Consider the following 466,025-nt stretch of genomic DNA (forward strand, 5'->3'; position numbering starts at 1 on the left):
CCCCAACCGTCGGGAAGGATCCCCTTCAGGCTCCAGCAGCTGAGACCCCCGAGTGGAGCGGGAGCCAGACCTGCTCTGTATGCACGTGTGAGTCAGCACGTTCCTTGGAAAACGATTTGCAGTCACTGGTAATAGAAACACATCCAGAATGAGGCAGTGAGAAATAAAGCGGAAAGGAGAGCCGTACGGGGAAAGCGCACAAAACTAGAATAAAAGAGAAACAGCAGACTGGGAGAAATAATAGCATCGAACATGACAAAGAGTCGATATCCTGGTGCGATAAAGACCTCGGACAGCACCAGTGTCTGCGCGGAGAAGCTCGTAAACCGTGGGGAGAGCAAACGAAGCACACGCCGGGCAAGTGTGCATGTACGAGTGTGATGTGTGTATGTATAAAGTGCAGACCCACATGAGTGTGTGAAGGTGTGAGTATGTATGTGGGGCCATGTCAGGATGTGTGTATGTGAACATGTGTGTTCACCTGCATGTGATCAGAAGTGAGTGACAGTACACAGGAGGACCCCGAAGCCAACGAGTCCCCAAAGGCCACTGTCACACAGGGGAGCAGGGCAGGCAGCGGGAGGCAACAGAGCTCAGACCCCAGCTCCGCAGCTTGCTCGCTGACAGACCTTACCGGCAATTACTTAGCATCTCCAGCTTTGCTTGCTCTTCTGTAAAATGGGAGTCATCTTACACTGTTGTGCAGCTAAGGACCCTTTGGGGTGCACACACTGACCCGCTTTCCCCCCTGGAGCCCTGCAGGCTGCTGGTATTGAGGATGGCAGGGAAGTGCAGGCTCCAGCCTGGGGTGTGGCCAGAGAATGTCAGCAGGTCAGGGCTGGGCTGTGTAGGCAGAACATCCCTGAGGGGGGACCCTCGGGACAGGAGGTGCCCCACCAGGTTCTGCATAGACCCCGCCTTGCTGCACACAGGAAGGCAGAAACAGAGGCAGGGATGAGGGGTGGGGGGACTCTGAGTCTGACCACTGAGGTTCAAACCCCAGCTCCGCCAACTCCAAGTGTGTGGTATGTTGCAAGTTACTCAAGGTCCCCTCTCCCCCGGCAGCAAGGACCAAATGCAACAAACCACGTGGCCTGGTGCCCGGGAGCCTGCGCTCTTCCCAAGCCTCACCTGCAGCGGGACACCTGGGCAGAATGTTGTTGGATCCCCACCAATGCGAGGTCGAGGTCGCGGCCAGGGTACTCCCGGCACAGGTTCTAATGGGCATCCACTCTCTTTTTGGAAGCGTTCCCTCCTGCTTCACAGTGAACTCATGTAGAGCCACGAGAACATCACCCAAGACCCTGCAAACAAAGGGAGAAGGACAAAGGCCATTCACACAGGGTGACTGCAGAAAAGCAGGAGAGATGTCAGCCCTCGCACAAAGAAATGCAAAGTATAACCCAGATAAAGTGCTCCTTTCAATTAGCAGCAAACATTTTTATGATAATGAGGTTGGGGAAAGCTGACATTTTAATATAGAGAGGAAGGTTTTTTTTTTCAATAATTCAAACATCCAACCCTGGGAGAACAGTTAGATAAATAACCATTCGGAGGAATTCCACGTTGTGTTTATGTGACTACAACTGGTCTTTGTCTTATTATTTCTACATTTATACTTTTCAGCACTTTCTGAATCATCTGGGTCCTACAAAGAGAATGCATGACTTTATTAAGAGCAAATAAATGAATTTTTTAAGGTATGCCTAGGGGTAAGGGAGTTCAGCTTTTGAAAACAGCACACAAGGTGATTGAGGCCCAATTAAAGAAGCTGGCTCGGGGTCACATTTCTGCTAATACAGAGAGGCCACCTTGTGAGCAGCAGAGAGAAGGGAGGGGACTCCTCCCGAGGTGGAAGCCCAGGACTGTAAGGCCAACCCCATGGGGCCGGATTAACCCAGACCATTGACTCAAACTCTGACTGATCCCCAGGCTACCTGCCCTCCCCCCTCCCAGCCATCCTGCCCTCATCCCTGATTCATTGCAGCGCACCAGTCTCCCTGCCTCTCACATGGCCCCTGCCAACCCTGTGGTGGACTGAATCACATCCCCCAAAAAGACATGTTGGAGTCTTCACCCTGGGACCTCAGAATGTGACTATATTTTGAGATAGGACCTTTACCCGAAGCCATCAAGGCCATTAACCCAGTACAACAGTGTCCTTATAAAAAAGGGGTCATGTGGACACAGAGGACACACACAAAGGGAAGGACACGTGACGACACAGGTCGAACACAAGTGCCCCCGCACCAGGGAGGAAGGCTTCGGGAGGGCCCAGCCCTGCCCACTCCTGGGCCTCAGACTTTGCTCTCCAGAGCTGAGAGAGTGGGTTCCTGTTGGCCAAGCCCACATCTGTGGTGCTCTTAGGGCGGCCACAGGAAACTGATAGGAGCCCTTCATCTGCAAGGCAGTCAAGTGGATTTTCTTTTAACCGGAGCATGCCACGAGTGCTTACAGTCTCCCAGTAGCTTCCCAAGGCACTTAGCAGAGGCCGGAAGCCTCCACGGCTCGCAGGCCCTCCTGCCACTCCAGCTCCAGGACGATCCTCCCACTTCCCCACATGACGACTGTCCTTCCCACCTCCCAGCTCTGTCACCTGCTCACACTCTGCACGGGACACTCGTCCCACTCTCCTGTCTCCCCCCAACACGAGATCGCACACAAACACAATGCTGACACACCTCCACCCGCGGACTTCTCTGCTAGCATGTGCCAGCGTGGCTCACACGCTTCAGCAGGCCATGCCTGAACCCCGTTCTGTCTTCCAGCAGCTCTGTTGGCGTGTAGGGCCAGGCCAGCCTCTGTCTGGGGGGCAGTCTTGGAAATTGCACGGGGCTTAGCAGCATCCCCGGCCTCCACTCAGTAGATTGAGCTCCCCCTGCCACGTTAGGACAACTAAAAACAATTCCAGACATTGCCAAACATCCCCAGGACAGAATCACCTGTAGCTCAGGGCCACTGCTCTCAACTGTCAACCCCACGGAGGCGTGGACAGCACCTGCCTCCCTCAGCACTGCACGCTCGGCACCAAGATGGGGTCCCAGTCCCTGAAGCTGCCCATGTGCAGGGGACAACAGGACCAATGCACAAGAAAACTGGCAAACACAGTCCAGGCTCTGGTGGCTCCACTGTAGCCTGACCTCCCTCTTGCTCCTGGACTTGGAATAGGCCCCTGTATGATGTCCAAACCCCCGGGCCTGCTCACATGAAACCCCATGCAGCTGTACCCCGGTTTATCACTCCTGGTTCCTGGTTCCTGGTTCCTCGTTCCAATCACCAGGGCTTTGTAGCAACTTGTTAGCCTCAAGGTGAAAGCCAGATAAATTAAAATAAACCGATAGAAGTGCAAACAGCATCTGATCCCTCTCAGGCAGAGAGATAATATGCTGACACTCTAATGTTGTATTAACAATTTAATAGAGCCCCGAGCACCCAGGGTCAGGTGGCTCTCACCAGGAGCCAGCAGAACAGCTCCTGCATGTGGAAGGCAGGTCAGCTGTGGACTCCTGGGCACCTGTGGGTGGTTCAACCCTGCAGTCTGGGTGTCTGACGGCGGCTTGGCATCCTCTATCCCCCTGGACACAGGGAACCTCTGCTGCCCACCCACACCCTGAGTTCTGCCCCTTGGAAGCAGTGCTTCCCCCCACCACCACCACCACCAGGTTTCTCCACCTTGGCATTGCTGAAACTGACTTTGACCAATAGCAAAGGGACCAAAGGTCCCTGAGTGCTGGAGCCACACACAATGCAGCACAGAACTGGCAATACAGTCGGTGCTCATGTTTGTTGAGTGAAAGAAATAAAGGTGGGGCAGGAGAGGAAAGAGGCGTTATGCCTGTGGCCAGAAAAGGCAGGCAAAGGCTGCAGGTGGGATGCTCAGAGCTGGGTCCCACATACCACTTGCTGCTCCCCTCGAGAAGCAGCAGAGAAAGTTTTCCAGAGCTGGGAGACCAAAGACGGGGCTCAGGAGATTCTCAGTAGGAAACTGCATCGGACTTGGGAATAACTGGCTCCCTTGAGGGGTTAGAGGAAGCAGGCCGGCCAGGATGCTCTGCTGCATCAGATGAGTCCCCTGCCTTCACTCTATCCCCATGGGCACCCAGCCATTCTCTGCCTGAGCCAACCCTAGGCCAAGGAGTCTGCACTCAGACAACAGCCTCTGGGTGGGTGGGGTGACCCTGCCAGACAGGTGCCAGGAGATTCTGGCCACTGCATCACAGCCCCCCCCACCCCCTTCCCCACTCTATTTCCTCACCAGACTAACTAATGCACATTATCTGTGTGTGTGCTCACCGCCTGCCCCTCCAGGAGGGCTGGAGCTTTGCCTGCTGGTTGTTGGCACTAAGCAAGACCGGGCCCATGGTGGACAATCAGTAAATATGGTTTGCATGGCTGGCTGAACACTGTGATGGGTGAGCCTCCAAAGTCCTCCCTTTAGGGATGTTTGCTGCAGCAAGTTTCTCCCTGGTACTGGAAACTCCTCACAACGCATGGATCACTTTAGCCAAGGAGTGAAAGCTATTCATCACAACCTTCTTAAATCAAACAGACCAAGTTTGAGAACCCAGCCACCACTTCCTAGCTGTGTGACCTCGGGAAGTCATGACATTGCTGTGCCTTGATCCTGCTCAGGATTTCCGGGTACCTCCTCATGATGTCACGGGGACCAGACAAGAAAACAGGTCTGAAAGCACCTTATAAACTACAAGTTTTTGGTTTGTTATTATTGCTACTGTAACTCAGCCGTGTACCGGGGTGAACTTGACCTCCCCAAAAGGCAAGTTGCCATAAGCCCAGCATCACATGTGAGCAATAAGGGGCTGAGCCACAGCTGGGGTCTGCAGGGAGCTCTGAAAGCTCCTTGCCCTTACTCTGCATTCAGCCCAGCTATCTCGCCTGACCCATACCAAGCAGCTCACTTCCCAAGCACAACGGGTTCCCTTGAATGACGTGCTGTTTTTGTCATCTAGCTCATTCCACCAGGGACATGTCTTTGAATGGAGCCCTGGTTACTTTTCTGTAAGTACCCAGGTCTGCACCTGACACCACTCTGCAAAATCTTTTTTAAAGTCATCAAAAATGTGTGTGCATTCACACACACACACGCAGCCAGCAGGATCAGATCATGTTCATAGGATCCAGCCTTTCTGCTCTGCTGAGAAATGCTACCAGAAATGTTGAAAGCTTCCTATCTCAAAAATCAAATCAACAAGCCCTTTTGAAAAACTGACACATACAAAAAGAAAAAGGAAAAGAAAAAAATGAAAAAGGCGGCTTCATTCATAAGCCTCGCCCAAAGTCCACTGTGTTTCCGCTTAACTTGCTTCAAGTCAGAGCTACTTCACATTCTGCTGCCTTCCCCTGCTGGTTAGAAATCACAATCCATATTTTTAAAATAAAGGAAGTCCTCGTGTAATTTAGTGGTGGTTATTTGTCACCCGTTCCTGCAAACAAATGCCCATGGCAGTGAAGGCCAGCAGATTTATCGGGAGGGAAAGATCTATATTTCCTGCGTGAAAGTGACGTTACCAGGTTCGGTAATTGCTGCATAAACACTAAGCTACCCATTGATTCACTGTGCTTCCGGGTCTTTACAGAGTGCTTTCATATGGACAGTTGTGTACACTCTTGACAGTGAACCTGAAGCCACAAAGGCCCAGGGACCACCTCCCACCCAAACAAAAAAGAACAAAGACCATTAACAGGATTTCAGAACTCTCCAATGTCTCACAAAAGTGTCCCTCAACAATAAAGGATTGCCAAGCACGCTGACTACATTCAAATATTCTCCATCTGTAAAGATGAACTAAAATTATGCTTCTAGGAGATACCACTGCACACCTATTGAAACAGCCCAGATCCAGAACGCTGTCAATGGCAAATGCTCGGAGGATGTGGAGCAAAAGGAGTGCTCCCTTGTTGCTCCCTTTTTGGGAATGCAACATGGTGCAGCCAATTTGGAAGACGGTTGGGCGGTTTCTCACAATGACAAACGTACCCTCACTATACAATCAGCAATCATTATTCTCTGGTATCTACCCAAATGGCAGAAAACTTGACCACACAAAAGTCTGCAACAGGATATTTATAGAAGCTTTATTCATCCCTGCCAAAAACTGAAAGCAACCAAGATGTCCTTTAATAGGTGAGTGGATAAATAAGCTGTGGTTAATCCAGACGATGGAGAATTATTTAGCACTAAAGGGAAATGAGCTACTAAGCCACAAAAAGACATTAAGGATCCTTAAGTGAGTATTGCTAAGTGAAAGAAATCAGTCTTAAAATGCTCTCTACCTTACAATTGATATGATATTCTTGAAAGGGCAATACTATAGAGATGGAAAACAGATTAGTGATTGCTGGAAGTTTAGGGAGGGGAGAGGTTGAACTGTTGAAACACGGGGAATATTTTAGGGCAATGAAGGAATTCTATGTGATCCTAGTAGGTACAGGACACTGCCCTTTGTCTAGACCCATAGACATTTAGAGCAAAAGGAGTGAAACTTAAAGTGTGTAAATTAGAAAAAAAAAAAATTAGGAGGTCAGGGATCCCAGGATATAATGGAGACTGTGAGAGAGGACTCAACATAATACAAATGCAGGACATGACCTCACTGAAGGCGGTGGGGAGGCACTGATCTAAGTAAATGAGTGGAGTCTGTTGAATGAAAGACAAAGGGAGCTGTCCATAGCGCTGTACTCTAGCTGATGAAGCTGCTTCCTTCAGGGGTAGGGGGTAACCATCCTGGAACCATTGCATATATACCTTAAGATTGAAGAAGTAAATAGATGGAGGAGCATAGGATCCAGTTCCCCACTGTTGGAGTGAAGGTTACAGGTAAGCAAGAGGAGGAGGCTAGAAGATTCTGTGAGGTCATGGATTAGAGCTGGAGATAGAAACATAGAGGGAGAGAGAGATTGATAAATTAGGTAGGTGGGAAGATAGATAGATAGATAGATAGATAGATAGATAGATAGATAGATAGATAATGTGTGTATATACATGGGTTAGTATGATTTTGTGATTTATAATAAGAAATATTTACTTGTTCTTCATCCCCAATTCTGCCACAGAGCTCCCCAAACCCTCAGAATTTCCTTTGTGATGAGAGCAATGAAGGTGTCTTTTGTTCTGTTAATGAGGTGACTTTTGGACCACATCTAAGGCTGGGGGCTGGTTGCCAGGAAAACCACTCATGTTATTAGAGGGTTGGAACTCTTAGACCTGCCCCCCACCCCAACCCCTTGGAGAGGGAAGAGGGGACAGAGGTTGAATCGATTGCCAATGGCCAATGATTTAATCAAGTATGCCTTCGTGGTGCAGCTGCTATACAATCCCAAAAGGAGAGGGCTCAAAGAGCATCATGTTGGTGAACACAGGGAGATGTGGGGAGAAATGTGTGCCTGGAGAGGATATGGAAGCTCCACACCTCGTACTTACCCCCATGTAGCTCTCCCATCTGACTATTCTTAGTTTTATCCTTTCATAATAAACCAGTCATCTAAGAGGTAAAATGTTTCTCTGAGTTCTGTGAGCCACTCTAGCAAATTCATCAAACCCAAGGAGGGGATCACTGGGAACTCTTATCCATAGCTGATTGATCAGTAGCACAGGTAACAACCTGGACTTGTGATTGGCACCTGCAAGAGAGGGCAGCCTTATGGGACTGAGCCTTTCTGTGGGACCTGATGCTGTCTCCAGGTAGACAGTGTCAGAATTGGCTGGTGCTGCAGAGAATTCCTTGGATGGTGTGGGGAACACTCCCATACACACTCTCACACACATTGGAAGTTGGCCTCAGAACACTTTTCAGTTGGTAAACATAAAATTATGTCCTTGCTCTGTCCGCTGAGAGGGCCTGGAAGCAGTGATGCCCCAGCAGCAACAAGCACACCCAACACCTAGATCTTGGCTTCTATATGCCATTCTCCAATAAAAGGAACCATGGCTCCTTAGAAAAACTGCTAACTCTAGGGCTGGGATAGAACATATACAAGATGAGCCCACAGCATCTTGTAGCGCCAGAACATAAGAAAGCAATCAAAAAAATAAAATGATGGAGATATATCAAAGGGACATAGGAGCTGGCTGAAAGTGCCAAAGCTGGGATAATTTGAGCAGCAAAATAAATATAACCCAAAGCATAAAAAGAAAATTCACAATTCCATACTGATAAAAATAAATGATTGGATAAATGAATAAATGGGTAAGAATAGACAAATCTCCCATTCAGAAAGATTCTAAACAATTTATATAGATACGTTCCCCCCAAAGAGGTGGAGCACAGCCCTCCCCTTCCATGGGTGCTGTGCAGTGACTTCTCTCCAGAGAGGATCATGCGGAAAGGGGAGAGAAAAAGACTCATCCAGATGACGAAGGCCATATCAGCCTTGGTCAGTCATGGCAGCAGGCACTCCTGACATGATAGGAAGGGCACTGCACCTTTGTGGCTCCTCCCAAAACCTGTCACCCAGTCTAACCACAAGAAAACCACCAGACAAATCCTAATCAAAGGACATTCCACAAAATCCCTGACCAGTTCTCGAAACTGTCAAGGTCATCAAAAACAAGGAAAGTCTGAAAAACTTTCACCACCAAGAGGGGCCTAAGGAGACGTGATGCCTACATGTCATGTGGTGCCCTGAGTGTGATCCTGGAAGAGAAAGGGAGCATTAGGAGAAAACCAGTGAGATCTGAATAACGTGTGTCTGGCCGATAATAATACATCAACATTGGTCCACTACTTGTAACAAGAGGGCCATACAAATGTAATGTGTTATGATGGGAGGACTGTGTGGAAGGTCTGTGGGGACTTTCTGAACTATCTTTTTGCGACTTTTCTGTAAGTCTCACACTGTGCTTTAAAAATTACCTTATGGGAGCACCTGGGTGGCTCAGTGGCTGAGCATCTGGCTTTGGCTCAGGTCATGATCTTGGGGTCCTGGGATCGAGTCCCACGTTGGGCTTCCTGCTCATCAGGGAGCCTGCTTCTCCCTCTCCCTCTACCTGCCACTCCCCCTGCTCATGCTCTCTCTCTCTCTCTCTATCTCTCTCTATCTCTCTCTTTCACCCTCTCTCTCTGTCAAGTGAATAAATAAAATCTTTGGCAGAGAAAAAGAGAGGCAGCTTTATTTTCTAGATGTAATTAGATTTAAAATGTTTTCTTTCCCCAGCAAAGGACCCTACCTGTGGCTGTGCCCCACACATACTGTCTCACTTGGTCTCACAGGAAGATGCAAGTGTTCTCACGAGCCCACCTTATGGGTGAACAATCAGAGCTGAGCAATGGGAAATCCAGGCTCATGGGTCTGGTTCATGCTCCCCTCCTTCCCCACGCAGGCAATGGTGGGTGAGTTCCAAGCACCCACACAGGGCCTCAAGCACAGGGCACGGGGGTCTGCCCTCAGCAGGAAGGGCGAGAACCCCCCACAGGGGCTGGAGGGCCCAATGCTATGTGGCTGAGAGGGGAGCCACCACCCAACACTTCTGGGCCCTGCAGCCACCCCAAGAGGACAGAGCTGCCCCCCACCCCATGGCCTAAGCAGGTGCAGCACAACAGCAGATCCACAGCAATGAAACAGTGCTATGCTCCAAGGGGTGAGGATGCGAGTGATGGGGTGGTGGGGGTGGGGAGATGATGGAGATCCAGTTTGTTAAAAGAAGAAAGAACAGGGCCCAAGTGGAATCACTTGTGCCAAGCCCCATGTCAAAAACCAAAGCCTCGAAGTATCCGCAGCTGTGGCACCTCCCAGGAATGCAACCTTGCCCTGGTCAGCGGGCATGGGCTGCACAGGGCCAGTGAGCTTAGCTACCTGATAGGCCCCTCTCATCCCCTAAGGATGGTGACTCTGCCTGGAACAACTCACTCTCGCCCCCGCTCCCCTCCTGCCTCTAAGAGCCTTCCATCATGTGTGGCTTCTCAGAGCTCCTTCCCACCTGCTAGAAGGGATGCTGCCTAATTCGTGAATCATCAAATAAGGTCAATTAGGTCTTTACTCAGGTTTTGTGTCATAACGAGTCCCACCCTCAGGAGGCAGGAATACGTCACTCTGCAGTGACGGTGATTTGCCTGGTCTCACTTTAGGGTTCATTTTATTTATTTATTCTTTAAAGATTTTATTCATTTATATGAGAGAAAATGAGCATGAGCGGTGGGAGCAGCAGAGGGAAAGGGAGAAGCAGGCTTCCCGCTGAACAGGAAGCCCAATGTGCGGCTTAATCCCCGAATGCTAAGATCATGACCTGAGCCAAGAGCAGATGCTCAACCAACTGAGCCACCCAGCTGAGCATTCCATTTTATTTTTTTTAATATGTGAAAAGTCATGAGGTGTGCAGCAGAACTTGCCAGGCCAATCCCTCCATCTGCAAAATGCGTGCCCCATAGCTGCTCTGGTGGCCATGGTAACGGTCCCCAGCCTCCCACCCCTCTCTCCTGGACCCGCCACTGCCTCCAGACAGGGGGAGCCATGAGAGGCTGATCCTTACCTCTCTTGACTCCTTTCCCACCATGACCCTCCACAGTGGGCAGCTTTATAAAACAAAATCAGATACAGCTACTCCTCTGCTCAAAAATGTCAATGGGTTCTCCACCCCCATTCAGGGAACATGGTATGTGACCTCTGTGACCTCATCCTGTCCCTTCCTGCCCCTCATTCAGCTCCACCCACGCTGGACCTCCTTTCTTTCTTCAATGCTTCCAAGCTCGTTCATGCCTCAGGTCCTTTGCTCTAGCTGTTCCCTAAGCCTGGAATGTTATCATCCAGAATCTCTGTACAATGAGCTCCTCCTTCCCTCCAGCATAAATGTCACCCCTCAGGGAAGCCCACCCTGATCACCGACCTCTATTCTCCTACCTGCAGTCCCTCCTGATCCCAAAGCCAGCACTGCCCGCTCCACTCTTGCAAATCTGCCCATCTTTTTCCTGCCTCTGCTAGGCAGCAGGCCCCCAGCAGGCATGGGGAGGCACTGCCGCGTTCCCCACTCTGTTCCCAGGGTCTGCAATAGTGCCTGGGACATAGTAGCTATTCAACTGTTCTGTCCAGGCCTCCAACTGACCAGATGAGACCAAGCTGCTTGGTGCAGGCAATCTGCTTCATTCAGAGCCCACTGATTTCAATGTTAATCTGATCCATCAACCCCATCACAGAAACATCCAGAATGATGTGTGACCACATATCTGGGCCCCATGACCCAGAGTAGCAGATGCATAAAATTAACCTCACAAACCCCAAACAAAGAAATCCATGCCAAGACACATGGTGCTTAAATTTCTGAAAATCGAAGACACAGAAAGTCTTCTTTTCTTCAAATGCTTCAAAAGACTGAAGGAAGCCCAAGGAAAATAAGCTTTACCTATAAGAGAATAACTATCAGAATGAGAGCAAATGTTTTGTTTGTTAATGGCTGGAAGGAGGTGGCATATATTCCCCACCTGGTAAAAGAAAAAAAATGTCAACCCGAAGACCTTGTAACCAGTGAAGATATGCCTGAGGAATAAAAAGGAAGTCAAGGCATTCCCAGACGAAGAAAAACTGAGACTTTGCCACTCACAGAACTGCCTCAGATGATGGCAAAAGGAAGTCTCTAAACAGAAGGAAAAGAGGGACGCCTGGGTGGCTCAGCAGTTGAGCATCTGCCTTCAGCTCAGGGTGTGATCCTGGAGTCCCAGGATCGAGTCCCACATCAGGGTCCCCACAGGGAGCCTGCTTCTCCCTCTGCCTATGTCTCTGCCTCTCTCTCTCTCTCTCTTTCTCTCTCTCTCTCTCTCTCGTTTCTCTCATGAATAAATAAATAAAATCTTAAAAAAAAATAGTTGAGCACAAATTCCAACACAGCATGATGTGGTTCTACATGTATATAGCATAAATATTTACAATTATATTATACGCGGGGGTTCTTAAAAGGCCATAAAACATGGAAAGGCTTCTCTACTTCATTCAAGCTACAAAATGGCAAAGCCAGGAGGCTGTGGTGAGTGATGCAGGCATCATATGATGCCCAGAGTAATCACCAAAAAGTCTAGACAGAGAGAGACACTCAAAAACACTCTCAATAAACAAAATGGAATTCTGAAGATGTGCAAGGGACAAAGGCAGAAGGGTGGAAAAAATTACACAGAGAAAACAAACACATATAGTAAAAATAGACATATATATATGGTACTTAAGATCGAACATATAAATAATTATGTTAAACGTACCAATTAAAACGCAGATTGGCAGAGTGGATTTAAAAACATGTCTCAACAAGACGCCGTCTATAAGAAACTCACTTTAATTATGACAATATTGGCAGAAAGCAAAAGGATGAGAAACGCATAGCTTGCAAAGCCCCGTCCCATGAAAGCAGAAGTGGCCTCATTCATAAGAGATAAGGTGGACATCAGAGCAAAGGAAGTCACCAGACAAAGGTGAAATAAGGACAAAAGGGCCAGTCCTCCCAGAAGACCTAGCCATCGTAACCGTGAATGCACCCAGCAACCTGACAACCGTGCTCAGTGCACACGACGTGAGGCAGACTCTGGTAGAAGGAGAAATAGTCAAGCCCACAAGCGTAGCTGGAAAAGTCAGCATCCCCATCTCAGCAACGCTAGATGGACGCAGCGCTAGGCAAGGACGCAGGAGCACCCGGCAATACCCCCTCCAACAACACTGACCGGCATTTACGGAGCCTTGCATCTCACCACCACACAGTGCACGTCGTTTCCAGACGCCCTGGGAACCTATACCAAGGTAGGGCCGCACCCTGGGCCATAAGACCAACTTCAGAAATGAGAAATAATTGAACCCAGGCACCATGTATTCTCCAAGCACGATGGAGTCACTCCGGACGTCCACGGCTGGAGGAGGAGGCGCAAGCCACAAATCTAGGGGACCAAGCACACTTCTGCGGGGCAAAGAGGAAACCCCACGGGGAACCAAAGACATACACATTCAAATGACTATGAAGATATAACATCGACAGTATGAGAGCAGAGCTGAGGGTGAGAGTTGTAGTAATAAATGCATGCATTTAGGAAGAAACTGTCTCAAATAAATCATCGAGGTCCCTAGCTCAAGAATCTAGTCAAGAAGAAAATAAACCAGAGGCACCTGGGTGGCTCAGCCGGCTAAGTGTCTGACTCGTGATCTCAGCTCAGGTGGCAATTTCAGGGCCATGAGTTCGAGCCCCACATCGGGTGGGCTCTGCACTGGGCAGGGAGCCTCCTTGGGATTCTCTCTGTCCCTCGGCCCGTCCTCCCACATATTCTCTCTCTCTCTGTGTCTCTCTAAAAGACACACACACACACACACACACACACACACAAATTAAAAAATAAAATAAACCCAAGCCAGGCAGAAGGGAAAGAAATAATAAATAGAAGAACAGGAATCGATGAAATTGACAACAGAGAAACAACACAGGAGATCAGCCCAACAAAGGGCTCGTCTTCAGAAACGTACCTACAAGTGACAACAGGGAATACCGTGGACGGCTGCCCACGCATAAATGTGGCAAACTTGAATAAGCACAGCACCTCCGTACTAAACACAGACTACCACCGACTCCCGAGCCCCGTGTCTGGCACCTGCAGGCACCTGCCCATCCTGCCCGCCGCCAGGCAAACGACATAACTAACCTTCGATCTAGGATGGTACATGCAGAGCCCAGAGAAGTTACCCCCGGATCAAGGAGGAAGAGAAAAACTAATTTTGTTTTTAGAAATGTGAACAGTTAGCCCAAGCCGAGCAGAGGCCCGAGACCCTCCAGAGACCTGGAGAGAATGCACGGGGCTAGATCCCCGGGGTGGGGGGTGGGGGGCAGATGGAGGAGGTGGCAGGAGCCAGGGTGGGGACAGAGGCGGGAGGGAGGCTCTGGGGTGCTGATGGGAATTTGCAGGACGCTCCCTCTGCTGTATTTTCTTTAAAGAAAAATCTCACTGTGGTTTTAGTGTCATGCTCACCAACCATGTAAGCAAGGCTGAGATCATCCAAGTACTAAGGGAGAGTTAAATGATGTGCAGGAAACTGCTTTTCCTCTAAGTTATGCTGTGCTTTGAAGGTGAAGAGGCCTCAGCCTCGGGGATGGCTTAGAACAGCAGAGGACGGGGAAGGCTCGCTGTCCTGGTGCATATCAATCCCAGACTCTTCGGCTTCATAAAGGAGCTGGGCCTCTCAAAGAAAACCAGCCTTTCATGAAATTTCTTGGAAATTCAGTCAAGAAAGTGTGTGCGTCTCCCTCAGATAACACGGCAGTATTATAGGCGTTAAACTCCATCAGGGCTAGGGAAAAATAAAACGTCCATTTAAATACGTGCCTGGAGGGATCCCTGGGTGGCGCAGCGGTTTGGCGCCTGCCTTTGGCCCAGGGCGCGATCCTGGAGACCCGGGATCGAATCCCACATCAGGCTCCCGGTGCATGGAGCCTGCTTCTCCCTCCGCCTGTGTCTCTGCCTCTCTCTCTCTCTCTGTGACTATCATAAATAAATAAAAATTAAAAAAAAAAAAAAATACGTGCCTGGAAATGCAGCTGAGCCACGGAAAGCCTCAGGCCTGTCCAGGCTCTGGGGTGGCTGGGCAGGGCTGGCAGGGAAGCACATGCCGCCATCCCTGATGACACCCCAAAAACCCTCTCAGGCCCCAGCATCAGTGTCATCCAGGGTGCTGGCCCCATATGCAGGCTCCCTGGCTCCATGCCACACCTGGTGGACCCTGACCTCTGGACGTGGCCCTCAGGAGCTGCAACAGGTTTCCCAAGCAGCTCCCGTGCACATCATGGGGTGACAGGGTGCCACAGTTGGGTTCCAGACCCAGTTTCCATGGAGGCCAAAGTCCAGGCCTGTGGACCTCCACAGTCCACAGCAAAGAGCCCAAGTACCTGTACGTGATTCCCAACTATTTTCTAGTCCTCGGCCTGAGCCACTTTGAGGGTGTTGAGAGTTGGGGCTGAGTTGTCAAAGGGAGGAGGCCAGAAATTAGCACGTTGGTTCTTTGGGAAAATATGGCTCTGCTGTGAATCCCACCATGCCACAGCCTTCCCCTCACTCAGAGTAAAAGAGAGAGGCTCCTAGGAGGCCCCTGGAGGGTTTGAGGTATGTCCCCAAGAGCGTGCAGGACACAGATGCAAGTCAGCTCAGTTCCGAAGAGAGTCAGGGCCACACTGCCTCCAGGAGGATCAAGGACGGGACGGTTGTGACTCGGGTAATGCGCCACCAAGGACGGGGACCAGCTGTGGGCCTCCTGGAGACAGATGGCACCATGCGTATGTCTGGGGCCACATTACAGAGATTGTCCCCAGGAGGATGCCTGGAGGGCTGACAGGTTGGGAACATCTGTGCAGAGTGGGGGGCCAGGTGCCCTGGGACCATCCAAGGAGCCCCAACAGAACCAGGAGAGGGCCAGCCTCCATCCCGGGGCTGCATAGACAGACACTCCAAAGGGGGCCTGGGGCTCTGAGTGCCCCGTCTCCCTTCTGCTCTCTGCCCCCGCCTCACCCTCCAGCCTCACAAGGACCACGTGCCCAGGGCCTGCGAGGGCTTTGGGGTCTGGGTCTGCCACACGGCCCCCCTGCGCTTCCAGCCTTGACCAGACCTGTTCCAGAAGAGCAGAGACACTGAAGTACAGTGAAGATGGGGTTTTGAGTCATTTTCCTGGACTAACCATACCACTCTAGAGAGAACTCCGACTTCCGCCGGGACTAAGAAAGACAAGGTGACTTTCCGGTTCTGAGAAGGACTAGAGACATCACATGACCCATCAGGCGCCCCGTTCACTCCACATAGGCCTTCAGGAGCCCAAAGGGGCGTCACTGACAACAGGGATGCTGAGAAGAGAGGCAGCTCTCCCAGGCTCTGGGGACCCCGGGACGCTGAGCTGACCACTCGAGAACTGGGGCCTCCTGAGCGGCTGGGAATGAACCCTCTGACACAGACACAGCTGCCTCTGCCCACCCTCCCCGCACTGCACGCCCCAGAGCACTCGGCCCCCTGCCCGGGTCGTGGCAGACAAGACCTCCCGCAGATGTGGCAGAGGCGCCTCGCTGCCCACCCAGTGTCCATCCCCACTCTCTCCCTTAGGAATAGAGCCTGATTTTTAGCTGAGCCGTGATGATCCTCCCTTGCACTAGGTGTAGCCATGTGATTCAGTTCCGGCCAATGAGGTACGAGCAAAGCCTTGCATGGTACTTTCAAAAAGTGTCCCTAAGGAATGTGGATGGGGTGGTTGGAGTTCCAGCACCACGTGGGACCACAAGGATGAGGGCATACTGGAGCGTCGATCTCTAACAGCTTCCTACGGCCACCCACCTCCAAACGGCTGTTACATGAAAAGGGGCATAAAATAACTGTCTTGTTTCAGACACTGATGCTGGGAAGATTTTTATTAAATGCTATAGAACCTAATCTTGGCTGATGAATATATATATACAGTGACTCCTTCCCACACCTCACCAAGGACACTGCCAGCCTGGCATGCAGTGGGCTCTCCACCAGGCTTAGCTCCACCTCCCTTGCATGTTTCAGGATAAGTGTAGCTTGGGGGTTTCTTCCTGGGCTCTGTACACATGCCATGGGGATTCATCGAGCTCAGTGAAAACTCCTCCCAATGGTCTCAGAGGCAGGTGACAATGTGGCATATGCTGGTGGAGATGATCGTGACTCCACCCCAGGAGTGAAGGCCTGAGCTGTGATTGGACCTGGGTCTCTAGGTCGTAGATGGCACTCCAACCCTGGCCTGGGATGGCTCTCTGTGGAGATGAAACACAGGAGGTGTCGTGGGCTCAACTGTGCCCCTCCCATTCAAATGACATTTTAACCCTAGAAAAGGGATTGCTGCAGGTGTAATGAATTAAGAAGAGGTCAGTAAGATAGGTCCCTAACCCAATATGACTGGTGTACTCATAAGAAGAGGAAATTGGACACACATACCCACACACACACATAGAGAACACAAGCCCTGGGAGGACTGAAGTGATGATGCCACAAGCCAAGGAACTGCCAGAAGCCAGGACAGATTCTTCCCCAGGACCTGCCTTCAGAGGGAGAATGACCCTACTGACACCTTGATCTCAATTTCTGACTTCCAGAACAATGAAACAACAAATTCCAGCTTGTGCTTTGTCATGGTAGCCCCAGCAAACTCATGCAGCAGGTTATACCCACATCACCTTGTCCTTCAGGAGTTACCATGCCAGGCATCACAGCACACTGACTGGCTGGTGCTCAGTGTTCCTGGATAGAAGTGGGTGGATGGATGGATGGATGGATGGATGGATAGACGGATGAATATGAAGATGTGAATGCATGGGTGGGTGGGTGAGTAAGAAAATGAACAAATAAATGAACACATGGACGCAAAACACACAGGGCAGCCACCAGATGCTACAAGGATTCTGCAAAATGCCTCACAGGCCTACAAGTGCTCACAGATCATCCCAGCATGTGCAGCTGGCAGAGTGGCTCCATCATGCCCGTGGATTCTACAGAAATCAATGCAACCTCACCTCCAGGGAAAAATAGGCCATCATTTCTGTAAAACTGCCAAGAACTGCCCTGATCAATGACTGCATCCATCTGTTTTACTCTTCACACCACCTATTTTTATTCCTCATGAATAACAAAGGGGTCTTAGAGGAAGATGTAAGGGTTGCTGCAGGGGGACTGGGTGCATATCCCCCAGGGAGGTGATGGGGCAGGTCCTTTCACAGAGGATGACATCTTTGCCTGACAGGTGAGATGAGCGAGGAGCAGCAAGAGGGAGGTGCCAGCCCCCAGGTGTGCCATCCTCCATGGGAGCCACCTCAGCAGCAGGTGCTGCTGGTTTCCAGCATGAGAGCATCTGGCCACTAAGGAGAATGAGATGGAGGCACCAGGGGCACAGCCCTCTGTCGTGAGCACATCCAGGCATTTGAGACTGAGCAATGATAAACTCTCCCACCATGAGCACCTGGAGGGGCGAACGTTCATCAAAGGCTCAGCTTGGAGAAGTACCCTTCCTGTGGACCTTGACACAGGTCCCAGGGGACGGATGTCCAGTAGCCTCAGAAGAAGCAAGCAGGAGTGAGGCTTAGATGGATGATCCTGCCCAGAACAAGGGCCCTGCATCTCACCAGCCCTCCCAGGCCATGGGAGCAGCCTGGCTGAGCAATTGAGTGAAATAACCCAACACAGTGGTTGCCATGCTGCCCCTACGGCTCCAAACACTTACTTGTGCCTCTTCCCCCATGCACAGGCCACAGGGTTTCTCCCCTCCAAACATAATAACTGTTGGGGAAAAAACCTGATGGACAGTGAGAAGTCTCTGGAAAGCGATGCCAGGAAAAGCCATTGGTTAATCTACTCCTTTCTGGAGCTCCGGACTCATTTGGCTGGGCTTCTGGGGCACTCGTTGCCAATGTGGCCTCGGCTAATAAGTAATTAGAAGATAATTAACATTTGTAACATACAATGGGAAACATCTGGACCTACTGACTTATTAAAACCTAAGAACCTGATTAATCAATTGTGTAGAGAGATGGAACACAGGCTCAGGTTGGGGGATTGGCTTTGTTGGGCTCAGCCCTTCCCATTCAGCCCTGAAAAGGTGTCCTCGGGTCCCAAAGCTGGTGACACTGGAGTGTGGACTCTGTCCACCCAGGCTGCCTTGGGCCCGGCCTCCCACTGCTTTGTTCTTCCCCACGTGTCTCCAAGGATCAGAGAAAACAGACACCTAGGTCTCTTTCCTGAAACAAAGTTCCCTGAGGTGAAGAGAAAGCCCAAGGCATGAGTGGGATGGCACCTGTGTCCCCACGCATCCCCTTCTCCTGCTTCCCCTCCTTCCCTAGAGAGAGAGAGCCCTGTGTGTGCTCCCTTGGAATACACTATGGCTTAGCCTCAAAACACTTCCTCCAGCCAGAACCATGGCTGATAAGATGTGCCGGATTCCAGACGGCACACCCCTGCTCTGGTGGCACACACAGCCTCCCTCTGACCCCTCTGCTTCTCCCCTCCATCCTCTGAGGGGCAGGGCAAGGGGAGATGTGCAGGAACACATGTACTCGATGAGCCCGAATGCACTCCCCAAATGCTTTGGTTTCCAGCCAAAACATTAGGATGTTGCTCTATCAACTAATCATCCTCCCGCAGACAGGAGGGAGCTGAAATAAAAAACCTGGCGTTTCTGTGAATGTGGGGAAAAGCCAATTAGGGCTGCGGTAATTCTCTCCAGTGGAGCCAGGCAGAGTGGAAATCCTCGGGCTGCTCCTTGAATGTCGCTCGAAGACGCTTCCTGGGGATTGTTCTTTGAGAAATGTAGGTCCAAACCACGTCTACTATCTGTCTCCAGTGAGAAGCCTGAAAAGAGATACTCAGGGATGCAAATGAGAGAGGCCCCCCTCTGGGGTCCTCTCCTCAGCCCAGGCCCAGGCCGGGCCACCTCTATGCTCTGCTTCTCTGGCAGCATGAGGGGCCAGTCTCCAGGTTCGGGTAGGGACTGATCCTCTGGGCATTGGAATCCCAAAGCCAAAGTGATTGGTCCAGGGGCAGGCATGTGACGTGAGCAGACCCTGTGAGAGGCCTACCCAGGACTTTCCTCCCTCAGGCTCAGGGAAGAGGCCTCTCCTGTCCCTGGAAGAGGCTGAAGGAACAGATCCACCCAGCAGGGAGGCAGAGGTGGGGCTCCGGGCTGGTGAACACTCCCCCCACACACACCCCCCAGTTCCTTGGACCAGCTCAATTTCATGAGCTGGGTTCCTTGTTTTTGCATAAGGCTGTGTGGGCTGCATTCCTGCTGTTCTCAAGCACATGCAACAAGTGTTGATACCCCTATTCCACCCTCATGGTTCATGGGAAAGGTGCAGGCACTCAGCTGGAGGGTTGTGTTCAGAAAAAAAATAATAATAATGGGGCGCCTGGGTGGCTCAGCTGGTTAAATGTCTATCTTCGGCTCAGGTCATGCTCCCAGGGTCCTGGGATCCCACCCCGCATTGAGCTCCCTGCTCAGCGGGCAGTCTGCTTCTCCCTCTCCCTCTGCTGCTCCCCACTGGCTCATGCTCTCTCTCTGATTCTCTCTCTCTCTCTATCAAATAAATAAATCTTGGAACACCTGGGTGTCTCAGTGGTTGAGCATCTGCCTTGGGCTCAGGATATGATCCTAGGGTCCTGGGATCGAGTCCCATATCGGGCTCCCCACAAGGAGCTGCTTCTCCCTCTGCCTTTGTTTCTGCCTCTCTCTGTGTGTCTCTCATGAATAAATAAATAAAATCTTTAAAATAAATAAATAAAATCTTTTTTAAAAAGAAAAAAATAAAAGAAAACAGGTCTGAGAAATGATATTTAGCAAGTTAACATGATCACATTAGCAGGAGGGTAGATTGGGTCCACTTAGGAAAACAAACCACTTCAAGTGTTTTTGAAACCACGGCTGCCCTCACTGGCATGCATCCCGTGAATGTTTTAAGCAGAGATCCATTTGCAGGCAACCTGTCTCGACCTAACGTCCCCATTGTAGTGGGTTTCCTGCAGATTCCTGTTTTCAGTGGACTGCGTCCTGGCTTCCCAATAAAGCAGGTGGAATAAGTGCTTTTCTGGGGGAAGTAGGGATCCCCATGGTGGGGAGAGAAGGTGTTGGGTGCAGAATCTCAACCAGCCAGCATAGCCAGTCACAGGACTCAGGGAGCAAGGGAAGACTCCTTCGCTTTGGGGGGCCGGGACCACTGCACCCCAGACCTAGAATCCTGCCTGACATGAAGAGAAATGAGCCGACACCTGCTGGGCAAGACAGCCATCCGGGCAGGAGAGCCCACCATGTCCTGAGCCCTGTGCTCTGCCCATTCCCCTTGCAGTTCTCATAAACACCAGGGAAATATGCAGCCCACCCCCCATCACCCATACAAACAGGGATCCTACGGCTCACTGCTGGCAGGGGGCAGGTCTGGATCCGAACTCAGGTCTACCTGGCTTTCAAAACTCCATTCCCTCTACCACCTGCTCTGAGTCATTGCTAGGTCATGACCCCCACTCCCAAGTTCCCTCATGGGGGTCCACCCCTCACGGTCAATCAAAATGCAGCAGCAGGGCACCCCCACCCCTGCCCAGGGCCACCTCACCATGGCAAGGTAGACTGGCAACGATGATCTTGGGAGGTGGGGAGGGAAACTGGCCAGGAGAGATAACTCAGTCACTTAGGACTGCGAACTTACTAGGCAACCAATTTGCAGAGTCTGTTCTTAACTTGCGCCACTGGCAAGGTCTACGCAGGCAATTTGGGTCTATCAGCCTTTAAATTATAGAGGGCCATATCCCTCCGTCAGGCCTGCCGCAGAGCCGAGACGGAGCAGCTCCGGAGTGAGTGACAGCTCCAATAAATGCATTCCTGCCAGGAAAATGGCATTACCACGCGGAGGTGCTTGGGAAAGTATTGAACTTCAGGAAGAAATAAAATAAAAATAAAATGGCTCAGGTGCTCCCAAGTGCTTCGTCATTATTGCCAGATGCAGTGGGGAGAAAAGGAGGCCCATTATCAAATAAATATCTCACTGTCCTTGGCAGAGAACGGTACTGCATCACGGCTCGTGAGCAGCTGGCCATAGAGCGGCGTCTGGCTCAAGTGGAGAGTCTTTGCCTGGTGAGGAAAGCCCGCAGGGGCATCCAGGCAGCTTTCTGTTCACAGTTGGGGAAACTGAGGCTAAAGCCATGCAGCAGGTCAGGTCCGTGGACCACAGGTGTCCAAATGTGAAAGCATGGGACAGCACCCCAAGCAAGGCAGGTGAAAGACAGGTTCCCCAGTGTCCTCTGATTTGGGACATATCAAGAGCCTGCTCCCGGGCCCGGGTTAGGGACCGGAACGGCTGCTGTGTAGCCTGTGTAGGCCATGCCCACGCCCCCAAGGAGTGAGGAAGGGCAGCTGAAAACCAGAGCAGCCCCCGGACACCCCCAGCCCGCTTCTTGCTTCCTCTCATTGCTAATGTTCAGAAGCCTCCAGTGATGGTTTCTGACCCTGAGGTGCAGCGGTCTGTCCTTCTGGTCTAACTGCTCCTCTGCTTCCCCCACACCCCCCTGCTATGCCCAGCCCTGTGCCTTTGCCTCTCCTAGCGAATGAGAACCATCTGAGGCCCTCATCCTGCACTTTCTCTCTGTCCCAGGGCTCTGGGAGGACCACAGGCCAGCTCGGCAGGAGCAGGCTTGCTCTCCACACTCACTGCCGCATCCCCACACCCAACACGGTACCTGTCATGTAGCAGGTGCTTAGTGAACCTGTCAAGTGCATGCACGGGGGCAGAGATCTAACAACGGACCAGACTCTGAATCAAACAAGAGAGTGGTTCCTATATCCTCATCTTTGGGATGTTCTTACCTTCCCTGTGGAATGACGATCAGGTGACTGGACCTCCATGTGGCCACCAGGTCAGCACCTGGGCTCTGAGACACTACCGTCCCCCGCAGCTGGCTTGTCCTACCACACTCCCAGAGGAGGTTCCCTCCAAGTGTGTACCTCTCGCACCTCAAAATTTAGAGTAGAACCGAGGAAGGACCAGGTGCAGGAGGGTTGAGCTGGACCCAAGCAGGTCCCCAAAGTCATACTTTGGGGTCACTTTACTTCCTGAATCCTGTGTCTTCAGACACAACACTATAGGAATCAATTGGGGGGGGGGCTGGAGAACACAGCTACAGGCACTTGGACGCTATGCGCAGGGGGCTGATCGGTGCATTATCATCAATCCCTGATGCTCCAACAGCTCATCCAGTCCCCTGAGTGGTCCCCATCTGCCCTTTCTGAGCATCTGTGCAAAGGGTTTTGATTCCAAAAGCACACTTCTTGCACACGGCCTCTTTGACTCCCTCCGTGGATTTACCTCCTCGCCCTCATCATGCGCTGTTTTTCTCCGTGATGTTTTACAAGTGCCTTTCAGAGTTAAACAACTGGAAATGATACCCGCCGCCTCGGCAGTGAGTACCCACATTGATGCAACAGCAAATGTCTAAGATGAACCATAGCCTTCTCGGGTCAGGAAGGCTTCTGAAAAAGCGTTTTTAACTCATTTCCCTAATGCTGGGTTGGCTATCATTCACGTGCACACTACCCGTGGCAGCAAGATCACAGCTCAAAGTCACGAGAAGAGCACGTAACATGAGGAACAGTCCTGTTGATCTGTCTCCAGTGAGAGGGCCTCTGACCTGCAAGAGGCAGGCGGGAGACAGGGCAGGGGAGAGGTGGGCACTGGGTTCTGGTGGCCATTACCAGGTGCACGTGAGCCCAGCTGGTGACCACACAGCTGCCCCTAGATGCCTGGTTCCCTGCAGTCGCCTGCACAGTGAGCACTTCGGGAAAGTGGGTGCGTCTGGAGACCGTCACTCTAGGACCTAGAACACTGAAGGTCAGACTGACCTTGACCTGCTGGGCTACCCTGGAAGCCAGGATGACAGTCTGGGTCTGTGAGACTCCTCTCACTAGCCCCTGCCCACTTCTCTCCAGGAACCCACGGTCCACAACCCCCAGTCCCTGTGGGAAACATGTTCACCCAGATTGACCCTCATCCTCAGGACTGCTGGCAGCACCTGGCTTCAGACTGACCACGGAATGGTGAGGCCCAGGGGCAGGGGTCACCGGGGCTGGTCCCTGCAGGTTCTTCGCCAGACAGTCTCTCTGGCAATGTGTTCCAAGGATCTGTTTTCATCGGGTATGGTCAGACACACAGACATGAAAGTGACTGCCGTGAAGGAAGAAACTTGGTATGCTCACAGATTCCAGAACACGGGGCACGCCACACGGGGAAGTACCAGGGTCAGCCAGGAGGCAGGAGGCAGAGGGTGTGTGAGCCAAAGACTTTACTGGGGTTTCTACGGGAAGGAGCAGAGAAAGCAGGCTTCACGCTGGCTAGTTGGAATAATTTCAGGGTGTTATGGGACATAGATGCTGCCTCTGATTATCCGTACCTGCCCCTCGGGTGATTGGGGCAGATCTGATCAAGAGAGTGCTTGGGGGTTGGGGCTCTGGATTGGATGCTCTGCATTTGAAAGGCACCCTCCCTTGAGCCAGCTGTTTACTATCTCTGGGAATTGGATTACCCTGGCAGGGCAGTTGCCCAGTGCCAACAAGGCCCCAGCTCCCAAAGCATCACAATACAGAAAATAAAAGATGTGGTCAAAATCAGACCCAGAAGGTCCTAGGGCCACCAATGACCTCTACAAAGGCTTTTGTGCAAGAAATGTCCCTGTTTCTCAGGCAGACACCAGGCTTGGCCAGCAGATTCCTGCTGAGTCTCGGTATGTGTTCACCACCTAGGCCCAGGCACCCTTGAGCAGTGCACAACCAGCACAACAGTTCAGAGGCCCTGGGAGGCCCTGCTTTGCCTCCCAAGCCAAGGCCAGTCCAGCCATCCCTGGGGGACAAATGGCCCCACTGCTCTGAAAGTGTACACACCAGCCTGTATCCTATTGGCTCATGCTCTGGATACAAGTCTAAAACTTCCAAGCAAGGCAAAGCTATGCTTCAGAACTCTTGGGGGTAAACATCCTGCTCCTAAAATATCAGCAGGGGTGAAACCATCAGAGAGGAACAAGTGGTCTCTGGAGAGAAGTCTGCTCAGGGGGCACCTGGGTGGCTCAGTGATTGAGCATCTGCCTTCAGCTCAGGTCATAATCCTGGGGTCCTGGGATCGAGTCCCAAATCAAGTTCCCTGCAGGGAGCCTGCTTCTCCCTCTGCCTCTGTCTCAGACACTCTCTGTGTCTCTCATGAATAAGTAAATAAGCTCTTAACAAAAACAGAAGTATCTGCTCAGAGTCCCACCCATCCTCCGCAGCGGTGCCCGACTGGGGGCTCCTGCAGGTGAATCCCGTCTTTGAGCCTCTTTCCGTAGACAAGGGGGACACTTCCCTGGAAAAAGCAACAGCTCCCCTTCAGAAAGTAAAGAATAAAGCTTCTCCCTCCCATTTCCTCAGAAAAGACCAAAAGGAAGGGCTCCCCTGAGCACAGCTGTGTGCAGTGTGGCTCAATGGTCAAGGTTGTAGGTTCTGCTTTTGCAGAGACTTTTTTTTTTCCCAGCAAAAGAATGTAATGAGGTGATGTCCTAACCTCGGGATGGAGCATGTTTGTGAAAGGCAATTTCAAGGCAGAAAGGTCAGCCCAAGGGAGAACGCTGTTTCTAAAACCGGATCCCGCAGAGGAGCAGCCACCAGGCGGGGAGCTTGGGTGTCAGTCCCTGGATTCCAGCGGGGCTGGGAGCCGGTTGGGGTTCAGTCAGGACGTGTAAATGGGACCTCTGGATTTCGTTTAGTTCTGCTCTTTTTCAGACCGATGTTGCTAAAAGTCATATCCAACTGTGGTCACCCAGAGAAGGCCAGCTCAAAGGAGCCCCTACCCACCCACCTGACCCCCAGCCTCGGGGGAGACTTCAGAGTGGTCTCTGTAACAAACCACGTGTTCAGACACAAATTTTAGAAACATAAAAAGGGGGACTCCTGGGTAGCTCAGTGGTTAAGCATCTGCCTTTGGCTCAGGGTGTGATCCTGGGGTCCTGGGATCGAGTCCCACATTGAGCTTCCCACGGGGAGCCTGCTTATCCCTCTGCCTATGTCTCTGCCTCTCTCTCTGTATCTCTCATGAATAAATAAGTAAATCTTAAAAAAAAAAAAAAGAAAGAAAGAAAAGAAAGAAAGAAAGAAAGAAAGAAAGAAGAAAGAAAGAAAGAAAAAGAAAGAAAGAAAGAAAGAAAGAAAGAAAAAAGAAAGAAGAAAGAAAGAAAGAAAGAAAGAAGAAAGAAAGAAAGAAAGAAAGAAAGAAAGAAAGAAAGAAAGAAAGAAAGAAAAAGAAAGAGAAAGGAAAGAAACATAAGAAGACTAAGTGGCCAGAGACACTTAGAAGTGAACAGGTCCCTGGACGTCTTCCATCCTACGGCAGTTTCTGGGAAGGGGCAGACCCAGAGCGAGGCAAGGGTCCTCCACGGTCACCGCAGTGATGGAGACGCAGGGCTGCATCCTCCGTCACGACAGGGACCACCAGAAGGAGCCGTCATCACCAAAGGAGCCCGCATACTTCTGAAGCACCTGGATCCCACCTTTGAAATCCTGTGTTTCAAGTCACCCAAATGAATCCACTGAGACTACCCTGGTGGCTCCCACTGTCCCAAGCCGCCCCGGCCAAGAACTAATTCCATGATAGTTCCCATTAACTGCACAGCTGACCAGCTCCTCGAGTGGAAGGAAAGTGGCTGAGTCAAGCCCCCCCCCCCCCCGCCCACGCGTCTGTGCCGTGGTGACTTGGAAGGAACCAGGAGCTCCAAGGAGCCTTGTGTGTTGTGGGGGTTGAGCGTGCCGAGCAGCCCGGCCACTAGGAAGATAAAGTCTCTGCCAGAGGCCTCACTGATGCTGTGGCTGCCGCCCTGTCCCCAGAACCTTCCATTGGGCACTGTGGGAGAAATTCAATCTGGGTTCAAACGAGAACAAAAAAGCACACTGGCCCTGGAGCCCTGGGCTGGCACCGCCAGACGCCCCTGTGGGCTTCGCAGTGGCTTGGGCGACAGGTGGAAGGGACGCTGCTGGGTGGCCTCGAGTTAACGCTGTGTTGGGGCCCAAACCCCACTGATGGCTCCACGTAGCCATAAGCCAGGAGAAGCTGAAGTGTGCCTGGAAGCCCAGCTCTTCTGTTTGAGAGATTAAGAAACCGGGCGGGGGAGCAGGAAGCCAGCCTTTTTGTCCCCCAGGAAATCAAGTCACAGCTTGAGGGCACTCCTTGGCCCTGAGTCAGCTGAGCCCGGGGTAATTCAGACAACCCCAAGCTCCGGCAGGCTCAGTCCACTGCCCAGAGAGCTACAGCTGCCCTCCCCAAGGAGGACGAGGGAGAGGCCGTTTCTCACGGCAGGACATTCAGCAGCACCTCCTCCTTTAGGAAGTCCGCCCTGATTTACCTCCTCCATGACATAGGGGCCCCACTAGAGCCCTCAGAGCGCTTGGACACACCGCCCAACATCGACACTCATACCCGGTGTCTGTCTTAATCCCATTTGGAGCAAGATGGGTACAAAAGCTAATGTCCCAGTGAACTGTAATTGTCTGGGCGCAGACCGTGTTTGTCACTGCATGCCCAGAGCTTGGCGAGGTGCCTGCCCATTGTTACAGCTGAAATAATAAATGTCACAGATCTAATAATAACGATAATAGCCAACACGGACTGCGGGCTCCAGGCCAGCACGTGCAGACTCTTTCCCCACCTGAGCCCCAAGAGGCCACTCCTCTACCGGCAGGTGGCAGGCGATGGACCACTTAAATGGGTTAAATCACTCATCCAAAGTCACGTGGCCACTCAGAGACCCAGACTGTCAGCTCCCAGCACGGCAGTAAGCTCAGCCCTAGGCGGGGTGGGGGGGGGGAGGGGGTAGGGCAGTGAGGGACGGGGCATCTCGTCCATACACCCCCGCAGGAGGTGAACACGAGTTCTGGGGTCAGGAGATCCCAGCCTGGCACCGGAGAGGTCACACTCACCCGGGGCTTCTGGGTTTGCTGTTCTCAGAAGGGTCTAAGGCTGAACAGACATGAGGGGAATCCCAGCACTCTCCTGGGGAGCCCTAGAAACTCCCCTGCGCCTGGGGGTGGAGGGAGGGGCCAGAGTCCAGCCCCAGGGGTCAGAGGAGCTGGTGGTGGGCGGAGCTGGGGGGCCTGAGAAATCACCCAGGCTGTGCTCTGGAGGGAAGACAAACCTGGAGGCCCCCCATGCCAGCCGCCCCCATCTGTGCCTGTACTTTGCACCAGCAGGCTTCCAGAAGCATCTGACCGTGGTGCGGACAAATTGTTCCTGGCCCAGGATGTTTGGATGGACTGATGGAGTTTCATTAAGGGTCTTTAAACAATTAATGCCAGCGAAACCACTGAAATCACGATGATTAAATCTAAATTAAATGCCACTTTGAAATTTCACTTTCGGGTGTAGATCAGCTACAGGCGATTCTCCTGGATCGGACTGAAGAGGTGTTTAACACGAGCAGAGATCGGAACGGAGGGCGGCTGGACGGGGACAGGAACAATGATGGACGCAGGGTTGGAGGGGACGTGCCTGTCCAGCGGGTTTGGGTCTCTCCAGGTTTGTGGCACTGTTCTGCGTATACGCCGCGGTCCATATGGTTCCCTCTCCCTCTCTTTTGATAACAGCTCTCTGGCCACCCTGCCCCCATCCTGGACTGTGAGGGTGGCTTGTTGACGTGTGGCTCAGACCTGGCCTGGCAGAGAACTGCATTTCTCTGGCCATGGTGATTGGTCCCATGATGCACACACGATCCCAGCTGAGCCCACAGACCCCACAGGACGTTTGCAGGGCCTGCTGGGAGGAAGGCTGGGATGAAGGCAAGACTGGAGCAGTGGCAGCCACCGTGCCACCACGAGGCACACCAAGGAGAAGATGGAGAAGGAGCAGGAAAAGCAGGAAAGGGAGAAGGTGGCCCCATAGGGTCTCTGTGTGAGCCCCTGGATGAAGACCTCTTTTCCACAAGGTGGTGGGGTTTTTGTCACTAGCAACTGACAAAGATGTCCCAACCAGGACTGTGCTGATAGAAACCATCCCCTTGCCCTAGCAGCAAGAGCTAACGACTAGTCTCAAGTACTTTTAAAGGAGTTTTAGGGCAGCTTGCTCTGACATGTATTTTGCTGTATTTCACTGCCCTCCTTGAGACACAAACAGACTGTAGGCAGGGCCAGCCCAGCGCTGAGACCCCCCCCAAGTCCAGCTTTGCCAGAGAGGAATGTCAAGTGCAAGAGCTGACTGGGCTCTCGGACTTGCTTGTCTTCAGTTGCATGGACCAGGGTCGGGACCAGGGCAAGGCAAGGGAGGCATTTACACAGCCTGCTAGTGAGCTCCCCTCTTTAAAGCTCGTGCTCTGAGCCCCTCGCTGAACTAACCCAGGCTCAACCCTGGTATGGATGATACCATGGTCCTCACCACCCCCAAGACCAACCACAGGCCACAAGTGAGTCCTAGAGACCATTACCCCGAACTTCAGCCCATGCACTGCCAGCCCCAGGCAGCACCCCCTCTTCCTGAGGCTTTGCTTTTCTGGCCTATGCAATGACCAACATAATGAGGGGAACCCCTGGAGCCGGGCCAGCCCTGAGTTCTATGATTCTCTGAGTACTTCCAACTGGTTCCAGGGACCTCCACACGCCTGCTGCTGGTCAGCCCACTGGAGCCCCAGCCCTCCTCACTGGTCAGGGAAGCTGGACCACAGCCACCCCAGAGGCCCAGGGCTGGCCAGCTGTTTTCACACCCCTGTGACCTCAGCAAGGTGGAACCAGCTTTCCACCCAGTGGCTCCTGAGGATGCCCATACCCAGGAAGAAACTCTGAAACAGGGGCAGATCATTCCTGGCCCCGAACAAAATGAACATCCTTCAATCTGAGGCACAGGGGGACACACAGCTCGAAGTCTCTCCAGGCTGACGAGGGGGGTTGTGGCTTCCCATCTGAGCTCAGGGTCACACAGCTGTCCCCCTCTGTCCCCGGAGTTGAGCCCCTGGGCCCTGCCTGGTACCACAGCAAGCCACCTCCCACCACAGGGGCTCCGTGAGCAGAGCAGATGCCCCAGGTTCCCGAGGAAACAGACACCTGACTCAGAGTGGGGGGTGGCATCCGTCTGCAGGCTCAGCTCCCACTGGTGAGGGAGGCACCCAGCCTCCAGGGACAGGGGGACCCCCAGCCTCCACGGGCAGGCTGACCCCCTGGGAGGGGCCAGCCACCTCCAGCTCTGCGCCTAGAGCAGGGCCTGGCGTGGAAAAGGGAGAAGGAACAGGAGACTCCAAGGGAGACACCCAAGCAGTTTTCCCAGGTCTCTCCAACCGCTGCTGCCTGCCCAGGTCATCAGCGCCCCCCACCCAGTTCCATCCACATCAACATTGCCCGATGCTGCAAAGCCTTCACTGGGAGTCTGCTCCATACCCACAGCTGTCCCGGAGCGCAGGGTCCAGGTCCTGAGGTCCCACAGCCACCCCATCCGGGGCCCAGCTCTGCCTCGGCCGGGAAGGGCAGGGGGAGCAGTTACTTCTCTGGCCCCAGCCTCTGCCTCCCCCCACGGAAGTTGGCAATAGGGTCCTCAGCTTATCCGAGCATTGCGATCACACATGCACGGCACTTAGCAGGAGGCCTGGGACAGAGAAGTCATCGGGGACTTCAGGGGTGTGAAGGTCTTTGCGAGGGGTCGTGACTTCGGCCTCACGCAGCTCATGGGCATCATGGGCGGTAAGGAGGCGGCACCGCCCGGGAGGATCATCTGGAGGCCGAGTGATGCGCCCCGTCGGTATCACGGAGCAGGGAGGGGAGACTGAGCCGGGGCTAGGGAGGGTGCTCCGAGGTGGCTTGGTGCACAGATGGGAACTGGATGGACACGGCCCTGGAGGGAGACAGAGAAGTCCCAAGGTGGGGTGAGTGAGGATGGCACATGGGGGGGGGGCAGTGGCTAGAGTAGCCAGAGGCAGGATGGGGAGATATTCTGACCCCTCCCCGCTGGTTCCTGCTCTAGAAGGACATGGGCTCCCAGAGCTGGGACTTGCTGAGAGTCCAGGAGACTCCGGAGGGTGGGGGGTCCCAGGGGGCTGCAGGGAGATGGGGCAGCAGAAGCAGCAGAAGGCAAGGTGCTGAAGGGGTCCTGAGCTCATCCATCACCAAATACCAGCCTCAGGTGAACAGGACGGTGAGCGCGGGCTGCAGGTGGCCAGCCACCTCCCCCGCGGTGGTTCCAGCCTCAGACCTATCACCCCCAATACTCGTGCTGTCACCTGTTTCCCCTGAGCACTCTGGACATTTCAGGGAGGGGAGGAATGCACAGGACATCGTGGGATGTTTAGCAGCATCTCCTGCCTCTGCCCCCCACACACCACCCACCTCACAACCACAATGTCTCCGGACATTGACAGGGCTCCCTGGCGGGGAGCAAAATCACTCTGGGTGGGGAACTGCTGGATTCGTGAGAGGAAATGCTGAAGGCCTCTTTCCAAAAGAGACTAAAGAAAAATAAAGAATGCTCTGTCATTCCTCCAACAAATATTTTTTAAACAACTTTATTGCACTGGGTGCTGGGGACAGCCGGGATTCACAGGCAATCAACACCCCATTTGTCTGCAGTAGAGGGGCACTCAGGTGTGCCTAGACACTTACTTCTTTGACTCTTGCTCTGAACCCTCTATCCTCTTGAATACGAAGTGTGAGCTGCAGGAACGGGCACGCCACCAGCATCTTGAACTCACCCTGCAGAGGACACTTGCCAGAGCCCACAGGGCTCATCGGGTGGGGGCCTTGGGGCCTGTCCCCAGAGCGTCCCTTGAGAGGGGCAGAGGGAGGGACGGCAAGGGAAGACATGTGCCGAGTAAGGACCCTGTGCTATTAGGTAAAACCTGAAAATGGAGCCTTAGGATTTCATTTACAATCAGAGTAGTTTTTTCTCGCCCATCTCTAATTCTTCATTAACAGCTAGAAATGTAGACTGTGTTACATAAATGCTGAACTGAAGCAGAAAGAACACATCTCTCGGACTGGCAGTCATCGATGCCACCCTGACGATGGGGAAGCGTATGGGCTGGGCCCCCACCCCCCGACGACCATGGGACAGCACCTGGAGCAGGGGGTCCTGGTGGACAGGGGCTGGAGAGACGTGCCGACCACAGGTCAGCGGCAGGATGCACGACGGGGCCACAGCCTGATGGGCTGTCCCGGGTCTGCAGGCCTGCTCTCCCTCCAGCTCACCTGCGGTCACACAGGAGAGAAGCAAGCAGCAGGCCAGGACTCAGTCCACGCCAGGTCTACACCACACCAGGCTGTGGTCAGGGGGCCACTGGAGTCAGACTGAACTGCTGGGGTGGAAGGGGGTGGGGATGCTCATTAGACACCAGCCTCCTGGGCTGTACCGCTGAGCTAGAGAGTCATGACTCTAGAGGGGGCCCTGGGGGCTGCCCTCCGAGGAGTGCCCCCAGCTGAGCTCAGAAGCATTCTCCGTCCTGCTGTGTGCACAAGCCATGGACACCTGGGTTTGGGGGCGGAGGTCCTGCTGCCAGGGCTCTGCCCCCATCCCAGCCCTGCAGCGGGCAATGGAGCCACACCTCTGCTGTGAGAGCCAGAACCCCAGCCTGGGACTCCGAGGTGCTGGCTGCACAGGGCCCCGCCGCCCGGCTCCAGCCCTCCTGGTAGCAAGGACAGAGGGGGCTTTGTTTTACTCTATTATCTGCTGGATCCCCCTGCCCAGAAGAGCACCCAGCACATTAGGAGGTGCTCAAAAATTATTGGAGAAAGGGAGGGGAGAGTGAGAGAGACAGAGAAAGAGGGAGGAAGGAGAGACAGGGAGTCACAGTGGGGTGCTCCTGAGGATGGAGACTAGGGTTCTTCAGCCAAATCCCAGAGCCCTAGAAAGTGCCACCCTGAAGCCACTCAGTCTTGCCAGGCCCACTAGTCAGACTCCCCAGAGCCCTCGGAGCCTGGCGCCAGGCTGCCTGTGGTGGACAGTCAGGAAATCAGTGAGGAGGTGACTGGAGGAACCGGTGGACGTGGCACTCTGCAGCATGAGTGACAGCTTGCAGGTACAGGGCTCCAGATGATGCGCCGGCTGGAGACAGCCACCGGCCCCGGGACTGCCCATGTCACTGCCCAAAAGGATGCACGCACAGAGTGCCCAGCACACGTGGGCTGTTAGTAAACCCTTGGTGAGGAACGAAACAGGCTCTGAGGACCAAGGTATCTTGTCCGGGAGCCAGCCTGGAGGAGGTGGGGGAGGCAGGACAATGCTACAAGCTCTCCTGGCTCCCCATGGGGCTGAGGATGCCCGCGCACCCCTCCAGCGCCCAGCCACTCTGGCCACCCCGACCCGGGGAGGGCCTCGTGCTGCAGAATGAAAGCACCCTCCAGGAGCCGTGTCTAGGCGGGCTGCCGGCTGCAGAGGCCACATTCTGCCCCAGCATCGCGGCCGTCACACAACCTTAGGAAGCTTTGCTGCTGGCGTCAAAGGCCGGTCACGTCCACTCCCTGCACACGAGGCCGCACCCCACACGGTGCACATGCTGAATAATTAAAGGGAGAACAAAGTTCCCAGGCAGAGAGCTGTGGGACCTTCTGCGGGAAGATACAGCCCCTGCCCCCCGCCACCTCCTCAGCCCCAAGCCAGAGTAGCCCGGCACTGCCAGTGAGCACAGACAGCACCCCAGTGTGTCTCCCAGGACACCACCCGGTTTGCCGAAAACATGTTTATCTAGGAGTTGAGCTTCCACTGAAAGGCTTTCCGATGGGTTTGGTTCAGGGTTTTAGGAGATATTTTTTGAAAAAGCAAACTGCCAGACTCCTTCCTGCCTCTGTCCTTGCAGAGCGGTGCGGACCGTGCTGGCCCTGTCTGCCGTGCTGTCCTCCAGCTGGGGAGGGGGTTTCCAGGACCCTTGTGTGCTTTGGCCACCAGCCTGCATAACTGGGTCCCAGAGCCATTCTCATGCCCAGGGTGGCATCCGGCGCCCTCCCCCAGAAACCTACAGGCTCCTGCAACTCCCTGTGGTTCGCATCTTCGGTCTCTGTCAGCTCCAAGTGTGGCTTCCCCTGACCTCTCCATTCTGCTGCCCCCACTTCTCCTCTGGTCTCTGGGATGGAGCTCGTGATCCTCAACCCCCCACACCAGGCATTTCACTCGTCTCTGTCTCTGCCCGGGGCTCTCACACCTGGAGAAGATGCGTGTAGTCAGCTGAAGGGGAGTGTTGAAGGTCCTTTGGCGGCTCGGACACTTCCCAAAGGCTGGGCTTTCTGGAGGATTCTCCTGGGTAACAGCAATTAGAAGCCCCCACCAGTGAAATGGGATGGAGAGAGTCTCCAGAACTCCAGTACAGAGTCTCTGTAGCTTTGGAGATATAAGTAGCACCTGCCAGCAGGCCGCTCCCCTGCAGAGCCTGAACCTGCGTCTCTGCTTAAGGAGAACCCCAGACGGTACTTATCACCCTCCAGAGAGCTAGTGAGGCCCTGGGTCAGCTCTGGCCATGGAGGCCCCCGGAGGCCCCCAGAGATGTCGCTCTGCCTCTGGGTGTGCACTGCCCAGGCTTCAGCTCCCTGCAGGCTGGAGTGTCCCAGGCAGATGCTGGGGGTCAGTAGCCGGCCCCCACACTCCCCAGGGCACTGTGAGGACTCCTAGCTCTCAGGTCCCTCCCAGGCCTCTAGGAAGGACCCCAGTCGTGTCAGGTCAGAGAAGTAATACCTGTGGGCTCGAGGGCACATGAGTGGGCAGGTGTGACTCAGTACTGAGGAGGTGGCCAGGCATCCTCCCACTAGCCATGCAGCCCTGCCGGTGCTCCCTCCCTCCCTCCCACTCGGTGTCCTGCTGGGGAGAGACCCTCCTGAAGGGAGACTGTCTCTGACACCCAGCTGACCTCCAGGAGAGCAGCCACCGCCCTGACAGCCAGGTCTCTGTCGCACATGACCACCCCCCTGCTGGCACCCACCCTCCTCCTTTAAGGAGTAACTGGCTTCCCGTCTCCTGCTCCTTCACAGCCCAGCAGCATCTCCTCTGTTTCTATCAACCTCGTGGCTGAAGGCCTTTTCGTGATCTGGCTCTTTCCACAGGCTGAAGCAATTTACCTGAATAATTTATCATGGCACAAAGGCGGAGGGAAATTTGGAATCCTCTTCCAAACCTCTGCCACTTAGCAGCATTCCCGGAGTCCCCAGCATTAGCCAGGCTGGGGGCAGGGGCTGGGGGCAGAGGCGGGGTGGGAGGGGGAATGATCTCCCTGGAGCCCACCCCCCGCTTCCCACTGGTCTCCGGTGGCTTCATTCTAAAGCAAAGGTAATGTTGGAAATTAATTCAAATGTGCTGTCGAAACAGTTATGTAAGCAGCTTTCTTTTAAAGACCTGGACCAGAGACGCAACCTGGCGACGGCTTACATAAGCTGGGGGATAATGAGCTGCTGGGATGGACGGCCCTGTGCTGGCATCCAGGCCCTTGGTGGAGCTGTCAGGAGGCAGAGCCAGAGCAGGGCCGCGTGGGGCCCCCCTAGGTCTCGCCGCCCACCCACAGACTCAGAGACCAGGAAGAGGCAGGCGTGAGCTGCAGGCTGCAGAGGAGACAGCCAGGGGTCTCCAAGGCTCCACGAGCCACTCTGCCCTCCACCTGCCCCCCAACTCCAGCCCCTGCACTACTCATAAACCTGCTCTTCCCCCGGAGAGAACTTCCCGCAGGAGTTTCACCCTCTATAGGAACGTCCTTCCCAGCACTTTGCATCCTCGCCCCCGATTTCTTCCAGGTAGGGCTAAACTGAACTCCTCACCGTCTTATCCATCACTTTCAGGGCAGAGAAAAGCAAATGACCACTACCCATAGGATCCACCTGCCTGCCAATCGAAGAAATGGAAATTAAAATAAGATTTCTCCTCACCTTTCAAATTGATCAGATTTTTAAAAATATATTCCAATGATGCTACTCCAGGCAGTGAGGACAGAGTAAGACAGGCACTCTCCATCACTGAGGACGGGCATGTAAATTGGCATAACCATCTGGAAAACAATCTGTCACTTTGTATCTATCAGCCAGCCTGGGCCAGGGTATGCTACAGAAAAAACAACAACAGAAGTAATGGTTTATAACAAAGTCTTGATTCTTTCTCCTGCCACATGTCCAGAGCAGTTTGGTTGTCAAGCTGGAGGAAAGAGTGGTCTGCACGTTGTCCTGTTTCTCGCTCCAGGACCCATGCTGATCAGGCAGGAAACACCTAGAATGTTGTTGGCATCTGTGATGGAGGGAAAGGAATGTGGCAAAATAGGAACCACCTCTCAACCTCTGCCCAGCGGTGACACACATCACTTCTGCTCATATTTCATTGGCCAAAGCAAGCACATGCTTTGACTTCTAGCAAAACTATTTGACAATGGATGGATGGATATATAGATGCATAGTTTAGGGATGGATGGATGGATGGATGGATGGATGGATGGATGGATACACAGATAGATGCGTGGATAGATGAATACATAGATGCACAGTAGGGGGAGGGAGGAGGGATGCAGGGATGAGAGGTGAATGAAAGAGTGATAACAAAAACAAGAGTGAGAACAGAACTAAAGGCAAATCCATAAATGGAAAGATGGACCAGAGAGAAGGGATCCAATCTTTTAATGGATAGATGATGTGACGGAGAAGATTAGCTTTTAAAAGAAACCCAGGTGTGCCCCCAAGGTATACATTTGAGGCATTTGGGGCACTTGGATCTTCATTTTGTAATGTTAATTTCAGAGAAGGACTAAAAGACATCCGGGGAGGGCATCATGGGTCAGGACGGGAAGGGCTGCTCTTGCCTCTTCCATCCACCCCACCCCACCCCACCCCGCTCACTGCCGCCCTGGCCTCATGAGAGGCAGGGAAATGTCTTGGAGCTGAATGCCCAGGAGGAAAAGAAAGAGTTTAGTAGCATCTAGCCAGTTTGGAGATAACCGTACCGATGCCCCAGCCACCCCCATTGAGCCCTAAGCACTCTGGGGCGGCCCCCATGCCCCCCTACACACGTGTTTAGCCCCCAGGTATCTGGAGAGCCAAAGGGCAGACTTAGAAAGGGACCTTACTCCCCTCAGCTGGCTTCTAGACAATAAGAACACAAATGAACAACCTGGGTATTTCACATCAACTAACCAGCTTGTGTCACAGGAGAAAAAGACATGAGGCCACCAGGTGGGGGGAAGGTGGGCAGTTCTGAAGTTCTATCAAGGCCTTTCCTGAAGTTCATCTGTTTACTTGTTCGGCAAACAGACACTGTATGGGTCTCCCTGCCCAACTCTGTGAGGACCTGGGGATATTTAGTGAAGATGGGAAGATTCAAACTCGTTGGAACGACAGGGAAATTGGTGGCGACAATCCAGTGTGACACAATGGTGGGAGGGACGCTGCAGGGGAGCTTCGAGAGGCTCTGCTGCCTTGGGTGAGTAGGACAGAGATAGTGATCCAGTCTGTCCCGGACAGACCTGAGACGGGAAACTAGGATGACCATAGGCGGCCGGGGGACGTGGTTGAGTCTCCCATTTACAAAGACAGAGGGGGCGTGTTCATTTCCCAATAGGAAATGAATTAGACACAGAGCAGACACCTGTCAGGGACACGCCCGCCTGTCACCAGCCCTGCTGGAGGCTCAGGGGTGATAGTTCTAAAACAAAGCAAGGAAGGCCTGGGATTCCATCCACAGTGAGGGTGGTGGTGCCAGCAGGGACCCAAAAAGACTCCAGGGATGCTAAGACATTTCTATGGGGTGCTCCACCAGACAGAGATTCAGAAGATCCCTAACGGTGGGAAAGCACTTGAGAGCTGCTTAAGGAGAACCCCAGACGGTACTTATCGGTTCCCAACCAGTTTTCTGAACCAGTTCCCAACCAGGTTTCTCACTCGGACCATCCACCCCAAAAATGATGTGAGCGACTATTTTCTCAATCATCCCAAAAAGCTGGAATGATTCTCTATGCAGAGGAGAGAAGCTATCGGGAATTTGGTCCACATCCCTGTCCCGCCTGTCAAACCCCTGACTCAGTGAATCCCTGGTTCATTCAGAAAACCAGCCTCATTGTTTTCAAAGTCAACAGGCACCATGAAGAAGCTTACGGCAAATTTCCCAGAGTTTAAGAGAAAATATCCCACGAGCACTGGTCTTTGAAACAGCCATGGGATGGGTCGGAAGCCTCACACGGGCGTTAGCACATGGGTCTGCAGGTGAGGCACGGAGCACACATAAGGTGCCCAAAGAGGGAGCCCAGAAGCCACCACTGTGCTTTTCTGCCCCCGGGGGGACCCTCCTCCTCCTCCTCGGGACCCAAGCAGCACCCAGCACATCAGGAAGTAGGCTGCAGCCTGGGAGGAGCACAGCCCGCCCAGTGGGGCAACTACCCTGTCTGGACTGAGGAGCCGAGGCGGGAATAAAGGTCTTCCGAGAGAGACTCCAGCTGCTTCCCGACCCCACTTCCTCCCACGTGGCCGCAGCCTGAGGCCCAGCCTCCAGCTCAGCACATTCTTCCCTCAGCGTCCAGAGTAGGCAGGTGGGGACGGGCATATCGGATCCCTCCATGAGATCTGCTTTCTCGACAGTCAGGGAGAAGCTCTCTCACCCACCCCCCTCCATGCACTGAGCATCTGGGTGGAAAGTGTTTCCACCCCACGGAGGGAGGCTCCCACAAGACAGGCAGAGCTGAGGCCTGGGACGCTCAGAGCCCCACGCTCATTGGAGCCTCAGATCCAGGTGTGCAGGGAGCTAGACAAGCCGGGGCTCCCATTCCCTGGGCCATGTGTGTGTGTGTGTGTGTGTGTGTGTGTGTGTGTCTATGTCTTGTCTCTGTGTGCATACACGTTCTTTCTTTTTCTCCTTTCATTTATTTTATTTTGCACAAACCGCTTAGATGCTCTCCACTGAAAGAGTCCCAGCCGATCCACAAATGAAGCGGACATCCTCTTTTCCAGGAACCTCCAGTGCCGAAGGGTAAGACCGACACTGAATGCATCTGGAATTCAGAGAACCCAGAGGTCAGCTCAGGCCTCTCAGCTCTGCTTCCAGCTCGGTGCCTCCCTGGACCTCCATCAGCCCGGGCCTGAGCGGAGTTCAGAATTCTGTCTCTGTCTGAGATCCAGCTCCACTGACCAGCTCGAGACACAGAGAGAGAGACAGAGACACACGAGCAGACTCGCACTCACACGTGTGATGCTCCAGCCTCAGGCAGGATGGCTTCATCCCAGCAGCCAGGCTGGACAGGGGCGTTGAGGCCACGTTTGCAGGGAACACGTAGAAACCCACGATTTTCTCCCACGCTGGCCTCGGGAGCTCTGGGGCCAAGCTTTTCCTGGGCTGCCAGGAAGCTCGTGGGAAGAAGGGTCTTCGGCCTCCTTCTATCCTCCACCTGCCAGCCCCGGGCCCCACAGGGGGTGAGCTCTGATAACAGCCAGACACATGAGCGGAGACCCACACAAAGACTCATGCACATGTGTACATTCCAGGGAAGAAGTAAAATCCCCACTCCCGTTGCCATGGCAACTCAACTTGGAGCGGTGGCAGGAGCTTTAATTGGAAGTGCTTATTTGGCTGAAACCCCAGGAATAATCAACAGGAGATTAGGGACATTAAGAACCAGCAGGAGCCACAGAGCGTCTTGGAGGAGTCAACAACGGGAAGGATGGTCCCCCTGAAAACACCCCCGACAGGAACGGTAAGTGTCGTTGCCATCTGCTGAGTGACACTCCCACACCAGGCCTGTGCCAAGCCCTCGCACACATTATTTCCTTGACCCCTCCAGTAACCCTTCAATCACTTTCCCATTTTACAGATGGAGACACTGAGGCTCAACGAGGTTAAGGAGGCGGCCATCTGCACCCAGGTTTAGAACCAGCCAGAATGACTCCAAAGGCCACCAGCTCTCAAGTGCAGCGTGGGCCTCATGGCTCCCCAAAGCCACCAGTGTAGGGCCCCAGAGCCTCCAGCCCTTGCAGGGCAGCTGGTACGCCAGGGCACCCCAGGTGCTAAAGCCCACAGCTCAGCTGGCCTGAGGGGCTGGCCGGGTTGGCCTCCCCATACCTACCAATGCTTGCATCCAGGCTGCCGCGACTGCCTGCCCTGGCTGTCCTGTCCTGCTCGGCTCCGGGCCACCCGCGTCCACCCTCCAGCCCTTGGGCCTGGTGACCCCTGGTGGCAGCCGTGGGGCACTGCATGGAGCCGCGGGCTGCCTCCCACACCCTGAAGAGGGAAGGTCCCGGAGCCGTCGAGAGGAGCAGCCTAGCCAGCACCCAGCACCTCTGGCCGCGGGCAGGAGAAGCAGGCGGGAGAGGCCGGCGAGCGCCCAGGCGTTCTCTGCCACCACCCCCCGTGGGGAGGCTGAGGCCCACGGGCAGGAGCACACAGGCCCCGCCATGACGACCAGCACCAGAACAGTACTTTCACCTAAACGTTTATCCACCTGGCAATTTAAATTACTTTTTTAAAGCGAGTGGCATTTACTCAGTTGGCATCTTATTGAATTTCCCCTTCCTGAACTACTCAAATATGCAAGTCACTGTTATTGCAAATAGGAGGACTCACGGTTCAAACAGTGAGGGAGCAGCGTGCAGAGCAGCCAGCGTCCCTCTGGAAGCCACAACAGGGAAGGCCGTGAGTCCATCAGGGAGCTAGGGGTGGGGGAGCTGGTGCGGGGCCAGAGGCCCACACCCTGTCTCCCAGGACCCAGGCCCCTGCTGCAGAGAGCTGGGAGCTCTGGTCTCCTGTAAGGCTCGGGGAGCACAGCAGGGTCACCCCAGCACAAGCCCTGGGGAGACCAGAGATACTGTGGGTTCCCGCCCCTGAGCCAGAAGGACGGAACCAGAGCCACTCCCACCCCTGCAGGCCTGCCTTCGGTGGAGGTGGTGGGTGGCGGGGGCGGGCAGCACTCAGTCACCCAGACAGGTGGGTGGGACCATGGGCTTCCTTGGCCCCTTGTCACGTCCCTAACAGAGAAGTCAGGAAGGGCTGACTGGTCTCCTCCCACGGGCTGTGTGCAACTCAGAGGGCAGCAGAGCCCGTGGGGATAGGGCAAATAGCTCTAAGGCTCAGACCTCCCAGCAGCCCAAGAAGTCCCAAGGCAGAGCCTCCTCTCCAGGGAGGACCCGTGCTCCAGGAGACCAATGGAGGGAGGCAGTGAGGGGGGAGGCGGAGGGAAGGAAACAGACCTAGGAATCAGAGCAGCCGGGTAGGCACCTGGCCCTGCAGTCTGCTAATTGTGACTTTGGCCATGTCACCTCCCTCCGACCTTCCATTTCCCCATCCACTAACCGGGATCGACAGCAGCTCCTCCTCACGGACCCCGAAGCGCTGCTCACGTGCAGCATGTGGCACAGGGCCCACATGGGGCCTCTGAGCAGTCCCTCCTGCTGCTCAGGGTCCGTGGGCAGCCCCTCCTCCAGGTTCCTCCGGGACTCCTTCCTCCCCTCAAGGGTAAATCTCCTTCCCCACCCAGGGGCTGGCCTGGCCTCGGCCCCACCCAGCACACCTGCTTGGCTTCTGCGCTGGCAGTGTGATCCCCGGCACTCCTGCTGGCCCCCCAGGCTTTGGACTCCTTCCTCTGGACCCAGGGACATACTCTTCATCCTGAGGGATCCTGGGGCTCTGGAGTGGGTCTGGATAAAAGAGGACAGTCTCCCAAGGTCAGAGGGAGCCAGCTAGAGAGCACAGGTGGGTGGGAGGTCCTTGAAAAGATCCGCTGTGGGCTCCGGGGCTGCATGATGGGACAGTACGCAGGCAGGATGGAGGCCCCGACGGCAGGCACCACCACGCTAGCTGCTGAATCCTTTGGAAGCCTGTTACAAACCTTCAAAGGAGTGCAGACCTAGGAAGGTGGGAGGGGGCCTGGCCACAGCTCGCTTGAGTCCCTGATGGGCGGCCCTGGAGCACTGTGCAGGCGGCAGGGGCTGTCAGCAGGTGCCCCACAGCTGGCCCCCAGGGGCTGGGTCACCCCAGAAAAGGCAGTGGCTAGTCCTCCCCAGCCGAAACACCAAAGCTCGGACACAAAGTCTCCAAAGTAGGCCGCTGTGTCCCCCAGAACACCAGAAAGTCCCCACCACCATGGAGACCACAAGCTCAGAGTCCAGATCCAAAGGGTTGGCCCCCACGGGGGGAGCCTGGCCAGCTCCAGGACAGCAGTCAGATGCGCAGCATCCGAGGCATCTGCCTGCTGCGAGCCAGGCTGATCCACCAGTTCCCAGGGTTCATGGTCATCAGCCACCGACACTCAGGCTCCTGCTGTGCCCCCCAAACCTAACAAGAGCCATAATCGTAGCAATAATAACTGCCATTTACTGAGTGTCGGTAACATCCCTGGGACTTAGCACCATGGCACCTCATCCTCCACTAAATCTAGATGAGCTGAGGAGTCTGAGTATGATGATTACTATTATTATGCTTGGCCCCACCTAACAGAGGAGACGCTGGGAGCCACAGCAATTTGAGTTTGAAGCAGCTGCACCCCGATGTAAACTCAGCCCCACCCCCGGGCCTCTGACTTCTGCCAGGGAGCGGGGCCCTGGTGCATCCACCCCTCCATCTGGGTCCCTCCAGGAGGGAAGGGGGCACCAGCAGAAACGGGAAGCTGCCACAGAGCCCCCCCTTGGGACAGGACCCGAGGAGGACCCCGCAGGACCTCCTGCCATCTGAGCCCCTCCTGCAGCCTCAGATTCCCGCCAGGCCTGGAGCAGACTCCAGGGACAGCAGGAGACACAAATGGGACCGAGGCCTCACCCACACCTGGATAAGGAGACCAGCCAGAGCTACGAGGTCCCCTCAGGCATAGCGTGCAGCAGCCAGGCACGTACAGCGCTCCCTGAGGTTGCGTGGAGCACCCGCTGGATGTCAAGTGTGTGCGTCGGAAGGAGCAGTGAACAGCCGAGGGCAGATCCCTGCCTTCCTAGGGCCTGGGGCCCGGCACACAGGTAAGGAGGGGAGGCAGTGAACAGTTCCACAGGGGATTGGGGCTGCTTTTCAGCACACGACAGAGAAAGTGAAAGGGAGGCAGAGAGACAGAGACAGAGACAGAGAGGGGGAGAGAAGGGGAGACACTCAGGGTAACGGGTGCCCTGGAGGTGACCACAGAGTGCATCTCACCTGAGCACCCGCCACCACTGTGCCTCCACCCCCGCCGGCTGCTGAGCTTTGCTTGGGCCTGATGCTGGGCGCAGCCCTTCACTTTCTGGGGTGTGGCTGCACCCCCAGGTCCAGGTTAAATTCCCCTTCAGACACAGAGCCCAGATCATACAACTCTGCACATTCCAGATTCTTCCTCCAGCCCGGACGCTGCACCTAGAGGGGCCCACTCGGCAACGCCTTCCCCCACAGCACTGCAGCCAGCCCAGCAGACGTCCACTTGGGCCATAAGTGGGCCTGATGTGCCTTGGACGCCACCCTCTGCTTGTCTGTCCACCTGCCTGAGTGGACAGACAGGCCTCCCCCGACCCCAGACACCCAAGAGCACCTCTTCCCAAACAGCCCTGCCAGTCGGCTGGGCCCAGACAAGAACTAGACTGTTCCAAACGGCTCTGAAGCCCCCCTGTGTGGTGACTAAGACTGAGCTTCCCTTTTTCTCAAAGAGAAAGGAGGCTTCAGAGTGACAGGGTTCAGGACGTGCCCCCTTAAAACATCGGGCCTTAGCATATTGAGTATTTGAACTGAAGGAACTAGAGAATGGTAGAGGCAGGAAGGACTCTCTGGCCTGTTCTGGAAGCAAGACTGTCACCGACCCTCCTGGGACAGGTGCCCTCCTCACTTGGGGAGAAAAGGAGCATCCTTACCTGTGAGAGGAGGGGTAGAGGGAGGAGCTGACCCTGCCAGACCCCCCAGGTCACCACCCTGAGCTCACACACTTCTTCCCAAAGGCTTTCCACCACTCGCCACTCTTCATCAAACCTACCACAGACACTCAGGTTTGATCGTTTCCTTGGCTCTTCATTTCCTTACGAAGGCTCCCGTGTCCCATAAAACATATTAAATAAATTTGCATGTTTCTCTCTTCTTTTGTTGCAGAGCCCCAGCAGAGAGCTAGCAGAGAAGCAGGAAAGGGGTTTCTTCCCAGATGCAATCCCATGTGTGGCTGCAGGAAGGGAGCAGGTGGGCAGCCCTCTAACGTCCCCGACTCTAGCTCCTGTTGAGAAGGATGGCTGCTCCAGCCCCCCGGGGACCGCTCCCCCCTGGGATCTAGGCCAGGGCACCATGGTTACCCTGCTGGAGGTGGAAGGTGGCAGTGACACCCTCAGACTTCCTGACCACCAGCCCACCCACTCAGCTAGGCAGGGAGGGCCGGGCTCTTCCCAGCTGGAGGCCCACCCAGGGGACCCCAGGGCTCGCACGGCCCTGCAGAGGCTGGGTACCAACCACCTGCGAGCAGCCATGGTTGGGGCTGAGGGCTGGACAGGCAACTTGTTTTCAACTCTGAGCCCCTAACTCTGAAAACTCTCAGCTTCTCCAGTTCTCCATATCAGGGGCCCTGGGCAGCCACGTCTTTGGCAGCAGGTGAGGAGCTCAACGCCTCCCCTGCATGAGAGCACAGGGGCCTCTGCCCCTGAGGCCCACAACCAGGGCAAGGAGACTGGGAAGAGGAGCCTGGCTTGGGCCCTTTCTTCTGGGAAGGCGATTCTTCCCCAACGGTATTCCTTCCATCCACCCATCCACCCACCCACCATCCATCCATCCAACATCTCCTGAGCTGTTGGGTGGGCTTGCTTCATAGTTGCTAAAACTCCAGTTCCAGAAAAGCACAACTAATCCTCCTGCTGTTCTCCAGGTCGGAGACTGGGGGAATCAGGGACTAAGGGGTGCTCCCAGAGTAGTTTTGCCTAAGGGAAGAGTAACCCCACGTTTCTTCTGCCACAACCCCAGCCCCTGAGCTGGGAGGGGGACATGGGCATCCCCTGGGGTGGCAGCAGGCCACCCAAGTCAACCGTGAGCCCTGACTCCTGAGGTTGACTCTGCGCAGGGCTGAGCTCCCCCACCCCACCCCATAGGAGCCCACGGAAGCTCCACCTGCCCCTGGAGGCTGGGAAGCAAACAAGAGAGTTCCCCCTCCCCATGTGACCCACAAGGTGGCTGTGGGCTCCCGGGCCTCATCACAGACTCCCCTCGAGGTGCCTACCCTGTGTCAGTCCAGTCCAGCTGCTATAACAATAAGCTAGGAGGCTTATAAATAGCAGAAGTTTCTCCCCCATGGTTCTGGAGATTGGAAGCCCAAGCTCAAGGCGCCAGCTGATCCAGCCTCTGGTGAGGTCCTGCCTCCTGGTTCAGAGCCAGCCCTTCTCGCCGTGTCCTCAGTGGTGGAAAGGGTGAGGGCGCCCCGTGGGGTCCCCTTTATAAGGGCACAGAACCCAATCTGAGGACTCCACCCTCATGATGGATCAGCTCCCGAAGGCCCCTCCTCCTAACACCATCACACTGGGGGTTAGGATTCAACATATACATTTTGGGAGGAGGAGGCATTCACATCTTGGCCCATCCCCCACCCCCGTCTGGGTCTCCTGATACCAGAGCCCCAAGAAAGCGGAGGCTCCCCCCTCAGAATGGGTCAGCCCAGAACCAAGATCCTAGGCTCCTTGACAAGTGGCTGTGCTGTTCCCAAGGGGGCCCAGGGTGGTTAGGAGTGAGGCTTGCCTGGGTCACTGTGTGCTGCAAGGACACAGAAGACAATGATGCTGAAAATGCAGTCCCCCCAAGACCCAACAGCCAGATCTGGTGAGGTGAGACCCCCCCCCCCCCCCCCCAAGATTCAGCATCTGGATCTGGTCGGCATCAGGTACGGTGCTGGGCACTTTGCTAACATCTTCTCATCTGGCCTCAAAACAACTCCATGAAGCAAGTACTTCCATTAGCCTTACTTCATAGATTGGGGAAAGGGCTCAGAGAGGTTCCATAAGTTTTCCAGAGTCACACAGCAGGTAAGCAGCAAAGCTGGGATTTGAACCCAGGCCCTGTGATGCCACATCTCGTGTTCATTTCTCTGCTTCTGAGGACCTGCTTTTTGCCTGTGGCTTCTGGCTCCCAATCCTCTTTACTCTGAGAAGAGCCCCTTCTTCTGTCTTTAGAACAGAAGTAGCAGTTAGCACAAAGGCCTCCTTTGACAGAACTTGACAGAATCTCCTGTACAAGCATCATTTAGAAAGCAGGTTTGCCCCAAAAATGCTTGCCATATTTTCCCTGCCAGAGACAAGAGCTCCGTCCAAAAAGACAATGTTATGGAGTGAATTGCATGTCCCCCACCCCACCCCAAAGGTGTTGAGATCCTAACCTGAATGCCTGGGAAGATGATCTTTTTTGGAGAAAGAGTCTCTGCAGAGGGTTAAGGTGAATTCATGAGCATGAGCCCCAATCGAACATGACTGGTGTCCTTATAAAGAGGGAAAATTCTGGCATAGAGACACATGGGGGAGAGCCTCGGAGCAGATTCTTCACAGCCCCCAGAAGGAACCCACCCTGCTGCCATCTTAATCTCAGACTTCTCCAGAACTGGGGGACAAAATATCTGCTGTTTAAGCCATGCGGTCTGTGGTGCTTTGTTACAACAATCCTAGCAAACTAACACCAATGACCAGATCAGGGTTTCTGGAACTGGCCAAATGCAGTAGAAACTCTGACAAATAGAATAACCAGCCACCCACCCAGATGTCCTCTGAAGATGCCACTGCCCCCAGCCTTCATTCTGGGAGGGGAGCCCGAGGTGAATGAAAAGAATCCCGAAAACTTGTCTCAGCCCTGGACCCATAACACTTAAAACTTTAGGCAGGAATGCCATCTCACCTCCTGCCTCAAGGTGATCCCCAGGTCAGCAGAGGCTGAGGACCGGCACAGCGGGAGGCAGACGTTCCCATGGGCATCTACATCAACCCAGGCTGGGAAGAAATTTTTCAAAATCAGAGCAAGTTGAGAAGCTTCAAGCACAGGCACTTACCAGGGTCACAGAACTGTTTATCTGGAATTATTCTAAATAAAGCCTCAGATTCAGTGTGTGTCACTCCTACAGTGGCAACAAGTTTCTGTTATTAAGAAAGAAAGCTCTCAGAGCTGAAGGAGCATGAATATTTGCAAATTCTGTGCAAATTCCACTTTTCTTTCCCCACAAATCAGCTCCTTAAAGAGCCTTTTGGGTAGAACAAGCATTCGAATTAGAAATACTTGTTCGCCGCCTCCATTCCAGGGACAAGAGCTCCCCCCTTTGTCACCTGCTGGCCACATGCACAGAAACACCTGCTGGCCTGAGCCCAGACCCCACCACTGTTGGCATGAGGCCACGAGGCTAGGGGCCCCGTCTCCTCCCCAGGCCCTGAGTATCCTCCCTGAGGCAGGGGAGGTACAAAAACAAAAAGGCTCTGGACCCTATGGGCCACACGGCTGGTAGACCGGATGGCTCACTGATAGCAAAGTGCTGGAGAAAAGACCCAAGTGGGGGCACCACAGTGTAGTGCCGGAGGAAGCAGGCAGCAGTGTCAGAAACTAAGGGTAGAAATCAAGGCACCGGCTTAGCACAAGAGGTTGACTTAGAGTACAGCTTGCTTCCTGGAGGTGAATTAACTCAGAGCCCCATGCTGACATCCCCAGCCCAGCACCAGGGCACCGGGCACTCAGGAAATGTCGGCTCTATCTACAGTCTGATCCCTCCGTGCCTCGGGTCCTCTGGGTCTGAATCAGAAAGTGACATCCACCCCTCTGGCACTAACACAGCAGCTGTCTGAATACAGATGGCCATGTCCCTTGTCCCCAGGGATGACATCTTTGATCTGCTGCCAGGACAGCCGGCACTCAGGGCCCTGAAAGATACCCAGACACAGTGAAGAGAAATTAAGGGTTTGGATAAAAGCTCAAATCAGACTAATGGAAAAGAATAGCTAAAGTGGTTGCAAAGTTCCTGTTAAGATTAAATATGGCATTTAACCACACACCAACCCCTGAGGTAGGAACTACCAGTACTCTCATTTTGCAATCCAAGAAAGCAAAGCAAAAGGAATGGACTCACTTTCCCCAGTTTGTGGTAAAGCAGCCAGGAGGCAAACCCAGGCCTCTGGCTCAGAGTCCTGCCCACCCCTATCCTGACACGCTGTTCTGGTCCTGAGCCCTGACCTGCCCCTGGAGACCCTGTCCCGGCAACCTCCCCCGGCGGGGCAGTTGTTTGGTGAAGCTACACCGTGGGGCACTTGAAACGACCCCGAGGGACCTCTGGCCTCATCCCCTCCCCAGTTCACAGGGGAATTGACTGGGGCCCAGAGAGAGAAAGGATTGAGCAAATGCTGACTCCTGGAACGTTTACCATCCCTGCTTTGCCGAGCAGGACTACACAGATGAGCTTATGAGAAACCCCCCTTCTGACCTGAGGCCTTGGAGATACACAAGTCCCTGAGAAGCAGCCCAGCTTGCTCGGGGTCTCAGGGGTGACAAGCCAGTGGGGCACATCCTCAGGGAGGATGAGGGGCAGACGAGCCCTGTTTGGGAACAGGACCACAGCCCAAAGCCCCTGCTTGCCTGTCCAGAGGCCACACCGGCCGCTCCGCCGAGAAAGGTGTGGGTCTGCTGGAGAAGTGACTTAGCGGAACAGTAAACATCGCCCTGGTGGGAATTGTGGTGCATGAGCCGCAGGCTCTCACAGAACATTTCTCTTCTCATTCATAAAGCTCCCCTGTTCCCGGACACTTCAGTCTGACATACCGACTGACCCCGGAAAGCATGCTGGGCCCAGGAGATGTCAAGGAGCAGGTGAGAAGGGCCAAACATCCAAACACCCCACCTCACCCCCAAGAACCTTGCACTCACAGGGCTCCGGTACCCAGTTCCACCTGTGGAGAAACCTGACTGTGCAGCGCAGAGCATTTGCTGGGGGGCCCCTGCCCAAGGTGGCCACCCCAAACCCAACGCATATGCAGAGTTTCCTGCTGGAGCTTTGAAGTTCAGGCCCATTCTGCCTTCCACCCCTCATATAGCTACACTTTTCAACACAAAAGTAATGCTGTGCCCTAAACCTTGCAGAAAATTGATGCTGGAGCTGCCTCTTATTCCAGTGGATGGGGCTGCAGAGCAAGACTCTGGACCCCTCCTGCCCGGCACGTGTCACATCAGTGGTGCAGGGGGGCTCGGTGTGCTGGTGCCTCAACTCATGTCTTCGCTCTGCTACTTTCTTGGCTGTGTGACTTTGAGGAAATTAGGTCACCTCTCCCTGCCTCAGTTTTCCTGTCTGTAAAATAGTGAGCAATAATGGTGCCTACTTCACTGAGAATTGGGGAAGCTAAACCCTCTAACACAGGACGTGCTCAGAACAGGGCTGGGCCCTGGAAGCACCCAGTGGTGGTTATTACTAGAATGGTCAACGTCCCCTGCAGGAGGATGTGGGGATGGCTGGGAATGGGGACTCAGGCGGCCTCTTTGCAGCACTCATGAGGCCATCTGGGTCCCAGCAGACAAACCAGAAGAGGGGGACACAGGCGAGCCCTTGGTCCTGCTGCCCTGCTCCTGGAGGCCCAAGCAGGTGCAGGTGGGGTGATGGGGGCAACCCCAGTGCCCACGCTGGGTCACCAGGGTTTCCCTCTCCTCCCACTTCCTAGGCAGGACTTTCTGAAGCTGGGATTTCACACAGAAAGAGGAGCTTTTAATGAGAGTGGCTGCAAACCTCTCCCCGTTCACGGCAAGAGAGTACACACTCATCAGAGCCGCGTGCCTGAGCTGTCTCCCCCTCAAGCACGCTTCAAGGACCAGACTTAAGGAGATTTCGAGGCATCGTGTTGTGTGCAGCCACTTGTCAAGGGTACAGCACACTGTGCACTCTGAGCCAGCGGAAACGGGCTTCCCCCGAAGTTCTAAACTCAAAGAAACACCTGCAAAGGTGACATCCAGGGAGAGGCAGGGGTGACAGAGAGGAGCTCTGCAAATCAGGCCTGCTGCTCAGAGGCCTCGGCAGGCCCCCACAGACTTCAGGAACTTGAGGGTGCCAGCCCCTCCCAAGTGCCAAACCTCCCTCTCCTGACCCCAAAACCAGGCACACAGAGGTGGTGGGCAAGGGGCCCGCATGCAGGTGGCTGTGACAGGCTCCAAACGCAGGCTGCAGGAGAGCAGGCATGTCGGGTACCTGAGGCTTCGTCCCTCCTCCCACCCCTCCTTCACTGAGAGAGCTGAGACACCCCTGTGGTGGCTTTCCGTGGCTGCCATACACAGTGCAGAGTTCATGGTTTCACAGGAACTCGTTTTCTCGCAGCTCTGTCGTTCAGAAGCCTGGTGTCACCGGGCTCAAGCCACGGCATGGGCAGGGCTGCCTCCTTCTGGAGGTTCTGGGGGAGCTGCCCTTCCAGCCTCCGGAGGCCGCCCACGGCCCTCGCTCGTGGCCCCTGTCTCCAACTCCAAGGCCAGCACCTATGCCCCCTCGGACCCCACTTCTGTTGTCATCACCTATCTCCCTGCCTCCCTGCCTCCCTCGTCCATTTACAAGGACGCTGTGATCACTTTGGGTCCACCAGCGTGACGCAGGCTCCTCTCCCCATAGTGAGGTCAGCTCACGAGCAGCCTTGATTCCGTCTGCAACAACAGTTGCGTGGCCATGAAGCCCACCCCAGTCCCAGGTTCTGGGGGTTCGGGGCTGAATGTCTCTGAAGTCAGGATTCTGCGGGCCCATGTGGCCATGGCACAGATGACAAGGACAACGACAATAGCAAGCACTTATGCAGTGCTTACTGTGTGCAGGGAACTGTGCTCCGTGCTCCCGTCGCAGTGCCATTCCTCTAGACGTCCCGCGCAGCAGGTGCACCGGTGTCCCCTTCCTATAGATGATGGAGCCAAGGCGCTGGGAGGCTCAGGGATGACAGTCCCCAGCACCACGTCGGAGCCCAGGCACCCGACCCAGGACACCGAGTCCCAGGAGACAAGGAACACGGCGAAGGGGCTGGAGGCTGTGGAGCTGGAGGCAGAACTCTGAGCACAAGCTCACCCCGTGGCAGAAACCAGCACCCGGCCGCACTCTGGGGCCCGGGAGCAGGGGTGGGCGCCCTGCCGAGCACCTGCCCGGCAGGAGGGGCCCGCGGAACCTGCGCAGCCCAGAAAGACAGACTCTCCTCCGGCACTTGGGCAGCGCGAAGGTGGGAGCTGAGAAGTCTTCGAGGAAGCCGGTTATCATCTCCGCCGCCTCCCCCGCGGCCCCCGGGCCCCCGCAGAGGCGAGAACACAGCGCGTCGCGGTGGCACCTCAGAGGCGGCTCATCCCAACACTTGTCACAGCTCCGGGCCAACTGTTAAAATAACTTTTTGGTTGTTATTACAAAGTAATAGATGTTTATTGTAGAAATTTTAGAAAATGCAGACAAGCCAAAAGAAGGGAATAAAAATTACCCCAAATCCCCAAACTGCAAATGCACCACTTGACATGTTTTTCTACATCCTTCCAGTAACGCTCCCCAGCATTCACTTCTATGTTTTTCTAAAATGAGCTCTCTAAAAATGGGCTCACACTTTCCTTCCTGTTTGGCAAAGTGCCTTTTCTCCTGACTGTACCATGACTATGTGGGGGAGAAAGCGCTCTCCTCTTCTCCTGCCCTCCCCCTCAGTTCCTCCCCGAGAAAGGGGGGCTGGCAGGGCACAACCCACATGAGTGGCCGTGAGGTAGAGATCCCGCACAAGGATGCATGCACACAGGCACACACATGGTGCATATATGCATGCATGTACCTGCACATGCACATGTGCTTGTGTGCCCATATAGGTTCATGTATGGGCACATGCACACGCACCTGTACCTGCATGCACACATACACATATATGTGCATATATCCACATGCACACACACACACACACCCTCCTCTCCCCGCACCAGGAAATCTCTTGCTCCGAGCTGCTCTTGGGCTCACTGACAATGGGGCTCTGCCCTCGTGTCCTCCCATGGCCACATCCATGCTCTCTGCAGTCTCAAGGTGGGCAGATCCAATCCTGAGAGAGGAAATGAGGTTTACTGCAGCCTTGAACCCAAGCCCTGCCTTCCGGGGCACTCTCTGGAAAACCCAGCACAGTGGTCACGGGCCTGCACACAACCAAGACCCCCTGCCTGCCCATCTGTTCCTGCTCCCACCCACCACTGGCCAAATGCCAGCTAAGGGCCCCACTACCTTCCTCCAATGGCATCTTTGCCACCATGCTTTCCCATGACATCATTGTGAGAAACGGCAGGGCATCCAGGGTCTGAGTCCTGTAGCCATTCCCTGCTAGAGGACAGAGAGAGGGTCCCCAGTTAGCACACACGATACTGTGATCAACACCACACCCACCCCTGGGTGTTTCCTGAGTGGAACTGCAGTAGAGGCAGGGCCCATGTGCAGCACCTGAGTGGGTGTGACTCAGGTGGGGCCACTGCAGCCAGAGGTTGGGAAGTTGGGGGCACCCCAGTGGTCAGGGCAGATGATGTTGGCCCCTGGGGCCTGGGAAGGAAAGCACTCTTGGAATCTTCTTTTAGGTGCAAGGGAGTCACTGAAAAACTCTAAAAGCATGGCTCTGGCCACTGAAGGGAGAATTTGGAGGGACTTCCTTGCCACCCCTCACTCATCCCTCTGGTCACTCCACCTTTCCATTCTCCCGTCCTTCCCTGAGTGCTCCCCCTCTGAGGATAATGCAAGCTCCCCTTACAGAGGGCCCAGCACAGGGACAGACCTGCCCAGGGAGCCCATGGGGTCCCAGACCCAGGCCTTGGCCCTGGGGGCTGCCTCCAGTGCCCCTTCTCAAGACACATTGTCACTCCCTCCCACCCCACAGAGGGCCTCCCAAGCTCTGAAGGGGTGACCGGGGCAGCAGAGCAGTTGGGAAGGAGCTGTGGGAACAGAGGAAGTAGGCGTGGGTACCTGTGTCCTGGCAGGTGCAAAGCCTCAGCGGGGTGAGCTCAGGAACAGAGCCACTGGCTGCCCAGACTACTGGACAGTCACAATGCCGGTGGCCCCAGTGGCTCCTCTCCTGCTGGTGGCAAGAGGGGAAGCCAGATGTTTTCTTACTCCTGGCAGTACCACATCAGGAGGGGTCTGACCCCTTTCTCCACTTGAGAGCCCTGCCCTGGGCTCCCAGGAACCTGTCAGCGTGAGTCATACGCCTCTCACACCCTGTTAGCACGTGGGTGTGTGTGTCTGTGTTAGTCTGTAATCATCAGTCTCCACATTAGAACCAAACTTTGGATTGGAGTGGAGCAGGCAGTGGGGTGGGGGTGGGGTTCCCTCCTGCTTTTGCAGGTGACTGTGCAACTGCCCAGCAACCAGACAAGAGGGCCCCTGACCTGGTCCCCAGTGGCAGGGAGCCCTATGTTTCCAAGTCATCCTCCTTCAAATTTTCTAAGCCCTCCCCCAGTGGCCAGAAACAGGCAGGGTGCCCCAAGAATATTCCTAGGCCCGCATGAACCTCCGTTTGTCTCCTCTGGGGTGCTCTGTCCTCTGCCCAGAGCCTAGGATCACACAGATGCCCCAAGAGGCTCTGAGACTCATGGCTGTGTGGTCATCCTGGAGCCTTACACTTGGGCCGCAGCTCCAGGTTGGGGACGGTGGGGGGTTCCTGAACTGATGGCTCCCGCTGGCCAGTGTGGTGCCTTTGTTATGAGACCCAGTCACCATGCCCATCCTAGGTGACTCACACTCATGTTGAGCTTGAGATGACTGAAGGCTGCAGGCTGCAGATGGTGCCCCCCCTACCCTGGGGCTCGCATCCCTGTGTGGGCCTCCGTGTCAGCTCCTGCCTGGCTCCATTCTGACCCCAGGCTGGCATTCTTCATGCTGTGACCCCACCACTGGCTGCACAGTGGTCATCCCCTCTCCATGGTCTCCATGCCATGCATGGGTCGGGCAGCCAGCAGGGTTGGCTGGTCTCCTCCAAGGCCTTTTTTCCACCTTTTGAAGCGCTTATTAAAAACTCAGTGGTGTGGAATTAGGCTCACTCTCACAGTCGTCCCGAGCCCCTGCCACTCTCTCTCAGATACAGATAGTATGAAGGCACCATGCTCATCCATCCCTGACACTGATGGGGAACGAAGTGCCTACTAAGAGCTTTCTGATGAGTCAATATATCCTTCCTTGGTGCTCACTAAATACACAGACTAATGCTGAACTTGTAAAGCTATTGCATAACCTGTCTTCAAAATATCTTTTGAATTTTTTATTTTAGGATAACTGCAGATTCACATGCAGTTGTAAGAAATAATACAGAGATCCCATGTATCCTTCACCCAGCTCTCCTTGGTGGGTAGCATCCTGCAAACTTGAAGGACAATATCAAAACCACGATATTGACATCGATATGGTCAAGATCGAGAATGTTCCCTGTGCGGCCAAATCCACCTGCCATCCTTCCTAGCCACATCCTCTCCCATGCCCACCTCTCTTCAACATTTTGCAACCACCACTCTGTTCCCCATTCCTGTAATATTGTCATTATGAGAATGTTACAGAAATTGAATCATATATGTAAGCTTTGGGGATGGACTCTCTTCACCCAGCGATATTCTGGGGACTCACCCGGGTGTTGTGTACAGCTGTACTGCTGCATACTATTCCCCTGCGGGTGTGGAGGTACCACAGTCTGTGACCCATAAGCTGTGAAAGGACGTCTGGGTTGTTTCCAGGGTTGACTTGACTTGTTGATTACAAATCAAGCTGCTGTAAGTATTCCTGTGCAGATATTTGTGCGAACATAAGTCTTCATTTCTCTGGGAGGAATGCCCAGGAGCTCAGTCACTGGGATGTATGGTAGTTGCCTGGTTCACTTTTTTGAGAAACTGCCAAACTGTTGGCCAGAGTGGCTATTCTATTTTACATTCCCACCAGCAGCATATGAGGAATGCAGTTTCTCCACAAGCTTGCCAGCATTTGGTACTGTCACCTTTTTTCTTTTTTTAGCCATTCTGGAAAATGTATAGGGGATAGCTCATGATAATTTTAACTTACATTTCCCTAAAGAATAATCAAGCTAAACAACTTTCCATGTGCTTATTTGCCATGAACAAAATATATTTCTTCTTTTATTTAGTTCTTTATTTCATCAGAATTGTGTAGCATATAACAAACAAGTCTTGCAATTGTTTTTTGATTCATACCTAAATTTTTTGGGCACTTGTAAATAGTACTGTATTTTTTATTTTGGTGTCCATGTAATCATTGCTAATATACTGAAATGCAATTGATTCTTACGTGTTGAGCTTGTATCCTGCAACCTTGCTGAACTTGCTTACTAGTTCTAGGTGTTTTAGGTGTTTTTTATAGATTCCTTGGAAAAGTTTACATAAACAATATCATATACAGAGACAGCTTTAGTTCTTTTTCATTCTATATGCCTTTTAATTCTTTTTCTTACCTTATAACCCTGGCTAGCACTTCCAGCATTGAGTACAAGTGGTGAAAGGAGACATCTTAGACTGTTCCTGATCTTATGGGGAAAGCATTCAGTCTTCCACCATTATGCACAAACTTAGCAGTAGGTTTTTGTAGATGCTCATTATCAGGTTGAGGAAATTCCCCTCTATTCTTACTTTTCTTTTTTTTTTTTTTTAATTTATTTATGATAGTCACAGAGAGAGAAAGAGAGGCAGAGACACAGGTGGAGGGAGAAGCAGGCTCCATGCACCGGGAGCCTGACGTGGGATTCGATCCCGGGTCTCCAGGATCGCGTCCTGGGCCAAAGGCAGGCGCCAAACCGCTGCGCCACCCAGGGATCCCTATTCTTACTTTTCTAAGAGTTTTTAGTAATGACTAGGCATAGAATTTTGTCAAATGCTTTTTCTGTATCAATTTATATAAACACGTGACTTTTTCTTCTTTAGCACCGTGTTAACTTGGTGGATTATGTTGATTGATTTTCAAGTATTGAATTGCATTCCTGGAAATCCTTGAATATGATACAAAATTCTTTTTACATGTTGCCAAAAATTATGTGCAAATATTTTGTGAAGATTTTTTTAATCTATGTTCATGACAGAAATTTATCTATAATTTTCTCTTCTTTTAGTGTATTTGGTTTAAGCAACAGGGTAATACTAATTTCATAAAATAAATCGAGACTTTTTCTCTCCATTTCTTTTTTTTTCTCTCTCTCTCTCTCTCCATTTCTATCTTCTGAAAAAGATTGTGTGGAATTGGTATTAATTCTTCCTTAAACATTTGACAGAATTCTCCAGTGAAAACTTCAGGGTATAGAAATATCTCTTTTAGTTATTTTAAATTGTAATTCAATTTCCTTAATAGCTACAGTGCTATTCAAATTATCTATTTCACCTTGAGTGAGTTGTAGTAGTTTGTATGTTTGAAAGAAGTGGTCCATTTTGTCTAAGTTATCTAATATATGCATGCACAGTTGCTTGTAGTTATTCCCTTACTGCGCTGTTGATGTCTGTGGGGTCTGCAGTGATTTCTTCATTCCTCATTCTGCTTTTGAGCCCATCCACTAAGCTTTAAATTCCAGTTATTACATTTATCAGTTCTAAAATGTCCATTTGGTTCTCCTTTATATTTTCTATTCCTTTCTTGAGACTTTCTATTCCTTTGATAAGACTTCCTATTTTTACATTTGTTTAAAGAGTGCTCATAATTGCTCATGAAGCATTTTTTTATCACAGCTGCCTTAAAATCTTTGTTAGAAAATTCTAACATCTTTGCTATCTCAGTGTTGATATTTATTATAATTTTTTATTTAGTTGGAGATGCTCCTGATTCTTGGTATGATGAGTGTTTTTTTAATTCCCTGAAACCTGGATATTGTTGTTTTATGCTGAGACTCTGGATCTTATGTAAACCTTCTGTTTTAGATGGCTTTCTCTGGCTCCACTCCAGCAGTGGAAGTAGGAGAGGAGCTCTGCTTCATTCCTGTGAGATGGAAGTTCCCCAGTCTGCCTGTACTGACACCTGACTGAGGGTGGGGGGATCTCCAGGGGTGGTCTCCCCCTTGGTCTCCACTGACATCACATTTGGAGTGACATTTGGAGACTGCCTAGTGATGGTAAAAGTCCAGACTCTTCATTGGGCCACCTGTAATACCCTTCCAGAGAGGAGACACTTCCAGGTGGGAGTAGAAGTCCAGGCTCCCCTTGTCATCCCCACTGATTCCATAGGAAACGGGTCCTTAATACTTGCTAGCAGATGAAAGTCTTGGTTCTCTACTTGGCCTTCTCTAGCACCACTCCAGGGGGTGCTTAGGGCTGTTAAGGCATTGATCCTCAAAGCAGATGGCCTTTCCTATTGATGTTTCCACTTGTTTCCCATCAAGTGGTCACATTGTATTTTCAGTCTTGAGTTTTGAACAATGACAGAGGGACATTCTTTATGCAAATGGGGCCCTTGCCTATCCTCCCTGCCTGTTTCAGTGTTTGAAAATAAGGGAGGTTTTGACACAAAGATCTCTTTCTAAGGAAGATTACAGCCTAAAGAGTCAGGAGAAAATATGGCAGGAAAAAGAGTTGTTCTGTGACTGCACTGAGAAACTACACACAGTGAGTGTTATGTGAGAGCCAGACAGCACATTCTTATTCCCATTTTCCTACATACTCTGAGTAAGACTGGCATTTGTGATTATCACTGATGAAGCACATGGTCCTTTAAGAGAGTCACCGGAAGCCAGGACTCACAGACTATGCAACAGATGATGCAGGGCTGTGAGTAACGATGTAACCAGAATTAAACACATGGTATAATGGAACTGCAGAATTGAGAAGATCTATATTGCTTCAATGCAAACAGGCTCCAAAGTGCCATGGCACTCTGAGTCATAACAGCACTGCTGTCTTCTTCTCATGGCAGGAGAGATGAGATAAGCCAAGAATGGTTCATTTAACAATAGGAAACAGGACAAGAAGTTTTCTGGACCTGCACAGGTAGAGATGGTGCCTGAATAGCGGACATATACATAAATACTTCCTCTCTACCTATTAATCTAAATCTATACCAATAAATCACTACAGCTCACATGGGCCCATGATTTTTTCTATATATTTTTAAAAACATTCTAAAATGAGCAAACATCCCACGGTGGGTTAAGTACCCTGGGATGACTTTGGATACTGGCCAGAGCAGGGGCAGGTGTAGGAAGAGCTTTGCTGCTGGGGGTTTCCAGCCCAATCCTGACTGCCAAGAAGGGTGAGGTTGGTTCCCAGCCTCCTTTCCAAAGCCAGTAATGGGCCCTAAGAAAGCCAGTCAGGTCTTAGCAGAAACACCTCCTTTGCAGGGTCCTCCCTGACCCCCTACCTTATGGCAGTCCTTTTGCTAGGAAAGCATTGATCTCAATATGTTCCTAGAAGGCCAGGGACCCATTTTGCGTCTCCTGCCAGGGGCCAATAGTCCCCAAAAGGCCTATTTCCCTTTCCCTAACCCCCAGTCTTACTGGGAAAGAGCTATAGGTCCCTTTGGGGGAGACTGGCAGAAAAATTAACAATATGAATTTCCAGCAGTGGGGTGGGGTCTTTCTTCAAGGGGACATGGCCCTCAGTTCACTCAAGGGGCTCTGGGCCTGTGAACCAACTCAAGTCTGGGGTTGATGGGAGCTGAGACTCTGTGTCTTCCTGCCCCCAGAGGACTGACCCCCAGCACCCCTCCAAGGAACAAAGGCAGTCCAAGATTCTCGCTTGCCTGGCTTCCTTGCACTGTGCCAGGAACAGATGTAGCCACACATGTAGCTGTGCCCAGAGAGACCTCGCCCAGCTGAGGTGAGAACCCAGCAGGTCACTCCTCCTGGACCAGACAAGGATAAAAACCCAACACAGCAGAAAAGCTGGTTCAGAGGAGGCAGCTCAGGTGGAGACTTCCTTCCTTCCCCACCCTCAATCTCAGCTTTAGGGTCCCTTGTAGGAGGATCAGGCCAGTGAGAGGCCACTTGCCAGCCCCAAAATGAGAGACTTGAGGCTGGCCATGCCCACTGGGAAGGAGGAGGAGAAGGTGGTCACACCCTCAGTTCTCATGGTGTCCTGGCCTGTCCTTCTAATGTGGCCCTTCCAGAGAACAGGCTCCAGGGCAAAGCGAAGAGATGCTCCCTTCCCAAGAGGGCAAGAGGGCTGTGGGTGCTGTGCTGTGCCCACCCAAACCCACATTCACACTGACACCCAAGCCCACTGCCCTGTGCCTGTACCTGTGCCTAGCACAAGAGCCATCTGCTTAACCCAGACTTTGTTCGCTATGACCCAAGGACTCCACTGCTTTGATTTTGCTTAGTGTATCTGTTCACAGGGGAGGGGAATGTGTGATTTTCTTTTTATCAGCTCCCTCTCTTTGCACTATAAATGTACTTTTTACAAACATCAGGTAACATAGAAAAAGGAAAAAAAGACACCATTTTACCACCCTAATAAAAAACATAAAGTAATATAAGCTGCATAATAGAAAGCCTAGAACACAAAAGAAAGAAGCAAAATCCAAGGGTGAATGCAGCTTAAGGTATTCCCTACTCCAGCATCCTTGCTCTCTGGCTTCTGGGCACCAAAAGGGGCTCACTTACTGCCCAGTGCCTTCACTGTGGCCCCTTACCCCTTCACACCTACCCCCAGCCCCTGGCAAACAGTAATCTGCTTTCTGCCTCCATGGATTTGCCTATCCTAGACATTTCATATAAATGGAATCAGACAGTCTGGTCTTTGTGGCTGAATTGCATCATATCTATATCTCAACACAGGTAGATGGCGTGTTCGGTTTATAATAAGAACCCCCATCCCTTGTTCTCTTTCTTAGAAAGCCTTCCATCCTTCCATGAGTGAACCCAATACTTGGCCACATCCAGACTGCTTGGCCAACTGGAGATGTCGAGTGGGACTGGCCATCCAAAGCCAAGGCAGGTCTCTCCAAAACAGGGTTTTCACCTCAGCACTCTCAACACTCGGTGTGACAATGCTTTATGGGGGGCCATCCACGGCGAGGTGTTTCACAGCATCCCAGACCTGCTACAGTAGCAGAGTGCCCTGCAGGGAGCAGATATGGTAGCAAGAGTGCCCTGTAGGGAGCAGCGGGGTGCAGCCTTGAGGAGCCTGGGGTTTGGGCTCAGACCCAAAGGTCAGTTCAACCTCATCATCAACTTTACCTGAAGGCCCGCCTTTCCAACCACATACCTGCCCAGACCCAAAAGAAAGCAGGCCAACTACAGACTTACATGTTGGGTGAGGCCCCTGCCAGCCCTGCCCGCCCGGAGTCCCTGACCTGGCCTTCACCCAGCCCAGCTCCAGAAGTCAGCCCCATCTCCTGCCAGGAGAGCCAGGCCTTTCAGCACAAGTAAGTTCAATCAGTGGAAGAAACTTTCGCGGCAGTGGGACAGCTGTGACATCTGCAAGCCAAGCCCCTCCTGGCAGTCAGCCTCTAGGTCTAGTTCCAGCCAAATGTGTTGGTTTTGTTTTTGTTTTTTGTTGTTGTTGTTGTTTTGTTTTGTTTTGTTTTTCAAAAAGCAAATAAAGGGGTCAGAAGACAACAAGGGGAACTGGAAGTTTCCTCTGGAGGGTAAGTTCCAAAGGATGAAGTTAGAGGCTCAATTAAAGAATATTTAATGAGTTAGAAAGAGATCAGAAACAGGACAAATCCAGGGTGTAAATCAAATATTAATCATCGTAAAGGCAAGGCTTACTAAGGCACAAATCAATAGCACTGGGCGGACTTGCAAACACCCGCCTCTCTAGAGAATTTCCAGAACTCTGGAGCTAAAATGCAGGGGAGCAGGAATCCGGAGGAAGAAGGCAGTCTCTTTTAGTCAGGAGCAATGAGGCATCCCAGGAAAATAAGGGAACGCTGCTGGCCATCTACTGCCCCTTGGAGCGTGTCTTCTCCGAAGGTGCTGGGCCAGGGACTCTGGGCAGGAGAGGCCCCACTGCATCCTGCATTCTGCTGTGGAGCCTCCTCCTCTGTGCAGGGCCTTGCCCTAGACAACGACGTGCATCATCTCAGGCTGTTATTAAATTCTCGTGCCACCAAGGAGATGGAGGCTAGGACACATAAGTCAGCAGTGGAGGCAGGATTCCAAGTGGCGGCCTTGGGTTCAAATCCTTCCAGGCCCCACACTGCCTCCACCTTGCCCAGGGAAACCTGCCCACCAGGTACAGAGAATGGGCAACACATCGTTGTGCGTGGTAGAAGGCAGGGAGCCTCTCCTGGCCCACATGGACCCCAGCCCAGCCCTATTCTTCAGAACTCTCCATCCACCTGTCCTTGCCCAGGGCACCCAGGCCTCACCCTCCAGGAAAACACCTGGTCATCTTCCAAGCAGCACAGCAGCAGAGGCCTGCAGGGCGCATCCACCTTCCCTCGACACTGACCACTTCTGAGCAGCCAACCCCGCACCTGCTAGCTCTGTCAGTTCTCTGGTCAGGCTGCAAGTGCTGGGAGCACAGATGCCCCTGGGACCAGCTCCCTCATCCCTTGGCTGCTGCGTTAGATTCCTAGGTCAGCCATAACAAAGCCCCACAAACTGGAGGTGCTTAAAATAACAGAAATCTATTCTCTCACTATCTGGAAGCCAGGAGTTTAAAATCAAGGTGCAGGCAGGACCACACTCCCTCTGAATGCTCCAGGGGTGGACCCTTCCTGCCTCTTCCGGCTTCTCATAGCTCAAGGTGGTCCTCGGGGAGTGTCCATATCACTCCAATCTCTGCTCTGTCTCCACATGGCCTTCTTCCCTCCTTCATCTCTTTTCTTATTTCAGGGACCCCAGTCATTAGATTAAGGTTCACTCAAACCCCGTATGTCCTTGTCTCAACTTGATGACATCTCCAAAGACTCTATTTCCAAATAAGGTCACACTGACAGGTACCAGGTTAGAACTGCAGCATATCTTTTGGGGGGACACAAGTCAACCCCTTCACCTGGGGAAGCTCAGCAATGTGTTCTCCCATGCAGACCACAGAGCAGCAGCATTTGCTTTATCTGGGAGTTGGTTAGAGGTGAGGAATTCAAGCTACTCCAGACCTGCTGGGCCAGGATCTGCACCTCACAAGCCCCCAGAGGCCCCAAGGTGCTCAACCTTAACCCCATCACCTTTCCCAGCCCTCTTGCATCCCCTTCTCTGTGACTTTCTAGGGTCTGCTTCCCCATCGATCACTTGCACTCATATCCTTGGCTCAGTGTCTGCTGTTGGACCCTACCTAAGACAGGGTCGAGGCCCAGGACTGTCTGACCCAGAAATCTTGATCCTCTGGAGAAACCATAGCCCTCGGCTGCCTGTGCTTGTCAGAACAAAACACTTGACTATGAGCTCATCACACCCAGGCAGGCAATGGAAGGAAGAGAGGGGCCAAGAGATGGGGCTCCTTCAGGGGAAGCTCCCTGTGACCCCTGGCACTAGGGAAGCTGACTGCCTTTAGAGACAGACATGGGCCTTGGGGAAAGGAGAGGACAGATGAGGGACAAGCCTTGCATGGTTCCCCAGAGAGCAGCCCACTCCCCTCCCCGACCCAGCACCTGGCTTTCCACAATCTCCCGTGATCAGCTCCACCTCCCTGGCCCTCCCCAGACCTTGCCAGGCTTAGAGGGAAGGGGCGGCATGGCTGGATGGAAGCTGAGGAATGTGGGCTCCCCAGCCCCCACCTGGCCCTGCTGACTGACCAAGCCCACCCGGACTTTTGGAGGGCATTTTTGGAGATGAGATCACCTTCGCTAGCTGTGGCTTTGATCCCTCCTGGGCCAAGGAACAAATGTAGCAGTTTCTGATCTTCTCCAAACTGCTCAGAGTTTACCACATGGGGACAAGAATCCGGACTTTTTGCTTGCTTTCAGAACACACCTCCGGCCTCTTTTAAAGTTTCCCAAAGAACTGGCTGACCTAGGTGTTACAGGACCGTCTCTGTTCCCATCAAACAAGAAAATCGCTTCTAAAGGGGGACAAGAAACCCAAAGGCTCCGTACAGAAGGGTTTCTCTCTGAGCTAACTTTGCGGTGGCCCAGCCCACTTCAGACTCTCCGACGTGCACGGAAATCGTTCCTGGAGATGCACTGCTGCCCGAGCGCCCGAGGCTGGGCCGTGGCACGTGCACCGCGCAGAGGGGCTCTGCTCTGCAAATGCCCGGGAGCAGGGGGCAGAGGCCTCGGGCACAGCCAGCGCCGCCTCCCGACGGCCAGGACGAGCTCGATGCAGCAGACACGCGAAGGTCCCTGCAGGGCGGCAGGTGGCCGCGCCCGAGCAGGGGTCACGCCCGTCCCCCGCGGGCCTCGGGGCGCCGGGCTGGGATCGCGCTCGGGGCCTCCCGCCCCGGGGAACCTCCCGACCCTCGGTCGCGGTCCCTGCTCGCGTGCAAGCGGGAAGAACGGAGCGTCTGCCCTTCAGGTCGTCGTGGGCATCGAGGCCACCACGTGCCGATGTGCTTGGCACGGCGCCCGGCACAGCGGTGCCTGCGTCTCCCGGCAGGGTCCCGAGGGCGGGGCTGCCCAGGAGGGCCCCGGGGCGCCCCCTGCCGACCGCCCCCTGCCGACCGCCCCCGGCCCTCCGCTCCTCCGCGCTGCCCTGGCTCGGCCGCACCCTCCCGCAGGCTCTCCCCGCGGGGAGCACGCGCGGGCTTCCGCCTGGTGACGAATCGCAGCCTGATTGGCCCTGCGGGGCCACGTGCCCACCTCTGAGCCAATCGCCACGGCCCAGGGGCGGAGCCCTGCGATGGGCGGGGCGAGGGCTCGGGGCGCGCGCTGGACCCTAAGAGGTTATCAGTTGGGCCGCGTCCTGGGGCGGGAGCCCTGGAGCCGGGGCTGCGGCCGTGATGTGCACATACGAGGGCGCGTGCAGCCCTCTGCCTGGTGCGGGCCTGCAGCCAGGTGCTTGGTCGCCGCCGCCGAGCTGCCCACAGGTCGGCTGGTGCCCAGGCCTGCCTCGCCCCGACGCCCGGCCCGCTCCCTGGCCCCGCGCGTCTTACCCCGCTCCCTCCGGTGAATGTCCGCACACGCCCTACCCTGGCTGCGCCTGGGGACAGCAGTCTCTGTTGTTTGCCCTGAACGGCGGGATGGGCTGCTGGGCAGTCGGGGGCTGCCTGGTGTGGCCGAGGGTCTTGGGTCTGTGCCAAGGGGCTGCAGGTCTGGGGGGACGGGATGGAACCTGGGCCCTCACCGCCTGCCAGGACAGGCTGCTGGAGCACTTCCCAAGGACAGCACAGCCCTGTATGCCACCCTGCCTGGAAACAGCATCAGAGCCCAGGCACAGAAGAGCCATAAAACCTCTGGGAGAAATCGGTCTAAGTCCAAGGGTCCCCGCCTGAGAAATAAGCAGGGGACAGGAAGGAGGACCAGCCCCTGCACCAAGCCCAGCAGGGATGTCCCAGAAGAAGCACATCTCTCAGCCAGCATCACCTGCCATTCTACCAAAACAGACTCCACTGGCTCTTGGCATCCACAGCCACACAGTTCCTTGGCACCAGCAGTCCTGGGTGCTCATGCACACACACAGATTTCAGCTGTCTGACCCTGGATCTTAGCCCCTATCAGAGGTGAGGATGAGATCACCAACATTCAGGCTGTGGGAAGTGCTTTGGACTCACAAGCTCATTTAACTCTCATCCAACGGCTGTGATCCCTGTCTCCTTCCACCAGGAGGTGAAGCAGGATACCCACAGCCCCACAGTCAGCAGACAGGCTGGAATTCAGTACAGGCGTCTGATTTTTTCAAAGCCCCTACCCTGGCCATGGCCCACTGCCCACTGCCCAAGGCAGCCTAAGAAGGCAGCCAATGGGGCTGGGGCACAAGCAGCTCTGTCGATGCAGAGGAAAGAACTGATGAAGGAAGCCTGCAGGGTGGATGGGGTGTGGATTGCTCAGGAATGCATGCTCTGGAGGACAGAAAAAGCCACTCGGGGAAGCCCTGAGGAGCCAGGTAGAGGAACTAGAGGGCTAAGAGCATCAGGGTGTCTCCACAGACATTCAGAAGATCACTAGCATATCCTGGGGGCTCTTACCCTGCACAGGACTCATAAGCCCTCTGGAATATTTAGCCAGAATTCCATGTCCCTAACTAGTGCACCTTTCTGAGAGAGTCCCCAAAGGGTCCGTGAACACTACTGCTTAAGAGCCAGCCCCATCTGAGATGATGGACACAGCACCTTCTACTCCATCCCATTTCCTTGTGGGTCACAGGAGCCCCTGGACCCTGCTCACTCCTCACCTTGATGCCTTGGGCTGGGGGACACCTGACATTCCAAACTTGCTCCCTTCTCCATGAGATCATCATAACTATGGTCCCCACTTGGCAGATGGAGAAAGTGAGACTGAATGAGGTAAGGATCTGGCCCAACCCATCAGTTTTGAAGTTGCAAGAAGGACCTGGTGCAGCTCAGTTCCACCCCTTGCCACTGGGCTGTGCTACCCTGGGCGCTCAGTGACTCAGCCTGGACTACTTCTCTCACACTGGCCCTGACAGAGACTGGGAGGCAAGGGGCAACCTCTCCCTTTCATGTGCCTTCTCTTCTCTGCACATCAGTCACAGAAAGAAGAGCTCACAGTGAGCATGAAACCAGCCAGTGAAGTTGCATGAGCACCGCCTCATCGGCCTGGCTCCCCTTGGCCCTTCAGCCCTGCCGGGCCACGAGCCACTGAACAAGATGTGAGACTCACACTCAGGTTGCGGAATGTACCCTCCAGTTTCAAAAAGGGTGTCTGGCATCAGATCTGTGGATTGTTTAACAGGATTAATCCCACTTGCAAGCACTCTGCTGCTACTTTGCTCCTGGCAAGGCTGGCTCTGGTATGAAGGAGCCAAAGGGACTTGAAGCCAAAGGATCTGGCTGCTGTGTTTGGGGTGCACACACCCAAGAAGCACCCACAACAAGCTCATTAGCCCACTGTGCTTATTACTGAGCTGCCATCAGGGGCTGGAGGGCCACTGGAACAGAAGCTGGATGGCCCTGGTGGGTGCCGGCAGGGACCGAGTGCCCTGGTTTCCTCCACAAGACTGTAGCCATTCAGGGTTTAATCAGGCTGCCCCCTCGTCCGCACTCCACCTCTGCCTATTTGGGCTTGTCCAGAAAGCCCAAGACCTGGGATCCAGTGGAACTGCAAGAAAACCCCTGGGACAGCTTCAAGCTTCAGATGCACAATAGATGTTGGAACCAGGCCGTCTGAGCTGATCAACTTGAGTCCCAGCAGGAGAGGCCACATGGTGGTATATACACTCAGGGCACAGAGGCAGGAACCAAATAACCTGGATTCCAATCCCAGCTCTGCCACTTTTCTACTGGACATTAATTGAGCACATTAACTTCTCTGGGAAATGGAAGCTGGTGCTGTTAATGAGGCTTGCATCTCAGGCGCCTTTGGGAGGGCTGGACAGTAGTACAGGTCCAGCACTCAGGCTGGTGCCTGCCCCAGAAAGCACACTGCATGTGCTGGCTAGCATTATCATAATTCTTATGTATTATAATTAGAGTGTTATACTATTATAATATAAATGTTATTATAATTATTATATCGTATATAATCATTATTATATGTTCTATTATTATAGCACAAATCATGTTATTATAATTATAATATATAATAATATTACTATGTGACAGTAGACTGTGCTTTTGTTTTTTCAGATTTATTTGTTTTAGAAAAAGCACACAGCAGGGAGGGGCAGAAGAGGAAGAGAGAGTCTGAAGCCACCTCCACGCTGTGTGCGGAGCCCAACACAGGGCTCAATTCCATGAAACTGAGATCATGACCAGAGCCAAAACCAAGAGTTGGAGGCTTACATGACTGTGCCACCCAGGCGCCCCTAGACTGTGCTCTTTACGTGAATGATTGTCTCATTTACTCCTACGTACAACATTCTGAGGCATTTAGCGCATTGTACGGATGCCGACCTGAGATTCTGAGAGGTCAGGATTTGTCCGTGGCCCCATGACCAATTCTGGGAGGGGTGCCCAGGGGCTCCAGGGAAAGGACAGCCCTCCCCAGGGACCTCAGGCCCTCTCATCTATCTGCACAGCCCACCCTCTGGCTCAAAGCACAGTGATCTGTCTTCCAAACCCATCACAGACTTATAGACCCATAATCTGAGTCATGACCATTTGGCATGTTCTTCCCAAGAACCACTGAGCTCAACCCTGAGAGAGAATTTCCTTGAGGCAGGGAAGGAAACCACAGGAGAGAAACTGGGCATTATATACCAGCCCTGTGTTCCGGAACAGAAGCTGTTGGGGGCCGGACCTGCAAGCTCTCTCCCCATGGAACTGAGTGAGAGGAGTAGACCACATCCCCCTCGGAGAAGGCCAGAGCCAGAGGAGCCTGGTGCTCATGAAGCCCAGCCCTCACATTTCAGAGATGGGATGAGGCCCAGGGAGGGATGCATGTTGCCCAAGGTCATACGGAGACAGGCAGAGCAGTTCCAGGGGCCTGGCCACTCAGAGTCCTGGGCCACAGAGCAGGCTGATCTGGTCTCTGCCTTTGGGGCCACACGGGAAGTGGCTGCCTCCTCCCCAAGGGGACTCCACGGGGGCGCCTCTGCACACAGGCCTCCAGTCCCTACCTCAAGGCCACCCATCAGATGCCATAGATGTCCTCCCTCATATCAAAGACCGTGAAAACAGTTTGAACATTTTACACTTTGAAGCTCCCTTTGACTCTAAACCCAGGCCTGCAAAATACTTTTGCAGAAAAATAACCTCCATTTGTCATGGCACATTTTGACACATTTGTGTGGTCCTTTGATCCATCCCTGGGCTGACAATAGCTCCCCGGTTTCACTTTAAATAAGGACGTTCACAACAGACAAGAAGAATGGAGGATAAATGGGCAATTACTTAAAAAATAAATAAATAAATAACTTTCACAAATGGGAAGACAAATTCAGTCCTCAGAGAATGGGGGGTGGGGGGGGCTCCAGCCCTGTGACAGATTTCATGACCCGGCAGCTCTCCCAGCACTTGGCAGCCCCAGAATGAGCCTGGGGTGGCCATGCAGTGGGCAGTGGAGCTCCAGCCTTAATCTGTAGGTCACCGGTTTTCATTGAGCCCTGACAACTGTCACTGAGAGCTGCTCTGCTGGCCGCCAAGGAGCGGGCAGAACAAGGGTGAGACGGGAGGCTGGGGTCCACAGGCCAATCTAGGAAGGAGAAGGCAGGTCCTCACTTTGTTCTCCCTTAGCTCTGTGGCCTCGGCTAAACCCCAGTGAACCCAGCTCCAAAGCCAGTGTGGTCACCTGCTCAGGTTATCTCTGCCTGCACGGTGCATTCACTCAATTTGATGAATGCATTTCAGTGCACGGTGGAATGTTAGTCTTTTTTTTTTTTTTAAGATTTTATTTATTTATTCATGAGAGACACACAGAGAGAGGCAGAGACATAGGCAGAGGGAGAAACAGACTCCCTATGGGGAGACCGATGCAGAACTCAATCCCAGGGCCCCGGGATCATGCCCTGAGCCAAAGGCAGACGCTCAACCACCGAGCCACCCACATGCCCCTGGAATGTTAGTCTTAATGAAGGAGAGCATGACACCTGCTATGTCATGATGCAGCACGAGGACATCACGCTGAGTCACAAAAGGACAGATATGGTAGGACTCCACTCATCTGAGGTCCTGTGGGGAGTCAAACTCCCAGAGAGAGGACACATAATGAGGGAGGGCCTGGGGGAGGGGAAACGGGGCATGGGTGTTTCACAGGGACAGAGTTTCCATTTGGGGAAGATGACAGAGTTCTGGAGCTGAGTGGTGGTGACGGTGGCACAGCAATGTGAACATACTGGTCCTGCCACTGGACCATACATTTAAAACTGGTTAAAACGGGGTAAATTCCACATTGTGTATATTTTGCTAGTGTCTCCATCCATTCTGCTGCTATAACACGACAGCACAGACGGAGCAGCTTGTAAACCACAGGCATTTATTCCTCAGCTCTGGAGGCTGGTGCCCAGTCCAGAATCAGAGCAGCAGCCCTGCCGGGCTCTGCTGAGGTCTCTCCCACGACGCCAGCTCCTCCCCATGTCCTTTCATGGCAGGAGGAGCCAGGGAGCTACTGGGGTCCCCCCCAGTAAGGACCCTGCACAGGAGGGCTTAGGTCCTGACCTAATCCCTTCCTAATGCCATCACCATGGGGGGGTTAGGATCCCATCCTATGAATTCGGGGGGGGGGGGGGGGGAGACATTCAGACCAGAATAACCACAAAAACCAAAAAGATGCATTGCAGAGCCTAGAAGTGGCACCTCCAATGCACACAGGCCCTCCCTGTGGCCTCAGCACTGGCCCTTCACTGAATGACCATTTCTCAAGCACAGGTACTCTGCTGGGCACTGGGCTGGAGATGCTACATGGTTTCTGCCCTAGGGAGACCTGAAACCTAGGGAGGGGAAGGGGCCAGAAAACACATAGCCCTGCCCTGTGCTCACGAGCCTGTGCCCGTTGTAGGGATGCCTGGCAGAGACAGCAGCCGGTGCCCGGGGAAGAACAGTGAGGCCATGGGCTACCTTTCACCAGCAGAGAGGGTCTGCAGTGCGCAAAGAAGCCTCAAACATTCCACTGCTAACGACAAATGCATCGCCTCAAGCTATGAAAGTCTTCCTGCCATTTATCCAAGAAACCTCTGGCAGCGCACAGGAGTTACAGGTGTGGTGACACTCACCTGCTTCCGCCTGCCAGGTAATCTGTCTTCACTCGGTGTCTCCATCAGAGTGAAGGGAGGCCTGCGCTCTTGGGAAGTGAAGGATGTGATGTTTACTCATTGCCTCCCCGGCCATTCTTCATGCTGCATCTACAGGAACCAGGAAGAGAGATGGATGGGCCCAGTGCCTCTTGATCCCGCTACAGACGGGAGCAGGGGCTCGCACCCAAGTTCCACTCCAGCATCATCCATCTCCACTTTATTATGTCCTGACAGCTTCTGCTTGAGATCTGTGTCATTTCCTATATCGAGGCTTATTCTTTACTTTTGGCAACTTGTCGAAAGCACTTTTTGTTGAACTGTTATTTCATCTAGAAGTTCCTCGGTCTGGCTGTGATTGAGAACACTTGATAGAGTTGCTCATACCCTGTAAAGATCTCATATCTGATTGCTGATGCTTTAATCTTAAAAGAAACCATTAAGGGAGGCCAGCCGCACCTCACCATGGCTCAGCCATGTAAACACAGGATCACGCACCATGCTTTTCCAGATGGGCAGGATCTACCCTCTGGGGGGAGGAGAGCCCATTCTCACCACCCCCAGCGAAAAGCAACCAGGTCAGAGGGAAGGCTGGTTCCTGCACCAATAGCTAGGTTCTCCCAACTTTAAAAGCTGTCCTCAGGAGGGATGCATTTTCACAGGAACACGAGTTTCAATGAACTTGTTTGAAGAAGATCCCTGCATGGCTACGGCCTGGGCCATGGTGGAGGGCTGAACATCACATGCAGCTTCAATGGCTCAGTTAGCCAGTGAGCCACGCGGGCTCTGCAGAGTCTGGAGGGCTGCAAGCAGGGCAGAGTAGAGGACAGTCTAGACCCGTGGACGGTGGGCACACCGACCACGATGGGCCCTCAGACCCTCAGCATCCAGGGTAGGTGGTCAGCCATGGCTGGGGTATAGCACACACTGCCCTGTCAATACAGCTGTGCACAAGGCAGAGATCACCACCTGTCTGCAGGCAGTGACCCCAAGCCACAAGGGTCAGCCCTGGCAGTGCACTTGTCCTGGGTGCTCCCAGCTGCCATGCACAGCCCTTGAGGTTTCTGGGAGCACTGAGTTGCAGCCAAGAGAAGTTTCCTGTCTGGGTGGCTTGCCTGTCCCTGCAATCTTAGTTGCTGTGGGTGGCCATGTAGACAGGAGAGAAACCAGGGCCCCAAAGATGGGCAAAAATGAAGAGGGGAAAGACAGAGAAGCAGAAACAGAAGGCAGATGGGGCTGCAGCCCTGGCCCTGGCTGAGGCTGCTCTGGGCCCTGACCTGCTTCCCACTCGAGTCAGCTGGAGCAGCATGGTCCTTCCATCCCTGCTCCATGGAGCCCCCACTGTTGCTGTGTGGAGTAGGAGGCAGCAGGGGGAACACCAAGGTGGAGCTGGTCCCACCATGGGAGATGTCAGCAAGTCCAGTCTTCTGTTTCAACACGCAATGTTCATGCATTTCAAACACACTTTGTGTAAATTCAAACAAATTTTCACTTACTCATGAATGTTAACAGCCTTAAAAGAAGAACATCTTATTTAAAACAAGTGGCCAACTTCATCAGCCAACTGAAAGTCAAATGGAACTTAACTCATGGATTTGCTAATGAGTCTTTGGTTCCATCCAAATGTGTCCAAGGCTTCAAAGCTACAAGATTCAGGGGCACTTAGGTGGCTCAGTGGTTGAGTGCGTCTGCCTTTGGCTCAAGTCATGATCCTGGGGTCCTGGGACTGAGTCCCAAATCAGGCTCCCTGCAGGGAGCCTGCTTCTCCCTCTGCCTATGTCTCTGGCTCTCTTTCTCTTTGTCCTTTTCATGAATAAATAAATAAAATATTTAAAAAAAACAAAGCTACAAGATTTACATGCATGGGAGAGGATGAGGCACTGGCAGCCCGGGAGAGCCCAGAGCTAGGGCTCCAGAGATGGGCTGCTGTCCTTTAAGAATAAGACAAGAAAAAAGAAAAGAAATGAAAAGAAAAAAGAAAAGAGAAGAGAAAGAAAGAGAAGAGAAGAGAAGAGAAGAGAAGAGAAGAGAAGAGAAGAGAAGAGAAGAGAAGAGAAGAGAAAGAAGAGAAGAGAAGAGAATTATTCAAAACCTAAAGTAAGAATCATACCAGAAAGAAGTGAATAAAGCCTTAGCTGACTGTAGCTGGCTCCACCTTCTAAGTGAGACAATGCAACCGACATCACACTAGAGTTCTCTGTTAACCACCTAACAAATTACTACACAGTAAAACAAGACACGTCATGTCACAGCATCCATCGGCCAGCAGTCTGAGGGCAGGGAAGCTGGTTCCTCTGCTCAGGGTCCCAGAGGCTGAAATCAAGGGGTCAGCTTGCCCACATTCTCACCTGGAGGCTGGGGTCCTCTTCCAACCTCCTTCAGGTTGTTGGCAGAACCCAGTTCCCAGCACTCGTGGGACTGAGGTCCCCATCACTCTTTCCTTGTCCAGGCCACCCTCCAGTCCTAGCCACCCAGCCTTCTCACCCATGGCGCTTTGCTTGTCAGAGGCCAGGAGAACCTCTGACTTCAGGAAGGACTGGTCCCTTTTAAGGACTTGCCTGATTAGGTCAGACCCACCCAGGAAAAAAACTCAAAGTCTACTGAATTGGGACCTTAATTGCATCTTTATAATTCCTTCACTTTTGTCACGTAAGTGACTTAATCATCCAGCCTTGAGGAGACCCTGAAGTCTTCATGACATTGGGTAAGATCATCTCTTCTGTTTACTCCTTCCAGGGAGAATGCAAATAGAAATTCCTGCTCATGGGCAATCAGAGATCTCACAGGACTCAAGGTCAAGAGGCAGATGCAGCCCCATCCCTGTGCAAACTGCACCCACAGCCCCCACTGCGTGTGATCCTCATGGCAGCAGAAGAGGCAGAGGAAGGGGCTGCCCCTTGGCTGAGGATGGAGATGAGCGGCAGGACGGTGGGGGAGGGGGCCCAGTGCAGTCCCCACTGTAAGCAGTCTCTGCCGGCTCTGTCTTCTCCAGGCACCGAGCTTTGCTGGCCACCAGCCCAGACCTCCATGTGTGACAACATGCGGCTGTCACCGGGGCTTTCTGCAGACATCAAACACGTGAGCAGCAGCGACCCAAGGTGGAACATGGTTTGTAACGTGCCCACATATCATCTTGCTCAGCCTCCTGGCCTGCAGGTCTCCGTTCAGCCTGGATTCGGCCCTTGCTACCGAAGGAAGGATTGAGGCTGGCTTCCTGAAGGAGGAGGCTATGAGCAGGACCTGGGAAGGGGAGGGGACAGCAGGGCTCCCAAGCAGTTGGGACCACATGCCTGCCAGGCTGTCTGGGCTCCTCCTGGAAGACCCAGGCTCCCCCCATTCCTCTGTCTGCCGTGTCTCTCCTGCTCTCATGTCCTTGAATCTGAAAAGGGTGATCTTGGCTGAGATTGCTCATCAGTCACAACAACAGCAGGAAGGATTCTCTGCTCCTTGCAGGGCCATGGGGATGGCTGGGGGTGGGGTGCTGCAGCCTGGGAGGTGGATCTGGCTGTGTGGTCCCCTCAGCCAGGACGAGGTAGCAGAGTGATGGCTCACTGCAGGATGGATGCCCCCCGGAGAGCCCCGGCCCTGCCCCGCCGCGCCCTGCCCCAACCCTGCCAGGCTCACCTCTGGTTTTTAATACATCTTCTGTTTTAATGATGGTGAGGTTGAAACCAAGCTAAAAAGGCTCCAAATGCTAATCAACACCTCTGGCTGGCTACTTGGAAAGCCTCCCCTCCCTTTTTCACACAGAGGCACAAGAATGCTAGAAATCAGGGACTAAAGCTCCTGCGCCCGGCATCTAAACCCTAGCCCTGACCTGCAGCTGTGGCCTCAGGCAGGCCAAGGCAGGAGAGAAAGTCAGAGGGAAAGCACACTTCAAAGCCCACCTCCAGGATGCCTGGGTGGCTCAGTGGTTGAACATCTGCCTTTGGTTCAGGGCATGATCCTGGAGTCCCGGGATCGAGTCCCGCATTGGGCTCCTGGCATGGAGCCTGCTTCTCCCTCTGCCGGTGTCTCTGCCTCTCTCTCTCTCTCTGTATCTCTCATGAATAAATAAATAAAATCTTAAAAAAAAAAAAAAGGCCCATCCCTGTACCAGTGCCAGACCTTTGCACACTAGAAATCCATGCCTTAAAACAACAGTGTCTGTGGATGTATGAATGTGTGAACAACATGTGTCACAGCCACTCAATGGAATATTATGCAGCCATGAAAGGGAGTGACATTCTGGTCACGCTGCAGCTCAGATGAACGTTGAAGACATTCTGCTAAATGAAAGAAGCCAGACGTGACTGATCACATATGGTCTGATTCTGTTTATATGAAATGTGCTAAACAGGCAAATCCATAGAGACAGAGTGAAGATTGGTGGCTGCCAGAGGGTGGGTGAGGGGGGGTGGGAAGTGACTGCCAATGGGTACTGGTCTCCTTTTGGGGGGATGAAAGTGTTTGGGAACCAGATAAAGGTACTGATGCACAGCATTGTCAATGTACCAAACACCACTGGACTGCTTACTTGCTGTGTGTGTGTGTGTGTGCGTGTGTGTGTGTGCATGAAGGTGCTAAGGTTTCTCGAAGTCTCCTATTAAATTAATAACACTACTAGACAAGACAATACATTTCACATTCCAGACAGGCCTGTATGTCGGATAAGTTTGCTTACTTAGTCCTCAAAAAAATCTCAGAAAAGAGGAAGTCACAACTACTCTACAGTCTCAACACAATCCCAATCAACATCCCAGGAGGGTTTATGCAGAAATTGACAAGCTGATTCCAGAATTCATATGGAAATGCAACGCACCTAGAATAGCCCAAATAACTTTGATAGAGAACAAAGTGGGAGGGCTACTGCCACCTGCTATCACCAACTATTCTTCAATAATGCTGTTACAAAAAGAAAAGAGAGAGGAGTCACTTTATCTTCTGGTCTTTACAAAGGTTCTCAAATGCAGAGAGTTCTGTCACTTTATTTTTAATTACAGGATATTATCCAGGGGCAACGTGTTATGTGAGGCATGTGCAGATGCCACAGGCAGAGAAAGCAGCAGTGGTCATGACTAGGAGAGCTAACCTGGAAATCACTCCTCATACCCGAGTAGCTGGGCATTGACTGATGGGTCCCAGAGCTGCTGCTCACATGAACAACTTTATCTAACATGCTCCAGAAGAATTTATAACAGGCATTTATTTGTGCCAGGCATCATGCTAAGGAGTTTACTTACATGATCCTATTAAATTTTCACGTCAACCTATGACAGTAGGTTCCGCCTTTAACACCATCTACAGAGAAGGATAAAGCAGCTCAGAGAGGTCAGGTAACAGCTAATAAGTAGCCAAGTTAGAGTTTGAATTCTGGTCAGTTGACCCCATTAGCCATCATCTCATGCTGTTCCTGACAGGTGTCAGGCCAGGGCTGGGGACGTGTCCAGATCCATCAGCAACAATGTAGCAAGAACCCTCAATGATGAAGTCAAGACACCAGCCACAGCTACTGTGGAAAACAGTATAAAAGTTCCTTTAAAAATTATAAATAGAACTACCATATGACCCGTCAATGCCACTTCTGGGTGTATATGGTCATAGGAATGGACATCGGGATCTCCTAGAGGTATCTGTGCTCCCGTGTTCATCGCAGCGTTGTTGACGATAGCCAAGACATGGACCCAAGAACAGTGTCTGTCAACGAATGAATGGATAAAGGTGTGGTATATACACAGTGGGAAACTATCCAGGCACGACAAAGATGAGTGAGAAGCTTGCCATTTTTGACAATCTGGATTGAATTTAAGGGCATCATGCTAAGTGAAGTAAGTCAGACAAAGAAAGATAAATACTGCACGGTCTCACTCAGATGTGGAATCTAAAAAAAGCCAAATGCAGAGAAACAGAGAATAGAGGGTTGGTTACTGAGGGCTGGGGGTGGGGGAAATGGGGAGATATTTGTCAAGGGATAGAAACTTCCAGTTATATGATTAACAAGTTGTGGGGATCTATTGCACAGCACGCTGATTATAGCTAATGATATTGTATCATATACTTGAAAGCCGATAAGGGAGCAGATCTTAAACGTCCTCACCACACACACAAAATATTTAATAGGTGCATCAGACCAAAACGTCTTACACGCTAACCTTACACAATGTTATATGTCTATTATATCTCAATAAAGCTGGAAAAGAAAGCCACCACCAGCCACTCTGCCATGGGGATGAATCTAAAGAGAGAACTTTTGGCTTTAATGATACAAACCCTGGACCAGCTCAAATCCAGTCTCTGCCAGAAACGAGGGAGCAACCTGACATTCTCATCCTTCCAATTACCAGTAGAGGGGGGTTTCTCTGTCGCTTTATCATGAACCACAAGGGATTGTTTGGGGGAAATGAGCTTCCCCAAACGACTGTCTGTCAGTGCAGTTTGGGAGGCTTACTGAGGCACCCTGATGATGTCGTTCTAGAGGGAGGCAAAGAAGTTTCTGGAGGAAAGAACTGACTTGCCAGCACAGGAGCTGGAGATGCCTGTAACAGCCTCCTTAGAGAGCAACACAGTAAGTGCTCTCTCTCCAGAGACCACATAGCTTCACTTACTTACAGGACATTGAAAAACAAATTCTTCAAGTGTTCGGCAAATAGGTATGTGCAGCCCAGGATAAAACTTTCAGCATCCATCACAGGTCCACAGCATTCTGAAATCTTCCTGTTGTCCTCGGGAACGGCACAGCCCAGAGCAGTCAGCCAGGCCGGAGCCAGGCAAGCATCTGCAGCGGCTGGAGGGAAGGGGACCGTGGCACCCAGCACGAGTAGTCTCTTGGTAGCAACCAGACGGGGGGTACGGGAGCCCCAGCGAAGTGGGGTGGGAGCCAGCACGGGCGAGGGAGGAGGGACAGCGGTGATGAGAGGTTGGTTATAACCAGCTCTAGCCTGCAGGATTGGTCAAATAAATCATAGTGCATCCTCACTACAGGATATTATGTAGCCGTTAAAATCAATGTTGTAGAAAAACAGTTAATGACACAAAAAGATGCTCATGACATACTGAGGGGGAAAAAGCAAGTTACACAAGGCTAAATTCCTAATGACCCTCATGACCCCTGGTTCTGGTTTCCTGCTGCTGCACAATAATCCAGCCCCAAATTTGGTGCCATTTGACCCACTCCTGGATTCCATGGGCCAGGCACTTTGGGAGGGCACAGCAGGAAGCCCCCCCCCCCCCCCCGCTTCAGGGGACCAGGGGCCTCGGCTGGGTTGGCCCGGGTCAGGTAGAAGGGGTGGTGAGCTGGAGGATCCATCCAAGGAGGCCTGTTGACTCTCACACCTGGCGTCTGGGCAGAGGTGACCTAAGGCAAGCACGGCCGGGACGGTCAGCCAGAGTGTTTGTGGTGGATGCCAGCATGGCAGGATCCGGGTGCTCGTGCTTCTCGCACAGTAGCTCAGGACTCAAAGCTCCAGTGCCCTCTGAAGTGGCCTTTCAGGACTTAATCCCGGGACTCTCAGGGTCACTCTCACCACCTTCCCTTGGTGGAGGGGCTGTGGTCACAAGGACCTGCCCAGACTCAAGGGCAGGAGGAGAGCCAAAGCCTTTGCGGCCATGGCTTGGAAACCGCCACATCCTCCCTGAAAAAAGATGGGAAGGGCCAGAATGTCATGGCCACTTTCTAAGAGTGGTGACATTCCAGATGGCATTCTTCCTTCCGCTGCTCCCTGCTTCAGTCTACAATAAGCATGGATGACTTCCTTACACCGGGAATGGATACACGAATTTAAGTCAGGGCCTCCCCACCCCGCTTTCCAGCACCACCCTTGCACCCTCCTCCCATGAGGCCTCTGTTGTGAGCCTGGAATGGGGGGGGCAGCACCTGGAAGAGCCACTGCGCTGTGACCCGCACTGCCAGGAACGGCCCCAGGAGCCCAGTGCAGACAGCTTCCTGACGCCCAGGGACCCTGCAGCTCCCTTCTTGTTGCAACAGTGAAGCAGAGCTGGGTGTGGGCTGCCTGAGTGCCAGGCACCGGGGGCTTGCAAACAAACACCTATGGCCTGGACCCAGCCCAGAGACAAAGTTGTTTGTCCTGTGGTTAGTTTGTTTTCCATTTGAGGTCACACTTAAAATTTAGAAGGTTATATATATAAAAACCTAACCTCTGGGTTCTCTTGAGAAAGCTGGAGATTTGCTGACACCAGCCCCCTCTTATGCAGGGCTACCAGCAGGTAGCAGTGAGCCAGTTCACCCCAGGCCCCTGGCCCCACCCACTGGGCACTCCCATCTGGCGAGCAGCACTTGCACGATTTACCTGCCAGTCCCCAGGGACACTGGCTTTGTGACCCCTGCAGGCTTTGCAGTCCCAGAGTCTCAGCAGTGGGAGTATCCTCAGAAGGATCCCCACCCCTTTAGGAACACAGTGTGCCCGACAGATGCTCACCATGTCTCACTGAAATGCCTCCAGGACCGGGGCACTCTCCATGACACACAAGGCCTGGACCAGTCTGGCCCTGTCTAATGTTCCAGCCTCACCTTGTCCTACCCATGCGCTTAGCGCCTTCCCCGGCTCCTTGTATGCACCCCTCTGCCTCTTCTTCCAGCACACCCTCCCTAATCTCCCTCCTTCTTATGCTTCCAGTTTCAGCATGAACATCAGCTCCTTGAATAGATTTCCCAGTCACTCAACTCAAAGTCAATCCCTCCCACCTATCATTCTCCTTCTCTCTCAGAGCACTTAGCATAATATGGGAACGTTGTATTTGATTACTTGCTTATCTTCCTCCCCTACTAGGATGTCAGCTCCATGAAGGCAAAGAGTGCTGTTTTTTCCTTACTGTTGTATCCTCACCAGCTAGAATAGTGTCTATTCTAATAATCAGCATAATGAGTGCCTAACAAATATGTGATAGATGAACAGATGGATGGATGGATAGATGGATGGATGGATGGATGGATGGATGGATGGATGGATTGAGATGGACAGATAAACCATTACCATGAATTGATACTCTCATTCACTGAATATTTGAATACCTGCTGTAGACAAAATTCTAATCCTATCAATGGGAGCTACATAGAATTCGTTGGCCCCACCCAGGACAGCCTTTCACATATTGGAAGACCAACAGTCATATCTTCCCCTAATCTAATCCCCGGGTCTGAGGGACCAGCAGCTCTAGTAGTCGTTGGTGACCCCCCCTCCTGCCTGACTCCTCTGCCTTTTGCCCTTGTTCCCTTTGGCACTCCATCCAGGCCATTTTCTAAAGCCACAGACTTTTCCTAAATGTGGTCCTCCATAATTAAGTTGCTCTCTAAGGCAGACTTATGAACTATCTGTGGAGGACGCATTTTTTTTTTTATTTCCTATTCATCGTGAACCAGTACTTTTATAAAATGTGGTAAAAATGGATGAATAGAAAAGTGAAATGAGGAAACATACAAAATACAAGCCACAATTTTTTTATTACATTCAACAGACATAAAATTACCCTGAAAATTACAAGGATTTCTAAATGCTTGCTCTCAATTTCTGTATTTTCTTGACCAAACCAGTAACAGTTTGGGGACCACCCTTTGAGCAGCTGAATGAATAAGCTCCATAAGCCCCTGGAAATTTCTGAGAAGTGCGGAGGTTAACACCTATGAGCAGGTATGATCCAGAGGCCTCGTGCTGCAGGGCTGGAGGTGCAATGGCCCTGGGTTCTCCAGGGAGACCAGCAGGCCACACCCCATGCGATCCCGGGGACCCCAGAGAGCCAAGCAGACACAGCTCCGCCTCGTGTTGGCCCACTTCCTTTAGAATCCAGTCTGGCCAGGCTTTGACCATCTGCCTTCGGCTCAGGGTGTAATCCCAGGGTCCTGGGATTGACTCCCACATCGGGCTCCCCACAGGGAGCCTGCTTCTCCCACTACCTGTGTCTCTGCCTGTCTCTTTGTGTCTCTCGTGAGTAAATAAATAAAATCTTTAAAAAATAATCCAGTCAGGCCATGAAGAGAGCAGTCAAAACACCAGACTTCAAACAGTTTATGCTCCAGTTGGGGAGCAGAAAATAGTTGACAATTAAGTATCTGGATGTCAGGTGGTAATTTTGTGAGGAGGGCAGGACTAGAGAACATAACTATCAGGAAGGGCTGACAGAGATCACACACACCTGAAGGAAGGGACAGAGGGAACTCTGCTGACACCAGGCAGAGCATCCCAGACAATGGGAATAGGAGATGCAAAGGCCCTGGGGTGGGAGCATGGGAGGAGTGTTCCAGGAACACCTCTTCTAGGAAGCAGTGGGAGATAGGGAGGGAGGATGGGAGGACCAAGGACTGTTGGTTCACCACAGTGAAGGTCTTTGGCCTATTAACTGAGGCAAGAAGCAACCACACCTTGCCCTGTAGTTCCAGGTGGGACTGGCGTGGAATTTATACCAGCAGTCTCTGTCTAGCAGGGAAAATTCTTAAGAAATCCCTGACCTCTCCAAGCCTCAATGGACTTCCCCATAAAAAAGGGATAAGATTCACATACACACATCCCCAAGGATGTTGTAAAAATTTAATGAGAAGTCACAAAGGTATCTGGCATTGAGCGTAGCACATGAAATGACTCAGCGAACATTCAAAAAAAGAAAAGAAAAAAGCTGGGGCACCTGGGTGGCTCAATCAGTTCAGCATCTGCCTTCAGCTCAGGTCATGATCTCAGGGTCCTGGGATTGAGCCCCATGTTGGGCTCAGCAGGAAGTCTGTTTCTCCCTCTCCCTCTGCCCCCCACATGCTTGTGCTTACTCTTTCTCTCTCTTCTCTCTCTCTCTGAAATAAATAAAATCTTTAAAAACAAAAAAGAAAAGAAAAGAGGAATCTTGGAAGGAGAAACAACACTTTGAGCCTAATCAGTCATTTCTGCTTTAGTGAGAAGTAGCATCAGAGTCTTTCCTTGGGACCTCCAGGAGGGGAATAGAGTGCCAGCCCCACCTCCTCTCAGGGTTGCACCCTTGTCTGAGCAAGCTGTTCTCCCTCCAAGTCATAAGGAATCCCAGGGGTCAGCCGGTCCAACCTACTTGAGAGGGCTCCTCTAGGCTCAAACACCCCGAAGGATGAGGAGCTCACTCTCAGATGCAGGAAATGGCAGGTGGGCAATGGCCAGATTCTCCAAACCTGGTGTGAAAGTTGGTGTCACTTACAACATAGTATTTTCTTCCAGCATCATTCCTTCTCTTAAATATATGTGTGCCTATTCTTGGCCCCCTCCCTAAGCAGAAAGGATTCACATCCTTTCTAATCCTAATAAATAATGTTCCTGCCAAGGGCAGGGTCAGGGCAATGTTGGGGTTAGAGCTGAGGCACAGAAATTCTTCGGAGCAGCCTGGATGATCCCTCTTGCCAACTGTTCAGTGATTCCTTCATGCAGTATCCTACACAGACACGCATGTAAACATACATCCTCTCTCTCTCACACACACACAGGCACACATACATATGCACAAACATGCATACATGCTTACCTCTATATACACACGCACATACCCACAGACACAGATGCATATGTGCTCACATATGCATCACATGTACACACACACATTCACACACGTTTCTGTAGGTGCACACTTGCTGTGCGTGTGTGCATGCATAAAAGAGGCACTCACACATGCATTCACATACGCACACAAACGCAGATTGAAAAGGATTAGCAGATGTCTGCTGAGCTTCTGCTTGCTGGGAGACTCTGCAGGGGTATCTGGAGCCTGCAGGGAACAAGAGCCCCTGCCCTCAGAGCAAAGGAGAAGACAAGGAGGGAATGAACACGTGGTAGGTGCCTGCGTGTTGGAGACACATCACAGGCATATATTTGAAAAGGCTCAACGACATCCAGCCCCTCATCCTGTGAGAACGGGTTCAGTCAGGTACCGATGTATGTGGCCAACGGTGTTTGCCTGACTTGCCCATTTCACTGGGCATCTTCATCAGAGATGAATTAGTCCAAATCATGCTCTGAGACTGAAAGTAGGAGACACATCCATTTCCAAGAGATGAAACCATCAATCAGCACTCCACAAATGTGAGCTGTTTGGGGGCATCCACCAGAGCCCATGAGGATCCTGCCCCGAGGCCCCCCAGGGCCCTGGAGTGGGATTGGCATCTGACAAAAGAGAAAGTCCCACTGGGACTCCAGGAGGCAAGGTGATGCACAGTGAGCCCCAGGAGAGAGCGGATGCTCCAAGAATGATGGAGAGCTTTCAAAGGACCCGGAAGCCAATGTCTGGAAGGGCTCCCCTGAACCATATCCTAGGCAATCTGTGCAGAACACTAATGAGAGTAATGGATTATAGCCCACTGCAAAAATGGATTATAGCCCACTGCATGAGTCCATACACATATAAATCAATGAATAAATAAATATATTTAATAAAAATGGAACAGACAATAAATAAATTCAACAAGTATCAATATGATAACTCCAATAAATTATTGGGGAAATAAAGGAGAGTTCTTCCTTACAGAATGCCTTTTAGTAAATACATAAGGAATGCTGAAATTAGGGAATCATCCAGCCATGCCCAAACCAGTCGGTGTAAAGGTTTATTTAGAGGCGCGATATTCACCTACTCTCAGAGCATCTCCCCACAGATGACCTAGTAACTGCAGAAGGAAACAAGTAACTCAGTAACTCACAGCAAGCAAAGAATCCTGGGGGGCACAACCACAACCGAGTGATCAGTACTCCGTTACTGAGGCCCCGCCACCCCTGTGCCTCCTGACGCATTTGGCTGGCGAGGACACAGCGCCGCTTCGGGAGTCCACCTGCCCAGAACACATAACCCGGATCTGATCGTTATGACACAAAACTCAAAATAAATGATAATACAAAATGACTAGCCTAGTCTCTCTTAAGATGCCAACATCAAAGTTCCCAGAGGAAGGCCGCAGAACACCCGCAGATGGCAGCAGGCTGGAGAGACGCAATCACGACCTGGACCCGGATCCTGGATAATGACAAACAGGCAGAAAGCCCGTGATGGGACAGTTGAATACATTTGAATACATATACCAAGGAGGAGAATGATGAGGCACGTTGGGGGAAATGTGAAGAGTTTGCATCTGGGTGGAGAACACAACACTTGCTCACACTATTCCTACAACTTTGACATTAATTTAGAATTACATCAAAACTTAATGTTTCAAGAACTCTAGCTTGGTTCCATTCCCCCCTCCAGAGTCGTGGTGTGTTTGAGGGTCTCCCAAACCACCCCTAGTTTCAGTCATTTGCTAGAAAGACTCAAGGAACTCAGGAAAGTCTTGACAGTCATGGTGATGGTCTACCACAGCAAAGGATACAGACTAAATTGAGCAAAGAGAAAAATTCTATAATAATGTCAGGCAGGGGGCTGGAGGGTGCAGGACCCCCCCGCCCCCACTGCCCCCCCAACCTTGCCTTCCACTGGGGTTCACTCCCTCGTTCCATCTCTGGGTGCCCTGGGAGGCCCCAAAGCCAGCAGCAGAATCGCCCTCCTGCTGGAAGGAGTCAGCAGCTTTGATAAACGGGTGTCCTTACAGGACCTTTCTTCCTATCCTTCCCTCCCCAGAAGCAGATGGGGACACCCTAGCCAGGCCTCCGCAAGTGTTTGCATCCACACCTGGTCCCAACACACTCACAATAGGAGAAAGACAAAAAAGTTCTCAGAGCACACTGATCACATGGATAAAGTGAAGTGCTGTGAGTTAACTTCCCCACTGTTAGGGTCCTCATTTTACAGACGAGGTGGTGACTGGGGTGTTTCCCAGCAGCCCCTCACCTGCCCCATGTGGCACTCTTCAGTGCAGAGGATGAGTCTTTTATCTATTGTTTGCTGCTTCTCCTCCTCCCCAGACTGACAACTCCCTGGAGACAGGTGCTACAGATTTGGGGGTGGGGGGTGGGGTGGCAAGACAGATGCTGTCCTCGTCCCATGGAGCACAGGGCCTGGTGGAGAGACAGCCATTAAACAAAAACACCCCAATACGTCAACCATTCCAATCACAACCATTGCCCAAGAAATAACCAGGGGAGCTAGAATTGAGACTGTGGCCAAGGAGGATGGTGGTTAGAGCAGGAGGGAACTAGGCAGGGAGACAGCACACACCGGGGACTTGGGCCCCAGAAGGGCTGAGAAATAACCCATCCCCTCTCCCTGGCTGGGATCTGGACCAACTGGAAACAGGATAAAGTGGCAGGCAGGGGAGATCAGAACTGTCACCCTCATTACCCCAAAAAGCAGAGCTGAAGGAAATGGCGGACAGGGTGACAGACTCAGCTCCCCACCAAACCCAAAAGTCAGCCACAGACTGGAGATGCAGAGCGGTGGGGTGCTGCCCTGACTAGCTCCCCCCACCAGAGAGGCAGCTCCACCCCCAGCGCCCAAAGGGGCAGGGCTGAGAACAGAGCCAGAGGAAGTGCTGGACTCTCCTCCCAAGAACAAAGGGAGATTTACTTTATTTTTTAATATATTTATTGTTATCAAGATATATAATTGATATATAACATTGTGTGAGTTTATGCACAGCACATCAGTTCAATACATTTATATATTGCAATACAATCAGCGACCTCTGTCATGTTGCGTAATCATCCTTTGCTGTTTAAGGACACAAACTTGCATCTAGCAGAATAAATAAATTCTGGAGATCGAACACACAGCAGAGCGAATACAGTCCACCACACCAGATCATGAACTTCAAAGTTGCTAAGAGATTAGATCTTCATTGTTCAAACTTATATTGTCAGAAGGTGGACCTTGCCAACTAGAGGAGAGCAGGTGGGGGCACCCAGGGGCACCAGGCCACAGGGAGTGCTCCGAGGGCCCAGGACAGTGGTGGTGGCAGCTCAGAGGAGGCTGGTGGCCTCAGAGATCCTGGGAGCTGCTGGGCGTGAACAAACCAGGCCCATTTTGCCCGAAGGAGGACAGCTTCGAGTCTCCCCACCCTGAGAATACCGTTGTGAGCACCTCCAACACAATTATTTGGAGCAAGTATTAGAGGAAAGAAAGGAAATAATCTTAATGAGAGGCAGCACTACGGGGGCTCTCTCCCCAGGCTGGCTGCAGCAGAGTGGAAGTTCTGCAGCTCATCTCCCTGGGGTTCCCGCTGCTGGCTTTGGGAGCAGACCACGGAGATTTTTGTCTCCTGCACAGGAGGCCAGGGGCCCGTGCAGCATCTGAAAAGACGTTGGGGAGAGAATTAAGAGGAAAACTAGGCTCTCCCAGAAATAAAAACAATACCTCTCAGAGTTACTTTGGAGAGGACTGCAGAATCTGGAGGGCATTTAGCCCTCAAAGCGTGAAATGTTCTGTTAAATTACTAAAAGGAAAGATTCAGGTTTCTTTGAACCTGAAAGATATAGTAATTACTGAACCAGAACTCACAGCAGGAGATGTTTTATGGAACCTAATTAAAGCTAAACGGGAGGAGCGAGTCATCAGAACTGTGTGAAGGAATCCATCACGGGGAGCTAAGTGAGCAAGCAGAGGCGAGAGCAAGCAAGGAGGTGGCCATCCGGGGACAGGAGGCATATGGGGCTGGCCAGGCTGGCTGGCGCTGTTCCTGGTCCCCATAGGAGGCCAGGATCCTAAGTGATGCAGGGCGCAGAAGTGTCCCCTCCAGGGACGCCTCTGAGGGCAGGCCATTTCGTGTGTCCACACACATCCACGCGCACATCCATGTGCACACACATACGGACACGTGCACAAGACACACATGTGTATATGCATGCATATGTATACATTCATACACACATGAAGCCACATACACACACCCATGTGTGCAGGCATGCTGCTGTGCATGCACAGTGCATACATGTACACCTGCACGTATGTGCATACATGGACATGTATGCATGCCCGTGTACACATGCACACATGTGCATTTCAGACACTTAAGTGTGCATGGGTATGCCATACACGTGTGCACACACATGCACATACACACATGCACACACAAAACAGTTCCTCTCTACTTCAATTGCTCCCGAGGAGTACAGCCCTCTATCCTACTGATGATGCATCAACCTAGACTCTTGGGGGTCTTGACCATCAGCAGCAGAGAGGAGATGGGCAGGTGGCTGCCCATTCTCCAAGGGGCCTTGAGCACTGCTGTGAGCTGTGATGCTTTATATTAGCAGATTCCAGGAGAATCTAGAACAAAGCAAGACCCCCTCCTCCCCAAGCTGGGCAAAAGCACTAGGTCTTAGATAGGTTTTCCAGAGCGTCAAGCCTGAGGCAAGGATTAAAGTGCTATGGCTCTATCCAGGAGGTAAAAACCCAGGTCAGCCACAGTGAGGGAGAAGAGGGGCAGGGGAAGCGTGAGGCAAGGCTGAGTGGCCCACCATGGGCTGCCTGCTGTTCTGCGATGAGCCACAGAGCTCCACATGTCCCTTGGCCAGCGTGTCAATCTGGCACATGTGCTCCTCCAGCCAGGCCTCCAGAAGAAACTGTGCTCCCAGCTGTCCCACAGTAAGGGGCAGGGGCGGGGAAGGAAGTATCCGCCCAGTTTCCCATTGGTCAACAGTCACCGCCCAGGGCTCTGGTTCCCCAGCAGTGTACTCGGAATGCCAAATCCCACACCTTGAGGCCAGGACTTTCATCCAAGGCTTGTGTCTGGTCAGCCTGGCTAGTGGCAGCAGCTAAAGGGAGGCGACCCACACCCCCAGATCCAGGGCCAGGCTGGTCCTTGAAGATGGCACGCCATCCAGGGCCGGTGAACACCACCGAGGGTCTCCAAGGGAGACCACTTGCGTTCAACACAGTGAACCAGAGCTCCATGTGAGCCCAGCACCGTGCTGCACGCCACCTGGGTTCCAAGCCTCTCCGCCCAGTAAGTGAGCCCAGCTTTGTTGGGAAGTCAGGACTGCACGCGTGCAAAGGTAACTAGGACGCGCTGAAGAATCCAGAATCTCATTTCTTCCTTCAAAAGAAAAGGTTAGTTTCCTAGAGTCAAGAAAATAAGATCCATGAAGACTGAGATTTTTTTTTTTTTTTTAATGTAGAAATGAAAGCAAACAAAGGGAAGGCATCAGCCTGAAGATCAGACAGCGGCACGGGGGAAACAGGGACTTGCTCGGTGGATCGTGGATGTGCCTTATTGGATCACCTTTCCCAATCCCACCGGAGTATAGACAGCGTGAGCCGGGAGAGGGCAAGGGGACGCACAGTACTTGGAGAGCTCTGCGTGCAGCAAAAGTAACTGACTCTGGCTTTGCGGTCCCCTGGGGGACGGGCACCCTGCCTGCTGGGCAGGAGAGGGGACTCACCCTCCCCACCGGGACAAGAAGCACTGTGAGGCAGCCCCTGGCCAGAGAGGCTCCAACGCCCACCGGTCTCCAGCAGAGTCTAGAGTTTTGATGTCATTTCCCTACCCCCAGGAAAGTTCAAGGCTTCTCCAGGCAATCAGCAGGCTCTGTCCAAAGCAATCAAACCCACTGACAGCTCTCTTAGAAAAATGGGAGAAATGTAAGCTAAGCAAGGACACCGTTTAGTTATTTTTCCCCAAGACCCCAAAGCGTTTTCATTCGCACCATTTCAGGGGCTGATATTTTGCCCAGCTCTTTTACCCCCATCCATTCAGCTTCATTGGCAGCTGCCAGCAGCGTGATGGAGTGGAGAGGGCCCCCATCTGGGCACTGGGCCAGACCTCCGCCCCGCTGGAGCTGCGCAGCCCAGACAGGCCCTCAATCTCCCCAGCTTGCAAGCGGGGGTCTCCACAGTAGCGCAGTCACCGCAGGATGGTTCTGCATTTCTTGGTAGCTTGGTAGCTGCCCAGCATCCTAACGATTCTCCCAAGGCTGATGCCAAGGCCCATGGTGCCGAAGAAGGGGGTGACCGGGCCAAGAATCACACCTCAAGCCCTCTTCCTCCGCCTCATTCTGAGGACCAGAGGGGACCCAGCTGAACCCATCACTTCTCTTGTCCGGGCCCCAGGAACATGTCCAGGCTTGAGAAGGAAGTAGAGAGAGTGGAGCAGATCTATAACAGCCCCTTTACCTAGGGCGAGCCAGGGGGCTCCCAAAGCTCTGCCTGGGGCCTCCACATGCATATGGGACCCAGTCAGCACAGGCAAAAATGTCCGGACAGTAACATATCAGTGAAAAAATCTGCAGCTGTTTAATGAATTAGGGCAGAACCCTCAGGAGACCCAGGGAGCAGCTGCTGGGGACTTCTGCAGACCAGACACCCGACGTGGCAGTGGGGTTCTCAACAAGGACCAGGGGAGCTCAGCAGAGCAGGGCTGGAAACTAGGCATCTGGCTCACTGAAGCAGCTTTTCAGGCCCAGAACGGTACAATCAGAGCAGCTTTGAGCATCAGCGAACGCGCTCCATTTCCTACCAGCTGCCTCCAATGGGGACCCAACTTGGGAGGACGGTCTCCTTAGGCTCGCCCACCAGACAGAGCTGCTCGTCCTGCCTGAGATGCCTGCATAGGGCCTGTGTTCAGCTTTCCCCCCAAGAAGCTCGGCCTCCAGTGGCAGATGAATATCCAGGCTTTGATGAGCAAGAGAGTGTAGTGGAAGCAGGGAGGTTCCCCTTTCCCTGTCAACAAGCAACTAAAACTCCAAGCAGAGGCTTGCAAATCCCCACCGGGAACAGAGGACCAGGAGGAGGAGCCTTTGGACAGGTCTTCCCCAGGGTGACACACAGTGGCCCCAGGGAGAAACTCCAGGAGCCGTGCCTGGGGAGCCGGGAATTCATGGAGAAAAGCCAGGCCCCCTGACAGGTGGCCACAGTCTTATTCCTGTGTTTTCCACCTCTGACGACAAAGACACCTGATGCCTGCTATCACGCGGGGGAGCCAAGAAAACATCACACTCGGTGAGAGAAGCCAGTCGCCAAAGGCTCTGTGGTCATTTATAACAAGTGTCCAGAATCAGTGACTCCACAGAGTCAGAAACAGATGAGCAATTACCAGGAGATGGGAGGCGCCAGGGGTACGGGGGCGAGATGGCTTAACGGGTCCAGGGCTTCCGCTGGGGTGAAGAGTTGCTTTGGAACCACTAAGAGGCGATATTGGCACAACATTACGAACATATCAAACAACACTGAATTGTTCGTTTAAAATGGTTAATTTAACATTATGTGAGTTTTCCTGCAATAGGGAGGGAGGGAGGAAGAAAGAATAGAAGTGGGTGTGTTAAGTGCTCAACAGAAGAGGATACCAGGACAGCAGGTGTAAACCCGGACTGTCCCAGCAAACAGAGGTGCACACTCACCCGCCCAAGGACATCACCTGAGGACAGGAGCTCAGGCAACCACTTACCAAAGCCCCAGCTCCAGCCCCAGCCAGCAGCCAGGGTCGAAGAGGGCATCTGGGGCCAGCACACTGGGGCTGCTTGCCTGGGCATCCCTCCCAACATGGGGCAAGAACACCCTGTCATCCATCTCATCTGCCCTCCGACAGGCAAAGGCTCCTCTGCAAACAATCCAGTCACCCCTGACTTGACCTCGGTTAGAAATGAGGCTTTCTGAGCAATGTACCTGCAAGAGAGCTCACAGTCCCCTCTACTGTCTCCAGGGTGGGGTGGAAAGGCATGTTGCCAGTGAGAGCAAAGCCCCGCCCTCTTTCCCAGCCCATCTCCTACCAGGGATCCTGACTTTCCCAAAGACCATGCTCCCACCCCCACAAGAAGTGACAAGGGATCTGAGGGTACCTGCCACCCCCCTCACTGCCCTTCCCAGAGCTGCAACCCAAAAGCATTTCCAAGAGGCCAGGGCACGAGGAATGAGCTCACCCTCCTACACATCTGAAGATGTGCTAATTGATACTGAAATCGAGTTTCTAGAAATAATTACAGCCTGTGCTAGACAGAACACTTAACAAGACAGGAACGCTTTAAAAGGGAAGATGTCCGATGCATCAGGGGAATTACCAGCAGCAGAGTCTGGTTACTGAGGGCCCTGAGAGGGAAGTCATTACCCTGAGAGGCCGGCAGGTACCCCCAGATCCAGCCTCAATTAGTGAGGTCTGTGTGCTAACAACACCCATTATTTAAAAAGAAAAAAATCCCTTATACCCAAGGGAAGAGAAACACTCCAACACTTCTCTCCCCTGCCCTTGGCTGTCCTCCCTGAACACTGATGCAAGCAAGCCCTGGGACAAAACTCATATTCCTGGTATTTGGGCCAGGGGAGCCAATGGGAGAGCATAGTGGGTTGAATGATGGTCCCCCCAAAAGATACACCCACATCCTAACCCCTAGAACCTGTCAATGTTACTTTTTTGCAAATAGGGTCTTTGCAATTATGACTCGACGTTGAGTGTCTCCAGATGAGATCGTGCTGATTACCTGGGTGGGCCGTGAACTCGCTGACAAGGGTCCTCACAAGAGAAGCACAGGAGGCAAAGTAGAACGTCGTGGGACCACAGAGGTAGAGGAAGCACCAAAAGCCACAAGAGGCAGGGAGGATCCTCCCCTGGAGCCTCTGGAGGCAGTGCCGTCCTGTGACACCTTCACATGATAGGACTTCTGTCCTCCAGACTGTCCCCACTGTTTCAGGGGTCCCATCTGTGGAAATTGGTTACAACAGCCACAGGAACCTCATGCCTGGCCCTGGCCAGCCTGGCTCTTCTGGGTCTGACCATCCCCCTACCTGCTCAAGCACTTCTCTGACTCCCTGTCACCCTCACAATCAAAATCAGATTCTTTAGGCCATGTGCCATGGCTCCGACTTCACGCAGCCTCAATGCACCCTGACGAGCCAAATGCTAGAAGTGGGGGCACACACTGGTCCCTTCTGGGGTGCTCCTGGATTTGAAGACCACAGCAGGACAAGAGGACCCCAAGTCCACAGGTAACTTCTCACTTTAACCAGCCGTGGCCCCTGGTCCTCCACTGGCACCACCTCTGAACCAGTGGGGTTCAGTGTCCAGGGGGACAGGTGCCAGTGGATGGCAGCCCCAGAACGCAGTCTCAGCAGATCTCAGAGACCTTCACTGGGACAAAGCACCCAGGGCTACACGGACCCGCACTGTTCCCGACTGCCCCAGAGGCTGCACAGTTTGGCTTCAAGAGAGCTGGGACCCCGCTGACGGCATCCTGCCCTGGTGGGCAATCAATGAGCTTTCCTTTCCGCAAAGCTCAGCCCCCCGCTGCTCCTCTGTCCAACAGCTGGGACCCTCACCTCACTTCTGATATGTGTGAGGCATAGCCACTCCCCAGACCATTTCTATCCACAGCCGGGCTCCAAGTCCCAGGGGCCAGAAGACTCCCCACAGTGCTCTCAGGTGCACTAGCCATGGTAGTCTGCCCCTTGTGGGATGCCTGGGGGCGCTCTCCTTGTCTTGCCCAGGGAAATGGGTGGAGAGGGAAGATGTGGCAAGACAGTCACCAATCACTGCTAGTATTCACATGACTAGGAGATGGGTCCCCACACATGCAGCTCACATCCTCCACCTACTCACGATAGGGGAGCACCATCTGGCCCTGAACGGCTCAGACCCTAGGTTTGAATCCAACCACGGCCACTTAATAGCTGTGTGGCCTAAGGTGAGTTACCTACCTTCTCTGTGCCCCAACTTTCTCATCTGTGAGTTGAGAATGACACCAATGATGATACCTATCTCACAGGGTTGATGTGAGGATGGATGCACTAGTATTTGTAAAGTTAGAAAGTAAGAAATAAACTCTGTCTGAGCCTCAGCTTTCCAGCTATAAAATCAAAGAATTACCCTGAAGAACAAATGCAATGAGGTATGGTGGTTTAACAGAGTCCCTGGAACATGGCCCCATCATCACCGTCTTCATGATCCTTGTAATCATCTCATTATGCATAGGCAAAGGGGCCAGCAGTGTCTTTCCCCTGACTTTACAGGGCTGGAGGGAAGGCAACTGAAACTCAAAAATACCTCATAAATGCATTGTTTCTATTGTTTCTGGTCCCCAAAAAAGCTGAGCTGTGCTTCCCTGAACCCCTGAATACATCTTCTCAAAAACAGATTCCAAGTTCCTGCATTATGGTTACTGAGGTATTTGCCCTTCGGTTCTCAGCTGCGTGAACCAGAAGTATCGCACCATCCTCAACCCAGGGCTCCCACCCATTTCTCAGGGTACAGACAGGTTACCCCACACACCCCCGGCCAGAACCAAGCCTCACCAGAAGGAAACACCCACTGTATCGATTGAGCCTCTGACCTCTGAACACTTAGCCTTCCTCTGCCCCCAACCACTGTGAATGCTCACACACACACATACACACACACACACACACACACACACACACACCACCTCCTTGGCCAAGGAACCACACATTAATTAGGGCAACAAGCTAAAACCTCCCCTCCCTAAAAATATCTTAACATTTTATAATGTCTCTCATCTGCCACAACAAAATGCCACCAAGTCTCTGGCCTCTCCCCAGTGAACCACTCTCATCAGTGCCATGCATTTAGACATCAGCTAGCATCACATGATACGCCTGAAAATGTCAAGCCCATTGGGTCAGACATAAACAATTTAAGAGAGGCTGAATGAGTCTCATTCAGAAGCCTACATTCTCTGCTGGAGCCCCCAGTGAGCAGAGAGAGAAAGAGAGACAGAAAAAAACATGATTTTCCTCCTCAGACAGAAGTCAATGCCTATCAAGATGCTTAACACCTGAACTTCCCCCACCCTGGCAAGTACTTCCTCAGAGCAAAAGAGAAATGATGGGAGGGGCAAGAGTTGGGGGCTTCCAGGTTCTTTGCCAGACCCTGGGGGTATCCTATGGTTACTATAGTCCACCAAAGAAGTAGTTTCTTCTTGCCACCCATCCACCCACACAGCTTTCCCCTCCTTTCCATCTATCCACCCATTTACCTATCCATCCTTTCACTCTTTCATCCATCTGTCCATTTTTTTGTTGTTCACTCAGAAGTGATTCTTTCCCAAAGGGTTTTGCATGCAGACTGGAACCTCACACAGCACCTGGTCATTGTAGGAAAATCCCCCAAATGCAGACTTGTCAACCCGCTCTGTGTTCTTTGAAACTCAAGATACAGAAGGCTCCGGGGGCATTTTTAAATAGTGGCAAAAATGTAAGACTTTTATGTTTTCAGAAAAACATGAAGACTTTTTTTTTACATATCTTAGCAATAAAATAGTTGTTTGGGATATTCCTACTTTGTTCCTCCTGTTTGATTCAGTTCTTACAAGGTTATCACAGTATTTGGAAAAGCCAGCTCTCCCTGGAGGCAAATTATTAGGCAAATGTTAAGATGTGCTCAGAAACCTCATCCTGTCACCAGCTGGAGACCCTGCAGACTTTGCCCTCACTGGGATCCCTTCTTGTCCCTCCACACACAACCTCCACTGTAGCATTTTGGTCCTTCAGATGGGACCCTCTTACCAGTGTCAGCATGGATTCCCACTTGACCTTGGCACAGCAGTTGACTGAATGATTCTAGGTGATGACGAAGTTGAATAATGCCAAATCACAATTTTCCCCTAGGAATACAGCAATAAATTAAGGAAATAAGGAAAAGAAGCATCTAATATTGCTCTGCATAGATTTTTTTTTTAACTCTGAGGCTAGGCAATCAAACTTTTGTATATACTTTAACAAAAAATCAATATGGGGGTGGCCCAGGTGGCTCAGTGGTTTCGCGCTGCCTTCAGCCCAGGGCGTGATCCTGGAGACCCGGGATCGAGGATCGAGTCCCACGTCGGGCTCCCTGCATGGAGCCTGCTTCTCCCTCTGCCTGTGTCTCTGCCCCCCACCTTCTCGTTTTTTTTTTTTTTCTCAATATAGGTTGGAGCACCTAGGTGGATCAGTTGGTTAGGCATGTGCCTTCAGCTCAGGTCATGATCCCAGAGTCCTAGGATGGAGCTCTGTGTTGGGCTCTGTGCTCAGGGAGGATCTGCTTCTCCCTCTACCTCTGCCCCTTCTCCCTGCTTGTGCGTGCATGCACACACACACACACACACACACACACACTCTCTCTCTCTCTTTCTCTCTCAAGCAAATAAATTAAACCTTTTTAAAAATCAACATAGGTATCCTTCAGTTTGCCTCTTTAGCTTTCGTTGGGTTCGAACTTTGCAGGACTGTAAAAATAAGCAGACTTAGTGATATCCCATTCAAGAAACCATCCTGGCAAAAAAAAAAAGTAGTTGATTTTAAGGGACCAGAATTATCGATACAAGCTTAAAATTACCCTTATTTTTCACGAGCTTCATCCTCTTGCAAACTTTGCAAAATTAGTTGGCCTAAATATTTTGACTACCTTCATCTCTCTTTCTGCAATTTGGATTGGCTTCAAGAGCCTTTCAGAATTGATTTGATGTAATGCTGCTCTGTTTCATTATCGATTTTAGTTCCAGAGTAAAACAAGAAGTTTATGTCCACATTTAGAACATAAATGCTACCATGCTGTCTAAATATTATACCTCACTGTCACAGTGCAACAATGAAAGCATAAACATACTTTGATTGACCTTCAGGCACTTAGAGAAAACATAATTTATATATATGCCAGGACTGGAACCTCCTTTCATCACTAATATAATATCTTCTAGCTGTGCAAACACTCATAAAGCCATTTCTCTTCATTAAAAAGCAAAGGCATATGGAATCCTCCCTCGACAAGAGGCACCTCCGCCTATTCACTTCAAGAAGGCTGGAGGGACAAGGAGCGTAAGTGGTGTGTCCTCCTATGTATTCACCCACCTAGAAATCGTTTTGGGTTTTTTTTGTTTGTTTGTTTGTTTGGTTGGTTGGTTGGTTGGTTGGTTTTTTGTAACATACAATGGTTTTGACAAGTGAAGGTCAAGTATGTCCAGCACCGTGGACAGAGCACAGGATCTGAATCCACGGTGTTCCCTCTGGGGAGAAAATTGTAGTCTTCCCATCCATTTTCTTACAGGAAAATAAAAAAAAAAAGAGTAAATCAAATCTGGACTAGATATTTTTTCATATTTAATTCTTTAAACAGAAGTCAGCAAAAGTTTTCTTAAAGAACCAGTTGTAAGTATTTTGTCCTGGCAAATTGTACCCCCTCTGTTGAAACTACTCAAATCCAAAGAGCCAAGGACAATGTGTAATAAATAAATGGGTGCAGCTATGTTACAACAAAACTTTACACAAGCAGGCAGATTTTGTCTGTGGGCTGTAGTTTGCTAACACCTGCTTTAAGGTAAGAGTCAAAATAGGAAATGGGTGGGGTGTCAAACAGATGGGAATTCTCGGGCATCTCTAATTTTAGGACTGTAATCGTGTAGCCGGGTCATGACTCATCAGGAACTACCTTCTGGTAAAAAATCAGCATTGTATCTCCTGATACTCAACAAAGACCTATCAATACACTTTTTTGTTTGTTTGTTTATCCAGCGATTTCTTCCTTAAGCTTCACCTCACAACCGTGACAGTTAGTGATAAGAACTGGAACAGTGAAGAAGACGAGATCCCACTGAGCCTCTCTCTAAAAATCATTCCTCTACCCTCTACCTAGGTGGTCATCCCAAGGCTGGAGAGAGCTCCATGGAGCAAAAAGGCTACTGATCCCTCACTAGTATACTGGTAACAGAGCATCACTCACACCCCTATGCACCTCAGCAATGGTGCAGGTCTGAACACCAGGTTTGTAAGAGAAGCTGGCTCTTTGGAAAACACAAATGGGGAAGAAAATAAGGAAAGAGTCAGTAGAACTGTGTTGAAAGCTTCAGGAAGGCTCCACTCAGTTGTCGGTCTGAGTGCTTCTCTCATAATTAAACACTTCAGCAGCTAATTGGCTTCAACAATTTTTTTACAAGACTAGATTCAACTTCCACCCCCTTAAAATGCAATCTAGACAATTTATGAAAAGCAACCAAAAATACTGCAGAGATGAATAGACTTATTCTTGCCACAACCTTCTTAAAAGCATTTGGAGAGGTAAAAATATTCTTAAATCAGAAGGAATGCCATACTTAATAAAATGAAAGTTGGCATAATTAATTTAGCGGCTCCTTTATTATCATAAAGGACAAAGAGATTTGTTTCTACCTGTTAAGTTTTCTCTTGGATGAATCCATTTAGATGGACAATTTTTAAATGAGGAAGGTTCAAGCTGCTAAAGAGAGGTGCAGCCCCCAGAGAACCTCCTGCTACTCAGAAAATGCACATGGCCTTAGCAGGAAACACAATCCTTGGGGGAAAAAGGAAGCTGAAAATGGCCTCCAGGTGTAGAGAAAAGAGGTATGGCAACAGTGACTGGGGTCTAAGCGGAGGTGGGAATGTCTGGAAAAGGGATAAAAAGTGTGATGGGAAGAGACAGAAGGCGCTAAAGGAAGGTGAGGAGGGGCAAGGACCTACCCCCCCCCCCCCAGGAATCCGCATAGGATAAGGCCTCTCAGATCAGAGAACATGAGTATGCATGCACATAGCCCACGCACAGCACACGGAGAGACACAGACACTAGTGGAGACACACACCTCACACATGCATACAGTCACATACACATGTACACACATAGACACAAGCACAGAACAGTGTGCACACCCACATACAAACACACACACAGAGACAGAGGCACACACACATTCTCCCACACACTGAGATGCACACAGGCACAGAATAGGCCCAAACACACACATTCAAATGCACACACATACACGTGCTCACACACCAACACAAAGCACATATTACACTCAGCTAAAGAATACGAGTTCATTTCCAGACCCATGTCTAGGATGCCAATCGAGGGGACTGGGAAAACCTAACCTACAAAAGCAGCAAGCAACCTTATCCACATCTTGCTGAGCACTCTGCTCCAAAGACGAGGAATTATTCGTGTATCACCAATAGTCAGCATGTGACCAGACACCCAGTAGGTGCTCAGTATTTGTTGCACAAAGTACAAATTATGTAATTTAAGTCCAGAATCTAAAATCAGTAACCTGAGGCTCCTGGCTCCTGACTCCCTCTGTGCCCTTCCCATAGAAGGAGTGTGTAGTGGTGCCCTTCGGGGCTGACCACTCCTCCCCATACAGACTCTCTGGGCAGGGTCAGCACACCGCCACCAAGCAGGCATCAGGTTTCATGCCTTCATTCTACAGAATCAGGCAAAAGAAGTGGCCACCCGTGGCTCCGCCTACCTTTGAACCTCAGCTACACCCCAGTTATACAACCTCAGGACCCTTGCTTGGTCTCTCTGGACTGGTCTCCTTCTCTATGCACAAGAATATGAGCTTTAGATGAGATGAAACATGTAAAGCTCATAGGGGAAGACTTCTGCCCAAACGTGCTCTACCTTAGATCTCTCTGTCTCTGCTGATGGCAAGTTAGTTCATCCTCCCACTGGATTCCTCTCTTTTTTCTGTGCCTAATACCAGATCTATCTGCCAATCCTGCTGGCCCTGCCCTCAAGACAGATCCAGAATCCAAGCTCTTCCCCCACCTCTACCCCATCATCTCATACCTGTAGTGGCCTCCAACCTGATCTCCCCAGCTTCTGCCCTAAGACCCCTGCAGTGAGTCCTTAATTCATCCACTGGAGTGATGTTTACCACATTCAGGAAGTCATTCCTATTTCACCCAGAGTAAAATAAAATCCCTATCCTGTCCATCCCCAGGTCCACATGATCTGCTCTCCATAGCTCTGACTCACTCCAACCACCTCCTTTCTATTCCCTGGACAGAGCAGTCGGTGTCCACCCGGGTTCACTGCAATCACTGCTGTCTCTGCCTGGAATACTCTTCCCCAGACCTGCAACCGATTCCCTCACCTCTTTCAAGTATTTGCTCAAATGCCATCTTCTTCTGGGGCCCTAGCATAGCTACCCTGTTTTTTTACAGCTCTCTGCCCCTCTTTAATCCTGGCATCAATATTCCTAAGTTTTACATTTCTGCATGGCACTATCATCTTCTAATCTAGTATATCATTCATTGGTGTCTTGTGTAAATTTTTGTCTCTTTTGTTCACCAATGTGTCCCAAGCACTTAGAACCATTCCTGACACACAGGAACCCCTCAGTGAAGATAGGTCGAAGAGATGAACAAGGGACTATGGGTCAAATGCCTACTCTGTGCTCAGTGCTAGGTGGGGGATGAATGGGTCAGAAACAAAAGGTGAAATCTAACACCTCCCCCACCAGACCTTCCTTCTCTATTTTCACAATAGTTCTGTGAGGTAAGACACCCAGATTTTCCCTCCACTTTCAGGGCCTGCTCAAGACACTCACTAAGTGGCAGAACAAGAAGTGAAAACCAAAATGTTCACTCCAGATTGTGTGTTCCATCATTTAAGCCCCTCGGGAAGGATCAGGGGGTGGTGAGTATCTCTGTAAACTTGCCAATGCTGGATGAAAATTACTGTGGTTATTAAGAACACATCTTTGTCTGAATCTGAATATGGTTAACCTGGTGAGCAGTTTTGGAGGGGAGATCTGAAAACAGCCAAGAGTATATGTAGGAACAAAGTATTCACTTATTCATTTCCTTCCATTTTTCATCAGGTCAGAGACAAGATGTCTTATTTAAAAATTCATTATGAGGTCAAAGATAAAAACTCCAAAACCAGGAAACATAATATCCCTCAGTTTTTCTCTAAGCATTTTTTTAATGAAAATATGCTGGAATCCAGGAGCAAGAGAGTCTTAGACTCTGAAAGGTGACTGGAGGGCCCTGGAAAAACCTTTATGTCAAGGAATGCTTCCTTCTGGGGTTTCTCCCACCTTCACTTAAGCTGATGTCGGTTTCATTGTCCATGACTCCCAGAGAGCTTGTCGGTTCTCCATAAAGCCTCTTTCAGTTGGCACCCTCCACTTAAAAGCCCTGTGGCCTTGGGCAAGTCACCTGACCTCCCTGAGCTTCCATTTACTTTCCTGGTGCACTCTGCTTGGAGAATCCAGTGGGGACAGGGTCTTTCCCCACAGGCTGACCCATGACTTTCTTTTACCTCCTTATTCTACAATGCAGTTCCAGTTCTCTGTGATGGCTACTGTATGGTTTCCCATTGGATTCTCACAAACACCCATGTACACCTTGTCCACACCCACATACACACACATACACACTCACTCTGAGGTGCAGATGCTTGTGTGGACCCCAGATTCTCCCCTGCAGAACCTGATGCACCCACCAGGTATGAAGGCTCCCCTTGCAAAACACCTGCTTTATGTTTCTGTCTGAAGACTTGAAAAGATGACACCTCCTTTCTGACTGTGCCACATTTGCCAAGAAGTTCCTCCCTGTGCAGATTGACCTTAAGGTAAACAAGGTGGGCTCCTGCCTGATGGGGACAGGGGCTGGTTAGGAATCTAGAGCATCACACCCACAGCAGGTCTTGCCTGGTAAGGAAAGAAGAGCTCATCTTCCTCCCAGCCACTGGCTCCATAAATATTCATTACAGGTGTCTGGGACCAGGTGGTCAGCACTGCTAATGGCCTCCAACAGGATCAATGGGCAACAGCACAGCTAGCCTGGGAGCTCAGAAACAGTGCCGTTGGCCATTTCAGAGCTATTACCACTTTCCAAAAAGCAAGACTCCCTTCTGGGGTCTGCAGGTGCACTCTCGAATCCTCAGAAGTTGAAAATTTCTCATATGTAGAGCAGAAGTCAGGCATCTGTCAGAGCTCTGATACTCCCAGGCAATTTCCAAATGTGTCTGTTTTCCAGCTTTTTAAGGTTGCTCAAGCCCCTTTCAATAAGGAAGGAGCCTCCGGAGAGCTGGTGGGATCACCATGACTAGAACCATTCCACACGAGGAAATACCAGCTGCATTTGGTGCTTCTGGATCAGAGGGGATAAAGATACCGTTCACAGATTTGAGCTTGGGAGGTTAAATTTTTAAGTCAAGACAACCTGAAAAGGGAAATCAATTGTGCGCAACTAGAAGAGACCTTACCCAATGGTAGGGCTAGCCTATCACTGAAAATGAGGTCATTCAACTGGAAATGCCCTTAGAAGCCATTTTTAGATCAAGGTGATATGGTGTATCGATCAGGCCAACTCAAGACCTGAAATTCTGCTTCACTGGGTCCAGATGTGAAATAAGATGAAAGGACGTCAGGAAAAGAGAGAGGCTTTGCACACGAGCTGGATCTTCACTGGGAAAAATCAAGTGTAAGATGGCTGAGAGGAGACATAGATTTCAGAGTGATCTGGCCCAGGAGTGAGGTCTGAGACAATACAGTCACACTCGGATCCCCAAAGCAGATGCCACAACAAGAGATTATAGGACCAGGGGCACCTGGGTGGCTCAGTGGTTGAGCATCTGCCTTTGGTTCAGGTCCTGATCCCGAGGTCCTGGGATCCCATACCCTGCATGGAGCCTGCTTCTCCCTCTGCCTATGTCTCTGCCTATCTCTGTGTCTCTCGTGGATAAATACAATCATGAAAGAAAAAAAAAAGAAATTCTATATCCTGCGCTCTCCAGATCCCTTCCATCAGACATCGCGTCCTTTCTCACCTTTGCACAGGGAGGTGCACAGGCCTGGGTGGCCCACGGGTCGGAAGATGCCCTGTGCTGCAGCGCCCGCACTCCCTGCCAGTGTAGACCCACCTCGTCTGAAGCCAGAGCCACGAAGGCCCGCGCCTCCGCCAGCTGTCCCGGGACCACATAACACGAGGTAAGAAAGCCTAGATCACAGCGCTCGCCTAGTAAGTGCTACATAAACATCGACGATTCAAAACAAAAAGGCAGCCCCGCGCATAACGATGGTTGGCAAGGCGTGTGTCCCGGTGGGCCGGACCCTCGGGCTGCGTGGGCCCGTCAGGGCGGCCAGCCTAACCGCAACAGCATCAGCGTCTCTCATAATGACGTTACTATCCCTCTCAGGCCGCAGTCTGCAGCAGCAGGTGGCCCGTGCGGGTCTCCTCCAGGCGGTGACTCAGAACTCTAGGCTCCTCTCTGATGTCATCTTGATACCACTGAGGTCACCAAGAAGGGGAAGTGGGAGCCACCGAGGTCGCATTCAGGCCTCATCCCATTGGCCAGAATCACATCATGTGACCCTCTTCCAACAGCAAAGGAAGCTGGGAAGTCCGTGCCGTAGGAAGTGCAAACCACAGCCCTGACTGAAGGTGGCACACACCACTCCTCCTGGCTTCATCCCATTGGCTAGAGCTGCATCATGTGACCGTGGTCTAACAGCAAGGGAAGCTGGGAAGTGCATGCCGTAGGAAATGCAAAGTATGGCCATTCCTGGCCTCATCCCATTGGCTAGAACTGCATCATGTGACCATGGTCTAACAGCAAGGGAAGCTGGGAAGTGCATGCCGTAGGAAATGCAAAGTATGGCCATTCCTGGCCTCATCCCATTGGCTGGAGCCGCATCATGTGATCCTGGTCCAACCGTAAGGATGCTGGGAAGTTCAGACCTCCTGTGTGCACTGGAAGAGGAAATGCAACTGATGATCATCTAAGCAAGTTGCATGTCTTTGTTGTTCAGTTATTGTCTTTTTATGTTTTTTCTCTCTTTTTAAAAATTTTATTTATATGAGACACAGAGAGAGCATGAGCAGGGAGGGGCTGAGAGAGAGGGAGAAGCAGACTCCCCACTGAGCTGGGAGCCCTCCAGGGGCTCCAATCCAGAACCCTGGGTTCACGACCTACCCAGAATCAAGAGTCGGATGTTGAACCAGCTGAGCCATCTTGACGCCCCTTCTTTTTTCTCTTTCTTATTTTTCTTTCTTCTCTCTTTTTTTTTAATTTTTATTTTTTATTTTATTTATTTATGATAGGCACACAGTGAGAGAGAGAGAGAGGCAGAGACACAGGCAGAGGGAGAAGCAGGCTCCATGCACCAGCGGGGAGCCCGACGTGGGATTCGATCCCGGGTCTCCAGGATCGCGCCCTGGGCCAAAGGCAGGCGCTAAACTGCTGCGCCACCCAGGGATCCCTCTCTTTTTTTTTTTTTTTTTAATGCACATAGTCTAACATTGTGATGAATAATAGTCCAGACTTTCTCTAATGATTTCAGGGTCATCATTCAGGACATTAATGGAGATGTGTGAAATTTTTTTGCTTGGCTCTATGAATACTGACAGCAGTATATTCTATGGGGAAACTTTTATTAAAAAATTGATACAGACATTTGCCAGACATTTTCAAGAGGAGAAGAATTGGTTCGTTCAAATGTTATTTCTGCTCCAATCTAAATTTCACTTCAAAATTTCATTTAGAAATCAGCGATATGAAGAACTCATTTTACTTTTCAAAAAAGCTAACCCGGAGATCAAGTGGCCACATATATGTTCCTGGAAGGAGGGAGCAAGGTATGGTTTACTGGCCAGCACCCCTGAACAGGCATCAGGGTATCTGTGCAGTATCTATGCAGAATATCTCTGTTAGAGTCAAATATCTGGGGGGCCTTGGTTGCTCAATTGGTTAAGCCTCTGCCTTCGGCTCAGGCTATGATCCCAGGGTCCTGGGATCCAGCCCCCCATCAAGCTCCTTGCTCAGGAGCTCTCAAATAAACTCTTTAAAAAAAAAAAAGTCAAATATCTGAACTCCCCACCCACCCCACCAATGACTGGAAATGGGGCCAAGGTAGCTAAATAGTAGCACACTCTACCACTCTTCGTGGAGCTCAACAGTTTTAGAACCCACCAGGTTTATAGAGAGAAAACAGCTTTTGGGAATTAAAGGGTCCGGGGTATCAATCTAAACTGATTCCTACAAGATGTGCTCCCTTGGAGAAGGCTTAAACTTCCCAAATCTCAGCTTTCCCATCCATTAAAAGGAGTTGATACTTTCCCCCATCAATTATTGAGATGAGTTAGCAAAACAACAAATGTAAAGCGCTAAGTTCAAAGTCTAACACGTGGGTGACAGGAGTGCCATCGCTGGTGGCTTCTGTTTTGAAGGAGAATGGTCCCTATACATTGCAAATGTCCACAGAAAACCAAGTTTCCAACTTGAAAAATAAAGACTATACACTTGATTTGCTTTTACCAGGACAAATTGAGACAAGCAGCTCCCACTCAAGTTAAAATCAGGCTGTCCCAAAGTGGTATGAGGAGGTGGCGAGGAGGAGAGGGAGACACAAGGGACTTAGGAAGTGTTCTCCTCTTGCTACATGTGGGTCTGGGTTCCTCAGAGTGAGACAAGAAAGGCTCAGAAAAGAGTGAAGTGGGGAAGCCATGCCCAGATGCTGCTCTAAATAACATCCGCCCTAGACTCCCATGCAGAGAGAGCTTGAGTGACCGGGAGAAAACCTCAACAGCTCTCTCTAACCATGCTGACCTCTCCCCTTAACAAGAGAAGGGGAAAGGAGAGAGAGAAAGAGCAGGGGTGGTACGGAGGGAAGAAAAAAGAAAGAAAAACAGCAACAAAAACTGCTCTCAGGTAAAAGCTAGTATTTGCTGCAAATAAAAACAGCATTTTATATTCACGAAGTTTATTTTTACAGTTACCCTACTATTTTTGAAAAGCGAATTCTGGTGTTTCATGATGTATGTACATTTCCCTTATGAAATAAGTGTCTTTAGCTAAAAAGCCCAGGGCATTTAAAGAATAATAATGATAACTCGGCAGAAGTGTTAACAGGTGTTAACGTGATAACAGCAAAAATTGGGAGGCAGGCAAGATGGCAGAGGAGTAGGGTCCTCAACTCACCTGGCCCCCCCAACTTACCTAGATAACTTTCTTTTTTTTTTTCCTAGATAACTTTCAAATCACCCTGAACACCTACGAATCTGACCTGAGATTTAAAGAGAGAACAGCCGGAACGCTACAGAGAGAAGGGTTTTTGCTTCTAACAAGGTAGGAAAGAGGAAAAAAATAAAAAAGAATCAAGTGGGGGAGGGGCCCCAGGAGGAGCCAGGCTAAGGCCCGCGGTGAAAGGAAAAGCCCAGCCCTAGGGAAGCAGGAATTTTAAAAAATCTGCACTGCATTCTTCGCGGATGGAAAGGTGCTCAGCAGGGAAATCGGCCAGAATCGCAGGAGGGGCAGTGGAGCCTCCAGTCTCCCCGGGTCACTAACAGTTGGTGCACCCCGGGGAGAGCGCCCCACACCCCGCGGGCCGAGCTCGGTAAAGCGCTGGAGTGTGGACGGAGGGGGCTCTGGGCGGAGGGGGCTGCGCCCTGCTGCCTTCAGGAGCCCCGGCCCGGGAGCGCGATTCCAGCAGTGCAGGCCCCGGATCCCGGGGCCCCAGGGGACACAGCCCAGGATCTTGCGCTCCCCCGGGGACAGGTGGAGGCCGGGAGGGCCCAGGACAGCAAGGACGCTCCTGCTGCCCGGCGCCCCCAAGCTGTGCAGATCAGCGTCCCCACCACCCCGGAGCATCCAGGCCCCTGCGGACTGGGAGCTGCGGTAGTTACTGCGGAGCTTTTACACCGTGTGTTTGGCACTGTGTTGTATGTGTATGTATAATAAACATATTCAAATTCTCCAAAGCACATTCAAGTGGCCCTAGGGTGCCATGAACAGGCTCAGCTGGGTTGGAAAATTGACCAGAGAAGAAGAAACTTGAACCTACCTCCATCATCTGCCAGACTTTCCTTCACAGCAGAGTGGCCAGAACCAGCAACTCTGACATCCTTGCTTCCCTGATCCATCAAAACTAGGGCTTCAAGAGACATAAGAAAAAATGCTCAACATCACACAGCATCAGCCAAATACACATCAAAACCACAATGAGATACCACTTCACACCAGTCAGAATTGCTAAAATTAAGAAGTCAGGAAACAACAACTGTTGATGAGGATGAATATTATTCACGGAGAATAATATTCTCCACATTGAATATTATCTACGTGGAGAAAGGGGAACCCTCTTAAACTGTTGGTGGGAATGTAAGCTGGTACAGCCACTCTAGAAAACAGTATGGAGGTTCCTCAAAAAGTTAAAAATAGGGCTACCCTAAGACCCAGCAATTACATTACTAGGCAAAGGATATAAATGTAGTGATCTGAAGGGGCATCTGCACCCCAACATTTATAGCATCAATGTCCACAATAGCCTAACTATGGATAGAGCCCAGATTTCCATCAACAGATGAATGGATAAAAAAGACATGGTGCATATATAGAATGGAATATTACTCAGCCATCAGAAAATGAAATCTTACCATTTGCAATGACATGGATGGAACTAGAGGGCATTATGCTAAGTGAAACAAGTCAATCAGAGAAAGACAATTATTTGTTTTTCACTTATATGTGGAAGTTAAGAAACAAAAGAGAGGATCATAGGAGAAGGGAGGGAAAAATAAAACATGATAAAATCAAAGAGGGAGACAAACCATAAGACACTCTTAACTATAGGAAACAAACTGAGGGTTGCTAGAGGGGAGGAGGATGGGGAAATGGGTAACTGAGTGATGGGCATTAAGGAGGGCACTTATGTAACTGATGAATAACTAAATTCTACCTCTGAAACTAATAATTCACTATATGTTAATTATTTAAATTTATTTTTTTTTCTCTGTCACATTTATTTTTTATTTTTAAAAAACTAGGATTTCATCAGAACCAAACGGTATCACTCTGCCAAGGGGTGACCTCCCCCGGGATCCCAGGATGCCCACCCACACAGACACATCTCTTCCAGGTGAGTGCAAACCCAGAAGTGTCAAGGCAAGGGCTCCTCTTGAAGACAACAAAATCACCCAGTCATCTTATAGGGTTTTTTTTTTTTCCTCTGTATCCTTATGAAGGATAGGAACTTCATATACTCACATTAATAATTAAGATGTATCCTAAACTTGGGGAAAGGAAATACAATGACCACTTGATTTGTTCATATCCTGCAAGAGGATTTCCTAAGTCACCCAGAGCATCAGATTCTCTGGGGAGCATTGTTTTGTTCCCTAACAATGCACAGTGGCTAGGAGCCCAGACATTCTGCAGCCCTGTTAGGGGTTTTAACCTGTAGAAACTGGCAAGGAGTAATGGTTATATTCCAGTGGAGAAGATGGCCCCAAAAGTTATACTTTTATTGCTCTGTAGGCCATTAAGTGGTTTTGAATCTAACTTAGCAAGCTTATTTCAGCTCATTTCAGCTTGCCTTTTCCTACTGACTTGCTCCTGACTCATTCTTCAAATCAGCTACTTTTAACTTCCTGCTAGTTCATTAATTCATTCATTAATAAATTTGATTAGAGTTTAACATGTTCTCATGTATTTGTATGAGAATTTTAAGTAATGTATTGATATAGACCAGTATTTTTTAGGACAGATACGTTAACAATATCAATAATTATAATAAACAAAAACCAAAATTTGCTAAATGCAAACTCTCTACCAACCAAAGTGCTGGGGGCTTAATAAATATTATCTACTTTAATCCCCAGAAAAGTCCTGGATAGGGTGTAGTAGAATTGTGCTCTTTCTACAGATGAAAAACTAGACACAGAAAAGAAGTAACTTTCCCAAGGTCACACCTCCAGGGAAGATAGATGAGCTTTGGAAACCAAGCTATGGGCACCTCTTGCATAAAAAGAGTCAAAGACACACTTGACATGATACAAGTCACAAAATCGCTATCCCATGAGTTTACAGCAATCTTGACAGATCACAGAAGCTCCAGTGATAAAGAATGAGCAGCAGCTAAGATGCTAACACCAGTCTGGCCCTAACCCCGTGTCTCACATCTGTCCTGAGTTTCCAGGGCCAACTTCCCTTGCTCTGACAGGGTGGGAGATTAGAGCAACATGGCATGTAGTCCATGCTGCCCTTTTCTAAGTGCAATGTCCAAGGATTACCCGGCATGCGCATCTCCATCTCTTCAGTCTTGGAGAACACCTACCAGGACTGTGGAAGCTGGAAAGCTAAGAACTACATTTCCCAGAATCCTTTGCATCTTGAGGGCAGGGTGAGATATAGATTGCACCAGGCAAATGCATTTGTTGCGCAGGACTTAGGGTTGAATTGAGCTGGGTGGGTGGGCAGCCTCTTCCAGCTCCTGGACAGCTTCCTGATCTCCTGGCACCAGCTCCCTGGCCGGTGCATTCCGTGGTGAGGTTTTAAAAGTCTTTCCTGGAAATTCAGCCTTCAATCTCTTATTTCAGTTCTCCCAGTGATTCCTTAAGCCTTTTAATCCCCGACAGTGAATCCCCTTACAGTTAAAGTGAGTAGAAGAGATCTTTTCTCTTCCCCTGAAACCTGAGCCTCACAGGAACCAGCACCTGGAATGAGATCTGGATTGGTTATCTAATCTGACTATGGCTACCGGGAGCAATAGATGTGTGGATATCCGAGGATGGAGCCCGATGGGGAGAGAGGGCCGTGGTATACATAGTGACCCAATTGTCCTGGGATCTCGGACCAGTAGCACTGACACCGCAGAATCCAGAGGGCATGGTGACCCCCAAATGGCCGCACAACCAAAATGTTTATCAAAATAGCTTAACTCCTAGGGCTTCTGAGAACAATCAATTGCTCCTGGAACCCTTGAGGCCAAAGTAGGTGGCAGCCTGCTATAGTCCTGCCTAATCAGCCCTCCAGGCCTGGGAACAGGAGCCTGAGGCACTGCAGCACTTACTGACCCTCCCACAGCCCCAAGCCCTTTGAATGTAGATAGAGGAGGCCAGGTTCCCCTGGGGGTCAGCACCTATATCTGCTAGGCATTGCTGTATAACAAACGCTCCAAAACTGAGTGGCTTAAAACATGATTATCACTCATGAGTCTTGAAGTCAGCTGGGAAATTCTGCTTTCTAAGCCAGGCTCAGCTCATCCTGGCCAGCGCATCACGTGGCCCGGAGGCTCAGCCGGCTGGCCTGTCTCTGCTCCCTATGACCTCTGATCCCCCAGCAGGCTGGCACGGCTGGTTCCTAAGGAGGAGGTGGAGTTGCCAGGGAAAGAATAGAAGCAACTAAGGCTTCTGAAGGCCTTGGCTCAGAACTGGCACATTGTCATTTACACTACATCCAGTTGATCAAAGAAAGGTCACAAGGCCACCCAGATTTAAAGGGAAATAGTCTTCACCTTTTGATGGAAGTTGCCACAAATCACACTGCAAAGGAGTGTGCATACAGGGAATAATAGCAGCCATGTTTACCTCCTGCAACCCCACAGGTGTCTTCTGTCCAGCGTCTTAGCCTTCCCCAAAGGGACCTGTGGCCACTGGCCAATGTGTTGCCCACATGGGAGAGAATACCTAGACCTTTGGGGGAATCTTAGACACTAGCTTTGACCTAAGGACAATCCCTGAGACCGAGATCCACGGTGGCCACATTCTGAGTGCAGGCTCGTCAGCACGTTGACACTGGAACCTCAGTTGCCTCATGGTGAACCCAATGGGCTCATGAACCACACCAGTTATTTCTGCACTTCCTAAGAGTGACTGGGCAGCACAAGCGCTGAGACTGGCACAATTCTACACTGGCCCCGACCTATGCAGTGAGGGTTGCTATGGAAGGAAGGAGCAAGTACAGGTCTCTGAAACCACCATTTCCTTCCAAAATAGCAAATGAGAGCAACTCTGCCTCCCTGGAGAGATTCAGGTCCCATGTCACCCTCAGAGACTTAGAAGAGTCTTCTCACCTCCCACTGAAGCCCACCTGATGGACTCACATAGAAGACTGATGGGTCTTAGACAGTGACCAGGGATCATCATGAACTTGTTCATGTGATAACTCCAATCGCTGCCCAGATAATGTCCCCTTGATGGAACACCTGATACTTGGCACTGGATCTGGCAGGTGCTTTTTTTTCTCTGTCACATTTATTTTTTTTTAAGATTTTTTATTTATTTTGAGAGAAAGAGGGTAGAAGGTGAGAGGAGGAGCAGAGGTTTTCTCTGTCTCATTTAGATACACTTTGCTTAATCCTGACAAAAGCAGCCATACAATTCCATTGTCATACCTGGAGCTACATTAGCTCTCTTCTCAGAGTCCTAATTCCATCTACAAGGGCCTTCATCACCCCAACACCCCGGAGGACAACATGCTGGTCCACTGCATTGATGACTCCCTCCGTAGTGACAAGGTCTTAGAGTGAGAAGTCTCAGGCAAACGTCTGAAACCTTGCTAAGACCCAAGTGTGCCACAGAGTAGGAGACAAACCTCTTGAAAATTCAGGAAACTGACCTGCAGTAGGTTCAGATATCTCTTCCAATTATGAGGGGGAAAGGGAGATTTCTATACCCTACAACTCCTTACTAAAACAAGGTACAGGCCCCCAGCACCTTGAGCAAGGCACCCATCATTCTGCCTCCGCCAAGTGGGGCCCACAGCAGGGGGAGGCTCGCTGGCCGGTCTAGGCTGTAGCACAAGCAGCATTGCCTCCTGACACTTAAGAACCTTGAGATCCAGCAGGGCTTAAAGTGTCTGCAGTGGTTGGGGAGACTATATCAAGAATCAGTGTCTGTCCCTTGGGTTTTGGAGCAAAATCACCACCTCTTCAGCAAACAACGATTTCCTTTAGAGACACAGTTCAGCAGTTGCTATTAGACTTAACAGAGACTGTATTTCTAGTCATGCCTGGATCCCTACAGAGCGCCAAGGGACCCAGTATCACTGGATGGAATCTCATCTACCAGGCCACCACCTGGGCCATGCCAAGCAGCAGCCCCACCTAAGGTATATACAAGAGACCAGGGCAAGCAGGTCCTGAGAACCCAAGAAATTGCATGAGGAGGCAACTCCAGCATATCTACTCCAATGGCACAGTACCTCTTCCCCCATCCACCCTACCATCCAAGGGTCTCCCTGTGACCAGCCAACTAAGGAAAAAGAAACTCAAGCCTAGTTTGCAGGCTCTGCACAAAATGCTTGCACCAGCTGAAAACAGACTTTACCACAGTTCCTCCCTGGAAAGGCCCTGAAGAGGGGTAAAAGGAGTAATCTTCTAGTGGGCAGAACCCCAGTGGCACAGTTGATTTTCTACTGGGTCCTAGAAGGAGAAATGAGAGCACAAATGCCCAGTGAATGGGGGAATGTCTAAAGGCTTGGTCTGGTGGTCATAGCTTGTAAAGAACAGTGTTGGGGGAGTTTGGGGACTGGGCCTCCCAGAATGAACCCTAGGTAGTAGGACATCTGGTCCCCACTGCAGAGGAGGCTCTCAGGAATCAGGTAGACAAGTTGACCCATTCTGAGGATGCCAGTGAACCTCTGTCCCCAGCTGCCCCCATGCATGTTTGGTGGGCTCATGCACACAGAACCATGGAGGCAAGGGTGGAGATTCTGGCCTGCTGTCCCTCCCAGAGCAGCTCTACCACCACCCTCCCAAATGCGGCAGCAATATCAACTGAGCCCCCACAGGAGCACATACCCTCGGGAACCAGGCTCTTTCCATCCGAGATGGGAAAGCCAGTTAGCCTCCCTGGAACAGACCTCTATCTGGAATATCGATTTGTTCCCCCCACCCAGCCACCCATCATGCTTCTGCCAATCTTTGGAACTGCCAACTGCCTTGCGTGCCACCTCACATTGTGCTGCTCCTGGCCAAGGAACTCACTTCACAGACAAAAAAGAGGCAATGATATGGCACATGGAATTCACTGATCTTACCCTACATCCAACACCCAGAAGTAGTTGGCATTCCAGAATAATGGAGTGAGTAGAAGACCTCACAAAGACTCAGTTATGGTGCCAGATGGAAGCCAATGACATTTCAGGGTAAGTGCCATCTTGTGGGATGCAGTGTGTACTCTGGACCTGCAAATACCCTGCAACACTCTTTCCCAGTAGAACACTCAAGTCAGGGAAGCAATGGGTATATACACCAATGACTCTTTGCTTCCCACCTGCCAAACCCCAGGCTCAGCCAGTTCAGAAGGCTTGGTGCTTGAGGGAAGACATAAAGGGAGGACGCAGCAATGCATCCAATGAAGAGAAAGGACCACTTGGCTGATTGGGGATAATCATGCCACTGAATCAACAGAGAGAATGTTGTCCAAGGTAACTGATGCCGAAACTCAAGAGGAAGTAGGGCTGTTCACATCGATAGGGATGGAAGGAGTGTTCTAAATCCAACACAATCTAGGGGGATGCATCCTGTTACTCCAGGGTCTTGTGATAGAGATGATCAAGTCTACAGTAACCCCATAGTGGTGGGACCACCAAGAGCTCAGAGCCAGCAGGGGTAGAGAGATAAGTCCACCTCCAGGTGAGGAGCCTACCCTCAGTGAGGTGTTCACTGATGATAAAAGAACAAAGAGTAAGAGGAGAAGAAAAAGTTACAAACACCAACTAGATGGCTGCTGGGCCAGTTGCATAAATGAGGAGAGTGTCTTGGGTTTACTTTTTGCCTCTCTTTGCCCTACTGCTTTAAACTGCGAATGTGGTAGGTAGCTATTTTTAGAATTTGGTGGGATTTGGGTCTTCCTTTCAGGGCAGGATGGGGACAGTTGAATTTTTATGATGCCATTTGCATGGCACTACACAGGAGCAGCTGGTTGTTCATGTTATTTGTTTCGGAGTTGTTTTGGGGGAAGGAGTAGGGTCAGGGGATCTTAACTGGAAAGGGTAGATTTGAGAGGCCTGGGTCCTGCCTGCAGGTGTCTGCTTCAGCTTCCTAGGGACTGTCTAGTTCCACAGAGGCTGGGGGACAAAACTACGTCTCCCAGAATCCCCTGTAGCCCACGCCCCAGGTGTGGGTTCTATCATCAGTGGGATGCTCTCCTACAAGGTAGGAACATGGACCTGAACTCTGGGGAAGGGTGGGGGACATGCTGCATGCACTGCGCTAGTACAGCTCAGAGCAGGGACCTCTTGGTACTGGCAAGGGGCCCCATTTAACAGAAGCAAATTCCTGATCTTGCCTCAGAGCTCACACCAGAGTTTGTTTCTTCAGCCCCCCACACCCCTGCCCCCAGCAGTTTAAGAAGCCATTTAATACTCTATAATAAACCCTTTTCTGAAACACTCCTGGTGTAAAATTCATTCTCTGTGAGTAGACCTTACACATCTCTGGGATATTCCCACACTAGTGTGCTGCTTAGAAATTGAGGGGTTGAGTTCATCAGGGGATGATAATGGATTTAGGGTTATGAGAAAGAAAAGGCAGATGTGGATCTAGATCACTTAATTCCTGTTTCTCTACTTAGGGTTCCTTCCTTTGGGTTCCCTACAAACATTTCAATAGCAAATTATGAATAGCAAATTTGTAGCTCTAACAAAGAAATCTTTGAGTCCTTGAGGTACATGTTCTTTGGGTGTCAGATTCACAAACCAGATCAGAAGTTAAATTCAGAAGCAAATAAGTGGTCTTCCCTGCTTCCCTAGCCTCAACTGCGGGTGCCATAGGATCTGCATCCCTGAACCAGGCCTCGCTGTCTACACTTGGTCCCTGCCACTCTCCTCTGTAGCCCTGCCTAGAGAATGGCCAGGGCTAGGCAGGAGCCCAAGTCCCAGAGAACGGATGGAAGGAAAATACCAGGGCTATGGTCCATGACAGAAGCTATTCTGACATCCTTTGGAACACAAAGGATAGTTCCCTCAATGCCTAGAGGCTCTTTCCTCCAAATGACAGTGATTTTCTTCAGACGAGGGATCCTGGCTGAATTAAAGACCTTCTCAGTTGGATAGAAACACAACTCAAACTTGCTCAACTGTCTCAGGGGACATTTTTGGCTCGTGTAACTGACAATTCCAGAATGTGTCTGAGACAGCTGATGCTTGGCACTGGGACGATGTCATTGGAACTCAGTTTCCCTCTGTATTGTTCACTTCTGCCCTTCCCACTGGCATCACTCCCAGGCAGGCTCACTCCTGGAAACAGCCCCTGACAATGTAAGCATACATTTGACCAGTTCAAGATCGAATAAAGAGATTCTCTCTTTGCAAACTATTCTAGCAGGATTGAAGCTCCTTGAGTCAACATGCATCCAGTTATTCTGGAGATCCCAAAACCAAGAGTAAAACTCCAACTGGTTGGATTTGGGTGCCATCCTTACACCTAGAACAAGGTCGTGAAGCAGAGAGGGGGTGTTCAGTCCATACGACCCACATAGACAGAGTGGAGAAAGGCATTCTCTCCACTAAAAGAAAAAATAAATGGAGGAAGTGGTGTAGGTGCCAGACAAGCTAAACAACAGATGTGACGCTGCCTGGCCATGGTAGACCAGCGCTCCTTCAGAGGGGACAGTAGAAAGCCAGAACTCTACCAAGCTTGGGGCAGAGCAATAAGCATGGGTCAAGAATCCCAAAGAACAAGTTAGCCGGATAGCTGCCAGGAGCAGGGCTGGAACTCTACAGTGCAGGGCACACCCAACACCTCTCCAGCGAGCAGTGCCTGCTCTTTTAGCAGCTTTAGAGAAAACACTCCTGTGTTAACAAGAACAGAAAACTCTACAATGTTCAGCTGCTTGAAATGAACACTGCAAAGCCCATTCAACTGTTAAAATGGTATTAAATAAAAGCTGCAGATAGGCACCATGTTCCCCGGCAGGAAAATAAAGAAATCACCTCATCCTTCCAGGCAAAGATGTCCTTCTTGACCTGTTCATAGGTGGGTCTCCATTTTCTACCCAGGAGTGGGGCTTCCCAGCACTCAGCCACCTCCCTCTCTCTAATCCATCCTCTTCAGGGAGCTGAAGTGCAAAGGTCCAGCAGGCATAAAGCTCAACACGGCATGGCACAGCCATGGAAGGTGGAGGAGGAGGGGGTCTGCTCAGCACTTGTCAGAGGCTGGAGGTGTGGCTCACTTCTCCAGAGTTCTGGAAAGTAAACCCTTAGGGTAAGAGAAATGCAGTGGGAATGCACAGGTCAGGCTGTTTGCTGAAAGAAATCCATTTGAAAATTATTTTGCACTGTGAGAAGTCACCTCTATTTGTCTCTGTGGAAAGGGTTCATTTCCCAGGTGGGGTTCCCTTTATCATAAAAAATCATTACCAAATAATATCATCTTCTGCTGGTCACAAAGGGCTTTTATGCCATTTGAAGCTCAGAGAATCCTATCTGCTAGAGGGTGGTGATGGTGGTGGTAGTAGTAGTGATGTGGCATGGTCAGGGTGGCAGGGCTGTGTTGGGTGGCAATGGCTGGGGAGGTGGTGATGGTGGGTGATGATTTTGGTGATGCCTGGGGTAATGGTGATGTGGTGACAGTGGTGGGTGGTGGTGGTAGTGGTGACAGTGATGTCAAGAGTACAGTGATGGTGATGATGATGATGATGATGATGGTGCTGGTAATGGCTGAGAGACAGTTGGCAATGATGACCATGAGACTGCTTCCACTTTGCTGATAAGGAATGTGACTTGAGATTCTTCAAGTTCGTAATGTTTTGTTCAAGAGATGAAAAGGTTTATAAACTCTGCTTCAGCCCAAACAGCAACTACCAGCTGGAGCTATTCCAGTAATATTTAAACCATTAGGCACCTCATTTCATTTCAGCCATGCATTTCATGAGCTTCCCGAATAACTGAGATGTTCAGGTACCATGCCTGGTCCTTCGGGGAACCCACTCTCTGAACCCTGCTGCCACACTGTGAGGAAGCCCCAGGACTCCATGTCTGCTTCCATGCCTGGAGAGGTTGCAAACAGAGCAGACCAATTTAATCTAATTTTTCTGGATATCAGAGGCTCCTTGAATGTCCTGGAAATGTTTTTTATTTTTATTTTTAAGATTTTATTTATTTATTCATGAGAGACACAGAGAGAGAGAGAGGCAGAGACACAGGCAGAGGGAGAAGCAGGCTCCATGCAGGGAGCCCGACGTGGGACTCGATCCCGGGACCCCAGGATCACACCCTGGGCCAAAGATGCTAAACCACTGAGCTACCCAGGGATCCCCTGGAAATGTTTTTTAAAATGAACATTAAGTGTATTTCTGAGGGGGGAGTCCACATTTCTTAGTTATCTAAAACTGCATAACAAATCATCCTAAATTTAATGGCTATTAACATTTATCATCTCACAGTTTCTGTGGGTCAGGTTTCTAGGAGTGGCTTAGGTTGATTGTCCTGGCTCGGAATCTTTCTCAAGACTACAACCAGGCTGTCAGCCTGGGCTGCATCATCTGAAGGCTTGCCTGGGGTGGGGCTGAGGACCTTTTCCCCAGACAGCTCACTCACATGGCTGTTAGCAGGAGGTCTCCATTCTACTGGCCTCTCGCAGGAGACCTAGTTTTATATCATCTGGATCCACTTGAGTATAGGATTGCATATGTGTCCTCACAGCATGGCAACTGGCTTTTCCCAGAGTGAGTGATCCCTGAAACAGCGAGACAGAAGCCAGATAACTTCCTGACCCAACCTCAAAAGTCACACTCCATCACATCTGCAGTATGCTACAGTCTACAGGGGCTGATTCTATGCAGTGTGAGAGGGGACCACACATGGGCATAAATGTCAGGAGTTCACCTTGAGGGCTGGCTACCATTGCTCTTGTTATTCTCAAAAAGGCCCTGACCACCACCCTCAAAAAAAAAGATCCTCATCAAATCTTGAGTTCCAGGCATCTGTTGTTACTGATGGCCCCCTCTGCTTCCTTCAGAAATGGAACCAACAGGAAAATTGATAGTGGCCAGAAATAGGAGAATACATTCTGCTCCCCCCACCCCACCCCAACCTGTCCCATCTCCAGTAGGCAAGTGAGAACAGGGTGGAAGAGGGTCTGACAAGGAAATTTCAGTCCCCTGTTTATCCATCTCTCCCACCAGCCCCCACATTGCCCCAGAACAAGTCATCCACACACTTCCACTGAGCCAGCTCATCCCAGAGAAACTCAACCACCCTCTTTCCCAGCAGAGCATCTCTGATGTTTCAAGACATGAGACTTCAAGGCAAAGATGCACTCAGAGCAGCAGTCCCTGAGAAGAGGGTGATAAGCCCCAGAGTGACAAGACCTTTGGAAGCTACTCGGTCTGACTTCTGGGCCCGATGTGTGATCGCTATATGTAAGGGCAAGTGTCCAACCTCCATGAGTCACTGTGTTTTTACAAGGTTGTTGAGGATTATTTTAATAAGAAAAATGAATTATTACCTACACAGTCCTTTACTAAGCCCTTAACCTGTTCCACTTCCTCTGATCCCTGGCATTAGCCCCATTTTACAAGAGGGTAGAATGAGGGGAGGCAGGTTTTGCCCCAGGCCACCAAGTTTGTAAATGGCAGAGCCAAAAATGACACCTAGAAGTCTGATTCCAGAACCTGAGTGATTAATCACCAAATGAGCCCAGAGGCTGCAATAAAGATGGTAATGTGCACTGCGGCTGCTGCTGATGGTAATGGTGATGCAAACTTGATGGTGATGATGGTGGTGATGATGGTGATGATGGGGGTGATAGTGATGACAGTGTTGGTGATGATGGTGGTGATGGTGGTGATGATAATAGTAATGGTGGTGGTGGGGATGATGATAGAGATGATGGTGATGATGGTGGTGATGATGGTGATGATGGGGGTGATAGTGATGACAGTGTTGGTGGTGATGATGGTGGTGATGGTGGTGATGATAATAGTAATGGTGGTGGTGGGGATGATGATAGAGATGATGGTGATGATGGTGGTGATGATGGTGATGATGGGGGTGATAGTGATGACAGTGTTGGTGGTGATGATGGTGGTGATGGTGGTGATGATAATAGTAATGGTGGTGGTGGGGATGATGATAGAGATGATGGTGATGATGGTGGTGATGATGGTGATGATTATGGTGATGAGAATGATGACCATGATGATGGTGAAGCTGATGATGATGGTGGTGATGATAGTGATGATGATAATGAAGCAGGGGGAAGATGAGGTCCCAAGGATAGGGATGGGCTGTTAGGCCAGATGACCAGGAAACGTTACAGAAAATGTTAGGCAGGAGGCCCAGGTAACTAGTAAAATTAGGGAACTTAACAAGGGGAACAGAAACCCCGGGCAGAAAGGAACCGAAACTTGTTCAAGTCTCCCATTGCCCAGATGACCAGACCAAAGCCTAGAGAGAAAAAGCCATTGGTCCAAGGTTACTAGCCTGTATCAGTGCTCAGGCCCAAGCCCCATCTCTCAGCTCCTAGTGAGCAGTTAATCACCCCGCCTCTCCACAGAGAGCTAAGTGCCAACATGGTACTGGGCCACGGGAGGGCTTCCATTCCTATTTGTTGAATTCCTATCAACTTACAAAACAGTCCCAGCATGGGTCAGAAGTCTGGAAGGATGTCAGGCATGCAGCCAGCAGAGCATCAAGTCTTGTTTCTAGGGAAGACTGAGGGGCCCCCTAGGGCTCCAGGAAGGTTCTGGCAGGAGACGGTATAGCCCAACAACAGCCTTTCTGACAACTGCGGTTACTGTCTCAGGAATGGGGCGTGGAGGTCAGACCATCCAGGGCTGGGCTGGGCCAATTGTTAAATGACAGCTGCTGGCTGACCTGACCAGCTGCCCTCCCCACCCATCAGCTGCTGGCTGCACACCCCCTTCCCAGCTACAGAGAGGGTGTCCCCAGGGTGCCAGGAAGCCAGCAGAAGGAGGACTGCAAGTCTCCAGAGAAGCCAGGTGATTGGGGGATGGACAAGGCCAGAGATGCTGGCTCCCTCGCCAGGGCTGCCCAACTGTTCCATCCCTGCACCCCCCTGGTCCCCAGGCCCACCCCTGTCCACTGTCCAGCCACTGTCCTCTCCACCACCGAGGAAAGCCAGAGACCTCAACAAAACTCAGTGGTGGACTCGGTCCAGGAAACCTGCACGGCTGTCTGGAAGAAAGAGGACTGGCTGCCCAACCTGCGGCCCTATCCTCCACCCCTCCCTCGCTGGCCCCGGCCCAGGAGGCTGCAGAGCTGCTGGCCCAGTGCCTGGTGTGAGCCAACAGCGCCACCATCAGCTGCTAGCTGGGAAATCCTCCCTCCCACTCCACCAAGTCCCACGCTTTGAACAGGGCCTCAGCACCGACAGCTTGCCCCTGCCTGGGAACCAGAGCCCCGACCCAGTGAGGGCCTTTCCAAGTGTGTCCACAGAGAAGCCTGAAAGATACATCCGCCCTCACTCAGCAGTTCTCGGGTTGGAGCGCACTGCTGGGGCTGCTGGTAACAAGCCAGGCCATCTCCAAGCACCGCAGGCCCAGCAGGGAGCAAGGCAGACAGACCCCGGCCTGCGGTCGGTGACAGTACAAAGAATAAGAAACGTTACCTGGGCTGAGGGACCCATGTTAGGGATTTCCCCACTCCTTTGCACCAGAATCCGAGGCTGTCTGTCTCTTTTTCCATGGGTCACACAAGAGGGAGTAAGGCTCGGAGGTGTCAAGGGCACTCCTGGCATCCCAGAGCTGGCAAAGCTACACGTGGGCAGAGGGGAAGCTTCTGCAGGGTTACTTTGCCACCTGGGCTCCAGTCCCTGGACATGTGTGGATCGGGAGCTGCTGCTCAGAGAGAAGGAAGATTTTAACACCTTCCCCCACAGTGACCTTCAGATTGTCCCTGAGGTCATTCCTGGTGACTCCAGGGTCCCCAAAGAGGATCAGGGGTGCATGCACCTGTCAAGACTAAGCTAACCTCATACAAGCCCTTCCAGGGAATAATCCTGGATGAATCAATATTGAGATGGCTTGTGGCTAAGCCACACCCACAATGACAAAATTCTAGGTTTTCCCAGAAGCAATGGTAGCAGGGTCTGGCACGTGGAAACATCCAACATGATCACATTACAGATGGGCTTCCATCCCCAAAGAGGACTGCCTCAGGTTACCCTGGGGCTCCGAGGATGTGAACAGAAATCCCACAGGCCCACACAGACACAAATGCCACAACACAGCACGACAAGAGTTCATGGCTCAGGTGATGCTAGGGATCCTGGGCCACTGGACAGCAGAAGGACATTTTAACTGGTTGTGGCATCACTTGAAATTTCCTGCATGAGACAGGCATCTTTTGTGATTCATGATGAACCCCCTTTTCACCCTACAGGTGTTTATGCTAAAGAGGTGACTCTTGATGGACCTCTAGTAGCTCCTGCCTGAGGGCTGCTTGTCAGGGGAACCGAGCCAGGGATTGGAGGGTTGGAACTTTCAACCTCACCCCCTGACCTCGGGAAGGGGGTGGGAATGGAGTTCAATCACCAGTGACCAGTGATCTAATCAACCATGCCTCCATAATGGAATCTCCATAAAAACCTTAAATGATGAGGTTTTGAGATCTTCCAAGCTGGGGAACACATGCAGGTGCTAGGAGGGTGGTGTCTACGTTCCTACCCCACCTTGCCCTATGCATCTCTTCTGAGCTGTGTCCTTTATGACAAACGAGTCAACTCTATGGAAAGTGCTTTCCTCGTTTGGGGAGCTCTTGAAGTAAATTATCAAACCTGAGGAGGAGGTTGTGGGAACCCCCAATTTATAGTCAGTCGATCAGAAGTACAGGTGGTTCGGGCCACATGACTAGCATCTGAAAGAGAGGGCAGTCTCTGGGACTGTGGGACTGGCCTCCTAGACTGTGGGGTCTGATCCCAGGAAGTCAGTGTTGGAAGTGAACTGAACCCTTGGACACCCAGTCGGTGTCGGAGAACAAGATGGGTCAGCCCAAGCGCTTCAGAATGTTGATATGGCCCATCCTGGGCCCCCTGCCCTGCTGACACCGCCCTCCAGGCAGCACCCTTGTCACTGAGAACTCAGAAGGGCAGTACTGGACATTGTGTCAGCACGTTTGCCAGAATCACTGGGAGTGTCCCAGTGGGGGCAACGAGGAGGAGGCACCTGAGCTTTGAGGGCTTTTCTGCTGGGCCTCCCCCACTACCCCATCACCCACCCCCTGTCCAGGCTTTGGCTCGCCACCCCAAGAGAGGAAACACCAGGCCTCACAAGGACCATTGCCTAGCCCATAGGAGGTGGGGCATCACCCAGTGTGTCCCGCTTGTTCCAACTCTCCCCCGTCCTGAACCACCTCACCCCCTGCCCCCTCCTGACCTACCTCCACCCCCACAAACATGCCTAGCAAGTGAAAACAGCACCCCAGCCTTGTCCCTCTGCCTCCCGGCTCCCACCTGGCCTGTGATGAATCGTGTATGATGTCTGATTGAGCCAATTAGATTAGATTGCTTTCTTCCCCAAATCACAGACTCAACCCATAACTGAGCCAGAACCCTCAGAAACCAACCACTGGTGGAGAGAAAGGTCCCCACACCGTACCCCAAGTCCACAACCAATGATGAGGGGATGGCCTCAGTTACCCCAAGGTACAAAGGACAGGAAGAAGGTCTTAACGCCTCCTGGACAATGATTATTTTGTTAACCTGACAAAGATTCTCTCTTTGACCAAACTCTGCAGGCTCCCCTGAGTCCTTTTCAACCAGGCCTTGGACCGGACCTTCTGTGTTCGTCTCCCCCACTGTCCAAATTTAGCCAGAATGCCCCACACCTAACGGGTCCCTCAGCGCCCACCATTCCCAGGGCCTGTGTGACCGCCTGGCCCAGCCTCAGCCAAAAAGCCGGTCAGGTGGATTCACTTCTGCTGTTTGCTGCGGTGATTTCCCGTCCTCCGCCTCCCCCCACCCTGCTCCATGGCCACAAATCCCCACTTGGCTGTTTTGTGCTTGGATTTGAGCCCAACCTCCCCGCCACCACCAAGCCCCACGCTGTGGTCCCCACACCTGTCATGGTGTCCACCCTTTACCCTTCCACCCCCGCCACCACCCCAGAATAAAGTCTGCCTCACTTTGCTCTTTAACAAGTGTCACTAACTTTTTTTTTAACCAAACCTTTGGGAAGGAAGAATGCCTGAAGGCACGCCAAGCCAAAGCTTGGCTTGCAGAGCCCCAAGTTTAGAAGCAACTGCCTGCTTCTTCCTGCCAACACTTAGCAGTTCACTTTCTTCCGTGCAGCCCAGCCCTGAGTCCCACTCGGCGTGGGCATCGCCAAGCTGCGTCTCGGGCTGTGAGCTCACGATGATGAGGCCGGGGTTGAGGAGGAGGGACGTGGAGGCAGGGCACCCATGATAGTCACTGGGATGGATGTAAGCTCCGTGGGGATAGGACCTTCCGTCTGCGGTGTCCCCTACGTCCAGGCCCTAGAGTGGCACCTGACACGGGAGACCCATCCAGACGTCACTCGGTGACTGAAGGGAGCAGCCGTGTCACCCTGGGAGCAGGGCTTCCCGTAGGTGGTGCTCCAGGAAAGGTCAGCTCTCCGAGGACAGGACGCGTGCACACCGGCTCGATGCAGTGGTGGGGACACCTGGCCTCTGCTGCAGGGAAGGGCCTCCAGGGCCAGTGGTCACGGTTCCCCACCGGGGCAGGGAGCGCCTCTGCTCTTCTCTTCTCAGAAAGCCTGTGGCCGCCCGGGCTGGGCTGTGGAGGTCAGCTGGCCACCGAGATGGAGGGACCCCTAGAAGTATGGACCACAGCTTTCCAGGTGACAGAGGAGCCTTTGCAAAAAGAACAGAGACTGAATTGTCCAGGGGAGGAGGCGGGATCCACCACACAGAAAGGCAGCCTGCCTCTGCCCTGGGACCCCCAACACAGTGTCCTGGGCTCTCAGCTCCATCTCCAACCCCAGGGGCTGCTGGGCTCTGGGCAGCAGCTGAGGAGTCACGGTCCCTGGAGGCCCCTGGCAAGCCCCGTCCCATCGGCAGCCTGAACCCACTTGCTCAGACTTCCCGACTGGCCACAGGCAGCTGCCAGAGCCTCGGGGAGCTCTGAGACCCAGGTCTCTGCCCAGCAGGGGCAGGATGTCACTGACACGCAGCCTGGTTCCTCCTGGCAGACCTGTCCCCTTCTGTGGGGACCCACTGTCCTGTCTGCTCACAGGGGGCTGGATCGGTCCCTGGCCGTGAGTTGGGGGCCAGGGGAATGGGCAGCAGAGCCCAGGGGAGAAGGAGCCAAGCAGCGTTCACCACCCTGGCCCCTGGGTCCCCAAGTCTCACACGGGCAGGGCGCCCCCACCACAGCCCATGCACAATCCAGTTCTCACACACAGGCCTCCCACAGCTCCGGCCTCCACTTACTGGAGCTTTCTTCGCCATGCCCTCTGCTTCCTGGCCTTCAAAGCCTCCCAAACATTTTTAAGCTTTAAGGAAAGCCTCAGCTTCCCCCTGGGACCAGTATCCCTTCCTCTGGTCAGTACAAACCCTCCGAGGCTCCAGTGACTTCTCCTGTTGAGCCCCTTTCTGGAAAGATCTGCCCTTCACTCTCCCTCCACTTGCTTAGGAGAGGATCCCTAAGCACCCGCTCTCCCTCCTCCCTTTCCTCCTCCCGCAGCTGAGCAGAGCGACCTGAGATGCAGTATTGATCAGGCCCCTAGCGGCTGTGAGTTCAGCCAGGCTGTTTGTCAGCGCGAGCAGGCTTCAAGCCCCCTCCCCTCCACACACACACCCCAGCTAAGAGCTTGGCCCAGGGAAGCCAGATTCCTCATTGACCATGTTTGACGTCTCATTTTCCCCTGGGGGCTGCAGCCGGCCTGGGGCCCAGAAAGCCAGGTCTGGCCCCACACCTTCCAGCACCAGGGCAGAAAACAGGCTGAGGTCACACACAACATTGATTGGCTTCCTGAACCAGAGAGGACAGCTCTGTTCTCCGCAGCCTGCAGAAGCCCTGGAGAGCCCTGCAGCACCCTCCTCCCTCCTCGACCCCCCATTGGCCCTCAGGCTCCCTGGGGGTCCCTCTGCACCATGGCCAGCAGGAAAGGGGCAAGGGCCATGGTAGCCCAGATGTGGCTCTGCTCCAGCCTCGCCCACCTGCCAGGCTGGGAGCAGAAATGCCTTAGATCCCTGGCCCTCCTTTGCCTCCACCTCCATTGCTCTTCCTCCCTTCCAGCACCTTCCAGGAACTGGAGGAGCCTTAGGGCAGAGGATTTGCCTACCCTAGGTGGAGCACCAAGGCCCATCGGTGGTGAGGTATCCGCCCCCGGTCCTCCAAGAAATGGGGGTGCTGTAACGTGAACACTGTGCACCCCGCAAATTAGAGTGTTGAAACCAAACCCCCAAGGTGAGGGTGTCAGGAGGCAGGGCCTCTGGGAGGTGACAAGGTCACAAGGAAGGGCTCTATGGCAGGACTATCACCCTTATGAAGGGACCCTAGAGAGCTCCCCTCCAGACACCCAATCAGTCCAGGCCTTGACCTCGGATTTCCAGTCTCCAGAGCATGAGAGATGCAGGTCTGCTGTCAGCAAGGCCCCCACCTGTAGCATTGTGACAGCCGCCGCCGAGGACAGTTCTCCATTCCCATTAGCGTATCCCATTTACAGGACAGCCCTTTCTCGAGTGGATCCTTCCTTCCTCGTTCTGAGCATTTACATGTTCTTCCTTTGATGAAATGGGGGCGACTGGAGTCGTTCAGGTTTAGAAGGAATCCTTTCAACGCCCTTACTTAGCAAATAGCAAGTCGGAAATTCTAAACTGCTTCTCTGATACTTTTTAAAATTATTTTTATTGACCCATGAAATCCAAAAGTTAGCAGTTTAGGGGGTGAAGCTTCTCACCCAGAGAATGACACACACACACCCAAGGAGCCCCTCAGGGCCGACCGGTGGTGCTTGTCTACCTTGCTTCATCGTTGGCTTCCAAGAGCAGGACAGTGCCGCTAGTGCCATCCTAACTGGTCATACGAGGAGGTATCTGGGAAGCCAAGAGGAAGCTACACTTTACAACTTCCCTGCTCGTGCTGGAGCAATAAAAATAAAATTAGAAAAATTCTCTTCAGAAGCAGGCCAGAGTCAAACCCACCCCATTCTGTTTTATTAAGTCTGAACCACTGATGTGCCTCTGCAGGGATACGACATGGGTGGCTGGGCTGGACACAGCCAGGAGGAGGTTTACCAGAGGCTCTGAGCACCAGGCCAAGGCACTGGGGATGCAGAACCCACCAATGGAACTCCAGGGTGGATGAGCCCAGGGACCCCCATCCCACCCACCCAGGGGAGGCAGGGGGTGACTGTCCTACCCATGCTTCATTTCACACTCGCAGGAAGCTAATTTTCCTCCTGCTGGGGAGGAGATAGTAGGACAATGACAAGACACGCAAGCCATAGCTGGGAGTGATGTGAGCATTGAGTCATCACCGTCACCTGGGACAATGTCCTGAGCCAGCCTGAGCAGAGCAAAGGTCACACTAGCTCCTTCTAGGCTGGTGCCCGTGGGAAGCTTCAGCTTCCCCCAGTCAAAGTGCCTGGTCCCTGCACTCTGCAGGTGGCACACGTCCACAGGTCCAACCTGGGCGTGAGGAGGTAGGGATGCGCCAGGCCTCTGGGGCTGCTGCCCTGCAGTCTGTCCACTGAATTGCATCCTGGGGGCTATGGCCACAGGGATCTCACCCAGGACCCCTCTTGGCCAAGGTCAACACCGGTGCTGCCAGGCTCAGGCCCAGTGTCCTCACCTTCCTACCAGAACATCTCCGTGGGCCAGGTGAGGTCTCCACCCTTGCTCCCCCCCGCCCCCCGACCCTTGCTCCATTTCTCTTAACAGAATTCACAGACGTGAAACTCACCCTTTTAAAGGGTTTGGTGGGTTTTGGTACATTCACAGTGTTGCACAACATCACTTGTACCCAGTTCCAGAACATTAGATCCCCTAAAAGGAGGCATTGGCAGCAATCCCACCTCCCTCACATTCTAGGCAACCACACAAATCCTCTTTCTCTCTCTGGGGATTTGCCTCCTCTGGATATTGAAGTAAGAGGGATCAGACGATACACGGCCCTTTGGGTCTGGCTGCTTTTCACCCAGCGCTGTGTCACAGGGTGCGTGAGCTCTTCATCCCTCTTCGTGGCTAATCAGCATCCTGCTGTATGGATGAGCCATCCCAATTATCTGTTGATGGATCCAGGTGCTCCGGGATGTGGGCCTCACTGGGCTGCACCTGGGCACTGTAGAAAGTTCGCTGCTCAGCTGGAGCCAGTGTGGTGAGGACAGACTAACAGGCTTGCCCGGGGTCCTGGCAGGTGTGTGTGGGCCTCCTGCACAGGACGTGGGGTGGGGGACTGTGGTCCCTGGGCCTCCCCGCAGCTCCAGGTGGGACTGTGCTGGGCCTGGCAGGAAGGGGTCCGGGCTGAGATGCCCACCACCAGAGGGGCCTCAGGCCCAGACTGTGGCCTCACTACCCCTGGCTCAGGTGACGTCAACAGCCCCACGCTCAGTGCCCAGCACCCTGAGGCAGGGTTGAGCCGGGCCCTGCTCCCCAGGCACCCAGGCCCAGGCAGGGCAGGACCCAATGGGGCTAAGCTGGCTCCCACCAACCCACTCGCTCCCTTCCTGCAGGTTGAGAGCCCGCTCGGTCTCAGGAGGGGCCCCTGCCTGGGAGCCCCGGGACTCTGAGGCCCGGATTCTGCAGTGAGTCCTTGGCCCCGGGACTCCAGGTGGAAGTGGGTTGCGGGAGGGCACAGGCCTCAAGGGAGAGTCGCCTTGCTTCTTCCTGCGCACACGACTCATGGCTGGCAACGGCTGCAAACCCAGCCTCCTTCCCACTGCTCATTAACTGGCACATATATTTATGAAGAAAAGGCCTCTCTAATTAAAGCTGTCACATTATCACTTTATATATCTGGCCCAGGCTGAATCAGCGAGGGCCTTAATGAGGCCACTAAGGTGGCCTTAAGTTGTGCAGGAAGCCGACTGTGGGGGACGCCGCCCCCAGTCCCCCAGGAGCAGCGGAGCCCCCAGAGCCAGTCCCTCCTCTGCTCCAGACCTGCGGTGCCCCTGTAGGTGGCAGAGTGGGGATCCTCACGCCTGCCCCCTGCCCCGCAGACCCCAGGCCTCTCCGACCTGGGACACAGCCAGCTTCCCGGGGCCTTCCTGCGGTGCTGGACGGTGAGCCCCGGAGGGTCAGGCCTCACCGTGATCTCCCCACCGGATCCCGAGAGCCCCACATGGCAACTTGGCGTCTCACCCATCCCCCATCCCTGGGATTGAATTCACTCACCCGGCCCTCCACCTGGAACACTCTTTCCCACGCACACACCAATCTCAGCCTCAGTCTCACCAATTTTCAGTCTCAGTGCAGGCTTTTCTCCTCTGGGAAGACCCCTGCCAGGCAAGCAGCCCCTGTGTGGGTTCCCATAGCCACATGCTCCCCTGCAGCACCACAGGCACACGTCCAGGGCACATCTGTCTCACCCACCGCTCACAAGCAGCACTGAGCAGGGCCATGCCTTACTCTGTCCCCTTAGTCCCAAGCACAGAGCATCCCTTCTAGGGGCACCACAAGTTTCCCTTTCGGGGCCCTGACCAAAACCAGCACTGCGAGCCACACTGTCCAACCAAAGTCTCCATGGCAAGCGTCCTGCTCCACCAGCAGCCCCACACAGCTCATCTTCCAGGACTCGACTCACTAGTCAGCTGACCCCAGGGTTCAAGGATCTTCTGAGAACCCAATCTTGAGTCTCCTGCTGGCACTTGAGGGGGTCACCACACATGACCCCAGGGGCACACTGAATTACTGCCCAAACTCCCGCCTCCATCCTCACAGCGGGACCCCACCATCATGTCCTTTGCCGTGGGGCTTGCCCTGGTCCACAGAGTGTGAGCAGGTGTGGTGTGAGCCCAGTGATCACATGCCTGGTGCTCTGACTTGCCCTCTGTGCTTCTGCCACCGTGGAGAACAGGCCCTGGGAGGCCACTGGTCCCAGCACGAGATTCCCACAGGGCCAGGCTGACCCTGTCCTGCAGCCTAAAGCAGAGGCACCACAGCCACTGCAACCAGAAATTCAGGAGCAAAAAAGCAGCACTGCTGTCGTCAGCTACTGAGCTCGGGAGATGTTTGTTTTGCAGCATTAGTATAGCTTGAAGCTGCCTCTCACACCCTTACACACACCACGCTCTGAAGCAAGTGGGATAAAGGGAGCATGGGGCTGACAGAAACAGCAGGTTTCTGCCCAGGAAGGGAGTCCACAGACAGTAGCTTAGGTGTGAGACAACACCGGCTTCCTGACACCCCCCACCGTGACTGGGGTAGAACTGCCCACCTGTCACAGGTTAGGGGCATGCACACCAGCATGCAGGCTCGCCGCACACCAGCAAGCCCCGAGGAGAGAGGGCAGTGGGGACAGGCTGAGCTGCACAGGCCCAGGGCTCCTCCCAAACTCTCCCCTCAGAGGTTCACAGCCCTTCCCTGGGGAAGCTCCACCGCCACCCAGAGGAGTGACACGACCCGCTACATACTTTGCAGGGCCCCTTGCTGAAAAGTTGTTCCTAATTTCCAACAACAGAGCATTAAACCAAGTACGCACGAGGTCCCATGTTGCTGCGTGGCCACATGAGATGGGGCAGGAGTGTCCCTACCACAAGCAAGCATCCAGCCTGGGCCTGACAATGACTGGTGGACTTTCCTCCTGCACGGAGGGGTGGCTCAGAGCCACAGGCTCCCCGAGGTAGCCTCTCACTGACCGGGGTCTGAGGTCCCCGAGGGCCAGGTACACATCCTCAAAGGATAGGATCCTTTAAACCTCCCATCCTGGCCGGCTAATGTCTCCTATAGGTGCTAGGCACTTGACTCAGCCCCTCCCTCCACCTGGGGTTCAGGCAGCAGGGCCCCTCCAGGTCCCCCCAGCTCCTGTCTCTGCACTGTGGGGGAAGCTAATATGAACCCCAGAAGTCCCCAGGCCCCTAGCTAAAGCCAGCCTCCCTGTTCAGACCCCCCATATCGCAGCCCCAGGCATCGCCCACTTCTGCAGCTGTTGTGCATGGGGTATCTGAAAGGCATCTGTGACGCAGCACCTGGAAATTGCCTTTAGTCTCCACGTGACCCTGTCAGTGTGCCTCCAGTACCTGCATCAGTTTTCGTTTCCCACGGGATCCTCACAGGCCCTGCAGACTCACACAGCGACAGGGAGCCACCCTTGGACATTTCTGGCTCATGGCGCCAAGCAAAGACCAAGACTCATTCATAATCCTTAGGAAACATTATCATTCTAGGAAAATTATTCAGGTAACCTGCTTTAATAACCCTGTGTAGGACCATTGATATACTACTGTGGTCTTTACAGTATTCATTTCAGAAATACTGGCTGTCGTTCCCATCCATGAAGCAACAGAGGCACCCAGCCTGGGCCCTGACGTGGATGGATGCCTGCTTGTCAGCTTAATGCACCATAAAACCCAGCGACAGTGATCCCCTTGGGGCATAAATCTCCCCAAGCTCAGAGAGGGTTGGGTGCAGATGGGAAGAGCAGTGAGTGGCTCCAACCAGCAGTCCAGGCAGACCAGGGCTGCCCTCTGCCTAAGCCCCAGGAACCCAGGGCTCCCGTCCATCAGTGCACTGACCTCAGGGACTGCAAGCGAGCAGCAGTGACCGGCTGTGTTCCCGGGATGTGGAGATAGGATAGAGTGCCTGGACAGACGGATGCTGCCTGGGGATCCCGAGATGCAGCTGTGGATTGAGTGAGTGAGTGAATGAATGAATGAGTGAATGAACCAACCAACCTACATGGCCTCCCAGTAGGGTCATGCCTGGTCACTTCCTGGCCTGCAGGGCCACGTGCCCAGGGACATTTGCAGGCACCGAGGGCATCCCATCCTCAGAGCTTACCGTCCATCTCCCCTGGAGCACCCCCTCCCCGCCTGTGACACCTGCAGCAGCGCCCTCCCAGTCTGAGCACTGCCCCTCACTGTCTACTGTGGGGGTGGATCCAGAGGGGTCAGGGAGAGACTGGGGAGGGGGCGGGGCTGCTTCCCGGGACCAGGCCTCTCTCTCCCATTTGTCCCAGGCCTCCCTTGGGACTAAGACTTCAGATCTCTTCCAGGCCATGCTGCTTTGGGAAATAAACTATTTCCAGCAGTGCCTGTTTCCAAATCCTCATCGATTTTGTCTCTGTTTTCCCAGCTTCCTTTCACAATGGGTTATTGCAGGTGACGGACGGAACTCACCCTGCATGAACCCGCCTCCTCAAAGCCCAGCAGCAGCGCCCTGGCCTGCGGGGAGGTGCCAGGCCCTCCTTGCTCCCCGCCGGGGCGAAGGCACTGTATGAGGAGCCCCCTGAGATGGGCCATAGGGTTCACCTAGCTCAGGTCCAAACACCTCCTCTCAATGAGACCTGACACAGGCTGCCCAACCTCGGGGGGCCCCAGGGTCCTAGAGGACCAAACCCGGAGCAGCGCCCCCTCCCCAGGGCTGGGGTGCCTGAGAAGTGCAGCTAGTATTCTGGAAGGCCTAGCCAACCCCTCCCTCCCATCCCCCCTCCCCCCACAACCTGTGACAGGGACTGGTGTCCTCTCCTCCTACATGGCCCCTGCCACATGCTGACCCCACCCACCCAGCCAGTCCCCATCTCGTGCTGGGCACAGCACTGTGCACACATCATAGGAGCTCCTTCATCCCCAAAGCGCCTGTGCAGACTGTGTCCAAAGCAGCAGTCAAGCTGTCCCTCCTCCACCCTGCTCCAGGCTGCTCCTCTGACTCCAGGAACCTGCCTATATGCACCGGCCTTAGGGGCAGCCAGGAGCAGGGCCACTGTGGCACTGGTGGGCAGGCACGAACATCTTTCCTGAGGCTGGATTCACAGGCCTGGGCTAACTCTAAAGAGACAAGGACTCTCTGAATTCCCAGTGGCCCCGGGGCCACAAGTCACAGCCATGTCAGCTTAGAGCTATGGGAACGGAACCAGGGGGCTTCAAGCTAGAACCAGTGAGTGTCAAGAAGGCTGCAGAGGCCCAGTAAATGACCAAGCATGGCAGCCAGCACATGATGGAGACTGGTCCCAGCAGGGCCTCCCCAGGACACAGGATGCAGGACACAACACAGAGAGACTGGCCAGTCAGTTTCCTCCTGGACCCTGGGGTCTGGCTCCATAGAAAGGTCAGCCTGGGGGTGGGAGCAGAAGGTAGGCCCTGGTCACAGCCCCAAGGCTGAGTGGATGGAGCCTCAGAGCCTCAGTTTGCCATATCTGGTCCATACAGCAAGTTCCTACAACATTCTCAGCCAGCTCCCTGCCATACCCAGTACTGCAGCAGCCTGACTCCCAGGCCAGGAAAGGGGCTCTAACCACAGTGGTGGTGGGGAGAGTGGGGGCTGTGGCTGGGAGGGGCCAGGACAGAGATAGGCCAGGTCAGAGAGGCAGAGACAACAAATGTTGGGGCGAGAGACAGAGCCCCAGAACCAGAGGTCTTCACGGAGAGAGAGAAGAATTGGGGCGGGGGCCTGTGTGGGAGGAGAGAGCAGACTACCAATGGGGGAGGGGGGAACAGGGACCAGTGAGGGTGCCCCCACATCCAGGTCCTTCGGTGCACAGCCAAGCAGCGAAGCATGCCTGGCACTAGGAGCAGGGGACAGAGCGGCTGGAGGGAGAGAGGCTCCTGCCTACCCTGAGGCCAGCCTGATACTACTTGTATCAAGACCCCCAGTGAGGGTCAGACACCAGGAAGGAAGCCCAGAGACAGGAACAGGTAGGGGCTGGGCCTACTGAGGGGGGGTCCCCAACCTACCAGCAGGACCTGAAGCGGGGTCATGGGTGGCAGTCTGAAAAGTCCAGAGCACCAAACGGAGCTGGAAGGTGCTGTGCTCATCACTGGGTGACATCAAGGAGGCCCTCCTTCCCCTCCCACGTCTTCCAGCCACCAGCACCATGCATTCCACTGTTACCCAGCACTAGGGGGAAGGAGCCAGGACGTGGGCCTGGGCGGCTGACCTGGGCCTCAGCCTCATGGGCCCAGCCTGTGAAACAGGATGTCCGCGGGGCTCCCCAGGCCCAGGCTGGTGTGAGTCCCAAAGAGGCACAGATGGAGGCTGGGTCTGCACATTTGTCAGTTGTTGAGTGAATGAGGCCAGGAGTTTGGGGATTTGGTTTTGCCAGGAGTTCCGAAAGCAGAGCAGCTGGACCAGGACAGAGAGGAAGCTGTCACAGAGGCCTGGGGCAAAGTGGCAGCTGGCTGCATTTTGTTCTTGGGGACCCACTGGTCACAGTCGTACAAGGACTTGGGGGACTCAGGAAAGGCAGCATCCGGGCTGGGAGCTGTGGGCAGGCCTTCCCTACATGCTCAGCTCTCACTCCCTGGGTGGGAGGCGGGGTGGCTGCCCCAAAGGGGCATTGGGTCAGGACTTTCAGCTGGGATTCAACTCATACTTCACAGCCCAAGGAGGCCTGCGAGGAAGAGCTGCTCAGCCTAGAGACATCAGACCCACATGGGACCTGAGGCCAGAGACCTTGACTTTCCTCCTAAGAGCTAAACACCTGAGCGTGTAAGCACTGGTAAGTGGACCCACCTCACTCACAGAGGGGAGACCGAGGACCCCCACCTGGCAGAGAGGAGCCATGTGCAAGCATAGAGAGCAGCCAGGAGGTGGTGGTTGGCAGCAGCAGGGTGGAGGGGTGGAAGGCACAGACCCAAGCCTGGTCTCCCTACGTGTCTGAACTTGAACAAGAAAGGAGTCTCCTTGGATTCTTTTCCCTTAAATGTCATAGCGACGCTGCCTCCCATGGAGGAGATCACTTTGGCGTGCGGTTATTTCAAGGTTGAATTCTTGTAATGAAATTTGTCTTTGGAACCTTGAGGCCCAGATTGGTTCAGGACAGCTGACAAACCAGGATGACAGACAAGTGGAGGCTGCTGCCTCTCCCCAGGCATCAAGGATCCCTGCACTGGTGGTCATTCCTTAGCTCTACAGCATGCTGTCCCCCACACCCCCAAAGAACTAGAAGTGTGGTTGCCAGTTCTGTGAACCCTGAAGACCCCCAGTTCCGCATGTAACCAGAATTCTTCTGTGCTCATCTCCCAGGGCCACCACAACATATTATCACAGACTCAGTGGCCTGGAACACCATGAACATATTCTCCTTCAGCTCTGGGGGCCGGACATGTGAACTGCAGGTGCAGACAGGGCTGGTTCCAGACGCTCCGGGGGAGATTCAGCCGCATGCCTCTGTCCTGGATTCTGGAGCCTTCCAGCGATCCTGGGGACCCCGGCCAGTAGACGGATCCCTCCCCTCCCTGCCTCTGTCATCACATTTCCAGTTTCTCTGTGTGTTCCTTTCTATCTCTGTAAGGACGCTCTCCCTGGATGTAGGGACGGCCCTAATCCAATATAATTCCATCCCCATCGTGACATCCATGGCAGCTGCAAAGACCCTATTCCCAAGTAAATCCACATGCTGAGTCCTGGGTGGATGGGAATTTTGGAACACACAATTCACCCCTCCCCGGGTGGAGCGACTGTTCCTCAGTCCAGCCTTTCACATCCTCCCTGACGGCCCCAGAGCAGCGTGCTGCCTCCCCCAACATGGAGAGAAGGCCCCTCTGGCCTCCCGTGGACTAGTTCACACCTGGCTGGGCCTTAGGGTCAAAGTCACAGGGCCCATGCAGCATTGCCAGCAGGTGCATCCCACCTAACAAGGTTTCCAGGATATGCGGTGTTCCTCCGCCCTCTTCATCAGCAGGAAGGGCCTCAAAATTCATTGCCAGACCACTGGGGCAAGGGCAGTGTGACCCCCCGCCTCCATGTCCAGACCCAGGACGCACCCGGACCCCCTCGAGGCGGGCTGCAGGCTGCTTCCCTCACTCTGCCCTCTCTCCGTGAAGCTCTCGGCGAATAAACTGCTACGCTGAGATTATTGGGGGTCAGGCCAACAAATGGACCTCGACTCTCTGCAGGAGGAGGAAGAAAAGGTTGTTAAGGAAACATAATGGTTGTTTTCTCCAACCTCTTAAACCTGAAGCAACAATTTTTAAAGGTGCTTTAATTTATTTCTAAATAGAGACAAACATAGCATTAAATCATTATCAGACATGAGAAAAGCAAAGCAGCTAATCTGGCTTTCATTTGACTCCATTTAGTTAAAAGTGGCTTTCAACAGGGGTAAGAGGAGGAGGAGCAGAGGGAAGAAATATAATAACACCCGAAAATGCCCTTGATGGAAATGATAACGTTCCCGTTGAAAGATGGTGTGGTTTTGTGTGCAGGAAGAAAGCAACCGCTCCTTATCGGGAGATCCCCGAGGCGGGCGGCTTTCTCATGTAAATCCCGGGCTGCCGCAGCACCAGCTGCACCCCACGACTGGCAACGGAAGCCCAAACACTAGTCTTCATCCTGGGCACCTGCTCAGAACTCGTTTGGGGTTCACAGAGGAGAAAAGGCCCACCTTTCCATGCTCACAGCACTTGCTCCAGCGGCCCTGGGCCAGCCCCGGGGGTAAAGCAGCTCACTAATTCGGTCCCAGGTGCTGGTCACAGGCAGGGCACCTGTCCACTCCAGCCCCATCACCAAGAACCACATCCAGACTCCTCCCCACAGCCCATGGGCCCCTGTGAGCTGGCCCAGACCCTCCACTCCTGCCTACGCAATTTCATTCCTCGCTCTGCTCAACATCACCTCCTCAGAGAGGCCTCCGCCTCCTTCTAAAAACAGAAAATCCCTTCTTCATGCCCTTTGCATCTCTTCCCCCTCAGACTGTCACTACCTGACTGACGCTATAGGATGCACCATGTTTATTGTCTGAGCCCCACAAGATGACAGGTCCTGACCTGGGGCAGGGATCGTGTCCGTCTCTGGCACCACCTGCCCCAACCCCTGCACAGTGCCCAACACAGAGGGGCACCCACCAGTCCATGTTGGGTGAAAGAATGAATGAATGAACAATGGAGTCAGTGACGAATAAGTGAATGAGCATAGTTGCTCTGGCCAATTGCATCCGTCTCACTGCTTCCTGCTGCTATGGCCAACTCCCAGGGCTCCAGTGAACCAGTCACCCATGGGCCAGCCTGGGTGTGTCCAGGAGGGGCACCCGCCACCAGCACCCTCCTGTCGTGCCACCCTTCCTGCTTCCACACGGCAGGGTCCCGAGGGACACCGGTGTGGCATGACAGTACGTTTCACAGGCATAGTCAGGATGACTTGGCCAGGTTTCCGTGGCACCCCACCAGGGCATCCAGCACAGAAGGGCCCCCGTGACCCAGCACAGTCTGTCTCACAGCCCAGACATGGGATAAGGAAGGTCCTGCAGCCCCACCGGGGTGCAAGGACAAAACAGGCTCCCGGTGGATCTGCCTCCCTCAGAAAAGGGGCCACCCGGTGACTTCCCAGTTCTCGGAAGCATCCAGAATGGGAGGAGATGGGAGGGGAAGGTCCCAGGCACCCTTCCCAACAAGTGTCCTTGCCCCCTCCTTTCCCTCCCACTGTGTCTCAGCCAGGATGGGGACCAGCACAGCAACTCCTTGGGGAGGACATTCTAGCCAGGGCTCAACAATGCAGCAGGTGTGAGAGCACAGTCGGGGGGGGTCTTAGCTCAGCCCGGCCCAGCCTATGAAGCCAGTCATAGAAAGCAGGGAGCCTGCATCCTAAAACCCTAGCCCCCAGGCAGACAGACCCAAATCCTGCCCTTCCACCAGGAGCCACACAGCATAGGCACCGAGGGGCACAGGAAGGGCATGGGCCACATACAACAGGGAGCGAGGGGTCCTCAGGCACAGCTGGTCTCCCTAAGGAGCACCGAATGCACCCACAATCCACAGGGTATGCAGACCTTCCAGGAGCACCACAGAGGACTATCTCCTTCTCTGCTCTCTTGAGAAGCTAGCCCACATCTATCACCACAGCATCAGCTGCCCCCAGGGAGGTTACCCTTGCCACCCGCCCCCCACAGCTGCTCCCTTCATGTCTGCCCTCCCTGGCCCCATGATTGCAGCACTGGGCTGCTTCTGTAGTGGGGGGCTCTAGACTTCCCACCAGCCACCGCCCCGAAGCCCAGCAGGCCCTCCGACTCCTCCTGCCTCTCTCACCTGATTCTCCTGTGGCCGAGGCCCTCCACCCCACCCTTGGCACAGACCCTGCATCGGGCCAGCCATCGACCCCCCCAGCATGTGTGCCTGACTGAGGTTTTCTACAAGAGGAGGAGAAAGTGGTCCCAATCACCCTCCCCAGTGAGGGAGCAGGAGAGAAATGGAATGTAACAGCTTCATAATCATATCCATAAACATTAAAGTCATCTAGTAGGATAAAACCCCAGCACTCTGCCAGCACATCTCCCTACCTGTCACAGGTGGCAGCAAGTCTGAAGATACTTAATTAGAGCCGTGTGGCCTCGCAGAAACAGTAGAAGACCGATGAAACAAGGCCAACAGAGCATGCCATCTCCCCCCGTGCACCTTGATGGGCAAGAGGAACACAAGGGACGGGATGGATGAGCCACTAGATGGTGGTGGTTGAGTGACAAGACCTTGTGACCCCCACATGGAGCTCAGAGGGTGACACTACAGAGGCCTGGAGGGGTCCCCACAGGCTTGCAGCTGGTGCCCTTGTTCTGGCTACCAGTGCTTGGACCGGCATAGGGTGTGGGTCCAACTCTTGCCCTGTGTATGCAGACTCAGAGGCCGCCCTTTAAGAAAATACAAGGTGGGGCCTCCAAACAACAGCAAAGATGAACTTTGGTACATTGTCACATGGCACAAAGACCCATAAATACACGTGAAGAACTTTCCCCAGAATCTCTCCTCCATGCCATTCTGTGGTGCACAACCCTGGTGCAGGGCTAGGGACCTGCACACAGGCAGAAGCCATGGGGAACAGGTTGGCTCCAGCACAGATGTACTCTTCAACCCCACCGACAGGACCAAGGTCTAAGTCAAGGGCACCTCTCACCTACATGGCAGCTGGCCACTGGGCTGCCTCAATGCCTCGCTGACCATCTCTCCAGGGCCTGCTCAGTCGTGTCTGAGCATATCTGAGCCCTGGGTCTTGCTCCTAACTGCAGGAAGCCTCCTCAGTTCATGGTGCCAGGGGACACCCCTCCAACCCACCCCAGGCTTGCTTCCACAGCAGTTTCGGCTACTCATCTGCACACTGGGATGGCTGGCCACCACTCTGCTACCTTCTCATCACCCCAGAATTAGGAACAGCCTGGCTCACCGCCCACCAGTGTTCAGGCACCGCGCTCCCTTCTTATCCGAGTCTGCAATGAACTAACAGTGAAGTTTTTGGTGTAAAACCTCACAATACTCTGCCTCTGGGCCACGCTCCATCCTCCATCCCGGTCCTCTGTCTCCAAGAGTGCTACCAGGCCTCTTCTCAGCTTCTCCACCAACAGCTGTGGCCAAGGTTAAACATCCCCCCAAACCTGTTCCCATTTGCTCAGTCGTAATAACACCCTGATACGGCAGTTCCCAGACCTCTTGGAGCTAGGCGCAGCCATGTGACTGGGTTCTGGCCAATGGGATTCTGGTGGACAAAGGGCCTCTGCCCAGGGTGTCCCCATCCTAATCTCTGGAAGCTGTGAATGAGTGACAAGGAGACTCTGCAGGTGGGATTAAGGTAAGGACCTTGAGACGGAGCAGTGACCCTGGATTTTCCAGGTGGGACCAATGTGATTACAAGGGTCCTTTCGGGGGAGGGCAGAACCAACGGGAGCCATGACAGTAGAGGGCAGGCACCTCACCCGCCTCGGACGGCCCATGCCGAGTCTCCAGGAGGCCACCCCACTGTCCCTCAGCCATGCTGTCCTCCAAGGAAACCCAGGCTTATGCCTGGTTATGTCAGAGCATCTGACAAGGGTGAAAACAACAGAGAACGCTCAAGAAAACCATCAATAGAGAAAACAGGCAAAAGTTTAGTATTTCATACGTAACTTAAAAAAAGATATGAAAGGACGCCAATATAAAATATTGCATAGCAAATAATGTTTGTACAAAATCCAGTAAGAATACATAATTTTATCACTTAAGATGATTCATAAAATATATATTCCTAAAAAATAAATCAACATGTCATAGACAGTGACAACAGCCAGAGTGCAGCAGAAGAAACGAGCCTCATACCCTGAGGACGCCCGCGGGGCTCATGGCACAGCTGGTGACGGCAGCGCTTACTTGGGCAGGAGGACTGGGCAGGGGCACGGCGCGCACACCACCCTCGGCCATGCTCACCAGCAGCCCTAGCAGGTCATCGAGGGGACAAAAGGCTACAGAGCCCCCAGGACAGGAAGCCCCACCAGCACCTCCGGCTGCTCCTTTACTGGTACACGACCTTGACGCAGAACGCTTCTTCATTTTTGTCTTCGTGGTCATTGATGTAAATCAGAATCTCCTCCTCCCCGGGGCTCTGCCGAGGTGCGAACCACAGGCCGATGGTGTAGGTCTCTCCTCCCCCAACCTGCAAGCAAGCATCAGATCCTAGCCCTACTGCAGCCCTGCTCTCCATGCCAGCACGGTCTACACATGCAAACCCAGGCTGACAGAGCAGGGTAAACCGAGGCTCTGGCCCCCACTGCCTCCAGGCACCTGAGGTTCTGAACACAACCTCCCCGTGTTACAGGACACCGCTGCTCTGCCCACGCCCCAGGGGAGATTCACAGCTTAAGAAACACCTTCCAATGACAGACAGACTGCCATCTGCTGTACTGTCGTTAAAATACTTGCAACAGAGAAAAGGCTAACTTGCAGGACACTTGCGAATAAAATCGCTGATAAACTGCAGGGTAAATTGGCCACCAGAAGCCCTGTGACAGTGCCCAGATGTGGGGGCCCTAGCCGCATGGGCAGAACTGCTGAGAGACGGGTGGCTGCCCCTACTCCCAGTACCCCCAGTGCAGATCAGCACTGCCCCCTCCCGGGGCTCTGAAGACCCCTGTGCCTCGGGGCCCCTGGGACATGCCGAGGCTGGGTGCCCCGCATGCAGTGCGCACACCCTGTACACAGCGCTTCCCGCACCTGGAAGGAGTCCTCTCTGAACTGCAGCAGGTCAGGGTGGTCGCTGTACAGGTGATAGGTCCTCTGGGAGGGGTAAGGGTTGGTGTAGGTGATCCGCTTGTTGGCGCCTCTGCCTTTCCCTGCAGCCAGTGTGATCTCGAAAGCCTGTGTGGGCAGGGGTGTCAGCCTTCCTCAGCCTGCTCTGCACGTAGAGCCCGACCTATGTCTCCATAGACATGACAAGACACCTGCCGAGGGGGCTCACTGTACAGGAGCAACCCCCGCCCCCACCCCTAGGCCATAGACTGCGGAGGAGACTCGGTCACGGGACCAGGAGACAGCGAGGTGACACAGCACCCATACCACACATGACCCAGCAGGTTCCCCTCCAGACCTTGGAGATAAGAGGCGGGCGGCAGGAGAGGCACACGAGCCATGAGGCCACCAGCTGGTGGTAGTCCACGTCGACCAGGTTGAGGTGGATGAACCGGCTCCCTGCCCTGTGGGGCCTCACACCGACATGCAGGTCCTGCACCCCATGTGGTGGCAGCACGAACACACCTTTGGGGTCAGTCTTTCAGAACAACAGCAGAGAGGCGGGTCAGGATGCAGTCCCTCATGCTGTGCAGAGGGGTTCCCTGAACACCTGCAGCCAGTGCACAAGAATCCCAAGGGACCCCAGCTATTCAGAGGCAGGGGGCACGTGGCCTGCAGGAAGTCAGAAGGGGACCGAGTGACGACGCCAGGTCTGAAGCCAGACGCAGCCACGCAGTCAGGGTTGCAGTGCATCTCAGTCTGCATCACCACCCGCACGGGCAAGTGCCCCTCCATGTGGCAACAGTCCCCTTAGCACCAGAGCTGCCTCAGCAGAGGGAGATCTTAACAGGCTCCAGCTGTAAGCTTCAGCAAGGAGTCTGCATTGCCCTCATTACCCAGACGCATGGTTGTGGCTAAATTAATTCCAAAATTCTATTAATATTTACCTTCCAATAATTCTAAAAGTTGGCCTATAGGGTTTATATGTCACTCATTCCATGATGGCAGATCCAATAAAAGGCAGTTTGAATGAAGACTCTGCCAAGAGTCCTAAAGGAGCTGTGAGCTGATTCTCAGCCCCACACTGGCTGCAGCCAATCTCCACACCGTCCGTGCCCCAGGTGGGATGATGATGGGGAGAGGCCAGAGAACACCCAGTGACCTACCTTCAGCTCCTGAGGGTGTGAGGTGAAAGCCTGCACTCTCCTAACCATCTGTGTCCCTCGAAGCACAAGGGATAGGCGTGTCCGCTGGCCTGTGACACAGGAGACGTCCACACGCTGCAAGGAGTGGAGGTAGACCTGCCATATTTGGATGGGTGTCGCCAGCCAACGATCCCTGTGTAGGACAGAAACCGTGATCAATGAGGACAGCAGCACTGACCAGGAAGAGGCCAAGAAGGTGGCCAGGACAACTGGGGCAGGCTGGAGCCCAGCTGCCATCATCCCTGCAGCCACCTTCCCCACTCTGAAGGCCCACTGTGACTGCACCACAACACCCTGTGTGAGTGGTAATGTGGGCTTCTACCAGCAACAAAACAGTCTCAAACCAGGTGGTCTGGGACAAAGCCTGTGGAAAGCGTGCCGTGGAAGAGTATGTGGGTTCAGAGGCCACCCAGACCTGAGCTCACAGGCCCCGTCCTAGCTGCCTGGTGCTGGAGGCCACTGGCCCTTCCCTGGAAATGGGGCTCGATAACCCTGCCCCTCGGGCTTCTCCACACGGCCAGAGACCAGAACCGAGCATGGCTACACTTGCCCCAATCCGAGATGTCCTATTCAGAAGCCCCCAGCCTACCCCAGTTTTAAAAGATCCTCAAGGGGGACACCTGGGTGGCTCAGCAGTTGAGCGTGTGCCTTTGGCTCAGGGAGTAATCCCAGGGTCCTGGGATCAAGTTCCGCATCAGTCTCCCTGCAGGGAGCCTGCTTCTCCCTCTGCCTATGTCTCTGTCCCTCTGTGTATCTCTCATGAATAAATAAATAAAATCTTTAAAAAAAAAAAAAAAGAAGAAGGAGATCCTCAAGGGACTGGAAGAGGAGACTTCCCAGAACAAGGTAAAGGAACAGGGTTATTTCAACTGAGTGGGAGAGGCAAGAAGGCAATGTGATCACCATCTCAGGCACGGAGGATGAAGACTGCCACCCTCCCTGTCCCCTGGACGGAGCCAGGCACTGCTCTGGGGCAGATGCCACCCCAAGTTCCTTTCCTTGGTGGGTTCTCCATGCCTCTGCAAGCCGCCGGGCCACTCTGATCCGATGGTGTCCTTTGTGAGGCCCCTGCCAGCCGTCTCACCTCCCGTGGCTGAAGGCCCCACCACGATGTGCCCCATCAGGAACTCAGCATGAGCCGGGGCAGCCCCTGGGATGCTGTGGCTGCCTCCCTGTCCCGCCCACCCTCCAGACCTCCCGGGTTTGGGCTCACGGACTCACGCGTAAACGGCGACAAAGAAGTCTCTGCTCTCTGGGCTTGGACCGCTGGCCACCTTCAGGAACACGTCCCGAGGCTCCCTGGGGCCCTGGCGGACATGGGCGCCCTGAGAACACCACCTGCCTCCCCCCCAAACCCCTGGCAGGTGAAAGCGGGCAGGAACCAGCTCCCTCCCTCCCACAGGTGTTGCATTTTCAGTATTAGGCAGAATTCGTTTTTTTCTTCACTGCAAAAAAGAAAATTAACTTCTTGATTTCATATTGAGTTTAATAATTATATTCTGCAGGAGATTTTATCCAGTTTCCTAACCAGTCATAACATAATTATTGCCTTTATTCTTTACACAATGGCAATTAATAAGTGGCTTAATTACCACTCACTTTATTCACTTTGCTTCATGCCTTTTTTTTTTTTTTTCATTTGAATTCAGGTAATCCAAGAACTGATCTGCCAGCAGAAAAGATGAAAACTCATGCATAAAGTTCCCACAAGGATGTCAAAATAGCCCCTTAGCACCTTAGAAAGACACCACTTAACTCAAAAGCTGCAGTGAAGAGGCCTCAGGAGGCCAGGGGCTCAGATGACCAGGCACTGGCTGGGAGACGCTCGGCAGAACTTACCACATTCTGGGTCTCGCAGATGACGTTGGGGTCGCTACATCGGACATGGACTGGGGGCTCCTCACCAGGTCTTCCCACGGGAGCACCTGCTGCAGGGAATATCATAGCAAACGTCTTCTGGACAGGCCCGGGCCACGTGATGTTGCTGTCGGGGGCAGGCCTGGCCCATCACAGGTACCCCACAGACACCAGAAGACAGCAATGCCACCCTTCCTACTGTCCCGCCCACGTGGGCACTGGCACTCCCGCCCTAAGCCACACATGCAGGCACTTATCCGAAGAGAGTGACCAAAAGGGGGGGGGGGGCGGCTGTGGTGCAGGGCACCAGACACGGGGACGCTGCTGCACTCTAAAGCACCAGACCAGAAGCAGACAAGTGACGCGGCAGCAGAAGGCGCGAGTGCACTCCAGGCACAGCCCTAGGGGCCGTGGGCTTTAGGAAGTGGGATTAGCCAGCCAAGGGCATACCCTCACATCTCAGAGGACGTGAAAAAGGTCACCATTTCAAACCATAAGGGCGGGTGGCAGACTTTACAGATGGGTCACAGGTTGGAATAAGAGCATCACAGGAGAATGTGATGATGCCACTTGTCACCCTGAGGGAAAAACCTTTAGCCATCTGTGGAACCTGCAAAATGCCAGCCGCAGGGACAGATGGGACCTGCCTGGAAGCGTGTGCCAGGGAGGCAGGCGGATGGCCTTCTTCAGGAAGGTGAGCTCTGGGTGGTAGAAGCGGAAAACCTGGTCCACCACATGGGGCTGGGTCTCCACGGTTAGGCAAAGTACGGCGATGGGCTTACCGCCACTCCCCCGGAACAAGACCTGCCAGGAGAGCAGAGGTTGCCAGCATCAGGGCTGGCACGTGGACTCATGAAGAGCTGCCTGCACCAGGCCAGCATCCATAGGGCCCAGTCCCCATCCCCCCCAATGTGTACATATGTAAAAAGCTCTGTGTAAGAGCATATTTAAGTCATAAATCATAACAGGACAGCCAGCAGGAGCCCAAATCCCCACTTGGGATGAACCCATCATCCACACTGTTGAGCTCTGGGTGCCCCACCAGCCCCCCACCAAGGAAGCCACCCTTCCAGATTCTGTGGGCCTGGTCCCATCTTTTCTTGGCTGTCTTCCCACCTTTGGATTTCACGCAAGGTCACACTTCACCTGAAAGGTCTTCCCCCCATCACATGTGCTCCCTTGGCTGGGAGAGAAGCTCCCACAAACACACCCACCACCCCATCATCTGTGCCTTGACACTGGCCACATTTGCACCACTACTCTGAGACTTCGGGTCTAACAGGAGCACGTGTGTGTTCAGCTGCTGTGCCAACTGCAGACCAGGCTTCTGCCCCACCCCACCCACCTGCTCTCACGGCTGGGCACCCCCTCAGTCCACATGTCTGCTCCCCCTGGCCACTCCTGGAAGTGCAGGGAAGAGCCAGGCTTGGGAGTACAGGGACTCTCTGGTCAGCCTCATCCAGTGACCCGCCCCAGTCCAGCAGTCCCTCCCACAGTGGGGCTTGGGTCCAGGAGCCTATTTCCACACTGCAGACCCAGCACCGACAGGTGACACCCTCCTTCAGATGGAGTCTTGGGCTCAACCGAGTCCTCTAGCACAAGAAGGGGCAGACAGCCACTTCCTGACATTTCCACCATCTTAAAAGCTTGGGAGTGCTGGTTTTACCCTTCCAGTGACCTGGTTAGCACGTTAGCAGTTAACCTAGGTATCAGTGTCAGAGAGCGGGCAGGTCTAGTGTCCAATGCCTGTCACAGGAGAAGCAGCAAACATGAAACCACATGTTCATAATGAGACTCCAAAAACATGACCTCCTCTGGAGGTTGCTAGGGTATTGTTTATTATCTTGAAAACTGATAAATAAAATCAAAGAATCCAACATTGTGATGCCTGGGTGGCTCCGCGGTTGAGCATCTGCCTTTCGTTCATGATCCCAGTCCCCGGATCGAGTTCCACATCGGGCTCCCTGCAAGGAGCCTGCTTCTCCCTCTGCCTATGTCTCTGCCTCTCTCTGTGTCTCTCATGAATAAATAAAATCTTAAAAAAAGAAAAAGAATCCAACATCTATCCTGACTTTCTGATATAACGTATATTTCAGGGCAACCAAACTGCTGGTGGGGAAATTCTCATTCATTGCCAAATCACGGCTAACAAGTACAGAAAGAATGAAAATAGTTGAATGTCCCCATTTCCCAGGGTGAAAATGAGCACAGGCAATGAACCCGAGGTGGAGCACAGACACGGGGCGCCAGGGTCAGTGGACCCCAACTCACACACACCAAACATGAGAAGTGAGCAGTGGGGACACCAGGAGACTCAGAAGGCCTGCTGCTGACCAGGGCAGGGACAGTGGCATGTACTAGGCTGAAAGTCCTCATCGGCCAGGGACACATCCCGGGGTCATTATGGGTGAACTCATGAGCTCTCTGGGGTTTGCCTTCAGACTCCAGATCCATATATGGCAAATGTACCAGGCTCGCAGATTCCACTGATAGCCCTACATAGAGAGTGGACCTATTCCTTGACCAAGGCAAAGCTGTGCCTCTACAGTAAGTGAAATACAGCAGGTTCCACTAGAGATGGGGCCGTGGGCACAAGCTGACACCACGGTGATGTGGGAACACAGGCCTGCAATTGGGAGCCGTTTCTTATCTGGGACCCACTAATAAAACCCATTCTCGGGGGGCAGGGACAAGGCAAAGTCTTGTTGCTTTTGTTTTTACTTTCAAACTACTTCACAAAGGCATTTGTCTACCCAAAAAAGAGCTTCAGAAATTCCTAAAAACAAGTGTCCTAAGCTCTCCCTCAGGATATCCTGAAGGCAGGCTGCAGGTGTGTGTGCAAACACGCCCTCCCTCCCAGGTGGTAATGAAGGTTTCCAGAAGTAACTGCATGCCACTCCCACTGGTGCTAATGGGATGTGGGATGTGGTGGACGAGGGTCAGAGGGCTAGTCTAGCCCCGTGTGTGGTGGCCACGTGCTGGGACAGCTGTCTTCCCAGGGCGATGGGGCAGGCACACAGACCACCAAAGGCTACAAGGCGGCCAGTGGCTGGGGAGAGGCTTCCATGCCAGACACCCACCCAGAGGCCATACCAGCATCGCCTGAAGCAGTCACTGCCCTATCAGGACATGAATAGTCCACCCTACCCTGGTAGGAGGTGCAATAAAGGACAGAGGGTCAGGTCCTAGGGGCCTGAGGAACAACAGAAGGCAGGAATGCTTCACCCGGTCTGCTCAGAGGACACCTGGCTCTCAGGCAAAACCCCAGGAATGTCTGGGATCAGAGATCTCCTACCCCTTACCTTGGCATGCTTAGTGGGCATTGCACTGGATTTCTGGGGCAATCTGGTATCCGTGTCCTTCTCAGATCCGATCTCAGCAGTGGGCTGTGAGAAACCAATCGGTCATGAGATGGGAGTCCGAGGGTGATGGCCACTACCTGCAGGACTTCTCTTTGTAGGAACAGCTGCCACCAGGGCAGAGGGCTCCTGTGCGCTGTCTCAGGGTTCTCACTGGGTGGCTGTCTGGGTGACCACTGTCATGAACCAGACTCACTGCCCCAAAGAGGGAACAGGGGTGGCCATGAACTATGAAGGCTCACCGGACATGTAACTGGCTCTGCCTGAAGTCAAAGCCCTGATGTCTTCACTGTCTTTACGATCTCTTATCCCAAAAGTGCACCTAAAGAGCCTGTTCAGGATTCTGTGTGTCTCTGAGAGCTCCTCAAGCCCATTTAAGTGACGACCATCCTACAGAACTGACCCCAAAAGCTCAGGATGAAATGCATGCCCTGCACCCTTACCCACCCATCCCACCAGTCACACAGGCATGTACCACTCACACCCATCACTGGAAACCTCCACGCCTGCATTTCCAGCAGAGGAGCAAATGCTACAGAAGACATGGGCACACAGCATTAACTAGTGAACACAAAATGCAGCAAAGTTTCAACCCATCATCTCTTCTAAGGTAAGGGAGATGTCCTATACCCAGAGTACTCAGAGGGGACAGTCCAGCCTTTCCTGAAGCCCAATGCATAGGGGCTGGGAGAGCAGGTGACCTCCTGAAGGCTAACGGGTCTGAGCAGCACAGGAGGACACATGGAAATGCCCCACTATTATTTAGCCAAGTGGGATTTGCCCACGTGCCTGACAAGCCCATCTGGCATTGGAAGAATGGCCTCCCCACCTGCGCCAGGGCCAGTTGCCCTACAGAGAAGGTCTGGTATTTGAAGGGGATGTGGGCGGTCTCTCGTGGGCGCAGGAAGATCTGTGGGGCAAGGCTGCCCCGCAGATGGAACATGTCCTCCTCCACCGGCGTGTGCAGCTTGGCCGCGTCTTTGAAGTATCTCCACTCCTGACTGTCCTGGATGATGCTAGATGGCAGGGGAGACACAGCACTCCCAGTGAGTCCTCTGCCCGCCCACTCAGAGCTGGCACCTAGGACCAGGGGTGAAAGCCAGGACCAGTGGGACCCCTTGAGGGATGAGAGCAGCCCAGCTTTCAGGGAGAACCTGTAGACACCCCCAGGGACCCTGTCGGGGCTGCCACTCAAGCCTACCTGAGCTCAGGATTGTCCACCTCAATGGTCACTGTGTGCTGTGTGTTGTGGGGGTTCCTAAGGGCAAACTCGAAGAACTCGGCAGTGCCCAGTGTGACATGGATTGTGTGCATCGTGGTGATGGCCAGGCTCAGCGCACTGGTGATGCTCTCTGCCTTCGTACGCTCCCGATAGGCAGCAATGACCTGCAGGTCGCGTGCGTGCTGTGCACGGATATTCTGCTGAATCTGTGGGACACAAATGCCAAACCAGGCCACCATCCTGGGGCTGGCTCTCCTTCTCGAGGGCTGTTTGGCCACCTCCCCCACTCCCACGCTGAATACCAAATTTCTTCTGGAATCACCACCTCCTCCTTCCCCAGACACCCGGGTTGGATGGGACTGGCCCATCCTCAGGTCCAGAGGACAGTAAACGGGTCTACACGGCACTCCTGGCTCCAATCAGCCCTGCAGTGGTCTCCCCTGTAGAAGGCGGCATCTGCCCTGCAGGCTCCCAAAAGACTACAACCACCCATGAGGCCACCTCTTCCCATGGCCTCAAGGCTGGCATCGGCATGATGGGGAATTAGAAGCAAAGGTTTCTAACAAAAGGGGGGGAATGACCTCAAAGCTACTAAGACTAGTTATGTGCTCATTGGCCAGGTCCCCAGTGTGGCGCCGGGAGCCCCGTCTGTGAGCAGGCGCCTGTGTAACCTGAGCCAGGCCACGGTCCAGACAGCTGGCACGCTGCCTTAGGGGGCTCAGCCACAGCTCAGCCTGCGGTCCTTCATCCACCTCCCTCCTCCATGCCCTGATTCACTGGGCTTGGCCAACACAAAGTGTTCTAGAGGCTGGGGACTGGCTTAGGTTTCCTGTGTGACTTACACTGAAAGGTGAGGTCCTTGGAGGCTGCCCTGATCTAGGACCTAGGAGGGGATGCCCCATGCAGGGGAATGAGCCAGGCCCTGTGCTAAGACCCTCTGAACCCTGAGGAGGCCCAGACATCAGCAGGCAAGAGGACGTCTGAATGTCTCTGGACTTCAACTCAAGAAGTAAGGATCCAATATGGTTTCTGACTTAAATCACTTTGGATATTGACTTCCAACATCCAAAACTTTGGTCTTCCCCTAGCAAGAGAGTTGAGGCCAAGTCTTTAATTTCTCCCTGGGGATTTGAAAACGGGATGGTATTTGCGCTTATATTTGAGGCCTCCCCACACAGACAGAGATGATTAGAGCTTCTTGATGGAGTGCGGGTCACTCCCAGTTTACCATGGACCAGGTGGTGAAAAGCCTCAGGGAGAGTCAACATGATCCTGGGGGTTGTGAGGGGGATACTCCTTGCCTGTCCTGTGTCCTTCCCCACAGAGGAGGCTGTCGGGAAGCCTGGCACCCCACAGGACATGGGGTGACTTCTCCGATATGAACCAGCCAGACATAGCCCTCCCCTCTCTCAACCCTTCCTTTTGGGATCCACCTGCCTGGAACACCGGGTGTTTGCACTGCTCCTCACCAGTGGTGGGGTTAGTGGGAAGGATCCTGCCTGTGGAGGCAGCCCACAGCCATATGGTGTCACCCAGGCAGCTTGGTTCTGGCATTTGCTCTAGACTCAGTGTGACAACCACCTCAACAGATAGGAGCCAAGTCTCCAAGATATGCTTTACCCATCACTAGAATCATCAGTGACAGAGGTGACACTTGGGTCTCTCTGCCATGCTCCTAATTTCTCAATCAATTCAAAAGGCAGGCAGGCAAAGGGTGAGACACTTATTGGAATCCTCAGGTCCCAACAGGCAGGAGAGCCCAGTGACCAGAGCAGTGAGACTGGTGAGCCTTTTGCTGGGATTTCTGGAAATAAAGCTCTGTCTTCTGTGGCACCTGGCATGGAATGATGTGAACCAGGGTTAGTGCTACTATAAGAGACAACCTGGGGGCTGCAGGGAGTGGGCAAGTGGCAGAGGTAGGGGGATGACCCCAGGGGCCTGAAGCAGGGCCCCAGCCCTGCCTGCTCAGTATCAGGCTCGGAGTGCTAGGGCACCTGCTCCAACATGGAATGGCTGGTCCAGAGCCCAGGCCCAGGCCCTGGGGACCCCGTGGCTGCACAGACCTGAGTGCATGGGGCTTTGTCACTGCAACCTCAGAGGACGCCCCTCCCCGCCGGACAGGGAGATGTCCTACCAGCCCTCTCCCAAAGCTGGGCGGGGGGGCAGGGTTCACAGAGAAGGTGCCCAGCACACAGTCTCCCTATGGCTGGGGCTCTGCTGGCATAGGGGCTGACGCTGACCACAGCAGAAGGTGGGACCTGCCACCATCCCGAGCGCCAGACACAGAAAGCCTAGCCACCCTCATGAGGACTCTGGGACTGCCGCAAGCATATGTCAAGCCCGACTCTGCTCCACAACTTCCCCGAGAAGCCCCCAGATCATCACCACCCCTCGAGCTGTTCCTGACTGCTGGGTGAGTGAGCCATGCACAGCGCTCTTCTCTGTCTTCTGATGAGCAGCCCCCAGGGCCTGAGACCACCAGACTGCACCAGCATGTCAGGGGCCAAGGACCAGCCAGAGGCTGAGCACCACTTCCAGCTCCCGGAGGGCCAACTGACCGTGTAAATTCCCAAACTCTCCTGAAGGCTGAGAGAGCTCTAGGTGCGGAGAAACCACCATCTCCTCCATAAAAACAAGTCACTTTCACCTTAAATTCTCCAGGCCGCTGACCCAGAATATCATGAGAATTTAGTGGAACATTTCCTTGTATTTAGAAATCCAATTACTTCCCAATTCACTGCTGTCAGCAGAATGAGGGCTGCGAGCTGCAGAATCTCTACCAGGACACATCAACAGGAGGAAGACCACCAGGGTAAGAATCGTCAGGACACCAGCACCAAACTCATCAAGGACTGGCAGGGTGCTGGGCCCACCACCCTCCAAGGCGGGGCTGCTGGGGAGCCCAGGGGTGGGGGTTGGGGGCCAGCATTGCCTAGGGGTCTCTGGGGCCACTAGCCCCAGGGGCCTCACCCTCAGTAGCTGCCTGGCTCTCTTTGAGGAGCACCTAACAGCAGGGAGCCTCTCCAGCTGCTGTGAGCACGAAGGGCTGAGCAGGTTTTGCTCTATTCAAATATCTGCCTGCCCTAATGTAAAGTGTGATCCTTACCCATGTGGCTTCTTGATTCCATAAACCCATCAGGTACAACCACCCTCTCCTCCCACATCTAAGCTGTAAATATGGTAGGGTCTTCTTTAGTTTTTTAGCCAAAAATGGGAAGTTTTCCAGGCAGAATGGTTACTTGATTTACACTGATAATTCATGATAGGGAAGGCATTCACAGCACTGACCCCAAACCTGGGGGACCCTCAGAATCCCCTGCTGAGCTTTCTTAATAGCCCAGGTAAAGACCCAGGTGCAGCAAATGGACACAGAATTCCCTGGGGTAGAGCCAAGAATTGGCTTTTGTAAAAACTCTCCAGACTTGAAAACGTTGCTTGGGGGATGCCTGGGTGGCTCAGTGGTTGAGCACCTGCCTTCAGCTCAGGGTGTAATCCTGGAGTCCCAGGATCAAGTCCCACATTAGGCTCCCTGCATGGAGCCTGCTTCTCTCTCTGCCTATGTCTCTGCCTCTCTTTCTCTCTCTCTCTCTGTCTCATGAATACATAGTCTTTAAAAAAAAAAAAAAAAAAAAAAGGAAAACCTCCCTTGGTGGCTGAGAGGGTCCATTTCCCATACATTCCACAAGTAGGATTTGGGAGAGAGAGAGCGAGCCACAGGGGAAGAGAAGAGAGAGGACAGGCTGCTTTCATTCACAATGACTGTGGCTCTGCACGGGGACACCCAGGGGCAGGGGGGAGGCGGATGGAGCCCTCACCAACATGCTGGCCCCCCAGCAGCTGAGCTCTCCTCTGGACTCTTGAAGGCGCACGGACCTCATCCGCTCCAGCTTGCGCCTGCGGATGGCATCCCCCTCACGGCAAGCACCTTGGGGCCCCTTGCTCCCATGTTGCATGTGGGTGAACAGCATGGCGGCCAGCTCACGGTCCACGTCAGCCAGCTTCTGTGCTTGGACAACATTTTTTACTGCTAGAAGGTTCAAAGAGAGAACAAGAGGTTAAGGCAGAGTCTACATTCTTTAAACAGACCTGGCAACAAGCTTCCAGCCACCTCACCCAGGGAGGGAGCTCAGCAGGCAGCCTGCCCTTTCCTGCACCTTCTAAGATGCTGATAAAGATGGTAATCCTATAACCTGGTCTATACAGTGTCCCCCCCTTTACCAGCCTTTCAAATAAAAGGATTCTGATCCTTAGAGATAAATTCATACACCATTGGATAACTTTCCAGAGGAAAAAAAAAAAGTCAGTATTCTAGAAGCTGATGCTTTCTGGATTCCCAAGGGCCTTGCCACCCTGACCCAGGACCACTACCTGTCACCCTCACCCAGGACCACCGACCGTGCTCACAAAAGCCCCCACCAGCGAGAGCCTCCTGACACAGGCACCACTGAGCAATCAGGCCCACGGCCCCACCAGGTCCTCAGACGCACTCGTGTGCTCAGGTCAAGAGTCAGGGGCTCTGATGAGCTGCTCACTTGGCCTGAAGCCCCCTGAGCGGCTCAGGGGGGTGGGGTCCAGACTAGGCCTGGCTCCCAAGCTCATGCCCCTGACTCTGCCACCAGCTGCCTCTAGACAGCCTGGCCCCCGGGCACTGACTCCTCTGGGAGACTATGCTCAAATCCTGGACACACACAAAAGCCATGTGGGCAAACAGAAGCTGAAGCAGGCCAGACACCAGCAGGCAGAGGAGCTGCATTTTCTTCAGGTGATGAAGCCACACACGGCACATGGCCATGTCACAAGCTGACTCACGAGATTCACAGACCACCACTCAAGCCAGCGCAGGCAGGCAGAAGGTGCACCCCAACTTAGCACTGGCCCTTCCTGACCCTGAGGTACCAGCAGTGCCTACAGGAAATGGGTTGCCGTCCTGAATCTGCCAAGGGATTGCACATGGTCACCGCATCTCCAGCCTCCTACTGAAGGCTCCATGTGGTGGTAAAGCAGTCCTTCCCCCGGGCTCGCCCACCTCGTCCTCTGTCACATGGAACAACAAGTGCTATTTCCATGTTCCTCACCACCATTTTAAAGCTGTTCAACTGCTTTTCAGATGCCATGAGTCAGTTTAGACAAGTAAAATGCCACCCCAAAAAGACTGTTTTCACGTCTCAGGTGCAAGCATGCTGGGTGGACAACCCCGCCTAGGTTGGGTTTGAGAGGCCCGGGGGAAGGGGCCAGGGCAGGAGACAAGCAAGGCTAGGGGTAAGCCAATGAGCTCACACGTCAGACTGTATCACTCTGCTCCAACAAAATCAGAAATGAAATCTCCACACTGCTCAGAGCCTGGAAGCACTTTCTAAAACTCTGTACAACTTCCTACTTGCCAAGCCTGCCCTGTGGGGGAAGACAGGCTCTCTGATGGAGCACCCCAGCCTCTGTCTTTGACCAAACAGGGAGAGAGGAACCAATGACTCCAGAGACTCAATTCTCTCAACAAACCCTCACAGGTTACAGCACCCTGCATTTCGGGCAGAGCCCCTGACCTGCTGGGCCCTGAGGCCGTGGCTTTCACAAATACTCCCTGCCTATTCTTGGGACAGCCAGGGATGGATGGGCCCTGGCCCCAAAGTGGGAAATCCAGATTCTCACCCAAGTTCACCTCCCTCTGCCACACAATTAGACAAGTCACCTGACCGTCTCTTCCTTGGTTTCCTTAACACTAAACAGAACAGACTCTCAGCCTGCCGGGATCATGGACCTTTAGGCCCCTCTGAGCATCTGAGCCTCCAGGGCCATCTCCCAGAAGAACATTTGAGCACCCACAAAGTCTGGGCTGGAGTTTCAGAGAACTCTCGTGGGGTCCTGGAGGCCTCGCGGCTCTCACCAGCCACATCCAGGGGCCTCCCTCCCTGGGCACAGGTTCAAGGACAACAGTATCCGAGGACCATCAACACAGGAAGCTCGAGGTAGCTGCAGATCCACATGAGATGGCCTGCAACATGGTGACACTACCCAAAAGACCCAAAGGGCACACCCCACTTTGCATCCTACCTACAACTACTTTGGGTCATTTAATGGGATGTAAATCTTTAGATGCCCCCTGCTGTGAACATTCTCCCAAGCCCAGGCCTTTATCTCTCAGGCTCCCTGACTGGTTTACTCCTCCTCACCCCAACATAGGGACTTCAAATAGGTTTTTAAAAACCAGTGTTTGTTCATCCTAACCTTTTCTTCATTTTTTGCTCCCCTGCAGATGGGCAGCTAACCAAAAACCAATCCCCTCGTAGGATTATTGTCAGCCTATGAAACAGGCCAGACAGCTTCCACAGAGCCCGCTCTAGAGTGTCCCGGGTGTGACATACATGCTTAACCCACCCAGCCCAAGGGGCCACTAAGGCAGGGCGCTGAGCTGGACACAATAGCCCCCACTCCCGCCCCCAGATCACACGTGTACCTGCATGCACACAGACACACACGCAGCCTTCCACCTCTTACTCCACCCCACCCCCATGTCAATCACAGCTACACATGACCCATCTACCCCAACCCACTCCCCACTCACATCTCGGACCCCCGCGCGAGATGAGACTGCCTCCCTCGAAGTGTCTGGCTCCATCATTCGAAATGACCCGTGACCTGGAAGGTGGCAATGAGCTGGAATCTCTCACTCTCTGCTCACACACATGACCTAAATTAAAAACATCCCAGTATAAGGTATTAACACCAAAAAGAAGTGTGATGGGACACATCCATGTCCCTTGGAGGGAGTTCTGGGTTTCAAAGGGCCTGTCCATACCCCCTGGCCTGCTAATACCCCAAAACTGCACTCTGGTTCTGAGTCTGCTTGGCAGTTGAGAGGTGACGGGCAGGCGGGTCCTCTCGTACATGGGCAGTGGTGTCTGCTTTCCCACGGGGGTTAAGGCTGCAGGTACTCAGGACACTTTCTCACACACACTCACTTCCTGGTCTCTGGAGCGGCCTAGCAGCCCTGCGACGTGGGGCAGCTCACACATTCCCACGCCAGCCTTTCCAATGTCACCCTGCTTGTGGAAGGCCCTTGGGCATGTCCGCAAATGTCTGACTTTAAACACACTTGAAGGTAAAAGAGCCTCCACAAGCTAGAATCTTCAGGAGCTGTTTTCACACAGAAGCCTTGGAGAGAAGCATGCAGCCTAGAGGGCCGAGTGCAAGTCCAGAGGCAGAGCACACAGCACACCTGCCCCGGCTGAACGGGAAGCAGTGTCCCACTAACCAGCCAACATGTGCAAGGCTCAGGGGATAAGAACTGTTTGCCTGAAGAAATCCTTCTCCTGGGAGGACAGAATCATACCCTCGGGACCCATGACCTCTCTGTGTGGACATGACTCCCAAGAGCACAGCTGAAGTCAGATTCCAAAATGAACCCAAGTTCCAAACACAAATGCTCATGCTGTGGGCTTCCATGATTCCAGCAGGATGGTGGTGATCTTTCTGGGAGCTATTAGAACAGGTACCCCTTCCCCTGGGTGCTCGTCTCCCACCTCTCTGCGTCTCCTCCCACCCCGCCTCCACTCTGCTCTGCTCAGCTTCATCCGCCTCTGCCTCTGTCCTGTGGGACAGTCTGGGTGCAGAAGCAAGCCCCCCATCACAGCTGTGGGCTGGTCCTCAGCAGCGGTGACCAAGGTGACATTTTCATGTCCAGCTGCCTAGCAGAAATGTCTTCCTCCTGACTAGTTCTGAGCTGAGCTGGGGAAGGGAATGCCTATCCTGCCAGGGAGGTCTCTGCCCTGATGCCAATGGGGGCCGCCCCTGCAGACCCCAGGGAATGGCAGCTGGAGACCCCCTAGACATGGGTGTGATAGCTGACCGTCCCTCGGCATTGGGGAAAATGCTGGATTCAAAAATGAGAGACTGACACCACCTCTGGCCAAACCAAGAAGTGATTTACTTTGCATGGTTTAAAGCCTGGCCACAAACAGGTGAGCAGAGTCCTCCCCTAGGGACTTCCATTCTCATCATTTTCAAACTCCCTTGGTCATCTTGAGCATTTTCTGAGCTTCTCAAATCAGGCTGGCCTTCCCCCAGCCTTCCTGCAACAAGAGCCGCTCCTGGTTATCTACCCTTCTGCCTGCCAAATGGTGTTCACAGCTCAGCCAGTAGCCCTGGCAAGCGCCGGTGCATCAGCTGTCATCCATGCTCCCCGTCAGGAAGACCACTGTTGAGGGCCTTCCCTGACACAGCACCACACTCCGGGCATGGGGAAGCATGGAGCCCAAACACCCACCCACCACAGGCAGAGAAGTCGGCTCCAAAGCCCAGGTTCGCCATGAGACTCCAGATGGCAGGCCTGTCTCCTCTGCAGCGGGTTCCTCACCTGCCTGGCCACTGTGGCCAGTGACCATCCTACCTGGGGTCTCTGCTAGGGTAACCTCGGTGCCAGCCTGGTCTCCTGCTCTTCTGCCCCTACCTGGACATCAGTTCTATATGTGCAGCATACACTTGGACCTGCAGGCCCAGACTTCCGGGCAGACACCCTGTCGGCCAGTCCCACTCCTCCCTCTAGCCCTGTGTCTTGAGAACAAGCTTCTTGAGCCCAGATGTTCTCAGCCTCTGCTCTGTTGAGAAGCACGGAACACTTCTCCACAGGGGTCTGCCCACCACCCACCCACAGCTGCTTCTCTGCTCTTCCCCTGCAGATGCAGGGGCTGCGATGTCTTCTGCCAAACACGGTCATCTCATCTCCCAAGGGGATATTTACCCTCAACACAGCTCAGCATCACAAGGTAATAAAGCTCGTCCCCAAGAGTCGAGCCTGGTGTTAACACCCCTTCACTGGGATCAGCTGCTCATGCCTCGGGGCCTGCTTTGTCACCTGAAGTCCAAGAGGAGCAAAATTCGAGGCAAGACAGGCTCTCATACTTGCTCATCCACCCATTCATGAACCTCTCATCACCAGGCCAGTCACTGTGGCTGCTGCTGGGTGAGCATCACAACAGGAACCAGGATGTCCCTGAGAAAGCCCCCAGGTCCCTAGGGGGACAGACAAGCCAGTAGGTGGACGGGCAGGGACAGAGAGCCTGGCTAAGTGGGCAGGAGACAGCCAGCTAGTGCCAGGGCCCAAGTCCCAGCACTGACACTACTTGCCCTGGTCCCACCCTGATTTCCAGGTGAGAGGGGAACAAAGCACCATCTGGCCCCAGCTGTGCTCAGTTCCTGCCGGGAGCTCAGAGACAGTCCCTGCTCCTGGCTCTCAGCTGCTTCTTCCCAGTGAGCGCAAACAGGGCCTGCAAGCTCTCCATCCCACCCTGAGGACCGGCTCCATCTGTCACCTGGCAGGGGGCACATACCACCTCCACTCACTGTTGGGGACAGCGGATTCACACCACACCTTCGGGAACCTGGGGACCCTCCGTAGCCTTCCCTGAAGCACAGGCAGGGAGGCCTTCACCATGTCAAGCTGAAATGCATGCGGCCTACCCTTAGCAGGCAACAGCTCCAGGGGGAGGGACAGGAACCAGGGAAATGGCTGCAGGTCCGGATCTGGTGCAGACAGGTGCACTGCCAGGGCACACAATGCATGGCCGGCATTGTCAGAGCCCAGGCTCTCAGGACTCACGGCTGTCATCGCAGCACGTGGGACCAGCAGGACCATGTAGTCCCCTCCAGACAGACAAGGGCCATCCCTGAGTGTCACAGTTTCCTCTAACAGTATTTGCACTCAGAGCGTGGGTTCGTGTGGAAGGCTGCACAATAAGCTAGATCAGGGCAACATACGCATGCTTACTCTGGGCCTGGATGTGGTGAAGGCGCTCACTTCTTCAGGGCACCATCTGCAATCTGAAGTTGCTGTGGGCTTTCTTACCCTTCCATGACACCAGGGTTAAGCTGGGGACCCACACATTTGCTGTGGGAGCGGAGACTCCCTCCAGATGAGCAGGGTTCCTGACTCAGCTGTGCAGCTACCTTCATTCCACAGTGGCAGCAGAGAACATCACCCCGTCTGACCAAACCCAGGCTCCCTGTCCACACCACCCAGCTCTCCTTCAACCCTGAGAATATGGAGCCAGGGGTCAGGGCAGCTCCTTGCTCCCCTGAGGAGCCCTGGAAGGGCTGCAGATACAAGTGACAATAGCTCCCCGATGAACCACAGCCACACCGGGATCCCGGGGACAGAAAAGCACCAGAGACACTGCAGACAAGGCTGCAGGGACCATTGCGGAACCTAGAAGCCACCAGGCACAAGCACCCCGCCCCCCCTTCCCATGGCAGATTCATGGGAGATCTGGGCTCAGAGAGGGCACCTCGTTCTGCAGCCTCACACTTGACAGCATACACTGGGAGTGCAGAGCCATGGAGCGCCGTCCAAGGCAAGGCCACACCAGGCCCATGATGCTGGCCTGACCCTGCTTCTGTCCCCTGAAGCTCACACAGCCTCATCCAATATGCAGGCCTGCACCTGCTGCTTGGTGCTAAACACCCAGTTTTTAAAAAGAAATACAAGACACAATGCCCCTTTTTTTTTCCAAAAAATGCAAAATTTACAGAGGAAACCAGACCACGGCTGTATGGACAGTGAGCTGCTCGCGCTCTTCCTTTGTCAATCCCCCTCCGCATTGGCGCCTCTGGGCGGGTGTCTCCTACTCTCCCCCGTGCGCTATCGCTCCCTTGCAGGCAAAGTATGGAAATGACAATTTAAGATAACGTATAATAGAGCTAATCTTTCTTCTGAAGATAAGATTTAAAGCACGGAGTCACTGCACATTTGTGGGCTGTGAATAAATATAAAAATAACCAATGCAATCTCAGAAGCAGAACGCTTCTTGCAGCTCCCTCACTTATAGGAGCTTCTGAATGATGTCTGCTTCTCACATACGGCTCCTTTTTTTCTCCAGAACCTAATTGAGTTTTGCTGTTTCCATATTGTCTGTTTTCAAGGCGGCCTCCTCGGATCTTACAATTGTCAACAAGCAGACAGAAACCTCCAGCCTAACTTAACGAGTATGCACGCCTCCTGCTGCTGCGGCCGCCCCAGCCTGCCCGCCTCCAAGCTGCCCGCACGAGTGCATGTGGCCCATGGGGCTCCAGGCTTTAAAGCCAGCCTGGGCTTTGAGGAATGGAAAATTCCCCCATAAACCATGAGAGGTTTGAGTCTCATCTAGACAGACATGGCTCCAGAAACCTCAAATGGCTTGGTTTCATCCTGCTTTCCATTTCACCCAAAAAAAACCTCAATCCTTCCATAGTCTCCTCAAGAGAGACTGAGTGGGCTTGTCCCCTGGCCCCACAGGGGCTCACTCCAGGCCCCTACCCAGTGGGGAGCACAGGCAGACATCTCAGGCCCCATATCCCCTGTCGATCAGGACCTCCGTGGAGCCCCCAGAAAGGCCAGCCAACTCCACTGTAGCCACAGCCAGCCCCATACCCTGCCCCAGGCATGTGAACAACAGCGCACAGGGCTGCACTCAGTGTCTGAAGAGTGACCCTCAGACATCATTATATGTATGGTCAGAGTATAGGCTCTAAAGAAGTGTGTTTCTCTGTTCCCTTATGCCCAAGCTGCATCGAAGTTGAGAAACATTTTGCTTTCTTGTCCTATGATGAAGTAGGCTCATAATCTAGATGAAAATCTCTCCTGGAACCAGTCGTTTTATCTGAGGATTTTCATAGAGATGTCACATAGACAGCACCAAGAAACAAAATGTGGACAAGACTGAGATGACTAATGATCCCAAGTCCTGATCAGAAACCAAGAACACCAAACAACTGGTGCCAAGACAGGCTCAGGGGTCAAGGACAGACCTAGTGGTCAAAGACAGGTCCAGTAGTCAAGGACAGATGCTCAGTGGTCAAGGACAGGTGCTCATGGTCAAGGACAGATGCTCAGTGGTCAAGGGCAAGCCGAGTAGTCAAGGACAGATGCCATATGGTCAAGGACAGATACTCAGTAGTCAAACAGTAAGAGTTTCCCTGAATTCCTGTTGATCATATGATGCCCACAATAGGACCACTGCCCTGAGGGAGCTCATGCACCAACTGGGAAAATGAGGGGCCACCCAGGAGGCAGCATAAGACCAGGTAAAGCTGCCAGGGACTCTTACCCACGTTGGCCAACGTCAGGTGCAGCCAGCCCTTTACCACTGTGTAGACACCGATGGGCTTGACACAGCCAAATCTGGTCACATCTCCACTCACCACCACATCCTGTTCATATTCAGTCGCCACGACCTCAAGCTCATGCAGGACCTGCACAGCCGGCCGTCCTTGGCGGAGGAGATGCTGCAGAGGAAAAGGCATCAGAGGGTAGCCGAGGTAGAGCCCATCTTCTACTGAAAACCTACACTCTTGATATTGGGTCTTTCCCACAAATTCTTCAATTAAGTGCACCCCAATTCACCCACTGAGAAAATATCATGGATGCACAAACAGGCCTGGCAGCCACCCTCCTGGAACCCCTTCTATGGGGAGAACAATGGGAAACGAGCAATAGAAGAAGGCTGAGCAGACCCCATCTCCCGGTCAGTGAGAGCTTCAAGAAGGAGGTATGAACCAGGCCGGGGATGCTAAGGGCACACTAGGCCCAGGGTACAGAGCAGACCCCCCACACCCGGGGCCAGGAGCATCAGGCTTCAGCATGGCTGAAAGACAGGTGAGGCCTGGTTGTGGAGGTCCACACGAGGCCCAGGTTGGTCAGAGCTGGCAAGAGCAGATCCAGGACAGGCCTCCCAAACCCAGTGCTTTCTGCTAATCCAGTTCACCCCTCAGTGCCCTGCCTGAGCCTGTCATAGTGAGGCCTGCAATGGCCTCTTCCTGGGAGGCCTTGGGAAAGTCACCTGACCTTTCAACTAGTGCTTCCCACTCACAAATGGGCATGTGGAGGTCACACAAGCATCCCAGCTTCTGGAATTCTTGCACTTCTACTACAGCAAACATGCCCAGCTCTGGGAGTGGAAGTGCCCCAAATGACCTCTCTGTAGTGGCTCTGGCAGCTTCTGGTTGCTTCAGGAGGATGAGGACCTGGCCGGACTCCCCAGCCATGCACCCGCCTACTCTGCATGCCAAACCTCCCACACAGGCACACCTCTGACTCAGAACCACACTTCTGACGAGTTCTCATCTGGGGAGGGCAGAGAGTGACGGTAATAAGCACAAGCTTCCAAGTCAGAACTGGGCTAAAAGGCTGGGTCTGCTGTGGTCCGCATGACCGTGGGCCTGTTTCTCAGCAGCACATGAAGACAGTGCAGTACGACTGGGCTGAGGACACCATCCACGAAGTTCAAGAACAATCAGATGCTGTGGCAACTGTCACTATTGTCCTAACACACCCTTGTAGCCTTGGGAATGAGCTGAAGATTGGGCAAAATGTACGTCCAGATGTTCACTGCAACATTGCTCATGGGGAAAAAAAAATCACTCAGTGCCCAGCAACGAGAGCAAATGAGACGAGTCCTGGTGTATCCATACCTTCCAGAAAATGTGCCTAATGTGCCTACCCAAGGCACACAGCTAGCTCAGCACCTGGAGTTAACAGGTGGTTCTCTCTTCTTACCTCATCTCCCATCTCTTCTATATAAATTACTAAGGTAAAGGCCTTAGTTTTAAAAAGTAAAATTTAATTTTAGTTTATCCAAGTTAAGTGTCAATAATCACAACAGCATTTGTTTCAGGGGCTCTTTGTGGAGGACAATCTAGAGTAACGTCATCTCCAGGGACACAGGGACACCAGGCTCTGCAAGGGATGAGGCAGGAGCCACAGTGGGTCCCAAGGTCACATGGGCTCCTCTCTGCCCCTGCAGTGCCCTTCCTCCCCTCACTCCTACCTCCCTCTTCCCTCTACTCCCACTTCCCCCTACTCCCTCCTCCCTCTATCCCTCCCCATCCCTCCTCCCCCATTCCTTCCTCCCTCCACTCCCTCCATCCACCTTCCCTCCTCCCTCCATCCCTCCTCCCTCTATCCCTCCACTCCCTCCCCTAATTCCATCCTCCCTCCATTCACCCTCCCTCTTCCCTCCATCTCTCCTCCATCCATCCCTCCTCCTCCCTCTATATCTCATCCCTCCTCCCCCACTCTCTCCTCCTTCCATCCCTCCTCTTTATCCTTCTACTCCCTCCTCCCGTTTTTTCCTCCCTCCATCCCTCCTTCCTCTATCCTTCCTCTCCCTCCTCCCTCTTTTCTCTCCTCCCTCACTCCCTCCCCCCTCCATTCCTCACCCTTCCCCCCCCATCATCCCCTCAATGCTCCTTCCATTTGCTCATTCCCAGCTACACAGCACCATGCCCACGGTGGGGGTCATGACTGCACTGAAGATGAAGAGCAGTCCCATTCCTACCCTCTAGAACTTTCACCAGCCAGCATCAGAGACAGACAAGCAATGGCCACGATGACCCCCTGGGGTTGTACGGTGACCCAGAAAGGCCCAAGGGACCAGGGTAAGGAATGAGAACATCAGCCAATATCTGCTGGGTGCTCACCACGGGGGACCCCTGCCCTCACTCCTCCTGCTCCCCTGGGGGCATCACTCCTGAGGGGTAGACACTGAATCGGGTGGAGGAGGGATGGTACAATCCAGGTTAGCCCTCAGAGGGAAGAGGGGAAGCTGTGTCCTCAACCACCTCCGTCCCACAGCCGGGACATCTCGTCCCCAGTCCCTAGCCCAGGAGCTGCCATGTAATTACACTGACCCTCTGGGTAGAAGCCCCAGGAAGAATCTTAAATTAACATATGGATTTAGGTTTTAGTGTAGGAGGAAGATGGAAAGCACAATTAGAGAAAGAATTAGATTCTAATTACAATTAGAAAAGCAGAGTTGAAGTAACAGATAGCAAGCACCAGGTGATCTCTGCACACCCAATCGATGACTCATCCTACCCTCTGTGGGCCAGGCCCCTGCTCTCACTGGTGGGGGGCAGAGGCAGAAGGGGACTGCACCTGTGGTCAGTCTGTAGGAGGAGCTGATGACTGAGGAATAATCTCTAATTACACAGCTGAGACTCTGGGAAAATCTTTTCCTTTGGGGAAGGACGGACTTTATGAACAAAGACGTCAGATGACAGCCCACACTGGACGAGAACCAGCAACTGAGCAGACCTCCCCCCCGCCAGGAGGGACACCCCACCCTAACCGGCCCGCTGCAGAGCACTGCCACCTTCATCTGGACGGCCGCAGATCCCACGAGCAGCAAGGAGTCTCCATCCCAGACGTCGATCTGGAGGGTCTGAGCAGCCAGGTAGTGGGTGAACCAGCGCTGTTCTCCGGGTTTCAGGAACCCAGGTTCCACCAGGTACTTGAGTTGAAAGCCAGGTGCCCCTGTTCAGAGAGGCCCCGAATGAGCCCAAAAGTGATTTGAGTCATTATCATCTTTACATTTTGAAGAGACTCCTGCTGTGGTCACAATCACTAATTTCTGCTTCCATCATAACTACAGTTTAATAAACACATTAATCAAAAATATCATAAAACATCCACACTTACAAAATACAGAGTCGTATCCAGGAAGTCTACATTTCTTTCCAATACATACAATGAACTCCTCCCAGAATACCCCAGGGAAGAATCTTGTGAAACAGTCTATCCTGAACGGGGACAGATATCCTGACGGGGCTGCCCAGGGAGGTCATTATTCTGTGTGCAGGGTTTAAGGGGAAACATGGTCTGCCGTCAAAAGTGGGACAGCACACATGAGCGCGCGCGCGCACACACATGGAGCTCAGGCTGAGCTGCCCTCACACAGCACCTCCCAGTGGCCACTCCCGGCTACCAGGTCATCTCTGAGACAGCTTCTCCAGGTGGCATCACCCTCGATTCTAAATTGACAAAAACACCACTAAAATCATTAGTTACAGTGCAGAGAACAACACAAACATTTCCCCTTCCCATCAATAACCTATTTTCAGGGGCACCTGGGTGCCTCAGCGGTTGAGCATCTGTCTTTGGCTCAGGTCATGATACCGGGGTCCCAGGATCAAGTCCCACATTGGGCTCCCTGCATGGAGCCTGCTTTTTCTTCTGCCTGTGTCTCTGCCTCTCTCTGTGTGTCTCTCATGAATAAATAAATAAAATCTTAAAAAAAAACATATTTTCAGAGCCTCTGACGAGTAGAATACTAGCGTTACTCAGCATTGGGAAGTGCGACCCAAGTCAGTCTCTGCCTCCAGCCACCTCAGCCCCCCCGGGGCGGGGGGCACACAGTCATGAACGTCCCCTCTCCTCTCAAGACTAGAACAGTGCTTCTAGTTGAAGGAGGGAAGCGGGTTGGGATGGGACACAGCACTGGGCACTGAGGGCCTCTCATGGGCCTGCGGGATACTAAGCCAGGACCAGTTGCCATAGGCCTGGCTCTGACCACAGTGAGAATTCACAGGGACACCTCATTAAGGGAGCCCAGCAATAAGGAATCAGGAAAAAGGCTCAGAGAGGGGGTGGCAACGACATCATGCAGCGGCAGGCCAGTCCTTAGTATCACATCTCCAGTGACCAGACAAAAGTCACAGGGCCAATGGAGGCCAAGGACACCTACCACCCTTGCCCCAGTGCCACCTACCAGCTGAGACCTAAGTGGCCTGTGAAAACTGGTCACTCTCAGGACACCCCCTAAATAATGGGAGCCAAGGCTGGCTCCTTAGATGCATGGTGAGGACCAGACAAAGACCTATAAACACCCAAGACCCTGCTCATGGCCTGAATGGTATGGCACCCCATTCCAGGCCCACCTGGGCTACAGGAGAAGGAAGAGCTCAGCCACTGGCTTCTACACTGGTCACACTTCTGATTCGAGGAGACAGAACAGGTTTGACCTCTGTGGGCCAACTTCCCAAACGATGCCTACACACACCAGCCCTGGGAGCTCCATACTCTACCTCCAACATCCCCCAGATCCACAGACTCTCCATCCAGAGTTCTACTTGCTCCCCGGTGACGCATGTCCCAGATGGACCCTCCATCCTTCCCACACCAGCTCCTTGTCACATCGTCCCAAAGTACTTCCTTGGCACCAGGCCCTTGCAACGCCCTTGCTAGGCTGGCTCCAGCTCCACCACCACTGCATCCACTCAGCTGCCTGGTCCTTTTGACACACCATTAACTCACACTCAACAAATAACTGCAGTGCCCCCAGCATGTGCACCAAGCACCACGCAGGGATAACATGAGAGAAGAGGACAGACAGGGAGGGTCCCCACCTGATGGAGCTCATGGTCACAGGATAACACACTCAGCCCAGAGCTAATGGCATGCTGAGTACCTGGGGGAGGCATGTGGGGCTGTGGGGGCCATCCTGGTCTGGGCCCAGCCTCAGGGCTCTCATGCTGGAGGCTCCCAGTTCCTCCTGCCACAGGCTTGGGCCCCTTTACTTCTATCCAGCTCAGACAACCGGCTCCTCAGTGGTCTTCCCTGAGGTCCACACTCCCTGCAGTCCATCCCACTACACAGCCAAAGCATCTGCAAAGGGAACCCTGTGTCATCTCCATCCTGCTCAGAAGTGAGCAATGTTACTGACCATCTACTCACACAAGACAGACCTCAGGGGCAGTGGCACCTCCCCAGGGTCCACTCAGATTCCCAAGCTTACCTCCCTCACCCCCTCTCAAATACCAAGCCCCAGCCCAGCTGGCTCCATTCTGAGCCTCAGTCCAGCCACACCCCCACATCCAAGTGTGGTAGGTGCTCTTCCTCCGGATGGATGGTCCTCAGTCTCCATCTCTCCTTCATGACCCACAAACACCCCTACTCTGCGAAGGCATCCACAACTTCCACAGATGACAGGCACTTTATAACACTATGGTCTACAATCCACAATGAATATACAGCAGCTGGGAATATCTACACACCATATGACAAAGCAAAAATCTAGAGACGCAAGGAGAAACAGATAAAAACATAATAATAGGAGAGATCAACTAATCACTTTGTTTTCAGGGCAGGCCTAGTGGGCAATAAACAACAGCATGGAAGGCCAGCTGAGATAATCCATCACATAGAGCGTATACATGTACATATGACACCATTCCCTGCTAACATTGAATATATCTTTCGAGTCTATCTGGAACATTAATAAAAATTAACTATATACCTGGCCACGAAGAAAACCTGAATATGCTCCAGAAGGTGAAAATAACACAAACAATATTCTCTGAATACAATGCAACAAATTAGAAACTGGAAACAATTTTTTAAAAACTGATTTACAGTTTACTTTTAAATAACTTGATGTCAAATGGAAAACAAACTCCAGGGCAGCCCAGGTGGCTCAGCGGTTTAGCACCACCTTCAGCCCAGGGTGTGATTCTGGAGACCTGGAATCGAGTCCCACGTCAGACTCCCTGCATGGAGCCTGCTTCCCCCTCTGCCTCTGCCTCTCTCTCTGTCTCTCATGAATAAATAAATAAAATCTTAAAAAAAAATCCAAACAGATTTTCTACAAAATAATGAAAATACTACTTATCTGAATCACCAAAGCATAAAGCTGTAATCAAAGGAAAATTCATAGCCTTGAATACTTTGCATCCACAAAAACAAAAGAATAAAATAAGTGAATTAAGCAACTCAAATTAGAAAAATAACACTGAAGAATACAAAAAAAAAAAAGGCAAGAAAGATAAAGATGAATTTTAATTGGTTAGAAAATAATAAAAGAGCAAAACCTGCATGAGTGTGTCTTTGGAGAGTCAGGGAAGCAGGAGTGAGGACATGAGAGGATGTCCATATCCCTGTCCCATGTCCCATGAGGGCACTTCTCCCGAGGTTAACCTGGATTCAGCAGAACCCCCATAAAGGGCTAACAGGTTCACATGGAAAACCAACCCAGCCAGAATGTGGGGTGGTAGTGGGGCTGCAGGGAAGAAGAAGCATGGAGGGAAAGCTGTAAGTCAGAGCAAAGTTGCACCTCTAGCTCCACAGCACACCTACTGTGTGGACAAGTGGTCTAATGCAGAGCTTGGCAAACCACAGCCCACAGGCTGATTCAGCTGTAAGCTAAGAAGAGCTTTCACATTTTTAAAGGGTTGTTAAAAAAGAAGAAGATTCCAGAGAGAACATATATAACCCAGAAAGTCTGAAATATTTACTATCTGGCCCTTAACAGAAATCAGTCTGCCAACCTCTGGTCTAATGGAACAAAACATAAAATCCAGAAATAAATCTGAGCCATAAAAAAAGGGTATAAGGTAAGGGTGGCTCTCAAGTCACTTTAGAAAAAGATGGACTTTCTCATAAATGGCATTGGGTCAAAAGGACAGACGTTTGAAAAAAAGATAAACCTGGACTCCTATGTTCCATAGCACAACAGGACAAACTACAAATGGACCAGAAGTCTCATGTAAAAAATGAAACCTATAAGGCCCCTGGAGAAAATGTGTGTGAATCTCTTTATGAACCAAGGAGAACACGTTCGCATCCATGACTCAGGAATTTAGAAGCAATAAAACTAAAGACTACCACATTAGATGGCATAACAGCAAAATTTTATGGGGTATCTGCAAGTCTCAGTCTCAGGGTTGTGGTTTTGAGCCCTACCCTGGATGGAGAGATTACTTAAAAATAAAAATCTTGGGATCCCTGGGTGGCTCAATGGTTTAGCGCTTGCGTTCGGCCCAGGGTGTGATCCTGGAGACCTGGGATCGAGTCCCACGTGGGGCTCCCTGCATGGAGCCTGCTTCTCCCTCTGCCTGTGTCTCTGCCCCTCTCTCTCTCTCTCTGTCTCTCATGAATAAATAAATAAAATCTTTAAAAAAAAAACTTTAAAAATAAAACTTTACATAGCAAAACATACCAAGAGCAAAGTAAAAATGACCAAAACAGGAGAACCTATTTCCAATTTATATCACAGGTAATAGCTTATCTCCCCAAGAAACTTCCCAAAATAAAGGACAGAACAAAAATTGGATTTAAAAAATGGGAAAAAATATGAATAGAGGTTTGCAGAAAGACAAATATCCAAGATGCTCAATTTCACTCATTATAAGAGAAATGCAAACTAAAACTTCATTAAGATCTATCTCACATCGATCAGATTATACAAATCCCAAAGTTTATGCCACATTTTGTGGGCAAGGCCCTGAGGAAATAGGCAGCCCCATGCGTTGCAAGCGGAGCTCGGAAGGCCACTGAATGACAGGGGAGTGGCTGACGGCTACAATCTGATTGTTAGTAACGCCCCCCAAACACATGTCCACACACAGAGAACATGTAAACACAAGGTTACGAGCTACTACATTATCTGAAACTCAAAGCCTGAAAGCAGCCTGAACGTCCATCAGAAGGAGGTTGACCTGAATCAATCACAGAGCACATGCCCAGTGCCAGACAATGTAGCTGTGAAAACAGTGCAGGGGGTCCCCACATGGAGTCAAGCTCAGGACAGAATGTTAATGGAAAAAAGCAAAGTGACAAAAGAGCATATTTGGTATGCTACCTATTGAATAAGGAAATAAGGAGAAATAAAAATATATTTGCTTACTTGCTGAAACAAACAGAAACATCAGAAGGAAAAGCCAGAAACTGGAAGCCTGGTTACCTCCAGGAGGCCACGCAGGGGGCGCATGGTCTAGAGGGTACAACGGTTTTAGACTGTGAGCCATGTAAATATTCCAAGAAATTATATCAGAAGGGAAAGAAAGCCAATAAAAAATTGATGACAAATTGAAATAAATGAATCTGACTGAATATCAAATTGGTAACAGCTCCACAGAGGAAAGCATGAGCTGCAGGGATTCTGACATGCTGAACTAACTAAGTCCCCAGCGGGATGTGGCTCCGCCCCAGAGAATGCCAGAAACCTCAACCCTCTTCACTCAGCACGCGTGCCCTTGGCAGTAACACTGGCAGTGAAATTCTAAAAGTACATTATAGAAATCATAAAGAAAGCAAGTCATATGATCAGGAAGCATGATTTTCAGTATAAGATGGAAAAGATAAAAATAAATTAAGGAAAAAACCCTAAATCTGAATTAGAAATATCAATGTGAACTCATGTTTGAATATATATTCTCCAGCCCTGCCCAGGTAAAGGCCTGGAAGCAAGGCCATGCAGGACCAAAAGTAGCCCAGCCCTCGGTCTCCAAAAGCAAATCCCATGCAGGAGAAGCAGCTGGTCCAGGTCAAAGGCAGAGGAAGTCCACAGGAGCCGAGGATGCTGGGCCACCCAGAAGGCAAGGCCATGCCCAGGCTCCTAGGTTAACCAGGCCACCAGCAGCCAAACAGAGGGGAAGCAGTAGTAATGAATATATCACAGTGAATAGATATCAGAGTGATTCAAAAGCCAACACAAGAAACAAAGAAAAAAGACATATAAAACCTCAACTGTTACCACCAGAGTAACTGTCACAGCTTCTGACTCTGAAAACTGGAAATTAAAGGGAAAGTATCAAACATTTGCTCTGTTTTGGAGGATGTATATATAGTTCACTCTTGGTTGATAAGGGAAAACTGGTTTTTTAATAAAAGAATGTCAGTGAATAAAGGGAAACCAAATGACAAATTAAGAAAAATTACCATTACAAATTCCAATTAAAAACCTGGCCCAGGGGATCCCTGGGTGGCTCAGCAGTTTAGTGTCTGCCTTTGTCCCAGGGCCTGATCCTGAAGTCCCACATCGGGCTCCCTGCGTGGAGCCTGCTTCTCCCTCTGCCTATGTCTTTGCCTCTCTCTCTGTGTGTCTCTCATGAATAAATAAATAAAATCTTTAAAAAAAAAAAAAAAAGACCTGGCCCAGGATGTAAAGAAGTGGGTAAAAGGTTGTTGGGTGGATATTCACATGAAGCCAATGACTGGCCGGAGTAGTCCGTGCTGAGAGCCACGGGGAATGGCCCCCTGCCCCCCAGAGGGATGAGGGGCAGATAGAGCCAGCGCCCTGAGGATAAGAGGCCTGACCTCCACACTGCTGATGAAATCCAGGCCCCGGGGGAGCGTCAGCCCTACCTGCCCGTGCACAAGCCCTTCGGGGAGAAACCAGCAGATGCACACAGAATGAGCGACGTTCTATGTGACAATTGGTCTGGTACCTTCCAATGGCCACTGTCCCTGGGGAGAGAATGCAGGGGACTATTCCAGATGAAAGGAGCTTGGGGAGGTAACTCCCAGCACAACCCAGGACCCAGACTGAATGTTGGAGTGAAAAAGTCACTGTCACAAGCGTACAAGGAAAAACCAAGAAAGGAAACAGTGAGATCCCTCTCATCATCAGTATGATGGAGGCTGGTTTTCAATAGAGCCTATTGCTATGTTCAGAGGCAAACCATCACCTCGCCTGCTACTGACTTTCAAATGATTGAGGGAAAAAGATGAACAGTTAACTCAAGCATGTCCAATGGCCCAGACACGATCTCCATGGCAAAGGACATGGGACTGGATGCGGAGATCCACCGAAGAAAACGCAGGCAAGGCAGCACCAGATGGACCCAGAGGAGGGCTGGCAAGCCCCAGATGAGACTTTAGCCCAGGGGGGAGGGAGGTCTCTCCGATGACAGCTCAATGACTCCAGCGCCCTTGCTAAGGAAGGTCGCTGAAACACCAGGAGGAACAAGTTAGAAAAATCCAACTCCAGGCCTGAAAGCAAAAGACACGAAAGGAAGGAAGGTACCATGTGTGTGGAGAACGGCCCACTACACACCTGGACCCCTGGAAGGAGCAGGGGCACCAGCGAGCATGGAAGCCCTAGGGGCACACCCCCGTCCTAAGGAGAGGAGGTAACAAGAAACAATTCTGCTCACAACCAGGAACACCGAGAACCAGGAGCCTCGGGCAGAGGCCACCAGACCCAGGGCGGCAGGTTCCAGAAGCTTCTGTTCAGGAGGCCCCCACGTCTCCTGCTAGACCAGATCTACTCCAGCAGATGTGCCCTGGGAGAAACTGCTTGGCAAATTGAGTAAAGATGAACATGTGCGACCCTATAGCAATTTCACTCCTGGGCACACCCCCAACACCAGTGCAGGCACATATGCACCAGAAGAATGCTCACCACAGCATTATTCAAAAGAAATAAGCTGGGAACAGGGGGTGGCGCAGCGGTTTGGCGCCTGCCTTCGGCCCAGGGCATGATCCTGGAGACCCGGGATCGAGTCCCACATCGGGCTCCTGGTGCATGGAGCCTGCTTCTCCCTCTGCCTGTGTCTCTGCCTCTCTCTCTCTCTGTGTGTGTGTGTGTGTGTGACTATCATAAATAAATAAAAATTAAAAAAAAAGAAATAAGCTGGGAACAATACAAATGTCTATGGACAACTAATCAGATAAATGGTGTGCAATACTCAGACAGAGACTTCTATACAGCCAAGATAAAGGACAAACTACTGCCCCACACAACAACCTGTGTGGACCTCATAGACACAATATCCAGTGGAAGTAAGACTCGGAAAGGCACACGCAAGATGATCCTATTTCAGTTCAAAACTGCAGGTGCACTGGTCTACAGGGCCAGAATTCAAAGAGTGGTCACCCCTGGGGAAGCCACCGATGGTGGGAAAGGAGAAGGCTGGGAGAGGCCTGGGGATGGGTCTGCGGCCCTATCTGAGTGGGCTGGTGATCACACAGATGTGTTCACTGTGTACAAGTTACAGCTGCTATAAAAACTAACTCAAAATGGGTCACAGACCCAAATTGAAACACAAAACTTAGACGCTCTTGAAAGAAAGTAGAGGACAAAAATTCCAGGTGTGGTGACGAGTGTTTACCTCTAACACCAAAGACACGAACAATCCATGACAGAAATAATTGATAAATTGGACTCCATTAAAATTACAAACCTCTGCCCTCCGAAAGACACTGGTAAGACCGTGAAAAAGATGAGCCACAAGCTGGGAGAAGATATTCGCAAAGCACACATCTGATAATAGTGCAGGCAGGCAAAATATAAGAAGGATCTCTTAAAAAATACAACAATAAGAAAATCCATTCTACAAACAGGCAAAATATCTGAACAGACACCTCCCCAAAGAAAGACTCATGGCAAGCAAGCCCATGAGAAGATGCTCCACATCACACGTCATCAGGGAAATGGAAATAAAAACAACAGTGAGATGTCACCATGTACATATGAGAATGGGCACAATCCAGAACGCCATCAACACCAAATGCTGGGAGGATGTGGGGTAGCAGGGACGCTCACTCACTGCTGGCAGAAACGCAACATGGCACAGCCACTCGGGAAGACAGTTGGGCAGTCTCCTACAAAACCAAACATACTCTTACCATACAACCGTGCAGCCATCCTTCTAGATGTTACCCAAAGGAGTTGGAAATTTATGTCTACACAAGATCCTGAGCAAAAATGTCCATGATTGCTCTAGTCATAATTGCCAAAAACTGGAAGCAACGAAGATGCCCTTCAGTAAGTAAGCAAATGGATGTCCATCTAGACAGTGGAGTATTATTCAGCACTAAAAAGAAATGAGCTACCAAGCCACAAAAAGACATGGAAGAGTCTCAAATGTGTACTACTAAGTGAAAGAAGCCAGTCGGGACAAGCTATATACTATATAATTTCAAGTGTATAACGCTCCAAAACAATGAGGACAGAGGAGGGGGTGACGGGGCAAAGAGGTGGAGCTCAGGGCATATTTGGGTGGTGAAATTATTCTCTACGATATTGCACAGGGATACAGATGCTCGGCATTTGTCAAAATCCATAGAAGGTACACCACCGAGAATAAGCCTTGTGAACTCTGAGCTTTAGCTAACAACAAAGCATCAACACTGGTTCAGCAACTAGGGGAGCTTCTGGGGCAAGGGGTGGATGGGAACTCTGTACCCCCAGCTCAATTTCTCCATAAACCTGAAACTGCTCTAAAAAGTAAAATCTATAAATTTTTTTAAAATTCGGAGAACTGAACACTGTGTTGCATGCATGTTACATTTCATTAACAAAAGAAAATATATCCTAAGTGAGACTCTAGTGGGGCTAGGCACTGAGCTATGGGGACCTGAGCTGGGGCTGCTGGAGGAAGCCTAGCCCCAGCCAGGTGCCCAGGCAGTGGGGTGGTGGACCTTTGGCTGAGCCTCATCAGGTAAGACACTGAAAAGAACTTGTTTTGGACTTCAACTTAAGATTTTTGGACTTCGAGTCTTAATCCAATAATGACAAAATGTGATTTTGGAGTTTAATTTCTTTGGACTTCAACTTACAAGGAAATTTAATTTTTGGACTAATTTCTCTCTGGGAAATTCCTAATGGAAAGGATTTATATTTGAACCAGGAGTACCTCTCCATGGTTGGCCTTTGAATTAAATTACCTGAACACTATTCATTTAACCTCATCACAGAACCTCTGGTGAACCACTCCAGATAGAGCAGATAGATGGGGCTGGGAACAGGAAATGGAAGAGGAGACAGTTTCTCAGCAAAGGTGCCCAGGAGCCTTGAAATCGATGCACTATTGTGATCCATTTCAGAGCCTTCTGGGAGCATGAGCTAAACTGTCCACCAATGGTCCCCCAGGAGCATCAGCAAAGGGAAGGCAGTTGGTTTGGGACAAGTGGTCCCAGGATGGTTAGGAAACCCAGGGAGTTGAGAAAAGAAAACCTAGAGTATTGCAAGAGAGCATCCTTAGCTGGCCACACACTTCATGTAGTGGGGACCCCCTACAGTCACCCTCTGCCCAGCACGTGCCTCTCCCAGACCAAAAGCAGCTCATGCATGGGCTTGAGGGTTTGGGAAAAGGAACAGGGCCTGAGCTGTGCCCCCATCTCCTCTCTCTTTCCAGATTTGTCTGCAGGAATCCAGGATGCTGGATCCTCAGACATGCAGGAGGCGAGGGCTCTACCCCAGGGTCTGTGGCCAGGTGGTCCTACCTCTGTCGGCAGCAAAGCCCATCTGATGAGGTGAGCACCAGCAAGCACACCCAACTCTTGGGCTGACCAGTGCCTGCAATAGCTCTGACCCTCTTGACTGATTCTGACCTTGGACAAAGGAGAACAGCATAACCTGCTGTACTTATGACTCCCCCACCCCAAGCCCAGACAAACTCTGTCTACTACCTGTTTTCTAAGCATTTATGCTTATTTTAAAATTTCTCTCCTTCTACTTATATTGAATTTGTTCTGGTTGTTTTCTTCAAACTTCTTGAGTTGAACAATTAGATCAGAATTTTTAAAAATACTTTCTTCTTTCCCAATACAAGCACTTAAAGCTGTAAATTTCCCTATAAATAACATTTTACCTGGATCTCATTTGTTTTGCAATATTTGCAATATGATTTTGTGATTCCGTTTTCAATAACCATTCTTATTTTGATTTCTTCATTGACCCACAGAATAAATAAAAGTATGCTTTAAAATTAAAAAAAAAAACTAGCAGTTCAGAGCCTTTTTAGGGGAGGGAGTGGTTGATTTCTGACATGTGGTATTACAGTCAGAGAATGTCATGCCATTCAGATCAGATACTGGTCTCCTGGAACATGGTGATGCCTGCACCATGGCCTAAAACATGCACACGTATACACGACTGATTAGTTCTTGTAAATAAGTCTCAAGCGTGCTTGGAAAGAATGCACATCCTCTTAATTGGTTCTATAGGTTTTATAAGATTATTTTTTTAAATTGTATCTTATTACATCCTTGATTATTTTCTGCTTGATGCGTCAATTCACTGGGAGGTTCATCACCTTCCACAACCATAGGTTTGTCAATTTCCCCTTCTAAAGTCTGTCAATGTGTCAACATTTCTTTTGTGTTTTGAAGCTGCTTGTTGGCAGTTCACAGGTTCAGAATTATTTATTTTCCCAGTGATTATTGTCTTGATTATATTTAATAGGGTTCTTTATCCTCATTACCGCATTTGCCTTTTGTCTCTTTTGTCTGATGCTAATGTCACCAAACTACTTTCACTTGATTATCATTTTAATATGGCATTTCCCACCTATTCTTTCTACTAAAGGGGCAGCAAGGGTTCCCAGCTCTGCCCCTCAAACACCCCGCCACTGGCCAAAGAGGGGTAACTCATCATTGATAAAAACAACATATTTGGTATGTTTTGACCCATTGCAGTGTGGTTTATAATGATGCCAGAAACAAAAGCCCTTGGCCCCACTCTGAAACAATGCTAGGGAACTGGCTCATTATTTTGAAAATTCGTAAATAAATGGGAAGAACTGAACACCATTCTGCCTTTCCTGCATGGACTACACCTCAAATAACCCCATAGTTGAGGAGGGCAAGTTTCTCTTTATGGAAGGATTCCAGTTGAGAAACAAAAAGGTGTTCCAGATGGGGATCCCTGGGTGGCTCAGCAGTTTAGCGCCTGCCTTTGGCCCAGGGCGCGATCCTGGAGTCCCGGGATCGAGTCCCGGGATGGAGTCCCACGTCGGGCTCCCAGCATGGAGCCTGCTTCTCCCTCTGCCTGTGTCTCTGCCCCTCTCTCTCTCTCTCTCTCTCTACGTCTATCATAAATAAAAAAACAAAACAAAACAAAAAAACAAAAAGGTGTTCCAGAAGTACAACATCACCACTGTTCAACCTTGAGCAAAATTAACCAGCCTATGGGCAACCATCCTAACAGCCACTGACTAGCCACAGAAAGAAGGGACCAGCCCCTGCACAGCCCCAGCCCCAGAGAGTTCCTACCCAAAACAAAGTCATTCCTCTGACCATGCATAGAGATCTCCAATGTCCAGGAAAAACAGGTGACAGAGAAGGGCACTGTAAATGTCACCACTGGGAGGCAAAACCCAAGTGCAGACGGTGGGAAGCTCTGAAGGATGAAGCAATGTGGCTACTTCAACAAATAACACAACAACCAAGGCCAGGGGCGGCAGGGGAGCTGCAGACACACACACTGGAGAGTCATGTCACCACAACACACATCTTCCCAAGATCTTGATCTGAACAAACTATTAAAAACTGTATCCTCTTACAAACAAAAATCCTTCTTCCATCAACTTCAAAAAAGTTTTTTATAAAGTTCCTGGGAAAATTTTAACAGTAGCTAAATATTTGATAACATTTAAGGAATTAATATTAATTTTAAGCAGGATAATACTGAGTTTATGTCCTCTCAAACAAGACTATTTTTTTTTTAGATATCTTTTTTTTTTTTTTTTTTTTTTTGCTTTTCTAATTTGTTCAAGATGTTTCCTCTCTCTGGCATCCACTACCCTCTATTTCTTTTTTTTTTTTATAAATTTATTTTTTATTGGTGTTCAATTTGCCAACATATGGAATAACACCCAGTGCTCATCCCGTCAAGCACCCACCTCAGTGCCCGTCACCCAGGCATCCCCACCTCCCTCCCACCTCCCCTTCCACCACCCCTAGTTCATTTCCCAGAGTTGACTCTTTATTTTTTAAATATACATAAGGAAATAGTCATAGATTTTGCTTCGAGGGATCTAGGGTCTGCGGGGGGGGGCACAGTTGACAGCTGCTGGCACCCACTGGCAGAAGCACTGGTTCATTACACTATTCCTTCAAATTCTGCACGTGTTTGAATATTTTCACCATACAATATTTTGTAAGTAATACAATTTACAAACAAGACTCAATGCTGGATTTCTCACATCTTTGCCAGACACATAAGCACTTACCAGCATCAGAGGAGCCATCTTTGTCAGTGAGAACCAGGAGATACAACAGGGAACCAGAGCCTGTCCTGCCCGTCTCGTCCAGCCCGATCAGCTGCAAGCGTGGCGTTGTCACGGGTGGGAAGCGATAGAACTGGAAGGTGAAATACACGGTCTTTGGCCATGGTGCTCCCTGGCAGTCCTGGGACACTCTGAATCCAAAAAAAAATCCCCAAATTAATCAAGTATCCATAGCAGAGAACCTGGGTTTTCAAGAGCCCAGCACCACAGGCAAGACACTGCCTCATCCACCCACATGAGCAGCTCTACTGGGATCTTGGGGAGCCCGTCAGACAGCAACCCATTTCAGCCCCAGCTGGAGAACCCTGCTCTCAGAGCTACATGAATACCGAGAATTGGCCAACAACACTGTCCATGTCAATGACAGAAGTTCAGGCAAAGCCAGTTTCACAGCATCTAGAGATGGCTGTGTGAGCACCCTAACCAAATGAAAACAAAAACACATAGCATTCCTTAATCCAGGAAGACCTCAGCATAGAGAGTCCTGCCAACTCAGAGCCATACAAAGGGGTTTCTTCAATGCAAGGAAAGTGAAAGCCAGGTAAAGAGTAACATAAATAGAATATTTAAGATCGCACCTGCTAAAGGCAAGAAAATGCAGTACTATCTCGTTGCTTTGTAGACAATCTGATTCTTCCTTTTGGGGGTTGAATTTCACGGGATCTGTAGGATTTACAGCCTCGGCTGGTTGCTTATTGGCATCCAGAATCTCAGGAAAGCCGCAGGCTTGCAGAAGCACCATTGAGGCTCGTGAGAGCTTACTTCCAGAGCTAAAACAGAAAGATCATGGTGGCCGGCCTCCAGGAAAGGGCCGGCAAAGAGGTAGGACCTGCTGACAACCCCTCTCTGGGGAAAGCCTGTTGTTCAGAGTCAGTCTTCCCAGCACAGCATGCCAGGGGCCTCAGGGCTACCTCTCACCTCCTGGTCTGGGCTCCCACAACAATCGGGGCGTGCACCGGCGTAAAAGGCAGCTCCTGCAGCTGTTCAGCAACAGAGGCTCCCAGGACCAAGGACGCCTGGCTCAGCTGGGCCTCCAGGTGAGAGATCCTGCCCTCCGAGGGGGGTTCCTGCTGAGCAAAATGCGGCCCCAAGTGAGGCCAACAAGGATCCCAGCCTGTAACAACTGAGGAGGCTGAGATGGGGGGGTGTTCATTGATGAGCCACCTGTCGGACTGCTAGCTTCAGCAAAGGAAAATACAGGACGCCCAAGTGCCTCTTACACTTTAGGCAAACAATGAATAATTATGGTATAATGTAAGTATATCCCATGAAATATCTGGAACTTATACTAAAAAGTCACCACTTATCTGAAATTCTAATTTATCTGGGCCATTTTGTATTTTAGGTGAGTCAAAAAGCAATGAGGGAGGTATCATCAATTTTATGAACTGGCACCATTAAGAGATCTGCTGTCTGAGAAGGTCAATTAACATAAAAACCACATTGATAGACCAGAAAAATGAACCCTCCTTCAACACTGCAAGACAGACCACTACTCAGCTCCCAGCTGTATAGACGTTTCTCTGATCCCATCACCTGAATATTCTAGTCATTCCTTTGTATTCCACCTTCCAGGTCCCTCCAGAGCAGAAGACGTGTCTAAATGAAGAGACTGTTTGGCAATCAGAATGCTCTCTTTCACACCAGCTCACCTAGCTTTCTGTTTCAGTTCAAAAGGCATACCACAAAACCAGCGATAACTCCGACATGTCTCAGCTGCCTATAATAAGAAATGCAGGCTTTTCATAAATACATGAGCCCTAGACATGTTCTAGAATAAGGCATCTCACAGTACTGTTTTCAAGTAAATAATTTAATGGTGCTATTTTTCCTCAATAGACTTCCAGTACAGGACTGAAGATACAGTTTGCAGGTGAGCCAGCCAACTTTTGAAACCAAACTCTATGTGAATTCCCCAAGGTCAGTGGAAACACAGGCCTTTTTTCCCCACTAGATGCATCCAAATCCAGGACGGTTCACTACTTCTCCTTCAGCTGCTGCCAACGAGGAGAGTGTCCTGGAGCGCTGGAGGCTTGGATCAGCCTCTATCTGGAACTCTAACAAAACTTTCCTTCCCCCTTCATGTACAGAGATCTGAGGGGGTGTCTAACTTTGTCTTGTCAGGCAGAGCAAAAGCCTAAGTAAGCCTCATAGCAGGGAGAGCTCCCACACCAAATTCCCAGGTCTGGAGGACAGAAAGGTGGCAAGTACCTGGGGCATGGAAGTAAGCCATGCCCACCCACTCCCCCTGCCACCCTGTCCCTACACCCATGTCACAGAGAACCCAGAAGGTCTCAGCCACCTCCCCAAGGACCAGCACAGCTCACAAAGTCAAAGACTCCAGCAGATGTCAGGAGTTCAGAGCCATTCCCTGGAAGGAGGAAGTGTGGCCATGCTTACCTCCTGGGCCGGCGGGGGCTTAGAGCGGTCGGGTTGCCGTGGAAGGGGTGTGGCTGAGCGGGAGCGGGTGACAGGCTGTGGGGAAGCTGCCAGCTGGGAAAGGGACAACTAGGGGGGAGGAAGAGTGGGTGAGAGGTGGAACACAGCCCCCCTACATCCCAGCGCCCCCCCCACACACACACATACACTCACACTGGCATAAACCCAGGAGACATAGCACAGAAGGCAGTGAGGTCTGCAACCGCTTGCTGGGTGGCCGCTTCTCGTTCCTTTACTAGTTACTAAGAGGCAAGAATGTGGTCCCTACCACATGGTAACACTGGCATAAAAACAATAGTAACAAGGAACAGCAGGTGGAAAAGAGGAAGGGCCGAGGAAGACAGGTTCTCTGCCACTTATGGGCTGTGGGGGCAGCTGGTCTTTGAACTTCTCTGGATTTCACATCCAGCCAGGGACTGAACAGGTGCAAGGTCCCTTCCAGGCCTCACCACCGCTGTGCCTGGGACACAATCCCGTCACTGAGGCAGTGACTGGAATGGGAGCCGACACGAGCTCTAGAGATAGGTGCTGAGACTGAATCCCCACACCACTATTACTGTGTGACTGAGGGCAGGCCATCGAGTCCTTTCTTTACCTCTGTCTCCTCATCTGCAAAATGGGGGTGAAAATAGTACCTAAATCACAGGACTATCACGGGAATTAAATGAGAAGTCGTGGAAAGGACTTGGCCAGAACCTGGTGCATGTAAGCCTCCTGTCACGTCGCAGATGTCTGGAAAGTGAATGCAGCTTAAGGAGGGCCTACGCTCCATGGAAGACCTGCCTCTCAAATCTTGGACTCACTTTATGACATACACAGTTAGCTGGCCCAGCACGGTACTGGGACAGAGGAACCCAACACGAGACAGATCAAAGGAGTGGCTGGGGTAGGCATGTGGCAATGGGGGACCCCACCCAGCAGCAGCCCCAAGGGCAGAGAAGAGCTGTGGGGTCTGTTCAGCTCCCTTCAGACCCACAAGCTGTCTTGAGACTTTCCTGCCTCAGGAAGTGGGCAGCACTGTTCTGTGGCCCTGAACACTTAGGGTGACATGGAAACTGCTGTAATGGGCCAGTAGGGAAGCCTGGGAGGCTGTCTCCAGACATGTGTCTTCAGGCAAATAAAACGTTCACTTCTGAGCGAGTTTTCAAGCTGCTTGGTACACGTTAAACCCACTTCCTTGAGACAGACTTTGATAGTGAATTATTCGACTTTTCTAGATAAGTCATTTTCCAGGGTGATGCTGGCAAAGTCATCAGGAAGACAAGCCAACTCTGACCCTGAACAAGGTGATGCCAGAACCACTGGCAAGCACCATGACAAGCTTGGGGTTACAAAGGGGTGGACTCAATGGCCAGCCAACAACCAGCACCTCTCTTCCTATGCAGGAGACCCTTGCACACAGAACTATCCGCTGATAGGCGGTGGCCCATCTTTACCAGCACCAGCTGCTCAGCCTATGGGCCTGGCTTTGGCCCCACTGCCCGGGGCACTGGTCAGTGCCAGGCACCCTCTTCTGGTAGAGACAAGACAGGAGGAAATGAAGGCCACAGGGCAGCCCGGCTGGCTCAGCGGTTTAGCGCTGCCTTCAGTCCAGGGCGTGATCCTGGAGACCTGGGATCGAGTCCCACGTCGGGCTCCCTGCATGGAGCCTGCTTCTCCCTCTGCCTATCTCTCTTTCTCTCTCTCCCTCTGTTTCTCATGAATAAATAAAATCTTTTAAAAAACTTTAAAAACACAACTTAAAAAAAAAAAAAAGAAAAGGAAATGAAGACCACACTGTGGCACCTCAGAAAAAAACAAAGGCTACTCGGCCCTGAAAGATTCTCAGCTATCAGACATAACTGCCAGAGAGAGCACATCATTTTTTAAAAGTACTGAATGTGTCCCAGCAAAGCAAAAGAGACACCACTGTTCTTAATAATGCAGAGAACGTTCTGCCCCTGGGGCCTTTAATTAATGGATTTTGGAATTCTGAAACAGGCCTCTCAGCCCAGACTTACCCCTGGTCCCACCGGTGAGTCCTGGAGGGCAGCGAGCCCCTGGGGCGGCAGTGCTGGCAGGTCTGGAGGGAAAGCAGACAGAGGTGGGGAGGGGCACTCAGGAGCCTTGGGAGGCCTGACTCAGGGCCTGACCCGTCTGCCCCTGGCTGTGACTGGTGTTCCCGCTGGCGTTGGGCAGACCAATCACTCTGCAGTAAGGTCCAGAGCCGCTCCCCCAGGTCACAGCCTCAGAGGACGGACCTGAGCTCGGGCTGCTATCACTCCAGCTCCCCTACCCCTGGCCACCCCACCTGGCCTCATACTTTCTGACTGTGTGGTGTCACCAAGAATGGGCTTCATGACCCATGAAGTCCTCACACACCCATCTTGTGCCTTTCCATCTTCACATCTGCTCATACTCCCAACTCTGGAGAGCTAGGGCCCTGGGTCAGCTGGCCTGGCACCCCCACTCCTCTGACTAGGGTGGACTTGCTGTTGTGCTAAGTAAGCAACTTTGAAGCAGATGCACATGCCGCACCCTGCTGTTCCTGCCTCCACCCCCGCAGATGCCCAGCGCACACAACCTGTCCTGAGTCCAGCGCACTCTAGATGTGGGCATGCTGGGCCCGGGAGGGGCCGGCGGCCATGCATGTCCTTGACCTTGGTGATGCCAAGGCTGGCTCCTGCAGGCTCCAAGGTGCCATCCTCCTGCCAAGTCCAAGGGCCAGCCCCATCCTCACAAGCCAAGTCAGAGCGCTTCCCAGAAACTTAGAAACACTCTGGCCTGCAAGCCTTCACCCCCGAAACCAGCTCACAGCAGATCGTGGATCCAGCTGTGCTCCCAAGAAAGGTGTCATCTCACCAGAAGCAAAGTGTGGAGGAGGATTCCAGCAGCCAAGAACCTCTCCCTCCACTTGAGAGTGCTGGCGGCAGCTCACTGCCCATCCCAAGGTGGGAAGCATTACAGAGCCACTGAGTCCTCCGTATCCCACCTGATACCGGGACTCTGGAAAACCCCACAGGCTGACTCTGGTCACAAGGATGAAACTGCAGGAAATGGGAAGGGACCAGACCAGTGGCTCCCCCACCACCAGGGCTAATGCTGTGTGGACAGGTCCCCACTGACTGCCTGAGACAAAGGAGCAGCTCACATTTCTTGCTCCAGCAAGATTCACCACCTGTCTGAAGACACTCTGTTACTCCCCCATCAGCCTCAACTCGCTGAAAATCACAGTCAACAGAAGCTCAATCGTCCAAGCCTCCTTCCTGTCAATTCAGCTTCTAGAAGCCCAAACTGCCTCCACTGACACCTGGGCTATCTGTGTCCCACAGGGTCACATAAAGACCTGTGACCAGGTGATTTCTCTGCCGGGAGGGCACACCTGCAGCATCACACAGATGGGAAACATCAAATTGGCCCAGAAAGCACTTTGGTGAGGGGACCAGACAGGATCACAGAGGATATAAAGACAAGTGCACAGGTGAACAGAAGGCCAGGCAGCGGTCTTCCTGGAGAAAGCCCCCAGGCTGGAGGGCACAGAAGTCCCCCCAGAAGCACTGGGGAGCCCACAGTGCAACTTCCTCCCTGTCCATCATCACCAACCATGGGCCAGACCTGAGTAGCATGGAGCACTGAAGCCCTTTGTCCCAAATGCCAGCTATCTCCCTAGGAGTGCTTCTCTGAAACATGGCTGTGCATTCTGGGGAGAAACTGAGGCAGGCCTGAGGAAGGGTGCTCACAAGTCCGCCTAGGTCTAGCTGCAGGTCAGGCCTTCACTGGCAGAAGCCTCATCCCGGGAGCAAGGGGTCTGGCGATCTTAGAGGATGGGGGAACAGCTGCCCCAAAAGGGAAGAAGGGCTCATCGTTGCTCAAGACAGAGTCACTGTGATTTAAAGAAAGATGGGGAAAAATAAGTGTCCCACTGGGCCCTGTAAATAAGGCTTTAATCACTATTTAAAGGTTCTTTAGACACTAAGAATTCATACGGCAAATCCACCTGAAGACCCTCATTTCTAACTATCTGGGGGTAAAAAACCATGCTCCCTAAGACACTGATCACAGGAAATGAGGGACATAAACAAAATCTGTGTAGAGATAAAGGAACAGGCAGCTCAGTGACGGGGTGGCCTTGGGCCTCACCGCAGAAGTTGCTCAGAGTGAAGGTGGCTGAGGCCCTCCAGCACACAGGATGCCGGGTGGCCCAGGGCACTAGGGGGCTATAGCTGGAGAGGGGCTGGACTTGCACACAGAAGAGCCCAGGCCTGCCCGCAGCATCCACACCTGCAGCTGCACCAGCCCCACCACACCGGCCACCTGTTGCTCGGGCAGGCAGGGCAGGCAGGGACAGTGAGGAACATGTGTCCCAAGCACACCTGCATGTCCCAAGGTCCCATCACTGCCCACACCAGCTGCTTCCAGAATACTGTGAAGTTAGGCCCAGACCAATATGCACTCTGGCACCTGGGAAGTGGCATTGCCCTCTGGACCTGGGGGGTGCATGGGGCTCTTTGGGGCAAGGGATGCATGCACCTAAAAAAGCTGGTGCTGTACCCAGATGTTTACTAAGCAGAGGACACAGGAGAAGATGCACGTCCCAGGTGCTGATAAGGGAGCGTCACTACAAAGGTGTCATGGTTCTGTCCATGCTGCTACTGGCAGTTCTATAAAACCCAGACATAGGGCAGCCCCTGTGGCACAGCAGTTTAGTGCCACCTGCAGCCTGGGGTGTGATCCTGGAGACCCGGGATCGAGTCCCACAGTGGGCTCCCTGCATGGAGCCTGCTTCTCCCTCTGCCTGTGTCTCTGCCTCTCTCTCTCTCTCTCTCTCTCTCTGAATGAATGAATGAATAAATAAATAAATAAATAAATAAATCTTTAAAAATAAAAAAAATAAAATAAAACCCAGACATGCAAGGTGCCCTGCCTCGGCGAACTAGGCCCCAGAGGAGTGGGGAGTCCCATGGGGCATCCAAAGCCTAAGGCTGGCTGAAGCAGTGACTCGTCCCCATCAAGGCCTCTGCTCTGAGCCACTCACTAACATCCTACAGCAGAGCACACACACCCTGGGATCCCTTTAAATCTGCCCATTCACATGGCTCCAGCTGGGCGGTTCAAACTCCCTGTCCTGCATGACTGCCTGGGTGACACGACTGCCCCGGGGGCAGGGAGCCTTCCATTGGAGAGAACGTCCCCGCAGCATCGACACACAGAAGGTCACAACCATGCCAAGAACCTGACTCAGGATATTCCGGGAAAGGCCATGGTGACATATTTCCCTCGACCCAGCTATTTGTCAAATCTACTGAAGCAAACATACCAACATTCTGACACCACCAGAACACTGAAGAGCAAAATATGGGTCAGGGAAATTCTGAGTTTCCAAAAACCAAGACCGAGTGCCCTCTAGTGGCTCTGTGCATTGCTTCCTGGAGGTGAGGAGTGGGCCTCTGCTCCCTCGTAATTCTAGAGAGGACATAAAGATCATTCATGACAGAGAGCCGAAGTCCCTCACTTAACATGACAGCCTCATGTCATCAAGATTTCCAACAGAACCGACTAAGTTGGTAAATATCAAAGGAGAAAAAGTTTCCATCACCAATTAAACACAAATGAACCTGGGATGAAGGCAATCACATCAATGTAACACAAATGCAGCAATAAAATCCAAATTAAATAAAGCAAATGCAATCAGGATGGGTCGGTGCAGACCTGCTGGCCCCAAATGGCAGTGGAGAATGGAGGACATCGGTACTAGATCCCGATCCCTCCAGCAACCTGCCAATGGGTGGAATGGCAAGTCTCTTTGCAAAGAACTCAAGCTCTGCACAGGGGAGACACACCCTCCCCCCAACCATCCAGGGAGACACCTGTCCCGCTGGCCAATGGATGGATCTGGAGCCCAAAGCGAGCTGTCTTTGTGGGGAGGGGTCCCCTTCCCCCTGAACCTCCACAACATGCCCTGGAGCCTAAGAATGTCTGGCCTCCCATGGGTGCTGCTCTGTGCCCAGCTGCGCATGTGGAGCTGGAGGTGGCCAGCGTCCAGGGGACAGGCCAGCTCTCCCTGGTCTGCATCCGATCGTACAGCACAGGAGGGGCATGAAGTGTTGGTATCTGCCTGTTTGAGCATCTCAAGATGCACGAGCAGCTGCCAAGCTGGGGTGCCACCACACACAGAAGCAGCAGAGTGCAAGGGATGACCTTGGACTTGGAGTCACGAGGTCAGGCCCTCAATCCACGGCTGACACATCTGCTAGCTCCATGCCCTGACTCCATACTCTCTCCAGAGAGCAGCAGCAATGGCTTCCAGTTGGAGAAGCACCCTCCCAGCTCTTAACCACACGGGGAATGGTGGGGGACACAGCAGAGTGAAGGCTCCATCTCAAGACGTTCATGGAACACCTGAACTGGACTTCTCTCTGCTGGGCTCCCTAAGCCCCAGGGTGACCTCAGAGCTCCTGGGGTCGCTATGGGGAGAAACCCTTCCTGGAAGGAAGCTAACAATGGGAGAGCTGGACGGTAAGGGGACCGGGTGTGGAAGGCAGACAGAGAGACAGAACCCGAGTGCCAGGACACAGCCAGCCTCACATCAGCTCTGCAAACATGTGCCCAGTGCTTTCCTGGCCCAGGACCCCGGTGGGAAATAGAAAGAGGAGTACACACAGCCCCATTCGTGAGATGCTCCTAGGACAGTGCTCGGGGTTAGACAAGTGCCCACACCAAAGATCTGCACCTCTTCACCATCAGGGCACAAATTAGGGCACTTGCCACTAGATGGAGCCACCCGGCTCACTCTCAGCCAGGAGCCGGAGGAGTCCTGTGTGTCACTTCCATGCCACAGCAACTGACTGCGGGGCAGGCACCTCCGACATGTCCCTTTCCTCGTGGTGCTATGGCCAGCAGAACTCAGACTATGCCTGCCATCTGTGACCACGAAAGACAGAGTTGTTACCAACCTGCAGGGGATGTGGAGCAAAAACAGGAAATAAAAGCCTTTTGTTTTAAAGCGGTGAGATCTGGGGATTATGTGTCACCATGGCAAAGTGGACTGATTCATTCTGAGGGCAACAGAGGAAAGAGGAGACACACAACAGTATGGAATAAACAACAGGTGTCCCAAGATCAGAGAGTTGTGGAAGAGCACACTATGCCCGGGAGATGCCTGCGCCGGGCTCCAAACATAAGCAGTTTACTCTGGGTATTTCAATGCAAGACTATTTTTTCTAAACTTCTAAATTCAAGGTCAAAGGAAAATAGAAATTGAAACCAATCATTTAGAAAATAAGAACACTGTAGATCAATATGTCAGAAATAGAGTCAAAGAAGTACTTGGAAAGAAACCACAGGACCTGAAATGTTTTATTAAACAGACAAATGGAGGGACAGTGGCTCCATGGTTGAGCTGCCTTTGGCTCAGATTGGGATCCCAGGGTCCTGGGATCGAGTCCCGCATTGAGCTCTCCACAGGGAGCCTGCTTCTCCCTCTGCCTATCTCTGTCTCTCTCTCTCTGTGTGTCTCTCATGAATAAATAAATAAAATTTTTTTAAAAAGGCAAATGTAAATAAGCTAAGCATTCAACTTCTTTAAAACTTTAAAAAAAGAAGGGATTAATAAAAGCAAAAGCATATAAAATTAAAATTAAATTATAAAATTAAATTATTTAGATTAAAATGAAAGACACAATTAGAAACTTCAAAACAGCACAGGAATTAATGAAGGTATGCAAGAGCCGACTCCCTACAGAAGATAAAAGGTAAACACCTCTGATGAGTCTGCCCAAGAGAAGGAGACACTCACCAGGAGACCAGGAATGGCAAAGGAATCCACGCAGAGATAGAAATTAGGATATTTACATTACATACAAGTTTATCCCAGGATCCATTCATCTATAGACTATATATATCCCCAAAGTTAACCTGAGCTGAGATGGAAAACCTAAATAGAGCCATAACCATAATAGAAACTTGAAGGTAGGGGATCCCTGGGTGGCTCAGCTATTTGGCACCTGCCTTCAGCCCAGGGTGTGATCCTGGAGCCCTGGGATCAAGTCCCACGTCGGGCTCCCTAGATGGAGCCTGCTTCTCCCTCTGCCTGTGTCTCTGCCTCTCTCTCTCTCTCTCTCTCTCATGAATAAATAAAAAAACCTTAAAAAAAAAAAAAAAGAAACTTGAAGGTGGTGAAAACGAGCTAAGGAAACCCCACTGAGCTGGGAGAAGGAGTGGAGGGTCAGCAGGTGCCATCCCCCACTGGGTCCCATCTGGGTACCTGCAGGGACCCAGAACCAATGAGAAGCCACCACATGGAGTTCTCTTTTCCTCACAAACTCCTGTTCAAAACCATCCCTTCCAGCCTCCTCCTTCCCTCTATCCCCTCTATTAGTGGACCCTTGCTCTCTGGTCTCTCAACTGGCCTATGATTCACCATGGTCTGCACATCTCCTTTTGTAATTCCTCTGCCGTTCTGGAATAAACCGAGTTGCTACTCAATAACTTCGTTGTTTTCAAGGTTGGCATGGTCAGAAAATCCTTCCCAAAGGCACTGAGTTCCTGATGGTTTATAGACAAGTTTTACCAAACCTTCAAGAAACAGGTCTTGCCTTTTGTTGAAATTATTTTAAAGCCCAGAAAAAGAGAGAAAGCATCCTAACTCACTGTGATGATTAATTTTTTTAAAGATTTTATTTATTTATTCATGAGAGACACAGAGAGAGAGGCAGAGACACAGGCAGAGGGAGAAGCAGGCTCCATGCAGGCAGCCCGACGTGGGACTCGATCCCAGGTCTCCAGGATCAGGCCCTGGGCCGAAGGCGGCACTAAACCACTGATCATTAATTTTATGTGTCAGGTAGACTAGATGAATCACAGGGGCCCAGACAGGTGGCCAACCATCATTCTGAGCGTGTCTGTGGAGATGATTCCAGATGAAATTCCTATTTGAATACTCCCCCTGAGTGACGTGCTCTGCCCCCCCCCACCCTGCCCCCGTGTGGGTGGGCATCATCTCATGTGTTGAGGGCTTGAGGAACACCAGAGGGGAGGAAGGAAGAACTGGGCGTTCCTGCCTATCAATGGGGGACACACATCTCCTTCCCTCCATGCTCCTGCTCCGCAGGCCTTCAGACCCAGACTGGAATCTGAATGGTGGCTTTCCCCCACTCTCAGGCCTCTGGATTTGGACTAATTACCCCAGCAGCTTTCCTGGGCCTCTTCTCAGCCTCCACTGATGGTGTGAGCCAATTTCTTATAATAAATCTCTTCCTACATGTATGGCCCACTGGTTCTGTTTCTCTAGAGAGCCCTAGCTACGCACTCATTTTGCAAAACGAGCACTCCAAATACCAAAGCCTGATAAAGACATGACAAAAAAGAAAGCTATAGATGAGCGATCTGCAGGTGATGGCCCACTCGTCAAATTCCACCCACAACCTGTGTTTGTGAGTAAGCTTTTATTGTAACACAGCCAAGCTCATTCATATGGTTTCCACTACACAGCACTGGAGATGAGGAGCTACAACAGGGCATCCAGCCCACAAAGCCTAAAATATTTACTATCTGGCCTTAAAGTCGGCTGACCTCTGCCACAGATGCAGCTCAATTATGGAGATGAGACAGAAATCCTGAACACAGGTTAATCAAATCAAGACAGACATGATTATAAAGCTTCCTAAAAGTCATTCCCTCTCTGTTTCTTTTCTTAAATAGACTTTATTTTTAGGGCAGTTTTATATTCATAGCAATAGTGAACAGAAAGTACAGAGAATTTCCATGTACTCCCTGCCCCAGATATGCATGGCTTCCCTAGTATCTACATCCCGTACCAGGGTGCTACACTATTCTTTTTGCTACCTAAAATATTTGGTAGTTTTTTATTATCTCTTTTTAAAATCGATCTTTTAGGTGCCTGGGTGGCTCAGTCAGTTAAGCATCTATCTGCCTTCCACTCGGGTGATGGTCCCAGGGTCCTGGGATCAAATCCCACATCAGGCTCCCTGCTCAGGGGAGAGTGTGCTTCTCCCTCTGCCCGCTGCTCCCCATGCTTGTGGGTGTACATGCTCTCTCTCTCTAATAAATAAAATCAAAATTAACTAATAAATTAAATTAAAGCATAAGCTCTGTGAGAACAGGAGCCTAAAAAGTACCTGGCACATCACAGAATCCCAGTAAGGATTTGCAGAATGGATGAGGGAGGGAGGAAAGAAAGAGAGCCACTAAGCAAACCCTACCTTAGTAAGTGTTGCCTTAATTTCTGGCTAATGTAAAATGATAGAAACAAACAAAAATAATGGTAGAAACAGAGTTAACACTGAATGTGCGGGGCCCAATGAGGACCCACTTCCCTGGATGGTGTCACAGGCACTGGTTTGTGTCCACTGAAGACTCTGGGGTCAAACTCTCCATGGAGATGTGCCGCATTTGCACCTGCCCTGGGGACCGCCTTGTTTCACTGGGCCAGCGGCTAAAAGGGGAATGAGCAGGTGGCACTGCCCAGCGATGGTGCCAGCCAGAGATGACAGCGGCAGCCGTGAAGCCTGCCCAGTGCCAGGCCATCCTGAGCGCATCCACAGATGTTTGCCCACTCAATCCTCCCTACAACCTCTGGTGGACCATGTCTGTGTTTCTTTCCAGTTGTTTCCTTCTTACTGATCTGCAGGAGCTCTTCCTATAATATTGCTTCTTTCTGATATTCTAATTCCTTCAATTAACTTCTCATGGTTGTAGGCACTGTAACTGTCTTTCAATTTAAGGTTTGTCTATCTACTTGTTTGTGGAGTTTTCTCTCTTACAAAAGTTTTATATTTTAACATAATCCTATTTCTTAGTCTTCTTTGTTTATGCATTGTCTAGCTTGTTTAAGAAAGCTTTCCTAGGTGTCTGGGTGACTCAGTCAGCTGAGTGTCTGACTTTTGGTTTCAACTCAGGTCATGATCTCGGGGTTGAGATCCAGTCCCAAGCAGGACTCAGTGCTCAGTGGGGAGTCTGCTTGTCTCTCTCCCTCTGCCCTCCCTGGATCATGCAAATGTGCTCTCTCATTCTCTCTCTAAAATAAATAAAATCTTTAAAAAGAAGGAAGGAAGGAAGGAAGGAAGGAAGGAAGGAAGGAAGGAAGGAAGGAAGGAAGGAAGGAAGGAAGGAGAAAGAAAAGAAAGCTTTCCTAACCCCAAAGTCACAAAAATATCCTCTAATTTTTTTTCTAAGGCTTTTCAAGTTTTATTCTTTCCTATTCAGTTCTTTGTTGCATCCCATTTTACAGCTGAAAAAATTGAGGAAGAGAGACAGTCAGCAAGGGGTCCAGGGTCATCCAATTAGCACACATGCACCAGTCAATGATACATGCAACTGTTCTCAAAGTTACTGAAAGCTGCCACGTTGTACACTTCCTTCCAGAACTTGTCCTCACTCCTCACGTGGTCTTGAAGATTCACCCCTGAGGACATGTAAAGACCTTCTTGGTTCATTCTGAGTGCTATACGGCATCTGATTGTACAAATACACCAGCTCGTTTATCCACCCCCAGGGGGAGGAGTGAGCAGGCCACCATGTACCCAGGAACCAGCTGCTCTCAACAACAGGTGTCTAGAAACAGCACTTCTGAGTTAGCAGGGTATGAACTAAATATTATGAAATTGCTCTTCAAAGCAGCTGTCCATATAGCGTTCCTGCTTGCGTGGTAAGACCCTTCTTCCCCATGAGCATCCTCATGAACCTTGTATATGAGGCAGCTACATTTCTCCAGTTGTGAAGTATGAGATGATTCTTCATTTTATTGTGCATTTCTCTGATCACGACTGATAACTGAGCCCTGTCTCATGCTTACGGGCCCCTCTGGCTTCTTCCATAGAAATCCCCTATTCATGTGCTTTGCCCATTTTTCTTTCCTGTTACCGTTATTTCTTATTGATTTGGAACAGCTATTTCTATAGCCTTTCTTCTTTCTAATCTTCTAATTCTAGAGTTTTCTAAAATTTCTAAAGTTTTATTTCATAATCCACCTAAAATTTATTTTTGCACAAGGTATGAAATTAGGATCTAATTTTATATGTTCCTTATGGATAAGCATTCCTGCACTGTTAAGTGACTGGTCCATCCCTATTCCTGGTGGTAAGCAGAACGATGTTTCCTACCCCAGAAATACCCACATCCTAACCCCCAGAGCCTGGCAATGTGATGTTGCACTGCCGGTAATCATGGCTGCTGATCGGAGAGACCATCCTAGATGTTCGGGTGGGCCCAATGCTATCATAGCAGTCAGAGCGGTCCTGGTAAGTGCCAGGGAGCCAGGAGGATCAGAGTCAGAGGGAGATTTGGAAACTGCACTGCTGCCTTCAAAGAGGGGAGAAGGAGCCAAAGGCTACTAGAGGCTGGAAAGGCAAGGAGGTGGAGCCTGCCCTGGAGTCTCTGGAAGGAACCAGCCCCACCAAGACCTCTACCTTAGCCTGTGAGACCCCTTTTGGACTTCTGACCTCCAGGACTGTGGGACAGCAAGCTCATGCTATTTTAAGCCATTTTACATTTATGGTAATTTGTTACAACAATAAGAGTAAAGTAATACACTCATCTATAAAGTGTCCAGTCATCACACTCTGTCTTCTTATCTGTCCATTTCTGCCCCGATGCCACACCGTTCTAGTTACTATAACTATAAATCTGCCAATTAGGAAAACTGAAGCCTCTTTTCTACTTCAAAATTGCCTTGGCTATTCTTGATCATGTAATTTTTTAATTAAAAAAAAAAAGAATCTATTTCAAAGTAAAATAAATGCAGTGCACGAGGGACTACACTGCAGCATAGAGCATGAGCCCAACTCAGAAGTCATGAAAACACACAACATAGCTGGTGAATCACAGTAGCACAGAGCAGCCAGGAAAACTTTCAAAACCACTAGACCATCAGGCCCGGGGTGGAGGATCTCAGCAGCCCAGAAATCACCAATATCAGGCAAAGACATCTGCCTCCCACCAACGTGGAATAAGCAAATGGGGACCAGACTGACTGCCCCATGAAACAAATTTTTTTAAAAGGACAAAATATATGAAACAACTGGCCTCAAGACATTAGAATTCAGGCAACAAAGGACAGTGATCCTCAGAGACAGGAAACAAAAGAAGTGGGCCTTGAAACCACCCCAACTCTCAGGAGCTAATGAGTCTGTGGGCCACAGTACAGGGAGACGGGGCACCAGGGGCCCCCAGTGGAGAAAACAGAGCTGAATGTCCAAGAAGACCGAGGAAGCTCCCATTTGCAGGGCCAAGTGCCAGACAAGACAAGGTGCACAGAAAGAGAGCTCTGGTCATTTACAGAGGCTCCCCTTTAGAATTCAGTAGGTGACTGGTCAGGAAAGTACCCAATGCTGGGGCCAGAGCCATTGGAACAGTCCCCAGTGCTTACATGGGGCAGAAATAGACTTACTGCACAGGCCAAACTGGCAAACCTCGTAATTCAGGAGATGTCAGGCAGAGCACACAACGGGGTCTTGTCGTGGGGAATAATTAGCCCCGGACTAAAAGCTGGTCTGGTCCCACCTAACAACCCTTAAGGGCAAGAGCCCAAAGGATCAAACTGTTCCCAAAGCTCAAGAGTATTCATCAAATACAAACCTATTTAGCACTCTCAATCAAAGAAAATTCACAATATCTGTAATCCAATAAAAAATACTGACGGCAGATAAACAGGAAAATACAATCCAAATTAGGATAAAATGACTCAATCAAAACTGAGCCATTGGGGCACCTGGTTGGCTCAGTTAAGTGTCTGACTCTTGATTTTGGTTCAGGTCATGATCTCAGGGTCCTGGGATTGAGTCCCAGGTCGGGCTCCCTGCTCAGCGGAGGGTCTGCTTCTCTCCCTCTGCCCACCCCCTACTTATGGGTGCACTGCACCCTCCTATTCTCTCCCTCTCAAATAAATAAATAAAATCTTTTTAAAATAACTTAAAAATAAAATAAAAATAAAAATAAATTAACATAATTCTGGGAAGCAGAGCAAGCAGCAGACTGGGTTTAAAGCCCAGATCTGCTCACAACAGTCAAGGCAATTGGGAAAATGAGACCCAAGCCTGCAGACCGCAGAGCCACAGCGGGTACAGCCGGTGTTCGCCCCAAGCAGCCAAGTGATAAGGCAATTCCATCATTGTTTAGAATTAATTTGATTAGAAGGTCTTCAAACAAACCAGCTGCTTGCTTCCAGCACCACAGTGGCAATATAAACTAACCCTTGAAAACTCCTTTCCAGGAAAAGTCAGTATATCTTCCCCATAAAAGCTACCTGTACAGGCATGTCCTCCAAGGACATGATCTATTCTGGCATTTCCACAGACACAGGTGAACTACACATACTACATTTCACTAGTGTCCTTTTTGAGTAGCTTAATCCAAAAATATTTAATCATAACATTTACCTATTTTTATAATCTGGAATACTATCTTTCATATTTACCTTTCTCAGAGCTTACTATTTGTTGTATTTTTATTTTTATTTTTATTTTTTAAAGGTTTTATTTATTTATTTCAGAAAGAGAGAGAGCAAAAGCAGGGTGAGGTGAGGGGCAGGGGGAGAAGCAGATGCCCCACTGAGCAGGGAGCCCAATGAGGGGCTCAATCCCAGGACCTGGGATTATGCTCTGAGTCAAAGGCAGGTGCTTAACCGACTGAGCTGCCCAGGTACCCCTTGTTTTATTTTTTAAATGTAACTATGAATATATGTTAAGGAAGAAGAGATGCTAGATTTACAGAAGAGAATGAGTGGGAAATAAATTGTACCCTTTGTTTAGTATTTTTAAGCGATATGTTCTATGCCTTCAATGCATTCGACTTTATTAAGTAAAACTGGAAACACTCTAAACAAACCCTGAGAGAAAATCCATGTCTTCCGCCCACCACTGCAGGGACTCCAGCAGATATCCTGGCAACAGCCTCGGGGCTGTGGTGCTGGACGTTTTCAGGGCTACACTGGTAAGAGTGGTTATTAGCGGACACACTGGTGGTAAACAGCAATCCCAAGAGCAATGTGACGAGCACAATATTCAAAAATTGAAAGATCAAAACAACTAAAACCATCAAATGCACTGCCTTTTTGAGAAGGAAAATACTCAATGATGTGGTTTGTCCCAAAGCTACGGACTGTTTGGCACCTGAATATGTTCAGATACCTCAGAAAACCTTGGAAGATCATGAAGACAGTGGCCAGCATGTCCAGGTCCAGACCAAAGAAATAAGGGACTGCTTCCACCAACAGTAAAATTGAATTCAACAATACCACCTTCCATTAACTAGATTCTCAACTCAGAAAAAATCAGTCCCAAATGAGTCCCGGACCCACTAGTGCCTCTGCTCCAGCAGCCAGGACCTGCAGCCGAGACCCCAGTAAGTCCTCCCTGGGGACAGAGAAGCACCCATGGGGAAGATGGATAGGATTAAGCTCCCCGCTGTGGGAGCTTACATTAGTTCAGTGCCTACCTTTCTAACTTTCTAAGAGACTAACTTCCTATATCTAGAACATTCTTCCAGCTGGAGCAGTCTCTAGAAGCCTCAGGTGCCTGAGGCTCAGTGCCCTGCCAAGTGAACTTCACCAACACCCCTCTGACATCATCCCTGCAGGGGCCTGACCCATGGGCTTCTCAGTCAGATGCTGGCACAGGGGTCTTTAGGGGTCGTTATGGTCCTTAGGGGTTGTGAGGCAGAAGCCAAGAGGCCCTGACCAGCAGGTGCTAGGCCAGTCAGACACAAGGCTGACAGCCACCCTCGCTCCTCCGCCACCTGCACACATGCAGACACATCACTGCCCCCAGGAAGATGTTGCTCTGAGGGTAGCCCTCACTCTCCTCAAAGTCGCCAGCTGAGATCAGACATCCCATTCTTGGAATGCTTCAAGGGAGTAAAAAGCACCTTTTCTAAACAACAAATGTACAGCACGTTAACAACACCACCCAGAGATGGCAGCCCGTGGCTCTCGGTCAAACTCTTACTCTCAACGCTATGTCTCTAGGACTCCCATGCCAAGTGCCCATTAGGTGTCACTGGCAGAGCCTTCCACAAGCCTCTAGTCAGGGGGCTGCAAGACACAGGTGACAATGCACTTGGCCACCCTCTGTCACTGTCCAATTCTACATCCCCGTATTAAGCAAAAGCTCAACCAACTGACTCCAATTAAAGCAATCTGTAGCAATTATCTGATAATTGTTATTGTACTGGACTAAGTATTTTTCCTTAAGAACAGATGGAAGTCATGCTATGTGCTCAAAAAGTCAGTTCTCTGCAAACACTTACTTGCAGGAGATGTGGGTGGCTTCCTGGAGGGCTGCCGCTCCACCTCAGGGCTGTGGACCAGCCCCGTGGGTGTGTCCAGGTGTCCCTCAGGGCTCAGCGAGAAGTGGAACTGGACAGTCCCTGACTCCACCTGCTGCACCTACAATCAAAACAAGAACAATGGCAGCTGCCTCCTTTCATCGGTGCCCTTCTATTACAATGCAACTAGCCCCAAAGTCTACATAAAACCAGGGATTCCTGAAGCCCCGGGTTCTCAGATCATAATCAAGTCACTTTCTGAGCAGAAACAATCAGCCGTGGCATTGAAATCCCAGAAGACCACATTAGCACAGAATGGCTCTTACTCAAGGAGAAATTACATTTCCCCAGTTTTGCACGTTTTTAAACAAACCTATGCAAAACTGACCTTTTAAATGTTGGTATATAGTTCTGTTCAACACATGTACCCACTACCAGAGTCGGGGTGCAGCGTGGCTCCATCACCCAAACAATCCCTCGTGTTGCCCCAGTCTGACTCCCCCAACCCCCCGTCTCTGAGCTGCTCCCTGTCATGGCAGCCTCGGCTCTCCAGAATGCCACAGACACGGAACCCAAGGATATATAATTAAGCCTAGCTTCTTACACTCCACATAATGCTGATGAGACTCACCCCAGTAAGTAGTACGTATCAATAGTTGGTTCCTTTTCCTGCTGAGCAGTATTCTATGGTGCCATGTGCATGGTTTATTCATCCATTTAAGCACATTTAGGCTCCTTTCAGTTTGGGTGGTTACAAACACCAGGGTACATGTGTCCATGTGAACCTAAGTCTTCATATCTCTAGGAACAGGATTGCTGGGTCACGTGGTACATGTATATTTAATCCTATAGGACACCGTGGTTTACTTCTGGAGTACTCCGCTCCCAATTTATATGCCAATCCTGCAGCAACAGCACCTTACAGTGGTTGTCGCAGCTCTACTCCAAGTGTCAAACTGTGGGGAAGGATTCCTCCAACATCACTGCTATCGTCACAGTTCTTTGGACTCTTCTAATTCCTGAGACTGGGATCCCTGGGTGGCGCAGCGGTTTGGCGCCTGCCTTTGGCCCGGGGCGCGATCCTGGAGACCCGGGATCGAATCCCACGTCAGGCTCCCGGTGCATGGAGCCTGCTTCTCCCTCTGCCTGTGTCTCTGCTTCTCTCTCTCTCACTGTGTGCCTATCATAAATAAATAAAATTAAAAAAAAAAAAATAATAATTCCTGAGACTTTCTGTATAAATTTTAGGATCAGTTTCTCTACATGTAGACCAAAAAAAAAAAAAATCCCACTGGAATTTTGAATAAAATTACATTATCTGTACATGAATTAGGGGAGAATTTCTATCTTCAACAAACTGAATATTCCCATGCATAAAGATGCTGTGTCTCTCCATTTACTTAGGGTCCTCTGTGATCTCACCCAAGAGTAACCACACGAGAACTGTGACATGCAGCAAAGGGAATATGCTACAGTTCACAACAGACAGATCCTGTACACACTGTGTTAGATTTATCTTACTGTGGGAAGTATAAGTAATACTGTTTTTTTTATTTTATTCATCAACTGCCCATTCTTAATATACAGAAAAGATTGATTTTTCTTTTTTTTTTAATTTATATTTATGATAGTCACAGACAGAGAGAGAGAGGCAGAGACACAGGCAGAGGGAGAAGCAGGCTCCATGCACCGGGAGCCCGATGTGGGATTCGATCCCGGGTCTCCAGGATCACGCCCTGGGCCAAAGGCAGGCGCCAAACCGTTGCGCCACCCAGGGATCCCAAGATTGATTTTTCTATCTTGATCTCCTGTTGTGTCCTGCAACCTCAATAAAGTCACTAATTCATTCTAGCAGGTTTTTGTAGATCCCTTGGGATTTTCCACACAATCATGCTGCCTGCAAGCAAGTACAGTTCTGTTTCTCCCTTTCCAATCTATGTGTCTTTTATTTTGTCTTCTTGCCTTAACGCCCTGGCTAGGACTTTGAGTATGATGCTGAACACTGAGTGCACATCCCTCACTTATCCCTGATCTTAGGGTGGGTGGCACCCAAACTCTTACCACTCCATAGGCTGCTCACTGATGGGTTTGTGTGGATGCCCCCCGAGCAGGAAGAGGGACTGCTCTTCTACTCTTAGTATGCTCACAGTTTTTATCATAAGTCAGTGTTAAATAAATCTTATCAAATGCCTTTCATGTGTCATACAGTTCATCTCCCTTAGGCTATTAGTATGGTGAATTATATTTATTGATTTCTTGCATTTCTGGGATAAACCCCCACTTGGTCATGGCCTAGTCTTCCTTCCACATTGTTGGGTTCTATTTGCTAGCATTTTGTTGGTTATTTTGCATCTGTGTCCATGAAGGATACATGTCCATGGTCTTCTTATGCTGTCTCTGGTTTTATTATCAGGGCAGCACAAGCCTCATTACATGAATTAGGAGATGTTCCCATCCTTCTATTTCCTGGGGGAGACCATATTAAACTACTCTTCTTTCTCTTCCTTAAGTCATTCTGTAGAATTCACAGTGAATAGGCCTGGATGTTCTCAACAGTGTTTTAGTCACGAATTCAGTTTCTATAATGGTCATAGGACTACTCAGGTTGTCTACATCATCCTGGGTGAGTTTTGATCATTTCTGATTTAAGATAAACTGATCCATTTCATCAAAATTGCCAAGTTTACAGGCACAGAATTGCTCACAGTGTTCCTTTGCTGTCTGTTTGATGTCTGTGGGGCCAGTAGTACTGGTCCTTCTTCCACTCCTAACATCAGCAGTTTGAGTCCTCCTCTCCTGTTGTCGCTCTTGCTAGACATTTATCAATTTTATTGATCTTTTCAAAGCCTCAGTTTTTGGTTTCATTGATTTCCTCTGTTTTCGTTCTCTATTTGTTCTGTTTCTTCTGCTGGATTTAGGATTATTTTGTTCTTCTTCTCTTTTTTAATTTTATTTATTTATTCATGAGAGACACAAAGAGAGAGAGGCAGAGACACAGGCAGAGGGAGAAGCTGGCTCCATGCGGGCAGCCCGATGTGGGACTTGATCCCAGGACTCCAGGATCATGCCCTGAGCCGAAGGCAGACCCTTAACTGCTGAGCCACCCAGGTGTCCCTGTTCCTCTTTCTCAAGCTCCTAAAAGTAGAAGATAAGATTACTGAATGAAGACCATTCTTCTGTTCCAACACAAGCCCTTAATGCTATCAATTTCCCTGGAAGCACATGTCAAGTGCATCCTCCACCTTTTGATGTATTTTCATTTTTGTTCAGTCCAAAACATCCTCTATTTCCTCCTGAGTCTTCCTCTTTGATCTATGGGTTATTTAGTAATGTATTATTTACTTTTCAAATGCCTATACTTTTTAATCTTATCTTTGTTACCGACTTCTGGTTAAATTCTGTTATGACCGAAAAATGTACCCTATATAATTCCAATTCTTTAGAAATCATGAAGATTTGTTTTATGGCCCAGGATGTGGTCTGGCTGAGTGTTCCCTGTGCCCTAGAAAAGACTGTGTGTTCTGCTGCTGTTGGGTGCAGAGTTCTGTAGACGTCATGTTGATCCAGACGGTTCATGATGTCCTTTAGCTGTTTTATGTCCTCGGTGATTTTCTCTATGTTCCCTGGTTTACTTAGAGCAATGTTAAAGTCTCCAACTATAACTATGAGTTTGTCTATTTGTCGTTTCACTTCTAGTAATTAGTTTTTGCTTTATGTATTTTGAAGCTCTGCCTATACTGGATGCACACACCTTTAGGACTGCTATGTCTTCTTGGTTAATTGACTTTTTTATCATATGTCATATCCTTCCTAATTCCTGAAAATTTGCTTTGCTCCAAAGTCCACTCTGTCTGGTGTTGATACAGCCACTCCTGTTTTCTTTTTGTTTTTGTTTTTGTTTTTTAAAGATTTATTTATTCATGAGAGACACAGAGAGAGAGAGAGAGAGAGAGGCAGAGACACAGGCAGAGGGAGAAGCAGACTCCATGCAGGAAGCCCGATGTGGGACTCAATCCCGGGGCTCCAGGATCACACCCTGGGTCAAAGGCGGCACTAAACCGCTGAGCCACCCGGGTTGCCCTCCTATTTTCTTTTGATTGGTGTTTACATTGAATGTTTTGGTGTCTGTTGAGTGTCTTTTCTCTGAAAGTTGAGATTTTCCTGGCTCTTTGCATCTCAATTACGTTTAGATTATATCACAGACATTTTGAATACTATGTTAGGAGACTCTGAGTCTCATTTAAATTCTGTGGAGAATGGTGATATTTTTGTTTCTTCACGAATCAGCTCAATGGGTTCAGGCCACAGTTTCCAACCAGCCTTCTATGCATTGTCAGCCCCTGTGCAATGCTTTTCAGATCCCTCCTGCATGTGATCCACCCAGGGAAACTCTGGAACGGGGTTGGAGGCCTAGCCACAGTCAGTTCTCAGCGTCTTTGGAACTGTAGTTCAGGGTCAGACTCAGGCAGCCTGAGGGTTAACCCAGCATTTCTTAAACAATGTTATGGGATTGCTTTCCGAGCCTCTCCCTCTCCATAGCCTCCCCAAACCTGTCTGGGACTTTATAATCCTCCAGCCAGACCCCACTGTGCTGCACACTTCTGGGAACAAACAGTCCCTGAAGCCAAGACCCCTCAGGGGGAGGACAGAGTAGTTTCTTAAAAGAGCTCAGGAGTGTATCAAACAAGTTCTCATTTATCATTATTGGAAGTCAATATATAATGTCTAAAGTTGATAAACCTAAGAAATAGCAGAAGCATAATATTTGGAAACAAAGTAAATATCATAAGTCAGAGCGAAGAGTTGAAAATGGCTGCCTCTGGAGATAGAAATTTTTTTTAAAAGACAATTATTTGCTCAAAGGAAAAATACAGAAGTTAAGAAAGAAAATATAATCATAATGGACTACTTAGCTTCACAGTAACATCAAAATAATAACAGAAACCCCCAGATTTATGTAGCCAAAAATTATGGGATGTTTCTAATATTTATACTTTTCTCTGATTAGTATCTGCCAATTCCCCTTAACTGTAAGTTCACAGAATTGGGGATCTTTTTCCAAGGGTATAAGTGCTCAGTAAAAGTTCACTGAAGGGGTAAGACACAGAATGACCTGGCGTAGGGGCAGAGACAAGGTGCACCTCACTCAGGGGCATCTCTGACCCTAAGCCTCCACACTACCTGCCCAGACATGCTGGCGCTACTGTAGAAGACACAATGGGAAGAAGCAGAGGAGGAAGCAGAATTAAGTTTATGGCCAGTTTTATTCATTATTTTAATTAGTTATGTATTTTAGAATAGTGATCCTCGACTAGAGGCGATTTTGCCCTTGGGAGACATTTGGCAACGTCTGCAGACAACTCAGTCTATCATAGTTGGGGGCACACTACTGGCATCCAGCAGACAGAGGCCAGGGCTGGTAACGAACATCCTCCAATGCACAGGACAACCCCCACAGCAAAGAATTATCTGGCCCAAAATGTCAGCAGTGCTGAGGGTGAGATAACCCAATTAGAAGTGATATTCCTTGTGAAAAATGGCAGAATTTGATATATTTGTGTCCTCAAGATAGTCAAGCCTTCCATACTCATCCCCAATGCAGTTTACACACTCAGGGAGTGAAGGAGATGTAGTGGCATGACAAGGCTAAAGTTAAATAGAATAGATATATATTTAAATACATACACATATACATCCAGAGAGGGAGAGACAGAGGCAATGGCTCCAGGATCTCTCACGGCAGTTTTATAATAAGGGCTCAGACTAGTCCATGGGGGAAGGCAGCAAAATGTGCTCCCATAATGAGACATCCTTATAAGAAGGGAAGCTGCACAATCAGCTGTTCCTGATCCAGGTCCCCAAAGCATCACCCACATCATAAATAACATTGAAAATAACATTTGTGGCGAGAGTCAGCACACGGATGATGCATGGAATACCAGGGATGGTCCTTTCACCTGAGAAAAATGAGACAACTGAGCTGTAGATGGCTCACAGCCACACTGCTGAAACAGCAGAGTGTGGTACAGGAGTTCAACTGGGAGAACCAAGCACCCTTGCATGACACTGGTGTCAGGATGGGCCAGCCAGAGCAGTGCTTTCCTGCGTGGGGTACCTGCAGCTCCCTGGCAGGAGACCCCTCACTCACACTTCAACTGGCCCTGCCACCCTTTACCTGTCTTCTCCACCGGGGTTTTGGAGATAGCTTCATTCCAAACATGGATTTTAAAAACTCCTGCTGTGGCCCGCCCTCCATGCAAAGCTGGAAGGAGCCAAGGGCCAGTGGGCAAGAGTAACAAGTCACAGAGATGCACCAGGCTCAACACCAATTGCCAGGCACTGACCACAACCCTGGTACCACCAAAGCTCATTCTCCATAGCAAAAGGTTCCAAGAGTCCTTTTTGAAAAGACACATATAGCACAGAAGCAGATGCTGTTTGCACAGTGCATACAAATAAAAGCCACAGGCCCCACAGGCCACCTTGTTGAGACTTCTGTGTGAATGGGGATGTCCTAAGCCCCGAGATAAAACCTGCCTCAGTGAGTTCACAGCCAACTATGACTCAGCAATCATGCTTGTCCTTTAAGGGCATGTCCATGACATGAAAAAAATTCTGTTCATCACATATCCACAAACATATCTGTCAACTTCTGGTTTTGAAAATGTGTGGACTTGCTGGAAGCTCACAGGAAAAGATTCATACTTATAAAGTATCTGAACAACTTACCTCTTCAGAGCTCATGCTGGCAGGGGTTACTTTATAGACCAAACAGTGTGAGGGGTTGGGCCGGATCCCACCCTGCAGAGGTAAGATCACCTTCCCGGAGCCGGATTCCAGCAAGGGGTTCCAAACAGCCCAGCGAACTATGTGCATACACGCCACACTGGACAAAGAGGTGACTGAGGCTGCCTAAGAAGGGAAATGAGGCACATTGGTACATGACTTACCACCAAACCCACCATGACTTACCACCAAACCAACCCTGCAAACGTCACTAGGGAGCAGTGCAGCCAAGCAGGGATCACACAGAAGGAACCAGACCAGGAGGAGGGCAACATGGAAGCTTGGGGCAGGGGGCAGGGAAGCAGCCTCCAACCTAACCTATACTTTCCTATACTGATCTTTCTTCTGGCTCAAGGCAGTAGCAGCTTTTCTTTTAAAGACCAACACCATCCTTCTGATCCCTCCTGTTCCCCCAAGGCTGTTGTGCAGATCTATAAGCATGCTTGTATAAGCAAGATGTATCTTGACTACATCTGCCCACATCCATTAGGAAAATACTAGGAATGACACTTGGTGTTAGTGACAGGAAACTGGAAAATAATGAAGAATGCCCATGGAAGTTCAATTTGGTATTATTTGCACACATTTTCTCCAACCACCTTTTGCTCATAATGAATGGTACATTTCATATACGTGACCCTCCATGGATCTGGGAAGTTGGCCAGGTCCAATTTTCTGCACCGTCCCTTCTTCTGCCTTCTCTATCACTGACCAAGTGAAAGCAATGAGGACACTAAGGAAACCGGTTTCAGGGCTCAACTCAGCAGTTTTAATGGCACCACCATCATCTATTCACCCAGAAAGAATTAAGAATAAAGTCACACTCCAGGCCTAGAACCCCTGCTCAGCTGGGCAGTGAGACTTGCGATTGCTGCCTTGGGGGAGGCAACATCAGAGACCCCAGCTCTGACTGACAGATGCCGCAGGTTCCTTGGGAGGCAGCACGTCAGGAACCCAGGAAGAGGCCACGGGGCACTTGGCAAGAGCCCAGGCAGGTGTTTTCCAGCCTCAGAGCACAGCTGTCCTGACCAGAGTCACATTGAAGTCCTATCCAGCCCAAGGAGGCAGCAACCACACCTGTTGCCCTGACTCCCACCTCAGTGGTGATGTGGGAGGAGGAAAACCTGAAGGTGTAGGCAGTACCTGGAGCATGCACACAGCATTCCACCTCTTAATGCCCTCTTCACATGTGGCAGACAGCTGTCTGTGCCCCTCTGGGATGAGGACAGCAAAGGAACTGGGTTACTCCGTGTCGTATCCAGGTGGCTGAGATAAAGCCCTCTGATGCTCTAAACCACCAGCCACATCTGTGAACCCAGACAGCCCTCTTAATGGGGGCCACGGGCTAGGGAGGCTGGGCAGCCTACAAGGAGGGGGCCTCGAGCTCTTAGAAGGGTTGGAAGCCCATACCTCATCTGATGGTAAAGGACATCGTCCCCAAGGAGAAGAGAGCTGTATCGGAAGCCACAGAGTAAGGCAAGACTCCGGCAGAGCTGCTAAGGCTCCCAACAGACCCCGCTCACTTGCTGGGCGTGGGTGAGCTGCCGTACCATTGTGGCATGGACTTGTGGCATGGGCAGGACTGACTGAGCTTGAGTCCAAGGCAGACTGTGGCACACATACACAAAAGGACTCTGGCCAGAACCCAATGCAGATGGCTCAATGGTCAGCCAGGCCACACCCCAGCCGAGCATATCCATGAGAAGCATCCAATATGGAAAAGGAAGCACATTCATCTCACCCAAGTCAGACTATCCAGACTGTTCCTTAGTCAGGTAGTCTCCCAGCCTGCTGTATCGCTAGTCACATGGGGATAAATGTCCAGAGTCAGTGTGTGGTCTTGAATTAATCTCTTTTCCTGAAGTCCCATTGTAAGTGGACCAACCTCACTTCAGCAGGGCCTGTTCTCATTCTTTACTGGAGCCCAACTTCAGATCACAGGCTAGGCTCCCACCACATATGCCTGGGTCACAGGGGTAACCGGGTCCCTGCCAGTTCAATGAGAAAAAAACACCAATCCTGAAAGTACAAAGAACCAGCAAAGTAAGAAGCCTAAGCATATGACTCTGCCACACTTCAAACGTGTCAAATACGTAGCCAATGCCTGCCGCTCTTCATCCCGTTAGCTGATGACAGTGACATAAAATGGTACTGAGCAACTGTGCAAAGTTGACTATAAACTCACTGCTCTTTAAAAACAAAATTACTATAAATGTATTGGCAAAACTGGACACTAAAAAGCCATGTGATTCAACCATTTCTGGACTACCTTTATAAACAGCCATCTCCTATAAAATCCAGTTTATTACAGGATCAAAAATAAAATAAAATGGCACACCTGGGTGGCTGAGTGGTTAGGCATTTGCCTTCCAGCTGGGGGCATGATCCTGGAGTCCCAGGATCAAGTCCCACATCGGGCTCCCTGCATGGAGCCTGCTTCTCTCTCTGCCTTTCTCTCTCTGTGTCTCTAATAAATAAATAAAATCTTTTTAAAATTTTTTAAATTTAAAAAAAAATAAGATAAAGTATGTATCCAAGCATGACACATGCTATTCGTGCAAGTCTTCTGGTTTAGTCTTTCAAATTAGGCGATTCTGATATGCAGTTTTCCAATATCACAGTCCCTCTGGTTTCCTAGTTCTCAATCGATAATGGCTCTCCCCTACGCGGAGTACCTGTCAGTTATACACATATCCATTTCCCCTCACTTTCATCTCTAACAGCTACAACAAGAAGAGATGGCTAGCGAGTCACTGATCACTCCTTTGCAAAGATTTCTGTGACAATTAGGTCTTGGTGGCAATTTATCAGCCTGTGCCCGCTTCTGCCAGGCTGGGGTGACACCTGCAGGTGAGAACCTCCTCAATCTCACACACCTCGAATCCCCCCAGCTAGGTCCCTGGCTCTGAGCAGATCAGGTGCATCCAAGCAGGTGGGCAGAAGATAAGCAACTACTTAACTGGTCAACAAAACAAGGCTCTTCCTGTCAGTGAATCTAGTGGTTGAGATAAAATCAGTTGCTTTATAACATCTTATCCGCCCAATTGGGTTTGGCTTCAAGAAAAGAAATACAAACCGAAAAGAGAAAAAAAATATTGACTTGTTCCCCATTTAGACTTTTATTTATAACACCACATAATATACAAGAGGCCAAAAGAGTACACCTGGGTTATATATAAAAAGCCAGGTTCTTCAGGAACAGAAGAACTGCACCAACAGTCACCAGGCAAAGCCCAAACAGACAAGGGACCCTGACCTCTGGGAATGCTGTAAACCAGGTTCCCTAGGGTGGGTGCCATGGTGGCTTCAAGAAGGCAAGGCCTCAGCCTAATCCCTGGACCCTGTGTGACCTGATTTGGACAAAGGGTCCACGCAAACGTAATTAAGTATTATGAGATTAGGAGACCTAGATTATCCAGGTAGGCCCCAAATCCAACGACAAGTGTCCTTAGAAAGCAGGACAGAGATTTGAGACAGAGGGAAGGCCCTGTGCATGCGAAGGCAGAAGCTGAAGCAACACGGCCATGAACAGAGGGAGGATAGCAGGCGCCAGAACCTGTTAGAGGCAGGAGGGACCCTCACTGGAGCTTCTAGAGGGAACCCCACCCTGTAGGCCCACTGCTTTCGGCCCCCATTTGCAGCTGATTGTCAATCTGTCGCCTCCAGAGCTGAGAGAATAAATGTGGATTGCTTTAAGACACATCCAGTTCATATCAATGAACAGCAGACACTCATGCACCACAACGAGGCACCGAAACCACAGTGGCATGCAGGGTCTCCCCAGTAAGTGACCCTGGGCGGCAGGATGGCACCAATGCACTGAGCATAAAGGTGAAAGTGGACACAATGAACCCCTGCAGGAATAGGATGGGCTCTCCTAGGACACCTCAAATCAAGACATAACAGACATCAAGGCAGGCAGATCTGCCTACAGGAAAAACGGTGCTGAGGTGGCCAAGACACCCATGGTCTTGGCCTCTGTGTCCCCCAAGGCCCATGGGTGAAAACCCTGAGTTCCAGTGGGACACCACTTGCGGTGGGGTTGGGGGTGCCTCTGGGAGGTGACACAAATCCGAAGAAAGTGTTGGGGGTGTTTTTAGTGTCCTTGCAAGAAGGGGAGGAGGGGAGAGAGACCTCCCGCCCTCCCCACACACACACACCAACACACTCCTACACACCCCTACATACACACACCAGGGCAGCAGCTGCAAGGTGGGTCCCCACTGGGAACCCATCTGTGGCTCCAGCACCTGGAGGGATAGGAGTCTGACATTCACTTGGCATTTCCTTCGGCTGCCACAGCAGATAAAGACAAGGCCAAACACAGGGGTGTGGGTCAAAGGCAGACCGCAGGGCAGGAAGAGGTGTCACACACTGTCCCGAGGGAGAACAGGTACCCTCACTCACAAAAATCACCATAGAAAAACGGGTTAAAGAAGTGACCAGACAGACAACCCACAACCCGACTGCACATTCCACTTCACGAACTGTCCCTCACCATGAGGCCATTTCTCCCCTCCAAGTAGCAGAACCCAAAGTATGAGAGGCCACTCCTGCAAAGGATCACGCTCTTGCCCCTGGACCCAGCATCTCCTTGGGGTGCATGCTCACAGCCCTCAATCCAGCACACCCTTGGGGCACACACCCCTTGATCTCGCACGCCCTCAGGCGCATGCTCACACTCCTCAATCCAGCATGCCCTCGAGGTGCATGCCTACACCCCTTGATCCAGCACACCCTCGGGGCACACACTCATACCCCTCGATCTCACATGCCCTCGGGGCACACGCTCACACTCCTCAATCCCGCACACCCTCAGGGTGCAGGCTCACACTCCTCGATGTGGCATGCCCTCTGCGTGCGTGCCTACACCCCTCAATCCAGGACCCCCTCAGGGCGCACAGCCATACCCCTGGACCCAGCACCCCTCAGAGTGCATGCTCACACCTCTCAATCCAGCACACCCTTGGGGTGCATGCTCACACCCCTTGATCCCGCATGCCCTCGGGGCACATGCTCACTCCCCTCAATCTGGCACCCCCTCAGGGCACATGCTCACACCCCCTCAATCTGGCACCTCCTGGCGGCGCACCCTGGAGACACCCCAGAGCACAAGGTGAGCCAACACACAGACAGTTCCACCCACACCTGGTCCACCTATAGGCCCTGCAAATTGCCGAGCTATCCAACCACAGGAAATGCATGCACAAGCTGGGGGGCACAAGCAGAGTACATGCCGTTGGAAAAGGAGGAGACACGCTCTGTGGCCAGCCCTGCCTGATGGCCAGGGAACCCCCAGAGTCACCCACGTGCATGGCCACTTCCCTCCCTCACCCCAAGAAGCAGCCCAGGAGGGATGCACTGGGAGCAACAGCAGCAGCTGGCTCCAGAATGAACAGTGGAAGGGACACAGAGGAGCAATGCCCTTCTGAAACCAGCTCTGGGTAGAATTTTTACTGAAAAGCCTATCAGGGGATCCCTGGGTGGCACAGCAGTTTGGCGCCTGCCTTTGGCTCAGGGCGCGATCCTGGAGACCCGGGATCGAGTCCCACATCGGGTTCCCGGTACATGGAGCCTGCTTCTCCCTCTGCCTATGTCTCTGCCTCTTCTCTCTCTCTCTGTGTGTGACTATTGTAAATAAATTAAAAAAAAAAAAAAAAGAAAAGAAAAGAAAAGCCTATCAGTGTCCTACATGTTCCGGAAGTGAAATGAAATCACTAGGATGGGAGGGAAATAACTCTGAACTAGAGCACAGATAAAAACAGGATGGTGAAAGACTCCTAACTCTGGGAAATGAACTAGGGGTGGTGGAAGGGGAGGTGGGCGAGGGGTGGGGGTGACTGGGTGACGGGCACTGAGGTGGGCACTTGACGGGATGAACACTGGGTGTTATTCTATATGTTGGCAAATTGAACACCAATAAAAAATGAATTTATAATAAAAACAGGATGGCCCACTGTGACCGAGTGAGCAGTGAGGCTACACCGTTCGGGCCAGGCCTAGGGGCTCTGGACACTCTTCCCCTCCATCTGGGTTGCCAGAGCCCTGAACGGCTGGGAGGGCCATCTGGCAGCAGCAGTGTGGGTGAGGCAACCCTGCGCTGAGGCTGATGGTGCCCTCGGCTTCTCCCTGGGGAAGGAGGCTCGAAGAGCCTTGCCAGTCGGCTGGGATCGGCAAGAACTGGGTTCTTAAGGTCAATCTGTGTACATGGCAAGTGCACATGTGTGTGCTCACATGTGTGCATATGCACATATGTGTTTCTAGAGGTAAGTCTCCCAGCTCTGTCCACTGACATCGGATCTGGGAAACCAAAACACACCAGCACCCAGATCTGGATTCAAATACATCCCCTTTAAAAAGAACCAGGGTGGGAGCAGCCCAGGTGACGCAGCGGTTTGGCGCTGCCTTCAGCCCAGGGCCTGATCCTGGAGACCCTGAATCGAGTCCTGCGTCGGGCTCCCGGCATGGAGCCTGCTTCTCCCTCTGCCTGTGTCTCTGCCTCTCTCTCTCTCTGTCTCTCATGAATAAATAAAATCTTTAAAAAAAAAAAAAAAAAAAGAACCAGGGTTTATTAAAAACAAGGAAAGTCAGAAACTGTCACAGTCCAGAGGTGTGTGAGAAGACATGATGACTACATGATGCATGACATCCCAGGTGGGGTCCTAGAACAGAAGAGGACTTCAGGAAAGGAAATTCAAATAAAGCATGGACTTAGGTTGGTAATAATATATCAATACTGGTTCATTAGTTGTGACAAATGTACCATAGTAAGGAGGCTAATAAGAATGGAACTGGGGACAGGTATGTGGGATCTCTGTATTATCCACACCGTTTTTCTGTAAATCTAAAACTTTTCTGAAATAAAAAGTTTATTGAGAAAAGGCAGGAGTGGGGAGACCACAGCTCCCCACAGAAATGGCTGATGTCGGGGCTGGAATGGGGAAGCTGTGAGATGAGCCTGGGGCATCTTGTTCTACCAGAATGTAAGAAACTGCTCAGAAAACAGAACACCATGGAGGATGTCACAAGGACACAGCCTGAAGGGACTACGGACAACTCCAGGACAATCTGAGCACTAAAATAATCAGGAACAATAGTTTGGTTTTTTTTAAAGGTGTCCTTGAGTCCATCCCAATGTAGAGCTGGAAAGCCTCACTCAGAGGCAGCAAGGATGCCAACCCTGGCAGATGTCTGTGTGGCCTGAAGGGTCTCCCCACAAATTTCTTATAAGGACAAAATCAGTTACTGTCCAGTGGGGATATCACACGACACCCGACTGGTGATCAAAACAGGCCAACAAGGTGGGAGGGCTGCCACGCACATCTGATGTGGGACTCTGCGGGACACAGCCCACCCCACTGCAGTGTTCTAGCAGAGATGCAGAGGCTGACTCCATTGGGAGGAAGCATCACTAAATCCAACAGGGGAACATGTACTTTAAAACGTTTTTACCAAAATCTATAAAGAACTTATTAAATTCAACACCCAAAAAAACCAAAGAATCCAGTCAAGAAATGGGCAGAAGACAAGAACAGACATTTCTCCAAAGAAGACATACAAATGGCCAAAAGACACATGAAATCAGGGAAATACAGATCAAAACCACGAGATACCACCTCACACTGGTGAGAATGGCTAAAATTAACAAATCAGGAAACAACAGATGTTGGTAAGGATGTGGAGAAAGAGGAACCCTCTTACACTGTTGGTGGGAATTCAGACTGGTGCAGCCATTCTGGAAAACAGCATGGGGGTTGCTCAAAAAGTTAAAAACAGGGTTACCCTATAACCCAGCAATTGTACTACCCTAGGTATTTACCCTAAGGATACAAACATAGTGTGACCTGAAGGGGCACCTGGACCCGAATCTTTATAGCAGCCATGTCCATAATAGCCAACCAACAGAAAGAGCCCAGATGCCCATCGACGATGAATGGATAAAGATGTGGTGTATATATAGAATGGAATACTAATCAGCCATCAAACAATGAAATCTTACCATTTGCAATGACATGGATGGAACTAGAGGGTATTATGTTAGGTGAAATAAGTCAGTCAGAGAAAGACAATTATATGATTCCACTCATACGTGGAATTTAGGAAACAAAAACAGGGGATCATAAGGGAAGGGAGGGACAATAAGATGAAATCAGAGGGGTAGAAAAACCATAAGAGACTCTTAACTCTAAGAAACAAACTGAAGAACACTGGAGGGAAGGGGGATAAGCATTAAGAAGGGCACGTGATGAAAAAAAGAAAAAAAAAAAAAGAAGGGCACGTGATGGAATGAGCACTGGGTATTATATATGCAACTGATGAATCCCTGAACTCTATCTGTAACACTAAAAAAAAATAAATTAAAAATAAAATGTTTCTAAAAGGAGGGAAAATGTCCTATAAAAATAAAATCAGTAAATCCAAAAAAGGCTGAGGAGCAGCTCCAGATCAGAGGAGACCCTGAAGGCAGGAACTGTACCACCATGAGCCCTGCACTGGAGAGAAATGCCACCAAGGACACACCGGGTCGCTGGCAGGTCTGGATTACAGTGGAGATTATGGTCAGACTCAGTGCTGAGCCAGGCAGGCTGCTGTGTGTGCCCATGGAAGGGCATCTCAGCTCTGCAGAAATGCACACTGAAGCATGTGAAGTCAGGGGCTGTGACGTCTGCAAGTTACCTCCAAAGAGCTCACAAAAGATAATTGTATGGATCTGCACACATACGTACACATGCACAGAGGACAGGTGGGAGGAAGAAATACTGGCCAGAAGGTATGGATAAAGCAAGTGTGGCAGGTGCGAACAGGTGAATCTGGGTTAAGAATAGACCAGTAGTCCTAGTAATTTTGTAACGGGTCTGTAAGTTTAAAATCATGTCTAAATAAAGTTTTTAAAGAAATTATGCAATATCTACTATGCCTTTTCTTTTTCCAAGAACTGTGTTAATATGAAAAGGCAAGTGACAGACCATGGAAAATATTCACAATCTATATATCTGATGCAAGATTTATAGCAAAAATATATAAAGGAAATTCCCATCTATCCAATAATAAAAAGACACACAATCCAAAACATGGACTGGCCACTTCATGAAGGAAGAATAGGAATGGCCAACAAACATGGGAACATATATTCTTGCCTGGTCATTAAGGAAAGGCAAATTAAGACCACATTCACACCCACTAGAAAGGCTAAAGTCAAAAAACAGAAACCAAAAGCTGGTGAGGATATGCAGAAACTGTAAGCTTCAAACAGTGCTGGTGCAATCACCTTGGGAAAATATTTAACATGTATTTACCTAGGACCCAGAACACGGTTCCATAGCACTCAATAACAAGAAATGAAAATGTATGTCCACAAAGATTTGCCCAAGAATGCTGAAAGCAGCTTTATTTATTAGCTGGAAAAGCCTACCAACGGTAAAATGAAAAAACAAATTTGCAAACCACATTATCTGATAAGAGATTAACATCCAGGGACACCTGGGTGGCTCAGTGGTTGAACATCTGCCTTTGGCTCAGGTCATGATCCTGGGGTCCTGGGATTGAATCCCATATCACACTTACTGCGGAGAGCCTGCTTCTCTGTCTGCCCATGTCTCTGTGTCTCTCATATATAAATAAAATCTTAAAAAAAAAAAATTAACATCCAGAACACAGAGAGAACTTCCTAAGCCTGCAACAAAACAACAAACCACCTGATTCAAAACCAGGCAAAGGACTTGAACAGACATATCTCCTATGAAGATACAGGCCAACAAGCATGCAAAAAGATGCTCAGCATCATTGACCATCAGGGAAATGCAAATCAAAACCACAGGGAAACCCCACCTCACACCCATTCACTGACTATTATTAAAAAAAAAAAAAAAAAAAAAAACAATGAGTGATGGCAAGAACGTGGAGACACCAGAACCCTGATGTACTATCAGTAGGAACACAAAATGGCACAGCTGTGGTGGAAAACAGTGTGGGGGTTCCTCAAAAAAATTAAAAATAGAATCACCACATGATTCAATGATTCTTCTGGTATATACCCCAAAGAACTGAAAGTAGGATCTCAAAGGGATATGTGTATACACATGTTCATGTTAACATTATTCACAATGTTTGAAATGTGGAAGCCACCCAAATCCATCAATCAATGACTAAATGAGCAAAACGCGGCATATCCATTCCTCATTCGTAAGAAGGAAGGAAATTCCTAAAATGCAACAACGTGGATGGGCCATGAGCACACAATTCTGAGTGAAAGAAACCAGCCACAAAAGGACAAATACTATATGATTCCACATACATGAGGTCCTTAGAGTTGTCACAACCATAAAGATGTCAAACATACGGTGGGAGCCAGGGGCTGGGGGTGAGGAATGAGAAGTCACTGCTTCATGAGGCCAGAGTTCCAGATTCACATGATGTGAATTCTGGGGACAGACGGTGGTGACAGCTGCGTAACAAATGTAAATGTCCTTGATGCCACCAAATTGCACACCTAAAAATAGTTAAGATGGTAAACTTTGTGTTATGTGTATTACAAGGAAAAAGAGACATTAAAAAAAAACAAAGGTAAGTCAGAATGCCACTAAACTATACACTTTAAAATTATTCTAGGCCTTGTGGATTTCTTAGTAAAATAAACTATTGTTGAAAAAGATAAACAAACAAACAAAAACAAAAAACAATTTTCAAAAAGTGAGTTGAGGGCAGCACCAGTGGCCCAGCGGTTTGGCGCCGCCTGCAGCCCAGGGTGTGATCCTGGAGACCTGGGATCGAGTCCCACGTCAGGCTCCCTGCATGGAGCCTGCTTCTCCCTCTGCCTCTCTCTCTCTCTCTGTCTCTCATGAATAAATAAATAAAATATTTTTTTTAAAAAAAGTGAGTTGATATCTTTCTTAAAGCTATAAGGGGAGCCTAAGTCTGAAAGACTTCCAGAAAACCCTATAGATATCTTATATTTCTAAGTTTTGTCTTTTTTAAAACTTTTTTTTCAGATTTTATTTATTTATTCATGAGAGACACAGAGAGAGAGAGGCAGAGACATAGGCAGAGGGACAAACAGGCTTCAATGCAGGGAGTCTGATATGGGACTCAATCCCAGGTCTCCAGGATCCGGCCCTGGGCTGAAGGCGGTGCTAAACCGCTGAGCCACCCAGGCTCCCCTATTTCCAAGTTTTACAAGTTTAACTTTACATCATTTTCAGAATAAATCGAGACATAACTCTTATGTGCCAAACATGCAACATCAAAATATTCAGTTCTGAGGATTCCCAGGCACCTGGCAAGCACTCAGATCTTTGTTATATGGACTTACATTGTCCAAAGAATGCTAGAAAATACATAAATAATAAATTAGTTAATCTTCACCTTCTAGAGATCTGAGAGTTATTTTGCTATGTGACTCCGAAAAAAAGGACTGTTTTGACCGCTGGCAGCCCCGTGGGGATTTGAACTTATTCTGACATAAAAATGCAGCAGAAGACACCGGGCCTGGTTATTTTCACAGCTACCGTCATTCTGTGTCACTCTCTTCTGCTCCAGGGAATCTGCTTTATCAACTTTCACAATCAGTCAATGCTGATGGAGCCCACACCTCTGTGGTTTCCAGCATTTTCAGGCCTCCTAATGCAGGTGCACTGTCCCCACGTATTCAAATTCCTGGGAAGGAAGCTATCTGGATGGGAAGAAATACTTTCTCTGTCTCTGTACAGTTCACCCAGAGACAAATTACAAATGGCTTTAGTTGTCTAAGTAAAAGATGCAAACATTACACAACAGATTACCAACAAGGAGCGTGTCTTCTCAAAATGGTCTTTCTAGTTTGTTTTCCATGACTACCAAAATACTCAGGACCAAAAAAGTTCCCTCAGACTCAGGTAAGCAGGTCTAAATGGGATACACTCAGCCTGGGTGGTTTCTCCCCTTTACCACTCATCGGTGACCAATCTCACACGGGGCCCCAGGACACTGAGGCTTTTGGCTCCTAGTAGGCCCCGTGGACAAGGCCTGGCCCATTCTGTGTCTCCAAGCATTAGGCACAAAAGAACACAAGACATAAGGACCATGGCAAGGTCATCCTGAGAACAGGTCATGGCACAAGAGGAGGCATCCGTGAGGGAGCACACAGCTGCCCCACTTAGGAAGATTGGTTCAGAAATCATTTTTCAAAGAAAAGTACATTTACTTTTTTTGGCTCTTCTGATTCTGTACTTGAGTACTTGAGAAACATCCAGGCAGGCTGACTAGATACTGGGTGACACTGGACAAATCTGTGTCAGTATTTTAGGTGTGACTATGGTACAGCAGCAGCATGCTTAAGCCCCATTGTTAGAGACACAGAGGGACCCGTTCACAGAGGTGGCAGCGGGCTGTCTGGGACTGACCCAGCTGGACTGGGGAGGAGTGGGGGTGGGCACCTCCCTCTCTCTATCTTCATTTGAAATTTTAAGTAACAAAAAGGTTAAAAGAAGAAAAGAACCTATGTGCCACAATGTTCACAGTAATCAAAGCAGACAATGACTGGAATTTGCTTCAAAATAAATCAAAATGGGTCGTGGGAGATGGTACAGACAACATAGGCCTGCGCATGCAGTTGGTAACTGCTGAGCCAGCTGGTTCATTTTACTACACGGTCTGCCTTGGTTTACCTCTGAAATGTCCATCATATGAAGCTCTGACACAGGGAACAAAGGGGAGAAAGACTGGCAGGCGGGATGCAAGCAAAGAGTGTGCTCCACGGCTCTCCTATCTGCCAAGGGATTGGGGTGTGCTGGCTCAGCCTGTCCCCCCACCCTGGGCTATGCCCCCACAACACACATTCCTGGGGAAGGATGGGGGCCCAGCCAGCAGCACCTCTGTGCCCTCCCCTCTAACGTGGAGACCTGTCTGTGATGGGAGTGCCCTAGTCAGGCCAGCCCCATGCCCACAGCAGGCAGCCTGGGCGGATCACCACCTCACAGCCAGGACCCTTCTTCCCAGACTGCACCCAAGAAAGTGCACCCGATGGCAGTCCAGTAGAATCCAGTATTCTGTGTGAAGAGAAACCTCCCCACCACTAAGAATCGATGAGCTAGATAAGCCGTGTTTCGTAAGGCAGCAACACACAGTAAAACCACCTGCAGGTTAAGCACTGCAGGGAAGAGTTAACAAAATAATAATAAAGCATCATCAGTGAAATGCCGGGACACCTACACCCCGATGTTTCTAGCAGCAATGTCCACAATAGCCAAACTGTGGAAGGAGCCTCGGTTCCACCGAAAGATGAATGGATAAAGAAGATGTGGTTTATGTACACAATGGAATATTACTCAGCCATTAGAAATGACAAATACCCACCATTTGCTTCAACGTGGATGGAACTGGAGGGTATTATGTTGAGTGAAATAAGTCAATCGGAGAAGGACAAACATTATATGGTCTCATTCATTTGGGGAATATAAATAATAGTGAAAGGGAATAGAAGGGAAGGGAGAAGAAATGGGTAGGAAATATCAGAAAGGGAGACAGAACATGAAGACTCCTAACTCTGGGAAACTAGGAGTGGTGGAAGGGGAGGAGGTTGGGGGGTAGGGGTGAATGGGTGACAGGCACTGAGGGGGGCACTTGACGGGATGAGCACTGGGTGTTATTCTGTATGTTGGCAAATTGAACACCAATAAAAAATAAATTTATTATTAAATAATTAAATAATAATAATAATAATAATAATAATAATAATAGCGTCATGTGAGACACACCAGTTTCTGTATACATACTCTGTGATCACCAGCAGACCGTAATTCAACATTCTGGAGTGGATGCTAATGACACGTCCGCAGATGCAGAGAGCGCCAAACGCACACAGCAACTTGGCTGGCTCCCTCCCTGTCTCCTTCCAAGGGCAGCACAGGGGGCAACCCCAGGAGCCCCCTCCCTCCTGGATGAGTCCCCCACCCAAGCCCAGGGTGCCCTCCCCACGCAGCCAGGTGCCTTCACATACAGTTGCATTTCAGTGGCAATTTCTGGTAATAAATAAAGCAGAGCTGGAAACGACGGCTTGATTAAAACAACTGTGACCATGTGTTCAGCCATAATCAGAACACCTGCCTCTAGATTTGTTCAGCTGATCAGGACTCTGAATTATACTGACCTGAGGTGTGGACGGCAGAGAGCAGATGAGAAAATAAAACAGCACCTCCACTCAGCACCCCCTTCACCTTCCTAAGGCTCCCCTCAAGACCATACTTGGTCCTGGTCCTCCAGCAGCAAGGCTGCAATGCTGGCAGACCGACTGCCATGGAAGGTGCCTTGTCATCCTTTTATTTCTAATTTACATGTTAAATTCATATTTACTTGTTCAAACAGAAAACTGAATCTTAAGGGTAGTATGATTTGAGTCTTCTAAAGACTCTCCATCAGTGATATAAACAATGTCTAAAAAATAAATAAATAAACAAATAAATAAATAAAATTAAAAAAAAAAAAAAACAATGTCTATATGCTATACAGGGACCCATGAATAACCCAGGGCTGACGGACAGCAACCCCCACGCAGTCAAAAGCCTGCATGTAACTTCTGACTTCTCCAAAAACTTAACTACTAATAACATTCAGTTGACCAGAGGCCTTACCACTAACAGCAACAGTCAGTGAACACATATTTCATATGTCGTATGTATTATATGCTGTGTTCTCACCACAAAGTCAGCCAGAGGTTAGAAAATGTCATTAAGAAAACCATGAGAAGAAAAATACACTTACAGTACTGTATCTAACAAAAAAAAAAAAATCTGTTGTAAGTGGCCCCACGCAGTTCAAACCTATGTTGCTCAAGGGTCAACCACATTTCTTCTAAGTGAATCTTACAGAGTTTTGGCTATGATACAGGCACACACAAAGTTCACTGTAAGAAAACATTTACCACTTAGTAATGGTAAAAATGGTAAAGTGCATAGTAAAGCTTTACTATCCTTAACATCATATGAAGAATACATTAAAATAGACTCATTTTCCACAATAATTATCAATTTGATATTTGTGAATTAATGCTATTATGCATGCCTATTGAACTATTGATTACCATCGGCTAGCAGAACATTCCATCACCAGAAAGAGGGGCAATGATTGCAACAAAGCCACAACCAGGAAGAAGCATTTTCTATAATCTCGTTCTACACCCATTATGTATACTGCTGATAATCACGCTGCTCTGAACAGAAACAATGTTAGTGGTGACTTTGTTTCTCCTTGGGGCACAGAGCCCAGGGCCTTCTCACCTTGCTGTCCACTCCAGAAGGGCTGGTGAACACGTACTCCAGTTGAAAGACTATGGCAAACGCAGGGTGATGGACCATCTCAGGGAGTCGGAGGCGGCTTCTCAAAACTAGAGCCTGGTTTCCAGAGCTGGGTCAAGAACACAGAGCAGCAGCACATCAGGCAGTGCTCCTGCCACCCTGCACCCCCCAGGGTGCCAGGCCCTGCTGCTGTGGCAGGTTCCCCCAGCAATGCTGCAGAGCTCTGCACTGTGTCTGGCCCCCAAGGTAGCTCCTAAACCAGAGCCTCTCATGCTTCAATCGACACTCATTCCAAATCGCCAGAGCTTACGTCAGGAGGACAGAACCACATGGCCAGGTCTGCGAGGAGGCTCGTCCTCCAGGGCACCCCTTGGAGAGGTCTCTGATCCCGACCTGGGAATAGAGGACTGAACAGAATGGCAGAACTTCCTGCCTGCTGCTTCTCCACCACATGAGAGACTGATCGCAGACACAGTGGGGGTACAAAGTGTGCTAGGGTCCCCTCAGATCCTAAGCAGCCACACCTGGAGACACCTATAATGTTAGCTCCAGAACTGTCACAGCACAGTTCAGGATTTTTCCAACCTGATAACACTGAGGTCTGTTCCTAACAGGTATAAATTAGCAAGAGGAAACAAAGGTACCAGGGAAGAAGTACAGGTGGACAAGTGCATACTTCACATGCAAAAACAGCTCCATTTCCCTTTGATCCCCAGTAATGTGCACCCTAGTACCTCCTAATTCCATGCGGCTGGACATCACAACCCTAGGGAGAATACCTGGTCTTCGAAGAGGAGCCAACTTTCCTGCTGAAACTGGCAGAGCGCGTCAAGGCCACATCCATCTCGGGCACCAGCACCACCACGTGTGGCCTCTGCACGAAGCCCAGACCATTGTGCACGCCCACACACAGGCGGCGCTCCAAGATCTCCAGCGTGCTGCCATCTAATGGACTGTCCCCCTAGAAAAGCACATGTCACACACAGTAAATCCCTGTGCAGAAGGGCAGAAGCTCCCAGTGGAGAGGCAAGCAAAGAGAAGAAACTGTAACTGAAGTCTCAGGCATTTCCAGATCAGATGGTGCTCAGTGAAAATGAATTCAGGCAAATAATCCTATGAGAACCGCCAGCCTCAGGGCATTTTCTAGGTAGTTTTGGGTCTTTACACATAGCACAGTCTTCTCAGAGCAATATCACCCTCCCCCTAGAAGATACCTGAATCACCAAACTCTTACTCAGGTTTCCATGGCTGAGCTCAATTCTTAGGATGCAGCAAATGAGCAACCAGGGCCCCAGGGCCCCAAGGCAGAGAAGCCCACTGCCCCCAAGGCGCCTCTATCCTCCCCCAGACTCAGACACCAGAGGCTTGGGATGGAAGGGGCAGCAGGAAGAGGGAGCACATTTATGCAGTAAGTCATAAACCAATAAACACAGAATCTGCCCCAGAGTGATCGCTGGATATTAAAGTGTTTCATCTTAACAAAATATGTATAGGCACTTTAACAAATGAGTCAGGAGAGTCCTCCAGGCTATTACTGTTTATTAAATTACGTGATCGTGGTAAAATGATTCCTGAATTTTCAAGTTTTCTTCACTGCCCATTAATCAAGCTGAACAGACCTAAATTCAGCCTATTAGTCTCTGAGTAATGAAAACAGAGTGATGGAGGAAACAGAGTAGCTACCGGTTGGCTAAGGACAAAAATACAACGTAGTAAAAATATGTAATAAAGTGATTTTGGGGGGATACACAAAATTCAACAGTGATACTCCTAAAGCATCTCTACCCTCACGTGATCCACTCTGAGCAATAAGAACACAGCAGGAAACACAGCAAGAAAATGTGCTCTGTCAATCCTCTTTTCTGTGTTTCTACTTCACATGAGACATCGTATAGAACTACCTTGTCAAGAATGGGCAGCAAGCAAAAAAAGTCCATCTCATCTATGTGTGCTGTGCACATGCATCTATGCATACATGTGCATGTGTGCATGTATGTGTGTGCTTGTGTGCATGTGTGTACAGCTAAGACCTTGCTGACTTCCCAGACTGCTAGGATGGGCACCTACCAATGGAATCGCTCGTTGTCACGATGGAGAGGTAGCAAAGGCCTGTGATAGGCTGACACTGAAGCACCTTGGGCACAGCAGTGAACCCAACCACATCCCTGTCTTCCTGGTGCAAATACTCCACAGACGGACAGGCAACAGAGCAAGGAATAGGTAAGGAACCCAGGTGCTCGTGGGCAGGGCCAAGCACCCGGAGAAAGGAAGCAGGTGACATACTTACAGAGACTTGCGGGGGGGGGGGGGGGGGGGGGGGCTCATCAGCACACTCCAGTGGCCTGCAGGACTGTTGAGCTTGCACAGAGACCTGAAGCCTAAGGGGAGCCATGCAAGGGTCTAGACGCAGAGCATCCAGGATAATGAGCTACCAGCCCAAAGGCCACAGTGGGGACACACTGTGACCTGTGACCACCAAGACTTCATGGCAGCACATCAGATGGGTAGGCAGACCTGGACCCTGTGAGGGGAGTCCCTTTCACAGAAAGTGGGTCTGCCGGGATAAAATGACTAAGACTTCTAGTCGTCTCCTTGGAATGAGCCAAATATCTTGAAAATGTCCTTTATAAATGCTGATCATTTTATTGGTCTCCCTAAGCTCATTTGGTGATTTAATTTACTTTTACATGAAGACTGCTTTAAGATATAACAAAACTAACATTAGGGTCTCACGGTAATCGCACCTAAGTTAAAACAACGGGTTAGACATCCCCTTCCGCCACTAAAAGAGGAACCACACAAGACTGTGGCTGGACCGTCCACCCTGGCGGTGTCAGAGACCGGCAGCGTCCCCACCTCTGCCCTGCCCACATCTCCACTGTTCAGATTAAGCTCCACCATGTAGGACAGTACCTCCCGGAAGTTATCACTGATGAGGAGTTCCAGAAGCTCTTCCTCAAACTTCTCAAGGGAAGGATACAGCGTGAAGAATAAATCATCCAAGTACCATGTGACAGACTTCTGAAGGCGAGGCTTTCGGAGGGTGTCCCCTGAAAAAATGAGGGGGTGCATGTAGAGTATCCGTGGGGACAGGACCACCAGAAGCACTCAGGGCCTCTCACCCACCTAGGTCCAGGCCATGGTGCCAGGCCCTCCAGGCGGAGAAGAAACCACAGGCACAGCACTCAGAGCCCTAAATCAGAAGCCACCCCCATTCACACCAAGACGCCAAGCCCAGATTTCAATTACAACCCAATTTCTGCCCCCACCCTCCTCCAGGAACACATTTTATAATTCAGCAATCCAAAGAACACAGATCACTGAATGCAGGGTAACATCTGTTCCTATCAGCTTGGTTTCCCTTTATCGCTAACTTCCTCTCTAGCAAGAACACAGCCAGTGATGCCGTTTCTTATTTTTGTACGTTTACCTTGAACCATTTGGAAACATGAAGAAATACTCATGAGCACATTAAGCCAACAAGCAAAAACACCGTCTGGGCTGGCACCACAAGAAAAGTCCCCATCTGGGTGGGGGAGCTGCCCCGGACTGTGAGCTCCATGAGGACAGAAGGGGCGGTAGGTTCCTGGCACACAGCTGGGTGCCCGGCACAGAGCAGGTGCATCAACCGTGGGCTGTGAAAGGCATGGTCCAGTCTGAGCAGAGACCTCCCCTCCAACTCAGGCACGAAGGCCAAGCCAATCACCTCCACACCCCGCACTCTGCCCTCCCATCCCGTCACTGCCCTATTGCCCTGTCTCTTCCCCAGCTTTTACCCGTAAGAATTAAGGAGCAAAGCCTTAGATTTTAAGAACTATTTCCAAAGTTAGAGAAAGGAAACATCAGCAGAAGACTCAGCGCAGAGGGAACTGTCGTGGTGAGAGCCCTTGGTCGTCCTGCCAGGAGGTCAATCAGCACAGCCAGAGGTGATCCCATCTTCGCCTCTGCGTGCACTGAGACCCTTCAGAATCTCCACAGCCGCCCTCTGCCCCACTAATTCCATATTTTGAACCTATTCGGCAAAATTAATCGAATGTGGGAGCAAAGCTTTATGCACAAGAATACTCATTAAACATTATTTATAACAGAAAAAAAATAAGAAACAACCAAATGCTCCCTAGGATGGGGAATGTTAAACAAGTTACCATGCCTCCGTATAAAACAGGAATGAAACTCCTATTGTCAAAGATCACTTAATGATTGAAAAATAATCATAATATTGCAGGTAAAAACGATGTAACACTGTGTATGAGATCATTTAAAGCCAATTTTATTTGAAAATCTACATTTACATGCATACATGGATACGTATGAGAAGTAATCACAGATTATTTCCTTCTTTATGGTTTTCTACCCCTTCCTCATCACAAATATGTATTAGATTCTCATATTTCACAATTTCTTATGCTTCTAAGAAACGTTGCACATTCCTTTCTGAATTTAAAAAGAAGTGTTGAAGCTGCTCTGTGGAGGAATCAGAACCCACGCAAAGTATAGGTATAGTTATTCACCATGGCCAAGGGTTAAAGACAACCCAAGTGACCAGCAACAGATGAAAATAAGGAAAATGTGGTCCATCCACACAGAATGTTATTCAGCATTAACAAGGAAGGAAATTGACACCTGGATGGACCTGGAAGACATGGAGCTCGGTGAAATGAGATAGTCACCGAAAGGGCAAATCCTAGACAATCTACTCACAAGAAGCCCTAAGGTGGTAAAATCAGAGTCAGAAGGTGGAAGGGCGGGTGCCAGGGGCTGGGGAGGGGTTGGGCACTAGTGTCTCATGGGGCTGAGCTGCAGTTTTTGTGAGATGAGACATTCTGGAGGCAAACGGTAGTGGTGGCCGCAGACTGCACGGTTTACATGGTTCGAGTGGCAAGTGTGACGCTACATCTATGTTACCACAATTTTTCTTTAAAGAGCAAAACATAGAGTCCAACCTTTCATGAAATGGCCAACAAGTGTCTGAGGCATGTCCTGAATTGAGACCCTCCACCAGAGAAAGAGAAGGGACGCCTGGGTGGCCCAGGGGTTGAGCATCTGCCTTCCGCTCAGGGTGTGATCCTGGAGTCCCAGGATCGAGTCCCACATCGGGCTCCCTGCATGCAGCCTGCTTCTCCCACTGCCTATGTCTCTGCCTCTGTGTGTGTGTGTGTGTGTGTGTCTGTCTTGAACAAATAAATAAAATCTTAAAAAAAAAAAAAAAAAGGAGAAAGAGGACCGACAAGGAAAGAGAGGAAGGAGCTAAAGCAGCACACTTCCACCACCAGTTCCAAGGGCAGCAAGCCACGTCCTCCATCATGGGCCTCCCTAGCAACAGGCCACAGGGCACACAGCAGCACGGGGGTGCTCATGGAGGATTTTGGGGATGACGAGACAGGGCAGCTGTGGCCCTCTGGGCACAGAGAAGGAGCGAGGGACCATCATCAAACCAGGGCCCATCAGCAGGAAGAGGCCAGGCCCGAGCAGACACCACTGCCTGCTGGGCGTGCTGAGTACATCCTACCCGCAGGTAGAAGGCGTGTGTCCTGAAACAAGGGAAGGCAACGGGTGGTCAGGCACTCTGGGGCCAGGGCCTAGGGGCCAACCCCAGTTTCTAAACCTGTGTCCTCAGCTGTGGAAGCCAGGCGACAGCCCCCCACTCAGGACAGTGCTGTGGGGACAGAGCTAATACCATTCACAGCCACGAACACAGGGTCATAGCTCCCGAGGAAAGGCACACACATGTACACACATAGCTCATCAGACTCATCTTAAAGCCTCGGCATGGCTCATCCCTGTACATTCTATTCTCTATTTTACAAGAGAAACAGGGCTCAGACACTCTAAGTGACTTGTCCGAGGCTACCATACCCACAGAATGTGAGTGAGGGAGACTCAAATGTTGAAGCTAATACACATCCCCAAATGACCAGGAAAGTACTGTGAGAACTTCAGGGAGTGAATAGATTCACAGATACAGAACCCAAGAGAAACAAAGACGGGCTGCTCTGGGAGCAGGGGACTCAGGTGGGACCCCAGGGGCGCCAACCAATGCCAGCCCTTCCAGAGATGGGGCAGCAGCAGAGACAGACTTGCCGGTGTGCTGGGGCCACTGCCTGTCCGACAGGGAAGCCACCCGCCCCTCACCAATCTCCACTACTGTGCTGTTGCCTGCCCCTCTAGACAACAGTACAGTAGGATGAGCAAATCTGGGCATCCAGAAGGTGGCGGAGTCCAGGGCTTCTGGAAGAGGCTCAGTCCTGGCAGGAAGCAGGCTCTGCCCAGCTCCCCATTGACAGGTGGCCCCCAGGCCCACAGCCATTAGCAAAAAGGAGCCTTGACTCTAGTCTCACAGAGATGTGAGGAAGGGAGCCCCACACACAGAAGTCAGACAGGGAGAGGAAAGATGGTTCCTCCACCAGGAGATCAGACCAAGGAGCCACATATGCACAGGGCAGAACCTTCCAGATCCTGAGGGGCCCAGGAGGCAGGGCAGGGCCAGGTTGCATCTGGCCGGCTTTCTCCAGGCCATGTCCTGTGAAAATCACAGGCACTGGAGAATGGCTCTCACTCAGAGGACAGAGCAGGCCTCCCAGGATGCTCCACTGCAGAGGAGCGGCCAGGGTGAGGACAGTATCCTATGAATAAAGAAAAACAGGTCCTGGGGCCTGGTGCTTCCTAAGTTCTCAGCGCTGAGCTCCATCGGCTTACTTCTTTGCTCCCCACATGCATCTCCAAGGGCAGGTCCCAAGAAAGTCCCCATTTTATGCAGGAAAGGGCAGCGGCAGAGGCTGGGAGAGGTTAGGAGCCTGGAGGCCCACCCCGCACTCAGGTGGTTCCCTGCTCCCTCCTGCATCCCCCTCACAACAGCTTCACCGTCTGAAGTGTCACCCTGAAACGTCACCTCATTCACTCTGAAGTGTCACCCCGTTCACTCTACCACCCAACCTCAGCAACTGGGGTTAGGGAACTGGGGTGAGGCGGGGGACGGGGAGACTCATGGCCCGCACACTCTGTGACTGGGGCTATTTTTCATATGGTTGTTGCCAAGGCTCTGGGCAGGAATGCAATCCCCAAAAACAGCAATGTTCCTTCAGGAATCCAGAGCCCCTGCCCTCAGGGATCCCTACACATGCACTGCCGAGAAACCAGGGATTACAGGCGCAGACAGGCAAGAACTCCCTGTAGTGACATCCTTAAGAGAAGCGTTCAGAAATGCCCCCAGGTGCCCAACAAGCTCTCCACGAGGTCCTAACAGGGTCCCACGGCCTCCCCAGGACGCAGCTTTCCTGGAAGGGCAGTGGATTCCCCAGAATGCACCCCACCAAACAGTGTTGCAAGAGGAACAACAGAATGAGACCAGTTAGAGGGTGACCCAGGCAGGAGCGGAAAGAGTCTGAGCCATCCACATTGCTAAAACACCTGTTGCCTTTGATGGCTGTGGCGAGACGTGACGTTGCCCTTGCTTCCATCTGTCCAAGACAGGAGCACTAAGAGCCCCATGCTGTGCCCTCCCCCTGGCTCAGTATCTGTGCACACGGATCCATCCAATGAGCCTTCCGCGGATGAATCATGGACAAACCCAAGCATTGGTGAACCAGGGAGAGGATAAAAGGATACACCGAAGTTGGAGCACTGCTTTCTCCAGGGTGGTTCCCCAGGGAGCAAGCCTGGAAGGGAGGACTTTCAGCAAAGATGACCTCTGTCGTATTAAAACTGGAGCTCACACCAGGGCAGGAGCCAGCTCTCCTCTTGTCACCCCACCACCACCCCTGCCTACCCCCACCTACCCACAACCCACAGTAACATGGCACAATCCAGAAGGTGAATCCCAGCAAGGACCGAGTGGCCCAGAGAAGCCTAGGAGAAGGCCCACAGCCACTGAGATACTTGGATGGAGGGTGGGTGGGGTGGGGGAAGCAGCATTTTTAAGGAGCACCTCAGGAGATTCCTGAGCAGGGACTTGGGAGGACCACGTGGGATACCACCAGAATGGGCCACCTCGTGGCAGACTGGCGGGCACGAGCTTCTGACACCCCACTTCTCAGCTCTACCAAGCTCTGATGTAACAGATGAGGAGGCAGACCTGGAAAGGAGAGCCCACGGCAAAGGCTGCTTTGTCTGCTTCAGATACCTGCGTGGTGTCAGCCAGCTCAGGGGAGTGTGAGGCCCTCTGCTTCCTCCAGCCCTACAGCGCTGTGAGAAGTGGGCCAGGAGCCCTGCACTCCCTGAGCACCCAGCCAGGAAGCCTCGCTCAGGACTCTAGGCAGTCCTGGCATTCACCTAGCCTTCAGGGCCACTGTTAGAAAACAGGCTTCCAAATTATATTTACAACGAAGCCTCCAGTGCACTCAGCTACTTTATGCAAACCTTGCACCCACTCCAGGGCAGGATGAGCAATCTGAGCCTTCCCCCAAACAACAGACATCTTTCTGGTCCTGATCTCCTGAGACCATCCCCGCAAAGACAGAGGCAGCATGCAGATCTGCAACCAAGGAGCCTCCATGCGGAGACTCACTCTGAGCCAGGCCACGGGAGCTCTCCTTGAAAGAAGCAGCTTTCAGGAGCCACAGCATGTGTGCAACGACCCTGGTGCTGACACAGCTGTCCAGGTCTGTCAAACCAAAGCAAGTGAAACGGTCAGAACCAGGCCGAGGAGACCACGAGAGGGAGGGTGCGTGGATTTCCAAGTTGCAGGAAGAGATGATGCATTGGCAGCACCTGCTAATCTGGCCAGATGCTGAGAGCCTCCCTCTGAGAGCCACCCGAGGGGAAAGGCCTGCCTCCCTTCTGGGGAGTGACAAAGAGCCACCAGCACAACACAGCTAAGACCTTCATTTCCAGCCATTCCCAGGCTGAAAATCACTCTTCCAAAGTCAGTCTTCACAGAACTGAGTGAGTCAAAGTGAAAGACCGGAGGAAGGTTGGAGACTGTGTCAACATCGGTATCCTGGTCGTGACTTTGTGCTACAATTTGGGGGAAACCAGGCAAAGGACACATGGAGTCTCTCTGCATTATTAAAACCACATGTGAATCTAGACTGACCTCAATAAAGAATTTAGTTAACAACTCAGTCTTCCTGTATTGTGTGATATTTTACAAATGAACAAATATCCACATCCCCATATGGCACCAAAATAAAATCAGACCTTCTCCAAATTGCACGTGAATTCCACCACTGAAGCTGGTAGCAGTCACTGCCTTTGGCCCTCTCAGGGCTATAAAATATTATTCAGCAAAGAAACACTTTTCCAAGAGTGAGTCACAAAAGCCCAGAAGACCCTGGGCAGGATTTATAACACAGACAAGAACGGCATCAGAAAGCCGGCACAGTGCCTGCATGGCTGAGAGCACAGATCAGCCTGGCGTCCTGCACATCCAGGGAAGGCAGAGCAAAACCAGTTCCTTTTCTCAGATGGTCACCGGAGGACTTGGTGAGAAGCTGTGTTCCGGTCCTTTCTCCCCAAGAAGAGGGAGTATGCTCCTGCCCACGTGAAGTGAGTGCTCCTGCCCATCCGGGCACTTTCCGGCTCCACTTCTAGGGTCCCTGGTCATTAGCTTTTACGCAAAAGATTAGGGACACCTAGGTGGCTCAGCAGTTTGGCGCCTGCCTTCAGCCCAGGGCATGATCCTGGAGACCCGGGATCAAGTCCCATGTCAGGCTCCCTGCATGGAGCCTGCTTCTCTCTCTCTGCCTCTCTCTCTGTCTGTGTCTCTGCCTCTCTCTGTATCTCTCATGAATAAATAAAATCTTTTAAAAATAAATAAATAAATAAATATAAACAACAGATTAAAACAACAGCAATTTCCCAGACGCTGCCTGCACCCAGTAAGTGTCCCAGTGATCAACTGGCCGCTCTACAGGAGGGGGCTCAGATGGCTTCTGAAGACATGACCCTTCAGGGTGAGGAGCTGGAGCATGCCCCACTCTGCAGCTAGCGCCTCTGATGCCCCAGGCCGACATAAGACACTGAGAATAAACTCGGGGCCACCAGAGCTGCCCATTGCCACCACAGGAATGACATAGGACCAGGCTCCAGATGAGCTTCAGCAGGTCCAGGTTTTATCTGCAGCTCTACTGACACCCACTGGCAAGTCATAGAGTGAGGGACACACCTGAGCCCCCACCAACACTCTGCTCACCCAGAAGCCCAGGTCAGAAGGACATGTAAGCTGAGTTTTAGGCAGGCGTGCACCTAGGTTCTTGACATCAGGACATAGCACAGTGGCACAATGGGCCCTCCCTGACCGAGAGGGCCGAGGCCTCAGAGTCACACGTGGATTGTCATGTTTTCAATCTCAATGGCAGTGACCATGCAACATTCTATCTCCCTGCTTGACCCCGTCTTCTCTTTCGAGAGGACATAAGCAAATTCTGGAGTGTGAAAAGACTTCCTATATGGGGCTGGTGGCAGGGGGCAGGGGGTTGGGGGAGCTGGGGGAGGGTGGTTGCTTGGTAAGCCATGGCAAATCCAGAGGTGGGACCCTCCTCAGACTTGTTCCTGTTCATAGCTATCATTTCTGGTGTGTCATCATCTCTTCTTAGCAACATTGGAAAAATAGTGACCTGGTAATGGGCTGACCACCATGGGCCCATCCCAGAAATTTACCAACTCAGATAACAATGTCTGGGCCCCAGTATTGACTAGGACACTGAGCCATGTGCAGGGACGTTGTTACTGAAAACATTCCCATACTGGAGCTGAGCTACTTCTTTTTTTGGGGGTCTTGAGTATTCCTATTCTAGGTCAAAACTCGGCACTTCCAGCTCACACTCATGCCCAATCCTGCTCTCCCCAGAACGGAACAGGGAGCCAGCCCACCCCACACAAGAGGTTCCAGTAGCACCAGGTGGGGAAGGATGAGTGTGGCACCTTCTCCTGGATACCTCAGACAGCCAGACGGAGAGCCTCCGGAAGTGCCTGGAAGGAGCATGAAGTTCAGATCAAGGCCCATCAGCAGAACCGAGGAGCAGAGCATATCTCTGCAGAGACCTCCTGGCTAATCCACCACTGGAGAACCTAGTTCTAAACACACCAAGACAGAGCCCGGAGGCTTTCACGTGGAGTTCGGTTTTCAAAAATACTCAAGCCATGGCTCACCCGCATTCACAGCAGCATTATGCACGACAGCCAAAAAGCATCCTGTCCATTGAAAGGTAAACAGAGAAACAAAATGTGGTCCATCCCTGCAATGGAATATTATTCAGCCTTACAAAGGAAGGAAATTCCAACACATGACCCAACAAGGATGGACCTTGAGGACACGATGCCAAGTGGAATAACCCAGCCACAGAAGGGCAAATATGGACTATTTCCCTCAGAGGAGGAGCCTGGAGGAGTCAAATTCACAGAGGCAGGAAGCAGGGCAGTGGGGCGGCCAGGGCTGGGGAGGGGACACGGGGAGTCATTATTGAGGGATTGACAGAGTTTCAGTCCAGGGACATGAGAAAGTTCTGGAGTGGATGGTGGTGGTGGTGGTGGGTGTACAACAAGATGAACATCCTTAATGCCCCTGAACTGCATACTTACAAACGGTTAGAACAGTAGATTTATGTTATGTCTATTTTGCCACAATTTAAAGATAACGATAATCAAGCCTCTGATATGGCGGCCCAGCAAGGGTGGGAACTAACAACAGTGGTTTTCCCGTTTTCCCAACCTTGGTCATGAAAATGCGAACGATGGATCTTATGACAGCATTTCCCAAGTAAGGACACAGAAGCAACTTTAGGGATGAGAGACACCGCTCTGAAGGGACCTGTGCCCTGCCCTCCTCCCTCTCCTCCCCTCCCACCTCCACCTTCCCCTCCCTCCCTTCCCCTCTCCTCCCTCCTCCCCTCCTCCCTTCCTCCTCTCCTCTCTCTCCTCCCATTTGCTAAGGGTGCCTAGCCACACCCAGCCCACCTCATAGCACAGAGCCTGCTCCCTGCAAGGTCTGACCACCAAACTAATACAGACTCACCAAATAGAGGGAGACAGAGCACCCCTTACCCTTTTCTCCATGAGCTGGAAGGAGGCCAGGGATGTGCTGCAGACCAGACACCAGAAGGTTCTGGGGAAGAAGATGGAACACGGGCTCCAGGAGTGGGTGTGGCCTCAGGGCGTATTGCAGGCTGCAGCTTTCAATGGGGGTCATGTGTTTATTTTCTGTAGGAGAAAACACCTATATGAGAGTTGGCACTAAAGGCCCTTTCAGTCAAACCAGCCAATAAACTGAGCATCTAAGAAACACCACAAACAGGAAACATATTTTTCCATGGAGATGGGGGAATCGCTCTGTTAGTTCAGCCTAAAAAGCAAACTAATCCTTACTAAATCCTTAGTAACTCTCTACTAAAACTGCAATAACAGAGATACTTGCTTTTAATGCAACATAGTGAAATCTCTCCTGCTTGCCTCTCCGCCCAAGGTGTGAAGTCCAAGCATTGCCTGGTCCCCAGCTCAGCGGGGGACTGCAAGGGACCCTTTCCCCTCAGCACCTGCACCCTGGAGTCCCACAGAGCATTGGGACTAGGCCCTGGGAGAGGCAGGAGACCAAGACAGAGCCCCGCCTCGAGGACATGTGCTCATCTGGGCAACCGATACACAAACACAGATACCCACAGCACAAAGGACAATACGATCGGACCCTGAGAAAGGTATACATAACGCACAGCAAGCTAGGGGAAGAGGGAGAGCACCCTGAGAAAGCAGCAGCTGAGAAAGGCCCAGACACAGTGCTCAGGGAGCTGGAGGGAACAAAACCAACAGAACAGAACCTGGGGTGCAAGAGGCAGAGTCCAGAATCACAGGGCCCAGAAGCTGAGAGGAACCAGGACATGCCCTCTACTCATCCCCACCAAAACCTTGCTTGGCCTTGATTTTTTCCACTGACAGGAGCCTCACCACCTCCTGAGGCAAGCTACATGATTTCATAAGAAAAGAGCTAAAGTCTGAAGCTTAATTTTATTGATAAAGATTGGCTTTTAGGCTATTTCCCAATATGACCAACTGCATTCATTAGGAAAAGCAATTAATGAAAACTATATTTTTATTACCTAATGACTACACACATAGGGTCTGCTAACTTTAAATTTTTAAGTGCCCTGAGAGGTACCCTCTCGTGTGGCCGGCTGGAGAGACACTGGTTGGGCCTCCATGGAAGGCAAACAGAAGAAATGTTACAGACTAGCCCCCAGACCGAGCACTGCAGCTTCCAGGAGCTCAACCCACAGTTATTGGGCACATATACAAAAGAGAGGTGTCCACACCAGCAACGTACCCAGCCCCAGGGCCCTGGGTCTGCCCGGTATCCACTGGCAGGGCCACTCAGTCAACACAGAACACACACTCAACAACTCAACAACATACCATGAGGTCATAGGGAGAACGAGGGGCTCTCTCAACACCAAGACCAAACAAACCTTCTCTAGAATAAACTGTTAATGAGAAAAATGAGATGGACATGCGCCTCTGCTCCTGTCCTGGTACAAAGACCCCCCAGGGTCCAGGAGACTCAGAGGGGCTGCCTGGGGTATGGGGGAAGGAGAGCAGAACACTGCAGGGGCAGGGGAGCTCACTGAACCTTGTTATACTTTTTTATGCTATTTTTTTAAGATTTTATTTATTTGCTCATGGGAGACACAGAGAAAGGCAGAGACATAGGCAGAAGAAGAAGCAGGCTCCCTGCAGGGAGTCTGATGTGGGACTTAATCCCAGGACCCCAGGGATCACAACCTGAGCCAAAGGCAGACGCTCAACCACTGAGCCACCCAGGCATCCTTTTATGTTAATTCTGAATCATGTGAATGTATTGACCATTCAGGCAAGAAACGTGTACATTTCTGGAAATGCCCACGAGAAGGTGAGCTACCAGCCACATAGCTCCTCAGGCACTGCCACAGCCACACAATCTTCCAATGCTTCCCAGGACAAGGTCCTGATGGTGTGTGTCCTTCCAAAGGTCCTGACCCTGGGGCACTGCGCTAACTCAGTCAATGGAGCACGCGACTCTTGATCTCAGGGTTGTGAGTTCAAGCCCCACATTGGGCATAGAGCCTACTTAACATAAAATTAAAAATTAAATGAAAAAAAAAAAAAGCCCTGATTCTAAGGATGCTGTAGGACACAAATACTGGCAAAGTAACGATCAGACTCAATTGAGAAATAATGTAAAAGCCAATCTTTATCAATAACATTAAGCTTCAAACTAATTGCTCCTCTATTGTGACATTTCTGTCAAACTCAGCAGGCAGTGGAAGGGATGGGGCTTGCTCAAAATTCCCATCACAGAATCCAGGCAACAACTCAAAGACACAGAAAGTCACCCTCCCCAACAGATCTACCTCCAACCACTGGACCCCTCCACATCCTGGCCCTGGGCCAGGTCAGGTCTCCACCAGGGGCCTCCAAGATGGCTTCCACCAGGTGCCCCCTCCCCATCGTTCAAGTGGCCAGGAGCCAGAGTAGGTCACATGCCCTTCAGGTCACAGAGGCATGGCAGGAAGCCCCCTGCTCTGCCTAAGACACCCCCCACCCCCACCCCTGCAGCTGCTGGGCCTCATGGAAGATGGCAGGCATCCCTGAAGGACGTTCCTGTGCATTTAGGCTTTGCCGTGCTGGACATAACCAGTGGGCCTCACGGTGAAAGGCTTCTGGTACTAGCATGGCCATGGCCAGTGATAGACAACAACTACTTGTAGTGGTTGTCAGGTGGACAGGCCACCGCCCCAGAGGCCAGGAGGCCCACATCCCTCCCACCAGGAGGTTCTGGGGCTGCCTCTCCCAGGGCCGTCTGCACAAAGCAACACCTTCCCCTCAGGCTAGTGCTTACAGTTCCTTCAGTTACGTCAACCATCTAAGCTCAAGACACTTTTTGCCCTAATCCCTTAAATAAATCAGCTAAGCTGATAATGGTTTACACAGAGAAAGAGAACAAGATGGAGTCAAAGCAGGTAACACCAGGAAAGTCATAGGGAGAATGAGAGGACTTCACAGCAACACCTCAGGCCAGGCCAGGCCTTGTCTCTTACGTTCGAAAGGGTCCTGGAGCAGCGGGTGCAGGAGAGCTCGGGGAGTGCCGTGATACAGCCTCAACCTGCAAAGCAAGACCACAGAGCACATGTCAACCCTCCGCATCCTGCATTTAGCCAGGAAACATCAGTGATGCTTCTCACTCCACACCTACTAGAGCTGTGTCAACACCATACAATCACATCCTCTGCAGGAGAGACAGGTGAGCAAAGCAGCAGCCCCCCCATGCCCCCGGGCCACATGCTTCCAACACACAGACAGTACTCCTCCCGACACACGCAAGACCCAGGCACCTAGAAAAAGTACACCAGGGAAATTTCTAATATCTGAAATGTCCCAAGAAAGACAGCATTTGAGGAATCTTCATGGTTGTGTATCTAGAGCACTGGTTCTCAACCAGGGATGATACCATCTCCAAGAGGATATCTGGTAATGTCCAGAGATATTTTTGATTGTCATGGCTAGGGGTGGGTGCAGGGGGGAGAGGGCTTTGGCATCTGGTGGGTAAGGCCTGGGATGCTCTCAGACACCCCACAGGGCACGAGGACGCCCCCACAGCAAAGACTTGTCCTGGCCCCCATGTCAGCATGCCAAGGCTGAGGAACCCTGTCCAAAGTGACAGTGTAAACTTCAGCACTGGCTGACATGGGGACACACTGTCTTCTCTGTCCTGCTATATAGCCAGCTCCTGAACAGAGCCCGGCACAATGTGTCTGCTGAACAGATGCCCACTGCTTACTGGGTGTCTGTTGGTGAAGAACATATTATTTAGCACCCACACAACCTTATGACATGTGTAGCGTTCTCTCTCATGCCCCGATGAGTGAAATCAGTCAAGAGTTTGGGTCACTGGCCTAAAACCCTACAGGAATAAGTGAGAGCTCACTTCATCCTACATCAGTTCCTACATCAGCCTGAAGGACACTTCCTTGGCTCACTGAGAAATGGCAAACAGTTACCACACAGCAGAAAAGCTCCCAGGCAACACACGGTTAGGAAGAAACCACAACACAAGCTGACAATTGCAAAGCTTTCTGTTACAGCCAATGACAGAGCAGGAAATCTCCACAAAACAATGCTGGAAAACTCCAAGGATGAAGAAGACGAGGCAGGTACCGCTTGTCCTGGGAGGCAGAGGTAGGAGATTCCAGTTTGTTGCCAAAGATCCGAAGAATTCCAAAGCCACATGACAGAGCCTGGAGAGAGCCATCCTGCTTCCGGCCTTCGGTGACCACCTCAACCACAGCCACCACGTTAGGGTGGTTCAAGGACGTGTGAAAGTACAAGGGCTGCAAAACAGAAACCACAACTTTGGTGACAGACTGACCATCCACCAGCTGCAGAGAGCATACAGAAAAGGTACAGGCGCCCTCGCTCTGCCCTCCTATGAATGTGTGTGCCCGTGTGGAACACCGCGTCCCTCCCAGGGCACCGCAGGAGAGAACAGGCACGGTAAACTTGCTCCCTCGGAGTCAAGAAACATTCCAGAGCACCCAACACCCAAGAGAGCAGACTATTTGCTTCGCTCCTGGAGCTTCTGACCCACAGGAAATGACAGATGGCAGGCCTTCCACACACCACCTGTCGCGCACACCACCCCATTGCCCGACAAGGACCCAGTCACTGCAAACACACACACCTGCTGAGCTACTTCACAGAGCTCTCACCACGTAAAACTTCAAAACAACTCGCCAATATTGGATCTAACCCGTTTTGTGGGTAACCATTATGAAGTTCCACCTAAACTAATTTTGTTTAAACTAAGCAGGATCCCTAGATTTTAGGAGATGCTTTGTAATTATACCCAGTTCGGAGCCCGACTAACATCTTTTTATGACAAAAAGCACCTAACATCATTTTCTTACAAGATTTTTTTCTTTTTGAATCTAAGCTAAGTAGATAGTATTCAAGTCTCTCTTCCACCTGTTACGTTCCCTCGGATGCAAATGGAGCCCCAGCTGGGGCGGTGGAAGGGGTCAGATCCACCTGCGTCCAACCTCCCTGCGATGTGCACTCCTGCTCAGGAGAGACAGTGCCTCTGCTCGACGGTTGCTTCCTTCAACTTCATCATGCCCGGTCTGGCTGCTTTTATTTAAAACTAATAAACATTGTAGGCACAGAAGATGGGGACAGAGGCGCTGCCGGGGTTTGCAGAACAAATCTAGATGGAGGCACTGAGCTGTGGCTCTGGACACGGAAGGTCCCCGGAATCGCATCTGCACTGGGGCAGCATGGGTGTGGCACCCGCCCCCAACACAAAGACCACCCCCCTCCAAGCAGGTAGCGGTAAGGCAGGGCTGCTGCGATGTGATTTAAACGTGGACTAATCCCCCATTAATGAGTCATTACCGTGGTGTCACCAGGAAAACGTTTACTGTAATCACAGACTGTCAGCCCAGGATAACAGAGAGACACATTAAAACATCAGCCATGAGATATAAATCGTTATTCTATTATCTTTTATTGCAAAATGATGAAATAATGACCACTTACAGCTGACAGGTGGTTGGACCAAAAGAGAATTATGTTTCTGTTTCTAAGACTCAAGAACTGTTTTGGAGAGCCCCACTGCAGAGTTGGGTTTGTCACTGTCTCACCTCTTATATTTATACCTGTGCACATCCGTGTTAGGAACACTACCCACTTTTCCTTTGGCAGTGAAACAAATACCTTAAACCATGATGCAAAGCCACAGTCATCTCCTACCCAGAGGTCACCTTGAAATTGCTCTGCCTGGAGGCCCTGGGACCAGCTGCTTCCACATGTCCCAGGTTCAAATTTATGGCTGCTCCCTCTCCTTTCCGTTTACCCCAAAAACAACTGCTCTGAGACCAAAACAACAGGAGCAGAGCCCTGCTGTTGTCCGTCTGCAAAGACCCCATCTTCAAGTGGGAGGGTCAGTGGTGGAAGTGCCACTTCCTGAACATGACCCGAGGTCTGAGGGGTGTTGCCCTAGCACTACTGGCCGTGAAGGGCACATGGTCTCTTCCAAATATAATTTATGGACCCTTTGGTGTGGGAACAGCATCGTGCTAAAGAATTTCTAAGGAGCCTGAAAACACGATCCCGCCCTCAAGTTCAGAGTTCAAAGGTAAAGGCTAGATTAGGCAGGTAGAAATGGCAAATTCTGCTCAGGACCGACCAGAATCACGTGGAAGTAAAAGCCTCCCACGGGTGAGAGCACAGGGCAGCTCCACAGCTTGTTAGGAAAACCCAAAAGGCCCTATAGTCACCTATGCTAAGCCCCAGTCAGCAAACCAAGGGACGCTGACCCAACTGCAGTTCCCACTCTCCCGGGCTTGGAGCTCTGAGTGGGTGGATCTGGAATTCCCTGGTCAGCACCAGTGAGGTGATCTCCTGGTAGACCCTCTGCACCCCCACACACACAGGAAGGTACCTTGCCTGAAAAAGTTTCTCTTTGCTAGAAACTTCTTCCTTCCCCATTGTATCTATAAAAGCCTTTCACTTTTTACAGCTCCCTATAGCTCCTTTCTGTTGGCTAAATAGGACGCTGCCCAATTGATGAGTCGTGCATAAAGCCAATTAGATCTTCAAATTTACTCAGTTGATTTTTGGTGTTGTGGGTTCTTTTAGATTTTATTTATTTGAGATAAGATCGAGGGAGCAGGAGCAGGGGTGGGGGTGAGGAGGGAAAAGGAAAAGCAGGCTCCCCGCTGAGCAGGGAGCCCAACTCAGGGCTGACATGGAGCTTGATCCCATGACCCTTAAATCACAACCTGATCCGAAAGCAAATGCTTAACCCACTGAGCCATGCAGATGCCCCTGATTTTTGGTTTTTGTCTTTTTTTTTTTAAGATTTTATTTATTCATGAGAGACACAGAGAGAGGGAGAGGCAGAGACACAGGCAGAGGGAGAAGCAGGCTCTATGCAAGGAGCCTGACATGGGACTTGATCCTGGGACTCCACGATCACACCCTGGACCAAAGGCAGGCACTAAACCACTTAGCCACTCGGGGATCTCCATGATTTTTGGTTTTTAACAAGCTTTAATCCCCTGGTCACCTTGAGGGGACTGTCCCCAGGAGGGTAAAGTTGGGCCAGTCCAGCTCACCTGGTACCTAGGCATATTCCCACCTTACAGCCCAGGAACAAGCTACACTACAAATCCTGCCAGCATTCAGCTGAGCAAAAACTGCAAATAAGCCCTTCAGTCTAAGGACATTTAATTAACAACATGCAGCAAGCTTTGAGAGGAAAACCCTATGCATCAACTGAAATTGCATGATTAAAAGTTTGAGTCAAGCCCATCAAATTACCTGCAAGAGAGGGCCTCTCCAGACAGAAGAGGGGACCCTCATTCACCCCAGTCACATCCCACTCATCTACATCTGACAGGTTTCCTCCCTGACAGGATAAACAGATTAATAAATCATGGAAATGCTCCTGTCTTAATGCCTTCCATCTTCAAAAACACGGACACCATTTTGCCTCGGGGCCAGGTCCCCATTTCTCACCCACATGACAGAATTGAAATTGGGCCTCTGATGATGTGCCTCTGTGGAGAGACTGCAGCCAATGTGTCCCCAACGGCATTGCCACTCGACCTGCCCCCTTCAGTCCCCGAGCAGAAAGCTGATGGCACGGCCAGGGAAGAGCAGAGCAGAGATTCTAACAGTGCCTTCCAAACAATTTTTTTTAAATAAACCTTTAATAGAATATCTTCAGGAAGGCAGAAAGGTAACACTTCCTGCAGCTCCTACCTGCTAGCTCAGCCTCCCACCTGAGGGCTTGGGTGGTTTCCTGTACACTTCCCACCTCAAGACTGAATGCTCCAGGCCTGGGGAACTCTGCTACATGAAACTCTGCTGAGAGATGCAAAGTCTCTATTTCCAGAGTCAGAAGCTTCAGTCCACTGTTACCCACTAGGAAACAACACGATAGATCCAGCCCCACTAGGAGACCCATCCAGCCCCCCATGTCAGCGTGCCAAGGCTAAGGAGCCTGTCCAGAGTGACAGTGTAAACTTCAGCCCTGGCTGACATGGGGACACACTGTCTTCTCCAACCGGCTACAGCCAGCTCCTGAACAGAGCCTGGCATGATGCGTCTGCTGAACAGATGCCCACTGCTTACTAGGTGTCTGTTGGTGAAGAACATATTATTTAGCACCCACGTAAACCTTATGACATGCGTAGTGTTCTCTCTCATGCCCAGATGAGTGAAATCAGAGTCAAGAGTTTGGGTCACTGGCCTAAAACCCCACAGGAATAAGTGAGAGCTCACTTCCATCCTACATCAACCCCTATATCCAAGGCCAGAGCCAATCCCACTCTAGCCTAAAGGACACTTCCTTGGCTTACTCAGAAGAGTAAGCAAACGCAAATAACCCACAGTATATATTATTATGAATAGACAATACAAGCTGACAAATTTAAAGCTTTCTATCATCCCCCACGGCAGGTACTTAAATCTCCGTACGACTAAGGCCCAGTGCTAGAAACATCCAGGAAAGTGATCATTCCTCCATATCTGGCTTGGGGTCCTGGGGGTACTTTCCATAGAGCTGGAGAGTAAGGGGCCACGGTGAAGGACACTGCCCTAGGGCTCCTGCCATGGTCACGTATGCTTGGGAGCTGCATAGAGAACACATGAGAGGCTGGCTATTGAGGGAGGACCAGCACGTGTTCAAGAAGTAAGGGATTAATCAAGTCACTTGGAAGAGCTTCCAGGACTTTCCTTGGGATTACATGGATATTCCTTAACAGCATCCGCTTTTAAAGAGGGAATTACATGGTTCTCGTTACTCTAACAAATAATAACATTTGAGAATTGTTTCTCATGGTGTCACTTAAGGGAAGCAGAAGCCACCCAATTAGCTGTACCTTGAGCTCAAACACCTGGGTTACCTACTCCTCTAACAACACCCGGGGCCAAGGCAAGCTCTGGGTAGGTGCAAGCCTGGTCTGTGTGGCGGTGGTCAGTGGAGACCCCTAGGACTCCTGCCCAGTCACTCCCATAACATAAGAGAAGGAGGAAAAATGAGACTGTCACAGGAAGCCCGTGTGCAGTTAGTTAAGGGGAAAATTTAAAGGAGAATTATGTCCATCTCAGAAACTGCACGGTACTTTGGCTTTCCAGATTATTTTTTAAAAGATACTTTCTGAGAGGCTGAACAAATTATTAACCATCTCAGCAGAAGTGAAAGGCAATTCCTCTGCACGAGGATGGTCTGGAAGGACGGCCCAGAACTGTGGGCTGGGAGCTGAGAGGCTCCAGCAGGCAGCACCTGGGAGGCCGAGCCTGAGAGGGGGAGGAATTCATCATTCACGGAAACATCAGCTCAAGTTCAAGGCAAGGTCTTTCTGCAGGACAGTGTTTGCCAAGTAATAAAATCAGGCCCACATATGACACCTAACGACTCAGTAAAAACCCTGAGCACAGGAACTGGGTTCATTAATCTACATTTGACTGGACAGCCGTGGTGATTCCAAAGATGCAGCCTGCCCACCACCAGTCAGATCTCCCCACACCACTGCTGGCCAGTAAGACCAGAAAACACAACCAATAAAATCAGAGAGAGACCTTCATCAAATTTCAGAATCCCCCTGAAAAGGGGTACCTGGTATTCACTTCCACGGGTATGCGGGCAGAGCACGCAGACCCTCGTGTGCATCAATGCCCCGTGTGCATGGAAATACGGATGTGCGCATAAGCTTGCATGCATGCGCCACACAGGGGTTTTGCTTTCCTTAACTCAACTCAAGAGGAACCTATTTCCCTGTGTGCTGAGCACCAAGGAAAGGAGAGTAGTGCTGGGCTCCGTGAGGACGCAGCTGAAGGGCGCGGCCGACTGGAGCTCATTCCTGGGCCGCCACTGGCCTCTGCTGCTCGCCTTGGGCATAGCAGCTGGACGGCAGGGCTCCCTGAGCAGGTCCGGGCTCTGGCCTCACCTCCCAGCCAAAGACACTCAGGGCCAGCCTCTGGCCCTAATGCTGCACACTCCACTTCAGCAACTCCAAGACTGAAGGGTGCAGAATTTTCCAGAAACATTAAACCCTGAAGTCCTCACTAACCCAGAATCCCCTATCACTCTGCCCAGCTCAGCAGGAGACAAAATGTGAGGGCAGCCAAGGCAAAGCAGGGTGGCGCTTGGCACCCCGGACCTGGGACTTGGCCCTGAGGGCTCAGGACTGGGAGACACCTGAAGTGTTGCAGTCCCACAAGTGGCACGGCAGCCGAGGTCTCTGGGGGTAGCAGTGCTAACCCTAGACAAGTCCAGGAGGAGCAGGTCTGCTCTGAGGGCTGTTTCCTACCATGACTACAGTTCTGGAGGGTCACCATAGCCAAGCCACCCTGGGCAGAGGACATGACCCTATGACAGGGACGCCCCACCACTCACCATGGGCCAGGGAAGGGTGGGCAGAGGGGAGGATGTAGAAGAGGAACTCATTCCAAAATTACAACCGCAAAGCACTCAGTACTGATTTCAGTGCCCGCCTCCCTCCCTCTACCCACAAGACTCTTCCAAACGGAAAGTCCAGGAGCAGACACTGGTCAGGGGAGGCCGCAGAGCAGTTGCGCTGCCCTAGGCACTCCCAGCCCCCTAACGTGCTGGGTTACTCTTCAAGGAAGGACATGGAACCAGCCTCTGGAGGAGGGGGGTGGGAATGGAATCACATAAATGTGCTGCGAGCCAACATGGAACCAGCCTCTGGAGGAGGGGGGTGGGAATGGAATCACATAAATGTGCTGCGAGCCAACACTCAGCCCACAGTTAACTCCCTGGTAGGGGACAGCCATGTCACCATGGCCTTCATCATTCACTTGGTAACTGTCACAACACCAGGCTTCCCAGGGCCAGACTGTACCCACGACAAAGAGAAATTTGAACAGCCATGCCCTTGAAGGCCACCCTCAAAGGTAGCAGAGGCTGAGCTGGGGCCAGGTGATCAGCCACACCGGGGCCATGCTGCTCCTGGTGAACCCTGACCTGCCGGGTCAGAGGCGTGAAGGCCACTCATCACCTGTGCTGATGAAACCCTGTAGGGAGTCACCGACAGGCCCACAGGTGACTCACACTCGGCATGGCAGGCCAGAGGGCTTTCAGCAGCACAACTTCTGTCCCCAGGACAACATTCCTGATGTCTAAGGGGTAGGAGCACCCTCCACTACCCTGTGATGGGAGGGCTCCCATCAGAATCAATCCACGCCCAACCACAATCCAACCATAATCTGGACTCTGGGTGGCAGCCAAATGCTGAGAGCAGCACATGCTCAGCTTACTTTGTTTCACGTCTGGGCCGGGACAGTCCCCAGCAGCAAAGGGCTACCTTCGGCTCTGGTTACAGGCAGTGACACCTCCAAGAACGGCTATGGTCACAGCCAGCTCCATTACTCACAGCACTACCTGCCCCTTGAGCCCACTCTGCCCATGAGAAAGATCACATCAACGGGGCCTCAGCCCTTTCCATACCTGTGACCATCACCCACATCAATCAAGCAGACCAACTGTGTTGGGAAGTGTGCCCCAGCGCTGGGCTCTGCCCCCGGTGTTTGCAGCCTGTGAGCGTGCAAGCCCTGCTCCACTCACAGTGCCTGTGCTCACAGACATCCAAAGGACTAGTCCCTCTTGATGCAGGTCCGGCTTCAATGCTCGCTGCCAGGGGGGACCCTCCTTCTTCGCCCTCCCACGTCAGGTCTCCCCGTTCACCCCCAGGGACAGTTCTGGTCTCCTTCAGAAGCTTACCACAATTTGCAATGACCCTGTCACCTGCCTTTGTGTGTCACCCCTGCTATATACACCATGAGTGCCACGGCCATGCCACCCACCATCACCACTAGGCACTCAGTCCAAGGGCTGAGTAGAGGCTCGTACTGGGTGCCGCCAAACAAAGACAAACCATCTAGCTGCAGCCAGACACAACCAAGCGGGCAAGACCATGTCACCAAGCAATGTCAATGCAGCCACTCAGGATGGAAACAGAAGGCATGGGTTCAAGTCCAGGCTCTGCCACCTGCTACCTGGGCAAGCCACCCTCCTTCTAAGCTGCAAGTGCTCATCTTTAAAAACAAAGAAAAAAGTCACAATGAAAGAAGGCAGACAAGGAGGGTGAGGGAAAACAGGAAAATCAGATGAGATCAATAATTTCCTAACTTTGTTCCAAGAACCCCAAGGGTCCTTGAAGGCAAGAAGACCTCCAGGAGCCCCCTGCCCTACCGCTTCGACCAGAGCCATGTGCTCTCATCTGTTCAGGATGTTTGGCCTCCACATAGATTTTGTTTAGAAATGAAGTGCCCCAGTGCTAAAACAAGCTTTGCAATGACCCATCTGCTGCTTAGTGGCATTTCTCGGGTCTGAGATGCACTGGTCGTGTCCCCAGGTCATAAGCCCCGCACACCTGCTCTTGGCCACACAGCTGCCCCGCCTGCCACCGTGGCCCACCTCATCAAAGATGATCCTGGACGGCTGCCTGGAAAGCTGCTCAGCCGGCCTCACCGCGGTCTTCCATGTCCTCCCAAAAAAGTGTCGGTAGGTGACATCAAAGAGAGACACACGCAGATGGCATCCCACCTCTGAAAGCACCTCCAGCACTCCCTAGGAGACAGAAGGGTACAGGTCCTGAAGGGTTCTTGACATCCTGAGTCATCCCATGTGTGCTGACCGACCAGCTTGGTAGAATCGGATCACTTAGCATCTTTTAGGTGTCAATATCCTTGGGGGGAACTTTTCTCTCCCATGGCCAGTGGTCTTAGGGTTATGCATGAAAGTGCTTGGCCCTCCCAGCCACTTAGACCACCGAAGCCCCGAGGCACAGACACGGGCATATATGCCCCTCCTGGGGCCAGCTAATTCCTATACAGAGTAAATGACTTGCCCTCCAGAACATCTAGGATGAGCAAACCAACCAATCCAGAGTTCACACTCCCACCTGGCCCTCCATCTGGCTCTTAGACTCGGGGAGACCACTGAGATTACTCACACCAGCCATCCTAAGCCTGGTCATCTGCTCAGCCTGCCTTGCACATTCCTCCCCACAGAAACAACAATGAAGGCTTTCAGCCACAGTCTCTCCGGCTGCTCTGCCTCCCGATCGACCACATGCCACCCCGCGTGGCCCTATGTGGCCTGGTATACCCCCACCTCTTGGGAATGGCAACAAACGGTCTTCTCTAGGTTGCTCTCACCGGGCCTGAACAAACAAAATCCCACACCTGCCTGTGTCCCTACAGCAGCTGTGAGAGGTAGAGGGAGAAGCCAATGTGCCATGGAACTCAGCAGGGGTGCCTCACAAAGCACATGGGTGTCAAATCCCCGCACTGCATGCTTACACAGCTCTCAACTGTTTTATCCATTACACCTCCCTCCAGCTACCACATGGAGGTGACTGGGTGATACCAGTGATGGGCCAAATGTGGGGAGGTGAGGAACAGCAGCTGGAAGGACGGGGTGGCCAGCTGCCTCCGGGTGCCCAGGCCTCACCTGGGCCTAGTGCTGCAAGTCCTACATCCCTAGCGAAGGATGATGGCATGTTTTCTGCCCCGGGCTGCTGGGAATGAGGCAGTGTTGGGTACGGAGGTGTCAGACAGCTGACAGGTCTGGAAGACGCATCTGAGCCCCGTTTCAATCACAGAGGTATGGGGGCCCCTCGGGACTTTGCAGACCTCTCTCGGCACATGGGCTGCCTCTCTCCATGTTTTCTCAGGAACCTCCCCAGCTCACTCCCATGCCTTCCCTGAGCACTGCCATCTAGACACCTGCCCATCCTCTGACCCTGGTTTTTTTTTAAAGATTTTATTTATTTATTCATAAGAGACACAGAGAGGCAGAGACACAGGCAGAGGGAGAAGCAGGCTCCCCTACAAGAGCCTGATGCAGGACTTGATCCCAGAATGACAACCTGAGTCGAAGGCAGATCCTCAACCACTGAGCCACCTGGTTAAACTGTGGTTTCTGGGGCCAATTTCTTTCAGGGATGTTTGCTATCATCTAAAGTTGTCAATTCTCAAAGTGACTAAACTCGTACAAACATTGTAGGACTAAACTTTTTCATGTGTTTCCTACTTGGTCTTTTTTTTTTTTTTTTTTTTGACTTGGCCTTCCTTTAAATGCTATCTTTTCACTGATTTTGTACGTACAGCTGACCCTTGAAGAACATAGGTTTGAATTGCACAGGCCCACTTCTATGTGGTTTCATTCTGTTTTGATGATGTTTTGATGATGATGGTACAGAACCATAGATGTGTTTTCTCTTCCTTACACCTTAACAGGATTTTCTTTTCTATAGCTGACTTTATTATAAGAACATAGAATATGATACATACAGCATAAAAAAATACATATTAGTCAACTGTTTACATTCCCAGGAAGGATTCTGGAATAATAGTAGGCTATTATTTGTTAAGTTCTGGGGGAGTCAAAAGTTATGTGTGGATTTTTGACTGCGTTGCGGGGTCAGTGCCCCTAACCCCACATTGTTCAAGAGTCAACAATAATCAGCAATGGCCACAATAGCCAAACTGTGGAAGGAGCCTCGGTGTCCATCGAAAGATGAATGGATAAAGAAGATGTGGTTTATGTATACAATGGAATATTACTCAGCCATTAGAAACGACAAATACCCACCATTTGCTTCAACGTGGATGGAACTGGAGGGTATTATGCTGAGTGAAATAAGTCAATCGGAGAAGGACAAACAGTGTATGTTCTCATTCATTTGGGGAATATGAATAATAGTGAAAGGGAATATAAAGGAAGGGAAAAGAAATGTTGGGAAATATCAGGAAGGGAGACAGAACATAAAGACTCCTAACTCGAGGAAACGAACTAGGGGTGGTGGAAGGGGAGGAGGGCGGGTGTTGGAGGGGAATGGGTGACGGGCACTGAGGTGGACACTTGACGGGATGAGCACTGGGTGTTTTTCTGTATGTTGGTAAATTGAACACCAATAAAAATTAATTAAAAAAAAATGTAGCTCCCTGTAGAGCTAAATATGCTTTCTATTGGAACTTAAGCAATATCAATATTATTTACACAGGAATAATGTGGATGAGTTCTTAATGAATTAAGAAAATATGCAACCATTGTGAGTTAAGGGACTCCTTGCACAGTATTAGTTTAATGTAATAGAAACATTCCCTTAATGGAAACTATTTTGAGTGTATTACAAAGCATAGAGTGTGTTTCAAATTCTTCTATAAATGGTTTCAGTTGGCAAAATTATAACATATGTTAAGTTGAATCCATTTGTAAATTTTATAAAATTACTTGATAGTAGTTATTTTTCACAGGCAAAGATATGAACTATTTTTCAGATTCTTATATGATTCTGGGAATTATAGCTAGGTATTTTGTCATGATGTTGCTTATAAGACTTCATTTCACTTCTGGCTGTAAGAAACTTAAAATTATCTGCAAAATATATTTAACTGTTATAATTCTTCAATTGTATCTTATATTCCCCCAGAAGAAATACATTTTATTATCAAATACTTTGCAATCTTGTAAAGGCCTGCAGGAAAACAGTATCCTAAAATCATCACCTTATCAAATAAAGCATTAGGAGCATTTAAAAAAAAAAAAAAAAGAGTCAACAATAAAACTTGTAAAATTTGGGGTTCCTGTGTTAAATCCCATCTGATTGTGAGGTACTATCCTTTACTATATCACTAGATCTGATGTCCTCATAGTTTAAGAACTTTTGTGTTCATATTCATGAGGGATGTCAGTCTGTACTTTCTTATGATATCCTTGCCCAAACTGGTTATCAGTTATGGCAGCCTCAAAATAACAGCTGGGAAGCATTCTCTCCTCTGTTTTCTGAATGAGTTTATCAAAAATTCAAATTAATTAATCTTCCTCTGATACTTTATAAAAATCCAACAATGAAGTCATCGAAGTCTGGAGTTTCTTTGTAGGAAGCTGTTTAATTATGAATTCATTTATTTAACAAATATAGGACTTTTTATATTTTCTATTTCTTTTAGTGTCACTTTTGGTAAGTCGAGCTTTTCAAGAAATGTGTCTATCTCAACTAAGTTATCAAATTTGTTGGCACACAAGTTATTCATATCCCTCGACTTTTTAACATCTGTAGGATATATAGCAATGCTCCTTCTTTCCTTCCTAATATTGGCAATCTGTGTTTTCTTGCTCTTTTTTCATGATCAGTCTTGTAGGAGTTTATCAATCTTATTCATCTTTTCAAAGAACCAACTTCTGGCTTTGCTGATTTTCTCTATTATTTGCTCTTTCTTTACTGATTTCTGCTAAATGAGCAGAAATCTACCATTTCCTTCTTCTATTCTTCTTTGGGTTTAACTTGTTCTTCTCATGTAGATTCTTAAAGAGGACATAGAGGTCATCGAATTTATACCTTTCTTCTCCTCTTACACAGTCATATAAAGATGTAAATTTCCCTACAAGGACTAAACTACTCACACCCCATAAATTTTGGTCTGTTCTTCCATTACTCAGTTCAAATTATTTTCTAATTTCCCTATGAATCCTTCTTTGACCCAAGGATTAGTTGTTTAGTGTGCTGTTTAATTTCCTGCTGTTTGAGGATTTTCTAGGTATCTTCTTGTTCATTTCTAATTTAACATCATACAAGTCAGTGAACATATATATACTCTTTATAAATTCCAATCCTTTTAAATCCATTGAGACTTATTTTCATGGCCCAGCATATGGTCTATCTTGGTGAATGTCCCACATGCACTTGAGAAAAACGCGTATTCTATTTGTTGGTTATAGTGTTTTAGAAATGACAGTCAGGTCAGAGTGGTGGATGGTGTTTCAATCTTCCAAATCCTTATGAGTGTTCTGGTTCATTTGTTCTATCAATTATTGAGAGAGGAGGGTTAAAAGTCTCCAATTGTGATGGTGAATATGAATGGAGCTCCCTTTAGTCCTACACAATTTTGCTTCACGTGTTTGGAAGCTGTGTCACTGGGTGCTGTGCACAAAGGCGCAATCACAGCTTGCCCAACCATTATGCCAAACTATTGCCAAACTATTGTGCTTTGAAAGGCCAGTATAGGGGCACCTGGGTGGCTCAATTGGTTAAGTGTCTGCCATCAGCTTAGGTCACGATCTCAGGGTCCTGGGATCAAGCGCCGCATTGGACTCCCTGCTCAGTGGGGACTCTGCTTCTCCTTCTTCCTCTACCCCTCCCCCCTCCACTCATACTTGCTCTCTCTCAGATAAATAAATAAATAAAATCTCTTAAAAAAAAAAAAAAAGGCCAGTATAGGTGGCTGGCCCTTGAATGGAGGCTGGGCACTTAGCATTCAGGAGGGTTCCCATCACCATACTGACAACGGCACCCTGTGCCTAAACTGTATAGAGTGGTTTATGCTAAACACCTCCTTTCTTGTTGGAAGTATGGAATCTGGAAACATGCTAGGCAGAGGATACCCGCCTGACCAGTCCTCAAACACTGTGGCCACTGAGTGTCTAACGAGCTTCCTTGCTGGGAACATTTCATACGTGTTGTCATGACTCGTTACTGAGGGAACTGAATGTGTCCTGTGAGGACCCTTGAAGCACATGCCTAGCCCCCCTACACTTTCCCCCATATGCCTTTCCTATTGCTGATCTTACTCCATATCCTTTCACTGCAGTAAACCTTTTCTATGAAGCTGATTATATGCTGACACATGTGAAGTCTTCCCAAGGAATCACTGAGCCTGGGGGGTGGTCTCGCAGGTCTCAACAGAGGTACATGCACATTTAGAACTGTCCTATCTTCCTGACTGCATCATTATGAAATGCCCCTTCATCTCTGGTAGTACTCTTCACCTTGAAACTGACTGTCTGACATCACAGCACAAAGGCTTCTTACAGGGTCTACATGGCCTGTATTTTCTCCATCCTTTAACTTTCATAGGTACAGTTCATTTCTTTCTGCTTAAAGTGTGTTTTTTTTTTTATAAGCAACCTATAAATGGTCTTAACAATAATTTGAAACACGTAACTCTGAGTCAGGAACTCCATTTGGAGGAAGTATTCCACAGACATATATGTACATATGTGTAAATGAAGTTAATCACTGTAGCTGTGTCTGTATTGCAAATGACTGAGAAAAAATCTACATGTTCATCAATAAAGGTCTGGATAAATACAGGCACGTTCATCCAGAGAAATACTATGTTGTCTTAAGAGACATGTCATGTAATGACATGAACAATCTCTAAGACATATTACTAAGAATATTTTTTAAGCAAAATAATACAGGTATATTTACCTGCTGTATTTGCTTAGAGTTTCCAGAAAGTTACACAAAAAAGCAGGTCACACTAGCTGAGTCTAGGATGGGACACTGCTGCCTTAGGGATTCTGTGTAATTACACACTCTCCTCACGTACCCTAGTGAATTCTGAACACTGATAATTACCTTTTCAAAAGTAAATAAATACAAATAAACAAAATAAAATAGGAAAATAAATAAAATTTCCTTCCTAAAATTCCTAAGAGAGAGGACAGCACTGTCCACTACTCTGTGAGCTCCTATTAGGTGGAAGTCACTGGCGCTGGGTGACCAGGCAGGAGCCCAGCTGGCCACCTGGATTGGGGCACCCCAAGCAGCCAGCTGCAGTCCCCTCAGGCTGTTTCCCACTCTGTGAAATCCAGTAGCAACGGACCCCACTTCAGAGGGCTGCTGCAAGGAGCAGGCCAACTGGAACAGGAAAGTATTGGGCTACTAGTAAGGCTGGAAGAGCAGCAGCCACCATGGGGCAAGCACAGTGGCCACACACAGCAGTCGCTGGATCAGAGGGCTTACAAGCGAATGCTGTAGGGTGTGAGTGATATCAAAGAAGTGAGCTCTTACAGATCCAGGCCCCCAACAACTAAATACATGGAGAATCACTTGGCTATCTGCAGAGGAGAACATAGCCTTGCCAAGCCAAACCCTACAAAAAGTCACATGTTCACACTGGCAGGTCTGGATCCTTCTCATGCGTCCCACTGGGTGTCCCACTGGGTCTCACTAGAACCATCCAATTACATGGGTGCTCTGTGGGCAGCGCAGAAGTACCAGCTTCTCTAGCAGTTTTCCTGCCCCTGAAGGACACAGATGAAGCCAGAGCCACAGAGCAAGGGCCTGAGTGTGCAGGACGCTATGGCACATCCAGGCACACAGCTTCGGCCAAAGCTCTGCCCCTGTGGTTCTAACTGCCAGGCTGCAAGCAGGCTGTTTGAGTCGTGCATGAGCCCACCTCCTGCAAACCACCCAGCTCAGAAATAATGCAGGAAATCATATTACCTGGATTTTAAAATGGCCTCACTGTGGGCAGAAAGAAACCTTCACCCAGTGTCAAAAGTGCTGACCGAGTTGCTGAATCACGCATGTGTTCTCTTTGCTGATGAGCCACTTTGCCTCCAAATACTGCCAAGGCCCAAGGTAATGGGTATGGTGGTAAGACTCAAATAAATAAGTGAAAATCAATACCCTCTCAGCTGAGAGCAGGAGCAACATATATAGGAAAATAAATAGCAAATTTCTATACCTGCTTAATTAGTGGCCCGTCAAGCCACTTCAGGACACACTGAAATGCTGTTGATTCCTTTAAAGGCTGGCGTGCTCTCTGTGGGTGGGGAGGGACCAGCACGTTTTGGTCAAAAATCCTGAGCCAGTCATTCATTCTGCCAGTCCTGAGGGTCACTTGGGCCTCTAGGATTACCTGCACAATTTGTGTTCAAATAAATAAAGGAGTTACGAAGGCCATACTGCACAGAGCGATTCTGATGAAAGTTTCCTACCTCCCCTTGCATCCCAGAGGAACCGCCATCCCCAAAACCCACACTTTGCAATTCCTCCCCTGCATCCCCAGTGCAGCACACTAGTATCTGTGCCACCTTCCCCTGGTAAACACACCCATCTTGCTCCAGATCATCTCTCTGTCCCTGCTCTCAGGAGCCAACTACAGCATGACCATGCTGGCCTCAGTGACTAGTGCAGAAATAGGTATATGCAGGGCTGCTTTGTACAGTTGCAGAGGTTGAGCACTACATGACAGTGCCAGGCCTTGGGGACTGGGGCTATCTTGGAAGGAACTAGGAAGCATGACCCAATCAGAGCCAAGGAGATGCAAATCTCAGTTTCTGCTGGCTCTGCTGAGGGAAGGGAATACTCTTCTGCAGCCCTCGAAAGAGAGGTCATCAGTATGAGGCTGTCCGGAACCACTGTGGGAGCAGCTTCCTTGAGACACACATGAAAAAAGCAAGCAGAGCAAAAGCACAAGCAAGGGTCAGTGGATCTAGGTGTCACAGTTAGAGCCCTGGCCTGAGGAGACCCTAAAGCACCCCAGGACTGCTCAGCTACATCAACAGTCTCTTGTTGCCAAAGCTGGTTTGGAACAGATTTTGAGTGTTATGGGCTTTTTGGTGACCTGGCTCACTGAGGACATCATCCACCTTCCCACCAGATAGGGATCTGTACCTTCTCTAGCCTCTTTTCAGCTGACACACAATCTTAAAATCGTGGCTTTGATAGGAGGCTGAATTCTGCACACTAAAATGACAAGCAAGATAGGGCAGCGGATTTGGTCTCCTAAAACAGAGGTACTTTAAATGGGTTCCCCAGATTCTGGGGTTCCCCGGAGTTGTCAAAAGCTCAATGTCAAAGCTATTTTCATAATATTCAGATGTTATTTGCCTTTTTCACTGTGTCGATGTTTGGGCTGATGAAGCAAAGGGAAGAGTGGGCACACTGGCCTCAGTGCACCGAGGCAAACCTCTGGCCATCGTGCATTCTTCACCACTCACAGCAAGGGCAGAGTCCCCAGTGAAGCTGCGAAAACTATGAATTTTATTACATCTTGATCCTTGAGACTGGCATTTTTAATACTCTGTGATGAGAAGGGAAAGACAGGGCAGCCCCGGTGGTGCAGTGGTTTAGCGCCGCCTGCAGCCCAGGGCGTGATCCTGGAGACCCAGGATCAAGTCCCACGTCGGGCTCCCTGCATGGAGCCTGCTTCTCCCTCTGCCTGTGTCTCTGCCTCTCTCTCTAGCTGTGTCTCTAGAATAAATAAATTAAAAAAAAAAAAAAGAGAGAGAAGGGAAAGACACACAGCAAGCACTGCTGCTGCAAAATGAAGGGTACTGGTCACCTCAGGGTGAGGCTGCTGTGAGCCTCTGTGGCACACTCAGGACCCACTGCTCCTGTTGTCTGGTGATGCTATCTTTTTTTTTTTTTTTTTTTTAAGATCTTATTTGAGAAAGAGAGAGAGAGAGAGAGCATGAGCAAGGGAAGGGGCAGAGGAAGAAGCAGACGCCCCACAGAGCAGGGAGCCTGATTCAGGACTCAATCCCAGGACCTTGGAATCATGACCTGAGCCAAAGGCAGACACTTGACTGAGCCACCCAGGCGCCCCTGGCAATACCATCTTTACTAAAAGAGTAGCTGAGAGACAGACTGAGCTTACTCAAACTCGGGCACTTTGCAGTCTCTCAAACGTGAACTAAATGAGTCTGTCACTTTCAAGGAAAACTGGTAATAAGAATTGGGCTTTCAGGCAAAAATCAGAATTGGGAAAATCTGTATCCTCCACTGTGATTCTGACAGCTTCCTCCTCCTTAAAGACGTGCTTGACGAGATGGATGGTGACTGTGACAAAAGTGATCTTCTGAAACTACGATTAAATGCACACTATTTGGAAGATCAGTATACCTTAGAAGCAGTGTTCTCCAAGTGAGCAGTGCATTGTGATATAAAAAAGCCTGCATGAGTAAAAGACCTATCCAAAGTGCAGGACAGGGCAGCCCCGGTGGCACAGCGGTTTGGCGCCGCCTGCAGCCTGGGGTGTGATCCTGGAGACCCGGGATCGAGTCCCACATCAGGTTCCCTGCGTGGAGCCTGCTTCTCCCTCTGCCTGTGTCTCTGCCTCTCTCTCTCTGTATCTATGAATAAATAAATAAAATCTAAAAAAAAAAAAAAAAAAAAAAAGTGCAGGACAGACCAAAGGACTTTAAGGTACCGGAGCATGCAAACTTCACTGGCAGGGTGCCAAACCCCACACTGCAACAAACTTTTAAGAAACTACCACTCGCAGTGGTGCTGGTGGTGCGTTTGGGTGGAGAATCAAAGGAGAATGCCACAATTACCTGAGACTCTGCTCCCTTCTCTGCATGAGGCTGTTTCTTTCAAATACTTCAACCAAAACAACTTTGCTCAACAGGTTAAAAACAGAAGCCTAAGGGCGCCTGGATGGCTTAGCTAAGTGTCAGACTCTTGATTTCAGCTTAGGCCACAATCTCAGGGTCGCACTCAGTGGGGAATCTGCTTGAGAGTATCTCCCACTCCCTCTCCCTCTGCCCCTCCCATTGTGAGTGCTCTCAAATAAATAAATCTTAAAAACAAGAAGAAAGAAGCCTATATGAGACCCAGCTGTCCATTAAGCCAGACATTACAGAAATATGCAAAAATGCAAAACCACCCCTTTTCCTGCTAATTTTTTTATTCTGGAAAACAGCTGGTTTTCATAAAAAATACATTTTATGCTAACATGTAACAGGTCTATTATTATCTCTACATGAGCAATAACATTGTTAACATCTCTCAGTTTTCATTTCCAATACAGTTAAAGCTGGTAGACATAATAATTAAAGTAAACAAAAGGTCTCTGGAGTCCTCAGCAATTTTTTAAAGGGTAAAAGGTACGAGACCACAAAGTGTGAGAAAGGCTATTCTAACAGGACCCAAAAGACAAGGGCTTTGTACAGCCAGGCCACCCTCCACCTTTGCAGGCTGTGTGGGGAGCGGAGAGGATCCCCCAGAGCGCGGACATGGCTGGCGTGAAAAGCTCTCCCACACCCAGCATGCCCAGGCACAAAGCCCCAGCACCCACACCCCACAGCCCCTGCAGGCAGGCATGCAGTGCAGCATCCGGATCTAGACTGTCACCACGTGAGCAGTGAGGCACACATGCATTGCGTTTTCTGTTCTGAGCAGTTTCATCTGCTCAATATCCCCTTGTTTTAAGGAATGACCCTACAATCCAGTGTGGGAAGGCTGTCCACAAATCTAGGCAGAGCACTGTAGTGATGGACCCACACTGTGCCAATCATCATCTCCCCCAGGACTCCAGCCGCGGTTCCCTCTGAAGAGGCTGTCTCTGCTGAGAGGGAAGGAGCTGCTGGGCCAGCCTGAATCCCAGGGGCTACCCTGCCACTCCAGGGAGAGCCTGAGGTCAAAGGGTGTCCTGCCCACAGAGCCCAGACCCCTAGGTGGAGAGAGCCTGATGGAAGGCAGCCCCCACTCCCCTAGCAGCCGAGGTGTAGCAGCCAAGAAAAGCCCATGGAGGCCTTCCCTGGTGGCTAAATGGCTCCCAAAGAAGTCCCGGTCCTCATCCCCAGGATCTGTGAATATGGGACTTCGCATGGCAAAAGGGACTCTGGGAGTGTGATTAAGTGAAGGGCCTTAAGGAGGGGAATGGATGACAGGATCCACCTAGATCCACCTGGATGACACAGGTGGGCCTGATGTAGTCACAAGGATCCTCAGAAGAGGGAGGCAGGAGGGTCACAGAACAGGTCGAGTGACCACGAAGCAGACAGAGAAGGGAGGGAGAGAGGGGTCACAGGCCAACGACCAGCTAGAAAAGGCAAGGAAGACTTCTCCCCTGGAGCTTTCATAAGGAACACAGCCCTGCCCACACCTTGATCTGAGCCCAGTGATATTGAATTTGGACCTCTGACCTCCAGACCTGGAAGAGGGTAACTGTTGTCTCGAGCTGCCCAGATTGTGGTATCATTACAAAAGCCACAGGCACTCACACAGGTGTCTACCACTAGTAAGCAGCAGAGGCCTGATACCCAGCAGGAGGGCCACATGGAGAGCTTCTTGGAGGCCCTGGGGGCCAGTGACTGGGCCCACCTGGCCCCTGTGCTTCCCATGGTTGCAGCACTCGCCACCTGTCCTGTGAGGGTCTGCCCACTGGCCAATCACTTGCACGAGGGGATCTATTTTGTTGTGTCCTTGGTTACCTGGCTCACCATCTGAACTCAACAAATTTTCATAAAATCAGAGTCTCAATAAAATTGACTCCCAAGCATTTTTTAAAGAGAAATTTTTAAAAGAAATGTTTTCTCATTGACTTTCATTTAAAAAAAAGGGGGGAGTGTTAATTCATACAAAGTGAGTGCCACTACGGATTGAAAGTCCCTGTCAGGAAGTCCCCCTGCCTAGGGAGCACCGTAGCCAAGCATCACCTCTGAAAGGGGCCTCTGTGCAAGGCCCGCACTGTTTCCCCGGCTCCAGGACTGGGTTTCTTTTGCAGGCCCTTCCAGACTTTGCTCATTGGGCCCAGATTCCTGAGCCAGCACCTACCTCCCCACCCCCTGGCTACCACACTTGGCCGGCAGATGCTGAAGGACACTCCTGTTCTAGTCCTCTGTTCCTAGCAGAGGAAGCATGTCCACAGGACTGCCCCAGGCTGTACCCAGTCCCCATAGGATGCACACTGGGAAGATAGGCCTCCACTCTGAATGGGACAGTCACCCAACCAAAACAGTGAGCCAGGCAGATGGAGGCGGGTAGCAACAGTCTGAGTGGGCGATAGAGAAGAGGGCAGCTGCGACATAGGCTCCTGGGAGTGGGAGACCCAGTGGGCACAGACCAATTCCCTCCCAACCTCCCAACCCCCACCTAACACTCTGTCCTCTCTGTGGCCACTGTGCCCCCGCTCGGCCCCTGCTCCAATTCCTCCTGGACACCATGCCCCCTAGGATCCTGTCACAGAAAGTCACCACAATTGCTCAGGCTCCCCATTTCTGTTGTCCTGCGAGAATGAGCTCAGCCAGGTCAGGGCTAGATCCTCAGTGAAAATCTTTTGATGACTACGTAAATAATTAAATTATGCTGTGAAGGAGCTGAGACTGCTACAGAGAGACAGCAGAAGGCCTGTAGAGCTAGATGAACAGGGAGAAAACAGTGAGGCCCCATGCCCAACACAAAGGGCTCTCCAGGGGAGAAACAACATGAGAAAACACACCAGCTACCACAGAGAGCCTGCTGCGAGCTGGGTGGGCACTCACAGACCCATTCATGTGTATTAGTCCAACAAATGTGCAGATAAGTATCACAGACGAGGACAAGGAGACTAGGGCTAAACAGCCAGGCCAAAGCCACATGGCTGCTCATGACCTGGCTCAAAGCCAGGAGAGGCTCCGGAGCCTACAGCATGACACTGGCTGGAGCACCCAGGCTAAGCCCCACTCTCCTCAGACTTCAGGGAAGTCTCCTGCCCTCCCTGCATCTGCTCCCACCTACAGGATGAGAGGGGACTGTGAGGTCTCCCAGAGGGCTCTGCTCTGCACACCTCTTCTGTTCCACTGTGTGCAATGGTGAACAATACCAAAGGCCAGATCTTTAAGAATCTAAAAATCCAGTGGGGAAAAGACAAGGGTTCGAGTGTGAGCAGCACACAGAAGACAAGCATAATTCAGTCTCCTTTTTGGGAGGATGCAGGGCAGAGAGAAGAGGGAATCCCGGCGCCGAAGAAGCAAGCTGGGATAAAATCTCAACAACAGTGGGACACCAGAGAAAGAGGGGGGCAGGAGCAGCTGTGCAGGCAGGGGGATGTTTCCTTCCAAGAAGTGAACAAGATCTGGGATGCCTGAGACAGAAAAGCTTTGGGAACTTACCTGGGAGTAAGTGGCAGTCTAATCAAGCACTGCCTAGAGTTCCCCCCCCCCGCCCCCCCCCCCCCCATTCAAGCAATCTTCTTTGCATACCTACCAGGTGCCAGGGCCTGGAGAAACCATCCTGAACAAAGCAGACAAGCTCCCTGCCCTCAGGGAATGGATCTGGTGTGAGGCGGAAAGACAGGAAATAAGTTAGCACACAAGGAAGACACTGTGTGATCTATGAAAACAGAGCTGTGGAGCATGCAGTGGACAGCGACGGAGACTGGGTTGGAAGTGGAGCCCATTATCCATCATCACGGGACACAGCAGCCCAAGACAGGACTGTCTGAGAATGCAGCAGTCTGCTATGGAGGCAGGCCCTGGACATACGTGCACAGGTAGGGCCTCTGAGTGGGATGGAGTACCCAGGAGAGCAAGCACTGGGGCTGCGGGAAGGGCCCAGGTGGCCAGCTCTGAGTGGGTCAGGAAGTCAGGGAGATGGGCAGTGGAGGGAAAGGCAGGAGCGGCTGCAGGGCCAGAAGGGCAGACAGTCCTCCTGCGAGATCCAGGCAGTCTCGCACTCTCCACTGGGCGGTGGCTCTGGGCTGAGCCAGCAGGGGACACACACCAGGCCAGGAAGGGGCGCAACCCAGGCCCAGACTCCAAGCAGGGGACCCCAACTGTGGTCCCGCCGGGGAAAGGGCGCAGGCCGCGCACAGGCTCCATGCAGGGATCCCCCACTGGGCTCCCGGCCGACGATGGGCACTGGGCACAGACCCCCTGCAGGGGTCCCCCACTGAGGTCCGGCCGGGAAGGGCAGCGGGACCTCGAGCGCAGAGGGCCGACGTCAGGGTCTCAGCACAAGTCCGGGTCACGCGCCTCCTGCGCCTCTGAAGCCGAGCGGCTGCAGAGGGGCGCAGGGTCAAGGGCAGAGGGCGCAGGCTGAGCCCCAGGGTGCCCCCGACGCCCACGGGAACCCCGGGCCGCACCAGGTGTCAACGCCGGGTGGGATGCAACCAAAGCGAGCACCTGGTCCCCGCGGAGAACGCCCGGAGCACTCCAACCCCGGGCCCCGGGGGACCCCGCCCGACCGCCCCCTGCGCTCCAAGTCACGACCAACCCCCCGCCCCCCCCGTGCCCGCCGGCGTGGTTCCGCCCGCCGCGCACCGCGTTACCTAGGAGACGGGCCAGACGCGGCCGCGCCCCCGCCCCGAGGCCCTCGCTCTAGCAGACGAGCCCCCACGGCGACCCCAGAGCCTGAGGCTGGCAGGCCCGCCGGAGCCCGCCGGAGCCCGCAGGAGCCCGCCGGAGCCGCAGGCCTAGCGCGCAGGGAGCGCCGGGGATCGCCGGGCCGCCGCCGCCGCCACCGCCAGAGGAGCGTCGGCAGGCGGCGCGCCGCGCGCCCAGGCCGGGAGCCCGCCCCGCGTCGGCGTCGTTGGCAGGGCCGCGGGACCAATCGGAGCGCCAGTCCCGGGGCTACGCTCCGGCAGCGCCAGCCAATCGGCGCGCCGGCGGGCCCGTCCTGATTTGCATGGCCGGCGACCCCCTCAGCCAATTGGAACATGACTGGCGTGAAGGCCAACCAATGAGAAGCCAGTGGAGGCGTGGCCCCGGGCGTCCCACGAGGTGAAGATGCTGCAGGAGGAACCTGGCCGAGCGAGCGGGATTCGGGGGCGCTAAAGTCGCCGGGGCAGGGCGGGAAGGAAGATCCGGAGCGGGGCTACAGGATTCGGAGCTGGAGCCCCCAGGTGAGTGCGGGGGGACCCCGGCGGGCCGCGCCGTCCACTGCCGTGCGCCGGGAGAGCGGCGGCGGGCGCCCGCCAGGCCCGCGCCGATTCTCCATCTCCTCTCCCACGGCGCGTCCCCGCGCCCGCCTCCGTCCTCACCTCCTCTCCGGCGGGCTCACCTCCTTCTCCATCATCTCCCTTCCCCCATCCAGCCCGACCTTTCGGCTCCCATGCCCGACCCCTGCCCCAAACTTCGCGCCTCCCCTCGTCCCGGAGCATCCCTCCCCACCTCTGCCACCTCCCCTTCCCGCAGCCTCGCCTCCCCCTGCCCCCATCCCTCCTTCCCGTCCCCTCTCCCGGCCTCTGCGCAGCCCCATCCGAGCGCTCCCGGTCACGGACCTCCCCGTCTCGCCTCCTTGTTGCTCCTGAAGCCTCATCCTGCCTCTTGCTCCTTATCCCTGTGCCCATTCTCCCATGCATTCTGCTCCCCAGCCCCTACCTCTCTTCCCGTGCACGCTCTCCCTCCACCTTGCAGGTCCCCAGGACCTTGGCATTGCCTTCCTGCACCAGTTCCTCAGGCTCCCTACACACCAAACCCCACCCAGCCTGGTCCCTGTGCCCCTTACCCAGCTTCAGCTTTTCTCCTCTCCACACCTCCCTACCTGCTGCTGCTCCCACAGGATGCAGAGACCTAGCAGCAGCACTGCTTCCTGCTGCAGTGGCAGCAGCCCCGTACCTGCCCACCTTGCCTCTCTCCTACCCAGGCACACCCTGGCTCCGCTCCTCCTGGCATTTGTCCTGCAGGATCCCGTGGGGGACTGTGCTTGGCCTAGAGCATCCTAGGGGGTTTCAGGTGGGAAGCCCCTCAGCACCCTTTCCTGCCATCCTCCCTGGCCACCACCTCCCTCCCCACCCCACCCCCACTTTCCTGCTCAGCCTCACTTTGTGATTCAGCATTTTTGGGGTTGGAAACTTTCTTTGCTTCCTGGCATGACAGGACTTGGCTGTGGGGCTGAAGGCTGGGGGTCCTGACCCTGCAGTTTGTTTCCGTGGCCACCTTAGAAAACAGACCTGAGTTGCCTGGTGGGGACAGGGGTGGGGAACAAGGGACCCTCCAGTGAGGGTTGCCTTCTCCCTTTCATTTGTCTGTCCTGTGTTGAACCGCATCCAAGGGGAGATGACATAAGTAATAGCTCCTGGAGAAATGGGCTATTAGCATTTATGGAAATTAATACATCCACATCGGAGGAGTTAGAACACCAAGTTCAGGCCACAGCTGTCCCACTGTCTGTCATTTCAGGATTTCTTCTTTCTCTGCAACTTCTCCTCCCCCTCAAAAAACGCCATCCCCCTTTCCAATGCCAAGAGCAAGCTCCCACTCTGCTAACACATTGCAGGGTTTGGGGACCTGCGTGTGGGGAGTCCCATCTGCCCTCCTGATTATTGCTTGGAAAAGCATCCACCTGCAGAGCCAGGCTCATTTGCAGTCCCTGGGCTCCTGCCCGTGTGCCCTCTCAGTGGGGGCCCAGAGGGCATTGGCTCCCCAGATTACATCCATCCCTTGGAACACTCCAGGTGCACATCCAACCTCAATGGCACTGATGATGTTTGGGCTACAGTGCATTCCTGCCTGGAAAGCAAGCTGAGGGAGGCATCCCGTGCAAAGCTGGGTCCAGCTGCTTCTGTTTCTCTCTGCCCTGCCAGGTGCCAGATACGGTAGGCACTGCTCAGCACCCCAGGACTGAGCCAGGGCATGGGGGATAGGGGTCAAAAAAATATGAAACCCCGGTGTTGTGCTCAAAACCCTTTTGGGTCTGGATATGGAGCCTGGATGGGAAGAAATGGGCAAAAAAGCAATTGCGCACCACAAGTGTGGAAAGACGGGATACCACTTAATGCCTTGGAAGGGTCACAGCTGGCCGTGGGCACTGGGGGTGTGAGGGGCAAGTGAGCTCTGTGCATGGGACAGCTGGAGAGGCCTCACCCCATGGGGCTGGCTTTCTTTCTTTCCTTTACTTTTTCAATGATCTTCTAAACCTCAAATGATTCAGGAGGAAGTAAGTGGTACAAGTTTTGATTTGGCAGTTTCCGGTAGGGGCTCAGAAGGAGGGGGCCTCCTCCAGACTTTCCTGTTTGTTGGTACTGGGCCCATGGCAACTGGACAGCCCAGCGTGTGGCAAAGGAAGGCCTCCTCCTTTTTAGAACCAGTGTAACATGTTTCGTTTCTGGGGAGTCTGGCTGAAAGCAGCACGTGTTTTGTCCTTGACAGAAGTCCCAGTGACCTTCACGTCACCAAAGGTCCCAGAGCAAGAGTGGTTTCTCTGGATAACAGGGCAGGACAGTGGCAGCTACGCAGCATTTGAGGAAGATCGTCTCTGATGGTGTCAGAGGGCCGGAGACACAGTGCCTCCCTCCATCTCCTCTCCCAGCAGCCAGGGGGACTCACCTCATAGAGGTGAAAGGTCTTGGCCATCTTCCCCCCTAAAGGAGTCCACAGGAGGCCAAAGGCAAAGACTTCTCCAAGGTCATTCAGGGCAGGGGCAGATCCCAAATGGACCCTCTGCATCCCACTAATTGAAACACAGGTCACTTCTTGGGCTCTCCCAGGTGGAGGAAGCCAGCATCCTGTGGATGTGCCCAACCATCAGGTTTGGCTGCCTTTGGGGAAGGTTCTGGAGATGTTGCTGACATGCATAGAGGAAGCCAGTGCCCTGGGGTGTGTCTGAGTCACTGGGGAGCTGTTGAGAGTGGGGGATGCCATCAACCACAGAGAGTTCTGGTGATACCATCCTGCCCAGCCTGGCAGGTCCCCAGAGCAAGGGTGCCATGTTTCCAAAGATGTCATCAAAGAGATGGCAGGGGGCCAAGACACTGAGCAAGATGAAAGGGGAAAAGAGACTCAGGTCTCTCCTGCTGGGTTTGCACTTTAAACCTTGCTCTACATGGTGGGTCCTTGTGAATAACCCTGCAAGGTGGGCTGGTTAGCCTGGTGGAGAAACTGAAGCACAGGTACCACCTCCCCTTCCCACCAAGTTCCAGAAATGCCAGAAATCCACACACACACACATCAGATGGGTCTCAGATGCATAGGGGAGTCAGCGGTCAATCCCAGCTCCCAAGAAACATGGAAACCCACCTTTTTCAGGAAGGGAAACCCAGCACACTTAGCTCTCTACTTACTCCGTGCCCTCCCTTTCTTGGGGGCAACCCTGTGAGAAGAGGCGGTCCTTGGCAGCAGTGTCTTGGCTCAGCCTCTCTAGGCGAGGGAAAGAGAACAGGGCCTCCCCGGGAGAGAACACGCACTGGACCCGGTGGGAATGTGACCTGCCTGGTCGTACTGTCCGCCATGGGGATAGCTCGAGGCTTTCCATTCAGCCTGCCCTTGGCAGATAGGAGAGCTGCCCTGCTCGGTGGATATGAACAGCTGCCATGTCTTCTTACTCTTTGCCGCTTTCTGTGGGGCTCAGCTGAGAGCTGGCCTTTCTGTCTCTGTATACCCAGGATGAGCTCTGGCCCAGCGTCCCCCCCCCCAGCCTGAGGGTCTCCACGGCCACACATCTGGCTTTCTAACTCATAGCCCTGCAGGATAGGGTCTCAGGAGGCTTTCCTGCTCTGCCAAGTGGCCACATAAGTGGTACATAACCCTGGAAACCTCAGGCATGGGGGGGGCTAGTGTGTGTCCCTCGTAGCAAAACCGAGCCCCCCAACGCTTGTCTCACCTACATCCCTGGCACCTGCCTTCCTCGATTCCCTCCTTGCAGGCAGCACACTTCTCTCTCACTCCGGCACAGACACCTGCAGTGTTGGCTCTCGGTGCCATGTAGGATATAGATAAAATAGGGTTGGGGCAAGGGAAGAAGCAGAGAGGGGGACTGTCTCCCTCAGCTTCACACCCTCACCTCAGATTCAGTTAGGCATCTCCTCTGAGGACATCTTAGGCCCTGGCTGCTGGGCAGTTGAGGTCTGTGTTCCAACTAGAGGCCGAAAGCCAGGCACGTCTTTTTTCTCAGATCCCTGTGCTGAGTTCAAGACAAACCATCCATCCCAGGGCCAATTTCCACAGTAAATGAGCAGCTTCCTGGGTCCCCTAAACACTAGGTCTTATCCACAAGGTCTCTGTCACCACTCTGGCCTGTGGACCTTGGTGGGGAGTTAGCTCTGCATCTCCCCCGTTTCTCAATTGGCAGAATGAGACTGTGAATCAAATCATCAGGCCAATCCCTGTCTCATAGCAGGTGCCAATCAGTGTCGTCTACCCCCTCACCCGCCGCTTCCAATCATGGACTGAACCCAAACAATCGCCCTACCTGGAACCCAGGTGGCTCCCCAGAAAGCTCAAGCCATGACTCAGGTCCCCTTTTGAGTGACTTTATGGGCTTCCACAGCACTCCTCAGAATAGGATGCCTGTTCTTAGGGGACAGCCTGGGAGAGCCCAGCCAACTGCTTTTGGGGGGGTGGCTGTTGCCATTGGTCTGTAGAGAAGAGCCTCCCGGTGAATGGAGGGACATCACCCTGTCCCCCCAGACCTCAGGACTCCTGGAGGGCAGATCACCCTGTCTGGCCCCTGTCTGCACACCTGCATACCCGTGCGGTGGCCCATGGGCACCAAGGGCTACGGAGCCACCTCCAAGCGCGTCCACTCCCCTTCACACAGTATGCTTTCCCATGCCCTCCCTTGGCAGCTGTGTGATCTTGCAGAGCAAACGCCAACCCTGATGTCCACAAGCTGTCCAGTGCAGCCAGGGGCAGAAGGATCTGCAGTTCTGGCTGGGAGCCTTGGTATCTTGAATGCTCCATAGTGGTGGGGGCTTCTCTGGATATAGTGCCCCCCCTTCTAGATGGAGGAGAGTCAGACATAGCTAAAAGGCACGGACAAGGAGATTCTGATCCTCCAGCTCCACTGGCAGCTCTGCCTATAGTGAGACCACAGAGCGGGGAATCTTGGGGGCTCTGGGGGTTCTGTGGCCCCCTACATGCCAAGCCAGAACCACTGAGAGCTGTGCCCAGACACAGTCTCCCAAGGACCGGGAGCAGCTCAACAAGCTCTGTCTTCGGCCAGCACTGGTCCAGGGGTTCCGAGACCCCACTGTGAGAAAGTCGTGCCAGCTTGAAAGTCTTTCCCTTTCTGATTATCCAGGAGCTTCCTGCTTGTTCTGATTATCAGGGAGCTTCCCACCTTTGCTTTTCCTGGGGGTAGCTTTGATCAGTGGAGGCTCTGATGAGAAGGGCTTTGCTGGAGTTTCCTCAATTCTCAGGAACGTTCTACCTGAGAACGTTTTGTAATCTTCAAACCTCAAATCGTGCTTTTTTTTTAAGATATTATTTATTTATTCATGAGAGACAGAGAGAGAGGCAGAAACACAGGCAGAGGGGGGAGAAGCAGTCTCCCTGTGGGGATCCCCGATGCGGGACTTGATCCCAGGACCCCAGGATCACAACCTGAGCCAAAGGCAGACGCTCAACCACTGTGCCACCCAGGCGCCCCTCATGCTCTTGTCTTGACAAGCATGGCAGGATGCTGTTGTTACTAGTGTTGGAACGAGGTTTGGTTTGGTTTGGTGAGGCTGATGGCCCGAGCACTTGCCTGATGGGATACGGAGGAAGCTGGAGCCCTGCAAAGGAGCAGGATCTGTCACTCTGTCTCATCCTATGGCATCTCCCTCCCCTGTCTCCATGGTCTCCCTCCCCACCTCTGCTCATGGCTTCCTCTCCCTACCCCAGGGGTATTGCCTTTCCCTCTCTATCAGAAGGTATTTCTAGTCACCCTGGCCAGGAGGTATTCAGGCGTCAGGGACAGGAGGCCTGGAGCCATCTCTGCCCCTCCTGCAAAGAACACCCGATGCCCAGAAAAGGAATTGCAAATCCCAACCAAAAATCACTACCTTTCTATATGTCCACAGGCATGCTTTGACTTCCCTGAAGTAGCAGACACCTCCCCATTTATACCTGCCTGTTGAAAAAAGGAAGTGAGGGGTGTCTGGAGACCAGCCAGGGCACTTTGGAGGCGCCCGGGATGCTGCCTCACTGGGCTTTTCCTTTATCCTGAAAGATGGGTTTGGGAGAGAGTGCCAGGGCATAGGGCATGCAGAGCATCTCCCACAGGATGTGGACCCACTGTCCTAACAAAAGGGTTTGTTCAGATGAGATGCGTCAACCATCCCAGGCCCAAGGTTGCAGCCCAAGAGTCTCTGGCTGCACATAGGAGACCCTGTGCTCCCAGCCCTGACCTGGCTTTGTGCAGGTGAGGCCTGTGCTGGGGACTCACCCATTCCTCCACTGCCCCTGGGGAGGTGCAGATGGTGTCATAGTCGGTGCAGGGAAGACGCGGGGTTCAGAACATGTAGCTGCCACTTGGGCAACCACAGAAGTGTCTGCAGGCCAGGCAGGCCACGCAGGCACCGCAGTGGCATGCATCCTATGTGGTCAGGAAGAGGTGAGGCTGAAGCCAGGCCTGAGGCCAGTGGGGCTGCAAGGAGTGTCAGAGGGAGATAGGACGGGCAGGGCAGGGAGAGCTGCATGTAAAAAGTGCAGAGATGGCAAGGGGTCCTGGGGTGACCTCAGGGGAAGGAAGCTGGGCTAAGCGAGGAAACTTCTTGAGGGGCTGCTCATCTTTAGAAGGTGTTTCCTGTCTCCTGTGGGGCTGAGCTGGGTCAGTCATGCGTCTTGGGGAGAGTGAAGCTGACCAGGTTCCACCAGCCGCCCCCAGCCCTGCCCTGCGGGTCCCTCAGGGGACCCTGAGCTTCTCCACCTGCCATAGTTACACCACCTTCCCAAACACACACATGATGGGCTGGGCTCTCACCCCCTGCCTCACCCATGGTAGGAAGATTCTGGCAAAGCCTGCAGGGTGCCACAGAGAAGGTTGCGGAAAAAAGGGTTTCTCCCCACCCTCCTGCAGCCTGGTAACCATGGAAACCAGTAGGGAACTACCAGAGGTGCCCAGCCACCTGCTGGGCTGTATGGGTGCCCAGGGCCTGGCTGGGCCCCACAGCAAGCCTGTGTGGGTTCCTGGGTAGCAGCCCATGTGAGCAGTAGGAGGGGTGGCAGCAGGTGCAGCCCCAAGCTCTCACCCAGTGCTCTGCAAGCACAGACATCAGAGGCCAAAGGGCCCTTCCGCCAGCCCTTCAAGGGGACAAGAGGGTTCCTGTCCCCCACCTCAGGCAGACTGCCTGGTCTCTATAACAGCCTCAATGTGAGCAGACACTTGAACGGATACCAGGCTTCATTTCATCTGGCATTGCTTCTCCAACCAGTGGGAAAGTCCCTTCAGGCCCCTCACTCTGGTGCCCTGTAGTCCCGCAACCTCATTTCAGAGAGGAGGAACCAAGGTCAGGGAAGAATCAAGTTGTTGGCAGAGCTGGGTGGGGTCACAGTGCTGCTCTGGACCCCCATGCTGGCATCCTGTAGGTATCTGCACTCCACAGTGGTCATGGTCACTCCTTGACCACATGCCTGTGAGGATGGGGCATATCTGTGTGTCACCGCCCGACCCCCAGCTGAGCCCTCAGGCAGACACATGCCAGAAGCAGGCTCTCAGCCACGATCCGGTATAGAGGACTCTCCCAGAAAGCAGAGCAGCATCGGAAATGGCACATGAAGCTCCTGTTTACCCAGTTGGAGGCATCCTTTGCCACACGGGTAAGGGGTGTGGAAACACAGCCCAAGGATGCGTGACTGCCACCTGACTTAGAATGGTCAGAGAAGGGAATCCTTGGGCAGAAACCAAACCTCATGCCACGGTCCCAGAACCCTGCTCCATGCATGAGACTGTCCATTGTGGGGGTCCCCAAAATGGGGATGTCCATTTTGCATCCCCAACCCACTCCCTGAGCCAGACAGCCTGCGCCAGGGGAACGTTCCTGTCGCTGTATTGGTGAACTTGTGAGTACAAAGGACAGGGCCAGGGGCATCCACTCACCTGGCCCAGCCTGACTCCAAACTCCTGAATGCATACAGTCCTTTGAAGCCAGCACCCTCCACACGTCAGAGACCAGCCTCAGTGTCCCAGTCCCTCACAGTGTCTTTGTCGGGGCTCAGCTGCAGAGAGCAGTGAACACCACTGTCCAGATGAGTCCGAAAGTGCTTTGTGAGGCAGGGCTTAGGTATGAAGTCATGCCCTCGCCCAGCACTGCTCTGTGGGCTCCCCTTCTGCCCATTCCTCCCTGCTGGAAATGTCCAGAGGCCCTACTTGGGGAAGTTGACCTGCAATGTCCTTACCACCTCATGAGCTTTGGGTCCTTAAGCTGAATCATGGGACCAAGCCTGGGCTCCTTGGGCCAGACAAAGGCCACCCTCACTGCAGTCTCCCTGACTTCATCTCCCCCATGCTGGCTACTGACCAGTGGATTCTCCCCAAAGTGTCTCACCCACCATTGGATCCGGGGAGCAATCCTGGCATACCCTGAACAACAGGCAGGGCCCCAGGGAGGTCAGGGCAGTCACAACCTCTGGGTCCTGACACCTAGCCAGAAATGGCAGCAGTGGGGACTTGGCCTAGTGTGCCAAGACAACATGGTCCTCGGGCTAGTGTCACTAGCCAGTGACCACAGCCTCCAGCTGCCTGGCATCTAAATGGACGGCCTCTGTCCTGCAGCCCCTCAGCCTCCCTGGATAGACCACAGGTTCAGTGCCCAGCAGCCAGGATGCCGCTCATGTTTATACAGCCAAGCCACTTAATTACGCAGAGATAATTCCTCCTAACTGAAGCAACTGTCCCAGGGCATTAAGATTGAGTGGTCCCAGGTGGCAGGCCATGGTCCCATGAGCATATTTGCTGGGTAGCTGGGAGCTGCCAGGGGGAAGCCTGAACAGCTGAAAGCCTTTTGTCCCACTGTGAGAAGGAGCAGACACTTCGTGTGATGCTGGAAGATGATGATGATGACACTGGTGATGATGGGGGTGGGGATGACAAGGATGGTGGTGATGATGATGATGGGGTGGGGATGGTCGTGGTAATGGGGATGATGGTGGTGGTGGTGATGAGGATGGTGGTGATGATAGGGATGGAGTGATGGGGATGGTGGTGGTAATGATGGTGATGATGATGATGGGATGGAGATGGTGGTAAGTGATGGAGATAATGGTGGTGGTGATGATTGTAATGATGATGATGATGGGGTTAATGGTGAGGATGACAGCAGCAATGCTTGTTCTCACTGTCTCTATTTGTACCAGAACTGCCATTTGTTCCATCACAGATCTTTGTCAAGCCCCTACTTAAACCTGACCTGCATTTACTCTTAATCCTCCAGCCAACCCAGGATTAGGTAATATGATCTTCATGGAGGTGAATGGGCACTCTGCCTTCCCTCGGGTTGTGCAACCAAAGGACAGAGCTAGAGCATGACCTCAGAGGACTCACCATCCTATGGCCCGGACCAACCTCATTAGCAGGGCAGATGCATAGTCCTAGCCTCACTCCTGGGCTGGGGTCATCAGGATCCCTCCTAATGGGATTCCTTCCCCAAGAAGGAGCAGCCTGGCCCCCAGCTGGCCATCCTTGCTGCAGCTCCGTGGATAAGGAGCAGTGCTAGCAAAACCCCCTATGGGATTCCCATGTTGCCACTGGAGCCTTCCCTGCCTTGTTCACACAGGCGCTATACCCCAGAAAGGGGGACTGAATCTGAATCTGCAGCAGGAAGAGTGTGGTCAGGAAGAGGGACCCCCTCCCCCCTCACCTGCCTGCTTTCCCTTTTGCCCGCAGAGATGTGGGCATCCCTCATTCATGAGCAATTTCCCACACGAAGCAATGGTCACTATGAGCAACCATGATATATTCCATCATTCACTTAAGCGTCATTTCCTTAGGGACTTCGCAGTTATAGTGATGTGTGTGTACATCTAAGTTTACTTGTTCTCTTAAGCCTTTAGAATATGTTTATAAGTAGGATTTCTGGGTCCCGGGCTGTGGACCTGTATTACCCTAGTTGTTTGCCCAGAAGTAGCAACAGCTCAGTGGAGTAGCTCCATTGTAACCTCACCGCCAATGAGTATTTCCATTTAAAAAAATTTTTCCTGTTAATTATGATTGCAAAGGTGCAGTGCCTGGTGGCTTGCTTTTTCATGGCTTTTAATTCAGCAGAGCCTCTAATGGATGTGATGGGGTAAAGCTGGCTTTCACATTGCTGGTGTAGTGCTGCATGGGCAGGATATTAATCTTTCATGCCTCCATCATGTGGTGCTGGGACGTAATCCTCTTTGAAACCATTTGTTATTTATTCTTACAGTCCCCTGGAGAGCAGAGAGAACCCCAAGAGCCTGATCACAGATGCTAATGCAGGGAGAGCTGCAGAAATATCCCTACAGACTCCTCCTCCCCACCAAGGTGTGGAGCTAAGCCAGAGCTGGGGACACAAGGCTCCAGCCCCCCACCCCCACAAAGGGGCTCTTCCCCCAAGAGAAGGCTATTCTCTGCCTCCCCTACAGCCTGCTGACATTACAGGGTTTAAAAGGTTAGGTGGGTTTGTTAGTTCCCTAGCACTACCAGAACAGGTCACCGCAAACCGGATGGCTCAAAACAGCCATATCGATTCTCTCCCAGCCCTGGAGGCTAAAAGTCTGAAATCAAGGTGTGGGCAGGACTGGTTCTCTTTGCAGGTTCTGAACTGCGCAGGCCTCTCTCACAGCTCTGGTCCTGCCAGTCATCCTCAGCATTCCCTGGTTTGTCGACATCTGCCTGCACCTTCACATCCCCTTCTTTCCCTGTCTGCATCATCTTCTCTTCTTATAAAGACACCTGTCATCAGATTTAGGGCTCTCCCCTCCAATCCAGCATGACCTCATCACTGGGTCCTTACTTTAACTACCCCTGCAAGGAGCCTTTTACCATATAAGGTCATATTCATAGGTGCCAGGGATTAATATTCTGAGATATAGACAGGTGGTGCACCACGAAACCCACTCCAGTGGGTTTCTGCCACTGACACCCACCCCCTTCCCCCTCCAGAGAGTTCTATGACTCTCTTTCTAGTCTGCTGTTTATTTTCCCCTTGGCAAAGATTACACATCAGGTGTCGTAGGCTCAAGTGAGAGTTCACAAGGACACTGGAGTGGGGGCGGGCAGTGTTGTCAAAGTTACACCTGGAACTGGGGCTTTGTGCTCTCAAGCATGGGGTCTCCCCAGCCACATCCGCTGACCTACTTGGAAGGTAGACCCCCCACTCCCCACCCCCACCCACCCCCCAGTCTTGGCTCAGCAGTGGCTCAGCAGCCTGGAGAGCATGTAGGAAGCCCAAGCCCTCCTACTGGAGCTCGCCTGAGGGTGACAGGGTGAGCAGGTAAGACAGGGCGATGTATCTATGCAGGATGGATGGTAGGCCCTCAGGTAAACCCTCTTTTTAGGATGCCAGCTTGTGCCTCCCCCTGGCAGGGATAGGCTTGTGCTACAGACTTCAGGGGGCCCCAGATCTGTCAGACATGCTGCTTGGCCAGCATCCTTCTCAGCCTTTCTGCTTCCCCTTTGCAACTGGAACCAGGATCTGTCCCCCCAACTTCCAAGGTTGCTATTAAAATACATCTAAAGTGCAAAGATAAGAGCTACAGTCCAGGGACCCGGCCCCCACTGTGTGTGCATCAGCACAAGATCATTGTAGACAGCCAGCAACCATGCTAAGCATAGGGAGGAGGCCTGGCTGGACATGAGGGCTGGAGTGTTCCAGGATGGCCTGGCCAGGGGTAAGGGGCTCCCATCCCCACAGCCCAGGACCAGCCTTCCCTGCCCCACTCCCCATGTTGCTTCAGAAACTCACATCAGCCATCAAGATGGCAACACCCACCGCCCCGCAAGCAGGCTGCACTGCCTGGTCACTACATGGGGAATCCCCCCACCCAGCGAATGGGTTCATGCAGGGCTCCAGAGAGGAAGAGACCCCAGCTACATCTGGGGGAGGGCCAGGTGTCCAGCTGCTTGGTAGCATAGGATGATGGCAGTGTGGCCACTTCAAATGAACAGACTGTCTCTGAAATTGGGCATGTGAGAACCAGGATGCTGGCCTCTCTCCTTCTCCCATCCTGGGGTATAAGCAGTTAAAAACCACCCCTCTGCCCAGGAAGCTTGGAGCAGCTCCATCCATCCGTGGAGCTGGGCTACCTCTGCTACCTCCTGTGTCAGCTGCTCTGACTGCTGAGTCAGGCTCTGAGATGTGGTAATGAGTGATCATGGCTGTAACCACCAGCAAGGTTGCTTGTTTTCTTCCCATCTCTGGAACTCTATGTTTTTCTGCCTCAGCTCAGTTAAGATAACGATCGTTTGTGAGAAGAGACAGTGTTTATATTCTCTTATTGTGCATGTTCCAAAACGAGGGGGGGAAGCCAGGCCCTCCTTCAAGGACACTCTCACCATCACAGGGGGCTGGGGGTGGGGTGGCCAGCCCCTTGGTTCATTGATTACCCCACTTAGAAGTGGATTCGGAGGTTCCATCTGTGATGTGCCAGCCAGGTACTCAGTATCACTGCAGCTGCAGCTGCGGGGCGGGAGGGGCCGGAGAGGCTAAAGCCGCGGTGGCCACAGGGTGCCCTCAGCTCCATGCAGCCTGCGGGTGCTGCCTAGAGTCCCCCAGGATTGCATGGCTGCCCCCATGGGAGCTGGTGAGTGTGGAGGGCCAGGAACTGCTGCCTCATCCAGGATCCCCCACTAGCACCAGGGAGGAGGGAATCCTAGAGGTGAGCCATTACAACCTGCAGATTTTCTACTCCGTGTAAAAGGCAGAGCTTGGGTTTCAGGAGGGAAATGGTCTCCTCTAGTCCTGCTGCAGGAAGCTGCGCTCCCACCCAGTGCAGGACAGCCAGCACCAGGGACAGATCTCCTTTGCTTCCCATTCATAATCTATAAGAACCTCTTCCCCCTATAGGACCAGACCAGCTGGCCCTGACACCAGGATGGGGGAGAAACACTGCCTGCCCAACGCTATGATCTCATGCTGTGTGTAACCCTTGTCTCCCCTTGAGCCATGGGGGAGGGGCTGCCCCTTGGGGACTCAGGCCTTGGCCTTCCTAGTGGGGAGATGCCTGTGGCCTTGATCGTGGCAGGCTCCCCAGAGGGAGGCACTGGGGCAGCCCTGCCGTTCCACTGGGAGTGGCTGCAGCAAGAGCTGTAGAGACAGGTAATTTGGCCATGGCCAGGGCCCAGAGGGAAGAAAGCAAAAGTGCCCTTGGGCACACTTCATCCCCAGGGAGGTAGGAACCGACCCCCCTGCCTCCCTCCAGAAGTGTGGGACATGCTCTCTAAGTCTGTCTGAAATGTGCTGCAGCTGGATGTTCACTTCCCCTGAACACAAGCCTGAGGGTCTAGGTGGCATTGTGTTGTTCTCAAGTCCTTCTGGCCACCCAACACCCCTGTGGCAATCCAGGACTCCTGGTCTTCACCTACTCTGTTGGCATCTGCTTTTTAGAGCACCAAGAGGTGGCCCTAGGGGTGGTCTGGGATGCCAGGGCCTTCCACACGTGGGATGCTTAGCACTGCCCACCTGGCCCAAACAGGATGGAGCATCTGGCCTGTGCAAGGGCAGACCTTTCCCCGGTATCTCTGGGTACATGAGTGACAGCAGACTGTGGGTCACTTGGCTGATAGGTGGAGTGGGCCCATGTGTGTGCACACATGTGTGAGTGTGTATGTGTGTGTGTGTGCACACGTCCCTTTGGATGTGCTTCCATACCTAGACACCCCGCCCCCAGAGCTTCTCGCCAGGGCTGGCCTGGAACACACAATCCGCCAGAGTTCTGCTCTCTCCCTGGATCCTCTTGATAAGCTTCCTGTAAGGTGAGAAACCCTGACACGGTTTCACAAAAGGGAATGTAAAATTAGTTTCAAAGGAAAGCAAGAACTGCATGATGTCCTGGGATTCACATTTGCCCTGGGGCTCTGCTCTGGAGGCTACATTCCTTTTCCTGGGATTGTTGGGATGAGATTTTGCCAGAATGTCAGGGACACTGTCTCGCACTCAGCTCTCTGTCTGTCTCTCAGTCTTTGGCAAGATTTCCCACACTGCAGTCACTGGCCTTCCATCTGAGGATTTGGGTCATGCGTGTGCACTACCAGCCCAATTTCTGACATTATAGTATTTTTTTCTTTTAGTCAGTTTTTTTCTTAAATAAGCTTATTTGGAAATTCAGCTTGCTTGCAGCCCCTCTAGTAAAGAGAAATCCAGCATCACTTGTCATAATTTTGAGGTAACTAGAAGAGAAGTAGGTAGATACTGGATTCAAGAACCATCTCAAGTGTGACCAGGGCATGTCCCTGCCTTAGGGAATGTGAGACAAGCCCTTGCTTGTCTGCTGGCGATTCAGTGGTGTGCCACCTGTCCCTCCCGCTCCAGTCATCCCCACCCCCCTAGGTCACAGGAAGGCTATTTGCATTCTCAAGGGCAAGGTGAGGCATCCCTCCTGCCCCTGCTCAGGTGAATACAAGAGACAAGGAAGCCTTGGGGGCATTAGCCCCATCTATCCCAGATTTCCTTGGATTTGGGCTGGTTAGGCAGTTACTGGGGAAAGGGTGCCCAGAAGCTGCGCTGGCATTCAAGTGTCAAAGACTTAAGCCAGAAAGCTACAGAATTCTGAGTGTTGGCCTGTCCCAGCTCTTTGCCTCCTAGAGTTGTGTGACTCTAGGTAGGTCCCTCAGAAGACACAGATAGGAGGTGCCTGGATGGCTTATTTGGTTGAGCGTCCAACTCTTGATTGCGGCTCAAGGCCATGAGATCGAGCCCCGTGCCAGGCTCCATAATCAGTGCTGAGCCTGCTGGAGATTCTTCTTCTCCCTCTGCCCCTCCTCATGCTCATGCACACCCTCTCTTTCTCTCCCTCTCTCTCTAAAATAAATAAACAAAGCTTAAAAAAAAAAAAAAGATGCAGATGGTAACAGTTAGGGATGGAAAGTGCAAACTCGCTCCTCGCTGCCTCCCACCCCCAGGGTCACCCTGAAAATACTGTGGGGGGATCCGTCTAGGCTTGGGAACCAGCTCTGCACTGATGCCCGAGGCTGATGAAGTCTGACAGATGAGGAGTTGTAGCAGTCCCCCAAGACAACAGCAAGAACAAAGACAGGGCTGCCATGGGCCTGAGGGAAGAGGTAAGCAGGGTGCCCAAAGTCAGGTGTGCAGGAAAAAGATGTAGGCAGGCCTGAAAGTAAGTGTGCAGGAGACCCAGAGAAGAGATAGCTGGAAAAGTAGACAGGGCGAGTCATGAGTGGTTCGGCACGCCAAGCTGAGGTGCTTGGGCCTGATGCTCATGGCCCCGGGCAGCTATTGAGGGCTTTAGAGAAAGGCGTGATGGGGTAGATCCATGGGTGAGCACTAGGAATGGGACTCTGGTGACAGGTGGACGACTGTAGTCCAGGCAGGAGCTCCCAAGGCCAGCTGTGGAAATGGGCAAGAGAGGAAATGTTCCAGGGATAGCTAGGTGGACGGAGCCAACAGGCAGCTGAGAGTATGAACCTAGAGCTCAGGGCAGAGAGGAGAGGGAGGCACAGCTAGCTGTGGGGCTCATGGGGCTGAAGCTCAGAGGGGGCCAAGGAAATGCCCTGGAGGGTCATCCAGGGGGCAGTTTCCACAAGCAGATCACTGAAAGCAAGAATGCTTGGAGGAGGAGGAGCCAGCCCAGGGTGGAGGTGGTGCTGGTGACGGAGTGGTGCAGGTAGATGTGCTAAAGGTGTTTGGGGCACATGTGATGGAGGCACAGGTGACAGAGGCAGAGGTGGAGGCCCTAAGGGTGGTGGAGGTGCAGGTGATGGAGTCCCAGGTGGAGGCAGCAGAATGTATGCATGCGCGCACAAGCACACATGTGTCTTTGTGCCATGCGTGCATGCCCATGAAGTGCTTGCCTGTCCACATGCTTCAGGAACCTGGCATCATCCTGCTGGGGGCTCCAGGCCTGGTGGAGACTCGACAGGCTCTACCTGAGATCCTGGTCAGGATTGTGCAGCCCCCTGAAGGAGGCCACCAAGGCTGTAGGATGGCCTGCCTGTCCCTTGGAGGAGCCGCCAGGAGACGTGCTCGTGCTGCCCCTCACCGCTCTGCATGGCACAGACTCATGGGGAGTCTGTGTTAACAAAAAGGAAATTTCCGCCTTTCCTGAGCAGCACAACACACTCGTGCATTCAGCAGAGGCCTGTCCTGGCACGAGGGGTTCCACAGGGAACGAGGCAGACCCAATCCTGCCACTGGGTCTCAGCGTTTAGCTGGGGGACAGTTACAAGTGCTGAAGGAAACCCATGTGCTGACATGATGGACAGGACACTTTGGAGTGAGCTGTCCAGGATGATGTCTCTAAAGATGTGATGTTGGAGCAAAGATGCAAAGGAAGAGCATCCCCAGCAGAGGGACAGTATGTACAAAGGCCCTGTGGTTAAGGAGAGGAAGCTGCTCTGGCCACAGCCTGAGGAGGAGCCACAACAGTGGAAGACCATCATCCTCTCAGCTGGACATCCAGTGAGCACTTCGGAGCAGACGCAGCCAGCACCCAGCTCTGGGACTCCCCCAACCCGCTGCACCCACCCAATCCCCTGCTTCGGGAACTGGCACTTCTTCTCCAAGGTCCCTGCACACACATCCACCCTCCAGTCACCCCCTTGGTCTCAACCTGCTGACTCTGCCAGCCTCCTCCACCTTGGCCCACGGCTCTCCAGCTTGCACCTGGACCGATCCCTGGCCTCCTGACAAGAGCCCTGCCCCTGCCCTAGACCACTCCTCAGTCCTCACCCCGCTGCCCAGAGACAGTGGGAAGCATAGATAAGTTTGGGAAGCATAGATAAGCTCATCCCTAAAAAGAAGACCTTTGGTCACCCACCCTCCGGTGGCTGCACAGCGCTCTGATTTAGAGGAACGACTCCCAGTACTGCCATCTGCTGAGCGACTGTGGGCAGGCCAGCTGAGATGCCCTGGCCTCAGTTTCCTTAGTTGGCACCACTGGCTAGTCATGTACAGTACCACCCTCTCAGGGTTGGGGGCTAGGACTGAGTGAATGAATGTATGAAAGCCCATCTCCCCACCTGGTTCACTGGCAGCTCTCACTGGTCACCACAAAATGAGGCAGCCCAGGGCTGCTGCTCAGGTGGCATCTGGCACATCTTCCCCCCACACTACTAAGAGGACACACAGATGTCCCTGGGCCCCATCCACACAAAGTCCAGTTTCAGGGCAGGACCCTAAAGGCCCCACCTTTTCCCCAGGACTGGACAGGTCACCGTGTCCAGGAGAGCAAGGAGTGGTGTCTCTGTCCTACTGTTTTCATAGAGACCAAGGGCCAGAGTGAGAGGGCAGGCGGCCTTGCCACAGAGGCCACTCTCCAGGTGTACTGGCTCATCTGCACTAATCATGAGCAACACAAGCAGGGTTTAAATATACTATGCTTATTTCATTTCAGCACAGGAGTGAGAAAGAGAACGTACAGCCTGTATGAGCAACTCAAATCAAAAATAAATGAGGCAAAAAGAGTAGCCAAAAATAGTACGGCATTGGAGGCAGCAGCCTGCGTCCCTCGGCCAGCTGTCCCCGGCGAGCGGCATCGCAGAGAGCGGCCAGGAGGACGGCTTTACATGTTTATTCCGGAACAGATTAATCAGGCCTGCAATCCGATGATAGATCAGAATTACTAGCAAAGTAAAAGCAAGATAACAACCCCAGGCACATGAGCCTCTAGACTCTACCCTCCACCCTGGCACCCTTGCCAAGCCATGGGCCGGGGCTTGGCCTGCAGGCAACGTGAGCTTATCTCTGACCTTCCTGACCCAGAACGCGCCCACTTAAGGCTACCCCACCTCCCTGCAAAGCAGAGCTGCAAATGCCATGGACCTCATGAGGGTCCATACTTTTGTCTCTCAGTTTCTTTACAGCAGATGTCACCTTTTTTTAGTGTCATAGATGAGAGTTTTGCAAATCACTCCAGCCCACCACCTGTTTTTTGTAAACAAAGGTTTATTGGAACAGCCACCCCCATTCATTCACATGCTGTCTCTAGTTGCCTTCCCACAGCTTTGCCAGAGACCAACTGGCCCACAATGCCTAAAATATTGACTCTCTGGCCCTGACCTGCCCAAGCTTGTGGTCTCCTGCCCCTAGATGCTTTTCATCATCTGCACCCTAGGGAAATATCCCGTCCACCTAAAGACAGCCATCAGTGATAGGGTTTTGTTTGGTGGTGTGTCTGTGCCGATGTTGGTTTAGGGCTTTAGAGGTGTTGTTTGGGGGAGAAAAAAAGATTCTGCAGTAATTTATGTTAGGTTCTTTTATGTGAGGAACATGTTTTGGGCAGGGATATTTGAGTTATACTACTAGACTCTGACCCCGCCGTGAAAGGAGAACACATGTGCTACGCGCAGCTGCCCCCTTGGACAGCTACAGCCAGCCAAGCAAAGGGGGCCTCCCAGTGACCCGCAGGGGTCAGGTGGAGCCCCCCAGGCCCATCTGAGGTGGAGAAACAGGCAGAACCCCACTGGGCAGGGCCTGGAGGGACCTTGATCTTGAGAGGCCCCTTTCCCTAGGACATAGTCTGGGCTATTCCTCCGGGTTTTGTGAATCACTGTGGAGCCCTTTTGAAGCCTCCAGCAATGTCCATAGCAGTGCATCCACCCACTCTGGGGCCTTCTGGGGAGGGAACCCTTCAAAAGACCCTAGAACCAAGTCCTGGACTCAATTAGGTGCTTTTACATGGCCTATCTTGTGCTTTTACATGGCCTGTCTTGAACGCTTGGGAAATCTTCATGGCATGTCACTGGGGAGGTGCCTCCAAAAAAAACTACAAGGAGCTTTTCAACCGTGAAGGCTTGCATTCCTGCAGACTCTGGAAGGCCTCTCCTACATGACACGACACATGAGGACTGTTGGCTGGGTGGCAGCATTGCTGAGCACGTGCCAACAAAAACCCACCACACTGTGACATGTGGCACCCACATCAACAAAGGGCCCCTCCTGCCGCTGCTTCCTCCTCATGGTGAGGTTCAGACAGGGATGGATAGAATCCTACAAGTCATACTAGCACCAAAGTGGGGCTGCCTTCTGGGTACGGGTTGTTAAAGTAGATTAGCATGCCCAATCCCCAGGTGGGAGGTTGTGATGTCACGAGATGAAATCTCAGCAGAACCCCAGGACTGGCTGGAAAGTCACCAAACCACCCACGACGCACCCAAATGCAAGAGACAAAACAACGGAGACCAAGGGCATGCTTGCTGGTCAGCGCTGAGCAGCATACAGAAGGAGATAAAGACCCAAACCTGAGCCCAGAGGCAAATTGGGCACAGGCCAGGGAGGGGAGAAGCTGGGTCTGGATGTGCTGTGTTGAATTCATGTCTTGAAGTGCTGCCCCTCCCCCAATGTGCTGGTATATGGAGGCTGGGCTTTGGGAGGTGATTAGGACTCCAGAAGGTCGTGAGGGTGATGCAATTGGTGCCCTTATAAGATGACGATGAGACCCCAGCAAGCTCGCAGCCTGCCACCTGAGGACACAGCAAGAGCTGCATGGCTGTGAACCACGACTCCGGACACTGAATCCACTGGCACTTAAATCTTTGACCTCCACCTTCCAGAACTAGGAGAAATACACGTCTGTTACCTATGCCAACTCCCCACCCCGCCAGGCTACAGCATTTTGTTACGGCAGCCAGAGCAGACCAACAAAAAATGACCGTGGCTCTATGGACACTGAAATCTGAATTTTATGATTTTCATTCCCATGAAATACTCATTTTTTGTTTTTCTTCCAACCACCTAAAACCATGAAAATGACTGTTGGCTCACAGGCCATGCAAACACAGGTGATGGGCTGGAATGGACCCGCAGACCTTGCAAAACCCTCTCCCAGAGCAAGGCCCCCCTCTCCTCCCTCACTGCCGACCAAGGCCGTCATGAGGTGCTGCTCTTGGGTCCGTGTGACTTGTCATTTCCCGAAGGATCTCAGCAAACAGCAAACTGAAGGATGTGACCTCGGTATTGATGTTCCAGAAAGAGGCCATACCCAGCAGTGGCTAATTAAGTGCCCAGGCTCTGAAGTCAGACCCTCCAGGGTCAGATCCCTGACCCTCCACTTACCAGCCAGCTGACGCGGGCCCAGCGTGCTCAGCAGCATGATTGGAGTCATCCAGCCGCCTTTACAGTCTTGTAAGGGTTTTGTGTGATAGCCAAGTGAAGCATATTGCGTGACGCTGACCCAAATTATATTTATTAAGTCAGAAAACTCATGTGGAAATATTGAAAGACATGGCAGGTGGGCAATGCCAGATGTCCTCTGTGTGCCTTGAGACACAGAGACCGGATTTGTCTCCAGGGAACAAAAGTGGGCCTAGTGGGTATAGTTACAAGGACACCAATTTTAAATAACATAAAAAGAATTGTTTTCATCATTTAAATGGTCCCAGGGAGACTCACCAGCTCAGAGTTCCCTGTGGGTGGAGATTTTCAAGAAACACCAACGTGGAGATTTTGCAGACAGAACCAGTGTCTCCATCGCCCTGGACCTTGACTCTCTGTCCCTCACACTAGGAGGGTCTAGGATGCACAAGACCAGTTCTCCTGCTACAAGTTCCTGAGGAACTTGCCCCCCACACACACAAAGGAACGTGAGTTACGTCAAGGCTTGCTCCTTACATTGTGGAAGTATCCAGAACCACTGTGAGGCTCCCACTTAATGGGAGAATGTTTTTGGTGGTCCCGGGACCACCAGGTTGAGTCGTTGGGGACAGTGCTTGCTTGCAGGTCACCCCAGTAGGACCTTTGCAGTGCCATCTCCTACCTCTGCTCCTGCCTGAGACTCCCTCGAACCCCCAGCATTACTCCTGCTGAAAATGGCAGAACTTGGTCAGCAGCCTCTTCCACAGGGAAGAAGGTACCAGAAGACTCTACCCCTTTCCATGAGAAAAGCAAACCTTTCCTGGAAGCCAGGAAAGGCCATGCCAGCTGGGAGGCCATGTGTCCAGGCCACACCAGCTGGGAGGTCAGTTTGGAAGTAGGGCTCACGAGAGGCACTTGAGCCAGTCATGTTTGGTGACCCAGCGTGAATGTGGGGCTCAGACTCCTCAGGATCCAGAGAGGAGCGGCTCCTGGACTCAGCAGACTTTTCTAAGGAAAGCCGGTATGTCACAGTCACATGCCCTCCTGTTTAAGGTACAATGAACACTTAGGGCCGGGACAACGCTGAGGTGTGAGTGCTGCTTCCCTGCATCTGGAAGTGCAGAGCAGCCAGTCAGTGGGTTGAAATGTTGAACTTTTGCCTGCTGCCCAGATATCTGTGATGGTGCCTCCTCAGCCCCACAGGGTCACAGCTCCATCCCCATGCACAGCAGAGGCTCCAGGGCCACGGGAGGAAAGCAACCAGTCTAGACACACCTGGTTCCCATCCCAGTTCTCCCCTGAGAGCCATGTGGTGTTCGTGGGCCTTGGCTTTTGCCTGTGGGGGTGACAGGGTTGGGGGGAGACTGGAGTGAAGCCCAGAGGGGCTCACCCCCTCACGACCTCTCTCTCCATCATCTCATTTGCTCTCTGCTCCTTCCTCTTCACCTCTTGTCACTTAGGAGATACTGAGTGCCCCAAACTGTTTACGACTCCCTCTCTCCTCTTTTTCCCATCACCCTGCCTGGGTCTTACACCTGCTGGGGACCTGTAGTGGCACCCCCGGTCTGATGCACATGGGCCAAGCTGGTTGATTCCCTGCCAAGGCTTCAGAGCCCTGTGCCCACCCTGGGAAGGAGGGAGCCCACTCCAGTCTCCAGAACCGTGGGTAAGGGGGTGGCTGGGGCAGCAGCTCAGCACAAGCAGGTGGCTGCCACGGGGGACGTTGGAATGTTCCATTCAGGTCCAGCCTTGGCCTCAAGCTCCCTCAGGCGAGGGGCCTCCCCAGGAGGGAAGGGCAGGGCACCCATCCTCCTGAGCCACCCCACCCACACATCATTGACTAGAAGCTGCTGGGTCCTGGCACAGTGTTGGGAGCCAGGATGGAAGACAGGTGAGGCAAAGCCCTGCAGAGCTCAGGCTGGGTTTGAATCCTAGCCATGGGCCTGAGCGTTGCCCCTCAGAGTCATCATCTGGAGGGTGAGGGAGCAGCAGTATACCCCTGGAGGTCTGTGGGGGCGCCCAGAGGAGGGGACACAGGTGGAAGACATGCAGCACAGCCCGGGTACAAAGCTGGTGCCAAGAGGCAGGAACTCTGAGATCACCAGGACTAGGTGGTGGCTGCATATCTGTCCCTCCCCCTGCTGAGAGACAGGCTCACTGCTGCCCTGGGAGGGAGGGGAGCTGCTGAGGGGTGTCAGGGTGTTGGGGCCCTCCCTCTGTTCTGGGAGTGGAGGCCACACCCCAGCGCCTCCGGGCGGCCCGCCAGGCATCCTCCCACAAGGGCTGCCACCAACTTCCTTCTCGGCCCGTGGTCCCGCGCCTCGCCTTCCACCTCACACAGGCCCAAATGGCCTTGTCTTAGGAGCAGGTACCTGGGGTCTTTTGGGGGTCCTGTTCCCTGAATGGGTTTTGTGCTGGAGGAGGTGGGCACCCCGGCAATCTGAGCAGGGCTTAGTGCTCCCCTGAGAACCGGGGAGGCCCCCCTGCCCGCACGGAACTGGCTGCTTTTGGCAGGGGGCCCTCCCTGCAGACACCTGGCTGCACCCAGGCAGAGCCCACGTGGCCGTCTGTCGCAGCAGCTCAGCCGAGCAGCCGCAGGCATCCTCCTCGCTCAGGGACACGGCAGGCCCCCGACAAAACCCAGCAGCTGCTGGGGCGGGCGGGTGGGGCATAGCGGGCGGCACCCAGCAGAGCTGTCACGGTTCTGCAGGAGCTGCTGGCGTCCACTTTCATCCCTGGGCAACAAGACAGGAGCTGCCTGGAGATCAGAAGGACTGTGGGGCCACCTCTATCCTGCCAGTGGGGGGTGGGAGGATGTGCCAACTGTCGAGCAACCCCTGCCAGCTCCTGGAGGGATCCCTGCCCATCTGCTGTCCCCTGAACCCCTGGCCAGGGATTTCCCGTCTCTGAGTGGAAAGTAGGTTCACAGGCAGACGTGAGGGTCCCTGCCTTAAACGAATGGGTCCCTACCCCTCCTCCCTCCTGCAGAGCTGAGTGCAGGGCAAAGCAGAGGGTAGCTGGAGGACCCATTGAAGCCCCTCCCCACCTGGCCGCCTGTGGTCATCGGGCAGGAGAGGAGCGCAGGGGTAGTCAGGGGGCTCCCTGCTGCCCAAGGGGCTTCCTCCCCACCCAGATAGCTGAGTGCCTCCTAGAGAGCTGTCCCCCATCCCTCCACCTGGCTCTCTCCTCCAGTTCTGTGCCAGGACAGGATATGGGTGCAGGGTGTGGTCAGGGCGGCCAGAGGGAGGCAGCAGGAAGAGCCGTGAGCTTCCCAAGGTGGAGCAGGAGGGCTGTAAAGCTTTGCTGAATGAATGACCCCAGAGGAGGCCTGTGGTTACAAAGATTCTGGAGCACGAGCACATGGGGGATTGTTTCTTGCTTCTTGCCCTGACCAGCCGCAGCCCTGAGGCCCCCTCCGCCCAGGTGCCAGGTGAGGGTCTCTTCCAGTTGTGGGTGACAGGATCAGGAGGGAGCCCGGGGAGCCACAGCTCCCACGGTGGAAGCTTCCATTTCCTCTCAGGGAGGGAGGGCGGCTATTCCAAAGACTGGGGGCCCTTGGCCACTGACCCTGGCAGACCCCTGTCCATCACTGTGCATACCCTGAATGTAGCTGGGAGCTACAGCAGGGCTTCTGCTTCCGGGAGGAGTTGGGAGGCGTTCAACCTGCAGGTGCATGAGAAGCAGGTGTGGATCTGGGTGGGCTGCGTGAGGCGAGAGGCGTTTCAGTGTTGCTTTGGGAAAGTTGGAATTTGTTGGCCATGATGTTTTGGTTTGTTATCAATTGTGGGCCTCTGCCTGCAAGAGTGTAGGCCTGAGCCAAGCTCCATGCTGGGTTGTAATAAGGGGACAGGCATTTGAATGTTGCTTTGAAGACGGAAAAATTCTAGTCTGCCATCTTTTTAAGAAATTCTTATGGGGACTCCATGGCTTGGTCCCAGTGCCTCTGCTGCCATCTGACCATGTGAGGTTGGCAGGTCACCATACCTCCCCGTTCCCACAGCTCAGCAGCTTGGAGGAATGATGGAGGTTTCTCTGTGGCAAAGAGCAGGGGGTCCTGGCCGTGGCACGCAGCCTGTACTAATTTTTCAGTGTTTTCTCTGACCGCCCCCCAACCCCAGTCTGAGCAAGACCTGATGATGCTACTTAGGAGTTGGGTTGTGGATCTCCAGACTGCCCCCCGGGCCCCTGGGCCACCCCTCCAGTGACTGGGCCTCTCTGCTTGCTCCCCAAGACGACCCCACAGGCAGAGCCAATCCCCAAGCATGCTCAGACTCGCAGGCCTTCATCAGCAGCCCTCACTCTTCCCCGCCACTGTAGCTCACAGGGGAGAAGTGGGGTTTCATCTGGCGGCACTCTGCTTGTGGGACAGAGAGGAAGGGTGTGTTACGCAAGCACCCTTCCGGATCTGGGTGGTTGTGAGCGGTTACACCTCTTCCTGTGTCTTCGCGAGGCTCATACTGGCTGCCATGGCTCCTGCAGCTTCGCCCTCATCCAAGGCAGTGGTTTCGTGCCATATAATAGTCATAGTGGTACATTGGGGCTTTGGCAGGAAGGATCTCCAGAGTTCAAGAAGCAACATGCAAAGTGACATGAGCTCAAGAAGCAGGAGCTGGAGTCCAAGCACTGAGACTGAGGTTTCCGGGGGAGGGACCACCCAGTGTCCACCACACCCGACAGTGTGAACCTCTCCTGCCTTCTTCTCAGGCAGTGTTCACCGAGCACCCACTGTGTGCCTGGTGCTTCTGGAGACAACGCTCCCCGCCCTGGCAGAGCTGACGTCCCAGGGATCTCCAAGGACATAGGGAAGGAGTGAACGTGGGGAACAGTGCATGCCGATGTCTCGGTAATGACCGGTGCCATACCTCCTGGGCCTCACACCCACCCCCTTATCTGGGTTGGTCTTTGCATCCGAGAGAATGGCCTCAGGCATAAAAGACATCACAGCTCTGTCTCTCAACCCCTCCCTCTGGGGAAGTCAGCTGCACTGGTGTGAGAGACCCAGGTGGTGAGGAGCGGGAGCGGGGCCCCTCCTCACCTGTGTGTGCATGAAACCTCTAACACCTCAGCCCAGCCAACACCCTGACTGCAGCCTTAGAAGAGACTCCAAGCCAGACCTGCCCAGCCAGGACAGTCCCCGGTTCCTGACTTTGCAAAACTGTATGAGAAATCCTCATTGTTTTCAACTGCTGACCCATGTCACATAGCAATACATAACTCATACAGTGTCGTCATTCTTAAGGCCTCAGCTATGTAGCAACAAGCCTTCTGGAGGCTCCGAGCTGCCAGGATGATCAGGAATTGGGATGCAGCCACAGAGGACCCAGGAAACATGGGTCCCGTCACGACACCGAGTCACACCTATGTGTGACAAGTCGCATCCACGAGAGATTGGTCTTTTTCTGGAGAAGTGGAAAAGATGAGCAGCCCCTGAGAGCAAAGCAGAGAGGCAGCAGGGGAAAGCAGATGTGGTAACAAGTCTGAGGACCCTAGAAAGTGCTTTTCTGGAAGACCACCACCTGGGAGGAGGCTGGGGCACATCTGTGCAAGAGCCACTCCATTTGCCTTATGCCTGTGGTGTAGACGCTGAGGAAGGAGACTACCAGGCCCTGGCCAGCACCTGCCCTCCGCCAGGGCCAGCCACAGGTAGACCGAGCCCATGGCCCACACAGTGCACCCCCACCTGGGAGCCTGTCGGATTCCCCCTGACTCCCCTTCTCCTGTTTCACTTGGGAAGGTTGAAAGGGTTGCCCAAGGTCATATAGCAGATTTGAGCCCACTGGGCCTCGCCTCCCTCCCTGACACGTGAAATGGTCTCCTTGGGTCACCCAACAAGGTGGGATTGTGTCATCCAGCAGGCCCTGGAGGACAGGAGTGTGCACGGCAGCCCTGGTGAGGTTTTGGGTCAGAAACAGTTTCTTCAGTGCTCGAAGTGCTAAGTTCGCCTCAGGAGATCTGGCTAAGTGAAGGTTCTCACCACCCAAGTTTTCTCATGCTCCAACAGTGGGCAGATGAGTGGAGGCCTTTTGCAGGAACTGGAAGTCTGTCTCGCGACTCACCAAAGTTGTATCTTCGTGTAATAAGGATGCCCCTGAAGGGTAAAGCCAGCAGAACGTGCTCCCAGAAGGGCTGAAGGCACTTCCACATCACGGTGCTGGGGTCCAGCCACAATGAGCACTCCTCTGTCTCACATTTGTGGGGTGGCTGGCCCCCATCCCAAGGCAGCTGGCAGTGCTCAGGCTAGGCCGGGTGGCTCTCGCATGTGCAGCTGTCCCCTTGGACCCGCAGGGTGATCTGGGGCATGTTCATCTGTGGCAACAGTGGAGGCAAGTCTCCATGGCTGAGGCTGGAGCTGACACATTATCATTGCTCATTCCATTGGCCAAAGCACGTGTGACTGTATGAATGTGTGTGTGTGACAGCATGAGTGAGTGTGGCAGAGAGTACATGAGTGTGAGAGCACTGCATGAGAGCATGAGTGTGTGAGTGTGTGAACATGAGAGTATGAGTGTGAGTGGAGAGACAGGAGAGGGCAGAGGGGAGGCGTGCCAATGAGACCAGTTACAGATAATGGGTGAACGGGATGAAGAACATCCGAGTGTTGGTGGCCGTGCTGATTCTCTACGACAGTGATGATTAAAAGTTTTCGGCATAGTGAGCTGAGGAAAAGAAAGGCAGCACCCACAGGGGGAGCCCCTGATTCCAAGGGGCCTGTAGTCATTGCCAGACTCGCTTCCCACAACGACTCAAAGCTAGGATTTACCCAACATCTTCCCTCCTGGGTTCAAGGCATTCTGGTGTCTTCCTTATCCACTCCTATGAGAGTATGGATGGGCTCCATGCTTCAGGTTCTCCGAGAATGCCTCAGATGGCTTGCTCAGGGTCATGCACAGACCCAGTGGGAGTGCAGGTGACGGGGGCACCCAGACTGCGGACCCCTCAGCCTGCACCCTGAGCCAGCTGCCCCTCCTGGGCCTAGTCAGTTCCCAAGTGGTCTCTGAAGCCTTCCTCCAGTGCCATCACTTTTGGATGGCAGGGCAGCCCTGCCCACCTGCCTGCCTCCCTCCCTCCGCAGGGCCTGGGATTGGCAACATCCTCCTGGGACATCGGCTTCTTGGGGCTCGGCCACTGGGTTGGGCTGTGGCAGTGGTGGAGGTGGGCTCTGGGCAGGTCAGTGGAACGTGAGGTGGGGGGCATGGGGCACCAGCCCCCTCCCTGCTCTGGCAGGTGGCAAAGGTAGCAGCTCCCCAGGAGGGATGAAGCCTATTGTCCCTCATGAAGTGGGCACCAGAGCATGGCCAGTGCCTGGCTGTGGGCCAGGGAGCTGGCCACTGACTAGGAGGGAGTCTGACCATCAAGAGTCCAGCCAAGGCAGAGGCAAGGGGTGGAACCGGTGGCCAGCTGTCCCTGTCCCTGCAGCCGCCCCAAGCACCACACCTGAGACAAACAGAGCATTGCAGCATCCAGAGAAGACTGCCCTTGTGCCCCATGTGAGCAGAGTCCCCTGGCCCTCCCATCACCCTGGGCCCCCAGGCAGTCTGTGAGCCGTTAGCACACCATGCCTGGCCCCTTCACTTGTGCCTTCCCTGGATGAACCTCCAGCGGGCCAGCTCAGAGTCCTCATGCATTCGTTCATTTATTCATTCAGCAAACATTTGAGAGTCTACTGTGTGCTGTGCACAGCTGAGAGCACAGCAGATAAATGCAAGGTGCTGGCATCGTAAGGCAAGGAAGCCACAGACCATAACTGGGACACTAGCTAAGTATGAGGCACGTTGCAAGTTGACAGCACTAGGGAGAAAAATTAGTAGGGAAGGACCAGCAGAACATGGGGAGATGGGGTTTGCAATTTAAGATAAGGTGTCTAGAGAAGATTCATTGAGAAAGTGACCTTTGTTCAAAGACGCGGAGGTCAGAGAGGGGGGCCCTCGGGTGGTTCACGGGAGCTCAGAGAGCTTCAGGAAGAAGGAAGCCCTAAGGCTGGAGCATCTGCTGAGGTCATGGGACATGGAGGAGTCCGTGTGGCCAGGGCAGAGTGAGCGAGGGGGTGGTGGGAGATGAGGTCCAGGAGGTCAAAGGGAAGGGGGAGCTGGGCCATTGCTGAGCTTCGGGCTTTCCCTGCATAAAATGAGTAGCCACTAGAAGGTTTCGAGAATTATAATGACATCTGATTGGTGTTCTAGTAGGATTGCTCTGGCTCCTATAAGGTGGACAATGAGGGGTAAAGGTGGAAGCTGTTGTGGGGACCTGTAAGAGGGAAAGGGTGGCCTGGGCCAGGGAGGAGGTAGCAGGGACCACTCGGACAGGCGTGGGATTCTGGATGTTTCTGAAGATGACTATGATGGGGCAACCATGGTGACAGGGGAGCCAGGGTAGAGGCGACCAGGAGCTCTGCGTGGGACAGGTGAACCCAGGTGGTAGTTCCATGCCCTAGAGAGATGCCCGTAGGGCAATAAAATAGATACGTCTGGGATCCAGGGGAAAGATGAGGCCTGGATATATAACCGCAGGAGTTCTGGCCACACAGTTCAGAGCTGGGAGACAGGTGGGAATCTGAGGAACCTCGTGTGATGGATGAGAGAAAAGATTCCAAGTCTGAGAAGTGAGCAGGAACAGCCAAGGGGACTGAGAAGCAGCAGCGGGGTGGCAGGAGGGCGAGCCAGGAACTTGCAGGTCCCCAGAGCCCAGAGCGTGGGGGAAACCCCGCTGTCACCCCCAAACTGCCCCGCCAGACATGGCAGTGGGAAGGTCACAGTGACCTTGGCAAGTGCAGCCTCCTCAGAGCAAGGAAGGCAGAAGGGAGAATCATAGGCAAGAAAGGACAACTCTTGAGGGATTTTCCTGTGAATGGAAGGAGAGAAGATGGACAGTTGGTGGAGAAGGAAGGGGATCCAATAAACTGTGCTTTTTGGTTTCTAAGGCAAGAGAATTAGTAAGGGGTATATGAAGAGGACAGCGCCCCATAAAGAAGGAAGAATCAGCATAAGACTTGGGACACCCTTGAGCAGGGCGGGAGTGGGCTGTGTGTTCAGGTGGGCGCTGTGGTTGTGGCCGTGGCTGGGTCGTTCAGGTGGCAGCAGGAGGGAAAACAGAATGTTCTGAGAGCTGATGGTGGCTGGGAAGCTGGCCTCTGGTTGCTCCTAGTTTGTCAGTGAAATGGAAGCAGCAAAGCCAAGGGCTGAGAGGAGTGTGGCAGGGGAGGCGTTGGGGCCTTGGAGAGGAGAGGAGAGAGGCCTACAACTGGGCTCAGCACACTTCTGCTGTAAAGGGCCAGGTAGTAAATGTTTGAGTCTTGGCAGGCCAGATAGTGTCTCTTATGGCTGCTCAGTGCCACAGTGTGGCACCAGCACAGGCATGGTTCACACACAAATGGGCATTGAGGTGTCCCAGTAACACTTTATTTACAGAATAGGCTGGATTTGGCCCGTTGTTCGTCATCTATAAATTCCTGCTCCAGGTCAGCAGTCCTCAGGTGTGGTCCCTGGGCCAGGAACACGAGCATCATCTGGGAACTAGTTAGAAATGCAGATTTCTTGGGGATCCCTGGGTGGCTCAGTGGTTTGGCGCCTGCCTTTGGCCCAGGGTGCGATCCTGGAGTCCCGGGATCGAGTCCCATGTTGGGCTCCCGGCATGGAGCCTGCTTCTCCCTCCTCCTGTGTCTCTCCCTGACTCCCTCTCTCTCTCTCTCTCTCTGTCATAAATAAATAAATAAATAAATAAATAAATAAATAAATAAATAAATCTTTTGAAAAATGCAGATTCCTGGGCACACCCCACATCTATGGAGTCAGAGACTCTTGGTCCCCACAGCATCTCAAATTCAGATTGAGTTTGCCATTCTGGATTTCTGGACATTGAGCTGGGGATTGAGACTCCACCGCTCAGTAGACCCAGGGAGAGCCAGAGAGGAGAGAGTGGGGTATGGGGTGGGTCACATCCCCCAGTTAAGCCCAGTTAAGGGCACAGACATCCTGGCCTGCTCTGGGCTGCTTGGCCACCACCTCCTTCCACGAGACCCTGTGAAGACATCTTGCCCCCCCTGCCCCAGCCGCCTGTGGCCACCCTTCCTCACCGGTGACCTCTGGACCACTGTGTTTGGATGCAATGCCTGGGGCTCTGCATACTGACAGCTCTGTGGCTGTGGTTTCCTGTCCAGGGCAGCCACCAGCACCTGTACACAGTAAGGCCTCAGCAAGTGCTCTGTTCACCAGGGAACCCACCGCCCTCTGACTTAAGGTTAACAACTCTGGTGAGATTGTTGGGTTTCATGCCCGGAGTCACCTGGTACAGCCCACTCCAGGGGCACCTGATGAGCGTAAAGGAGAGGCTGCCTCTGAAGCCCCCCCACCCCCAAGGCTGCAGGGACTCTGTTCCCCCGCAGCCATGTAACCATCCTCGTTCTGCAAGAGAGGCACTGTGCCTCTTGTATAGATCTGAGCAGTGGGGAAGTCAGGCTGGTCCATCTGGTGACAGTGGCCCTGATAGAACCCCAGAGTTTGAAAGAAAAGGTGACCAGGAGGCCTTCAGGTCGGCCTGGAGCCATCCCACCAGGTGCAGGTGGACAGGACCATGTGGACAAGGAGCCCCGGGAGAGGTCAGCCTGGGTTGCAGCATTGCAGCTCGTGAGGAATCACCTGATCAGCCCAAAGCCTGGATTCAATATCAGCCACTTCTCTGTGGGTGATTAGACTGAGGGCCTCCATTCTGGCTACATGGGCCTCTCCAGCATGGCAGCTTACCTCTCAGAGCCAGCAAGGGAGAGAGTCTGCTAGCAAGACAGAAAGCACAGTATATCACCTGATCACAGACGTGATAGCTTGTCACCTGTGCCAGGACCAGTTGGGCAGGAGCCGATCTGACCAGCTGCATTCCAGAAAGCTCCACAGTGACACCAGCAAGCTCCCCTGGGCTGGGAGAGGGTGAGAAGCTGAAGTCAAGCATGAGCCTGAGGGATGGTGGTGCCACTTCCTGGGACAGGAGAAACACTTCAAAGTTCTAAGTCCCTGGGACCACCAGAAAAAGGCTCCCAGACCCTCAGGAAAGCAGCTGTGGAGATGGAAGGACATCGTCACACATCAGGGTGGGAGAGTAGGAAACTTTTACAGAACCAGTGACCCCAACCATCAGCTTTGTCTGAGCCCCCATGTATTGGTCTGTCTGTCTGTCTGATGAGGGATGTAAGATGCCCCACAAACTGGACCTTCAGCATTACAGAGCCTCGTGGGCAAACCAAACTGGTTTTTTGAACTACCTCCCCTCTACTCTGCTTTTCCTACAGAATCTTCCTTCTGTGAAGAAGAGAGCAGGTCGGGACAAGTGAGGCCGGCCCCATGTATCCAGAATCGACGACAGGATCCCCGGCTCGGCTCTCTCTGCGGCAGACAGGCTCCCCCGGCATGATCTACAGGTGATTCCCTGCCCCCCACCTACCCAGGCCACCCTCAGGTCCAGTCCTGCCTCTGAGAAGGGGTCCCCGAGGCCAGTCACCAGCCCTTGATCCAGAGGGAAGGATGGAGGGAGCTCCCCAGGGCTCTGAGGTGCGTGTAGGCAAGCACTTTCTCCGAGGAAAGAATGGAAGCCTTTAAAATCCAGGATTTTCCCTGTGGAATAGAGCCAGGATTAGACTTGTCCCCTACTCTTCTGCAGCATTCCCTGGGTAGCAGCAGGCCTGGAAGTGAGCACGGGACCCTCCCCAGCTTGTTTCTTTCTCATGCACCTCCCTTTGAGGGAGTCGCAGAGCTTGCCCCGGGGAGATGAGTGGGGACAGCCAGCTGCTCACCAGGCCCCCTTTGCCTTCCTTCTGTGGAAGCCAAATCCAGCTCTGGGTCTTTCCATTTGGAAAGTAATCCAGGCTGACCCACGGGGAGAGCACGCAAGGCATTGGATAACAGCACGGAACACAGCACCCAGACAGCAATAGCTGTCACCAAAGATGGACCCAGGTGGGACCCCAGGGGTCCATCAGCCCTCAATTGATTGGGGCTTTCTCAGTGGCTGTTAGGGCCTGATCCAGAGCAAGTATCCGTAGAACCCACAGGGAAAAGGAGTGTCCCTCTCTTATCAAATTCCTAAAAAGAGCCCCGTGGTCACAGAAAGACTCGCCAGCATGTGGGGGGACGGGCCACTTCTTGGTTTGAGGGTTTTGTACGGTCGTTCTAAAGCATTATTTCATTAAAACTCGACCAGACTTGCACTCCCAGGTTTACCTCTTGTCTTTGCTTCCCTGCCCCGTGTGGGAATGATACCAGGCACCAGAGGACCCCCGCGTCCCAACCGACCGGGCTTCTGCCTCCGTGTGCCACTGGGTGGCGCTGCCGCCGAGCACTTGGTACCTGGGCACGCATCTTCCCAGCAGTCCGGAGCAGAGCGGGGTGGGGCCTGGCTGCGGGGTGTCGCTGGTGCTTCCTTGGGCCTGCATCTCTCTGTGGCTAATGCCAATTGTGGACTCTCTCTCTCCTTTTTCTCTGTCTTCCATCGCTGTCCGCAGTACTCGGTATGGGAGCCCCAAAAGACAGCTCCAGTTTTACAGGTAACAAGCTCTCTGTTTTCCCCAAACCCCAGAAGCTAAAGGCAGGGGAGCCGGCGGGAGGGCCACACCCATCCAGGTCAGGCGTGCTGGGGATCTCTGGGAAGTAAAGGTCCCCAGTAAGACTGGGCTCTGGTTCCCTCCCAGGGCCCACGCATACAGCATGATGTAATGTCCCAATGAACAGCGTGAAGTCGGGTTCCATATGTGTGCTGAGCTCTAGAACTTGATATGATTGGAGCAAATGGACTTCTGATGCCTGCTTAACTCTCACCAGATCTACATTAACATCTCCCTTGTCAGGCTATGGGTGCTGTGCTTCCTGTCATTGGGTTTGTGCTTTTTGGGTGATCTGAGTAAACGACGCAGGCCAAACCCAACCATCTCTCCTTCTTTTTGGGTTTGAGCTGATTTGCAATCAAAGGCCAATTCCTTTCTTGGGGCGTGTGGATCCACTGTGACCTGGGCCAGGGGTGGACCTGCTGGTGTTTCTCTGGTGCATCTCCCTACTGGGGAACTGGACCACCGTGTTCTTCGGTGCGAGGCTGTGCCCCAGAGAGACGTGGCATCAAGGGGCCCTGCTTTGCAGCCCAGGCCAAGGCAGGTCAGCCAGCAAAGTCCTCCCAAACGAGTCCGTTCCTCCATTGGACAGTTCACCTGTGGAGTGGGGAGGCGTGCCACAAAGACGTGTGTTTCTCAGGTAGTCTGTAACTCTGGGAATTTACACCAATGGCCATCTTCCTCTTGTTGGGAAAGTGTCAGGGTTGAGGAAGCCACTGGTCAGCTCCGACAGCGTCAGGACTGTGGGGACTCTGTGTGGCTCTTGGGAGTGGGGCCCCAGTGTGTGGTGTGTGCCTTGGCATTCAGACCTGGGAGGTCTCTGTCTGGGACAGCCCCCAGGGCCTTGCCCACCTACCAATGCAGAGCCAGGGGGGCGGTTACCACTGATGCACAGGGAATTGGGGGCAGTGGGTGCTGGGGTTGGCCCTGGGTTTCCACCCAGCTTTTCCTTCCCACAGCCTCAGCACCTCTGAATGTGGCCATGGGCCTGGGTCCTCGGGTGAACTTCAGCACTGCTTCATTGCCTCCCACAGGGTCTCACCCCTTACAGAGAGCCCCAAAGAGATGGCTGAGATTTTTGCTAGATAAGATTTTGCCTGAAAACAGTTAGATATGAACTTGGCCTTACAGATACTTTTCTGGGATGACTCATTTGCCATCACGGATGACAGCACGGTGTGTAAGAATGCAGATGAGACTTTTGTCCCAGAGATGTAACCCGCCCATAAGACCAAATGTGACCTTGAACTATATCCTCAGAGACCTCAGGGGAGAGGAGTGAGACAGCCAGCAGCAGAACTGCGGCCTAGACCACCAACCAGAAGGGCCATGCCAAGGGGGGTGCCCAGGAGATTGTGGGGTATCACAGAGCTTAAGCAAAAGAGAGTCCCTCGCCCCTTGCTGGCCCTCGAGGTCTCACAGATCCAACCTATTGTCCGCTCCCGGGGAACCCTCTGTCCTGCCCTGAGGCAAGTTCTATTGGAGAACCGCCCCCCCAGATGCGCAGACTTCCATCTGGGCCTCCCAGCACCGCGTCCCTGATGCCCACGGGCTCCAGCCATCCCACCCTCTGCATCTCCAGTGTGGTTTCTTCTCATCGACACTCAGGTGTCTCTTGTGGGTTCTCCGATGATTATCTCTAACGAAGTGGCATCTTTGTTGAACCTCCTGGGTGCCACTCCAAGTGGGGCACCTCTTGTCAGCCACAAGAGATTAAGACAGTTGGCGACATGGCCCCTCCCCTGACGAGGCAGAGGTGTTGTTAGAGGCATGTGCCCCACCCTCAGAACAGTTCACAGACCAATAAGGGACGCGAGACCCTATGTCTGTCAGCTGTTCCAGAGGATCCCTTGTAACAAACAGCCTCCAAACTCAGTGCCCTATGACAAGAAGCGTGCATTTCTTGTTTTATGTGTCTGTGTCAGTTCACGGAGGCTGGGCTCAGTTGGACATGGTCTGAACTGCAGGTGGGGCCAGATGTTCATCCGCCTGTCCTTTTAAACCAGAGGCTATTCCAGGCAAAAGTGCCGGAGGAAGAGCAGGAGGGTGTCACATCTCTAAAGGCCCATAGTCAGAGGCGGTGCACTGGTGCTTCTGCTCATTCTGCTGGCCAAAGCAGGGCTCATGACCTTGCCAGATGTGAAAGGGCAGGAAAATATACTCCCACCCCCATAGGAGAACCACTGTCACGTGATGCAGAGCAGGGGGGGGGGGGGGTAGAGGACCTGGAACCATAGTGCAATCTATCCCAGAACCCAAATAACCAATAATATGTAGATGGCAGTACTTGTCTTGGGAGAAGTCCAAACAGCTTTTGACATTCCGAGGAAGGAGCGGGCCTGGCCAGCTGAGAGTCAAGGAAGGCTTCATGGAGGAGACAGCATGAGGGCTTTGAGCAAGGGCCTCGGAGGCCAGGCAGTCCTCAGCATAGAGCCCAGGTGGAACATTCCAGTAGAAGCCTGAGCTACCGCTTGAAGAGGTGCCAAGAACAGGAAGTGATGGAAACACAGACCCCGCCATGAGGAGCGGGACAGACAGTGGCAGAGTCCAGACTGTAGAGGAAGATGGATGTCAGGTGGAGAAGGGCGTTGAGCACCTGCAGAGGAGCCTGGACTACATCCAGTGGGCACTGGGGAGCCATCAATGGTGTTTGAGCAGGGCAGAGACCAGAGCCCTGTGAGGGGAAGGAATAAGATGGCAGGTGGAGAGGCTGAATGTAGGGAGCCCAGGAATGATGGAGAAGGACTGAGCCTCAGAAGCCACAGGAAGAAGAGTAAAGAGCAGGAGAAGAGGATGTGAGGAGCCATGTTTCCCAAGTGACTGACAGCTGGTGCTGAGAGGGAGGTGGAAATGACAGAGGGATACGGAGCCCGAGGGGAAGGGGACGGGGCAGGTCAGAGCATATCAGGGACCTGACATGGCAGGCTCGTGCCTTTGAAAGCAGCCATCCCAGTCTCAGCACTGGGGCCTTTCCAGGGAACTATCCACTGCCCATTCTCAGTTCCGCGTCCCACTTCCCATTTTGTTTGCTTTCTACTCTGGGTCTTGGTAGCAATTCCCTGTCTGGGGAGCAGCTACCATGTGCACTTTTGTCACTGCAGAAGCCAGTCAGCCTCCATCCAGAATCCCTCATGCTGGAAGATATAGTCATACTGAGATTTCTTTGGGATCCTAGGATGATGAGAAGTGCCTCTGGGGTCATGACCCTGGAGCAGGGCCTCAGCATGGCCTCAGCCCAGAGCTCAGCCTCAAAGCATCTTCCAAAGCCCGGGTCTGAATGTGTGATGTGAGGAAAGGTGCACCCCTGTCTGGAGCGAGTGGTAGCGTGTGTTCTAATAGCAGACGTCCAGAACCTCCTGGCCATTTATAGGTACAGACAGTATAGGATATACCAATCTGGGGCACGTCCCAGTAGGAGGGAGGGGGGATGTCCATCTGCATGGCTGAGGGCAGATTTCTCCAGGCCCCAACCCCTTCACCCCGGGTGGTGGTCACATCCTAGGGGAACCCTCAGCGCATTCCCACAGACATGGGAACGTGGTGGGCAGAGCTCTAAGCCCTGGGTCCTGGCCTCAGACAACCAGAAGCACGGCCTGCCCCTCCCCACCTGTGGGGACCTGTGACCCATGTCTCTGGCACCTGTTGGCGAGCGGGCAGTGAAGGCCTGATGGGAGAGTGCGCCCAAGGGAAATGGCAGGACCCCAGTCAGTGCCCCTTCCCAGCCCCCCATGCCAAGAGCGGGCCTTGCCAGGCTGCACCACGGAGCTGCACTTCCCGGGCTTTTAGGGGAAGAGACACTCGTGAATAATTCAGCCTCTCTCACTGAGCTGAAAACGCCCTAATAGACTAATGGACTCCCTGCCTCCAAACTCGACCCTCGTGGGGCGCTTCTCATTCACCAATTGCTTCTGACGTTCTACAGTGACACTCCCTAATGAAACAGCTGCTGCGCCAGATCCTTAGAGCGTCTGGTGAACCCTAGTAAACTAGACTGTGTCCTTTTTAACGAGCAGACGCCCGGAAGGCAGGTGAGTGGCCCCCGCAGCTCCAGGAGTCCAGGGGCAGCCACCTCCTTAGGGGTTGCTGCCTGGGGACACGTGTCCCAGGAATGGAAGTCACAGAGGGGCCATATTGGGGGATGCATTTGGCTGATCTGAAATTAGACCCCCTATATATTTTTTCAAGGCAGAAAACCTCAAAAAAAAACCCAAAGAAGCTGGCCCTAGGTAACTGCAGGGTGACAGTGGGAGGAAGGAGGGTGGGCATTCTGCTGCTTGAGCACGCTTGCCTCCCTGCCTCCCTGACCTGCCGGGTGCCCATGTCCATCTTCTCGTCTCGGGGAGACCTAGACATCCAGCCTCACCGTCTTGGGTTTACCATTAAGATTCAGCGTTTTGGGGGCTTCCCGAGAATGACAGCAGGTGGGGGTTGGTGGCTGTCAGAAAGATCTTTCTGGAAACACATGCCTCGGGGTGCTGGGGGGCTGCCTGTTTGGGCCTTGGTTTGCTGACTGTTTTCGAGCAAAGGTGGCTTTGCTTTTGCCCTGCTGCGATGCTGTGCGTTGTACATCCGCACTCCGGAATGACGCAGCTTCCCCGTGCATCCCCGCTTTCAGAAACTTGGGCTGGTTTCTCTAATATCGAGACAAATGTCACCGCTTAAAAGAGCCGTTCGGGATTCCTTCCAAGCCTCACGTTTCAGACTTTGGGGGCTTTCGGTAAACAGACCGAAGTTCAGAAATTCCAGGTAGAGGGCCCTTCGGGGAGCCTGTGGTCCTGGTTGATTTAATGAGGCCGATGCCTCCCCTTCACTTTTCCTTGTCATGGTGTTCGTGTTCGTTTTACGGGAATCCCCGCGAGCCCTCCCTCCACAAGAATAGATTTGCAGAAGGCGGCCCGGCTGTGGCTCCGGGAGGAATCTGCAGGTACCTGTAATTAGCTATTGAGGAGGGGGCTGATTTTCCCTGAGATGGGGCGGGGTACGGATGGTAAGGAGGAGGAATGCAAGGTCAGAGTCACTGTGCCTCTGAACCCCGAAAGCAGGGGACCTGAGGCAGGAGCCCCGGAAGTGGGCCCTCCCTTCTCCCAGCAGGCTCTTCCTGGGGTCCTTTCTTCCAACTACCCCAGCCTGCTCCAGTCACCCTGGGAGCAAGCTGGGAATAAGCCCCAGCATGAGGGAGTCCCAGGGACCCCGACTCTGTCCTCTCCGAAAGGCAGCACTGCCAACCACCAGAGCACCTGCGTGCCTTCTGTGTCCTTCCTCCTTGGTGGGGTCTTGTCTCCCTGGAGGAGCCGAGGAACACTGCCCAGCTCCTCTCGTACTGTGTGCCATCGTGGCACCAGGTCCTCCCCGCTCCAACCCGGCCAGGGCCACCATGCTCTCCCACACGCCAACTCTTGCAGAGTCCCCTGGCCCAACCCTGTCCTGGCATCGTGGGGGTGCTCTCCTCAGGAGGCTCTGGGCGCCCTCCATGCTGCAGGTGACACCCAGAGGCCCGCTCCCAAGGTCGCTATGAGGCACGCTACAAGGAAATGTCACAAGCAGAGGAGACCCCAGCGCCCACAGAGAGGGTACCCCCTAAATCCTGGCGGCACCCTGCACTGCATCCATCTCATTAAGAATGAGTGATGTGAATTTAGAAATTTTAGGAAAGCATGTGCTGCACAAGACCGGGCCGGATCGTTAATGTCCGCGTTCATCCTGTGCAACATTTCCTAGCAATGTCTGGTAGATAGCACATCCTTACATCATTCGAGCTCATGCTCATGTGTGCCCACTCCAGCGGCCTGCCCTGCCTTCTAGCCTCTATCCCCTGCCCCCAGCCTGTGTGTTTTCATCTCCCACTTATCCTAACGTGTCCTATGCCATGCCGCGGCATTGTTGGCAGCCGCTTCCCCACACCCGGCCCTCTCCCAGTCCCACCACCAGGCCCTGCCCAGCTGTCCAGGCTTGTCTGCACAGCTGATGCTATCAGCCTCTGCTAATCCCACTTCACAGACACAGAGACTGAGCCTTGGAGCCATCAAGGTGCCCTCGCAGGTTGCACAGAGTAGATGACAGAGAGGGCTGCCCCTGTCCAGAACACTAGCTGCTTAGCCACGCCGCCAACCCAGCCCAGGACCCTTAACCGGACTTCCAGAGCCAAACCAGACTAGGTTGCTTTTTGTGGGTAATATATTGAAAGCTAATGGTTATTGATCCCGGCCTCGGTGGGCCTGGCTGGGAACACGTGCGTCTGAGGTGGGTCCTGCTTTTCGGGAAGAACTGCTGAGGCCCCAGCCTGCCAGGCTGCTCTTCTCTCTGAAGGTGGACCCCCAGGGAAGCCAGAATTGGCCTGCCTTTGCCCCACTCAGGACAAGCAGCTGGCCATACTGCCACATCTAAAGCAGCTGCCAGCCACTGTCCTGCCCCTGGGTGTGCTAGCAGGGGGTGAGCAGCCAGCAGGCAGGGAGGGAGGGAGCCATGCTGCTGCCTGTGGGTTTCCATGGTGCCCTTTCCTAAGACACCCCCCATCCTGGAGCCCTGGGCCCCTCCACTGCCTCCATAGCGAGTCTCCTGGAACGTGGGAATTTCAGGCCAGGGACATCTCCACCCTCTTTAGCATCCATCAGAGACCTTAATCCAAACCCTTGGGGGATGCCAGAGGTCGTAGGGCCCTGCTGACTCCCTCCCTGTGGGTCAGAGCTATGGTGATTAGGAGGCCTGGCCTCTGAGCACCCCCCCCACCCTGCTCCCTCAGGAGAAGGCACCCTGCTAGGGCTCAGGCCTGAGGCAGGGAGCCAGTCTACCCCTGCCAGGTGCTGTCCACACAGCCAGCAGGGCACAGTCTCTGCTGTGGGCACTGAGCCTCACTGGTAAAAGCAGAGGGAAAGGTCCTCGCCCTCCCAGACCTGACCTTCAGGGTATCCGAGGCGAGAAACAAGGTGATTAGAGGTGATTCTAGCAGGCCAGGTAAGCATATGGCCATGGAGAAAAATCACAGCAGGAAAGGGAGCTACGAAGTGTCAGGTGGTGGGGCAGAGCTTACTCAAGGAGGGGGCCAGCCTGGGGCACCGCCGCTCCCCTCAGGGACGCAGCCGCAGCCTCTGCCGCTGCCTCAGCTCCCACAACAGTTTCTCCAGCCCCTCCCAGGGATCATCGAACTTGATGTCCCTTGTGACAGAGGTGGGGACCCTGCCGGTTCCTCCAGCTGCCGGGGCTGGGCTCCCGGATCCTGCTTTGTCACTGACCCTGCAAAATAGCAACTCCCACCCCACCTCTGTCTTGGTGATGATGCTGGAGCCACCCCACTGGTATCCACACCAGGGCGGAGGGCTGTGGTCAGGCATGGGGTGGGGCGGCGGGGGGAGTACCCAGATTGCAGAGCACCCTTGACCCTGGGACCGTGTCTTTGCTGCCCAAAGTCACTGCAGAATATGGATCCGCGGCCTCGGGACCGTCCTTCCTTGATTCACCCACTTACATACATACATACGGGCATTAACACAGATGCTAACATTCTGTGCACATGCCTCTTCTCCTTGCCTTGTGGTATTTTTCACTACTATCTCTTAGGATTCATTGCATATCAATCCATGTAGAAGCCTCACTGAAGGCTGCACAAATTTCCATTATAGGGATAGACCATCATTTATGTAATCAGTTCCCCATTGACAGACACTGTGGTGTGTTTAGTTTCTGAGAGACGGTCATCCTCCCTTAGGAGGACTATTTTAGCAACAGTTCCGCACATTTCCGAGGCAGTTTGCCTGTCTGTACTAAACCTCTGTCCCTCTCTTGTCACTCCCCCTAAACGCATCCCACTCAGTCTTTCTGTTGCAAAATTTGTGGATTGTGACATACTTAATGATCACGGAGGATGGAGCCCGAAGAATGTGCCGGTGCCGTGGCACTTTCTGCAGGCAGGGAGTGTGTATATGGGTAGTGTTCTATTGTGAACAAATGAACAAGGCTTTGCTCGGGCGGCTTCTCTCGGGTATTCACCCTCAAGTTTGCCTCCCTGACAGGCGTGGCTCAAACTCCTTCCAGGAGACAGCCCCATACCTGCTTTGATCTTGGGAACACCTCCAGGAAGCGCTGTGACATGGTGCCTTCGGCTGGGGGGGCCTGGGCTTCTCTGCATGCTCTCCTGCCCCTCTTTTCATTTGGAGCCCCTTTGGGTTCTCACTCCTGGAATGCAGCTTGGCCTGTGCTTGTCTAGGGGCTGTGAGGGCCGAGGACGTGGCTTAGCCAGTGTCCACCCTAGCCTGTACCCCAGCTGGGTGCAACATCGAGGACTGAGATTCCAATGCCAGGAAGCGTTCTCATCCAGGGCCCTGGCCTGAGGCACTGAGCCCCTTTGTGCCTGCTCTGGGTGGAGGATGTGTCTCTGTGGCACCCTCTGCCCCAGGCACAGCACCCCGCTAAGCACTGGGGACGGTGGCCCTTTATCTAATGCATCGCCACTCCGCGTTTCCCGTCTGGACAGCAGCGGCTCCCAGGCCAGCCGGTACCATGTTGTCCATGACATACAGCGAGAGCCTGAGGAGCGTAAGCAGCAGGTGTCACTCGGACTGGGCCCTGCACCCCGTCCGCCAGACCGACACGCTGGAGCTGCAGCGGCTGCGGGAGGTGCGGGCGGCCGCCCAGGCCAGGAACATGGAGAGCTTCCTCCGCATGCACGGCCTCTCCCTGGATGGCTGCACCGCCCGGAGAACGGGCATGAAGTACCGGTAAGGGCTGGGCCGGGGCTGGGCGGGACGAAGCAGGTGCTGCGACACAGCTGCCACTCAGCAAACGCGGAGAGTGACATTATCAGACATTGGGGTAAATAGTTTAGGCTTAAAAAGTCCAACCGTATAGAAATGTATGAAAGAAAATGAAAGTCCATTCTCTAAGGGACAGTCCTGCCCTGTCACCAGTGTGACTCTGTGCAGGAAAAGAACGTGGTTTCTTGAAAACACTTTATAGCAGGGGTTAACCGCATGGTTTCATTGGTCTTCCTGGGACGTCACTGGGACAGATTAAGGATCGGGGTGGACTAGACAATGAATTAACACAAGTGCTCTGTTCGTCATCTCTCACAATAAATTCGACCTGGCACCAGAAACCCAGGTTGGGTCCTGGGGGCAAAGATGTGCCCCCCTCTTGTCTGATCTCAAGCTGGGCCGTCCCCAGGGGAAGTGGTTTTCCACAGGCAGCCTCTGAAGCTGCGGCTGCACCTGCACATGGGTCTGCAGCAAAGGCCGTGGATTCAGTGTCCCCTGTGTTCTCCGGGTGATAGGCGTGCAAGGCTCATTCTCCTTGGAACTTCAGAAGGACATTCTGTTGAGCTGGCTCATCTTTGAATTCAGCATCTGGGGCAGCACTCAGGTCGGCCCACTTTCTCCTGTGAGAGCCTCAGAGAGTGGCCAAAGAGCCCCAGAGCTGGCATGTCCATTTATAAACTGCACATACGCAGCTTTGTTCCTCTGTTAACTTTGAATTTCAAATAAACTTTTTTTTTAATTTTTTTAACTTTTTTTTTTTTTTTTTTATGATAGTCACAGAGAGAGAGAGAGAGGCAGAGACATAGGCGGAGGGAGAAGCAGGCTCCATGCACCGGGAGCCTGATGTGGGATTCAATCCTGGGTCTCCAGGATCACGCCCTGGGCCAAAGGCAGGCGCCAAACCGCTGTGCCACCCAGGGATCCCTTAACTTTTTTTTAGTACAAGTATATCCCACGCAGTATTTGGGTCATACTTATACTGAAACATTGTTTATCTGGAGTTCAGATTTAACTGGGTGTCCCGTATTTGACCTGGCAACCCTAGATCTTTGGCTTTTATCTAATGCAGGCCCCAGGGTTTGTCTGCTGGCTCCCGGGAGAGTCGCACAGAGACCAGCCCTATGGCTTTAACATTTGCTCGTAGTGACCGTGTCTGGACCTGTGGCTCATTGTTTGAATGTGTGGTTGCCATTTAAAGAAATAAACACTTCTGCTGTGAGTCCATTAGATGGCAGAATTTTTAAGGTTTTGTACTCTAAATCCAGCTGTAAGGGAGGGACAAAGTGTCAGCTAGTTTGGCCCCAACAGCTCTAATTCCAATTCTAATGGAAATTTCTCAAGAGGGAGATGAGACTGGTGTGGGAGGCAGGGGGAGGCACTCATCATTGATACTCAGTCATTAATTCAGCAGATGTTTATTAAGGGTCTGTTGACAACAGGACAGATGCCACACAAACAGGATGGACCGGGTCCTCACCCTCGTGGATGGTCCATCCTCATGCAGGGAAGCCGAAAAAAGCAAGTGACCACCTAAGGCAGCAAGACAGGCCAGGTACAGCTGAGACACCCCCGAACCATCTGAGGATGCAAGGTAGAACCATCCAGGCCAAGGAGACAGGAGGACATCTGGCCAGAGGGGCTGGACCTGAGCGAGGAAGGTGGAGGGCAGTAGGATGAGGTGAGGCGGCTGGAGCTTGTCCTCCTCCCCTGGGAAGGACACAGTTCATGATGGCAGGTGCACCAGGGTGAAGTCCTCAGAATTTCATGTCCATCCCAAACCTCAGAAGATGGCCTTGTTTGGAAGTAGGGTCATTGCGGATGTCATACGTCAGGATGAGTTCCCCCAGAGCAGGGTGGACCCCAACTCCAATGACTGGCGCCCTCAGAAGGTCAGATGAAGACACACAGGGAAGAGGCCACGTGAGCCTGGAGGCAGAGTAGGGACGTGGCCAGGAGCCTGGGAACACCTGCAGCCCCAGAAGCTGAAAGAGGAGGAGGGGGCAGCAGGGTTGTCCCCTGGAGCCTTAGGAGGGAAATGGCCCTACCCACACCCACATCTGCATCTCAGACTTCTGGCCTCCAGAATATGGAGAGAATCCATTTCTGTTCTTTGACGCCTCCCAGTTTGTGGTGCTCTGGGGAGCATCAGGAAGCCAATATTGGGCGGGGGGAGATGGCGACGCATCTCTTATTTGTCTGACACCCCAAGGAAAGTTTGGGCCGCATCTGAAACGTGGGGGACTAACCAGGGGGGCGGGGTACCTGGGGAAAACTGGATTCCCAGGGAGCAGAAGGGAACAGAAAATCACGGTGCCTCGCCTCGATGGGCCAAAGGTTGTCACACCCGCGAGGCCCCTTCTTTATCTGGTGGATTTCATCTTGCTGCCTCTAGGGGGTTTTCGGTTATCGGGAAACAGGGGCCTCTGCAACTAATGCCTGCAGTTATTAAAGATCCCAGATAAATGCCGCTCCACAGTTAACGTCCCTGCCAGCAGCAGGGCTGTGACTCCGTTAAACTCGGTCTTAAATATTAATGTAAAAAAGATAATGCCTCCAGATAAGCGTTGCTCGGTGGAGCAAGGGGACAGCTGTGCCCCAGGCCTGAGCATTTTATCAGCTGAACTGAGCTCACAGCTGGGGGAAAAGCTTTCGTGTTAACTTCCTTCGCTTCTTTTTAACTTTCCTCAACTCTTGTGGTTTAAAAAAAAAAAAAAAATGTGTTGAATTTTTAAATCCACACATGCCCGTGTGAGCGCCCCCTCCTGCACCCACCTGGTAGTAGGGATTGGGGAGCAGGGGTGGGGGGGTCCTGAGATGTGGCCCCAGAGCGGGCAGCAGCTTCAGCCCAAGGCCTGGCCCCAGACCTTGGTTCAGTTCTGTTCCTCCCTCCTCCCGTGGCACCAGGAAAGGACCCCATGTCCTCTCAAGGCCCAAGGGGCCCTTGATTTCAGCTTAGACCCCTCTGCCTCCTACTCAGGAAGCTCCTTCCTTGTGGATCTCGAAGGTGCCAAGCTCATTCTTTCCTCGGGGCTCTGCACATTCTCATCCCCCAGATTTTCTCACGCTAGCTCCCTGCCCCCAATCACATCTTGGTCCTTGGGGAGGCTTTCCCGAGCACCTGGTCTAACAAAGGCCTCCCAGGCCATCCTCAAACCCACCATCCTGTCCCATTGTCATCCTCACACTCCCTGCTGGCCCTCTGTCTTGCACCCCTCCTTTGTTCTCAGCACCTAGAGCATCCCAGTCCTCTATAGGTATCTGCTGGATGGTATTGAATGGTCTTGGCCCGAGCCCCCTTTCCAGAACATTCCCCTGTAAAATGTGTCTCCTCCCTGCTGCTTCCTTGGCAACAGGACTGGAGGCAGCGTCTGCGCCTCTGATGCAGCCCAGACAGGGAGGGCAGGAGGGCCCTGGGTGAGGAGGCTTGGCCGTCAGCTTCTGGTGGGGTGAGCTGGCCTGTGTACCTGCAAGTTCTGGCCCTAGACCATGGGCTCCTGCCACGACCCAGCAAGATCACCATGCAGTTTTTGATTTGTGGTCAGGTTCACTGAGCAGACTCTACCTAGCTCCTTGGTTATTTACGGGAAATCCCTTGCAGCTGGGCTGTCAGAGAGAGCTTCCTGGAAGAACAGGGAATCCAAGTGTGTCTCAGAGGGCAGATGGGCAAGAGGATAGGTGGGCAGGGCAGGTGTGTTTCCATGGACAGGTGGGCAAGACAGGTGTGTCTCCGTTGACAGGTGGGTAGGACAGGTGTATCCCTGAGGACAGGTGGGCACGACAGGTGTGCCTCCATGGACAGGCAGGAGAGAAAGAGCAGAGACCAGAGAGGGACAGAGTGTGGACCCATCTGAGGGGGAATCAGGGGATGAAGTCCACCTTGTGAAAGGTCCTGTACCACTTTCCTGCGGCTGCCACAACAAAGTACCACACATGGTGGCTTACAACAACAGGCACTGATTCTCTCACAGCTCTGGAGGCCAGAAGTCTGAAATCCAGGTGTGGGCAGGCCCGGTTCCCTCCAAGTGCTCTAGGGGAAGATTGCTCACTCCCTGCCTTGTCCAGCTTCTGGAGGCTGCCTGCCAGCCTGACATCCCTTGGCTCACAGATGTGCCACTGCAGTCTGCCCCCATCTTCACACAGCTGTTTTCCCTGTGTACCTGGACATAAGGATGCCCACCACTGAGCCCACTGTCCTCCAGGACGACCTCATCTTAATCTGACTACATCTACAAAGACCCTCCTTCCGAATAAGTTTGCAGTCACAGATACAGGGAGTCGGGACCTCAACATAGCTTTTGGGGAGGGGTGCCTTTCTACCCACAACAGGTCCCAAGGGCTAACTTGACTCCTTGAGCTGCCAGAGTGTGGGTGAGTGCCTGGGGAGGAATCCCAGCTCCCTGCCGGTACCTCTATGACCTTGGAGGAGTCACCTGGCTTCTCCATGGCTCAGTTTCCCATTTGGAAAGTGACTGTAGGCACTTCCTCAGGGGATTGTCCCGAGGACCATGTAAGAAAGTGATATAACTCAGAGTTCGAGGCGTGGCCGCTGGTGGGAGAGAAACATGGTCTCAGGACCAGTGGCACTTGGAGGTGTAGACAAGGAGCTGTGTGGACAAGGAGCAGGTGTGGAAGACAAGGAGGGGAAAGGCAGGGAGGGAGGTGGCGAGACCAGCCAGTGGTTCAGGAAGAGCTACCTTGACAGGAGCAGGGGCTGGGATGACAGCAGGCATGGGTGTCTCAGGGGTCTCTGTGGACGGCTGACCAGGACCACGGTGTCAGCATGGCCACCTCCACCTCTCAGAATAGGAGGGGCCATAGTGATCCTAACACCTCCACTGGTGGATTGCTCTGTAACCGGTTCACAGCACAGCCCGGTGTTTCCCCGGTTGGCCTGCCTCGGGAATCAGGGGGTTTATCTATCAGCAGGACGGATCCTCAGGCCTCCACCCTGGGATTTGGGGGGATCCACCCCCAAGAGGTCCTTCTCGTTGGGCAAGGATGGGGGCCAGCATAGCTGGTTCTGCGCGGTCCACCTGGAAAGGCAGGGGTCAGCATAGCCCAATCAAATCCATAGACAGCACCAGGCAGCCCCCCGGGATTGCCCCCAGCCCTCACCCTTTAATCAAGGGTCCAAGAGCAGGGGTCCTGTGTGGGAGGGGGCACCGACACACTGCTCACCTCCCAGCCTGCCGCTTCTGTGAATGGGGGCTGACTCAGCATCAGCCTTCCTGACTCAACCCCTGTGCCTGAGTTCCCTCGAGTGTACACGGACCACCACAGCGTCCACCTGGCAGGGTGGGTGGGAACTCAACTGCACAAAAAGTACTGGGCACAGTGGCTGGCCCAGCAAGCACTGCTTCAGTGGCAGTGTGGGTGCTGCTGGTGGTGCCTCAGATGTTCTCAGGAAAGTGCCAGAAGCACTTACTCGGGTACAGCACAGCTGCTTTATACCAGGCATTAACTTTTTCCCCATCTAGGGCCGGTAGCACTGGACATGACTGGGATATGAGGTCCTAAAGGAGGCCCCTGAGGGGTCTTTAGCTCTTACTTATCAGATGACCCCTCCTCCAGGAAGGCCACCAGTCTGCCACCCTTTGCTCTTAGAAGCTTCAGGGGCAGGACCTCCCATCCACTGGAGAAGCCCCTAACCCATCAGCATTCACCCCCCTGTCCTTGGGCAGGAAGTCACCTTTGGGTGCAAAACATGCTCTATTTGGCACAGTCAGGGCAGCTTTGCTGGTACAGAGGAGACACCCCGGCTTCTGCAGGATGCAGACGTTCCTCCGCACTCTTGAGTGAATATTGCTGTCTGTGCTTTTTAAAGCCATCTTTAAAACTTCTACTCCAGGAATACCTGGGTGGCTCAGCGGTTATGCATCTGCCTTCAGCTCAGGGCATGATCTGGGGGGTCCCAGGACCGAGTCCCACATCAAGCTCCCTGTGTAGAGCCTGCTTCTCCCTGCCTCTCTCTCCCTGTATCTCTCATGAATAAATAAACAAAATCTTTAAAAAAAAAAAAAAAAAAAAAAACAACTTCTACTCCAGGCCTCAAGTTTCTCTGGGCTTTGCTGTATGGAGAGAGCACCCACCACCTCCCATTGTGAGCTTGTCCCATCTTAAAGGAATGGCCAGACTGGACTGCAGCTTTCCTGTCTCTCCAAGCCCTCCTGGGGCAGGTGAGGCACAGGGTGGATTCCAGGTGGCTGAGCCAGAATCTTGTTTCCCAAGAAGCTCTCCGTAGTGGCATTCTGTGGACAAAGAGGAGAGCCTAATTGGGGTGGCCATTCCTCTGATTAGTCGCAGCAGGAACTAGCTGCTTTGTTTTAACAACAGCAGGTACTAGAGAAGCAGAAGAAGAACCAAACAAGCTGTTATGTGTCAAAATCCACCAGCCACACTCAATGCCTCTGCTTAAAGCCCATTTTAAGTGGACCAGCGCAGGTCTGTAATCCATTCTCTTCACCTAAACATGTTGCAAAGGAGCAGCCCTTTCAGGATGATCTTGAATCATGACAAGTGCTTTTTTTCTTTTTCTTTTTCTTTTTTAAGATTTCATATATTCATGAGAGACACAGAGAGACAGAGACATAGGCAGAGGGAGAAGCAGGTTCCCTGTGGGGAACCCCATGTGGGACTCAATCCCAGGACCCCGGGATCACGGCCTGAGCCAAAGGCAGATGCTCAACCACCACTGAGCCACCCAGGTGTCCAGGTGTGGCAAGTTCTGATCAGGGTTTAGACTTCTGTCTTTTCCACCCTTGTCTAATTCTTGAGACCTCCTAAGAGTATCACAAGTCACAATGACCCCTGTTTTAGGCAAGTGTAAACTTACTCTGACCAGCCTTTAAACACCTATCTGCCCACCTGCTCCATGTGGCAGTTCTCTCCTGAGAACAGCACCCCTTTGTCCTAGATTTCCCTGGGGAGTTCTGAGGTAGAATATTCACTTCTGTCATTTCCATATGTTACAATGGGGTGGAACCAGCCCTGGGGTTCTAGTGCAGGACCCTTCTCTGGCCTGCCAATGTCTGGGAGGGGTGCTTCTTGCCGAGAGGAACCAGCAAGTGGTTCCCAGAACCCTGATGCATCACTGGGTAGAGCGTAGTTGGTGGCACTTGGAGAAGGGAAACATGGTGCCTGGGGGGCCTGGGTTCACATGGTGTATATTATCTGAGGTGATATCAGAGGGCTAGGAGGACTTCCAAGACAGAGAAATAGGAAGGTTGCTCCCACAGGGAACAGCAAGAGTGAGGCCCAGTGGCTTTTGAGGCATATTTTGAGTTGAGGCACTTTTTTTGGCAACAGCTTTACTGACTTATAGTGTGTATACCATACATATCTTTAAAGTATACAGGTCAATGATTTTAGTATATTCATAGAATTATAAGTCACCACAATCAATTTGAGAACATTTTAAGCACCCCAAAAAGAAACCCTATACCCACGTAGTTATCACTCCCCAATTCCCCACTCCCCCCAACCCCTGGCAAACATGAAGCTCTTTTCTGTCTAAATGGATTTGCTTATTTTGAAGACTTCATATAAATGGAATCATATAACATGTGGCCTTTTGTCACATGTCAGGCTTGTCTCACTTAGCATAACATTTTCTAGGTTCATCCACGTTTGAGTGAGTGTCAGTGCTTTTTTCCTTTGTGTGGCAAAATAACATTCTGTTGTAGAGATGGACCATATTTTGTTTATCTATTCATCAGTGGATGGACATTTTAGTTGTCTCCACTTTGGGGCTATGATGAATAATGCTACTGTGGACATTTGTGTTCAAGTGTTTTGTGTGGGCATATGTTTTCAGTTCTCTGGGCACATAGCTAGGAGTGGAATTGCTGGGTTGTATGGTGAGGCAGATGATATTTTACACACTGTGGTGACTAAGTCTTTGTGAAATCTCACTTTAACCTGGAGCTGCTTAAAGCACACCAACGAGGAACCCCTGAGGAACAGTAAGATGCCAGATCTGATAGTTTGCCAGAACACAGACACATGAAATATATACAGAAGAATGAAGTAGGAGATTTTGGCATTCCCTAGAGCAGGTGCACAGCACGGCTAGAAGCTCTTGATAAAAACACAGCTTCCTGGGCCCAGCCCCAGAGCTGCTGATTTAGTAGGTCAGTGTGAATCTGCATTTGTAACAAGCTCCCTTGGCATCCTGGCCAGGTAGTCGAGCAACCTTGCCCTAGACTATTAGCTCCATGAGCCCTTGGAGGAATGGAGGTAGACACTTTGCCCTCTGCCACTGGGAACACTGAGGCTCAGAGAGAAAATCACTTGCCCTAGGCTGCCCCTCTGCGGCCCCTTTGGCAGGCCTGTGGGCTTCCTAAAACCAGGGTCCACTCCTAGAAGGGTTCATGCAAGCTGCCCTTTCACCTTCCTGGCCCCTGCCACTTGAGAGGACCAGAAAGGGACAGGCAGGCCCGTGGCTTATACAGACAGGTAAATGAAGAAGGCAGAGCTGGACCTCTGGGTCCTGAGGAGCCCCTCCTGGCATCTGAAGATGATGTCTATGACCTGCTAGGGCTGCCTTGGCAAAGGCCCAGCTCTGTCCCTGGGTCCAGGCATCACCCTCGGTGGCAGAGGGTGTCTCCTGCTGCTGCGTCAGACCTGGGGAGGAAGATAGTCACCAGTGAAGAGGTGGGAGTCTTACACATGGGCCTAGACCGACTCCCACCTCCAGAAAGCTGTTCCTTCATGCTGAGGGGTCACAGGAGTATATATCATTTGTGATCTGACCATGCTCTGTGATCTGTGTCGGACACTGAAAACACTGAGGCTCAGAGAGAAAATCACTTGCCCTAGGCTGCCCAGCTTGGAGCAGGGAGACCAGGACAGGAACAAGGTTTCACTCTTAACATCTGTGTCAAAAAGACAGGGCCAAGCAGCACCTGGGTGACTCAGTGGTTGGGCGTCCGTCTTCAGCTTGGGGCGTGATCCTGGGGTGCTGGGATCGAGTCCCACATCAGGCTCCCTGTGAAGAGTCTGCTTCTCCCTCTGCCTGCGTCTCTGCCTCTTTCTGTGTGCCTCTCATGAATAAATAAATTAAATCTTAAAACAAAAAAAAAAAAAAAAAAAAAAAGCAGGGCCAGGGCTGAAAACAAGTTCAGGTACCATCCATCACGAACATCTTTGGGTGGTTTCTTCTCTGGGTCCTGTCAGAGCAGAGAGTGGACAGCCAGCTGGTGTGGAAGGGCCCTGTGGGTCCAAGCTGGGAGAGAGAGCATCTTCTCAGACCACGCCCCTCATTTTGTTAGTGGAGACCCAGAGAGGGCAGGCCTCCTGCCTGTGATCACACAGCAAATTAGCCTCGGATCCTGAATGAGACCCCATCCACCTACCTCCCATCTAGCTCTTTTTCTCTGCCCCTCCTACATGGCAAGAAAGAACCCAAAAAGCAGCTTTGGCCAGGGCTCACCTTGCAGGGAAAGAATGGCATGCTCAGGGTCAGAAGGCAAAGCTAACCCCTCCTGCCATTGGGGGCATCTCCTCAGGTTTCAAGACACCCCATCAGCTTTGTTCCAGAAGGAGAGCCTTGCTTCCAGCTTCATACTGAACCCAGGAGTGTGGGAAAGGAGGATGGGGTAATGGGGAGAGGTGTATTCATTCATTCATTCATTCATTCATTCATTCCAGAAGTATTTACAGAGCGTCTGCAGTGAGCTAGGAACTGTGGCATGCCAGAACTTCCCAGGTCTCTAGTCCACGACCCCCAGCTCTCTCTCCTCGGGTCGTCTGCGTTACATCGTCTAGACAGAGAGGTCTTTTCCCCACATTTTGAGTGATTCCACTTCTCCTTGCGCCAAGCCCTGTTGGAAGCCCTGCTTTCCTGGGTGCGAACCACAGCAGCTGGAGTTGGCCACGGCCAGCTGCCCTCAAGCTCGGCGGCCCTCCTGGCGGCCGCGCCTGCCCGTCTGCGTGCGGGCTGTCAGCCTGGAGCAGCCAGTGCCGGTCTCCCGGGGATCGGCCAGGGCAGGCGGCTCTGCATCCCGTGTCATTAATAATGAATCGCTAGATGCCTCCTGTGCTTCTCACCGCTCACCTAATTTACTTGGTGGGAGCCCCAACAGCCCATGGTGTGTAGAGCCAGGAGTTGGGCTCCGGGAGGCCTGGAAAAGCAGCTGCTCCCTGAAACCCCCCAGCAGCAGCCTGCTCAGCCCCCAGGCTGCCACCCTGACGGGAGTCGCCCTCCCTCTGCCTTCTCCCTGGGAGTACAGCGATGTCATGCAGAGGTCGGGAGTGACTGGCAGCCCAGCCCGGCTGGACACTGGCGGGCTGGGGGCTCAGGCAGCCTGAGCCAGACCAGGGTGAGGGCAGGGGAAGGACCCACGGAGCCGAGACAGATGTGAGGGGAGAGGAGGTGGCAACTCCCACCCCCACACCTGGATTTCCGACTTCCCTCTGATGAGATCTCTAGACGATTCTGGACATTTGATTCACTCCCCTCGGACACTGCACAGGATTTTTTCTGTCATTGCATTGGGAAGTCCTCGCTCCTGAAGGAACGCCTTGCAGCTTCGTGGCTTTCTGGGATAAAATCTTATCCCAGGGAAAGGAGGGCTTCTAGGAGCAGTTGACTTCAGAGCCTGGAAGGAGAGGGACGCCGACAGGAGCGGGGCACCGGCCTCGGCATGCAGGTGTCCTTCGTGTGCTCAGAGCACAGCCTCAAGGGCCGGGGCCCCGAGGAGCGGCTGGGCCGCCCAGCGGCCAGCAGCCCCAGCCTGGGCTCCCGGGGCCGCTTCCGTGCGGTGGCCATGGTAGCCCGGAGCCTGGGACACCTGTCAATGCAGAGCCTCCCGTGCGCCGGTGACAACAGCGTGAAGCAGTCCGGGATGAAATATAGGTACAGGGCCCCAGGGTGGCTTCGCGGGGTCAAGGCTGCCTCCCAGCACCCCCACCAGGGATCTTCCAGGGAGAGCCAGGAAGATCTGCAGATCTGTGTCAGATGTGGGCACTTGGCATACTGAGAGGCCAGGGAGGGCTCCTAGCACTGGGTGGACTGGGTGACAAATACCATCACGTCTTGGGGTCAGCCCCAGGTTTCTTCTTCATCACTCCTGCGGCAGGGAGGTGCATGATGGCTTCTCTTCCTTCCTTCTGCTCAATTGTTTCCTTTGACGGGGGTGGGACAGGGGGCAATAATAATAACCAAGCCACCCTCAGAGGACGGAGGACGCTGTGATACTTTCTCTTCCCGGGAACCCCCAGCACTGGCCACAGGCCTCCTGTCCTCCTTGCCCTCCGCTGGGCACATAGGGCCCCAGAAGATGGCCCGTGGGTGGTCTTTGCAGTTAGGCCATCATGAGAGGCATTGGTTTGATATCCAGGGACCATTGGGTGAATCATGTGATGAAATTAATTTTCCCTGCTGGACCTGAGCTAGACTCCCCCAGGCCCAGGGAAGGAGGGGATACAGGCATTGGGTCTTGCTCAGATGCTCGTAGGATGTGCCCCGGTGGAAGAGGAGAGTCCCAACTTTGTATAAAGGATGCCAGGGTGGGGGGCAGGTCCTAGGGCATCTTGCTTGGGTGTCTGGCCTTTCTTAGTTCTTTGTCCTTTCTAGAATGACGTTCTTGGGAAATGATGTTCTTATAGCAAACAATCTGCATCATCTGGACCCAAAGAGTCACATAGGCTCAGAAAGAGCCACAGAAGATTCTAGTTGTAATTGAGAAGAGTGTCTGGGTTTCTAGCTGGCGGTGCTGCCAACTTGTTGCTCTCTCAACAACAAAGGTGTTGAGAGACCCCTAACAACATCTAAAATCTCCCCCAAACCAATGCCTGAAGTCGGACCACACGTGAAAGAACCGTGTTGAGCCCCATGCCTCCTGGAGATGGATTTTGGAATTGCTCTGAGTCCTTTAGCATCTCCGTCCATATCCCCTCCTTCCCTGGGCCCTTGGGGGCATTTGACATTCTTTTATGAACCTCTGGAGGAAAAGCTTATGTTCCCACCCTCTGAGCTTAGTGAGGACAATCCAGAATGGACTTCTTTCCAGTCTAGAAGCCCTGCTGGCTTATATCTTTTGTTAAGGGGGGATCAAAAGCTAAGAATAAACATACTATATATTTCGAGTTAGATACCTGTTACCTGCTGCTATTTTTAAGTCAATCCTGGGACCATTAAAGGAATTAATATAAGTGAGACCATTTCTAAAAATGTGAAGTGCTATGTAAATGGAAAATGTGGCTATTAACATGATTTCCTGCCGAAGATCCTATGATCCATTAAGGGGTACATCTCGAAGAGCCCAAGTGCTCAAGATTACCATGTGTGCATATGTATGTGTGTGTATCTCTGTGTGTGTGCCCATGGGTGCATGTATGCATGAGTTTGGATGTGCATGTGTGCGTGCATATGCACTTGTGTGTGCAGGAGGCAGGAAGGAGGTGGTAAGGGGAGGCACTCACTAGGCTAGGGGGTTTGTAGTCCAAATAGCTGGGTTCAGATCCAGCCCCAACACTTCCTAACTAAGGGACCCCCAACTGTCCTTACATGTAGGGCTTATATGTCAAGCCCTTCTTGACAGTGGGGGCGGGGAGGGTAGGTTCGTAGACCTGCAGGCAGTGTAGTTTCACAGAGGCTGAAGTGGGAGCCAGAATCCAAACTGCTGGGTGCCCTTGAGCACAGAATACCTGTCTTACAAGTAGGTATCTGCCCCATAGGGTACGAGCCTCATGGGGTCACTCTATAGTGACTGTCCCAGGGCCACAGCTAGGATGCAGATAGGGGCTGCAGGGAGTCTGATTGGTATTTACCCCCCACTCTGACCACCTCCATCGGAAGCTGGCCAGGAAGGGACCTCCAGTCACAGCCTTTGGTGTTAAGGGAAGTGAAGGTGGGTGGTCAGAGTCCCCCTTCCAGCCCCAAGAGGGACTCAATGTGGGGGAATCACCATGCCAAGCCCTGTGAATAAGGGGGGGCAGCATTCAGTCCCAAGGGCCTGGCCTCCGTGCCTGGGCTTCTCGCCCCACCCCCACTTACTCAACAAGCACCCCTGAGACCCTGCTGATGTCAGCAATAATTTGAGGATGAAGACACAGAAGCCCAGGCCTATCCATAGGGAGGCTGGAGTCTGGGAGAGCGACAGACCCATAAACAGGTTGTCACCTGCCAGTGCAATGGCTGGTCAAAAAACACCCTGGCTCCCACATTCATCATACCAGCTCATGAAGGCCACGTGGCTATCCGTCAATCCCAAAATGCTGTCCTCCACCCAGACGGCTGAATTTAAAGGCCTCGGACTCTTTTTAAAGGACCTGTAATTCCCCGGGGTTTGAGGTGCAGTGTCAAGGGGCGCGGGTCATCCGGCAGCTAACACGATGGGCATGAGTGCTTCTTCCCCTCCCCCAGCAGAGGTTAAATCCAGGAGTCCTCATTAGCATTTTTCCAGACCACAGGAGAGACATAAGGCAAATTCATGAGGACTAACATTATTTGGGTTTAGGGATTTAGCCAACTATTTTATCAGTATATCAAGTTTTAATTAGGGGAGAAAAATCTGTAGGAAGCAATGTTGGGGTTTTGGGAGTTTCAAGGAGCAGTGGGTCCCCAGCCCTGGTCCAGACAAGGCAGAGATGTGTTGAGCTCCCCACCCCCACCGAGCAGCCGTACTTATAAAGCTTTTAGCCCCGAGATACCCTGTCCCTTCTCATTCCTTCTCCCGAGGCCTGGCAGCGGATGGCAGAACTAATACCGTCATTTTATCGGGGAGACAACTTGAGCGAGGTAATTACAGCATCACGCGGTGTCCTAGTTTTGTTAAATTATTCCTGTGGGCAGTGGGTGGAGAAGCAGCTGGAGAGCCGGATGCTGTGGGTCCCAGCACTGGCATCAGTGGAAACGAAGATCCCGGCCTGGTGGGCAAGGGGTGATGCCCCTTCCAGCCACAGACCCAGGCGGACCCAGCCAGGTGTTCTGAGCTCCTGCCCGTTGCTAAAGCCGCTCGTCCCTCTGAACACGCAGCGTGTTCTGGTATCTGGTTCCACGCTGGCAACAGGGAACTTCAGGGGGACATACCTAACAGCCTTCCGCAGAGCCTGGCCGGGAAATTGCTCCCCATTGTCACAAGCAGGAGTTAGTTTTGAGGATTTAGGAGCTCAGGCTCCCTTCCAGCGCCTGTATTTATTGAGACCAGGTACCCGGGGCCCTGTGCACGCCGGGGCATTGCAAACAGGGTTCTTAGGGTTTTCATGTCCGTGTGCATTTCCACAAAAGGGATCCACAGCCTTCGTCGGTTTCTCAAAGGGGCCTGTGACCCCCAAACAGTTAAGAGCCACTGACCGTAATCTTCAATCCCTGGGACACCTGGGTGGCTCAATGGCTGAGCGTCTGCCTTTGCCGCAGGTCGTGATCCCAAGGTCCGGGGAGTTCTGCATCAGGCTCCCCACAGGGAACCTGCTTCTCCCTCTGCCTGTGTCTCTGCCTCTCTCTCTGTCTCTCATGAATAAATGAAATCTTAAAAAATAAAAATAAAATAAAAGAATTTTCAATCCCTTTTGCTTCCTTACCAGACTGCTTTTAAACAATGCTCTGATTTCCCACCATAGGTACTTTCTAGCTAGCATGGCGAAAATTATCCACACTGTTAAATGGCCCGATGCACCATCTATAGGTGATGTGGTTGTGCCTCTTTCGTTCTTTCTTTCTTTAAAATTTTATTTATTTATTTATTCATGAGAGATACACAGAGAGAGGCAGAGAGAGAAGCAGGCTCCCTGTGGGGAGCCTGATGCAGGACTCGATCCCAGGATCACAACCTGAGCCAAAGGCATATGCTCAACCACTGAGCCACTCAGGTGCCCCTCTCTTTCTTTAAAAAAAAAAAAAAAAAAAAAAAAAAAAAAAAAAAAGACTTCTTAATTCCAGTTTATTTATAGACAACAAAACAAAAATTCACTTTCTGCTTAGAAGCAACATCGATTCCAGCATGTTTCAAAGGGCACAAGAAAACTTTTAGGTTATGTCTTTGACTACTCAGCCCTTACATTTCCTATGTATTATATTTTTAATCTCTCGTAGCAAATCTGAAGCTAAATTGGGAATATTCTAAGTATTTTCCCACAGGCTTATGGAGATGCAATAGCATTGTGTGCATTTACGACGAGATAATATCGCGCCTTCCTTTTCCGCAGCCACCAATGCGAGCTGCTCTGGGTCAGAACACATGGGCCGTGTTGAGGACACCATCAGATTATTTCTCTGATGTGTAGGGGAGAACGGGGGAGATTTCAGTTTTTAAACACAGTAACTTTCAAAGCTGTTTGATTTGTCTATTGCTTCTCACATGAGGAAAAAGGGAGGTAACAGTGGGCTGGCAGCTGGGCCAGTTTTCATGGGAAATTTGAAAAGAAACCTGGGCATTCTAGAACTACTTTAAATTCGGTGGCTCAAACCATTGACAAGTTTGTTATATTCCCTCCCCACACGCCGTGACTCCCTTTGATATGGCAGGGTCTAGGGGTCTTGCAACCAAGAAACCCAGGCTGCTGAGGGTCTAAGGGGGCTGGTTTTGGGTGCAGAAACTGAGGACACAGCATCCCCTGAATTTGGAAGCGAGGTGCCCTAAAGAAAAGCTGGAGCCCTCAGGGAAGGAGGCTGGGGTTCACCCCTGAGTCTGTTGCTACTCTCTGACTTCCCATGGCCTGCCTGGGTGTTGCACCCAGGCTGGTCCCAAGACCGGGATGCCAGCATCAGGGTTCCCCCGAGAGTAGTAGACTCTCACCCTGTCCTGGCCAACTTTACCGTGTGAGCGGCTCATATCTTGTGTTCCCTGTGAATGAGGAAGGGGGAATGCTGTCGTGGTGGGGGGCATGCTTGCGGGGCTGACTGTCCAGGTGGAATCCTGACTCCTCGGCTCCTGGGCAGGTCCGGGGTACTCGTATTTAAGATGGGAATATGGGGAAAAGGAAGACACCAACCCACAGAGCTGTTGGAGATGGGTGACATGATGCTTAAGGACCATCAGGCCTGTGGCTGCCCCTGCAGGCCCCCAGCCAGCCTGTGCCAGGTCACACAGGCCAGGACAGATGGGCATCCCAGTCCTCAGCAGGGCACTGCCACCCTCCACAGCCTCCTAAGGACATTAGTGATGGCCTGTGGCCCCTTTGTGTGGACCTGGGGATCTTCATCGGGCAGGTACCTTGGCAGGCCCGTGATGGCCGGGACCACAGGGCCCCAGTCAGCCTTGTTTCAACCCATTAAATGAGACAGTGTCCATTCCACTCCTCCGTCTCTCTGAGGTGGCCCTCCAGGCTCTGCCATGGTCACCAGCATGGCCCAGCCATGTGTTCTGCCCTGGTGTGGGGACAACACACAGGGGGAATAGACAGTTGGCTCTTTACCCCCAAGGGCAGGTGAGCCCCAGGCCTTTCCCCAAAGGAACCCTTGTCTTCAGAGTCTCAAAAGACACATTGACTGGAGTGGGGGGGCAAGCTCGGGGTTGGATATTGGGAACAGTGGGGTGCCCATGCCTGGCTGGCATGTCTTGTCCTGGTCATGAGAACTCACACCAAGTTTGTTTTCCAGGAACTTGGGCAAGTCCGGCCTGCGGGTCTCCTGCCTGGGGCTCGGTGAGTGTGGGGGCCCCCTTGGTCCACTGTCACCCAAGGAGGCTTAGGGAGGCATGAGAGGAGGGGGGATTGGGGAGGGCTGGGGGAGGGGAGGGGAGTACCGGGGGCCCTGTGCACACACAGCTCCCTGCCTCACACCAGAAAATCAGAGAAGCACCCTGGCTCCAGGTGTGTCTGGAGAGCATCTTCTCTCCTTACATGACCGAGTCCTCATAAAGGGCAATTTGATTTTCGCCTTTTACCTGTTTCCCTGAATGTGAGCTCTGTTCCCAAAATACACTGTCCCTCCACCTCCATGGTACACTCAATATGCTCCCCACACACCCCTCAACACACACACCACCCAGCAAGAACGAGGGCACGGCTGTCACATCTTGCCCGCTCTCAGGGAGGTGTCCCTCATCCTGCTCCTTGTGGCAGGTCAGCAGACTGCGAGCTGCATCAGCTGGAGCCACAACAAGCATTTCAGAGACCTGCAGCCAGCTGCCTGCTCCAAGCGCCCACTGACCCCAAGGGAGGGAGACTTGCCCCGAAAGCCAGGTGTCCACACATGCTCACCACAGAGCAGGGGGGCATGATGGCCTACGGCTGCTCCACAAGCCCTGCAGCCTGGGGACGGAGCACCCTGGGGGAAGCCCAAGCTCCTTGGAGAGGTTCTCTGACTTGAGCCAATGTGTCTCCTTCCAGGAACATGGGTGACTTTCGGAGGCCAGATCACTGATGAGGTAAGACAGGGCTCCCACAGGCCCCGGGTCCCAGTAAAGGCTGGCCACATCAGGCGCGTGGTAAAGTCCACCGCATGAACCAGCGGGCCTGTGCTCACACAGCCACCGCAGCCTCCCTCTTTCTGTTCTTCAAGGGTGCCGTGGCCCTTTGGGGCAGCGAGAAGGGTGAGGTGAGCCATGGTGTTGTCAAGAGAAGCCAAATCTGGTGCCTGCACTCCACAGCTGGGTGCCTTGTGTCCATGAGGTCACCTCCTCTGCACACCATCTAGTCCACCGCTAGCCAGGAAAATCCAGGGAGCACATGTTTTCTTTTTCTTTTTTTTTTTTTTTAAGATTTTCTTTATTTATTCATGAGAGACACACAGAGAGAAGCAGAGACATAGGCAGAGGGAGAAGCAGGCTCCTTGCGGGGAGCCCGATGTGGGACTCCATCCCAGGACCCCGGGATCGTGACCTGAGCCAACAGACGCTCAATCACTGAGCCACCCAGGTGCCCCTGGAGCCCATGTTTTCCAAATTACACAGCCCAGTGTCTTTCTAAGCTGCTCCAACAGCGTACACCCCCATGGATTTGAAACTTAAGTACGTATCTGCTGAGGTCATTCAGAATGCAGATTCTGCAAATTATGCTGCAAGCTGAAGACTCTGAGTAGCTTTACATCTTACCAAGCCCCGAACCGCACATTTCCCATGGCTGTTGTTCGTCTTGTGCACTGCAATCGAATGCACTCGCCAGGGCTCCTCTCTTCACACCATGAGGCGGTGCTGCTGGCAACTGTGGTGGCGGGGCTGGCACAACCCCGGGCTAGTGTGCACTCCTGGGCAGTGAGTGAATATCTCAGGAGGGGGAGCAGTGGCATTCGCTCAGAGAGCTCTGGACATCTGCATGCCAAGCTGTCCTCACGTCTGCCCTACTTACTCTTGGAAAGGTTGCGTTTAAAAATTAATAAGTGAGTTCATCTGAGACCTTGTTAGCTGTGATTGCTCAGTTAGTTTTCAAAGGAAAAGCTTCGCTTCTGTCAAAATCGAAATGTATTTAATTTGTGTTTTTGTTCCTTTTTCCTTTTATGACAGTAGCTGGTTGTAGAACTACTTGCCCTTGTTCTGAGGTTCTGACTCTGGACTGTCTCAGGGTAAAGCTAGGAGTCCTTAAATTCAGGGAATTGTTTTGCCTTTAGCTACCAGGTTGGTTGCAAGCACCTAGAATGAAGGTCAGCGCCCCCGAGTCCAGGTGGTTCACCCGAAATAAATAGTGTCTGACTCCCCTGCCTCATTTTTGCTGGGGAGAAGAATGACTTCATTTCCAAACGGCAGTAGCTCCTTTGTGTGTGATGCCCTTGTGAGAGAGATACAGAAAAGTGCCTGGGTGATAACTGTCCAATTTAGGTGATTTTTTTTCACCAATAGATCCATTGCACCCAAAGAGTATTGATTAACGATCCAGTGGTGGCCCTGCTGGCTCTGACCTCTGCTGTGTCTCCATCATGTACATGGTGACATATATGAAGATATTAGGAGTCATTTCCAGATGACACAAGGCAGGGAGGATGGCAGATACAATACATGACAGATTCGAGGTTCCCAAAAGGTCCTGGCAGGTGAAAATGATTGAACGAAGAAACCAGCAGAATTTTCGTATTAAATCCTACAGTTAGTGTCCAAAAAAATCAATACGTCAAGTATGAGAGGCCCACCTCGCCACGGTTCAGATGAAGAATAGCCACGTTTTATTCTCTAGCTGGCCGCCTGCCCTGTCTGAGCCAGCAGGATTGGCACTACAAGGAATCAAGGACCATTCCAGACTACAGAGGGACAGGTGTGCTCCCCAAAACTAGGGAGGCCACGGGCCCACTGGGCATTCCAGATGGGTGCGCCATGCAGAAAACTGTGTTCCTTGCTAAGCCCGTGTCCAAAGGAAGATGGTTGGCCTGCCAAGGAGTCCAGAAACAGAGTCCCATTTATAGAGTTGCCTTTTGTGCACAAGACACCGAGGTGCCACAGGAATATAGAAGTGAGGAATTGGTAGATTTAATGTGGCCAACAGGCGTTCCGCGGCAGGACTCCGCGAATATCAGTGAGCAGTGGCCCCCAGGAGAAATCCAGCCCCCAGCCTCTTTCTCTTCTCTTTTGTTTTTGTTGTTGTTGTTGTTTAAAGATTTTTCTTATTTATTCATGAGAGACACACAGAGAGAGGCAGAGACATAGGCAGGGGGAGAAGCAGGCTTCCCGTGGGGAGCCCGATGCGGGACTCAATCCCAAGACCCTGGGATCACAACCTGAGCCGAAGGCAGACACTCAACCACTGAGCCACCCAGGTGCCCCTGGGGTTTTTTTTACTTTTAATTAAATATATGAAATATAAAACTTGCTACTTTCACCATTTTCATTGTGGTTAAAATATGCATAATATAAAATTTGCCACATTAACCATTTTTAAGTGTACAGTCCCATGGCATTAAGTACATTCTCTTTGCTGTGTGACCATCACCACTGTCTATCTCCAAACATTTTCATCACCCCAAACAAGATTCTGTGACCATGAGGGAATAACTCCCCAGCCCCCTGGTAACATCTGTTCTACTGTTTGTCTATGAATTCCACAAACCATTTTTTTTTATAAATAAACTTTTATTGGCAGGCAGCCACGCCCATTCATTTACATACTGTCTGTAGCTGCTTTCACATTACAAGTTGCCAAGGGACCATCTGGCCCGCAAAAACTAACGTGTGTGCTCCCTGTTGGGGCCACAGCAGGTGTCCGCAAACGCCTGTGGGGCTGTGGCCCTGGGGAGGGTGTCCTTGGGGGCCGGGCAGAGCAGAGCCAGCCCACAGAGGAAGCAGACAGTGCTAGCAAACCTCTGATCACATGGCCAACCATTGGAACTGCCCTGGTCAGAGTCAGGTCTCCAGCCTCTAGTAAAGAACTTGGCTGCTCAAGTAAAGAACTCTCCCCCCCGCCCCCCGAGCAGCCTGGTGTTAAATATCTAATAAGGGTAGAGGCTACAGACATTACATTTATTATGGCACTCAGCCCCCTATCAACCCAAGGAGGTAAATGTTATTACCCCACTTGGAGGAAGCAGAGCCCCAGAGGTGGAGCAGGTGCCCAGGGTCTACCTGGAGAATCATCCCAGAGAATGGCAGCAGGGCTTCTGCCTCAGAGCCCACCATGGCCAGCTCCCAACTCCAGGGGGGTGGGATGGATTCCCTTGCCCCCCAAGAAGGAAGGGCAGGGAGGAGGCCCACATGTCTCCCGAAATTAATCCTGCCTTTGGTTTTGGGAACACTGATGTTGGAAATATCCAAACAGTCACAAAATAGAGGCTCCCCCACAAAGTAGGGCGCACCCACAGAGCACAAGTCTTTAGGGGTCATGTTTTAAAGAACACGGGGACAGGTCCAGGAGCGAGCGTGTGGGAAACAGCGCCGACAGCGGTCTGTGTGTTAGAACTGCAGTCTGGCAGGGAAGAAGCATATATTCATATAGAAAAACCTGGAAGAAGAGGCGCCTGGGGGCTCAGTCAGTTAAGTGTCCAACTCCTGATATTGGCTCAGGTCATGAGATCAGAACTTGCATCAGGCTCCATGCTCAGTGAGGAGTCTGCCTAAGATTCTGTCTCCGCCTCCTTCTGCCTCTCCTCCCCTCCCCACTCATGCACACACACACACCCACTCCCCCCACCTCTAAAATAAATAAATCTTTAAGGAAAAACCTGGAAAAAGTTTTTTTTTTAAATAGGGAAAAACCTGGGAGACCAATTATGCCAAAATCCTAGCAAAGAAAAAAGTATAAAGCACAACCCTGAGAATTCCCAACCCTCACTCTCTTTCTCAGACCCTGTGTACGTCTTTCTGCTAGGCAACAGGGGAAATGGGGGTGGGTGCCTCTGTGTCAGCGCCTGTGATCTTCCCCACTTGCAGGCCTTGCAGGGTTGGCCATGGCTGCCAAGGGAGCCACGAGGGAGGCCTCCCTGGGGCAGGAAGGGAGGAGGTAGGGAGGCTAGTCTGGAGGCCACCGGAGCCAGCCAAGGACAGTGTCCACTCACCTCACACCTGCTGAGTATCAGATCCCTGCCATAGGCTGCTGTCTTTCTGGAGAGGGGGACAGACAGTAAGCACATCTTATCTCCAAGGGCTAGACATGTCCTGTGGCTGCATTAGAAAACCACCACCATCTATGTGGTTTTAGAACTAGATAAATTTCTTTTCTCATGGCTCTGGAGGCCAGAAGTCTAAAATCATGATCACAGAGCCGAAATCAGGGCATCAGTAGGGTCACACTCACCGTGGCGCCTCTGGGGAGTAGAGTGGGACTGCCCCGCACCTCCTCTAGCTTCTGGTGGCCACTTCACTCATGTCTGCCTCTGTGGTCACATTCTTGCTCCTGTTAGACCTCCCTCTGCTCCCTCCTGTGAGGATACCTATGGCACCATGCAGGGCCCACCTGATAATCCAGGATCAGCTCCTATCTCAAGACCTTTTTTTTTTTTCTAAGATTTTTATTTATTCATGAGAGACACAGAGAGAGACAGAGACAGAGACAGAGACACAGGCAGAGGGAGAAGCAAACTCCATGCAGGGAGCCCAATGCGGGACTCGATCCCAGATCCTGGGATCACACCCTCAGTTGAAAGGCAGACGCTCAACCGCTGAGCCACTCAGGCGTCCCCTATCTCAAGACCTTTGATGTCATCATGTTATGAAGACCCTTCTTCTCCCCAAGGGACCATTATTTAATCAAACACAGAACAAGAGCACAGGGAAAGGTGGACTGGGATGTGGGCTCACATTTTATGCTTTTAATCAGGGAAAGTGGAAGCAAGAGTGAGCCATGTGATGATTCAGAGGGAAAGCATTCCAGGCCAAGGGAACGGGGCTGGACCTAGCCTCCAGGAGGCCACAGGAGGTGCCCCAGGTTGTGATATGTCAGAAGTGAGGGAGCAGATCTCTGTGGGGACTCTGGCTCTGACCGTCTATGACAGAAGCCACAGAGGAAATTTGACCTGACTTCACTCAGAAGGCTCACTCTGGCTGTTCCACTGAGAGAGCCAGTCTCCCAAGGACAGGGGATGCTTCTCAAACTGTAAAGTATGCATGAGTCCCCTGGAAATCCAGTTAAAATGTAGGTTCTGATGCACAAGGCTGGGAGCAGAACCCGGGATTCCACATGTCTGATGCTGATGGTCTATGGACCACACTTTGCCCCACTTTGTAGGGCACTGGGGGCAAGGACAGAAGCAGAGAGAGTTAGGGGCTACCACAAAAACCCAGCTGAGGGCATTCTGTCTGGAACCAGGTGGAGGCGGGCAGGAGGGTCCGATTCTGAATCAGCTTCAAGGAGGAGCTAGCAGTACTGATGCCACAGTGAGAGAAAGATGAGTAAAGGAGGATGCCCCGGTGTTGGACCTGAGCATGGGACGGGTGAGACCCGGCACACGGCCCACCCCCATGCACACCAGCCTCTCCCTGCAACAACCCGCACCCCCCCCCCCATGCTTCCCCTTCCTGCCTGGCAAACTCCTAACCACCCTTCAGACCCAGCCCTGGAAATGCTCACACACATCACAACATGGATAAACCCTAACGGCATTGTGTTAAATTCATCAAGTCAGCCAGTCACAGAAAGACAAATACTGTAGGACTCCATTCGTATGTAGTAACTAGGGGAATCAGAATTCTGGAAATGGAGAACAGATGGGTGGGCGCCAGGAGCTGGGGGAAGGAGGAATGGAAAGTTGGTGTTTGATGGGGACTGAATTTCCGTTTGGAAAGATGTAGAAGCTCTGGAAACAGGTGCTGGTGATGGCCACACAACAATGTGAATGTACTTAATGCCACAGCATCCTATGCCTAAAGTGGGCAATTTTATATTACCCGTATTTTACCACAATTTTAAAATTATTTTAAATAATTTTTTAAAAGAATAAAGATGATCTTTCCATAAACCAATACGGGCTGATTTCTAAGCTCAGAGGAATACCTGTAGCGTACTGTTCTCCAGGTAAGCAAGATAGGAGTATATATAAGAAGATATACAGGGACTGAAACATGAAAATAAAAGCCCTGATTCTGAGTCACCCAATCAGAACCCTCTCCAGAGGCAGCAGGCCCCCCTACATTGTCTGTATAACCTGGCTGGGGCCCAGCACGAGGTGCTCTTCTGGGTAGAGCTCGGGCAGCTTGGCAGGACTCATCCCTGAAAAATCAGGTTGAAGACAGAGGTGAGCCAGTGAAGGAGCTTAGTGTATACCTGGAGCATTGGAGAGGAAGAAAGGAGCCCCAGGAGGAAGAGAGATGCATAGGAGGAGGAAGAGGCCCTTCCAGGCCCTTCCAGCACCTGTGCATGGATGCATCTGACACATGATTACACTTGAGCTGCAGTGGAGCCAATCAGCCCTGCAGGTGGATCCAGAAAATCCTCCACCAATGGCCTTTCCACCCACCCTGGGCTTTCTGACTCAAGTGACAGCCATTAACAAATGGGGGTTCACTTTGGCCTGCTCAGTATCAGAAATATTTGGGGTTCATTGCCAACATTTGAAAATTAGGAGATTTTTACCGCCCCCAAATACCCTGGATCTCTGGCTTCTCTCGAAAAATCAAAAGAGGGATGCTGGGGTGGCTCAGCTGGTTAAGGGTTTGCCTTTAGCTCAGGTCATGATCTCAGGGTTCTGGGATCAAGCCCCATGTCGGGACTCCCTGCTCAGTGGAGGGGTGGGGTCTGTTTCTCCCCCTCCCTCAGGCTCCCCACCCCATGCTCTCTCACTCACTCTCTCTCTCAAATATATAAATCTTTAAAAAAGAAAATTCAAAAGATGTAGCCTTCCCACAGGCAATGATTGAGTGTTGGTTCCCCACCCCAGTGGACCCCACTGGCCACCAGCCTCACTCTCCATATCTGCCTGGCCCATGGGGCCTCTGAGTTTGGTATTGAGAGAATCTGCAGGAAGCCGAACATGGCTGGCTTTTCGTCCCACAGTGTTTGAGGGTTGTTAACTATTACTCACCCCACCCTGGGTAGCTGGGGAGGGAGGCTTGGCACTCTGAGCTGAGCTTTGAGAAGTGAGGGGCGGAGGAGTTTGCATCTGTGACTCTTAAAGGGACACCTGCACGGTCCGGAGGACCAGCATTCTCTGCTGCATTTTGGAGAGGTCATTAATTACAGGGGGGCTAACCCCAGCTCCTTGATCCTCACCCCCGCTACCAGAGGGTCATTGCTGGTGGAGCGCAAGCTCACCCTTAGAGCAGCCTGAGGAGGAAAATCTGGTCAAAGGCGTGTGCAGATTGGGCACCATTCATCAACTCCTGCCTGCCAGGCAGTGGAGGAGCGCCAGCCGGGGCCGGAGTGCTAGCTGAGGATGGCAGTTTCTCCATCTGCAAACAATAATCGTATACTCCTCGGGTGGTTGCTGGGAAGGATCTGGGGGGGCCTACAGCCACAGCACACATTCCAGCCATAGCTTTAAAAAAGTATTCATTCTGCCAAGATCTGTCACACTCCTCCTGGGGGCTTGTTCCAACCCAGTATAGGTGCTAAGCTTTGTGATGACCCAACAGATGGGGTCCCTGCTCGCATGAAATGCACAGCCCACTTTGTTTTCTTTCCTCCCTGTGGGTATGCTCCTGCTCCTGAGAGCAGCTCCATGCCTGTCCTGTGGCAGAGAGGATGACGGGAGCCTCGGGGTGCATGGGATTATGCCCTGGAGCCTCCAGGCGCCCCCCCTGGCCTGGCAGGACCGTGCTGCCGGCAAGCAGCTCTGGTTTTCTCATTTCAGATGGCAGAGCAACTAATGACCTTGGCCTATGACAATGGCATCAACCTCTTCGATACTGCAGAAGTCTACGCGGCGGGCAAGTACGTGTCTTTTCTCACTGGGAGGATGCAGTGCAGGCCACGGCTTCCCTGGGAAGAGCCAGAGCTACTAGTCCTCCCATCCTGGGTCCCAGGTGTCCACAAATGTGCCTCCCACTCTGCCTGCTTTTTCAGATTCTAAATGGCTTTAGAAGGTGCTGTTTTTATGAGGCCAAAATTGCAGAACACTTGGACACCAGCCACTTGCTAAACTCCCCGTGTGTCCACGATGACCACAGTCCCCCTGGTGCCGAAGATGCTGTGCTGGGCCAAAGCCTGATCAAGCTGTGGTCCCAGGCTCTCCTGGACCAGCCCCACAGGTCTGACAGTCTCATGTCCTCACGGTGCAGTGAGGGCTGCAGGGAACGCAGGGCCTCTCGAGCTGCGGAGAGCAGAGTCTGGCCAGCCGAGCGCTGTAGGAAGCACTTCCCATCTTGGCAGTGAACTTCCCTACTCAATTATGTAAAAGCCCTCTTCAGCCAAGGCTGCTGGCTTCAATTTTAAAGACTAGCTGTAATCAAATCATCCACTCTCCTGCATCGGGTTTCCAAAAGTCAGCTTTTGTTTGTGAAGTCATCTGCTGGCTCTCTGTTCGTCCTCCCTCCGGCCCCCCTGCCTGGGGCGAGCCAAGTTCCCATCAGCTGGGTTGGCTGCAGCCTGGCTGGCAGGGGCGCGTGGCCACAGCGCCAGCATCTGCCTGGAAGCCTCTGGGTCATTACCTGAGGCCCAGAGCACTGAGGATCGGGAGCCCAGCTGGGTCTTTTCTCAAGTCTCAACTCAGGATTTGAGGACCTGACAGCCCTGGGGGCCTCCTTGGGATACCCAAATCTTCTCCAGCCCCTTTTGGCAGCCCTTTGCCCCTCCTGATGTACAGCCCCCTCCCTACCCCTCCATATTGGCAGCTTCTTCCCATCAAAGTGAAATGCTTTCCAGACAGATGAACTAAAGCCAGAGGGTCAGAGGTAGAAAAGCCCAATGCAAATGCCAGGCTCAGGCCAGCCCCTCACTGGCCTCAGCAGCCCAGCCCATTCCCTGGCCCTGCTTGTGCCTCAGTTTTGCTGCCCATTTGAGAGCGTGCAGGAGGCAGCTCCGGACCATCCCCTCTGGCTCCAGACATACGGGCCCCGCACACTCTGCTCCATAGCAGCCATAGCCTCGCCATCCCTGTCTTCACTTCCCCCTGGTTAGCTAGATACCAGCGCTGGCATATCAAGGCAAGCACACCAGGTACTAGGCAGCCTTGGAGCCTCATGGAGGCCCCTTACCAGCAGCCAAGGACTCAGGGAGTGGCTTCCTGTGGGTCATTGCCCCTGGAGCCCCCTGCCTTCATCCTGCCCTCCTCGCTCCTCCACCAGCCTCTGTGGCTCCGTCTCAGTCCAGCCCAGAGCTGGACATGCCTGCTCACCCCCCATCCATGGCTCGGTGCCAGCAGTAACCCCCAGGGGAAGCCAGGCACCATGTACCAAGGGACAGGCAGGGAGCAGCTCTGGTCCGGGGGCTGCCGGGCAGCTCCAGTGGCCAGTGGGCCAGGCTCTGTGCCTCTTGCTATCCAGAGCACCAAGTGCATATTTTGCTGAGTCCTCTGCTGCTTATGCTGATGCTAATCTGGGCACTTAGCAGAGAGCTGCAGGATTTCTGTGCACCCCACCACCACCCCCCTCGGCAGATGTCAGGCTTACCAAATTCAGGGCCACAGGAATTCATAGCCTCAAGCAACAGGCTTTGGGTAGCTGATTGTCTGTAGCTCCTATCACCCCAGGACCCCTGCTTGCTTTTCTCCCTTCCTCCTTATCCCAATCTTTTGTCCCATAAATGAGGGACCAAGGCAATAAAAGGAGGAGGCCTAGGGCTGAGTGAATTTCTGTACATCTTGACCATAAATGAAGAGCATTCAGAATGTATGCTGAACAGCTTGCAAATTAGAGCCCATTATTTCTGAGTGGATGACTCAGGCGCTTTTATAATTGGAATGTAGCACTGGGTATGGATCATTCGCCGTCTGTTGTTTTTGCTCAGAAACATTTTGCTACAAGCAGAAAGTTCTTAAAAGTTAATCCAGGGCTGCGGTGCCAAGCAAGGCGGGAGCAGCCCACCCATGACCCCAGCTAGGCCGAGTTTGGTGCAGGGCCAGAGTGACGCCGAAAAGAACAGAGAGCAGTCAGCATGGCATCTGTCTCTCTATTGTTCAAGAGCAAGAAACAAGAGACACGCATGTAGTCACACACATACACGCACACACACACCCGTGCACTCTGCTGGAAATCCAGCCCCTGGCCCTGCATACATGTTGATCGTCTCTGAAAAGAGAGGATGCACTTGATGAATAACTTAGCTTTCAAAAAATACACCTCTATGGAAACGTCGCCCACATAACATGGGAAATGGGGTGGTGCTGGCCTCGCCAAACAGGACATCGGCTCCTTCCATCTCTGTGAGAGCCGGAGCCACTTCTGCTAAGACAAGCGCCCACAAGGTCACCTCCTTCGGCCACCTGCATGGGGAATGACGGCTGCTTGGTGGGCTCTCTCCTCTTTCTGGAATGAGCTGCCCGAGCCAAGATGAGCATTGTTAACAGCCCAGTGCTCTGGCCCCAGTGGCATTTTCACAGAGGGAACCAAGTGGCAGATTGTCATGGCAGGGCAAGGTTTAATGTCTCTGTCACGCTGTAATGAAATCCCTGTGTGTCGGTCTTTCTTGCAGGGCCGAAGTGGTGTTAGGGAACATCATCAAGAAGAAGGGATGGAGGTAATTACCGTGTTCTCTCTGGGTCGGCGTCCAGGGTGCACACAGGGAAAAGCCTGCAGAAGGCCAGTCGGAGGGTCAGAGGCACCGCCAGGGGCAGGTGTCCGCTGGGTTCTGGGCACATGCTGGTGTGGGTCCTGTTGCTGTTCCTGCCTGCTTAGAAGTGGAGCTTGCTCAGATCTGGCCTCTTTGGCCCTCAGGCAGCTGGCCAGCCCTTCTAAAGCCTGGAAGCCTCAGACTTTTTCTCACTGGCAAGGGGAAGAATATTCTAGAATGGAGGCATCCCCATGCTCCCTCCAGGGAGATGAAGTATTCACACTGTGGGGGGCTGTGCAGAGGTGGGAAGCTTAGGCTGAGTCACCAAGTGGGGTGCCAAACTCAGCTCTCCAAGACAAGAGGCATCTCTGCTGGAGAGGGAAGTCAAGTGGAGGTCCTTGTCGGGGCTCCCCCTACATCGCGCGCTCTGCCTGCTTCGCCCTGACATCCACCTCTGGTCCTGCAGGGATTCGGAGGGCCAGGGTCCTGGGTTGCAGCCTGACTTGCGTTAGGCCAAAACAATCTGGACGTGAAGACTTCCCAGGTGGCCTGGTTGTAAAGCTGAGTGTAGAGCCACTGAGGAGAGGGACAGTCCTTCTCTGGGCTTGGAATCCACCCATCCTCACGGTCCCTGCCTGTCAAGGGACCACTGTCTGACTCCCTGGTAGGTTGAGGGCCTGAGTCTATAGAATACCTGCCGGGCTCAGGGCTGGGCATCACGCTCACCAGGGAGTGGCAGCCAATGGTCAAGACAATGGTCTTCACCATAGCCACCCACCAAGTCTCCCCCTGCCCCCAAGCAGCTCAGAAGCCTGAGGCCCATTGTCACACAGGGTCCCCACCCTCCTTGGGACAGACCAGGCCAGGCGCTTGACTACACTTTGGGACCCCTTGGGGCTCACATGTCTTTATTTTCAGAGGAAGCATTGTTAAAGCTGGGCCCACCCCTGCCCAGAAAGTGCCACTCAGAGGCCCCCGAGGCCACTGGGCACAGAGGACTGACACCTCTCTTCTGATCCCAACAAAGTTGTTTGTTTCTCCTCGGCTCTAGTTCATCACAAAACAAACTCCCCCTCACTCTGTAATTCAAGGAAATTGCACATATTACTGAGGGCCCTGATTATGTCGTAGAAGAGTACAGGGGGAGGTACATATTAAGTCACCCCCCGGGACATGAAGCTCCTGGGGTACACAGCTTCTGGCTCTGAGGAGCCGTTTCCTGAGCGCCGCCACCCCTCCATGGGAGGAAGGCACTCCCACAGAGGACATTCTCCATCAGATGTGGAGGGGCCACCATCACCCCACCATCCCGCCAGCACCAAGCGGCAGTGCTTGCCTCTCCTGGGTTTGCAGCAGGAGACCTGAATCCATTCCTCTCCCTGTGGGGTCTCCATCACACAAACCCCAACTCCCTCACACCCAGGATCCTGCCTCACCCAACTGTCCCTCCCTCAGGGCCACCCGGCTCTCCCAGGGCTAAAAGCCTGTAGGACTGCTGGGCCCCCTCGCCTCTTTCCGTCCTCACTGAAGCTCCTCCATGTGCTGCAGCCCTGACTTTCGACCTCCCAGGAGCGTCCTCCTGCACCTGCTTCTTCCCTGACAAAACCCACGGGAGCAGGGACAGCGCCTTCCATTCCCCAGGCCAAGTCTACCTAATATCTCCTGCCCTGGGCTCCAGTACACTAGACCTCATCCTCTCCCAGCCCCCACTGCCGACTTGGGGTGACACAGTGAGTTGGTCACATGTGTGGCTTGTCTCCTGACTCTATGGGGAACCCCAGGACCCTGGACTTGCACACCACCAACATGGAACAATCGAGAAGTACCTATTTCACATCCCCATGCTCCCAAATGGGAAGGGATTCAGGACCCTCTGTGAAAGCTGAAGACCAGCCCGCCTCCAAGCCACGTCCAGTCACACCCCTTCTCTTCTGTTCTGCAGACGGTCCAGCCTGGTCATCACCACCAAGATCTTCTGGGGAGGAAAGTAAGTGCCCTGGCAGGCGATGTTCCCCGGCGGGGCCAGGTCCAGAAGCCGAAACCCCTGATTTGGGAGGCTCCTGGAGGGGGGCTGGGGGAGTTGTGTGCAGCCATCTGCCCTGGCTGGTGCCCATCCGTGTTGACATCACGTTCCAGAAAAGCAGCTTTGGCTGAGTGTCCTTTTACTCAAACTTTGGTTGATTTTTATTTTTACTTCTGTGGGTCTGTGATTTTTTTCTGATTACAAAGGTAACATTCTAGAAATTCTAGAAAACACAGGAAATTCATGAACTGTCTACAGCACTCCACCCTCCCTGGCCATCCCTGCCAGTTTCTAGGGGTCCAGCCCCACATTCTCTCCAAGGCTGGAAAAACCAGCTTCATAGGAATTGTAAATACAATTTGTTCTTAATTTAAAAAAAAAAAAATCCAAGGGAAACAGAAGAACAAACTGAAATGCAGACCCCACCACCACCACCACCACCCTCCTCCCCCAGGACAGCCAGGCAGCAGCGACCCTCCTCCCAGCCTGCATGAGCATATCCCCATAGCCTTGTGGTTTATCCCAAGTGGAATCAGACCGCACGTGACATGCACTGACCTATTTTTTTTTTTTTTTTTTTTTTTTGCCTAACATCGAATCATAAACATTTTCCCCCAAAACCGCTTACAACATCACACACACTGTCATCCTGTTTTTCAGAGCGGAGACCGAGAGGGGCCTTTCCAGGAAGCACATAATAGAAGGTGAGGGGGGCGCTTTGGCCCCACATGGCCCCCCAAACCCACAGCATCCTCCTGCAGATGCACAAGTGAAGAAGGCCAAGGTCTCCCACCCCACCGCCGATGCACGTGGGGCCTAAGCCTACAGACACCCAATGCTCTGGTCCCACCCTCTCCCTCACCCAGGCTCCGAGGCATGAGAGCAGGGCCCCTGACACCCTCAGATGGGCAGCGTTGTCTCGGGGAAGACAGGACAGGCCTGGGCTGTAACCCTGTGCCGACTGGTGATCCTGAGAGGGGACATATCACCTCCCCAAGCCCCTGTGGCCACATCTGTAAAATGGGTGTGGGAAGAGTGTCCACCTCGGGGGGCTTTGGGGAACCGGGAAGAACCCCGGGGTGGAGGATGCATGTCAGACACAGCGGGGGGCTCCTCTCACAGGAATGGAGAGAGAGGAGGGAGGTCGAGTAGGTGGTCTGGTTTATCCCACGTTTGCATTGTCTTCCTGCTTTTTCCATCTTTGCTCATTGTCATCAAGGTAATACAATCGCTCCTCTATTTTTTTTTTTAAGATTTTATTTATTCATGAGAGACACACAGAGAGAGGCAAAGACAGAGGGAGAAGCAGGCTCCCTGTGGGGAGCCCGATGTGGGACTCGATCCCGGAACCCGGGATCACCCCCTGAGCCAAAGGGAGACGCCCAACTGCTGAGCCACCCAGGTGCCCCTACACTCGCTCCTTTAAAAATCCAATGAGAAAGGGGTTCTGGTCCCCAGATGCCCACACCAGGCCCCAGCACTTGGCTCAGCAATTCTGCTCTGACCCATTGCTGCGTGACTTGTGCCTTTGGCGTAGGGACGTGAATGCAGCCCCCCATCACCTCAGGGCCACCAGGGGGCCTAGGAAGTCACCTCTCCATTCAGTCACAGAGCATTGGGCCTAGAGAACCGACCACCACCCACTTGGGGGTGTGCCCACGTCAGTCCTCCCTTCACCTCGGGTGGCCTGTGCCCGCATGTGTCCCACACCGCCCCACAGCTCCCGGCACCATGGGCCTCGTGTCTCTCTCTCCTCTTGCTCCCTGAGCCCCCTGTGCCCGGGAAGGTCTGTGAAGATGCTGACGGCCCCTTCTGACTCCTCCCTGCAGGTCTCAAGGCCTCCCTGGAGCGGCTGCAGCTGGAGTACGTGGACGTGGTGTTTGCCAACCGCCCGGACCCCAACACGCCCATGGAAGGTAGGTTGTCTCTGGCTGCTGCCACCACCGGGACCCCGCGGGGACACCCCAGGCCACAGGGCACCGGCAGGTGGTAGGGGCAGGGGTGGGGGCGGGCTCTGACGGCCCGCAGCACCCACAGGTGCGCCCCAACACCTCCAGGCTGACCGCCCCCCACCCCTGCCCGGTTCCACGCCTGCCCTCCTGGGTTTAGAACTGTGTGGAATGTTCTCTCCTCTCAGCTGTTAATATTTTGTAGCTACATGAAGTCACTATACGATGGCTGTTTGCAACTGCTGTGTTCCTTTCAATCACATTCCCGCCCTGTGTTCTGAGGGGAGGTTTCAGGGGCCTTTTGCTCTGGGGGATAAACGGTTACTCAGAGGAGAAAAAACAACGCGAGGGGCTTTGGAAAGCAGTTTTTGGTTTCTTTGGCGCTTATTTATTCTCCCCTTCCCTGCGATCTCTGCCCCCACCCCCAACCCCTCTGCAACTTCCCGCTCCAGACTTCTCATTTGTGCTTTGCTGCTTCAGGGATTTGGAAAATTAAGTTGTTTTCAAGTTATTTTTTTCTTCATTTGTCTATATATATGTGTATATATATATATATGCATATACATATATATATACACCGTGCACACATGTGTGTATATATATGTGTATGCGGTGTGTGTGGTTGGATTGGTGTTTTTTGTTGTTTTTGGTTTTTTGGGGTTTTTTTAACCGAACAAATATTCTGTGAAGGAGATTTGTGCCTCAACCCCCATGCCCTGTGTCATACCGTGCCTCTCCGTGTTCCCACAGCTATAAACTCTGGTCTCTTTAAATCTTTCTTTATCACCAGGGGACCCATTTAGTTCCTCCAAGTCAAGGACATTCATCATAGAAGGTACACAGTACCCTTAGCCCGACAATTGACTTCTGTGTCCAAGCTGCATTTTATGAGACGGTGGTTTTATTTACACCACTCTCTTTCCCCCAAGACAAACTTCTCCATAAAATGCATAAAGGAAAAATAAGTGCCCTATGAGAACATATTGCAAGTGAAGGAAAAAGCCAAGCGGTGTGGAGCCCCCACCCGCGCCCCCCTGCCTGGCCCGTGCTGTCATTTCATCCTCCCCACCCCCGACCCCCACCCCCTGTGCATGACCCACGCGCCCCTCCCCTGCCTGGCACTGCGGTGGTTATCCTCGGGGCCGGCTGTCTGTCTGCCAGGGCTCCTCTTGATCTGCGGATGCTGCCATCAGCGCCTGAAACCTTGACCCTGGATGGTCTGGGAGAGGGTTGGGGAGATCAGGGACCCCAGAACACGTGGCTTCCAACAAGTCTTAGCTTGATAGGTCACATTTGCTAAGCTCCTGCCTCAGGCAGAAGCAACACACACGGGTGGGCAAGCTGCCCACTCACAGCATGCTGGCTCTACCGTGGACCTCGGGGCTGTGTGTGGGGTGCTCATGTTCCCTGGACAGAACCGGCCACCTGCCACTCTCATCCCGTGCTGTGCAGCCTCGGCTCTGCCCACCCCTAAGCTAAGGGCCTCCCCAGGACCCCACACCCAGGCCAGGCCATGGCCTCCCTGGGAGCTAGGCTGTGACCCACAATGGAAGGGCTCCTGTCTGCCAACTGGCACTGCCACCTGACCCCTCCCATGTATTATTTGTGACCAGGGGATAGGTACTGTGGGTTCTGGCAGCAGCTATAAGGATTTGGTCCTGCTTCTGTTCCACAGCATTAAATATTGAGGTGGAGGACAGTTTCCCTAATTATCCCTGTGTCTAGGGCCACTGACATGGGCTGGGGCAGAAGCACAGAGCGCTGTGTGTGGGCTGCACACCCAGCCAGCCACTGCCTGGAACCCCTTCTCTCTCAGGCCAGCTGCAGGCTCTTGTGAGCTCGTGCCCCGGTGGCCTCTCCTCCCTGCATGGAAGGGGCAGTGTAGTGCATCATGTCCTGGCCCTCATTTCCCCCATGAGGAGAGGAAGCCAGGCTGGCGAACGGGGGTGTCCTCCACTTCCCTCTCTGGCATGTGGGCCTAAGCCTTGGCTGAAAAGAATCAGTGGTTATGCTGCATGGTCACGGGGGGTGGGGGTGGGGGGCTGAGAGTGTTTCTAAAGAACGTGATGAGGACAGCTGGCCGGAAGCCTGAGCTTGGGCTTGGGTGTGGGCAGATCTTTTCCTGGGACCCTCGACCCTTCCCACAGGGGTGGTTCTCCTTCGCACTGAATGGTGTTGGCAGTCCAACCTGGCCAGAGGTCGGGGCCGGGGTTCCAGCTTCCCCGCCACCCCCCTCCCGAGGACGGGCACAAAGGAGCCTAGTCTTGGAAGGAAGGAGAGGGCAGGATTGGCCTGCAGGCCTGGAAGCCCAGGCGTGGTTTTGCAGGGGTCCTAGGCAAACCCACTGAAAGAGGGGACCTTGGCCAAAGGAGCGCTCAGGGAACCTAGGAGGGGTGACCCCCCCAAAAAACAGAGGTGCTGCCCTCTGTGGGAGAAAGTGCCGGAGGGCCTGTGCCTTCCTAGGGGAAGCTTTGGGAACAGGGCCTGCCTTCTCCTTTCTTCCTCTCCTACCCCCTGCCGGTCTTCCAGGACCCCAGCCCCCCACCCCATCTCAGCAGCAGATGAGGAGCAAGCCACCTGGGAATAGATGGGACTTCCAGGGGTCAAGGTTGCTGCTTCGTTTTTAGAGACACCTGTTCTTCGGCCCTACTTCCTGCCCTGGCTTTGGCAGTGGGACTTGCAAGCACTGTATGGGATCAGGGAGGCATCTGAGGGGGCAGCCCTTCTCCCCACAAAGCTAAGAGACGTTTGAGATTTTTAAATTTGAGGCCAAGTCTGTTTTCAAAAACCACTACATCCCCGTGGACTGAAGCAGCCTGGCATGGGAGCAGTAGGAAGACTGTCACTGGCGGATTTTTATTTCTCCAAAAATTTTTTGAGTCCTGGGAAGAATTTGTGATGCAGCCGGGGTGAGGGGTCCCTTGCCTGCCACTGGGTTGGTTTGAGAATCCAGGGCAGATACAACAAACAGGGCTTTCGGTGTCTACTTCTGGCTCTTGGAGGATGCGAGGTGAGCGCTATGCTATAGCCCCTGCCTCTGGGAGCATCCAGGGTACCCCCACCAGCCCTTTATCCTGGAAGATGCCCTATGACCGCTCTGTTCAATGCTCTAGATCGATGCAGGAAACTAAAACAGGCAACAACTTGTGTTTACACAGTTGCCTTTTCCCAATCGGATTCTTCCCCAAACTAGAGAGTCCACCCATTTAAGAGTCTAAAACCACGTTCTCTGATCTCACCTTTTTCCCCCCTCCTTTCTCCAATCTGCCATAGAAAGGCCACAGTCCATCTAGTACCCATTTTTCAAAGATCCCAAAGGACTTGTTACTCTTTGGGGAAGTTATTTTCAAGACCAGCTTCTTGGCTCATGGTTCACTTTTTCCTGTGGTCCCTGAAAGCCCTTGCCACACCCGACTTTGGAGAGGAAGTACACTGCTTGCAAGACATCTTCGCAGCTCCCCCCTCCTCCTGGTGCCCCACCTGTATTTGCAGAATATCCCCAGGTTGTGCCCCAGGCCCCCCGGTCACCACACCCCCGACCTGCAGTTTCTGCTTCTCTCCTGACAGAGACCGTGCGCGCCATGACCCACGTCATTAACCAGGGGATGGCCATGTACTGGGGCACGTCGCGCTGGAGCTCCATGGAGATCATGGTAGGGTGACCTCACCGAGTATGTGTGTCCTGGGGCGTAGTCTCCCTAAACCCTTCTAGGAATGAACACCTGGACTCTGGCAGATTCGGTGTCCCTGACCCCAGTGGCACAGATAACTAGGTACTAAGCGAGGGACAATATGGTGATATGTGGCAGCTACATCTGTAGGCGAGGCTTTTAACTTTGAATCCCAGCACTGTGTGGCCCTGGGAAGATGGCTTAACCTCTCTGAGCCTTGGTTTCCCCACCTGTGAAACAAAACTGCTAGGATGACCTAGCCCCCCGACCAGGAAGTTGTTCTGAGGACTATCTGGGAGAACAGGTGTGAAGCTCTTAGCAGAGGAGCTCAGCTTGCACTCAGCAACAGTAACAGTGCAAGTCACTTGCACCGAGCTTTTGCGACCCTCCAGTTGCCCTTAGATTTGAGGGCTCCTGTGGACCAACTCCCATTTAATTCTCACAGCACCCTACAAGGTGAGTGTTGCTGTCGTCCTGTTTTTCAGATATGGATGTTGAGGCACAGAGAGGTTAAGTAACACACCTAAGGTCACACAGCTCATACTGAGGTCCATCCTCAAGCTGTACAGAACGTGAGCCGCTGCCAGGAGCCTGGCTTCCATCTCATAGTCTGTGATGTTTCCCCTCACCCTCACTTTCAGGGAAGCAGCCCCTCCTTTGTCACTTCCCTCCAGGAAGCCATAGAGACAGAGGGCTGCAGATGTTTCTCCATATTTCTGGGTGTCCCACAAGAGTCAGCAGGGTGGCGCTGTGCTCAGAGGCAGGCAACTGGGAGCCCAGGGGGTTGGAGAGCAGAGGCCTGGGGACCAGGTCTTCCCAGGACTATCTCCAAGGCTGACCTGCCACCCCTGCTTCCAAGCCTCCCCCCAGAATTCCCCACACCCTGGTGTCCTTGGGAGGGGGTTTCTCCTCTAACGAGTCCTGGATTTCTGCTTCATCAAAAAAAATCAAGCAGAATTTTCAAGTTCAACACAATTCTGGAAGCCTGTGATTTTAATCAGCCTTTGGCATTTGCAGCATTAATGAGCATTTGGCATTTTTCTTAGACTGCCTGGAGCCAGCACAGGGCTCACTGAGGTGTCAGTGTCTTATCCCCATTTTACAGATGCAGTAGCTGAGTCTCACACCAAAGGAGAAAGGGCCTCTTGGGCTGGCAGGCAGGGCTTCCCCAGGAGTCCGTCTGGAGACACCGGCCCTGGCTCACACCCATGTGGTGGGAGTGGAGGGAGAGTCTGCAGAGTCCAGGCCTTGAGTTCCAATTCCCAGAAATGGGCTGATGCTGGCCACTCTCCCCTCCTGACCTTGCATTTCCTGCCACTGCCACCATCCTCCCAGGGCTGGAGCCCTGGAATAATGATCATGATAAAAACAGGGCCTGCACTGTCCTGAAGGCTGTGAACAGCGCTGGCTCACTGATCCTCACGACAGATGGAGATACTGAGGCAGAGAGGGGCAAGCTCCTTGCCCAAGGCACCCCAGCCAACAAGTGCCCAAACCCAAGGCTCGCTACTGGGTTGTGCATTCCCCCATGCCTTCAGCTGTAGAGCATCCCCCCTTTGCCGGCAGAGGTGGGCCGGGGGGAGAGAAGGTGCGCCAGCTGTTTCCTGTCTCCTGCCCCCTCCTGCGCGGGCAGCCCCGAGACCCCTGACCGACAGGGACCATCCACGGCCCTGTGTGCATCCGTAGGAGGCCTACTCCGTGGCCCGGCAGTTCAACCTCATCCCGCCCATCTGCGAGCAGGCCGAGTACCACATGTTCCAGCGGGAGAAGGTGGAGGTACAGCTGCCCGAGCTCTTCCACAAGATAGGTGGGCTGCCCCGCCCCGCCTTGGCCCCGCCCCGGCCCCGCCCCGCCGCGCTTGCCCCGCCCTCTCCGTGGCCCCGCCCCTCGGCCCGGCCCGCCGTGGCCCCGCCCCTCCGCGCTTGCCCCGCCCTCTCCGTGGCCCGGCCCCGGCCCGCCCGTGGCCCCGCCCCTCCGCGCTTGCCCCGCCCTCTCCGTGGCCCGGCCCCGCCCCTCCGCGCTTGCCCCGCCCTCTCCGTGGCCCCGCCCCTCGGCCCGGCCCCTCCCTTGCCCCGCCCCCTCGGCCCTCCCACCCTCGGGCCCCTGGGCCTGACCTCGCCTGGCTTTCCTCCCCCAGGAGTGGGCGCCATGACCTGGTCCCCCCTGGCCTGTGGCATCGTTTCCGGGAAGTACGACAGTGGCATCCCGCCCTACTCCAGAGCCTCCTTGAAGGTGACTGAGCGGCCAGGCCGGGGAGGGTATGGCCGGCCACAGGCATTTCGCACTGAGGGTGCTGCGGGGGCGGATCCAGGGCGTGGGAACCTGGAGCCCTGCTGACCAGATCCCACCTCTGGAAGGGCTGCCGCGGAGAGAAGGCCCTTCCCCTCCCTCGCCACCCCCTGCCCCCCATTCAACCTTCACAACCCGGGGGGCCCACCGACTCTTCGGGTCGGCGCCTGCCCCGAGGTAGCCCCTCCACCTTCCGCGGCCCATCACTGAGACCTCCGGGCTGGAGGCCGCAGGGCTGCTTCGTTTGTCCATCGGGGGAGGTCTCCTGGGACAAGACAAGACCCCCCGCACAGACACACCTCTGGAGGATCCCAAAATGCAGGGCTTGAGGGATGAGGAGCAGGCAGAGAAAGGCCTGCCCAGGTCCGGGCAAATCCCGCACCGGAGCCCCGGGCCTGGTTCAAGGGCAGGATGGCCTGTCCACCCACTCCTGCCCCGTCCACAGCAAAGTCAGGGAGTCCCTTGGAAAGCGTTGCAATCCCGTGGGTGGGGGCAGGTGAAACCACAGCTCCCCCAGACCTTTGGGCCAAAGGCCAAAGCATTCCTCGCCAGGCTGCCAGGCTCCTTGCCTGGCTCAGGGGCCCCACAGGCTTGCGCTTTCAGACTAGACGCCCCATGCTTCTGACTGCCCGGGCCTGTTCTGCAGCAGGACACGGTTAGGCAGGGGGGTGGATGCTGCTTTGGCACAAGCCATCAGCCATCTGCATCCAGAGGTCCAGGTGCCCTGCCCTCACCTGTAGGCTGTGCTCTTCACCCTCCACAACTAGGGTTACCAGTGGCTGAAGGACAAAATCCTAAGTGAGGAGGGCCGGCGCCAGCAGGCCAAGCTGAAGGAGCTGCAGGCCATCGCCGAGCGTCTGGGCTGCACACTCCCCCAGCTAGCCATAGGTAACAGGACCTGGGGTGAGGGTGGGGGTGGAGGGGGAAGGATTGAGTACTGGCCCTGGGGCCATGTCAGGAGTCCTTGAGAGCCTGGGCCACTGCCTCCCTTAGCCAGTAGGTAATTTTTATTTATTTTTTTTTTATTTTTTTTTATTTTTTATTTATTTTTTTTTTTTTTTATTTTACGATAGTCACAGAGAGAGAGAGAGAGAGAGAGGCAGAGACATAGGCAGAGGGAGAAGCAGGCTCCATGCACCGGGAGCCCGATGTGGGATTCGATCCTGGGTCTCCAGGATCGCGCCCTGGGCCAAAGGCAGGCGCCAAACTGCTGCGCCACCCAGGGATCCCCCTTAGCCAGTAGGTAATAGGGCCCCTACATTCATGGGGAGACAAGGGTGGGGGGCCGTCCCTGAGCACTTGGGCCACCTCTCCCCCTGGACACTGTTGGTACCAGGCCTTTGCCAGGGACATTCTGGGCACCCTCAGCCCCATGGCCCACAGGCTGGATCTCTGTGGCCCAGTTAGGGACAGGGAAGAACCAGGAAGGGCCCCTGCCCTGGGTGTGTCTCCCTCACCTCTGGTTCTACTGCCCCAGCCTGGTGCCTGAGGAATGAGGGAGTGAGCTCTGTGCTCCTGGGTGCTTCCAGCGCAGACCAGCTAATGGAGAACATTGGAGCAATACAGGTGAGTTGGGGGGGGGGGGGGGGGCTGTGCATGTGTCACCCCCAAGCCCTTGAACCTAACTCAAGGTCCTAGTCAGTCATTCATCCAGCCCATGTTGTTGGGCACCTACAATGTGCCGGGCACTGTTGTAAGTGTCCGGGCTACATCAGCGAGCCACCATAAGCTCTGCTCTGGAAGAGCAGACAGTGAGCTCTGAATGCAAGAAATGAGGAAATTGGAATATGAAGGTGATAAGCACCAGAGCAAGGGCAGGGGAGTTGGTGGGCGCAGAAGGGAGGTGGTGCCGTGGTCCAGGCTGAAGGGGGTCAGGGGGTAGGCTTGCTGAAAGAATGACATGTAAGCAAAGGCTCCAAGGGTGAGGAGTGGCACCTACAAACCCCTGGAGGAACCGCCAGGAGCAAAGGAGGCGCTGGTGGGCGTGGCCTGGAGCAGAGGGGCGGGGCAGGGGAAGGGGGGACCGTGCCCAGGGTTCTAGGGACTTTGGTGGTTGTTGGGTGAGCAGGAGCCCCCCCTCCAGAGCAGAGGAGGGCCTGATCCCTCTCCCCCTGGCTGCTGAGTGGAGGAAAGCCTTTAGGGAACAGGAGGAGGGCAAGGAGAAATCTGCAGGGAAGTGACAGCAGGCCCCCTTGGAGAGGGTTGGATCCTGGATGTTCAGGACTGTGAGGCCAACGGGATGGGGACCAGGATGAGCACAGGAAGAGGCCGCCCACAGGCTTGCGTTACCTGCAAGGGTGGCCTTGCTGTTGGTTGAAGTATGGAAGGCTAGGAAAAGTAGTTTGGGGGTGAAGGTATCAGGGGTCTGGCCCTGGAACCTGTATTTTATGCCTTCTAGACTGTTCTAGAGCATTCTGGAGCTTGAGGCGCAGCGATAAACCCAGGCAGGCTTCCTCTCTGCCCCAGAACTTGTGGAACACAGAAGCAGCCTAGTGCCCACCTGCTTGGGCGAGAGTCTGATGCGATGAGGCAGGCCAGGCCAGCAGTGGCCCGAAGACTGTCACCCAGCCTCCACAGGCCGGGCCAGTCTCGCGGGTGGGATTCTGATTAGCTCCTGTCCTCGCACGCAGGTCCTTCCGAAACTGTCGTCTTCCATTATCCACGAGATTGATAGTATTTTGGGCAATAAACCCTACAGCAAAAAGGACTACAGATCCTAAGAAGCCCCCGGCCGCTTGCCCGGACAGTTTCTCTTTCCCTCCTAGTCTCTCTGTTCGCTCGCTTAAGCCGTTTTGAAGCCAAGTCAGGGGTGTGGTTTGCATCAAACAGAAAACATCACGGCAAGATGTCCTCCTCGTGGGGAAAAGATCTCAAAAGTTGCTGCAAGACACCATTCACTGCTTCGCGGGACCGAATTCAGATCCGTGCCGGGGAGGCCGCGTTGATGGGGCAGGATGTTGGAGCGGTCCCGCCCGAGCCCACCTACAGCCTCTACTCCCCCTCCAAGAAGAAAGCACCCCAGCTGCTCCCAGCCTCCGCCTTTCCCAGAGATGCCTCCAGGCCGGGCCTGTGTCCTGGGGGCAGCAGGGCTGGCCTCTCATCTGCTGAGAACCCCCACTTGGTGTTGGGGGTGGGAAAGAGGAAACCAGGGCTGGCCCTTCCTGTGGCCCCCTCTGCTGGGGCACTGGATGTTGGGCAGGGCCTCCCCAGTGGGGTCCCCCTCCACTTCCCTCTTGTCAAGGGCTCCCAGGATTTTACGATGGGCCTGACCTCAGATTCATTCTGCACCTTCTTCAGCACCACCACCTGCCCCAGCGGGTCTCTCTGGGGCCTTCCGTGCTGTCCCTTGACCCCCACCCCCACCCTTACTGGCAGGGGCAGAGATCCAGGGGGATTCACTATCAGTTTGGGGCCCACGGGAATTTTGGGGGTCTGAGTTCATCACCCTGCCAGCTGCCTCCCTGCACACAGTTGATGAGCCCCGTGCCCAGAGCAGCCCCAAGCCCACAGGAGGGGTCTGAGGAGCTGGCTCCAGCCCAGGTCCCTCCAGGGCCCCACTGTCCTCCTTGCCAGGGGCTCTGTCCTTACCCCAGAAGGCCTTGAGGTCGCGCATCCGTAGCTAGACACTGGGTTTGACCACATGCAGGGCAGCCCACTCTGCCTGGGTTGTGGCCCTCAGGGATGCAGAGAGGCCACCCTTAGGCCCTTTCAGTGAGGGTGGGTCCCTAGGGCTTTGTGTGCTGCATGCCCAGGGACTAGGGGGCCTGAACATCTAGCAGTGGCCCCCACAATCAAGGAAAAGACCCCAGGAGCCTCTCCCTGGAGCAGTGCCTTCTTCAAGGCCTCAGATCAGGTTGGGGCAAGGCACCCCATGGTAGGGTGCCAAGTCAGGGTGCCCGGAGCTTGTCCCCCAGGCAGACAGGCAACAGTACCACCCCCGGCTCTCTGCACACCCTGTGAAGAGGCCAGGATGGCTGGACTTAGGCATTCCCTCCTGGCCTAGAACAGATTGAGGAAGGACATACAGAACTGTCAGCCCCCGCCCCAGAAATATGGGGAAGGGGCCTATAGCCAGGAGTCCCGGCCCCCGGCCCCCGGGGTCCTGAGGTATGGGCCTCTGCTGGCGGTGGGGGCAGGAGCCAGGAGCCCACTCTGAAGGACGCCTACGTGCCTCCAGTCCAGGTGGTCTGGGCGGACAGCGCTGGCCACCCACACCTGATGCACCCCCACCCCCATCCCCACCCTCACTGCAGCAGGCAAGCCGGTCCTGCTTCGCCCTTCAAAGAAGCTACTGTTGGAGGGGCTCCTCCCTGCCATTCCCAGAGGGCCTGCTGGCCAGTGCTAGCTGGGCCGAGGCCTGAGGTAGGGAGGCAGACTATTTCCATTCCTGACATTTGTGCTGACCCTGGAGTTTAGAACCTTCCCCCTTCCTCCCACACCAGGCCCCTGGGCATCACCTCCACCAAATCCACAAGCTGCAGGTTGCAGGGGTGGGGAGGAAGTGAGCCTACCCCAGCAGGGCCCCTCCACTCCAGCTGTGGCCACCCCCCCACCACCACTCGGGCCAGGCAGCCCCAGCTGAACAGAGGGACCAGATGGCCCACCCTCCACCGGGGAGAGTGATAGCTGGCGGGGGTGGGGGTGCTCACACTGCTGCCCCTAGCTTGCCCACTGCCGAGAGATAGAGCAGGGCTGGCAGTGGGGCCCTCTCACCAGGAGCCGCAGCTGGGAAGGCCAGGCCCCTGTTGCCCACATGTTGGCCAAACAGGAGACAAGGGCCCTCAAAGCTGAGCTGGGCCGAGGCTGAAATGCCTGTTGCCGGGACCCAAGCAGCTTCCCAGCCTGGGGCGCCGTCCACAGCCTGGGCCCAAGGTGTCCTAGTTTTTCCACAGCCGCTAGCAGGGAGGACAGGGCTCAGCCTCCTGGGGGAGCACCCCAGGACTTAGAAGGGGGCTGGTGTGGGGGGAGGGGGTCAGGCGGGCCCAAGGGCAGCCGGAGTCTGGAAATAGGAGGCAAGCCCTGGAGGAGCGGCCATGCCCCAGCGCGGGTCAAGGGCCAGCTGGCCTGACGCCCCCCGGTCGAGAGCAGGCCCTCGGAGCCCCAGCGGCCGCCCGCCCGCCAGCCTCTGGCCCTCCCGTCGAGGCAGAGTGTGCTCCTGGGGAGCCCTCTGGGTGTGCCCAACACAGGACAGAGGCCTGGGCTGGGGGCTGCGGGCCTGGGGGGCTCGGTCTCCCTTGCAGACGCTCGGAGCCCCCACCATCTCTCATCCCAAATCCAGTGCGAATCCGAGGTCCCGAGGAATGACAGAGGGGCTCACTCCGTCTTCTGTCCCCTTCCTGTCGTGTAAATAATGCGCTTTTCTTCTCTCCCCTTTTTTTTAACGACCAACCGTGGCTCCTCAGCTAACTGCACTCCCTACCATAGGCAGAGACTGCCTTCCGCCCCGCGCTCCCAGGACACCCAGCCGAGATTCAGCCACCGTATTTATGGAATGATAAATAAAACCCCAGCCTGTCGGGGGTCTGCGGCTCTCTGCTCCTCTCATTTCCAGGGGTCCAGCTGCTGGCAGTAGGGAGGCAAGGAAAAAGCTGGGCTCCCCGCCCACCCCCGGAATCCTGACCCTGGGGCAAAGGGTAGGGTTGAGAAGAAGGGTCCTGGGGAGAGAGACTGGGATCAGAGACTGAGGCGCCCTCAGCCCAAGTAATCTGGGGACAGGGGTACCCCCCACGCTCAACACACACAAGCTGTGTTGCTGGGAGGCTGCTGTGCTCTCTGGGTACAGAGACCAGGGCCCGGGGAGGCGGGGGCTCCCCTCCACTGGGAGCTCAGTGTTTCCCTGACACCATGTTGTGTTGGCGTTTAGAGGTGCAGGGGGGAGAGTCAGGCATCGCCCCTTTCCCAGCCAGCCCCCTCTGCCTCACAAGGCCCTGCTTCTCCGGTGGGAGGTGGCTTTGGGGGACACTCCATCCCCACACCCCAACCCCACCCCCCCATCCTAGATGAGTGAGAATCAAGGAAAACACTTTGATTGAATCCTTTCCCAAAGGATTTATTAAAACACAGAAAACCAAGACACACACACAGAGTACAAAGTTAAGGGGATTGTGTCGGCTGCAGTCCCTGTCCAGCCTCCCATGTGTCCTGCCAGGGACCGGACAGGTCGCCACTCACAGAGGCTCAGCTTCCAGCTCCAGCCCCCTGGCCGGGACCCTCCCAACTCATCCCAAAGACCCTGGCCCCTTTGTTGGCCTGGAGCTGTACCCAGGGCCAGGGGCCCGGCCCCCTTGGCTGGGCCAGATGCCAACCTGGGTGGGGGTCTGCTCCCCCACACCCCCATGCTCTAACACACAGAGGGCAGGACCCTTGCCTCATCTCCGGCACACAGGAGCTCCCATCTCCACGTCAGGGGTTCAGGACATACACACATACCTAACGGGCCCTTTCTGGGTTATCGCACCTAAAAAAATACTTTGTTTAAAAAAAATCTGAAAACTAAGAAAAAAACCCAAAACACAAAGCCAATGACTTTGGGCTGATGCACCACAACCTGTAAACTTCCAGAAATAGAAAATGGGGCAGGAGCTGGCTTCCTCAACAGAGACAGGGGTGGGCACAGGACAAGCCGCAGGCTCAGGGCAGGGTGGGGAGGGACCTGAGGCCACGGCCAGGCCAAGACCTCATCCCCGCCTCGCAACCAAGCCCTGGAGGCACTCCTGCCCTCAAGCCCACCCTCTACATGACCCTCGCAGGCCCTCAAGAGCTCTGGGACCCGACATTTGGGAGCAAGAGCTACAGTGTCACTGCGGCAAGACTCGACCAGCCACAGTCTGGGCCGGGGAGGCCCCAGAGGACCCTGGAAAGGGACCCCCGAAGAGCCGGAGGGCAGGCACCTGGACCAGTCATGGGGACCAGCAGGACCATGGTCATAACTTCCAGAAAGCAAAGGAGCTCCTGAAGCTGGCTTGCAGGGAGGGTCTCCTCACATGGAATGCACTTTCGGGGGCAGGTGTGTGCAAGGGTGGGGGTGCCCTCCAGACCCGGTCAGGCAGCCCAAGCTCCCCCTGTCACCTGGGAGCCTGGAGGGAAATGCTTTCCAAAACTGTGGCCCAAAGATGGTTGGATAGAAAGCCTACTCAGTACTGGTATAAATAATAGGGTGGCTGGAAACAAAAACGCGGGCGGGTGCTCTAGGATTCTGCTTGTACGCAAAGCCCCTCCTTCTGCCAGCAGCAAAAACCAAACCCAGCCGGGAGATGCCAAAGACAGAGGACGCCCTGCTCCCCGCCACCACTTGTGGCAGGAGATAAGTGATAAACTAAGAAAACAGTCCGAGATCCATTTCCTCTCCCAAACCAGCCAGTCGGAAACCCACTCTCCAACTTCCTGAAGTACCCCCCTCCCGGGCTTCCAGGTGCAGATCGTGGAGAGCTGAGCTTTTCTTAGACCTGGCCATTGTGGGTACCCAGCTCTGGCCCAGTAGAGGAGGGCGAGGGGAGGCCTGGCATGGAAGCAAGGATCGGGGGACAGAGGGAGGCTTCCTGGGAGGAAGGGCTGACAACAGGGGGACTGTTGGCCCTCGGGGCAAGAGTGGAGATGTAGACCCCTGCCCTACGATGTGCCTCCTGGCTGGACACTTAAGACCCATCCTCTGTGGCCAGGAGAGGCAAGATTGCCCAGTGAGGTCTGGGAGAGAGTGTCACAGGGCTCTGGGTTAGGGCAGGTGGAGGGGGGGGTGCTCATGTGGTCACCTCGCCTGTCGCCTGAGCCAGGAGCCTTTGCAGGGAGGCACTGACCAGAGGACACAGGCACGTGCAGGAACTGCAGGAACCGAGTGGATTGGAGGTGACCCTGCCCTTCCCAGGGGGCAATGTCCCAGAAACCAGCATGCCACCTTCAGGATACTCGCCCCTGTGCCCACCACGGTGCCAGAGCAGAGTCAGCCTTGGAGGTGCTGATTGAGACCAAAGCGAGGGGACACCAAGATGGAGCAGCTTTGGGATCTAGCCCTCAAGGGGTTCACAGAGAGCCATTTACAGAGGACACCTGGGACCCCATGAGGGCTGGCTGGTTGCCCAAGAGCTCCCAAGACAGGCCCCCACACCTTGGCCCGTCCTGGATTCTACTTCCCCAGGAAGCCCCATGCCCAAAGCTGGGAAAACCCTTCCAGGCTGAGCCAAAGCCGAGGAGGCATCAAACACAGCCCCTGGGCCTGGCCCACTCCTCCCCACCAGCTAGGGCCACACAGGAGCCCACTGGCTGAGTGCAGGAGGGATGCCAGTGGCTGTTCCCCACAGGAGACAAGGCAGGAAGCCCGGGATGCTCCAGCTAGGAGGGCTGGGGAGTCATCAGGTCCAGGCCCCTGTCTCTACGCCATCCGACAACACAGCAAGGCAGCCGTGGCCCCAACCTGGGTGGCAAGTGACCAGGTCAGGACCCCACCAGGGGCAGGAAGACAGGGATAAGTCCAGGCTCCAAGGTGTGGCCAGGAGACTGAACAGGGAGTGTGGATCTAGAGGTGGGTGTGACAGGCCTCCTAGGGCACGGGGCAGGGCCAGGGTCTCCAGGGCCATCCCCAGAGCCAATGTGGCCTTCTCTGCTAGGATGCTAACCACACCCCAACAGAGGGCAAGCCCCTGCCCTCAGAGGCCGAGACTAAGGCTCTAGCAGCCTCTATGCCCCTCGCACAGGTTCTTCCCCTCCCTCCCAGGAGCACATGCCGTGGCCTGCCATGCAGCAGGGCAGGGACCACAGGCCCTCCGCTGGTGATAAGAGTCCAGGTCCTGCAAGACCTGCTGGGCCAGGGCCACGTACCTGCTGACAGCTCCCCTCCCCCACAGAGATAGCACATACCTGGTGGTCTCCAGCCCTGGCAGGAAGGGGGTAGAATAAACTCCCTGCCCTGGGCATCAGCCAAGGTCTCTACCCTTGGGCTGGACAGCCATCCCCAGTCCTGACCCATTCAGCACTGGGGCGCCCCAAGGGGCAGGGGGCCAGAACACGGGCAGTCAGGCAGCACAGACGGGGTGGGGGGTGGGGTTGGGGGGCACGCTGAGGGCTCCCCAGGCGGGCTGAGTCCACGGGGCAGCAGCAGGGCTTCTAGGATCTTCCCGTACAGTCTGGAGCCCGTTGACAGAGAGAGACGTGAATGCTGCAGGTTACATCCCTCCATACGTCACTCAACTTTTATCAAGACAGACTCGTTCAAGTCTTCAATAAGAAAGTGCAAAAGATGTACAAATAAATGAAATCTCCTCTAAGAAGTTGTCTGGCAAAGGTGGCCAAGGGGCACGTCCCAGTGTGGTGTGGGTGTGACGCCGGGTGGAACAATTGCGATATGATGAGGTGGCACTTCCGGGCTCCAGCCCAGCCAGGCTGGGCCTCGTCCCCCATGTGATGGCATGACTCAGTTTCCCTTTGTGTCCCAAGGTGGCATGGCTCCTAAAAAGGTGGGAGCTTTTCTCTCCTGTGGGGGTCGGGCAGGTGGCCCGGAAGGCGTGGCTGCAAGAGGCAGATTACAGGTCATCCCATTGAGGCGCCAGGTCTTCATCAGAGGGGAGCACCCAACACCATGCAGCCACCCACTCTCCACCTGCCCCAGCCAACTCCCATTGGAAGGAGCTCCAGGATCTCCCCGTCACACTGAGGGTGCCAGAGAGGCCCTAGGAAGAGTGTGCTGAGGGGGCAGTCAGCCTGGAAACCCCCAAGCCTCCACCCGAAGCCACAGTTCTTATAAGGACAGACAGGACTCAGGGGCGGGGAGGGGGGCGCCGGTCCAGGTGGAGGAGGCCTGAGCAAACTGGCAGTTTTTGAGGAATGAGCTCCCTACTCCCAGTCATCAGCCCTTACCCCCTCAGAACCTGAGTTACCCCTTGCCCCTCGGAACCTGAGCTACCCCCTTTGCCCCCCAGACAGGAGTAGATGTCCTGGGGTGCCTGCCACCCAGCTGGGCAGTGGAGGCAGAACCGTGAGGCCTGGGTTTGGGGCTCACTTCCATGAACACACGCATGCCCAGACATGCAGGATCCCACCCAGGGGCGAATCCAAGCTGATCCTGGCAGGGCCAGACTTGCCACCCTGAGGAGGGGACCAGGGCCCGGGAACATGCCCATGCCGGCTTACCTCAGCTGGAAATGAGCACTGCAACAGAGGGAAATCACGCGGACAGCTAGATATCTGCGGGAGAGACAGAAGCTGGGCTGCTGGGGTGCTGCGGGCAGGCCAGGCCCCAGGGGCGCCCCTGCACATGCTGCCCAGAAGTGACGGGCACCTACCGGTCACATAGGGCCCCAGGGGCATCTGGTTGTAGTTGACAATCCCTCCCGGTCCAGGGCCCCGGAAGTTGGGCCCAAAGTTGTTGTTGTACATCTGGGAGTTGCCGAAAGCGCCCTGGAGGCAAGGACCCAGGTTGAGAGGTCACGCTCCTGCGACCCCGCCCAAGCCCCAGCACAGGGCACCCTGGACTGACAGTGCGTGGTGGGGACTGGGCCCAGGGCGCATGGGCCAAACCTGACCTGCTGGATGGTGGGGTCGCCAGCTCGGTTGGTCAGGCGGCTCAGGATGCTGCGCTCCGACATCTGGAGGCGGGCGGCCACGGGGGGGATTCGGGACAGCATGGACGGGAGGCGTGTCACGTCCGCCTTCATGTCGCTTAGCAGCTCCTCCAGCTGGTTCAGGACTTCAGGAGGGAAGGGGGGAGAGAGGAGTTGCTGCTCATCTACACTCCCCACCCTGCAAGCAGCCTTTCCCCAGGGGCCGGAAGGCTGCCGGGAGAGAGCCAGCCACTCTGCCCCAACACCAGGCTTCCACCAGGCCCTCCACCAGCCCCCAGCTCCCAGGGAGGCGTCACCCAGACACAGCAGTGCTCAGAAGGTCCAGAGGCTCTCGTGTGAGCCTGACCTTGCTCCCCCGTCCCTCTGACCAGCCTGGGAGCTTCCAGAAGTTCTGGAGCATAGGAGTCAAAGTCTGAATCCTGGGAGATCTTGGGCAATTAATTTCACCACCCTGAGCCTGAACGTCCCTGTCTTTAAATTTTTTTTTAATTTTATTTATTTATGATAGGCACACAGTGAGAGAGAGAGAAGCAGAGACATAGGCAGAGGGAGAAGCAGGCTCCATGCACCGGGAGCCCGATGTGGGATTCGATCCCGGGTCTCCAGGATCGCGCCCCGGGCCAAAGGCAGGCGCCAAACCGCTGCGCCACCCAGGGATCCCCGTCCCTGTCTTTAAAATGTGGCAGTAAGAGGCACCTGCGTGGCTCAGTGGTTAAGTGTCTGCCTTTGGCTCAGGTCATGATCCCAGGGTCCTGGGATTGAGCCCCACATGGGGCTTCCAGCTCAGCAGGGAGTCTGCTTCTCCCTCTGCCTCTGCCCCCCACTCGTGCTTGCTGTCTCTAGTGCTCTAATAAATAAAATCTTTAAAAATAAAATAAAATGGGGCAATAAACCTTACCACTTTAGGATATCACAAGCATTAAAGAGATAACGTGTTTAAAGCATATTGTCAGGGCCTCATAAGCAAGAGTGTAAGTCAAATAGACTTCTGTGTTACCTACCCCCAGCCCAGGGCCTTGAGACAGAGTCCAGAGACTGGAGGGGCTGAACTCTCCCTGACTGGCTCATGGGGCTGGCCCCTGCCCCATAGTGCCCTCATCAAGGCCAAGGATCCACATGGCAGGAGGAAGGCAGGTAGGCCCACCGTCGGGAAGTAGGCTCGCTCACCCTTGTGCAGGACGGCGTTAGCTGGCTTGTTCCCAGCAAGGGACTCCTTGGACAGATGCTGGTGGCTCTCGGCAAGGCACTCCACCTCGGCCAGGCGGGCGTTGAGGGCCATGGCTGGGTGGTTGGGGTCCTGGGTCATATTAAGGTAGGCAGCCCTCCGGAGCTGCTCCTCGATGACCAGCGCCTGCTCCAGTAGCTGGGGATGTGGCAGGAGGGACTGAGTGCCAGCCCGACCCCCCGTCCACCAGCACCCACCCCTTTGGGCCTGGGAATGGGTGAAAGGGAAGGAGGGAAGCTGTGCTTCTGCTCATCAGTCCACCCTTGCTGTTCTTAGAGCTCCCAGCCCCGGAACTCTCCGCAATCTGGGTTCTCTGCACCATCCTCCCCGGGGCAGGGACACGCACTCAGCGGGGCCTGGCCCAGATCAAGGACCCAGCACAATGTTGGTGGACTACAGGACAACCCTGGTGGACAGCCTGGCCCAGGACCACGGAAATGAGGAGGGGGCTGCCGGGCTGCTGCTCAGTCAGTCCTGCCTTGCCCCAGGCCCCCCTCATGCAGCCCCCCACCCCTGCCCCGCAGGCTCTGGCCCTGCTGGGACTGACCTTGAACCTACGGGCCAGAAACTTGTTCTTCATCTCCAAGTAATTGCCCTTGTGGATCTCGGACTTGAAGGGCTCGTTGAGGATCATGTATCTTGGGTCATTCTGGATGTCCTGCCAGCGGGCATAGCCATGCCTGGGTGTGGCTCCGTTAAGGGCAAACCCGACCATGGATGGCAGGGAATGGGGAAGGGAAGAGCGAGTGGGGACCAGCCCAGTGCCAGCCGGTGCCAGCATCCCAGCTGCAGCAGCCCAGGCTGTGTGCTTTTGGACAGTCGGTCATCAACCTTGGCCAAGAGGTGAGCAGGTTGACAGTGACAACCTGACAATCAACAAACACCAGCAGGGGCCCTCAGGAGCCTCAAGAGCAACAGAGCTTTGGGGACTGAACCCTTTCATCCTAACAAGTCCCAACACCCACACCTGGGGCTGGGACTTTGTTCAGAAACAGTCTTGGTAGCTACAATCCAGTTAAGAAGGGGTCACGCTGGATGAGGATGGGCACAAATCCAGTGACTGGTCTCCTTATAAGAGGAAATCTAGGGCACCTGGCTGGCTCCGTCAGTGAAGCATCTGCCTTCCACTCAGGTCATGATCTCAGGGTCCTGGGACGGAGCCCCACGTCAGGCTCCCTGCTCAGCGGGGAGTCTGCTTCTCCCTCTTCCTCTGCCCCTACCCCCCACTCATGCTAATTCAAATAAATAAAATCTTTAAAAAAAAAAACAAAAACAGAAATCTGGACCCAGACACACAGACACCCAGGGAAGATGGCCACGTGACCTCGCGGCCAAGAGACCCGAGGATTGACAGCTGTCCCAGAAGCTGGCGAGGAACAAGGAACAATCCTCCCCTGGAGCCGTCAACTGAACAAGGAAACTCAATAAAATGATCTCGCCCAAGGTCTCACGGTGAGCAAGGGGCAGAGTCAGGATTGGAACCCAGGCAGACTGGCTCCAAACACCTTCACCTCCACAACAGGAATCATAACTACGATCCATAGGCCAAACCGGCCCCCGGCCAATTTTTTTTTAAATAAACCTTTATTGGAACGTGGTCACACTCACTGGATCACTATCGTCCATCACTGCCTTTGCTACAATGACAGAGCAATCACGCTGCAAAGCCTGAAATATTTGTGCTCTGGACCCTTACAGGAAAGGTTGCTGACCACTGTTCTAGAACACTCCCAGCCAGTTCCAAGGCTGTCATGAAGGTCACCTTTGCTGAGGGGCTTTCTGCAGGCAGTTGTGTGGCTCTCCCCTTGTCTCTGGGAGGTCTCTGCTCAAATGTGACCCCTGACCACTTATGAGAAAAGGCAACGGTCACCCCCAGCACTCCCCCTGCTCCTTGCCTGCCCTATCATGTTCTGTTGAACGCCACACTTGGCTAACTTACAGCGTTCGCCAACTGTCCCCAGCAGGATGTGAGCCCCAGGGAGACAGAGACTGGGTAATGCTGTTCACGGTTGCATCCTCCATGCCTGGCACATAGGACACGAGCAATCAAGACTGAATGAATGAATGCTAGCCAAACACAAATGGTGATGCACCCTCCAGGCGTCATCACAGGAAGGAGGTGAAGTATGTCCCAGGTGGGAGTTAGGGGTATTTGTTGTGGTCAGACAGGTAGGCTGTGGCTTATTAGCTGTGTGTCCCTGGGTAAGTCCCGTGGCCTCTCTGAGCATGGTTTCCTCCCCTGTATTATGGGCAACAATGATGCCCCCTGGAAGGCTGCTGTGCAGATGGAGTGAGCACTGAGCATAAAGGGATGAGCCGCAGCTATGGTTGTCACCATCATCACCATCACCAGCGGGAAAGGGTCCTCGGCACCTGATCAGAAGCGCTGGCTACTGATTCCTTATCCCACACACCCCATGTCCCTCCCTGAGGTCCACAGAGGAACAGGTCGGAGTCCTGCCCAGCCTGGCTTGGCCAAGGATACGTCACGATGCCCGCCAGCAGCCAGTAGTCATGACGTCGGTGCCAGATGTCGTAGATTTTCCCCGAGGACACAGCAGCACGTTCCTCATTCTGCCACAGTGTGTGTAGCTCTGGGAAGCCAGCCAAGGGGAGCAGAATGAGGTGCCCCCCAGTCCCTCACAGAAGCAGGCATAGGAAGGTCTCTTTCTCACCACCCACCGTCTCCCCACCCCTGGAAGCTCAGTGTTCCAGTTACCAGGAAAGGTTATATAATGCACTTTTATCAAGCATTCACACTTTAGTATAAAATAACCATATGCCCAGACTCCTGGGACTCCCATAGTTAAGAAGACTGTGACAACACCCACACTAGGTCTCTGCCCACCGCCTCACCGCAATACCTGTGAAGCCCCCATCTGCAATGTTGAACATGAATTTGAACTTCCCATTCTTGTCCTCCTTCTTCCCCTCCTCATCATCCTCTTTGTCACCATTTTGCTGTGTTTCAATGGGCTCCTTCTCCTCCACTCTGGTGTCATCTACGGGAGAACACACCCATATTCATTTACCCATCTGAAAGGTGCTACCCAGGGACCTCTCTGTGCCAAGCATTGGGGCCTGGGGACCCAAAGGCAAGTGGGACCCTATCTCCTCATCCTCCATGGGCTCACTGTCCAGAGGGATTTTAAACAGACAAACAAGCAGCCCCTCCTTCTGTCCCAAGCAGAGATGGGGTTTCCAGGCCCAGGTGCCACTCCCTCACTCAAGACCACCTGGGAACACGGGACACAGCACTGTGAAAGTGTATATTAAATTAAAGGACAGCAGTTCTGTCCTGGGGGGGGTCTAATGTGACAAGTGTTCCAGAACATTCTAGCACCTACAGGTACACAAAGTCTCTGATGGGAGTCCCAAATGCTCCAGGCCAAACTGTGACAAGTTCTCCTTTCTGGTGATAGCTGGGGCCATGGGAGGGATTAGGAAAGGGGAAGGCATCTCCTCCCACCCCGACTCCCACTCCCGGTGCTGGTGGGCTCAGGCTCCCATCCACCAGCTTCAGTTGGGCCAGGTGAGTAACGGGTAGATGGTGGTACCCATGGAAGCTGCAGGAGGCCCAGCAAGGTCCAGAGAGGGTGCCTTCAAGAGACCAAGGGACATAGGACAGAGTACACACAAGAGCCCCAAACCTGGCCTGAAATCATTGCCATCCCCTCTGCTGTGAATCAAGCTTAGCTCCAGCTTGTCCAGAATTTTCTCCTTCTCAGGAAGCATTTCTTCTGCAAGACAAAGGGTGTTTGTAGAGTAGGGAAAGGTCTGAGACAGACAAAACGGACTCTGGGCTGCTGACTTTCCAACTCCATTTCAGCCACACACAGAATCCCACCTGTCACTTCACTGAGGAGTCCAACCAGTGCCATCAGGGAGGGATCCTCCAGGAAGGCAGGGATACAGGGCATGGACCCCCTAGACACCTGTCGGCTTGCCCCTTCCCCTCACTCCTACCCTAGCAGTACCCCACCCCCAAACTCCTCAAGGCACAGTCTCAATATCCTCCCTACCACAATGATAACTACTAGAGGTCTCAAAGTTCTGGTAACACAGCAGGACTTCATTAAATCAAAACCCTCTTACAAACACCCAGAAATGTCAGGCAAAACCTATCACCTTGGAAAAATACACAGTGAGCTCACAAGGAGAAAAGGAAATTGTCGATGCCATAAAGAGAAGGTGGGGAGCAGATGCCAGGAAGAAGCCTGGGCGGGGGGGGGGGGGGGGGGCTGTGTCTTGACACCCAGACAGGGAGGATGAGACTGCAAGCCCCGAAGACCAGAGAACCAGAATCCAACACCCTCCAACAACACCCTCCAGATGCCAGGTGCTCAGTGAAAGAGAGAAACTTCCATCCAATGCCTCATGGCTGAGCTGAGGAAGCCTGGCTCCTGCACAGAATCCAGGGGCAGAAAGTCTCCAATAAGGAGCCCAAACCCCATGCAGAGTCCATGCGGACCATGGAATCTGAATTGTGCTGCCCCAACAGAGAGAGTCCCATAAAGACTGGTCCCAGACCAGCCAGACCACTAGCGAGACCACAGGGGCCGGGGCTTCTGGAAACGGAGCAGGACATTCCTGCTACTCAGGTGACATGGGTTCCCGTGTATAAAACAATCCCATGAAGATGTACCCAACCAAACTTCAGAAACCATTTATCCATCCACCAGAGAGAGAGAGAGAGAGAGAAGAAAGATGAGAGAATCCATAAGTTCACGAAAAAAGAAAAATTAGAAAAAGCCACCTAAAACTTCTAGAAATAAAATACACAATCATTAACATTTTAAACATTTTCACTGCAGAAATCTGAGATGTCCTCCAAGACTTCCGGGCCCTGGAGTGGGGTGTGGGATAGGACACAGGGGACTTCAAAGAGGGAGATCATGTGAGTGGGCCTGACCTCATCACACCAGCCCTTGAAAAACAGACTTTTTCCAACCAGTCACAGAAAAGGACATCAGAGTTTCGAAACATCAAGGGTATTTGGCACACAACTGCTGGCTTGAAGCCTGAAGACCAAGTGGGCAAGGAATGTGGGCAGCTTCTAGGTGCTAAGAACAAGCCCCATCCGACAGCAGCAAGGAAATGGGCCCTCGGTTACCCCACCCCAAGGAGTGGAAGTCAGCCAGCAAGAACTGGCTGGGAAACAGATTTTTCCCTGAGCTGCCAGGGGAGAACTCCGCCACCGGAGCCAATGCCTTAACATTAGTCTTTTGAGACCCTCAGCAGAGAACCCACCCAAGCCGAGCCAGACTTCTGACCCACCAAACCGTGAGCTCGTAAATGGGTGTTGTTTTAAGAGCTGAGGTTACAGGGCAGCCCCGGCGGCGCAGCGGTTTAGCGCCGCCTGCAGCTTGGGGTGTGATCCTGGAGCCCTGGGATCGAGTCCCATGTTGGGCTTCCTGCGTGGAGCCTGCTTCTCCCTCTGCCTATGTCTCTGCCTCTCTTTCTCTCTCTGAATAAATAAATCTTTAAAAAAAACAAAAGACTGAGGTTACAGGGACACCTGAGTGGCTCAGTGGTTGAGCTTCTGCCAGTGGCTCAGGGCATCATCCTGGGGTCCTGGGATCGAGTCCCACATTGGGCTCCTTGTGAGGAGCCTGCTTATGTCTCTCATGAATAAATAAATAAAAATTTTTTTAAAAAAAGAACAGATTATAATGATTTGTTTTGCTGCCATAGAATATATATAACACAAATGGGTAGTAGGAAAAAACAAAACAGTATAAAGAAAGAAGCAGAAGCTAGATCTAAAGATGACTCAAAAAGCCTTGCAGAGGGGTCCCTGGGTGGCTCAGTCAGTGAAGCGTCTGACTTTGGCTCAGGTCATGATCTCAGGGTCCTGGGATTGAGCCCCATGTCAGGCTCTGTGCTCAGCGGAGAGTCTGCTTCTCCTTCTCCCTCTGCCCCTCCCCACCTTACTCATGCTTGTGCTTGCTCACTCTCTCCCTCTCTCTCGAATAAATAAATAAAATCTTAAAAAAAAAAGAAAGAAAGAAAGAAAGAAAGAAAGCCTTGCAGGGAGATAGGCTAAAAAGAAAGAAAAGATGTGAAAGAGGGTAGCCCAGGTGGCTCAGCGGTTTAGCACTGCCTTCAGCTCAGGGTGTGATCCTGGAGACCTGGGATCAAGTCCCACGTCCCCACATCGCGCTCCATGCATGGTTCTCCCTCTGCCTGTGTCTCTGCCTCTCTCTCTGTGTCTCTCATGAGCAAATAAATAAAATCTTAAAAAAAAAAAAAAAAAAAAGATGTGAAAGATACACCAGTCCCCTCTTTGGTTAACCTGGTACTTGCTTTTTTTTTTTTTTTTTTAATTGCATTTGGAGTTTGTTGAACAAAGACATGTTTCTGTTTATCACTGATCGCCTGCTTCCCCCACTGGAATACAAATTCCATGCAAAGGCTGTGGCTATTTTGGTCTATTGCTTATGGCCCCAGTACTCGGGGTCGTACCCCACACACAGCAGGTCTTCAATACATATGTGCCGGATGAATGAAGGAATCGGTGAATGATTGGAAGGCCGGGAGAAAATAAACAGGATGGGGACGAAGAGGGAATGACTGAGAATTTTCTCACAATCAGTGAAAGACATCACACTTAGCTTTAAGAATTACAGTTAGTCACAGCAAGAGAAATAAAAATTCCATTGTAGTGATACCGTGCTTGACCAGACATAAACAGAATATCTTTAAAACAGTCTTTTCATTTCAGGGAAGATAGAAAAGGCAGGTTTCCCACAAAGGAACAAAACAACTACCCTGAGAGCAGCCTTCTCAGCACAACAGAAACCATAATACATGGGAAATAAACATCTTCAAAGAGCTGAGAGAAGGGGTGCCTGGGGGGGCTCAGTCAGTTAAGCGTCAGACTCCTGATCTAGGCCTAGGTCTTGATCTCAGCATCATGAGTTCAAGCCTCATGTTGGGTCCCATGCTGGGCCTGGAGCCTACTTTAAAAAAAAAATGCTGAGGGAAACCCCTCTATCCTATCTTGTGCTTTGATAATTATTCTTCAAGAGTAAAGGGAAAAATAATGCACAATGAATTTTCCACACACAAAATTTGTTGAAAGCACCATTAAAAGGGTATACTTTAAGAAGAAAGCATTGAACGAAGCAATGAAGAGCAAGGACGCAAACATAAAAGTGCTAAGAATGGTAAGAATGGTAAGATCTAAATAAGGATTAAAAATTTAAAAATAAGTGCCACAACAAATCTGGAAAATGAAAACAAGTTGAAGCTAAAACACTGAGCAGCAGCACATGGAAAATGAGAAGTGAGTAGAGCCACCCACAGTCTTTCTCTTATCCAAGAGGGTTACATGTTAAAAACTTAAGAGTAGGAGCGCCTGGGGGCTCAGTCTGCCTTCAGCTCAGGTCATGATCTCAGGGTCCTGGGATCAAACCCCACATTGGGCTCCCTTCTCAGTGGGAAGCCTGCTTCTCTCTCTCCCCCTACCCCTGCTCAGTCTCTCTCTCTCTCTCTCTCTCTCTCTCTGTCTCTCTCTCGTGCATGCTCTCACATGCATGCACACATACACTCTCTAATAAATAAATAAATAAAATCTTTTTTAAAAAAAATCTTAAGAGTATAAAATAGGATTGACTATAAACTTCAAATTGAGAGAAAGGGAAATATAAACAAAGTCTGATCAATCCAAGAGACAGCAGGAAAGATTTAAAAAAAGGCAAGTGTACTATAAAGCACAAAATAAGACAGTAAAAATTAATCCAAATACCTAGCTATTACAATAAATATAAAGAAATCAAACTTGCCAGCTAAAAGACAAAAATTCTACATTGAGACTCAAAATAACAAATCCTAGGATGCCTGGGTGGCTCAGTGGTTGAACGTCTGCCTTTGGTTCAGGGCATGATCCCAAGGTCTCAGGATCAAGTTCCACATCAGACTTCCTGCAGGGAGCCTGCTTCTCCCTCTGCCTATGTCTCTGCCTCTCTGTGTGTCTCTCATGAATAAATAAAATCTTTTAAGAGACACACAGAGAGAGAATAGGCATTCTTTACAACCACACATGACCATTTATAAAATCACCATATTATGCTGGGAAGCAGATTTCATCGATATCATGTAGGAACAGTATCATTAGACTCGTGTGCTCCAACCACAGTTTAACAGAAATCACTAATAAAAAGACAGCTCAGGGACGCCTGGGTAGCTCAGGGGTTGGGCATCTGCCTTTGGCTCAGGGCATGATCCTAGAGTTACAGGATCAAGTCCCACATCAGGCTCTCTGCGTGGAGCCTGCTTCTCCCTCTGTCTTTGTCTCTGAATCTCTTTCTATGTCTCTCATGAATAAATAAATAAAACCTATATATATAAAAAAAAAGCCCAATAACCCCCAAACTCTGCATGGTAGGAAATGCTAAAGTCCACTGTAGAGACCCACGCCCCAGGCTTTCTCCTCATCCTGGGGATCCTATCACACTAGGATGGAGCCCACCACCCGGTCAGGGAGAGGCAGAGTGGAGTGTAGTCTGGCAGCCCTCTTCTGAGCCCGGGCTGCTGAGGCCAGAGGCTACACTGGTTTGGGGGTAGGGGTGGCAGTGACTGTGGGGAGCCACACCTTTTGGCAGCTGCTCTGGGGATGGCGGGGCCTTCTCCGTCTCCTCCAGTCGCTCCTTGCCATCTGAGCTCTCATGCTTGTCCTCGCCCTCCACTCTGTCCAGGGCAGTTGGCAGGGCCTGGGGAGGACAGGCTAGGGATGCTGCAGGGCCTGGGGCCTCCGCAGTGTGCAGGGGCAGAGGACAGGCACTGGGTTGGGAACCCACTCTCCTGGTTCCCATCTGTGCTCCCAACCTGCTCCCCCAGACCTGGAGGCCCACACTTGGAGCCAGAAGGCCTGGTTCCAGCTGACCAAGCAAGGGCTGAGACAGTCCCCAGACCCAACCCCCAACCCACACCCACCAGGGGCCCAGACAACAGCATCTTTCATACCTGGATTTCTGGGGGCTTCTTTGGTTTCTGCACCCCCAGCTCCTTCTCATCCATGTAGCTTAGCTGGGCTTCCATTTTGTCTAAAAGATCAAAGGAAAGAAGTGAGACAGGTGGGCGAGAGCAGGCAGGGGGTAAAGGGCAGGAAATGGGGGTGCCAGAGAGGAGAGCTAGGGCCTGGCCTTCAGGAGGCTCCATTTGGGCCAGGTGCCTCCAGGAAAAGGACAGGCAAACCAAGTGAGCCAGAGATCCCAGTCTAAGCCTGCACACATGGGGATCTTTGCAGGACCTTGGGCCCAGTGGGGCCAAAGCCACAGGCTGATTGGACAGGGCTACCCTCAGCAGGGCCCCCATCTAAAAGCAGGGAGGAGAGGAGGGTGGAGGCTGGCCTTGGAGCCAGAACAGCTAGATGTGGTTCCCACTTTCAGGCTGGCTGACAAGCTATGTGACTTCTCTTACTGAGCTGATTCTCAACACACTGCCAAGTGCCGGTGATTCTCATACTCAGAGAAGCCTGGGAGGTGGGCGCTATCCTGTCCCACATCATAAATGAGCAAACGGGGCTCGCATAGGGCCTGTCCACTCCAAAGGTACTGTCCACTCCAAAGGGACACTTGTGCCCAGAAGCAGGATGCATGTCCTTGGAGGCAAAGTGTCTCAGACTTCATATGTCACCTGGGCATCGGTAGGGCAGTGCCAGGCCTCCAAGGTTCATCCAAGGGAAGAAGATGCTTTGCCCAAATAAATACATGCATCACCAAAAAGATGCTCAGATAAATAACCCATTAAAAAAAGGAAAGGATCTGAAAAGGCATTTCGCCAAAGAAGATATACAAATGCCCCAGACGCACATGAAAAAAGATTCTCAATGTCTCCAGCTGTCAGAGAGACACAAATCAAAACCACAGAGAGACACTTTGTACCTCCTAGGATGGCTAGAAGCAAAAGGTCAGAGAACAAATGTTTGGTGAGGATGTGGGGAAACCGGGATCACCCTACGTGGTGGGAGAGAATGTAAAATGATGTGGCCACTGAAAAAGTCTGGTAATTCCTCAACACGTTACGTCCTGTGATCCAGCAACGCCATTCCTAGCTACAGGCCCAAGAGAAATGCGACGAAGAGATGTGTCCTCACTTGAGCACAGATGTTCACAGCCACACAGCTCGCAGTGACACTCACATTATTGCCACTGGCCAAGAACTAGAAACAACCCCAAATCTGTCAGCTGACAAATGAATAAACAAAAATATGGTTCATGGGCAGCCTGGGTGGCTCAGCGGTTTAGCGCTGCGTTCAGCCCAGGGTGTGATCCTGAAGACCCGGGATAGAGTCCCACGTCGGGCTCCCTGCATGGAGCCTGCTTCTCCCTCTGCCTGTGTCTCTGCCTCTCTGTGTCTCTCATGAATAAATAAAATCTTAAAAATGTATATATATATGGTTCATCCACACAATGGAATATTATTCAGCCATTAAAAGGAAGGAAACTCTGACGTACCCTACAACATGGATAAACCTCTTAAACATGCTAGAGGATGAGGGCAGATGCAGTTGCATCTACGCAAAAGGTCCAGAACAAGCAAACCCACAGACACAAAGGTTTGCCTGTTGCCGGGGGCTAGGGTGGAAAGGAATGAGGAATGACTGCTAACAGGTATGGGTTTTTCTCTGGGGGACGAAAACGTTCTAGAATCAGATGCAATTCAATCCTGTGAATATACTAATAACTACTGAATAGTAAGATTTTTAAAGACTGAGTGTCATGGTATGTGATTAGCCATTAAAAAGAAAAACCGGGGAACCTGGGTGGCTCAGTGCTTAAGCGTCTGCCTTTGGCTCAGGGCGTGATCCTGGGGTCCCAGAATTAAGTCCTGCATTGGTCTCCCTGCAGGGAGCCTGCTTCTCCTTCTACTTCTCTCTGTGTCTCTCATGAATAAATAAATAAAATCTTAAAAAAAAAAAAAAAAAGAAAATGAAAAACTCTGAGAAGAGAGATGGATCTGCAGGCAGAAGCTGGTGGGGGGAAGGGAGGATCTCCCAGGGCCTTGCCACCTCCCGAGACCCAGGTGCTCTCCCCCCTGGTCATTGGAGCCCAGACCTGACAGGCCCAGTGGGGCCGGCAGGAGGTGGGCAGGGCTGGCAGGCACTGGCGTGTTGGGGTCCGAGGAGATGACCTCGCTTGGCTTCTTGCCCTCGGGCCCCTCGGGGATCAAGTCCGGGGTGCTGTACTTCCCGTTAACGTGCTCAAACTCCTGAACCTGGGGCAGGAGGCAGAGAAGGAGAGAGGGGGATGGTCTCAGCTCAGACCAAAGGGCCTCAGGGTGCTGCTGGAACAGGGGGTGTCCCAGGCTTGGGGTGAATGCCACCTCCCTCCAAGGCTGGTCAAGCCAGATGCACTTCTGACCGCAAACCTCTATGGCAGGCCCACCCCCAGCCCCGGCTCCCTGTGTGTCCTCTGCCCTGTGACCTGCCATCTCCACCAGCACCCCATCCCCACCCAGACAGGCGCTCAGAGTCGTCCCTCCAGCTTGACTCCGAGTCCTGAACTGGGCACTTGCCCTCTGCCCGCTGACCCCCAGGGGGCACACGAGGGTCAGGGGGGGCCACCAGGAAAGGCCTGGGCAAGACTTACTCACCCACCTTCTTCCTAACTAGTGACATGACCCCGATGCGGGTGAGCACATGCTGCCTCGAGAGGCCCTCCCGGGGCACACCGTCCGCGAAGGTCTCTGCACCATCAGCCCCCGGCTCACACAGGTGCCGCATGAAGAGGGACACATAGGCTCTGGGATGGGAAGCCAGCAAGGACCCTCTGAGAGGCTGGCAGGACCCCCAGCAAAGCCCCTGGCTGGAACCATCATCCATCACTGGCCTCCCAGCTAGGCCTACGGGACAGGCCTCCATAGAAGGTCAGAGGGCACCTCTCCTGGGAAGGGCACCTCCTAGGACAGCCCTTGCCCTGGATCTGGTCCAGCTCAGGGGGAGCTAGTCAGTGTTTTCTACAATGAGCCCTGCCAGGTCTGGAGCTCAGACAACAGTGGATTCTCCAGAAGGCCGGCCCGAGGTGGGAGCACAAATGCTGGTCATGCAGCATGACCCATGGATCCTGACCCGTGGCTTGCCCTGTGGCTCGCCCCGTGGATCCTGCCCACTCTAGGGCAGACAACCACACCCTGGGCCACCACCTTTACCTAAACTCCTTCTCGCTCTTCCCTCGGAGGTCCCGCACCAGCCAGTGGGAGTTGAAGGCGTCCTGGGGGGGCATGCCCCAGCGCATGATGGCGTTCAGAAAGGCCTTCCGCTGCCGGGCATTGAAGCCCAGCACCTGGGTGGGCAGGGAGCGGGGTGCAGGAGCAGACAATCCAGGGATAGAAAGAAAGACATCTGGAGGGGAGGAGGCAGGGAGGAGCCCAGAAGAGAGGCCCCTGGCTGGGGCAGGACCCAGAGGGCAGAGGTGTGTCCCAGCCCCACCTCTACACAGCTCCGACCTTGGGCAAGCCCCTCGCCCTCCTGCCTCCACCCCTACTCCATACCCCAGAGCTGTAGCAGGGATGAGCTCTCTGTTCTGAGGAGGGGGAAGGGGAGTGGGTAAGTGGTGTGCAGGCGGGCCCCACCTCGATGTTGCCACCCACACGGGCAAGAAGAGGTGGCAGGGGCTTGTCCCGGTCACTTTTCAGCTGCCTCCTGGACTGTCGCCGTCCACCTGGGAAGGAGCCCCATCACAACACCTCACTGGAGCCCGGGGTGTCCTGACCCCCTCATCCCAACCCACCCACCAACTCACCCCAAGACAGCAGGACCCCTCAGGACATCTTCCAAAGGATGGATGACCATCCTGACACTCCCAGGGGACCCCAAGGGACTCCAGACTGACCACCAGCTCCCGGACATAGGTCTGGGTCCCAGACTCACTCTGCCCTTCTGGCCTTTCCTCAAAGTCCTCGTCCTCATCCTCAGAGCCAATGGAATATTCAGACTGGTTATCTGAGAGCTCGTCCTGCCACTCTGTGAGGGACCATGAGGGAAAGTGCAGAGTGAGCCCCTCACACCCAGGGCTGTGCCAAGCCCCTAAACTCCAGCCCAGCAGGGAGTGACCATGAAAATAGCCCCCCGGGGACCTCCTGAGAGCTTACTGAATCCCACCGGCCCTGCACCAGATCCCAAGGCATCATCCCATGATCAACCCTCTCTTACAGATGGGGGAAACCAAGGCTTGCCCAAGGTCACACCGTGAGAGTGCTAAAGTCACTGGACCACTATCCATCTACTTCATCCGGACTACCAAAAGCCCACACCTGCTCCAAACTCCCTTTCTCAAGAAGCCCCACACACTGCACCCTGGCTGGCGTCCCCCAATGCAGCCCCTACTCTGAGCATCCACAGGCTTCCTGCCTGCAGGGGCCACGTACCCTGGTCCTCCTGGGAGGCATCGTTGTAGTTGACCTGCTTGCGAATGCGCTTGCCCTTGCCCAGATTGCGGGCCAGGTCTTCCTGCTGCTGCTCATAGTGGTGGCGCAGCAGCTTCTCCCAGTAATCAGGGTCCACGTTCTCTTCCTGCTTGATGATCTCCCGCTCCACCTCCTCCTAGACACACAGACACAGGGGCCCCGGTGAGGGCAGGACCTGCAGGCCCCATGGCTCAGGGGTGGGGCCAACAGTGGGCACCCCTGCCTCCTAAGAGCCTGGTCCTGCCTCCACTGCACCTCACCCTCTGGGAACTCGAGGACGACACTGTGATCACCCCAGACGCAAATGGCCTTCATCCTGCCCCTGTCACAGCTGTCTACTCACTCATTCATCCATTGGTTCATTCACTCATTCACCAATTAAGTATTTCCTAGCCTCACCAGGCACAGGGGTACAAAATTGAATAAGCCACACCCCTGCCCTCAGGAGGCTCCTTGTTTCCTAAATGATAATTAGTACCCAGAGTCCGCACCGAGGGCGGTGGGACTTGAGGAGGAAGTGGAGAGGCCACTCAGGAGAGACCCAGGGGCTGGCCCTCCATGGGGGATAAGCTTGCTGGGTGGAGATGGGCGGGGAGGCGTGGGCAAGGCGGGGCGGTGGGGGCGGGGTCAGAGGCAGGCGGGGGCGGGGCCGGAGGCGGGGGCGGGGCTGTGTTGGTGGGGGCAGGGCAGGGGGGCAGGGCAGGGGCAGGGCAGGGGCAGGGCGGGGATAAGGCCGCAGCCTCAGGCTTACCACGCCGTCCTCCTCGCGCACAACGTACTGGGCCACCTTGAAGGAGCTCAGGTACTCATTCATATTCTGCAGCTCCGTGTCGTCCGTGGCGTCCTGGTTTCGATCCAGCAGCTTGGAGATGGCCGCATCGTCATAGTGGATCACACTGCTGTCCTCCACGTCCTTGTTGTCACCTGGGGCAGATGGGGTGCATAGTGAAGGGACTCACGGGGGGGGGGCAGGGGGGGGGGCAGGGGGGGGGTTCCGGATCCCTCGCAAGGACCTCATAGGGATAGGCTCCGGACCATGGCCCTTCTCAGCCCCCAGCAGGGGCCGCAGGGGGAAGCCAGGGTGGAACCTGCCCCCTGACAGCCCCACTGCCTGCCCACGGACAGTCGGTGACTACACAAAGCAGGGGCCGGTGGGGACGGCCAGGGGAGTGTGACAAAACACAGAAAGAGAGCAGCAGGCTGGGGAGAAACCTTTTCTCTCCAGGACCAGACACACTGAGTGCAGGAGGAGCTGGGAGCTAGGCTGAGTTAGCCCCTACCTGGCGGGGTGCTGCCATGTTTCTTCTTGGCACTGGCAGCCAGGGCTCCCCCTTTGGAGGACTGGACATCAGGAATGGGCGTGACAGGCCTCTGGCCCTGAGACATCATGCCTGTAGGACAGTCAGAGGGGCTGCAGGGCCAGGCGGGGGCAGTGCCCAGAGATGCCACACTGGCCCTGCCCACCCTGGCCAGGAGACAGGGAGCAGAGGAGAGAGGCTGTGGGGTGGGGTGGGCCAGGCCACACCCCCAACCACCCTGGACACCCACCCTCCACATCGTCCTTGAAGAGCTCCTCTGTGCCGAACTTGAGGATGTCATCCAGCTCCTGCTTGGTCATGGAGCCAGACTTGGAGCCGAGGCCGGGCCGCACCACTAGGTGCGTGAGCATCATCTTGCGCTTGGCCACCTGCGTGATGCGCTCCTCCACTGAGGCCCGAGTCACAAAGCGGTAGATCATCACCTTCTTGTTCTGTCCGATGCGGTGGGCACGGCTGAAGGCCTGGGGGCAAGCAGCAGCTCAGGGCTTGGGGCTCAGCCAAAGGTTAGGCTAGGAGTGCAGGGCCGGGCATCTCATGGGGAGAGGGGGTATGGACATGTGCTCATGGGCATGTTCTGCATGGAACAGCTGTGTGACCACATGGAAATGTGCATGCATCAGGGTAGTCTCCTGGGGGCCTGCACAGGTAGAACCAGGCATGGCAGCAGGTGGGCAGGGCTGTACACCAGAGGCAGTAGAGCCCAGGTGCTGGATATATTGAAGCCATGTGGGGCTCTGATGGCCATCATAGGGAGATGGGGCTGCAACTCCCTTGGAGGGAGCCACTGATGGGACTGCAGAGCCGCCTTGGGAGGGCAGCAAGGCCGCAAAGCTGTCCCAGGTGCTATGAGGACTAGCTGAGGCTCCGTGCATTACATGTTGTAATGATGCGACCCTAGTGTACTTCCATCTGTGCAGGTGACTGTGAATAGGTACACATAGGTACTCATGCACATGAGACATGAGTGTGTGTGCATGTGTGTGCCCCATGTACTCAGCATGTGTGTGAATCCATCCCTGCCCCAGGTGGGGTAGCCAAGGGACAACAGCGTATGTCTCTACTCCCACAACTCCTACCTACCCCCAACCCTCCCAGCCTTCCTCAGCAGCCCCTTTTGCTCCCTCCTTCATCTTTTCTCCCACAGGCTGTCCTCCTAACTCTATTTCCCTTTCTTCCTCCTAAACTGGCTCTCCCTGGGCCCCAGGACTCCCTCCTATCTCCTTCCATGGCCTTGCTCCTAAGAGTGATGGGACGGACCAGGGGTTATCAGGCACACAAATTAAATTGTTGTGTCCTTGGACACGATGCCTGCCCTCTCTAGATGTTTCCTCTTTTGTACAGTGAGGGAGCCAGAACTGTGGGGGCAAGCCTCCACTCACCTCCTGGGGCCCCTGTTGGGGCTGGGACTCCATGAGGCTGACCCTGGGGGACATGAAACCCCAAAATAGTCTGAGGGTGAGGGATGGAAAGTTCACAGAACCAGGGGATAGTAAGGGGCTCTCGGAGAGGGTTCTGGTGTCAGGGCCACAGACCTGGATGTCATTGTGCGGATTCCAGTCCGAGTCGTAGATGATGACTGTGTCCGCTGTGGCCAGGTTGATGCCCAGGCCACCCGCCCGGGTGGAGAGGAGGAAGCAGAACTGCTGCGCCCCAGGGGCTGAAGAAAAGAGGCGGTGCTGGTGCCCATGGGGTCAGAGAGGGGAGGGAGGGACCAGGCTGCCCCAGAGAGCAGGGCAGGCGAGGATACGAGAGGGGAGGGGGATGCCAGGAACTGTGACCCCACCATGGACAACAACCACCACAGCTGCCAGGGACGCTGGAAGAGGCTGGGGGCCCAGGGTGGGCACAGAGCACCACTCGAGCCCCACTTAGCCCCCAGGTGTGCCAAGTCCTGACCCAACAGGAGGGAGCCAGAGTGAGAAGGAAGTTGATTCTCAAAGCCCAGATGGGCAAAGAACAAACTACAAACAGCCAGCAAACACGGGGAACATCTCTGGTGAAGGTCAGCCCTGCAGAGCTCAGTCCTTCATCCTTTGGGCATCCAGGCAGTGAGGCCCCAGCTCTGTTCTGACAGTGGAAAGCAGGGGACAGCCACAGGCCCCAGGGAAACAGCTCATTACTTGCTGCAAATCTTGCCCCTAAAGAGGCACTGGGTCACCTGACCACTCCCCCCTCCAATGTGTCCTTCACTGAAGAGCAAGCGAGGGTACCTCGCCTCTCCTTCCCAGGTAAGGAAGAGAGCAGATTGGGAGTATGTTGGTGTACTCTTCCTCCCTGACTCCAGGAAGCAGCCCGCAGGGAGCAGGTGCTCAGCATCATCCCTCCCGCTGTGTTTTACGATGGCAGCTTCTGCCCTGCTCTGCTCATGACTGGTGTTTATCTGGTGTCAGGACCAGAAGCCCACAGGTACCAGCCGGACCCTCAGTGGTCAGCTCCATCTAGTAACAGGTGGTACTTTCCTCCCTGTCTGGTTCTCAGTCCTGAACAGGTATTACCTCCTGGCCCCCTTAGCACCCCAGCTAGCCCCCAGAGGTTCCATGGAATTCCTTTCAGCATTGAAAAATAAGGGGCAGCTGTTAGGATCTAGGGATGGGTTTGCTTTCTTCAGCCACTAGAGGGGAAGCTAATCTGAACATCAGTTGGGTGGCCTGGCTAAGAGCCTAGCCTGGGAGAAAAGGCAGACATGGGATCCCAATCAAGAACCCCTGGGATGGGACACCTGGGTGGCTCAGTGGTTGAGCGTCTGCCTTTGGCTCAGGGCATGATCCTGGAGACCCAGGATCAAGTCTCACATCCAGCTCCCTGCATGGGGCCTGCTTCTCCCTCTGCCTCTCTCTCTCTCTCTCTGTCTCTCATGAATAAATAAAATCTTAAAAAAAAACAAAAACAAAAACCCTGGATGAGGCAGGACTACCGTTGAATCTGTCGATCGCCTCTTGCCGGAGGCCCCCCGTGATGCCACCATCAATCCGCTCATACTTGTAGCCCTCATACTCCAGGAAGTCCTCCAGAAGGTCCAGCATCTTGGTCATCTGCAGGGGACATGGTATGCCTGAGGGGCTGCCACAGAGCAGGGAACCCCATGGGGCCGTGGGCAAGGACCCCATGACAGTTGGGGGAAGATAGAACAGCGTGCTGAGTGAGGAGGCAGGCAGGACCCAGGCAGACCAGACATGGGGCTCTCTGAAGAACCACCTCGACCCCTGGAGCCACAGTCAACCCCATGCCAGCCCCACAGCCATCTGCCTGAAACACAGGTCTGAGCATGAGGCAGTCTCCCTGCCCTCAACTCATAGAAGAAAGTCCTAGTTCCTTGCTCTGGCATTCCAGGCTTACAGGATTTAGTGCCCAGTCCACCTGCGCTTCATTTCTCAATGCTTCCATCATACCCCCAGCCATCTCAAATTACATGGACTCTCCTCCTGGAATGCCCACTCCCTTACTGCCTAGGGAATTCAAACAGCACCTCTTCTGTGAAGTCTTCCCTGGTTTTGCTCCCCCTTATAAGAGGAAGGCAGTCCCTCTGGGCTCCCATACCCCTGTGTATCTCCCTTCATTCTTGAGAGATAGTTCAGCTGGATATAAAACAATCTACTCCCACAGGGTACTGCAAATTTGCACTTGTCTCCTGTCACCTATTGCTGCTGAGAAGTCTGAGGACAGTCTGATCATCATTCCTTTGTAGGTAGTAAGTCTGAAGTGATGTGATTTCCCCATGATGGGCCTGGGGCCTTATGCAAACTGAGTCCAGCTTAGTCATTGTTTTCTCTACTTCTTCTGCGGCTGTCAGAGGATTACAGAAGCCTCTCCAGGGATCCTCCATGCAACTTCTCATTCCTAAGCTCGCTCGCTCTCTCTCTCTCAGCTATATTCTGGGGAGATCCCACAGGGCTGGGTCCCATGCATCAGCATTGCCTTCACCAGGTTGAGAGCTTATCCAATCTGGAAGTGTTTTATTTCAGTTCCACGCAGATCCTTTTCCTGTGCAAGTTTTCTTGTTTCATTTTTTCCTGCTTGTGCTCAACTGATTTCTTTTGATTGATGGGAGGCTATTAACTCCATCAATTTTGAGGATCCTAAACATGTTTGTCTTAAGTCTTTTTCAGGCTATTCTAGGATTCCTTTCATTTGGATTCTACTTACTGTTCTGTGGGACATCTCAACGTCCAGTTTTGTCATGAGTTTCAGAGGTGAAGTTTGTAGGCTCATTTCAGATGGGAAGGCTCTGTCTCTGGTACTTTCCCTCTGCAGCTCCTTCTATCTTGGTCCCTTGAGGCCTCAGCCCAGAATCCTGTCTTATGTTGGCAGGGGGCTGGAGGAATTTGGATGGTCTCCAGCCCAGTGCACAGACCCAGGCTTAGTCAGCTTTCCCCAAATCCCTTGACCTCCTGTGGGCTCATGATGGGACTGGGGACTGCAGGCAGGAGCAGCTGTTATGAGTTGAATTTAATACACAGAGGAGACACATCCTACCCTGTGGCCATGAGCAAGGGGCCTGGCTCAGCCTCACCAGACAGGAGCATTTTCACCAGGACCCCACAGAAACATTCTTATGACTTCCACTACAGACCCCAGAACTAAGTAACTATCTCTTTACCTCCATCTCTCACACTGGACCGTGGGTATTTCAAGGACAGGGACAGGCCCCATGCTGAGCACAAAGTCTGATGGAGCACAAATGCAACCAGAGGAATGAAAGAACGGGGCCCACAAACCAGCAGAACCCCGAGGCTGCACAGTGTGCCTCTGACCACCCAAGAGGCAATGCTATAAGTGCTGGAGATGGCCTCCCAGAGCCGCCCCCATGCAGGCTCCTCCCAAACAAGTCCCAAGGCTGCCCCTCTGTGACAAGTCAGACTGCAGGGGTGAGGGGCTAGGGCTCGTCCCAGCCTGGACACCAAGGCGGGCTCACTGCCTGGAGAGGAACAGGCCAGAAGGGGTGGGTGGTGAGGACAACACTGGCCTTTGTAGCCAACATGCCCTGGGTGCCTAGAACTTGGCACCCAGCCCGTTTTCCTTGGCCACGTCAGGCCAGGACACAGCAGAATGGCTTTTGACATGCAATCCACATGGGAACAGCACCAGGCCTTGGGGGCTGCCAGAGGGTTGTGCTCTCAGCTAGCAGGGATGGCCTCTGCAGTGTGTGTGGTTGAGGCTGGGGGAGGCAGAGAGGTGAGCCAGCCACTCAGGGCCAGCTCACCTGGGAGAAGATGAGCACACGATGCCCTTCGTCCCGCAGCTTCTTGAGCATCTTCTGCAGCAGCATGAGCTTGCCTGAAGACTTGACCAGGGAGCTGCCATCGTAGGAGCCATTGGGCAGGACAGGGGCCTCCTGCAGACACAGCAGAAGGTGGGGCACTGGGGGAGGCATCCCCTCTCCTCTCTGGCTCTGCACTGAGGCCCGCAGGGATGGACAGAGGCCCAGTAATGGGCTGAGCACAAAGCCCGAGCCCAGGGTCAGGCCAGGCTCAGCAGAAGCAGCCGGGCCACGCATCTCACAGCCAGGCCATGCATCTCACGGGTCCCCTCCCAGCACAGTGTTCCCAGGCAGAGCGCAGCTGTGTTGGCCCGCCCTCCGTCTCCCCCTACTGGCACTCCACCAAGATGCCAGGGACATCAGGAAGCAGGCAGATGAGAGTCTTAAACTAAGCCGGCTTCCCAGAAGGAATTATGCCTAGTCTCTGCCGTCACCGTGGGGCGCCTCCTGGCCAGGCCAACCCTGAACCCCAGCTGGGTAGGACCTACATCCGTCTGAAAGCCCCTGTTGTGCCAGAGTGGTGAGAGTGACCTGGGTTGCCTCAAGGGCGGATCACCCACAGGACAGCCCCCCACACCTCGCACTGAATCTGTCTGCTCCCCTTGGGAGTTCCCTGAACTGCCGAGGGTTTCAGTGAGAACCAGAATAATAGTGACAGTGGTGACAGGGACAGCCATGCCAAGCTCCCTGTGAGAGCACCTCACGTGCACTTTTGCATCTGGCCTTCACTCTCAGGCAGGTACTATTGCCCCATTTTAGAGAGGAAAAAGTCGAGGCTCAGAGAAGGACAATTGGCTTTGCTGAGATCACAGGGCTGGGATCTAGTTTCTCACCCAGGGCTGCATATCACAATCACCCGGGGCACCACTCAGGCCTGCCTGACCCCCTGCGTGACTGAGCACAACCAGATCAACCTGGGGTCCCCTGATGCTGAGGCTGGAGGAGACCTTGGGGTGCCTCCCTATCCCCCACTACTTTATGGTCATAAGGAAGGGGCAAGGAAAGGAGAGGGCTTGCCTGAGCAATGGATGGAGGTAGTAATAGAGAAACTTGGCATAAAGAGGACCTATGTCACCTCTAAGTCTTCATACTCGGGGAGGGTGGAGGGCAGAGGGCCTGCCACAGAAGCCAGGGGCACTGTGGCAGCCGTGGATACATACTGCAGTGGGCAAAAGGAACACACGGCAGCAGCCTCATGCCCTGACCATGGTGGCCATGGGTACCTACCACAGTGGCCACGGGGTGGCCATAGGGACCTACCACAGCAGCCACTGGGAAGAGGTAGGGGTGGTTGCAACACTTCTTCAGATCCATCATGATGTTGAGCAGCGACACCTGGTTCCCACCCCCCTTGGAGTTGAGTGCCTCGAAGTTCCGCGTGAGGATGAACTTGTAGTACTTCCTGCAGCAGGGCGAGGAGGGGAGGAGAGGCGGTCTGGACACCAGGGCACAACAGTCCCTGAGAGAACACTCTGCTCTGCAGGGAGGCCAGGGGCTTCCAGCCAGCACAATTTACAGGAGACCAGGGGAGGCCTGGAGTCACCCAGCAAGTTACTGGGGACAGTGCAAGAACTCGGGCAGCCCCAACCCTAACCACTGAACAGGTCAAAGAAATGTGTGCAAAAAGCAAGTCAAGTCCTCAGTGGGGCCAGAGAGCCTTCCCACCACCCTGGGAAGCAGTGCAGGAAGGTCAGGTCAGACCTGGGGGAAGACAAGCCCAGGGGGAGATGAGGCCCACTGCTCTGTGGTGGGGCCCCAATGGGCCAGACATCCACTCACTTCTGCATCTGGCTCAGCTCCACACGAACGATCAGCTCAGTCTTGGCTGGCATGTTCTTGAAGACATCAGCCTTGAGCCGCCTCAGCATGTGTGGCCCTAGCAGGTCATGCAGCTTCTTGATCTGGTCTTCCTTGGAGATATCGGCAAACTCCTCCAGGAAGCCCTCCAGATTGCTGCAAGAAAGAATGGGGATAAGAGCCAGGAGCAGGGGACTGAAGCAGGCCAAAGCCCTCTGCAGAAGGAGCCAGGACTGGGGTTGGGGGGACCAGAGGGCCATAGGGCAGGCCGGTTGGCTGCTGGGCCTGGGAGCCCTAGGTGTCCATCTAAGTCAGGGCCCCCCCCACCCCCAACGCCCCAGCACTGCTCTCTCAGCTACATAGGATATGTTCCTCTCCTCAAAGCTATCCTGGACATGAAGGCTCTAGAACGCTTACCCATATTACAGAAAAGGAAACTGAGCCTGAGGGGGGCCCAAGGTTGTATGGTCCAGCCTGCCCTCCAATCTATCCTTCCAATTCCAAAGTCAGCACTGTCTACCCTGAGCCCCTGCATTCTGAGCCGGAAAATGAGGTAAGTGAAGACAGGGAGGCCAAGGAAGGAGACCCCAGAATTCCCAATGGCCACAGGTTTGCCCCTATATCCAATGCCACCCCCAATGTTCTGTGCCCATCTCTGCACCCATGTGGTCACTTGGGTTTCCATGGAGAGGAAGGAACAAGCCTGGGCATGGGGGTAAGGAGGAGAGCCCCAAAGGACTCGCAGGTTCTCCTCGAGGAACAGTCACCATGTCCCCTGAGCACCTGCCAACCCCGCGGCCCCTCCCGCACAGGTCATTCAGGGCAGGCCTTGCTCACGCTCCCATTCTACTGATGAGGAAGCCAAGTTCCAGCAAGCAGCTGGGGTGCCGCCATCAGACACTCCCGCTCCTTCCCTGGCTGCCCATTTGCCCGGCCCCCCGACCCGGCCCCCCAGCTCACTTGAATCTCTCTGGAGTCAGGAAGTTGAGCAGGTGAAAGAGCTCCTCCAGGTTGTTTTGAAGGGGGGTCCCCGTCAGCAGCAGCTTGTAATCGATCTTGTAGCTGTTTAAGACTCTGAAGAACTTTGAGGGGAAGGAGGCTGGTCAGGAGGCATGGGGCAGCCAGCTGGCCCACCAGGGGGTGGGTGGGGGCTCCAGGGGCCAGCAGCCAGCACCACCTACCTTGGACTGGTTGTTCTTAAGCCGGTGGGCCTCGTCCACCACGAGGCAGGCCCACTCAATGGAGCCCAGGATGGCCTGGTCGATGGTGATGAGCTCATAGGAGGTGAGCAGGACGTGAAATTTGATCTGCACTTCTTTCTGGAGGGGAAGAAGAGCATCTGGGAGGGGAGCAGATAGGGTCTCCAGAGACCGGGAGGCATACGGGAAGGGTGGCAGGACCCCCGAGGGCCCAGAGAAGCCCTGGGACTGAGAGGATGGGCAGAGGGTTAAGCTGAGACCCAGGCACCGCTCCCCGAGCAAAGGAAACACTGCCATTGAGGGGCAGCCAGGAAGATGAGCCTGTGCTCATCCTCACAGGTCACTCCGCTACGCCCCCTCTGTCCCTATGTATGGCCCGTGGGGTCTCAGGCTGGGCAAGCACCCCCAGGCTCCCATGGCCCATGGATGGCTTGAGCCAGGATTCTAACAGAGAAGTGGCCCTGCATTTGAGGCTAAACGCTCTGCAGGTACTGACTTGAAATTCCTAGTAATTATATCATTGAATTGGTGTTTCATAAGGGGAGGCCGACGGGACAGTAGAGCCTCCAGTGGCCAGGCCTCTGCCCAGCAAACACCAACACCTCAAGCCCCTCGTGGAGGCCAGGTCCGGGCATGGGGGGCACTCACCCTGAGGGTAGCCCCATGTTGAGGGAACATGACATTAAACAGCCAATAAAAACCACATCCTGGGGAGAGAGAGGGACCACGGGACACAGGGAAAAGCTGTTTCCTGCACTAGAACCAGGGGCCATGGATCTTCATTCTTCACTGGGCCCCACAAAGGAAGGAGCCCGTCCTGGCTCTCCCTGTGACCAGCGTCCCTGTGGGAAGGGGCCTGAGATGGGCAGAGGGGCATCTCTGGGTTTGCAGACCCTGCCCTTCTGATCTAGACCTCAGTCAAGTTCATCAATCTCCAGAGCCTCAGTCTCCCATCTGGTAAAAAGGGCACAATCCTGTGTATGTGAGGAATGCCACGAGAATCCAAAGAGCACAGGTTGTTCTTCACAGAATGACACAAAGTCCCCCCAGGATCCAACAGAGCCACTTCTGGGGACAGACCCGAAAGGCCCCAAAGAAGTGGAACAGGGATCTGAACAAATATTGGCACATCCACGTTTCACAAGAACTGAAACGTGGAAACAACCCAAGCATCTGTGGACAAATGAGTGAATACAGATTTCAAAATGCGGTCTGTTCACACAGTGGAACGTTATTCGGCCTTAAGAAGGGAGGGCATCCAGCCCCGTGTGACCATGGATGAGGATGATATTACGCTCGGCAAGGGAAGCCAAACACAGAAAAGCATATACTGCACAATCCTACGCGAAGGAGGTATGGAGAGTCGTCAAGGTTAGAGAGGGAGGAAGCTGGGTGGGTGCCAGGGGCTGGGCAGGCAGAGGCGTTACTGCTTGCTGGAGACCAAGTTTGGGTTTTGCAAGATGACAAAGTTCTGGAGGTACATGCTGTGATGGCTGCATGAAAAAGTGAGTGTACTGGGCAGCCCAGGTGGCTCAGCAGTTTAGCGCCGCCTTCGGTCCAGGGCGTGATCCTGGAGACCCAGGATCAAGTCCTGCATCGGGCTCCCTGCATGGAGCCTGCTTCTCCCTTTGCCTGTGTATCTGCCCCCCCCCTTCTCTGTCTCTCATGAATAAATAAATTAAAGATTTTAAAAATAAAAAAAAAGTGAGTGTACTTAGTGGCCCTAATGACAACACTCCAAAATGGTTATGATGGTAAATTTTGTGATTGTGTATTTTACCACAATTTTTTATTCTTTAAAAGATTTGTTTTTTATAAAGATTTTATTCATTTATTTGAGAGAGAGAGAGAGAGAGATCAGAGCAGGAGAGAGGGGCAGAGGGGCTCAAATCCCAGGACCCAAGGATCGTGACCTGAGCTGAAGGCAAACGCTTCACCAACTGAGCCACCCAGGCACCCATTTACTTATTGGAGAGAGGTAGGGAGAGCATGCGGTGGGGAGGGGCAGAGGGAGAGGAAGAGGGAGAGAAACCCAAGTAGACTCCATGCTAAGGCAGAGCCTGACGTGGGGCTCAACCTCATGACCCTGAGATCATGACCTGAGCTGAAACCAAGAGTCAGATGCTTAACTGACTGAGCCACCCAGGGACCCCTATTATACCACAATTTTTTTAAAAAAGAAAAGAGATGAGTCTGCAGCATGCCCAGCACATCACAGGACCCCAGCGTGAGCTCAGGAGAGGTTTCTGCGACTTACTGGCCCACAGGCCCATCAGTTGACCCCTTTGGGGTCACTGAGTGATCCCCTCATTCAACAAATAGTTACTGGGCATCCCCCGGGGTCATAGCTGTTCCACGGTGCTGGAGCAAGCTGGGGTGAGAACCCCCGGGGTTCCTGGGAGGTGACTGCCAGCCCCGAGCGCCACAGCTAAGGTCAGTGCTAACATGAGTTGAGGCCTACCACGTGCCGTGCACTGTCCCAAGTGCTCCTCAAAGTGAGTCTGAGGAGCAGAGGCATCCGTATCTCCTGAGACTTTGTCACACATGTGGCGTCTCAGGCCCCACCCCAGAGTGGCTGGATCAGAACCCGCCCTTCAACCCCCAGTGACACAATCAAGTCTGAGAGACCCTGCCTAGCTCATTCAGTGAACCCTTCACAACCCTGTGGGCAGATCTCTTAGCTCATCTTGGTGAGAAGAATCTGAAGCACAGAGAGGTCACACAGCTGGTGTGCCAGGTTGAATCATGTCCCCCCCTCCCCCCCAGAATACATGTCTACCCTGTACCTCAGAATGTGCCCCTTTTAGGAGCTACGGTCTTTGCAGGTATAATCAGTTGAGATGAGACCATCTGGACCAGGGTGGGTCCTGAATCCAGTATGAGTGGCACCTCTATAGACACTGATAGTATGAGGGGCGGCCCTGTGCCCAGAGGCAGAGATGGGAGTGATGTAGTCATGAGCCAAGGAACGCCAACAGGCAGCAGAAGCCAGAGCAGGCGGGACGGATCCTCCCCTAGTGCCTTCAGAGAGAGCACAATTGTGCCAACACCCTGATTTCAGATTTCCAGCCCCGAGAACCAGGAGAAAGTAAGTTTCTGTTGTTTTCAGCCCTCTTTCCGGTGCTTTGTTACAGTGGCCCTAGGATACTGACACGGCTCGGAACTCTGCCTGGAGAGCAGCCCTTGGCCAGCCACAGGCCTGCACGGGCAGGCGCCTGAGCTGAGGGACTCCTGCCCAGATGCAGCATGTTGATGGTACCAGGGGCGGACCAGGAGCCTCTCCAGGGTCCCCCTGGGGCTAAGGGACACTCACCTTCATGCGAAACACCTTCTTCCCACTCCGAATGGCATTGTCCTCAAAAGAAAACTCATTCTCTCGGATCACGGAGCGGCTCTCCTTGTCCCCCGTGTAAGTGACCACATAGAAGTCGGGTGCCCACATCTCGAACTCACGCTCCCAGTTGATGATGGTGGACAGGGGAGCACTGACCAGATAGGGCCCCTTGGAGTGCCCCTGGAGACAGGCAGATGGATGCAGTGAGGCTGACCACCTGTGGCCAGTGCTGCCCCCCTGCCCCCAGGGATCCCTGCCCCTGCCCACACACCTCCTTGTACAGAGAGTAGAGGAAGACAATGGTCTGCACGGTCTTGCCCAGCCCCATCTCGTCAGCCAGGATGGTGTCAGTGCCCTGGGCCCAGGAGAAGCGTAACCAGTTGAGGCCCTCCAGCTGGTACGGGTGCAGCGTGCCACCCGTCGAGTCAATGTACCAGGGCTGCTTGTCAAACTTGACCGTGGGCTACAGAGGAGGAGAGAGGTCCAGATACTCCCTGAATCTGGGGCACAAGAGCCCAGCCCCGGGCTTGGCACACACTATTCCCCTGCCTGGAATTCTATCCTCACTCTTCTCAAGCCTGCCTACTCATGCATCCTTCAGGTCTTGGCTGGAACACTCCCAGTCTGGCTTAGGTGTTCCCATGTCCTCCTGTGGCCGCCCTGTACATTTCCAATGGGGTGGTTTCCTGATTGTTGGGTTCTCTGACTTTGAGCCCAGGTTGCAGTCACCATACTTGTCCTGTTCACCACTGCCTCCCAAGCCCTACATGGTACCTGGGACCTGGTGGACACTTGGTCAACATTTGTTTGGTGCATGCCTGAGTGCTTCTTTCCCTTGATCCTAAACATCACTCTCTGTCTCCTCTATCCTGCAGCTCAAGGCTGCCTCCCCCATGAAGTCCTCTAGATGTTCCAGGCCCATGTGCCTTCCCCTGGCATCCCCCAGTTCCAGGCTGAACCCCCAAGTTCTGTGTGTACCCGCCATGGGCCCGGGGGAGATGAACACTTCTTGAAATGGGGCCAAAGTCCTTGTTCCAACAGCTGGCAGACACCCCAGAGAAGTCTGCTGAATGAATAAAGGTCAACCTTCCACACCCTGATGGGCTCAGAGCCGGGGTAAGGCAAGCTGGGGAGGGTCTCCTCTCCCAGGAAAGCTAAGAATAGTGCGGAATTACAGATCAGCTGCAGTGCTCCTGAAATTGATTAAAACGCTGGGAATTAGCTCCTTTAAAGTAATGTGAACATGTGTGCTGAGCAGAGACCATTTGCCCCCCACTTTGTTCAAATTCACAGGAAGCCAGGCCTCTGTGCCCTGGGAGGTACCCCTCTGCATCAGGCTGGGGGCCCTAGATCCTGGGGTGGAGCTCGCCCTGGTGGGACAGGGCTGGGTCTTCATCACCTTGTCCCGTCCGCTGCCCGGCTTAAATGGACTGAACCCAAGGGCACCCAGCGCACCACATCCATAGAACATGCCAGCCTCCAAGGCCCAGCCTGGGGCAGCAGGACCCGGCAACCCCAGCCACTGCCCCCTCCCTGCTCACATCCACAATGGGTGTGTCTGGCGGTTTCTCCTGTTTATCGTCCTTGAGCTTCTTGCCTTTCTTGACCAGCCTCTTGGGCAGCCTGGCGTCCTCACCCAGCATCAGCTCCCTGAGAAAGAAAAGGGCAGGCAGATGAGCCAAGCTCAGGCCAGCAGGAGGCAGCAGCCTGGGGATAGCCCGGTGGCCGGTATACCTGTGGCCCCAGTAGGCCTGCTTCAGGTTGTCATAGTAGGGGATGTCAATGTCGTCAATCTCCCAGGTACACTGGTCATAGGGCAAGTCCTTCCACTTGATCAGGTAATGCACGTCCCCCTTCTTGTCGAAGCTGCAACACAGCACATGGGTGGTAGGGGAGGGGTGGGCTGGTGGCCTGGGTGGGGGTATAGGGAGTCTGGGAGGGTACCTCACAGGATGCCCTAGGGATCATGAGCCCAGCCAAGAGGAAAGCACCAGGGCAGTGACTCTAGAGAAGTGAAGCGGCTTGCCTGAGGCCACACAGTGAGTACCAGGGATGAGAATATGGGGTGAGTGGCAGAGCTGGAGAGGGACAGGGGACAGGCCACACTCACAGAGGAGTAGAGAGCCTGAGACACTTCCAACCTCCATCATAGTGGCCAATCCTATCAGGGCAGGGGGTCTGAATTGGACAGTCCTCTCCCCTGACCAGAGGCCTTTGTATTTTTTTTTTTTAAGATTTTATTTATTTGTCAGAGAGAGAGAGAAAGAACATAAGCGGGAGAAGCAGCAGCCAGAGGGAGAAGCAGGCTCCCCGCTGAGCAAGGAGTCCAAGGCAGAACTTGATCCCAGGGTCTTGGATCATGACCCAAGCAGAAGGCAGATGCCTAGCCGACAAAGCCACCCAGGCACCCCAGGCCTTTGTATTTCAACTTAAAAAATTCAAAGGACCAGAGCCATGCCCATCCTGGTCCCATCTCTGCAAAGTAGGTGAGGTGACCTCTTCTGAAACCCCCTGGGAACACGGGGACCTGAAGACCAAGCTAACAGCATGGAAGGGGGACTCCAGAGAAGCAAGCTGCCCTTCAGCTTGATTCCAGCTGCTGGGAGAGTGCTCGAAGCCTCCCACCCAACCTGAGCTGAGTGGGTACCCAAGCTTGGGCTGGGGTCAGGAGAGCCAGGACTCCATCAAAAAAGCTGTGGCTGCTGCAAGCCAGGGTACCATTAAGGGAAAAACCAATCCCCCATCACCATGGAAACTGACGGTTGGGTTTTTTTTTTTTAATAAATATTTAGTCATTACTCAGACTTGGGGTAAAAAATGTAGGAAAAATTCACCTGCCCTGCCTTAAAGGCAGGGAGGAAGATTGCCACGAATGTTTTTAAAGTGGAATTTAATAAAGGTTAAAAACTGCAGGTCAGTTCAGTGGGAGGCTTAGGTTTGCATAGGATCTAACCTTCTTTACAGGAGTCATTCTCAGAGTGCCTGGGCAGCTCAGGTCATGATCTCAGGGTCCTGGGATCAAGCCCCAAATCAGACTCCACTCTCAGTGGGGAGTCTGCTTATCTCTCTCTCTGCCCCTCCCCTCACTTGCGCTCTCTCTCTTTCTCTCTCTCTCTCTCTCTGTCTCTCAAATAAATAAATAAAATCTTTTTAAAAAATGAACTGTTCTAAGTGAGGGCTGGGGATAGGAAGAGGGCACTCCTGCCTACCTTCTTCCTGAAAGCTGCTCTAGCAGGTGCTGGCACGTGCCTCTGGCCCTCACAACAGCCCTGGGGGGCACTCCCGTGATCCCACTTCACAGGAGAAACACAGAAGCACAGTGCCCAGGAAATGGGGAGCCAGGATTAGAACCTGGGTCTGGCTCAGGTTAACTTCTGCACTGCCCAACTACCACTGCTCAGGACGCCTCTGGTTGGCTGGACCCTGAGCCCCTCCAGGGCAGAGCTCATTAGCCACTGCCAGTTCTCAAGCACCTGAGCTCAAGAATCAGCAAGAGCTCCCACTGCTCCCCAAACCAAAGCCAAACTCAAGGGATCCACAGGCTTCCTGCCCTGGTCTCTATCCAGCTTTCCGCAGCCTCTGATCACTCTCACCTGGGGCATTTCCAGATTACTCAACCAAGAGTTGCTTCAGGGCACTGGAGTTTGGAATAGTGGCCAAGAAAGGAAATCCTACCATCATAACTCATTAGGTTCAAATCCCAGCTCCACCACCCCTTGGCTGTGTGACTTTGGGCAAGAGACTTAACCTTGCTGTGCCTGTTGGCACATCCATAAAAGGGATAGAAATAAAACATCTACCTGTCGAGGTAGATAGTGCTCAGTAGTGTTAGCTGTTGTCATAAAGGAGGATCAATTGCATATACACCCCTAGACTTGAGGCCACCTTGGAGCCCAGGACCCTACTGCAGGAGCACAAGCATCCTGACCCACTGATGGTCCCACTCTGTACAAGCATCACAGGCTGTTCATCAAGTTGCCCTTTATATACATGACTTTGGAACTGTACTCCCACCGTGAACATGACATGTGTCCACATGTGACAACATGTGTACACAAACAGATTTATGTGCATATGGCACCCCCTCCAGTGGGGCAGTCAAACTGTTGACAGAGGGGGCCCACCATCTCCTCTTCCTGCCCCCGCTGCACCCACATACAGTCCTGTGCCCACTCCACAGGGTACAGGAGCTGGTGTGTCCCCGACCTGCAGGCACCTCATTGGGCACCCACCTGTGGTTCAGGATGCGGTGAATCATCATCCACTCAGGCTTGATGCCATAGCGGTAGAAGCGCTCCTCCATCTTGGCATAGAGAGGGTCCTTGTTCTTCCTTTTCTCACTTTTGCCATCCTCATCACCGGAGCCGTAGTCAAAGGGTGGTGGCTCGTCCATGTCATTCTTTCTTTGGTAGTTGCGATACATCACCGTGTGGTATAACTCCAGCTGCTTGCAGAGGGGCAGAGGTCACAGGAGACACAGGGTCTGTGGCCCCCCTATGTCCCTGACCCAGCTCCCCTTGCCGGGTCCCCAGCAGGACAACCTTACCTTTAGCCTCCCCCTCCCTGCCTCCCAATAATGCCCTGTACTCGGTGCTAGCCAACACCTTTCAGGACAGAAGCCTTAGCACAGCCACACCTGCCCAGGGGGTAAGGGGGCCTCACCTGTAACTCTTTCACCCAGGAGCAGTGCCAGTAGGAGAGCCCAGCCCACTTGACAAAGAACTCTCTCTCCGGAATGCCCTCCAGGGGCTTGGGTGGGGGGACACCAGGCTCCACGTCGGGCCCTGGTAGCCCCACCATGAAGGGGGCAGGGGGCTCCGTCCACCTCCAGTGTAGGATCCGCTGGACTTTGCCCTTCAGCGGGGGGCACTGTGAACAGAGGGGAGTCCCTAAGTTTAGGGTTTAGCCAAGGGGCCCCACCCTGAGGCTCTGGTGACATCAGGTTGTCACATGGCTCTCTCCAACAAGCCTCCCTGCTCCCTAAGTCAGCACCACCGTGACTCCATGATACTGCCCTGTCCTCGGGAGCCTGCACATGCTGCACACACAGGAGATGGGCAACATGGGTGTGTGCACACACATGCACACGGACACACGCGCCCACACCAGAAGCCCAGATGCACACAGAATAACAGCACTGGCCACATGACCTCCCAGGATCCAGAGGGCAGGCATCCCAGCACTGGGGGTGGGCCTGGGGGACAATTCAGAGCATGAAGCCCTCAAATCCATACAGAGACTGGGGGCAAGGTGGGAGGTGCCACTCTCTCCCTGCCTCCTGCCCTCTCATAACCCCCAGCCTTTGGGACAGAAGCCAGGTGCAGGAGGGCCTGAGGGGGCAGTTATGCTGTGTGCGGCTTGAGACAAGTCACTTGACCTCCCTGAGCCTCAGTTCTGTCATCTAAAAATGGGAATAACCAAAAAAATAAAAAATAATAATAATAAAAATAAAAATGGGAATAACCAAGGCCTATACTGAGAAACTTGGAAAGCCGTAGAGAGATGCCCAAGGAGCAGCAGCTGTGCTGGGAGTGGGGTGGGAGGGTCATCACCACCTGTTTCTTCATTACGGCTCAGAGAAAACTGTGTCTGGGTCTCCAGACGAAAGGATCTCGGTGAATCGGTGAGATGGTGGGCGGGACTCCAGGGGGCGGGGCTCGCGGTGGGCGGGGTCTTGGCGAGGGGGCGGACCAGCGCTGGTGGGGACCGGTCCGGCAAAGACCCGGCCCTCCTGGCAAGGCTCCGTGGGTGGGCGTGGCCTAGCCCTACGGAGGCGGAGCCTTGGCGGGCAGGGCCCAGAGGGCGGGGCGGGACCTGTAACGTCACGGCCGTGGTGGGCGTGGCCCAGCCCCGTGGAAGCCAGGCCTTTGTGGGCAGAGCCCGCTGGGGGCGGGGCACTGGGGCGGGGCGGGGCACTGGGGGCGGGGCACTGGGGCGGGGCGGGGCACTGGGGGCGGGGCACTGGGGCGGGGAGGGGCGGGCGTAACACTCACAGTACAGCGCGGGCAGAGCCATTCACCGTTTGGGATCTCGGGCAGCGGCGGGTTGAGGCAGTGCAGGTGGTAGGAGGAGGGGCACGCGTCGCAGCAGAGCAGCTCGCCGCCGTCCTTGCACACGCGGCAGAACTCCATGTGGTCGTCCTCCTCCTCCTCGCAGCCGCCCTCCTCCTCATCGTCGTCGTCGTCCTTTGGCTCCCACTGGATCCCCTCCTTCTCCTGGAGGGGAGAATCGGGGTGCAGGCACCTCGGGCCGGCCCGGCACCCCCCTGCACGGTGCAACTCGCTCCCTCCCTCCCGCAGCCCCTCTTCCCATCCCGCACCTCCCCGCGGACTGCGCGATGGGGGCCAGGCCCCAGGACCTCTGCCCGTGACTTACGCAGTGGGGACAGCTCCACTTGCCCTCGGGAGCCTTCTCCAGCTCTGGGTCAAGGCAGACGAGGTGGTAGGCCCGCGGGCAGGTGTCACACAGGATGATCTCCCCACCCTGCTGGCACACCTCACAGTAGTCCTGGTGGTCGGTCTCGTAGCCATCACCATCGTCAACTGGGAAGGGGCAGAGTGGTAGTGGCAGGCCTGGTCCCCACTCCCAGTGCCCAACCAATCTCCACCCCCAGCTGGACCCACACAGGTAGGTGTTTAATAGACGTTGGATGAATGGATGGTGGATGGACAGGCGGGGTGAACAAATGCCTGAGGAAAGGCTGAGGGAATAGAGGGGTGGGAGAGAGGGGTAGAAGATAGATAAAAGGGAGGGAGGGAAGAGGAGGGAGAGGATAAGGAATAGAGGGTGAATGGTGCAGGAGGTTAAGAAGCACTTCCTTCTCCAGTGCCCCCTTTGCTAGTGCAAATGCCCCAGGGGGCCTACAACAAAAGTGTCTGATCTAACCTCACTGGGACAAGACCCCTCTGACCACAGTGACCGATGGGGTGAGGAAGCACAGGTGAACTGCCTGGCCAAGGCCAGGAAAGGATGAGGCATGAGGATGCCCCCCCCCTGCTAACCCAGGGTGGGGCTCTGCAACCCCCCTCCACCAGGACAGCCATGGAACCCCCTCCCCCGAAAGTCCTACTCCTCTTCTTCTTGCGCCGCCTCTTGCTCTTCTTCCCCAGGGCAGTGGAGCCCTCAGAGCGCACAGAGGAGCTATGGATGCTGGCACTGTCCAAGTCCGACTCCTCCCGCTCATCTTCCTCGCTCTGCAGGGGTAGGGGAGGGCCTGGTGAGCCTAGAGCCTGCCCTGGGGGCCCGTCCCCAAGGGCCTCACCGGCCTGGACACAGGTTGGGGTAGGGTAGGGCATGGTCAGGGCTCCAGAGGCACAGTGTTCTCTGTGGTTAGTCTCTGACTAGAAATCCTGAAGCCCCACCCACCAGTCCAGCCTGCTGTCCTACCACCTTCCCCAAGCCCTTCCCTTCAGCCCTCAGACACAACTCACATTTTCCATACCTCTCCCCTGGGTCTGCTCTCCACCCTGCCAAACTCCTACTCATCCCTCAAAGGAAAGCCCTAAGGATACCTCCTCCAAGGAGTCTTCCCAGCTCTCTCCTTAACTGGACCTGTTGCACAGCCTGTGTGCCAGGTCTGGTCTGTCCCATCTGCCTATCCCTCCCAATGTATCTCCTAAACACCCTCCAGACTGTGAACATCTCTGGAGGAGGGCCCACCATGGCTGAGCAGAAAGCCTTAGCACATGGAAATGTGCTCAACAAATATTTGCTGAGCTGAGCTGCACCACCAGCTCCAGGCTGTCCTACCTGCTGCTCTGTACTCCCCTCTAGAGCAGCTAAACTCAAGTCCTGTCATTTGCCTCTACCAAGAGACTGAGAAATGGCTTCCAACTCTGCCCCTCTACAGAGGTAGGGCAAGGTGTGGGAAACAGGTGCCCTGTGGGGGTGGAGGTAGGGCATGTATGCCCCCCCCCATAGAGAAGGGAGGCCCAAAGGCTCAGATGGGGACTTAGGGTTAGTCTGAACCTGGTGCCAGAGCTGGCCGTGGAAGGGCAAGGGAGGGTCCAGAACCCCAGCCCAGCCAGTTCCTGCCTACATGCCACCTTCCTGGGGTCCAGCCTCCCAGCAGACCTGGGCATGCAGGCCTCATCAGAACTCTCAAGGGCCAGTTGACTCTCCTAACTGCTACCCAGATGGAGCAGAGGCAGAACTGAGCCCCCAGCCCAGCAGGGCAGACAGGGAGCTCCCCTCCAGAGTCCTGGTTCAGGACAGTGGACTAACAGCCCTGCATTCCAATCACCATGCCTTCACCTCGCACACATGTGCACAAGCACACTCACACACATGCAGAATGTATTGAAGGTTGCTTACACAGCCACACACACAGCCAAGTACCTGTGGTCTCGCTGTCTCTCACACTCACACATCCCAGCATACCCTATCACACATTCATATATTTACACACTCACACATTACACACATTTACACACTCACATGCCCATAAATCCACACACACATTCCAGCCGTCCTTCTCTCTTTCTCTCTCTCTCTCTTTCACACACACATACACACACACACACACATACACACACACACACACACACACTCACCGAGGAGCCTTTCTTCCTCTTGTTGCTGATCCCTCCAAAGCGGAACTTGAGCCCTGCGACCTTTCTCCCCTTTCCCTTTTTCTTTGCATCCTTGGAACCTTTGATCTTCTTTCTCACTCCCGGACCTGAAAAGTGACAGTGGATAATCTGCACCTGCCATGGCTTGCTCACCCAGTGCCATGATTACAGTCAGCCCCTACAACCCACCCCCAGGACTCCATAAGAGAAGGGTCCTTCTGCTGCCACCCCTCTCCAAGTGAGAAGGCTGAGGCTCAGAGCCATGAAATCCTTGCATAAAAGTGACATAGCAAGTAACGGGGATCCAGAAAACAAGCCCTGCTCAATCTCTGCTCTGGCCACCACTGCCCCTGTTCCATGAATGGCAGGAATGCCAGCCATCTTGGGAACAGCCCCATCCTGTCCCCTCTCCCCAGAAAGAAGCCATGGGCCCCTGTGGCCAGCAGGGCTACCAAGAGTACACTTACCCCCTGTGGTCCATACCTGGGCCCAGGGCAAGAAGCCCTTTCCCTGGTTGCCAGGTTATCCCCAGGCCCAGGCAACACTGACACCACTCAACACTGCCCCATCTGTGCCAATGACCCACAGCAAACACCAGCTCCTGGGTGGCCAGCAGGGTTGAGGCTGTTTTTATGGAGCCGGCCACAGGAAAATTAGCCACCTGGGTAGTAATGACCCCTTGGCAGCCTCTCCCACTGGGCTGAGCAGGGAAGGTGGGGCTCTGGAGGCAGGTGGCCTTGCTCCAGGGCCTCCTCCAGCCGTATCACACACAGATGGGGCTAGGAACCCAGCTGTAACCTCCGTGGCGCCATGGAAAATCTATTTCAATTTTTCAAGCTCTGAATGGGCAGCTCAGAATCAATAGCTCGGTGGCTGGAGCCCAAGAGGAAATGAGAAAGCAAGGCAGGCTGGAGAGGCCCAGGATGGAGGACAGTGACGAAGGAGAAGAGGAGCAGACTCAACTCCATGTCTCTCTGCCCTCCGGGCCCTTGCAGAGACCTGGAAAAAGGGGCCCATTATTCTAGAAACCAAAGCTCCTTGGGGCTGAAACAATGGGTTCCTAGAGCCCCTTCGGCCCCCCATCAAAATCCAGTCAGAGCCCCAGAAGGGCTGAGCCACCAGCGACCCCATGTTGGAGAGCCCTGGGCCTGATGCCAGTCTCAACCCCGATGGGACCAGAAATCCTCCAGTGAGGGAAGGCCCCTCCCCTGGGAACTTGAAATCATAGAGAGCCTCTGCTGTCCCTGTTCTTCCCCCAGACACCAGATATCCACCACTGAGTCTGATTTTGTTTCTGGACCTCCTTCCGGGCTTCCCAGGGAAGCCAGCCTTGACCATGACCACACTCATACCCATCCATGACCCCAGGGGCTGGGCACTCAGATAAGAGGTGTCAACAGGCTAACCCTGGGATACCTTCTCAAGCTCAAGAATCCCCAGACTTCCAGGAACATGGGGAGTCTCCCTCTCCCTTCCTCCAGGCCAAGTCGGAGGGGTCCAGGTGCACAAGTCCCAATGCTCTGAGCGCAGCATCTCCTCTGCTTCACCCCAGCCCCAAAAGGGAAGCAGATGGAAGCTACCATGCCACAAGATAGCTGAGAAAGGGTGAGTGGGTCCAAGGTCGGTCAAGGCCCTGGGTCTCTGGTCAAGGCTACTTCAGTTGTCCCAGTTGCCCGAGGCTAGAGGGTCTAGGGTGGGACTCTGCCAGCAGGGGGTGCCCACCCACCCACAGCCTTACCCTTGCCCTCCTTGGTCTTGGCCTTGCGGATGGGTACAGGCTGGGGTGGCTGCTGAGGGCTGATGGCCAGCGGAGGGGCGATGGTGACTGTCTCCACAGCCGCAGCCACTGCCGCTGCAGCTGCTGCTGCTGAGCTCCCCTTGAAAGGGTTGTTGGCGCTGAACTCCCGCCACTTGGCACCCAGAACAGTCATCATTTTGGACATGGGGATCTTTGGGTTCTTCTTGGCGATGAGCGGCCTGTGTGGGGTGAAGGCATTGCTGTGGAGGGCATGAGACACCCCCCCAATGCAATGACCTAGGCACCCCCTCCTCTCCCACACTTAGGGTAAGAAGCCCCTAGGCTGGGAAAACCAGGCAGAAAGCAAGACAGGGCGCAAGGGAGAAGATACAGCTTGAGAGTCCAGTCTACCCCGAAACACTCCTGATTCCCTGTTTATGCAGTTGGCGATCTGTTTCCAGACCCTGTACCCCCTGAGGGACCAGAGGGAAAGGCCTGCCATGGACCACTGGGTGTCCGACCCCATTTCTTCCAGCCAAAGGGGCCAGGTGCACAAGTCCCAAAGCTCCAAGCATACCATCTCCTCTGCTTCATGCCAGCCCCAAAAGGGAAGCAGATGGAAACTCTGTGCCACAAGACAGAACTAAAAGAGGCCACGAGAGCTTAAGGCCCTGAGGATTGACCAGGACCACCACCCTGGGGTTCAGGGCCAACAAGAGAAAGCAGGGACATCTATTAAAATGAAAGGGCTCCTGCCCTTCTTGCCAGCTCTGCCCAGGGGTGGTGTCAGCCTGATGGCCCCCCTGCACCCCAAGAGCCCAGGGCTCTGTCCCCCGACCTGCGGTTCCCATGGACGCCTGGCCACAGTGGCTGGCAGTGCGGCCCACCTGAGGAACTGGCTGAAGGCCTTGTAGTTGGTCAGCGTATGGTAGTCAGCCTCGGAGAACAGGTACTCCACGTCATCCAGGCCCCACTCAGCCATGAGCTGCCCTGAGGACTTGGGCTCCTAGGGACACCCAGGCCAGAGGGGGGGTCAGAGCAGGGTCCTTCTAACCTGCGCCCCCACCCAGGCAGAATGGGTGGGAAGACTGTGTGCACTTCCTACCCACCCTCTGCCTTCCAACCCACCTGCCCCTTGATTGGGGGGGGGACACAGCTCAGGCACTGACTCATGATGGGGTGCAGGGCCAAGCCTGGGGTTTCGTGTAGGGGGCTTTAGGGTGTGGCTATGTGCACACCAGGGCAGAAAAAGTAACAGAACTCTCTCTGGAAGGAATATGTTCTGGGAATTGGAGCACCACGACAGAACAGCAGCCTATAGGGCTAGTCTAAAGGGCAGCTGCCCCTGGGTAGCTAGCATGCCTCAGGTAGCCCTTCAACCCTGCTAGGGAGAAATGAGGCTGCCTCTGGATGTCCCCCAGTAGGTCACACGTGGACCCCATGAAATGACAGACTGCTCTCCTGCTTCCAGGGCCAGGAAGGCAGGCCCCAGCCAGGGTAGGGGCATGGGACAAGAGCCCAGCTGAAGGCAGACATGTGAAAGGGTTCCTTGGCTATTGCTTCACTTTCCAGATGGGGCACCACGGCCCAAGGAGGTGAGGGACCTCCCCACAAGGGCACATAGTGAGCTCTCCAGACAGCCAGGCTAGCTGAGTCTGGATGGGGGTTAGGTGCTAGCCATGAGCTTGGGCTCTGGAGCCAGACGGACACGGCTCTACAGACTGGCAGTGAGAAGTGGGCAAGCTGCTTCACCTCTCCAAGCCTATTTCCCCAGCGGTAGACCAGGGTGACAGCACCTACTCCCTCTTCCCCCAACAGGTCAGCACATGTGCTGGGAGCAGGCCCTACCCCATCTCGCAGGGTTCAGAGTAGCCCAACCCCCCCACCCACCCACTTAGCCAACCGGCGCAGGTCACACCCCAGCCCAGTAACTGGCCCAGGTGGGAGTGAGTCCAGGGCCGGTGGGGGAGGGCGGGGGGTTGTCCCCATAGGGACCTCGGGCCTGCTTTCCCAGCTGCCGGACAGGGCCGTGGGTGGACAAGAAGCCCACTCTCAGGCACAAGGGTGCCTGGCCCCAGCCCGGAGCTGACCCTCCAGAGGCAGGGTTGAGGGATGTGAAGAAACAGGCCCAAGGAACACCCCAAGCTGGAAGCCCCCTGGCCTCTGCACTCCTGGGACACCCATTCAACAGACCGCATCACTACCTAAGCCCCTCAGAGCTGGGCTCTCCGCTCCACAACAGGAGGCCACCTGGGAGGTACACTCAGCCTCCCTCCATCCCAAGACCTGAGAACCAGATCTGCCTGCCCAGCGAAGCAGCGAGGCTTGGAACCTGCTTCCCAGTACCCTGTTCTCTATGACAGTTCAGGGGTGTGCCCGTGTGGGACACCCTCCCATGGCCCCTAGTCCCCATGACACACAGCCATTCCTGGAGGCACCTGAGACCTTGCTCCCAGCAGGAAGCAGAGCAGCGTGAGCAGGTGACACTGCCACAGGAGAACCCTGGATCCTGCCCACAAGTTCATCCTACAAGCTGTCAGGCCTCAGCTCTTATCAGTCACAGATGACTCACAACACACCTGCTGGCTAATGAAACCCCTCTGGGTTTTGGGACAGCAGGGTGCTTCCTAACTCCAGCCACTGACAGCCACCATTCCTGCCTCACCAGGCAGTACTGATATTCACAGAGACCTTATCTCTAAATACAAGGCTAGCCCAAACTGAGCTTGCGTACCATGCCCAAGGAACGAAGGAAGCAGAGTGCTCTGTCGAGGACATGCTGACATCTGCCACAGCCCAAGAGCTGGGCCCAGGGCCCAGCCCAGCCCCTCCCGGAGGAACCCTGAACTGGCTTCTGAGACTTGAGGGATTCACATCATCCTGCACACTCACAGAAAAGCCACATCCCCCCCAGGGAGAGCCGCAGGCCAATCCATAGCTGCCCTGACTCGTGCTCACTGGGACACCCTCTTGGATGCCCACATGGCCAGAAATTCAAGATACATGCTGAGTAACCAAGTTCCCCTTCTACCATAAGCAGAACTGGCTGGCCGCTTCTTGCTGGCAGAGGCTCCATTGGCTGGTTTATTTTCCCAAAGTGCTCCAAGGGAAAGGCTCCTGACACAAAACTTGAGCCAGAACACCACTCTCCTCAGAAAGAGTTGTGCGCTTCAGTAGAAGAGCAGAAAATGCATCAGCGTCCATGAGAGGCCATTCACTTCCCTCCCAAACCCTGAAATGTCACCCATCGTTATTTCAAAAGCATCTCCAGGACTTGGTGCACAGTTTTCTTCAACACTTGTGTCCAACCTCTACGCACATCCTCACACACTCACACCCACAGGCCCACCTGCCCCCAAACCCCCCACCACACACACACACCCGTGGGGAGGGCGCTCCAGCCCTTTGCTCACAGGGGCTCAGAAGGCAGAGAACCGACCTGAAGCCTCAGCCCATCTAGGCAGGGCTGTCCTGCTGGAGCCCAGGCCCCCTGGCCAGCCAGGCCTCAGAGGTTACCTTTAGACACCCATCATCATTATCATCCTCATCATCATCCTTCCTTTTCCGCTTGGCTTTCTTCTCCTTCTTGTCCTTGAGCTTTTTTTTCTTCTTTTTATTGGGGGAGTAGTCACTGCCTTCACTCTCTGACTTCTCTTCCAGATCATCTTCATTTTCCGACAGCTCATCATTGCTCCCCTAGAAGAGAGAGGAAGATGGTAAGGGCAACAGAGGCCCAAAGAAAACCCAGAGTCCTGGGCAGCAGGACTCTCCTCAGCAGCCCCTGACACTGTCACTTGGCCCAGGCTTCCCACTCGGCTAGTTCAGTGTCCTGCTGCTCACAGCTCAACACAAGCCCAGCTACAGGGGCTGCCCCAAGGCAGCACTGGACAAGGGTCCTGTCCTCAGTGCCAGGGCCATAGCACCTGGTGGAGTGTGAGGTGAGACAAGGCCCTGGTGAAGTCAGACTTCCCCCTGGGCAAGTTCAGTGCTGCCTGCCCTGACTGCCCCAGGGTGAGGCTCAGGCTCTGCTTCAATCAGAATCAGATTTCTACGGACTTTAGGATTTTAACAAGTGTTGCTGGAGAGGACTGGGACCCAGGAATTCACACTGAACCCAATGTCCAGAGCCAAAACCCAAAGGGCACGGGAAAAATCCTGGGGAAATGGTGGGTGAAGAGCCGGGGGTGTGAGCTAGCACCCAACCTCTGTGTGCGTGTGCACCCAATGGAGCTGCATGTGTCAAACGAAACCTGTAATTAATGTAGAGCACATGTCCCAGTTCCATCTGTCTGTGGACTCTCCAGAAGCTGTGATGGCACGAGCCCACCTTCTCTACCACCCCCACCCTGGCCGCTTCCTCTCCAGAGGAGACAAGGTAATTTAGGCAGCTCTTAAGCTTGGCTTCCTTGATTTAGTTTTCCCGTCTGTACAGGCAGCAAATGGCCCATTTATATGGAGATAAGGGCGTTCACAGCCAGAGCATCCCCACCAGAAAGGCACTGTCCCTCGGAGGAGGCTGTTTGTTTACTCTCCGCCTTTCCAGATGCAAGTGGACTGGCAAAGCCCTTGCCAACCCCCTCCTGGCTGGGGTCTGTGGGAGAGGCTGGGCACTGAGGCTCCAGTTACCAGCATGGGGCTTGGCATTTTTGAGCTGGTTGTTTACTGTTTTCAAGGTGAGCAAAGAGAGTCATGGAAAAGATGGAGAACTGGAGAGGTGGAAAATGAGCTCAAGACACCACTGGGGGGGCAGAAGGCTGAAGAGGAGGTGGGGACGGGGCAGGATGAGGGAGGAGAAGGAGAAGAGCTGACAAGAGAAGGGAAGAGGGCAGCAGGTCTGTCTGGAGGCTCCTGGGAGGGCCCCAGCAGATCTCTGCCCCTTCCAGGCACACTGTAAAGAGCTGAGAGTCTTTCCCCAGGAGGGAGGCTCTTCCGGAGATGCAGCTGGAAAAGGACTCCCCCACAGGCTCCCTGCACTTCCCAACTGTCTCCCACTGGGCTCTCTGCTCCCAAACCTTTTATGCTCATTAAGCCGCTGAGTCAGTGCACTGGCCGGAGGCTGGCAGAAAGCAGAGCCTCTGCGCTTTTCCGGAACTGGGTGTTTCCCGGAATACTGACTCGCTGTGCAGGGGCCCCAGGGGTGAAGACGGTCCTGGCTGCTGCCAGAACCTGCATGGGGCAGGACAGCTTATCGAGCACTCCTGCTCCCAAGGCAGGGCAATGCAATGCCAATGCAGAGCCATGGGGACACAGCTCCCAGCTCTGCCACAGTCCTCTAGGGAGGCAGGGGTCAGACAGGGACATCTATTTACCCCGAGGGTGTAAAGTTCGGCCAGTTTCAAGAGACCACCCTTCAAGAGACCTGAGAGACAGGCACTACCCCAGGCCTCACCCCAGCAAAGGTAAGGATGGGAAAAGGAGGCTGCCAAGAATTTCAGCACCTCGGACAGAGGCTGTGGGGCGGCCGGAGGGAGGGGCATGGGCTGGCCCTGTAGCTGCCCTGGGGTGGACACCACACTTCAGACCGGGAATGAGGCAGGAAGACCCATGCCTGATATCCACTCAGCTAAGAGTCGAGTGGCCCGACCGTGGGTCCTGGGGCTCCCTGGGGAGTCTACAAGACACAGAATGCCTCAGAGCTCTGTCCTTTGCTATCCTGGAACTAGGCAAGTCACTAGGGTCTGACCTCAGCCTCCTCATCTGTGAAATGAGGATTTGACAAAGGGTGACAAGAGGCACAAAGGAGATGGTGTGAGAGGAGGCCGCAAACATTTTGAAATGGGAGAGACCCAACCACCCATGACCCCAACTCTTCCTGGAAGGCAAAGATGTGGGCCAGATGACAGACAAGGACATCACTAGTTTCACCCTTCTTGTTTCTGCCAGTCAGAACCAGGCTAAGCCAAGTACAGAGTGAGTGCCCACAGCTGGGCGACACTTACAGGGCAGCTGGGCAACCTGATGCCAGCAGAAAAGGCTGTTGTGGCAAACACCTGAGGGAGGGTTGACCTGGCCATCTGATGGGAAGAAGGTATTGCCACACTCCAAGTGCAGGAGAGATGAGGAGCAGCCAGCACAGTTCCAAATGCAGGGCCCAGAGGGAGCTGGAGGGAGGGAAGGAGGGAGAGGGGAAGGCACCGCCAGCAGATTTCAATGTCTGTGTGTCTCCACAGACGACACACAGCTTGTTGCCTTCTGGCGAAATGCCCCAAGCTGAGCACTGCCAGAGGGCTGGCCCTGGTCCACTCCAGGGTTAAGTGGCAGAGCAGGAGAGGTGGAACGAGTTAGAGCTATGGCAGGGCACATCTGCCGGTCCACAGTGCCTCAGTGGCCCCCTGGGTGATGGCAGTGGTGGCAGCCCCTTGTTTTAGGGAAAGGAGAGACTTCTCCCTGCACCAGAGAAAGCCTTGTAGGAAAGAAAACTCTGATTCCCCAGTTCTCCCAACTCACCACCTATTCCTTGATCCTTCCCAGGCAGTGCCTTCTCCACTCACCAAATGGAAGTTCACACTGCCTGGGCACGCCCCCACCTGCACCCCGATCTCATCCAAGCCCTCCTGACTGCTCAGGGTGGGGTGTGGTGCTGGCTGAGGAAGGAGGTGCAGGACACGTCTTTGGAGACTGGTTTCCCACTGGCATAAGTCTGTATCCACAGCATTATCTCTGCATCCAGCTGTTTGGACCCTTCAAGATCTGGGCCTCCTTTTTTCTTCCCCCCAAATCTTTCCTTGCAAAAAAAGGGGCAAGAGGAAGGGCAGCAAGTGGTTCTGAAAACAACACGAAGAGGAGTGACCCAGGAGCAGGACCTGAGGGATGTGGCACCAGCCAGAGGCAAGAAGGAAAGAATGGCTAAGAAGCAGGGGTAGACCAGTATCTTGGAACTTACAGAAGGGGTTTTGAGCCAAGTCTTGTTCAAGGGAGGAGACACAGGCATGGAGCGATAACGTCCTAATAAAGCCCTAAAGCAACCTCAGCCCCAAGCCACACCAGAGGCTATGAACACGAATCGGGGCTTTGACCTTGATGCTGTCCTTTGGGCTACGATGATGTCCTTTGGGTTACCTTTGGGTTACCGTAGCCCCAGGCATGACTACAGGGGAGGAGGCGCCTGGTGGCAGGAGTCTTAGTGGACTCCGAGTCCCCAGCAGAATCCATCTGCTGAAACACCACACCCAGACTGCATGTGTGGGGAGCTGGGGGTGAACAGGAGGGCTCTCTGCCCTGACCCCCGGCCCACTGAGGCCACACCATGCCACCTGTGCAGGCCACGGGAACCCCCAGTGGGCAGTCCCCACTCGCCCTTCCTCCTCTCCAGCTCTGCAGATGCCTGGATGCCTTTTATCCGGGCCTCCATCTCCCGCCTCTCCCTTCCTTCTGCACCCAGCGCTCAACACACACCACATCTCTCGCTCAACACACACCACATCTCTCGATAAAGGCGGCATTTACACTCAAAAGGGAGGATTCAGAGAGTTGGTCATTCTCAATTTGGGGTCCTTCAAGATTGAGAGGGAAAAAGAAAGAATGAAATATGAGCCTTCCCATTCACGAGTGTTATAAACAGTTATAATTTAGCACTGAATAATTGGTTGCTATGGTAACCGCTGCAGTACAGGTTGAAATCATTTCTCCCTCCTGCGCTGGGCCTGACAAGGAGCTTCATCTACATATGCTCAGGTTCTGGCTGCAGCCCGGTTGTTTTATGTAAATCACGATCCACGACTTGTGGCCTATCCCCCCTCCCCCCCACCCCCCTACCCCGCCTCAACTCCCACCCCTGCCAAAAGAAAAAAAACCTGAGGCCCCTCTTCTGCCTCCACCCACCACCTAATCTTGGGTACCGCCTAATCTTGGGGCCACCTAGTCAGAGCTGAAGCGAGCACAGGGTGAAATCCCCCTCCCCATGTCCTAGGGACCCAGGTGGCTGGGTGGGGGGCATGTGGGGCCAAGATGCTGCTCTCTGGCTATAGCCTGCTCCAGATCCTCTAAGATTTGACAGCTGGCCAAGCCAAGCTGGGAGTACAGGGGAGGGGGTGGCCATGACCTCGGGGTCACCTTGGGGGCCTGCCAGGCAGCACCCACCCGTCGTCATCTGCAGGCCTCCCATCCACACAGCCCTCCACCCCTAGTGAAAAGCAGAAGGAAGAAGAGATGGTGAGCAAGTGAGGAGAGGGTTATGACTGGGGGTTTGGAAACCAGGCTGGATGGGGAGGAGAAATGGGGAGGAGGAGGGAAGAGAGTGAGGGAGCAAGAGGTGGGTGAGGCAGAGGCCAAGCTCTGGCCAGAACAGCAGAGGGAGACACAGAAACACAGGGCCCAGAAAAACACAGATATAGGTAGGTCCAGGGGAAGAAGGGAGGGATGAGACCTGAGTGAGCCCAGCACAGGGTAGGGGAGAGGTAAGCACCAGCACCCCCAGGTTTGGACACCAGTGGCCTTCCCAGATGCTGAATACGTGCCCTCTGCCCCAGCCTCAACAGTGCAGACACTGCCCACCTCTAGCCTCCTTCCTGGCCAGAGCAGGGTGGGGGAATCCTGCTGCACTCTGTGCCCAGGAAGGAGAGAGAAAATTCAGCCCTGCCTGGGGCACCACTGGTGGTCCTACATCTGCATTTGGGAACTGGACAGACCCAGCCTGAAGGCCTGAGACCAAAGACCAGAGAGAGCACTGGGCCTCCTGTCCGGGTCCAGTGCCTGTGAAAACAGCTGCCAGAGAGAAAATGCTGAGGAGGAGCGGGGGGGTGGGGGGGGTGGGCAAAGCTCCTGCCCTTGGCATGGCACACGAGCACCACCCCTTCTCTGCCCACAACATCCACAGAGCCTCAGGTCTTGGGGGGTGGGGACATGTCCATGCCTCAACCAGGAGGTCTGTCCCTGCATTCCAGGATCCTGCCAGTCCCAAACCATCTACGTTCTGTGGCATAAAGATAAATGACCTTGGAGCATCCTGCTTAAGAGGTCAGGGCATTTCAGATCCAACCCACAAAGGACACGCTGCTTTTGGCATCTTGCACTCAAATCCAGCTGAGATCTTTCTCCACAGGCCTAGACAGAGCAGCCGAGACCCCTTGGAGCCCTGACCCACCCGCCAGCTGGCCCGACCCCAGCAGGGCACCCCACGCACCTCTTTCTTCTTCCGCTTCCCTTTGGACCTGTTCTCCTTGAGCTTCTTGGATTTCTTCTTCTTGGGAAGGCCCACCGGCTCCTCAGGGAAATAGTCATCAAAGCCTCCAAGGCCACCATCTTCTTCTTCTGGAGGAGTCAGAGTGGGAGGGGATTACTCTGTGCTCCCCTCGGGGAGCCCCCAGAGACACAAAGGCAGAGGCAGGGCCCAGAGGGTCAGCCAGCTCCACAGGCATCCACCTGCCACCTCGATTGCCACCCCTTCCCAGCAGACAGTGCCTCTGCCTGCCCCAGCCTCCTCCCAAGCCCTCAGAGCCACCAGACCAGACCCAATGAGCAGAGTCCCATATCAGGTGGGCTGTGTCACAAGTCCCCACTTCTCTAGACCTTTCCTCTCCTCACTGTAAAATGGACAATAACCACCCACCCTGATAAGATAGAGCTCAGCAACAATGTTCTGAGCAAAAATGAGCAGCTAATTAAGAATCCTCATTGGCATGACTCCCCCAGGGCGGAAGCAGCCCCACAGAGTCATGAAGCCATCTCTGGGTGGCTCCAGGGAGGGGTCAGGGCCTATTTCCGCCCTCTGCCCATGGTGTGGCTGGGAAATGGCCTGTGAATGCAAGGCTAATGGGGATGCACGGGTCACATCACCTCAGGACCACCTAGAGCCACAAGCAAGGTCCTTGAGGGCTTTGGAGGGAGATCAAGGAAGAGGATGCCAGGTTCCCCCTTAATGAGGATCAGAGACCACATTGCCTCTCCTGCCCAAACCCGCACACACACCCACACGGTACACGCACCCCCAGTCACACATGCAGGATGCCAAACCCATTCCGGCTGGGCACCCTGGAAGATGTGAAATTCAGAGAGATGCTGCATCCGCCACACGTGGGTTTTCCAAAAGCAGCCACGATTTCCGAGCTCCTCTCCCTCCTCCATGAATTTAAAAGGCCAAGAGGGGAGCGGGACAGGTGTGAGTGTGCAGCTGGCTTCAAGCTTCATGTTACTCCCCCCTCCAAAAAGGAGGGGGCTTGACATGTGGCCCTGGGGCCTAGCTCCCACTCAGGAAATCAGAAATGAGAAAGGGCAGCCAGCCCTGAGTTCCTGGGGGTGGGGGTGGTGTTAGATGAGGAAGAAGGGGAGAGTGGGGAGGGTCCTCCAGAGCAGAGATCCATCCAGAAGAAAGCCACCAAACCTCCCAGGTCCACGAAAGGGGCCCATCAGAGATCAGCGCTCCATGCCAGCCAGGGGCCCTGAGCACCCACAGTCAGGCTGTCCTACCCCATGCCCCTGCACCCAGGGGAGCAAAGAGAAGAACCAACTGGGGATCCACCCCCACAGGGATGGAGGGGACACACAACAGGGAATCTCAGCCTGATTGGGTGTGCCACCCTGTGCCCCTGAGGAGGGTGCCCAGGAGACCTTCACTGGGGAAGGGCGCAGTGTCCCCACTGAATCAAGTTAAAAGAAACAAAGCTCCCATCACCCTCCCCAGGAAGCCTACCACCACATATCGTGGTCAATGATCATGTGAGCTGCACATCACAGTGCAGACATCCCCGGACATACATGGACACACCTGTCCTCCAAACAGGGCCCCTCACCCCCCCCCTGCCTTGGACCCCTGTCCCCTAGAGTCCCCCAGGTCCTGTGGCTCCCATCGCCACCCTCTGGGTGCAGCTAGAGGGCGCTGGTGACTCCAGTGGCCAAGTGCAAGGCCTCCTACCCTAGTGCCTTACAGGGCTGGTCCCTACCGGGGGCAGGTGCAGGCTGCACCACTGTCTGGGCACCCCTCGGTCCTGAGGCCCCCTCTAGCAGGGCCGGGTCGCCGTATTATAGAGCCCTCCCCCACCAGGAGTCCATGGAGGAAGGCAGCAGGGCACGCCGGAGCCCCAGAGCACTCCCCATCCTCCTGGGCAAACATAGGTATGGAGAGAGACTCCCTGCAAGACTGGGAGCTGCTGCAGAGAAGGTGGCCAGAGTGCTGGCTGTCCCCAGAGGGCCAACTCCATGGTCCTGGCTGGCACAGGGGGACACAGCTGCCAGGGCTTGGCCAGGGCTATGGCACACAGGGCCAAGCAGTGGCGGGTCAGCCCAAAGCGGAGTTTAATGTGGGCCAGGTCTTGAGCGGAGCCAGGCTGAGGCAGAGCTGCACAAGTTGACCCTGTCCCATCCTGTCCCTCTTGGCCCTGGCACCAGAGGGGCAGGGATTTTTTGAACCAGTTGAATATGTGCACAGAGACCCCCAGAGTCATCCTGGGGTCTGGAGGTAGTGACAGAACTGTCTGTCCACACCTGCCCACCCCCACACCTGCCCCTACCTCCCCTAGAGCCGCAGGGAGACTGCCTGGGCAGAGCCACCCCTGTACCCCAGCAATGCCCAGCACCAGTTATGTAAGAAGCTTGGGCTGATGCAATCGGGAGGGGCCATCTCCCTCCTGCCACCTCCCCCAAGTTACCCGTTCCCTTGGCAGGGCAGTCCCCCAAATTGGGAAGGCCAGCTGAGCACAAGGTCACTGACTGACCAACTGGCCATCAGAACACAGAGGGGATGAACAGGTGGCTGCCGGAGGTTATCTGCCTGGGGTGGAGGGTATGGGGCCAGGGGGTGCCCCACAGGGTAGCCCTAATCCATGCCCAGAACGATCCTCAGAGGATAAGATCCCAGACCCTCTGCCCAGAGACAGAGCCCCTCCTCCATTCCCAGAAGACCTCGTGGCCCAGGGCCATCTGCCTGATTAAATCCCTCCTCCAGGAAGGTTCCAGAGCTGGCACACTAGGATAGGGACCCCACCCCGTCCACTCCCCATCTCTGACAGACCCTTCTGGTTCCTGAAAAGATTCTGGTAGCCCTGAGGACACCCCAGGATGAGCTCTGTGACACTCCTTCCCAACACCTCATGATTCCCTACACCATCTCCACCCTGGCCCCATCTCCACCTCCTACATCTCCTGTAACAGCCTCTGAGCTTTCTAAAACCAGACCTCGAAAGTCATAGCTAAGCAACCCTGCCTGGTGCCCCTCGGCTGCTCCCCAAGCCCCCAGCCCCGGCCCCCCTCAGGGCACAGTTAGTGGTAAGGGGGGATCCCACTCACCCTGGGTGAGGGCCCAGGAAAGAGCACCCCAGGGACTCCATGTCCTGCCAGCTCCCCACACCTCCTGCCTGCTCCCACAGCCCCCTGCCTGCCCCCGCACTGCCCTCCCACACCAGCCCTGCCCCTCCAGGGCCCGAAGCTCCATCGATCCAACTTGGGCTATAATTAGGACCCATTAGCCTTGTTATCTCTGCTACCTCCTAAGCTTCCAGGTCGGGAGCAGGCCAGGGGGAGGGGGCGGGGGAAGCTGCTTCAGAGACACAGAGACAGGGTGACGGAGGAGCAAAGAGAGATATCTCTGCTGTTTTTTCCTGCATTCCCCACAGCCCTCTCCCCAGCTCCTGCATAGGCTTGGGCTCCGCCCTAGGGAACCTGGGGCTGGCCTCACTGAGCCATTTAAAGCTGCAGCCCAGGTGAGCTGGGTGGGCCCTTCTCAGGGTAACATGTTGTAACAGTCCAGTACCTACGTGCCACCTGCAACTCGGCTGGAGCAGGTAGTGTATGTTAATTTGTATTAACGCATTTACTCCAAACAGGAACCTTGAGAGATGGTTCTATTACGCCCAATTGCAGAGAAGGAAACTGAGGCTCAGCAGTCTCATGACTTAGCCATGGAGCTTCACAACCAACAGCTGGTAGAGCCAGGGTGGAACCCAGACAGGCAGTTCCCACCACCATGCGTGGTCCTCACCCCCACCCTTCCCCAGTCACCGGAACTCCCCCCAGAATTCAGACTTTCCCCATATTTACTTAGCAGGCATTTTGATAGCACTGCCTGTGGCTGAGCTCGGGCCTCACCTTGGGCCAGCCCTTGGTCTGGAAGGTTCTGGAAAGTCCCACAGGGGTCCCTCAGGGGGTCAGGGCTAGTCCACCCCACACTCACCCCCAGAGCAGATTCTGCTCAGCCCAGCCCCTGCCCCCTCCTCTGGGCAAGAATGCAGCCCCCCAGGGAGTTTTGCAGATGCAAGGTGATCAGAGCAAAAGGAAAGCATGTGATGTGGAGGAAGTCAGGACCTCTGATTTGAGGGTGGTTGAAGGATTTGGGGGCCCAAGCCAAGTGGAGGGACAAGAACTCCACTGCCAGAGTCCAGAGAAGCGGCCAAATCTGCCAGTGATGGGGACCTGGCTCAACATCCACCATTCTCTCTGGGGCTTGGAGTGGAAGCTCCTTCTGTTCTCTACCTCCAACCCACCACCCAAGCAGAGGACAAGATCATCTGGTGGCCAGGAGGGAGGGAGGGACAGGGGAATACAGAGTCAAATCACCACCCCTTCCTGGCAGGTGGCCCCTAGCCCTTCCCAGCTGAGACCATTTCTTCTTCATCCTTAAAGAGCCTAGCGGTGCCTTTTTCACAGGGTATTGGAGAATTAGAAGCTGTGAGGCGCACAGTAAATGCTCGGTGATAGCAGATGGAGCCCAGGGCCCCAAGAGGGGTAATAGAGGGTGGGGGTCTCCAGTCTGAGCACTGCTGAGCCAGGGATTCCCAAGGCCACTCTAGGGCTACCCTGGGAGAGGAGGGTGCCAAAACAAAGGTTCACATCAGTCCTTGGAAGACCCCTACACCATAGGACCTCTGCTGATAATAGGTGGTCAGTACTCCTGCCCAAGAGAGGATTGGTAATTTATTTACGACATTTAACAAAATCCAGACATCACCTCATTGGCGTCTCATCAAAGAAAGCGTCAATTCTGAGCACTCTGGGCAGGCAGGCGAGGGGAAGAGGTAAGGTTTTACCCTAAGGGCCTGGGGCCAGGGAGAGAGTGAGGATGAGGAGAGGGACCCGGGGCAAGCAGGGACAGGATCCCATGCAAACCCAGAGCACTGGCGGGGAGGAGGAAAGAGAATCAAGGAGGGAGGGGATAGGGAGCCATACCTGACGGCCAGAGAGAAACAGACAAAAAGAGGGAAAGTGAGGGACAGCCAGAGAGAGAAGCAGAGGCAAGCACTCAGGGAAGGCAAATGGAAACAGACAGAGGAACAGACATGGGGGCAGAGTGAGAAAAAGAGACAGGGAGAGAGAAATAAAGACAGAGCCAAAGAAAAGGCAGAAAGTCTCAAAAGTTTTACCTGCAAAAGCCCCAGAAAATTAGACATCACATGCTGTGTTCCATACCTGGTTCGGAGAAGATACTTGATAGATCTATGCTGGGGACACAGATGGATGGATGAGGGATGGAGAGTGCGTAGGATGGGTGGATGGATGGATAGATGGATGATGTGGGTGGGATGGATGGATGAAAGATAAATGAGGGATGGAGAGTGGGTAAAATGAATAGATGGATGGATGGATAGATGGACATTGTGGGTAGGATGGATGGATGGGGAGTGATACGTGTATGGTTGGTTGGGGTTGGTTGGGGGTGGTTGGTTGGTTGGTTGATTGGTTGGTTGAAGAGATATTTGATGGGAGGGTGGGTGGGTAGATTAATAGGAGGCTTAGTGACTGAATGAAATGGTAAAAGATAGATCGATTTGGAATGATGTGAATATCCCACAGGCCAAGGCACTGGGCACAGCATGCTGGTCACTTCACCTCCCTCTTCCCAGCAAGCAGTACAGGCTCCCTGGACCCCCCAAAACCACATTTCCCCATGGGGTTGAAGTGAGTTAAGAAAACATGAACCGAGATGCCCAGGTGGCTCAGCGGTTTAGCGCCGCCTTCAGCCCAGGGTATGATCCTGGAGACGTGGGATCAAGTCCCATGTCAGGCTCCCTGCATGGAGCCTGCTTCTCCCTCTGCCTGTGTCTCTGGCTCTCTCTCTGTGTCTCTCATGAATAAATAAAATCTTAAAAAAAAAAAAAAGGCATGAACCTTGGGAATCATGGCTATGATTCCCAATCATGGCTGCCTCCTGGCTCCTGGGCTGCAGGAAGCCTAAAATGCTCACATGACTGGGGCCAGTCCTGTGGGCATGGGGTGGTGGTGGTTATGGGCCAGTCAAGTGACTCTGGGGCAGAGTGGTCACACTGCCCAGCCAGAAGAGAGGCTGGGCACACCAGCACTGGGAAACCCACCCTTGGGACTGGGGTCAACCAGGCTGGGAACTTGAAGGAAAAGGCAGGGGACTCTCCTTCTCTCCCTCTCTCTTCAAGCCCAGGCTTCCATACCCCCAGCTTACTACATGAGGATGCAAGTCTCAGAAGCATTTCCTTGAGGAAGGAAGGTCAACTGCTCCCTTGGACAATACTGATAGCAGTCACAGTTTATTGGGGACCTATTATGTGCTGGGTACTGTGACCTAAATGTTCCACATGCACTGTCTCACCAGTCCTCACAATAACCCTCTGTGAGGTAGTTAGTGCCATATCCCCATTCCACAAGTGGGGACACTGAGGCAGAGGGGCTGGGGAGCTTGCCCGGAGTCAGGCAGCTAACAAGCAGCAGGGCCAGGACCCATCTGAGCCCAGAGTCCTCACTTCGACCAGCCCTCAGCACTCCTTGGAGAGTCTGGCAGCTGCCAGGCCCCGAACCCAAGCCCAAGCCTGAGCCCGAGCCCGAGCCCGAGCGGCAGGCGGCCACCATGCCTCCACCTCCCAGCAGCCTCACCTACCTGCCACAGTGCCAGAGCGCTGGCCCGGCCGAGTCCTGTGTGGAAAACAAGAACACAGCCCAGGGGGAGGGGAAGATGGGCACAATGGAGAGAAAGATTTGACAAAAACGAGTCCAACTGCTGCAGACTCAAAAATTAGTATGACCGCTCCTGACACACTGGCTCCTCCCTCCTCGCACGCTGCGGTGTCTCAGAGCCAGCTGACCCCAGGTCCAAGTGGGTGACAGCCCTGAGCTCAGGCCCAGGCCTGCACAGCAGCTGTAATGGAGGGCTCGGGGGCCAGCTGGCCAGCACTTCGAGAGACACACAGAGTATGGGCTGAAGCTGTCACCATGTCCGGAGGCCAGGGGTGAGCCAGGGACTTCCTGCCTTCAGACCTCGAGACCACGACCACCTCTCAAGCACCCATGGTGCCCGGTGCCAGGCACAGCTGAAGATCAAAGGGGTCACACTCAAGGGGTGAGCCCAGACACAGAAGCACACTGGTGGTAGGAAGTGCTGCCAAGAAAATAAAGCATTATAATGGCCCTGAGGGCTGAGGCCACACTTGGGCCAGGAGTTCATGGAGGGCCTCCTTGTGGAGACATATGGGCTGGGACCTACTTGACAGCAAGGAGGCAGCCAGGAGCAGAGAAAAGAGTGGGTCAGACAGAGGTCACAGCCAGTGCTCAAGGGCAGGATGGAGTCTGGAGTTTGGGGGTTTCCAGAAGCATCAAGGAGGCCAGGGTGGCTGTAGTTTGGGAACAAGGTGGGGTGGGGTAGATGAAGGTGGAATAGAATAAGAGCTCATCGATCCATCCGTCAGGCGAGTTTGGGCCTGATTTGTGTTTTCAAAGGTGACCCTGGCTCCTGAGGAGAGGGTGGTCAGTGAGGTCTAGTTAGAGAAGGCTATGAAGTGAACCAGAAGCAGGGGACAGAGCCTTGGGCCAGGCATGTGGAGAGGGAGCTTGGGAAGACCCCTGCAGAAGGATGGGGCTGCAATCCCCAGGCCAGAGGGGCTGGAGCAGGACCTCTTGTCTGCAGGGCTTTGGGGTTGCTTCCAGAGGCCCTGGCGACAACCTTACCCCTCCTCCCCACCTTGCCCTGGAGCAATGGGCATGGGAGGGAGGAAGGGACAGGGAGATTAGGTAGTGAGCAGGTGATCTGACCTCTCTCACCCAAAGAGAGTGAGGCAGGTGCCCATCAACCCTCCCCATGCTCTGAGTCCCAACATAACCACCAAGAGCCAGAGCATGTGAGGAAAGGGGACAGGGGACCCCATCTGGGGTTCAGTGAAGTCCCAGAAATAAGCCTGCTAATGCATGTTCAGCTGTCCACTGCCCCATCAGTGCCACAAAGGGGCCACGCCCCAAGCACCACCTCGAATGCCTGAGGAAGTCAGAGAACAGCTTAGGGGGGAGTCAGCCTCCTAGGTAGGAAACAGCCATGGGTTTCAGTGCAGCTAATGGGCCTCTCTGTTCTCTCCCAAGATATAGGCCTAATTCCTTGCACCCAAAGACTTAACAGTCAACTATTGTCCAAGCACCCCCTCCCACAAGGGGCCATCTCACCCCCACTCCCCTAACTAGAGCAGGATCTTTGCAAACTTGGCCAGACTGTCTGAAAGGCAGTGGGGCCAGCTCCGGGAGGGGCCCTAGTCACAGCGTTAAAGCAAGCGAATAAGGGGGGGGGGGGGGCAGTGGGCGGGGCCATCTGGGGGGAATCCCCTCTCCAGGAAGACTCAGAGCAGCCTGGGGAACTTCGGCCTGCTGGGTCCTCCGCCTCTCACCCCCTGCACACAGGGGCTGGGGGTGCCAATTTGCAGAAGGTCCCACTCGCCCTCCCTCCAAGGCACTTTTGGGGCCAGACAGCACACTCCTGGGCTCGGGAGGGCCCCCGAACTTCCCACGAGTCTCTCAGGAGCCCAGAAGGGGCCCTTGACTTGGTGCCCGGAAGAGGAGAAGAGTCTCCAAGAAGGAGGGAGGGAGGGAGAGAGGCTGGTTGACAGGGTGAGGTGAGGCCCTGCCCTGCAGGGCCAGGAGGAAAACCGTCCCAAACAAATGGAGAGCAGCTAACTAGAGGATGATCCTACAGGGTTACCCCTGCCGCACAAGCCCTGTTTATGCTCAATTCCGAGAGGGACGGCAAGGGCTGGGGCGGCGGCCCCCGGCGTCAGGCCCGTGGCCAAAGCTGGATGCGCTGGGAGCGCCACTGCCCGGCCGACCGCGGGCTGCAGGCGCCGGCGGCCGCGGGAAAGTGTTTGGGAGCGGCGGGGCCGGCACCCCGCGGCCGGTAAGGGGACCCGAGTCCGAGCCCGCGCGCCCCGGCCCCGGCCCGCAGCCCCGGCGGCCCCGGGGAGGGGAGGCCGCCCCCCGCCGGGGCGTTCGCGGGTCCGCCCGCACCTCCGGCCCCACCCAGCGCTGCCCCGGCCGAGGCGGGCGGGGGCCGGTCCCGCCTGCCCCCGCGAGGCCAGGGGCGCGGGGGGCGCGGGGCGCGGGGCGCGGGGCGCGGGGGGCGGGGGGCGCGGCGCCCGGAGCCGAGCGCGATTCCCGCCCCTTTCAAGGGCACGCGGGGCTGAGCCGGCGGCGCCGCGCCCCCTCCCCGCCCGGGGCGCCTCCGCCCGCGCCCGACCCCGCCGCGTCCCGCGGGCCCCGACCGCACCCCGCCCCGGCGCTCGCCCGGCCCCGCGCCCTTGGCCTCGCGGCGCCCACAGGGCGGGAGCGCAGCCCCGCGGCCCGGGCGCCCCTCCTGCCCCTCCTGCGGCCGCCGGGCCCCGCGCCCCCCGCGCCCCCCGCGCCCCCGCGCCCCCGGCCCGGGCGCAGCCGGCGCCCCGCTCACCTGACATCTCGTCCTCGTTCTCCATCTCGTCCGCGAACAGCCGCGGCAGCTCCTCCTCGGTGCCCAGCGGGCCCCGCATGCCCGGCGCGGGGGGGAGGGGAGGTGGGCGCCCCCCCTCCCGCCGGGCGCGGTGCCAGCCTTAACCCGTGCGCGGCCGGACGGGCGCGCGCGGCGGGCGAGGCGGCCTCGGTGAGAAGATGGCGGCCGCCGGCCCCCCCAGCCCCCCGGACCTCCACCCCTCCGTCTCGACCCCCTTCCTCTCGGCCGCCTTCGCCCCGCTCCCCGCAACGCCGGGCCGCTCCGCCCACCGCGCCCCGCAGCCCGAGTCCCGCAGCGGCCGAGGGTGGCGGCGGCAGCGCCGGCGGCGGGGGGGGGGCGGCACACATGCCCGGATTGTGACGTCCAGTCTGTTGCTGTGGCAACCCCATCCCATCGTTCCGGCAGCGCGACTAGTTAACGGCGGAGAACAAGTTGGGGGGACTAGTCCGGGGCCCCGGGTGCAGGGGGACGCGCCCGCGCCCCGCCAGGGGGAGCCGTCGAGGCGCCCGCGCGGGGACCCGACGGCCGAGCGGCCGAGCGGGCGGCGGGGACTCGACGGAGCGGGGCCGGCGGGAGGCGGGGAACGCGCCGCCGCCGGCCCGGAAGGCGACCTGCCCCGGAGGCCCCCCGGGCGCAGGGGCGGGGCGCCGCGGGCGGCGGGCGGCGGGCGGCGGGCGGCGAGCTCCCGCACTCGGCTCGCGGCACCGGGAACCTCCCCGCCCCGCACCCAGCGGGCCCTTTCGAAAGGCTGGAAGAAGACCGTGCTCTGCCCTTGGGGAAGGGCCCCTCCGGAGGCCGGGTCTGATTCCTCCAGGAGCCTGCTGCAGCCTGGCTCCTCCTCACCCCAGGGCACCACGCTCCCCCCGCCACGTGCCCTCTTCCACAACGCCCCTCCGGGCGGGCGGGCGGGCGGGCGGCCTTAAACACATCCAGGGCCCCTGGGGGTGATGCACATCTGCCATCTTTGCCCCCGGAACTCCCGCTCAGATGCGACACCTGTCGCAGGGCGCTAAGGAGCCTCAGCCAACAGCCCTCAGGTGTTAAAGCTGAAGATGGAGCCCAAAGCCCTTGGGAGCAAGGCTGGAATTTTACATGAGGGCGGCCAGTCTGGGGAGCCCGAAGTCTTAAAGCTACTCCGAGAAGCCCGAAGTTTCAGTGGCCCTTAGGATGGTGGGCTCTCTAGCCCAAGAAGAGCCAATGAAGGGAGAGTACCCCTACCTCACTGCCTCGGGTCAGACACGTTTGGGGGAACCCACTGGAGACCCATGTGGCTGCCAAGGACCTACAGAATCTGCCTGACTCAGGAAGCAAGAAAGCAGGGTACTGGGTCTCTTCTCTGGCACCAACCGCTCTTGGATTGGCTGAACATCTGCCCCATCCTGGTGGGTGTTCACCAGTAACCTCTAGCACCCTGAACAACAAGAGAGCCCTCCCTTTCCTGGGGTGTTTGGGGAACCAGGAGAGTCGTGACTGCCTGATGAGGGCCCCCCAAGCAACACCTCTTGGCAAGGTGGCCACAACCCAGGCTGTGATGAATCCAAGTTGTGACCAGAAGGCAGAAGGCGACGGAAGGCCTAGGGGAGTCTGAACGATGTGTAGCAAATTTTTCCTCCCCCTTCCCAACCAAATGGAATTGCCAGCAAGCCCTGAACAAAAAGCTGGTCGTCATTCATTCCCTGGCACAAGCAGGTCTGTCCAGCCTCCTGGATGAAAGTGCAGGATGCCAGGAATCCCCTTCATCTCCCAGATCACTTTTAAACCACACTGGAGAGAAGCTGGAAGCGTCTCAGGGCAGGTGACGTGCAAGGGCCAAGGGAAAGGCAGCAGGGCGGTGGGCTAAGCAAGCAAAGGGCTTCTCCGGGGAAGGCTGTATTTCACATCACTGAGCATGTGGCCAGGGGCGCGCCATTCTCCCTGGCAAGGCTGCCTTGCTCTTTCCTGACCTCCTGGGTTTCTGGATGTTAGCCATCCAGGAAAACCCCAAAGCACCACCAAACCTGTCCAGCCCTCCGCAGCCCCACCCCTGGCCCTTCCCAGATAATGGGAAGAGATCAGAACACTTCCAAAGGTTCTCTGTTCCGCTTGAGAGAAACTTGGACTGACAGTACCTCCCATCAGCAGAAAGCCCCCACTTCAAGCACATACCATTAACCTTGGGTGCAACTGCCCAGGTGAGGCTGAGACAGTGGAGACACCATTCAAGAAAGAACAGTTCCACCTGCTTAACTTGGCAACCAAGAGTGGAGCCGCTTGCCATTCCCATCCTCCCTGGCCTACCCATCTTGCCCACAGGCACAGCTTGCCCACACCACTCAATGACCAAAAGCAGAATGAAGCAAACACTGGAATGGCAGAAACAAATGGATTTTTCACTGGAAATCACCAGTATTTAAAGGAGAGCTCTAAAAATTAAGAATAAAATTAAATTAGGGACGCCTGGGGGCGTCTGCCTTCAGCTCAGGGCGTGGTCCTGGGGTGCCGGGATCTGTCTCTTGTGAATAAATAAATAAATAATAATAATAATAAAATTAAATTAAAAATAAAGGGGAGGGACGCCTGGGTGGCTTAGCGGTTGAGAATCTGCCTTCTGCTCAGGGTGTGATCTTGGGATCCAGAATCGAGTCTCCTGTTGGGCTCCCTGCATGGAGCCTGCTCCTCTGTGTCTCTCATGAATAAATAAATAAAATCTTAAAAAATAAAAAAGGAGAGCTCTGATTCTTGTCAAACTATTTTCAATAGTGACAATGAACCTAAAATGTCTGATGTTAAAAGCAGTCCCTAAAAACGATGAAAATTCAGTGAACTCTCCAATGCAGAAAATAAATGCCTCATTAAGGTGACAGTTTCAGGAGACAAGATGCTCCTGTTGGCTGATCACAGAGCTTGGAATTACACCTCAGGACAATTCAAAAAAATCAAAACTTTTTTTTCTTTAAATTTTTTAAATATTTTTTTAAAGATTTTATTTATTCATGAGAGACAGAGAGAGGGGCAGAGACACAGGCAGAGGGAGAAGCAGGTTCCATGCAGGGAGCCTGATGTGGGACTCAATCCCGGGTCTCCAGGATCACGCCCTGGGCTGAAGGCGGCGCTAAACCGCTGAACCACCCGGGCTGCCCCCCCCCCAATTTTAAAGATTATTTATTTATTCATAGAGACAGAGAATATGAGGCAGAGGGAGAACCAGGCTCCATTCTGAGAGCCTGACGCGGGACTTGATCCAGGGTCTCCAGGATCACTCCCTGAGCTGCAGGCGGCGCTAAACCGCTGCGCCACTGGGGCTACCCTTTTTTAATATACTGGTAGGATGTCTGGGTGGCTCAGTGGTTGAGTGTCTGCCTTCAGCTCAGGCTGTGATCCTGGGCTCCCTGCAGGGAGTCTGCTTCTCCCTCTGCCTTTCTCTGTGTCTCTCATGAAGAACTAAATAAAATCTTAAAATATGTGTGTGTGTATTTTACTGGTAATGAAAGCACCAAGGAACAATGGTTCTTCCAAGCAGAGTTGCAGGAACTGGTCACCTTCCACACACACCCCTACCAGTCTCCATCCCTGGGTTACAGGCGTTTCTCATACACGCTGTCCTCAAGTTGCTGTCCGAGGTCCGTTCTCTACCAACATCCCCCACTAGGACCACCGATGGCCCTGTGAAGCCCCTGTTCCTACAGCCCTCACACTAGCCACAGGTCAAAGCTCTGCCACAGCCTCCTGTAGGCAGTGGGGACTACATCACTGGCCGGATCAACTGGTCTTCTCAAGTGAAGGGTAAACACCCCCTACACACCAAGACCTCTGTGTACGTGCAGCCTGGTTCTTAAGATGGGGGCCTTGCCCCACCTGAATCCAAATCACTTGGGGTTGCTGGGGATGAGGAAAAGGGCTTCTCCAAAAAGGCAGACCTTTGGGCCATGGCCCTGAACCTGAGAAGTGCCTGGATAAGGCTTAAATCACCTTATGAGTTCTTTTTGGGTTCTAGGTATGGTAGCAGCTAACTCAGCTGGTCAGCACAGCATTAACAGACTGTTTTAGCTTGGCCAGAAATAGCCTAGAAAAAAAAAGAATGTGAATCCTCAGATCCTCCCAAAGATAGGGAAGATAGGAAAATGTCTAGATTACAAATTCTTAAGTTTTCTGTTCCCTGAGATAAGCAGCATGATGGCATCATTTAAAAGGCAGCCTTCCACATGCTTCCCCTGCTGGGATGGCAAATCCCACAGACCAGGCCTCTTCCTCACCTTCCTCCCTTCCAAAACAGGGAACCTCCACAACTTATCACTGCAAAGAATCGAGGCTCCTTACAGCTCAGCACCCACCTGCAGCAGGACCCCACCCAGGTTCTCCCCAGCTTCTGACCCCCACCAGCCCTATTCTGTCCTTGGTTACCAAGGGGAAGAGGTCTGTCCCCTGACTACTGTGGAATATGTTATCTTGTCAATGACCCACACATCCTAAGTGTCTGCCCCCTCATGGACAAAGTGTGCACCACACGCTGCTTCTAACACTAGATAAGCTTAGAGTGAAGTCAGGGAAGGACCATGGCAGCAAGAGGAAGGAAATGAAAGCAGGCTGCCAAAGTCAGCTTCCAGACTCTCCTGAGGTTAACGTGATGACCTGGGGACAGACCAGTCTTTGCCTCACTGGAGTCCTGCTCACCTTCCAATAAATCAAATGTCCTCAAAAAAAAAAAAAAAAAAAGGCTGAGGTCTAAATACCCCCAGAACATTCTGTATCATTCATATCAATTTGTCTTTTTAAAGTATTTGATATGCTCAAACTCTCCCACTTTCCTCCGTGCTTCTCATGCACAAGGGTTTCTGAACACCTCGGCCAGGCGCCACCGGGGAAGATAAGATCCATATATTTCAACACTTGACTCTTCCCGAAGAGGTGGGAGAATACTACTCAGAAAAAAAAAAAAAGCACTTTCACCAGTGAAAAGTCACAGGGAAAGGTGGGTGTCACTGAAGCTTTTGAAAAAACACTAAACCTTTAGCAGAGAGATGGTGTTGGTAGCCAAAACCCGCTCAGAACTAGACTGTACCAGCTCCCTATTCCACACAGCCTTAGGACTGTGAATCTCTCAAACTCCCCACCATCTACCTACTCTGTTCCTGTGCCATGAATATTTCCCAGCAGGTAGGTAGGTCAAGAAACAAAAAGGAAAAGTGGTCCAAATGTGGTCTGGACCCAGCAGGTGTAATGGGTGAAAGTAATTCAGTTTCCACTACATAGCCTCCATCAGAAAAGGTCATTTGTTTGCAAAGTTATTCTCTCAGCTCTGGATCGGAATAAATTCTACATTGACAGTTCAGTTACAACTCCAGAATCTCACTGAGGCAAAGACCCCATGAAGGTAAAGAAAATGGGAATAAAGGACACATTTTCTTCCCGAGCTTAACAAAGACTAAGGTCATTGTTGGTACAGCAATTAGAAGGAAAAACATTGCTAAATAGCTTAACATGCTAATCCTTAAAAAGAAAAAAAAAAGCGCCTTCCACAATAAGAGTAGCCATGTGTTAGCCACTTTAATATAAAATGTGATCAAAACTCAATTACAAGAGTTCAAAAAGGCATAGAAAAACCAGTTTCCATTTTATTACAAGTTTTAAAACCTGGGAGTAGTTTGAAAAAAAAAAAACTTATATGCTAATTTCTGCCCAGGGTTAATATTCTTACAACCAAACTAGGAATCACTGCAGGTGAACATGGATGCAACAAACAAGTACAATTTGCAAACCCAGGTCATAAACTTACTAACAAAGTTAATGATCATGTTAAGGGACAAAGCCAGAAACCAGCTGATGCCTCAGTTTCATAGGAAAGAAACCTCTTCTTGCCCTAGGGCAGAGAGACATGCAAACAATTCTGCTTCAAGAAATTTGCATAGAAATAGAAAATGCTGGAGCCTTTACCACAAATGAAATTGCAAAGATTCGACACTTTAAATTCAATCCAAGGAGCACCAATTGTTAAATTGGAGCAAAGGTAGGACTCCAACATTTAATTTCCAGAGATGCAGCTAGCGGAGCCCAGGAATTTCAGGTGTGGAAATTAGCTGTGGGCAAACTTTAAAAACATGATTTTATACACTGTAATTTTAAGACAATGCAGACATTTCTGCAGAATTGTTTAGATTTTAGAAGGGCACATAAGGCATCAGGGTCTCTTTTCAAAGCCGTTCTCAAATCCTCTGCATTTTTGGTTAGCGACAACCACATCTTTACAAGTCAGTAACCTTTCAGATTTCCAGCCTCTGCACTCGAGGCAACAAAATCCCACTTTCTGTCTGGCCCTGCTTCATGTCAGTTTGTAGTAGGACTTGACATTAAATCTAGCCATGGCCTAAATGACACAGAAGTAACCATTCCCTGGGCATATTGGTTCTCCCCCTTCACAAACAGATCCCCGACGGCTTCTCATTGGTGCCCACCCCTGTGAAAGGGCTCCAATCCTAGGGAGATGCATGGAGGTCCATCTCCGGAAGCTCTACCTCCCGGAAGCTCTACTACTGCTTATCTCCAGCTCCCCCTGCTGGGGGCCAAAGTACCAGTTTGTTGCAAAGAGTTGTAGAAACCATGATTATTTACAAATTCAGTTTTGTGCACGTTTACTTAATTTAAAACCTTGGACCTTCCATAACCGCTCTCCACACTCTTTTCTGGAGGGTAGGAGAATGTGCTGCAGCGCAAAAGGACATTTTATTTCTACAGGAAGAAAAAAGATTAACATATACACAGTAATTGTGTGTGCATTGAGTAATTTAGAAAAAAAAAAATGGTAGTAAATTCCCCAGAACCCTGCCGTTTTTATTGACACTGCCTTTTTCCTGCAAGAGAACCTCAAAGGAGTCACTGGTTTTGCTCTGGGAACTACAAGTCCCGATGTTTGTATACCTCAATCTTTGAGAAAAGCACTAGATAAAAACTGTCACACTATTTGAAGTAAAATAGTGACCAACTGAAGCACAGACAATTCCACACCCTTAACTGCCTGCTCCAGGGCAAATCACTGGCAGTTCCCTTAAAGGAGCTTCCTTCTATCTTGGTATTCTTATCACAAATAACTATAATTTTCAAGCAGGAAAAAAAGTCTAATTACAAATAAGTGGGTGGTAGCCCAAGTGAAGCCCTTTTACTATATGATCTCCAATTTTCTGTTCGATCCACACTGCAGAGATACAAGGAAAACCACAATTTTGGGTTTCCAAGTTTTATTCAAGAACTCATACAAAATATTTGAGATAAATGAGTTTTAATCCTCATCTTCCTCCTCTTCCTCGTCCTGGTTAATCTGGAAGTAACGCAACTCGTAACTCTCTTTGCTGTTAGCAACTACGCGCAACCAGTCACGGAGGTTATTCTTCTTCAAATATTTTTTGGTGAGATATTTCAAATACCTGCAGAGAAAGAACACTTGAGAACACCACCACAGGGCTTCCTGGCATTCTCAAATACTATACCTTTTATGAGACCCATGCATTCAAATCATGACAATTCTGGGTGTTTTCCCACCACTCAAAAACAGCAAAGATAAGGCCAAAGATATTAGCCACGTGTCATCTAAACTGGCAATAAAAATGAGAACAGAGCAGTAGATGTTACAGTTGTCCATTAAACACAGTAAAACAGAGCACCTGGGTGGCTGTCAGTTGGGCGTCTGCCTTCAGATCAGGTCATGTACCCAGGGTTCTGGGATTAAGGCCTATATCAGGCTCCCTGCTCAGTGGGAGGTCTGCTTCTCCCTCCCCCTGCTCATGCTCTAATAAATAAATAAAATCTTAAAAAAAAAATAAAACCCACAGCAAACATCTCTGAAGTGGTTTTTAGTGACTACAGGAGAAAAGTATGGTGGTAGTAACTTAACAATTAAGCACATGATCTTAATATCTTTCTATTGAGAAATCACTGGGTTTCTGAGCTCCAAAGTACTTCCCATACATCATACCTCATGGATTCCAGCCTCCTTTTGAGGTTGTTCAGATGATCGGGATTGTTTCTTAGGGCTGCCATATACACTCACTCCTGCTATGTGGCACCCACCACCCAACTCGTGAGAGAAAGGATGCTACCCTGTCACTGCCCTTGCTGCAGCTCTGCAAGTGAGCACAGTCTCCATCGGGCTGCCATGGTCTGCGAGACAGATAAGCACTCACCACAGCAAACTGCTTAGAAAACTATATAAAGGCAGCAACTGGCTTCTGTGCTCAACAACCCAACTACACAAAGACTACAATCTTGTTTCTTCTCTCACTTGTTTTCTTATGAGGCCCTGGGGCATCTTCTCAAACCCATAAGGAGAAGAGGGAATAGAACACCAAGCCAACTCACTGCTGGGAAAATCAACCTTTCCAAACCTCAGTTTCTCCCTCTATGAAATGAGACTCCTGATACTTACCATCTCTTCTGAAGGTTACAGGGACTAAAGGAGATGCACAGGGAAACTGGCCTATTAACAAGGACCTAAAAATATTAACGAATCAATAGACTCCCCAACTCCAAGAAATGAGTATTGTTCAACAGTGTTACTTACGTCAACAGAGCAATCTTCACAAAGATGTGAAGATCTCAGTTCAATTCTATCCACTTTTCCCTACATAAAAATAAATCGATTGGGTCGTTCCATCTAAAAAGTATTCTTTTGGGGTGCCTAGGTGGCTCAGTCAGTTGGGCATCTACCTTTAGCTCGGGTCATGACCCCAGGGGCCTGGGATCCAGCCCCACATTAGGCTTCCTGCTCAGAGAAGAGTTTGCTTCTCCCGTCCTCTCTCCCTGCTTGTGCTCACGCTTTCTCTCTCAAATAAATAAGTAATTTTTAAAAATAAAAAGTATTCTTTTCTGGGGCCCCTGGGTGGCTCAGTGGTTGAACGTCTGCCTTTGGCTCAGGTTGTGATCCTGGGATCTTGGGATCGAGTCCCACATCAGACTCCCCATAGGAAGCCTGATTCTCCCTCTGCCTATGTGTCTGCCTTTCTCTGTGTATCTCATGAATAAATAAAATCTTTAAAAAAATAAAAATAAAAAATAAAAGTATTCTTTTTTAGCATTTATTATTTCTACCATATTGTATTCAGGTAAGTGGTTAATTCAAAAGTTCAGGTGGTTTAAAAATTTTCGTAATCGAATGTTGGGAAAGGAGATAAAAAGCTACAGAAGTTCAGAGACAAGAAAAAGTCCTGGAGTCGGAACACCTAGAATGCTACATGACAGGAAAGCTACTGTTCTCAAGAGAGGAAAGTGATGAAGATGAAGGCTCTAGACCTCCTGCACTGGGGACAAACAGGCGATCTGTGAACACAGAGGTAGAGGGTGTTAGGAGCCATTCTCAGGCCAGTCTGGTAAAGTGTGGAAACAGGTCACAGAGGATCACAGCATCTCTCCCACGAGCTCTGTGAAAGCCCAGGGAGCTACAAGCTTTGTGCACCAGAGAGACCCCACAGTTGCACCAGTCTCTCTTGGTATCAGATCTCCTTCTGCACGAATAAAAGAACTCAAGCCAGGAAGAATAGGAAGTCTCTTTCTGACTGGTAATAACTAAAACTAAAAGCAAAGGCTGAACTATACTGAACCTGACCTAACACACCTTCAAATTTCCCACTACCTGACTGAGTCTGATTGAATATTCCTAAGGGTATGCTGGCTCTGGGCTAGCAGCCAGGTCTAAACAGGTCCAATCCCTTACAACCACTGTGTAATACTGCAGGGTAAGTGAATTGGGATCTCTGAATTAAAAAATGGGGCCACAGGAATGAAAAGGATGGCTTCAGTCTAAACTGATAGATCTGAATCCTCATCTAACAATACTAGCACTTACAGGGAAAAAAAGAATTAAAAATGAAGGCATACTTATCGAGGTGAATTCTGAATAATGTAGAGAATCGTCCTATCACTAGACTATACACCTAAAACTAATACAACACTATATGCCAACCATACTTCAATAAAATAAAAATGAAAGCTCCTCACTGTGATCTAGAGGCAAAAAAAGCAATATTCTCCCTCTTAATACCATTTAAGCAAGTCTGAGCATCTCTACTGCTTAAAATACCTTAGCCTATGAAAAACCGAATTTTTAAAACTATCAAAAATTGAATGCTTTTAACCCCCGAAATAACATTCATTCATTCACTGCCTCCTTGCACTAGGCCCTGTTTCTAGGAATTAAAAGCTGCAGGAGGAAAACACAACGGACTCTGGGGTAGTAATATTCCCATGGAGTGGAGGCAGGACTCAGTGCTAGGGTGCTGGCAGGTCACTCTCATCTGTCCCATACCTTTTGGAAAAAGGCACCTCAGAAGTTACAGTAATTTTGCTCTTGCTTCTTTCGATGGTTACAACCCCTCCACCGAGATTCCCAGCTTTTCCATTCACTTTGATTCTCTCTTGAAGAAACTGCTCCTGTGGAAATTGTCAAATTGATCAATTAGTGAAGTGACAGCTTCACCCACTCCTTAGCAGAATGTTTTTATACTCCTAACACTGAGCAAAGTTTTTTAAATGCTCAGTCTTTTAAAAACTACATAGCAAATCTTCAGCTATTAATACCAGGTCTGAAATCTAAGAACAATTAGAACATGAAAACATCCCAGCATTTCCACACCAGGTCAAATGTGCCTCCATACAAAAGGCTTGCCTGAGAAGTCAAAAATAAAGAGAAGACAGGAAACAGAGGGCCAAGCTGTTACAAAGTACCTACAGTTCCTGAACCTAAGAATTTAGTATAAAGCACTGTTATAGGGCACAGGAAGGCAGAAGCCCAGAGACTCTAGTCCCCCATGGAAGCCTGGACAGGTCATCCATCTCTGAGGCAATCAGGGGATCTCTGTCAATAGGGCTCTGGGAGCACCTGGCTGGCTCAGTTAGTGGAGCCTGCAACTTTTGGTCTCAGGGTCACGGGTTCCCAACACTGGACACAGAGCTTACTTCTTTAAAAAAATGAATAATAAGGGGCGCCTGGGTGGCTCAGAGGTTGAGCATCTTCCTTTGGCTCAGGGCGCGATCCCAGGGTCCTGGGATCGAGTCCCACGTCAGGCTCCTGGCATGGAGCCTACTTCTCCCTCTGCCTGTCTCTCCCTGGGTCTCTCATGAATAAATAAATCTTCAAATTAGTAAGATAAAAATAAAAAGACCAGTTCTCTTGATGTTGCAATGATATGAAGTCCCTTTCAGCTCTAAACCCCTACAATCCTCTATTTAAAAACTCCCATTACCCGGGGCATGTGGGTGGCTCAGTTAAGCATCAGACTCTGCAACTCAGGTCATGCATGATCTCAGGGTCATGAGATTGAGCCCCCAGTTGGGTTCCACACTCAGCAGGGAATTGGCTTGAGGATTCTCTCTCTCACACACACACTCAGCAGGGAACTGGCTTGAGGATTCTCTCTCACACACACACAAACAAACATGCTCTCTCAAGGAAAAAAAAGAAATAGGGGCACCTGGGTGGCACAGTCAGTTGAGCATCCAACTCTTGGTTTCCACTGAGGTTGTGATCTCAGGGTCCTTAGACCAAGCCTCACTTGGGACTCTCCCTCTTCTGCTACCCCTCCCCTCAGCATGCTGGCACTAGGCGAAGTACACACAGGCTTTCTCTCATTCTCCTCTCTAAAATAAATCAATCTTGGGGTACCTGGGGGGCTCAGCTGGTCAAATGTCTGACTTGGCTCAGGTCGTGATCTCAGGGTCCTTGGATGGAGCCCCACATGGGGCTTCTGGGGTTCCATGCTCAGTGTAGTCTGCTCCTCCATCTCCTTCTGCCCCTCCCCTACTTGCACTCTTAGTCCCTCTCAAATAAATACAGTTTTTAAAAAAGATTTTATTTATTTATTCATGAGTGACACAGAGACAAAGACATAGGCAGAGGGAGAAGCAGGCTCCATGCAGGGAGCCCGATGCGGGACTCAATCCAGGCATTCTGGGATCACACCCTGAGCCCAAAGCAGACGCTCAATCGCTGAGTCAGCCAGTGTCCCTAAATACATTTGTTTTTAAATAAATAAATCTGAGGGGCTAAGTTGTTTGAGTGGTTGCCTTTGGCTCCTGTCATGATCTCGGGGGTCCTGGGACCAAGCCCCACATCAAGCTCCCTGCTCAGCAGAGAACCTGCTTCTCCCTCTGCCCCTCCCCCTACTTGTACAAGTCACTCTGTCTCAAATAAATAAAACCTTTAAAAATAATAAATAAATCTTTTATTTTGTGATTGTTGTTAAAGATTATATTTATTTACTTATTTGTGAGAGACACAGAGAGGCTGACACATAGGCAAAGGGAGAAACAGGTTCCCTGCTGAGTAGGGAGCCCAACGCGGGACTGGATGCGATGCAAGACTGGATCCCAGAACTCCGCGATCATGCCTTGAGCCAAAGGCAGATGCACAACTGCTGAGCCACCCTGGTGTCCCAAAAAAATTTTTATTTTTTTTTAATTTTTTTTTTAATTTATTTATGATAGTCGCAGAGAGAGAGAGAGAGGCAAAGACACAGGCAGAGGGAGAAGCAGGCTCCATGCACCGGGAGCCCGATGTGGGACTCGATCCCGGGTCTCCAGGATCGCGCCCTGGGCCAAAGGCAAGCGCTGAACCACTGGGCCACCCAGGGATCCCCCCAAAAATTTTTTAGTTAAAAAACAAAACAAAACAAAAAAACAGGGATGCGTGGGTGGCTCCCGGGTTGAGCGCTTGCCTTTGGCCCAAGGCGTGGTCCAGAAGTTGCAGGATCAGTCCCATATCAGGCTCTCTGCAATGGAGCCTGCTGCTTCTCTTTCTCTGCCTATGTCTCTGCCTGTTTCTCATGAATAAATAAAATCTTTAGGGATCCCTGCGTGGCGCAGCGGTTCGGCGCGTGCCTTTGGCCCAGGGCGTGATCCTGGAGACCCGGGATCGAATCCCACATCGGGCTCCCGGTGCATGGAGCCTGCTTCTCCCTCTGCCTGTGTCTCTGCCTCTCTCTCTCTCTCTGTGACTATCATAAATAAATAATAATAATAAAAAAAATTAAAAACAAAAAAAAACGAAAACAAAAACTCCAATACACCGGTAAGTTAACCGAAGACAGAGTAGAGTGTCAGAAATCTTGACTTTGGGGCAGCCCGGGTGGCTCAGCGGTTTAGCGCAGCCTTTGGCCCAGAGCCTGATCCTGGAGACCGGGGATCGAATCCCACGTCGGGCTTCCTGCATGGAGCCTGCCTCTCTCTCTCTCTCTCCTTCTGTGTCTCTCATGAATAAATAAAATCTTAAAAAAAAAAAAAATCTTGACTTTGACATCTCAGACTCATAAATGACTCAAGTTTTTTTTTCCTAAGGAGGATTCTAGAAGGAAAGACAATCACATATACAGGAGAGTGTAGAGAAGGGAAAGGGAAAGGACACCAGGGCAGGGCTGTCACAGACATGAAATGGAAGAAGACGGGCAGCCCGGGTGGCTCAGCGGTTTAGCGCCACCTTCAGCCCAGGGTGTGATCCTTGAGACCTGGGATTGAGTCCCACATCAGGCTCCCTGCATGGAACCTGCTTCTCCCTCTGCCTGTGTCTCTGCTTCTCTCTCTGTGTGTGTCTCTCATGAATAAATAAAATCTTAAAAAAAAAAAAAAAAAAGAAATGGAAGAATCCAGAGGTGAGGAGGAAAAGAGGCCACTGAAAAAGTGACACACAAGAGGTTACTGGAGTTCCATTCAATGTAATTAATGGCCATAGGCTGAGTCTAGGTTTTTTCACCTGAAAATTATTCTCATTGCAATGATATTATTTTGGCAAGAAGGAGCAAATCTGAGGTTAGGAGGATCTGCACAAGTCTGAATCCCCCACGCATGGCTACTGAACAAGAAGAGTAAACTGCCAAAACCATGCTGCAAAGTCAAAATGTGGCCATGAGGTTAATTTTTCTAGATATAAGTGAAATAGAATATTAGGGAATTATGCCAAATATAGGGGCAAAATATCAGTACAGAGCAGGGTATGGAAAAAACAAGTCCCAATTACAAGTCAGCAAGCAGATATTTAACATAAACACTGCAGCTCTGATGCCCAATAAATTGGGAAGCTTGAAGATACGCTGCCATCTGTCCAGCACTCCACAGCCCAGCAGTCAGCCCCCTGTGGAAGCAACCATGTACCATGAGGACCAGGGCCCAATGCTCATGCTTAAAACACACATGTGAGGTGGGCACTGGTTCCAGTCGAGTTTGTGATTTCTCAGGACCTTTTAAGTAAAAAAATTTTTGGAAACAAAAGGAAAGAGAGAGAAGACACTGAGATATGAAGGTCTCTGGCACTGATGTTTATTCCCCACCACCAATACAGAGAAGAGAAAGTAAGATTCAGAGGAAAAAAAAAAACAGACCCCACGTTCCAAGGTTGCACACTGAGCCAGAACTGCAGGGTTACCCTATAAGCCTGAGAACAGAAATGCGCTCCCACAAGTTTTCTCAGCAACATCCCAGAAGGTTCATTACTGTCTTGAGTGGCATCAAGGGAGTAACTTACAAAATTGGCAGCATCCATGATTCCATCTTCTACCGGGTGGGTGCAATCAAGGGTAAACTTCAGAACTTGCTTCTTTTTTTTACCCCCCTTCGCCACAAGCTTTTTCTAAGAAGGTACACAAATGATAACCAGATGAAGGCACCACCAGTCCCCCCCCTCCCCCCAACCACCAAAAAGTTAACAAAACCAAAAATGCCTGAGATGCAAAAGCCCATACAAATGCAAAGCCGGTGGAGTAGTGCTCCCTCACAGGGTAGCTAAGAGACTTGCCGGGACACTCTGTGCTCTGCCCAAGAGCGTCTAGGGGTAATACCCAGGATACTTCCTACAAGCTGAGAGGCCAGGAGTCATGTCCTTTTGAAAGGGACATCATTCTAGCACTCTTTACACTTTCCAGCCTCCCCAATCTCTACGGGCATGAAGGTCTTACAAACCACAATAAAAGGAACATTTCCTTTTATTTACCATAAAACTTCCAAAATGAGGTTTCAAGAAATATCACTCGAATCCAGAATCAGGGCAAGCATACAAATGCCCTGCACACCTGAAACAGTACGCTGTTCTCCCTTAATCCTATCTCACCTACCTTTCCTCAAAAACCGCAATGGGAACTGCCCATCCCAGGGACACCTCCACCCCAGCTGGGACCAGATAAGGCTAAAACTTAGGTGCTAACTGACACAACTGTCAATGTCCGGGTTTTGATTTAAACCATCGATCTGAGGACATCCTACAGGATCCAGTGCCTTGAACTCTCACAAAGCCTGGATTCGTCTTCTCCCTGTAAAACTGCACCACCACTAAAATAAAATAAAGCCTCTGTACCACCTTCCCTATTCACTTCTACTTCCACTCTAAAAAGCCTTAAAAAAAGAAAAAAAAAAGTATTTTCCCCAAAAACGCATGTGGTTCTCCCTCCCTGTTGAAGAGAACTTCATCTCAAACTTGACCGGGTCAACCTTTCAAACATTCAGCTACTGCAAACATCAGGGACCTGTCTTCAAGACGTCTCTTCCCGGGAACGATCAAAAGAGTTGCTTTGAGGCCTAGCCCCGGACATACACCACCAGCTAGTAAAACACCTGCCCGCGAGGGGCTCCTTACCTCCCACCGAGGTTTTAAACCAAAGACACACAAATGCACAGAGGCGTTCAAAGCGTGCTCGGCCACAAGGAGTCAGGTGAACCGAAAATGTTAACAAGGCTGTCCCAACAAAAAGCCGGGAAACGAGCTGCAGGCGGAATGACATGAGGGCGCCCGACGGCCGGGCCTCCCCGCCCCCCGCCCCGGCCGGGGCTCCACGGGGCTGGGCCTCGCCCCAGACCACAAGGGGCCCGTGCAGGTGCGCCCCAAGGAACTAGCTTCCTCCACGGACGCTACGAGGGTCCTCCAACCAAGCCTCTCCCTGAAACAAGCCGGCCAAGCCACCTCCGCACCGGCCTCGGGCTCCCCGGATGCGCGGCCCCCGAGACTGCCAGGTCCCCTCCCGCCTCCCCGCCCGGGTAACCGGGCCCGGACGCTGACTGCCTCACGCCGGCCACGCTCCCGGAGGCCCTGGCCGGCCGAGGCCGCAGCCCGGGCGCTCCAGCTCCCCGCCAGCCGCAGACAGAGGCCCGAGACCGCGCCACGGACGCAGGGAGCTGCGGGTCTCCTCTCGCGCCCCAGGCCGCGGCCTCCTCGCTCACAACGTGCTGGGCCCGCGGGCGGCCCCGGCCCGCTCCTGCCGGCCTGCCAGCCCAGCCCCGGCCGGGCTCCGCAGAGCGCCGTCCCGTGCGGGCCGAGCAGGAGCCGGGCCAGCGAGGCCCACGTGCCTGCCCCAGAGCCGAGGCCTCGCGCGGAGCCATACTAACCACGGGCGCCATGGCGGCAGCGGAGGCAGAAAGGGAGGTGGGCGCACTACGCAGACGCAAAGAGCCCGCAGCGCGCAGAGCACGCACGGCTCCGGCCGTACCAATCGCTCGGCCACGCCCCTCGGCCGCTGCCGGGTCGCCCTGTTCTGTACGATCGGGGAGCGATTGCTTTTCCTGAGTGCTAAGCCCGTCTCGTGGTAAGCCGGGGGGGGCGGGGCGGGGAGCGGAAGGGAGGAAGGAGGCTGGGTGGCCTGTCCCACTGCTATCGGAGGGGGGGCGCTAGACTGCCTAGACGAGCCCAAAGAGAAAGGAAGGGGTTCGCTCTACTTTGGAAAGTTTTGGAAAAAGAAAAGAAATAGGGAAATTCGCCAGCTGGGGGGATGGGAGTGGAACCCACCAACTTGGGGGAGGTGAGGCCTTTCTGGTCCTGGGATGCTAATGCCCGAGAGCACTTGGGCTTCTTCCCACCTGAAGTGGAGCCCAGCCTCGAAGCTGGTGCCCAGGGCCCTATCTCCCAGGGCTAGCCTTCTTTGCTGCAATCAGGGGCACTCTCCCGTTTGACCCCATGGCCATCTCGAACGCAAGCCGCCCACCCTCCGATCGCCCCCCCCCCCCCCTCCCAGCTTTCCAGCTCGTTCCTTCCAGGTTCCCAGCTCCAAACCTCTCATGCCAGCGCTTCTCAAACTGGCAGGTCGACAGGAATCCCCTGGGGATCTGTCCAAAATGCAAATTCCAAGTCAGTGGGTCACAGGGGCTTGAAATTCTGCATTTCTCACAAGCTCCCAGTAGATGTGCTGCTGCAGGTGGCATTCTGTGTACTGCAGGTTGAGTAGCTAGGGTCTTTGTCCCCAGGCCTAGCATCCATTGCTGGGACTGCCTTCCTCCCACTCTCACCCCCTCTTGTCCTTTCCAGTTACATCCTGGGGTCCTTTGCTGTAATCACGCAGTTGCATGTGCGTCCAGCACTCCCCTCACCTGGCTGCACTGTCATCTGGCAGGAGTCCAATCCCAGAAACACACAGCTCTGACTGGTCTAGGTTTAAACTGCAGCATATGGTGCCAGTTGACCAAGTACCAAACCCATCCTGGCATTCTTGACTGCAAACCCCATTCCTGCTTTGCCAGCTGCTGCTGGGTAAGTTCTTTCAATGGGGAGCTGGAGGGGAGACTGCAGGGGTGGAAAGACCTCATCCTGTTTGCTTCCCGTGTGTTCCTCTTCTGTCAATGTCACCCACTTTTGCTTCTTCATCCTGGTAGTGGAAGTTGGATGGGGGGGAAAAAGGAAGTTGGATGGAACATTCCAGAAATAGTAGTTGAATCTACTTTACAATTAATCCAAAACCTGTTGAACCAGCCTCATTTTCTTCTACCCAGAGACCCCAGCCCAACCCAGCAGCACACCTCCCATCCTAAGATACCAGCTCCCTGGGGCCCCTTCTTTAAGCATCTACATTTTACTAAAACCACCTTAGAAGCGGTAGCTACTTCCTACAGTTGCTACTGCTCCTATTTTACCCCTTCCAATACGTAGTTTGCCAGTCCTTATGCCTAGTTAACAATCCTTTACATTCAATTCTATTAAAAAATTGGTGTGCTTTCTCCTCGCTGATATGACCCCTAACCCCAGCAAGCCCTGACAATCCTAACCATCCTCTCCTTTTTTTTTTTTAATTTTTATTTATTTATGTATGATAGTCACACACAGAGAGAGAGAGGCAGAGACACAGGCAGAGGGAGAAGCAGGCTCCATGCACCGGGAGCCAGATGTGGGATTCGATCCCGGGTCTCCAGGATCGCGCCCTGGGCCAAAGTCAGGCGCTAAACCGCTGCGCCACCCAGGGACCCCCTAACCATCCTCTCCTAAGTGAGTATTTCCCACCTCTGGTCAAATTACCAGCCCATCTTTCCCCAGCCTCCCTCTCAGCTGATGACTTACATTGCTTTTTCTTTGGAAACATAGAAGTAATTCAAAGAGAATATTCAGACACTTCCACCTCCACATCTAACCACCCAGAAATATCAAAGCACCCCCCCATCCCCACCCCGCCCCTTGTTCCCATCTGAGACCAGCCTGACACTTGGGGATTTACCATTTTTTAATAACTTCTATCTTAAAAAAAAAAAAAAAAAAGCAATCTCTTGACCTCCTAATATTCCCATCAGTTACCAGCCCTTCTCTTTCCTCCCTCCAATGGACTGAATGCATCCTCCTAAAATTCAGAGTGGAAGCCCCAGTGCCCAAAGTGATGGTATGAGGAGGCAGGGCCTCTGGTGATTGATTAGGTTTAGATGAGGGTTGGGCTCCATGATGGGATTGGCACCCTCATACTGGAAAAATGGACCTGAGGAGAGCCTGGCTCAGTCCATGGAGAGGGACTCCTGACCCTCTTGAATTCAAGCCTCACATTGGGTATAGAGATTACTTAATTAATTAAATGCATAAATAAAGTAGACCTGAGATCTGACTCTCTCCACTGTGTGAGGACACAGTGAGAACATGGCTGACTTACAAACCACGAAGAGGGCGGTGGTCTCTCCCCAGGAGCCAAATCTGACTGTACCTTGATCTTGGACTTCCAGCCCTAGAACTGTGAGAAATTTCTGCTGTTAAAGCCCCCCAGTCTGTGGCATTTTGTGACAGCAGCCTGAATGAACTAAGTCTCTTTACACCAATTTTCTTGGGAGAGTTGCCTCTGTGCACTGTCCTCCCTTTGTCTGTTGAACCTACACTGGTCAGGCCTTTGCCCCCAGCACTGGGAACAACTCTCATCAAGGTCTCTTGTGATGTCCACCAGTCTTAGACTGGGGTCGGGTTTCCATCCTCCTCTTCCTGCTTCCTTAGCAGCATCAGATACTGTAGATCACTCCCTCTTCCTTGCTGACCTTTCTTCCCTGGGACCCCAGGACCTGGGGCTCTCCTGGTTCTCCTCCCACCACACTGGCCACTCCTTCTCCATCCCCTTGCTGCTCCTTCCTCTTCCCTGGACTTGAGGGGCTGAAGGGCACAGAGTTCCCCTCATCTTTATATGCACTTGAACTTTGGTATGACCCAAGATCATGCCTTTAAATACAATTTGCCATGCCTGTGTGTGCAGCCTCTACCCCTCCCTGGACTCCTGAGACATATGACCAGTGGCCTCCTAGATATCTCTAGTCTAGAATGTCAAGTAGGCCACCCTCACCCCCATGACCTCACTCCACCCCTTACTCTTCTTCCCACACTGAAACCCATGGCCCTCACCCTACCCCCTCCACCCTCAGCCCCACACCAATCCTGAGTCCCTGAGTCTCCACACAGGTGGGTCTACTTTGCTTTGTTCAACATTTATCCCAGGTTCTGGGACCTTGCATCCGTTGCTCCCTCTGCTATGAATTCTTCCTGGCTTTTCCTGTGTCTGATTTCTTCTTATCCTGCCAGGTCTCAGGCTCCATGCCACTCCCTGCCCATGATTACCTAGTGTGCCCTCAGCTCCACCTCTCCTGGCTGCCCTCCTTCACATCATCCTGATTATTTCCTTTGGAGCATTTAGCACAGTCTGTCATTATTGTATTTGTCTATTTGTACACTTGGTTAACCTTGGCCACTGTGTTGCCTCCCATGTGCATGGCCTATAGCTCTGCTGGTAACAGATGAAGACAAGAATGGATGTGTGAAATAAGCCCATGTATCAGGAACATCCATCTCCTACTGCTCCTCCAGAGGGAAACTACCTCATAATTCATTTATAAAGCCCCTTCCAGGGATCCCTGGGTGGTGCAGCGGTTTGGCGCCTGCCTTTGGCCCAGGGCGCGATCCTGGAGACCCAGGATCGAATCCCACGTCGGGCTCTCGGTGCATGGAGCCTGCTTCTCCCTCTGCCTGTGTCTCTGCCTCTCTCTCTCTCTGTGACTATCATTAAAAAAAAAAAAAAAAGCCCCTTCCAGTTTTGTATACCAGCTCTCCCACTTACTTGGGTAATATTTTCTACTTTCTAAGGCTGTTGTCAGGATTAGATGAGTTCATACAAATAAAAGAACTTTGAATAGTATCTTGGCCCAACATTAGCCATTGTTATGACAGTTACTGCTGCTTGGAGCACGAATGCAACCTGGGAACCCTTGAGAGAACAGGTAGTTTACATCTAGAATTTACTTTTCTTTCCCTGTCAAACTCCTACTCCTATTCATCCTTCAAAACCCAACTTGAATATTATCTCCTAGCTTTTTCATAAGACTTTATTGAGAACCTTCTGTGGGTCAGGCTCTCAGCTTGACTGATTTCAAGAGATGCAGAGACAGAGGCTGCTTTCCCAGAGCTCAGGTTTACACGTGCAGAGAAGGCAAATAATGACATAAGGATGGAAGGCACTCAGGAGAAAATCACTCTGGGATAAACAAGCACTAGCCAGGCCAAGAACAGCAGAGGGAGACCTGCCAGAAAAGGCTCAGAACCTCCTCTCCCTCCCAAGCCCAGCCCCTTTTTAAAAAAGGTTTTATTTATTTATTCATGAGAGACAGGCAGAGACCTAGGCAGAGGGAGAAGCAGGCTCCCTGTGGGGAACCTAATGCCTGACTTGATCCCAGGACACTGGGATCACGACCTGAGCTGAAGGCAGACACTCAACCTCTGAGCCTTCCAGGTGCCCCACGCCCAGCCTTTCTTTTTGGGAACTTGGATGGTAATGGGGGTTGGGGCTTTAATTATTTAGAAGCCTAGTAGGCGCGTTTCACTTCATTAAACTCAGGCGCAGCACCAAGAGGCCGGCCCTGACTCACCCAAGCTCTGGGGCTCTGAGAGGTCAGTGACTTGGCCTAGGGACCCCAACCAGCCAGGGGCTGGCCTGGGATTCCGCGCCTGCCCCCACACTCTCTCCAGCACCCGCTGTCTGCAGAGAGGCGGTCGCTGCTCCCTGGCGCCCCGGATTGGCCGAGGGCTAAATGGGGACCCGCTGACCCACTCGCGTCCCAGCTCCAGTCCGCAGGGAGAGAGCCGGCCCAGCCAGGGTGCCTCCGCACCCCTGGAGAGCCCGGAGTCTGGGTCGTCGGGTCCCGCCCCGAGCGGCGCTCCTGCGGCTCCGGGGTCCCGGCTCCATCATCCCAGGCGGGGGCCAGTCCTAGCCTCGGACCCACGCCCCGTTCTTTCCAGCCCGGCCTTCGGCTCTGCGGCCGGATCCCTAGCTGGGCGCAGCGGCCGGCCTGGGAAGGGTGGGCCGGACACCATGCCCGGGCAATGCTGCGGCCCCGCACGGAAGGGGTGTCGCCTGCAGGTCACCCAGAGGACATCAGGACGGGAATTCCTGGGGTGGGAGTGAGGCGAGGAAGGCGAAGTGGAAATTGGAGAGGCTAGGCATTGGATAGACCGGGACGCATTGCCGGGTCCTGCGGCCCGACCTCCAGGACCACCGAGGGGGTGCGGAGAGGAGGGGAGCGCGCACAGGACCCCTCCGCTCGCCCCCTGCCCCTTCTCCCTGCTCTGGACGCCCCAGACCCCAGCCCGGGCCTAGCTGCTTCCCGCTCCACGATCGCTGCGCGCCCCGTCGGATCCAGGTAGAGAAGAGGGAGCCGCGCGCAGGCGGAGGAGGACAGGGTGGCTGGGCGCTGGCGGGCTCCGCAGCCGGTCCCCGCACCGGGCCCGTCCGCCGCCTTCCTGAGCTCTCCCAGAAGATGTCGGGCGCTATCTTCGCGCCCCTGGACGACCTGGGTTCCCTGGACTCCGCGAGCGGCCACCCGCTGGTGTGCCCGCTGTGCCACGCACAGTTCGAGCGTCCGTGCCTGCTGGACTGCTTCCACGACTTTTGCGCCGGCTGCCTGCGCGGCCGCGCCACCGACGGTCGTCTCGCCTGCCCGCTGTGCCAGTGAGTGCCTCAAAGCCCCAACGGACACCCCACCCTACCCCGGGGAGATTGGCTCCGGGGGGCTGGGGAACAGGTGCAGGGCCGGCAAGGCTCTGACTCCCAGCTGCACCTGGCCCGCACCCCTCAGCACTAGAATGCACGGGCTCCCGCCCATTATACAGAGCAGGCTCACGGAGGTCCACAGTGACTGGCCAAAGGCCCTCCATAGAAAGCCAGGAGGCAAGAGGGAGGCTAGAACCCGGATCCCGTTGGGTCGCAATGCTGGTGCAGTACAGGATAGCATCACAGCAGTTATAACGCTCCCAGAAATTCACTTCGGGGATCCCCTGAGTCTTAGGTCAACATAAGCAGGTTATGTTGGCTCAAGTTACAAGTGGTGTCCTTACATTTGTGCAATGCAGTGAGGGGGTGCTAGTGGGGGGGGTTATCTTTGACATCCCAGGCTGCCAACCCCAAAGCCCCCAGGATTCACCCAGTACTGGGCAGAGGGAGGGACAGAGTCAGAGTGAGCAGTAGCTGAGCTATTTATAGCAGATGCCCCACCCTATTTTTAGTTCCAGCCTGGAATGTGGGGGGTGGGAATGTGATAGGGAGCCATTGGGAAGGGGCATCTGGATCTTGGCTGCAGCTTCTCCACAGACACCAGACGGCGGTGAAGGGCCCCAGCGGGCTCCCTCCGGTGGATCGGCTGCTGCAGTTCCTGGTGGCCAGCTCAGGGGATGGCACAGAGGTGGTGCACTGTGCCAACTGTGACCTGGAGTGCACTAAGCAGGCAGGGATGGCTGGGGGTGGGCTGGAACAAGGGGGCCAGGTTTGACAATCCTGATGCTCCCAGTGTGTGCCCAACATGTCCTTAGACGGTTGTCTGTCAGTGGATTCTCCAAAACCTAAAGCACCCTGCATCCCAAATGTGGGCCCCATTTTACAGGTGGGGTGACTGAGGTCCAGAATAAGTGACTTGAAACACTAGCCAGATAGTGGCAGAGTTTAAAGTCATTCGATTACTGGTCCCCAACCCAGGGTGGTATTGAGGCCTGGCACAGGGAGGGCAGTCCAGTGCTCTGGCTTGAGCCTGTCCTTGAGGGCCTCTGCTACCTGGGGAGCTATCCGCAGCTACCTGCAGCCCAAGGGAAAGGGAGGACAATGTGCTATTGGGAAGGGGTGTTCCTGCCTACCCCTTGAGTCTATAAAAGACCAAGGAGCAGAGGCCGGGCTTCCAGACTCTGCCTGTGGAAGCCAGATTGGGTATCCCAAGTCTCAGGGGGACAGTGCTGCAGGAGCAAATGCTCGGAGTGTGCTGGGCAAGTGCTGGGATGAGTGAGATCTAACAGGAGAGAAACAACCAGCAGGAGGTTAGGGGCTGAAGGTAGGGAGAATAGGGGAGGAAATGGCCTTGATTGCCAAAGTAAGGAATTGGGGTCTGTGCTCTCATAGCCACTGCTGGGGTCAAAGTCACAGCTGCGGTCCAAGACCTGGACTCCCCACCCTGGCTCTGGCCTAGGGAAGGGAAACAATAGACCCTCATTCCCTTTTCTCTCCCAGCCATGTGTGACTCCACGTGGCCGGGGTGGCCACTTTCATCTGGCCACTATTGAGGGTGCCAAGGAGGGCTTGGAAAGCCTTCAAGCAAGAAAGTTTGTTGTAGGTGAACTGTTTCGGTCCCCACCCCTTCCCTGTCTCTTCTCATCTGTGTACGGGGTATATTAGAGCGTGGGGATGGCAGGAGAGGGCCACTTGTAGCCGTGCCTGCCCCAGGCTGAGACTGCTTGGTGCGGGCTCAGGCTCCCCAGCAGCCCGAGGGCAGGCTGAGGCCGCGCTCGGTCCTCCGTCCTTAGGATGCGGAGACCACGTACTTCTGCAACACGTGTGGGCAGCCACTGTGCGCGCGCTGCCGCGAGGAGACGCACCAGGCACGCATGTTCGCGCGCCATGACATCGTGGCCCTGGGCCAGCGCAGCCGCGACGTGCTCCAGAAGTGCAGTGAGTGCGGCGTGCCCGGGGGGGCCTGCGGGGGCCTGCGGGGGCCTGACTGTGGCGGGCCTGCCGGAGCCCTCACTGCCGCTCCCGCCGCAGCACTGCACGCGGAGCCCTACATCATGTTCTCCACTGACAAGAAGTCGCTGCTGTGCATCCGCTGCTTCCGGGACATGCAGGGGTGGGTAGAGGGCGCGGGAGGCAAGGGGGCTCTAGGGCGGCCATGAGCTGGGCTCATGCGCGGGCTCCCCGCAGGGAGAGCCGGGCGCACTGCGTGGATCTCGAGTCAGCATATGTGCAGGGCTGCGAGCGGCTGGAGCAGGCGGTGCTGGTGAGCGCGGGGTACCCAGCGCGCCGGGGGCCGGGGATGTGCGCGCCTGCCTGGCTGAGGTCGCCTTGTTGCCAGGCCGTGAAGGCCCTGCAGACGGCCACGCGGGAGGCCATCGCGCTGCTGCAGGCCATGGTAGAGGAGGTGCGTCGCAGTGCAGCGGAGGAGGAGGCCGCCATCCATGCCCTATTCGGCAGCATGCAGGTGAGGGTAGTGGGGACTGGACCCCATGGGCTGAGCATCCTCATCAGCCTGACCTGGTACCCACAACCCCCCCCCCCCCCCCCCCCCCGCCAACTTGGCCTTGTGGGGTTCACTGTGTAGCAGGGTAGCAGGCACAGAACTACTTCCAGGGGTTACTTGGGCACAGTGGCCAGATGAGTTCCACCCCCAAGTGGTGCTAGTGGGGAGGGGTGGGAGGCTTCCCCCAGGAGGTGACATTTCAGGTGAGGGCACCAGGGCTCTCAGGTGGTGGGATGCAGGAAGGGAAAGCTAGGAGGCCAGAGACGCGGCGGCCAGAGACGGAGACACAGCCAGCCCAACCAGCTGTGCAGCTAGGACCCAGGAGTGGGTGAGTGCTGGGAGGCGGGGGGTGCATGCCCAGTCAGAAGCTGGCTGTCCCTCTCAGGACAAACTGGCAGAGAAGAAAATGCTGTTGCTGCAGGCTGTGCAGAGGTGAGTGGTGATGGGGTTTCCACCCCTGTGCCTTGGCTCTATACGCCTCGCCTACCTCACTGCCTGGACCTGGGCAGACCCTGCCCCACCCTGGGGAGCGAGACCTCTGGGTGAGGGCAGGGTGACTCAGGATGCAGGGAACTGGTGATGGAGAAGGATGGACAAAGGTGGTGGGGAGATGGAACTTCTGGCTTCTGAGGTCCCCACTTCGTGGGGGTGAGCAGCACTCCCCTGGGAGATGAGACTGCCTGCCCCCCACTCCTCCCACCCCCAGCCAATATGAAGAGAAGGACAAGGCCTTCAAGGACCAGCTCTCCCACCTGGCCACTCTACTGCCCACACTGCAGGTAAGGGGAACCAGGGATACAGGGCTGGGCACCCCAGCTGGGAGGCCTCCCTGCCCTGGCTAGGTACTGAGTGGTGTCCCTCCCATAGGTCCACCTGGTCATCTGCTCTTCCTTCCTCAGTTTGGCCAGTAAGGCTGAGTTCCTGGACCTGGGCTATGTGAGTCCCCCTAGCTCTTGAGGGGTCTCCCCCCTTCCCACCAGAAGCCCACCCTGCACACTCAAGACTGCCACCTCAGGGCTTGGCAGCCTGCCACTTGGCTGGACCAGGGCTCTCTGCACTTACCTTCCCCTCCTCCATGCCATCATCTGCAAACCATTTGGGGGGCAGCTGTGTCCCTTTTAAAAGGACAGCGAAGGGGGAACCCTGGGTGGCGCAATGGTTTAGTGCCTGCCTTTGGCCCAGGGCGCGATCCCGGAGACCCGGGATCGAATCCCACGTCGGGCTCCCGGTGCATGGAGCCTGCTTCTCCCTCTGCCTGTGTCTCTGCCTCTCTCTCTCTCTCTCTCTGTGTGACTATTATAAATAAATAAAAATTTAAAAAAAAAAAAAATAAAAAAAAAAAAAAAAAATAAAAGGACAGCGAAGGGCAGCCCCGGTGGCGCAGCGGTTTAGTGCCGCCTGTAGCCCAGGGCGTGATCCTGGAGACCGTGGATCGAGTCCCACATCAGGCTCTCTGTATGGTGCCTACTCCTCCCTCTGCCTGTGTCTCTGCCTCTCTCTCTCTCTCTGTCTCTATGAATAAATAAAATCTTTAAAAAATAAAAATAAATAAATAAATAAAATAAAAGGACAGTGAAGGGCAGCCCTGGTGGCACAGCGGTTTAGCGCCGCCTGCAGCCCGGGGTGTGATCCTGGAGACCCGGGATCGGGTCCCATGTTGGGCTCCCTTGCATGGAGCCTGCTTCTCCCTCTGCCTGTGTCTCTGCCCCTCCCCCCAATAAATAAATAAATAAATCTTAAAATAAATAAAATAAAATAACAGCAAAGCCTGAAAGGAGCATGAGCTTCTACTCCCCCAAAGTATGGAGCGTCTACTGGAGTCCAGCCACCCCCAACTTTCCTCTGGGGTTTGGGGCTGGGGTGCTGTGGGGTTCTGGGATGGTCCCAGGGAAGGGCTGGAGCCCCCAGTGCACAGCAGGTAAAGTGCCAAAGACAGCCTTGCCCTCAGGGCCCTGGGCCTCACTGTTGCCCCCCACCCCCCACTCCTACTGGCCTGAGCATCCTCCTCCTGCTGCAGGAGCTGATGGAGAGGCTGCAGGGCATTGTCACCCGTCCCCAGCGCCTCCGGCCAGCACAGAATAGCAAGGTACAGGGGCAGTGCAAGGGGTGGGCTTGAGGGGTAAGTGGGCTTGAGAGGTGGGTGGGCTTGAGGGGTGGGTGGGCGGCAGCCAAAACAGCCACCTCACCACCTGCTCCTGTCGCCCAGATCACCAGTGACCACCGCGCTGAGTTTGCACACTGCCTGGAGCCACTGCTGCTGCTGGGGCCTCACCAGGTGACAGGTGCTGGGAGCAGCACCAACATGTGAGCAGCTGGGGTGCCCTCCCTGCCATAAGAATGAGGTGTGGGGGTGGCACCAGGTACCCCTCGCAGCAGGGACAGGCTGCTTGCCGCCCTCCCCAGAGACTGGAAGTCCCTTTGGGACCTGATACAGAGCCTGGTTAGGAGAGGATGCGAAGGACTTGGGTGCTGTGCCCAGTGGCCACTGCAGTCTCCACCACCAGGCTGCAGCATGTAGAGACTGAAAGGAAGGGGTGGCTTGGGATAAGGCATAATCTGGGCCCCAGTCTGGAGAGCCAGAGACACCAGAGGACTTCAGAGAAATGCCTGAGCTGGATGTATGTGCCAGGGACCCCAGGGCCCCAGTCAAGGGAGACAGGGCGTCAGGCCAAATGTCCAAAGTCCCACGTGTGAGTTTACTCTCTAGCCAGGACTCTTGTCCGTACACTGACATGTCCCTGGGGAGTTTTTAAAATACCACGCTGACATCCTTGGTCTCGGTGGGCCTTGCAGAGAGGCATCTTTAGAGCTCCTGGGTGGTTGTGGTGTGCAGTCCAGGGGGAAGAGGCTGAGAGCCTGGAGGAGACCCCCCACACACACACCTCATTCACAGTAGCTCTCTCCTCAGGCTAGCAGCAGGCTCAGGCTCCAAGGTGTTGATGGTGCCCAGCCGCCCTTCTCCAGTGGGAAAGACATCGGGGTCACTGGTCCAAAAGCCCACACTGCACCGGTCCATCAGCACCAAGGTGCTGCTGGCAGAGGGGGAGGACACAACGTTCACAGAGCACTGCCGCCACTATGAGGGCTCCTACCGGGTGAGTGGGGCCAAAGACCTGCAGGCTGGGAAAGGCCCTGCCCCCCTCTTCCTCTCACCAAAGTGCAGTGGCCGAATCTTTCCTGGCCACTTGGCCCCCATGGTGAACACAGCCTTGCAGGAACCACAGGCGCTCACTAGGTCTCTGTGCACAGCGCCTGCAGGCAGAGATACAGAACCTGAAGGACCAGGTACAAGAGTTGCACCGGGGCCTCACCAAGCACCACTCACTCATCAAGGCCGAGATCATGGGAGACATCCTGCACAGGTCCCTGCAGGTGGATGCACAGATTGCCTCGGAGTACGCGGCCCTGGAGGGGATGAGAGCAGTCTTTCAGGAGGTAAGCCCCTCTCCCCAGGCACCGAACACCACTGCAGCCCTGCCTGTCCACTTATACATGGGCTACCCGCAGACAGGAAAGGGGTAGAGGAAGAGGACCGTCGCCTGGTCCACCAGAAGACACTGGTGTGGCAGGCTCTGGATCCTGGGTCTCTGCTTCCTAGAACCGGGTGAACTAGCTCAGGGTGCCCTATGGCCCTGAGACGCTAGAGGACAGAAATGCCACCAATGGAAATTCCAATTCATGGCCATCTGTAACATTCAACTCACTTTCTCTTTCAGATTTGGGAGGAATCCTACCAGCGGGTGGCTAATGAGCAGGAGATTTACGAAGGTCCTAGGAAACTGCTCCTGGGTGCACCCCTGTCCTGGAGCTAACCCACAAGCTGGCGGGGCAGGAAGTCAGTTACCTACTAACCAGATACAAGCTCCCGTGCTCTTCCCTATAGTCTTTGACTTTGCCCCACAATTACTAATGCCCCAAAATGATGCACATGAGGTAAGCAGGATGCCTTCTCAAGTCTTAGGTTGCTCTTTAAGAGGCAATTGCTGAAGTAGTTGGGATATTTCAGTGGTGCCCAGCTTGACAGTAAAAACCTGAAGCCAGTAAGATAAGACCAAATGCTCTGGCCTTGGCCCCCACAGCCCAGCTCCATGACCTTCTCCAGCTGAAGCAAGAGAATGCATATCTGACCACCTTCACCAAGCAGATCACACCCTACGTCCGCTCCATTGCCAAGGTGAAGGAGAGGCTAGAGCCAAGGTGAGACCAGGGGGTGTATGCAGGGGACCTAAGACACTTCAGAATGTGTGTGGGAAAGGAGCCACACATCCAGAAGAGCTCTTTTCAGGACGTCCGTGGGTCAGGTGATGAGGGTTTACTCAGGGCATCCGGGCAGATCAGGTTCTAGACATCTCCAAAAACACAGAATGAGTGGGCTGCCTGGGGTTCTGCTTCTAGGCACAAAATCGCCCACCATTAGCCCTAAGGTATAGGTCAAAGCAAAAGATAGTTCTCTGGGGTGTAATAAGGGCCCTCAGAAGATCTGGGCAGCAGGACAGAAGAGAGAGCAGAGGTTCCTCACTACATGGTTAAGCCAAGTCTAGACAAGGCTAGGCTCTTAGCACTGTACTTGGGCATCAGAAAGTGTTACAGTGGCAGAGGGATGTTTGTGGCAGGTTCTCAGCGTGCCTGTCTCTTGAGTCACCTGGCTCCAGGGTGGGCTGGTTGCCCTGTTGGTCGGGGGACAGCCCTCAGCCTGAGCTCTTCTTCTGCCACCCTTTTGGGGACTCCCATTTGCCTCGCTCCTGCCTGCGACCTGTTTCCTGTAACCCACATTTCCTCTTTCATGGCTTGGTGTAGTCCATCACCCCCACCATAGCTCTTTGAACTAGGGGCCACAGGAGGTCCATTATTTTGGACAGCACCAGTCTGAAACGTCTTTATTCTGCCTTCACACTTGACTGATAGTTTTGCTGGGTATCGGATTCTAGATTGAAATTCTAGATTGGAAATTACTTTTTTTTGACAGCATGGCTGTATTATTTTCTGGCCTCCTAGGCTGCCTTTGAGAAGTATGAAAGTGTTCTGATTCCTCATCCTTGTGACAAGACCTAGTTATTCTTTCTAGAAGCTTGTGGAATTTCCTCTGCTCCCAGGGTTCTTTTTTTTTTTTTTTTAAGATTTTATTTATTTATTAATGAGAAACACACAGAGAGAGAGAGAGAGAGAGAGGCAGGCAGAGACATAGCAGAGGGAGAAGCAAGCTCCATGCAGGGAGCCCGACATGGGACTCGATCCGGGGACCATGGGATCACGCCCTGAGCCGAAGGCAGATGCTCAACCGCTGAGCCACCCAGGAGTCCCTGCTCCCAGGGTTCTGAAACTTCCCACTGGTGAGGGTCTACTTCCATCCACTAGACAGGACTGGACTGGTGGGTCCTTTTAGTTTGGAAGTTCATGTCCTTTAGTTTTGACACATGTCTTTTTGAACCAGTGAGTTGATTTCACTTTTGCTTTTTCTGGAATGCCCATGAATGGAGATTGGCTTTTCTGGGTTGGCCCTCTGATTTACCTTCCAGTGTTTTCTCCTCTTTCTCTCTGCTGTACTTTCTGTGAGATGTCCTTTTTCTTCCAACCCTTCTACTGGGTTAAAATTTTTTTTTTTTTACTGAGTTAATTTTTGAAGAACGTTTCCAAGAGCTGTTTTTAAATTTTCATTGCTTTCCATTTCCAAGGGCTCCTGTTTTCTTTTCTTTCTTTCTTTTTTTTTTTTTTTTTTTAAGATTTTATTTATTAGGCAGCCCGGGGGGCTCAGCAGCTTAGCTGAAGAAGTGAGTGCCTGCATCTCTGCCTGTGTCTCTCATGAATAAATAAATAAAATTTTAAAAAGATTTTATTTATTTATTAATGAGAAGCACACACAGAGAAGGAGAGGCAGAGACATGGGCAGAGGGAGAAGCAGGCTCCATGCAGGGAGCCCAATGTGGGACTCGATCCCAGGATTCCAGGATCATACCCTGTGCCAAAGGGAGGGGTTCAACCACTGAGCTACCCAGGCATCTCAAGAGCTCGTTTTCTACCTTGGACTTTTTTCATAGCCTTCTGCTGTTCATGGCCATGGTTACCCCTCAGAGGCTAATATGTGTGTGTTGTTTCTTTCTCCCTTGTCAGCTTCTTCCAAGTTGTTGTTTGGTTTTCTATCTTCCACGCTAAAGGCTTTTCTCAGGTCTTTGATTAGGAGCAGGGGTGGAGGAGGGCAGGAGCAGACTGATGCTCAGAGCACATCAGTGGTGCTTCAATGCAGGGGATTGGGGTGGGCAGGGCTTTCTTGTGTTTCCCTAGTCTCCTTCCTGAAGGCCACGGTGGGGAGCATTTGCAGGCACACCTGTTTTTCTGCAGTTCTCACCCCTGTGTGGCACCCCCCAGAGGCTAACCCTTTGTGGGCTGCAGGGTAGGGGAGCGGCAGTTGCTCCAAGGTAGGGGTCTTGACTGTCACCCCACCCCCAACTTGTATCCTGTCCTCCCTGTTGCAGAGGCGAGGGGGCTGCCAGCTGCTGGGCCCCCTAGGATTCGGTAGTGTGAACCAAGTTGGGCCTCGGCTGGTCCCGATGTCCATTCTGAACTCAGCTTTCTCATGTCTACTGAGGTAGTTAACCGCTGTCCGCGTGCCCTCCAGCTTCCAAAATTTTGGTGTTTTTTCCTTTTCTGTTTTCAATCTGGAGAGGTTTCTTCCCATTGTTTTGGCCTCTTTACTAGAATTTTAGTGAGTTTGAGGAAGAAGGGAGATTAAAGTGTGTGCAATTACACGTTCGTCCAGAACTGCTGAGCCACCCTTCAAGTGACCCTCCTGGCACACGTGCAGAGAGGTTAGACTCGGCATAGCTCCTGCACCGTTGTGATGCAATCCTGGTCTATCCAGGCCTAGTTGCAATGTTGTCTCCTCACCTGGCATTCAAAATCGTCACCTGGCATTCATGCTCCACATACTATGCAATTCCATTTATAAAACCTCAAAACTGGATAGAACAAGTGATTGTCCCCAGGGGCCTCTGGGTGGAGGTGACATTCTGCGTGCTGCCTACTCAGCTTGTTCAGGCTGTGCACATGTACCAAGCCTCATTCTTAGTTTGTGCACATTTTCTTCTGGTGCTCTGCTTCGGTGAGAAGCTACTTCACATAACATGCTCCTGCCCACCTGTCTCGGGGGGGTGGGGGGGGACATGGCGCCTGTGGTCAGTGTTGGCAACGGGAAAGCTCAGGCTACAGCCCCGCTCCTGGAGGTTTGGAGGGTGGTGGGAGACTGCCTGTGTCCCTTCCCAGGACACCAGGTGTCTGGCATTGTTGCCTCTCCTTTCTCCTCTTCCATCTCTTCCCCAAGCCTGCTCCCACAGCGCTTGTCGTCAGCAACGCTGGCTGTAACTTGGTCTTTCAGCAGTGCCTCTGAGCAGGGTCCGGCTGCTGACCTCACCATGCTCCTCTCTTGCTTCCGAGGCAGCCCATGCTTGTTTCCCTCCTGCCACTCAGGCTGTCCCTTCTTAGACTGCCTGGCTGCTCTGCCATCTCTGCTCGGTGCCCAAGTACCAGCTTTCCCCAGGGCCCAGTCCTAGGGCCTCTGCTCATCCCACACCCTATGCTTAAGGGACTTCATCCAGAGGCACCTGGGTGGCTCAGTGGTTGAGCATCTGCCTTTGGCTCGGGTCCTGATCCCCGAGTCCTGTATGAGGCTCCCCACAGGGAGCCTGCTTCTCCCTCTGCCTGTGTCTCTGCTTCTGTGCCTTTCATGAATAAATTTAAAAATCTTAAAAAAGCAAAACCAAGGGATCCCTGGGTGGCGCAGCGGTTTGGCGCCTGCTTTTGGCCCAGGGCACGATCCTGGAGACCCGGGATCGAATCCCACGTCGGGCTCCCGGTGCATGGAGCCTGCTTCTCCCTCTGCCTGTGTCTCTGCTTCTCTCTCTCTCTCTGTGTGTGACTATCATAAATAAATTAAAAAAAAAAAAAAAAAAAAAAGCAAAACCAATACAAAATAGAAGTCTCCCAACTTTAAAATCCCACTGTGACAATCTCAAAGCCCTCCCCAGCACAGGCCCTCCTGAGCTCCAGGCTCCTAGCTGCCCCTTCCTGGGGGTCTCCACTTGGGACACATCATAGGTACCTCAGATCCCCCAATGGCATCACATCACCCATTGCAGATGGCCAAGTGAGAAAACCAAGGGTCTTCTGATTCCTTTCCTCACTCCGTTTCCAACCAACCCCAGGGGTCCTGCTGACACAACAGTCTCAGCCCAGTGTTGTCCCCATGGCAGCCCCAGGCCAGGCCATCAGCACTGACCTTCTTTCGCCCCTCTAGGGTGTTCCATGGCCAGCAATCTTCTTAAAGCCTAAAATTCCCATTACTCTAGGTCCTGACAGCCCTTCTGGGACCCTCCTTGTCCACCTTCAACCAGCCCCTCACCACCCCAGTCATAATGGTCTTCCAGTTCCCCAGAAGTCAGACCAGTTCCCCCTTCCTAGCCTCTGCCTGGAATGTTCTTGCTTCAGACTGTCCCAGGGATCCTTGTCACACGTCTCCACTCCTGCCATTTCCTGCTGCCTGGCCCTGTAATGATTTCTTCCCAACCTCAGCATGTCTTCCTGACCACAACATAGCTGTCATGAGAGCAGTGCCGGTTCTCGGTCAATATCTAAGGATCCAAACCCTAGGTAGGCCCTGGATGGTCTCTTTCAGTTTGGTCCTGTCTAAAGAGGGAGCTAAAGGACAGGCAGTGGCCCACTCTGCTGCCTTCAAGCCTCCTGAGAACTGTTCCTTTCACACAGGTTTCAGGTGCCAGCGGACGAGCAGTTAGGGTACCTACAAAACATGCATGATGACAGCACCAACGGTGAGACTCAGGCCAGGTAAGGCAAGTCTCTCCAGTCCAAGTGGTAAGTGATTCAATCTCAGGGACAAACATGGGGCACAGAGACAGGCCCCAGGTTTTCCCATTTGGCCCAGGCTTGACGATGACCAGCTCTACGGCCTTGGCTGGGTCTGTTTGTCAAAAACAGGGCCAGAGAGGTTCCCAACCTGGACAGTGTATTCAGAGATGACAGATGTGACCTGCATTCTAGAATTATAAATGGCCCTGGCTGCTGCCTGCAGCACACACAACACTGAGGGCTGCAAGCACAGCAGACTGGCCTCACATGCACTTACACGAAGTGACTCAGATTCACTTAGATGAGAAAAAGTGACTGAGGCTCATCTCTCGATGTGAGAGCATCACTATTCACTGGAGACACGGTGTTTGCCAAAATACTTGCCAGAGGGAAAAAATAATGTGCAGGGAACAGATACATCGCTGTCATAGGCTGCTCTCTTAGTATTTTGCTCTCAGTGAAGTGTGCTCATCACAGGGGAGAACAGGACTGCAGAAAATCAGAGCTGGCAGGTCCTGGAGGGCCTGGAGGGCCTGGAGCAGTCTGCTGCTCTAGAGTGGCTGGTGACAGAACTGAAATTAGTCTCACTCTCCCTGCCACCACATTCTGCTCGGATGCTCCAGGGCTGTCAGTTCAAACCTGTTGTCACCACAAGGCACTGAGAAGGCCTGAACTGCTTGCTGATATTTTGGTAACTAAAAATCATTAGAAATGAGAGGAGAATCCTTTAGGAGATGATAAGGTTCTGGTTCACCCACTGGTGCCTTCCAGAAAGGCTTAGCATTCCACAAACCTCAGCCTCAGTGGATGTCAGCACTGGCATAGGGGGGTGGTGAGCAGAACTCATGTCAAGTATTCTTTAGGAATGACCTGGTGAGTGTCACAGAGAAGAGAGAGAAAATACCAGAACCCAGAGGGAACAGCAGGACTCTGAACAGCCTCACAGAAGAGCCTCCACTCAAGAATAAAGATCCTCATAGACCCAGGCAGAAAAACGGGGGTGATGTCCCCACACGGAGAGAGCACCCAACTTAGCAAATGGGACTGGTCCTGAGGGTTGGGCATTTTACAGCATGCACATCAAGACTGGAATGTTTAAGAAAAGGTTGTTCCCATCATGAAATAAAGGGTAATCACTAATCAGCAGAAAAATCCAGAGTCTGATGGGTCCTAATTTCAGATTCTTTGGCTAAGTGAGCTAAGCTTCACTCTTCCCTGCGTTCACATTGCACAAAGCTTTGGTCCTCATCGTGGACACTGGGGACGACCAGTCCACGTGGAAAATGTGAAAAAAGTGAACATCCAGTGCAAGTCCTTCGCCACTCTGGCACCTCTGTAACGTCTGTGTGCAGGTGCACCTGTCTAAACTTTAGATAACAAGACTACAATACTCTGTGGCACCTGCTCCACCTCAAATGAATTCAGGGTGTCCTGAACCATGGCCCTGCTGGCAAGTTCTACCCAGTAATCTAAGCACTGACTCAGCAAAAATGAAAAATCATTGCTCCAGTTTTTTCCTTTCAGGCAAGTACTGAGTTCACCAAGTGAAGGAGAAGAGGCTGGCGGCATGTGTGGCAGGAGATGGTCACGATAACTTCTCCACAACTTTTGCCTGCTTTTCCAGACGACTGTCACTCTCTTGGGTTCACCTTCTATTGATAGTAAAGGACAATCCAGAAGTGACTTTCCCACTCCTGCACAGTGCTGCTTCTATCAGGTGCAACTTCAGAAATGCTTAAAAAGGAAAATTAACCCAGATGACCTAAAATTTAAAGTTTTGGAGGTAAAATGCCCACACAGTCACATTTTAAGCAGATATCCAGCTTGATTCGGTAGTTCCAACAGTGAATGGCTTCCATATGCCAGGTCGGCCCACAATGAATACATGAAAACATCACATCAATACCCAACACCTCTGCACCTGCTGTTCTGGAGCATTGGCGTTCTCATTCGAGAGCATCACAAACCCACAGGAGCCTAAAGGGCAGGAGGAACCTGTCTAAGGAACTGGTTAGAGATTAGAATTCAGAATTGAGTGGGCCAAAATACCAAACCAAACCAAAATACATCTGGTTTTGTGCTGTAGGTACCGGACATTTCTTAGCCAGAGGTGACATGATCTTAGTTTCTACATCCCAGACAATCACACTATGGTTCATAGTGAAATCAAGTACAGTTTTATTTAAGAATTGGAAAGAATATTCAGTATCTGTGAAAGAAAATCCAATTTAAAATATTTAAATAAACATTTCTGCATGTAAAAAGAAGAGTAGAATAATTACTCCATTAAATTACTCTCCTAGCTACGGGACAGCTTCCTCTAGAGCAAGTGCTTGGGATCACCCTGAAGGCTGGCCCTCCAAGCCCAGGGCAAGGCGTCAAGCTCTCACAGCAGGGCACAGAGAGCAAGCCTCTCCCACCAACCTCATCAAGTCACTATAGAAGCGAGATACAGTGGGAGAGCACGAGTATCTAAGGCAGTAAGAAAGTGCAGAGAAGGGACAGTGGTTTACTGTACCTACTACAGAGGGACTGCTACCAGATGAGCTTGAGCTACGGCCAACCCTCCGGAGCCTAAGCTATTAACACATGTATTGATTTAGGAATATTTCCCTATCATGTCAATCACTCAGAGTGTTAAATAAATGGAAAGGATTAATAATAAAGTGTAGTCTTTAGGCTCAAGAAGCAGTTCCTACAAATGATGAAGGGACAGTGGGGTATGCTGCCTTTTGCTTTCAGCCAAGCTCACCCTACTCACTACCTCTTTTCTGTAAACTGCTATTCTCAGCCAGTCTGCAAAGCTTCATAGAATGTTTCATTTTACGCTGCTTCAAAGTAGCTTTGCTCTGTGCATTGCCTTTTTTCCATTTAAGAATCTCCACTTTAAAACCCACAATGGAAAAAGTAAGTCATCTCTTGACAGTTTCTTAATTTGAGGGAACTGATGATATGGCCTTTACCCAAAAAGCTTTTGGGAATACCCAAAAACCCTGTACTTCATTAACCTGATTCTCTGCTGTGTACACTGTCATTGCTAAATTTACAAAGTTAAAAATAATCTGGAAATGTCAGTACTAGATGAAAGTCAATCACTTGCCAAGTCCTGCCCCTATGTAGTTCATCTTTTCTCCCTAAGTAACTGCTGACTTCTGTCCTGGGTATACAAGTCAGGGTGGGAGTGTCTCCCTACTCTGGCCCACAGGATTGCTCTTACAGACCAGGTGGTAAATGGCAGCATCTCATTACAAAACACCAGGCCTACCTTCTGAGCTCAAGGGCCTGGCAAGAAGGTGGGTTTCGTGAACTCCAGCAGGTAGACAAAGTTGAGATCACCAAATGCCAACATCTTCCAACTTTCTGTCCACAGAGCCAGGGGCCATCATTAGCTGTTCTCCATCTATTAAAGATAACTTCACAGCATCCCCATGGGAATGAAAGCTGGATCCAATCCTGCTATATGCAGCACAGAACTTTCCCTCCAGGAGCTGGGGGTGGCTGCCGAAACCCCAGCCACGCCCTCCTCCATTCTGTAATCCTGATGAGTGGAGTTTACTTTGCTAAGTGTGGCCTGGAGAACAAATCAGAACTGATTCAACTGAAGTTCCCAGAGTAAGTGCATGTGGACGTCCCACTGGGGAGTGTTCGTGTCAGTGGGACCCGTTGCTGAGAGCTCCAGCAGTGGCCTTGGCCGGCCTGGGTGTGAGGCCCTCTCAAGGGCCAATGGTAGGGTCCACTCACACCAGAAGAGTGTCATTCCAGTTATCAACAAACCCGTAAACCTCTTTGGTATATATAATAACGAAAAAATTCATTAGGCCATGAAATCTAGAAATCAATAATATTTCTGAGTTGGTAACATGCTCTTTTGAACACACATTTCCAGGGTCTGGTACAGCTAACCAGGGTCCATGTCTGTGCAATCTCACACAGTACAGATTCCATTTATGCCATCTCTCTTATCTATGTATTAAAAAGGTTTTACGTTGTTCTTCTAAGTTTTCACAACACCCCTATGAGGTAGGTGGTATTGACCCCATTCTACGGATGGGGAGTCTAGGCACGGAAAGGTTAAGTGGCTCCTTGAAGCCGCTGGGTGCGTGCAGCGTGGCAGCTAGGCAGCACTGCAGCCAGGGGCGGCCGCTGCCTTCATGCGTGGGCTTCGTTCGCGCCACCTCGAACTGCAGGAAGGATTTCACATGGAGACCAAGGCCCTCTCTTGTCCAGGATTCACAAGGGTCTTAAAGCTGATGTGTTTAAAGCCAACCATTCTCCCCAGACTTGAAAAAAATACTGACTAAATCTCATTTGGGATCACTTGCTCTATTTAAGACTTTTGTGAGCTGACTTGCTTGAATTGTGTATAGATGCTTGAACCCCTTTGGAAAAGACAGTCTGAAATGGCATTAGTATTGGTGGAATTTTGAGAACAGAACATAGAAGTCAATACTTAATAGATTTCAATTGAAACACAAAAATATAAGCTATGATGCGATGAGACTAAAATCCCAAATAAATGGAGAACAGTACTTCCCAAGGTTTAACAATGCCTTACACAGAGCGGTGTGCAGTTAGCATTTCTTGGATAAAAGAAAAACGACACATCTCTGACAAGCGTGCCACTGATACCAGCCCCTCCTGGGAGAAGAGCAGGAGCCGAGATCCCAGAGAAAGCCACAGGGGCCCACAGTCTCCCTGGCGTGGGTGCCCTTGTGAACACAAAGCCACTCAGCCAAATCGCCTGGTGGTGTCCATGCTGCCTTTCTGCCAAACAAAAGTTGGGGCCAAAACACCGAATCCCCTTTGAATTTATACTGCTATTTATAAAAAATAGATATGTCAATACGATTAAATATATTAAGAGCCAAAGTGCCTTATAAAGAATTATTTTTAAAACTGTATAGATGCTCATGCACTTAAGCACAGAAATAAGGAGGTCGAAGCTGTGCTGTTTGTGTTTTTCAGTTAAGGATTTTGAATGTATTTCTAACACTAAGCACTGCTGCCCACATACCCCTTCCTGCCAAAGAAGCCTTACTCAACGTAATGAGTCCACCTCTCTTCAGGGGTCTTGGTTACACTAAATACCTCGTGGGGGTTGGTGCGTGGCCTGGGTTCTCACCAGGGCCCTTCTGGAGGGGCACTGTAGAGTATTGCTGTTATTTGCTCCTTGTCCATCTTTGATCTATGTCCTACCTTGATTCAGCCCAAGAACAGATTGCTCTAGGGTGTGGGGTCTTTTGGTCCTAAGGCCTTCTGACCATTTGGTCTTGAGTGATATTCCAGAAGAGTAATTGGTGACATAGAAAATGGTTCAGAGACTCCATTCGGCAGAGTGGCTGACCGGAGGCAGTGTGGGCCCGGGCTACGTGCAGAGTGGAGGCCCCTCGGCCCAGCCTGGCCCGCTCCTGCAGTGTTATAGTTCCACCTTGACCCCTTTTATAAAAGGCAGGCCTGTGGGCACCCGCTTCTTATATTCCAGGTACTCCTCTCCAAAAAAGTGAATTAATGAGATCTCCTCTTCTTCCGTTCGATCTCGGAAGAATCGCCACACTGTCAGAGCATAGCCAACGCCACAGATGGGATTACACAGCATCACCTGGCGGGGGACACGAAGTTGATCAGGGTCAGAGTGTCCCGACACTGAGAACTCCAGCAGCACCTGCTGCTCCTGAATATCCACAGAGGATTTCCTGCCAAGGGCCCAGGGACTCTCAAAATCCTATTGGGGTCTTTGATATCTGAGGCCATTCGCTAAAACCTTACTATCTTCACAAACAAACTAAACATTCATCACGGTAGCTTCTTTCCTTTCTTTCTTTCTTTCTTTCTTTCTTTCTTTCTATTCTTTTTTAGAAATTTTAATTTTTTATTAATGAGAGACAGAGAGAGGCAGAGACATAGGCAAAGGGACAGGCAGACTCCTTGAGGGGAGCCCAATGTGAGACTTGATCCCAGGACCCGAGGATCATGCCCTGAGCCAAAGGGAGACGCTCAACCATTGAGCCACCCAGGCGCCCCTCGGTAGCTTTTTTCAGACACTAGTCTGTTGTTCCTCTTATGTGAGACAGATCACCTCTCAACTGCCTTGTCCCCTGCCCCTGGCCACCCCGGCCTAGCCCTGTACCACATACACTGCTACCATGAAATCACTTTTCTTCAAACCATTCCCCTGCCCAAACCCAGAAAAGCAGTGCCCTGGCCACTTCCTCCAGTCCCCTTCCACTGGACTGTACCTACTTTTGACTACCTCTCACATCTTTACTTCTGTGGTTTTCTTACTTTGAGAACATCTTCCCCACTGATCCACTGCCAAATAGTCCCTCCAGGCCAAAAACATCTTCCAGCTCTCAGGAATTTCTGTGCTGTGTGGGAAACCCAACACTCCACTCCTGCCCACTCTGATGGACCCCCACGGACACGTATCTTCCACAAGTGGGTGACTTTCACCCAGAAAGCCAAGCACATGTCCTTGACTTCTTATTCCTATCACTGCTTACTAGGTACTTAACTGTATTTCAAGCATAAGCTAAGCCCTTTACAATGAATAAGCTCTCAGGGTGAACCTCTGAGGCACTGCCCTCCTCACTTAATGTGTGTGGGCAGAGGCCAAGCACCCAATGTGAGAGCCAGGCTGGCCCTGTCAGTGATGCTGGAGCCTGTGCCGTCACAGCCAGCACACATGTGCGGTTTCTCGACATATTCTATAGCGGGATTTCCCAAATGCAGGCCACAGCCTATTACTGAGCCCTGAAATCCATTCAGTGCATCATAAATAGCATTACAAATAACAAGATAGAATAAGTATTTTGTACACGACAAGTATTATCCTGGGAAAGACCTGTTCCACATTTATACACACGTGTACTAGGTCACAGGCACAGAGACCTATAGTCACAGAGGTAGGCAAACTCCAGTCCTAGAGCACTTCTGTATGTGGGTAGCATCTATGGCAAATGACATGATTCAACTTCAAACAACTTATTCCCAGGGAATATGATTGTTGATGCAGGAGAGTCTTAAGTTTCAGAAACACAAGTATTAAAATAAGTCCTGTGCAGTACCCTGCCCCTTCTATACCATCGGGGGTCAGTAGAGAGTCCCCAACAGATCATGCATTGCCAATGGAATGCTTGGGGGCCCAGACTGGATTTTCCCAAAGAGGTGAGGAGTTTCCTAAACTCTGGTCACATTCTCTTGTCTTTCTAGGACCAAAAGAATGTATTCAAGAGCCAATGGGCAGGAAACAAGGCTCGGTCTCTAAACTGAGATAGAACAAGCCTCTGTAGCTCACCTTAAATCTAATCCATGACCTTGGCCTCATCAATACCAACTTCTGATGAAAATCAGAATCCCCTTGAGCAGCAGAAGGCTTTCTCTCCTCAAAGCACCCACTGAGGTGCTCCTAATCTAACTTAAAGAAGCAGGGAAAGGGTACAGCAGATGGGGGTCACAGCACCTAGAATCGTCAGGAGATTACAAATTTAGAACATCCAGATCTTAGGTACATAGTAAAAAAACATTAAGGGCTACATCAGTTCTTCTGCATTTTATTTTGTTCTCACTTGAAACATGGCAGGTGGCTCATGCACCTATTTAAAGGAGACCAACAACATAATAAATCCACTGAAATCCACTGAACTGTACATTTTGAAATGGTGAATTTTATGGTATGTGAATTGTCAATTTTTAAGAAAAGTAAAAAAGATTAAAGGCAACCACTGTCATTTCTGATACTGTACCTGGGTTCCAATACTCCAGTAAAACCACCCAACATACGAAGGATGCCGGAACCAAGCGTACACGCCACTTGTCACCAGAGTGTGGGTTTCTGATTTTTCATTCTGCACCACGTGATTGAAATTGGAGCCAGCTGTGAACATCGCTGCTTTCCTCAGACATTCTCCAAAGACCACCATCAGCAGCCCCATGGCACTGAGCCAGGTGATCTGCTTCAGTTCTGGAGGAGAGACATGTGACAAACAGGAAGTGAAGACATGGGACTGTGGAGCTCCCCCTGTGGATACTTAAGAATTAGCCTATTTTTCCAAGGCGAGCAACATTAGGAAACATGCTAGTGGGCAATTAGCATTTATCATCACATTAAAATTTAATTATAAGCAAAACACATCTCCTAAGTTGTGCTGTTCATCTGTTTAAAGTGCCAACAACCCAATTAGAGCTTCATGGCAAAGACCTGATGGGCTCCCCATCCGTGTCCTTCTGCCACATGCCCCCCTCCTTTCCTTGGGGACAAGGACAGCTAAGTGAAGCAAAGAAGGATCTAGTGTTTCCCACCCTGGCCCTTTACTGAATCCTGGGAACCACACATATTTTACTTAATTTGCTGCAGAAAGTTCAATTTGAGAGGTTTTCACTAATAAAATCTTCACGTGAAAAAGTCTCAAGTCATAGAAAATGAGCAGATGCAGTTGGCTGACTGTAAAATTAGGATTATGGCTATCCCAGGTTGGGACTTCATATCAGACAATGCAGTATGTTATGGAAGGCTTAAGGCAACATGTCCTCCATTCAAAATCCAGAAGTGGAATTCACAAGCTCTGCTTGTCCTTTATAAAGAGCTTAGTGAGGACAGAGATCTGGGGAAAATCGCTCCAGCAGATTATACCTGAGAGGTGAACCCATGTCACTGCGCTCAGGCCTGCACAAAAACCATCCTTCTCCCTTCCAGAGGGGAAGAGCAGACACACTGACCTGGCCAAAAGATATTTTCCAGTGTGAACTCTATCCAAGAAGAAAGAGCAGCTACTGTATACTCCAGACTGTGATTCAGGAGAAAGGAATCCAAGGATAGACTTTTGGGATTATTGACTGCTGTGACTAAGTATTCAGAATAATGGAATAGTGACAAGGAGCACATATACCTATTAAAAAACAAAAAGAAAGAAAGGTAAGTGGGGGCAAGGGAATCAGGTCAGCCATAAGTCAATGTACAGACTTGGGTTCAGCAGAACTGTCTGTGAATTCTATGGAATTCTGTGAATTCTGCTTATAATTAATTCAATGGGAGGAGCTCCCGTTGTCGCCTGAGAGTGGACATCAGGCATCCACATGTAGAATGTAATAGGCCAAACAAATATTGGTGGGGAAGGCATTATGAGCCCTTCCATCCTTTAAAAATGATACTACACACAATACAAATACAGAAGTGGGACATAATCAAATCAGCGATGTCTGTGGAATACAAAAATTCAACAAAACAAATAATTCCAGCAAAGAAGGATTAGACGGCTCAGAGTATTGATCACAGGAGATAAAGCTTTTTAGCTTGAAGCCACTGGTTCATATCCAGGTGAGGGACTAGAAGGCTCAAAGGCCTGAAATCATAGCATAGGGGAAAAATCCTACACTGGCCATGGGGGATGCACTAGATGTGACCTAATAGAAATTAGAGATGGAAAAGGCCTGTGAAGATGAGCCAGAGCCTTGCCCCTTCCTGTCACCTCTTCTGAGAAGGGCTCGTCACATTACTGATGAGGGCACCGACGGGAAAGGTGCCAGGGAGACCTGTCTCTGCCTGCAACAGAAGCAACCAATGGGCACAAGTTCTAGGTGGAAGTTAGAGACCGGATAGGATCCTAAACAGGTTTCGGCCAAAGAGGAGACACACGGGGATGAGGAAATACCAGTCCTGACCCTCTGATCCTTCCACCCCTGCCTCAAAACCATTGTTCCCAAAGTCCTTCTTACCAGCCAAAGTGATTCCAAGAAGACTGGCTGAAACTTAGCAACATGCCGCAGCCGAACACAAAGCCGAGGAAACAAGCTCGGATGGCTATCTGAAACAGACCAAGAAAGCTCAGTCACCCACCTGGCTGTTCCCTGGGCACACACCCTACTCCTCAGGAAACAGGCAGAGCTGGCGGGCCCGGAGATTAACAGGGCAAAGCAAGGGTGCGGGATGACGGCGTTCAGATCCCGCAGCCACCCCGCTCTGGCTGTGTGGCCATGGGCAAGTGACCCGGCCTCTCTGGACCTCGGGTTGGCCTACATACAGGACGCAGCTACCTTTTAGGATTGCTGCGAGGAGCACCCACGTAAAACACTTAAGAGTGAGTGCCTTGTTTTTAAGTTCCGGCTGCCATTACTCTTATTATTGCTGTCACTATTCAGGGCCAGCCGTGGGCAAACCGCACGAACCCATGGCCGGATGCTCCCCGGACCACGCTGCGAATGTGGTCGGGGCAAGCGGGCCTCTGCGCCCGGCCCCCTCCAGGAAGGTGCGGGGGCTTCCGACCTGAGCCTCAGCTGCAGGTAAGTCCCCACACCTTCGATTACATAAAGGAGCTCGTGGGCCCGCTCCCTCCGCGCCCCACGCGCCTCTGCCGCAGCTGCGGAGCCGCGCCGACTGCAATTTCCCACCCACTCTGCCGGAGACGGGGGCCCGCGCCCGCCGAGCCGCGCGCCGGGGTCCCTGCTGCCGCCGCAGCTCAGCGAGCAAGCACACGCCCCGGGGAGGCGGCCCAGCTCCCCGCCCAGCTCCCCCGAGGGGACGGGGCCCCGCGCCCAACCCGCCCGGCCCGGCCCGGCCCCGGCCCCGGCCCCGGCCCCGGCCCCGGCCCCGGCCGCACCTGGTAGCGCGGTGGCCGGTAGAGCAGCAGCAGCAGCGCGTTGAGTCCGGCCACGTAGAGCGCCAGCCCCGTGCGGCCCTGCAGGCCGGCGCGCGTGAGCAGCGGCAGCGCGAGCACCGAGGCGCCCAGCAGGAAGGTGGCCAGGCTGAGGCGCGCCTCGGAGCCCGGCGGAGCCCGCGCCGCGCAGCCCGCCATGGCGCCGGGCGGCCGACTAGCTGGCGACGGCGCCGGCTGTAGCCCGGGGAAACCCGCCCGCCGCGCCTGCGCACTGCGCCGCCGCCGCCGCCGGCCGGGAAGCGCCGCTGCCGGCAGCCGCGCGCCTCCCGCGAGCTCTCGCGATATCGCCGCGCCGCGCGGCCGGCGCTCGGCTTTGGCGGGAGCGGCCCCGCCCCGCCGGCCCCCGGGAGCCCTCTCCCTGCCCTCCCCCGCCCCCCGGGACCCCCTGACCCAGGCCTAGCGGCAAACGGCGGGCGCGGCGCGGGCGCGGGCCACCCGGGTCCCGGGCCGAGGAGCGCACGCGGGCGTCTGCCAGAAGGCAGCCCCAACCTGCGGAGGGTCCCGCTCCCAGGAACTCCGGAGGGACCCCGGCCTCGGCCGGCCCCGCGCGGCCCCAGCCCAGCGGACGCCCCCGGGCGCGCAAGGCAGGAGCGGGGCGGCCCGCGGGGTGCCCGAGCTGCCCCCCGCGCGGATGACCGAGGGGGAACGTTGGCCAATGGTGAGGAGCTCAGCCTGCACCACGGCTTTCCAAAGGCAGAGTGCAAAACTTTACCCGGCGGTCTTGCGAAAGCAAACGCGCGAGCCTGGGGAAAAGACGGAGATGGAAGCCACAGTTTGTTTGTTAACAGCGGTCATCTCCAGGTGATAGAACCCGGGTGACTTTCATTTTCCACATTGCGCACGGTCAACACGTATTTACTTTTTTATTATTTTTATTTTATTTTATTTTATTTTATTTATTTTATTATTTTATTTTATTTTATTTTTTATTTTATTTTATGATAGACATAGAAGGAGAGAGAGAGAGGCAGAGACACAGGCAGAGGGAGAAGCAGGCTCCATGCCGGGAGCCCGACGTGGGACTCGATCCCGGGACTCGATCCCAGGACTCCAGGATCACACCTTGGGCCAAAGGCAGGCGCCAAACCGCTGACCCACCCAGGAATCCCCCACATTTACTTTTTAAATCAGACGTTCTTGTTTTGAAAGGGTTCCTGTTCTCACCCGGGGGAGCTCACAGAGGGATGATGAGGAGAAAGGCAAGTAAGCAAGTGAGTGCAGTAAACTGTGGGTGGGGTAGAAGTGGGACCCGAGCCCAGTCTGAATGGAGAGGAGAGAGAGGGATCCAAGGTTAGGAGGCAGCATGGAAGAGAGGCTGGAGCTAGGTCTTGGGGCACTCAGCCTTCTGCTGAAAATGAGAGCAAGGGCATCTATGGAGAGGGAGGGAGCGCGGGCACCAAGTTTGCAGACTCAAGAGGCAGGAGAAAGGAAGCCGGGAGTTGGGATAGGGGACAGGCCCCGGGAGAGGCTGGAGCCCAGAGTAGTGGGTCAGAGAGTTCTGAGACCAAGCGGGCTGTGCATGGCAGGTAACCAAGCCTGCTTCTGAGCCTCTGGCTGCCCCACACTCTCTGTCCCCACAGGACCTGGCTGGAGGCCTGGCGTCTGAGCAGCTGGGGTCAGGGAAGAATGGGGAGCCTGGGACTGAATCCTCATCTCAGCACTGCCTTGGCCCAGCTTTTTAAGTTCGGGCAAATCACCTCCAAACCTCGCCTTCTTGTAAAGTAGGGTCCTGATTTCACCATCAGGTATCGATAACGTTCTGCAAAGCCCGGTACCAGGTTTAAATGATGTTCAGAAGACATTTGCTAAACTGGGTTCCTGGGAATTGAAAGGAGATTTAATGTTTTAAAATCCAAAGTTGCCCAGTTGCGGTGCCACATTAGGAAGGAGGCATGGTGTACTGCAGGCTGAGACCTCAGGCTCCTGACACTGCCCCCAATTTCTGATGCTCTCACCCAGATTCAGTACCTCTCTTCCAATGCTGGGATGCCTCAGGGACCCTAGAGAATGATCATTGCATTTTCACTCCTGGGAGTGAAGTTAGTCCTGGGGCAGAGAGCTGCCCCCAGGACATTCCTTTTCTGGCCATTGGCATCTGCTGTCCACACTGATTTAGGGCCCTGATTTACCATCAGGGACTGTCCCTGTTCTAGGGGCACAGAGCAACAGGAAAGCCAGTTAGTTAGGTGAGCCTGAGCAACACTTTCTCCTCTGCCCACCACTTCCCTTTAGACCATACATCTCCATCAGCCTCATCTTGGAGAAGGAAGAAAGAGGAAGCAGTCCCCTGCCATGTATGGCCAGATCAGAGGGAAGGGGAATTTTGAGAAGTGCCTGGAGTTGCTGAATCAGTGAGGGAGGGCCCATAACTCACAGAGCAGTAATGGAGGAAAGAGCCAAGTAAGCAAATATATGCATGCACTGGCATAGACCCAGAGAAACAAAGTTACACACAGAGATGGACAGATGCACAGAGAAACAGTTCACCCAGAGATATGGACAGAAACATATGCAGAGACCTGCATTCCAACCAGAGAGGAAAGCAATCTGATCAAAGAAGTCCATTCTGCATCCTGTTCTCCAGTGTCCTCCCCAGGCAGGAGAACAAGCAGCCCATAAAATTATAAGAAAATAAAGGTGAACTACTCAGCCCTGGGATGCCTCTCTTGCCTTCTTTTGTAAATAAGCATTTGAATGTGTTTTGTTCTTGGAGCTTGGAGGCAAGCACAAAGGGAGCCCTTTCTCATGCAGGAAGGTCCCTCGGCTGGGTCTCCCCTGGGCGCCCCTCCTCCTGGTCTTCGCCCACCAGCTGAGGTAGCTTTCTATCCCACGCCTAAGTAGGGATTCCTCCGGTTCAAAGGGTTCTAAGAACCTCCTTGACTTTTCCAAGTTAAACTTCAGGCTGGGATGAAATCAGCCTTCTTTTTCTTAAATGGGGCTCCTTTGTGGAGAGAGAGAATGTAGAAGAGGGGATAAGCCCGAGCAAGCTGGAGGCATGACCAAGCACCTCAACACACCAGCTTCCCAGGGTGAGAAGTTTGTTCTTGTCCAAGCCTGAGATAAGCCACGCCGCATAAGATAGAGTCTGAGAACTGGCCTCTCCCTCCTCCCTGCAGGTGGGTCCCTGGTCAGTTGTTAGAGCAGCTTCCTGGGGCTCCTTGTCACTCACAGGCCCTCGGTCCCATCCACTTGCCACGTGGAGGCCAGGAGGGGCCGGTTCAGGGTAGCTGCAACTCTCTCCAGGAGGGAACACTGATCCTCCAACACTTTTCTTCTCCCTCCTCTGGCCACTGGGCCCCAGGCATGAAAGCCCCCTCTCTCTAGTCTGGAAACGGGTAAATGATGCGTAATTTATGAGCACATCAGCCTGAAGTGCATAAGTCATATGTGCACAAAAGGGCCGGGTAAATATTTAAAGATTAGAGCCAGCTGGGGAGAAACACAAAGGGCTGGGACAATGGGGGTCTCCCTGAATTCACTCTCCCTGAGCTGGGCCAGCCCGGTTCAGTGTTGATGCACTCACCGGAGTCCCAGCCTTTGTCCCCTGGAGGGCCCTCTGCGGCCCGGACTATTCGGAGTCCCAACACAGCTAAAGAGAGTTAAACAATCGCAGCCTCTCCAGCCCCATCTGGAGACAATTGGCTGAGTCATTTCAGAGCTTTCGCTGTGTCCCAATAGTTAATTACACGAAGCAATCACTTCATTCCACTTTGAAATGCAGCTGCAGAGACCAACGGTGCATTTCTCCCCACCCCCATCCCCAACTCACCTCACCCTCGGTGGCCTCAGCGGCACTCACCAGTTAGCATTGCTTTCAATGTCTGGGTGCTGCAGGAAGGGAAGGGGCTCTCACCCAGGGTGGAGAGGCTACAGAGGGCCATTACCCGGGAGGACTGTAGAATATTTGCTCTGGCTCCTGTCCCGGGACCTGTAAACCCCCCTCTCTACCTTCTGCCAGAGCTTAGTTGCTCTGTAATGTTCTTTCTTTTGCCAAAGTTGAGAAAACCAAACAGGGAAAGGAAGAACAAAGTCACAGGCCACTTTTTGCCTTAAATTCCCAAGCCTGAGGAAGCTGAGGGCTCTGAGTATTCCTGGAAGCCCCCAGAGGCCTCCAGAACTATAGAAGGAAATTTTTCCTTGAATGAGCAAAGCGCAGCCTGGGTCTCCCCAGCGCTTTGCCCGAACTTGTGCTGCTTTCCAAGCCCCCCCTAGGGATCCCAGATGCTAAAGATGGAAAAGGAGTCGGTGGCCTACATCCCAGTTTGCATAAGCCCAGCTTCTAAGTTGGTCCATGTCCTTCCCTGCAGCCTGAGAGCACTTCACCCTGCTTGCTCTCAGAGAAGGGGGTGGAGGGGGTGCCGCCCCTCCCAATTCGCCTTCCCTATCTCTACACACCCCATTGGAATATGAGCATGGGTAGGACGCTCAGGCTCAGGACTCAAAAGCAGATTGAAGGAGAAATTAGGTCTCAGTGGGGAAGTGGCTGCCCGGGAGCCAGAGTTGTGGGTAAAGTGGGGATTTCTCCGGGCAGGGGGATTGGAATCTGCCCTGGGTTCTGTGCGACCTTCAGCCCCCTTAAGGGCTATTCGGGGTGGGGAGCCGGGCTGGGGTGGGAAACCTGTAAAGCCGGGATGAAATCAGCCAAGCTGTGTGTCTGTGTGTGTATGTGTGGGGGGCACCTCAGCCCAGGGACTTGTCCCAGGATGGGGAGAGAGGGGACGTAGGGGCAGGTGCTTGGGATAGGGGTAGGGGGCAGCGGAGGCGGAGGCCCATTAAATGGGCGGGGGTGGGATTTGACGGCTGCGAGTCCAGCTCGGGCCTCCCCGCCAGCCTCCCCGCCCGCAGCCAAAGCAGAACATTGCGAATTAGCTCATTTTGCGGTCAATTTTCCACTGCTTAGGAAAACACTAAGCCACCCACGTGAGCGGCCCCACCCAGCGCGGCCGGGAGCCCTCGGCCAGGGCTCAAGGGGAGTGATGGCCCGAGGAGGGCAGGATGCCCGGGTGCGGGCAGGGGGGGCCGCGGGCCCCTTTACGGCAGCCCTAACTCTGGAGAGAGGGCGGGCCAGGAGCGCAGAGACGAGGGCCATTAGTTAGCTAATACGCCAGAGTTGAAAGGCGCGGGCGGCGGTTTATGGGGAGGGATCATAATTAGGGGACAAATTGCCCCGCAGCCCGCGCTGCTCGGGAGCGGGGGGCGGGGGTGAGGGGGCCCGCGGAGCGAGGCGCGCGCCCAGATTCCGTGCAGATGTGCAGCAGCTGGAAGCCCGTGCGCCGCGGGGCGCCCGGAGTTTGGCCCCGAGGGGGCGGGCGCGGGCGGGCTTTGTGGGGCCGGCACAATGCCCTTAACACTCGGCTGCCCCCTTTGTGCCCGGCCGCGCCGCCCGCCGGCCCCGCGGCGCCTTTGTACGGAGCCGCCACCCCCCAAGCCAGAGGAACGCACAGAGGCCCATGGGGCCCGGTCAGCCCCCGCGCTTCAAAGCTGCCCGGCGCGTGCCAACGCCCGCCGTCCGGCCTCGGCCCCGCCGCCCCACCGGGGCCCGGCCCGGCCCGGCCCGGGTCCGGCCCGCGGCCTGCAGCCCAGACGGAAGAGCACAGCACCCTGGAGCCGCGGACCACGCAACCTGGGCCTGAAAGGAGGGCGGGGCGCGATTCTCCACGCTGTTTGGCGCTTGAGAACGCCTCTGCGCGGCAGGGCCCTTCACTACTCCTGGAGGGGGGCCGGTGTCCGCGGAGAAGCAGCCCCGGGTCCAGGGAGCCAGGGGGGAGGGGGCCCACCCAAGACCCAGCAATATCCCTTCCCCCTCACGCTGAGTCCCTGCAAAGGCCAATTTGTTTATTCCTCTGCCACAGGGCTCAACTGCACAACTTTTGAGTCCCTGCTTTCTTCATCACCCTCCAGAGCAGCTGTGGGGACCTGCATTGCGTTTTACAAACCCTGAATTGAGGCCCTGCGAGCCTAGTACAGGGTATGAACCCAGGCACTCCTCTGGGCCTCAGCCTGCCAGTCACAGCTACTAGAGTCCTGCTCCTGGGGCCCCACCGGAGACTGCACCAGTCCTGCTGTTAGGCCTAACCCATCCTGGTGTGAGTGCCTCCTCCACTGAGCTCCCTGGGTCCAACCACACCCTGAATAACAAAAAGCATTTGGGGATCCCAGACCTCCAAGAGCACAGAATGGTGTTCTTCCCATATGATCAGTGGTCTTTCCCACCCTCACCTTACATTTGTTGGGACTGAGAGAAGACTGGTGGAAATAAACTTGCAGGCTGTGAGGGAAAGTGTCAGTGCCTCACATGTCCAGCCTGGAAACCCACATCTTTGGATGGGGAGGCTGTTCTATTCCTCCTGGTTTGAGGCTGTCTGCAGCCTCCTCCCAGCTAGGAGAGGTGAACTGGGGCCTAACAGGGCCCAGAGGGCATATGAGCCCAGGCTACACCTCTGCACGGGAAAGCAGACCTCAGCCAGGGGGAGATTGGCCCCGAGGGCGGGCTGCACGCTTTAATGGGACACATGTTGCTGCTTGGCCCCCTCGGGCCCAGCCTGTGCCCGGCTTTGAGCAGCCACAGGCAGAAAATCGCTGCATTGTCCCAACATTAGGGCGACTAATGTGGCGTTGCCAGCGTGGCCAGAGCGTGAAACCCGCAGAAAGGCCTCGCTGGCGGGTCCTCCCTGCGTCCGCATCTTCATCAGGCCCAGAGAAGCCCGGCACCTTGTCAGAGTCATTAGTGGGGCTCAGAGCCTGCTGGGCCGAAGGACATTCCTCGGTGAGTGCCCCCCAGAATGTTGGAGATGAAGGGGCCTAGTAAGTGGGCCTAGTGGAGGCTCAGTACCTATGGACACTAGACAAGGGGATTGGACAGGGCACGGAGGGATGTGTATGGGAGGGGACTCCAGACTAAGGGAATGATGAGGGATAAAGGAATGAGAGGGATAAAGGAAAGACTGAGAAAGAAGAATTAGAGTCCCTTGGAAGAGAGGAGGGTTCCTGGAGGTGAAATGAACCCGGACTGAGAGAGGGGGTCGGGCTGAGGGAGGTGGGGAATTTCACAGTGCATTCCCCCCCCAATCTCCTCCCCCTCGGGGTTCCTCGAGTCCAGAAGGGCCTCATTGACATGTAAACGAGGAGCCCCTATAAAGGCGGCACTGCCTCCCACAGGCGCAGATAACGACAACATGGGCACTAAGCCTGGGACCCAGGGCAGCTCTGGTGGCCACGCCGGCAGCTTCCGCAAGGTCTGGGGGCCCTGAAGGGCACAGTCTGGGGACCCTGCCAAGCTGGGGGTGGGATGGGACCGACGTGGAGAGGACTGTGGCCCTCCCCTAAAATGCCACCCCTCCACAGATCTCCAAGCCGCTCATGGAGAAGAAGCGACGGGCACGCATCAACGTATCCCTGGAGCAGCTGAAGTCATTGCTGGAAAAACACTACTCACACCAGGTGAGATGTGGGAACCTGGTGAGGTGGGGGTGATACGACCCCCGACCCCCAACCTCGTCTCCTCCAAGTTGGACTGCCCCGCTAAGAGCCTTTTCCACGGATCTGCAGATCCGGAAACGCAAGCTGGAGAAGGCAGACATATTGGAGCTGAGCGTCAAGTACATGAAAAGTCTTCAGAACTCGGTGCAAGGTGGGAGGGCATCCGGAAGGGCAGGGTGAGGAGCTGCGGGGTGGGGATGACTTGGGTCAGAGCCATGGACATGACAAGGTCAGATAAAGGAAAAGTGGATGGAGAAGAAAGCTGAGGCAGTGGGCAGCTGGGGGAGGAGGGGGCCGCAGACTGCCGGAGGCGGGAGGCTGCAAAGACGTTGCAGACCCGTGCAGTTGTGATCCGGGTGGGCGAAGATCTGGACCCTGGGAAAGAAATTCGGGTTGCCTGGTTCCTCCCCTTCCCTCCCTGCCACTCTTCCTCCCCGTCCCCCCCTCCCCTCCCCTCCTTTTCTTTCTCCGCCTCTCCGCCTCCCCTCCTCTTCCCTCGCCCTCACATTTCTCCCGTCCGCCCCCCTCCCCCCAGGGCTCTGGCCGGTCCCCAGCGCAGTGGAGTTCCCGTCGGGGTCGGGCTTCCGCAGCGGCCTGCCCGGCGTCAGCCAGCTTCTGCGGCGCGGAGAGGAGGGCGGCGGCGGCCTGCGCTGCCCCCTGGCGCACGAGCGCGCAGGCGGCAGCACCATGGACAGCGCCGGCCGGAGCCCCGAGGCCGCCGCGCCGCTCGGGCCCCGTGCCCCAGCCCTGTGGGGCCCCGCCCCGGTCCCCGGCGGCTGCGGTCCGCGGCTCCTCTTCCCTGGGGATCTCCCCGGCCCGTCCTCCAGCGTCCCGGGGCCGCAGCCGGCGCCTCGCCAGTGCACCGAGAGCCCGGGGCCGCGTCTGGGCGTGTGGCGGCCGTGGTGAGGGCCCGAGCGGCCTCGGACTCAAGGGGCCCTCGTCTGGCCCGGGGACGCAGAGGCCGGTGAGGGCGCGCCCGCGGCGACGGCGGGACCCCAGTCGTCGGCCCCGGCCCCGGCCCCGGCTCCGGCCCCGGCCCCGGCCCCGGGCGGGGGCGGCTGGGAGGGGGCCGCGTGCCCGCGAACGCGAGGACACCCACGGAGCCGCAGGGGCCGGGGTCCGCCCCCACCGCAGCCCCACCGACTCAAGCCGGACCCCCTGTCTCTCCTTCCCACCTTCCCGCGGGGCTGGGAGGGGACGTCCCGGGCCGCGCCGCGTTCCCAGGGCTCCGGGCGGGCACCCGCCCCGCCCCGCCCCGCCCCGCCCCCGCCCCGCAGCCTCGCCGCGGTGGGAAGGTCGCCGTCGGCAGCGGCGCAGAGCGGACCCCTCGCAGCGAGGAGAATCGCTGCCCCGCCCCGGCCCATTCAGCCGGCCGAGGACGCCCGGTTCCCACCGGCACAAAGCGAGCCGGGTCCCGCCCCGCCGGCGAGGGGCCCCGGCCCGCCCCCACCTCGGACGCCCCCGGCTGCCGCGGATCCCCACCCCCTCCGCACGCGGCGCGGCCCACCCGGCCGGCCCCGCCCCGCCCCGCCCCGCCCCGCCCCGCGGGCCCCGCAGGATGCTCCGCCCACCGCGCGCTTCGCCCGCCCCGCCCCGCCCCGCCCCGCGCGCCGCCCGAGGGGCCCCGCCTCCCGCCCCGCGGGGCAGCCGCCGAGCCCGCGGCCCTCGACAGCCTGCCCCTGTTTGCGCGTCCGAAAATGAGGTCACGCCTGTGCTCGGACTCTAGCCCGGGGTCCCGGTTCTCAAGGACCAGCCTGGGGAGGGGGAACGGGAATCCCGCGCCGAGCCCCGGAAGACATCCGGGCACTTCCAGCTTGAAATCCAGAACGCAGACAGGGCAAACCTGTGAAATGGGTGTAAGGACACCATGAAGGTCCAGGTTTCTCCCACGATGCCGACTTGGGTGCATCTTTTGAGCTACAAATACCGACTTCTATAAAACATTTCTCCTTTAGGAGGGCCCCTGCTTTGCCTGTGTGCTAAACCGGTTCTGGTTACACTGCGAGGAGAGGGCGGCCAGGCTCCCCCACTCCACCCATTGGGCTCTCTGGATGGAGCACGGGCGGGAAGGGGTCCCGGCTGTGGCGGTCTGGGGGGCGGCCTCTTGGGTCTCGGCCCCCTACTGCGCCGGGCGGGCGGACCGGGGCCCGGGACAGCCGCCCTCATCCCTCTGCTAGCCACTAGGTGGCGACATTACACCGCGGACCCAGCGCGCGGCCTTGAAATTCCTACCCGGGAGGCGGCGAGCTGCACCCCCACCCCCCCACCCCTGGCCCTACCCTTGCCCTCTTGAACCAACCAACCCCCGCAGGGGCTAGACGCCCCTGAGGCCATAGCTGTATCTGGGGCCGAGGTTACCAGTTGCACTCCCAGGGCTTCTGCTATTAGGGCTTTGGGGCACACCCTACCTCTCCATCCCCTTGCTGCTACAGGTCAGCCTCACTCCCTGGGTGGGGCTGCAGCCCTTGCTTAGAAAAAGGGCACCACCCCAGAGGGGGGCACCCTAGGAGGAATTTGGGCCCCAGAGAGGGAGACGTTTGGGGGCAGATGGCTAGCTCTATTCTAGAAAGGTGTGTTTTCATGAAACCAGCCTTGGAATGCCAGGTGCAAATCATAGGAAGTTTTTATTGTATTCTGTACAGAAAAGAAATGCTCAGTTGTGAAAAAACTACAAATGTATCCCTGGCTCTAGGTGGGTGGTGGTATGAAGACAGAGCTCCCTCCTCTGTGAGCCCAGGGTCCTGCTGCTTATGAACGCAGCAAATAAGCCTGGAGGCTCACAAAGTGTGAGAGGGAGCCCCAGGGTCCTCCGTTTGGGGTCCTCCCTCTATTTTTTGTAAAAACCAGAACTGGAGGGGCTTTGGGGTACCATGTCTCCCTGCAAGTATTGCCATAGGATATGAAATACACAGAGTAAAAACCCAATGTGACAAATGGGCCAGCCTGAGCGAGGGGCGGTAGGGGGTGGGGGTGGTGAGATGGAGAGAACCGACACAGTGGCTAGCTGATGATCTCTGCCCCCACATGACATGTTGGTCCTGAAGGCACAGCAGCACTGGCCAGAGGTGGCCCCTCCCACGGCAGGGGCTGTACTGCAGTTTCCTGCCTTGCTCACCTGTGGCCAGCTCATCCCTCCCACGTTGCCCGGCAGCCAGGGACCAGCAGGGCCTCTGAAACAGAGCTGGATAGGCAGTCTCCTATTCTCACCCCTCCCAGGAGCCTCTCCTGGGCCGGGTGAGGAGATAGCCTTGGCCACCAGAGGGTGGGAGGGCAATGCTGCAATTCCAGGTTACAGAGCAGGAGGGAACATACTGCAGGCAGGCTGCGTGCTGGCCCTGGAATCCGCTCCAGGTTTTTCTGGGCAGGGGCCATTGTGTGGAGGCAGGGGCCAGGATGAGACAACCTCTGCACTGGCCTGTCATTTCAGCTCAAGGTCACAGCTGTTCCTGGACCTCTGCTTAGCCTGATTCTAGGGTCTCTCCATGGAAGACCCAGGCAAAGCCAAGCCCCAGGCTCCAGGGGAGATCTGCCCAGAAGAGAGCAAAGAGCCCTATCCCCCAGTTTGAGGGAGGACTCTGAGCAGGGACCAGGCCTTAAGCCTAGAACCTGGGAGGCCTCACCCCTTCCCTGGGGCATCAGGATAAGGAAGCCCATTCTTCTGTTGCTTCAGTTCTTTCACATCATGGAGCCACGATCTTCATGGTGAGAGTCACAGAGGTGGCTGAGAGTAATGAGGGTAGGGATGCTAACAGTGGTAGAGGTGGGTGATGGTGCAAAGTGTTGTGCTTTAGCTGGGGTGTGAGTGGGGTAAGTTCCTGGGCGGGCCAACGGCACTGAGAGTGGGAGGCCCCAGGTGCTGAGGCCACAGCAGGCCACACACTGAAGAATGACCCCCCACAAAGGGCCCTAGATACTCTCACACTCTGTCCATTCAGGGGCCAGGGGCACACGGACCAGGAGACTTCTCCAAACAGTCCTGAGAGTTAATATGGTCACCTGTTCATGACAGATGGGGAAACAGAGGCAGAACTGGTGAGCAGGAACACCTGCTCAGTGTGTTTGGGCTCCAAAGACCCCTGTACTTAGAGACCCTCTGTACCCTGCCCCCCCCCCCCCCCCCCCAAGGTGAGACAGTTACAATGCAAAGTGGAAAGCAGGCTGCAATTCTGGGTTTTGTGCTGTCTGGTGGTGGCCCTTTCCCCAGACTCCCTGCGGCCACCCCCATCCCCCCCAGGCCCGCTGCCTAGGGCTGGGCGAGGCACATAGGGGCGTGCAGAGCTCGCCTTTACCCAAGCCGAGCCTCACTCTGCCCCGAGATGTGGTGCCCGGCAGCTGCCACCCTTCCAGGCCGTGGCCCATGGCTCAGTCACGCAGGGAGGGCTGGCACAGGGCCAGGCGCCACTGACGGGCCCCGCGTGGTGCTGCCCGGAACCTGGCCTGGGTCAGCGTTAGCATCTTTGGTGCTTTGGTCCCTGCGGGCGGCCCGGCCCGCCGGGCGCGCGTGGGGAAGCGCGGGCAGGCCCGAGGACGCGGAGCCCGGCACGCAGGCCTAGGACGCGGAGCCCAGCGAGTCCGAGTGCAGCGTGACGTAGCCCGAGGACTCGGAGGGCGAGCTCAGGAAGCTGCTGGTGCTGCCGCCGGGCTCGCCCCACGGCGCGCTCAGGCCGGTCCTCGGGGGCCCCGCGTGCGCGTGCGCGTGCACAGCCGGGCGCAGCCCCGGGCCCCGCCGCGCGCCTCTGCCAGGCGCCACCGCGTCCTCGGGCGGCCGCCGGCTGTCGGCGCAGGGCCCCGGCGGGGCGGGCGGGCGGCGCAGGGCCCGCGGCTCGCCCTCGAAGGCGGTCAGCGTCAGCGCCAGGGCGTCGGGCAGCAGCGAGGCGGAGGCGGAGCGGGCGCCGGGCCCGGGGCGGAGGCGCGGGCCGCCGGGGGGCGCGGCGCGGGCGCTGCGGGGGCTGCCGCCGGGGCCCGGGGCGCGCAGCGACAGCAGGCTCTCGGCCGAGCGGCGGCGCGGGCCGAACGGGGGCGCCTCCTCCGCGAAGGCTGCCAGGCTGGCGCGGCGGTCCGGCGCGGCGGGCAGCACCAGGGCGGCCAGGTCCTCGCCTGAGCCCCAGCGCGGCAGGAAGGCGGGCGGCGGCACGGCCCACACCTCCGCGTCGTCGTGGGACAGGCGTCGCGTGGGCGGGACCTGTCAGGACGGGCGGGGTTAACCCGGGCTGCCCTCCTGGAAAACGGGACCGACGCGGGGCTCAGAGGCCGAGCCTCGGGGAGAGGACGGTCCACACCCTTTCGCCCCCTGCATTTCCAGTGTCTGGAGCCCTACCCTACCTGCAGGTACTGCTTCTTGTCCTCCTGCAGGGGCCGCAGCGGGTAGAACTGGGGCAGGTCCCCCTCCAGGGCAGAAAGCTCATACTTTGCCATCCTGTCCAGGACCACAAAGTCCCCTCCATAGCTGTAGTCAAGGGAGTGCTCCAGCACCAGGTCCGGGGGGATGCCACTCTCCAGGCTGGTATCTGCAGGATTAGGCAAAAGCTTAGGGCCATGGAAACCTGGGGGCATCAGGGAGTGAGTTCTAGGCATCCCTAGAGACATACACAGAGCAGGGGGCTGGGTTCAAATCCAGACACTGCCACCTTTTAGCTGTGGGACAGGGGAGATCACCTGGGCCAGGTTCCTCCTCCGTGGGATGGCACATGATGTTACCTGGTACAGAGCAAAGGCTCAACCTAGGGTAACGCTGTTACTGCCAGAGGCGAGCCAGCACCTGGGTCTGTCTGCAGGAGCCCCCCAGGGAACCCTAAGGGTGGAAGGCCTGTGGAACACATTCAGTCTGGTGTTCACAGATACTGCCTGGGACAACAAGACTGGAGAGGAGCATACCCCACCTAGGTCCCTTAGGGGTTCAAGCACATCTGAGGATGTGGTCACCTCAGTGTCATGGGGGTGGGTCACCTGACAGCTGTTATGCTGCTAACCTCCCCCAGGCACCCCTCTCCCTAGGGGCCTCCCCCAGGCCATCCTCACCATTGTCTGAGTCCTCATCGTTAGCCATGAGGGCCACGCACTTCTCCCAGACGGCTTTGAGGTCCGCGCGGTAGCGGTCGCAGGCCCAGAGGAATATGGGCAGCAGGAGGGCCTGGGCTACCGAGCACCACAGCACACACAGCGCCATCCAGGGCGCCGAGGCATCTGCCCGAAGGCTGCTGAAGCTCACCACCTGTGGGCACATAGCTCGGCCTGGCACCTGGCAGCAGCCCCATTACACAGCTTCGCCTCCCAGCCTCACTTCTCCTGCCTGCCGGAGGAGGAGCCCACAGACCCGGCTAGAGGCTCTTGTGCAGGAAAGAGCCAGAGTGTGAGCAGAAGTCCCTGTCCAGCAAGAGCTGCTGGCTGCCAGCATGAGCAGCCACAGCCCCATGTGTGCACGGACAGCCCTTCACATGGTACCGGGCAGCAAGGGGGGGTGGGGCAAGGTCTATCCACCCCTTTTTGGGAAGAGGAAACAGGCTTGGAGAACCAGGTCTCTTGGGCAGCCCGGGTGGCTCAGCGGTTTAGCGCTGCCTTTGGCCCAGGGTGTGATCCTGGAGACCCGGGATCAAGTCCCACGTTGGGCTCCCTGCATGGAGCCTGCTTCTCCCTCTGCCTGTGCCTCTGCCTCTCTCTCTGTGTCTCTTATGAATAAATAAATAAAATCTTAAAAAAAAAAAAAAAGAGAGAGAGTGAGAGAACCAGGTCTCAAGCTTCCCAGTTCAGGGACTTTCTTGCCATCCTCACTCCTCTCTGGGCTTGTCCTTACACCAGGGGTGGGGTGGGAAGGGGGGTGTCTAGGCCTTGGACCTCAGAGGAGAATCAAAGTAGTTTCTGAAAATCAACCAGGAAGACTTTGGGTCACTGTCCAGGGACCTTTGCTCCTCCTGTCCCAGGAGAGTTCAGTTCCCCACCCAGAGTGACACTAAATTACTCCATCAAAGCAGAAATGAGTATGATACACTCATCACACTGGTTCTGCTATGTGAGCCCAGGTGACCCTCAGAAAGGTGCTGTACCTCTCTGGGGCTCAGTTTCTTGGTCTGTGAAATGGGCCAAGGACACCCCATAGAGTGAAGTAAAGATCCCAGACATCGTATGGGGCCTGCAGCATGGAGTGGGTTCCATAAACTGCACCCCCTTCCATGCCCTGAAGAGAAACTGGGGAGACTCTTCCTCCACAGCTGTCCCCTTCTGGCTCCATGATTTTATTATATGCACTCCTCTCCATCAGCTTAGGCTGGAGACATGGGCCCCACTGCACACAGAGCCCAGTACCTGGGGGAGGGTACTTTGTGTGCCAGGCCCACAAAGGGTGGGGCACAGGTTGCTTGGGCCTGTATTCTGAGTATGTCCCCTGATTATGAGGCTGCCACCCCACCTGCCACTTTCCGCAGCTTGTGTCTTACAATGACTCCAGAGACACAGCCCTGCCCTGCTGCTGCTTAGACAAAATCACTGGCTGGTCCTTGCCCCAAACCCCTCCCGATCCAACTCCAGACCTTCCAGGGGGTTGGGCTGGAGCCCCATGGGTACAAGGGCATGACTACTGAACGCAGAGTTTATTCTTGGGCCAGGTGGACATGTTACTTTACCTTCCACACCTCTGCTTTGAATGGGCCTCACTCTGGTGAGGAACGTCTCCTACAGTGTGCCAGAAAAGATCCTGGGCCCCACAGTCACCTGACAGTCCTCATCCAGCTGCCTTAACTCTAGGTGGGTCATTGTCAGGGCCACTCTGAACATCAGTTCCCAAATCAGTAAAATGGGGATGATAATAATACTGCCTGCCCACCCTCCACCCAGGACTGGATGCCTGGAGCATGCCCAGCCCCAGGGCTGTCCCAGAGTCCACATCCCTGACAGACTCCCATCAGCTGACAGTCTCACCCACCAGCACGGGGAAGCCCATGAGGCAGTCATAGATGATGACGATGGTGGCCACCAGGCCCGTGATCTGCAGCGAGGTTTTGGCAGGCTCAGAGCCGTCGATAGAGGAGCGACGCTTGCCCTGCGCATCCTCCACCACGATGGTGGGCACGGTGAAGGCTCGGTGGCCGGCCCGCGGCCCCACCTGCACAGCCAGTGTCTGGAAGAGGGCGATGGCTGTGCAGACCACACCCATGGCCACACTGCCACCCACCAGCAGCAGGAAGCAGACGCCGAAGCCCAGGCCGATCTCAGCCACGATGAAGCGGCAGCCGTGAGTGTAGAAGCGCTCACTCGTGTCGTGCCAGCCGACGGCAGGCAGGGCAGACAGGATGAAGGACACCATCCAGATGCCCATGACCGTATGCACTGCCTGCTTCTTGGCGTTGCTCAGCCTGGCATGAGGTGGGGGCAGGACGGAGATGTCACTCATAGGGTCTTCCTAGAGCCCTGGGGTCCTGCAAAGGATCCCCACTGCCCTGGCCCCCTGGTACATCATCACTATGGCACAGCCAACAGAGGGGGGCCTGGTCCCTTGCACAGGGGATCCTCATGCATGGTGGCACACATCCCTCTCACCGAGCATTTCTGTCCTGGATGCTGTGGACGCCCATGCACACACAGGTGTGCAGCCCAGAGCAGCCCTTCCTCGGCTTCCCTGCCTGCCCTCCACATAACACAGGTGTGGGGCACTGTCGTCACCCCGGGAGTGTCTGTGTGCACAGGTATGCCAGGTGGCCTTTGCATTCACTGCCCACACGTCCCCCTCTCTAAGAACAGCACACGTGCCCAAGAGCTCACCGGTAGTTGACGGGCCATCGGACCATCCACATGCGATGGTAGGAGAGGGAGGTGACGGAGAAGCAGGTGGCCAGGGTGAGGGTGTAGAAGGTGGAGACAAAGACCTTGCAGAGGCCTTCATTCCACTCGTAGTCGGGACGCTGCCGCCGTAGCTGCACCACAGCATAGGTGGCAATGGGCACCGAGACGTTGAGCATGTGGGTGGCCGCAAGCGTACACAGCAGAAACTCCAGTGGCTTCCACTTCTTTTGCTTGGCACCCACGCTCAGGATGCCCCAGGCGTTGGCCAGCAGGGAGAGGCCTCCACATGCCAACCAGCCCACCGCACTGCCAGGCAGCCGCCGCTCATCACTCATGGTGTAGACAGGAGCTGGCCGGCAGCTGAGACATCCTCATTGGGGGCAGGCCTTGGCTCAGAGCAACAGCCCTCACACGTGGTGGCTCGGAGACATCAGGGACCGCGAGCATCTGCAGTGGGGGAGAAGTCAGTGAGTGTTCAGACAGTCCCTCTAGCTACAGCGTCAAAGCTCTTGTGGCTCTTTGCAGTGGGAGATGGAGGGGTTCCCTGATGCACCATTACTGGTGTGGTCCTGGCTTGGGCTGGGCTGCTTTGCCCTCCTGTCTACTCCAGGGCCTCTAGCCATGTCCCTGGCACCCAGGGAACACAGACAGGGGTGCCTGAAAAGTGCTAATATGCTCCCTCCCACCCGTTCCTGGCCAAGGTATGGAATCTGGGTTTGCTTCTGGGGCAGCTGCATCCTCCAGGAAGCACCCAGGCTGGCACTGCTGGGCTATCTTGCTCCGGTGCCCTAGCCCTGCCCGGGAATCAACACACTCACCCTAAGTATCCCAAATCTCACACAGCCCACATGATGCGCCCCCAGGGAACATCAGGGGCCCTTATCTTAATTTGTCCTACTTCATTTGGCCAAATGAGGACATGCCTTAGAGGGTAAGCCCCCTAAACCTCCCTGTGCAAGAGAGGTGATCTGAAGACTGACCACTTCCATGGCCATCTTGGCAACAAGCAGCCTACTCTGTCTGGGCCCATCCCCTAACTGGCTTTCTGTGGGTGGCCCAGGCACTGCCACAGGCTGGCATTCAAATTAAGCTCCATCATACTAGCTGTGTGGCTTGAGCAAGGTCCCTACACCCACATCCTCTGTAACGGGGACGATGATGATTCTTCCAAGAGGAGGCTGGGGTGGACAGACACATCTTTAAAACCCTGGGCCAAGTATCACACAGAGATGCTCTGGGGAGGTGGTCATTATTATGCTGTGGATGCCTTGGACAACATGGGCCTGTAGAAAGCCAAAGGGACCAGACCTTGACCCCAAGGAGGAACTGCCGATAGCCTATGGCCATGAGCCAGGGACACAGGATGTTGGGCGGAATGCACAGGGCGGAGAAGCACTCCTGCTGACATGCCAACAGCCAGGCTGTAAGTCCCTCCCTCCCCCTTCCCTACCCAGTAGCCCCAAGCCACACCCCTGTGCAGAGTACCGGCTGGTCCCTCTGAGGTGAGGCCCCACAATAGGCCTCTCTGGCCATAGCCTAGGGAAGGCAGCACGGGAAGAAGTGCAGACCTACTGTGTGCTCTGCTGCACTTGGCCATTTTTACTTGGGAGCCTGTTTAATTTTACTGCTTGTGATTCTCTTACCCCCAGCACTTATGAGCACCTACTGTACCAGGCACAGCCATGTGATCCCTCAGGGGCTGTTACCTAGCTTGGAATGGACAGGCCACTGCAGGCCCCGGGCTCTCAGGGCAGGGGAAGCAATACTTGGTCCTGCTGTGACACCCCTTCTTGTCTTGTTCAGAGTTCTTTTGGTCTGTGGCCTGAACCCCAATACCAAAGGACCTCTCAGGGATGAGTCTCCTTCATCTCTGTGCCCCTGCCATGGGCCTGCCCAGACCCCTGACCTAGGGGAGAAGTCTTTTCTGGACTGTACCACTGTTCCTTAAGGGCCTCCTAGGGAGTTGGAAGGCTTCTGGGGACAGGGAAATACCTTCCCAAACATTAGTTTCTGCTTACAGAGCCTCCTCCTCTCCCCTCCTCAAGATCCAGTGTGGGTGCTGGGGTGGCCCCATCGGACCCTCCAGCCATTCCAGTATCCAGCAAACCCCTCCAACCTCAGCATACAGAGGCCACATGGGGTTGAATAAAGAGCTGCTGGACTCCACCTCTAGCTTGCCAGCCAGTTACTGACTCAGCTGGGCCTTGTTTTACTCATCTGTAAGCTGGATGCGATACCTGCCCGGGAAAGTGCTATGGGTAGTAGTAGACAGCTATGCCATGGGATGGAGCCAAGCACACAGTAAGCGCTCAATGAATGCTTCCCAGGTACAAATCTGTACTACAGCCCTCTCATCTCACTGAACTCTGCTGCCCCTTAAGGGCCAAGCGGCTGAGCCTGGGGGGGTGTGGGTAAGCCTCAGACGTGTGGGTAGATAGAGTCACTTCAACCAGAACCTGGGACAGAGAGCTTCAGGGTGAGAAGGCCACAGGGCCTCCCAGGGGTCCAGAGCAGGCAGGGTGTGGGTGCTGCTGTGGGCCAGAGATTGCAGACCTCAGAGATCTTTACATTGTCAAACAGGAAGCCGGGTTCAGCATGCACCTGGTAGACCAGCATCTCTTTCCACCTGCACTGGGTCTCCTTGGATGTCCCACTGGGAGACAGTCCCTCAGCACCCCTACTGGCTCTGCCTGACTCTGTAACCCTGTGCCCTGTTGATCCCTGGTGGAGGGTGGTGGGGAAGGGGCCACAGGCTGGAACTGGCACAACCTCTCACAGTGCCGGGTCTTCCCCTTGTCTGGCCTACCCATGTCTCGCTGCAGGGAAAGGCTCTAGGTCTGTGGGCAGGAGAACATAAGCCTTGCCTGGAGAGGGAGGAAGCAGTGTGAACTAACCTCTCGGTTAGTGTCCCCAGAAAGGTGATGTGATCAACACTGACACTATCCCCATTTTAAAGACAGTCAAGCAAAGACAGCGTTACTAAAATCATTTGCCCGAGTTATGAAGTGTCTGAACCAGAACTCAACCCCACTTGGCTGACATCAAAATCCTGGCTTTTCAAACCCAAGCCCAGACCCTAACTAACCCACACCCAAGCAGGAACAGGCATCTGTCCTTCCTTGAACTGAGGTTGCCTTTCTCAACTCTCTACCCCTGCAGGATGGGTCCTGCTGTCCCCACACTGATCCACAGCGACACAGGGTGGAAAGGCCAGGGCCAGGTTTGGAGTCTGGGACTCCGGAGAGCGGAGGTGCTGGGATGGGGGAGGAATGTCACCGCGGAGTTAATAGCAAGGTCTCCAAAAGCACAGCGAGAGGGGCTCCCAGTGCACAGGCACTGGGAGACCCCTTCCCCGGGGGGATCGCGCACCAGCAGTGCATTCTCCACAGGGAGCAGCAGCCACTGAGGGCCAGACCCAAGCTGGCCTCCAGCCAGTGCTGGGGGAGGGGGGACACCCAGGTGTCGCCCCCCCCCCCCCCCCCGCGGCAAGTTTCTCCCGCAAAACTCAAAGTGTCCCCGCCCTGCATTCCGGGTTGGGGCTTCCTGCGTCCCGCCCCCCCTCCAACGCCACGCTGGGGCCCTCCTCCCCTCCCCCCACAGCACACCGCAGGGCCGCCTGCAGGTGTGACGGGCGCGGCACCTAGAGGCCCCAGGACTCCCTCCGCAGGGTCTGCGGGCGGGCCCCGGCGTGACGTCACGGCCCCCGGCCAATGAAGCCTCGTTGCCCCGGGGCTCTATTGCGCAACAAAGAGAACCGAGAACTTGAAAGGATTCCCCGGGTTCCAGGCGGGCGCCGCTCGCGCGGACCTGGCCCCGGGCGCCCCACCCCCGCCCCGCCCCGCCCCGCCCGCGCTGCCGCCCAGCGGCCCCCAGGCCCGGACCCGGCCGCCCAGGGCGGGGCTCGCAGCGCGGTGCTCCGCGTCTCCCGCACGCCCCCCGCCCCCGCCCCCGCCCCCGCCCCCGCCGGCCCTGCGGCTCCGCGTTCCCACACTCCGCCCGGCCCCGCGCGGACCCAGGCCCTGCCCGGCCCTGCCCGGCCCTGCCCGGCCCCACCCGGCCCCGAGGGCGCGTCCGACGCGGGCCGTGAGCCGGACGCCCCGGCGGATTGCTCCGGGCGGGGTGGGCCCCGGGCCCCGGACTGGCCGCCCCGCTCCCTGCAAGCCGCGTGGCCGGGCCGGAGGCGGGAGTGGGGGAGGGACCGGGAGAGGGCGGCCGGCCCCGGGGAACTTACCCCGGAGGTGCCCCCGTCGAGGCCGGGGGAAGGCTGCCCCTCGGACGGACTCCGGCGGCCCCGCCCCGCAGCGCTCCCGCCCGCAGCGCTCCCGCCCGCAGCGCTCCCGCCCGCAGCGCTCCCGCCGCGGGTCCTTCCAGCCCAGCGCACCCGGGCCCCGGCGGCGCTCACCCTGCGTCCGGGCGCCCGGGGCTCCTGCTCGCCGCTCCCGCCTCCCGCTCCGGCTTGGCTCCCGCGCTCCCAGGCCGAGCGCGGGCCGCCGGGGGCCGCGGGGGGCGCTGGCGGCGGAGCGGCCCGCGGGCCGGGGCATCCTGGCGGCGCCGCCGGGGCCCGCGCCTTCCGCTCGGCTCAGCTCCGCCCGCCGCCCCTCGCGCCCCTCGCGCCCCTCGCGCCGCCGCCGCCGCGCTCGGCTCCCGCCGCTCGGCTGGTGCGCTCGGCGGCCGGGGGCGGGGGCGGGGGCGGGGGGCGGAGCAGGGCGCATGCCTCCGCGCCGCCCCTCGGACCGCCCCGCCCCCGCCCTCCGAGGCGCGGCCCGCCGCCGCGTCAGTCTGTCCGTGCGTCTGTCGGTCCCCGGTCCCCGCCACGCCGCCGCGGGCCTGAAGCCTCCTGGGGAGGGCGGCGACTCCTGGGACCCCGAGCTCAGCCGCGGCCCTGCTGCCGCTCTGCGTCGGCCCAGGGCCCCGATGTGGCCTCCAAGCCCCCTGGAAACGGGAAGGCCCGGAGCTCCGCGGGCTGGCGGGGCAAGGGGGCCTGGGACAGAATGGACTGGGGTTGGGGGCTCAGGGAGGCCTTCCCGGAGTGAGCCATCTAAGGTGAACAATGTGGGGAATGGAGGAGAGGTGGGGTGCCTGAGGATTAGTGACTTCCAGGGACTGGGGAGTCTCTCAGGATCAGAGGTTGGGGCAGGGAGAGGTCAGGTTGGGCCAGTTAAGGATTCACATTTATCATGGGGGCGGTGGTGGTGGGGAGAGTAGAAGGGAGGAGGAGGATTCCACCCCGGAATGGTGACCCACTGCAGAGGGCCGGGTGGTTGCCCCTACCCGCATGGGCTCAGAAATGTTCTCTCAACCTGGAACCCAGACAGTGCAGCTGGGAGAGGCCAGGCCTTCAACCTAGAACACTTGGTGCCCCACCTCAGGAGCTATACCCTGCTTTAGCACTTCTAGGAGGGGCATAGGCTGCAACCCATGGATATCTAGGGGGAATCCTATCAGTGCCCTTGACAGAGGCCTCTGAAGTCACAAGAGAGAGACTGCTGGCACCTTGGTCTCCCATCCAGGCAGTGGACGCTGCAGTCTCTTCTAGGATGCCCATGACCACATCCACCCTGGGCAGAGTGCCTGGAGTCACTTCTGGGCTGCTTGGCCGGGCACCGCTCTTCCCAAGCACCTGGGGGGAGTATCTGTAAGTGCATAGCCATGGCTGGAGGAAGGGGGCACCTGTCCAGACAGGACCAGACCCAACCCAATGCAGCCAATGCTGCCTATACCACTCCACAGCCTGGCTCCTACGCTCCCCTCCCCGCCGTCTCTATATCCCAGGGAGTTAGGAACAGCTGTTAGGATACCCAGGGTAGGCCTTAGGGTCAGTCCTCTGAGGTAAAAGTGAAGGTATTTGTATCCAGACGCTCAACAGACTGGTTAGTGGGGGGGCCTTGGGCCATATGCTCCATGTGTGTGGCTTCTGGGCAGTCAGGACCCCTAGTGAGCCCTCCGTGGATGGGCCAGCTCCCTGACCAGGTGGCCCTGGTTATAAATAGGCCACCAGTGACTGGGGGGGGGGGGGGCTGGCAATCAAGTGTGACATTTATTTTTTAAAGATTTTATTTATTCATGAGAGAGAAAGAGACACAGGCAGAGGGAGAAGCAGGCTCCATGCAGGGAGCCTGACGTGGGACTTGATCCCAGGTCTCCAGGATCACGCCCTGGGTTGAAGGTGGCACTAAACCGCCGAGCCACCCGGGCTGCCCTCTTTTTTTTTTTTTTTTTTTAAGATTTTATTAATGAGAGAGAGAGGCAGAGACAGGAAGAAGGAGAAGCCAGCTCCCTGTGGGGAACCTGATGTAAGACTCGATCCCGGGTCTCCAGGATCATGCCCCGGGCTGAAGGCAGGTGCTAAACTGCTGAGCCACCCAGGGATCCCAAGTGTGACTTTTTTTTTTTTTTTTAAGTGTGACATTTCTAAGGCAAACACAGTGATCTAGTCAGCCCTAGGCTTTGGCCATCTACTGCCCTGCCAGCAGAGGGCAGCCTGCCCTGGGTGTTAGGCCCCAGCACCCTTCCTCCAGCACAGCTCACCCACTGCTGTCTTTATCAGTGTCCCTGTCCTGGGCTCGGCTGGCTCTGGGGCAGGTGGGAGATGGGCCTCCCATGGTTTTTCTGGGGGCTTGTGTACAAAACGCTTCATTAGCCTGGGCTCCTCCCAGCTGCCCTGGGAAGCGACTTTAGGTACCACCTGGCTTGCCCAAAGCCACACAGATGAGTAGCCAAGCCAACCCTGAGAAGGATGTAGACGCCCTCGTGTCCACTTTCCCTTGGGGAACCCAAGGGCTCAGGCACTGTTCTGGTTTGACAGGCCATGGTTTGGCTGGCTGGGGCTGGGCTTT

The 466,025-nt window shown here is 53.2% G+C and overlaps 8 protein-coding genes and 1 long non-coding RNA gene across 30 annotated transcripts; 4 read left to right on the forward strand and 5 right to left on the reverse strand.

The window, feature by feature from the left end:
• Positions 1–135,096: 135,096 nt before the first annotated feature.
• Positions 135,097–253,392, reverse strand: NPHP4 (nephrocystin 4). 17 transcript variants are annotated; one of them, XM_072731108.1, is made up of 31 exons: positions 253,135–253,392; positions 250,858–250,925; positions 244,628–244,801; positions 237,561–237,713; positions 229,274–229,446; positions 228,157–228,221; positions 225,137–225,292; positions 216,071–216,207; positions 213,937–214,118; positions 213,140–213,266; positions 197,835–198,017; positions 191,088–191,226; positions 176,849–176,910; positions 174,810–174,917; positions 173,328–173,479; positions 172,988–173,179; positions 172,353–172,540; positions 158,993–159,153; positions 155,948–156,125; positions 150,433–150,558; positions 147,689–147,900; positions 143,853–144,079; positions 143,481–143,667; positions 142,595–142,678; positions 139,940–140,096; positions 139,275–139,363; positions 138,657–138,742; positions 137,397–137,568; positions 136,589–136,768; positions 136,216–136,359; positions 135,097–135,658 (listed from the first exon to the last, which is right to left on the reverse strand). In XM_072731108.1, exons 3-31 carry the CDS (start codon positions 244,760–244,762, stop codon positions 135,518–135,520), a joined length of 4,296 nt encoding a protein of 1,431 aa, XP_072587209.1. In that variant the 5' UTR covers positions 244,763–244,801; positions 250,858–250,925; positions 253,135–253,392; the 3' UTR covers positions 135,097–135,517. The 17 variants fall into 17 exon arrangements, with proteins under 17 accessions (XP_072587209.1, XP_072587216.1, XP_072587213.1 ...); XM_072731115.1 differs by having other exon boundaries at positions 139,275–139,360; positions 173,328–173,476; positions 253,135–253,186; XM_072731112.1 differs by having other exon boundaries at positions 173,328–173,476; positions 253,135–253,186.
• On the forward strand, positions 252,335–337,225 carry KCNAB2 (potassium voltage-gated channel subfamily A regulatory beta subunit 2). 4 transcript variants are annotated; one of them, XM_072731125.1, is made up of 17 exons: positions 252,358–252,493; positions 283,779–283,907; positions 284,988–285,029; positions 310,374–310,417; positions 311,105–311,142; positions 318,918–318,997; positions 321,695–321,739; positions 323,715–323,759; positions 324,456–324,499; positions 325,625–325,711; positions 326,535–326,579; positions 329,312–329,397; positions 331,102–331,222; positions 331,553–331,647; positions 332,472–332,592; positions 333,182–333,270; positions 334,335–337,225. In XM_072731125.1, the coding sequence occupies exons 2-17, from the start codon at positions 283,831–283,833 to the stop codon at positions 334,422–334,424; spliced, it is 1,149 nt and encodes a 382-aa protein (XP_072587226.1). In that variant the 5' UTR covers positions 252,358–252,493; positions 283,779–283,830; the 3' UTR covers positions 334,425–337,225. The 4 variants fall into 4 exon arrangements, with proteins under 4 accessions (XP_025860906.1, XP_072587226.1, XP_072587227.1 ...); XM_026005121.2 differs by lacking the exon at positions 326,535–326,579 and having other exon boundaries at positions 252,335–252,493; XM_072731126.1 differs by lacking the exon at positions 284,988–285,029.
• Positions 337,226–337,732: 507 nt separating this feature from the next.
• On the reverse strand, positions 337,733–398,890 carry CHD5 (chromodomain helicase DNA binding protein 5). 2 transcript variants are annotated; one of them, XM_072731105.1, is made up of 42 exons: positions 398,693–398,890; positions 389,225–389,352; positions 383,620–383,799; positions 380,991–381,109; positions 380,104–380,342; positions 378,348–378,472; positions 376,865–376,988; positions 376,171–376,337; positions 375,789–376,010; positions 374,458–374,664; positions 374,028–374,239; positions 371,530–371,661; positions 371,337–371,445; positions 370,067–370,258; positions 369,775–369,975; positions 366,444–366,581; positions 366,223–366,344; positions 365,245–365,418; positions 364,726–364,867; positions 363,409–363,540; positions 361,123–361,240; positions 359,741–359,865; positions 358,438–358,669; positions 358,170–358,280; positions 357,641–357,813; positions 356,851–357,025; positions 356,354–356,446; positions 356,056–356,144; positions 355,633–355,766; positions 355,082–355,226; positions 354,540–354,699; positions 352,447–352,526; positions 352,076–352,193; positions 347,130–347,219; positions 346,344–346,481; positions 345,965–346,073; positions 344,027–344,159; positions 343,422–343,617; positions 342,216–342,379; positions 341,976–342,090; positions 341,824–341,877; positions 337,733–341,202 (listed from the first exon to the last, which is right to left on the reverse strand). In XM_072731105.1, the coding sequence occupies exons 1-41, from the start codon at positions 398,769–398,771 to the stop codon at positions 341,870–341,872; spliced, it is 5,850 nt and encodes a 1,949-aa protein (XP_072587206.1). In that variant the 5' UTR covers positions 398,772–398,890; the 3' UTR covers positions 337,733–341,202; positions 341,824–341,869. The 2 variants fall into 2 exon arrangements, with proteins under 2 accessions (XP_072587206.1, XP_072587207.1); XM_072731106.1 differs by lacking the exon at positions 341,976–342,090.
• A 5,345-nt stretch (positions 398,891–404,235) lies between these two features.
• RPL22 (ribosomal protein L22) lies at positions 404,236–415,224 on the reverse strand. Its single transcript, XM_026005120.2, has 4 exons — positions 415,055–415,224; positions 413,205–413,309; positions 408,999–409,123; positions 404,236–406,125 (listed from the first exon to the last, which is right to left on the reverse strand). The coding sequence occupies exons 1-4, from the start codon at positions 415,064–415,066 to the stop codon at positions 405,981–405,983; spliced, it is 387 nt and encodes a 128-aa protein (XP_025860905.1). The 5' UTR covers positions 415,067–415,224; the 3' UTR covers positions 404,236–405,980.
• Positions 415,225–419,536: 4,312 nt separating this feature from the next.
• Positions 419,537–434,553, forward strand: RNF207 (ring finger protein 207). Its single transcript, XM_026005119.2, has 17 exons — positions 419,537–420,888; positions 421,528–421,660; positions 422,724–422,868; positions 422,962–423,043; positions 423,118–423,193; positions 423,269–423,394; positions 423,819–423,865; positions 424,140–424,212; positions 424,301–424,369; positions 425,451–425,519; positions 425,640–425,737; positions 426,342–426,528; positions 426,683–426,868; positions 427,150–427,201; positions 427,513–427,630; positions 432,188–432,268; positions 433,153–434,553. The coding sequence occupies exons 1-17, from the start codon at positions 420,698–420,700 to the stop codon at positions 433,322–433,324; spliced, it is 1,905 nt and encodes a 634-aa protein (XP_025860904.1). The 5' UTR covers positions 419,537–420,697; the 3' UTR covers positions 433,325–434,553.
• ICMT (isoprenylcysteine carboxyl methyltransferase) lies at positions 434,444–443,228 on the reverse strand. Of its 2 annotated transcripts, none has more exons than XM_026004882.2 (5): positions 442,882–443,228; positions 442,001–442,089; positions 441,005–441,174; positions 440,032–440,249; positions 434,444–437,888 (listed from the first exon to the last, which is right to left on the reverse strand). In XM_026004882.2, the coding sequence occupies exons 1-5, from the start codon at positions 443,074–443,076 to the stop codon at positions 437,706–437,708; spliced, it is 855 nt and encodes a 284-aa protein (XP_025860667.2). In that variant the 5' UTR covers positions 443,077–443,228; the 3' UTR covers positions 434,444–437,705. The 2 variants fall into 2 exon arrangements, with proteins under 2 accessions (XP_025860667.2, XP_072587229.1); XM_072731128.1 differs by lacking the exon at positions 434,444–437,888 and adding an exon at positions 439,824–439,881 and having other exon boundaries at positions 442,882–443,150.
• Positions 443,229–443,267: 39 nt separating this feature from the next.
• LOC140594767 (uncharacterized) lies at positions 443,268–445,593 on the forward strand. The gene is made up of 2 exons (XR_011996019.1): positions 443,268–443,739; positions 443,884–445,593. It is a non-coding gene; the product is annotated as an uncharacterized lncRNA (long non-coding RNA).
• A 4,693-nt stretch (positions 445,594–450,286) lies between these two features.
• On the forward strand, positions 450,287–451,347 carry HES3 (hes family bHLH transcription factor 3). Its single transcript, XM_026004881.2, has 3 exons — positions 450,287–450,378; positions 450,487–450,568; positions 450,953–451,347. Exons 1-3 carry the CDS (start codon positions 450,298–450,300, stop codon positions 451,321–451,323), a joined length of 534 nt encoding a protein of 177 aa, XP_025860666.2. The 5' UTR covers positions 450,287–450,297; the 3' UTR covers positions 451,324–451,347.
• A 3,217-nt stretch (positions 451,348–454,564) lies between these two features.
• GPR153 (G protein-coupled receptor 153) lies at positions 454,565–463,778 on the reverse strand. Its single transcript, XM_072731129.1, has 6 exons — positions 463,592–463,778; positions 459,169–459,636; positions 458,333–458,762; positions 456,436–456,628; positions 455,740–455,924; positions 454,565–455,599 (listed from the first exon to the last, which is right to left on the reverse strand). Exons 2-6 carry the CDS (start codon positions 459,522–459,524, stop codon positions 454,967–454,969), a joined length of 1,797 nt encoding a protein of 598 aa, XP_072587230.1. The 5' UTR covers positions 459,525–459,636; positions 463,592–463,778; the 3' UTR covers positions 454,565–454,966.
• Between the last annotated feature and the right edge of the window lie 2,247 nt (positions 463,779–466,025).

Source organism: Vulpes vulpes, chromosome 12 (assembly GCF_048418805.1).
Source record: "Vulpes vulpes isolate BD-2025 chromosome 12, VulVul3, whole genome shotgun sequence".
Taxonomy (NCBI): Eukaryota; Metazoa; Chordata; class Mammalia; order Carnivora; family Canidae; genus Vulpes; species Vulpes vulpes.

Coding starts and splice junctions, on each gene's coding strand:
- NPHP4 (XM_072731108.1), bottom strand. CDS start 244,762: ATGAATGACTGGCTCAGGATTTTTGACCAAAACGTGCTGGTCCCTCCC. Junction 237,714..244,627: donor ACGGGCCACTAATTAAGCAG/GTATAGAAATTT, acceptor TCTGTCTCCTAG/GGAGTGCTGGAGGTGCTTTC. Junction 135,659..136,215: donor TCAGAGAGGACTCCTTCCAG/GTGCGGGAAGCG, acceptor GCTTGCTTGCAG/GTTGGGGGAGGAGAGACCTA.
- KCNAB2 (XM_072731125.1), top strand. CDS start 283,831: ATGTATCCAGAATCGACGACAGGATCCCCGGCTCGGCTCTCTCTGCGG. Junction 283,908..284,987: donor TCCCCCGGCATGATCTACAG/GTGATTCCCTGC, acceptor CGCTGTCCGCAG/TACTCGGTATGGGAGCCCCA. Junction 318,998..321,694: donor GAAGTCTACGCGGCGGGCAA/GTACGTGTCTTT, acceptor TCTTTCTTGCAG/GGCCGAAGTGGTGTTAGGGA.
- CHD5 (XM_072731105.1), bottom strand. CDS start 398,771: ATGCGGGGCCCGCTGGGCACCGAGGAGGAGCTGCCGCGGCTGTTCGCG. Junction 374,240..374,457: donor CCTGGGTGAAAGAGTTACAG/GTGAGGCCCCCT, acceptor CTCTGCAAGCAG/CTGGAGTTATACCACACGGT. Junction 356,447..356,850: donor TGCCTCCCAGGAGGACCAGG/GTACGTGGCCCC, acceptor GGTCCCTCACAG/AGTGGCAGGACGAGCTCTCA.
- RPL22 (XM_026005120.2), bottom strand. Junction 409,124..413,204: donor TCATGGATGCTGCCAATTTT/GTAAGTTACTCC, acceptor CAATTTCCACAG/GAGCAGTTTCTTCAAGAGAG. Junction 406,126..408,998: donor GAGGTGCCTTTTTCCAAAAG/GTATGGGACAGA, acceptor CTTTCTCTGCAG/GTATTTGAAATATCTCACCA.
- RNF207 (XM_026005119.2), top strand. CDS start 420,698: ATGTCGGGCGCTATCTTCGCGCCCCTGGACGACCTGGGTTCCCTGGAC. Junction 423,194..423,268: donor GGCTGGAGCAGGCGGTGCTG/GTGAGCGCGGGG, acceptor CCTTGTTGCCAG/GCCGTGAAGGCCCTGCAGAC. Junction 423,395..423,818: donor CCCTATTCGGCAGCATGCAG/GTGAGGGTAGTG, acceptor TGTCCCTCTCAG/GACAAACTGGCAGAGAAGAA.
- ICMT (XM_026004882.2), bottom strand. CDS start 443,076: ATGGCGGGCTGCGCGGCGCGGGCTCCGCCGGGCTCCGAGGCGCGCCTC. Junction 441,175..442,000: donor TCTTGGAATCACTTTGGCTG/GTAAGAAGGACT, acceptor GTTTTTTAATAG/GTATATGTGCTCCTTGTCAC. Junction 440,250..441,004: donor GGAAAATATCTTTTGGCCAG/GTCAGTGTGTCT, acceptor TCTCTCCTCCAG/AACTGAAGCAGATCACCTGG.
- HES3 (XM_026004881.2), top strand. CDS start 450,298: ATGGAGAAGAAGCGACGGGCACGCATCAACGTATCCCTGGAGCAGCTG. Junction 450,379..450,486: donor AAAAACACTACTCACACCAG/GTGAGATGTGGG, acceptor ACGGATCTGCAG/ATCCGGAAACGCAAGCTGGA. Junction 450,569..450,952: donor TCTTCAGAACTCGGTGCAAG/GTGGGAGGGCAT, acceptor CCCTCCCCCCAG/GGCTCTGGCCGGTCCCCAGC.
- GPR153 (XM_072731129.1), bottom strand. CDS start 459,524: ATGAGTGATGAGCGGCGGCTGCCTGGCAGTGCGGTGGGCTGGTTGGCA. Junction 455,925..456,435: donor CGATGAGGACTCAGACAATG/GTGAGGATGGCC, acceptor CTAATCCTGCAG/ATACCAGCCTGGAGAGTGGC. Junction 455,600..455,739: donor ACAAGAAGCAGTACCTGCAG/GTAGGGTAGGGC, acceptor CCGTCCTGACAG/GTCCCGCCCACGCGACGCCT.